At 37.3% G+C, this 555,951-nt stretch overlaps 1 protein-coding gene across 1 annotated transcript; it reads right to left on the bottom strand.

Annotated features, from left to right (window-relative positions):
• Positions 1-69,776: 69,776 nt before the first annotated feature.
• Positions 69,777-314,196, bottom strand: HGF (hepatocyte growth factor). The gene is made up of 18 exons (XM_053716517.1): positions 314,080-314,196; positions 258,416-258,581; positions 229,736-229,848; positions 227,440-227,554; positions 221,669-221,811; positions 215,685-215,805; positions 174,881-174,999; positions 157,964-158,129; positions 124,374-124,501; positions 113,829-113,931; positions 112,571-112,704; positions 111,440-111,475; positions 102,521-102,614; positions 92,803-92,877; positions 91,032-91,175; positions 89,412-89,518; positions 76,777-76,922; positions 69,777-76,233 (listed from the first exon to the last, which is right to left on the bottom strand). The coding sequence occupies exons 1-18, from the start codon at positions 314,126-314,128 to the stop codon at positions 76,063-76,065; spliced, it is 2,130 nt and encodes a 709-aa protein (XP_053572492.1). The 5' UTR covers positions 314,129-314,196; the 3' UTR covers positions 69,777-76,062.
• Positions 314,197-555,951: the final 241,755 nt, after the last annotated feature.

Below are 555,951 nucleotides of genomic sequence, written 5' to 3'. Positions count from 1 at the left end.
CCTCTCTCTCCTCTCTACCCCCTCTCTCCTCTCTCCCCCCCCTCTCTCTCTCTCTCTCTCTCTCTCACTTCCCTCTCTTCCCCCTCTCTCTCTCCCCCCTCTCTCCCCACCCTCTCTCTCTCCCCCCTCTCTCCCCACCCTCTCTCTCCCTCTCTCCCCTCTCTCCTCCCTCTCTCTCTCCCCCTCTCTCTCTCTCTCTCTCTCTCTCTCCTCTCCCCCTCTCTCCCCCATCTCTCCCCCCCTCTCTCTCCCCCTCCTTCTCTTTCTCCCCCCCGCTCTCTCTCTCTCTCTCCTCTCTCCCCCCCTCTCTCTCTCTCTCTCTCTCTCTCTCACTTCCCTCTCTCCCCCCACTCTCTCTCTCTCTTTCCCTCTCTCTCTCTCCCCCTCTCTCCCCCCTCTCCCCCCCTCTCTCTCCCCCTCCTTCTCTTTCTCCCCCCTCTCTCTCTCTCTCTCTCTCTCTCTCTCCTCTCTCCCCCCTCCCTCTCTTTCTCCCTCTCTCTCTCTCTCTCTCTCTCTCTCTCCTCTCCTCCCCCCTCTCTCTCTCACTTCCCTCTCTTCCCCCTCTCTCTCTCCCATCTCTCTCTCTCCCCTCTCTCCCCACCCTCTCTCTCCCCCTCTCTCTCCCCCTTTTCTTTTGCTCCCTCTCTCTTCCCTTCTCTTTTGCTCCCTCCCTCTCTCTTCCCTTCTCTTTTGCTTTCTCTCTCCCCCTCTATTTTGCTCTCTCTCCCCCCTCTTTTTCTCTTTCCCCTCTCTTATCCTATCTTTAGCTCTTTCCCATCTCTTTTGTTCTCTCCCCCTCTTTTTATCTCTCCCCCCTCTCTATCTCTCTCCCCTCTATCTCGCATGCGCGACCGCACCCGGCTACGCCCCCTTCACGCCCGTCCATGTCCCTTCACACCCGGCCACGCCCCACTCATGACAGACCACACCACTTCTGCCCACCGCAGATCAGGTAGGGACTCTAAGGCCAGGTGTGTTTGTCCTCGTGCTGTCTCTACTGTGCATGACAGCTTCAGACAAACACACTTGGCCTTTTAGATTTTTATATTATAGGATATTATGTTTTTTGGTACAATATCTATCTCTACCTATATATATATATATATATATATATATATATATATATATATATTTATAAATACTTAGAACATATTCCCCTATGTGAAGAACATTGGAATGTGAAATATTTACAGTAAATATACAGTTTAACACTTTATGAAATATGAATATTGCATAAATATGGTTTTACATGTGTTTAGCTACTTTTCTGCAAAAGGCTCCAATGCACTTATACATATGTGTTTGTTTGTTTGTATGTGTATACATGTCTGTAAATACAAATATACACATATAAATACATAAATACATCTGTACACATATCTATACATATATAAATACATACATATACACATTTACACATGTATATGTATGTATCTCTATGTTAAAGCCCTTTGCGGCCCTTTTTTTTTCTAAAGCCTTTTGCGCAAAGAGCAGTGGTCATCCCCTTTTCACTTGTGCTTGACAGTTAGCGGGCTACTCGTAATCTAAGCCTTTAACGTGTTTGTTACTCAACATAAATTTGTATTTAGCTGTAATGCAAATGTGATGAATACCTATGTTTTTCTTTATTTAAAATTAATCAAACACATGTTTTCTGAGGTATTTTACAGCAAACCAGATAATATTAATAATTAATAACAGTTTTAAGTAGTTTTAATAATGCTGAAAAAAGAAAATAATGTATATTTTAGAAGTAGAGTATTTTATAATATGCCTCTGTTTCCGTTACATTAGGGTTTTCAAATCTTAAGTACTCTACCAATCCATTAGTCTCCCTAACGGTGGATGGGGAAACCAGACATGGACTCCTTGCCTAATGTGCTTAGAGGGATATGGCTGCGCATCACTGACAAGGCCACAGAAGGCCTCATTGGAAAAAGATTGCCTGGTATTTTAGGGCTCGACTGACCTTACTAGGAAGGGTCAGACTGATATACTTCAGAAAAGCTCTCCTCTGTGAAAAGCACAGTTGGGCTAAACGAGGCTGTTCCTAGGTGGTAACTCTCCAAGAACAAGCCACTGAATGGTTGTTTGTTCCTGATAGAGCACTTCTCTTTTAGTGTGCATTTGTATTATGACCCAGGGGAAGTCTCCCTAAGGGTGATGGGAGAAACCAGAAGTGGACTCCTTTCCCAATGTTCTTAGAGGGATATGGCTTGCACTTCACTGACGAGGCCCACAGAAAGCCAAAACAATCGTCTGGGGTTGCCTTGTTCCTTGTTAAGAGTTTTCCTCATGTTTCGGGGCTGGACATACCTTACTAGAAAGAATCAGACTAATATACCTCAGGATAATTTTCCTCTGTGAAAAGCACAAATGGGTTAAAAGAGGGTGCTCCTAGGTGGTAACTCACCATAGAACAAGCCACTAAGTTGTTGTTCATCCTGGTAGAGCGCTCCTCTTTCTGTATGCATATATGTGTGTGTATATATATATATATATATATATATATATATAATAGGCAGAACAACAAAGATATGCTTAGTCTTAATCTACAGGAGTATACAAAGTCAGCAGTGAAAGTGGTAAATGCACAAGTCGTGATGTGATATGCACAAATGGTGCTGTGTAGCTCAAGAACAGTATCAGTCACAGTTCAAAAATGAGATGAGATGGTTAACTCCCTTCGGTGTGATAGTTCAATATTGCAAAACAGGCACATACCTCTCTGCTTTTCCGTGTCGGTCGGCAGGTGCTGTAGGAGAAAAAGGCAGGCAAGAAGGAGTGTTCGATTTGCCTGCAATTAGTACTCACTGTGGATGAGGTAAGACAGTAACCGCTAGCCGTCAGCAATGCTCCTGGATTAATGTGAGCGGATGGTGCCGCGTCTAGCTCCTCCTAGTTATGACGTCAGAGAGAGGCGGCTGGGTAAATGGTGATACTCACAGCTGTGAAGGGGATACCTCTATGTAGAAACACTGCTGATAGCGAAGTCGTATGTTTAGTGGGTTCCAATCCTCAAGGCAAGCTCAGCCATAAATGCGTAAGACAAAAAGGAAATGAGGACGTACAGGAACCATGAACCAAGTGGTTTTATTCAAGCTTTACAAGGTAGGGCACTAAACAGTGTGCAAGGCTTGGTGATTACAGATCTGATGCGTTTTGCGCATGCTCAATGCGCTTCATCAGAGATCTACAGGTGTTCTCTAAAGGATCACTATTATGCTGTACATCATCCAATCAGAGAACAGACAAAAAAGTGGGCGTGAAAAGACAATAAATATGGTGACTTAACGTGATTGTAACAACAAAGTGATAATGGATAAATGTACATGAAAAATAACTTACATACATACGTACAATACACCTTATGTGGCTAAATGAACTATAAGATTAGATCAAAACTAAACATAAGAAATTGCATGCTGTGTCTGAATAATAAAAGTTTTATTTTGACTTACATACCGCTTTAAAGAACAATTGTGTTCTTAATAAAGTTTGCCTATGTTAACGAACCACCAAATATTGGTTCAGTAGTGTCTGCTTTGCTTGTAGTTTCTATAAAGTAACCCTCAGTTTCAATCCACTTTTAACTCTTCAAACACTTGGCTTGTGCATTTAGAGTAAGATAATTGTTTATGCAATGATCTCAAAAGCAAATGGTGGCACCAACAAAATTACAGGCAATTACCATATAATAGATTCAAGTATAAAGTTTCACCCTTTATAAATGAGAGTAGCTATGCAAAGGTTAAGTGATCTTCAGTTTTCCATAATGTGTGTCCATAATTGGGATATCCTCAATATACCTGACTGAAGTTTTTGTAATATGTACTTTTTATCTTAATCTGGTCTTCTACCCTGCATGCTTCATAATCTTCTAATTCCTCTTCAAGAAATGATTTGCAACAGTTTATATATCAACTGTTCATTTGTGGGACTCTTATATTTTTATTTCTGCTAGATGTTCACCCATTACTCATTACAATATATTTGAGGGGTTTAATTAAATCACACTATGACTATTCAGAGAATAGATTTGGACATAGAAGACATGGAACTGAGCCCATTCAGTCAGTCATCCATGTTTAGGTACACCTCATTGTGTTCTAAAAAGCCTGAAACATATAGAGCCAGATTACAAATGGAGTGCAAATATTTGCACCCGAGCGATAATGGGTTCATCGCAGAAATTTGCGTTTGTCAGGCTTACCGATGGTATTATAATTTGAAAGTAAACGTGATCGCGATTTATGCTAGAATCATTGCCGTGACTTCAGAGCCCCTGTTAACTTTTTTTCTAAACAAAACCCATTGAAAAAACATTACAAAGTATAGTTACACTCATAACACCATCTAATGAGAATTATTCAAAAAAGTTATAAAGGCTCAAAGATATGAGGTTGTGGATGTAAGAAAAAAAAGGCAGGTAAAGGGCTTTAACATAGAGATACATACATAAACATGTCTGATATGGATATGTATGTATGTGTGTGTATATATATATATATATATATATATATATATATATGTGTGTGTGTGTGTACATATGTATGTACATATATATATATATATATATATATATATATATATACACATATGTAAAAATGTATTTATAGGTGTATATATGTACTTACAGACATATATACACATATAAACACATAAATACATATGTATGCATATATATATAGTGTAATGGAACCCTTTGCGCAAGAGTGGGGTGTTAAGTTTTTTTCCACTTTCTTTTTCTGCATTGATTTCTATAATGGAATACGTGAATGCACACATGATATTCTCAGATGTTTACGCTCGTCGGGCTAGTTGTTTATGCAAATTAACCTGTACTCAATGCCAGATTAAGCTGTTTTACCCTGGTGAACTCCTTGGTGCTTAATGCAGCTCGCAAATAATTAATGTTAAAGTACAGAAAATGATTAGAAAATCAGCAAGAGGCACACAATGGTTAGGACAGGTGGCAAGAATCAGCATGGTTATATAGGCAAAACCGTCAAAACGAAATGCCAATGAGCATGCCAAGAACATTGGTTAGAATAGGTCTATGCAACTGTAGAAGTATAGGCTTTATATTTCTGTATCCATTGAAATACCCTTAACACCATGAGGAAAAACAGATAATTATAACCATGCACTTTTCACTCTACATAGTTTATTCCCACAAAGAATTTCAATAGCCATGTATAAGGTGCTCATGCACATGCTTTTTCTATTACTACAATTATTACATTAGAAAGATTTTTGGGGCTCATTGTAACTCTACATAAAGATCTGTGCATGCTGGTTATTGCCAGTTTTTCATAGTTTTCATTGTAAAGTCTGATGTTGTTGTTATGCCGGCCTATTTTATACTGACCTGCTAGTAAATTTCTGAATATCCCAAGCTAAGTATTCGCAATAAAACACAGATTGTATTGCATTCTTGTGGTGTCTGTCATCCTATTCCTCTTCACATATCTGACTCTAACTAAATTTGCACATTTGACTCCTAAGAATTCATTACATCAAGAATTCAGTCAATACTGAAATGCAGCCTTATAGTCTCGCCATCCCAGAGTGATGATGCATAAATGAAATATCCTGCTTACCAACGTGTTAGAAGAGAGGAAATGACATATGGCACCTCAGGATGAACTCATTTTAAGCTTCAATTGAGGTTTGAGCGTTCCTTGAAATTTTGCCAGCGATTTACATAGCAAACAGGGCCATACCCCAGCAAAACCTTACAATACCAACAACAGAGAAATGCAGCAGAATCAATCCTTTACTACAAGGGTTCTTTATAATGTGCTGTAAACAAATAAGTCGTAAAAGCAAAGCAAAAATAATGTAAAAATTATATATAAACAGAAGACATATGTAGTTAAAGGCAGACATATTTAGGGCCAGATTATGAGTGGCGCGTTTACAGTTACGCACGAGCGATAAGGGGTTTATCGTGGCTGTATGCATGCTTCGGGTTTTCCGCTTTACAAGTTGAAAGTAAACGCAATTGCTTGAGCACAATTGAAGTTAACGTGTGTTGGCTTAGCATGACCTCAGAGCTCTGGTTGTCTGTTTAGCGAAACAAAAAAGTGTCACAAAACACATAAAAAATACATTACAGTTACACTCATAATAACACCATCTAATAAAAATTATTTTTTTTTAAAAATGCACAAAAATGTTATAAAGGCTGAAATATGAGTTTTCAGGTGTTAGAAAGAAAAAAAAAAGGCAGACAAAGGGCTTTAACATTGAGATACATGCATATACATGTCTAAAGATGTATATATATGTATGTATATATACACATGTGTGTACATATGTATTTATATGTGTATATATCTATTTACAGATATAAACACATAAATACAGGCCCATTATGTCAGGGATAAATAAACTTACAAATAGTCTATCTCAATATATAGATCATTTTTTACAGCGAATGGTTCCAAATTTACAATCCTATACTATAAAAGGCCAAGTGTGTTTGTCCGAAGCTGTCATGCGCAGTAGAGACAGCACGAGGACAAACACACCTGGCCTTGGATTCCCTACCTGATCTGCCGAGTGCTGCGAGAAGAAGTGGGCGTGGCCGAGCGTGTGCTGGGGGTGTGGTCTAGCGGGAAGACCCATTGAGTGGGCGTGGCCTAGCGTGCAGGCCCGTGAAGGGGGCGGGCCGGGGGCAGGGCCGTGAAAGGCCGTGGAGAGAGCTCAAACAGCTCAAAAGAGGGGAGAGGGGGGGAGAGAGAGATCAAGAGGGGAGTAAGAGACAGGGGAGGGGGAGAGAGATAGAGGGGAGAGAGAAAGAGGGGAGATGTGGAGAGAGAGAGAGGGGAGAGAAAGAGGGAAGAGAAAGAGGGGAGAGAGAGGGGGGAGAGACAAAGAGAAAGGGGGGGAGATATAGAGGGGAGAGAGAGGGGAGAGAGAGGGGGGAGAGAGAGAGACAGAGGGGGGAGATAGAGAGAGGGGGGAGAGAGAGATGGGAGATGTGGGGAGAGAGAGAGAGGGGGGAGAGAAAGAGGGGAGAGAGAGAGAGGGGAGAGAGAGAGAGGGGGAAGAGAGGGAGGGGAGAGGGGAGAGAGAGAGAAATAGAGGGAGGGAGATAGAGAGAGAGAGAGGGGAGAGAGAGAGAGAGAGAGAGAGAGAGAGAGAGAGAGACAGAGGGGGAGATAGAGAGAGGAGAGAGAGAGAGAGAGGGTGGAGAGAGAGAGAGAGAGAGAGAGAAAGGGGAGAGAGAGAGAGACAGAGGGGGGGAGATAGAGAGGGGGAGGGGGAGAGAGAGAGGTTGAGAGAGGGGAGAGAGAGAGAGAGGGGAAAGAGAGAGAGGGGAGAGAGAAAGAGAGAGAGGGGAGAGAGAAAGAGAGAGGGAGAGAGTAAGAGAGAGGGAGAGAGAGGGGAGAGAGAAAGAGAGAGGGGAGAGAGAGAGGGGAATGAGAGAGAGGGGAGAAAGGGAGAGAGAGAGGGGAACGAGAGAGAGGGGAGCAAGAAAGAGGGGAGAGAGAGAGAGGGTTGAGAGAGAGAGAGAGAGGGAAGACAGAGAGAGAGGGGGGAGAGAGAGGGGAGATGAGAGAGAGAGAGAGAGAGAGAGAGAGGGGGGGGGGAGAGAGAGAGGGAGAGGGGAGAGAGAGAAAGAGAGATGGGAGATAGAGAGGGGAGATAGAGAGGGAGAGAGAGAGCGCAAAAGAGGGGGGGAGAGAGAGAGTGCAAAAGAGAGGGGGGAAGAGAGAGCGCAAAAGAGAGGGGGGAGAGAGAGAGCTCAAAAGAGAGGGGGAGAGAGAGCGCAAAAGAGAGGGGGGAGAGAGAGAAAGCAAAAGAGAGTGGGAGGGAGAGAACGCAAGGGGTGGGACCACTGTACTGCAAAAAATGGCCCGTGTGAACCGGCTTTAGGACTAGTCTTACATAAGAGACACACCACATCTACTATCAAAATTATAAGAAATAAAATGGGGAAATTATTTTTCTTTTGCAACACTGTATGTGTCTGCTTTCTATACATCAATTCCACATAAAAAGGGAATTGATGCTATAGAATATTTACTCAAAACCCATTTAAACAAAAACCAGGATAACTTAATCAGTGAAGCCATTGGCCTATATTTAACAAGGTCTGGCGGATCTGATCCGACAGTGCGGATCAGGTCCGCCAGACCTCGCTGAATACAGAGAGCAATACGCTCTCCGTATTCAGCATTGGCCGCCAGCAGGGGGTGTCAATCAACCTGATCGTACTCGATCGGGCTGATTTCCGGCGATGTCTGTCCGCCTGCTCAGAGCAGGCGGACAGGTTATGGAGCAGCGGTCTTTGTGACCGCTGCTTCATAACTGCTGTTTCTGGTGAGTCTGAAGACTCACCAGAAACACGGGCCGTCAAGCTCCTTTCGGAGCTTGATAGATAGGCCCCATTGAATTTATTTTATCTCAAAACTATTTTGCCTTTGAAGTAAAAATATTTCTACCAAAAATCGGAACTGCCTAATTTTGCTAATATGTACATGGGTATGTTCGAGGACTGTAAAATCTGGCAAGATAAGCCTTTTTCATCCCATATAATCCAATGGTACAGATTCATAGATGATATTTTAATCATCTGAAAAGTAGAACAGTCAATTTTTAATGATTTTTTGGAAATGATCAATTCAAATAATTTTAATCTAAAATTCACAAAGGAATGGAATAAACAACAAATTTATTTTATGGACATCACTTTATTTACTAAAAATGATGAAATCAATACAAAACTGTATATAAAAGAAACTGATACAAATGGTTACTTACACGCAAAAAGTGGACGTCACCCTAATTAGATAAAGAACATACCTTTTGGACATTTTCAAAGGATAAAGAGAAACTGCACAAAAAATGAGGATTTTGAGGAATCTTCTTCAGTTTTAAAAGAAAAATTCAAAGAAAAGGATTTTGATAATAAATATATAGAGAAAGCATACAATAAAGTAAAGGCTATGGATAGAAGATCCCTTCTTCAACCAAAGAAGAAATCAGAACAAACATCACGAGATCAAAACACTCCTTGTTTCATTACCACATATAACTGTGCAACCACGCAAATAGAACATTTTAAATAATCATTGGTATCTCCTCAAAAAGGATCCTTTTCTAGGGAAATATTTACCAACCAGACCTCTAGTAACATACAAAAAGAATCTAAACTTAAAGAAAAAAAAATAAAGGAAACAAACGAAAAAAATACACATCTGGTGAAAGGTTTTTTACAAATGTGGTAGAAATAACTGTGAATGCTGCAAACTCATTAGTAACACTAAAATAGAAAACAAATGGATTATAAATAAAGGTGACTAACAGATTCCAATCCAAACCTACTCAAATTGTAAATCAGAATACGTAGTATATCAGATTTAGTGTATTTGTAAGAAATATTATTTGAAAGAATGAAAAGAACCCTAAAAATAAAGCTTTTGGAACATAAAAACATAGAGGAAGACTCTGAATATCAAAAACATAGCTGAAGACTCTGAATATGGTCTTAGTACACATTTTCAGGAATTCCATTATAAAAATCACAAAGAATTCACAATAAAGGCAATTTAGCAGATACCCGCTACTTGGGGAAACGAAAGACTGTTACAGTTGAGGAAAAGAGAAACATACTGGATTTATCATCCAGTCATATGGTCTAAATAGGGATATAGACCAGGCAGCATTCTTATGAGAGACCCCCAAAAATGATTGATTTACTTTGAGTCTAATATATCAACTAATTTTATGAATACTATATTCTTAGCACTTTCCAATAAAAACTCAATTTTTAGAATATTATACCTATTACAGTTGCGCCTTCTAAAACCATGTTTTTTACATATATATATATATATATATATATATATATATATATATCAAATCCAAACAGGACAGCACAATCTTACCCCATCCGTAGAATATGCCAAGTTGCACTGCTATTAGTAAGTAGAATGTCCAGGAAAAAAGCAGGCACTCACTGGGCTTTATATTAAAAGCATCCTTTATTATATACACTTAAAAAGACATAACGTTTCGGCACAAATACAACTGAGGTTGAGGTGCTCAGTTGTATTTGTTAAGGTGACATTTGACAAAGGCACGAAATATGTGCCGAAACGTTATGTCTTTTTAAGTGTATATAATAAAGGATGCTTTAAGTGTATATAATAAAGGATGCTTTTAATATAAAGCCCAGTGAGTGCCTGCTTTTTTCCTGGACATTATATATATATATATATATATATATATATATATATATATATATATATATATATATATATATATATATATATAAAGTTCAAAGTAGACAAGCACTCCAGAAATCCAAATCACATGCCCAGGGTGCAGCAGATAGGTAAATAGAAAGTAATGAAGAGTGCACTCACCAGGACTTTTCAAAGTTTTATTCCAATTATGTGAACGTTTTCGGGGGATTAGCCCCTTCCTCAGACATACAAAATACAATATGAGCAAAAACCCACACCAGACACCCTTATAAAGGTGGGCCAGCCAATCACATGTTCTCCACAGTAAGGTGCCTCCCACAAGTGAGGACACCCCCATGGCAACAAATGAGTCAGACCCAAACAGCAAAAATAGTGAACATAAATACATAAAATGAACAGCAGGACAAGATTAGTCATAAGCAGGGCAATACAAAATGTATAAGTTAAATACATTGTGTAGAACAAATCTCTTATTTGGATAGGAACTTTGATTTGTTCTACACAATGTATTTAACTTATACATTTTGTATTGCCCTGCTTATGACCAATCTTGTCCTGCTGTTCATTTTATGTATTTATGTTCACTATTTTTGCTGTTTGGGTCTGACTCATTTGTTGCCATGGGGGTGTCCTCACTTGTGGGAAGCACCTTACTGTGGAGAGCATGTGATTGGCTGGCCCACCTTTATAAGGGTGTCTGGTGTGGGTTTTTGCTCATATTGTATTTTGTATGTCTGAGGAAGGGGCTAATCCCCCGAAAACGTTCACATAATTGGAATAAAACTTTGAAAAGTCCTGGTGAGTGCACTCTTCATTACTTTATATATATATATATATATATATATATATATATATATATATATATATATATATATATATATATATGTGATGGTAGGAGCACTCCTGGCAAATAAACAAGCCCAAGAAGCTTTTCCTGCCCTGGGTGCACTTCAGTAATATATAGACTTAGGTAGAGAGGAAGTCACACAGGGTCTGTGAGTGACTTCCTCTCTACCTAAGTCTATATATATATATATATATATATATATATATATATATTATTTTTTATATATATATATATATATATATATATATATATAATGTACTCAGCCATTCCATACGATAATGGACTTGAAGCCACCAAATATATGCTGGATAAAATTCAGTAATTACTCTGCCGATCTTAAACAATATATCCTGAGAGTGTTTTTTGCTAACACACCATTATTTTGAATTTACAGGGAGCTTCTACTTACAACAACGAGGTACATCCATGGAGGCTAAACTTGCCCCGGCTTATGCAAATCTTTTCATGGGCTGGTGGGAGCACATGTACCTTTGCGCTAATCAGAATCCTTTCCTTACATCTATTGCCAGCTACAAGCGATATATAGAGGATCTCCTTTTTGTGTGGTCCGGCACTCAGGAAGATAGTGAAGCTTTTGTCCATTACCTTAATGATAATGGGGTTGGATTAAGTTTCACTTCATCTTTTGACAAGACTCAGACTCCTTATCTCGATGTGACTCTGATAGGACTCCATGATGAGAATAGGGTTAGAACATCACTATATGTTAAACCTATAGCTTCTAACACCTTTCTGCACGTGAGAAGCTGTCATCCCAAGCACATGAGCTATGGGATAGCTAAAGGTCAGTTTTTAAGACAGAACTGTTCTGAAGATGACAGCTTCTCGCATGAATGTGAAACTCTTACTAACAAATGTTTAGAGTGTGGGTACAATAGAAATACCGTACTCAGAGCATTAAATGATATAGTGCAGAAAAAACAAACAACTTTGCTTGAAGATACGACCAGGCAAAAGACAGCAAGGGACAAGCCCACTTTTGGGACTACTTATAGCTCTCAATACTACTCTATGTGTAAAATCTTGTGTAACAATTTGCCAATTTTATTGGCAGATGATAATTTGAAGGAAGAGATCAGGGAAGACTGTTACTGTGTTCCCAAACCTAATGTAACAATTGTGAACCAGGTATCCCCGTCAATGCTAAAGAAACCAAAGCATAAGAGCAGTTGACTATCACAAAAAGGGCACTATAAGTGTGGGAATCGTACCTGCAAAACCTGCGGTCATGTCACCATGGGAAAGACCTTTCAATCAATGACCACTTAGAGAGTATACTCACACCTCCAATGTACCAACTTTAGGTCCACATTTGTCATTTATTTGATCACATGTATCAAATGTGACAAACAATATGTGGGGTGTACCTCTCGTGAAACTAGAGAGATAATACGAACCCACCTCAATAATATTGAGCATGGCCACATTGTCACAGGGGTCTCCAAGTATTTTATTGAGGAACATTGTAAGGATGTGAATGACTTTTCCTGGATAGTCATTGATAAAATTTACAAAAAAATGAGAGGAGGTGACATATCCAGGGATCTCCTTAAGAAGGAGGTCTTCTGGATTTTCACTCTAGGAACTAGACAACCCTCAGGTTTAAATATTGAAACAGACCTGATTAACCACTGGTAATACAAAGTAAATTAAGTGTTGTAGCTGGATATGAGTATGTTAGAACTATTAAGGCCATCCATTACGTTCAGCCATTTAGTTTACCCACTAGTGGCAGTATTAGAGTATATTTACATATGCCTACACATATCTACACATATTTTCCTGTGAGGTACTTAAAAATTAATCTCCATTTGAAATATAATTTTGAGGTCAAGCGGACCTCAATATATATATATATATATATATATATATATATATATATATATATATATATATATATATATATATATATATATATATATCCAATTTAATTTAATAGTAAGTTTAAGTTAATAGTGTAACTTTTGTTGCGGTCAAACTATTTTAGAGCTTCTAATATTCTGCATTATAGCACATGGGCATCAATATGCCTTTATCAAGTATTTGATTCTCTCTTCCTGTATCAAGGGGAACCTTTGACAGTGTTTTCAAATTAACTATCCCATATTTGAGAGTATGAGCATAGCCATGGTAAACAGGCATTAAGGGAAATATTAAGACTGTATATAAAGGTTCCCTTCCTTTACTGGGTAGGGGTGTGTTCCCCTAATAGCTTAGTCATCGGCTAGCAGGAGAGGGCCCAAGTATCCAATTACTAGATAGGACAGCCTATATAAATTAGCATTAAGTCAAGGGGCACTATACAATCTATGAGTAAGGCTCCACAGGAGCTGAAACGTGTCAGACGCAGCCCATTATAGCCTTCCTACAACATAGCCTTATCGGCCTTTTACTTGCTGTCATACATTTGACTTGTTTTGATTTGAATAAAATGGCACCTTGTTTTGAGGTCCAGACCATTGTTTCCCCTTCATATATATATATATTTATAAACTTTAATATTTATTATATAATATATATAATGTTTATTAGATACATATAATATGGTATATAAATACTTAGACAAGTTCCAAACAAAATACTTCTAAGTTCACATATGTCCATGAAATCTCAGGAAATATAACTGGGAAAAATTCACTAATGAGTAATAGTATCTAACTGCGCAATTTCTGGTTCTTGAAAATAAAAGATGGCATAAGATGGAAATGGATTCAACCTCTGATAAAGTGGACAAAGCATCCACGAAACATGTAAGGTATTCCAAGAACAGTGATGTAACTTCCGGTTCTCTCTGATCTACTTCGGGTCTCACGACTTAGACGCCTGTGGTTTTTTTAGACTTACCGATTTTGTTTTCCAAGATGAGTTCACATTCTTTTGTATTTATATATATTATTCATATTTTTTACAATTGCATTTGTTTATTTATTTATATTTTCATACTCTTTACTTTTCATTGTTAATGGTCACAAGTTTGATGCCTCATACTTTCTATGAGTTAGAGGCTAGGTGGCCCATTTATGAAGCTCTGTATGGAGCTTGAGGGCCCGTGTTTCTGGCGAGCCTGAAGGCTCGCTAGAAACACCAGTTATGAAGCAGCGGTCTAAAGACCGCTGCTCCATAACCTGTTCCACCTGCTCTGAGGAGGAAGACAGACATTGCCGCAATTCAACCTGATTGAATACGATCGGGTTGATTGACACCCCCTGCTAGTGGCCGATTGGCCGCAAATCTGCAGGGGGGCGGCGTTGCACCAGCAGTTCACAAGAGCTGCTGGTGCAATGCTGAAACGCTGATCAGATCATGTCGGACAGACACATAATAAATAGGCCCCTAGGACTCCCATTTTCTTGACCTATATTAAATGATATATATATATATATATATATATATATATACTGTATATATATTATATATATATATTTTTTTTACCTGTTTTTTACCACCACTCGGTTTTAATGAGATATTATTATTAAAGCTATTTTTTAACTGAACTCCAATCACTGATTTCCATTTTTCAATTGAATTTGGATACAGTGATTCAGAGTCCAACATTGCTACAATTTATTTGTAACTGTAACCAAGGGTAATTGCTTTCTTTTTGGATTTTTGAGCCTTATATATCTCTGTACCTGAGATACACCATATCATACTAAATCACACTTATATATATTATATATATACATATGTGTGTGTGTATATATATATATATATATATATATATATCAAGTACTACTGTCGTTATATCGATGACTTGTTCTTGGTATGGCAGGATGGTCCAGATACACTGAACACCTGGATCAACACACTTAATGATATGAACAGTACCATCAAATTCAGTTCCACCACTAGCCATGATGTGGTTGACTATCTCGATGTGAGAGTCTACAAGATCAGTACAAAATTAGGAACTACTCTCTATAGAAAGGCCACGGATCGAAACTCTATCCTACACGCCCACAGTTGCCACCAACCTAATCTAATCAAGAACATCCCGAAAGCGCAATATCAGCGCTTTATAAGGAATAACACAGATGATGAGAAATGTTCAATTCAGTTGGAAGAAATTACACGGCGGTATAAGGATAGAGGATATGATCGAAAGGTGCTAACAGAAATGCTAACACTTGCCAGTACCCATGAAACAATCAAGATGCCTGAGCATCTGCAGACACAACAAATGACCTTTGTGACCACCTACACACCCGACAAAAATTTGATTGTCAAGACCCTGAAAGAAGAGTGGAAACTCCTAGAGGCTGACCACACTTTGCCCTTCAAAAAATGGAGTGTACCACGGATTGGGTATAGAAGGGGTCGCAGCCTTCGAGATCTCCTGATGAGGACTGATCTAGCAGATAACACACAGAACACTTGGCTTGGACGAAAAGGGGGATGCTACAGATGTCTTGGATGTGTTACTTGTAATGCGATGGTCACTGGCACACATTTCCAGCACCCTGAACACAGAAAGAAATACAGAATTAAGCATGCTGTGACCTGTACTACCACACACATTATATATCTGTTGAATTGTCCTTGTGGCAAGTACTATACCGGGAAGACTACCGACGACGCCAGGACCAGGATGGCACAATTTTCCGGTATAGCATCAGATCTGCTATCAACAATTGAAAATCAGACCAACCTATCGCTCGCCACTTCCTTGAATCCGGACATTCGGTTACAGACATGAGATTCAGGATAATTGACCATGTCCCAAGATTGAGAAGGGGAGGCGACAGGGCAACAATCCTGCTGAAAAAGGAGGCAAGATGGATTTTTGAGCTTGGAACCACACAACCAAGAGGTCTTAATGTCCACACTGGGTGGAAATGCTATCTTTAATAAGAGAGAGTCCATTTATTCTGATCTGTGATGAGGGTCCATGATCTAGTTGTTTGGGGGTATTCCAATTTTTTGGTAAAACATTTTTTTGTTATAAAAAAATTCTTTGAAACTTTTTTTGAAACATTTTTGTGTACAACTTTTGAACTCTTTTTTTGAAACTATTTTTGAACAGCTTTTTTCATGTTCTTTTTGGATTTGTTAATTTTTATGGTTTATTTCTATTTTTGAACTCTTTTTTGAAACAATTTTTGAATATTTTTATATTTTTTTGATAATTTTTTTAATTGCTTTTTTCATACTCTTTTTGGATTTATAAATGTTTATGGTTTATTTTTATTGTATTTGTTTATTGTATATATTTACACAGTATAGATTTCATCAGCTACAGGGGACACTTCCATATTCCTCCAAATATAGGCGTATATATATAGCTATCTGCTAGGTGATTTTCCTCTCAGTAATATTCCTGTTCCTTTAGACAACACTAAAGTGATTTAGTTACATCTTGTTTTTAATTTAAATTTGTTTTTAATACACTCAACGTTCTTTGGGTCCACTGTCAACTTGGTTGAGAGCTAGTAATATGCAGTATCGGTTAGTGGCATTTGAGAGATTTCAGGACTTATGTGTTTCCTCAATTTAATAGGGAGACATCTCCTCACTTGTGGGGAATTATTTAAGCTTGGTCAGTAACGGTGATAATTTTCACTTTATCCTATGGCGAGGATCTGTGTTTTGTATTAATTGTTTCGTTTTATGTTTGGATAGTTTATTTTATTTTTATTTTATTTTTTTGGGTTAGCTGTTTATGTGTCCATCTGAGCACATAGATGGCTTAGATAGATACCCTTATCTGGTGATATACCTTTAAGAAAAGTTTAGCCATAATACACATTAGGCTTATTTTTAAGGCAATAGCGCTTTGCGTTGGTAGTTATTTATTTAATTTTATTTTTGTTTTTGATATGGCACTGATTTGTTGCATTGTTATATATTGGATGCTGCTGTACCGCTACACCTAGAGGTTAACAACGTTTATTCTGCTATAATATTCTCATGTTTGAAATAAAGGCTAGTTGTTTATGTGTCCATCTGAGTACCTGACATTAGATGGCGTAGATAGATAATTTTATCTAGCGACATACCTTTAAGATATGTTTGGCTAGAACATATTAGGTTTATTTACTATTTTTTAGGCAACAGTGTCTTGGATCGGTAGTAATTCATTTTAACTGATTAGGCACTTTTTTTTTGTTTGTTTTTTTATTTTTTTTTATTTTGCAAAGGGATATGGCACTGATTTACTGCATTGTTATATGTTTGATGCTGTTAAACCGCTACACCTAGAGGGTTCTACTATAACAGTTTCATGTTTGAAATGAAGTAGGCATAGATTCAATTTAGGGTTATGGTTGATCGCACTTGGTGTGGTCAAACTGGTATATCCAGAGCACAATGATTGTCGTCTTCTATTTAATGAACATGCTGGACATGATTAATTCTGTGTAGGATTGTTTCTATGTTCATGGGCAGTCTTGGTGATTTCACATTACACATCCGCAAGTTTGGGGATGTGTTTGCCCTGTATGATATCATTGCCGAGTTTTAGACTATTGCCGAGTTTTAGACTATCAGACAGATGGGAGGAGATTTCGCTCCAGTGCCACGATATTTTTAGATCTGATTGGCACGTTTGGGGTATGTGGCTTATTACCACTACCCCATTGGATGAGGAGCCTGCTTCTGAGCCACCATGCACATCCTAGGCTGTTACTCTCATTGAGTGCCGATATTGCGGCATCTCTATTGGTTGGCTGTTGCCGTTATTCTGCCTATTAGCCACATGGGCGGGCGAAACAAGCTTGTGCTATGATTGGTAGCCCAGTGGTGTGTGGCTCAATTGTGTTACCCCATTGGATGTGGCGTTGTTTTTCAACACATACGGTTCATTTCCTTACACATATGCTTCATTTGTTTACGTAATATTGATCTGTATTGCATAAACTGTACAGCTTTCAATTTGGTAGGATACAAGTCACTTTTGGTTAATTATAGTTGCCTTATGAGCTTGCTTATAAAATATTGCATAGTATCAAGCTTGATTGACAACTACTTCAATGACATAAGAGGCTGGACTAGAGACCAGTCTTTGTATGGCCGTTTCTGATTGGTGGCTATGAAAGGTGATTTGTTTGTACATATTTGATTGGTCAAATCAGGCTTACATATATATGTTTACTATCCGGACCTCCACTGCATTATGATTTATTTTCAATTAGACCACCAGTTGACAGTTGTCTATTTATGGACCCAAAATTTTGGTTTTATTTACACAATGTTAACACTATTTTGCTCACTTTTATTTGCACTTATTGTATATATTACCACACACGTTTTTTTAGCCTATCAGGCGTGACTTAACAGAATCACGATCCTATCAGGAGACTGGTTTCTTCTGTCCTCATACACCGATTACACTCATTGGTTCACATAACAGGGGAGGGTTTCACTTACCTTTATAAGGTTGCCATTTTTTGATTGTTGTTTGTCAGAGGAAGGGACTGTTTGGTGTCCCAAAACGTCACGAATAAAACTTTATTTCACAGATGGCTGAAGTCCAGTGAGTGCTTATTTTATCTTTGAGACTATATATATATATATATATATATATATATATATATATATTATTTGTTTGTGTAATTTTTTCTGTACTTTAGAGCGCAACTTTCATATTTATTTTCTTCTTTTTTACATAAATACATACTGTATGTATACATATATAAACACATATATAAGTGCATTGGAGACCTATGCAGTCAAGTAGCTGAAACATGTAAAATCATATTAATGCAAAATGAATACGTTTTTAACTATGTATTTACTGTAAACATTTCACATTCCAATGTTCTACATGTAGCAGAATATGTTCTAAGTATTTGTATATATATATATATATATATATATATATATATATATATATATATGTATATATCCCTACCTATATATATATATATATATATATATATATATATAAATATATATATATATATATATATATATATATATACAGTATATTATATATATATATATATATATATATATATATATATATAATTATATATAGGTAGAGATATATATACTGTATATTTTACCAAAATACAATCAGATATATTTAGAAATAAGTATTTATGAGTAAATAGAACATATTCTGATATATGAAGAACATTGAAATGTGAAGTATTGATATTTTCATGTCGGGTTAGCTCACTTGAGAATATGCGACTGGGTTTGCATGGTGCGAGCATGGAGCTTTTTTCACTTTTCCACTGACTTCAATGGGGGAATAGGTTATTACATTCAATATTTGTGATTGATATCTTCTTTTACTATTTAGTTTTAGTGATTGTATTACTATATATAAGAAGTGAAAAATAAGTCTACGTAATATAAAGTATACGCACTGTAAAATATACACAGGACAAATGTAGCTCAACGTAATAAATATATTTTTATGAGCTATCAGTTTGTTCGGCAGTTTTTATAAACTTTTTTTATCAACTATTTATTTTCAGAGAAGAAGATAAGAATTCTTTAAAACTAAAAATGGAAAAAATGACAGAAAATATATACATTTGTGCAATTGAGTTTTATTTTAGATTGATTTATTTTTTATTATTTGATTTTAGAGTTTTATATTACTTATTCATATTTGCTTAAACACAAACTATTCTCTGCAACATACATTTATCTTATTATTTTGTTTTACAGAGCAGTTAACTTAAGACAGGCTGATTCATACAGCAGTCATTGCGTTCAAAAATAAAAATGCATTTCCTTTTATTTTAACAGGTGGTTCAGTTTAACTGCTTTCCTGTTGTATTTTTTTAAAAAAAACCTATGTCTTAAAAGCTTTGTACTCAAAATAAATCTCATAAACAAACTATGCTTCTTTAAAACTATTAGAATTTAAAGATTATATTGTTCATCAGATAAGTATTTGCTTAGAAGATCCTGTCTTGTATTAACCACTTCGCTACCAGGAATTTTAGAGAAAAACTTGCCCAAAATAACGGAGACTTTTTAGCATTTTTGCTTTCCTCATAAATTAGAGATTTTCATTTTTTGATTTAGCTGTGAACATTTTTAACTTTTTTGCAAATTGTGGGGTTGTCACTGAAATTATTTGCACACAACTACTGCAGTCATAAGTCAAATTGTTATAAAAGCTTCTCTGGGATCCCCTTTGTTCAGAAAAAGCAGACATGAATGGCTTTGCCATTGATTTTTGGCTATTAGAATGCTGTTAATACACCTGTGCACCTTACCTGAAATTCCTGTCTGTGAAGGGGTTAATCAATTAGCTGGTAAGGTTAATTTTTGATGAGTAGAGATCCCCACCTGATCCTCCAAAACAGCTTTCTTTACTCCCTCACCCTCCACTGGTCACCACCATCTTAGGTACTGGCAGAAAGTCTGCCAGTGTGCAGTTTAGGGCTTTTTTTAAATTTTTTTTTTTTATAAATTTTTTCTCGAAGTGCAGTGATCCCTCTTCCCCCAAACAGCTCTTTAACCCTCCCTCTTTGGTACTGGCAGTGATTTCTAGTACCCAGTTTATGTTTTTTTACTATTATTTTGCCCCTTACCTTACCCCCTTTTCGAATTCCCCTTTGGCGTGTGTATTTCTCCATCCCTCCCTCTCCCTTAAAACATTTTTCTGTAACATAGGGCCCCTCCCACTCCCTCAATCTCCCTCCACCTCTTTGCCAACCACCTGTCTCCCACACCTCCCGCTGGCACAGGAAATTGATCGTTACAGACAGTAACACACACAGTGTCACTGTCTGTAACGATCTGGCATCTGCCTTCATATTGTAACAGAGCACCAATAAGCTGTGACGTATATATACATTATACGGTATGATGGGCAATGGACCGCATGACGTATACATACGTCATATTGGGTCAAGGGGTTAAAAAACATATATCACTTGTAATTTGTGTTTTCTGTAAGGAATTATAACATTTATTTAATGCTACAAAATAATTCTGTTAAAGATTTATGTTTCTTTCACACTTCTATAGATTTTCTAATTTGGAGTGATAACGTTCTTTAAATTGATAATGTATATGGGTGTTTATTGTATTTAAAGGGACAGTCTACAGTCTTCTGACAGCCCCCTGATCACATGACTTTTTATTTATTATCTATTGACTTGCATTTAGTACTGTGTTGTGCTGACACAAATAACTCCTTGGGCGTGAACACACTCAGCTAAATTACGAGTTTTGAGTGCTATAGGGAAATTAACGAACGCAACAAAAGTGGTGTTATTTAATCCCCTATAGCGCTGCCATTACAAGTTTAAAAAAAAACGGCTTGTGCGGGCGATATGGAGATTTTGAGCTCCATACTGCACTAAAAGCAAGCAGTGTTTTGACGTGCTCGTGCACGCTTTTCCCACAGACATCAATGGGGAGAGCCGACTAGAAAAAAAACTAACACCTGCGATCGCGGAAACAAAAGCTCTGTAACGCAGCCCAATTGATGTCTATGGGGAAAAAAAAAATAATGTTTAAACCTAACACCCTAAGTCTAAACACCCCTAATCTGCCGCCCCCGACATTGCCAGCACCTACATAATGTTATTAACCCCTAATCTTCTGCCCCCAATATTGCCGCCATCTAAATAAAATTATTAACCCCTAATCTGCCACTCCTGATATTGCCGTCACTATATTACATTTATTAACCCCTATTCCGCAGCACCCCTTCATCGCCGCAACTAAATAAGCCTATTAACCCCTAAACCGCCAGCCATCCACATCGCAACAACCTAAATTAAACTATATTAACCCTTAAACCTAACCCTAAGGTAACCCTAAACCTAACCCTAACACCCCCTAACTTTAAAATCATTTAAATAGAGCTAAATTAAAGTTACAATTATTAACTAAATAATTCCTATTTAAAACTAAATACATACTTACCTGTGAAATAAAACCTAAGCTAGCTACAATATAACTATTAGTTATATTGTAGCTATCTTAGGTTTTATTTTTATTTCACAGGTAAGTTTGTATTTATTTTAACTAGGTAGACAAGTTAGTAAATAGTTATTAACTATTTACTAACTACCAAACTTACCTGTGAAATAAAACCTAACCTGCCTTACACTAAAACCTAAAATTACAAAAAATAAAAAAACTACCATTACAAAAAATAAAAATACCTACCATTACAAAAAAATAAAAATACCTACCATTACAAAAAAAACGAAATTATCCAAAAAAATAATTAGAATTAGCCAATAGAATGAGAGCTGCTTAAATCCTATTGGCTGATTTGAATAGCCAATAGGATTTTAGCAGCCCTAATTCCTATTGGCGGATTCAAAATTTTCAGCCAATAGGAGTGCAAGGGACGCCATCTTGAATCGCATCCCTTGCATTGAAGATTCAGTGTACAACGGCGATCGTATGAAGAAGATTCTCCGTGCCGGATGTCTTCAGGATGGACCCGCTCCGCGCCTCCGGGATCAAGATAGAAGATGTCGCCTGGATGAACATTGAAGAGGCTGCCTGGATGAAGACTTCTTGCCGCTTGGATCAGGACTTCAACGCCGGGATAAAGATTGAAGAGGCCATCTGGATGAAGACTTCTCGCTGCCTGGATGAGGACTTCAACTCTGGAATGAAGATCGTTCTAGCGGGACTTCAAAAACTGTAAGTGGATCATCGGGGGTTAGTGTTAGGCTTTTTTTAAGGTTTTTTGGGTGTTTTTTTTTTAGTTTAGGGTTTGGGCAGTAAAAGAGCTAAATGCCCTTTTAAGGGCAATGTCCATAAAAATGCCCTTTTCAGGGCAATGGGTAGCTTAGGAGTTGATATATTTGGGGCAATGCCCCACAAAAGGCCCTTTTAAGGGCCATTGGTAGTTTTTGTAGGCTAGGGTTTTTTTTTATTTTGTTTGGGGTTTTTTATTTTTATATAGGGCTGTTAGATTAGGTCTTATTCTTTTTTATTTTGGATAATTTCATTTTTTATTTTTCGTAATTTAGTGTGTTATTTTTTGTAACTTAGTATTTTTTTGTAATTACTTTGTAATTTTTAGAGTAGTGTTAAGATTTTTCTAAGGTGTAGTTTAGTTTTATTTAATTGGTAGTTAAATTTTAGTTTAATAATTTTATTAGTTTAATTGTTAGTTTAAACTTAGTTTTTTTAATATGACAGATACATTTTAACTTAATTTAAGATAGGAAAATTTTAATTTTCATCTAAAGTTAGGGGGGCGTTAGGTTTAGGGGTTATTAGTTAAATTAGTTTATTGCAATGTGGGGGGCTAGGGGTTAATAGTTTTATTTAATATATTTTGTTGTGGGGGCTTGCGGTTTAGGGGTTAATCGGTTTATTATAGTGGCGATGGTGTAGGAGGGCTTAATAACTTTAGTATAGTGGGGGCGATGTGGGCGGATGGCAGATTAGGGGTTAATAATATTTAAATAGTGGTTGCGATGCGGGAGGGCGGTAGTTTAGGGGTTAATAAGTTTATTATAGTGATAACGATGTCGGGGAGTGGCGGAATAGGGGTTAATAAAACTTTTTTAGTGGCGGTTATGTTGGGAGCGGCAGTTTAGGGGTTAATAAATTTATTATAGTATTTGCGATGTGGGAGGGCCTCGGTTTAGGGGTTAATAGGTAGTTTATGGGTGTTAGTGTACTTTTTAACACTTTAGTTATGAGTTTTACGTTACAGATTTGTAGCGAAAAACTCATAACTACTGACTTTAGATGGCGTTACGGATCTTGTCATTTTAGGCTGTTACGCTCGCTTTTTAGCCGTACCATAAAACTTGTAATACCAGCGCTATGGGAATTCCATTGAAAAATGTAATTTGTAGGAGTGTGGTACTGACGTTGCGTTACAGGCTAAAAGGCTTGCGGTACAGCTATACCGACAAGACTTGTAATGGCTGCGGTGCTGTTATAAAGGTGAAAATACCATATTTTCAGCATTAAAAGACGAACGCACAAACTTGTAATCTAGCTGAATGTTATCTATATGGCCCACATGAACTAGCAGTCTCCTGTTGTGAAAAGCAAATAAAAAAGCATGTGTTAAGAGGCCGTCTGTAGTGGCTTTGAAACAGGCAGAAATTTAGAGCTTTAAATGTTATTATAAAGTATATAATATAACAATGTTGGTTGTGCAAAGCCGGGGAATGGGTAGCAAAGGCGTTATCTATCTTTTTAAACAAAAACATTTTTTGTGTAGACTGTCCCTTTAATAATAGCAAACTGAAATTTAAATGTGCTGTTTGTTTTTATTAAAGTTTTATTATTTTTTTTTATCTATTTTTAGCATATTTTTTAATTACTTTTATACTCTTATACAGTACATACAGTATATAAATTGAACTTGCGAAAAGGATATGGAAGACAATGGGATTGTTAACCTTGCAGTTTGACAATATTTATCACAATATAAAAATAACAAATTTGTTCTTAGAAGAACATTGGGTACTTCCCTATTACACAGGACTGCTTTGAGAACAGGTCACGTGAGCCAGAGAGGTTGCGCTGTAGGGTCCGCTCTCTCCCTAAGTCAACCAACTGTAAAACACTAAAGTGAGGTGGGAGGTAGAGAAACCTAATATGGGTTAGAGTAAAAGTGGCGCACTAACTTTTGCACGGGAGCGATATTGTGTTTTTTTTCAGCTTTTTGTGCTTTATGGAAATGTGAAGAACTTTGGGACGTAAAATATGCAAATTCCAAATCCGGTTTAGCGCTGTAGATGATGGGTTAGCGCACTTGAAGACAGCTATCATAAGGCACGTTATGTAAATATTAAATATAAAAATAATGTAAAATATATTAATAATAATTATTAATAAATATTATAGATATTCTAACATACTATTAATATTTTTATATTATTTTTATATTTAATATTTACATAACATGCCTTAAGATAACTGTCTTCAAGTGCGCTAACCTAACATTGCGTTAGACCTACAGCACTAAACCTGAATCGTGATTTGCAATATTTCTATTTCTGTATATATCTGAATACATTTTTAAATTGATATCTATATATCTATATCAATATATATATATATATATAGGTATATATACAGATGTATATAGAAATACAGATTTAAATATAAATCTTACATGTATTTCAATGTGAAGAACTTTGGAATGTGTAATAGTAATAGCTCAGTTCGGGTTAGTGAACGAGTATAGGTGTTAGTTGTTTTTTTTGCAGTTTGCATGCTCCATTGAAGTTTATGGAGAGAATAGTTAACACGGTCACAATATCTGAAGTCCAAATATTTACACGCATTCAATTTTAGCTCTCACGCAAGCTTTTTACTTTCAACTTGTAATAAAACCGCTGCATGCAAAAAGTTTAACTTCTAGTGAAGTTAACCCTCGAGTGGTAGTGCTAAATAGCGTGCCACTTGTAATCTAGCTCTATGTGTAAAGAGGTAGTTTATTTATAGCTAAAATACAATGATATATAGGGTAGTAACTGAATGCTGCCTAATGCAAAGGCTCCAGGTATGAGGCACCGTTAACCATAAAGTTGTGTGAGAATTAAAATTGTGCAGATCGGATGCAGCTACTGCACTTTATTCTGCTCAGACTGGGTCTTGTGCTGTGCCAGAGGCACATGCTTATCATGATCTCCTAAATAGGATGGCTGTCCTGTACTCTGTGACCCACATGATTTGTTCTCCCTGCTGGATGTACTGTCCTGTATAATGGGATGGTACCAGACATTGTAGTGCAGAAATGCACTGTAAATCACCTAGATGAAAAGAGTAGGCACCTTATGGGCAGAGCCCTGTAACAATTTATCTGGTCTATTTTTGGCAGATTTTTTTATTACTTTTTATATATATAAATTGAACATGTGAAAAGGATATGGGCCTGGCGAGAGTATAATATGGCTTTTCGCAGGATGATTGTGGGCAACCATCTGCTTCCCTTTGGCATGGAAGATATCCACTTGTGGTTGAAGTTGGGGCCGGAGCATTCCACATCACCCCCTGCAAGTTCACGTCCTAGTGTTTCCTGTTCCCTGCCCCGCCCGAAGTGTCAGGGCAGGGAATGCTGGAAATTCCAAGACATGCAGTGTGTCAGGTGAACGAACTGTTCCTTTAGTCGCATCTGCAGGTATTGCAGTGGCCCCCGCTAGTAAGAAGAGGGAGCCAGGGACTGAGAAGCCTATCTCCAGAGGGGGGGGGGGATGTACTGGAGTAATGAGCTCCAACACCGCATAAACCAGAAGCTATGGCGCCTTTACTCTGATCAAGAAGCTGCAGCGCTGCTTTGATTGGAATTGGCGGTTGGCTTCCAGATTCCAGTGAGGAATCCGGTAGTGGGATCCACCGTACATCATAATCTGTAGTCAGCTTACGAGTTCCCACAAGTTGTTAGGGACAAATTGGTCAAGGAGTTGGCTATGGGCAGGGTGGCTGAACCTTTTTGGGAAGAAAGGTTCTTAGACATGGTCACCTCGCCGTTGGACGTAGTACCAAAAAAGTTTAGGTTAATCCATCACTTGTCGTATCCAAAAGGGGCGTCTGTTAATGACACTATCGAATCAGACTTGAGCTCTGTTCATTACCAGTCCTTTGATGATTCATCGTATATTGAATCTGCTTTTAGACTACTATCCTTCCATCTGTCATCCTTTTGGTTGATGGGCATAAAGTTTGAAGGGTTGTATTATGTGGACAGATGTTTACCAATGGAGTGCTACATATCATGCACACTGTTCGAGTGCTTCAGCTCATTTCTACACTTGGTGGTACAGATGGCATCCGGAGATGGGGCTGTGGCCCACTATCTGGATGATTTCTTGTTGGTAGGAAGCGCTGGATCAGATAAGTGTGACAGGCTGATGAGGGTAATGCAGGCCATGATGTCTCAATTTGGCGTGCTGCTTGCAGGCGACAAAACTCAATGCCAATGCATATGTCTCATGTTCTTGGGCATAGAAATCCATACGATGGCAGCAGTATGCAGGATCCCAAAGGATAAGGTCGACAGTCTCTTGCAGGTGGTTCAAAATGTGTCCAGGGTGGAGTTTGATTCTATCATAGAGCTACAATCCCTGCTAGGCCTTCTTAATTTTGCTGGTAGATCCATCCCAATGGGTAGAGTCTTTAACCCGAGGTTGAAGGGGCCTAGGGGTGTGTGCAAGCGTTTCAGGGTAACATCAGAAATGAGAAAGGATTTGGGAGTCTGGGAACAGTTCCTGGTCCACCTTAATGGGATCTGCTTATGGAGGACTGATCCCATCTCAAACCAGATGCTGCATTTATTTACTGTGCCCGGGTGCATAATGTAATAGCACTCTCTAGGTTTAAGTGGGACCAGTTTAGAAAGGTAGCGCCCACAGCAGCGACAACCAACTTAATGTGCCCCTCCTTTCTTTGGCAGCTGTCGGGGGCTGGGAAGACATTCTCCCATTATTCCGGGCATCATTGGCCCCCAAGACATGGAGAACATACGAGAATCATTGGAAGGGATGGGAGCAGATTTTGTCATTAACAGGGGTTCTTGGTACATCAGGCTTTTTAGGTACTTGTGCTTGAGTGGTTAGCGTGCTTGAGAAAAGACAGGGTAACTAGGCTGTCAGTTCAGTGTAGGCTATTAGTAGTCGCATTCTTTAACAAGGCTCTAGGTCTGCCCGAATTTTCAAGTTCGTTTTTGGTGAGGCAGGTCTGAAAATGGTGGGAGAGGCTGGACCCACACCCTAGGGACCAACGCAAGTGTAAAGAAAGAAAAGTCGAAGCGCTGAAGGAAAAAGGAGATCCTGCTAAACTTGTGTGTTCCCCTCAAAGAAAACAAGAAAATATGAAATAGGTGTAAAAGAGAGAGTTAGCGCTAAAAGCACAGATCTAAATGCGTGAAAAAAATGTGAAAAAATATAATACTGGTGATATGTATATATAAAAGCCTATGGAGGAAAATATAAAATATATAAAAATATATTAAATCAATATTATATTGGTTCTATATATAAAGGACAACTAACAAGGATGAAAACAGAAAATTAAAATTTAATAAAATACCATGAAGCGATTAAACATAAAGGGACGTCTCCCTTAGTACATGAATCAGCTCCATAAGGAAATAGCATAGCTTGTTGGAGCTAAAAGTTACTTGCGCATATGAAAAATAAAATACAATGTTGTCAAGGCCTGTGGCTGTAAAAGTTAAGTGAAGGTGGTACCTTAAAACGTCTGTTGTAGATTCCAATGAAATCCTGTGTGATGAGAGGAGAAAAATATTTTGTTATCTTTGTGGGTCGATCTTACGGCTTGTGTCCACTTTGCCTACAATTATCTAAACTAAAATACAATTAAAAAAAACTAAACTATAGTACAAAAAAAAAAAAATATTACAAGAATTTTAATCTAATTACACCTAATCTAAGCCCCCTAATAAAATTAAAAAGCCCCCCCAAAATAATAAAATTCCCTACCCTATACTAAATTACAAAAGTAATCAGCTCTTTTACCAGCTCTTAAAAGGGCTTTTTGCGGGGCATTGCCCCAAAGTAATCAGCTCTTTTACCTGTAAAAAAAATACAAGACCCCCCCAACATTACAACCCACCACCCACATACCCCTACTCTAAAACCCACCTGATCCCCCTTAAAAAAAAAAATAACACTACCCCATTGAAGATCACCCTACCTTGAGCCGTGTTCACCCAGCCGGGCACCACTGGTCATCCGATCCATCCAGAAGTCTTCATCCGATGGGGCAGAAGAGGATATCCGGACCGGGAGAAGGCTTCATCCAAGCGGCATCTTCTATCTTCATCCAGCGGAGCAGGTCCATCTTCAAGACATCCGACGCGGAGCATCTTCTTCTTTACACGGCCGACGACTGAATGAAGGTTCCTTTAAATGACGTCATCCAAGATGGCGTCCCTCGAATTCTGATTGGCTGATAGAATCAGCCAATTGGAATTAAGGTAGGAAAAATCCAATTGGTTGATGCTATCAGCCAATCAGATTTTTCCTACCTTAATTCTGATTGGCTGATAGAATCCTATCAGTCAATAGGAATTTGAGGGACGCCATCTTGGATGACATCATTTAAAGGAACATTCATTCAGTCGTCAGCCGTGGAAAGAAGAGGATGCTCCGCGTCGGATGTCTTGAAGATGGACCAGCTCCGCGCTGGATGGATGAAGATAGAAGATGCCGCTTGGATGAAGTCTTCTCCCAGTCTGGATGTCCTCTTCTGCCCCATCGAAAGAAGACTTCTGGACGGATCGGATGACCAGTGGTGCCCAGCTGGGTGAACACGGCTCAAGGTAGGGTGATCTTCAATGGGGTAGTGTTAGGTTTTTTTAAGGGGGGGATCGGGTGGGTTTTAGAGTAGGGGTGTGTGGGTGGTGGGTTGTAATGTTGGGGGGTCTTGTATTTTTTTTACAGGTAAAAGAGCCCCACAAAAAGTCCTTTTAAGTGCAGGTAAAAGAGCTGATTACTTTTGTTATTTAGTATAGGGTAGGGAATTTTATTATTTTGGGGGGCTTTTTTATTTTATTAGGGGGCTTAGATTAGGCGTAATTAGATTAAAATTCTTGTAATATTTTTTAATTTTTGTAATTTAGTGTTTGTTTTTGTACTATAGTTTAGTTTTTTAATTGTATTTTAGTTTAGATAATTGTAGGTAATTTATTTAATTAATTTATTGATAGTGTAGTGTTAGGTGTAATTGTAACTTAGGTTAGGATTTATTTTACAGGTAATTTTGTAATTATTTTAACTAGGTAGCTATTAAATAGTTATTTACTATTTAATAGCTATTTTACCTAGTTAAAATAAATACAAAGTTGCCTGTAAAATAAATATAAATCCTAAAATAGCTTCAATGTAATTATTAGTTATATTGTAGCTATATTAGGGTTTATTTTATAGGTAAATATTTAGTTTTAAATAGGATTAATTTATTCAATTATAGTAATTTTATTTTGTTTTATTTAAATTATATTTAACTTAGGGGGGTGTTAGGGTTAGGGTTAGACTTAGATTTAGGGGTTAATAACTTTATTATAGTAGCGGCGATGTTGGGTGCGGCAGATTAGGGGTTAATAATTGTAGGTAGGTGGTGGCGATGTTAGGGAGGGCAGATTAGGGGTTAATAAAATTTATTAGAGTGTTTGTGAGGCGGGAGTGCTGCGGTTTAGGGGTTAATACATTTAATATAGTGGCTGCGATGTCCGGTCGGCAGATTAGGGGTTAATAAGTGTAGGTAGGTGGCGGCAACGTTGGGGGGGGCAGATTAGTGGTTAATAAATATAATGTAGGTGTCGGCGATGTTAGGGACAGCAGATTAGGGGTTCATAGCTATAATGTAGGTGGCGGCGGTGTCTGGTCGGCAGATTAGGGGTTAAATAATTTTATTATAGGGTTTGCTATGTGGGGGGCCTCGGTTTAAGGGTTCATAGGTAGTTTATGGGTGTTAGTGTACTTTGTAGCACTGTAGTTAAGAGCTTTATGTTCCGGCGTTAGCCCATAAAACTCTTAACTACTGACTTTTTTTATGCGGTAGGAGTCTTGGAGGTAGAGGCTGTTCTGCTCACTTCGTCCAAGACTCGTAATACCGGTGTTAGGCAAATCCCATTAAAATGATAGGATACGCAATTGACGTAAATGATCTGCGGTAGCCTTGAGTCGCGGAAGAAAAGTGAGCGGTACACCTGTACCTGCCAAACTCGTAATACCAGCGGGCGTTAAAAAGCAGCGTTAGGACCCCTTAACGCTGCTTTTTAAGGCTAACGCAAAACTCTAAATCTAGGTGATAGTAAGCAAAAGATTATTTTTCTGGATTTAGAGATAGAAGTAATTGAAAATCAATTAATTACATCGACTCATTTCAAACAAGTAAATACCAATAACTTCATTTACTATAAATAAAATCTGGAGAGGTGGAAAAATAATATTCCCAAGGGGCAATACTTAAGAATAAAGAGAAACTGCTCTAGAAACTAGACATGTGCGATTCGATTCGGTCCGAATCGAAATTCGGACAAATTTGTTGAATTCGGAGATTCGGATCGATTCGAATTTCTGAATTGTGGTAGTGCTGAATCTACAGAATAAATCCGAATCGATTCAAATTTATTCGGTAGATTTGGATGGATTCAGATGGCCGTGTATTGTACAGTATATTAGGTTTATCACTCTGCTATGGGTTAAACCTAATATACAGTACATAATACAAGTGTAATACACAGCACATCCCACCTAACACTTACCGAAAATCCGAAATTCCAAATTGAACCGAACAGAATCAAACCAAATTTTTCACGAATTCGAAAGAATCCGAATGAATCCGAAACAAATTCATTCGATTTCTTACAAATTTGAATCGATCTGAACCGAAATTCGAATCAATCCGAATCGATCCGAACCAAATTTTTCGAAGCTGCACAAGTCTACTAGAAACATAGACTATGAAAAACAAATACATATTTTAGAAAATAAATTTAAGGAAAGATGATATGATGAGAAAGTAATATACTTGGCAAAAGAAGAAGTAAAGTAGATAGAAAAAAATATTCTATCTTACAAAAGTAAACAAAGTGCCAACACCAATGAAAACCCCCCCGATACAATAGAAGTATCTTTTATTACAGACTATAATTGTAACAACAAATTAATTAATAATACTTTAAAAAAACATTGGCACCTAGTGCAAACAGACCCCATAATAGGAGATAAAGTACCCGAATATCCTAGGATAATATACAGGAGAGCAAAAAATTTGAAAAAACTTTAGCTCAGAGTGAATTGAGACCAATAAAAACACATAGTCAAGAGACAAATTCAGAAGTAAATAAGCTAATGGGCTTCTTTCCCTGCTTCGGTTGTTGTTCTTGCAAATACAGCTGGGAAATAAATGTAAATAACTTAAAATTCAAAATTAAGGACACTATATGGTGTCAGGATAAAGGAGTTATCTACATTATTGAATGTTCATGTAAAAAATATTACATAGGGGAAATGATCAGATCCCTCCGAGAAAGGATTAGGGAACACCTCTCATGTATCGATAGGGGAAACCTTGAGACACACTTATATTCACATTTTAGAGAAGTTCATAAAAACAACCTTAAACATTTTAGATTTTGGGGCTTATCAAAAGTGAAACAAAATTGGAGAGGGGGCAACTTAGAAAAACAACTTCTAAAATTAGAGGCACAAATTATCTATAATATGGATACGTTACATCCAATAGGACTTAATTCAGAGTTGGATATTTCCTCTTTCTTATAATCTGTTTTCGCCAAGTCCTTTATTATATTTTATTTTATTTTCTTATAGGTATATAATATATCCTTATAGGTTCTATTTGTATTAATTAAACATTCTTTTCCATCCCTTTTACCAATGCAAGCCGATCACACTGCTGCGTTTGTGGGAGCTGGTGGGGAAGTTGGGTAGTATTAGCTCATCAGAGTATGAGGTCTTGTGCTTTCAGACAGTGTTTTTACCAGCTTTTGCCGGTGCATTAAGCCTGGGAGAATTAGTGTCTTCTACCAGAACTGGGCGTTCGGGTGGCATAAAATGGGGCACTTGAGGCCCACCGAAGAGGGGCTATTTTTGCTTGTCCCTTGATCCAAGACGGATCAGGAGGGAAAAGAGGCGTGGTTGTCCCTACAAAGACATAAGTTTCCCGAATGCTGTCCATGGAGAAATGTCAAGGCTTTTTGCAAAGTGAGGTCGTGAGGTCGGCGGCTCACATCAGTTTCTCATCCATTCACCTTGCTGTCGCTGTTCCAATTTCATAAGTTTCTGATGAGAGTGGCAATGGATTGGGGGTTAAACAGGCACTAATTGCTCCTCATTCATTCCAGATAGTGGCTGTGACAAGCGCAGCTGTAAGCGGGTCATCCAGTACGGAAATCAAGCGCATTGGGCGCTGGATGTCGGGGCAATACAAGCTTTATATTAGACTTTTACCAGGGAATTAGGATAAAGGGGTGTCATTACAGCGGGATTGCTCCTACTTATCCCAGGTGTGTGGGAGGTCTGGAGGAAAAAGGGGGGTCATTACCATACATTTAGTGCCATTTACTCAATTTTTTCATCCTGTTGTTTTAGGCAGGAATTCCCCTCCAGCTTGTGTGTGGATAATAGTGCCCTCCTTAATTCACTGGGTGGCCATCAGGGCGCCTCATTCCCCAGATGGGCAGCAGCTTGGATTTTCACCTTCCAGGGCTAACATTCAGTTGCTAGGGCGAAGGGGTTTAACATGGAACGAGTTACTTGCCCTTCTACAGGACGCACACAGGAACATTATTGTGTTGCATTTAGGGTGAAATGACATGGGGTCTGTTTTGGCCTTAGATAAATCGATATAGAACAGTAAAATAGTGAAATGCAATAATCCACCAAACAACCTTGCTAAATCAATAAAACTTAAAAAATTGATAATATGAAACAGAAATTTTAAAAAATGTTAGTGTAGTTGCGCCTATAATGTTTGCCTAAAATAGGTTAACACAAAAGTCTAAAAATGGATAATGCAAACAATAAATTAAACTGATATAACTAGATTAAAGTTTAAAAATCTTTATTTAATACATTCTACATGAAAATTAATAATAATTAATAATAATTAATTGATTTAAACCCTCTGTAGTACTTATATAAACTATCTGTTAAAATCTGACAGCGCTCAACCTTGTGTCTGTAGCTCCTAGTATTGTGGGTACCAGCGCCCCCAAAAAGGTGATTGTAGTGCTAAAAATAAATACACAGAGCGCCTCCTAAAAGGCTAAGACACTAGTAGTGACAAGATTATTTAAATAAAAAATATATTGAAATTCTATAGGGGTATGTAAAATATTTTATAAGCTACTAATAGCTAAAATATACAAACAAGATACAAAAGTGGATCCACTTAAAATTAACAATAAAATATGCATATATCTATATAAAAAACAATACAATTGATGTTAAAAACCACAACAATATACAATCTTAATCACAAAATAAATTACAATAAAACAGCTGTTGATGGTTGGATAAAAAATCTAAATATATAAAAACATCAATTTACTGAGTAGGTGTCCATAAATATGTAGGTCCCAAACTTTAAATTCTTTCCAGAGAGTGAATGTCCAATATGAAGATTCTATTTTAAACAGTTATCCTTATATATCCCTCGATAAACGGTGAAATGATGAAGTATGTAAAAAAGAAAAACGTAGTGGTTTTCAAATCAAATTTCAAAAATTATTGTGAATATCCAAAAAATCCTGAAAAGATAATGTGATGAAGTGGGTGTGAATAATCAAAAATGTGTGTACACAAAAATGAAAAAAGAAAAAGGAAAAAATGTGAAAAAATAATCCAAATGAATATTTAGGATGTGTTAAAGTGAATAACACACTTATAAAGTGACCCTTATGTGAATACAAGATGTGAAGAGATGCTCCTAAAAAGTTATTCCTTTGTGTAAACGATGAAAAAATACAGAAATGGATCCTATGTCTCAGGGATCAATTCATTCAAAGATATACCTGTAACAAAACAAATATAACATAGTGCAAAACTGCTATTCAAACTTAGTCAGTAATTGAAAAGAAGCTTACCATATATGTCAACGCGTTTCGGCCCTAAGAACTGGGCCTTTATCAAGATCAAGATTATCTTTTCAATTACTGACTAAGTTTGAATAGCAGTTTTGCACTATGTTATATTTGTTTTATTACAGGTAAATCTTTCAATGAATTGATCCCTGAGACATAGGATCCATTTCTGTATTTTTTCATCGTTTACACACAGGAATAACTTTTTAGGAGCATCTCTTCACATCTTGTATTCACATAAGGGTCACTTTGTAAGTGTGTTATTCACTTTAACACATCCTAAATATTCATTTGGATTATTTTTTCACATTTTTTCCTTTTTCTTTTTTCATTTTTGTGTACACACATTTTGGATATTCACAATAATTTTTGAAATTTGATTTGAAAACCACTATGTTTTTCTTTTTTACACACTTCATCATTTCACCGTTTATCGAGGGATATATAAGGATAACTGTTTAAAATAGAATCTTCATATTGGACATTCACTCTCTGGAAAGAATTTAAAGTTTGGGACCTACATATTTATGGACACCTACTCAGTAAATTGATGTTTTTATATATTTAGATTTTTTATCCAACCATCAACAGCTGTTTTATTGTAATTTATTTTGTGATTAAGATTGTATATTGTTGTGGTTTTTAACATCAATTGTATTGTTTTTTATATAGATATATGCATATTTTATTGTTAATTTTAAGTGGATCCACTTTTGTATCTTGTTTGTATATTTTAGCTATTAGTAGCTTATAAAATATTTTATATACCCCTATAGAATTTCAATATATTTTTTATTTAAATAATCTTGTCACTACTAGTGTCTTAACCTTTTAGGAGGCGCTCTGTGTATTTATTTTTAGCACTACTTATATAAACTAATCAATTTAAAATGACCAGTCAGTTAAAAACAACGATTATCTCTTTTATAAAACTAGACAATAGATTTAAAATAAAAGTACTAAACTATAGAACAAAAAAAGCAAAAAAATGTAATAAGGATCCCAATATTTATGTATGTTCAATTTATAAGATGCACAAAGTGTACTTCTTTATAAAGTGCAAAAAAATGCAAAAATTGTACTTCTTTTTAAAGTGCAAAAAAATGTTTTGTGTGCTTTTTAAAGTGAGGCAAGGTTATCCATACCCTTAGGACAAATAGTGCACATAGGAAACATCTTCTTAAATCCTTGATAACAAAATCATTCACAAATACCGGTAAATGCTAGTTTAATAATTCTTTCCTTAAATGATTGGGTTAAGGAAACATCCAAATATAATAACAGCAGAGTCTTACTTTATGATAGGAACTCCTCCGTCCCGGTCTCCTTGCAGCACCTCTGTTTATGTATTTAATTGTTCAGCGTCCCTTGGAACACTAGCGGAAAAGTGCTCTGACTTCGGGAGGGTCCTTTCAGTAATTGATCCATCTGGTGTTCAGGAAACAGCTTCCCCAGTGAAGCAGCACACTTTGATTGTATGGAAAAAACTAATTCTACGCGTTTCAGCTGTCAAAGCAGCCTTTCTCAAGCGATCTATATTGCCTCCTCGGAAAGCACCATATATACCCTATCCTCTATTCTTATTGGGTGTTAAGTTCAAACAACTTCATAAACAAAAACAAATACCTTCATGTTATACCCACTTAATTAAATAGTATAATAAAAATATCTAATATAAAATGTAAAATGTTTAGCTTAAATGCCTATATTAAACATAGGAATTTATGTGAAGAAGGTTACATAAAGAATTCATAAAAAATCCATATAAAGTTAAATGATAAATACAATTAAATTATAAATAAGAACTATAAAATATCTGCAAAGTTTATATCAAAATCAGTTATTAGATACTAATAAGAAATATTTCCAAGTATTCAATAAATATACATACATATTGTAAAAATAATCCTATATTTCATAAAATTCATAAAATTCATAAAACTGCATACAACTATGTTTAAATACCAATACAATTAATTTATAATATAATACCAATATATACTAAATAAAAATATATCTATATTTAATAATCTTTATTATACTTTTTTTAAAAAAAACCTTACAGCTTATTTTAGGAAGGGGGTCAAATGAAAATCTATATTAAGACCTTTAGGGTGTTTCGTCTCTAGTTCATATATCCATTTATACTCTAACTTTAATAATTCATTTTGTATGCCCCCACCTCTCCAGTCTGCATTTAATTTATCTATTGCTATATATTTAAAATTCTTTAAATTACAATTATTGCAGAGTAAAAAATGTTTTGGCATTGGTAAATATAAATTTCTCTCATCTTTAGCATTTTCAATTGACAAGATATATTCCCTAACTCTTTCTCGTACAGGTCTAGTCGATTCTCCTACGTATTGTTTCCCACATTTACAGTTAATTAAATTAATTATATTTTTATCAGTACATCTTATTAAAGTTTTGATTTCATATTCTTTCCCAGTTATATTTGAATAAAATTTCTTCTTTTTTTCTGAGTATCTGCATGCTTTACATGCCAGACACGGGAAGAAGCCTTTCAAATCTTCCCCAAATAAATCTTTATCTTTCTTTTTATTTTTATTTTTTTGTTTAAATTATTAGCCTTCCTATAAACAATATCAGGTGTATCTCCTATTATCCCTTTTAATTGGTCATCTAATTTTAAAATGTTCCAATGTTTTTTTATAATTTTCTCCACTTTCTTATAATTTTTATTATACTGAGTTATCAGGGGTACAATAGGTCTTTTATCTTTCGTTGTATTTTTGCCTGACCCATGTACAATTTAATTCCTATTTTTCTGTTTTACCCAGTCTATTTCTTTATCTATCATTTCACTTTGATACCCCCTTTCTATAAATGTATTCTTAAGAATAGCTGATTGTTCTATGAAATCCTTCTCTTTAGTGCAATTCTTTCTTATACGTAATAGTTGACCTTTTGGTATATTTATTTTCCACTGATATAAGTGACAAATCTCAGCATGTATATAATTGTTACTATCAACAGGTTTAAAGTGTGTTTTTGTATTGATCTGATTATCCTCAATAAAAATTTCTAAATCTAAAAATGTTATCTTCTCTTTATTAATATCATATGTAAAATTTAAATTTACATCATTTTCATTCATTCTATTAAAAAAAGATTTAAATAAACTTTTATCTCCTCTCCATATAATTACAATATCATCTATATATCTCTTATAAGAGACCAGGTTCGCCCCAACTGGCGCATTGTTAAGGAAATCACTTTCCCAAAAGACCATAAAAAGATTTGTGTAACTTGGGGTGAACCTGGTCCCCATAGCTGTACCGCAGATTTGATCATAAAAAGGTCTTCATAATTAAAATAATTGTGTGTGAGAATAAATGTAATACTCTCCAAAATAAAAATTTTGTGTAACGTATTTAAATCATTATCTGACTCTAAATAATGGTCTACTGCTCTTATTCCATCAATGTGTCTAATACAAGTGTACAGCAATGTGACGTCACAGGTCACAAGCCACATCTCATCATCCCATACTGTTTGTTCTAAAAGTTTTATAACATGTGTTGAATCTTTAAGGTAGCTATCTAAATTTTTTACATGTTTCTGAAGATATATGTCTACATATTCAGATAAATTTGAAGTGAGAGAGCCTATGCTCAAAACTATCGGACGTCCTGGTGGATTTATTAAAGACTTTTTAGGTAAAATGTAAAATAATGGGATCTTTGGGTATTCGGGTAAAAGATAGTTGAATTCTTGATCTGTTATAGTTCCATTATTTTTCGAGTTACTTGACCTTCTACAGGACACACACAGGAACATTATTGTGTTGCATTTAGGGTGAAATGGCATGGGGTCTGTTTTGGCCTTAGACCTCATCAGGAGGATGGTTTCAGATTTGAGGATGTTGTATGCTTAGCTCCAGTGTGTGAAAGTGGGCTGGTCCAACGTGGTTAAATGACTGCGTTGGAGATTCATAGTATCACAGAGGGCAACTTACAATGGTCGCAAGAAAGTTAATAGGAATATAGGGAGAGCGGTTACGGCTTTAGGCGGCTTTCTCATTAGGCATAAGTCAATTATGGCTGACAACAAGGCCCTTTATCGCCCTGATGGAGTTCACCTAATAGATGTTGGGTTAGATATATTACGGATTTCAGGCCAAAGAGCTATACATATCCAACACTCTCTCTCTCTGTCATTGAGCATGAGCAACCAATTGCCACGCTGCAAGCACCGGAGGCACCTTGACCATCTGTCAGCAGGGGTTAAGATAGTGATTAGATGCCGCCACCAGTTTGGATGAACTTGTTAAAAGTTAGTTACTTATTTGATTAAAGAGTTTCCTAATATTGATAATATTAGCCGTAGTTAAATGAAGTTTATATTAATAAATGTGACCGTAGCCGGTCTTTCTCCCAAGCATGGTGTTTGTGTTTTTATTTGTTAAGTTTAGTACTTTGAGAAAAGGCATTGACGTAATAGGAGGTTTATCTCTTATGACAGTGGAACATCCTCTAGTGGGCCTGTAGCAAAAATAAGGGATAACTGACTTGAAGTCTGGAGTGTTCTAGGTGTGTGGTTATATTGTTGCAAGTTTGGGGGCGGGAGTCTCTTTCTTACCTTTATAGGGTTCTGTTGCAGTGGATCCAGCCTCTTTTCCTGTGTCCAGACTTCAAGGGAATTTTCCCTGCCCGTCTGGCCCTGGTTGCAGAAGGTGGCGGCAACAAGGTGGCTATGTTTAGTGATATTAGTTTCTCCCGGCTTGGTTAGGTTTATGTGAGCTATCTCTGTAAACCCGGGCCTTAATAAAGTCTTCCACTTTGTACAGGCGTGTTGCATGACTCGTCTGTTTGGGTCGCCTTACGGGGCTGGTTGTGAAATACCCTAGCTGGCGGTCGGTCATGGCCCTGGGAGGGGGCAGTGAGAGAACAGAGTGATGGCCTAGATAACAGGGAGGGGTGACGCCCACTAGGCACCGGCCTAGGGGTTCCTCTTCCTTACGAATTGCAAGCCAAAAAGCTCGACACATCCAACTCTCTCTGCCATCTAGCGTGAGCAACCGGGTGCCATGGTGCAAGCACCAGAGGGGCCTTGACCGTCTGTCAGTAGGGGTTAAGATAGTGATTAGATGCCGTCACCAGTTTGAATGAACTTGCTACAAGTTCATGTTATTCATTTGATTAAAGAGTTGACTAATAATGATAATATTAGCCATAGTTAAATTAAGTTTATATTAATAAACTTGAAAGTGACCTGTCTTCTCCCAAGCATGGTGTTTGTGTCTACTATTTGTTAAGTTTAGTACATTTAGAAAACGCTAATACGTAATAGGAGGTTTATCTCATATGTAATTAATATTATTAAATAAATACTTTTATATATATATATATATATATATATATATATATATATCTGATGATGTAAATGTAAAATAGATATACCTATATATTTATAAGAATAGATATACAGGCATACTGTAGGTGTATACATATATGTAGAAATATAAAATATAAAATGAATGCATTGTAATTTTAGCAGCATAAGTAGCGTAATTGTATCCATATTGGATAGAGGTACATACTTCCTTTACCCCATCGCCTCTGTTGCTCAGATTTAGAGCCACACCCACAGAAACATAGAACCCAGTGATCGGTAGGCGTAGCAGATGGGCGTGCGGCTTCAGGGTTTAAGAAGATGCAACATGGAGAAAGCATTTACTATTGAAAAAGTTCTGACGATTTGGAATGAAACGTACGCTAGAGAATGTTTGTTGCATACTTACCACAATTCCAGGGAAGCTCGTTTTCCTAGTGACAATATAGCAAGAATGGAGCTGAGGTATTGGTGTATAGTTTTTTAACAGCTATATTATCAACATCCGGCTGCTAACGATACCTGACTCCAAAGCCTGGATTACCTGCTCTTATCTGCTGTATTGAGACTGATTTACCAGACACAGGAAAAACACGAGAGTTCACTGGTAACACCGGCTGGCTTGCAGACACTTTACATCTGCATTTAGTAGCGTTTGTTGCAATTTTCTATCTCTTTGTTCTATAAGTACTAAAGATGCTTGCCATGAAGGGATTGAATCATTTTAAGACTGCAAAATGAATTCAATTTGCATTTTAGCTGAATTTGGCGAAACCACTTGAAACATTTGTTGTGTTGAACTATTTTAATTGCTTTTGTTTTATTTGTACATTGCAAACAGCTAAAAGTCAGTAAATGTTGACAATGATCCTGATTTTCAATGGTGGTTGAATTTTAATTACAACTGTGTATATATATATATATATATATATATATAAATATATATATGTGTGTGTGTGTCACTGCATATGCATTAGATATTTTCTAACGCTGCATATGCATGTAGGCTTAATTCAACGCACCTATGCAAGTGTTTTGCAAGCCCTGGTGAACATTTACATATTTATAATAATATTTTTTTTATTAAAACACTTTTATTCCTTTGTGATATATTTGCCAATTTAAACTCCCTACTGCAAAAAGGAAGATTGTACTTCTTTTTAAATGCAACTTTGTTTTTTTCTGATGAGATTGCAATCTAACTGCTAAGTTGTGGATATCAACTGAATTTTTTTTTAACATATATTGGGCATCTTCTCACTGTCTAGCTGTAATATTGCAATGGAGAACTCTGTTCTACAGTCTTTATTTTAGCCATTTGGGCCAATGTTTAGGAGTTTCACTTAATTATTTAAAGATACAAGGTGTCCATGAGATGTCATTTGAACCATACATGCATTCTTGTGACTCTATTTATACATGGCATAAATGTAACAGGTGCCTTGGCCTAGAAGGTCTAAGACCTAGATATACTGTATGTGTATATTTAGACTGCTCTCCAGGGGAATATTCCTACAAAAAGATCATGCTTCTGAGTGTGCTTGGTAAGGCTGTCAAAGGGGATATTTTGAAGACCTGGTAACTCTTCCAAGGCCATAACCACTGTCTTTAATGTATTAAAATCTAAATCTATATTTACTTAAAAAAATACAATTTTAAAAAATTGTTATAGGTACATTACAGCTATTTTGGATTACTTTTCTTTTTATATAAGTGTTAACCCATGCAAAGACATCCCCACTATCATTTAGTTTATTAAATTCTAAACATATTTAGTTTAAAAGGATAAAATTTAAAAAAAAAATAAAAAAAAAAAATATATATATATATATATATATATATATATATAGAGAGAGAGAGAGAGAGAGAGAGAGAGAGAGTTAAATTGAAGTGAAATAAGCACTCACTGGTCTTCTGTCATCTGTGTTAAATTTTCTTTATTTCAAACTTGTGACGTTTCGGGACAAACATCCCTTCCTCTGATGATTTTTCTAGGGAAATGAGAGTTGCTAATATCCAGGTACAACCCCCTTGAAAATTATATTTATATTATTTCCTTTTAATGTGCTTAATTATAGGCAAATATACATGAACTTTTGCCGTGATCAAAAAATCACTATGTAACAGGTTCCTTGATCTGAAGTCAACAGAATGTAGTCTTTCTATTAAATAATATGGCAAAAAGCAGGCAAAAAAATAATATTATTAATTATATTACATATATTCGGCTAGATTATGAGTTGTGCGTTAGGCTGAAAAAGCAGCGTTAACAGGTCCTAATGCTGCTTTTTCACTAAGGTCCTGGGAGGCCAAAAAGTGAGCGGTACACCCTCTACCTCCAAGATCCCTAACGCATTTCAAAGTCAGTAGTTAAGAGTTTTATAATACAACGCCGAAACATAAAACTCATAACTAAAGTGCTAAAAAGTACACTAACACCCATAAACTACCTTTTAACCCCTAAATTGAGGCCCCCCTGCATCACAAACACTAAAATAAAATTTTTAACCCCTAATCTGCCGCTCCGGACATCGCTGCCACTAGAATAAACATATTAAACCCTAAACCGCCGCACTCCTGCCTCGCAAACACTAGTTAAATATTATTAACCCCTAATCTGCCGTCCCTAACATCGCCACCACCTACATTATACTTATCAACCCCTAATCTGCCAGCCCCAACGTCGCCACCACTATTCTAAATTTATTAACCCCTAAACCTAAGTCTAACCCTAACACCCTCTAACTTAAATATAATTTAAATAAAATCTAAATAAAATTACTATCATTAACTAAATTATTCCTATTTAAAACTAAATACCTATAAAATAAACCCTAAGCTAGCTACAATATAACTAATAGTAGTTACATTGTATCTAGCTTAGGGCTTATTTTTATTTTAAAGGCAAGTTTGTATTTATTTTAACTAGGCAGAATAGTTACTAAATAGATATTAAATATTTAATAACTACCTAGCTAAAATAAATACAATTTTACCTGTAAAATAAAACCTAACCTAAGTTACAATAACACCTAACACTACACTACAATTAAATAAATTAACTAAATTAAAAACAATTAAATAAATTAAATTAAATTAGTTAAATCACACAAAAAAACAAAACACTAAATTATAGAAAATATTAAACAAATTACAAGATATTTAAACTAATTACTTCTAATCTAATAGTCCTATCTAATTGGGTGTGTTTTATTTTTTGGTTAGGGCTTTGGGCCGCAAAAGAGCTAACTGCCCTTTTAAGGGCAATGCCCATCCAAATGCCCTTTTCAGGGCAATGGAGAGCTTAGATTGTTTTAGTTAGTATTTTATTTGGGGGGTTGGTTGTGTGGGTGGGTGGTGGGTTTTACTGTAGGGGGGGGGTTGTTTGTATTTTTTTTTTTACAGATAAAAGAGCTGATTTATTTGGGGCAATGCCCCGCAAAAGGCCCTTTTAAGGGCTATTGGTAGTTTAGTTTAGGCTAGGGGTTTTTTTTTTATTTTGGGAGGACTTTTTTTATTTTGATAGGGCTATTAGATTAGGTGTAATTAGTTTAAATATCTTGTAATATGTTTATTATTTTCTGTAATTTAGTGTTTTTTTGTGATTTAGCTAATTTAATTTATTGTTTTTTATTTAGTTAATTTATTTAATTGTAGTGTAGTGTTAGGTGTAATTGTAACTTAGGTTAGGTTTTATTTTACAGGTAAATTTGTATTTATTTTAGCTTTATAGTAACTAGTAACTATTCTACCTAGTTTAAATAAATACAAACTTGCCTGTAAAATAAAAATAAACCCTAAGCTAACTGCAATGTAACTATTAGTTATATTGTAGCTAGCTTAGGGTTTATTTTATAGGTAAGTATTTAGTTTGAAATAGGAATGATTAAACCCTAAACCGCCGCACTCCTGCCTCGCAAACACTAGTTAAATATTATTAACCCCTAATCTGCTGTCCCTAACATCGCCACCACCTACATTATACTTATCAACCCCTAATCTGCCACCCCCAACGTCGCCGCCACTATTCTAAATTTATTAACCCCTAAACCTAAGTCTAACCCTAACACCCTCTAACTTAAATATAATTTAAATAAAATCTAAATAAAATTACTATCATTAACTAAATTATTCCTATTTAAAACTAAATACCTATAAAATAAACCCTAAGCTAGCTACAATATAACTAATAGTAGTTACATTGTATCTAGCTTAGGGCTTATTTTTATTTTATAGGCAAGTTTGTATTTATTTTAACTAGGCAGAATAGTTACTAAATAGATATTAAATATTTAATAACTACCTAGCTAAAATAAATACAATTTTACCTGTAAAATAAAACCTAACCTAAGTTACAATAACACCTAACACTACACTACAATTAAATAAATTAACTAAATTAAAAACAATTAAATAAATTAAATTAAATTAGTTAAATCACACAAAAAACAAAACACTAAATTACAGAAAATAATAAACAAATTACAAGATATTTAAACTAATTACTTCTAATCTAATAGTCCTATCTAATTGGGTGGGTTTTATTTTTTGGTTAGGGCTTTGGGCCGCAAAAGAGCTAACTGCCCTTTTAAGGGCAATGCCCATCCAAATGCCCTTTTCGGGGCAATGAAGAGCTTAGATTGTTTTAGTTAGTATTTTATTTGGGGGGTTGGTTGTGTGGGTGGGTGGTGGGTTTTACTGTAGGGGGGGTTGTTTGTATTTTTTTTTTACAGATAAAAGAGCTGATTTATTTGGGGCAATGCCCCGCAAAAGGCCCTTTTAAGGGCTATTGGTAGTTTAGTTTAGGCTAGGGTTTTTTTTTTTATTTTGGGAGGACTTTTTTTATTTTGATAGGGCTATTAGATTAGGTGTAATTAGTTTAAATATCTTGTAATATGTTTATTATTTTCTGTAATTTAGTGTTTTTTTGTGATTTAGCTAATTTAATTTAATTTATTGTTTTTTATTTAGTTAATTTATTTAATTGTAGTGTAGTGTTAGGTGTAATTGTAACTTAGGTTAGGTTTTATTTTACAGGTAAATTTGTATTTATTTTAGCTTTATAGTAACTAGTAACTATTCTACCTAGTTTAAATAAATACAAACTTGCCTGTAAAATAAAAATAAACCCTAAGCTAACTGCAATGTAACTATTAGTTATATTGTAGCTAGCTTAGGGTTTATTTTATAGGTAAGTATTTAGTTTGAAATAGGAATTATTTAGGTAATAGTATTCATTTTTATTTAGATTTATTGTAATTATATTTAAGTTAGGGGGTGTTAGGGTTAGGGTTAGACTTAGGTTTAGGGGTTAATACATTTAGTATAGTGGCGGCGACGTTGGGTGCGACAGATTAGGGGTTAATAAATGTAGGTAGGTACATTTAGGGGTTAGTAAGCGGTGTTAGGGATGGCAGATTAGGGGTTAATAATATTTAACTAATGTTTGCGAGGCGGGAGTGCGGCAGTTTAGGGGTTAATATGTTTATTATAGTGGTGGAGATGTCCGGAGCGGTATATTAGGGGTTAATAAGTATAATGTAGGTGGTGACGATGTTGGGCGGCAGATTAGAGGTTAATAAGTATAATGTAGGTGGCGGCAGTGTCCAGAGCAGCAGATTAAGGGTTAATAAGTAGGTGTCAGAAATGTCAGGGGCAGCAGATTAGGGGTTAATAAGTGTGATATTAGGGGTGTTTAGACCTTGGGTTCATGTTAGGGTGTTAGGTGTAAATATAAAATATGTTTCCCCATCAATCAATGGGGCTGCTTTACTGAGTTTTACGCTGCTTTTTTGCAGGTGTTAGACTTTTTCTCAGCTGGCTCTCCCCATTGATTCCTATGGGGAAATCGTCCATGAGCACATACGACCAACTCACCGCTGACTTAAGCAGCGCTGGTATTGAAGTGCGGTAAGGAGCACAATTTTGCTCAACGCTCACTTCTTGCCTTTTAACACCGGGTTTGTAAAAACTCGTAATACCAGTGCTGAAGGTAAGTTAGCGGTGAGAGAAAACTGCTCGTTAGCACCACATAGCCTCTAACGCAAAACTTGTAATCTGGCCAATTGTATATTGTATTGTTTAATGCATTTTTATATATTTTAGGCTAGATTGAAAGTCAAGCACAGTTATTATCAGTTGCATGACCTGCTGCAAAGAAAATCACACAAGTGGATAGTTAAATATTTAAACTAAAGCCTCTCGTCGCAGCCCACATTTTTCTAGTATATCCTATACTTTCAGTGGAGAGTACATGGAGCCAATTAGTGTGCTCATTGCACTCTTATTACAAGTGGTGCATTAAGTGTTGCACTCAAGTGCAAACCAAAATACTGCTGTAAAATGTAGTGCTTTTTAAGACTTAAAGTAAACCATTATTATTAATAGCATGAAACGGAACTACATGAGAACTCCACTAATGAACCACCATCGTCTTAGCACGCCCTCAACTCAGCGTTTCAGTGATATCCAATATGTATTTACCTGCGTCCCATAATATATCATGTGCAGGATTTATCATATTCATGCTATTTGATATGCAAATGTTTGTGTGCCCTAGACTGTCGCTCAATCGATAAATATTTTTTTTTTTTTAATTTGAGTGAAAAAATAGAAACTACTGTTAATTGCACTTGAGCAAGATTTACGCACAATAGTGCTAATATTTTTGCACTCCACTTGTAAGTCTTTATGGGCAACTACATTTTTAGGTAAATGTTCCTTTAAGGGGCATGTCCAAACAGCAACTTGGAATGGTTGCACATTTAGGAGCTTTGAAAAGTAATCAATAATCTGCCGATTACTGACCTCAATGCACAGCATCCACATTAAACAAACTATCTGCTTTAATCATTATACCTAGCAGATTTATTTGCTACCAATATTGCTGTGAGTATGACTCCAGAGCCTCAGATCAAACATCCAGGACCTACAGCGGCTGCTACTTTACAGGCTAAGAACCCCCACCGATAATACAAGTTTCTCAGCCACTCCTGGACTAAATATTATAGTATTGCAATATAATATTTGAAATTTATTTTACAACTTTATTTTGACACTTGAAAAACGTATTACATTGTCTAGATGCCCTCTACATGAAATTTTAGATCTGCATTCTATCAGTGATGGAAAGAATATTCATTGGACATTCACCAAGTGACTTTGCTTGTTGTTTTAGCTGCCATTTCTCTTACCTGTGTTCTCTACTTGTCTGAATCAGAGTGTGTAATGCTGCTCACTACACCCAGGCTCCCTGTTATGGCCAAACTGGAGAAAATCATCAGTCCCAGAATTATGATGTCATCACTTTCTATTTAAAATGCCTCAGTTCAGTCTGCCTTTGCCCTTGTGTTGTCTCTGACTTATCTGTGAGTTCCTGTGTTCCTGATTCTGTGTATAACCTGGCTTGTTTGACGTCTCTTCTGGTTCCAGATCCCTGGCTTGTTCCTGACTCTGCTGATCTTTGTGTTCTTGACTTGGCTCATCTGACTACCAGCTCTGGTTTTGACTCCTGGTTTGTCATTTGGCTTTTGGACTCTTTATTATTTTTTGTTATTTTTTATAAAGGTCAGTTTAATTTAGCAATTCACATTTCTGCCTGATTCCTTGTACTCTGACACCAACTAATCAAGAATCAGAACTGAAAGGGCAAATGCTGCCAAAGAGGTCCTCCCTGAAGTCTTTACTAATTCTCACCTTATCTATGATGAGAGCAGAGAATACATATAGAAGCAGACCCACACTGCTTCACCGGTCATACCCATATCAAACTTAGCGCCTATGACAGAACTTTCAATTCCTAAGGAAAAAAGGGTCCAACAGTGTAACAACAACATTGCATACCAAATGTTCCTACACCAAAGTATAGCCCCCTAAAAGTTGCAGTCTGTTAATAGAGGTTTGACACATAAGAAATTTAAAGAGCACTCTCCGCTCTTTAAACTACTTATAATATGATGCAGTCTGCTATAAAACCTTTTACCAAACGAGCGTTGAATATTACAGGTGCTCAGGATTCTATCTTATCTAGTAAGCAAGTTTTTATTCTTGAGACCCAAGACAAATGCAGCAACCTTACATTAAAGCAATGCTGACATTTTCTACCCTTTTAAAAGCCAGATGTTCATGGTCAGACTTTCTCCTTAACAGAAATGTACATGGATTTCACTATTATTATTCTTACAAGACTTTTAAACCCTCTTTGGCCCATACTTTCTTACAATTGAACAATGTAACTGGTTTTGGTTGATTGGTGTATGCCCAATTAACATCACTTCTAGCTACAGGTCTAAAGCTTCTTTAAAGGGACAGTCTACAATAGAATTTTTATTGTTTTAAAAGATACATAATCCCTTTATTACCCATTCCCCAAATTTGCATAACCAACACAGTTATATTAATACACTTGTTACCTATGTGATTACCTTGTATCTAAGAATCTTCTGAGAGCCCCCTGATCACATGACTGTGACTATTTATTATCTATTGACTTGCATTTAGCATTGTGTTGTGCTAAATCTTAAATAACTTTCTGTGCCTGAACACAGTGTTATCTTTATGGCCCACGTGAACTATCAAGTCTTTTGTTGTGAAAAGCAATTTAAAAAGCATGTGATTAGAGGCAGCCCTCAAGGGCTAAGAAATTAGCATATGAGGTTTAGTTTCAACTAAGAATACCAAGAGAAAAAAAAGCTAATTTGATTATAAAAGTAAATTGGAAAGTTGATTTAAATTACATGTCCTATCTAAATAATGAAAGTTTCATTTTGACTAGACTGTCCCTTTAAGCTTATTTGTTAATTAATAGTTTAAATGCACATTTCAGTTGTTTGGGTATAACTCATAGAATGTTGAACTCTGCTTGTTATTATTGTATATCTCCTATAGAAGAGACTCTCGTTAACCTTCTCAGTTTGCTGGTTTTTACTCTGCTCACTATCACTTTCCAGTGCACTAACATAGAGAGGATTAACGTGCTTTTGGTTGACTACTTATGGACCTATAACTCTTATTATATAGAGCTCATAAAAAAGTGTGGGCAAAGATTCCCCTCCCTCGCTCTCCACCTTACCCCCTTTTTTTGTCTTTTCCCACACTGCCAATAGTGGTAATAGCTTGCATTGTTTAGTCTGTTCTGTGCCCCACTGTCATCGGCAGGGACTGCCGGTCACGGTCGGGGGTAAGTGGTCTAATTTAAATACCACCTTGCATACATTTTCTAACAGAACATATGTTCTTAATTTAATTTGCCACTGTTTTGGAACCCACAGCACCCAGCTTATTCCTTACAGTCTGCAACTTCTATACAGCTTCTATGCATTAGTTTTGGGAGCATTAACTACATGTTATTTTTATGAGAGGTTTTTACCAACCAAAGTTTTAACTTGCTTTAAGTCTCCTGTAAGAGTATCCCTTTATTAACAGTTCTTATAAGGAATCTGTTATTGTTAAGATTAGGCTCCATTAGGCTCCACTTTTTTATAGCATAAGCATCAAATAAATGATCACCACTTTGTTAACCAGCTTATACCTTGTCTCCCCTTAACTTACATTAACCTTGCAAATGAGAGGCTCACCCTCATTATTGTTCACATTTGTTTCTAGATATGCCACTTTGGTAGGGTGACCATATTGCTGCTTTAAAAAGGTAAACTTATGAAAAATACATTTGTCAGGGCTTTTTTCCGGGCTGTTTAAAGTAATCTTTTGTATAAGAACCCTGACATATGTATTTTTCTTATGTTTTCATTTTTAAAGCGGCAATACGGTCACCCTACACTTTGGGGACAAATATTAGCTATGATTTCCATAATGTACACGTTATCACCTTTGCTTTTCTTGAGAAAAAAAATATAGGGGCCAAATTATGAAGCTCCAAATGGAGCTTGATGCCCCTGTTTCTGCGTGAGCCTTCAGGCTCACCGGAAACAAAAGTCTAAAGACCGCTGCTCCATAACTTGTCCGCCTGCTCTGAGGCTACGGACATCAATCTGCCCGGTCCTATATGATCGGGCTGATTGACATCCCCTGCTCGCGGCCGATTAGCTGCAAATCGGCAGAACTGCTTATGCAATGATGCTGTCGGCATTTATCGATGTGTGGTGGACATGATACACTACACTCGCACTTTAATAAATCGGCACCATCGAATTTTTATTTTGCACTTTGATGCTTTTGTAAACAACGTAGATAAACATTGGTCTAGAGGCAAAATTTATTTTTGTTTTCCTTTTTATCATTTTTTTTCAGTAATTTATCTTAATACTTATAAAAGCCCATAAATGGTCTTTCCTTTATAAACCCCCTTAAGCAATTCATTTTTTTCTTATTTTAAAGGCATTAGAGTAGCCTTTAGATGTTATTAGGGGAGAAAAATTGGGGACAGCTTATTAGAATTATGTATACCGTTTCAGAGCTATTTTGAATACTTTTGATGTATGACAATGCTTCTTATGTTTGTATATCCTTTACGTGTTCCCAATAATAAAAAAATACAAAAATAAAAAATGTTCCTTTAAAATGGTTAAAACATAGTTAATATTATTTCAGGTTCACAATTTAAGTAAGAAAAAATATGGAAAATCAGTAAGAATGCTTGAAACAATCATTAGATGCAAAAGCAGTAGTACAGTTTTTTTTTAAAAAAAGTTCAAATTGTTATTCCTGTTGAGTGATTCTTTGGTATTAGCAGATTAGTACGACATTCTCAAGCTATGTTTAGTGTAACATTATACTACTGAGAAGCCAAAAGGTTAAATTGTCGCAATAATGCACATGTTTGTAATTAGTGTGCACCTTTTATCCAGATGTAACCTAGTTATATAGTAGTTTAAGTCCAGACAGTTCACTCTTTTTAGCTCATCTATGATTCATGCATTTACACTGAAACATTTGTCAAACTTTCTCATACTAGGATTAAAAACTTCATTCCTAGACCAAAAGAAATGACAAAATACCTTTTTTGTAACATCAGCTGGTTTTCTATCTCTATTATGATAACTATTAGTTTCTAAGCTAAACACAAAGTAAAAATTCAATAACAAAATTATTTAATGCACAAGAGCATTTTATTATTGCAATATTGCTCAATCATGATTTATGAGTTTAACCACCACAAAAGGATTGAAAACTTAAAGTCAGCACCAGAGCAACAGAACACTGCAGTTCCTCAACTGAACATGGCTGATCATTGGAAGAAACAAACATATGCTATTCATGACAAACTTAGTGACCATGCTCATTTCTTAACCAGTATTGCATTACTGGGCCTGAGCTGATTGTAACTGTATGTTGACCCCTTTGTGAAGGTTCAACACCAGGGGCGGACCAATGACGGCAAAAATTAGGGAAGAGCCCTTCACCATCTCACACCCATCCACCCACCCAAATTTATACTTATGAGCATTGCCTCCTCCCTGCCCTGCCCTTAACAAGCCCCCCAACCTCCAGGAATGGGGCCCTGAGCCTCCATGGCGTTACCCCAGATTGCCTGGTCATTTAGCAACAGAACCCACACTCTAGGGCTTTCAGAGCAACAGGCCCCACAATCCAGGCACAAGTCCCCACTACACCCATACACGGGAAGGATATGATGATGAGAGGGGGCTACTTGCTTCTCTGCTACATTTTGCTTATTACAATTACCTCACACTTCTCATTACTGGCCATGATTATGCACATCTTCTCCCCCTTTTCTTTTTTTTCCTCTGCTTTTTTAATTTTTACTCAGAAGAGGCCTCACCTCCCACTATAGCTTTGAATATTCATAATGTTCTCCTGTCTTCTTAAGTACCCAAGTTCATGTCACAATGTAAGAAATGGTTATGCATTTTATTATTTAAACAGCCATTTATGTTTCATTATTATATTATTCCATAACTACTATGGTCTTCTCATTTTTACTAATGCGGTTGAAGATCACCTGGGATTGACCCCCAACAGCTTATGCAGTTCCACTATTATTAGCTAGCTCTTTATGATAGTCTTCTCAGAGTTAGTGGTCGGTTGTTATGCTATGTTAATCCTGACTAGCTGATCTTCTTCAGTAGGTTTTTTAGTATCCTTTGTCTCTGCAACCGAGATACTGTTAGTTAGTTTTACTGTTAAGGGGAACTTAGTTTTTTTTAAAGGTAAAAGCTGTTTAACCTAGGGCAATGCCCTACATAAGGCCCTTTTAAAGGCTATAGGTAGATTAGTATTAGATTAGGGGTGTTTTTATTTGGGGGGGGCTTTTTTATTTTCATAGGGATTAGGTTTAATGTTTTAATTTTTGATAATTTGGTTTATTATTTTATGTAATGTTAGACTTTTTATTTTTTGTTATTTTAAATTAATTTAAACTTAGTTTTTTTATTTTTAAAGGGACACTGAACCCACATTTTTTTCTTTCGTGATTCAGATAAAGCATGCAATTTTAAGCAACTTTCTAATTTACAACTATTATCATTTTTTTCTTCGTTCTCTTGCTATCTTTATATGAAAAAGAAGGCATCTAACCTTTTTTTTATTCAGGACTCTGGACAGCACTTTTTTATTGGTGGATGAATTTATCCACCAATCAGCAATGACAACCAGGTTGTTCACCAAAAATGGGCTGGCATCTAAACTTACAAATAAAGATACCAAGAGAATGAAGAAAATTTGATAATAGGAGTAAATTAGAATGTTGCTTAAAATTTCATGCTCTATCTGAAAAATTTGGGTTCAGTGTCCCTTTAAAGTAATGTTAGGTTTTTTGTTTTAATTATTGCTTAGGATTTATTATTTTATTGTTATTAATGATTTACTATTTTAATTGTAATTTAGGGTTATTTTAATGTATGTAATGGGGTTCATTTGGGGGGTGTTAGGTTAGGGGGCCTAGTGATTAGTTATTTGCATTGTGGGGGCATGGCAGATTAGGGGTTAAAAGTTTAAATAGCTAGATTGTGTTGTGGGTGGCATGGCGGATTAGGGGTTAATAGTTTAAATAGCTAGATTGCATTGTGGGGGCATGGCGGATTAGGGGTTAATAGTTTAAATAGATACTTTGCAATATGGGGGGATGGCGGATTAGGGGTTAATAGTTTAAATAGATACTTTGCGATATGGGGGTTGGCGGATTAGAGGTTAATACATTAGTTATTGTGGTGGTGGGTTGCGGTTGAGAGGTAGATATTGCGCATGCGTTGTGTTTTGATTTTATTTTAACACCGAGCGACAGGTAAAATATATACGAGCTGCACTTTGTATGCGGCGCCGTATATGCGATTGAGTGCAATGTAAGGTCGAATTACCATAGTAACCTATTAATGTTTTAGAAACCTGGCATTGTGTGGAAGTGTTAACACAACTTTAACTTACACCTATGCGAAAAGAGCAACCGCACGCAAAGCGGAAACTTTTTCAATGGAAACCTGGTACTAAAATGGAGCCGTAATTTACTTTTAGCTGTCGGCAGCTTCGGGAGCTTACGGCTCCATTTTTAATTGCTCAATGGAAATGAGCCCTTAGTTGTGATATGCAGAAGGCATAAGATAGTAACACTGTTGGTCACTTATAGGCCCTGATCATAAGGGTATTTATCAGCGGGTAAGCACCACTCTGAAAAGTGTAGTATAACTGAGATTGGCATCTGTTAATAATATGGTAATAATGATCTGGTTAGAGAGGACTATTTCATATATAAAAAGTTTGGCCTGTTAACTCACAATCAGCCAGATTCCAAGTTTTGAGCGCTATAAGGAAATTAACGATCGCCACAAAAGCAGCGTTATTTCACCTCTCTATAGCGCTGCTATTACAAGTTTACAAAAAGCAGGCTTGTGCGGGCAATATGGTTGCGTTGAGCTCCATACTGCACCCAAATACAAGCGCTGCTTTGACGTGCTCGTGCACGATTTTCCCATAGACATCAATGGGGCAAAAAAAACAACTGCGATCGCGGAAACAAAAGCTCCGTAACACAGCCCCATTGATCTCTATGTCTAACACCCTAACATAAAAACCACATCTAAACACCCCTAATCTGCCGCCCCCGACATCGCCGCCACCTACATAACGTTATTAAACCCTAATTTGCTGCCCTTAACATCGCCGCCACTTAAATAAAACTATTAACCCCTAATCTGCCGCTCCAGATATCGCCGCCACCTACATACAGTTATTAACCCCTAATCTGCTACCCCTAACATTGCTGCCACCTAAATACACTTATTAACCCCTATTCTGCCGCCCCTAAACCTCTGGCTTCCAACATCACTAACACTAAATAAATATATTAACCCCTAAACCTAACCCTAAGGTAACCCTAACCTTAAACATAAGCCTAATCCTAACATAACCCTAAATCTAAACCTAACCCTAACACCCCCTAATTTAAATATAATTAAAATAAATCTAAATAAACCTTACAATTATTACCTAAATAATTCCTATTTAAAACTAAATACATACTTACCTGTAAAATAAAACCTAAGCGGTTTGTATTCATTTTAGCTAGGTAGACAAGTTAGTAAATAGTTAGTAACTATTTAATAACTACCTAGTTAAAATAAAAACAAAGTTACATGTAAAATAAAGCCTAACCTGCCTTACACTAAAAACTAACATTACAATAAAATAAAATAATTTAAATGATTAAAATACAAAAATAAACACTAAATTACAAATAAAAATAAAAAATAAAATAAATAAAAAAACAAAATTATCAAAAATAAAAACGAATTACTCCTAATCTAATAGCCCTATCAAAATAAAAAGCCCCCCCAAAATAAAAAACCCTAGCCTACACTAAACTGCAGATGGCCCCCCCAAATAAAAATCTAAATAAACCTAAGATAACTATTGCCCTGAAAAGGGCATTTGTATGGGCATTGCCCTTAAAAGGGCATTTAGCTCTTTTTCATTGCCCAAACCCTAAGCTAAAAAAAAAAAACCACCCAAAAAAACCTTAAAAAAACCTAACACTAGCCCCCAACGATCCACTTACAGTTACAAGAAGTCTTCATCCAGACGGCATCTTCTATCTTCATCCATCCGGCACGGAGCGGGCCCATCTTCAAGACATCCATAGTGGAGCATCCTCTTCTTACGGTCATCGGCATCAACTGAAGGTTCCCTTTAAGTGACGTCATCCAAGATTGTGTCCCTTGAATTCCTATTTGCTGAAAGATTTCTATTAGCCAATAGGAATTAAAGGGGAATCAATCATATTGGCTGCTGCAATCAGCCAATAGGATTGAGCTTTCATCCTATTGACTGATCCAATAAGCCAATAGGATCGAGCTCTCATTAGATTAGCTGTTCCAATCAGCCAATAGAATGAGAGCTCAATCCTATATTTCGTTGCGGGGGGCTTGCAGTTTAGTTGTTAATAGGTTTATTATAGTGGCGGTGTGGGCGGAAGGAAAGGGAGAGAGCTCACCACAAGTCATGCAGTATTATCTGCGCTACACAGGCTGATCAGCTACACCTGAAATGGAGTAAAAAGAGCCGAACCTGGGAAACTCGAAGGCCCCTCTCTCCAACCGGTGCTGCATGAGAGAGGTAGGCACTATGTGAATCTGGATTGAAAGAGAAAGAACGTAACGGATTATAGAGCTTGGAGCAGTGAAGGCTACAGCGGAGCGGATCTTGCCCACGAGTGCTACGAGAGGATCCTGGTAGAAGCACACATATTTGGTTTCTTGCTGGGATTAAAAAGTAAAACTATGTCTTTTTTCTCTACTGTGTGTATACGCATACTTGGAATTTGCCCTGCAATAGGCTGAGGAAGCTGTACTTTTTGCTGTTTGCCCTGGTTTTCTTTTTCTTCTTCAAGATATAATCAGAATCACATCTCTTCATGAATGTTAATTGTTCTTATACTACAAGTGGTTTGTGATCTAGGATTTGAAGAATAGCATTGTAACTGGCAAGAGCTATAAAAAAAGAAAGTACAAAGATAAAAACCTGTGATTGTTGCATTATATGTTTGCTAAACGATACTAGCTTTCAACTTATATAAGTGGAACAATAAACTGCCTTGTGGATAATAGTACATGTATTTGGCCTCTTGTCTCTATTCTCCCTTTAGTGACTCATTGTGTAATTAGATCAAGGGAGTTAAGGAGAAAGAGAAATTTTATGGTTCATAACATAATATAAACAGGGGAACCACTGCTATTTTTTAGCATAATAATTGCAAATTCTAACAAACGCAAAGGTGTGAAATATAAGGTGGTACTGTATGAAAATTACTATTTGTACAATATTCTTCTGGGTAATGAATGTATGTATTGGTCATATTGAGATCTGGTCTTAGAAATAGTGGTGTTGAAATATTTTGAGGGCAAAAAGGATTGCTTATGGATACATTTTTAGGGCCTAACAAAATGCCTCCTAAATTAAAAAACAATGAAAAGAAGCAGAGGAGGCCCTCAGAAGGGCTAAATTAGTCTTCAACTATGGTAACAGAAAGTTTGATCGTAGATAAAGACTCTCATTATATTGTACAACCAATATCTTCAATTTTTAGTCCCAAAATAGATAATCTGCAAAAAGGTCTAGACAATATTACTGAAGAAATTAAACAAATAACCACAAGATTCACAGAGTTAGAAGAGAGAGTATCTGACTTAGAGGAAATTTCTTCACTATACTCCAATAAAATGGAGAGTTTACTTAAACAGAACCTAATGCTTTATCAGAGACTTGAGGATTTAGAAAACAGGTCAAGATGCAATAACATTCGAATATTAGGTATTCCAGAAACAATTAAAGCATATGAGCTTAAACACTTTTGTGAAACTATTCTCCCCAAACTATTAAATCTCCCATTGGAAAAACTAAAGAATAGTATGGAAAGGGTGCACAGAATAGGAACAGAAAAACAGAGTGAGGGAAATAATAAATATCCAAGACAGATTATATGCAGATTATTACACTTTCAGGTGAAAGTGGCTATATTACAAGCGTATAAAAAACTAGGTTCAGTCATATATGAAGGATCAAAATTGCTTATCTTTCAAGATTATTCATTGGATTTGACAAAAAAAAATGTAAGGAATTTTCTACATTATGCACAAATCTAAACAAAACAGGCACAAAAGCTTTTCTTTTGTACCCTGCAAAATTAAAAATTCAAACTGATAGGGGGCCAAACATTTTTGACTCTCCTCAAGAAGCACAGAAATTTTTAGATTTAAACTCTAGCTGAATATTATGAACATATAGCTTTAGGGTTTAGACAAACAAATATGTATTGGTTATTTAAGAGGATTTTGTTCTGTTTGATTTTAGATACTGTCTTTGTTTCTTGGAAATCTAAAGCTGGTAAAGCTCTACAATGCTATGTGGGGAGGGGAAAGGTGGATTCCTTTCTTTTTTTTTTCTCTCTTTCTTAAATATTTTTTGTTTTTGTTTGATGGGACCCCTATTTGTGGGGCATTTAGAAAATGTATTTGCACGTAGAACACACACAGGAATGCACTATGGCCTCTATTTACCAAAGTCTGGCGGACCTGATACGACAGTGCGGATCAGGTCCACCAGACTTCCCTGAATACGGAGAGCAATACTCTCTCCATATTCAGCATTGCACCAACAGCTCACAAGAGCTGCTGGTGCAACGCCGCCCCCTGCAGACTCGCAGCCAATGGGCCCCCAGGAGGTGTCAATCAACCCGATCGTACTCGATCTGGTTGATTTCCGGCGATGTCTGTCCGCCTGCTCAGAGCAGGCGGACAGGTTATGGAGCAGCGGTCTTTGTGACCGCTGCTTCATAACTGCTGTTTCTGTCAAGTCTGAAGGCTCACCAGAAACACGGGGCATCAAGCTCCATTCGGAGCTTGATAGATAGGCCCCTATGAATATAGGTGCTTGTATTTGCAATTTTTTTTTTTCCACTGACACTTTGAAAATAAATAATTTTTGTTTGATGGGACCCCTATTTGTGGGGCATTTCGAAAATGCATTTGCACGTAGAACACACCCAGGAATGCACCATGATTATAGGTGCTCGTATTTTTTTTTTTTTCCACTGGCACGTGTGGGGGATTTTTTTGTTTTTTTTTCTTTCTCCCCCTTTCTCCTTCTTTTCTCTCGTTCTTCGTCTCTCGCTTTTTTTTCAGATTAGCGTTAATCTCAAAATAAGGTGTAATACTTTAAAATGGTCTAAAAAAATAGCTTATGGTACTTAAAATCATGTCATGGAACGTAGGAGGTTTTCACTCTCCTATTAAAAGACATACGATTATCACGCACTTAAGAAGGTTAAAAAAACGGACATAGCCTTCCTACAAGAGACGCATTTATCTGATCAGGAGCATGTAAAATTACGTAGAGACTGGGTGGGGACAGTAGTTTTTTCTTCTTATTCTAGGGCAAAAGAGGAAGAAATTATTGCCACCATTCCAGAAGGAAGATATGTGATAGCTCAAATTAATATAGGAGGCAGGATGTGGATTTTCTGTAATATTTATGCTCCTAATGAAAAATCTAATAGGTTCTGGACTAAATTGATCTAGGAGTTACTTCCATTTCAAGGCAAGAATTTAATTATCGGAGCAGATTTTAATTAAGCCCCTGATCCTATAGGTGATAGGTTAAGATTAAACCTGGGTAAGCCCCACTCTCAGAATCGACCTCTAGGTAAATTTGAAAGGAAAATTTTCAAAAAACTAAAAGAACTTTAACAATTAAGGGACATTTGGAGATTACGTAACCCAGATGGTAGGGATTATACGTGTGCTTCAAAAGCTATGCCCACCCTATCAAGAATAGATCTATTTTTAATTTCAAATGCACTTATTCATAGGATTGCTGGAACTAAAATACACAAAATAATAGTCTCAGATCATGCTCCGGTAGAACTAACTGTTCAAGATAAAGAATCATGTAAAAATAGGAATACATTTAGAAAACTTTCAAAATTATGTGATGCAGTCATGGAATGATTATTTAACAGATAATTTAAAGCACTTAAACAAGCCAGAGTTATTTTGTGAAACTGCTAAAGTGGTGGTAGCAGGTAATATAATTTCTTTTGATTCAAATCTGCATAGAAACGCCCGATTGAAGTTGCAAAAAACTGCAGGAGAGATTATTGTAATAAACCGCCGGTAATGACACGTGAGATATATTGGCGGTGCAAAGAAGAACTAGATGCGCACTTACCAGAACAATCTGCACAGGTACAATTAAAAAATAACAGTAGATATTATAGATGGGGAAATAGATCTGGCAAGTTTTTGGCTACCATAACTAAGGTGAGATCAGCGCGTAAATATATAGCTGTGATTAAATATAAAGGCAATATATATAAGACATCGGACGATATTGTGAATGCTTTCGGTCAATATTTTTCGGAATTATATACCAAACAAGATACGGGTACATCTCTTTGGATGGAAAAATTCTTGGAAAATATTAAACTACCTAAGATCTCAGAGGAGCAGCTACAAAACTTAAATGCTCCAATTACAGTACAAGAAATTGATAAAACAATCTCCTCCTTAGCAAATGGGAAAGTGCCGTGTCCAGATGGATTACTTATAGAGCTATACAAAATATTGAGGGTTCAAATAACTCCATTGTTATATAGACTTTTTAATGAATACTTTCAAGAAAGTAAGATACCTTCGTAGTTCTTCTCAAGTGCTTATATCTCTTTAATTCTAAAGCCCGAAAGACAAGAAGAGCAGCCAGAATCCTATAGACCAATTTTGTTGCTCAATGCTGATTATAAAATATTAATGAAAATACTGGCAGAATGATTAAAAATAATCCTTCCAGATCTTATAAATACAGAACAGACAGGGTTCATGTTTGGAAGAACATCAGTGAAGAACTTAAGAAGAGTATTACATGCAATTTCTTATTTTTGGACACAGAGAAGGCCTTTGATAGGATAGAATGGGAGCATTTGTTTCTGACTTTAGAGCGTTTCGGCTTTAAGGGGCCATTTGTATCCTTAGTGCGGAGTATATATTTAACGCCAATAGCCTATATTTTGATAAATGGGATTTTTTCAGAAGGGGTCAATTTGCAAAGAGGAACTAGACAAGGGTGCCCCTTGTCACCACTCCTCTTTAATTTAAGTTTAGAGCCTTTAGCGATAAAATTAAGGATGTTGTATCCAGGGATAGGAATAAGGGGAGTAAGACTACAATTATCTCTTTATGCAGACGATATGTTATTGTTTGTAGAAGACCCAGTGAGATATGTACCAACAATTTTGCAAGTGTTAGAGACTTTTGGAAAAGTAGCAGGATATAAGGTGAATATGGCTAAATCCGAGATTCTTTGGTTAAACAAAAATAATAAGGATAAGTATGAATTTCCATTTAAAGTAGTGGATCAAGCTTTAACATATCTGGGTATTCACCTATCTAATAATCCACATGCAATATACAAGCTAAATATCTCTAAGCAATGTGCAGAAATAACAGCTTTATTAGAGAGCTTGCATCATATTCCCTTATCGTTAGCCGGGAAAGTTGATCTTATCAAGATGGTAATTTTACCCAAATTATTATACCCTCTGCTGATGCTCCCAGTCCTTCTTATTAAAAGAGAGCTGCAAAACTTAAATATTGCAGTTCGGAAATTCCTTTGGAAAGGGAAAAAAGCAAGAATCGCTCTTAAAAAGTTATATGCTCCATTTTTGAGTGGAGGTTTGGGCTTACCTGATTTTAGGCTTTACAATTGGGCTACTTTATTACAGAATGTTCTAGACTGGCAGTTAAAATCACAACACTTTTATGAGGAGGCATTAGAACAAGTAGTTCTAGGGGAGGTTGGCCTCTCCTTTCTACCATATAGTCACTAGGGAAGGAGTGGAGGCATTAGTAGATAAATGGAGCCTGGATGTTGCAGAGAGTCTAACACCTATACAAATTAGAGATAGCTTAAAGCTAGTTAAAAAGGCAACCCTTTCTATTCCTCTTAGGGAATCAAAATTTAGGCTAATACATCAAGATTATATAAAACCACGTAGAATGATAAAATGGAATCTAGATTGTGTTAACAGATGTAAAGATAAAAAAGATAGCTTATAAAAATTACAGACACACACTAGCGGATGATGATATGAAAATATGGAGACTCCAACAAAAAAAGACTAAGCAGTTAATTAGGAAGGTTAAAGCTCATGCAGAAGAGAAGATAGCACAGTCAGTAAAACATGGGGACAAAACATTATTTAGATATATCAGTGAAAGAAGAAAAAATAAGGTAGGAATAGTAAAATTGAAATCAGTTGATGGTAGAATAATAGAAGGAGATAAGCAGATTGCAGACTGTCTCAATGATTACTTCTGTTCTTTTTTCACAAAAGATTGTGAAGATACAATGTCTACATTAAGGGATGCTACGAAAAATAGAAGCAAGCTTAACAGTGATCTTTTTACAGAGCATGAGGTTTTGTTAGCATTATCAAAAATAAATGTTAAAAAGGCAGTGGGTCCTGATAATATTCATCCAAGGGTTTTAAAAGAACTTTGATCAGTGCTAACTGTTCCTTTAACTGATCTGTTTAATCAGTCACTATTAACAGGAGCTGTCCCAGATGATTGGAGAATAGCAAATGTAATACCTCTTCTTAAAAAGGGCAGTAGAGGAGAATCTGGCAACTACAGGCCAGTTAGTTTAACTTCAGTAGTAGGGAAATTAATGGAAAGCCTCTTAAAAGAAAGAATTATGACTTACGTAAAGACAAACAATTTAGAGGACCAAAATCAGCATGGTTTTACTTCAGGGAGATAATGTCAGACTAATCTAATTGACTTCTTTGATTATGTAACAAAAGTATTAGACAAGGGTGGAGCAGTTGATGTAGCATATCTAGATTTCAGCAAAGCATTTGACACCGTCCCACACAATAAACTAATTCACAAACTGTATCTCCTTGGTCTAGATTCAAAAATTGTGAACTGGGTGGAATGCTAGCTTAAGGACAGAAAACAAAGTGTCTTAGTAAATGGAGTTCATTCAGCAGAGGGGGCTGTTACTAGTGGTGTTCCTCAGGGGTCAGTTCTGGGGCCTGTTTTGTTTAACATATTTATCTGCGATATCAGCAAATGGCTACAGGGGAAAGTATGTCTCTTTGCAGATCTTGGGTATTGTGTGCAGTTCTGGAGGCCATATCTTCAGAAGGATATTAACAAACTTGAATCTGTGCAAAGGAGGGCTACCAAAATGGTACATGGTCTAAAAAATAAAACTTACCAGGAAAGGCTCAATGACCTAAATATGTATAGCTTAGAGGAGAGAAGTATTAGACAAGGGTGGAGCAGTTGATGTAGCATATCTAGATTTCAGCAAAGCATTTGACACCGTCCCACACAATAAACTAATTCACAAACTGTATCTCCTTGGTCTAGATTCAAAAATTGTGAACTGGGTGGAACGCTAGCTTAAGGACAGAAAACAAAGTGTCTTAGTAAATGGAGTTCATTCAGCAGAGGGGGCTGTTACTAGTGGTGTTCCTCAGGGGTCAGTTCTGGGGCCTGTTTTGTTTAACATATTTATCTGCGATATCAGCAAATGGCTACAGGGGAAAGTATGTCTCTTTGCAGATCTTGGGTATTGTGTGCAGTTCTGGAGGCCATATCTTCAGAAGGATATTAACAAACTTGAATCTGTGCAAAGGAGGGCTACCAAAATGGTACATGGTCTAAAAAATAAAACTTACCAGGAAAGGCTCAATGACCTAAATATGTATAGCTTAGAGGAGAGAAGGGAAAGAGGTGATATGATAGCAGCTTTCAAGTACATTAAAGGGTTTAGTAAAACTGAGGCTGTGGGTATTTTACATAAAATGGAAAATTCAAGAACAAGGGGTCATGAGCTCAAACTAAAGGGTAGTAGATTCAGGAGTAATTTGAGGAAGCACTTCTTTACAGAAAGAGTGATTGATTTATGGAATAAACTTCCTCAAGAGGTAGTAGCAACAAACACTGTGGGGGACTTTAAAAATGCATGGGACAAGCATAAGGCTATCCTACGAACTAGATAAGTTTATACTGTTAGGTAAGGTCGGGCAGACTTGCTGGACCTATGGCTCTTATCTGCCGTCAATATCTATGTTTCTATGTTTCTATGTAATAAATGTCAAAGGGAAAATGCAGATTTCATTCAGTATTTTTATACTTGCCCGAAGATCAAATACTTCTGGTGTAAAGTACAGTATTGGATTAAGCAAAAGCTTAAGATAGACACTTACCTGGGAACATGCCAAATATGTTTGTTCCAATGGCAGAGTAGATATTTCAAAGGGCAAAAGCTAGTTGTAGTTGGATTACTAAGAAGGCTCCAACAATCCCGCAGTTAAAAAATAACATTTTGAGACAACTTTGGATCAAGCAATGGGACACTAAAATAGATCAATTAAATAGGTTAAAGGGATTCCTTAATAAGTGGCAGATTTATATTAAGGCATTGGATCACAATGTACAGAAACAAATCCTAACTCCCTTTGTTCATTCAGAATTAATAATGGAGGATAGACTTTGAGGAGAATGGACATGTCTGGATGATAATGTGTGAGCATTTAAAGTTGGAGAGAGGAGGGGGAGCGAAGGGTAGAGATTTTTTTTTTTTTTCTCGCCTCCCCCTCCCCCCATTATTATCAATATTTTTATTATTAACATGATTAGTTCAAGAGCAATAAGAAACTGTAGAGAATATACGATCAAGATGCACCGAATAGTATGCTAGATTAGGAAAATGGAAAAGACAGAGAGAGACGGTAACAGAAACGTCTAAGGCTTTAGTTACACTAAATGAATAAAGTATATACTGGTTATTGAGTTATTATATATATATATATATATATATATATATATGTGAATACGAAAACGTCAGATGTATAGACACTAATTTTTGTTTTGTCTAAAGTGTCTTGTATCTCTCTCTGTGAAATAAATATAAATAAAAAAACCTCATAACTACTGACTTTAGATGGTGGTACGGATATTGTGGTTATAGGGTATACCGCTCATTTTTTGGCCTCCCAGGCAAACTCGTAATACCGGCGCTATGGGAGTCCCATTAAAAAAGGACTATTTTAAAAGTGCAGTACTGATGTTGCGTGACGGCCAAAAAGGTGTGCGGTACACCTATACTTACAAGACTTGTAATAGCGGCGTTAGGGAAAAAGCAGCGTTATAAAGCATTACAATGCTTTCTCACTCATAACGCAAAACTCGTAATCTAGCTGATAGTTTGTATGAATCATTTATTGCATTATAATCAGACCTATGCTGCTCTGATCTTTCTTCTAAAGTTATCTATCCTCTGTTTGTACTATACACAGGAGTTATTCAAATTTTGCTCCAGGATTTAAGGATTTTGTACACTCTACTGTGTCTGAAATGTTGGTGGCTATGCCTCCCCCAAGTAAGCATAAAGGTTAGTTTCTGATAATCCCTTCTCTAGCTTATGTAATTTAAATATATCTAAGTCTTTTAAGCTTCATGTTTCAGACCCACAGGAATAGGGCCTTCAATTCCTCCTATATGTGCTTGTCAAATTTAGTCTTGTCTCTTACAAGTTTTATATAAATGTTTTATTTAAATGAATTGTACCCATGGACAGCACTGGGGTATATGTTGGCACTTCATAAATAAAGTAATAATAATCTGATTTGTGTTTAGAGTGTGAGGCATTTTCAGATGATCAGGAGTCAGTCTCTGATCAAGATACAGAATCATCCTCTTTTCTGTTGAACATTTTCATTTTCTCTTAAGAGAAGTTTTATGTACTTTAGGGGTTTAGGATCCTAAGGTTCCTGAGGAAAAGTATGTTGGGTTTGATTTTTAAACCTACTGCTTAGTCACTGCCCCCCCCCCCCGCTCCGGTTCCTGATGCTATCTCTGAACTAATCTTTAAAGAGTGGTCTAGCTTACTATCCCCTTCTATCCAGCCTTAAAATATGTTTCCTTTACCTACTTCTAACATAGAGCTTTGGGAAATTATCCTTTAGGTCGATGGAGCTATTTTTACTATTCCTCTTGAGAATAGCACTTCTTTTTAAGACTCTTTGTATAGGAAGCTAGGGTCTTTTCATAGGAGGACTTTTCAGTGGTCTTCCTTCGTAGGCCAGCAATTAATATTGCTTTTATTGTTGCAGCTTTCATTTGTGATGCTATTGTTCACATTATTAAGTTTAATGCCAAGAATATGGCAGGAGAAGTTCTGACCAGTTGGGCCATGTGGTCGAAATGATGGTCAGCTGACATGATTTCTAAGTCTAGGATTTTGCCTCCTCTTTTTCAGGGGAAAATTTAGTTTGAGTCTGGTCTGGATGCAATTATTTCTTCTATGACTGGAGGTAAATTAGCGTTCCTCCTTCAGGACTAGAAGCCTAAGAGTAAGATCAAGGTTTCTATCCATTTTTCATTTATTTTGTCTATCTAGGAACTATAAGTCTCCCGCTTCAACTCAGAAACAGGGCTCTTCCAGATTTTCCTGGGAACCAAATTCAAACCTGCCTCCTTTACTAAACTGGCATGAAAGTGCAGCCCCTGATCCAGAACTTTTGGTAGAAGGGAGAGAATAGGTTTCAAATCAAGGCCTCCCAGGGAAGATTTTCTTCTGTCTCATGTTCCCAAGAACCCTGTAAAGGCAAGAGCCTTCTTTAAGTCAGTTTTAGATCTGGAATCTATGGGATTATAGTCCCAGTTCCAAAGCTGGAACAAGGCCAGGGGTTTTATTCCAACCTATTCCTTGTTCCCAAGAAGGAGGGAAATTACAGGCCAGTTCTCAATTTAAAGACTTTAAATTTAAATTTTAAAATTTCTCACAGTTCCTTCTTTCAAGATGGAGACAATGTAAACTATTCTGCCTCTGTTTTGTTAAGGGCAGTTTATGTCTTCAATAGATTTGAAGGATACTTATTTTCACATCACTATTTAGGGATCAACATCAGTTTCTAAGATTTGCATTCTTCAACATTTTATTCACTTTGTTGCTCTTTTGTTTATTCTGACTACTGCACCCAAGGGCATGGTTGGAGAATCAATTTTCCATAGAGTTCTCTTTCTTTTCATACCAGTATTACATTCCTAGGTGTCATTATAGACTCACCATAGGATAAATAAGTTACTGTCGGGTTGTTCTAATCTTCTATCCATTTCCCCTTCTTAGTTCTTTACATTGAGGTACTAGGTCTGATGATAGCAGCATTGAATGCTATTCCATTTGCTCACTTTAACATGAGGCCTTTTCAGCTTTGTTTACTTCGTCAGTGGTGCTGGGATCAAGCTTAGTTTTCTCAGTAGAAAATTCTGGATTTCTGAGCAAGACAATTTTCTAGAGACATTCCTTGTTTGTCCTAATTGGACTGTGATCTCAACAAACACAAATCTTTCAGGTTAGGGTGCAGTCTGAGGGTCTCGGAGAGTGCAAAGACTTTGGTTTCCTTGAGAGGTGAGGTTACCTATTAATGTTCTGGAATTTTTTTGCAATTGACTGGGCTCTTCAGAGCTGACCTCTGTTGAAAGAAATACTTTTATGCATTTTCTTTGAGACTATGTCACTGTGGTGGCCTACTTTTATCACCAAGGAGGAACTCACAGTTCCCTGGCAATGAGGGAGTTTTCCTGAATTTTGTGCTGTTCAATTTCTGCAGTTCATATTCCAGGAGTAAGCAATTGTAAAGCAGACTTCTCAGTTATTAGTCTTTTCGTCTGGGAGATTGGTCAATTTGTGGATCCATGAGATATTCCAGAAATAGAACTGGATTCTTTATTGAATAACAAGCTCCCAGATATTTTGTGAGGTCCATGGATTCTCAGGCGGAGCTTGTGGATTCTCTAGTAGCTCATTGGTTGTTTTGTCTGGCTTACACCTTTCCATCTCTTATCATGTTACCAAGAGTGATAGCCAGTATCATGCTAGAAGTAACCGTAAATCTCATTGATCTAGCATGGCCTTGCAGAAGGTGGTTTTCAGATCTAGGGCAGCTGTCCTGTTGTCCTCCGTGGACTTTTATGCTTACCTGATAAGTTAGTTTCCCATTTTTTCTAGATTTTAATTATATTTTTTTCTGGTGGCAGTTGTGTACACCTCTTTTTCCCTGCTCTTTTTTTCTCTTGCTCTTGTCCTTCCTAGCGTTCTTCTTCTTCTTGCTTGGCTACACACCAGAGTAGTTTACCAGTGTAGTTGGAGGGTTTTTAAGGTCTCTTGGAGTTTTGTGAATCTTTGCCTCCTCCTAGCGACCAGGAGTGGAATTCCCAAGAGTAATGGCATGTAGACTCTCACCACCATGAAAGAAATATAGGTAAGCATAAAATATAGTTTTGGTGCAAAAATCATGTAACAGTAGAACTTAAGTTTCGTAAATGGTAGCTCTCTTATCCAGCTGCAGGCAATGGCTGTACTGAGAATTTCTAAGTGTTCATTTACCATTGTAACTTAACATTATCTCAAATAGATGTACTCTAATTTATAAGAATATTTTCTTTTAATACCATAAAACCTTGACTATTTTAAAACATTGCCAATACTAAAAATGTAATAGTACGTCTAGTCTCCAATTTGTATGTGTTTTGTGCAGCACATTTAAAAAAATATTAAATTTTTAGTAAATTAGCTTTATAAAATAACTAGAGAGCCTGACCCAGGCTTGGCAATTTTTTATTGGCTGAAATATACTAAGGGTCTTAGTATATTATAATCTAAAGCTCTCCGCTTCCTCAAACAATGTTATAACGGTAATTTTTAACTTTAAAGCTGTCTATCTCATTATGTAAGGTTCTGGATGTGAAGGAGGGACTCTTATATTACAATATAATGCTAAAAACAAAACAACATAAAAAACATGATTTCTCAACAGCCGGTGAGCTTTTAATCATTGGGCCCTAAATGAACAATCAATACATTGAAAGATACTATACCATTATGGTAAAATATATTTGTTTTATTTTTTTTATTTTTTTTACAACTGTGCCCAACATTTCATATCATTTGGAATATTTTTATTAAATATTATTATATTTATCTTAAAATACTACTGGGTATTTGGAACAATAATAATAACAGTACATATTAGCATGCATTCATACTGTCAACTTGAAAGAAATTGTTTCAGAAAATAAATTCACTCAAGAATAATTGACTGTACATAATTCTGATCTTAAATGATTTACCATTTGGTTAGAGTACCACCTATAGTAGAATAATTACTTAAGCCCGCTATTATTATAGATTTTCAAAAGAAAATCCACAGGACAATTGTGACGTAGCTAGAACAGAATCACTTTAGCTACTCACACAATGGTAGATATTAATAACTTATTACAGAATTTCCCGTTATTAAAAACCCTGTCAAAAAAGGGTAATTTGCCAATGGAATTTATATTTCTAACAAAGGTAGCTGCAAAATATGTCCGTGAAGCTATTTCTAGTAGGCAATGAGTTAAATAGCTTATCCAAGTGACACAGAACAATTCCAATTTGGATAATATTGTATGAACCGTACATTAGTGTTTCATGTTTAGAAAAACATAGAAAGCAGATTTATATAACTTTACTTTACCATTGAATTCCCTATGTTATTGAGATAGTATCTTCTAGTATAATTTGATTTTTTCTTTGAATTGTTGTACTCCCTAAAGTAAACAGAGCATCATGCCTTCTGATCTTCACTTCTATTTGGAATTATGACCCAACCCTTCAAAGAGCTTTGGTAGTAAAACGTGACGTAACCCTGTCCTATGATGAAAGAGATAAGAAGACACACCAGGTACACTAACTGGTGCACCCCTCATCCAGTTTTCTAATGTAGTTGTTATGTTGGGGATCCAATTTGTGTTCATAGCTCTTTTCCTTCCTTTCTGTTTTTTATATCCCGCTATCTACTTTTATTATTTTTCTATATATCTCTTTCTATACATGTCTGTTACCGTATCATTATTTACTTAAATTAATGTGTTAAAACATTTTATTATAGTACTATTGCTTGTATATAATTATTTGTTAACCCCTGCAATCAGGTTAAACACACAGTTAAAGTCAGATATATAGCAGAAATGTACTTCTGTAACCTAGCTGAATATATCTGATGAAAAGATACATATGTGTGCAGTCACCATTCACCGACTACAGTAGCTACCAGTTGTGCACTGCTGCTCCTGTGCCTAGCTAGCTATGATTTTCAACAAAGGTTACCAAAAGAACAAAGTAAATTTGTTAATAGAAGTAAACTGAAAAGTCTTTTAAAACAGCATGCTCTATCGGAACCATTAAAGTTTAATTTTGACTTTAATATAAAAAATACATGTAATATGTAGTTAGTTAGATTCCACATCTGGCTGGTTAACATTCTAACCTCCATAAATCAAACTAACATCAACCATTCTAAATTCAACACAGTCCTGAGATTATTCTGCCAAATACAGCGGACGCTGTTCCTTATCCAGCAGGCCTAAAACAGTAAGGGTTAATTTTGTCATTTGGCCAGACATCCCTTCAAGAAACTAATAGACCATAGACATCTGTTACGAACTAGCTTGGGAATATTAGGTGCTCCTATACTCTAATTAAAGAGACATCATATACAGTAGCACTACATAACAAATGCATAATAAAAATACAATGCAATAACACCTACTCTAAATTTCAAATGAGTAGCAGATTTTTTTTTTCCTGACAAATTTCAAAGTTCCATCCATTTTTTAATTGCTGATATATAGTATACATTTAAAATATTTTTAAAACACTTTTATAGCATATTTATAGATATATTGATGGGATAAATACTCCTATGTAACTAATTACTATCTTTAAGCCATGAAATATTAGTCTGCCTTCTCATCTTGCTGTCTTTCTATGCATTGGTTTTGTAGAACATAAAGAAACGGTGAGAAGAAATAAAACCATACATACGTTATTAGTTAAAATATTTTATTAAAATGAGAGTAAGCAGGATTACAAAAATACAAATATTATTAAATGATGATGCAACAATTTATTACAGAATATACAAGATACAAATCTCACCAGACTATTCCACTTACACTGAGTAATTCAAAACCTCTACAATTCCGTCTCTCACAGTCTCCACATGTTAAAATGTAATCAAATAGTCATTACTTGGCACCATTGGAACCAACATGTAACATCCACAGGAATAACAATGACACATTTTTACAAACAAAAAAAATACTGTAAAATGTGTTAGGCAAGAAAAATTAAAAGATCAAGTCCTAGCCCTCTTAAAAAAACATATTTTAATGGATAGACAATATAAAAGCAAATTAATGTATTCTCTGGAAGGAAAAAAGGATTTCGGAATGTTTAAAATTTAAATTTTAGCATGTAAACCCACATTCTAAGGTAGTCCTTTTGAAATTCCATAAAATATGTGGTGATTTTGGCCAATCAGCTGAGGATGATACTGTGATATAGCATTGTAGCAGACATTATATTTACACTTATTTGGAATTAGCGTTTGAGTGGACAGCATCATTTTTTGTTTTGTTTGTTTGCAAGAATAAGAATATATAATTTTTGTTTTTACACCATCTACTCATTAGTATAGATGTTACAGAGGGTGGATCTTGCCCTTTATTTTGCATTCACATCAAAGAACATTTTAGCTCTTTATATAAAACATTCCACTGAGGCACAGCCCAAAACGAACAAGGAAAAATATTTACAGTTTTTGATACACAGAACAGTACCAAACAAACATTATTTTGAGTGCCTTCTGCACAGCAGTAGACATCATTAAATATTTAAGCATTTACATTTTACTTTATACATAATACTGTCAAATACTTTAATACTGGAATTAAGATATTTATCTGTGGTACGGGTTAATTGAAAAAGTCAGAATTGTTGTATATGATTTACTTATTTGATAAATAGAAAATAATGCAGTTTTCACATGATACATGATAAAAAGTAACATTAAATAAAATAGTTTCCATGAATTGAATTTACATTATCATCAGGCACATGTCTCATACAATTTCAATTATAAGTAAAATGTTTCAGATAGTGTCTGATATTATAATTTATTAACTGGTACTTTAAAGGGACACTGAACCCAAATTTTATTTATCTTTCATGATTAAGATAGAGCATGCAATTTTAAGCAACTTTCTAATTTCCTCATATTATCATTTTTTCTTAATTATTTTGCTATCTTTATTTGAAAATCAAGAATGTAAGTTTAGAAGCCGGCCCATTTTTGGTTCACAACCTGGGTTTTGCTTGTTGATTGGTGGCTAAATGCTGTCCAGGGTACTGAACCAAAAATTGTCTGACTCCTTAGCTTAGATGGCTACTTTTTCCAAATAAAATAGCAAGAGAACAACGGAAATTTAATAATAGAAGTAAATTAGAAGGTTGCTTAAAATTAAATGCTCTATCTGAATCATGAAAGAAAAAAATTGGGTTTAGTATCCCTTTAACGGTAGTATGAACAAATTACTTGATAATAATTAAAATTAAAAAAGCTAGAAAATGTACAACTAAGAAACAAACAATATATCTAAAAAATTAACCTCTGTTTCAACAATGGGGAGACATTGGGGATACATTGACTTTCTAGTAAAAAGTTAAAAAAAAATGTTTCATACTTAAATGTATAACTGTCCAAAATAAATTTAAAGGGACAAAAAACTCAAATATTTTCTTTCATAATTCAGATAGAACATGCAATTTTAAACAACTCTCCAATTTACTTCTATTATCACATTTGTTTAGTTCTCTTGGTATCCTTTATTTTAAAGCGTATCTAGGTAGGCTTAAGGGCTGAGGGCTGCTGATTGGTAGCCTCATGTTGTTGGCTTACTGGATACCAAGAGAATGAAGCAAATTAGATCGTAAATTGGAAATCTAAAATTGTATGCTTTATCTGAATCATGAAATTAAATATACTGTCACCCTTGAACTATTTTTAATTAATAAGAACTATATTTAGTTTTCCACTATTTTTTATTTTTGTGTGTTATGATTGACATTGCAAGGGATTTTATTTTTATTTTTTATTTTTTCTCATTCAAACAGACACAGATGCATGTGTGACACGCACACACGACCCAACAGTTAACGAGTGGCAATTTCTACTATGATAGATAGATAGATAGATAGATAGATAGAAGAGAGAGACAATTTAATTACTTAGATCCAAAATGTAGTTATGAAGAAAACAATGTTTAATTATGTGCTGTGTCAAATATCTACTCGCCTCCTAAACAATAATGTTATATTTTCTTGTTTATAATTTGGAAATTTCTCAGTGAATTTTAAACAGTTACGGTGTCAGTAGGAATGTTAAAATTCTAAAAAAGAAATGCTGATTTTTTTTTTACATTTTTTTTAGTTAGCTCTTAAATATTCATTATAAGCTTTGAAGCCTTTGAATTGTAATAATTGCATTTAAAGTGCTGAGGCCCCAGCTGATAAGTGACTATTATTACCCCACATAATAATACTTAATGTATTAACTTTAGAAGAATTAATGGTTCAGTCATTATTTATAAGTTTGTAATCATTTGGTAATATCAGCAAAATATAATGCATAAAACTACTTGTATTTAAACAACTTGCTAAAGGTACTTTTAAATTTGTGCATGAAAAATCAAATTCAATTTATAAAAATATGTAGAGCATCACTTAAAAATATGTATTGTAAAATAAGTTAAACAGAAATTGCATCTAAAGCTGCTTCTTGGAATTATATATGTTCTTCAATGATTTGTGGTTGTCTGATACATCTATAGAATGTTTATATTTATATATGTGTATGTATGCTTATCTTTGTTTTCAGTGGGTATGCATACAAATTTAAAATTAATATGACAGAATTTATATTCTTCATGAATAAAAAAAGCAAAACTAATAAAAGTGTAGTCTACTCTGCAAGTGTAAATTCCTAAAAATAAATAAATAATGAACTAAAGGAAAGAAATGAATCTCCTGATAAGATTGTTTTTAAAGGGAAGTGTGGTTGATGAGTCATTTGTAGTGGGAAATAAAATAATGCATAAAATGATATAATCATGATAGACATAGTACTATAAAATAAACTATTACCAAATGATAACAATATTCTCAAATATATATATATAAACACAGAAATGGACTGCACTCAATTTGGACCGAGTACACATCCTATGACCGTGCAAAATGTACAGCCCTGGGTGCTCAATAGCACTCACAGGCAGCTGTGCATTCCCCAGTAACCCAGGCAGATGTGTACCTGAGAATGCAGTCCATTTCCGTGTTTTATTTCTGTTCTATTTCTGTCTAGGGAGATTACATAAGGCCTGTGCACCCGTGACTGGTTTCCAGTTTGTTTGATTGAGAGCATGCATTGTTTGGCTGTATTAGGGACCTAGGATGAGAGAGACCTTGACGTGGTTCCTGGGCTTGACCTATTTGACCAGATGCAGTAACTAACTCTTCCATTTTTGCTTGTAATCTTAGCTGTGTACTTGCAAATGAGTGCCAGACATCCTATGTGTGTTGTGTGTGTATATATATATATATATATATATATATATATATATATATTTGCATATATAATATTAGAAAATTTAAATAATGATCAGTGTTTTACTTGCTGAATGGACAACCAATGAAGTTGATTCTAAACATAGGACGTACCATACTATTGTAACACAGATTACAATAGTATGGGGGAGCTCTCTCTTTAAATGTTTTAAAGAATCTAAAATTGAGATAAAAATAAATTGCACTGCTCATTACACTGAATTTGTTTTCACTAAAAATTTCCTTTAATTTCTGGAGTACATTACAATAAAAAAAAGGTAGTGAATTATATTTATTAAGGGTTCATTTTGCTTTCAATTTCTGTGTCATAGGATGTTTTTTTGATAAAAATGTGTCAGTAATTTTGCTGATGAAAATGTATTGAGAATACTGTTTGATTATAGAAACTCCCTTATTCCCCACTCTGATGTTTAATCAGTGTCACTTCTGAATTAATGTAACGTTTAAGATGAAAGTCACATAAACCTGCACTATTAATAGTAAATCTGATTATTATTTCTAATCATATAAAACTATTAAGTAATTTTAAATAATATCCAATGTTTCTCGCAATTTTTTAAATTATTATTAAAGGGACAGTAAACACCAGAATTTTTGTTGTTTAAAAATGTAGATAATCCCTTTATTACCCATTCCCCAGTTTTTCATAACCAACACAGATATATTAATATACTTTTTACCTCTTTGATTACCTTGTATCTAAGCCTCTGCAAACTGCCCCTTTTTTCAGTTCTTTTGACAGACTTGCATTTTTAGCCAATCAGTGCTGACTTCTAGGAGCTCCACGTGCCTGAGCTCAATGTTATCTATGTGAAACACATAAACTCACGCCCTCTAGTGGTGAAAAACTGTCAAAATGCATTCAGATTAGAGGCAGCCTTCAAGGTCTAAGAAATTAGCACATGAACCTCCTAGGTTTAGCTTTCAACTAAGAATACCAAGAGAACAAAGCAAATTTGGTAATAAAAGTAAATTGGAAAGTTGTTTAAAATTACATGCCCTATTTAAATCATGAAAGTTTTTTTTTTACTTGATTGTCCCTTTAATTTGATACTCCATTAAAGGGACGTAAAACCCATTTTTTTTTAATGATTTAGATAGAACATAACATTTTAAACAACTTTCTAATTTACTTCTATTATCATATTTTCTTTGTTTTCTTGTTATCCTTATTTGAAAAACAATAAAGTAAGCTTATGAGTGTGTTCTTGTCTGCAGCACTATATGGTGGGAGTTTTGCAACAATGTTATACATTAGCAGGAGCACTAGATGGCAACACTATTTCCTGCTTCAGGCATGTGCACGCTATCTACCTAGGTATCTCTTCAATAAAGAATAACATGAGAATGAAATACATTTGATAACAGAAGTAAATTGGAAAAAAATTGGTTTAATGTCCCTTTAACCGCAAATTATTTTTAGAGACTCTAAGTTTTTTCTTTAATTACATATGATTAAAGGGACATGCACCACTATTTTTTTCTTTCCTGATTCAGATAGAGCTTACCATTTTAAACAACTTTACTCACATGTGCGAACCTGCCCACAAGAGCTTTGGAGCAGATTACGCTACTTTGTATATGGAGCCCAAAATGCTTTAATTAACATATTAGCTCTGTATATAAAGGCAATCCCTTTTCTTCTGAACTTACATTCTATCTAATTCTAATGGGAATTCCTTAAGGCGAACATATTTATTTTAGCAGAAACTAAGGTATGCTTGAGCCAGTCTGTTTTACATTTTTACATTCACATATTCAGATACAAAGCAGAAATATTCAAATATATGAACAAACATATTCCTATACAGAAATCATCCAATAATCTTTTCTTTTCATTATTAAAATAATTCCATCTTCATATGTTTCAGTGCTTAAATAAACAAATATTAGAAAAGACATATTTGAAATCCAGTAGGCTAATAAACTGCACAGGCCATATAAACTCTATAGGTTTTTAAAATGTACTCAGAAGTCTAACTTGTACCAGTTACTGCTACATATAGAACTCTTGATATAATATAAATGGAATGTTTTGGTATCTTTTCTGTGCTTTTATACTTTGAGTGTTGAGAATGAAATAATGATATAATGATTTGTTATTTTTGTACACTACCAGTTAAGGCTGTCTAATTTTCCATTTGTTGATATATATATATCATACAAACACTTCCGATATTAAAGGTAGCATTTAAATTAATTTACAAAAGCATTAATATAGCACTGAATATTTTTTAAAATTATCCATTTCAATAACCCCTAAGTATCAAGGGTACTGAGTTACTAAGAGCATTGTAGGCCTATGACTTGTACATGTGTGTGTTGGTGTATACATTTGTCAAAATTAACCTGTATAACCTTTGTTTATCTTTAGAAAAGAAGAAATAATAAAACAGTGTTAAAAAAAACCCCAGGGTTCCCTTAATATGGTGAACCCTATAAGCAGCAATAAAGGACCCACATAATTTATCCTTACATTTTCAAGAAACATATTCAAGTATACTCAGGAACTGTGTCACCGAACATTTAGATTACAAAGTTCATTCCACATGAACTTAGCTGTAAGACAATGTGACCATAAATAGACGTCAAACAACTGGATATGACCATCAAATATTGTTTAGGCAGATATAATTATTATGGTTGAACTATGAGGTTTTGTACGTTAACAAAATCTTGTGTATCCATTTTGCATAATAAGCTACTCTCACAAAAATCACAGGGCGATTTCGAATGGCACAACCCCGTCCAGGTATAATTACTCCTTGTAATAAGTCTGTCTCATTTTCTCTGCAGACTAAAGGGCCTCCGTAATCTCTCTGAGGAAAACAAGAATACAAAAAATGTTAAAAAGGTGTCATTATAGGCTACTGGAATACATATACTGTATTTCATACAGATCCACTAATGTCATCTATATACCTTACAGGGGGGCTGTCACAATAAAACAAGTACAGTTTTTATGGAGCTTTCTAAACTTTATTTTCATTATACTAGTTATTATTTCTGAATGATTAACTCTTATTTGTAAAAGTAAATAAAGTGTGATGACGGAATAATATACACCTCTGTAACGTTTATATTTCTTTAGTGTTGTCTCTATAGACATCTACCCAAAGTTCACCAAATAAGCTCCACATTAAAAAGAAGATAGGTATTTAAATAATTATTTAGAATAGAAAGAAAATTACAAAAATAGTGCACTATATATGTAAATAAATACAATATCACATTTTAGTTCTCCAAACATAATTCTTCTATAACACAGAATTTTGTTTATAGTTTTGTTGATATATTACCTCTAAATTATGTTCATTTGAGGAAATTATAAAATATGGGAAAGCACTTCATATTAACTTTACCTCACAAGGTCCAGTATTGGCGGTTTCACTTCTGGCGCAAATTTCAGACTCATTGACATTAATCTTTCCTTTATAGTGCTCATTACATTTCTGAGTTCCAACAATAAGTAGTTTTGCTTGTTGAAGCTGGCCATCATATTGGTTGACTAAAAAGATAAAATAAATTAATTGGGCCCTTGTTACAATTAATGTTATTTTAAATCTCAGTGTTTTTATATTAATGCTATATATTTCATGTGGTGTAGTTTTAAAGTAACAAACAGCTTAAATAAATTAACAAAATATAATACTATTTAAAAAAAAAATTACAGTACTGATAATCTAGAGAAAATTTTAATAGATGTTTAAGGCAAGTTTTTGTTCTATATTTTTATTAACTAACGCCTAGATTACGAGTTTTGTCGGTAAAAACTTGCAGGGTTACCGAGCCTTTTTTTTTCCAGCGCTCCCTTAAGCCAACGCTGGTATTACAAGTTTTCTGAATGGCTGCGTTAGCCTCAGAAAAGTGAGCATTGAGCCAAATTTAGCTCCACTTCAACCCTCAATACCAGCGCTGCTTAAGTCAGCGGTGAGCTGGCTGAACGTGCTCATGCACGATTTCCCCATAGGAATCAATGGGGCTGACCCGATCCCCTCTTAAAAAGCCTAACACTACCCCATTGAAGATGACCCTACCTTGAGCCGTGTTCACCCAGCCGGGCACCGATGGGCCAGAAGATGACATCCGGAGTGGCAGAAGTCTTCATCCGATTGGGGCAGAAGAAGTCTTCCATCCAGCAGAAGTCTTCATCCAAGCGGCATCTTCTATCCTCATCCATCCGGCGCGGAGCGGGTCCATCTTCAAGACATCCGACATGGAGCATCCTCTTATTCCCGATGACTAACGACGAATGAAGGTTCCTTTAAATGACGTCATCCAATATGGCGTCCCTCGAATTCCGATTGGCTGATAGGATTCTATCAGCCAATCGGAATTAAGGCAGGAAAAATGGACCTCACATTCTATTGGCTGATCCATTACATCAGCCAATCGGATTTTTCCTACCTTAATTATGATTGGCTTATAGAATCCTCTCAGCCAATCGGAATTCGAGGGACGCCATCTTGGATGATGTAATTTAAAGGAACCTTCATTTGTCATTAGTCGTCGGGAAGAGGAGGATGCTCCGCGTCGGATGTCTTGAAGATGGACCCGCTCCGCGCTGGATGGATGAAGACTTCTGCTGGATGGAGGAGCTCTTCTGCCGCTCCGGATGTCCTCTTCTGGCCCATCGGTGACCGGCTGGGTGAACACGGCTCAAGGTAGGGTGATCTTCAATGGGGTAGTGTTAGGTTTTTTTAAGGGGGGGATCGGGTGGGGTTTAGAGTAGGGGTGTGTGGGTGGTGGGTTGTAATATTGGGGGGGTCTTGTATTTTATTTTACAGGTAAAAGAGCTGATTACTTTGGGGCAATGCCCCGCAAAAAGCCCTTTAAGGGCTGGTAAAAGAGCTGATTACTTTTGTAATTTAGTATAGGGTAGGGAATTTTATTATTTTGTGGGGCTTTTTTATTTTATTAGGGGGCTTAGATTAGGTGTAATTAGATTCAAATTCTTGTAATATTATTTTATTTTTTGTAATTTAGTGTTTGTTTTTTTGTAATATAGTTTAGTTTATTTAATTTATTTTATTTTAGAAAATTGTATTTAATTTATTTAAATAATTTATTGATAGTGTAGTGTTAGTTGTATTTGTAACTTAGGTTAGGATTTATTTTACAGGTAATTTTGTATTTATTTTAACTAGGTAGCTATTAAATAGTTATTAACTATTTAATAGCTATTGTACCTAGTTAAAATAAATACAAATGTGCCTGTAAAATAAATATAAATCCTAAAATAGCTACAATGTAACTATTAGTTATATTGTATCTATCTTATGGTTTATTTTATAGGTAAGTATTTAGTTTTAAATAGGAATAATTTATTTAATTATAGTAAATTTATTTTGTTTTATTTATATTATATTTAACTTAGGGGGTGTTAGGGTTAGGGTTAGACTTAGGTTTAGGGGTTAATAACTTTATTATAGTAGCGGCGATGTTGGGGCGGGAGATTAGGGGTTAATAAATGTAGGTAGGTTGCGGTGATGTTAGGGAGGGCAGATTAGGGGTTAATACAATTTATTATACTGTTTGCAAGGCGGGAGTGCGGCGTTTTAGGGGTTAATACATTTATTATAGTGGCGGCGATGTCCGTTTGGCAGATTAGGGGTTAATAAGTGTAGGTAGGTGGCGTCGACGTTGGGGGGGGCAGATTAGGGGTTTATAAATTTAATATAGGTGTCGGCGATGTTAGGGACAGCAGATTAGGGGTTCATAGCTATAATGTAGGTGGCGGCGGTGTCCAGTCGGCAGATTAGGGGTTAAATAATTTTATTATAGTGTTTGCAATGTGGGGGGGGGGGCTCGGTTTAGGGGTTAATAGGTAGTTTATGGGTGTTAGTGTACTTTGTAGCACTGTAGTTAAGAGCTTTATGTTCCAGAGTTAGCCCATAAAACTCTTAACTACTGACTTTTAAATGCGGTAGGAGTCTTGGAGGTAGAGGCTCTACCGCTCACTTTCTCCAAGACTCGTAAAACCAGCATTAGGCAAATCCCATTAAAAAGATAGGATACGCAATTGATGTAAGGGGATTTGCGGTAGCCTCAAGTCATGGAAGAAAAGTGAGCGGTGAGCCTCTACCTGTCAGACTCGTAATACCAGCGGGCGTTAAAAAGCAGTCTTGGGACCTCTCAACGCTGCTTTTTAAGGCTAACGCAAAACTCGTAATCTCGCCGTAAGATATTTTCACAGTAATATAGTTGGTGATACTGATGCCCCTATAGAAATGTCAGTAGTAGAAGCAATTTATTTTTTATTATTATGGCCCTTTATTTTTTTGCAAGAATTGCAAAATAATCTTTTAATTAGGTGTTTACTGTCGTTTTAAGTCAACACCAACATTGAGATATTGCACCTGTTTATACTTAAAAGGAAATTGTACTGTACATTTTTATCCCCTCTAATGTTTCCTATTTTTTTATTTTACCTGCTGCAGTATATTAAATTGTTTACAAATAGTTCCTTTACCTTTAATTTGAAATTAAAGTGTTTACAAAGAGCTCATATGACTTTATTTTATTATTTGAAATAGTTGAGTTTGTCTGTTGAAACCTCCACCTATACTAAAAATATGAATAATGCAGTATTATCTGTAGAAAAGCTATGTAGAAAAGCTATGTAAACGAGGGAACATAGGAAAACAACCAATACAATAAACTCTTATCAGCTACTTGAATGAGCATATTGTCCTTTTAATTTTTTCTAAATTACTTGTTATACCCGCCACAAAGCATTTATAATATTGTAAATTGTAACTTTAGGATTTAGGTAGCATCTGAAATTTTTTTTTAATAGATAGATGACAAATAGAGAGATAGATATATAGAGATCAGGAGGCCTTTGTGTGTATATATATATATAAATATATATATATATATATATATATATATATATATAAAGATAAGATGATAAAAACATAATTTATGCTTACCTGATAAATTCCTTTCTTCTGTTGTGTGATCAGTCCACGGGTCATCATTACTTCTGGGATATAACTCCTCCCCAACAGGAAATGCAAGAGGATTCACCCAGCAGAGCTGCATATAGCTCCTCCCCTCTACGTCACTCCCAGTCATTCGACCAAGAATCAACGAAAAAGGAGAAACCAAGGGTGAAGTGGTGACTGGAGTATAATTTAAAAAATATTTACCTGCCTTAAAAAAACAGGGCGGGCCGTGGACTGATCACACAACAGAAGAAAGGAATTTATCAGGTAAGCATAAATTATGTTTTCTTCTGTTATGTGTGATCAGTCCACGGGTCATCATTACTTCTGGGATACCAATACCAAAGCAAAAGTACACGGATGACGGGAGGGATAGGCAGGCTCACTATACAGAAGGAACCACTGCCTGAAGAACCTTTCTCCCAAAAATAGCCTCCGAAGAAGCAAAAGTGTCAAATTTGTAAAATTTGGAAAAAGTATGAAGCGAAGACCAAGTTGCAGCCTTGCAAATCTGTTCAACAGAGGCCTCATTCTTAAAGGCCCAAGTGGAAGCCACAGCTCTAGTAGAATGAGCTGTAATTCTTTCAGGAGGCTGCTGTCCAGCAGTCTCATAGGCTAAACGAATTATGCTACGAAGCCAGAAGGAGAGAGAGGTAGCCGAAGCCTTATGACCTCTCCTCTGACCAGAGTACACGACAAACAGGGAAGAAGTTTGTCGAAAATCCTTAGTTGCCTGCAAGTAGAACTTGAGGGCACGAACTACATCCAGATTGTGTAGAAGACGTTCCTTCTTTGAAGAAGGATTCGGGCACAGGGAAGGAACCACGATCTCTTGATTGATGTTCCTGTTAGTGACTACCTTAGGTAAGAACCCAGGTTTAGTACGCAGAACTACCTTATATGAATGAAAAATCAAATAAGGAGAATCACAATGTAAAGCTGATAACTCAGAGACTCTCCGAGCCGAAGAAATAGCCATTAAAAATAACACTTTCCAAGATAACAACTTTATATCAATGGAATGAAGGGGTTCAAACGGAACTCCTTGTAGAACGTTAAGAACAAGGTTTAAACTCCATGGCGGAGCAACAGTTTTAAACACAGGCTTGATTCTAGCTAAAGCCTGACAAAAGGCCTGGACGTCTGGATTTTCTGACAGACGCTTGTGCAACAAGATGGACAGAGCTGAGATCTGTCCCTTTAATGAACTAGCCGATAAACCCTTTTCTAAACCTTCTTGTAGAAAGGACAATATCCTAGGAATCCTAACCTTACTCCAGGAGTAACCCTTGGATTCGCACCAGTATAGGTATTTACGCCATATCTTATGGTAAATCCTTCTGGTAACAGGCTTCCTAGCCTGTATCAGGGTATCAATAACCGACTCAGAAAAACCACGTTTTGATAAAATCAAGCGTTCAATTTCCAAGCAGTCAGCTTCAGAGAAGTTAGATTTTGATGTTTGAATGGACCCTGTATCAGAAGGTCCTGTCTTAGAGGTAGAGACCAAGGCGGACAGGATGACATGTCCACTAGATCTGCATACCAAGTCCTGCGTGGCCATGCAGGCGCTATTAGAACCACTGATGCTCTCTCCTGTTTGATTTTGGCAATCAATCGAGGAAGCAGCGGGAAGGGTGGAAACACATAAGCCATCCCGAAGTTCCAAGGTGCTGTCAAAGCATCTATCAGAACCGCTCCCGGATCCCTGGATCTGGACCCGTAGCGAGGAAGTTTGGCGTTCTGGCGAGACGCCATGAGATCTATCTCTGGTTTGCCCCAACGTCGAAGTATTTGGGCAAAGACTTACGGATGAAGTTCCCACTCCCCCGGATGAAAAGTCTGGCGACTCAAGAAATCCGCCTCCCAGTTCTCCACTCCCGGGATGTGGATTGCTGACAGGTGGCAAGAGTGAGACTCTGCCCAGCGAATTATCTTTGATACTTCCATCATTGCTAGGGAGCTTCTTGTCCCTCCTTGATGGTTGATGTAAGCTACAGTCGTGATGTTGTCCGACTGAAACCTGATGAACCCCCGAGTTTTTAACTGGGGCCAAGCCAGAAGGGCATTGAGAACTGCTCTCAATTCCAGAATGTTTATTGGTAGGAGACTTTCCTCCTGATTCCATTGTCCCTGAGCCTTCAGGGAATTCCAGACAGCGCCCCAACCTAGTAGGCTGGCGTCTGTTGTTACCATTGTCCAGTCCGGCCTGCTGAATGGCATCCCCCTGGACAGATGTGGCCGAGAAAGCCACCATAGAAGAGAGTTTCTGGTCTCTTGATCCAGATTCAGAGTAGGGGACAAGTCTGAGTAATCCCCATTCCACTGACTCAGCATGCACAATTGCAGCGGTCTGAGATGTAGACGTGCAAAGGGTACTATGTCCATTGCTGCTACCATTAAGCCGATCACCTCCATGCATTGAGCTACTGACGGGAGTTGAATGGAATGAAGGACACGGCATGCATTTAGAAGTTTTGTTAATCTGTCTTCTGTCAGATAAATCTTCATTTCTACAGAATCTATAAGAGTCCCCAAGAATGGAACTCTTGTGAGAGGAAAGAGAGAACTCTTCTTTTCGTTCACTTTCCATCCATGCGACCTTAGAAATGCCAGGACTAACTCTGTATGATACTTGGCAGTTTGAAAGCTTGAAGCTTGTATCAGAATGTCGTCTAAGTACGGAGCTACCGAAATTCCTCGCGGTCTTAGTACCGCCAGAAGGGCACCCAGAACCTTTGTGAAGATTCTTGGAGCCGTAGCCAATCCGAATGGAAGAGCTACAAACTGGTAATGCTTGTCTAAGAAGGCAAACCTTAGATACCGGTAATGATCTTTGTGAATCGGTATGTGAAGGTAAGCATCCTTTAAATCCACTGTGGTCATGTACTGACCCTTTTCGATCATGGGTAAGATTGTCCGAATAGTTTCCATTTTGAACGATGGAACTCTTAGGAATTTGTTTAGGATCTTTAAATCCAAGATTGGCCTGAAAGTTCCCTCTTTTTTGGGAACCACAAACAGGTTTGAGTAAAACCCTTGTCCTTGTTCCGACCGCGGAACCGGATGGATCACTCCCATTAATAGCAGATCTTGTACACAGCGTAGAAACGCTTCTTTCTTTATCTGGTTTGTTGACAACCTTGACAGATGAAATCTCCCTTTTGGGGGAGAGAATTTGAAGTCTAGAAGGTATCCCTGAGATATGATCTCTAGCGCCCAGGGATCCTGAACATCTCTTGCCCAAGCCTGGGCGAAGAGAGAGAGTCTGCCCCCCACTAGATCCGGTCCCGGATCGGGGGCCCTCGATTCATGCTGTCTTAGGGGCAGCAGCAGGTTTCCTGGCCTGCTTGCCCTTGTTCCAGGACTGGTTAGGTTTCCAGCCTTGTCTGTAACGAGCAACGGCTCCTTCCTGTTTTGGTGCAGTGGAAGTTGGTGCTGCTCCTGCTTTGAAATTCCGAAAGGGACGAAAATTAGACTGTCTAGCCTTAGCTTTGGCTTTGTCTTGAGGCAGGGCGTGGCCCTTACCTCCTGTAATGTCAGCGATAATTTCTTTCAAACCGGGCCCAAATAAAGTTTGCCCTTTGAAAGGTATATTAAGTAATTTGGACTTAGAAGTTACATCAGCTGACCAGGATTTTAGCCACAGCGCCCTACGTGCCTGAATGGCGAATCCTGAATTCTTAGCCGTAAGTTTGGTTAAATGTACTACGGCCTCCGAAATGAATGAATTAGCTAGTTTAAGGACTCTAAGTCTGTCCGTAATGTCGTCCAGCGTAGCTGAACTAAGGTTCTCTTCCAGAGACTCCATCCAAAATGCTGCCGCAGCCGTAATCGGCGCGATGCATGCAAGGGGTTGCAATATAAAACCTTGTTGAACAAACATTTTCTTAAGGTAACCCTCTAATTTTTTATCCATTGGATCTGAAAAAGCACAGCTATCCTCCACCGGGATAGTGGTACGCTTAGCTAAAGTAGAAACTGCTCCCTCCACCTTAGGGACCGTTTGCCATAAGTCCCGTGTGGTGGCGTCTATTGGAAACATCTTTCTAAATATTGGAGGGGGTGAGAACGGCACACCGGGTCTATCCCACTCCTTAGTAACAATTTCAGTTAGTCTCTTAGGTATAGGAAAAACGTCAGTACTCGCCGGTACCGCAAAGTATTTATCCAACCTACACAATTTCTCTGGTATTGCAACAGTGTTACAATCATTAAGAGCCGCTAAAACCTCCCCTAGTAATACACGGAGGTTCTCCAACTTAAATTTAAAATGTGAAATATCTGAATCCAATCTGTTTGGATCAGAACCGTCACCCACAGAATGAAGCTCTCCGTCCTCATGCTCTGCAAGCTGTGACGCAGTATCAGACATGGCTCTAGTATTATCAGCGCACTCTGTTCTCACCCCAGAGTGATCACGCTTGCCCCTTAGTTCTGGTAATTTAGCCAAAACTTCAGTCATAACAGTAGCCATATCTTGTAATGTTATCTGTAATGGCCGCCCAGATGTACTAGGCGTCACAACATCACGCACCTCCCGGGCGGGAGATGCAGGTACTGACACGTGAGGCGAGTTAGTCGGCATAACTCTCCCCTCGCTGTTTGGTGAAATTTGTTCAATTTGTACAGATTGGCTTTTATTTAAAGTAGCATCAATACAGTTAGTACATAAATTTCTATTGGGCTCCACCTTGGCATTGGAACAAATGACACAGGTATCTTCCTCTGAATCAGACATGTTTAACACACTAGCAAATAAACTTGCAACTTGGTTACAATCTTATTTAACAAAAACGTACTGTGCCTCAAAGAAGCACTAAACGATTAAAAGACAGTTGAAATAATGAACTGAAAAACTGTTATAGCATCAATCCTTGACAACAACACAACTTTAGCAAAGGTTTGTTCCCATTAGTAAAGTAACAATAATTAAATTTGAAACGTAAAAATTACAGAGCAACGTTTTTAATCACAGTCAATATATAAGTCTCACAGCTCTGCTGAGAGAATCTACCTCCCTTCAAAGAAGTTTGAAGACCCCTGAGTTCTGTTAGAGATGACCGGATCATGCAGGAAATACAAGAGTAACTGACTGGAAATTTTTGATGCGTAGCAAAGAGCGCCAAAAAAACGGCCCCTCCCCCTCACACACAGCAGTGAGAGAGAAACGAAACTGTCACAATTAAAACAAGCAACTGCCAAGTGGAAAAATAATGCCCAAACATTTATTCACTCAGTACCTCAGAAAATGCAAACGATTCTACATTCCAGCAAAAACGTTTAACATAATAAATACCTATTAAAAGGTTTACTGTACTTTTTACAGAGTAATTCCAGTGAAGTACCATCCCCAGAATACTGAAGTGTAGAGTATACATACATGTCATTATAACGGTATGGCAGGATTTTCTCATCAATTCCATTCAGAAAATAAAAACTGCTACATACCTCAATGCAGATTCATCTGCCCGCTGTCCCCTGATCTGAAGCTTTTACCTCCCTCAGATGGCCGAGAAACAGCAATATGATCTTAACTACTCCGGTTAAAATCATAGTAAAAACTCTGGTAGATTCTTCTTCAAACTCTGCCAGAGAGGTAATAACACGCTCCGGTGCTATTATAAAATAACAAACTTTTGATTGAAGTTATAAAAACTAAGTATAATCACCATAGTCCTCTCACACATCCTATCTAGTCGTTGGGTGCAAGAGAATGACTGGGAGTGACGTAGAGGGGAGGAGCTATATGCAGCTCTGCTGGGTGAATCCTCTTGCATTTCCTGTTGGGGAGGAGTTATATCCCAGAAGTAATGATGACCCGTGGACTGATCACACATAACAGAAGAAATCTGCTGTTCCTAGAGCCCCCAGCTTATTTAAATATTAATGTTCTTAAAAACAATTGGTTTAGGTTTTAATGATAAAAACAGCTTTTTCAAATAACAAAAATAAACCTAAAGGAGCAATTCACAATAAATGTAATACTGTGCAGCATGTATTAGAAGTATAGTTTCCACCTTTGGTTGAAGTCAAATCTAAACACTCTTCCATCATGCACAGCACAGCTAAATATTTTTTACAAAGTATACACTGTGAAAAATAACACATAGGGGTCAATTTACCAAGCAGTCAATCGGCCTCAATGCATCTGTTTCCGCACGAGAAACAGGAGTTAAGAGGCAGTGGTCTTAAGACCGCTGCTCCTTAACTCGTCCGCCTGCTTTGAGGCTGCGGACATCAATCCACCCAATCGTGTTCGATCGGGTTGATTGACACCCCCTGCTAGTGGCCGATTGGCCGAGAATCTGCAGAGGCGGCATTGCATAAGCAGTTCACCAGAACTGCTTGTGCAGTGTTAAATGCCGACAGTCCAAGACTGAGCTCCTTCTTATCCCCCCTCAACCTCTACGCCAACTTCTAATATCTCTATCCCTGTTGACGGCATCACCATTTCCCCATCGCCCCAAGTACGCTGCCTCTGAGTTACACTTGACTCAAATCTATCCCCCACATCCAATCACTTTCTACATCCTGCCGTAACCATCTACAAAATATTTCAAAGATTCGCCCTTCTCTGAACGCTAACACCACAAAGCAAATAATCCACTCCCTTGTTATTTCCCGACTTGACTATTGCAATAGCCTACTTACTGGCCTTCCTCTTTGCCGCCTCTCCCCCCTTCAATCCATTCTAAATGCTTCTGCCAGGCTAATCCACCCTTCCTGTCACTCTGTATCTGCTGCACCTCTCTGCAAGTCCCTTCATTGGCTCCCCATTCACAGCAGAATTAAATTCAAAATTCTCACCCTTACATACAAAGCTCTTACCAGCGCCGCTCCCCTCTACCTATCCTCTCTAATAAACAAGTATACTCCAGCCCGCCACACTAAGATCCAACAATGACCTGCTCCTTGCATCCTCAACTATCACCTCTTCTCATGCTAGACTGCAGGACTTCTGTCGTGTAGCACCTACCCTCTGGAACACTCTCCCTCGTGCTGTCAGGCTTTGCCCTAATCTTTCTTCCTTTAAATGCTCCTTTTCTGTTCAAAGAAGACTGCCACCCAACTCAATAATGAATTAATTTCACTTGCCTAACAACATTTCCCTCATCTAACTTTTCATTAACATCTTTCTCAATCTTTCAGTCCTCACCTCCTGTTTCTAAACCTCTTACCCTTCTAGATTGTAAATTCCCACGGGAATAGGGCCCTCAGTTCCTCCTGTATGTGTTTGTAAATTTTGTCTTGTCTCTTACAAGATTTATATCATTGTTTAATTTAAATGAATTTCACCCATGGACAGCGCTGTGGAATATGTTGGTGCTTCATAAATAAATTATAATAATAATAATTCAGCAATGTCTGGCGGATTGATAAATCGGCCCCATAGACACAAACTCAACCATTCACACTCTTACACTCTCCCTCTCACACATGCACCTACTCTCTCCCAAATACACATACACACACTCCCAAACACACTGTCACACACTCTCTCTCACACACACACAAAGATACTCAGTGTTTTTTTCTTAGGACAACACATCTACCATAAAAATGTTATTTTATAACATCTCTAATACTGCAAATTGACTTTACTGTTGTCAATTCACACTGTTATAATTAATAAATGACTTGCAAAAAGGCAATGAAAGGGTTAACATCCATAGCAAACAAAACAGCTCATCAGCTGGACTCCGGACCCCACTGCTTGACCTCCTTAAATGACAATAAACCCACAGGTAGCGCTCCCCATATGGGGACTCAATACACCAGTAGTAACTGGTGCTGTTCAGTATTCTATCTTCCCCAGAATAGGTACTGGGAAAACCAAGCCGGTTGTCTAACTGTTAGTGAAGACATAGGGGGCAGGTTTTTAACAGTGGCTTGTCAGGGTCATTACAAAGAGCTATCTTCAAAAAATGCCTGCAGTGCAGAAGCAAACGTTTGTCATGGTAATGGCCCGCAAGTTGATTTATATTAGAAAGGCCTCTCTCATCCTGGACTCCACTGCTGCCTCCAAAGAAAAAAATAAATATACATACATATATATATATATATATATATATATATATATACAGTATATTTATTTATTTAAAGTACATTCCTCGTGGGCTATGCACACTTTTAAAAGACATGTGTGCTCTGTGAACGTGGGTGGACTCAGGAGAGAAGTGCATGGATCGGCGCTGTGTAAGTAGGAAAACCAGACACACAGTTTGAAACCCAAACTCTCTGGGTCAATTCCGGACAGGTGGCAACCCTAATTGCAAGTTATTGAAAACACAATTAGGGAGAGAAACATTGTACAGTGTCTGTTTAATGTCTTCATTTACTGATTGATTAAAATGACCAGCTTAACGTCAGTCTTAAAGCAAGTAAATAATCATACCTCATTAAAGTGATGGTAAACTTTCCCATTTGTATAAACAGATCCGGAATGTTAGTGATATTTTAGATGGAGTTTAATTCATCAGTTTTAATGAAGATATGCTTCAACTTACTTTTTAATGTAGCGCTGAAATGGGAACATCCCACGCTCTGGCCGCCAACTTCAAAAGCAATTTTTTTTGCGTGAGCTAACAGTTTGAACTGTTCTCTAATCAGTGCTTTAGCTACAAAAAAGAATTGTGGGAGTGCCATATGGCTAGAGTGCTGATTGGAGAACAGCTCAAATCGTTAGCTCCCAAAAATAAATACTTTTGAAGTGGGCGGCCAGAGTGTGGGGTATTAGACTTTCAGTGATACATTAAAAAGTAAGTTATAGCGCATCTTCATTCAAACTGATTAAATAAACTCCATCTAAAATATTTCTAATATTCCGAATCTGTTAATACAAATGGAAAAAGTTTGCCATCACTTTAAGACAGACAAAAGAAATTCTACTGCGCTGCCCAAACATGAAAAAAACACATATATATGCAATGTATGAATAAAGCATGTGGACATATAAGATGGCAGTGAAATAAAAAGAAGATATAAAATGTTTCAAGTGTAAAATATACTTTAATATAAAAATGGTTCAAAAGTAAATATCTTACTTCCAGTATGTCCCCACCCGTATACAAAGCAAGTCGTCTTTTCTGCAATGGTGCATCCATAATTTGGTAACTTGATTCTACCCACATAAGCATTCTCTACAGCAGGCCTGTAGGGAGGACATATATATCTCAATTACATCCTAAAAGTGGCAACCTCATTTTTTAGGTCTGTGAGATTTAAGTATATTAAAATATAGACATTCTTATTTGAATATATATGTATTGACATACATTAAAGGTGATATGGAACAGTGATTCTTTTTTTTTAAATATGCTAAGTCATAACAAAAACATAAAAAAATAATTTTGTGTTTAAAAACAACAATTTACTTGTTTTCTTGCAAAATTAAATTCTCTTTGTAACCACTGCCTATAGTGACATTAGGAAGCTGACATGCTGAGAACTTAAGCTGTATTCTACCTCTTCTGAGAATGAGCAGGGAAATGACTTCCTGTTTCTCTAGCACTCATCAAACAGTAAGCCAGCTCAAGTTGCTATAGAAGATTTATGACACCAAGCTATATATGCCTTCCTATAGAGAACTCATCTGCCTTGTGGTGCTGTGACAGGAAGTAACTGACCCTGCCCAAATAAAAAAAAGAAATAAAAGGTAAAATCCTTTTTTCAAATTTTAAACAATACATTACAATGTTTTCAGTTATATATGACCCACTGTTTTTTTTTATTCCAACAATGAAATGGACTGTTTTATCACATATACAGCCAATTTATTTTCCCTGCTATTACTCTAACAAGTACTATGTACTATAACAATCATGATCACCATGAGGCAGTACTGCCAAACTATAAACTATATTGGACTTACCATGAGTTAACTTATATTATATTTGCATTATACTATGTTATTCTATACAGCCCTAGTGTACAACGTTAATTTAAAAAGGGATCTTTGTATTTATTTATTTGTTTGTTTTATTACACACACCTTTGTGTTCTCAGAGTCTAGAGAGGTGCTAGCAACTGCCTGGTGAGTAGCACAAAAAACTTAAATGCCTGTCAGTCAGGTTCATGCATAAAAGCTAAATATGATCTGTGAATGACACTATGGGGTCCATTTATTAAACCCCGGGCGGACATAATTCGCTATAGCAAATCATGTCCGTCCTGCATTGCTAAATGCAGAAAGCTTATGCTGTCTGCATTTAACATTGCACAAGTATTTCACAAGAAATGTGTGTGCAATCCCCCCCCCTGTAAATTCGCAGCCGCAAGCAGGGGGTGTCAATCATCCCGATCGTCTCATATCGGGATGATTGAAGTTAAGGAACAGCAGTCTTATGACCGCTACTTCTTAACTTCAGTTTCCGGCAAGCAGGAAACTAGAGGGGTAGATTGCAGCATTCGCTACTTGTTAAATCTACCCCTATGTGATGTTATAAAAGTGCTGATCTCCTTGTTAAAGAAAAGCGTAAAGCAACATTTTTAAAACACACTTTTAATTGCAAATAGTGTTCACTATTATGAAAAAACACAAAAATAGTGGAGTTTATTATAAAATTGTCTGTCATGCCAGCTGGCTATTAATTATGTTATCAGGTGATAAAACGTTCTGGCACACACCCACATGTTGTTTTCATAGCAATAAAAAAAGAACTCACTCTGAAAGTTTTAGAAGAACTAGATTTGATCCTTCTGGTCCGAAGACTAATTGGGATATATTCCTAACTTGCTTGTGTTCTTCATTATGGCTGTAAATGTTATGTACACCCAACCATACTTCATAATCTTTTAAATTAATATTTCTGCAAAAAAAAAAAAAACACATTGATAATATTTAATAAAAAAATCACATATGTAAGGTACAAACTATCTTGATCTTAAAGGGGTACTGAACCCAAATGTATTATTTAAAGGAACAGTCAAGTAAAAAAAAACTTTCATGATTTAAATAGGGCATGTAACTTTAAACAACTTTCCAGTTTACTTTTATTACCAATTTTGCTTTGTTCTCTTGGTATTCTTAGTTCAAAGCTAAATCTAGGAGGTATATATGCTAATTTCTTAGACCTTGAAGGCCACCTCTAATCTGAATGCATTTGGACAGTTTTTCACCACAAGAGGGCGTTAGTTCATGTGTTTCATATAGATAACATTGAGCTCAGGCACGTGAAGCTCCTAAGAGCAAGCACTGATTGGCTAAAAATGCAAGTCTGTCAAAAGAATTGAAATAAGGGGGCAGTTTGCAGAGCCATAGATACAAGGTAATCACAGAGGTAAAAAGTATATTATTATAACTGTGTTGGTTATGCAAAATTGGGGAATGGGTAATAAAGGGATTATCTACCTTTTTAAACAACAACAATTCTGGTGTTTACGGTCCCTTTAATTATTCAGATAGAACATGCAATTTTAAGCAACTTTCTAATATACTCATATTATCATTATCAATCTTTGTTTGTTCTCTTTGTATCTTTATTTGAAAAAAGCAGAAATGAAAGCTTAGGAGCCAGACCATTTTTGGTTCAGCACCCTGGGTAGCGCTTGCTGATTGGTGGCTACATTTTAGTCACCAATTTTCAAATAAAGATACTAAGAGAATGAAGAAAAATTGATAATTGGAGTAAATTAGAAAGTTGCTTAAAATTGCATGCTCTATCTGAATCATGAAAGAAAACATTTTTGTTCAGTATCCCTTTAAGTTGAAATCCCAACTTCAAGCTGTCACAAATACATTTTTATTTTGGGTAACATATACTTCATACAAAGTCATAAATAAATATATTTTAAAACACATAGAATATGGTCTAAAACAAAATTGAACTAAATAATTTTTTAATTTTAAGAAAACACTTTCATAAATAAATAAACTATACAGCACTGTGGCAAACAGCATTCAATTATTGTTTTTGTTTTTTCAAAAGAACTCTGCATAACATTACAAACTCATTAAACAATGGTACTAGTATATTATCTAACCCCCCAAAATATTGAATTTGCTTTAATTTGACAGTTCTATAAAGATACACATTTTTCAAAATCTCATTATATGAACATTTAAGTTTAAGTTTCTGGTTACAAGTATTTTAAATACAATTACAAAATGGGAACAATTATTTAGTCTAGAGCAGTGAAGAAAAATACAGATGAAACCTTCAAACTAAGAAATGAAATAATGACATAGAACTGACATTGCATGATTTAATTTGTTCTTAATATATAAATTATTGCAATCCAGTGTACTATTTCCAGATAATAACAAGAAGTAATGATAAGAAAAAAATCTTAACATGGATATAAATAAAAGCATTTGTATAAGGTTAATGCATTATAAAGTTAAATATACATTAAATAATCTGTCTATCTTCTACCTGTCTATATTGCAGTTTTTATTATTATGAATTATATATAACAACAATTATGAAAATATACCCGTAATTGAAACATTGCCTTGCTGTTAATATCCATCTTTCATTTACAAGAGTTCCTCCACATTTATGGTTATTCCTATAAAGAAGGGAACAAAAGTTAAATATTTAGTTACTAAAACAAACACATATATTTTTTTAAGCTGTAAATTGGTTTCCATTACTATAAGAGGGGTGATCAGACCTATAATATGTTATTGAAGTTTTCCAAGATTTTTTTCTTTATTTTTAAAAAGCAAAGGCATTTTCTTTCATTTCATTTCTGGCTAACATAATATTTGTTTATTTTTCCCTAATAGCAGAGTCCAAAAGGGCAGCAATTAAAGCCAAGGGTTAGCTTTACACAGTTAATCCAAATCACCCAGATGTTCAAAATTTCTGAGAACAGTATTGGATAAAACCCAGACTAATTTATGGCTGATCTTTATTGCACGGGAAAGACAGCAGGATAATATAAATTCTTGTTTGTTTTTTCTTGTTTCTTTACTTTTTGTTTTGTTTCCTGTAGGTCTTTTTCAACTGAAGATCAAACATCTGGTTAAACTAAGCAAACCTGATTCACTTATGCCATGTTGTAATCTTTAAAGGGACACTGAACCCAATTTTTTTCTTTTGTGATTCAGATAGAGCATGCAATTTTAAGCAACTTTCTAATTTACTCCTATTATCAATTTTTCTTCATTCTCTTGGTATCTTTATTTGAAATGCAAGTTTAGATGCCGGCCCATTTTTGGTGAACACACTGTGTTGTTTTTGCTGATTGGTGGATAAATTCACTCACCAATAAACAAGTGCTTTCCATGGTACTGAACCAAAAAAATAGCTTAGATGCCTTCTTTTTCAAATAAAGAAAGCTAGAGAACGAAGAAATATTGATAATAGAAGTAAATTAGAAAGTTGCTTAAAATTGCAGTCTCTATCTGAATCACGAAAGTAAAAATTTTGGGTTCAGTGTCCCTTTAATATCTCAAAGAAAACTATGTATTAGTCAGTGGCTCTGTTTGCCAAGATACTGCACACTTAAGCACTGCATTAAATGGAAGCCAACATAATTCCTGCCATTGGAGTGTGTGTATTTGCAAAATATAATATATTCAGTGAGCCAGAATATGTAACATCTATTTAATATCCGCACCGTGAGAAAATGCAAAGAGATAACTCTGTAGAGAATGCTCAGCTGTTAGCTGAGGACATAATTATTAAAACTACAAAAGGCAATGACTATACCAAATGGCAATATACCTATATTGTTTGCATCATGCTGAACAGGACTAGTAACTTTTTTTTTTCACTGTGTGATGTAATTAGAATATGTACATGAGTACATTTATTTTAATACCTGCATTATACCATTTATATTGACCGGTTTCAAACAAGAGCTAGTAGATTTCCACACAAACCAAAGTGAAGATAAGTAGTGATCTATCTTTTTTTTATTATTATTGATTAACTGTTGTAGACAGGATGGTTCTGTGATCATACAAATGATAATGTTTTTATAGCACAGGCAGCAAGAATTACTGGCCTTTTTTATTTTTCATATTTAGTGTATTTATTAATCAGAAGGTTGTTTGGTGTAAGGAAGAACGTGTAGGTGAAGAGTGTCAAACTGAACACACGTGCCAGCAATAGAAACTGAGCTAATGTTTATTCTTGACATTTAAAGGGACATAAAAAGAGTCAAATTTGAGGGAAGTGATCTCAGAATTAGAGGAAAAGGCAAAAATGCTAATGTATCCCAACTGACCTTGTTGTCTATATTATAGAAAGAGGTAACTCGCTGGGAGTGTGCTTACAGGGACATGAAGCACAATTTTTTTCTTTCAGGATTTAGAAAGAGCATGCAATTTTAAACAACTTTTTAATTTACTTCTATTATCTAATTTGCTTCATTCTCTTAATATGCTTTGCTGAAAAGCATATCTAGATATGCTCAGTAGCTGCTGATTGGTAGATGCACATAGAGACCTCGTCTGATTGGCTCACCCATGTGCATTGCTATTTTTTCAGCAAAGGATATCTAAAGAATGACGCAAATTAGATAATAGAAGTAATTTGGAAAGTTATTTAAATTTGTATTCTCTACCTGAATCATGAAATAATTTTTGGGGTTTAGTGTCCCTTTAAAGCATATTACAACATTTAAATCAAAGAAAAAAACCCCTATTGAGAGAATAGGGAAAAATATGCCGGTTTATAAAGCTCTTAACTACTGTGCTCTAAAGTACACTAACACCCATAAACTACCTACGTACCACTAAACCGAGGTCCCCCCACATTGCCGCCACTATAATAATTTTTTTTAACCCCTAATCTGCCGAACGCACACCGCCACCACCTACATTATCCCTATGTACCCCTAATCTGCTGCCCCTAACATCGCCGACAACTACATAATATTTATTAACCCCTAATCTGCCCCCCCCAACGTCGCCGCCACCTACCTACACTTATTAACCCCTAGTCTTCATCCTATCCGGGCAGAAGAGGACAGGATGAAGACTAGGGGTTAATAAGTGTAGGTAGGTGAGCTTGCATTCTATTGGCTGATCAGAACAGCCAATAGAATGCGAGCTCAATCTGATTGGCTGATTGGGTCAGCCAATCGGATTGAACTTGAATCTGATTGGCTGATTCAATCAGCCAATCAGATTTTTCCTACCTTTATTCCGATTTGCTAATAGAATCCTATCAGCCCATCGGAATTCGAGGGACGCCATCTTGGATTACGTCACTTAAAGGAACCTTCATTCGTCGGTAGTCGTCGGTAGGAAGAGGATGTTCCGCGCAGGAGATCTTGAAGATGGAGCCGCTCCTCGTCGGATGAATGAAGATAGAAGATGCCGCTTGGATGAAGATATCTGCCGGTCCGAATGTCCTCTTCTGCCCGGATAGGATGAAGACTTCTGCCGCTCCGGATGTCTTCTTTTGGTCCATCGGTGCTCGGCTGAGTGAAGACGACTCAAGGTAGGGAGATCTTCAGGGGGGTAGTGTTAGGTTTATTTAAGGGGGGTTTGGGTTAGAGTAGGGGTATGTGGGTGGTGGGTTGTAATGTTGGGGGGTGGTATTGTGGTTTTTTTTTACAGGCAAAAGAGCTGATTTCTTTGGGGCATGCCCCGCAAAAAGCCTTTTTAAGGGCTGGTAATAGAGCTGTTAACTATTTTCATTTAGAATAGGGTAGGGAATTTTTTTTATTTTGGGGGGCATTGTTATTTTATTAGGGGGCTTAGAGTAGGTGTAATTAGCTTACAATTCTTGTAATATTTTTTATTTTTTGTAATTTAGTGGGGGGTTTTTGTAATTAAGTTTAGTTTATTTAATTGTAGGTATTTGTACTTAATTGATTTAATGTATTTATTGATAGTGTAGTGTTAGGTTTAATTGTAACTTAGGTTAGGATTTATTTTACAGATAATTTTGTAATTATTTTAACTAGGTAGCTATTAAATAGTAAATAACTATTTAATAGCTATTGTACCTAGTTAAAATAAATACAAAGTTGCCTGTAAAATAAATATAAATCCTAAAATAGCTACAATATAATTATCCGTTATATTGTAGCTATATTAGGGTTTATTTTACAGGTAAGTATTTAGTTTTAAATAGGAAGACTTTAGTTAATAATATTTAATTTATTTTGTTAGATTAAAATTATATTTAATTTAGGGGGGTGTTAGGGTTAGGGTTAGACTTAGCTTTAGGGGTTAATACATTTATTAGAGTAGCGGCGAGGTCCGGTCAGCAGATTAGGGGTTAATAAGTGTAGGTAAGGTGGCGGCGATTTTGGGGGGGGCAGATTAGGGGTTAATAAATATAATATAGGGGTCGGCAATGTTAGGGGTAGCAGATTAGGGGTACATAGGTATAATGTAGGTTGCGGCGGTGTACGGAGTGGCAGATTAGGGGTTAATAATATAATGCAGGCGTCAGCGATAGTGGGGGCGGCAGATTAGGGGTTAATAAGTGTAAGGTTAGGGGTATTTAGACTCGGGGTTCATGTAAGGGTGTTAGGTGCAGACTTAGTAACTGTTTCCCCATAGGAAACAATGGGGCTGCGTTAGGAGCTTAACGCTGCTTTTTTGCAGGTGTTAGGTTTTTTTTCAGCCCAAACTGCCCCATTGTTTCCTATGGGGGAATTGTGCACGAGCACGTTTTTCCAGCTTGCCGCTACCATAAGCAACGCTGGTATTGAGGGTTGAAGTGGCGGTAAATATGCCTTTACGCTCCCTTTTTGGAGCCTAACGCAGCCCTTCAGAGAACTCTAAATACCAGCGTTGTTTAGAAGCAGCGCTAGAAAAAAAAACATGTGTAGCTAACGCACCCCTTTGGCTGCAAAACTCTAACGACTAGATTTAGAGTTTTGCGGCCAAAGGGGTGTGTTAGCTACGCATGTTTTTTTTCTAGCGCTGCTTCTAAACAACGCTGGTATTTAGAGTTCTCTGAAGGGCTGCGTTAGGCTCCAAAAAGGGAGCGTAGAGCATAATTTACCGCCACTTCAACCCTATGGTACTTGTAGTTAATTGATTTAATTTATTTATTTATAGTGTAGTGTTAGGTTTAATTGTAACTTAGGTTAGGATTTATTGTACAGGTAATTTTGTAATTATTTTAACTAGGTAGCTATTAAATAGTAAATAACTATTTAATAGCTATTGTACCTAGTTAAAATAAATACAAAGTTGCCTGTAAAATAAATATAAATCCTAAAATAGCTACAATATAATTATTCGTTATGCAGCTTGGAAGTGAGCGTTAGACCCTTTCCTGGCTGACTCTAAATACCAGCGGGCGGTAAAAAGCAGCGTTAGGAGCCCTTAACGCTGCTTTTGACGGCTAATGCAGAACTCTAAATCTAGGCGTAAATCTAGGCGAATGATATTAGATAAATGTAAAAGCCTCTATTTAGGAACTGTGTCCTGTATTGCCCTATATTAGGGTAGATAAGCCACTTATTTTTACACTAAATATGCTATAAATCGCTTCCCCATCCTTCCCACAATATGTCCCAAATGTTACAACAAATGTTACAACAACAAATAAAAATATCAATTAGTAGATAGTCTGAAATTAACAGAGTGCAGTTAAAATAAACTAAAATAAAAAGCCCTAGGGGCTTCATGTTTATTTAACAGTTCTGACTGTTTCTATTTATACCTATAAATTACCTCACTGTAATATGACCTCTGTATGTACATTTAAGTGTTAAAGTAACATAAAACCCACATTTGTGTTTTCATGATTCAGATAGAACATACAGTTTTAAACAACTTTCCAATTTATTTCTATGATCAAAATGTCTTTGTTTTTTTGCTATCTGTTGTTGAAAATCATTAATAATAAAAATAATAATAATAATCACTGATGATATTTTACAATTTCACCTATATGCTCTTTTAATTAAACCATGTATAGTGGAGAAAGAATGTTATATCTCATGTATTCCTCAAGGATAAAATGTTTTCACTTGATACAAATATAATCTACATCTGAATGTCAATGTGTTTATGATGACTAAAATGCATAAAAGAGAAGCTCAACTGGGGATGGATGGTGCTTAGTAGCCCCCCTATGGTACCCACCCAGGGTGCAACCTCTTACTGCTTTTCACAGAAGAAAACTTTCCTGTATTATATCACTATGACCCCTTTCAAAAGGACAGTACCAGGCAATTATCAACTAAACAAAGGATTTTGTATAGCTAACCCAAGATGTACTTTAGGAAATATGGGCCTCAGTTAACTATGCCCTCTAGGCTCAGAGAGCAAGAGATTACCCGTAGGGAGACTAAAATACATAAGAGAGGAGCTCAACTGGGGGCAGAAGGTGCACCCTCTTTCTGCCTAATCTGTAAAGAGAACTTTTCTGTAGCATATCAGTCTGACCGCATCCAAAAGGACAGTCCACCCCCAAAATACCAGGCAATTCTCATCTGAAGAAAGGGATTTGTACAGCTAACCCCAGATGTACTTTTCAACATTTATGAGCCTTGTCAGTGGAGATGCAGCTATATCCCTCTTGGTGCAGTGAACAAGGCTTCATATCTTGTTGTCCCCATTACCCTTACATAAGAGAGAAGCTCAACTGGGGACAGATATTGCTTAATAGCCCAACCTATTGGATGGTATGTTTCAAGGATGCAGCCTCTTTCTATCCAATCTGTGCTTTTCACAGTAGAGAAATTTCCTGTAGTATATCAGTCTGACCCTATCCAAAAGGAACAGCCCTGCACTGAAACATAAGTAAAAGGAAATATGTTTATCAAACGGCTCCTCCCATATAACTACAATAGACATATACAGTGTCAATATATTATTATTATCGGTTATTTGTAGAGCGCCAACAGATTCTGCAGTGCTGTAAACCGAGGGTAGTACAACAAAACAATTAAGGGGATCAAATGGGTAGAGGGCCCTGCCAAGAGTTGCTCTGTTGTAATTAGCTCTTAAGAAGGTGATCTACAGACAGCTGGACTTAAGGGGGTTCAAGGGATAGCAATGGAGGAGTGGAACTGGTATAAAGTAAGGGTAGCATAGGTTGTATGCATCGCTGAACAGTAAAGTCTTTAGGGAGAGCTTGAAGCTTTCAAAACTAGGGGAGAATCTTGTGGGGCGAGGCAGAGAGTTCCACAAGATGGGAGCCAGTCTGGAGAAGTAACCAGAGAGGAGGAGAGTAGGAGGTCATGAGCAGAGTGAAGGGGACGGGAGGGAGAGTATCTGGAGACAAGGTCTGAGATGTAGGGGGGAGCAGTGCAGTTGAGGGATTTGTATGTCAGAGTGAGAATTTTGTGTTTGATCCTAGAGGCAAGAGGAAGCCAGTGAAGGGATTGGCAGAGAGGAGCAGCAGATGAAGAGCGATATGTAAGGAAGATGAGTCTGGCAGAGGCATTCATTATGGATTATAAAGGAGCTAGGTGGCAGGTGGGGAGACCAGAGAGGACAGAGTTGCAGTAATCAAGGCGGGAAAGAATGAGAAAGTGGATTCAAATCTTAGTTGTGTCTTGTGTAAGGAAGTGTCTAATTTTGGAGATGTTTTTAAGGTGAAAGCGGCAGGCTTTAGCCAAGGACTGAATGTGAGGAGTGAAGGAAAGATCTGAGTCAAATGTGACCCCGAGACATCGGGCATGCGGGGTAGGGGTAATGATGGAGTTGTCGACAGTTATAGAGATATTGGGGGTGGAGCTTTTGGAAGAAGGGGGGAAAATGAGGAGCTCAGTTTTGGAGAGATTTAGCTTGAGGTAGTGAGAGGACATCCAGGAAGAGATGTGAGAAAGACAGTTAGTGACACGGGTTAGCAAGGAAGGAGATAGGTCTGGTGCAGAGAAGTAGATTTGGGTGTCATCGGCATACAAATGATATTGGAAACCGTGGGACTTAATTAGGGAACCTAGTGATGACGTATAGATTGAGAAGAGAAGGGGACTGTGGACAGAACCTTGTGGTACTCTAACAGAAAGTGGTGATGGGGCAGAAAAGGCCCAAGAGAAGGCTACACTAAAGGTACAGTTTGACAAGTAGGAACAGAGCCACGACAGGGCTGTGTCACAGATGCCGAAGGATTGAAGGGTTTGGAGCAAAAGAGGGTGGTCGACAGTGTCAAAGGTTGCGGACAGATCAAGGAGGATAAGCAGAGAGAAGTGGCCTTTTGATTTTGCTGTAAGTAGGTCGTTGGTGACCTTAACAATAGCTGTCTCTGTGGAGTGATAGGGACGAAATCCAGATTGCAGCGGGTCAAGAAGGGAGTTTAACGTAAGGAAATGGGATAGGCATGCATATACTAGTTTTTTTAGAAGCTTTGAGGCAAGAGGGAGGAGGGAAATAGGGCGGTAGTTGGATGGGGAGGTAGGATCAAGGGAAGCTTTTTTGAGGATAGGTGTGACCAGTGCATGTTTCATCGATGAGGGAAATGTACCAGTGCTGAGGGAGAGGTTGAAAATGTGTGTTAATATATGGGTAAGGGTAGCAGAGAGGGAGGGGAGTATATATATATGTGCCTATATAAATATGTCTATATTGAAGTGTTATGGGGGGAGTCATCTGATAAACATAATTTGTAAACAATACATTGCACTGATTCCTGAAACCTATATCCCTAAATATCTGTAAAATACCTTGCACATTGTGGCAGAATCATAGCAACAAACCTTTCCTTGAAGCATGTCATGCTTTCCAAATAATTGGCAATATGTTTTTAAATGCCCAGATGGGAATGTTTGCCAGTAGCACACCAAAGCTTAAAAATAAATCAACATATTACATGATTTTCAAAACCTCTTCCTTTTAAATTAGTGAAAATGGCAGCAGGTAGGGTGCTATTTTACCTAAACAACAGCAAGTATCTAGATCAACAATACAGATAACCCTCCCTATAGATCGCTAGTAATTACATTCTGAAGTCCAAATGTAATCTTATATTATAAAGTCTCCACATTCATCAGCACTGACCGCCTCTAACTTAAAGTTTTCTTTCTGCCTGAGCCACAGCTTTCACACAAGCCCAGTCTCTGGCAAGTACAGGCTGGGGGAGGAGTAGTGCGCAGTCAACCTTTCATGCAAAGCATTTCACTGACCATTCTGTTGAGGAATTCTCTCACCAGAGAAGAGGCCACAACTTCCACAAAGCTGTTATCCGTAGCTGTGACCTGCCTGCTGCCAATCAAAGTATGACTCCCTGACTCAGCTGATTCCGGCTCACACAGCTACACTGAGGCCTGCCTCATCATTTAGGCCTGTTGCTGTGGCAGTGCTGTTACCATAGCAATAAGGCATGAGGCTCCATACTGAGACTGGATACCTTAGCTGCAGGGCTGGGACTGGTGTTCGGCTGAGGGTGGGAAAGACCCTCAGCTTATTCTTCAGCACTTCATCTTCTGAAAGTCCATAAACTGTTTCGACTATGGTCACCATGGGCTAGTTGCTACAGGGTTACAAGCACTGGATCGTGCTAGCAACACCTCCACATTGATCAGCACTGACCTCCTCCCCACTAGAGATGCCTTTCTGCCTGAGCCTTAGCTCTCACACAAGCCCAGTCTCCAGCAAGTACAGGCTGGGGTAGGAGGAGTGAGCAGTCAGACTTCCCACAAACATGTGTATCCATCCCCCAGCGATTGGGAGGTTAAAAGACTGTTAGAGCCTAGATGTCCCCTTTGTTACCAGATAGGGTGAGAAAACACTTAAAGGGACAGAAAGAGCATGCACACAGTTCCCTCAGAAAGGGCAGATTAAAAAATGCAAGAATTTTTTTTGTTTATGTTTTTTTGCCTTATTATTACCCACCCCATAGCAACTTAACTGTGCCAAATCCTCTATTGCCCCAATGGAGACAGAATAGATGTTTCCCTTCCATACCCATTCATGTTCTCTCTGTTTCTGGTTTTGGTCTATTTTCCCACACCACAGATAACATTAAGTCAAGCATTACTTATCTTTGCACTATTGCATAATGGCACAGTATGTATTTTGCTGTGTATTTGATTGTGCAGTGTTCTTATTTCTCCATTTTGTAAACTGTATTTGATGTTGTTGTTAGTAAAATAGGGAAGCAAGCTGGAAATCCAATGACTGGTGCTTATACCCAAAGACTCCACATCAGATCTGGCAAGTTCTTAGGTTTCTATGTATATATACTGTTTGCTACATCATAACAGTAAGCAGTTTGAATAACAAAGTAATGACATTTAGGACTGAATATTACTTTTATACTAAAGGCTAGCATTACAATACCTGTGTCTCAGACTGACCATCCAACTCTGTTTTGCTTGTGCAGGAATTCCATTCACAACTCTTAGCTGCTTTGTTGAGGAACAAGTGACTGGATCTAAAATAATATTGATCATAAAATTTAGTAAAAATTAGCAGAGTAAATATTTTGTAAACTATGTATTCCTATATATAAATAATATAGAAGGCAGGGTAGGCCAGAAGAATAGACAGGCAGCTATTTATGAGTCCTACATTCTATTGGAGCATAGTAAGGCTTGTAACTCTTATCTGGTGCTGGTTCTGAGACCATTTCCTGGTTTCTAAGGCCTAGATTTAGAGTTGGGCGGTAGCCGTCAAAACCAGCGTTAGAGGCTCCTAACGCTGGTTTTTACCGCCCTCTGGTATTTGGAGCCGCGACTTTTCCATACCGCAGATCCCCTTACGTCAATTGCGTATCCTATCTTTTCAATGGGATCTTTCTAACGCCGGTATTTAGAGTCGTGGCTGAAGTGAGCTTTAGAAATCTAACGACAAAACTCCAGCCGCAGAAAAAAACCAGGAGTTAAGAGCTTTCTGGGCAAACGCCGGTTTAAAAAGCTCTTAACTACTGTGCTCTAAAGTACACTAACACCCATAAACTACCTATGTACCCCTAAACCGAGGTCCCCCCACATCACCGCCACTCTATTAAATTTTTTAACTCCTAATCTGCCGCTCCGTACACCGCCACCAGCTAAATTATCCCTATGTACCCCTAATCTGCTGCCCCTAATACCACCGACCCCTATATTATATTTATTAACCCCTAATCTGCCCCCCTCAACGTCGCCTCCACCTGCCTACACTTATTAACCCCTAATCTGCCGACTGGACCGCGCCGTCATTATAATAAAGTTATTAACCCCTAATCCGCCTCACTCCCGCCTCAATAACCCTATAATAAATAGTATTAACCCCTAATCTGCCCTCCCTAACATCGCCGACACCTAACTTCAATTATTAACCCCTAATCTTCCGACCGAATCTCGCCGCTACTGTAATAAATGGATTAGCCCCTAAAGCTAAGTCTAACCCTAACACTAACACCCCCCTAAGTTAAATATAATTTTTATCTAACGAAATAAATTAACTCTTATTAAATAAATTATTCCTATTTAAAGCTAAATACTTACCTGTAAAATAAACCCTAATATAGCAACAATATAAATTATAATTATATTATAGCTATTTTAGGATTAATATTTATTTTACAGGCCACTTTGTATTTATTTTAACCAGGTACAATAGCTATTAAATAGTTAAGAACTATTTAATAGCTAAAATAGTTAAAATAATTACAAAATTACCTGTAAAATAAATCCTAACCTAAGTTACAATTAAACCTAACACTACACTATCAATAAATTAATTAAATACAATGCCTACAATTATCTACAATTAAACCTAACACTACACTATCAATAAATTAATTAAATACAATACCTACAATTATCTACAATTAAACCTAACACTACACTATCAATAAATTAATTAAATAAAATACCTACAATTATCTACAATTAAACCTAACACTACACTATCAATAAATTAATTAAATAAAATACCTACAAATGAATACAATTAAATAAACTAACTAAAGTACAAAAAATAAAAAAGAACTAAGTTACAAAAAATAAAAAAATATTTACAAACATTAGAAAAATATTACAACAATTTTAAACTACCCCCCCAACATTACAACCCACCACCCACATACCCCTAATCTAACCCAAACCCCCCTTAAATAAACCTAACACTAAGCCCCTGAAGATCTCCCTACCTTGTCTTCACCTCACCGGGTCCCGATCTGTCCAGAAGAGGGTCCGAAGTCTTGATCCAAGCCCAAGCGGGGGGCTGAAGAGTGATGTCCATCCTCGGGCTGAAGTCTGGATCCAAGCGGCGGCTGAAGAAATCCATCATCGGGCTGTAGTCGGAAGTCCATCATCGGGATGAAGTCTTCTATCAAGCCGCATCTTCAATCTTCTTTCTTCCGGAGCGGAGCCATCTTCTTCCCAGCCGACGTGGATCCAACCTCTTCAAGCGACGCCTACTAGCCGAATGACGGTTCCTTTAAATGATGTCATCCAAGATGGCGTCCCTCGAATTCCGATTGGCTGATAGGATTCTATCAGCCAATTGGAATTAAGGTAGGAAAATTCTGATTGGCTGATGGAATCAGCCAATCTGAATCAAGTTCAATCCGATTGGCTGATCCAATCAGCCAATCAGATTGAGCTCGCATTCTATTGGCTGTTCCGATCAAGGAACCGTCATTCGGCTAGTAGGCGACGCTTGAAGAGGTTGGATCCGCGTCGGCTGGGAAGAAGATGGCCCCACTCCGCTCCGAAAGAAAGAAGATTGAAGATGCGGCTTGATAGAAGACTTCATCCCGATGATGGACTTCCGACTTCAGCCCGATGATGGATTTCTTCAGCCGCCGCTTGGATCCAGACTTCAGCCCGAGGATGGACGTCACTCTTCAGCCCCCCGCTTGTGCTTGGATCAAGACTTCGGACCCTCTTCTGGACAGATCGGGACCCGGTGAGGTGAAGACAAGGTAGGGAGATCTTTAGGGGCTTAGTGTTAGGTTTATTTAAGGGGGGTTTGGGTTAGATTAGGGGTATGTGGGTGGTGGGTTGTAATGTTGGGGGGGGTATTGTATGTTTATTTTTACAGGCAAAAGAGCTGAATTCTTTGGGGCATGCCCCGCAAATGGCCCTCTTCAGGGCTGGTAAGGTAAAAGAGCTTTGAACTTTTTTAATTTAGAATAGGGTAGGGCATTTTTTTATTTTGGGGGGCTTTGTTATTTTATTAGGGGGCTTAGAGTAGGTGTAATTAGTTTAAAATTGTTGTAATATTTTTCTAATGTTTGTAAATATTTTTTTATTTTTTGTAACTTAGTTCTTTTTTATTTTTTGTACTTTAGTTAGTTTATTTAATTGTATTTATTTGTAGGTATTTTATTTAATTAATTTATTGATAGTGTAGTGTTAGGTTTAATTGTAGATAATTGTAGGTATTGTATTTAATTAATTTATTGATAGTGTAGTGTTAGGTTTAATTGTAGATAATTTTAGGTATTGTATTTAATTAATTTATTGATAGTGTAGTGTTAGGTTTAATTGTAGATAATTGTAGGTATTGTATTTAATTAATTTATTGATAGTGTAGTGTTAGATTTAATTGTTACTTAGGTTAGGATTTATTTTACAAGTAATTTTGTAATTATTTTAACTATTTTAGCTATTAAATAGTTATTAACTATTTAATAGCTATTGTACCTGGTTAAAATAAATACAAAGTTGCCTGTAAAATAAATATTAATCCTAAAATAGCTATAATATAATTATAATTTATATTGTAGCTATATTAGGGTTTATTTTACAGGTAAGTATTTAGCTTTAAATAAGAATAATTTATTTAATAAGAGTTAATTTATTTCGTTAGATAAAAATTATATTTAACTTAGGGGGGTGTTAGTGTTAGGGTTAGACTTAGCTTTAGGGGTTAATCCATTTATTACAGTAGCGGCGAGATTCAGTCGGCAGATTAGGGGTTAATAATTGAAGTTAGGTGTCGGCGATGTTAGGGAGGGCAGATTAGGGGTTAATACTATTTATTATAGGGTTATTGAGGCAGGAGTGAGGCGGATTAGGGGTTAATAACTTTATTATAGTAGCGGTGCGGTCCGCTCGGCAGATTAGGGGTTAATAAGTGTAGGCAGGAGGAGGCGACGTTGTGGGGGGCAGATTAGGGGTTAATAAATATAATATAGGGGTCGGCGGTGTTAAGGGCAGCAGATTAGGGGTACATAGGGATAATGTAGGTAGCGGCGGTTTACGGAGCGGCAGATTAGGGGTTAAAAAAATATGCAGGTGTCAGCGATAGTGGGGGCGGCAGAATAGGGGTTAATAAGTGTAAGGTTAGGGGTGTTTAGACTCGGGGTACATGTTAGAGTGTTAGGTGCAGACGTAGGAATTGTTTCCCCATAGAAAACAATGGGGCTGCGTTAGGAGCTGAACGCTGCTTTTTTGCAGGTGTTAGGTTTTTTTTCAGCTCAAACTGCCCCATTGTTTTCTATGGGGATATCATGCACGTGCACATTTTTGAAGCTGGCCGCGTCCGTAAGCACCGCTGGTATCTAGAGTTGCAGTGGCGGTAAATTATGCTCTACGCTCCCTTTTTGGAGCCTAACGCACTGAAAACCCAGCCATTCTGTGAACTCTAAATACCAGCGGTATTTAAAAGGTGCGGGAGAAAAAAAGCACGCGTAGCTAACGCACCCCTTTGGCCGCAGAACTCTAAATCTAGGCGTAAGAGTTTACAGTACACATATATAAGTCTGTGATTGGCTTATGGCTGTCACGTTATACTTAGGTAGGAAAATGGAAGAAAATTTTATTAGAAACAAATCTACTGTTCATAAACAATTTTAAACAACTTTTCAATGTATTACTATTATCTAATTTGCTTTGTCATCTTGGTATCCTTTGTTAGAGAAGCAGAAATGCACTACTGGATGTTAGCTGAACATATTGTGTGCGTTTTTTGCATCCACTTAAAAAAATAATAATTTTATTATATTAAAGCATTTATTTACAAACATTATAAAGAAAATTATAAAGAAAACTTACCACTGCACTAAAATTGGTTCTTGTCTTTATTTACGTATTAGTATTTTTTTTCAAATATTTATTAGTTTTAAATATTAGTGCTAGATTACAAGTGGAGTGCAAAAATATTAGCAATATTGTTCATTAACATTGCTCAAGCGCAATCAATACCACTTCTATTTGTGCAACCATATTACAAGTGCATATTTTTTTACACCCATCAATAGTCTAGTGCATGCTAACATATTGAATATCACTCAAGAAGCCGATGGAGCTCAAAAATTTAGTAGTGGAGTCCTTCATGTCCTTTTATGTTTAAGTTTCATTAACGACTATAGCATAGAACACCACACGTGCGCACAAACACACACATATATATGTCTTTATATCCACACACACACACACATATATATGTCTATATATCCACACACACACACACATATATATGTCTATATATCCACACACACACACACATATATATGTCTATATATCCACACACACACACACATATATATGTCTATATATCCACACACACATACACATATATATGTCTATATATCCACACACACACACACATATATATGTCTATATATCCACACACACATATATATATATGGATCTTTTTGTTTTGAGTCTCAGTCCAGACTTCTTTTTTCCTTATATATATATCTATATATACGTGTATATATATATATATATATATATATATATATATATATATATATATATATATATATATATATCTGTATATAAGTATGTTTGTATGTATGGTGTATATATATATATATATATATATATATATATACTAATTATAATTTATATATATATATACTAGTCCTAAAGCCCGTGTACACGGGCCATTTTTTGCAGTACAGCGATCCCACTCCTTGCTCTCTCTCTATCCCCCCTCTCTTTTGCTCTCTCTTTCTCCCCTCTCTTTTGCTCTCTCTTTCTCCCCTCTCTTTGCTCTCTCTCCCCTCTCTTTTACTCTCTCTCTCACCTCTCTTTTGTTCTCTCTCACCCCTCTCTTTAGCTCTCTCTCCCCCCCCCCTATTTTGCTCTCTCTCCCCCCCCCTATTTTGCTGTCTCTCTCCCTCTTTTTTGCTCTCTCTCCCCCTCTTTTGCTGTCTCTCTCTCTCTCTTTTGCTCTCTCTCTTCCCCCCCCTCATTTGCTCTCTCTCCTCTCATTTGCTGTCTCTCTCCCTCTCATTTGCTGTCTCTCTCCCTATCTTTTGCTGTCTCTCTCCCTTTCTTTTGCTGTCTCTCTCCCTCTCTTTTGCGCTCTCTCCCCCTCTCTTTTGCGCTCTCTCCCCCTCTCTTTTGTGCTCTCTCCCCCTCTCTTTTGTGCTCTCTCCCCCCTCTCTTTTGTGCTCTCTCCCCCCTCTCTTTTGTGCTCTATCCCCCCTCTCTTTTGTGCTCTCTCCCCCTCTCTTTTGTGCTCTCTCCCCCCTCTCTTTTGGGCTCTCTCCCTCCTCTCTTTTGCGCTCTCTCTCCCCCCTCTCTTTTGCGCTCTCTCCCCCCTCTCTTTTGCGCTCTCTCCCCCCTCTATTTTGCTCTCCCCCAACCTCTATTTTGCGCTTTTTCCCCCCTCTCTTTTGCACTCTCTCCCCCCTCTCTTTTGCGCTCTCTACCCCCTCTCTTTTGTGCTCTCTCCCCCTCTCTTTTGCGCTCTCTCCCCCTCTCTTTTGCGCTCTCTTCCCCCTCTCTTTTGCGCTCTCTACCCCTCTCTCTTTTGTGCTCTCTCCCCCTCTCTTTTGCGCTCTCTCCCCCTCTCTTTTGCGCTCTCTACCCCCTCTCTTTTGTGCTCTCTCCCCCTCTCTTTTGCGCTCTCTCCCCCTCTCTTTTGCGCTCTCTACCCCTTTTCTTTTGCACTCTCTACCCCTCTCTTTTGCGCTCTCTCCCCCCTCTATTTTGCACTCTCTCCCCCTCTCTTTTGCACTCTCTCCCCCTCTCTTTTGTGCTCTCTCCCCCCTCTCTTTTGTGCTCTCTCCCCCTCTCTTTTGTGCTCTATCCCCCCTCTCTTTTGTGCTCTCTCCCCCTCTCTTTGTGCTCTCTCCCCCCTCTCTTTTGCGCTCTCTCCCTCCTCTCTTTTGCGCTCTCTCCCCCCTCTCTTTTGCGCTCTCTCCCCCCTCTCTTTTGCTCTCTCCCCCCCTCTATTTTGCGCTTTTTCCCCCCTCTCTTTTGCACTCTCTCCCCCCTCTCTTTTGCGCTCTCTACTCCCTTTCTTTTGTGCTCTCTCCCCCTCTCTTTTGCGCTCTCTCCCCCTCTCTTTTGCGCTCTCTACCCCCTCTCTTTTGCGCTCTCTACCCCTCTCTTTTGCGCTCTCTCCCCCTCTCTTTTGCGCTCTCTACCCCCTCTCTTTTGCGCTCTCTACCCCCTCTCTTTTGTGCTCTCTCCCCCTCTCTTTTGCACTCTCTCCCCCTCTCTTTTGCGCTCTCTCCCCCCTCTCTTTTGCTCTCTCCCCCCCTCTATTTTGCGCTTTTTCCCCCTCTCTTTTGCACTCTCTCCCCCCTCTCTTTTGCGCTCTCTAACCCCTCTCTTTTGCGCTCTCTCCCCCTCTCTTTTGCGCTCTCTACCCCCTCTCTTTTGCGCTCTCTACCCCTCTCTTTTGCGCTCTCTCCCCCTCTCTTTTGCGCTCTCTACCCCCTCTCTTTTGCGCTCTCTACCCCCTCTCTTTTGTGCTCTCTCTCCCTCTCTTTTGCGCTCTCTCCCCCTCTCTTTTGCGCTCTGTACCCCCTCTCTTTTGTGCTCTCTCCCCCTCTCTTTTGCGCTCTCTCCCCCTCTCTTTTGCGCTCTCTCCCCCTCTCTTTTGCGCTCTCTACCCCTTTCTTTTGCGTTCTCTACCCCTCTCTTTTGCGCTCTCTCCCCCCTCTCTTTTGCACTCTCTCCCCCTCTCTTTTGCGCTCTCTCCCCTTCTCTTTTACGCTCTCTCCCCCCTCTCTTTTGCACTCTCTCCCCCTCTCTTTTGTGCTCTATCCGCCTCTCTTTTGCGCTCTCTCCCCCCTCTCTTTTGCTCTCTCTCCCCCCTCTCTTTTGCTCTCTCTCCCCCCTCTCTTTTGCTCTCTCTCCCCCCTCTCTTTTGCTCTCTCTCCCCCCCTCTCTTTTGCTCTCTCTCTCCCCCCTATCTTTTGCGCTCTCTCCCCCCCTCTCTTTTGCACTCTCTCCCCCCTCTCTTTTGCGCTCTCTCCCCCCTCTCTTTTGCGCTCTCTCCCCCCTCTCTTTTGCGCTTTCTCCCCCTCTCTTTTGCGCTCTCTCCCCCCTCTCTTTTGTGCACTCTCCCCCCTCTCTTTTGTGCTCTCTCCCCCCCTCTCTTTTGCTGGCTCTTTCCCCCCTCTCTATTGCTGGCTCTCTCCCTCCTCTCTTTTGCTGGCTCTCTCCCTCTCTTTATCCCCACTCTTTAGAGCTCTCTGTCGGCCCCGGCATCTGGCCCCACCCGGCCCCGCCCGCGTCACGTCCGGGCCCCGTCCACATCATGCCCGCCCAGCCACGCCCATGCCACCACACGCCAGGTCACAGGTCAGTTGGAAGGCCAGTTGTGTTTGTCCTTGTGCGCAGTCTCTACTGCGCATGACAGCTTCAGACAAACACACTTGGCCTTTTATTATATAAGATATATATATATATATATATATATATATATATATATATTACATACTCGTTATAGCCCTTTACAGTCAAACACATATACCAAATACCTTTTAATCCTTTTAAACTTTTTTACTAATATTTATATAAATAATTTTTATCAGAAACTGTATATATGAGTAAAACACTTTATTTTAATGTTGTGTTTGGTGCACTTTTTTTTATTGCTAGGTTTTCGTTCATGCTAACCAGATGAGCACAAATTATGTTTTTGCTCTCGCATATACTCATTTACTTTCAACTTGCAATAACATGAACAAGGTAGCACACAGTCTCGATATTACTTATAGCGACCCACGCCATTTGTAATCTAGCCCTCTTTGTGCACTCCACTTGTAATCTAGCCCTCTTTGTGCTCTCCACTTGTAATCTAGCCCTCTTTGTGCTTTCCACTTGTAATCTAGCCCTCTTTGTGCTCTCCACTTGTAATCTAGCCCTTAATTGATTATTTAAATTGCCTTCAATGGATTATAACAATGTAAAACTTAAACTTGGATTTTTTATTTTTTATTTTAATTACATTTATTTATACTTTGTAAAATTTAAAAAGATATAAAAAAATAAAAAAGGGAAAAATGTACTTTCTATGAGGACCTTCTGTTGCTTATACAAAAAATGTAACAGAAAACTGAAAAATACTTACGATCTATAGCAGCCATTACACTTGTGTCTCCATCACCTAATTAAAAAAAGAATTTAAGACTTGAGGAAGAATACTAATTTGCATTACTATGTGACAAATAATAACTTATGCCAGGGTACTCAATTAATTATTAGAAACTGTAGTATTATGTTCTTTTTTATGGTTGTATTTACACATAGGGCTTGATTTATCAAAAGCTTTGTCCATCTACGGCTGCAGGTTCTCCTCTTAGGTGGAGAATTTCAATCTCCCCAGTATCGTCTGACCAGAGAGATCAACAGCTCCTGCCCGCATCGACAGCTCCTGCGGTGGCATTGCACGTGAGCGCAAGATAGCGCTCGTGTGCAATGTTAAATTCCACATGGGGAATTTAGTCCACCAGAGGAGAGCTTCGGCGAACAGGGGCGTATATGTACGCCCCTGTCCATTGTAGCTTTATAAATCGACCCCATAATGCCTATAGTTGAAGCTATTGAGTTAAGGGGAAAAGCAGACACCAGCGTGATATATTTTGGGCTTACATTTCTGTTTTCTTCACATTATTAGCAATGTGTTTAATCCCTGCACTTTATATATTACTTTATAAATTACTTATAACTAATGTATCACTCACTGTGTATAAAACAGCCAAAATGGGAAACTAGTAAAAATGGGTTAAATCACTGTCCTACGAGCTTGAGGGCCCGTGTTTCTGGCGAGTCTGCAGGCTCGCCAGAAGCACCAGTTATGAAGCAGCGGTCTAAAGACTGCTGCTCCATAACCGGTCCGCCTGCTCTGAGCAGCCAGACAGACATCGCCACAGTTCAACCCGATCAAATACGATCAGGTTGATTGACACCCCCTGCTGGTGGCCGATTGGCTGCGAATCTGCAGGGGGCGGTGTTGCACCAGCAGCTCACAAGAGCTGCTGGTGCAATGCAGAATAACCGAGAGTGTATCGCTCTCCGCATTCAGCGAGGTCTGTAGGACCTGATCCGCAATATCGGACCAGGTCCGACAGACCTTTGTTAAATAGGCCCAATAATGTGTATTACTGGCAACAAAAACCTAAATGCCACTACTTCTTCTGTTGTTGTTTTTTTTTATTTATTTATTGAAGCAATTCTAGCTTGTACAAATAAAAATACTTACACCGTGATATATGACAATAGTCCCAAGGTATTAAAGGACTATCTGTATAACACCAAGGTCCATGCACATCATTGTCAGGATTTCGGCAGTAGTTTTTCTCTAGTATTGATACATCAGGTTCCTTGAATGTATGTCTGAAATATAAGGGCTTCATTTTGACTACATACAAAAAATTATCATAAAAGCAAAATCTGCCATCATAGGTCAAGAGGTATGAAATATGTCATTATCTGGTTACACGAAAATGCATACAGTAGATGCACATCATTTTAAGAAAATATGCAGATTTCAAAGAGATAAGAGCGATGTATCAATATACTTATATAATTATCTATCTTTCTATCTATCTACTGCATATTTATCTATCTATCTATTGCTTTCTATATATCCATCTATCTATCTATCTATCAGCAAGCAAAGAGACTGGAAAACACACACATGATAATAACATTTCCACTGGTCCACTGATCAAGGACTAGTAAGGATCTATTGCTATCTATCTATCTATCTATCAATCTTTCTATATATCTAGCTATCTATTGCTATATATCAATCTCTCTCTCTCTCTATCTATCTATCTATCTATCAATCTCTCTATCAGTCTCTCTATGTATCATCTATCTATCTATCTATCTATCTACTATCTATCTATCTATCTATCTATCTATCAGCAAGCAAAGAAGCTGGAAAACACACACATGATAATACGATTTCCACTGGTCCACTGATCAAGGACTAGTAAGGATTAATAAGAAATTACTGTTTTTCCTCAATTTAACATGCAGTACAATAGCATCCTTTGTCTCTGGACCACTATTTTTTACTACCTCCTAATTAGTATTTAAGTAGGTATAAAATTACTAAAATAATCTTAGTCATGATTAAATGTAAAAATACTATATTACTTTGTATTAACTGATGTGCACAGTAACATTTTTTCTTCTTTCGTGCTGCAAATTAATAGTGGTTGTGGGTTTGCACAGTATAGCATTTCTCAATACCTTATCAATATATATTGTTTCACGTTACTATTTGTCACATAGATTAAGCAATTTCTTCTTGCCACAGAGAAATACATTTATTTCAGGGAATATTTATGAGCCAGGTAGTGAATATGTTAAGGAGTGACCATGGATGATGAAAATAGGACAAATTTGCCTATATGACTTTTAAAAATAAAATAATAAACTTCATAGAAAGCAGGAGTTAATTCATTGTAAATTAATTGTTATTAAAGGAAAATATGACATTTACTTACCTTTTTACATCATCCATATTATCCTCCCACATGGTACATGGTAGCCTAAATCTCGTTCTAGATAGCGTGCCCCTATATGTGCTGCCGTTTCCATGGTAACACTCTGCAATTAATAAAAGCAAGTTAGAACTAAACAGCTGTCCCAAAAAACAAACAGGAGAGAAACTGTATACAGCTGTTCCACAGGTTTATACTTTCTACAAAGGAAGACCCAGGATTTGCAAGAAAGCCAAGTTGTTCTTTTAGTTGGTAATGATCAAAAAAGGTCTGAATAAATACACAAAAAGATGAAAGCTTAATGGAAAAAATAAACTTTGTTTTTATGCTTAAAATGTAGCTTCTTTTACATGCATCAATAGGATGACCTGGAATTATGCTCATGAAGTCATTTATGTTTTATGTCCTTTGTATTGAACGTTTTAAACTAGGGTTGGCAGATGTCCAGTGTTCAACCAGTCAGTTTCAGAAGGCTTTCAGTGCCTAGTAAATTCTATACAAAATAACTTGACTTTTAAAGGGACAGTAAAAACCTTCTGACAGTTGGGTTTTTATACAATAATATATCAGTCTAAACATTTTTAAAACCAATTAACATCTTGGTCGCGGCAATTGTTTTTCAATAGCCACCATATGCTCTATGTGGAAGATGCAATGCAGGCTTGAGTCTGCAGACAAGTGGGCGAGTTCCAGTCATGATGTTAGTATAAAGTGCATTGCTTAGCAGTTCTTATCAGTTAAAGCCAATTAAGGAAAGATCTGAGTAGGGATGCATTTTAAGTTCTGGGACTTTAAAGGTGTGTTAAACAGTAATACCATAGGCAGGACCAAGTCAGTGTTTTTCAAGTCACAAGTAAGTCTCAAGTCTTTGGATTCGATTTCTATATAAGGATAAAAATGGAAAAACAGTATGGAGTAATGGTGTGTCGACTCAACACCTTGAAAGAAATTAATTTATCAGGTAAGCATAGATCTTGTTTTAATTGGTAACTGAGCGTAACAAAGGCACAATCCTTTTATAGAAATAACACAACTGCTACACACTTTGCATGTGTGTCCCCGAGAGAATGTGTGTCAGTGAGTGTTATATCTAAGCCCTAGAACTATTATTTGGTACCTAAAGGAAATAGATACAGAAAAACATGTAAGAGGGGAAGTATATGTGCAGAAGAAATGACTGCTACCATACTTCACCACACTTTACATGTGAGAAAGGAAACATGCATACAGATGAACCTTTAAAATCATTTAAAAATGCTCTTTTACCATACTTTATAGTTTGAGAAAGAGTCAATGTGAGTGAAGGAATAATGATATATATCAAAAGGAGTGAGTTTTGTTTGTCGAGCTTCAGGGTTCAGCATTGAGTGATCACAACTCTGATCTTTGGTTTTAGAAGATATAAAGTATTTCCAAGTCAGAGGGCTTGAGTCAAAGTCAAGTCACTATTCATTGGTATCAAAGTCTAAGTTGAGTTGGAAATTCAAACAGAAAGAGAACCTATTAACAAGTCGAGTTGCAAGTCTTCTTTGATTAAAGTGATATCTACTTGAAAATGGTATTGTTTAAAAGATAGATAATCAGATTATTTTGCATAACCAACACTACATATGTATTGTATGTATTAATACACTTTTATTGCTGTGATTACCTTGTATCTAAGCCTCTGCAGACTGCCCCCTTTTTTCAGTTCTTTTGACAGACATGCATTTTAGACAATCAGTGCTGATTGACTAATAGATAACTCCATGGGAGTAAGCACAATGTTATCTTTATGGCACACATGAACTAGTAGTATCTAACTGTGAACGATTGTCAAAATGCACTGAGATAAGAGACAGCCTTCAACAGCTTAGAAATCAGTTTAAGCCTACCTAGGTTTAGCTTTAAACTAAAGAATACCACAAGAACAAAGCAGATTTCATAATAAAATTAAATTGGAACGTTGTTTAAAAATGTATGCCCTATCTGAATCATAAAAGTTTAGTTTTGACTTGACTATCCCTTTAAGTCAAAAGTCATTAAATTTAGGACTCCATTCCAAGTCAAGTTCACAACCCTGGTAAATACATCCTGATGTATTTAAAGTACAAGTAGCCTTATAATATTATGTAGATTTATGTTTTACATTAATTATATTATTTATTGAAATATTGAAAATGTAAGTGTGAAGGTTCAGTTTCTAAAGTACTTTAGTTCCTAGAACGTTTTCTATATATTTGTTTGTGCAAAAAAAAAATGTGTGGAAAACTTTATAGATAATCCTATGTTCTACACAGCCTTCTTTAGACAGATACGCTTATTGCCTGTTTTTTTATATGTCATCAGTAGGAAAGATATATATGGGGAAAACTTAAGTTAAAAAACTGGCAGCGCTCATTACTTTATAGAGACCCAGTGGAGTTAAGAAAACCAACAATTTTCATAGTTAAGTTTTAGGGAAAGGGGAGAAAATAAATAATAAAAGTATATTGCAAAGTTGCTATATTACAATCTCATACTGTTTAATATACCTGCAGCTTTATACTTACCTTTTGTGCGCTGGAGAGCTGTGCTAACCTGCACCTCTTTTTCACAGAATCAATGCCGCGTTAATATGACACTTAGCGCTGCTGGCTCCCAGGACCTGCACTAAAGGACCTTCTTCTTTAGTGCAGGCTAAAGGAGCTACTATGCTAAGCCTCCTGTTAGAGTGACCAGGGCTCTGTGAAAAAGAGGACTGGGTGATTGCAGCTGTTACCTTAATTCCGATTGGCTGATAGGATTCTATCAGCCAATCGGAATTAAGGTAGGAAAAATCCGATTGGCTGATTCAATCGGAATTCGTGGGATGCCATCTTAGATGATGTCATTTAAAGGAACCGTCATTCGTTGTCTAGTCATCGGTCAAGGAGGATGTTCCACTTCGGAGGTCTTCAAGATGGTGCTGCTCCACTCCGGAAGGATGAAGAAAGAAGATGCCGCTTGGTTGAAGACTTCTTCCGGTATGGATGTCCTCTTCTGCCTGGATAGGATGAAGACTTCGGACACTCTGGAGGACCTCTTCTTGCCGGATTGGATGAAGAGTTCGGCCCGGCTGGGTGAAGACGGCTCAAGGTAGGGTGATCTTCAGGGGGTTTGTGTTAGGTTTTTTTAAGGGGGGATTGGGTGGGTTTTAGAGTAGGGGTATGTGGGTGGTGGGTTTTAATGTTGGGGGGGTATTGTATTTTTTTTTACAGGTAAAAGAGCTGATTACTTTGGGGCAATGCCCCGCAAAAAGCCCTTTTAAGGGCTATTTGTAATTTAGTGTAGGGTAGGGAATTTTATTATTTTGGTTTTTTTTTTTATTTTATTAGGGGGATTAGAGTAGGTGTAATTAGTTTAAAATATTGTAATTTCTTTTTTTCTTTTTTTTTCGTAATTTAGTTTATTTAATTTAATTGTATTTAATTGTAGGTAGTTTAGGTAATTAATTTAATTATAGAGTAGTGTTAGGTGTAATTGTAACTTAGGTTAGGGTTTATTTTAAAGGTATATTTGTATTTATTTTATCTAGGTAGTTATTAAATAGTTAATAACTATTTAATAACTATTGTGCCTAGTTAAAATAAATACAAAGTTACCTGTAAAATAAAAATAAATCCTAAAATAGCTACAATGTAACTATTAGTTATATTGTAGCTATATTAGGGTTTATTTTATAGGTAAGTATTTAGTTATAAATAGGAGTAATTTATTTAATTATAGTAATTTTATTTAGATTTATTAAAAATCGATTTAAGTTAGGGGGTGTTAGGGTTAGACTTAGGTTTAGGGGTTAATACATTTAATATAGTAGTGGCAACATTGGGGGCGGCAGATTAGGGGTTAATAATTGTAGGTAGGTGGTGGCGATGTTAGGGACGGCAGATTAGGGGTTAATAAAAAAAATTATAGTGTTTGCAAGGTGGAAGTGCGGCGGTTTAGGGGTTAATACATTTATTATAGTGGCGGCGACGTTGGCGGCGGCAGATTAGGGGTTAATAAATTTAATATAGTTGCGGCGACGTTGGGGGGACAGATTAGGGGTTAATAACTATAATGTAGGTGTCGGCGATGTTAGGGGCAGCAGATTAGGGGTTCATAGGTATAATGTAGGTGGCGGCGATGTCCGGTCAGCAGATTAGGGGTTAAACAATTTTATTTTAGTGTTTGCAATGTGGGGGGGGGGGCCTCGGTTTAGGGGTTAATAGGTAGTTTATGGGTGTTAGTGTACTTTGTAGCACTTTAGTTAAGAGCCTTATGTTCCGGCGTTAGCCCATAAAACTCTTAACTACTGACTTTTAAATGCGGTAGGAGTCTTGGAGGTAGAGGCTGTACCGCTCACTTCTTCCAAGACTTGTAATACTGGCGTTAGGAAAATCCTATTAAAAAGATAGGATACGCAATTGTCGTAAGGGGATTTGCGGTATGGAAAAGTTGCGGAAGAAAAGTGAGCGGTACACCTGTACCTGCCAGACTTGTAATACCAGCGGGCGTTAAAAAGCAGCGTTAGAACCCCTTAACGCTGCTTTTTAAGGCTAACGCCAAACTCGTAATCTAGCCGATAATAATTATTTTAATATTTTATAATGTGTTTTACTATATATTTAATGTAAATATTTTATATTCCAGTGTTCTAGAAAATGTTCTTAGTATTTTGAAACATATACTTCTATATACAGTGCCTTCCACTAATATTGGCAGGCTTGGTAAATATGAGCAAAGAAGGCTATGAAAAATTATCATAATTGTTTAATCTTTTGATCTTTTGTTATAAAAATACACAAAAATACTCTGCTCTCATGGATATCAAACAATTGCAAACACATAACAGGTTTTTTTTAGGGTAATGTTAGAACATTGAGGCCTAGATTTGGAGTTCGGCGGTAAAAGGGCTGTTAACGCTCCGCGGGCTTTTTTCTGGCCGCACCATAAAATTAACTCTGGTATCGAGAGTTCAAACAAATGCTGCGTTAGGCTCCAAAAAAGGAGCGTAGAGCATTTTTACCGCAAATGCAACTCTCGATACCAGAGTTGCTTACGGATGCGGCCGGCCTCAAAAACGTGCTCGTGCACGATTCCCCCATAGGAAACAATGGGGCTGTTTGAGCTGAAAAAAAACCTAACACCTGCAAAAAAGCAGCGTTCAGCTCCTAACGCAGCCCCATTGTTTCCTATGGGGAAACACTTCCTACGTCTGCACCTAACACTCTAACATGTACCCCGAGTCTAAACACCCCTAACCTTACACTTATTAACCCCTAATCTGCCGCCCCCGCTATCGCTGACCCCTGCATATTTTTTTAAACCCCTAATCTGCCGCTCCGTAAACCGCCGCCACCTACGTTATCCCTATGTACCCCTAATCTGCTACCCCTAACACCGCCGACCCCTATATTATATTTATTAACCCCTAACCTGCCCCCCACAACGTCGCCGACACCTGCCTACACTTATTAACCCCTAATCCGCCTCACTAACCCTATCATAAATAGTATTAACCCCTAATCTGCCCTCCCTAACATCGCCGACACCTAACTTCAATTATTAACCCCTAATCTGCCGACCGGAGCTCACCGCTATTCTAATAAATGTATTAACCCCTAAAGCTAAGTCTAACCCTAACACTAACACCCCCCTAACTTAAATATAATTTTTATCTAACGAAATAAATTAACTCTTATTAAATAACTTATTCCTATTTAAAGCTAAATACTTACCTGTAAAATAAATCCTAATATAGCTACAATATAAATTATAATTATATTATAGCTATTTTAGGATTAATATTTATTTTCCAGGCAACTTTGTAATTATTTTAACCAGGTACAATAGCTATTAAATAGTTAAGAACTATTTAATAGTTACCTAGTTAAAATAATAACAAATTTACCTGTAAAATAAATCCTAACCTAAGTTATAATTAAACCTAACACTACCCTATTAATAAAATAATTAAACACAATTCCTACAAATAAATACAATTAAATAAACTAGCTAAAGTACAAAAAATAAAAAAGAACTAAGTTACAGAAAATAAAAAAATATTTACAAACATAAGAAAAATATTACAACAATTTTAAACTAATTACACCTACTCTAAGCCCCCTAATAAAATAACAAAGCCCCCCAAAATAAAAAATTCCCTACCCTATTCTAAATTAAAAAAGTTACAAGCTCTTTTACCTTACCAGCCCTGAACAGGGCCCTTTGCGGGGCATGCCCCAAGAATTTCAGCTCTTTTGCCTATAAAAAAAAACATACAATACCCCCCCCCCCAACATTACAACCCACCACCCACATACCCCTAATCTAACCCAAACCCCCCTTAAATAAACCTAACACTAATCCCCTGAAGATCTTCCTACCTTGTCTTCACCATCCAGGTATCACCGATCCGTCCTGGCTCCAAGATCTTCATCCAACCCAAGCGGGGGTTGGCGATCCATAATCCGGTGCTGAAGAGGTCCAGAAGAGGCTCCAAAGTCTTCCTCCTATCCGGCAAGAAGAGGACATCCGGACCGGCAAACATCTTCTCCAAGCGGCATCTTCGATCTTCTTCCATCCGGAGCGAAGTGGCAGGATCCTGAAGACCTCCAGCGCGGAACATCCATCCGGACCGACGACTGAACGACGAATGACTGTTCCTTTAAGGGACGTCATCCAAGATGGCGTCCCTCGAATTCCGATTGGCTGATAGGATTCTATCAGCCAATCGGAATTAAGGTAGGAATTTTCTGATTGGCTGATGGAATCAGCCAATCAGAATCAAGTTCAATCCGATTGGCTGATCCAATCAGCCAATCAGATTGAGCTCGCATTCTATTGGCTGTTCCGATCAGCCAATAGAATGCGAGCTCAATCTGATTGGCTGATTGGATCGGCCAATCGGATTGAACTAGATTCTGATTGGCTGATTCCATCAGCCAATCAGAAAATTCCTACCTTAATTCCGATTGGCTGATAGAATCCTATCAGCCAATCGGAATTCGAGGGACGCCATCTTGGATGACGTCCCTTAAAGGAACAGTCATTCGTCGTTCAGTCGTCGGTCCGGATGGATGTTCCGCGCTGGAGGTCTTCAGGATCCTGCCACTTCGCTCCGGATGGAAGAAGATCGAAGATGCCGCTTGGAGAAGATGTTTGCCGGTCCGGATGTCCTCTTCTTGCCGGATAGGAGGAAGACTTTGGAGCCTCTTCTGGACCTCTTCAGCACCGGATTATGGATCGCCAACCCCCGCTTGGGTTGGATGAAGATCTTGGAGCCAGGACGGATCGGTGATACCTGGATGGTGAAGACAAGGTAGGAAGATCTTCAGGGGATTAGTGTTAGGTTTATTTAAGGGGGGTTTGGGTTAGATTAGGGGTATGTGGGTGGTGGGTTGTAATGTTGGGGGGGGGGTATTGTATGTTTTTTTTTACAGGCAAAAGAGCTGAAATTCTTGGGGCATGCCCCGCAAAGGGCCCTGTTCAGGGCTGGTAAGGTAAAAGAGCTTGTAACTTTTTTAATTTAGAATAGGGTAGGGAATTTTTTATTTTGGGGGGCTTTGTTATTTTATTAGGGGGCTTAGAGTAGGTGTAATTAGTTTAAAATTGTTGTAATATTTTTCTTATGTTTGTAAATATTTTTTTATTTTCTGTAACTTAGTTCTTTTTTATTTTTTGTACTTTAGCTAGTTTATTTAATTGTAGGAATTGTGTTTAATTAATTTATTGATAGTGTAGTGTTAGGTTAATTGTAGGTAATTGTAGATAGTTTATTTAATTATTTTATTGATAGGGTAGTGTTAGGTTTAATTATAACTTAGGTTAGGATTTATTTTACAGGTAAATTTGTTATTATTTTAACTAGGTAACTATTAAATAGTTCTTAACTATTTAATAGCTATTTTACCTGGTTAAAATAATTACAAAGTTGCCTGTAAAATAAATATTAATCCTAAAATAGCTATAATATAATTATAATTTATATTGTAGCTATATTAGGATTTATTTTACAGGTAAGTATTTAGCTTTAAATAGGAATAAGTTATTTAATAAGAGTTAATTTATTTCGTTAGATAAAAATTATATTTAAGTTAGGGGGGTGTTAGTGTTAGGGTTAGACTTAGCTTTAGGGGTTAATACATTTATTAGAATAGCGGTGAGCTCCGGTCGGCAGATTAGGGGTTAATAATTGAAGTTAGGTGTCGGCGATGTTAGGGAGGGCAGATTAGGGGTTAATACTATTTATGATAGGGTTAGTGAGGCGGATTAGTGGTTAATACATTTATTATAGTAGCGCTCAGGTCCGCTCGGCAGATTAGGGGTTAATAAGTGTAGGCAGGTGTCGGCGACGTTGAGGGGGGCAGATTAGGGGTTAATAAATATAATATAGGGGTCGGCGGTGTTAGGGGCAGCAGATTAGGGGTACATAGGGATAACGTAGGTGGCGGCGATTTGCGGTCGGAAGATTAGGGGTTAATTATTTTAAGTAGCTGGCGGCGACGTTGTGGGGGGCAAGTTAGGGGTTAATAAATGTAATACAGGGGTCGGCGGGGTTAGGGGCAGCAGATTAGGGGTACATAAGTATAACGTAGGTGACGGTCGGCAGATTAGGGGTTAAAAATTTGAATCGAGTGGCGGCGATGTGGGGGGAGCTCGGTTTAGGGGTACATAGGTAGTTTATGGGTGTTAGTGTACTTTAGGGTACAGTAGTTAAGAGCTTTATAAACCGGCGTTAGCCAGAAAGCTCTTAACTCCTGCTATTTTCAGGCGGCTGGAATTTTGTCGTTAGAGCTCTAACGCTCACTTCAGAAACGACTCTAAATACCAGCGTTAGAAAGATCCCATTGAAAAGATAGGCTACGCAAATGGCGTAGGGGGATCTGCAGTATGGAAAAGTCGTGGCTGAAAAGTAAGCGTTAGACCCTTTAATCACTGACTCCAAATACCAGCGGGCGGCCAAAACCAGCGTTAGGAGCCTCTAACGCTGGTTTTGACGGCTACCGCCGAACTCCAAATCTAGGCCTGAATAAGGTGCAGTATCAGAGGGTAATGTTAGTGTATGATGACAAGGTGCAGTATTTGAGGGTAATGTTAGAGCATAATGATAAGGTGAAGTATTTGAGGGTTATGTTCAAGCATGATGGCAAGGTGTAGTATTTGAGGGTAATGTTCGAGCATGATGGCAAGGTGTAGTATTTGAGGGTAATGTTCGAGCATGATGCCAAGGTATGGTATTAGAGGGTAATGTTAGAGCATAATGATATGGTGCAGTATTAGAGGGTAATGTTAGAAAATTTGATAAGGTGCAGTATCAGAGGGTAATGTTACTGCATAATAAGTTGCATAATTAAACAGTAATATTACAATATGATGACTAAGTGCAGTATGAGAGGATAGTGTTACAATATGATGACTAAGTACAGTATCAGAGAATAATGTTACAATATGACGACTAAGTACAGTATCAGAGGATAATGTTACAATATGATGACTAAGTGCAGTATCAGAGGATCATGTTACAATATGATGACTAAGTGAAGTATCAGAGGATAATGTTACAATATGATAATTAAGTGCAGTGTCAGAGGATAAATGTTACAATATGATGACTAAGTGCAGTATCATAGGATAATGTTACAATATGATGACTAAGTACAGTATCAGAGGATAATGTTACAATATGATGACTAAGTGCAGTATCAGAGGATAATGTTACAATATGATGACTAAGTACAGTATCAGAGGATAATGTTACAATATGATGACTAAGTGCAGTATCAGAGGATAATGTTACAATATGATGACTAAGTACAGTATCAGAGGATAATGTTACAATATGATGACTAAGTGCAGTATCAGAGGATAATGTTACAATATGATGACTAAGTGCAGTATCAGAGGATAATGTTACAATATGATGACTAAGTGAAGTATCAGAGGATAATAATACAATATGATACTAAGTACAGTATCAGAGGATACTGTTACAATATGATGATTAAGTGCAGTATCAAAGGATAATTTTACAATGATGACTAAGTACAGTATCAGAGGATAATGTTACAATATGATGACTAAGTGCAGTATCAGAGGATAATGTTACAATATGATGACTTAGTGCAATATCAGAGGATACTGTTACAATATGATGACTAAGTACAGTATCAGAGGATAATGTTACAATATGAGGATTAAGTGCAGTATCAAAGGATAATTTTACAATATGATGACTAAGTGCAGTATCAGAGGATAATGTTACAATATGATGATTAAGTACAGTATCAAAGGATAATGTTACAATATGATGACTAATAACAGTATCAGAGGATAATGTTACAATACGATGACTAAGTGCAGTATCAGAAGAAAATGTTACAATATGATGACTAAGTGCAATATCAGAGGATACTGTTACAATATGATGACTAAGTGCCGTATCAGAGGATAATGTTACAATATGATGACTAAGTGCAGTGTCAGAGGATAATGTTACAATATGATGACTAAGTGCACTATCAGAGGATAATGTTACAATATGACATTTTATTAATTAGCTTTTACCTTTATGAGTAGAGGTTCCACATTTTGGTATTTGCGAACAATGCCCAATTCGAACTATAGGATCCACAGTAAAACACCATGGAAATTCTGACCCATCAGGATTTCGACAATAGTTTTCACTAAGGTCTCTGCAAAATTATAGAAATTATATAATTTAAGCAACATAATCGTTTTGCATTTGAAGCAGGATTTTTTTTTTTAATATAACTAATAAATATAAAAGCATATGTCTTGTTATTGTGAAACTTCTTCTATGTGTGTGGGAGACTAACTGAATATAAATGATAGTTTATAAGCAGCCCTATCGGTGTTAGCTTCTGAAATATGCTACACATAGTTCACACAAATTTACTCCAATTAGCATGGCAACCTTAGCTACTGCTAAATTGGACTTTTGTTATACCAAACTTAACCCTTAATAAAACATTACATTTTAGAAAACCTATAAACAAGTTAATACCAAATGACTTTCAGGATAACAATACAGAAAAAAGCACCAGTAGGTTAAGTTAAAATCTGTGAGAACTTGAAGTTTTAATAATTTCAGATGATAATAATAAAATGCTGTTGCAGTTCTTTCAGCACATGACAGCATGCTGTTATTTAACCGTTTTCAGACAGTCCCTGCTGGTCACATGACACAAGGGAAGGTTTGACTATGAACAGTTTATAAGGTCTTGAGTCACACCTGTCAGACTTTAGTGAGATAACATTGTAAACTAAAGGAGCTGTGGGAGTTGCCCTAACCAGCCAGTAGGAAATGTGTCCCTAGGGATGAACTGTACACCAATATGCACTTTCTGAACTTTCTGTTATTGCCAAAATTGGTTTAAACATTTTAAATTCACCTACATATAATTTGAGACAAATATTTTACATTTTTAAATAGTGTTCTTTCATTCGAAAGAGGGAAATCTCAGAGTTTAAAGAAACATTAAAGTCAAAATTAAATGTTCATAGTTCAGATAGAGCATGCATATTTGAAATACTATTTCATTTACTTTTGCTATCAAATTGACTTCATTTTCTTGGTATTATTCCTTGAAAACATATCTCAATATGCTCTGGAGCATCTATGTACTACTGGGAGCTAGCTGGTGATTGTTGGCTACACACATATGCCGCTTGTCATTGAATCACCAGATGTTTTCAGCTTGCCCCAGTAGTGTCTTGTTTATGCGTTTAATCACTTTGCTGGGATTAAATAGATCGCTATATTTAAGAAAAAAAAAAAAATATGATAAAATGTTACAGAACTTTTTACACGTTTAAGTATTTTTAATGTATACTATATTGCCAAAAGTATGTTGACCCCCCTACTAATTATTGAGTTTAGGGATTTCATCCACACTGATTGCTAAGAGGTGCATAAAATACAGCACATAGCTATGAAATTTCAATGGAAAAACACTGAAAGTACAATGGGTTGTTCTGAATAGCTCAGTGACTTTAAAGGGATAGTCAAGTCCAAAATAAACTTTCATGATTAAAATAGGGCATGCAAATTTAAACAACTTTCCAGTTTACTTTTATCACCAATTTTGCTTTATTCTCTTGGTATTCTTAGTTGAAAGCTAAACCTAGATAGGAGGCTCATATGTTAATTTCTTAGACTTTGAAGGCTGCCTCTTATGTGAATGCATTTTGACAGTTTTTCACCACTAGAGGATGTTAGTTCATATGTGTCATATAGATAATATTGAACTCACACATGTGAAGTTACCTAGGAGTAAGCACTTATTGGCTAAAATGCAAGTCTGTCAAAAGAACTGAAATAAAGGGGCAGTTTGTAGAGGCTTAGATACAAGGTATGTATACAGAGAGAGAAGCGCTCTACCAGGAATGAACAACACCTCAGTGGCTTGTTCTATGGTGAGTTACCACCTAGGAGCAGCCTCTTTTAGCCCAGTTGTGCTTTTCACAGAGGAAAACTTTCCTGAAATATATCAGTCTGATCCCACCAAGTAAGGTCAGTCCAGGCAATTCTCCTCTGAACAAGATACAAGGTAATCACAGAGGTAAAAAGTGTATTATTATAACTGTATTGGTTATGCAATAAAGGGATTATATATCTTTTGAAACAACAAAAATGTTGGTGTTGACTGTCCCTTTAAATGTGTCACTGTAATAGGATGTAACAAGTCAGTTTGTGAAATTTCGGCCCTACTAGATATGCCCCAGCCTACTGTATGTGCAGTTATTGGAAAGTGGAAGCATCTAGGAGCAACATTAGTCCACACCAGCATCAGCATCACTATCTGGCAGTCTGATAGAAGAATCCGGGTGTGGTGGATGCCAGGAGAATTCTTCCTACCAAATTGCATAGTGCCTACTGTAAAGTTTAGTGGAGGAGGTATAATGGTCTAGGGCTGTTTTTCAAGGTTTGCGCTAGGCCCCTTAAATATAGTGAACAGTCATCTTAATGTCACAGGATCCAAATACAGTTAAAAACTACTAGGTGCTTCCTACTTTGTAACAACAGTTTGGGGAAGGTACTTTCCAGTTCCAGCATGACTGTGCCCCTGTGCACAAACCAAGGTCCATGAAGATATGTGGTTTTCCAAGTTTGTTATGGAGGAATTTGAATGGCTTGCAACTCCTATTGAGAGCCAGACCTTCTCATCCCACATCAGTGCCTGACCTCACAAATGCTCTTTTGGCAGAATAGGCACAAAACAAATATCCCACAGACACACTCCAAAATCTTGTGCTTAGCCTTCCTAGTAGAGTGTCAGCTGTTATAGATACAAAGGGGAGCCAATGTCCAGGGTTTTTGAATGTCCAAAAAGCTCATAAAGGTGTGATGGTCAGGTGTCCATATACTTATGGCCACATAGTTTATTTAAGAAGACAATGGAGATCATGGGAAAAAAAGGCAAAATAATTGAGAAAGATGCAGGGCTTAATTCATATCTTTGAGTCCCCTGTCAATGTACTTCCAAAGAACAGATAGGGAGAACTTCTTTGTATGCAGAACTTTGTAAAGATGTACTGCTTTACAGAGACTGAAAATTCTGTTTTTTTATTTAGCTATCTTGTTTAGACGTCAGTGTCTAATTTTTCCATACAACTTTTTTTCTCACTCCAGCTAAACATTTATAAACCTGTATCCATATCCATTATTCTGGCAAAGAATGATAATCTTTTGCAGAAAAGTTAATTCCAAACTCTAGGATGTCTGCAAACTGGTGATATAATAGCATAATGTATCATTCCATAAAATTGTCTGCATGTCTAAGACTTTTCATAGATTTAATGCTTTCAAACAAGAAAATATGTTTATTGCCAACAACTGTTTTCTATCTGAAACATAAAGATGAAAGTACAAGACTTCAGGCAACTCACACAACTGGGCTTTCATCCAGGTAATAGACTGTGATCCAGGATTTAAACAATTGATTAATATATCAATGAAAAGAGTTGGCACAAATTAAGAGAGTCACAAATCTACTGTTTAGTTATTTGAAAATGTTATAATATCTAGACACACATAACTTTGACCTCCATTCCAATCCATTATAGTTTTATGAAGAAAAAAATAATTGTATGAAATGTGTTTGAATTTCGGCTTCCTTTTCTAAGTCTTTCCAATTTATACAATTTGCCAAATTTTGGGGTATTTAAAAGGATATGAAAATGAAACTTTCAGTAGACATATGCAGGGAAGGAAATTTAATTTTGAACAAATTTTGGTTCTGAATATTCAGAGAAATTCATTTCCCCGAATATTCGTTTTCATTAAAATGAATTTAAATGTTTCAAAGCTACAGGTGGAAAGTTCACCTGTAGCTACAATACTTACCTTAATTTGCTCTCCTGAGCATCAAGAGCACGTTAAAGTAAGTATTAATCGCTTAAAAAAAATATAAAGGAAACTAATGAATACTGACAATTTTCATTAGTATTTTTTTGTTTTCTTTATTTTTTTTGTGTATTCATTCGGATTTTCGTTTTGTTAAAATAAAATGAAAATTTGATTTTTGCGACGAATGTTTATTTGTCCAAAAACAAATGCACATCTCTAACTTTTCAAGTTGCTTTTTATTATACATTTTACATCTTTTTATCCTTTGTTGTAAAAGAGTACCTAGATAGGCTCAGCAGCAGCAAGGTACTTGTTGGATCTAACTGTTGATTGGTGGCTACAAACACAAGCACCTTGTCATTGGTTCGCCAGAAGTGTCCAGCTAGTAGTACATTGCTGCTCTTTAGATGGATTTAACTATATGATTCATTTCTTTGCAAGGTTTTAACACATAATTATACACAAGTAATAATGCAGTAATACAATTCTCTATCTCATTATAGCATTACCTTTGTGCAATTTGGATCTCCCTTTAAGCCACCCAAATTACATATACAACATATCACATAGATTGCAGGCTGAACCCTGTAATCTTTCTCTCCCAGTCTGCCTACCTGTCTTGTCTTTATTTACTAAACCCCCCTTCACCGAGCTGTGGGACCTGTTCACTCATTACAAATAAAGATAATAACAAACAAATCTTAACAACATGAAAAAAAATATATATATTTTTGTTTTGTCCAATTTTCATTAAGGGAGTCATTTCAAATGTATTTGTTAAGGACAATCAATAAGCCCATTATTTCCTTTGGGAAATATGTTCAGATTAGCAAAGGGGCAGCTGGACATCAGCTTAAACTTAAAATGACATGGTACCAATATGATTCAGATAGAACATACAATTTTTATTTACTTCTATTATCTAATTTGCTTCATTTTCTTGGTGTCCTTTGTTGAAGAAATAGCAGCGCACATGGCAAATAACATAAGGCAACAACCAGTAGTTCCTACCTAGGTATGCTTTTCAACAAAGGATACCAAGACAACAAAACAAATTCGATTAAAGCAAGTTGCTGGAAAGTTGTTTAAAAGTGCATGCTCTTGCTATTTTAGTCATGAAATAATGTGGGTTTTAAGTCCTTTTTAAAAAAAAGTCAAAGTAGGGTAAATGTGATATTTTGAAGCCTTTCTTGACTTTTGAGTGACAATTTTAACAGCATGGGGCCGATTTATTAAGGCCCGAATGCACGTGTTTCAGCAAGCCTTCAGGCTCACTGGAAAAAGACTGCTGCTCCTTAACTCGTCTGCCACCTCTGAGGCGGCGGACAGCAATCCGCCCAATCAGAGACGATCAGGTTGATTGATAACCCCTGCAGGGGGCGGCTTTGTACAAGCATTTCACTACAAATGCTTGTGCAATGATAAATGCCGACAGCGTAAGCATTTATCGATGTGTGGCGGACATTGTTAAATCGGCCCCTATAAATCAACTATATTTTTTTGTTGCATGGATCTTTCATTTGTTTTTTTTTGATAAAGGGGATGTAGTTTATAGTTTTTTATTTATTTATTAATATTATTATTACTATTATCATTTATTTGATAAAATAACTTCTACATTATTTAGCTGTGTGCATGAGTAAGGGCACACACTGACATTGATTCATATTTTTTTTAAAAAGATATTTAAAAAAAATAAACAAAACAAATTAATATGTAAAGAGCAGAGCTTTGCTCCCAAGAACTGATAAACGTTATGGCACAAAAGGAAACTAAGGGGTTGTTCCGAAAAGTGTAGTGCAGCATGATGCATATCCAGCACCAAAAAAACTATTATGTGAATGCATATACAGATTTGTATATATATATATATGTGATATAACTATAATCAAATACAAGAAGTGGCATGTATTTATAATACAAATTCCTAAAAAAAAAAATCCCTAGTTGCCATCCATGCATAACCTTTTGTATGATACTTTTCACTTTACAGCATAAGAAACATCAAGCACTATAGCAACTGATTTAAATATAGAAAAAAATGCTCTAAGGGATTACTGATTGGACTAATCTTTTCTGTTTTCTTTTGATTGCCACTGCCTGGATTTGTGAGCAGCTTTAATCAAGGGGAAAAAAAGCTCAAGATTCAATTATATCATCACAGTGACCTTTTAAGTGCTTTCTAAATCTGAACTTATTCAGGGCAATTTACAAACGGTCATTATTGTTTCTATGAATTACAGTAACCAGCTCTTCAGTATATAAATTCCTCAAAACATTTAGTCATTGTCCATTCATGCCAAAAATGTAATAATTGAAATCACAGAACAGTGTTTATTGACTTTCTTTATGAGTATATTATTATTCTCAGTATATTCTATTATTTATCAACTTCTGGAGTAATCGCTCTCTGGCATTAGTTAATAGGCTAACACAAGAATAGGAGAGGTATCACCATTTACATTTTAACATACTCCCCCAGCATCTCCCACAGACTATCTGGGATGGGAAGGCTGGTCACTAAATCAGGGAGTTGAGGCAAACTGGGAGAGTGGAACCACATCAAGTAGGTAAAGAGTTGGCTGGTAAGTGGAAAAACAGTGTAGCTGAGCATTTAGATGAGTGGAGCTGGACAGACAGTGGAGCTGGGCAGTTAGTTGGGTAGTGCTGGGCAGTTAGTTGGGTAGTGCTGGGCAGTTAGTTGGGTGGAGCTGGGCAGTTAGTTGGGTGGAGCTGGGTGGTTAGTTGGGTCGAGCTGGGCAGTTAGTTGAGTGAAGCTGGACAGACAGTGTAGCTGGGTAGTTGGTTGATTGGAGCTGGACAGACAGTGGACCTGGGCAGTTAGTTGGGTAGTGCTGGGCAGTTAGTTGGGTGGAGCTGGGCAGTTAGTTGGGTGGAGCTGGGCGGTTAGTTGGGTGGAGCTGGGTGGTTAGTTGGGTGGAGCTGGGCAGTTAGTTGAGTGGAGCTGGACAGACAGTGTAGCTGGGTAGTTGGTTGATTGGAGCTGGACAGACAGTGGACCTGGGCAGTTAGTTGAGTGGAGTTGAACAGACAGTGGACCTGGGCAGTTAGTTGAGTGGAGTTGAACAGAGAGTGGAGCTGGGCAGTTAGTTGAGTGGAGCTGGACAGACAGTGTAGCTGGGCAGCTAGTTGGTGAAGCTGGACAGACAGTGGGTGGACTGTGTGTGGCTAGCTAGACTGTAGCAAATCAAGGGCAGTTTTCTTCTTTAGTAAAATAGCTCAAATTACACTTTTAAACTATGAAATTGTTTAAGTGAATTTAAATATTTGATCAATTAAAATAAATCTGCATTCATACACATTAGGCAGCACTAAGCTATATGGAATTAGCCAACCTATTTTACTTTCCCTTTGACCTCATATCTTTTGCTTTAATGAAGGCCTGAGGCGGAAAAAAAACAACTAAAAACACCAGCTTCCAGTTTTAGTTATTTTTCTTGTTATGTTACATAATTTAAATAATTTAATTATTATTTGGAATGGCTTTGAAAGAAATTAGCCAAGTTTGCAAACCTCTTCACAAAGAAGTTCTGTTGGATTGGAATAGGGTTTTAATTTAAATTTGATTTGTAACTTCTCTTAATTAGTATTTTTTTTACGTCACTGCAGCCTGGTACATACAATGTTCTTTAAATATAATTTTACAGTTGTTTACAGTAAGAACGCATTTCTTTAAAATTACATTTAATATCGTTCTTTCATAGATAAGTCATGACAAAGCTTAGAATAATGCAGATACTCACAGGGGAGAGTTAATATACACCCAAGGAACGTCCCTTTTATGCCTACTCACAAATGATGTGAGACTCACATTTTGATATCTTGTTTTATCTTTCAACTTTGTTTTAAAAATGTACTATTTACCTTAAATATGAGTTTAACTGTCTACACCACTGGTTTTCAAACCTGTCCTAAAACCTCCCCAACAGGCCAGGTTTTTAGGATTACCTTGGATGAGAGCAGTTAAAATAACCATGTTTACTAATCAGCTGATTATTTTACCTGTGTACCAGTTCAGATACCCTCAAAATCTGGCCTGCTAGGGAGGCCTGAGGACAGGTTCAAAAAACAGTGGTCTACACTAAATAAAACAATTTCTGCATCATCTAAGGAGAGTTTGTACGGCATAATATACATCAGCATTTTGGAACAGGTTTTTAACAGCTATTTGGATGCGTATTGTTTATATGAGTTTTCATGCATGTGAGGATTCCAATTTGTACTTGTACATTCAATGTGCTTTTGAAATTCTTTGTTTATGAAGCACTATCTAGTACGTATGTATCTCACCATCACATACAGGAATGAAGGTTACACCCCCTAGCGAGAAACAAAGCTCAATGGTGTCTTTAGATCATCCCGTGATGGAGCTTGTAGAACTGATGGAATGTTTTATATAATTTCGCCTGAGCAGAGCGATTTAAATAATCGTGCCCTAGATATTAGACTTAACAGTATAAAATGGAGGAGAAGGATCCTGTTCTGAAGAGCTTCCAATCTAGATTTTTGTCTTATATGTATCCAAGTTCTTCTTCAATTCTCTTGTACTTGTCCATACAACTTATGCGTGAAGACTAAGTCCATGAATTTACACTTGTCACATATGACTTCTGATTCCATTACACACTTCATTCAAGAGAGCTATATATAATGTACGTAGCGACACTAGCTCTACAACGCCACAAAATAAAGCTCATAAACAAGCGGTTATGGGGTTAAATAGGCCCTAAATTACTTTCTTAAAGGTAAAAGTGCAAAAAGAAAATGCTTTTTATTACTACACTATTGTTCCCATATACTGTAACTATGTGTTTAATCCCTGAACATTGTTTAAACACATAGTTAAAGTCAACTCTAGAGCTGTGAGATAGCTGGATGCATCTACTGAACCAATGAAAAGAGAAAAATGTGAGTAGCCACCAATCATTTGTGAGCTCCCAGTCATGAATTAATGATTGTGAGGATACCAAAGGATACAGAGAGAACACAAAAAAATGTGTTAATAGAAGGGGATTTAAAAATATCTTAAAATGACATGATCTAGCTGAATCATGAATGTTTCATTTTGACTTTCCAACCCTTTTGAGGAGTTGCCAGACAGAATATTTAAAAGCCAGCAGCACAGTTTTAGAAACCCGGAAAAAATCCAAAGAGATGTAGGGAGAAGAAAAAATGTTTGGAGCCTTTGCCATCTTGCTTGTGGGATTAGTCAAGCCCTGATATAGACCATTGACATTTTATAGTATTTTGCTATAAACACACACAAAAAGAAAGCCCAAAATACCATATTTTATAGAACACTCTTAGCAAACAATTTCCTGAGATTTGTCAGTGCAAATATCATATTTAAATACATAGGAGCTGGTCAATCTGATAATAAACAATATAAAGAAAAGAATAAGTTGCCCAATAAGGTGACTAAAAAGTTAGTGGCAATGGAGAGAAAAAAATGTTACAGAAGGAAAGTAAAAAAATGATTACAAAGGATTAAATCAAGAGAAATGTGGGTTACAGGGGTCAAGTAAGCTGAGAATGTTCAGAAGAGGTTGGCTATTTGATAAATTATATTTTGTTTAGAGCAGGTCATTTCTGTTTAAGTGGCATTTTAGTGAAATTTGAGGACATGCCTGAAGCAAATATGTAAGGTATCTAGTAAAGGGTTGGAGAACTGAAAGTAAATTGACACTAAGTACTTAGGGCTCCATTCATCGAGTCAGCAGACAGGTTTTCAATTAGAAAATCTGTTTGCCCATATTTGTGGGAAGTGGGCAACATCACGCTGCCCTCTGTTATCAGCACTGCCCCGGGTTTTGCCCAAGCAACTGCAAGAGAGCAGGGTCTATCAATTCCCCCCTTGGATTAGTTTAGGGTTATATTAAACCACCAGCAAAAAGCAAAAAGGCATTATGAAGACCACAGATTCTTCAAAGAATTTATCGTATCTCTGTCTGTATACCAAAGCCAAGTACTTAGTGCCCGATTATCTAAAGGTATCTGGGCTGGTGAGATTATTTAACAATGCTCGCCAGTACTTCTATTTTCCTGGTGGAATTATCTAAAGCCACTTTTTACCCTGTATACATTACAAAAAGGTGCAATGAAAATTGAATTTTAGAAATAATTGAATAATTGAACCATTTACACATAAATATGCAGGAAAACATTGTATTGTTAAGGTGCATCATAAAATTTAACAAAATTGTTCACCAAAAATCATATTTAAAAAAAAACAACATGTTGAGCATATTTAACGCTCCTGCTCGAGTGCTAATTTTGCTAGAAGTAAGGTTTTTGCACGCGTTAGGTAGCAGTCGTATTACAAGTTGAAAGTAAAAAACTGTTTTCGCTTCTGCTCTAACCCAATGTGCGTAAAAAGCCGAAATTAGAACATTGTCTGCGTGATAACTTATTCCCCCATAGAAGTCAATGGAGTAAAAAAAAGTGGAAAAAACTATAACCCGATCGTATATACTCATGCAGTAAAGCCAGCATGGGCAAACAACCGCTATAAACCCCTTTTCGCTTGTGCGTAATTGTTATTACATGCCACTCATAATCTGGCCCAAAATTTTAATGTAAATTACAGAGAATTAAATTGTATTAAATATGCAAAACTTGAATCGTAATTTAAGTAAGCTGAATGTGCAAAAAACACATCTAAATTTCTATTTATAAGAACAAAATACAAAGCATAAATGTTGTTTTATTAATGGGCTGAACATGGGCGTTCAGTAGGCCTATATGAAACTATGGGGCCGATTTATCAATGTATGTCCGGCATGATACGCTATAGCGTATCATATCCTACAGTCATCGCTGAATGCCGACAGCATACACCAAATGGCCGCTAGCAGGGGGTGTCAATCAACCCGATCGTATGGCAGAGGACCAGTTAAGGAGCAGCGGTCTGCTGCTTCATAACTGCTGTTTCTGGCGAGCCTGAAGGCTCGTGCGGAAACAGGGGCATTAGGGGCCATTCGGCCCTTGATAAATCGGTCCCTATATCTCAAATACCATGGTAATTATATAAACATTTCGCCTTACAGTTCTCACTGCTTTATCTCACAATCTATGTGGCGGTGAGGTTATGTCAAAAAATGCAAAATATTTAATGCCCTAAAAGAAAAACACATGCATACAAAAATAGAGGTGATTATAAGACGCTATCCGCAGAAGTGTAATGGAATTTGTAATTGTGCCTCTGCTCACTGCTAGCTTCGCTCTTTAAAGCAAAGTTTCCCATTCCATCAAGCTCCATTACTTTCTATAGGAGACATCTCGCCACTCACGCACTGCCCCTTTTTAAAGATATTTCCACAAGAACAGCCACTGCGAGGGTTAGCGTGAAAAAATACGTAAGAACCGACAAAGTTTAGATAATCAGACCCTTAGAGAGAACAATCAAAAATTAACATTGCATTACTTGTATATCCTAGTCCCAAGTGGGAGTGTAATTTCTTCTGCCAGCTATGTTTACATAGCTTTTCTATAGCCAATACTTTATATTAGTAACTCAGCAGTGACTGAATTAAAGGGACATTCCAGACAAAATTTAAATGCACATAGATGAATAACACCTTTGAATATAAGCATATCTGCAATATACATGTATTGGCAAAAAAAAATTCTAGTATCAGTTATCACTGTGTTAACTATTTTCTAGTATCAGTTATCATTGTGTTTACTGTTTTCTCTGCACATGCATGTGAAGCATTGCTAGATATTCTCGGGTTTTGTTTAACTACTGCAGTTGCTCAGAGAGCCAGTGGGGCTTGTATAATGTCAGCAATTGAGTAATTACAAGATGGTACAAGCAGCTTAGGCTCTCTGAGAAAAGTGATGTGTTTAAAATGCTGGTGCACGGTGCATACTTAAATACACTTTTTAAACAACTATAGCTTTTATTAGAAGCATTTTTACTAGTACATGTATATTACAAAAATGCTTCTATTCAAAAGTGAAATGTATCCATGTGGATTCCAATTTTGGCTGTAATTTCCCTTTAAGAATGGTTTCATCTAATGTAGCTAATCATATACTGAAATTCAGTTATTGTTAAAAAGGCCAGAAGCAATGGATATTTGGAATTAAGATGGGTATGCAGGCATTGTGTAGATATTATGGGGCTGAATTATCAAAGGTCTTGCGGACCTGATCCGACAGAGCAGACCTGATCCGACAGAGCAAGACCTTGCTGAATGCAGAGAGCAATACGCTCTCCATATTCAGCATTGCACCAGCAGCTCACAAGAGCTGCTGGTGCAACGCCGCCCCCTCCTGACTCGCGGCCAATTGGCCGCCAGCAGGGAGGTGCCAATCAACCCAATCGTATTCGATCGGGTTGAATTGCGGCGAATCCTGTCCGCCTCATCAGAGAAGGCGGACAGGGTTATGGAGCAACGGTTTTTAGACCGCTGCTTCATAACTGCTGTATCTGGTGAGTCTGAAGACTCGCCAGAAACACGGCCCTTCAAGCTCCACTCGGAGCTTGATAAATGGGCCTCTAAATGTCAATTTACTTAACTCATCCCTTGTGATGAAAGGACGTTAAAATGTTGAATCTGTTTTTTTCATCAAGTCTTAAATAAATTAGGTGCTGGTTAAATATCTTATTCTTTACACTTGCTAAGTCTGCACAAGGGAATCAGCAAGAAGGCTTGGTACAAATGATATAAAGTGAGGTTAAAATTTCCTGAACTTCAACCAGACTTTACTTGGTTCTGTATTACAAAGCAATGTGTTCATGTGGAATCACTTCACAAGTAAAACCTCATTATGTTGTACTAGTTGATAAATCTGCCCAGAGGGCAGTCTGTGTGTTAGCAATGCAACCCCCAAGCTACAAAAAATAGAAAAGTAAAAAAACAGAAAAAAATAAACAAAGCTATCCAAAATAATAAAATTAAACCTAAACTAATATCCCTATAAAAATAAAAAATCCCCCGCAAAATAAAAACACCCCCTAATCTAATACTAAACTACCAATAGTCCTTAAAAGGGCTTTTTGTAGGGCATTGCCCTAAAGAAATCAGCTCTTTTACCCCTAAGTTACCCCTAACAGTAAAACCCCCCACCTACCAAACCCCCCAAAATAAAAAACAATTAACCCTAATAAACCTAAACTACCTATTGCCCCTAAAGGGGCATTTTTATGGGCATTGTCCTTAAAAGGGCAATCAACTCTTTTTCACTGCCCTTAAAATGGCCCAAAAAAACCCTAATCTAAAAAAACTAACTAACACTAAAGCCCCAAATAGGTACTCACGGTTTCAGAAGTCCGGCGGAGAAGGTCTTCTTCCAGACGGGTCCATCATCTTCATCCACAGTGAAGGCAGCACGGAGCGGAGGTCTGGAATGGTCTTCCCAGATGTGGCGATCCTTGGCGGTGGTCATCTGTGGCGGTGACGGTCCTCGCAAGCGGCGGTGGTCCTCGGCAACATGGAGGTACGTTGAATTCAATCTTCAGTGTGCGGAGGACGATAGCATGAAGAGGAACCTCCATGCCTTCGCTGAGGACCGCTGCCGCCGATGACTGCCGCCGAGGATCATGACATCTGGGAAGACCGCTCCGGACCTCCTCTCCATGCCACCTTCGCTCCGAGCACATCTGGGAAGACCGCCGCATCTGGGAAGACCGCTCCGAGCCTCCGCTCCATGCCGCTTTCGCTGTGGATGAAGATGATGTGCCCGTCTGGAAGAAGACCTTCTCCGCCAGACTTCTGAAACTGTGAGTACCTATTTGGGGCTTTAGTCTTAGGTTTTTTTAGTTTTTTTAGATTAGGGTTTACTGGGCAATTTACAAAAGAACTGAATGTCCTTTTAAGGGCAGTGAAAAGAGCTGAATGCCCTTTTAAGGGCAATGCCCATACAAAAGCCCCTTTAGGGGCAATGGGTAGTGTAGGTTTATTAGTTATTCATTTTTTTTATTTTGGGAGGTTTGGTGGGTGGGTGGTTTTACTATTAGGGGGGACTTTGTTTATTTTTAATGTAAAAGAGCTGATCTCTTTAGGGCAATGCCCTACAAAAAGCCCTTTTAGCGACTATTGGTAGTTTATTCTTAGATTAGGGGGTGTTTTTATGTTGGGGGGCTTTTTTATTTTTATAGGGATTAGATTTATTTTTTTTATTTTGGATAGTGTTGTTTATTTTTTTTTTAATTTTAGCCTTTTTATTTTCTGTAATGTTAGATTAATGTAATGTAATTTTTTATTTTAATTGTAATGAAGTTTTTTTTATGTAATTAAGGGGTTAATTTAAGGGGTGTTAGGTTAGGGGGCTCAGTCATTAAATTATTTTTTTGCGTTGTGGGGGTTGGCGGTTTAGGAGTTAATAGGTAACTTAGGTTTAATGAGTTGTGGGGGGTTGGCTGATTAGGGGTTAATAGATGTATTAGGTAGTTTGCGATGTTGTGGTTAGTGGATTTAGGGGATAAATATTTTATTGTATTTTTGTTTTTTTTCTTAATACTTTGTGCGGGCGGTTATTTTTTTTATTATTACTTATTGCGGGTGGTTATTTATTTTTTTTTTTTAATACTTATTACGGTGGTTATTTTATTTTTTTGTAATGCTCCATTTGCCTTCGCTACATCCCGATGGATTCCAAAAATGGCAGGGTGGTGAAAGAATCCACCTGCGGTGGATTCTTTCACCACCCAGACATTTTCGGAGTCAATCTGGATGAAGCTTCGCTGCATCCAGGTGAATTCTTTTGGCTGCATGCGCAGCCAACATTCTCTTGGGAGCCTTGCGCTGCCAACATTCCTTTGAGGATGCGTGTGCAACTGCTGACGGCGACGGACGCATTACAAACGCGATTAGTATAGAAAAAGCAAACTTGGATATTTTCTTAACTTTAGTAACTTTAGATAACTTTCTACTTTGTCATGTATTGTAATCTAAATGTGGGCAGTGTCTAAAAAGTACTACCAAACAAACAAAGGAGCCTGGCTAACAGAAAGGATACTTTCACAAATCTTCACCAACCTCTCGGTTCAGGGACATCCATGAAGGGAAAACACACACCGGTCAGTATACTAAAAACAGGATCTTTATTGGAGTGGATAAAAACAAAGTAGGAGACAAGGCTCCATTAAACAGGAGAAAAGGCTACAGCTTGACTGACTGCAGACATGTTTCGCGTGTGTCTACACGCTTGTTCACTGCTGTCTGTCAGCTGTACAATTTGCCTCTATTTAAAGAGGCCTGTCTCAATTAAAATCAAATTTGCATTTAACCCTTTCCCTTCTAGTTTGATTGATGGTACACAGAGTCAGATGAGAAACAAAGTCAGATACTAAGATCATATACATATAAATAGTTAACACTGGAAAGACTAAGAAAAACTCTATATGGGTAAATATTGGATGTTTTAAGGCTGTATAAGGTTAAAGAGCTCTTAATATTTTCTACAAATATACCTGATTGATGAATTCTTACTTGGATTTATTAAATAAATAAATTAACATCGCTCTCCTTATTAATACCATTAGGGTGACTGGTTTTTAACTCAAAAATCCACTTTGCTTCCTTGAAATTGAGTCTATATTCCCTGTTACCCCCTCTTTTATGTTTCTTCACATAATCAATTGCCTGTATACAAAGCAATGAGGCATCCCCCTGATGCATATTTTTAAAATGTCTTGAGACCGGTGTATCCCTGTCTGGGTCCTCAATGTCTCGTATATGTTCTAGAGCCCTATCTTTGACACAACGTTTCGTTCTACCAACGTATTGGATCTGGCACCCCCTACAGGTCAGGAGATATATGACATGTGTTGATTTACAATTTAGACTAAATTTAATGTCATATTCACGGCCTGTTACTGTAGACTTAAATTTGGTTCCCTCTTTTATGTAGTCACATGTTTTACATCTCTGTGCTTTGCATTTGAAGAACCCTAATCTATTAGGTAACCATGTTTTTTTATGTACAAAGGGTAAATCAGATGGGGCTACCATATTCCCAATGGTGAGACCCTTTCTTGATACAAATTTGCAGCCTTCTCTTGTGATCTCTTCTAAACCTGAGTCTACAGCTAAGATGGGTAAACTCTCCTTTATAATGTTGCAAATTTTATTGAACTCCAGACTGTAGGGGGTGCTAAAGACAATTTTATTTTTTGTAATTTTTCCCTTTTTGTATTTGTCTCCGTGCTGGTTTTTGTATTTTAAGAGATTTTCCCTAGGTATTCGATCTACCTCCTCTTTTGTTCTTTTTAATAGTGGCTCTGGATACCCTCTTTCTATTAATCTATTTTCCAAGATTTTGCATTGAGTATCATAGTTTTGTTCATTTGAACATATTCGTCTGGTTCTCAGGAACTGACCTTTTGGAATTGCCTTCTTGACATGTCTAGGGTGACACGATTTATAATTTAAAATTGTGTTGCCACCTGTGGGTTTCCTATATACTGTAGTATTTATTATATTTGCTTCTGGATCCACCACCAACTCCAAATCCAAGAATTTAATGGTGGTCCTGTTATACTCTGCTGTGAATTTTAAATTCATATCATTGGAATTGATATTCCTGATGAAATTTTGTATGGATGTTTCATCTCCATTCCACACCACCAACAAGTCATCAATGTACCTTCCATAGTATACAAAATGTTCCTTTAGAGGATTGCCATCTCCATAGACGTGGCACGCCTCCCACCAACCCATGAACAGGTTGGCATAGGAGGGGGCAAATTTTGCCCCCATGGCAGTGCCACGCCTCTGGAGATAGCAGTCCCCCTCAAAGATGAAAAAATTATGTTGTAACAAAAATTCTATAGCTGTAAGTAAAAAATAAATAATATCTTTGCTATAGTTAGAAAAATTATTCAGAAAATAAGATACTGCCGTCAGACCTAGGTGGTGTGGAATGGAAGTGTACAAAGATGTAACATCATAGAGCTAAATTGGAAGATATTTTGCAACTAGGCAAACAAGCAGGTGCATTCAAGGAAACTTATTTTGACACTTTACTCCCGCCTACTCCACTCACGCCCATTTTCTATTTTGTTCCTAAACTACATAAGGACAACCTAAATCCCCCCGGTAGACCCATCATATCGGGGGTGGGCTCCCTTCTCGAACCATTATCTGAATTGGTTGATTGTTATCTACAACCATTAGTGGGGACACTAATGAGTTACATCAGAGACTCAACCCAGGTATTAAATAAAGTAAATCAAATTAAGTGGCAGGAATCCTATAGGTTTCTTACAATTGATGTTACATCTTTGTACACTTCCATTCCACACCACCTAGGTCTGACGGCAGTATCTTATTTTCTGAATAATTTTTCTAACTATAGCAAAGATATTATTTATTTTTTACTTACAGCTATAGAATTTTTGTTACAACATAATTTTTTCATCTTTGAGGGGGACTGCTATCTGCAGAGGCGTGGCACTGCCATGGGGGCAAAATTTGCCCCCTCCTATGCCAACCTGTTCATGGGTTGGTGGGAGGCGTGCCACGTCTATGGAGATGGCAATCCTCTAAAGGAACATTTTGTATACTATGGAAGGTACATTGATGACTTGTTGGTGGTGTGGAATGGAGATGAAACATCCATACAAAATTTCATCAGGAATATCAATTCCAATGATATGAATTTAAAATTCACAGCAGAGTATAACAGGACCACCATTAAATTCTTGGATTTGGAGTTGGTGGTGGATCCAGAAGCAAATATAATAAATACTACAGTATATAGGAAACCCACAGGTGGCAACACAATTTTAAATTATAAATCGTGTCACCCTAGACATGTCAAGAAGGCAATTCCAAAAGGTCAGTTCCTGAGAACCAGACGAATATGTTCAAATGAACAAAACTATGATACTCAATGCAAAATCTTGGAAAATAGATTAATAGAAAGAGGGTATCCAGAGCCACTATTAAAAAGAACAAAAGAGGAGGTAGATCGAATACCTAGGGAAAATCTCTTAAAATACAAAAACCAGCACGGAGACAAATACAAAAAGGGAAAAATTACAAAAAATAAAATTGTCTTTAGCACCCCCTACAGTCTGGAGTTCAATAAAATTTGCAACATTATAAAGGAGAGTTTACCCATCTTAGCTGTAGACTCAGGTTTAGAAGAGATCACAAGAGAAGGCTGCAAATTTGTATCAAGAAAGGGTCTCACCATTGGGAATATGGTAGCCCCATCTGATTTACCCTTTGTACATAAAAAAACATGGTTACCTAATAGATTAGGGTTCTTCAAATGCAAAGCACAGAGATGTAAAACATGTGACTACATAAAAGAGGGAACCAAATTTAAGTCTACAGTAACAGGCCGTGAATATGACATTAAATTTAGTCTAAATTGTAAATCAACACATGTCATATATCTCCTGACCTGTAGGGGGTGCCAGATCCAATACGTTGGTAGAACGAAACGTTGTGTCAAAGATAGGGCTCTAGAACATATACGAGACATTGAGGACCCAGACAGGGATACACCGGTCTCAAGACATTTTAAAAATATGCATCAGGGGGATGCCTCATTGCTTTGTATACAGGCAATTGATTATGTGAAGAAACATAAAAGAGGGGGTAACAGGGAATATAGACTCAATTTCAAGGAAGCAAAGTGGATTTTTGAGTTAAAAACCAGTCACCCTAATGGTATTAATAAGGAGAGCGATGTTAATTTATTTATTTAATAAATCCAAGTAAGAATTCATCAATCAGGTATATTTGTAGAAAATATTAAGAGCTCTTTAACCTTATACAGCCTTAAAACATCCAATATTTACCCATATAGAGTTTTTCTTAGTCTTTCCAGTGTTAACTATTTATATGTATATGATCTTAGTATCTGACTTTGTTTCTCATCTGACTCTGTGTACCATCAATCAAACTAGAAGGGAAAGGGTTAAATGCAAATTTGATTTTAATTGAGACAGGCCTCTTTAAATAGAGGCAAATTGTACAGCTGACAGACAGCAGTGAACAAGCGTGTAGACACACGCGAAACATGTCTGCAGTCAGTCAAGCTGTAGCCTTTTCTCCTGTTTAATGGAGCCTTGTCTCCTACTTTGTTTTTATCCACTCCAATAAAGATCCTGTTTTTAGTATACTGACCGGTGTGTGTTTTCCCTTCATGGATGTCCCTGAACCGAGAGGTTGGTGAAGATTTGTGAAAGTATCCTTTCTGTTAGCCAGGCTCCTTTGTTTGTTTGGTACATACGTCATAAGTGTACGCCGGAAGCGGAGGCGTTAGGACCAGAGCTCCAGGAAGCATCACCGGACGAAGGACATGTGCCTACGCTGAAGCGAACGCAACCTGAATGCACGGATCTCTGGAAGTGGTAAGCGCCAACCTTCTTTTCTCTTTTGTTTGCTCTAAAAAGTACTAACCTACTAAGATATAATTCTGTTGTCTTTAAAAAAAAAAAAAACCTTGAAAGAAAGAGTGTTGGTATTTAAATTAATGTTAAATGTTTTCTGAACATTTTTTGTTTGCAAAAACTGTCATATTTTTAGATATTTAATTCTACAATAAAAAATAAACAAGAGATATGCAAGTTAATATCTAAATGTTTAGTCTTGTTAAGTTTAGAATAATAATAATGAAATTTTAATGTAAATGGAGTTATTTTGAATGTTTATTGTTTTGAATAGGATTTACAAGAAAATAAACAGGAAGCAAAATATTTAAATTATGACAAAAATTATGTAATTGTCCACCCCCCCCCCTTTTGATAGTGTAGAAAAAAGGTGGAGCATTAGTAAACTTTATCTGGTTACAAACATTTCAAGAATCAACATGACTGAATATTTTGTCTTTAAGGACAGCATATGACTCAAAGGGGAATGTTTTGATCTGACAGATCACCCATCAATTAAACGTCAAGCTTTCTGAAATAACCATACCACCAAAGGCAAATCTAAAAAGTCACGGACAATTGATGTCTAACTACCCTTTATATGAATGGAAATTACATGTCATAATATAGGAAGCTAACTTTATTTAATTTGAAAACAGGCTTAAATATCTATTTGGGTACAATCTCTGATTGTAGCTGTAACGACATATTAAATATACACTGAAACTCAACTTCAAACAAGATTACAAAATGCATTTTCTTTTGTGTTTCAAGTCCACTTAAGCTCATTTGTCCATCTAAACTGCTGTATGATGACTGATAAAATCTTGACTGATTTGTTTTGTTTACTGTGATCAAAGCATAAAGCTAGAAATCCCAATAGGATTATATGAACAGAACTCCATCAACTACATTTTTTTTGCTCCTTAATATTCTTGGTTGAGAGAGAGAGAGAGAGAGAGAGAGAGAGAGAGAGAGAGAGAAAGATGCACTGAAAACTGATAAACACAAACATGGAGGTAGCTAGAACTATACAGTTGATGACATAATTTAATACAGTACCTGAATTACTGAGTGGAGGGGAAATATCGCACTCATGAAAGAGCCATTTTGCACTCCACTCATAATCTAGCCCTTTATGTTTAATATAAAACCTGTCCCTAATCAGTGAGACAAATGAAAGAAAGAAAGAAAGATGCACTGAAAACTAATAAATACAAAAATTGAGGTATCTAGAACTATATGGTTGATGATATCATTTTAATACTTTACTCATAGTTTACCCAATGTTTCAAACTGCATAATTCACTTATATAATATTACTTATATAATATTATAAAGCTGGGTGCACAATGCAGGGCAGCGGCTTCAAAGACTAATAAGATACTAGCATGTATTAAAAGAGGCATTGATTCAAGGGAGGAAAGCATAATTCTGTCACTATATAAAGCCCTGGTAAGACCTCACCTTGAGTATGGAGTGCAGTTCTGGGGACCAATCGCAAAAAAAGATATTGCAGAACTAGAGAAAGTTCAGAGAAGGGACACAAAGCTAAAAAGGGGATTTAAGGTTGGAGAAAAGGAGATTTAATCTCCTGCAACATCATTTTTGTTTCACTGTAAGAGCAATACAATTGTGGATCTCATTACCAAAGGAGGTAGTGAATGCCAATACCGATACATTTAAAAATTGTTTGGATACATTTCTGTCTAGAAACAAAATTAATGAATATGATTGCTAGTATTAAATGGGTCACCTTTTAGTGGGATTATTTAAGATTAACTGGAGCTTGTAAGTATTTTAGATTTGTATAGGTTGAACTTGATGGACTTCTGTCTTTTTTCAACCTCATCTACTATGTTACTATGTTATAAATGTAAATGCTGATAAGTTATTTGACAGAATTTAGTGGGTCCACACTCAAGAAGTCTGGTACAAATTGTGCATTCACAACATTATTGGATAAATTGTTTCCTTTCTAAACATTATACACTAGAACCACGGTTTCGATAACACAGATTTTGTTACTACAATTATATGTGATCATCTTCAGGTAGACAGGTAGACATTTTCTCTAGTATTTGATTTATTATGATAATTTTATTTCACTGTTTATATAAAAACCTATTTTCTAATTATCAGTTAATGTTACTGACTTCTCTTACATCAACAGCAATGTAATGCCAAAAGTCATTGTATGCTACTGTTAATTATAATATAAAGTTATATTGTATAAACACTATAATAAAATGTTTGTAGACATAACCTGACAGTTAAAACATTCCTGTTGTAATGTTTTCCAAAACTGATACTGGCTTGTATGCTTATTACAGACTCTTCCAATATTTAAATCTCAGACCATTAAACAAGCTGGAAAAGTATGTTTATGATATTGAAAGAATTAGAGGAACTAGGATTTTTATTTAAAAATGCATTCTCCTCCCCTCCCCGATATATTGCATTATACCTTAAAGGAGCACTCAATTCAGTAGAATTGCATAATTAACAAGTGCAGAATAAAAAGACAATGATTTCACATGTACTCTGAATTTCAAATAAGCAGTAGATTTTTTTTCTGACAGATTTATTTTTTCTCCCATTTTACGGGCTACTGTATCATGTGACAGACATCAGCCAATCACAGACTAGTATATGTATACCCTGTGAGCTTGTGCACATGCTCAGTAGGATATTGTTCCCCTGAAAGTGTGAATATAAAAAGACTGTGCAAGATTTGATAATGGAAGAGAATTGGAAAATGTCTTAAAACTACATTCTCTATCTGCATCATAAATGTTTATTTTGACTTGAGTGTCCCTTTAAACAAAAAAACAAAACTGCACTAAATAATGAAATCCATAATCTCTCAAACCTGGGTAGTAAAGGGGTTAAAAAAGCTTGATATTCACACAAAAGTAAGCAGCTTTAGGAATTTTGGCATTCCTAGGCTGAGCTATGAATACTTATTCTTTTTGAATGTGAACATTAAGCGCTTACATCTGGCTTCCAACATTTTTAATCAAGTCCACTCCTTTTGGTATACATAGAAATAAACACACTATGTAACAAAATGTTTTGTTGTTGTTTTTTAAATTCTGAGTTCCAAAAACTGGCATTGATCTATTTACAGGGTTTAGTAGGGAAAAAAAGGTACTGACTCTGTTATTAGTAAATTGTAACAATAATTTAATTGTACTCCTTGAGCAGCTATAAATACAAAAGGATCTAGTAACGTCACAAGAACTATAATTACATAAATACAATTTGCGGAGTTCCATTTCATGTTTAAAATAGATTTTATATGTTGTGATATTTTTGCCAATAGCATACTGTAGTAGGAAAATACATTTATACAGTAAGAATTGCTACATGAATTAGGAAATACAAAGAAATGGTTATTAGTGCATTTGTTATTGATTTGATTCAGTTGTATTGCATGCACTCAGGCAGATGTTCCTTGTTAATTTGTGGTTCCCTTTTCATCTGTTTAGGAGTTCATGTGCTTCATAAATAAAACGAAACACTGTGCTCAGAAATTACAAGACTTCTTCCAGGAAGAAATATTAAGTGTTGTGCTTTTAGGTGTGTGCTGCTAATTATTACTTTGAAAGTCACTGCTGCTGCGCTTTGCACAATAAAATGACAGCCATATTAGAAAGGAAAAATGGGACTAGTACATGGTCTTCTGGAGAGGAGGACAAAATGAGGCACCCCCCCCCCCCACACACACACACACATATGCACACACACACATACGCACACACACAACCACATACACACTTACGCACACACACATACGCACACACACACACACGCACACACACATACGCACACACACTTACATGCACACACGAGCACACTTACGCTCACACACTTACATGTGCACACGAGCACACTTACACACACCCTCATACGCACACACATACGCACACACACTTACATGCACACACATACGCACACACACTTACATGAACACACAAGCACACTTACACACACCCTCACACGCACACACACATACGCACACACACTTACATGCACACACATACGCACACACACATACGCACAAACACTTACATGCACACACGAGCACTATTACACACACCCTCACACACACACACATACGCACACACACTTACATGCACACACAAGCACACTTACACACAACCTCACACACACACACACACACACATACGCACACACACTTACATGCACACACACGAGCACACTTACACACACCCTCACACACACACAAATTCTGCTGCTCTTTATATGCAGACATATATATATATATATATATATATATATTTATACAGTATATATATATATACACAGAAAGAGAAATAGGCATTTGCCTATGTTAAAATCACTATTCTCAAGGCATAATATATATATATATATATATATATATAGATAGATAGATAGATAGATAGATAGATAGATAGATAGATAGAGAGAGAGTTCGCATAGAGATCAACGCTCGGTTACAGCGCTTGTCAGACCCCCAAAACAGGCACAAGAGACAGGGAATATGTTCAACTCCTTTATAGATGAAAAACATAGAAACAAGTGCCTTGCCCAAACGTTTTGGCTCACGTAAGAGCCTTTATCGATTTGTCTGCACGGCCTCCATTGATAAAGGCTCTTACGTGAGCCGAAACGTTTGGGCAAGGCCCTTGTTTCTCTGTTTTTCATCTATAAAAGAGTTGAACATATTCCCTGTCTCTTGTGCCTATTTTTGGGTCTGACAAGCGCTAGAAACAAGTGTTGATCGCTATGCAAACTCTTTACATGGTAACAAACAGTGCACCGGGTGTTGTTTTTGATGGTGTGTGCCGCTTCACTCGCATGTGTTATATACTGTGTGTATATATATATATTATTTTTTTGCCCCCCAGAAACACTTTTGCAGATGCCCATAAACAGGTATGCATTTGTATTTACTGAGAGCTTAATATTGAAAAGCTCTCCTCTGAGCTTAGATTATCAAAAACATCTTATAAGTATGGAGAGAGCCCTAAAAATGTTAGAAACACATTTTAATTTGAAAGATATTGATCTCACTATTTAGGATACTTGATGTGAAGGAAAGACACCTACATTACAATATGAGCTCTAAAAATAACCCCAATATTTTTGCTTGATTTCTCTCTTTGCTGGCGAGCTTTTGAATATCAGGGGGTCGATCCGATAAAAATCGTCGCCCGCAAAAGCCGGCAACGCCAATATTTGCACTGGTTTGGTATCCTATATACGGCGTTACTTAGAAGTTACGCACGTATATTTCTGCCGTCGCCCGTAGTTTTTTAGGCCATAGGCAGGTATACCAAACCAGCGCAGTTTGGTATCCAATATACAGCGTAAGGACTTACGTGGCGAAAATGGAGAAATCTTACTCCATTTTCACCTCGCCACAAAAAGCAGCCGTAAGAAGCCTTACGCTGACTATTGGAGCCCCGTAACTCCCTAAACTAGCTAGAAAATAAACCTAACACCTAATGCATGCGCAATGTCTTTCTAGCTGTCACCCACGATCTGCTAAATAAAACCTAACACCTAACGCATGCGCAATGTCTATCTACCTGTCAACCGCGATCCCCCGCCGCAATCCCTAATATAGTTATTAACCTCTAAACCGCCGCTCCCGTACCCCGCCGCCATCTACATAAACTAACACCCTACTGTGAGCCCCTAAAACCGCCGCCATCTACCTTATCTATCGCCTAATGTGAACCCCTAAAACCGCCGCCATCTACTTTATCTATCCTCTAATGTGAACCCCTTACACCGCTGCCATCTACCTTATCTATCCCCTAATCTGACCCCTTACACCACCGCCACCTATATAAAAATTATTAACCCCTAATCTAATCCCCCTATACCGCCGCCAGCTATATTAATATTATTAACCCCTAATCTAATCCCCCTAAAGTAATAAACTCTATTACCAGCCCTTAAAAGGGCCTTTTGCGGGGCTTTGCCCCAAAGTAAACAGCTCTTTTGCCCTATAACCTGCCCTCCCTACACCGCCGCCACCTATATTAATAGTATTAACCCCTAATGTAAGCCCCTTACACCGCCGCCATCTCTATTAAAATTATTAACCCCTAATTTAATCTACCTACCCCGCCGCCAGCTATATTATCTATATTAACCCTAAGTATATTATAGTTAATATAGTTATTACATTATATATATTAACTATATTAACCCTAATTATATTAGGGTTTATATAGTTAATATAGTTACTATAGTATTTATATTAACTATATTAACTCTATCTAACCCTAACTAAATTCTTATTAAATAAATCTAATTCATATTATAAACTAAAATATTCCTATTTAAATCTAAATACTTAACTATAAAATAAACCCTAAGATATCTACAATATAATTAATAATTACATTGTAGCTATGTTAGGGTTTATATTTATTTTACAGGTAAATTGTTAATTATTTTAACTAGGTATAATAGTTATTAAATAGTTATTAACTATTTAATTGCTACCTAGTTAAAATAATTACCCAATTACCTGTAAAATAAATCCTAACCTAAGTTACAAATACACCTACACTATCAATAAATTAAATAAACTACAAATATCTATCTAAAAATACAATTAAATAAACTAAACTAAATTACAAAAAAAACAAACACTAAATTACAAAAAATAAAAAAGATTACAGTAATTTTAAGCTAATTACACCTATTCTAAGCCCCCTAATAAAATAATAAAGCCCCCAAAATAAAAAAAATTCCCTGCCCTATTCTAAATTAAAAAAAGTTCAAAGCTCTTTACCTTACCAGCCCTTAAAAGGGCCTTTTGCGGGGCATGCCCCAAAGAATTAATCTCTTTTGCATTTAAATAAATATACAATACCCCCCCCCAACATTACAACCCACCACCCGCATACCCCTATTCTAAACCCATCCAAACCCCCTTAAAAAAAACTAACACTACCCCTCGAAGATCTCCCTGGTTCAGCCAATCGGATTGAACTTGAATCTGATTGGCTGATTCAATCAGCCATTCAGATTTTTCTACCTTAATTCCGATTGGCTGATAGAATCCTATCAGCCAATCGGAATTCGGCGGACGCCATCTTGGATGACGTCATTTAAAGGTACCTCATTCGTCGTTCAGTCGTCGGCCGGGATGGATGCTCCGCGGCGGTTGAGCGAAGAAAGAAGATTGAAGATGCCGCTTGATGGAAGATGCTGCCGGATGGAAGAAGACTTTGCTGACGCTTGGAGAAAGACATCGCCGGGATGAAGAATTCTTCTTTGCCGCTTGGAGAAAGATCGCCGGGATGAAGAATTCTTCTTTGCCGCTTGGATAGACATCGCCCGGATCGGATGAGGAGTTCGGCCCGGCGTGGTGAAGACAAGGTAGGGAGATCTTCAGGGGGGTAGTGTTAGGTTTTTTAAGGGGGGTTTGGGTGGGTTTAGAATAGGGGTATGTGGGTGGTGGGTTGTAATGTTGGGGGGGGGTATTGTATATTTATTTAAATGCAAAAGAGCTGAATTCTTTGGGGCATGCCCCGCAAAAGGCCCTTTTAAGGGCTGATAAGGTAAAGAGCTTTGAACTTTTTTTAATTTAGAATAGGGCAGGGAATTTTTTTTATTTTGGGGGGCTTTATTATTTTATTAAGGGGCTTAGAATAGGTGTAATTAGCTTAAATTGCTGTAATCTTTTTTATTTTTGTAATTTAGTGTTTGTTTTTTTTGTAATTTAGTTTAGTTTATTTAATTGTATTTTTAGATAGATATTTGTAGTTTATTTAATTTATTGATAGTGTAGGTATATTTGTAACTTAGGTTAGGATTTATTTTACAGGTAATTGGGTAATTATTTTAACTAGGTAGCTATTAAATAGTTAATAACTATTTAATAGCTATTATACCTAGTTAAAATAATTAACAATTTACCTGTAAAATAAATATATTAGCTACAATGTAATTATTAATTATATTGTAGATATCTTAGGGTTTATTTTATAGGTAAGTATTTAGATTTAAATAGGAATATTTTAATTAACAATATTAATATTAGATTTATTTGAATAAGAGTTTAGTTAGGGATGTTAGAGTTAGATAGGGTTATTATACTTAATATATATATATATATAATATAATAACGATATTAACTATATTAACCCTAATATAATTAGGGTTAATATAGTTAATATATATAATATAATAATTATATTAACTATATTAACCCTAATATAATTAGGGTTAATATAGTTAATATAGCTGGCGGCGGTGTAGGGGGATTAGATTAGGGGTTAATGTATTTAATATAGCTGGCGGCGGTGTAGGGGGATTAGATTAGGGGTTAATACATTTATTATAGCTGGCGGCGGTGTAGGGGGATTTAGATTAGATGCAAAAGAGCTGTTTACTTTGTGACAAAGCCCCACCAAAAGCCCTTTTAAGGGCTGGTAAAAGAGCAGTTTTCTTTGGGGCATGCCCCGCAAAAAGCCCTTTTAAGGGCTGGCAAAAGAGCAGTTTACTTTGGGGTAATGCCACGCAAAAAGCCCTTTTCAGGGCTATTTGTAGGGTTAGACTTAGGTTTAGTGGTAGGGATAGTTTAGTATTTTAGGGGTTAAATAATTTAATATAGATGGCGGCGGGGTAGTGGGATTAAATTAGGGGTTAATAATTTTAAAATAGATGGCGGTGGGGTAGGGGCTCACTTTAGGGGGTAGGTAAGGTAGATGGCGGCGGTGTTAGGGGCTCACTTTAGGGGGTTATAGATTTAATATAGCTGGCGGCGGGGTACGGGAGCGGCGGTTTAGGGGTTAATAACTTTATTAGGTTGCGGCGAGGTACGGGAGCGGCGGTTTAGGGGTTAATAACTTTTTTTATTGTTAGGCTAGTGAGAGGGGATAGCGGATAGAGGGTTAGACGTGTCGGGCTATGTTTAGGAGGCGTGTTAGACAGTGCGGGTGATTTCATACTTTAGTTAGGTTTTGTAGGCGCCGGCAGTTTCTAACGTGGCGCAAGTCACTGGTGACTCCAAAAATCTGTACTTACGCAGATTTCTGGACATCGCTACTTTGTCAGACTTACGCCACTTTAGCAACTGACGGCGCCGCATATTGGATAGCTCGAGTTGCGAGCTGAAACTGCGGGCGACGCGGGTTCCCTTGCTTGCGCCGCAAACTACGCCGTATATCGGATCGCGCCCCAGGTCCTTAGTATGATGGTTCTACGTAGTCTGACTGCTTTAGCTAATCAAGCAGCCTCTTCTCCAAAATACACAAGGGGCTATTGTTTGTATATATTTTATGTTTAATAGAAGATGTATCACTGTTTTCCCAGACACTCCTTTATCATTTGCCCTAACATACCGTTATTGTAAGGTAAGCAGTTTAAAGGAACTCACAAGCAAAGTTATCATTAGACTTTGCATTTATAAATAGCTGGCATGTGTTGGAATTGATATGTTGCAATGTATACAACATATAAGATGCAAGAGTTACTGTGTATTTTATGCTGGAGCAACTTTTTTCACATTTAAATTACTGTAGTTTAGAGTCATGGAATTGTGAAATGAGAAATACATTTTCAGTGTTGTGCCTAAATTAAAACAGGGTTCCAAATTCAATTAATCTCAATTATTCACTGAGTCATCAACACAAGTGATTCCCAATATACCAGACATCTTTGATCATGCAACCCACATCAAATTATGTAGAAATGAAAATAAGGGAAGCTTTAGCAAGTTTAATATTAAAGGGACGTTAATGTGATGCAGTAACATTAATGTATCACTTCAACGTTTACAGGAGGACGGCAGTACAGACAAGCATTTAAAATATGCAGGTCTTGTTCATGCATGTTTTAAATTAAACTTATCTTGTACTCGCATCCTCCAGACTGCCCATAGCCATGACATGTTATTTGTCAAAAATGTAATTTCAATTGGAATTTATAGTGTCCGAATCTTTATTTTCAGTATTAAAGGGACAGTCTACTCCCAAATTTTTACTGTTTAAAAAGATAGATAATGCCTTTACTACACATTCCCCAGCGTTGCACAACCAACATTGTTATATTAATATACTTTATAACATTTAAACCTATTAATCTCTGTCTGTTTCTAAGCCCCTGCAGGACACCTATATCTCAGGGCATTTTTATAGCTTTTCACAGCTAGATAGTGCTAGTTCATATGTGCCATATAGATAACATTGTGCTCACTCCCATGGAGTTATTTATGAGTCAGTACTAATTAGCTAAAATGTAAATCTGTAAATAACAATAGCAGGGGCTAAGATACAAGGTAATAATTATATTAGGGAATGGGTAATAAAGAGATTATCTATTTTTTTTAAATAATAACATTTTTGGCGTGGGCTGTGTCTTTAACACTCCCCGAGTGCTCATCCCCTGAGGCAAGAAGCATTCAGGGCGTTTAACACAGTTGAAATAATGGCTTAGGCATTATAGCCCCCAACTGGCTGTAGTGTTCACATCTTCTTTTTATTAAAGGGAAATTAAACTCCAAAGAAATAGTAGATAGAATGAAGCATTAAAAGAAAAAATGTCTGTGAATAATATGTAGATGTATTTTTTAAAGTTTCATAAGTTTTTTTAAATACTGACAAAATAAGTATAACGTTTTAATGCCTATAAAACAATGGGAGCTGACATATTGTAACTTAGGTTACCTTCTCTGCTGTGGCCAATTAGTGACAATTATAAATAGGTCACTAGAGTGTGCAGCCAAGGGCTGTGTGGAATATAACAGTGTTCTTCACTTTCATTTCTAACAGAAACTGAAATACTCACAATTTCTGAGTGGAATTACAGGAAAAGTGGACAAAATAAATAATTAAAGTATAATGTAGAGATTTTTTATATATAAAAAATATTTTATATTATCATCTCAAAGTATCCCTTTAATTTAATTCAATTTAAAAAAAGTGCAAATGAGGCAGAATGGAGGCTGCTTAAACAGGAGAGTTTACATATCTGTCCCAAACTGGCCTCATCATGTGGTTAGATTAGATATTGTAAAATGGTTAATAAAAACATCAGTATCATCATCATGCTTTGTCTACTCAAGTAGCAAGTCCATATTAGGTCATTTATGCCCTGCTTATACATGTTATAATCATACAGAGGAAATAGAAACAGATAAACAGATTGTTAGACACAAATATTAAAGTAAAAGATGGAAATATAGACAGAAAGAAAAACAGATGATCAGATAATCTGACAATGGAAACCAACCAAAGATGTAACATGATAAAAAGGTGAAAACAATGTTATGCTATAATAATATGGTGTTAAAGGAACATGAAACCCAATTTCTTTCTGTCATGATTCAGAAAGAGCATGCAATTATAAACAACTTTCCAATTTACTTCTATTATTTAATCTGCTTCCTTCTCTTGTTATCCTTTGATGAAAGGTTTAAGTAAGCTCAGGAGCAGCAAAAAAACTAGGTTCCAGCTGCTGATTGGTGGCTGCATATATATATATATATATATATAAGAAGTAAGTGAGTTGAATCCAGCACCATAGGTTTTAGTAAAGTTTCTTTCCCACCTGTGTGCACGTTACCAAGGAGTATCAGCCAAACTCCAGTGTATACAGTCCATGTAAAAAACAAGGTAAAAGAAGATTGTGTGCTGTGGTGCTGTTACCTTGTTTTTTACATGGACTATATATATATATATATATATATATATACCTATTGTCATTGGCTTATCCATGTGTTCAGTTAGAAACCAGTAGTGCATTCCTGCTCCTTCAACAAATGAAGAATGAAACAAATTTGATAATAGCAGTAAATTGGAAAGATGATTAAAATTGTATGTTCTACCTAAATCATGAAATAAATGTTTTGGGTTTCATGTCACTTTAATGTGTTTCTAACATGCAGTCATAATTTACTATATATCCACTGAATTCAAACAAAAATAGTTGCATAAACACTCTCAATCTCCTTAAAACAATATCTGCTGTCTATTGTGTTCACATATGCTATAACATATATATACAGGGAGTGCAGAATTATTAGGCAAATTAGTATTTTGACCACATCATCCTCTTTATGCATGTTGTCTTACTCCAAGCTGTATAGGCTCGAAAGCCTACTACCAATTAAGCATATTAGGTGATGTGCATCTCTGTAATGAGAAGGGGTGTGGTCTAATGACATCAACACCCTATATCAGGTGTGCATAATTATTAGGCAACTTCCTTTCCTTTGGCAAAATGGGTCAAAAGAAGGACTTGACAGGCTCAGAAAAGTTAAAAATAGTGAAATATCTTGCAGAGGGATGCAGCACTCTTAAAATTGCAAAGCTTCTGATGCGTGATCATCGAACAATCAAGCGTTTCATTCAAAATAGTCAACAGATTCGCAAGAAGCGTGTGGAAAAACAAAGGCGCAAAATAACTGCCCATGAACTGAGAAAAGTCAAGCGTGCAGCTGCCAAGATGCCACTTGCCACCAGTTTGGCCATATTTCAGAGCTGCAACATCACTGGAGTGCCCAAAAGCACAAGGTGTGCAATACTCAGAGACATGGCCAAGGTAAGAAAGGCTGAAAGACGACCACCACTGAACAAGACACACAAGCTGAAACGTCAAGACTGGGCCAATAAATATCTCAAGACTGATTTTTCTAAGGTTTTATGGACTGATGAAATGAGAGTGAGTTTTGATGGGCCAGATGGATGGGCCAGTGGCTGGATTGGTAAAGGGCAGAGAGCTCCAGTCCGACTCAGACGCCAGCAAGGTGGAGGTGGAGTACTGGTTTGGGCTGGTATCATCAAAGATGAGCTTGTGGGGCCTTTTCGGGTTGAGGATGGAGTCAAGCTCAACTCCCAGTCCTACTGCCAGTTTCTGGAAGACACCTTCTTCAAGCAGTGGTACAGGAAGAAGTCTGCATCCTTCAAGAAAAACATGATTTTCATGCAGGACAATGCTCCATCACACGCGTTCAAGTACTCCACAGCGTGGCTGGCAAGAAAGGGTATAAAAGAAGAAAATCTAATGACATGGCCTCCTTGTTCACCTGATCTGAACCCCATTGAGAACCTGTGGTCCATCATCAAATGTGAGATTTACAAGGAGGGAAAACAGTACACCTCTCTGAACAGTGTCTGGGAGGCTGTGGTTGCTGCTGCACGCAATGTTGATGGTGAACAGATCAAAACACTGACAGAATCCATGGATGGCAGGCTTTTGAGTGTCCTTACAAAGAAAGGTGGCTATATTGGTCACTGATTTGTTTTTGTTTTGTTTTTGAATGTCAGAAATGTATATTTGTGAATGTTGAGATGTTATATTGGTTTCACTGGTAAAAATAAATAATTGAAATGGGTATATATTTGTTTTTTGTTAAGTTGCCTAATAACTATGCACAGTAATAGTCACCTGCACACACAGATATCCCCCTAAAATAGCTATAACTAAAAACAAACTAAAAACTACTTCCAAAACTATTCAGCTTTGATATTAATTAGTTTTTTGGGTTCATTGAGAACATGGTTGTTGTTCAATAATAAAATGAATCCTCAAAAATACAACTTGCCTAATAATTCTGCACTCCCTGTATATATATTTTTTTCCTTGCACTCACACATTTCTAAATGTTCACAGACATATGGTAGCAAGTCACAATAGATAAATTAATATAAAAAAACATTTATTTATTTTTTTTAAAAAGTAACTTTGACATATAACAACCTACATCATGGTTTCCTGGAGACCAGATTCTCTATTTGTGAGTACATTTCCTCTGCCTTCCTTTGTATAAATAACAACATGACAGGCTGTTTCAGCCAATCCCATGGGCTATTCATCAAATGATACAGCCTGACATTGATTCAGCCAATCTGTAAAGCAGAAAGTGGAAGGGAAATGACTTTCAAATAGAGTATTGCTGTAATGTCCACACAAGTCAATTGAATTATATATGTAGATATTTAAAGGGTCATTCCAGCCCAAACTGAAATGAACATAAGTGCATTTCAGTTTTGAACAGAAGAATTGTTTGCATTAGCAAAAAAGCTTCCAGTAAAAGCTATCACTGTTTTTAGTGATAGCTTTTGCTGCACGTGTGCACAAGAGGCATATCTATATATGCTCAATGCATCAACTTTTTAAACAGTTTATCTGCTCAGGGAGCTGGTGGTGGCTTGTATTGTGAAGATGAAGACTCATTTTATATGAGACAAGCCACTGTCAGTTCTTTAAACAGAAAAACTATTACAGAATAAACAAATACTCATTATGAACTGTTTTAGTTATGTCTTTTACTAAATGCATTGTTGCTAATGCAAGTGTATTGCAAAAAATACTTCTATAAAAAATTAAAATGCCCTGTTAAACATTTACATTTTGTCTGACAGTCACTTTAATGTCACATCATATAAATAATATGACAAACACAATTTTACATACTTGCATTTGTAGTTCTCTGGCTTGAAATCATGGCGATGAGGATACTGGGAATCCCACCGCTGACACTCAATTCCATCGTACGTTGTTCTCACTGAACCACGATACCCCTCTCCTTGGCCTTTCACACAGTCCTTTGTGATATGAGTATTGTTAACCACACTGTGAGCTAGAGTAAAAAATGGTAATCATTTATTTAAAAACAACACGACTAATGCAGAATATAGGAATATATAATGCCATTATATACATTTTTTATTAATAATATGGCCATACATTACTTCTTTATTAAATGCTATTATTAGCATCATGTACAAATTAGTTGTTATAAATTAATCATTGAGGCCTATGTATCAAAGGTCTTGCAGATCTGATCCAACAGTGCGGATCAGGTCCGCAAGACCTCGCTGAATGCGGAGAGCAATACGCTCTCCGTATTCAGCATTGCACCAGCAGCTCAAAAGAGCTGCTGGCGCATCGCCGCCCCCTGCAGACTCGCGGCTAATGGGCCGCCAGCAGGGAGGTGTCAATCAACCCGATCGTACTCGATCGGGTTGAATTGTGGAGATTCCTGTCCGCCTGCTCAGAGCCTGGAGGCTCGCCGGAAACAAGGGGCATCAAGCTCCATACAGCTCCAGAGGGTGATGTGATGAACATATAGAATGTTGCCCTATCACTACACTGGATTGTTTTGGCTTAGTTTGAAATAATTCAGAGAGATATGTGCAGACCGATAAGGGATAATAAACACAACATTTAATTCCCCATAAAATAATTTTGTTAAAAATAATGCAATGTATTTTCATTGCTAATTTCCATCTTAATATTGGAAGAATCCACAATTGCATTCCTTACTTGTGGGAAATACTGAACCTGGCCACCAGGAGGAGGCAAAGACACTTCAGCCAAAGGCTTAAATACCTCTCCCACTTCCTCATAACCCCAGTCATTCTTTGCCTTTTGTCACAGGAGGTTGACAGAGAAGTTTTAGAAGATTTCGGAGTAGTCTCTTATGGAGTGTAGTACTCTTCGAGATGCGACTGGAGTTTTAAGTAGTCCTGTCAGCCTCTCAGTGAGAGCATAGTTAAAAGTAAGAGTCCGGAGATTCAGGGAAAGTCTTTCTGCAAATCCATCCTGACTCATATTAACAGCTCCATAGGCAATCAGCGTTGACGAGTTTCGCTGCCTGCTTTCTTCACTCAAGTCCATGTCAGAAGCGATGCTACTATCTGTCACACATTAAGGGCCGTGTTCCTGTTCCACGGCATAGATTCTGGAAAGATCGTTTCATATTTTATACATGTATGATAACGCAAGAAGACAGGGTCACAGTGTGACTCCTTTTATCTGTATAGAATCAAGGGTTAATATCTCCTTAGGGGGATTATTGAACAGGGGGGGAATAATCTTATATGTTTATTTGATTTTATGCTGCTTTTATGCGTGAGATGTTATGGGCTCATAGGCTGTTATAGAATATGCAGGTTTCACTTTCACTTTGAGAGCCATGCAGCTTACAAGCTTGGCGTGCTTTCTCATAGCAGGGGCGGTCCTGCATTGTGCACCATGTGATTTATTCCCTTTTTCTGAACTGTCTGGGTCATAGGAGGTGGTGAGTGCCCCAGCCATTGGGATATAAGGGTGCCATTTTTTTGAATAAAATAAGATGTTTTATTTCTCTAGTTCTCAGGTTATTGCATTAGCAATAGAGGATTTTGTTATTTTAGAGGGCACTCAATCTATTCCTAATGAGTAATTCCTGTTTATATGGTGAGGAGGCCTTAGTTCCGCTCTCTCAATTATGTTCCATATGCCTTGATAATGTGATAATATTGAACATGTTTGATACCACAGAGTTGTCATGCAGTGAGGTGCGTACCCTACATTCTTATATCTCTACACATGCAGTTTTCCCATAGCATTGCTGATCCTCCATCTGGAGTTTTTTTTTTTTCACCAGACGTTACTGCGCAGTTCAGACGGCGGTGTCTGCAGTCTTTAATACTTTACCTCGCCCTGCTAAGTGCAAGCAAAAGGTTACATATTGCTCTCCTTCCCAGAGTACATCAGAAAATTTATTGGGTTTAAATGAGGGGTATCCGAGGATGAAGTTCTTTCTGAGACTTCAGAGTATGAACATTCTGGATTGGAGTCTGCTGCGTCTAAACCTCCGGTTGTGTAGAAACCAGACTTTAGTTTAGGAATTTCTTCTTCTAAAGAAAGTTTTTGGCGAATTCAGAGGTTCCAGAGGTCAAATTGCCTGATGAACCTTTAATTCCTAAATTGGATAGAGTTTGAGAACATGGTGGTACCTTATCCTTCCCTGCTCCTGTTAGATGGCGAACTTTATTAAGAATGAATAGGACAGGATTGGATTTCTTTTCCCCCTCTTCTCCCTTTAATAAATTGTCCCCAGTCCTGGACTCTCAATGGAGTTGTGAGGTTCCAGCCCTAAATGGGATGGCGTTATCTTCACCCTTGCTAAATGTACTACTATCCCGCTTGAGGATAGTTCTTCGTTTGAAGAGCCCATGGATAAAAGATGGAAACTCTGTTAAGAAAGATGTTTCAACATATGGAATATTTGTTTCAACCGGCGGTGGCTGTTGCCGCGGTTACTGGAGAAACTACCTTCTGGTGTGACTACTTATAGGATTTGATCAGGGTGGAGGATCCCCTCGACATTACTCAGAAAAGATTTACGGCCTTGAGGGTTGTTAATTCTTTTATCTGTGCTGCTATTTGGCAGTTTATTTGCTTGAATGTTATGGCTTCAGCTTTTTCTGCTCAGGCCCGTCGGGCTCTGGCTGAAGTCATTGTCTGTGGATATAACTTCTAAGTCTAGACTTCTTCTCTCCCTTTAAGGGAATGATTTGCCTGGTCCAGGCCTGGACTCAATTATCTCCACAGTCACAGTGGGCACGGGTGCCCTCCTACCGCAAGAGTATATGAACTAATCAAAGGGACAATTTTCGTTCTTTTCGTTCTGATAAAGCCCATGTCAGCAGTCCTCCGCTAAGCCAGAGCAAACCAAGAGCTCTTGGAAGTCGCCTCAGTCCTGGAATATATCCAAGCAGAGCAAGAAGCCCACAGAGTGTACGTCGGCATGAATGGGTGGTCCCCGGTCCTCTTCTGGATCATGTAGGGGGCAGTATATCGCTCTTTTCAGTCGCTTGGTTCAGGGAATTGCAGGATCCATGGGTCCTGGAGGTCATAGCTCAGGGTTACAAGATAGGTTTTAAGTCTCAGCCACCCAAGGGCAGAGTCCTCCTAACCAGAAAGGAGGGAAGCCTTTCTGGGGTGTGTACGGAATCTGTCCTCTAGGAATTATTGTGCTGGTGCCTATCTCAGTGAGAGGTTTGGGATACTATTCAAACCTTTTTGTGGTCCCTAAGAAGGAGGGAACTTTCTGTCCGATTCTGGACCTAAAGTGCTTAAGCAGGTTTTTAAATGTCCCCTCGTTTAAGATGGAGACAATAAGGTCCATTCTTCCCCTCATTTGAGAGGGGTAGTTCATGACCACGATAGATTCCTGGACCAGCACTTCCAGTTTATTGCTCTTCCGTTTGGTCTAGCTAAAGAATTTATTCGAAGAGTGGACCATTCGGAATATCTCATCTGTCTTCTTCGATCCCATGGATGACAGATAATCTAGAGAGAGTTCTCTTGTATCAAGTACCAGGGTAGAATTCTCGGGCACTATAATAGTCTCCATAGACATGGGAATATTTCTAACAGACCAGAGACGTTGCAAGCTAGCTTCAACATGTCTTGCCCTCTAGATCTCCTTAAGGCCATCTGTAGCTCGCTGTTTGGAGGTGATTGGTCTCATGGTGTCCAGATTGAAAATCATTTCCTTTGCCAGGTTTCACCTCAGACTGTTGCAACTGCACATGCTGAACTAGTGGAATGGCGATCATTCGGATCTGTCTAAACAGATTTCTCTGGACAACCAATCGGGAGAATCGCTCTCTTGGTGGTTTTGTCAGGATCACTTGTCCTGAGGGACATCCTTCTCAAGACCATCCTGGGTGATTGTGACTACGGTTGAGAGTCTGTCAGGATGGGGATCTGTTTGGGGTGCTAGGAAGGCACAGGGCATCTGGTCTCAGGAGGTAAAGCTCCTGATCTCATTTTGGATCTTCGGGCAATATACAATGCTCTGAAGGCTTGGCCTCTGCTGGTTTCCTCCCAGTTTATTAGATTACAATCAAACAATATATCCTTGTGGCTTACATCAACCATCTGGGGGGAACGAGAAGCTCCCTAGCTATGAGGGAAGTATCTCAGGTACTGGTGTGGGGGAGACCCGCATTTGTTCGATGTCAGCGATCCACATTCCGGGCGTGGACAACTGGGAAGCGGATTTCCTCAGTAGACAATCCTTTCATCCGGGAGAATGGTCTCTCCACCCCGAGTGTTTGCAGAGATTTGCAAGAGGAAGATCTTATAACGTCTCAATACCAAGCTACCCACATAGGGGTCAAGGTACAGGGATCCTCATGCGGAGCTAACAGATGCATTAGCAGTGCCTTGGAGGTTCAATCCAATTCATCCTTTTCAACCGTTAGCACTACTTCCTAGTGTAGTGGCTCGAGTCAAGCAGGCATCAGTGATACTGACTGCTCCATCTTGGCCATGAAGGATATGATTAGCAGATCTAGTGGGGATGTCATCATCTCCTCCACGGAAGTTACCTTGTCACAGGGATCTGCTGACCAAGGTCTGTTTGTTCATCAATGTCTAGATTCTCTGAGGCTGACTACGTGGAGATTGAACGCTTAGTCCTAGCCAAAAGAGGGTTTTCTGAGAGACTTATTTTTACTTTCATTCAAGTTCGTAAGCTGGTTGCTCATCGCATCTATTATAAGGTGTGGAGGACCTACTTATTCTGTTCTCCAGGATGAACTGGAGAAGGGCTTTTCTGCAAGTTCCCTGAAGGGACAGTTTTCGGCCCTGTCTGTGTTACTGCACAAGAGGTTTGCCGAGCTTCCAGATGTGCAGCCATTTGTTAAGGCTCTGCTGGGATCAGACTTGTGTTTAGATCTAAGGCTCCTCCTTGGTGTTTAAATCTTGTCCTTAAGATTTTGCAACGGGCTCGGTTGGAGCCTATGCATAAAGTAGACTTTAAATTGTTGTCTTGGAAGGTTCTTTTTTCTATTAGCTAATGCTACTCCGCGCAGAGTCTCTGAGATTGCTGCCTTGCAATGCGACCCTCCTTATCTGGTGTTTCATGCCGATAGGGCTGTTCTACGAACTAAGTTAAGCTTTCTTCCTAAGGTTGTGTCAATTCGCAAAATCAATCAAGAGATTGTGGTTCCTTTCTTATGAACTAATCCTTCTTCGTTGAAGGAACATTTACAACTTATTTCTGGATGTGGTTTGTGCCTTGAAGTTCTATCTTCGGGCCATAAAGGAATTTAGACAAACCTCTTTCTCTGTTCGTTCTCTTTTCCGGGAAGCATAGGGGCCAGAGGGCCTCTTCAACTTCCTTATCTTTTTGTCTGAGGAGTGTCATCCATTTAGCATAGAAATGGTGGAACATAAGCCTCCTCTGAGGATTACGACTCATTCTACGAGAGCAGTGGTTCCTCTTATGCCTTCAAAAATGAGGCCTCTATGGATCAGATTTATAAGGCGGCTATCTGGTTCTCCTTACATACTTTTTCCAAAATGTTACAAGTTTGATGTTTTTGCTTCTGCAGCCTTCAGGAGAAAGGTTTTCCAGGCTGTGGCGCCTTCAGATTAGGGTCCGCCTCTCTTTTTTCCCTCCCGTTAGCATTCCGTGTACTCTAGAGGTTGGGTATATGTTTCTCACAAGTAAGGAATGCAGCTGTGGACTCTTCCCATATTAAGATGGAAAACATAATGTATGCTTACCTGATAATTTCATTTCCATCTGTATGGGAAGAGTCCACAGCTCCCACCCGTGTTCCGATGGACAGTCCTAAATTTGACATTTTTTCTTCTGGCACCTTTTTCACCCTGATATTTCTCCTACTGTTCCTTGTTCCCTTGGCAGAATGACTGAGGAAGTGGTGGAGGTATTTAAGCCTTTGGCTGGGGTGTCTTTCCCTCCACCTGGTGGAAAGGTTAAGTATTTCCCACAAGTAAGGTATGCAGCTGTGGACTCTTCCCATACAGATGGAAATGAAATTATCAGGTAAGCATAATTTATGTTTTTGCCTGGTTTTTCTATAACAACATCAGAAATATGTTGTTTTTCCATTGCCCCACACAGTGGGTGGAGTGTATACTGCACATATCCAGAACACTGAACCTATAACAATCAATACAGTGATTGCTTGTTCAGTGCAGGAATTCATTTATATCTGTACCTAAATGACCACAGCAAAGGAAATAAAGTAAAAATAATCAAGTGGATTTTAACAGGGTGTCTTACAATTTGGCTAAAAAAAATTGGGTTTCATTTCATAATTGATATTATGGTTCATATTTATCAATGTGCGAGCGGACATGATACAAAGTAGCGTATCATGTCCGCCGCACATCGATAAATGCCGACAGCATACAGCATTTATCATTGCACCAGCAGTTCTTGTGAACTGCTGGTGCAATGCTGCCCCCTGCAGATTCCTGGCCACTAGAAGGGGGTGTCAATCAACCAGATCGTATTCGATTGGGTTGATTTCTGTCCGCCGCCTCAGAGCAGGCGGACAAGTTATGGAGCAGCGTTCTTTACAGAACTTGATAAATATGCCCCAATAACTTAATTGATATAATGGGTTCTATTTATAAAGCTAAGGATGAAATTTGGGAGCACTTGCAGTAAAAGTGCATTTATGTGAGCCTGCAATTGCAAATGAGAAAGCAGCAACCATTAGACTGCTACTTCCTAAACTCTTTGTCACCTCAGATGTGGCAGACATAAAACATCCAGACTTGTTCGTCCCGGATGATTGCGCAGGTTGCTGCATGAGACCAAGGGGCAGGGCTGCACAAACGATTGCTTGCTCAGTCTTGAATTCTGGCAGTGGATTCTGCATCACATGACCTGCAAGTGGGCAGACATGTTCCTTGCCTGGGAACCTTGTTTGCCTACATGTTCGTAAATAGGGGCCTATGCAAATTGCTTGCAGATGTTTTTGAGCAATGCACAAATGATTCTAAAACACTTCAATTATGACTACAACTTTTATTGTACAGGTGTGCTTATCTAATATAAAGTAAACAAACAAAAAAGTAAATAACAATCAGTTTGGTCACTGCAGGTCATACAAACATAGCACTCTTGTACTTTTAACCCCTTCACTATCAGGAATTTCAGAGAAAAACTTGCCCAAGATACAAAACATTTTTTAGCATTTTTGCTATCACTCCATCTAAACAGAAATAGAGCTCTGTTTTCATATTTACCTATGAAAACTATATATACATTTTTTTAGTAGACAACCCAAGGTGTTGATCTAGGCCTATTTTGGTAAATGTTATGCCACTCTTTTGTAGCCAGATGCAATCATATTACAACATTTACTTTTCTCACAAACTTCGGGTTTCTCACTGAAATTATTTACACATAACTACTGGAGTCATAGGAGAAATGGTTGTAAAAGGTTCTCTGGGGTCCCTTTTATACAGAAATAGCAGACATGCATGGCTTTGCAATTAGTTTTTGGCAATTAGAAGGCTGCTAATTGCAACTGCTCACCACACTTCTGAAAATCCTGGCAGTGAAGGGGTTAGCTGCTAAGGGCAATAGCATTTTAATGCAGGGATTTCCCTCCCAACTGGCACTTCCCACCTCCCTGATCCCTCCCAAGCAGCTCCCATCCATACACACCCACACTCCTGAACACCATCTTAGCTACCAGCAAGCAGTCTCACAGTATAAAGTTGTTTTTTTGTTTTTTTTTTAATAAATACCTTTTATTGATTGATGGATTTTCTGCAGTGTAGGCCCCCCTTACCCTCCCACCTCCCTCCCAAACATCTCTCTAACCTTCCCCCCTCCCAATCGTGTCTGCCATTTTAGGTACTGGCAGACTAGTTTATAGTTTTCTTTTTATATATTTTAATTTATTATTATGTGTTTTTTTTTTGTAGTGTAATGGTCCCCCCACCCCTTTTCTGCAATTGCTACTGTAGGCCCCCACCCTGATTCCCCATTTTTTCTGTAGAGTAGTGTTCCTTCTCTCCCTCTCCCTACAAAATATTTTCTGCAGTGTAGGGCTCCTCCCACTCCCTTCCCCTCTGCCTCTGCGCCACCAATCTGTCTCCCTCCTTCCCTCCCGCACTCCCCTCCAGCACTGAAGAATATTGTTACAGACAGTGACACAGACCACTGTCTATAATGATCAGGCATCCGGCATTGAGCATGATCGGTGCTCTGCTACCATATGAGGGCAGATAAATGCAGACCAGGAAGATTGAGTGAAAGTGACAAGTCAAGTGACAACCGAGACTGCTATAGCTTTCTGAAGGTCGTACTTAGATCTACTTGTGCGGTACAAGGGGCTATGCACCGCACGTTGTAGATCTACATCCTTTTAGCGCAAGGAGTTAATGACCTCTCAAACTAATGTGAAGATTCAGTGGTAAAAAGAACATTGGCAAATAAATCTGAATAATAATAAAGCAAGAGTTAAATATAAAATGAGAGTTTTTGTCTCTAGTGCCTCTTAAATTCATTAATTTGATTGGAAATACAATATTTTAAAAATATACTGACTGTTTCCAAATTGTATTTTGCCATAATAGAACTTTTATCTCAATATATCAGTTGTGAGCTATTGTCCAGGGGACACAATGAGACCCTCCATGGCATTCCATCTACTCCAAACTCATTACTTAATATGAACCAGAACCAGACAGAAACTTTCCAATATTTTGATATTATAATCTCAATATTAATCTTTGAGCAACAGATAAGTACTGATTGTGAGGAAGTAGAAAGAAGCTTGGGTTGAATTGTGCTAAAGTCAAAATTAAAGCTTAATGATTTAGATAAAGCATGAACTTGAAAAAATCCCAATATGTGTCCATTATCAAAATGTTCATTCTTTTTATGTGCACAGTATATATGTATTTTGTGATTGGCTGACTATCACATGATACAAGGGGAGGCAAAATTGGATTAAATTTGAAATTTACCAGAAAATGTTCTACTGCTTATTTCAAATTTAAAGTAAGTGCTATAGCATTGTCTTTGTATTGCGTAATCAATAATACTGCATTTAGTGGCCCTAAATAGATATTTACCATTATGGATATGTACAATAACAAAGATGATTAATTCCATAATATTACCAGATGGATATTGTCAATTATGAAAAAAAAATTGTTAAATATATAATTGATTATTGACTGATAAGAAAAAGCTTTATTGGTGCCTAGTAAGTAACAGAGTAACACGTCCTAGGATCATAGAAACAAAAAAAGTAATTTTCTTAGCCCAGGAACATCAGTTTAAAAGAAAAGAAAATGTTATTCTATCTCTGTGTTCCATATAAAAGCAACTGTGCTAATCATTGACATGCAGCAAACAGGGGTAGTTCCGGTGCAATGTTGTTTTTCACTTATTAAAACATATTTTTTCAATGATTCGGTGTCACTCTATGAGCTGCATCTGTAACAGCTTTTTCCCTGTGCAAACAACCATGTGTTTAGAATGACCAACCCTATATCCCATAAAAATGATGTTTAAGATGTTAAATACCATGACTAAGTTACGGTGATCTTTCAATTACAAAACGGTTCCACTGAACATTCAAGTGACAATATTTGGACCACATGCTCCTACGCTAATCCGTTTTATGTTTTGCTGTATTGTAATATTTTATTTGGCAATCTCTTTCTCAGTTTGGAGTTGCCAAACTCTTCTGCATTACAAATAACTATAATAAAAACAAACATTTACTGGATATTATGCAGAGAGGCACTTTTTGGAAAGATGAAAACGTAATAGATTCTATTTATTATTTTGGAAAACACACAAGCATATCAAATGACTCAAACTCTTGAATGATTAGAGTAAAATTATTTTATGAATTGTTCTGTTAATAAATTAACTAGTAGATTAGAGCTGAATACCTTGTGAATTAAAGATACCTTATAGTTCATTTTTTTTATTCACCTTATGCATTCTATGTGCTAAAATATTAAAAAAAAATCATCAGTGTGTATGTTTAAGTAAAATTGCCTCTTATCTTGGTAATGACAAAAACTATAGCGTTAGCTGTGCTCCCTGAAAATATGACTTTAATTAGAAAAACAAGTGAACTGTTTTAGGTTTTGGGTATATGTGGCCTGTTCAGGACCGCAAACTTGCCAGTGGGAGAATAAAGTGAAATTAAACACTTAGACCCAGATTACAACACTCCGCTCGAGCGTTAACTGTGCTAGAAGTAGCTTGCCAGTTTGCGCTCGTATTATGAGTTGAAAGTAAACTGTATTCGTTCTTGCGTTGACCCAACGAACGCAAAAAGCTGAATACATTTCATGCACCACCCTCTAACCATGTGTGCTGACATTTTGGAACCCAGGTTACACTGCAGGTATCTGAAGGAGAGTTGCTGAACATGTGCAAACAGGTCAGCACTGGAATGTAGTAAAAGCTAGATTTCAACATGGCAGCCCCCATGACTAGAGGCAGGCTGGGGATAACCTCAGTACTATGCTTATAAAATGTATTTAGCTTCTCTAGCAGGAGGGGGAATACTACATTTTTCTGACTTAAATTACAGGGAAACAGAAAAATAAATAATGAAAGTTCAATGCAAAGCTTTTTTTCACTGAACATAATTAAATATTTTGGTCCAGACTACAAGTGTTGCGCTAATGCTAGCGCGGGATGTGATAGGCAGTATTGCTGGTGCAACTTGACATTACAAGTCCATGGTAAAACAGATTTAACAGAGAAGGTTTAGCGCACCAATTACTTTCAATGGATATTGCAATCTTCCTAAATATCGCTAAAAGTTATAAGTTGCGCATTAGTGAAAGCCCAGATAGCATAGAAGAATTAGAGTGACCTGAAGTAAAGATTAAGGGTTTAAAAAACAAATTCACAAAACACATGTTAAACATATTAATATATAGTGTTACACTCATAAATGCATATTTTAATTCTTAAAAAAATACATGTGTATTTAAAAAAAAAAACTTTTATAGTGTTAAAAAGGGATATGGTATATGACAAGTTATTTGTCTGGGAAGGGATCAAAAGTATATATATATATATATATATATATATATATATATATATATATATATATATATATATACATATATACACAGTATATATATATAATATATATATGCCTTAATAATTGTATGTGTGAATATATACATCTGTAAATATGTTTGTACATAAATATAAAGACATATATATAGCAATATCCTATCCAATCTTCAAAAAGAAAGCCCTGTAAAATATTTAAATAATTGTTTTTAGATGCTAGACATAAAATCTATAATGTCTATTTAAAAGTATTTAGCACTGTTAGATACAGTGACTTCCCATCAAATAAGTAAACTTTAGAAGCAACAACCATATTGTTTAGAAACTGCATGAAAAAAAAAAAAAACCTTTCTCCTTCCACTTGTATATGGATTTGCCCTTAGAGGATTAAAGAGGATGAGGAAGTGGCAAATTTAGTGTTAGTAATTAAGAGTCCCTGGGGAATGCATAAGGCTTTCCTTTTGAAGGTGGATGGAGAGTGAGCAGACTAGAGATTGACCTATTTTGTTATCAACAGCCAAATCTATGTTTTCGTGTTTTCCATCATCAGGGCTCATTATCACAAGCAAAGATCAGACAGATCATTTGTGTCATGTTTTGGCACAAAGATATATGATACATTAAAGGACTCTAATAATGATACAGTCTGCTCTTCATTTGTACCAGTTTAGCACATTTTACCATACAGTTATAAATTCCTGTGTTTTAAGGAAAATGAAACACAAGAAAATAGTGACAAATACAATGATCACAAAACTCAAAAACCATTAATATAACTTTATTACTAATAAAAAAAAAAGGCTACAAGCTTCACAAACCTGATCTGGGGTCTCACTTGGGCAGATTTCTGTCATAATGGGGGTATGGGCTTTGCATATCTCATCTAGGCTTTACCCATCTGATCTGGGGTCTATGGGAATATTGCTGGCGCAAAGGGCGCTATTGGCTTCTAGCATGGATCTGGGATCTGACATGGATATATAACCAGCATAATACAGGTTTGGGCTTTGAGCATCTGCTCTGGGTTCTCACTTGGGCATTTAGCTGGTACAATGAGGGATATAGTCTTCAAATGTCGTATATGTGGTCTCCCTAGAGCAGGTAGAGGGTCACATATCTGATTTCATGTCTCACTTGGACATTTAGCTAGCAAACGTTTGTTTCAATCTTTATATACTAAACCAAACAATCCTCTCTGTATTCTGAAATATACATCAATGTTTCAATTTATAATGTTACTAATAGCCACAACTGAGCATTACTAAATTAGATAGTCATTTCTCTAGATGAAGTCTCTGATATACTTCTGTCATAGTGTTTCCAGTCTTGCTATTATTTATTGTACCCCTGTATAGTGCTGTAAAATCTGTTGTAATATTAAAAATTACATATGGGGGTGGTGTTTCTTGGAACAGAAAACGTTATTTATTATTATTATTATTATTATCGGTTATTTGTAGAGCACCAACAGATTCCGCAGCGCTATTAACAAAGGCGGAGTACAAAAAACAGTTATAGGGATCAAATGGGTAGAGGGCCCTGCCAAGAGTTGCACTGTTGTAGTCAGCTCTTGAGAAGCTGATCAACAAACAGCTGGACTCTTAAGCTTACATGCTAGGGGGGTTCAGGGGGTAGCAATGGAGGAGAGGAACTGGTATAAAGAAAGGTTAGCATAGGTTGTATGCATCCCTGAACAGTAGAGTCTTTAGGGAGCACTTGAAGCTTTTAAAACTAGAAGAGAGTCTTGTGGAGCGAGGCAGAGAGTTCCACAAGATGGGAGCCAGTCTGGAGAAGTCCTGTAAACGGGAGTGTGATGAGGTGACAAGAGAGGAGAGGAGGAGGAGGTCGTGAGCAGAGCGAAGGGGACGGGAGGGAGAGTATCTGGAGACAAGGTCTGAGATATAGGGGGGAGCAGTGCAGTTGAGGGCTTTGTATGTCAGAGTGAGAATTTTGTGTTTGATCCTAGAGGCAAGAGGAAGCCAGTGAAGGGATTGGCAGAGAGGTGCAGCAGATGAAGAGCGACGTGTAAGGAAGATGAATCTGGCAGAGGCATTCATTAAGGATTGTAAAGGAGCTAGGCGGTAGGTGGGGAGACCAGAGAGGACAGAGTTGCAGTAATCGAGGCGGGAGAGGATGAGAGAGTGGATTAAAATCTTAGTTGTGTCTTGTGTAAGGAAGTGTCTAATTTTAGAGATGTTTTTAAGGTGGAAGCGGCAGGCTTTAGCCAAAGACTGAATGTGAGGAGTGAAAGAAAGATCTGAGTTAAATGTGACCCCGAGACATCGGGCATGCGGGGTAGGGGTAATGATGTAGTTGTCGACAGTTATAGAGAGATTGGGGGTGGAGAGTTTAGAAGAAGGGGGGAAAATAAGGAGCTCCGTTTTGGAGAGATTTAGCTTGAGGTAGTGAGAGGTCATCCAGTTGGAGATGTGAGAAAGACAGTTAGTGACACGGGTTAGCAAGGAAGGAGAAAGGTCTGGTGCAGAAAAGTAGATTTGGGTGTCGTCGGCATACAAATGATATTGTAAACCATGGGACTTTATTAGGGAACCTAGTGATGACGTGTAGATTGAGAAGAGAAGGGGACCGAGGACAGATTTTTTGTGCTGCCTTTGGTTAGAAACTTGTGTAACACAACAATTGTTTATTTATGCATTAGGAATTATGTCAGGTTGTAACAGACTTGCATACAGAATACATTTGTAAAAATAAAAACCTGTCATTTTTTTAGAAAAATGTGCATTGTTTTATAGTCCACATAAAAAAATTACTGTACAGGGAGTGCAGAATTATTAGGCAAGTTGTATTTTTGAGGATTAATTTTATTATTGAACAACAACCATGTTCTCAATGAACCCAAAAAACTCATTAATATCAAAGCTGAATATTTTTGGAAGTAGTTTTTAGTTTGTTTTTAGTTTTAGCTATTTTAGGGGGATATCTGTGTGTGCAGGTGACTATCACTGTGCATAATTATTAGGCAACTTAACAAAAAACAAATATATACCCATTTCAATTATTTATTTTTACCAGTGAAACCAATATAACATCTCAACATTCACAAATATACATTTCTGACATTCAAAAACAAAACAAAAACAAATCAGTGACCAATATAGCCACCTTTCTTTGCAAGGACACTCAAAAGCCTGCCATCCATGGATTCTGTCAGTGTTTTGATCTGTTCACCATCAACATTGCATGCAGCAGCAACCACAGCCTCCCAGACACTGTTCAGAGAGGTGTACTGTTTTCCCTCCTTGTAAATCTCACATTTGATGATGGACCACAGGTTCTCAATGGGGTTCAGATCAGGTGAACAAGGAGGCCATGTCATTAGATTTTCTTCTTTTATACCCTTTCTTGCCAGCCATGCTGTGGAGTACTTGGACGCATGTGATGGAGCATTGTCCTGCATGAAAATCATGTTTTTCTTGAAGGATGCAGACTTCTTCCTGTACCACTGCTTGAAGAAGGTGTCTTCCAGAAACTGGCAGTAGGACTGGGAGTTGAGCTTGACTCCATCCTCAACCCGAAAAGGCCCCACAAGCTCATCTTTGATGATACCAGCCCAAACCAGTACTCCACCTCCACCTTGCTGGCGTCTGAGTCGGACTGGAGCTCTCTGCCCTTTACCAATCCAGCCACGGGCCCATCCATCTGGCCCATCAAGACTCACTCTCATTTCATCAGTCCATAAAACCTTAGAAAAATCAGTCTTGAGATATTTCTTGGCTCAGTCTTGACGTTTCAGCTTGTGTGTCTTGTTCAGTGGTGGTCGTCTTTCAGCCTTTCTTACCTTGGCCATGTCTCTGAGTATAGCACACCTTGTGCTTTTGGGCACTCCAGTGATGTTGCAGCTCTGAAATATGGCCAAACTGGTGGCAAGTGACATCTTGGCAGCTGCACGCTTGACTTTTCTCAGTTCATGGGCAGTTATTTTGCGCCTTGGTTTTTCCACACGCTTCTTGCGACCCTGTTGACTATTTTGAATGAAACGCTTGATTGTTCGATGATCACGCTTCAGAAGCTTTGCAATTTTAAGAGTGTTGCATCCCTCTGCAAGATATCTCACTATTTTTGACTTTTCTGAGCCTGTCAAGTCCTTCTTTTGACCCATTTTGCCAAAGGAAAGGAAGTTGCCTAATAATTATGCACACCTGATATAGGGTGTTGATGTCATTAGACCACACCCCTTCTCATTACAGAGATGCACATCACCTAATATGCTTAATTGGTAGTAGGCTTTCGAGCCTATACAGCTTGGAGTAAGACAACATGCATAAAGAGGATGATGTGGTCAAAATACTAATTTGCCTAATAATTCTGCACTCCCTGTATGTTGTTTCTGTCATCATTTATTGTAACCAATTATAAACAAGCTCCGTTACATTGTCAGCCAATTACTGCCCTCAACAAATGCACTCTAGGCTCTCTAGGGAGAGTAGAATTTTCACACAAAACGCAGGAAAAATAAATAACATACATGAATGGTAAAGATATGTTATTATGTACAATTTAGCATTTTTTGGGGGGGCTAAAATTTTAGTTTATTATCCTAGGGTATGAACAATTAATGCCGTTTTAGTACCACTGCTTTCATGCAAGATTTTTAAATTCTGGAAGAGAAGAATGTTTATGGGTTTTATGTTTAACAGATTACATTGGTAGAATGTATTGCTACACAGGCTAGTGAAAAACCAAATCCCCCAAGGATATAAATAAGGAATAAGGTAATACTGCAGTTAATTTGACAGCTTTTAACATTTTAAATGCATGAAACATAGCTGAGGATAATAGGATACAGTACAATCAAAAGTTTTTATATCTATAAAAGACTGGCTTTTTTTTGTGATTGTCTAAACTATCAACACAAAATGTTTAAAATGAAATAAATATGCAATAAGAAAGTCCTCTAAAGTGTTAAAGCATTTTGTTAATGCACTATTGCTTGCAAATAATTATGAGTTTAACCCCTGCAAAACAGTTAAACCATATAGTCATCGACAGTGCAGCAATGCTCTATTGAAGAATAGCTGAAACAACAGAGGCATATGTACATAGCAACCAATCACCATCTAGCTCACAGTTGCAAATTGCTGCTCCTGAGTTAATTTTGACATGAATGTCCATGTATTATATATGTTAATTATCAAAAGTGAATTATTATTATATTTATGATAATTATTTGTTAATAAAATGCTCTCAGGAAAACAATCATTTATGACATTGTTTGTAAAAAATATACAATTAAAGAGGACAAGTTAAATCCTATTCAAAAGAGCTTACAATTTAGAGGACTGCAAATTACAAGTGAGCTATTACACAATTCAGTTCATTAAAACAAAAATGGCCTATAGGAGTCTCCAATTAAATCACAAAATAAATTAAGGGGATATTTTTCAAAAATATTCTAATATGGTTGATGTGCCCTAAAAAATAACACAGTATTAAAAGACCTTTTAGAGCTTGAGATTCAGTTACACCCTTTGATAAACTTATTCAAAGACATTAATAACATAATCTAAAATGCTCTATGCTAAACAAATTATGTGTAATTTGTGGATATTTTTAAAAATAAAATTTCACAAAAAGCTTAAAAGATTCTAACTGTGAAGATTGACAGAAACAGTTTTGTTTCCAATCTGTTTGCAGTTTGGGATCCTGCTAAAGATAAGGAAAGGTGGAAAAAGGAAGCAATACATTTTGTTTAAACTCACCACAGGGTTTAATTGCACAAAATTCCCAGGGGGTGGCAGGGTCAAGCGTGTAACACCAAGGCTTTGCTTTACCATCAGGGTTGCGGCAGTAATTATCATTCAAGCCCTTGTTAGGATGTCTGGAAGAAAACAGATTGCAAGTGTCATCCAAGAATGAGTGACAGACACAGATCATCTTTCATTTTTAAACGACCCAATTAAGTGTAGATTTCATCAACACAGTATGACATTCCACTCTCATTAGGGTAGCTGGTATTAACAGAAGGAACTGACATCCCTTCTGCAGATTCTGGCTTCTACAATATTCAGATGTTTAATTGACATTATTATTTTATTTTGGTCATATTTTTAGATAATTTTTTTATTTTTTATATTGATGGGGTTTTCATTATACAAAGAACATAAAAAGTACCATTTATGTGTAAATGTATACTTATTAACCTGATGTGTTCAATTTAGCTACTAGTAGTGCATTGCTGCACCTTCAATTAAAGGATAACAAGAGAATGAAGCAAATATAATATTAGAAGTAAATTGGAAAGGTGTTTAAAATTGCATTCTCTATCTCAATCATTAAAGAAGAATTTTAGGCTTCATGTCCCTTTTAAAAGTGATATTAATTTGGATAGACCATTACATTTTAAACAATTTTTCAATGTACTTCTGTGACCAATTTCAACAAAGAATACCAAGAGAATAAAACAAATTAGATAATAAAAGTAAGTTTTTTAAAATCACATTCTTTATCTGAATCAGGAACAGGAATGTTTAAATTTGACTTTACTGTCCCTTTAATATAAAACTCAGAGGGCTAGATTGTAAGTGGAGCACAATTGTCACGTGTTAAATTCACTAGAAGTCGACTTTTTGTGCGCATCGGGTAGCTTGCATATTACAAGTTAAAATGAAAAAAGTTTTCAAGCTTGCCCTAACTCAACAAGCACAAAAAGCTGATCTTCGAATATTGCAAATGCTTTCATATATTCCCCCATAGACAAAAAAGTTCAGTGCAAGATATGCAACATGCAGCATGCAGCTAAAAAATTGTAATGAGACACAGGGTAGGGGAAAAAAACATAAATTATGCTTACCTGATAATTTCATTTTCCTCTGTGGGAAAGAGTCCACAGCCGCATTCATTACTTTTGGGAAATAAGAACCTGGCCACCAGGAGGAGGCAAAGACACCCAGCCAAAGGCTTAAATACTCCTCCTACTTCCCTCATCCCCCAGTCATTCTGCCGAGGAACAAGGAACAGTAGAATAAATATCAGGGTGAAAAGGTGCCAGAAGAACACAACTAAGATGCCCCACATAAAAAACGGACGGGGGGCTGTGGACTTTTTCCCACGGAAGAAAATAAAATTATCAGGTAAGCATAATTTATGTTTTTCTTCCTAATGGGGAAGAGTCCACAGCCACATTCATTACTTTTGGGAAAACCATACAAAAGCTAAAGAGGACACCGAATGCCAAAACGGGAGGGTACAATAGGTGGCCCATTCTGAGAGCACCAGCCTGAAACCACTACCTGTGATATCCCTTTAAGACTTTCTGACTATCAGCACTTCCTCCTATTTAAGGAAGTGCTTTTCCATTACTCAGTGCCTGAAAATTAAAGTGGATTCTCTCATCCTGTGTTTCTGCTTATTCCAAGCAGTGTATTTTTCCCTTTCAGGTCTTAACTATTATATTATTGAAGGCTGTTTGTGTCTCAAAGTTGCTGCACATCTTTCCTGATTCTTTTGGACTGATACTCCTAATCGTATCCCTACGCTACCGGAACTCATTCCACTCGCGGCTGAAGCCGCGCTCACACAAGCTGCTACCGGGACGCCGCTCTCTACTATTCTCCGGTTTAGCACTTACTCTGCTGTTATTACCGCTCTCCACGCTACACCATCGCTTCAAGGGAAATCTGGATTTGTCACCACGCTGGTTTGGGTATCGTATTGTATACAAATCATAAGGTTTCCAAATATAACGCTAAGTGTCATTACTTACCTGAGGTGTATTACACTGAATTAACCTCCTCCTTGCTGGTCAATATTGCGTGTGTGTTGGAACATTGTACATATATTTTAGAGTGTTTGTGTGAGTGCGTGAAGATTAAGGAAAGATACTTGAACATTACTTTACCTGGAGTTAATCTCTGTCACTACATTTCTTATCCTGAATATAAAGGATTTTTTCTCATTTTTTCTTTATTGATAATATTAAGGAATTATTGCTTATATTATAGAGGCTAAACAAGTTTCTCTCATAACATTTATTATTACCACACATTGTGGAATATACCATACTTTTCACTTCAATTACTAAAAGTAAATGCTCACCTTGTACATGGTAGTAGAATAAGTTATATTTACTTGCTGTTTACAAGAATAGAGCTACATTCCATTTTTTTTTTTTTTTTATTATACTCTGAAGTTTGGTGAGACAAAATTATCACACTACCCAACAAAAACCCTGCTTCATCCGAAGCCGAGAAAACTTTAAAAAGTAAAGGCCCCAAGCACACTGACCAGCATATAGTCCAGAAGCCTAGCTAGAGACCACAAAATCAGACTCAACTGAGCCAACAGTCCTCCAGGAGACACCGTTGCCCAACAGTCGGTCCCCCACCGCTAACCCCTCACTAAAGAGGGGAGCACCAGCCTAAACTCTCGAAGGGATAGGGCAAGGAAGAACCAAGGGGAAACCAAAAGGTCACCACAAAATCCATAAAAAACAAACAAAAGTGAGCCCAGCTCACAAAGATCCAAATGGATCCTGACAGACAAGGGGAGGCTACGCCCAGACCAAGCAGAAACCAGAGGTTTAGGACCTGACATTTAAGCAGAGACCCCTTCTCTCAACATTGTGCAAAGCACCGTAAGACAACTGAAGACGGAGTCCTCACATCATCAGGACTAAGAATACTAAAGTATTCAGACAAAAAAGAACGTGTAACAGACCCGGACGAAAAACCCAGAGTCAAGAACACGCAGCCATCATCAGGATGGCACAGAAGAATACTTGCTGAGAATTAAAAAGCGTCCAGCAAGAGAAAAGATTGCAAAAGAAAACTCCCAGACAGAGGGCACACTCTAGGCAATCAAAGCCGCCAGTCCTACACAAAGGGCTCCAAAAGGGGAAGCACATAACCTCAATGAGGCCCACTGCACCCCTTAGAGAGAGAGGTTACACCCAGAACCCGAAGGTGTATGGTAATACTGGACCTTCTGCTTGCAAGCCCAGGGAGCTAGCTACTATGCCAACCTAGATCCTGAAGATGACACATCTCAGAACCCACTCCCAGCCAGACCAGCGCAATCATCGGCAGGTCTGAAACAGGGGAACAGGAGAACCCCAATATCAGCTCAAAAACAAGCAGAAAAATGGCCACAGCCATCCCAACAGAGCACAGGTGTCACCCCGACTCCTTAGAAATAGACAACAAGGCCGTAGACCCAAAGGAATCTAACAAAAGGCCCACCATAGTCTTGACACAGAGCCAGCAAGACTCCAGATGGAACGTAACAACCCAGAGAAAAATACCCCTCTCAGAAAGGTTAACTATCAGGTCCAACCTTCTGAATTCAAGAGAATCCCTAGAAAAAGGACCACACCTCCATAAGAAGAAGAATAAGCCCCCCACCCTAAGAAAAGGGAAGGGACCATAAAGGCAGACCACCTGCCCACAAGACACAAAGCCACAGGCTAAAGGAGAGATCAATCTCCAACGCAGATGAACTTGGAAGGAATCCCCCTAAGGTAATTAGCTTGCTAACACACATCCAATGTGCAATAGCTGCAGCAGAGACACTGCAAACCCATTTGTTTGCAGAGCAGTGAATCCATAAGGTTACCACAGCAAGCTGACCCAGGGAAACCGACCATAAAGGCGTTAGTCCAGCCCAATGAGCATCAGCACACAGACAATCTGGCCAACCGTGACCAGGCCAACCATGACCAGGTCATAGCCCAAGTTCCCAGGAACTGGGGAACCCTGAACCAGCCCTAGAGCCAAAAAGGCCGGCAACAACTCCACAGGAAAACACTGAGTGAAGCCTCAGCAACCGGAAGCACCAGGGAGAAAACAGATCCGAGCCCCCAATTGTTTAAACAAACAATATCCGAGAACTTAACACCCCGTTTGATATAAAAAAACAGACCACAGGGAGATATCAATGCAATATCGAGATAAACACAGATAACAAGTTAACTCGCAAGTCCTGAACCCAAGGAAGAGACCACCCCTTGCCAAAGTCCAATGCTCCAAAGGAGCTAAGGCATTAAAAGTCGTACAACGACACTAGAGCCCATAGACTCTCAAACATCTGCAGGACAACAAGCAAGGGGATACCCCAAGGCCAAAATCACTCGAGCAAAGGCTGGTCCCGCATCTCCTCCATACATCAGAGGATCATAGAGGGAAAAGGACACACAGCATCCCCAGCTCCGAGCAGAGTCCAAGGAGACCACACCCAGTGTCCCTAACAGGGAACAGCCATATCCCGGAGGGGAACCCAGGTCCCTAAAATGAGACCCAACTCACATGGAGACAACAGAGGAAGACCAAAAGGTCTCATAAAAAAACAGCTAGACAGTACACAGTCAATGTGCAATAGCTACAGCTGGTCACATTCTGCAACCCATCCGCTGCAAGGCAGCTGAACTACCCAATAAACTACTAGCTGCTGAGAACTAAGTCCAGAAGGACAATTCCCAGAGCCTCAAAAGAAAAAAGGCCAAAGCCCCCAACTTGGCGGCAAGAGGGCGCACGCCCACCAACCCTCCACTAAATGGGAAGGAGCTCTAGGCTCTGACAACCCCAAACACAAAAGAGAGAGACGCAGCTGAACTCCACTGACCCAGTCATCCAAATTGAAGGCTATTAGGACCCTTCCTGCCTCAAGGACCCACCGGTCCTCTAGAATGCTTACTTAGTTGAACACAGAGGATAACATGAGCACTCTGCACTTCTACCGGACCAGCCAAACAGAGCGGCGCCACGTGTCCAAACAGCTACCAGATAGAACTGAACCCAAACAAGACTAGCCTGCCATCTGGGTCCTAACCATCAAGCCACATAAATCCTCCCTCAGAGGGGAAGAAGGAAAACAGACAGGACATCCTATCAGATGAAAATAAAATACAAGGCAACTCATAGCTTAACCCAAAAGAAACAGGCCTACCGCAGGACCAGCCAAACTGAGCCCTGATCTTCCAAAAAAAAACTGGAAAAGATCTCAATACATGGACAATCAGGAGATTACATCATCCCCACATGTCTAATGAGGTGCGCCATTCGATGAGCAGACTGAGTATTCCCGTATCTGATAAGCATAGAGTCGTTCAATAACTGAAAAAACATGTCTGAGTAACACACGAAGGCGTGCAATTCTGTAACGAAAGGCGCAACACTGAGGGACAGTCGCACCTGCAGGAAACTGTACAGTCCAAGGTGAAATACCCGGGACAACAGGAGCAGGGAAGGGAAGGCACAACCCTGTCCTCAAACTCTATTCAATTTAGGAAATAAAAGGTTCATCAGGTAATATGACCTCTGGAACCGCTGAATTTGCCAAAAACTTCCTTTAGAAGAAGCACAAATTACTAAAACTCAAGTCTGGTTCCTCCGCAGCTGGAGGTTGAGAGGCAGCAAACTCTGGCCCAGAAAGTTCATACTCTGAAGTCTCAGAAAGAACTTCATCCTTGGATAACCCTATCAGTTAAAATCAAAATCTATTTGATGCACTCTGGGAAGGAGTGCAATATGTAACTTCTCAGAGGTGGATGGCTCCGTGGTATCAAACATATTTTATATTATTCACATTTTCAAGGCATATGGAACATAACTGAGAGGGGGAACTAGGGCCTCCTCACTATATAAACAGGAATTACTCTTTAGGAATAGAGGGAGTGTCCTCTAAAGTAACAGAATTCTCCATTGCTAGTGCAATAACCGGATAACTAGAGAAATAAAACATCTTATTTTATTAAAAAACTGCACCCTTATACCCCAATGGATGGGGCACTCACCACCTTCTATGACCCAGACAGTACAGAGATTTATGACTCCTCTCTGATAGTCCGGTGCACAATGCAGGACTGTCCCTGCTATGAGAGAAAGCGCGCCAAGCTTGTAAGCTGCATGGCTCTCAAAGTGAAAGTGAAACCTGTATATTTCATAACAGCCTATGAGCCTAACATCTCACACATAAAGCAGCATAAAATCAAATAAACATATAAGATTATTATTCCCCCCTGTTCAATAATCCCCCTAAGGAGATATTAACCCTTGATTCTATAAAGATAAAAGGCGCCACACTGTCATCCTGTCTTCTGTGTTAACATTATATAATAAAAAATGAAACGATCTTACCAGAATCTACGCCATGGAACAGGAACATGGCCCTTCAAGTGTGACAGGTTAGTAGCTTCGCTCCTGACATGGACTTGAGTGTAAAAAGCAGGCAGCGAAACTCGTCAACGCTGACTGCTTAAGGAGCTGTTAATATGAGTCGGGATGGTGTCGCAAAGGGAAGCTCCCTCTGCATCTCCAGACTCTAACGTTCACCCAGGCCCTCAAGTTGATAAGCTTAAAGGGCTACTTAAACTCCTGTCCCATTGCGAAGAGTAGTACCCTCCATAAGAGACAAAACAAATTCTGACACTTCTCTGCCAACCTCCTGGGACGAAAGGCAAAGAATAACTGGGGGGTGAGGGAATTAGGAGGAGTATTTACGCCTTTGGCTGTGGTGTCTTTGTCTCCTCCTGGTGGCCAGGTTCTTATTTCCCAAAAGTAATGAATGCGGCTGTGGACTCTTTCCCATTAGGAAGAAAAACTCCCCCCACAGAAAGGGTCCTAGGGTGGTGCAAAAAGTTGCTTCTCTAGTTATCCTAGGGTGGCGCAAAAAAGTTGTTTCTCTAGTTATTCCTAGGGTAGCGCAAAAAACTTTCTTCTCTAGTTCTAGGATCTAAAGGCATTGAGTTAGCCTGTGATTCATCTTTGACGATCAAACCGTTTGATAAAGGCAGAAATGTGGTAGTACTTAATACCAAGGATTATAAAAGTGAATGTCAAAGACAGGTCTCATGTATATCTAATTATGAAAAACTACCTTGTGATCCAACTATTGAATATAGGACTGATTTAGACAACATTTTAACTGAAGCTTGGTCTAAAGGGATAATAAATTCTAGTGAAATGGATTTTTTGAGAGTCAAGTTTCCAAGAATTCCAACCTTCTATACTATACCTAAGTTGCACAAGAATAACCCCCCCCACCACCACCAGGTCGGCCTATTGTATCTGGCCAGGGAGGGTTACTTGAAAATATTGCTAAATATGTAGATTGGAATTTAAGACCTTTCCTTTCCTCCATTCCTTAATTTGTGAAAGATACTACTGAGGTTTTGCGCAAGTTGGATGATATTGTTCTGTCAGATAAGACCCTATTAGTAACCATAGATGTTGAGGCGTTATATTCTTCAATTCCTCATCATTTGGGGATTGAAGCCTCTTTCTTCTATTTAAAACAAAGCGGTAGTAGATATGATACCCATACAACCTTTGTTATTGAATTATTGCGCTTTGTTTTGGAACGAAACTATTTCAAGTTTGATGGTAAATTTTACAAACAGATATTGGGAACGACTATGGGTGCATGTTGTGCACCCACCTATGCGTGTCTGTATTTAGGTAAATGGAAATTGGACTTTGTATTAGATGCACCAAGTAAATTTGATGGCATGGTGGTATCATGGATTTGCTATATTGAGGATGTCTTGATGTTTTGGGAAGGGTCAGCTGAATTATTGCAGGACTTTGTGGCATATCTGAATATCAACACTTTAAATTTAAAATTCACTTATCAATTTAGCAACAAAGAAATTGCTTTTCTAGACTTGTTGCTTACAAAGCATTCTGATTATTCTCTACTTAAACAAAGTTATTGTAAATCAACGGCTGCAAATACCCTCCTTGAGGAATCAAGCCATCATCCCCAATCACAGATAAAAGGCATCCCAATAGGACAGTATCTAAGACACAGACGTAATTGTTCTACTGAGTCTTTGTTTAAATCACATGCTGACGATTTGAGAAGTCGATTCCGTAATAGAAGTTACAATTGGAAATCCTTAAAATCTGGGTATATGAGAGCTATTAATACTACTAGACAGTCATTGCTGTACAATATGAAATATATACCATATAATGAAAAAGTTAGAATGATTACTACATATAATGAAAGCTGGCAAGATATTAAAGCCATACTTTTAAAGCATTGGCATCTACTTACTCTTGACAAGGACATATATCCATTTGTTGGAGACTTTCCTTTATTAACTGCTAGAAAGGCCCCATCTCTAAAAGACAAATTGGTACATAGCCACTATGTTACTAATGAACCAATGAATTAGTTACAGAGTTCAAAACCCAAAAATGGGTGCTATCCATGCAATAAATGTAAAATGTGTAAATATCTACTAAGGGGAGGATTTATTGAAGATACAAAAGGTATCACACACAGAATCAAAGGGTATATTACATGTAAAACTGTTGGGGTGGTCTATTTTCTATCATGTTCTTGTCCCAGACAATATGTTGGGAAGACCTATCGTGAACTCAAAGAGAGGATGAAAGAACATAGACGTGATATCTTGAAAAAACGTATAAAAAGAGTGGCATTGCACGTCACTTTTTTTAATCACACAACAGTGAAGTTAAAAGTCTACATTTTATGGGTGTAGAAAAAGTCAGCGTAAGTGAGAGAGGGGGTGATTGGGACAAAGCACTTCTAAGAGAGGAATGTAAATGGATATTTAATCTTGATACAGTACAACCAGGTGGCTTAAATGAGGAGTTAAACTACGCCCCCTTCTTGTAATTATGGTTCAATGCTAAGGTATAACCATGTTTTAAAAACAAGGTCCTATTGAGGTAAAATTACCCCCACTAAAAAATTTGCCCACTTACCAGGCTTCAACAATTAAGTGCTATGTTTTGAAGCAATTGACATAGCATAGCCATCTTTATTTAATTATTGTAATATTTGGTACGAAAAAATGTTTCCTCACTTTACATAATGTTTGGAGTTGTAAGAAAATTGAACTCTTATTCTTATTATTATGTTATTTACTTAATTTAGATTTCTTGTATTCCACTTAGTTATCTTGTGAATATATGTGATTTTGGGATATTATTTTGTGTAAAGCCAGCCATGGTAGCACTATTTTATATGTTGTATTCTGATTTTTGCGGGATTAAAAGATATTTATTTAAATTTTTTTCCTAACACTGAACTAGTTAAATATTTCACCCAGCATAATATAAATAGTCTCTATGTGACATGCTTAAACCACATGCCTGACGAAGCCCAATAGAATCATTGGAATGGGTGAAACACGTGTTGCAAGCTAAGATGTTCACACCCACAGGAGCTCTGTGAGCGTGGCATTTGTTTGTTTCGTTGGAGTTGGTTTGCCCCCCCCAAGCGTTCCCTAGTCCTGGATACTAGGAGGTATTAAGACAGTCAGTGGGTCAGCTCACCGCCGGGACCTGGTCCCCAGTCTATCGGCAACACTGCTAGTCTATCCGGAGAAGCAGAGAATTCTGTGACAACGACATCTGTAACGGAGGAAGCTGTAACTGGATTTAGACGGGATTTAATTTGGAATCGAGAGGTGAGCTGAAATCATATTTACCACTGTGAAGGTAAGGGGAAGTACCGCTCAACCACTATTGACTGTGTTCTCTGTTTAACAATTGTTGAAGGCGGACTGGCTATTAAGCTTTAATAACCATGCAGCATGCTACTACTTTTTTTCTTAACTAACAACTAACAGCTCTATCATCAAGCTCTTCTTACGCTTACCAATATTGGCTTAACATCAAGACTTTACTATCATATAACATTTGTATGTGAAGATTACAAGCCGGTTTGGCCATTGACATTGACTATATATGGGATATGTTATTTGTTACAGAGTTACAGTTGCTAATTATTCTTAATTGTTTGGTGTTTGTACCTTGTTAATATCACATACAGCAGTTCAATTGACCATGAACTTATTAGCAAGGTAGCAATGGTGGTGATACATTTATAATTGTATCTGATATAGTCCCATAAATGGGAATTGATACATTTGTGCCGACTACAATTTTCTGTGTCCATCCTTGACCTGCATACTTCACCAGGGGTACATTACATTTTTGGAGAATGAGTTAGTGCTGGAATAAGGGTATTTATTCCGTTTTCTTTTTTTATTAATAATAAATAAATAAATAAATATATATATATATACACAAACACACACACATAATTTTGTAATCATTATGTAAATACTCTATCTTTTACTAGTGGGAGATGAAAATATATCAAGCATTGTAAATAACTTTGTGCCTTTGCTTTAGTACAGGCTAATTATATACATAAAATTATTTATAGGTATAGATATATACAGATATAAATGGCAATATCTATTTAAAAATGCTTAAAACATATTCCTCATATGTGAAAAATATTGTATTGTAAAATATTTTCAGTAAATGCATAGTTAAACAATTTATTAAATATGAATATTGCCTAAATAGGATTTTACATGTTTTCAGCTACTTGACTGCAAAGGGCTCTAATGCTGTTAATCTGTGTTAATACATATATACACATATAAATATATAAATACATATGTACACACATATAAACACATATATATATATATATATATATATATATTTAGAAATGTATATGTATGTATCTTTATGTTAAAGTCCTTTGTCTGCCTTTTTTTTTTAACACTTGAGTGCAATTGAATTTAACTTGTATCTGGATATCGTGACTTCAGAGCTCTGATTCACTGCTACGTGACTCACGTGCAAACACATCAAAAATACATTTAAAAGTACAGTTACACTCATAATAACACAGCCTAATAACAATTATGTAAAACAAATTTGTATAAAAAAGTTATAAGGGCTCAAAGATATGAGGTCTCTACTCTCAGGTAACATACATATACATATATATTTCACAAAAGTGAGTACACCACTCACATTTTTGTAAATATTTTATTATATCTTTTCATGTGACAACACTGAAGAAATGACACTTTTCTACAATGTAAAGTAGTGAGTGTACAGCCTGTATAACAGTGTAAATTTGCTGTCCCTGCAAAATAACTCAACACACAGCCATTAATGTCTAAACCATTTACAACAAAAGTGAGTACACCTTTAAGTGGAAATGTCCAAATTGGGCCCAAAGTGTCAATATTTTGTGTGGCCACCATTATTTTCCAGCACTGCCTTAACCCTCTTGGGCATGGAGTTCACCAGGTTGCCACTGGAGTCCTCTTCCACTCCTCCATGATGTCATCACGGAGCTGGTGGATGTTAGAGACCTTGCGCTCCCCCACCTTCCATTTGAGGAATCCCCACAGATGCTCAAAAGGGTTTAGGTCTGGAGACATGCTGGCCAGTCCATCACCTTTACCCTCAGCTTTTTTTAGCAATGCAGTGGTCGTCTTGGATGTGTGTTTGGGATCGTTATCATGTTGGAATTCTGCCCTGTGGCCCAGTCTCCAAAGGGAGGGGATCATGCTCTGCTTCAGTATGTCACAGTACATGTTGGCATTCATGGTTCCCTCAATGCACTGTAGCTCCCCAGTGTCGGCAGCACTCATGCAGGCCCAGCCCATGACACTCCCACCACCATGCTTGACTGTAGGCAAGACACACTTGTCTTTGTACTCCTCACCTGGTTGCCGCCACACACGCTTGACACCATCTGAACCAAATACATTTATCTTGGTCTCATCTCATCTTGGTTCCAGTAATCCATGTCCTTAGTCTGCTTGTCTTCAGCAAACTGTTTGCGGGCTTTCTTGTGCATCATCTTTAGAGGAGGCTTCCTTCTAGGACAACAGCCATGCAGACCAATTTGATGCAGTATGTGGCATATGGTCTTAAAATTGACAGGCTGACCCCCCACCCCTTCAATCTCTGCAGCAATGCTGGCAGCACTCATATGTCTATTTCCCAAAGACAACCTCTGGATATGACGCTGAGCATTTGCACTCAACTTCTTTGGTCGACCATGGTGAGACCTGTTCTGAGTGGAACCTGTCCTGTGAAACCACTGTATGGTCTTGCCCACCATGCTGCAGCTCAGTTTCAGGGTCTTGGCAATTTTCTTATAGCCTAGGCCATCTTTATGTAGAGCAACAATTCTTTTTTTCAGATCCTCAGAGAGCTCTTTGCTATTAGGTGCCATGTTGAACTTCCAGTGACCAGTATGAGAGAGTATGAGAGCGATAACACCAAATTTAACACACCTGTTCCCCATTCACAACTGAGACCTTGTAACACTAACGAGTCACATGACACTGGCGAGGGAAAATGGCTAATTGGGTACAATTTGGATATTTCCACTTAGGGGGGTACTCACTTTTGTGAGATACTGTATATATATATATATATATATATATATATATATATATATATATATGTCTATATGTGCGTACATATGTAATTACAGACATATATACACATATAGACACATAAATACATATATACAGATATATAGTGCATTGGAGCCCTTTGCAGTTTAGTAGCTCAATACATGTAAAAGCATATTTATGCAATATTCATATTAAATAAAGTGCTATACTGTGTATTTACTTCAAATATTTCACATTCCAATGTTCTGCACATAGCAGAATACTTAATAAGTATTTCTAAATATATATATATATATATATATAGATATATATAGATATATATATAGATATATATATATATATATATATATATATATTCTACCAAATACCATTTTATATATATATATATATATATATATATATATATGATTTTTTTAATAAATAAATCATATTTTGATATGTGAAGAACATTGGAATGTGAAATATTTATATTTTCATGCTGTGTTAGTGCACATGAGAATATGCAATCTGGTTTGAGTATGAGTTGTGTGTTTTTTCCCCCACTTCTTTGCTCCATTGATTTCTATGGGGGAATACATATGTTGAACTGTGAAAGTGTCGACATTTTCTTTAATCTGACCTTTTTTTCACCATCACACGGCACGTCATGCAAACGATTTTGTGGTCATATTTCATTTTTTCCTACCACAACTTGCATACAACAGTGTACTTGGTCAGTTAAATTGAAGTTCTTTTTTTATTTTCACACAAAACAACTTGAAATATTTTACAAACCCGTCAGTTGCACAAATGTTAGATTCCAAATATTGACTGAATGTAAGCCAATATAAATGAGGATTGTGCCAGATTTTATCAATAAACTTTAATAAAAGTCAACATGTGTGATTAATTTCACTCAAACAGATAATTGCTGTTCAACATCATCTTATTGTATTAGGGAGCTTGTATAGCCAACCACAAACTATAAAAATACAGATCATACAACTTATTTGACAAGTGTCCAGGAAAATGAACTATAGCCTTTGTTCGAGACACATTAATTTATCTTCGAGGTCCAGTTTCAATTTTTTTTTTTCAATTTGATTTTAGCTTGTTAAAATGTGTGATACATGTGAGATCCTTAATCATAACCCGTACTGTAAAAGTTTGCAGCAAATTTAGTAGTGAACCCGGTAACTTGCTTTCATTTAAAATAAAACAGATACAGTTTGACACATGAAAAATAATTACCATATGCTGTTTGGAAGTTTCACAAAAATTCCTGTCACCAGTATTGATATATTATTCATACAGAACATTTTAAAATGTTAGACGAAGAAAAACCTCATAATCTATATGTAGTATTAAACAATTCAAGAAGCAAAACATATTTTAAAACAGGGTCCCAATTTGTGTAAATTTCATTTTAATTGATATCAGCTGGGATTATAAGCTTTAAGTGTTGCAAGATAAGTTCAAATGCTATCATTTTTCCATAGTCAAAAAATGCTCAAGTAATTTAGTCATCAATGCAATTAAAGTGTTTATGTGTTTAACAGTTCTTTAAAAACTCAGCAAAGACGGACTTCTGGTGGGCGGCTCCCCAAGATGGCTGCAAGATTTTATGGCTCTGCTGAAAGCCCTCTTGAATAACCATTCTTGCAGCTTATATCTCCATCCATCCTCATCTCCCTTGGCATTTAGGTTGTCTGATTTAGTGAGCATTCTCATGCTGTCCTTCGACTCTATGCTACAACAACTTCACTCTTTCCAGTGTGAAGTGAAGCAACTGAACTAGCACTCTACGGCAGAACCTTCTGCGACCTGCATGCCTACAGCTCTAAATGGAACGCCGCCATATGCTATTCCGCATACGACTGAGAACGACCCTATAGCCGTGAACCATGTGTATAACCCATCTCTGCAGTCCTCATTTCACTTGAAGCGTATCCTTGAACTCTTATGCAAGCCCTGTCCTCTGGGCACTCTAGACCACAATAGTACTGCCCTGACTTCTATGGTCTCCCAATCTTGTGCACTGAAGTCCACTTTAGACAACGTTAAGGTACCGGCTATTCAAGACCCGAGGCTGCTTTGGCGTAATTCATTATATATATGCTTACCTCGGCAAAGACTAACCTCACAAACCCTGTACTTGCCTCCGGTATGGTGTGAAATTGGATAGAGGGGCTGTCTGCAAGCTATTAAATATGGCAGTGTATAACAATAAATACAAGACTGCCCTCCATGACACTTTCATCTCGGACTGACGGTGGAATAGGAATAACTAATCCTGCAATGTTTGAATAAACAAGAGAACGTTTCAAAATTAATTATACTATTTTTATCTGATTTAAATTTCAGTACACTGCTTATTGAAGATGGAAGCCTGCAAATGTATTGCTACAGCGTTAGATAACTATGGTAATAGTTTTTTGTTCTTCTAGGTTTAAAATGAGTTGTTCTTTTTTTTTTCTTTTTTCCTCTGTATAACATATTTAGTAAGCCCATTTCTTTACTACTTATCAGCATCTCTTGACAATAGTCTGGGTTTACACACTTCCCTTGCTAGGCTATGATTTAGTTGACCTGTGTACACTAGAATTTATCTCTATTTATACACTATGGCTGAAAGTTTACTAAAGCACACATGAATGAGAATTCTTGACTCTCCATAACAACATAATACAACCACACTCAGGATAAGTGCGAGGGTAGTTTATGGATGGTCGCTCACTCATTAACTTTAGCCTTTAAAGTCTTACTGTTAAGTGTTTTATGTTATACTGGTAATTGTCTGTTTTGATCTTTTTTTTTTGTTTGTTTGTTTGTTGGAGGAAAATAATTCCATCAGTAGGGGAGTCCATAAAATCTAACATTACAGTTGATCCTACTGAGAAACAACCTTACTCACTCACTCATTTTTCGTTTGCACTGCTTATTGGAAAGGCTTATAGCTCCCCCTTTCTTCTCTTTTACTCAGAATTGGAACTGTTCAATAACATATTTCTTACTATGAATAGCTTACAATGTATAATTGAAGTGCTATCTTCAGATGATGTCTTGTATTGTGCCAGACGCGCACTTTCTATACTTCTTACATTGTACGCATTTTGTGCATTTTCCTCAACAAAAAAGAATAAAAAAAAAATAAAAACTCAGCAAAGACTATTATAAAACTACTAAAATATTTTTGTAATTTCCTTGTATTACTTTTGTTTTAAAGTATTCATTGCGGAAAATGAGCTTTCTAAACCAAAATAAATAAATAACTTTATAGAATGAACCTATGCATCACAATAACAAATTTGTAATGTATTGTGCTACTCTCTGCATCAAGCCGACCCTGCAAATGACCCACAATGCAACATATATAGATAAATCCTAAGAAATTCAATACATCTGTTTCTCACCTCCATTATTTGATTTTTGGACCTAAGTACTTGCTTCTTATGAAACCATTGGTTACTATTTTTTCTGTTTTCGTGTCAAGTACCTTTTAATTTTGTCATTAATAAATGATTGTATTTAAAATTTTACCTTTATTTATTTTGGCCTACATAAAAATTTAAATCCTTGCTATGTTTTTGAATTTCCAAAGTTATTTAAGACATTTTAAGTCTCTTGCACTTTAGTTTCTGCCACTAGAGAATAATGACTAACTCTATACATAAGATGATGACGCAATTTCAAAGTTATTCCAATCAATCAATCAATCAATCAATAAATCAATCAATCAGTGCCAAACTGCCAAATCTATTACAAAAGCTACCATGTTAAGTTACAGATTAAGGGTTCTGGTATTTTTGTTTGCTTCAGAGTAACAAAACACACAGAAAATAAATGAAAACTATAAGAATCACTGCTGGGAGCTAGCTGCTGATTGGTGGCTGCATATGTACGTCATTAGCTCTCCAAATTTGTTCAGCTAGCTCCCTGCAATACATGGCTGCTACTGAACCTACCTAGGTTTACCTTTCAACAAAGGATACCGGGAGATTTAAGATACTTTGATAATATAAATAAATTGGCTTGTTATTAAAAATTGCATGCTCTATTGAATCATGAAATTAAAAACTTTCCTTTTAATTATAGGACCACTCAATGCAGGAGAATTATATAATTAACAGTACACAACTATAAGACAATGCAATGGAACTTACTCTGAATTTCAAATAAGCAGTACATTTTTGTCTTACAATTTTTGTTTCTCCTATTTTCTAGCCCCCTGTATAATGTGACATACATCAGCCAATCACAGACTAGTATACATTTACCCTGTGAGCTTGTGCACATGCTCACTAGGATCTTGTTCCCCAGAAAGTATGTACAGGTAGCCCTCAGTTTACGCCGGGGATAGGTTCCAGAAGGAATGGTTGTAAATCGAAATTGTTTTAAATTGAAACCCAGTTTATAATGTAAGTCAATGAGAAATGAGGGAGTTAGGTTCCAGGCCCCTCTCAAAATTGTCATAAGTAACACCTAAACATTATTTTTAAAGCTTTGAAATAATGACTTTAAATGCTAAACAGCATTTTAAACCTTATAAAATAATCACACAACACAGAATATATAATTAAACTAAGTTAAATGAACAAAAACATTTGCTAAACTGCATTATAAACCTAATAAAATAATCACACAACACAGACTTTACTTGCATTTTTTCTGCAAACAGTTCTTTCTATGCATTTCAATCTGGACTGATTTATAGACAGGAAGATCTTGTTCCTTTGAAAACTGCTCGATAGCTCAGGTCTAGTTACACAAATTAATTTCAGCTTGCTTGGCTTGCACATCTTTGCTGCAACACAAGCGGCCACCTACTGGCTATTTTAATCAATGCCCTGCTTCTCAATGCTTTTCAATAGCAGTCACATGACTGAAAAAAAAGGTTGTTATTCTGAAACGGCTTAAATTGAACCGTTGTAAACCGAGGGCCGCCTGTATATAAAAAGACTGTGCAATATTTGATAATGGAAGTAAATTAGAAAGTGTCTTAAAACTGCATGCTCTATCTGAATCATAAAGGTTTATTTTGACATGTGTCCCTTTTAAAGTGTCCTTTTAGTCATTACAAATAATTTGGATTAATATTATAATAAACATATCTAAATGTCTAAACACATTATTGCAATCATAAAAAAGATTTAAATGATTGTATTGGAGTTCTGTACAAGTTTCTTAAATGAAGTGTGATTACATGTATATTTTAGCTTTTTATGACACAACTATCTATTTTACAAACTTGCAAAATGAGCATGCACAACATTTTAACAATCACTGTGTATTTACTGTAAATATGTCACATTTCAATGATCTACACATAGCAGAATATTTCTATGTATTTTTAAATAGATATTCCGATAAAAATCTGTATATAACTATACCTATATATAAATGTGTATACATATATATTTGTGCAAAAACCCATCAGATATATGTATGTGGTATGTGAAGAACATTGGAGTGTAAAATATTGATATTTTCATGTCGAGTTAGCGCACTTGAGAATTTGTGATCAGGTTTGCCAGTAGTACCTTTTTTCCTCCATTGACTTCTATGGGGCAATTCAACTTATAATAAGAGCGCTACCTGATGCACGCAAAAAGCTTGCTTCTAGCAGAGTTAACGCTCAAGCAGGAGCATAACCTGGCCCAATGCGTTTTCTGATGGATCAATGCACTGGGGTTGAATTGTCCCATACAAGGTAAAGAGGGTGATTATGTGAGCTGAATGCACTAGAAAAGCCATTGATAAATGTTGCATTCAGGGGTGATCAATGGATTAGAATGAGTTAGAAATTCAAATCCTTCTGATGAACCATCTAATAAGTTTAAGAAGGCCATTTAGATTAGGTTATCCTCCTTAAGCAGCAGAGCAAATGGTTTCTAATGCCCAGAAAAGTTAATATATCTATACTATAATTGCGTTTGTAATGTCCGTCGCCATTGGCAGTTGCACACACATCCTCAAAGGAATGTTGGTAGCACGAGGCAGCCAAAAGAATTCACCTTGAGGCAGTGAAGCTGCATCCAAGTGGATTCCGAAAATGGCAGGGTTGTGCCACCTTGTCATTCTCAGAATCCACCGGGATGCAGCGAAGGCAAACGGAGCATTACAAAAAAAATACCGCCCGCACAAAGTTAAACAAACAAAAAAAACTAACCACCCACACAAAGTATTAACACCTAAACCGCAAACCCACACATCGCAAAATAATAAAGTAATTAACCCCTAATCCATAAATAACATAACATATTAATCACTTAACCGTCAACCACCCACATCGCAATAAACCTAATTACCCTATTAACCCCTAAACCGCAAAACCTCCACATCGCAATAAACCTAATTACCCTATTAACCCCTAAACCGCAAAACCCCCACATCGCAATAAACCTAATTACCCTATTAACCCCTAAACCGCAAAACCCCCACATCGCAATAAACCTAATTACCCTATTAACCCCTAAACCGCAAAACCCCCACATCGCAATAAACCTAATTACCCTATTAACCCCTAAACCGCAAAACACCCACATCGCAATAAACCTAATTACCCTATTAACACCTAAACCACAAACCCACACATCGCAAAATAATAAAGTAATTAACCCCTAATCCATAAATAACATAACATATTAATCACTTAACCGTCAACCACCCACATCGCAATAAACCTAATTACCCTATTAACCCCTAAACCGCAAAACCCCCACATCGCAATAAACCTAATTACCCTATTAACCCCTAAACCGAAAAACCCCCACATCGCAATAAACCTAATTACCCTATTAACCCCTAAACCGCAAAACCCCCACATCGCAATAAACCTAATTACCCTATTAACCCCTAAACCGCAAAACCCCCACATCGCAATAAACCTAATTACCCTATTAACCCCTAAACCGCAAAACCTCCACATCGCAATAAACCTAATTACCCTATTAACCCCTAAACCGCAAAACACCCACATTACAATAAACCTAATTACCCTATTAACCCCTTAAACCGCCAAAACCCACAATGCAAATAACTAATTAAATTACTAAGCCCCCTAACCTAACACCCCCTAAATTAAACCCAATTACCTAATTTAAAAATACAAAATAACAATTAAAATAAAAAACCTAACATTGCTTTAAAAATAAAAAAAACTAAGTTTAACCCTTTGAGTGCTAACGACGGCTCTGAGCCATCACAGAGTTTCTCACTCTGGTGCTAATGACGGCTCAGAGCCGTCGCTAGCACTCTCCCACCTTGAGGAAGATCTGGGGGCTCCCACTCGCTCCTACCCCATCGATCGTGCCTGTATAGTGATAGGAATCGCCAGGGCTTCCCGTTTTGCGTGGTGATGTCACGCGCAATGACGTGATGACGTCACTGTGCAACTTTATTAGCAAAATGACAATGTTAAGTATAGGAAAAGGGGGCATGCTGCTTAGAAGCCATTATCTCAGGCATCTAAACAGCTACAGACCCCCAAGACCCACCGTTGGAAAGGTAATCGCCTAACCTTTACAGCAGTGTAAGTCTTGGGGATCTGGAAAATAAATAAATAAAAAAAACTTAAAACAGCTTAGCACCCAGGTGGGAAAGTGCTTAGCACTCAAAGGGTTAAATTAAACTAAAATTACAAAAGATAAAAAGTCTAACATTATAGAAAATAATAAACAAATTATCAAAAATAAAAAAATTCAACCTAATTCCTATGACAATAAAAAAGCCCCCAAAATAAAAACACCCCCTTATCTAATGCTAAATTACCAATAGTCCTTAAAAGGGCTTTTTGCAGGGCATTGCCCTAAGTTAAACAGCTCTTTTACAGTTACAAAAAATTCTATGTCCCCCCTAACAGTAAAACCCACCACCCACCAAACTCCCCAAAATAAATAAACCTAACACTTAAAAGCTAAACTAGCCATTGCCCTGAAACGGGCATTTGTATGGGCATTGCCCTTAAAAGGGCATTTAGCTCTTTTGCTGCCCTTAAAAGAGCATTTAGCTCTTTTAATACTTGCCTATCCCTAATCTAAATAAAACAACCCCCCCAAAATTTTAAAAAAACTTAAGTCTAACCCCCAGGTTGGTGGTCACGGTTCCTGAAGTCCGGCGGAGAACGTCCTGTTCCAGGTGGTGAAGTCTTCCAAGCGGTGACCTCTTCGTTCTTCTTGCAGGAACAAGCCAGTGTGGAGCATAGGGCGGAGCTGAAGACAGATGACCGTGGAGCTGAAGACCGGCAACCCTGAAACTGAAGACCGGCGACCACGGAGCCATGGAGGATCCTCTTTGTACGATCTCCGCCATACACTGAATAGTGAGTTCAAGGTACACGATTAAACATGGCGTCCCTTGAATTCCTATTGGCTGATTTGATTCTTCAAATTCAAATCAGCCAATAGGATGAGAGCTACTGAAATCCTATTGGCTAATTTGAACAGCCAATAGGATTTCAGTAGCTCTCATCCTATTGGCTGATTTGAATTCGAAGAATCAAATCAACCAATAGGAATTAAAGGGACGCCATCTTTAATTGTGTACCTTGAATTCACTATTCAGTGTACGGCGGTGTTCGGAAGAAGAGGATCCTCCATGCTCCATGGCTCCGTGGTCGCCAGTCTTCAGTTCTGCCATCACGGGTCTTCAGTTCCGCTGTCGCCGGTCTTCAGTTCCGCTGTCTTGGATGAGGAAAGAAGAGGTCCTCACTTGGAAGAAGATGTCGGCCGCCTGAAAGAAGACTTCAACGCCTTGAAGAGGACCTTATCTGCCGGACTTCAGCAACCGTGAGTATCAACCTGGGGGGTTAGACTTAGGTTTTTTTTTAAAAAAAAAAATTTTTTTAGATTAGGGATGGGCAACAAAAGAGCTGAAAGCCCTTTTAAGGGCAATGCCCATACAAATGCCCTTTTTAGGGCAATGGATAGTTTAGTTTTTTTAGTGTTAGGTTTTTTATTTTTGGGGGTTTAGTGGGTGGTGGGTTTTACTGTTAGGAGGGACTTTATTTTTAATGTAAAAGAGCTGATTTATTTAGCGCAATGCCCTACAAAAAGCCCTTTTAAGGGCTATAGGTAGTTTATTCTTAGATTAGGGGGTGTTTTTATTTAGGAGGGGCTTTTTTATTTTCATAGGGATAAGGTTTAATTTTTTAAAGTTTAATAATTTTGTTTTTTATTTTCTGTAATATTAGATTTTTTTATTTTCTGTAATGTTAGCTTAATTTAAACATAGGTTTATTTTTTTTAATTTTGGGGGGTTAGACAGGTTTTTTTTAAAAAATTTGGGGGTTTGGTTTTTTTTAGATTAGGGTTATGGGCACTTCTTAAAAGAGCTTAATGCTATTTTAGGGGCAGCAAAAGAGCTCATTGCCCTTTTAAGGGCAATGCCCATACAAATGCCCTTTTCAGGGCAATGGGTAGTTTATTTTTTTTAGTGTTAGGTTTATTTATTTTGGGGGGGTTGGTGGGAGGTGGGTTTTACTGTTAGGGGGGACTTAGAAAGTTTTTTGTAGCTGTAAAATTGCTGTTTAACTTAGGGCAATGCCTACAAAAAGCCCTTTTAAAGGCTATTGGTAGTTTAGCATTAGATTAGGGGGTGTTTTTATTTTGGGGGCTTTTTATTTTCAAAGGGATTAGGTTGAATTTTTTTTTATTTTGGATAATATGTTTATTTTTTTCTGTTGTTCTATTTTTTATTTTTTTATATTTACAACACATAGACTGCCCTCTGGGCAGACTTACCAACTAGTACCTACATAATTGTGTGTGTATCTAGATGGTTTTTCCACTAATATAGACCATTCTAAGACAACCTTCAAAGCCAATTAAAACCATTCATGAATCTTCAAAATGACTATTACTTCTAAAACTCCAGATAAATCGAGTGAATAATTATTTATTCACATTAATAACAAACGTTAAATTATTTGCCTTCACAGAAAAATGTCTTAACAGAACATTCAAAACTTGTGATATATTTGTAGTTTGTTTCAGGTTTTTTCCATTCCTTATTCTTAGTTACAGATGCATTCCTTACTCATCCTTTTGCAGATACAGAGATGCATTATACATCATGATATTTCCCTTTAATCTATTTCTATTTCCCTTCAATATTTCTGAAAGCAGCACAAATTATTGATCACATTTTAAGAAAACAGCGTAACAAAATTTAACTCTTAATGAATATATTAGTGATTTGAGATTCCCTTTTAAGTGTCTGAAAGTCAGATTATGTTATTTTCTTCTAATGACATTAACAAAAATTAAATGAAACTAACCTGAATGAACAATGAAATGACCAAACGTTACCTAAATATTGTATTTTGAGTACACTATTATTGTATTTAATTGAATACATAATATTTTATAGGTTTCCCCTATTCCTATCTGCAAGGAACAATATATAAGTCTGTCTATCTATCTATAACATTATGGGCTAGATGACAAGTGTAAAAATAATTGAACACGCACCCGTAAACGGGCAAATTTTCCTGTTTACGGGCACACAATAAATAACCAGCCTTTACAAAGGGCTGGTTATTGCTACTGCAAGCTTGTGGTATCAATTAGCGCTCAAAAAATTAACTAGAGGTTAATTTTTTCAATGTCCCCCAATTGTCCTAAATTATTACGTGAGGTCCTAATAAAAATAAAAGTATATTTTTTCAAAAAAAAACTGCACTAAGCAGTTTTTAGGGGTTGAAGTTGGCGGGTGTGGGATTTAAAAAAAAAAAAAAACGGCACTGAAAAGTTCCTTTACATTGCGGTCTATAGGAACTATGTGTTCCCTGTAAATATATATGTATATGCTTATATACATATATATTTACATGTTAATATGTCTATACACATATAAATGCATAATTAAATATGTATATATTTATATACATATATATTTACAATCTGCTTCCCATCGCAGCACGATTTACCCCCTTCGCTGCACTAGTTCTCATTTCTTGAGATTATGGAAGCGATCTCTCGTGAGGGCAAAGCTTCTGTGCAATACGAATGCGAGGTCGTGTTCACATTGCACCTAACTTGTAATACCAGCGTACATTTGCGTGCACTGGTATTACTCAGTGGAGCACAAATATCGCTTTTGCAAAAGCGATATTTTGCAATCCACTTGTAATATAGCCCTTTATGGTCCAGGTATAGCCACCTTTATGGTAGAAATAACAAATTTCATGCAAAAATTAAATAAATACATTAATTTAAAAAAAACAAAAAAAAAAAAACATGTTAAATAATGTTATTTGGATGGTAGAAACTTTTTTTGAGAAGAATTCCCCTTTTAACTAAAATTCTGTTGGCGCTCTACTAATTTATGGTTATAATATAATGACAAAGTGGCGTTATAGTATATGGTGTGATGATTTTTTATTGAGATACCAGTCATTTTTTATAAGCAAAGCTTTTTGGGGGAATGACCTCCTGTTGTCAAAACTTGATTAAAAATCAAGTTTATATTCAAAATAGCACGGTAAAAACAGGCTCTCCTCCTAACCGCAAAGCAATTTCATAGCAAAATAGTAATTTCTGCCTGTAACTTTTATTACAAAGCATGACATCCACACAGTCTCATGAGCCTGCAGCTGTAGTGATTCGGGAAAGAAAAACTAATATTTTGTATAATGATTTTTTTTATATATATAAAGAAATTAAGGCTGTAATTATGAGATACAGGAGGTGGTTAGACAACTTATTTTGTCAGGAATATTTTAGAATTGATTTATTAAAACATAAGAACACATAAAAATAAAGGAAATAACAACCGTGCAGCTGTTCTCTAACAGAAAAGTGTAAGCAGCACACCCCTAAAATTTTGTGAAAAAAAAAAAGTTGAAATGTGATACTGCAATTACAATACTACATTAAATAGACGTGAAACACAATTTTTTACTTGCATGAATTAGATAGAGCATACAACTTTCAAATTACTTTTATTATCAAAATTGCTTTATTTGCTTGGTATCCTTTGTTAAGAGAGCAGCAATTCACTACTGGGAGCTAGCTGAACAAATCGGTTGAGGCAATGAGAAGAGACAAACATGTGCAGCAACCAATCAGCAGCCAATGACAAGAGGCAAATGTGTGCAGCCACCAATCAGCAGCTAGCTCCCAGTAGTGCATTGCTGCTCCTGACCCTACCTAGGTATGCTTTTCAACAAAGGATACACATTAATTAAATACATTTGAAAACAGAAGTAAGTTGGATAGTTGTTTAAAATTGTATGCCCTATCTGAATCACGCAAGTTAAAGTTTTACTTTAATGACCATTTAAGAGTTTATGGATTGCATTTATTTCAATCAATGTCTATGTGATTACTTTAAAAAAAAAATAGAAAAATCTTCATCTGTGATACTGACCAACTATCTATCTATTTATCTATCTATCTATCTATCTATCTATCTATCTATCTATCTTTGGTATTCAAATAGATGTTATTGGTAGGTGCTTTTCTTGTTTGGTGAAAACAATGATCAATGGTTGCTAAAATATAAAGTTTGAATGATGAAATACATATGAAATGCATCAAGAAATGCTCAATAGTGATTTGGTAGAAGAGGTTTTGGGGAGTCTGTACAGTGCTGTACCCTGGAGGGTAGTGAGTTCATGCAGCATCTTGTAGCATATATATTTATATATAAATTACATAAACACACTCACTACATACACACTACTTTCTTGGACACACATATACATTTTTTACAATACAAAACCAAGGACAGAAATGGCAGATTCAGAAATTAAACCGTTCCATATAAACAAGGTAGGAAAAATCTACTAGTTATCTGCTAGTCCACTAGTCCTGGACTAGTAAGAAGTTACAATGGAGTATTAAGAAAGTCATTTTTTTCTATATTTAATCTTAAGTGGGTAACAATCTCTTTCTCTCCTATTAACTTTTTCCCCCATTACCCATTATTGTGTAAACTATAGTCATATTTTCATGTGTGTCTATATATATATATATATATTATATCAAACTTAAATCTTTCTTCTTTTGTGGTTTTGAGTTTGGTTAATGTAGACAGCTATTTATTCTGTGAATCAGTACTCTACAATGTATGTTCGCAGTTAAGCCATGTCAAGGTTCAATCAGTGTCTCATGACTCATGAACTTGTTTGATGAGTGGACGCTGCTCAAACTTACATGACAACTCTTTACAGACAAAACCAATTTGAGAACTGTGTTTTTAATTCTTTATACTTTATTTTAGAAGGTGCAATCATATTAAACAATCTTTATTGACAGCAAGACAGCAGCATTACGAAGTATTGTAGATTGACCACAAGCTAAAGGTAAAATAGAATATTGGGGGGGGGGGGAAGTCTTCCTTAATGTATAAACTATATATGTGTGTATGTAATTGAAATAAAATGCTAGTTTTGTAATACATTACTACAAAAATAACATTATTATGATACATATTAGTTATATATATATATATATATATATATATATATATATATATATATATATATATATATATATATATATATAATTAACTGGTAACCTTAAATGAGCATTAAACTCAAAAGGAGATTAAAAGGACACACAAGTGCAGAAAATTAAATGTTCTAATTGGTATGGTCAATGAGCCAATCAGGAAAGGCATATTCATGTATGTGCCATCACCATCTGTATTCTATTCAGGAATAAAATGAGAGTGAGCCAGGTGTGCAACTTCACTATCAAACTCAAGTGTAATGGAAAATATGGATGAAAAGCGTGTGGAATATTGGCATTCATTATTCAAAAAAGCAAGTATCACTGCAGAAATAACATATATAATGTTTCACATACACATCACTTTGGAGACAAAAACCAGCCCGTAGTCATGCTACAAAAGTTCACTGTCTGCTTGCTGGAGAACTCCATTGTAAGCAATAGGGCCAAGTCAGTGGCACAAAGAGAAAAAAATATTTACACAATTATCTGAGTACTCTACTCCATCAATTTCATATAACTGTAACATAAAAGGGAGCAATATGTATTCCCTAAAAATATCAGAATAAGTTACACATTCTAAACATTTGTGTTTTAAAGCAAAGATGCAAGCCTTCCAATTGTTTTATGTAAATATGTAGTTTTCACACTTTGGGGCCTATCTATCAAGCTCACTGCCTTTTTTTCCCCATTAACCTCAGCCAATGCTCTGGATCGTATTGATATACGACCATGAATGCGCATTGTGAACTAGCGTCATTAGCGAGCATCGACTGTGCATGCGCAGTGCATTGATGACATCATTACAAAACCGCACAACTTTGTTCCTCTTCGTAGTTTGCCAGCTCGCTGCTTCATGTTGGGAACTGCGAGACACTAGGGCCTAGATTTAGAGTTTGGCTGTAGCCGTGAAAACCAGCGTTAGAGGCTCCTAACGCTGGTTTTAGGCTACCGCCGGTATTTGGAGTCACTGAAAATAGGGTCTAACGCTCACTTTTCAGCCGCGACTTTTCCATACCGCAGATCCCCTTACGTAAATTACGTATCCTATCTTTTCAATGGGATCTTCCTAACTCCGGTATTTAGAGTCCTTTCTGAAGTGAGCGTTAGAGCTCTAACGACAAAACTCCAGCCGCAGAAAAAAAGCAGGAGTTAAGAGCTTTCTGGGCTAACGCCGGTTCATAAAGCTCTTAACTACTGTACCCTAAAGTACACTAACACCCATAAACTACCTATGTAACCCTAAACTGAGGTCCCCCCACATCGCCGCCACTCGTTTTTTTTTTTAACCCCTAATCTTCCGACCGCAAAGCGCCGCCAGCTAAGTTATCCCCTATGTACCCCTAATCTGCTGCCCCTAACCCCGCCGACCCCTGTATTATATTTATTAACCCCTAACCTGCCCCCCACAACGTCGCCGCCAGCTACTTACAATAATTAACCCCTAATCTGCCGACCGCAAAGCGCCACCACCTACATTATAGCTATGTACCCCTAATCTGCTGCCCCTAACACCGCCGACCCCTATATTATATTTATTAACCCCTAATCTGCCCCCCTCAACGTCGCCGACACCTGCCTACACTTATTAACCCCTAATCTGCCGAGCGGACCTGAGCGCTACTATAATAAAGATATTAACCCCTAATCCGCCTCACTAACCCTATCATAAATAGTATTAACCCCTAATCTGCCCTCCCTAACATCGCCGAAACCTAACTTCAAACATTAACCCCTAATCTGCCGACCGGAGCTCACCGCTACTATAATAAATGGATTAACCCCTAAAGCTAAGTCTAACCCTAACACTAACACCCCCCTAATTTAAATATAATTTACATCTAACGAAATTAATTATCTCTTATTAAATAAATTATTCCTATTTAAAGCTAAATACTTACCTGTAAAATAAATCCTAATATAGCTACAATATAAATTATAATTATATTGTAGCTATTTTAGGATTAATATTTATTTTACAGGCAACTTTGTATTTATTTTAACCAGGTACAATAGCTATTAAATAGTTAAGAACTATTTAATAGTTACCTAGTTAAAATAATAACAAAATTACCTGTAAAATAAATCCTAACCTAAGTTATAATTAAACCTAACACTACCCTATCAATAAATAAATTAAATAAAATACCTACAATTACCTACAATAAAACCTAACACTACACTATCAATAAATAAATTAAATACAATTCCTACAAATAACTACAATGAAATAAACTAACTTAAGTACAAAAAATAAAAAAGAACTAAGTTACAAAAAATAAAAAAATATTTACAAACATCAGAAAAATATTACAACAATTTTAAACTAATTACACCTACTCTAAGCCCCCTAATAAAATAACAAAGACCCCCAAAATAAAAAAAACATAATTTATGCTTACCTGATAAATTCCTTTCTTCTGTAGTGTGATCAGTCCACGGGTCATCATTACTTCTGGGATATTACTCCTCCCCAACAGGAAGTGCAAGAGGATTCACCCAGCAGAGCTGCATATAGCTCCTCCCCTCTACGTCACTCCCAGTCATTCGACCAAGGACCAACGAGAAAGGAAAAGCCAAGGGTGAAGTGGTGACTGGAGTATAAATTAAAAAATATTTACCTGCCTTAAAAACAGGGCGGGCCGTGGACTGATCACACTACAGAAGAAAGGAATTTATCAGGTAAGCATAAATTATGTTTTCTTCTGTTAAGTGTGATCAGTCCACGGGTCATCATTACTTCTGGGATACCAATACCAAAGCAAAAGTACACGGATGACGGGAGGGATAGGCAGGCTCTTTATAAAGAAGGAACCACTGCCTGAAGAACCTTTCTCCCAAAAATAGCCTCCGATGAAGCAAAAGTGTCAAATTTGTAAAATTTGGAAAAAGTATGAAGCGAAGACCAAGTTGCAGCCTTGCAAATCTGTTCAACAGAGGCCTCATTCTTGAAGGCCCAAGTGGAAGCCACAGCTCTAGTAGAATGAGCTGTAATTCTTTCAGGAGGCTGCTGTCCAGCAGTCTCATAAGCTAAACGAATTATGCTACGAAGCCAAAAAGAAAGAGAGGTAGCGGAAGCTTTTTGACCTCTCCTCTGCCCAGAGTAAATGACAAACAGAGAAGACGTTTGTCGAAATTCCTTAGTTGCCTGTAAGTAAAATTTTAGAGCACGGACTACATCCAGGTTGTGCAGTAGACGTTCCTTCTTTGAAGAAGGATTTGGGCATAAAGAAGGAACAACAATCTCTTGATTGATATTCCTGTTAGTAACTACCTTAGGTAAGAACCCAGGTTTAGCACGCAGGACTACCTTATCCGAATGAAAAATCAAATAAGGAGAATCACAATGTAAGGCTGATAATTCAGAGACTCTTCGAGCCGAGGAAATAGCCATTAAAAATAGAACTTTCCAAGATAACAACTTTATATCAATGGAATGAAGGGGTTCAAACGGAACGCCCTGTAAAACATTAAGAACAAGGTTTAAACTCCATGGTGGAGCAACAGTTTTAAACACAGGCTTAATCCTGGCCAAAGCCTGACAAAAAGCCTGGACGTCAGGAACTTCTGACAGACGTTTGTGTAACAGAATGGACAGAGCTGAGATCTGCCCCTTTAATGAACTAGCAGATAAACCCTTTTCTAAACCTTCTTGTAGAAAAGACAATATCCTAGGAATCCTAACCTTACTCCAAGAGTAACCTTTGGATTCACACCAATATAGGTATTTACGCCATATCTTATGGTAAATCCTTCTGGTAACAGGTTTCATCCTCTGAATCAGACATGTTTAACACACTAGCAAATAAACTTGTAACTTGGAAATACAATTCAATTAGAATAATATTAAAACGTACTGTGCCTTTAAGAAGCACAGAAGATCTATGACAGTTGAAAATTAATAAATTGAAACAGTTATAGCCTCAATCCTTGTAAATAACACAACTTTAGCAAAGGTTTAATCCCATTAGCAAAGATAACAAATTCTGAAAACAGGAAACAAATTACAGAATAAACGTTTTTTATCTCAGTCAAACTATAATTCTCACAGCTCTGCTGAGAGAAATTACCTCCCTCAAAATAAGTTTTGAAGACCCCTAAGCTCTGTAGAGATGAACCGGATCATGCAGGGAATACAATGAGTTGCTGACTGAAATATTTGATGCTTAGTAAAAGCGCCAAAAAAAAACGGCCCCTCCCCCTCACACATAGCAGTGAGGGAGAACAGAAACTGTCAGAAAACAGATTAAGCAACTGCCAAGTGGAAAAATAGTGCCCAAACATTTATTCACTCAGTACCTCAGTAAATGAAAACGATTTTACATTCCAGCAAAAACGTTAAACATAATCTCTAGTTATTAAACAGCTTTATGTATTTCTTACAGTGTAATTCTAGTGAAGTACCATTCCCCAGAATACTGAAGTGTAAAGTATACATACATGACATTATATCGGTATGGCAGGATTTTCTCATCAATTCCATTGTCAGAAAATAAAAACTGCTACATACCTCTACGCAGATTCATCTGCCCGCTGTCCCCTGATCTGAAGTTTACCTCTCCTCAGATGGCCGAGAAACAGCAATATGATCTTAACTACTCCGGCTAAAATCATAACAAAAACTCTGGTAGATTCTTCTTCAAACTCTGCCAGAGAGATAATAACACACTCCGGTGCTATTTTAAAATAACAAACTTTTGATTGAAGATATAAAACTAAGTATAATCACCATAGTCCTCTCACACATCCTATCTAGTCGTTGGGTGCAAGAGAATGACTGGGAGTGACGTAGAGGGGAGGAGCTATATGCAGCTCTGCTGGGTGAATCCTCTTGCACTTCCTGTTGGGGAGGAGTAATATCCCAGAAGTAATGATGACCCGTGGACTGATCACACTTAACAGAAGAAATGCCCTACCCTATTCTAAAATTAATAAAGTTAAAAGCTCTTTTACCTTACCAGCCCTGAACAGGGCCCTTTGCGGGGCATGCCCCAAGAAAATCAGCTCTTTTGCCTGTAAAAAAAAACATATAATACCCCCCCCAACATTACAACCCACCACCCACATACCCCTAATCTAACCCAAAACCCTCTTAAATAAACCTAACACTAAGCCCCTGAAGATCGTCCTACCTTGTCTTCACCTCAACAGGTATCACCGATCCGTCCTGGCATCCGGTGCTGAAGAGGTCCAGAAGAGGCTCCAAAGTCTTCCTCCTATCCGGCAAGAAGAGGACATCCGGACCGGCAAACATCTTCATCCAAGCGGCATCTTCTATCTTCTTCCATCCGGTGCGGAGCGGGTTCATCTTGAAGCAGCCGACGCGGATCCATCCTCTTCTTTCGGCGTCTCCCGACGAATGACGGTTCCTTTAAGGGACGTCATCCAAGATGGCGTCCCTCGAATTCCGATTGGCTGATAGGATTCTATCAGCCAATCGGAATTAAGGTAAGAATATTCTGATTGGCTGATGGAATCAGCCAATCAGAATCAAGTTCAATCCGATTGGCTGATCCAATCAGCCAATCAGATTGAGCTCGCATTCTATTGGCTGATCGGAACAGCCAATAGAATGCGAGCTCAATCTGATTGGCTGATTGGATCAGCCAATCGGATTGAACTTGATTCTGATTGGCTGATTCCATCAGCCAATCAGAATATTCTTACCTTAATTCCGATTGGCTGATAGAATCCTATCAGCCAATCGGAATTCGAGGGACGCCATCTTGGATGACGTCCCTTAAAGGAACCGTCATTCGTCGGGAGACGCCGAAAGAAGAGGATGGATCCGCGTCGGCTGCTTCAAGATGGACCCGCTCCGCACCGGATGGAAGAAGATAGAAGATGCCGCTTGGATGAAGATGTTTGCCGGTCCGGATGTCCTCTTCTTGCCGGATAGGAGGAAGACTTTGGAGCCTCTTCTGGACCTCTTCAGCACCGGATGCCAGGACGGATCGGTGATACCTGTTGAGGTGAAGACAAGGTAGGAAGATCTTCAGGGGCTTAGTGTTAGGTTTATTTAAGGGGGGTTTGGGTTAGATTAGGGGTATGTGGGTGGTGGGTTGTAATGTTGGGGGGGGGGGTATTATATGGTTTTTTTTACAGGCAAAAGAGCTGATTTTCTTGGGGCATGCCCCGCAAAGGGCCCTGTTCAGGGCTGGTAAGGTAAAAGAGCTTTTAACTTTATTAATTTAGAATAGGGTAGGGCATTTTTTTATTTTGGGGGTCTTTGTTATTTTATTAGGGGGCTTAGAGTAGGTGTAATTAGTTTAAAATTGTTGTAATATTTTTCTGATGTTTGTAAATATTTTTTTATTTTTTGTAACTTAGTTCTTTTTTATTTTTTGTACTTTAGTTAGTTTATTTCATTGTAGTTATTTGTAGGAATTGTATTTAATTTATTTATTGATAGTGTAGTGTTAGGTTTTATTGTAGGTAATTGTAGGTATTTTATTTAATTAATTTATTGATAGGGTAGTGTTAGGTTTAATTATAACTTAGGTTAGGATTTATTTTACAGGTAATTTTGTTATTATTTTAACTAGGTAACTATTAAATAGTTCTTAACTATTTAATAGCTATTGTATCTGGTTAAAATAAATACAAAGTTGCCTGTAAAATAAATATTAATCCTAAAATAGCTACAATATAATTATAATTTATATTGTAGCTATATTAGGATTTATTTTACAGGTAAGTATTTAGCTTTAAATAGGAATAATTTATTTAATAAGAAATAATTAATTTCGTTAGATGTAAATTATATTTAACTTAGGGGGGTGTTAGTGTTAGGGTTAGACTTAGCTTTAGGGGTTAATCCATTTATTATAGTAGCGGTGAGCTCCGCTCGGCAGATTAGGGGTTAATAATTGAAGTTAGGTGTCGGCGATGTTAGGGAGGGCAGATTAGGGGTTAATACTATTTATGATAGGGTTAGTGATGCGGATTAGGGGTTAATACATTTATTATAGTAGCGGTGCGGTCCGCTCGGCAGATTAGGGGTTAATCAGTGTAGGCAGGTGTCGGCGACGTTGAGGGGGGCAGATTAGGGGTTAATAAATATAATATTGGGGTCGGCGGTGTTATGGGCAGCAGATTAGGGGTACATAGGGATAATGTAAGTTGCGGCGGTTTACGGAGCGGCAGATTAGGGGTTAATAATATAATGCAGGGGTCAGCGATAGCGGGGGCGGCAGATTAGGGGTTAATAAGTGTAAGGTTAGGGGTGTTTAGACTTGGGGTACATGTTAGGGTGTTAGGTGCAGACGTAGGAAGTGTTTCCCCATAGGAAACAATGGGGCTGCGTTAGGAGCTGAACGCGGCTTTTTTGCAGGTGTTAGGTTTTTTTTCAGCTCAAACAGCCCCATTGTTTCCTATGGGGGAATCGTGCACGAGCACGTTTTTGAGGCTGGCCGCGTCCGTAAGCAACTCTGGTATCGAGAGTTGCATTTGCGGTAAAAATGCTCTACGCTCCTTTTTTGGAGCCTAACGCAGCATTTTTTTGGACTCTCGATACCAGAGTTATTTTTATGGTGCGGCCAGAAAAAAGCCCGCGTAGCTAACGCACCCCCTTGGCCGCCAAACTCCAAATCTAGCTGTTAATTTCTATATAGCGTTTTGGAAGTTCTCAAACACGGATATCTGGAAATTAATTTTATATTTAGTTATGAATATTTTTATTTATTAAAAATGTATTAATGCAAACAATCACATGTCTAAATACACACGCAGCACACACAAAAAAATACACGGCTGATGAAAATTCTGAAGAGCTGAACCTCAACAAACACTCTCCAGAGCTCTATAGTAATTGAGTGGTAACCGCACACCAAGTCACCAGTGAAAGGATAATTGAAATATGAAAAATAAAATATAGGTATATAACTGTGAAATTACTCTTTTACTAGCGGCTTGGTGTCCCGTTACCAGTCGATTACTATAGAGCTCTGGAGAGTGTTTGTTGATCAGGTTCAGATCTTCAGCATTTTCATCAGCCGTGTATTATTTTTTTTGTGCTTCATGTGTATTTAGATGTGACTGTTTGCATTAATACCATTTTAATAAATAAAAATATTCAATAAAAAAAGCCTTTTGATGAAGATCAGACACCTCCCTACCACTTACTGGTAGAAAATAGCAAATGAGGATGAGCTTGCATGCACTCTGTCTATCAGTGACTAATTTAGATTCTAAAAATGATTGGACAACGTCAGCAGCCTACACAAGACTGAAAACAAGTTTTTTCATGACAAGCGTTTTTTAAACTTGTTGTGAGGACTTCCAAAATCCATTTTGTGTAAGTGGAAACAATATATTAAGTATCACTAAGTTGTTTGATATATATCTCTTTAAAAACAAATGTGTGAGTTCTTTGTAATAAATAAATAAAAAATTTGAGCTGGAATATCTCTTTAACCCCTGAACTGCTGGATTGCTATACTGTTTATGAACTCTGCCTGTCTGACCACTCTGTCTGCTTAACTCCTGAACTGTTGGATTGCTATACTGTTACTGAACTCTGCCTGTCTGGCCCTTCTATTGGTTTACCCCTGAACTGTTATACTGCTGGATTTCTTTTTGTTGCTGACTCCAGCTTGTTCCTGTTCCTTCTATTGGTTTACCCCTGAACTGCTATACTGCTGGATTGTCTTCCTGTTGCCGCTAAGGACTACCCTGCTTACTGTGAGTACTGCTTACCTCATTTTACAAACTCTCTCTGCTCTGGGATATTTCCTATCATTCCACTTGATGCTGGGATAAGAAGACTACTGGCCAAGTTTGGTCTGATAGAGGAATATCTCACAAGCATTATACTCTGGGGCAAAAAGAGGTATAATCCAGTATAAAAATGTGTACTTAATAAAATGGACGCTAAGGGCTAGATTACAAGTGGCACTCTATTGTTTGCGATATCAGGTTTTTACTGCCTTTTCCACACAATTTAAATTCTGTTCGTATTACAAGTTGAAAGAAAATGCAACCACATGAGTGCAATCATGATTTACACTACAATGATTACTGCGACTTCAGACTTATTTTTTTGAAAATTGCAATAAAAAGTTATGAACTTTATGAGATGTCAGGTGTTAGAAAAAAATAACGGGCAAAAAGTGCTTTTACATAGGGATCCATAGGAACACAAGTATAAGTATATTTTTGTATATAAATATATATTAATGTATTTCTATACATATGTATATATGTATTTATTGGTTTATATTAAGGACTGGGCCTTTGAGACTAAAACTTCCCCAAAAGACCAGAGCATTTTTAGCATTTTTGTCATCACTCCATTTAAGCAGAAATAGAGCCTTAACTTTATTTTATTTTTTTTAGTAGACAACCCAAAGTATTGATCTAGGCACATTTTGGTATATTTGATGCCACCATTTCACCGCCAAATGCAATCAAATAAAAAAACAATTTGTTAACTTTTTCACAAACTTTAGGTTTCTCCCTGAAATTATTTACAAACAGCTTGTGAAATTATGGCACAAATTGTTGTAAAAGCTTCCTTGGGATTCCCTTTGTTCAGAAATAGCAAACATATATGGCTTTGCTATTGCTTTTTGGTAATTTAAAGACCACTAGTTGTAGCTGTACACCAAACTTGTATTATTCCCAGTAGTTAAGGAGTTAATTGGGTAGCTTGTAAAGTTAATTTTAGCTTTAGTGTAGAGATTAGCCTCCCATCTGACACGTCCTACCCCCTGATTCCTCCCTAAGCCCTCTCAAGCAGTACTCTTCTCTCCCCCACCCCACTGGTCACCCCCATCTTAAGTACTCACAGACAGTCTGCCAGTATGCAGTATTAGACCTTTTTTTATTTTTTTATTTTGTATTATCATTATTTTCTTCTGTGTAAGATTATCCTTGTACCTTCCCCCCCTACCTGATGCCTCCCAAAAAGCTCTCTAACTCTCCCCCCTCTAACTCATTTCCACTATCTTAGGTACTGGCTGCTGTCTGTCAGTACCTAATTTTCCATGATTTTTAATGTTAAGTTAATTAAAAAAACTCACATTTTTTTTCTGTAATGTAGCTGTCCCTCACCTCATTTACCACCCCACCCATCCCCTCCCAGATCGATTTCCTACCTCTTAACTATACCTACCTATACCTACCTATACCTCCTCCCCCATCCCTCCTTCCCTCTCCCTGCCACTCTCAGAAGTTCTTTAATTTTTGTAGAATAGCGGTCCCACCAGCTCCCGCCCCCCTGCAGCAATGGGCCGCCCACCCGCCTCCCTCCTTACCCTCCCACGCACAATGATCAGCACTACTGCTGCCCAATGCAGAGAGGGCCACAGAGTGGCCCTCTCTGCATTGGTACCTCTGCCCATCTATTTTTGCACTAACCCACTCGTGGGGCATGCAGAAATAGCACAATCTTGCTACTTTTAGAGACATTGCGGCAGAGAGAGGCCCAGGACAGCCTCTCTCTTAAGGGCTTAACAACCAGCGTCGTACAGGGTACGGCGCTGGTCATTTAGAGGTTAAAGACATATATACACATATAAATACAGATATTCATATGTATAGAAATACATACATATATATCATTGCAATCCTGTGCTTGTGTTTGTGCGAACTGTCGGCTGTTATTTTTTTTGTTAAAACTGAGGATCCATTAAAGTCTTTGGGGGAATACGATCTAGCGTTCACTACTTTGCAGTCTTTTTTTTTCTGCTCAAGTATGCGACCGCGAGAGTGCAAAAGTTTTACTTGCAACCTGTAATACATGCACAACTGGAAAAATAAGTTGAGTGCAGATAAAGCACTCGCAGGAGCACAAATTTGTACCCCACTCGTAATCTAGCCCTAAGTGTATACTGCAGTCTAGATGTGTAGTTTTGTATAAAGGGCAGTCTAGATGTGTTATTCTATATGTAGGGCAAAGCAAAACAGTGATTCAAATTCGCTGTTTATACTAGTGAACAAATTAATTCACATGTGGTCTCTTTTTAGCCACAGAAATTAAGACCAAGTTTAAAGGGATATAGCCTTATACATATCTGCATTTGCAAAACCCAGCAAAATGAGATTAAAATACTTTTAAATTATTTATTTTTATGGACATCTTTTGCAATCCAATCTTTAAATATTGATCCACACAATGCATACATAAAATTAACATTAATTTCTGTTTAATTGATCATTTTCAAATTATAATTGAGACAGAATTTTATAGCAGTCATACGAATATGTCCTATTTTTTACACTTTAACATCTTTATATTTTCACAGCATGAAGAAATGCAAACCTTTTTTGTATCAGGTTTACATCACTTGATCCTACCTGCCTTTGGCTTATTTTTATATAACCTTCTATACTTTAAAAACATGTTGTTCTTCTAAACAGAACATAATACAACGTCATGCTCCACTAACATATATGAAATTTAAATTCAGTACAAGGACATGCAACAGCTGCCCAATTATTATATGTCAATAATTCTCAGTGGGTACATGTGATGGGGTATTGTTCTTCATTGAATGTTATTGTAACATAAATCTCTACTTTCCAAATACTGTCAACACAGTGGTTTATTTGTGCAACATTATCTCTACACTGCATAGAATTTAAGCAAATGACTGATATTTAATACTCTTCAACGGGGCAGAATAAATGACAACTCATAATAGTCACTAATTTTAAACAATCTATTTTTAAAACAATTTTAACTAACGGATATTTTACATTGATTTGCTAAAATGTTTCTGAAGATGCAAATGAGGATCTGTTAGTTCAAAAAGCAATGCCTTATATATTTTATAATAGAAACTATAAAATTAATTAAATATTGGAAATTAATTTATTAAATATGTGAATAAAAGGCATATATATATATATATATATATATATATATATATATATATATATATATATATATACAAGCCAGATGCATGTTTTATATAAAGGATTCTTAAACCTTTATCTTCAAACTTCAACATTTATGGTTTAATAATGTGAATCTTAGTTCATGATGTCACATTCCTCCGTATAAACCTTTGTTAGTGTTTTTCAGCAACAGCTGAAGTTAATAAGTACATTTTTGTCTTGTTACTTTACAGAAAATTAGTAGAACAATCCAACCTACTATTTCCTGTAAATAAATAAGTTTATGAAAAAGTAATATTAAAAAATATTAGACATCCAATAATTAATGTAATACAAAATGTGTTTGCCATTATCTATAAATTTACAGATACAATTTGATATAATTTTGTATACATTTATTTCAATAATAAACCTATATTTTACATTCGGTTACTTTCTTTAATTTTATTGCTTCTTACTACCTTACATATGTTTATCCATGAGCTGTAACCCCCCCCATATGTTTGCTCATTATATCTAAGCATAAGCTTCTCACTCTGCCTAAAAGCTGTGACTCAAGGAGAAGAATCTTCTATCCTTTTGTTTACATTTTAGTGAAACTTCCATCACAACTGTCCAATGTATGTAAACCATTATAACACTGGGTAGCAATGATGATGATAATTATGTTTTATTTTTATTATGGTCTACATGAAGATCTTTTGATGACAGATAATTATAAGGCCCACCAAGTCTGCCCATATTCATTTGTGATATGTGCAACTAAAAGGGACACTAAACAGTTTGAGTGAAATATAAAATGTTTAATAATATTTATTTAAAAAAAAAAAAAACATTGGATAATACTTTCATTATTTATGTTGTCCCTTTTCCTGTAATTTAATAATTGCACTGATTTTTTATAAACTAATTGGTGCAGCCATGTTGGAATCTACGTTTTGCCCTTATCTCTTCTGTTAAAAACAATAAAGCACTGATAAAAAAGAGGCAATGAAAGAGAGTGTACAAACAAGACTGTATGGAAATCCTGTTAAATAGTTACTTTTAAAAATCCTTTATTCCACTCTTCCTCATTTGCACACTCATTCCTTGGTTTATATATGTTCCTAACTGCTGAAGAGATAGATAAGGAGAAATCCTTTGTTCCAACATGGCAGCGCCCATAACTTTATAGAAACTAAAGTACTTTATAAAAACTAAGCCAGTTTACAATTATATCTTCAATATTAACCCATTATTTTCTTTATTTATTCATATACAGCACTCAGTATTAGCTTCCCAATATATATAAATATGAGACACAGAAATTGACAGCATTCTCAAACTGTATACACCGGAAGCTGGGTACACCTCCTATGACCCTACAAAACTCACAGCCCAGGGTGCTCACCAGCACTCACAGACAGCTAAAAAGCTCTCAGAGTCTCAGGCAGTAACCCCATCCAAGCCAGTAACAACTTTCCATTTAATTCTATTATAAAATTTTCTTCCTTCTCTTGTTATCCATTGCTGAAGGGACAGCATTGCACTACTGACAGGAAGCTAAAAATATCTATTTAGCCAATCACAAGAGACAAATGTGTGCAGGCACCAATTAACAGCAGCTCCCACTAGTGTAGGATATGTGCGTATTCATTTTTTAACAAGGGATACTAAGAGAATGAAGCACATTTGAAAATAGAAGTGAATTTAAAAGTGTCTTAATGACATGCTCTATCTGAATCATGCAAGTTTAATTTTCACTTTCCTATCCCTTTAAGCACCAGGGCTGTGAGTTTTGCGGGGTCATGGGATGTGTAACCAGTCCAGTTTGAGAGTGTAGTCCATTTCGGTGTTTTGTATGTTTCTAAGAAAATGATCCTTGTTTGCATCTCAGTGTGATTGGTTAAAGGCATCTCTTTGTGGCTGTAGGCTATGGACCCAGGGAGGAAGAGACCTTGATGTGGTCCTGGGCCTATTACCATTTGGCCAAATGCTGTAATTATCTCTTCCATTTTGCTTTTACTCTAGCTGTGTGTTTGCAAGAGAGTGCCAGACTTTCTATGTGTTAAATATAGATAGATAGATAGATAGATAGATAGATAGATAGATAGATAGATAGATATAGACATATATTATAGATAGATAGATAGATAGATAGATAGATATAGACATATATTATAGATAGATAGATAGATAGATAGATAGATAGATAGATAGATAGATAGACACATTTACACACCCACATATTATTCTCAGGCTAGTAATTACTTTAAATAAATCATTATGTCTAGCATTTATTTACTGTTTATTATCTCTAATTCAGTCTCCCCAGAATCCTTCAATTCATGTACAGTATACTCTGTGCCACCTTTATTGAAAGTCTATTCCATGGACCAGATGCGTTTTCTGGATATTAACTCACCAACATTTAGAATATATTGTAGGTGTTTATTCTATTCTATGAAATCCAGTAAACACAGACTAAGCAAACAAGCATATCCAAAGCTCCATAGCTGTTTGGGCATTTGCTTTTTCAAAAGAATTATTGTTTATGTTAAAAATAAATATCCCGGTTACATTACATGACAAACTGAACCTGTAAAGTAAATTAACTTTCACAGTCTTAAGAAATGTAATTGTTTATCTTTCTTTAAATTAACTTTTTTTTTTTTTTAATTTAAAATAGCCCATTTTAATGACATACATTTTCAGATTTGTGATTACCTAGAACTAGGCTGACCATATTGCCGCTTTAAATAGGGACACATATGAAAAATACATATGTCAGGGTTCTTATACAAAACATTTCTTAAAATAGCCCTGTATTTTTCATATGTGTCCCTTTTTAAAGCGGCAATATGGTCACCCTACCTAGAACCCTTTGCCAACGTGCAAAATAAATATGAATTGTAAATTGACCCTGCATTCCTTTTTTCTTTCAAATCTTTAAAGGAAAATATATTGCACAAGCTTTGTGTGTTGTAAATTGATAAACTCACTTAATCTACATCAACGTTACAATCAACAACTTTTAAAATGAAGAAAAGCTTTAATTTAAAAACAGGCATTTTTATAAGGAAAGAAAAAAATGATTGTTACCTCTCGGGAGTAAACGAATGTTTATGTGGTCGTTGTAAATCCCAGCGTTGACATTCTTTTCCGGACTCTGTATGATCCATTGGTCCTCTGTAATGTTCTCCGTTGCAGACCATGCATTCCACTGTAAAAAGAATCACATTTTAAAAGAATATATTTGTTTTGTAGAAGAAGACAATAATACAAATATACATCTACCAGTAACTTAAAGGGACTTCATGACTCAAAAAGACCATTGTTTCTCATCCGTGTTCCCCAAGTAACCCAACAGGCCAGGTTTTCATTATAGCTGAACCAGTGCACAGGTGAAATAATCAGCTGATGGGTGAGCGCAGGTTAGTAACCATGGTTACTGATCAGCTGATTATTTCACCTGTGCTCTAGTTCAGCTATAATGAAAACATGGCCTTTTGAGAGAACTTGAGGACTGCTGTTGAGAAAGGAAGTAAATAAATAGTGTATATTATACCGTATTTACTTCCTTTGTTAAAATTCATGCCTAGTTAGGAACTGGGAGCTAGATGCTGTTTGGTGGCTGTAGATATATGCCTCTTGTCATTGGCTCACTGATGTGCTCAGCTAGCTACCAGTAGATCATTGCTGCTCCTTCAACAAAGGATACAAATAAAATGAAGCACAATTGATAAGAGAAGCAAATCGGAAAGTTGTTTAAAATTGTGTCTGAATCATCTAAATATGAAAAAATATATTTATGCATTATAGTTGTAGAACTTATATTTTTATGTGCACTATTTATTTCATTGATTTGTTTAAAACCTAAATGAAACCATCTGTTTTTATTTATAATTGAGCTGAGATGGTGTAGTTTCTGGGTTTAGTCTGAAATAGATCAGACTATTTTTCTCTATATTTGGGGTGTACAAACTCGTCCTCCAAGTCTGCATCTTCTATGGCTCTTTATAGCATTAAGGTGTGTTCAAACATAGTGAACCTTAAAGGGACATAAAACCCAAAAATGTTTGTTTATGATTTAGACAGAGCATACAATTTTAAACAACTTTCCAATATACTTCTATTATTTAATTTGCTTCATTCTCTTGTTATCCTTTGCCAAAAGGTTTATCTAGGAAAGCTCAGGAGAAGCAAAGAACTAAGGTTATAACTGCTGATTGGTGGCTGTATATATATTCCAATTGCCATTGGCTCTCTCATTTGTTCAGTTAGAAGCCAGTAGTGCATTGCTGATCCTTCAACAAATGATACCAAGAGAAAGAAGCAAATTTGATAATAGAAGTTAATTAGAAAGTTGTTTAAAATTGTATGTTTTACCTAAATCATGAAAGAAAATTTGGGGTTTCATGTCCCTTTAAATTTTGCTCTGTCTGGGGTGCTTAACCCCTTAATGACAACTGACGTACCAGGTACGTCATGCATTAACAAGCAGTTAATGACAATGGACGTACCTGGTACGTCAGTTGTCTAACAGAGTGCTGGAAGCGATCGCAATCGCTTCCAGCAGCTCTCAGGGTATTGCAGTGATGCCTCCATATGGAGGCATCCTGCAATACCTTTTTAGAAGACTCCGATGCAGAGAGAGCCACTCTGTGGCCCTCTCTGCACCGGTAGCGATGGTGCCGGCTCGTTGGTGGGTGGGAGCGTAACAGGGAGGCGGGTGGGCGGCCCATCGCTACCCGGCATCCGGTTCCTAGAAGTGCAATGTGCACGCCGGGTGCCGGGAGCGTGTGGGGGGCGCGCGTGTGCGTGCATGCGCATTAGCTGCTCACTGACACCAATGAGGAGGGAAGGGGGGGGGGGAGATTTAAAAAAAAAATAATATAAAAGGATCTGGGAGGGGGAGGGGGATAGGGGTATTGTGGGGGGCTGCTACACTACAGAAAATATAAAAAATTCCAAAAGAGGAAAAAATACTTTTGTTTTTGGGGCAAATTGGGTACTGGCAGACAGCTGCCAGTACCCAAGATGGCCGCAATAAGATAGGGGAGAGGGTTACAGAGCTGGGGGGGGGGGGATCATGGAGGTTGGGGCTAAGGCAGGAGTCCATCACAGCTAAAATATTTTATTTTTTTTATAAAAAAAAAAAAAACCTCCTTTTATTTAGTACTGGCAGACTTTCTGCCAGTACGTAAGATGGCGGGGACATTTGTGGGGTGGGGGAGGGAAGAGAGCTGTTTGGGAGGGATCAGGGGGTGGGATGTGTCAGGTGGGAGGCTGAACTCTACCCTAAAGCTAAAATTAACCCTGCAAGCTCCCTACAACCTACCTAATTAACCCCTTCACTGCTGGGCATAATTTACGTGTGGTGCGCAGCAGCATTTAGCGGCCTTCTAATTACCAAAAAGCAATGCCAAAGCCATATATGTCTGCTATTTCTGAACAAAGGGGATCCCAAAGAAGCTTTTACAACAATTTGTGCCATAATAGCACAAGCTGTTTGTAAATAATTTCAGTGAGAAACCTAAAATTGTGAAAAATTTAAAGTTTTTTTTTATTTGCTCGCATTTGGCGGTGAAATGGTGGCATAAAATATACCAAAATGTGCCTAGATCAATACTTTGGGTTGTCTTCTAACAAAAAATATATACATGTCAAGGGATATTCAGGTATTCCTGACAGATATCAGGGTTCCAATGTAACTAGCACTAATTTTGAAAAAAAGTGGTTTGGAAATAGCGAAGTCCTACTTGTATTTATGGCCCTATAACTTGCAAAAAAAGCTAAGAACATGTAAACATTGGGTATTTCTAAACTCAGGACAAAATTTAGAAACTATTTAGCATGGGTGTTTTTTGGTGATTGTAGATGTGTAACAGATTTTGGGGTCAAAGTTAGAAAAAGTGTGTTTTTTTCCATTTTTTCCTCATATTTTATTATTTTTTTTGTAGTAAATTATAAGACATGATGAAAATAATGGTATCTTTAGAAAGTCCATTTAATGGCGAGAAAAACGGTATATAATATGTGTGGGTACAGTAAATGAGTAAGAGGAAAATTACAGCTAAACACAAACACCGCAGAAATGTAAAAATAGCCATTGTCATTAAGGGTAAGAAAATTGAAAAATGGTCCGGTCATTAAGGGGTTAAAGGGATACTAAACCCAATTTTTTTTCTTTCATGATTCAGACAGAGCATGAGATTTTAAGCAACTTTCTAATTTACTCCTTTAATACATTTTTCTTTGTTCTCATGCTATCTTGATTTGAAAAAGCAGGAATGCTTACTGATTTGTGGCTAAATGTAGCAAACCATTCAGCAAGCGCTACCCAGGTGCTGAACTAAAAAAGGCCGGCTCCTAACTTTTCATTACTGCTTTTTCAAATCAAGATAACATGAGAACAAAGAAAAATTGATAATAGGAGCGAATTAGAAAGTTGCTTAAAATTGCATGCTGAATCATGAAAGAAAACATTTGGGGTAAGTATCCCTTTAAAGAGTAGATTAAAGGGACAGGGATACAGCAAACAAAAACAGCTATTTCAAATGACAAAAGCTAAAAAAAAAATGTTATTTGTAATCAATTTAATACACTCCAGCAGGTAAAATTGATCATTGGGAGCAAATTTAAGGGGTGAAAAGTTTACAGTAAACTGTCCCTTTAAGAAATATATAACCTGTATGATTTCACCATTAAAACAACTTCTGTGTAGAGATATTGTTTGGGATAAAGTAAATGAATATTTCAGGGACATAGAATTGCAACAGAAAATACTCTAAAATGTTAGAGCCTTTTCTTATTGTACTATTGCTTGTATTTCCCTGAGGGTAAATTAGAAAGTTGCTTCAAATTGCATGCTCTCTCTGAATCATGAAATAAAAAACATGGGGTTTGTGTCCCTTTAATATGCTTACTTTTAAATTGGTTTACTCTATGTTTTATAACAATGACAATTCTATTTATGTAGCCTATTTCATAATGAGCTTAAAGGGACAGTCTACTCCAGAATTTTTAATGTTGAAAAAGATAGATAATCCCTTTATTACCCATTCCCCAGTTTTGCATAACCAACACTGTTATATTAATATACTTTTTACCTCTGTGATTACTTTGTATCTAAGCCTCTGCCCCCTTATTTCAGTTCTTTTGACAGACTTGCATTTTAGCCAAATTAGTGCCCTCTCATAAGTAACTCCACAGGCGTGAGCACAATGTTAAATAAATGACACACATGAACTAACTCCCTCTAGCTGTGAAAAACTCTCAAATGCTTTCAGATAAAATGCGACCTTCAAGGGCTTTTGAAATTAGCATGAGCCAACTTATGATTAGTTTTCAACAAAGAATACTAAAAGAACAAAGCAAATTTGATGATAAAAGTAAATTGAAAAGCTTTTTAAATTTGCAGGCCCTATCTTAATCAGGGAAGGGTAATTTTGACTAGTCTGTCTTTTTAAAACTTGATTCTTTTGTTAAAAAGCCTCTTGAAAATATCACATATCATTTGATATCAAGTTATCTATTTATTAATAAGCTTTGCTGTTGATTGGCTATGATCAATGTTTCCTTTAAAAAAACAAAACAAAAAAAAAACGAATATGTTACACTCAGATACCATTTTATTCAATTTTTTTCATTGTTTGAAATCTCAAACTAGTGGGAAAATTATACTGATGTGATGAACAATACATTTTATTGAATCTAATTACTTCAAATCAATGTTTTGTGTGTATGTGGTGTGTGTGTGTGTTAGTGTACGTGCGCATGAGCATGGATGTGCATTTAGTGTTTGTGGATTAAATAATTCTCCATATTATATACAGGTATGTTCTGAAATTAACATTTAAAGGGACATAATACTCATATGCTAAATCACTTGAAACTGATGCAGTACAAATGTAAAAAGCTGACAGGAAAATATCACCTGAGCATCTCTATGTAAAAAAGGAAGATATTTTACCTCACAATTTCCTCAGCTCAGCAGAGTAAGTTCTGTGTAAAATCTTATAGTCAGCTGCAGGTAAAAAAAAAAAACTGAAGAAATGAACAGCAGCCAATCAGCATCAACAGTGCTGAGGTCATGAACTCTTTTACTGTAATCTCATGAGATTTCACTTAACTCTCATGAGATTTCATAGTAAACTTCCTTAAACTTAATAGGTAAATAAGATGAGATTGCACAAAAGCTCGCTCCTTCCACTGTCCCGGGACAGACATACTGATTTGTTACTTAGAAGTCCTTTACAATGGGATGTGGCTACTGAGGAATTTTTGAGGTAAAATATCTTCCTTTTTTACATAGAAATGTTCAGGTGATATTTTCCTGTCAGTTTTTTTACAGCTATGCTGCATCACTTTCAAGTGTTTCAACAATTGGGTAGTATGGCCCTTGAACATAATATCACATTTTAATTCAATAAGGAGATATTTTGAAATTATTTCATTTTAATGTAAATACAAAATAAGCTAACATTAGTGAAACAATCTGTGCTTTCATTGTGTGGGTGTAATTAGACAATATAACATTTTTATTAGTTTAAAAGTCACAAAGACAAAAAAAAAATAATATAATAAGTATTACATTATAGCAACATAAATCATCATGTTTACAAAACAAATATTTTCTAATCCTATTCCCGCAGTAAACTCTACAGCTGGTAGTAAGAGATAAAATCTATAGAGACTGTAATGAATATTTGTCAAATAATTTCCAGTTTTAAAGGGACATGAAACCCCAAATTTTTCTTCACTCAGATAGAGAATACAAATTTAAAAAAAACATTACAATTTTATCTAATTTGCTTTATTCTTTAGATATCCTTTGTTGAATAAAAAGCAATGTACATGTGTAAGCCAATAGCATGAGACATCTATTTGCAGCCACCAGCTTCTGAGGATATTTATATATGCTTTTCAACAAAGGATATCAAGAGAATGAAGTGTTTAAAATCGCACGTTCTTTGTAAATTGTGAAAGAAAAAATTTGGGATCCCTTTAAGGAGCACAATTTGAATAGAAGCAACGCATTACTGTCATATTTTGATAGAATATTTTAAAATCATTCAATTTACCTTCAGAGCAGAAGGGAATGTCACACACTTCATGTCGAACTTCTGGATTTTTTGTGAAACACCAAGGCCCTCCTTCCTCTTCCTTGGGATTCCGGCAATAGTTTTCCTTGAGGTCTTTACCTCGATAGCTCGAAGGCAAAAAGCTAGTTTTAAAATGACATTACATCATAAGAGTGTGTGTAATAGTTTGTAGTGAGAGTTTAATGCTGTTTTCAGTGTTGTAACTTACTGCTTTTTTTTAGGAAAAAAATTATACTGGGATAAATCATATTCCAGTTGCAAATGTAACAATAGCAACAATATAAATCTTCATTAAGAGCTATATTACAAGTGGAGTGCTAAATTATCGCGCAGCCGCAAACGAGCAATGGTATTGAAAATGGAGATCTAATATTGATTGCATGCAAACAATATTTAGTGCTCCACTTGTAATCTAGACCTAAATAAATGAAGATTTATGTTCTCACTACCAGTTTTATTTATAATGGAATGTGATGAAGGACAATATATTTGTTATAAATATCAGATGTTTGCTCTCATCTGACACTTTCAATTCTGTTTTCTTTATGCAAAATATATTTAAAATAAAATCATTTTTGTTTTGTTAACAAATGTGTTTTGTTTTCCAAGTCTGGGAAACAATATATTTTTTTACTTTGCAGTATCCAATTAGGAACCTTATATAAACAAGCAGTAATCGAACAATCACTGAATACAATGTTGTAGGAAGAGGATTTATCTCTAAAGGCATGGAAAAAAACACATTTTCAGAATTAAATGACAGGAAAACTAGGCAACATAAATGATTAAACTGCATTATATATTTTTTCAATCACAATTAAGCATATTCAGGGGAATTTAATTTTGAGTTTTATGTCTCTTTATATCTAAAATGTTTAATCAAAGTTTCAGAACACACTAAGGGCTAGATTTATTAAGCCCCTACGGCAGCAAGTTCTCTCAAGAACTTGCTCGCCGGGATTTGTCACCAGACCGCTGCTTCCCTAACATCTACGCCACCTCTATTGTGGCGAAATTCAATCTCCTCGGTCGGACTCGACTCCTGCCCGCACGTGATTGGCTGTGCGCAGGCAGGGGGCGGGATTGCACGCGAGCGCAAAATTGCTCGTGTGCAATGTTAATTACCTGCGGGTAATTTCGCCCCGCCATAGGCGAGCTGAGGCATACAGGGGCGCATATACGCGTCCCTGTACGCCTCAGCGTTGATAAATCTAGCCCTAAGGCATAGATTATATTCCAGCAGTAAAATTAACTGCTAGTAGTAACTGGAAAAATCTCTATTAAATTCTATGAGGATTTTTGTACTTACTAACGTCACCTATTTTAATCCTATATTGTCATACGCCCTAGCAACAGATGTCACAGATTTTGATCTTACGAGGATAAATGACAAGTAAAAATGCTTATGAAAGGATTGCAACAGCATCATATTTGGAAACAAAATTGCTGACAAAAATTTACATAGGACGACAGTTCTCTCTGGTTTTCAAAGGGTTAAATCACATCCTTTTAAATCCATGACATAAAATGTGAGCTTTGCTTTAACATATGTGATAGTTTTTGCACTAGACAAAGAAAAAAGGTAACATTAGGAAGGGTTTCATGTTCCGTTCTTTTTGGCTAACAGATGTGCTGTAGGAGGGATTCATACTTCATTTCACAATCAGCAAATTTTTAGCAGATCAGATATGAGTTAGGGGAAAAAATCTAAACATTATCCATACTGCACATCTGTACTCTAAAATAAAAAAAAATGTCCAAAATAACAGTTTATGCGCAGAAAATTCTTTTACGTAAACATGGAAACCACCTTCCATAAAACAGATGTTATGACGAAGTTGCTCTAGTTGTTCCACACACTAACAAGAAGCAAATGTTCGTATGGTTAATTCTTTCTCATAATTGCTTTGCACATAAGCCTCTGGTGAGGATATCAGAGCTTTTTTTCTAGAAGCTACTAAACAAAATAGCGTGCAGCTACTTCATTTGTTAAATGACCTTTCGAAATTTTAGCTGTGCAACATGAAATAAAACTGATATTAATCAAACGTTCAATTGGTTTTTAAAACTGTGTGTGCCCCATTAACCAACTAACCAATTAGGGATTTTGTACTTTAAATTGAATTAATTCAATTATAGTCTATTTAAAAGAATATTCAACACATCTTGCTTTTGTGTAAAATTTGTGCTTGTACTGTGCTCCCTTGAGAGAGGTCAAAAAGTAAATATTGTAAACTGAAAATGCAGCAAATCAAATATCTCGTTTAGGCAATTTGCATTTATTTGAAAACCTAGGTTAAAGATTTTACTTTATGGCCTCTCTATGGAGCATAGGATGAAGCACAAGGGTTTTTTTTGTGTTTTTTTAAATGGAGATGTTTAAAGGGACAGTCTACTTGATTTTTATTTTAAAAAAAACATTTAAAAGATAAATAATGCATTTACTACCCATTCCCCAGCTTTGCATAACCAATATTGCACTGTTGATGAGGTTAGGTTGGGACACCCAGTAAAATGGGTTGAAAAAGCAGGAAGAGCAGACATTCCCCCTCCCTGCATATGAAAAGACTCATTAAACAAACAGAAGCAAGTAGGATTCTGTAGACTTGAGACTATGAGGCTTATTTAAGAAATGTCTTGCGGAACTGATCCGACAGTGCGGATCAGGTCCACAAGACATCGCTTAATGCGGAGAGCAATACGCTCTCCGCATTTAACATTGCACCAGCAGCTGACAAGAGCTGCTGGTGCAACGCCGCCCCCTGCAGACTCGCGGCCAGTGGGCCACCAGCAGGGGGTATCAATCAACCCGATCGTACTCGATCAGGTTGATTTCCGGCGATGTCTGTCCGCCGGCTCAGAGCAGACGGACAGGGTTATGGAGCAGCGGTCTTTGTGACCGCTGCTTCATAACTGCTGTTTCTGGTGAGTCTGAAGACTCGCCAGAAACACGGGCCATCAAGCTCCTTTCGGAGCTTGATAGATATACCCCTATATCTGATTCTTTTGGGCTTGGTTAGGAGTCTGAAAATCAGCACAATGCTATTATACAAAAACACTCCCAGATGGCCTATAAAATGGATTATCTACAAAATATTTATACAAAGAAAAATCTAGTATTCAGTGTCCCTTTAAGAGCTAAATAAAGAGCTTTCTGTTATGTAAGGGCTTCTAAGGGGTTAATACAGTGGTAACCAAATGTTTTAAATCTGAAGCAGCAAGATGTCTGTGATATCACTGATCAAAGTGGATACTTTGGTCCCTGTGATCTCCACATGTGACATTGTCCCAACATTTTTACTGCCTAGATCTTAGCATGAGAAAACTTGATGTGTGACTCCAGCCTCTTAACAATCACTAAATAGTCATACCCCCTTCTGGAAGCCAGAATATGAATTATAGTCACAGCTCTTCTCAGAAGACATTTTCAGTTGTAGACATTATTGTAGGTGCTGTCAAAAGCAGGGATTCAATAAGCCCAAAAGTCTGGGTAAGAATAGGTGCCAAGAGACTACCTGGGATATTCCAGTCACTTAAACTGGGGTGTGGAATGTTTGGTGTCTATTGGTTTGTAATTATTATATACAATAATTTTGCTTGCAGTGGGCACACAGAATGGTCCAAGCAGATTTACCTATTTCCCTAGGGCCAATATCTGCCATCCAGCCAGTAAACATGATTTGTGTAACTTGAGCATTATGTAATTACCCCCAGGGGGAGGTCATGTGATCTGGAATGGTTATAAAATAGTGCTTGAGTGTCACACAAGCAGACTTCATTACACTTTTATATCATGGATGATACAATCTGAAAGGATTATTGTGAGTCTCCACAGATTTCCTTTTAAGTTGCAAGTTTAAGGTTTTCTGTGTATTTGATCCTTTTTATTTTTTGTAACTGTTTTGCAGTTGTGTCTATTGTTTATTTACCTTTTTATATACCATCTAATTTCATGTATTTCTTTTTCATTTTTATGCAGTGGGAACCTTTATTTAAATTAAAATATAAATGTAATCAGGTCTGTTTTTGTGCTCTCGCAACTGAATTCACGACTCCCTTAGATGGGGAATTATGGTACCAAAGTACTAATAAAAATATGTATTTTTTCTGTAGCTGTTAAAGGGACAGTAAACCCAAAAATTTTCTTTCATTATTTAGATAGAGAATAAATTTTTTAAAAAGTTTCCAATTTACTTCTATTATCAAATTTGTTTTGTTCTCATGATATTCTTTGTTGAAGGGATACCTTGGTAGGTAGCGTGTACATGCCTGAAGCACTACATGACAGGAAATAGTGCTGCTATCTAGTGCTCCTGCTAATGTATAACATTGTTGCAAAACTGCTGCCATATAGTGTTGTGGACACGTGCACACTCATGAGCTTACATCCCAGCTTTTCAACAAAGGATAACAAGAAAACAAAGAAAATTTGATAACAGAGGTAAATTGGAAAGTTGTTTAAAATGGTATGCTCTATCTGAATCATGAAAGAAAAAAATTGGGTTTTATGTCCCTTTAACATATCTATTTAAAACATGTGAGCCTGCTTCCCACTAGTTAAGAAGAGGTGGTCATCACTTCTTATCCTCTCTTCTATCTCCATTTCTTATCCTCTCTGCCACCGCAAAATTAGCAAAGTTCAACCCCAACCTTGCTCATTCCTGGTGATTGACAGTCCCTGCTCACGCACAACGCTGCTCAAGAAAATACTTGTGCAATGTTATAAATACAAGAATTTAAAGGGAATTTTTGTTTCCAATCTGGATATATTTCTAAGCTGATTGATGGAGCATAAAATTGTATCTACCTATGTATAAAACTCTTTGATGGACGTCTTAGGTTGTTGTTTTTTTACCACAATATTTACATTTTTTTTTTTTTCAAATACTGATCACATTTTTATAACTTTTTTTTCTTATGTTGAAATTTATGCTGCAGTAGTGAATATTATTTGTTACTTTAATTCGCTATATGTACAGCGTGCATGATAATTTAATATACAGTAATTGTTTTATTGCAAAAAATACCATTTATTTATATATACACACACTATGAGGCATATTTATCAAAGGTCTTGCGGACCTAATCCGACAGTGCGGATCAGGTCCGCAAGACCTCGCTGAATGTGGAGAGCAATACGCTCTCCGTATTCAGCATTGCACCAGCAGCTCACAAGAGCTGCTGATGCAACGCCACCCCCTGCAGACTCGCGGCCAATCGGCCGGCAGCAGTGGGGTGTCAATCAACCCGATCGTACTCGATCGGGTTGAATTATGGCGATTCCTGTCCGCCTGCTCAGAGCATGCGGACAGGGTTATGAAGCAGCGGTCTTTAGACCGCTGCTTCATAACTGCTGTTTCTGGTGAGTCTGAAGACTCGCCAGAAACACAGGGCCACAAACTCCATACGGAGCTTGATAAATGGGCCTCTAAATATGAATATATTCTACAAACTTTGATCTACCTATTTACTAACTGTAGCTCGTATTCTTCTGAGTGCACTCTCAGATTATTTTATATATAGATAGACATGCAGATAGACAGACAGACAGAGAGAGATATAGATAGATGATAGATAGATAGATAGATAGATTTTACAGAGTAAGTACAAAACTAACACACTTCAAAGAAGAAACCATCTAGATTTAGTAAACAGAAATTGTAAAGCCTTTCAAAACCAGTTGACAAAGAAAAGCCTTTTCGCAAAGAACTTTTATAATATGTCATTTGTGTTTTGCATTCTTTTCTTACTTATGATCATGGGGTGTCATTGAATTCCAGGACTGGCACGCAAGACCTCTTTTCGTTACGTTCCTAGTCCCCTTGTAATTACTCCCTTTTCCATGAATACAGTCTCTTACATAATCTATAATGGAGAAAATATATATATACATATAGCTGAATAAAAAAATATTTTCAATAAAAGTGAAGGCTTTATTAAACTATATCTAACTATGTAGATAATACATATAAAAAATATGTGCATGGTAATTAATTATGTTATTTATATTAAAGGGACACTGAACCCAAGTTTTTTCTTTCGTGATTCAGATAGAGCATGCAATTTTAAGCAACTTTCTAATTTACTCCTATTATCATTTTTTCTTCGTTCTCTTGCTATCTTTATTTAAAAAAGAAGGCATATAAGCTTTTATTTTGTTCAGAACTCTGGACAGCTTTTTTTATTGGTGGATGAATTTATCCACCAATCAGCACGGACAACCCAGGTTGTTGACTAAAAATGGGCCGGCATCTAAACTTACATTCTTGCATTTCAAATAAAGATACCAAGAGAATGAAGAAAATTTGATAATAGGAGTAAATTAGAAAGTTGCTTAAAATGTCATGCTCTATCTGAATAATGAAAGAAACAATTTGGGTTCATTGTCCCTTTAACTCATATTTACACATCAATTATTTATTTTCCTGAGCTTTAAACAATCAAGACTAATTTATGACCATACAGGATACAATAAGATTTCAGAAAGTATCTCTATTAATAATGATTCAATTTCACTTATTTATATGATACTTTATGTACAGTATAACTGATGCATAAGAAAAAATTAAACTACAATTTTTCCACAAAAACATTAAAATAAATAAATATCAAAGAATCCAACCATACAAATCATTTCTCTAAGCCAACATAGGGACATGAAACACAATGTTTCCTTTCAGGATTCAAATAGAACATACCGTTTTAAACAACTTTCCAATTTACTTATATTGTTAAATGTGCTTCATTCCCTTGATATCCTTTGCTAAAGGAGCAGCAAGTCACTACTGAGCGCTAACTGAACACATCTAATTAGCCAATCACAAGAGACAAATGTGTGCAGGCACCAATCACCAGCTAGCTTCCACTAGAGTGGTATATGTTCATATTTTTTTTCAACAAGTGATACCAAGAGAACAAAGCACATTTAAAAATAAAAGTGAAATTAAAAGTGTCTTAAAATTGCATGCTCTATCTGAATCATGAAAGATTACTTTTGACTTTCATATCTCTTTAAAGAAATTGTCTGATGTAAAGTATACAAATTCTAATTAGTTACAGCATGTCATTTTTTTATTACTGAATTGAGCTAAACTATAACTATAACTATAATATTACAATTTGGATCTGTGTTAATCTATTTATTCTTCATGGTTCTTTCTATTTTAATCTTTTTACATGGTACTTTTTGGGGATTATCTTAATGGAACGTCACATTAACAGTTTATTTTGAGTTAATGTATTTGAATGTTTGTAATGGAACATAATTGGCTGTTTGTGCCTTTAAATAATGTGTGATTCCAATTATAACAATATAGATTTACAAAATACCTTTAAGTGTAGAAAGATCTAATTGAAGTGTTTATGGGTGCATTTCAAAATTATATCAAATAATTTTTGCAATATACCTTCATTAGCAAAAACACTACTAGTAAAATTCATTACTGTTTTCTAACAGTATATGCACATATTCTGTAAAACCACCGTACATCAGCATTTAAACACCACACTTTTTCAGAAAGGCAGAAGTGACACAAATTAAGTTTTCACTGATGCAATACACACCATCAAAAGTTCTCTGATCCCGCTTAGCATATGTGCATATGCCGTTACAAACAGTAGTAATATTTATTAGAAGCATATTTGCTAATGAAAGTATATTGCTCAACATTTAATAAATCTACCCCAATATATCCTCCATGATTAAAACATTACAAGTTTAAAATATTGCAACTGTTACTCAAATCAACTTGTAATGCATTTCATTATTTTAACAAATTGTTCATTGTTGTTAATTTGAATATCTGACATTTCTGACAACTAAAAGGTTAATCATCAGTATCCTGCCTACAAGTCACAGAAGAATATGACTTTCAACTTTATGATTGACAGCATCACATTAAATATGCGCTTTATATATCGCCAAACAGCGCATTCACTATAGCTACAAATATAAATAAGTACTTCACATCAGGAAATTTTCAATATACATTGTAAAACCACATCTTTTTCTTTTGTTGGGAGTTATTTGTAGAAAAAAATTGTTACCTTTCTTTTCATACAGATTAAATGCACTGTCATCGCTGTTCCTGACTTCTGCTGACAAGCTGTTGAAAGACAGCCAATGACATCTCTTTGTGCTTTTATGAAAAGCAAAGGCCCTGGAGAGAGAATCAAACATTTATTTCACAAATCAGTGATTTATATTTAATCCCGTATTGCAGGTTTAAGTTCTTTTATTTTATGTCAGCTATGTAGAAACAGCGTTTAAACTAAAAAAGGCCACCCAACCTATTAAATTCAAAGATCAAAGCATATATTTGTCAGATGTGCTGCATAGTTCTACATTAGTAATCAATTAACACGAAGATATGATTTTCTTTAAAATTGTATTCAAATATAAGTAGGCCTTTGAAATAGTATCTGATATCCTGGTATTCTTACTTAAAGGGACAGTCTACGATAGAATTGATATTGTTTTAAAAGATAGATAATCCCTTTATTACCCATTCCCCAGTTTTGCATAACCAACACAGTTATATTAATATACTTTTTACCTCTGTGATTACCTTGTATCTAGGAACCTTCTTCCAGCCCCCTGATCACATGACTGAGACTGTTTATTATCTATTGTCTTAAATTTAGCATTGTTTTGTGCTAAATCTTAAATAACCCTCTGTGCCTGAACACAGTGTTATCTATATGGCCCACGTGTACTTTCTGTCTCTTTGTGTTGAAAAGGAATTTAAAAAGCATGCGATAAGAGGCAGCCCTCAATGGCTTAGAAATTAGCATATGAGTCTACCTATGTTTAGTTTAAACTAAGAATACCAAGAGAAAAAAAGCAAATTTGATGATAAATTGGAAAGTTGATTAAAATTAAAGTCCTATCTGAATAATGAAATTTTAATTTATACTAGACTGTCCCTTTAATCTGTATCTACTGTATCTATCTATCTATCTATCTATCTATCTCTCTGTGTGTATATATATATATATATATATATATATATATATATATATATATATATATATATATATATAATAAACAAAGGCTTGCACTCCATGGTCATTTCAATCTTTTTACTGTTAAGTATGTGACGTTTCAGGGACAAGACCCCCCTTCCCCTTCCTCTTGTCCCCGAAACGTCACATACTTAACAGTAAAAAGATTGAAATGACCATAGAGTGCAAGCCTGTTTTTATTTCTGGATTTATGTTTTGCTAGCACCCTGGCAACTGTTTTATGGGTGAGGGTGCACACCTTCTAAACCTATATATATATATATATATATATATATATATATATATATATATATATATATATATATATACGTATATATATATATATCTATATATATAAATCCACAAAATATGCACTGGCATGCTCCGATTAATTCCAGTAACTTTTATTTTACCGTGCTGAACGCCGGCGGAGATCCGCGATGGGCAGCTGCACTTGATAGGGCTCCACCCCGAAACGTCACAGTGAAATAAAAGTTACTGGAATTAATCAGAGTGCCTGTGCATATATTAAGGGTTTGTATACTGTTTACCCAGAGCACCCCGGAAGCTGAATTAGATACTATATAAGAGTGCAGAGCCTTGGCATAAGTGAAATCCACACACATATAAATATACAACTTTGAGGCATTATATATTTATATATATTTATTTATTTATATTCCATCTCTGTTCATACAGCTCATTTGTTACTTATTTTAATCAATTATATCTCTAGCTCTTTCTACATTTCTTCAATACATATAAAGCCACAAGAGTACGTAACCAGATATATAACAAAAACTAAAGTATTACGCAAAGTCAAAATAGTCTGACTCAAGATAGGGGGCGCTAGAACAGTCTAATGCAGTGCGTGCATATATCAATATACCTATGTATAAATAAATGTTAACAATATACCTATATCAACACACCTATGTATGTATACCAGATTGTAGTTTGTTGCTACCTATAATAACTCTAAACAAAAATGAGATTTAAAAAAAAAAAGTACATATACAAAAGTATGAAGTGATCAAAAGTCTCTTGAAAAAATTAGCACATATATCGGAAGGTCCACCTGATGAGACTCCGATATTTGATAGAAGGCTGCTCTCTCCTCACAAATGGATGTCAGGAAATCTACAAGGATATAAGGAACAAGAGAGGCGCATTTGTGTTCTAATAACACTTACGACAAGACCTAGGTATAACCCTAATCAGGGTACTCACATTTGTGAGGAGCACTCAGACAGTGCTTTTGGATACAGGCTGGATATTTTGCAGCAACCCAGCTCACTGTTCAGTCTTGGATAGCCGGAACATAGGATCCCCGAAATCTGGATAAGCAAATAAAACAGAAGGGGCGCCTATGTGTGCCAGTAATAAAATATATTAATTTGTAGATAAGACCCCTAATCAGGGTACTCATGTTTAGGAGGAGCACTCAGACAGTGCTATTAGGAATCGGATCAGGCTGAGTATTTGGGAGCAACCCAGCTTACTGGTCACCTCAATAAGCCAAAGCTCTAGAACACAGGAACAACAGGACCCTGGTAGTGTACTGCAGCATCACAAAAATAGCAGTCTCTAAAAGCTAAAAGCTCCCAATGGGAGTGATTAGTATGTGAGATCCTTTCTGGGATCCTATGTTCCGGCTATCCAAGACTGAACAGTGAGCTGGGTTGCTGCAAAATATCCAGCCTGTATCCAATAGCACTGTCTGAGTGCTCCTCACAAATGTGAGTACCCTGATTAGGGTTATACCTGGGTCTTGTCATTAGTGTTATTGGTACACACATGCACGTCTCTTGTTCCTTATATCCTTCTATATAACAAAAACTGATCTACAATTTATCAATACACATAGTGATTAAATGGACAGTAAATACAATATAATATTTTTCTGCTGTCTTGCACTAAATTAATATACTGGTTGCATGTAAAAAAAAATGTTGAATGCATTAACAAGTTGTGTTCTGCAACTGTTTTTCAATAGACAAATTCTACCCACTTCTTTCCTTTTTTTTGAGGAACCAATCAGGGCTTATTACTAGAGTAGACACAGCTAGCCATTACCATTTGTGTTTTGCTTTTTTTTAACAATAATCTCTGCTGAGACAAATTAGTAACAGATATGTAGCAGGTAAGATGTGTAAAGTTTGCCACTTTCAATCCTTTGCATTTCAGAGTTAAAATACATGAAAGGGGAGCACAATAAATAGTGAAAGTGTACTGAAAAGTTATTTTATTATGCATAATGTCACCCTTTATATTACAATTTTTAATGTGTCTTTAGGAAAACTGAATCAATTTAAATACATTACAATGTTCTTTCTCGAATAGATATAGAACACGTTTTCTACTATACATATTAAAGTCCAGCAAACAAATATATTGATTTTTGTATTCTTATTTGCATAAAAACTCATAAAAAAATTGTTTAATGTTAAAACTAACAGATCACATAGGACCGCAAACAACCTGGACGATGTCAACAGTTTTATTGATGAACAGGAACACTTCCAGCATGAAAACAGAAAATAATTTTAATGGCCAGGAAAAAAAAGCAAATACAGAGCGTAAGCTCACCTGCCCGTGTAAAGGCAAACAGCTTAGGTGAGTTTTACTTTATGCATTAAACATGTGATGCATTTGCACACATAACTTGGTGTGTGAGACATCTATACTAATATCATGGCAAGCTCATTCATATCTCACTCGTAAGCATTTGCAAGTCCTACAAATGAGTGAGAGGCTGCTAGTAATACTGGCTAAATACTACAAAACTAAAGAAGAAACACACATAAGAATTATTTCTTATTTAAAACAGATTTCAGCCCGCTGGGGTTTTTTAAGTCATTTTTTTATATTACTTATATTTGGCATAGTGTGAGTTTGTAACTCAAACTACTGCTGTTCTTCCTTCCAAATAAAGGTTTATTTTGTTTCTATCGGGCAGATTCTAAAAAATGTGCCAGTCTAGATGAGGTTTGTTTTCTACACCAACACTCACAGGGGCATGGAATTCTATAAAAAAAGGGGGGGGGGCTGTCCCTTGTGAGTAGCAAGATGTCTCCCATAGAAATAATAGGAGCTCTCTGCTATGTTAAAGTTTGCAATGGAGAATGAAGCACACAAGGAAAACCCGGCATATGTTTAAACTTTAATATTACGCATAATACAAATCTAATTACAGTGTTTTCAGTGCACTGTGCTGTTATTTTCATATGCATAGGATTTCCTTGTAATGTAATTAGTGTTTTAGGAATTTTGATAAAAGCTTGACACCGTTTAGTTAGTAAAAACGGTCAGATCTGTAGGGCGAAAATGTTTACCGAATTACTCTGGGTTTTGAGAGGCAATTTCATATATCAAGATAGGAAGGAAAATTCACTACCGCTCATTCCGTAAAAATTCAACTTTATTATACATCATTTAAAAATATAGGACAGCAAGCACCCATACAATGAGTAGCATAGAGGAGCGTAGCAAAAAGGGCTTACGCGTTTTGACAACGTGCCGTAATCATAGCCTAATTAGATGCAATCACCCCTTTGTTTAAAAAGACCTAAGAGGTAAAAATGATTGGATAATCATAAGCTCCTCCCCTCACTATCGTTCATGCCCTTAGAGATATAATGCCAATACAAGGACTGTCTATACAATATTAGAACTGACTGATAACATAGATACATATTATTTGTAATTGAGAACAACAATCCCCAATGTCAGTGTGAGTCACTTCAGTTGAAATACATGCAAATGCCTGACTGGACACACCTATGGTTATACAAATTAACCTATATCAAGGGGAAACATAGTATATACAAATATGTATATACATTTTACATTTCCCACTTTTGAGGTGGATGTAAATGACACTGAGTTTATTGAGGCCTGGAACGATCTCCTTTCTGAATGATCCTCAAGGCTAATGTTGATGCGTGTTGAGTACATATTTATCACTTTTAAAGTGAATGCCGTGAAGGCTGCAGTTTGGGAAGGACTCCCAGAATAGAGGCGTAAGTTAAAAAGCAACATTGTCTCCAACAGTATACCTTCTTGGATAACAAGCAAGTCTTTCTCCTATGCAAGGGCTCCCTTCCTGGACTTATATGTGTTATTAACTAATCCTAACAAACTGTGATACATGTTAAAGTAAATACAACCATAGTATATAACCTTACTTTCTCTGAGTTGCTGAAATTTGCATTTTCATATATGCCCATGGAACGCGCATGTTCAGCCCCTTTTACGAAAAAGCATCAATTACACTTTGTATTTGTACTTATAAGGACAAGTTTCGATCCAGTGCACTTAAATTACAATTTATAATGTGCATATTGCATACAATTTATTCCGGGGGAATTTACATACAAATTTCTAAATGTTTTATAAAATATTATTTTTGGTGAACAATTTTGTTACGAGTTTGATGCACCTTAACAATACAATTACTTTTATGTGAAGGGTTAAAGGGACAGTAAAGTCAAAATTAAACTTTCCTGATTCAGATACAGCATGCAAAACTTTCAAATTTATACCTGTTATGTTGCTTTATCTCTTGGTATCTTTTTATTAAAGAGTAAAACTAAGTAGGATCATAAGAGCTCAGGGGTGTGCACGTTTCTTTAAAGGGACAGTCTACACCAGAATTTTTATTGTTTTAAAAGATAGATAATCCCTTTATTACCCATTTCCCAGTTTTGCATAACCAACACAGTTATAATAATATACTTTTAACCTCTGTGATTATCTTGTATCTAAGCCTCTGCAAACTGCCCCTTTTTTCAGTTCTTTTGACAGACTTGCAGTCTAGCCAATCAGTGCATGCTCCCAGATAACTTCTCGTGCACGAGCACAGTGTTATCTATATGAAATACGTGAACTAACACCCTCTAGTGGTGAAAAACTGTTAAAATGCAATCTGAAAGAGGTGGGCTTCAAGGACTAAGAAATTAGCATATGAACCTCCTAGGTTAAGCTTTCAACTAAAAATACCAAGAGAACAAAGCAAAATTGGTGATAAAAGTAAATTGGAAAATTGTTTAAAATTACATGCTCTATCTGAATCATGAAAGTTTATTTTGGCCTAGACTGTCCCTTTAATACTCTATGGCAGCAGTGTTTTGCAACATTATTTGTAGCTTTGTTATACAATGTTGCAAAACACTGCTGCCATAGAGTACTAATGACACGTGCACACTCCTGAGTTCTTATAAACCTATCTTGTTATACTCTTCAATAAAAGATACCAAGAAAAAGAAGCAAATTTAATAACAGAAGTAAGTTGGAAAGTTGTTAAAAATTGTATTCTCTATCCGAAAAAATGTCAACAATATTTTTCTAAGAAAACTATATTCACCCCTGATTAAGGCTGTGGTCGAAAACAAATTCATCTGAATTTTGCTGATTTGTCAAGTTGTCCGATACATTAACAAACAAATACATTATTGGAGAAAACTTACAAAGAACAAAGGATTGCTTGATGAAATCGATTTGTTAATTTGTTCTTGTCATTTAGTACCAAAAAAAAAGTGCAGGAAGGGGGAGAAGGAATTATTTTGTTTGGGGTTAATTAGCTACTTTGTTTGTAATGATGTGCAGGGGTCTGACCCTTCATATCCAATCCTGCCATACTAATGACTGATGCTAGGGACAACCAGTCCTGCATTTAACTATTGCAAGGAAGATGTCTATATTGTTTCAGCCCGAAAAGACTAATGGGCCGATTTATCAAAGCTTCAACTGATAATGCGCTGGAAGTCTGCATCAAATTTGATGCAAAGTTGATCCGCTGTAGTCAAAAAAGCATCAAGATTGTCAAATGTTGAAATGTGTGATGTAATATACGCTCCCGCAATATTAATCCGACGCAAATCGATGCTTGTGTTATTCGAGCGGAATACTGATCATCCGCTGTCACATTCAACTCAATTTGACCCTCTTGCCAATTTATCAAACATTCAACAGGTGCGCTCGTGTCAATTCTGACGCAGCGTACCTATCGTTCAAACTGCCACCCTTGAGGCCGCAAATGCCATAGAAATCAATGGGAGTCTGAAAACCCAGAAAGGTTATGTTCGATGCTGCAAGAGAAAGAAGCATTTTAGATAATAAAAGTAAATTAGAAACTTTATTAAAATCGTATACTTTTTCTAAATCAAACAATATTATTGCTCCAAATTTGGTACACAGTATTGCTTCAATTTTGGTGCACTAGTAGATATAGAGATAAAAAAAGGAAATAAATACATAACATAATATAGCTAACTTCCTTTTTTTTGGATAAATCTATTTCTACCATGTTTAACACATGTAATACAAGTCCCACTCTTCCCTGCACACCAAATTTGATGCAACAGTTTTTCCACAAAATTTTGCGCAATACTCAAACTCCTAAACAAACCACAAATTAGTAAAGTTTTCCACAACTTCTTATTGGTAAATGTATAATCACGTGATTAATGAAATCTGATTAATTATTTGTTATTAAAGATAAACATTAATGATGAAATTAGGCCACACAGTAATATTTCTGACAGTGATTTTAATAATCAAATTATGTTTGATTTAATATAATCTTAAATTGACAGCACAAAGGGATAGTCTACCTAACATTAAACTGTCATGAATCAGATACAGCAGACATTAAAATCACATCTTTACTGTCATGCTATTTTCAGTTTTTTCTTCCTTCTCTTGAATTTCATTTTCATTAAGAAATATAATCTTATATGCCAGCCCATTTTTTAACACCTGTGTAGGGGTGGTGTTTCAAACTAGACTGCAATCAGGAAGGGTTACACAGGTGCAGAGAGAAAACTGTCCCACCTCTTAAAATATCCATTGTTGCAAATAAATACATATGCCACCCTGATTACATGTTATATTCGCAATTATTCTTGTTCAGAATAATAATAAATTTACACTATATACATATAGTGGTATAAATTAACACAGAGATAAGACAACATTGTTTTGAACAAAAAAGGAATTAAGGGACATGTAAATATGTTTGCAAAAGATTTCTGACATAACACACATACTTATACTTATATAAAATATATATATAAAAGAACAAATTCTAGCATTAATTATCATTTAAAAAAAAAGAAAAAACATGAGATAGGCATATCATACAAATACACATTCATTTATGTGAAAATATCATATATCAGATTTTTTGTATAACAAATAAATAGAAAAATTACTTTCTATGAGATATTATTGTTTGTTCAGGTATAAATCTAGCCATTTCTAGATGGGGAAAAAAACTTTAGAGAAATGTGCTTGTTAATGGACAGTAATGAAATGGTATAAATAAAGTTGGAAGAAACAGAATATTCATGAGTCACGACATCAATGACTCTTATTTATCAACAGTCCAATGCTCATCACGCCGTACTTGACGTGCATGTTTTTGACAGACTTTTTTAATAAATAAGGCCATTGTATGTAGATTCACGGCAGCGATGTCTGGTGATGTCTGGCGAGCATATTGACTCCAGCGAATGCGTCAAGATTGATGCAATGATAAATAGGCCCCTCTAAATAGACCACACAGGAACTTGGTTTAAAGGGAAAGTCTATTAAAAATTAAACTGCCATGATTCAGATAGGGCATGTATATTTAAACAACTTTCCAAGTTACTTTAATCATTGGTATTCTTTGTTGAAAGCTAAACCTAGGTATGCTCATATGATAATTTCTAAGCCCTTGAAGGCCACCTCTTATCTCAGTGCAGTGTGACAATTTTTCACAGCTAGACAGCGTTAGTTCATGTGTGCTATATAGATAATATTGTGCTCATTCATATGGAGTTATTCATGAGTCAGCACTGATTGGCCAAAATGCAAGTCTGTCAAAATAACTGAAATAAGGGGGCAGTCTGCAGAGGCTTACATACAAGGTAATCACAGTGGTAAAAAGTGTATTAATATAACAGTGTTTGTTATGCAAAACTGGGGAATAGGTAATAAAGGGATTATCTTTTTAAACAGTAACAATTTTGGAGTAGACTGTCCCTTTAATGAAAATAAATAACTTTAGTGATTGCATTAGAGTGGCTGTGTAGGGTGTCCCTTGTGTATTGTAATTGGGATTGGGACATCTGGGGTTAGGACTGAGATCTTGTCATCAGTTTCTTCTAAAAGTTAATCATTTCCTTCTTTCTGCCGGTTCCTCTACTTTCCCTGATCTGAACATATTTTTTGGTCTATTCTGGTGGTCACTTAGCCTCTAATACTTCCTTTTTTATACTATTGTTGCACATTTCCGAAAGGCTGTAAATGGATTTTAATTGGATAATTATTAACAATCTTTGTAATTTACCAATTTGAAACACAAGCCCACATGGACATAATATGTTTACTTCTTGTGTACTTTATTTTACACCATCCACTTAATTATAATCCAGTGAAATGTGGGTAAGCAGCTTTAGTGGCCTATTATCAGCTTCAGTTACGCTAAGGTAAGATCTGCATGGAATGCTTTTGAGTAAGTTACTGTAGGATTACACATTAGTGTATCATTTGATAATTCTATGCATATTAGCAGCTGCTGATGAGCTGTTTTCGATGGCAATTTAAATATGCCTTGTTTATCGGCAGAACTTTGTTATCATTTCAGGGAAGAGACAAAAAAATCTAAATTTTCTTTCATAATTTAGATTTTGTTTTATTGTTTTGCTATCCTTTATTGAAGGAGCAGCAATGCACTACTGGGAGATAGCTCAACCCATCTCTAAGTCAATCTCAAGAGGCATATATGTGCAGCCACCAATAAACATCTAGCTCCCAGCTCCTGAGCCTTCCTAAGTATGATTTTCAAGAATGGATACCCAGAGAACAAAGCAAATTAGATGAAAGAGGCATATTGAAAGCTGTTTAAAATCTTAATCGATATCTGTATAAAAAAAACAACACATTTTTGGTTTTGTGTCCCTTTAATGACACATTTATGGGGATATTTTTTCACTTGTCAAATAAAATACTTCAGTTAAAAGAACTTGATAAACCCAGGTAACAATTTTAGACTTTATTACCCTGCACCTCCTTTTCAAACGTAGCACTGGTTTTGTACATAAGCAAAACACACTGAAAATCCCTATTTTTTACTGGATAAATTTAGGAAGCGTCAGAATACAAATGCTGCCTGCTTAAAGGGACACTAAACCCATTTTTTGTGTGTGTGATTCAGATAGAGCATGCAATTTTAAGCAACTTTCTAATTTACTCCTTTTATCAATTTTTCTTCATTCTCTTGCTATCTTTTTGGTTCAGACCTCTGCTCAGCACTTTTTTATTGGTGGATGAATTTATCCACCAATCAGCAAGGACAACCCAGGTTGTTCACCAAAAATGGGCCGGCATCTAAACTTACTTTCTTGGATTTTAAATAAAGATACCAAGAGAATAAAGAAAATATGATAAAAGGAGTAAAATAGAAAGTTGCTTAAAATTTCATGCTCTATCTGAATCACAAAAGAAAAAAAAAATGGGTTCAGTGTCCCTTTAAAGGGATAGTAAAGTCAAAATTAAACTTGCATGATTCAGATATGGCATATCATTTTAAGTTTTAAATTCACTTCCATTTTCAAATGTACTTGTCTTGGTATCCATTGTTGAAAATGAATATGTATCCTCACTAGTAGGAGCTAGCTGGTGATTGGTGTCTGCACTGCACACATTTGTCTCTTGTGATTGACTGACTAGATATGTCCAGCTAACTCTCGGTAGGGCATTGCTGCTCCTTCAGCAAAGGATCTCAAGGGAATAAAGAAGATTTGATAATAGAATAAATTGGAACATTGTTTAAAATTGTATATGCTATCTTAATTGACTAGTGAATACAGTAGTTTTCCATAATCAACAAATACATGATAAAAAGACAATGCAATAGCACATAGTCTGAATTTCAAATGAGTGGTAGATTTATTTTCTGACAAATCCCTCTCTCCCTATACACATTTTCTGTAACCTAGGGAATAGAGATGGACGAAAATGCTGAAGAGAACGAATAGTCCTGTGGAAATTTGTTTTGGACAATCGAATATTGATAAGAATGAAAATCCATTACAATTTAGTAATTGAATGTTACTTTTGGTTTTGAATGTTTATAAAGAAATCGAATATTTACATTCCAAATTTCGAATGTAATATTCGATTTAACAAATACTATTCAGAAAATCAATAGTTCATGTGGTAAGAATTTAGTAAATTGATACATAATAGATATAAATATATCAATTAGAATGTTTCTATTTTGAATATTGAATAATTCAAATATTGCATTTAAATATAGCATTAGAAATACTATTACAAATATATAGATTCTAATTTTTCGAATTCAAATATTGCGTAATTTGAATAGTATATTAAAGAAAGCATTAGAAATACTATTACATAAAACAAATGTTAAAATGTGCAAACATTCGAAATTTGAAATAAACAAATTTGTATCAATTTAGAATGTTGCAAAACATTTGACCAAACCTTACTAGGGAACCCTGCCCCTCCCCCTCCTCACTGGGCTGATGCACCATGGTGCTTTTTCTCTCCCACCACTCCAACGCCGCACCAGCGATGATCATTATAGAAAGTGACATAGATAGTTTCACTCTCTGTAACCATTGGCGAACTGCCTTGGTGTAATAAGGGAGCATGATCAGCACTCCATTACTATATGAAGGCAGAAGGCTTCTGCACCAGCTGCCATCTCCCCTGTCTAGCTGACAATGGGGACCACAGTATGTGTTAAAGTGGTGGATGTAGGTACTACATCAACACAGTACGATGGGCAAAGTACACAGTGTGATGTAGTACCTGTGTACATTTGGCGCTAGAGGTTAAAATCATATGCTCTGTCTATATAATCTTGCCTTTACTTTGTGGTTAAGCAAGCTGTAGCATTATGCAGTGCTCAGAGACCATTTATACTTCTGGAATTTTCAACATCATTTTCTGAACTTGTTTTTCCAGATTAAATATATTTATATTTTTATTACGTTTTGCATGTACTTTAAAAAAAAGCTATTATTACAATTACTTGAGAATCCTGGTGGAAAAATAATTGTCCTGAAAAGAATTTAACCAATAACCAGCTTGAAAAAATTAGGGTTGTTTGGTCGCAATATGAAATTAGAAAAGTGATTCTCACGGATTGTTCAAATTACAGTGTCCTGTTTTTTTCCAACCTAATATATATATGTATTCTGCTACAAATGATTTGCTAAAAAACTACCAATTAACCATCGGTTATTAGACAATGATTACGGCATAAAGTATCATGGGCTGTTTTGGTTGACATGATTGTTTATGGCTGGGTAGTGTAAGAGTCTAACCTAGAATCATACATGATTAATATAAATGGTGCTCATGAATAAGACTTAATGTCTTGTAAGGGGTGAGAAACTTTAAAATAAGTTCATGGCACAAAGTAAGTTAAAATACATCTAAACACTAAAAACCCATCATTTTATTTTTTGTCTTGTCTTATTATAAAAACATATCCTGTAGTAAAGTTGTAATATAGTCAAGCATGTGTAAAGTTTAAAATAATATAGATTTCCGGTCCAGTCTTAGCAACACAGGTGTGCCACAACAGAAATTTGCATTGCCAAGTGTGCCATCATCTGAAAAACTTTGAGAACAACTGAATTAGAATACCAACATACAGAACACATATATCCCAACATTTTCAAGATTATTTACAGGATGTCGAAGGTTAAAAGCTTGTGGGCAGTGGCCCACCTTTATTTTGTGAGTGGGGCTTTGTGTGGGAAGGGTGTGGCTATAGGCTTTCCATGGGTGTCTCTGGTGGGCATGGCATGGGTATGTTTAGTGGGTTATTATGGTCAAGGTTTGGCATCACTTAAAACTGGGACACCAAGGTGCTGTGGGCAGGAAGAGGACCATACTTACCAACCAGTGACAATCCCACAGGAAATAGGACAGTTGGGAGATATGAGAATGTTTTTGGTTCATGACATTTTACCTAAATATAATTTAAAAATATGACAGCTGATTTGGTGGCATTAGAGTGGTTTCTGACCTACATAAAATGTTATTGATCCCACTCCATGTTGTTTTTAGTTTTTTAAAATCAAATAAATACTTTTCATAGTTCCTTGACAAATGTTCTTTAGCAAGATGAAAAAGCTGTAGTGATAAACACTGAATGTCTTTTCTGGGTAAAGTTCAACATATGTTCTGCAGATAAACCAACAGATGATAAAAATATCATTATATATTAGTAGTCTGAAATATGTATTTAACATATAAACATGAAAAGAAAGCAGTTGGGAAGGTGAGACAGCATTAAATAATGCAAAATGGGTTGCACTAAAATATTAAGTTCTTCAAGCAAAATGTAGGCTTAGACAGGGATATTAATATTTCATTTATTTGTGCAGAAAACATTCGTTACCAGGGTGTTATTTGGGTTGCTACGGCAACATCACAAGAAAGCAAATTTCTGACATGCACGTTCACATTGTTACATAATCTTAAGAAAGAATGACTTGATAAATAATAAAAAAAAAATATGAGTTTTGAGTTTTCAGGTACCCTGGTTGGTGTCAAATTAACATGTTCAAAGGGACATTAAATACGTAATTTTTCTTTCATGATTCAAATTGAGGGTACAGTTTTAAAAATGTTTCCATTTTACTTCTATTATCAAATATATTTCATTCTCATAGTATTTTTTGTTGAAGAGCAAACCTAGTTAGGCAGCATGCAATTGTTTAGAGAACTATATGGTAGTAGTTTTGCAAGAACACTTTTGAGCACTAAAAAGACAGAAATATTTGCACAATGTGCAACACTGTTAAAAGCATTCCTGCAAAACTGTTTCCATATAGTGTTCCAGATATGTGCACACACTTGAGTCTTGAGCCTACCTACCTGCTTTTTAACAAAATATACCAAACAAACTAATATTTTTTTTTAAAACTGTTCACTCTACTTTAAACATGAAAGAAACATTTTGGATCTCATGTCCCTTTAAGTAGAACAATTCATATAATTATTTTTCACAACAATGAGCCCGATGCCAGGAACATGGAGTTGTCAGCATGGGAGTCTTGGTGGAATTATAACATAGTGTGGTTGTTCTTGCTTGGTTTGAGCATTAAGGAATGAAACAGGATGGACAGGGCTCCCAAATTGTGGCAATCCAGCCAACTTTAGGACCACTGGGAGCCCTACAGTTGCCACATTCCTCTGTTTCAAAATGGAGGTTTATTCATACAACTCACATTGTTGAATAATTTTATTTATTTGATGCAAAATTTGCTTCCACATAAGAAAAATATTTATGTGAAACAATGTTTTTATATTCAATTCTTCAGATATTCTAAATGTCTCTTAATTTAATGGACACTAAAAGATGGGCCTGTTCTACACTCCCTACATATTTTGTCTTTTGTGAATATAAATGGAAAAGAAGCACCTATAGCAGCACTCGCTTATAGAGAGTATGGGGAGGTAGGCACCCCTAACATTAAAATATAGCTTTTAAAAATGACCAAAAAAATATACAAATCTGTGGGAGACGGATAACACAAACAACATATAGTGTTAAAGACGGCACAGATGGATACCTACAAACAACAACCCAAAGAGTGATGATATCACTGGTAGTTAAATACTGGGATGAATATAGGGTCCGCTAATATTATATATGCGCATACATTAGTCTATTAAGACACTGTCCAAACATGTAAAAGGGGTAAATACCCCAATAGGGGGTGCCTATATATAGACCCTGAGTTACTGACCTAATCCTGAATGTGGAACAATTTTCACACAGATGGATAGGTAAAAATGTATGAAAAATGTAACCACTAAAATAGAGGGGACATAGCCCTAATTACATATAAAGCAAACAGGCCAGAGAGCTATACACAGAGACAAACCCAGTATAGTTAGCCTAATCCGAGTGTGGCACAAATTTCACACACACGGGCAATACTAATATAACACTAAATAATATTTAAGGGAAAAAAACAAAATAAGTAGTACCAAGTGATTAGTATTAAAGTTAGGCTAACTAAGTCTTTGGGTTGTTGTTTGTAGGTATCCACTATATGTTGCTTGTGTTATCCGTCACCTACGGATTTTTATATTTTTTTGATCGTTATTAAAAGTTATATTTTAATGTTAGGGGTGCCTACCTCCCCATACTCTCTATAAGCGAGTGCTGCTATAGGTGCTTCTTTCCCATTTATATTCACACATTACTTTTGACACTCAGCACCCTTCATAAACTTCCTTTGTGGACTAATATAGGATACTTGTGTTACACACACTCTCCTTTTTCCCATATTTTGTCTTTTGCAGCATCCTGGGAGCAGTAATATGATTTCACAGCTGATGTGACTTTTGGTCTGTGACTATCCGCACCTTGTCACCCCCCCCCCCCCCCACACACACACACACACACACACAACTGTGGCTCCAATTTTCAATAAAGAAATGTTGGATGGTATTATACTTTGTTTTGTTTGGAAGAACCACAACAGCTGTTCAACAGGTAACATCCTGTAAACTTTGCATGGACTAAATGTAGTTCAATTTTGTTGGTTCAAATTATTTCTAAAGAATCTTCATAGAAACACAAGAATAAGAAAATGACATTTAAAGAGATGGATAATACTACATTTTGTACTCAGCAGATGAAAAGTGATTGTATAGAGGGTAAAATGGTATAATAGGGAAACTAAGAATGTATATTTTTTTGTTTTTCGTCATTTATTAGTGAAACATTTCAGCAACTGATTTATTAACATGCAAATGCAACACATAAATATCTGTATTTGCACATATATTTGTGTGTTACACTTTTATTCTAATAAATCCGGAACCAAAATGAGCCAAATGCCGCACACCACGATTATTTTTGGCATGCGATTCACTAACAAATGGCGAATAACAAAAAAAAAAATGTACATCCCTACTTTATGCTACAAACATAAATATCAGTAATTCCACTCTCAAATATACATAAAAAGAAACACAGATACTGAAACCGAGAAAAAATATTAAACAATTTTGAGGCTAAAAAAAAACCCAAAATAGTTTACCACATTTTTGAAGAATAATTAGAATAAAAAGTAACATACATATTTGAGAATGATCTAGTTCTAATTGTTATGTAGCTTGAGTAGATTCTACTTTATTGGTAAAACAGGGGGGATATTGAAAATGTACTATTTAAACGGACAGTCCACTCAAAATTATTATTTTATGATGCAGATAGGGCATGCAATTTTAAACAACTTTCCAATTTACTTTTATCATCAAATTTGCTTTGTTCCCTTGTATTTTTTGTTTAACGCTAAATCTAGGTAGGCTCATATTCTAACTTCTAAGACCTAGAAGGCCACCTCTTATCTCAGTGCATTTTGACAGTTTAACAGCTAGACAGTGTCAGTTTATGTGTGCCATATAGATAACATTGTACTCATTCCTGTGTAGTTATTTTTGGGTCAGCACTGATTGGCTAAAATGCAAGTCTGTAAAAAGCACTGAGATAAGGGTGCAGTTTGCAGAGGATTGGATACAGAGGTAAAAAGTATATTAATATAACAGTGTTGGTTATGCAAAACTGGGGAAAGGATAATAAAGAGATTATATAGCTTCATAAACAATACAGATTCTGGAGTAGACTGTCCCTTTAATGAAAATAAATAACTTTAGTGATTGAACTGAAGAGACTGTGTAGGGTTTCCCTTGTGTTTTGTAATGGGGACATCTGGGTTACGACTGAGATCTTGTCATCAGTTTCTTCTAAAAGTGTATCCTTTCTTCTTTCTGCCGGTTCCTCTACTTTCCCTGATCTGAACATATTAGTTTGTGTATTCTGGTGGTCACTTTTTAAAGAAGCCTGAGGAAACAGCTGGATAAGCTGAGAAATGTGTAGCAATTTGTTTTAACAGCTAAGGCAACTGTTGAGCCTATAGGTTTTTAAACATTTTATAATTAAAATTTTATTTCCATCAAACTTGGAAGCCCGAGCATCAATCCACATCCTGAGTTGGAGGGTGCAGGGGGCCACCACCCCACACCTTCAGTCAGTGACCTGGGACACTGAGAGATCCTAGCCTGCTATATTTAGTACATATTTAGTGCTGCCACTTTTGTGAGTATGGTTGAATACTATGTTGTCTGTTGATAGCTTGGGAAGAATAATGGAGTTTCACTAGGAGGTGCCTTGTTTTTGTATTCAGCAGAGTGAGAAGTGAATTGGAAATGGTTAAGAAGAGCTGCCTTTGATACCTTAGTAGAGAAGTAGGGGTACGAGGGATAATGTTTTTATAATCAAAATTCAAGGGTTAATTTATAAGTGCTTAAAATAGCTCACCCTCAAATTTTAGAGTTGTGGGTAATAGATATACTTAGTTATGTACTTGAAATGCAAGAAGAATTGCAATAAAGAAGCAGATTGCCAAACTCTATTAATATATATGTAAAAAAGAAAAAATTCATTCAATTTGCCACATTCATACTAAATAACTTTATTTGAAAAATGTGCCAATAAATCAGGGTCCATCCGGACTCCTGCACACACACAAACAAACACTGTTAAAAGTAGCTTTAACTCAGTACTATAGATCTCAACATTCTTAGTAGTAATATGAGAGAAAATAATGTCTGATACAATGTACTCAGATGGTATTAATAAATGCCCCTCTTATTAGGTTTTGCCTTTGAATACCCTATCAAGTGAATGCATGATTTAAGTAGGTAGGCAGATTCTAAGATTTGCACTTAGTAAAGATAAATGAGCTATCACTTGTTATCACAGACACTAATATATTTTAACAAATATCAGAAATAAGACAATCACTCAACAATAATAATGTGAGTGAAAACACAATGTAAAATACTTAATTTCAGATGCTGTTATATATGTGTCAGTTCAAAACTAAATTTTTATTTAAGCCAAAAAATCTACTGCAGCCCTCATTAACATAGTTACAATAGCGATAGCGAAGCTAAATAAGATACATATCTTGTGTTTGTAAATAGTGGCTAGGATATAACATGGATTAACCCCTTAGTGACCAGAGCACTTTTCCATTTTCTGTCCGTTTGGGACCAAGGCTATTTTTACATTTTTGCGGTGTTTGTGTTTAGCTGTAATTTTCTTCTTACTCATTTACTGTACCCACACATATTATATACCGTTTTTCTCGCCATTAAATGGACTTTCTAAAGATACCATTATTTTCATCATATCTTATAATTTACTATAAAAAAAATGATAAAATATGAGGAAAAATGGAAAAAAACACACTTTTTCTAACTTTGACCCCCAAAATCTGTTACATATCTAAAACCACCAAAAAACACCCATGCTAAATAGTTTCTAAATTTTGTCCTGAGTTTAGAAATACCCAATGTTTACATGTTCTTTGCTTTTTTTGCAAGTTATAGGGCCATAAATATAAGTAGCACTTTGCTATTTCCAAACCATTTTTTTCCAAAATTAGCGCTAGTTACATTAGAACACTGATATCTTTCAGGAATCCCTGAATATCCCTTGACATGTATATATTTTTTTTTTGTAGACATCCCAAAGTATTGATCTAGGCCAATTTTGGTATATTTCATACCACCATTTCACCGCCAAATGCGATCAAATACAAAAAATTGTTCACTTTTTCACAAATTTTTTCACAAACTTTAGGTTTCTCACTGAAATCATTTACAAACAGCTTGTGCAATTATGGCATAAATGGTTGTAAATTCTTCTCTGGGATCCCCTTTGTTCAGAAATAGCACACATATATGGCTTTGGCGTTGCTTTTTGGTAATTAGAAGGCCGCTAAATGCCACTGCGCACCACAAGTGTATCATGCCCAGCAGTTAAGGGGTTAATTAGGGAGCTTTTAGGGAGCTTGTAGGGTTAATTTTAGCTTTAGTGTAGTGTAGTAGACAACCCCAAGTATTGATCTAGGCACATTTTGGTATATTTCATGCCACCATTTCACCGCCAAATGCGATCAAATTAAAAAAAAACGTAAAATTTTTCACAATTTTAGGTTTCTCACTGAAATCATTTACAAACAGCTTGTGCAATTATGGCACAAATGGTTGTAAATGCTTGTCTGGGATCCCCTTTGTTCAGAAATAGCAGACATATATGACTTTGGCGTTGCTTTCTGGTAATTAGAAGGCCACTAAATCCTGTTGCGCCTCACACGTGTATTATGGCTAGCAGTGAAAGGGTTAATTAGGGAGTTTGTAGTGAGCTTGCAGGGTTAATTTTAGCTTTAGTGTAGAGATCAGCCTCCCATCTGACACATCCCACCCCCTGATCCCTCCCAAACAGCTCCCTTCCCTCCCCCACCCCACAATTGTCCCCGCCATCTTAAGTACTGGCAGAAAGTCTGCCAGTACTAAAATAAAAGGGTTTTTAAAAAAAAATGATTTTTTTTTTAGCATATTTACATATGCTACTGTGTAGGATCCCCCCCTTAGCCCCCAACCTCCCTGATCCCCCCCAAAACCGCTCTCTAACCCTCCCCTCTGCCTTATTGGGGGCCATCTTGGGTACTGGCAGCTGTCTGCCAGTACCCAGTTTACAATAAAAAAATGCTTTTTTTTTGTTTTTTTTGTTTTTTTTCTGTAGTGTAGCTTCCCCCCCCCCCCCCCACAGACTAACCCCCACCACCTTGCTTATTGTTTAACATTTTATTTTTGATATATTTTTTATTTCCCATTTTCTGTAGTGTAGCGGTTCCCACCCGCTCCCTCCCCGTGCACGCGCCCGCCCCCACCCTCCCGTGCACGCGCGCGAGCCCGTGCGCGCCCCCAGCCACCCCCGCCCACGATCCCGCCCCCCTTCACATCCACATGGCCATCGATGGCCGCCACCCGCCTCCCGGTCCGGCTCCCACCCACCAACGCAGGTAGCCACCGATCTCCGGTGCAGAGAGGGCCACAGAGTGGCTCTCTCTGCACCGGATTACTTAAAAACGTTATTGCAGGATGCCTCCATATCGAGGCATCACTGCAATAACCGGAAAGCAGCTGGAAGCGAGCAGGATCGCTTCCAGCTGCTTTCCACACTGAGGACGTGCAGGGTACGTTCTCAGGCATTAACTGCCTTTTTTCTGAGGACGTACCCTGCACGTCCTCAGTCGTTAAGGGGTTAAACCAAGGCTAAAAGTAGCCTTCCCACACCTGTTATATGTTTAACCAAAAATGATATCTGTTATAGCTAAGCGGGTGAAAGCGTCTTAAATATAGCGTATATTTCTAACGCTGTAAATACAGCCAATATTGGATAATAACTATTATTGTAGACAAAAGGTTCCCACTGCTAAGGCATATCACAGCACACACACACACACACTGAGCTGAAAAAAAAGTCCCTTCTATAGCGGGGACTTGTATTACTTTTATGTGAAACGCGCGTCAGGGGCACTCTCACGAGATCATATTACCTCCTCTCTTTTAAAATCGCTTGCTCAGTACTTTAATCTGATATTTAACGTAAATGCATCTGCAGTCAGCATAAAAGTGAATATGAATGTGCCAAATTGAATGAAATTTTTCTTTTTTACATATATATTGATAGAGTTTGGCAATCTGCTTCTTTCTTGCAATTCTTCTTGCATTTCAAGTACATAACTATATATGTATCTATTGCCCACAACTCTAAAATTTGAGCGTGAGCTATTTTAAGCACTAATAAATTATGTACCCTCCAACTCAGGATGTGGATTGATGCTCGGGCTTCCAAGTTTGATGGAAATAAATTTTTTATTATAAAATGTTTAAAAACCAATAGGCTCAACAGTTGCCTTAGGTGTTTAAACAAATTGCTACACATTTCTCATCTTATCCAGCCATTTCCTCAGGCTTCTTTAAAAAGTGACCACCAGAATACACAAACTAATATGTTCAGATCAGGGAAAGTAGAGGAACCGGCAGAAAGAAGAAAGGATACACTTTTAGAAGAAACTGATGACAAGATCTCAGTCCTAATCCCAGATGTCCCCATTACAATACACAGGGGACACCCTACACAGTCTCGCCAATGCAATCACTAAAGTTATTTATTTTCATTAAAGGGACAGTCTACTCTGTATTGTTTATGAAGCTATATAATCCCTTTATTACCCATTCCCCAGTTTTGCATAACCAACACTGTTATATTAATATACTTTTTACCTCTGTGATTACCTTGTATCCAAGCCTCTGCAAACTGCACCCTTATCTCAGTGCTTTTTACAGACTTGCATTTTAGCCAATCAGTGCTGACTCATAAATAACTACACAGGAATGAGTACAATGTTTATCTATATGGCACACATAAACTGACACTGACAATGGCAAAACCTTATAAAAGGGGCATTTATTAATACCATCTGAGTATATTTTTAACTAGACATTATTTTCTCTAATATTACTACTAAGAATGTTGAGATCTATAGCACTAAGTTTAAGCTACTTTTAACAGTGTTTGTTTGTGTGTGTGCAGGAGTCCGGCTGGACCCTGATTTATTGGCAAATTTTTCAAATAAAGTTATTTAGTATGAATGTGCCAAATTGAATGAAAATTTTCTTTTTTACATATATATTTATAGAGTTGGGCAATCTGCTTCTTTCTTTCAATTATTCTTGCATTTCAAGTACATAACTACCTTTGATACCATCTGATAAGAGTGCTCATTGGGACTATCGCTAACCCACGCACTCAATATTAAAGGGACATATCTGCAATTGGACTGTGTGGACTGGTGTCTATGAGATATGTATTACTATTACATGCTTAATTCTACCATAGGTCACTGTGGACTTTATATGCTTGATTGTATTTTGTATTCAGCTATATCAGGCCCCTTTTGGCTTTAGGGATTGACTCTATTAGTCTTAGGCTCAAATTCTGGAGTAGACTGTTCCTTTAAGGACCAGTAAATACAGTCAATTTGCATAATCAACAAATGCATGGTAAACAGACAATGCAATAACACTAAAGGCCCATGTATTAAATGGCATGCAGGCAAGTTTCTCAACTTGAGAAGCTGTCCGCACACCTTCGCTGCATACGGCATTGGATCTATGAGTCCGCTGGCCCGTATGCATCATTACACACTCTGATGAATATGTAATGCCCACCCCTTAAATCGAGTTATTGGTAAGGGACTGTCAATCTCCGAGAGCGAGCAAGCTCTTTGTGATTTCTCTTCGCCACCTCTGAGGTGGTGATGAGTATAAGAAGCAGTAGTCTAATGAACGTTGTTTTTTAAATTGTGGGAAGCAGGCTCACATGTTCAAGTACATCGAGCCCTTAGTATGAACTTCAAATGAGTAATAGATTTTTTTCTGACAAATTTCAAAGTTATGTATATTTCCACTCCTTCTGTATCATGTGATAGCCATCAGCCAATCACAAATGCATAAACGTATATTCTGTGAATTCTTGCACATGCTAAGTAGGAGCTGGTTACTCAAAAAGTGTACATATAAAAAGACTGTGCACGTTTTGTTAATGGAAGTAAATTTGAAAGTTGTTTAAAATTGCATGCTCTATCTGAATCATTAATGTTTAAGTTTGACTTGAGTGTCCCCTTTAAACAGTATTTGGGAGCTAATGGTGATAACTGAGAAGGCCTCTTTAGCAGATAAGGCATTAAACTTCACTAGTGAACTGCACAATCTTAGCTTTGGTACTCATATTTAGATGAAAGGATGCTAGAAAAAAAAACCAGATGGATAGATCAGTGATCACTAATTAATTCAGTTAGAAGGACAAGATTAAACGGAGAAATGTTCTCTGAACTTTCGGAAAAGTGTCATTCAAAATGTATTTCAGTGCTTTGTTGTTTTGAAAATGTTATATTATTGTGCTAATAAACCAGCTTTTTCACTTGGAGCAAATATTTTAAAGCTTCATTTTACCAATATTGCCATATCACCTCTCCACCATTTCCCTTTCTCTAATTGTAAATGTCCCTGTTTCTATTAAAGGGATACTAAACCCAATTTTCTTTTCTTTCAGACAGAGCAATTTTAAGTAACTTTCTATCTTACTCCTATTATCATTTTTTTTTCAGTTCTCTTGCTATCTTTATTTGACAAAGCAGGAATGTAAGCGTAAGAGCCAGCCCATTTTTAGTTTAGCACCTGGGTAAATGAAGCCACCAATCAGCAAGGGATACACCCAGGGTTCTGTTTTACATGTAGGACAATTATTGATTTTAATTTGTTTTTCATGATTAACTGCTCTTTATGTGATCTGTTCAGTAAACCAAAACATGAGATGACATAAAAAACTTACCTCTACTAAATTAGTAATTGATTGTTATTGCTTACAATTTACAGTTTGCTATAAAGATGATGCTATAAACAATACTAAACAGAACAAACAGTAGCAAGATCATTACATTTCCTAGCATACATTTTGGGCAGTGCCTTAAAAGGATATGAAACCCATTTTTTTACCCATGATTTGTAAACAACTTTCTAATTTACTTCTCTTATCTAAGTTGCTTTGTACGCATGGTATCCTTTGTTGAAAAGCATACCTAGGTAGGCTGAGGAGCTGTTGATTGGTGGCTGAATACATATACCTAATACTATTGGCTAACCTGTGAGAATAGACATTTTTTTAACAAAGGATATCAAGAGACTGAAGCATATTAGATAATAGAAGTAAATTGAAAAAGTTGTTTAACATTGTATTCTCTATCTAAATCATGAAAGAACAATATTGGGTTTCATGTCCCTTTAAACTGTTTAATTAAAGGGACAGTAAAGGCTAAATTAAACTTAAATGGACTGGATAGAGCATGAGATTTTAAAAAAACTTGTTATTAATTTTGTTTTGTACTCTTGGAATCCTTTGTTAAAGAATATTCTGAGGTGGGCCCAGGAGTGTGTACAAGTCTCTAATCATCTGGCAGCTGTGTTTGCAACATTGTTTATAGCAATATTATACATCAATACAAACACTGCAGCCTAGACTGCTAAAGACACAAGCACGCTCTCAATCTTCTATCCGCCTACATAGCTTTACTCTTCAAAAAAGGATTTCAAGAGTGCAAAGCAAATTTGATAATGAAAGTAAACTGGAAATTTGTTTTAAATCACATGCTCTATTTGAATCATGAAAGTTTTCTCTTGACTACTGTCCCTTTAAGCGTTAAAAAAGACTTTGTAATGCAGTTATATTTATTTTAATTTCTCCTCCTTTAATTTAAATCTGAATATTGTAGGGACTGGAGTGTATGTTGACCCACTTTGGGCTAGAATACGAGTGGTGCGCCAATTGTAGCGCACAAGCAATAAAGGGTATTTTGTTGATCTTTGCGCTCAATGGAAATAGCACGTGTATTATGAGTTGATATTTAGCAATCATTTTAAGTATGTACTCACTGTAAATATTTCACATTACAATGTTCTTCACATAGGGGAATATGTTTAAATAAATATTCCTATATACATATCTGTAGATATCTATATATATATACTGTGTATATATATATATATATATATATATATATACACATATATATATATATATATATATATATATATATATATATATTAACAAAAAGTCATCAGATATATATAGAAATATATATTTAGGAATAAATAGAACATACAGGGAGTGCAGAATTATTAGGCAAATGAGTATTTTGACCACATCATCTTCTTTATGCATGTTGTCTTACTCCAAGCTGTATAGGCTTGAAAGCCTACTACCAATTAAGCATATTAGGTGATGTGCATCTCTGTAATGAGAAGGGGTGTGGCCTAATGACATCAACACCCTATATCAGGTGTGCATAATTATTAGGCAACTTCCTTTCCTTTGGCAAAATGGGTCAAAAGAAGGACTTGACAGGCTCAGAAAAGTCAAAAATAGTGAGATATCTTGTAGAGGGATGCAGCACTCTTAAAATGGCAAAGCTTCTGAAGCGTGATCATCGAACAATCAAGTGTTTCATTCAAAATAGTCAACAGGGTCGCAAGAAGCGTGTGGAAAAACCAAGGCGCAAAATAACTGCCCATGAACTGAGAAAAGTCAAGCGTGCAGCTGCCAAGATGCCACTTGCCACCAGTTTGGCCATATTTCAGAGCTGCAACATCAATGGAGTGGCCAAAAGCACAAGGTGTGCAATACTCAGAGACATGGCCAAGGTAAGAAAGGCTGAAAGACGACCACCACTGAACAAGACACACAAGCTGAAACGTCAAGACTGGGCCAAGAAATATCTCAAGACTGATTTTTCTAAGGTTTTATGGACTGATGAAATGAGAGTGAGTCTTGATGGGCCAGATGGATGGGCCCGTGGCTGGATTGGTAAAGGGCAGAGAGCTCCAGTCCGACTCAGACGCCAGCAAGGTGGAGGTGGACTACTGGTTTGGGCTGGTATCATCAAAGATGAGCTTGTGGGGCCTTTTTGGGTTGAGGATGGAGTCAAGCTCAACTCCCAGTCCTACTGCCAGTTACTGGAAGACACCTTCTTCAAGCAGTGGTACAGGAAGAAGTCTGCATCCTTCAAGAAAAACATGATTTTCATGCAGGACAATGCTCCATCACACACGTCCAAGTACTCCACAGCGTGGCTGGCAAGAAAGGGTATAAAAGAAGAAAATCTAATGACATGGCCTCCTTATTCACCTGATCTGAACCCCATTGAGAACCTGTGGTCCATCATCAAATGTGAGATTTACAAGGAGGGAAAACAGTACACCTCTCTGAACAGTGTCTGGGAGGCTGTGGTTGCTGCTGCACGCAATGTTGATGGTGAACAGATCAAAACACTGACAGAATCCATGGATGGCATGCTTTTGAGTGTCCTTGCAAAGAAAGGTGGCTATATTGGTCACTGATTTGTTTTTGTTTTGTTTTTGAATGTCAGAAATGTATATTTCTGAATGTTGAGATGTTATATTGGTTTCACTGGTAAAAAGAAATAATTGAAATGGGTATATATTTGTTTTTTGTTAAGTTGCCTAATAATTATGCACAGTAATATTCACCTGCACACACAGATATCCCCCTAAAATAGCTAAAACTAAAAACAAACTAAAAACTACTTCCAAAAATATTCAGCTTTGATATTAATGAGTTTTTTGGGTTCATTGAGAACATGGTTGTTGTTCAATAATAAAATTAATCCTCAAAAATACAACTTGCCTAATAATTCTGCACTCCCTGTATATTCTTCTATGTAAAGAACATTGGAATGGGAAATATTAAAATTTCATGTTGGTTTACCGCTCTTGAATATACGTGGTTGGGTTAGCAGGTGAGTATGAGTGTTACTTTTTTTTTCCAGTTTCCATGCTCCATTGAAGTCTGTGTGGCAATACATTAATGCAGTTGCAATATTATAATTACAAATTTTTGTGTGACCAAGCATGCGCAAAAAGCATCTCTCTAGCATAGTTTACGCTCCAGTGTGAGAGGTAAATTGCGCTACTCTCATAATCTAGTTCTTTGTCAGGTGTCCAGTAATTACCAGGGCAGTCGGGTATTTCAACTAATTGGCTATTTAAATATATGGGGGAGAAACTTTTTTTTTAATGTACTTTTTTTTTTTAAATGCCTTAATACTTCACATATATGGCTTATAAAGAAGTGACACTCTGGTAAAGGCAACCAATTGAGCTGAAAAAAAAGCCTTGTGTGTTACTGTAAGTCGAAGCGGTAAAATTACAACTGTGTGTTACGGGGGTAAAATCCTATTACTGGGGTTCTTTATAGCAGCAAATGGTGTGGGGGTATTGCTCTTTATTACTTAAAGTCAATGGGGAGTAAAATAACTACACCCAGAGGGTGAAATCACTAAATCATTTGTTACTGGCAAGCCAAGAGAATTCCCCCATTGTTGTGGAACCCAAAGTAAAGCTTTAGTTATAACCTACCAACCTTCCCCAGTAGCCTACTGGTTGTCCAATAATTTGGTATAGGAGAACTTACAATCATACATGCTGCACAGTGATTGTTAATGGTTCAAGGGATTTGTCCCTGGACAGCAAAACAATAAAACAATTGCTACCAAATTTAAAACAATAGATGCTTTAAAACACTTATTTTGAATGCAGATATTTTGATATGCTGTGATTCATTTCTGGTACACACGCACACATACACACACACACGTGCACACATACACACACACATGTACACATACACACATACACACACACACGCTCACACACATACACACACAAGCACACATACACACACACACATATACACGCACACACACACACACACGTGCACACACACACACAAGCACACACACACGTGCACACATACACACGCACACATACACAAACGTGCACACATACACACGTGCACACATACACACACCTACACACACACACACGTGCACACATACACACGCTCACACACGCTCACACACATACACACACAAACACACACACGTGCACACATACACACACATATACACGCACACATACGCACACACACACATACACACACGTGCACACATACACACACGTGCACACATACACACACGTGCACACATACACACACACGTGCACACATACACACACGTGCTCACTTACACACATACACACGTGCACACATACACACGTGCACACGTGCACACATACACACGCACACATACACACACATGCACACATACACACACGTGCTCACTTACACACATACACACGTGCACACATACACACACATACACACACATACACACACACACACAAGCACACATACACACGCACACACACACACACACGTGCACACATACACACGCACACATACACACACGTGCACACATACACACACGTGCACACATACACACACACGTGCACACATACACACACGTGCTCACTTACACACATACACACGTGCACACATACACACGTGCACACGTGCACACATACACACGCACACATACACACACATGCACACATTCACACACGTGCTCACTTACACACAAATCTTTAATTTCTTTTTTTAAGACTATACTTTTAGCAACATGTTTGCATTATTTGTGATTTGTATACAAACTTCCAGCCTCATCCGCTAAGTCTACGTGACTACATATGTCACTGATGAGCAGGAAGCAATAAAACATTTACCCAGGCCGTGTCTATTCATTTTTCAGTAAATTACAGGACCCACAGTATTGTGAGTAGAGATCACGCTATTTACCATAATTCCACTTACTAAAGGATTTTACCAAAGCAGACCCAGAACTTATACTGAGAGAGCACAAATATTCATGCAATATGCCTCGAATGTAAAACTCTCTGCAAGCAAAGAAACTCAGTAGATGCTAACATAAAAACTGTCTTCTTTGTCTTACAAAAATGCATTTAATGTTATATTGGTGTCTGACGTATGATTCAATAATGAAAAAAAAATACTTTTATTGCAAAAGCATCATTGTAAATGTTCAGCCAAGCTTCATTATTTTAAAGAATGTGTTATAAACATTTGCAGAACTGAACCAAATAACTAAACAAAAACTTAGAGAACACAGTGAAACACCAAAATCTAGCTGAAAATGAACCCGCGTGCTGTCTGCAGCTACCTGCAAGATGCCTGGCAACCTTGGTTTTATGGAAGCTAGGTGTTTCTGTTTACCTAATTCATGAAAATATTGTTTCAATATTATAAGGCCTTCTGTGTTTATTGTTCCACATTTCATTTACAATAAACCAAGAAATATCACATTTTGATAAAAAAAAGCTACTTACTTGCAAGTAAAGGAAAGACCTTTATTCCTACTACATCTCTTAGCACAGTCTTCTGTGTTGTTGCATTTTTTTGTTTTCACTTCTAGGGCTTTATTTATTCTTATTAAAGTAGTATCTGGCGTCTTTTTGTAGTCATGTAAAGCGTTACGTCTTCTTTTATTGCTCTCTGAGAAAAAAAGGCACAAGATGAAGAAAATGATGAAGGGAAAAAATGAATGAGAAATTCCTGTTTCTAAAAAAGTTAATATATAGTAATTATTATATTTATGTATATGACATCTGTACAAACCCGTAACTTAAAAACAGTTCTTAGAAACAAAATATCACAGTGACAAAAATGTTGCAGCTACATTATTGTGCATTCAACATTGTAACCCATCACCGTGAAAGTTTTGTTAGCGCTTTGTGTGCCAGAGAAGTATCTAGCGTCTTGTTTCATTACACATTACAGTCACTGATTCACCTCTGGAGCTGTCACCTCAAATTTAACCTTACCCTAAATCAGTTATAATTCTAATAACCCTAAATCAATTTATAGATTTTTTTATATATAGATAGATAAATGTAGAATACTGAAGAAAAAAAATAAAAAATAGAAGTCAGAAAAAGAATGCTGACTCTCTGGCACCCTCTTAGGGTCATATTATGAAATTGAGTTTATCGGGGGGGGGTTGCGCTCATCAGGTAAATGCGATCGCTTGAGTGCAATCATGATTTATGCTAGAATGATTACTGTGTTCTAAGAGCTCTGGTTAACTGTTTCACAAAACAAAAAAGTGTCACAAACACATCAAAAATACATTACAATGTACAGTTACACACAATAACACCATCTAATAAAAAATATTTACCAAAAAATATTGCATAAAAAAGTTATAAGGGCTCAAAGATATGAGGTCTCAGGTGTTAGAAAAAAAAGCATGCAAAGGGCTTTAACATAGATATACACACATATACATGTATAACATACATATAACATCTGGATACACTGTTTCCAATGCAGCAAAGGGTTCTGGGTTAGATATGCAAATGAGGTTCACAATGATGGGATGGTCTGAATCACTGTACTATCCTTAGCTAAGCTTAAAAGCTGTGTATACAGCAATGTTATGGCGTAAAGGGAGTCTGCGTAAAAGTAGACTGAGGTGAGTCATTTTGAACCTCATTTTGAATATCTTACCCAGAACCCTTTACTGCATTGGAAAGTGTATCCAGATGTGTTCTGGGAAAAGCAAGCGTCCTGACTTGTTTAGATTTGTTAAATGAACTATGCAATGAGTTATTTTCTTTACATTTTGTGCCTAGTGGAGGCTTTTAAACTCACTTTTCACCTCCCCATAATTTAAAAAGTTGTATATATATATTTATATGTATATATATATATATATATATATATATATATATATATACATTGTACCAAAATACCACCAGAAATATGTATTTATGAATAAATAGAATGCATTCTGCTATGTGAAGAACATTGGAATGTGAAATATTCATATTTTCATGCCGGTTTAGCGCACATGAGAGTATGTGATCAGGTTTTGCTCGAGTTGGGGATTTTTCCCCACTTTTTTTGCTCTATTGACTACTATGGACATTTATATTATACATTTTTGCATGCATCCAGTTAGTGCTCGTGTGAAAACCGTTTACTTTCAACCTGTAATACAAGCACTACCCGACATGTGCAAAAAGCTTACTTCTATCGGAGCTAGCGCGTAAGATGGAGAGTTAAATCGTGCTCCACTTGTAATCGAGCCCTTAATTTGTTAAGCTCAGCATTAAAAAAATACTTTTTAACTTTGTTTGCACCTTCTTGTTCACATTCAAACGTCTCAAAAATGTCAGGGGTTTATTTTGAAAGGGGAGGCAAAAGGAGGCCGTGTGTCTGAACTAGTAGGGTCCAAAGTATATGAGTCAGGGAACAGACTGACTCAAATGAAAGGCAGTACTAGAGTATGTGTAATTCTACTTCAAACCTGCAGCAGCCCAAGTACCATGTACTATTGAAAAGGGGCAAACTGATTGGGTGGGAGGGTAGATAAAGAGGGTTTAGCAGTACCTCAAACACCCTGTAAGAATGAAAAGGCGCTAACTGATTGGGTGAGAGGGCAGATAAAGAGGGTTTAGCAGATAAAGAGTGTTTAGCAGTACCTCAAACACCCTGTAAGAATGAAAAGGCGCTAACTGATTGGGTGGGAGGGTAGATAAAGAGGGTTTAGCAGTACCTCAAACACCCTGTAAGAATGAAAAGGCGCTAACTGATTGGGTGAGAGGGCAGATAAAGAGGGTTTAGCAGATAAAGAGTGTTTAGCAGTACCTCAAACACCCTGTAAGAATGAAAAGGGGCAAACTGATTGGGTGAGAGGGTAGATAAAGAGGGTTTAGCAGTACCTCAAACACCCTGTAAGAATGAAAAGGGGCTAACTGATTGGGTGGGAGGGTAGATAAAGAGTGTTTAGCAGTACCTCAAACACCCTGTAAGAATGAAAAGGGGCAAACTGATTGGGTGGGAGGGTAGATAAAGAGGGTTTAGCAGTACCTCAAACACCATGTAAGAATGAAAAGGGGCAAACTGATTGGGTGAGAGGGCAGATAAAGAGTGTTTAGCAGTACCTCAAACACCATGTAAGAATGAAAAGGGGCTAACTGATTGGGTGGGAGGACAGATAAATAATATGTAGTGTTACCCCACTAGATATTTGCTTTGGAAAAAAATAGATTTGGACAAATTATTCATTCAGAATTTTAAAAGAAATGTATCCATATTTCATTAGGCATGTCATTTGTTTCAGATGAAATTTGCTAACAAAAAATTTGTTGGTTAACAGACTTTTTTTCAAAATAAATGAAATGCCCTGCAGCTCCCAAACCCTAAACTTACTATAACTGACTCCTTAAAACACCACAAACAGTAACTCTATTATACCACTGGAACCCCTTGCACTTAACTCCTTAATAACTGGACCCTCCACCGCACTCAACACCTAACAGCTGGGACCCAACTGCAACTAACCCCCTAACCACTGGACCTCCACTGCAACTAAATCCTTAACCGCCAGACCCGGATCCCACTGCAATTAACCCTTTAAACTTTGGGCTAGAATAGTTGGGGTGGTAGTCCTGCAGTTAAGGTTTAATTGCATACAAATGAAAATTATGAAATTACACTTTATTTAACATATATGCAAAAAAGACATTACCATAGATGTAATGCTGCAGCCAGTTAGAAGGAATTGGTATAGTTACTTCCAACCTCCTTAAACAAAAACTGGCTGTCCAGCATCCATCTATAATTAAAAAAGATGCTATAATAGGCTTATTAGAAAAATGGGAAAATCACTTCCAAAATTCTATAAATCATCAGCCATGTAATATAACATCTGAAGGTGAGAATAAAATAAAAATAAAGGGCTTGAGGGTTTGGTTAAGCGTGGGTCAGCTAGTTAGATGGTAGGTTAGGGAAAAGGCTAATAGCAGGATTTGGAGAAATCAAAAACTAAATAACTCGCACCAGTATTCACACTGACTGCAAAATAAGCTATGCACTCAAAGGCGTCCTCCTACCTGCGTACTGCTTTGATTAAACAAAGTCAGATGATTTCTAGCTATTATCCCTAAATTAAAAGTATATTCCAAAACATTCATACAAAGCATTCAAAGTTCAAAACCAGACAGTGGATTGTAGCTCAATGATCTCTTAATATCAGAGTAAAATTGTATATCCCTGTCTGTGTAAGATACTGTGCTGACGCTCAGTGTAATAGGTAATTTTGTATTACTATGTTGCTGTGCAACGTGTGACTATGTTGCAAACCGTGAGTGAACAATGTACAAGACAAAGTCAGCTCTGTCAACTAGCCCCTTAATAGGGACTTACCAAAATACCAAGTCATCTGGCACATATAATATCTTAGGCGGATTTAGTATAGTAGGACCGCTCGTATAGACTGTATGAATGTTTGACAAACACGCTGTTGCCAGGCTCCGCCCACCGACGCATTTCCGTCACTAAGCGTGACTTCGTCAGGGCATAGGGCCAGCCCAGCGTTAGACTACGCTCTTTATGCCTAATGGTCATCATGGTAACGTTTTAGTTACTCCATGAGTGATTTGCGGAAGTGTAGCTCCGCTTTGGCCTCAGTAGATGTTCGCTTTGGATATCATCAGTTTCAACTAAAATTATTCACAGTGTATTGCCAAAGATAATAAAGTGTTATATTCAGAATGGCTCCGGAGTATTAAATTGCACATTATGCTATTAATGATGTTAATATTGGCTATGTATAGGGATGATCTTTAGATAACTCATCATATCATATAGGGTACTAATCACCAAAATATCAGGTAGTATTATCTATACATAGAAAATAACAATCACCACAGCGAGGCATCTTGTTTCTTAAGACAGTAACTGATGGCACAAATACTGTACCATATACATTAATGCCAAGATATCTATAGGCAAAGGTATTGCATACTTGCATATAATATACATGTCTATTTATTCATAATCAAGGTATGGTGTATAAACATTAACTCCTTTATTGCTTGGAATTTGTAAGCCGGTAAACCACCCAGGTATAACGGTGGATAATAATATAGCTCTCCCTATATTAATAGCGTTTATTTAAGAACATTGTGTGTAGATTCTAGGATGGTCACGTATTCATCATGTGAAACATATCCCAAAAGTGTTCTTCTATATCTATCAAGTCTGTTATATAGTTCAGACATAGGGGGGGGGGGGGGCTCTTTTTCCTTAGTGACCGGCCTGCTATTTTGCTTATGCCTAGCGATAACTATTGGATTAGTGGGTGTGGATTACCCTGTTAGTTCAGGTCAGATTATGAATAAGTGTTAGGTGTTCGTGTATGTCTTAAAAGGACATATTGTATGCTGTTAACTCATATGGCGTAATACTGAGCCATAAACTTCAATGCAGGGTTGTCAAAATATCTAAAAGTAAGAACTCTATATACACGTATATTGTGTTTGTACTTTAGGGATAGTAATCATCATTTGTGAAAATACATCCACCGGTATATCAAGGTGTTATAGCTCTCCTTCAGTTGTTATTAATCTATATATCTATAGATATAAGATTATCCTGGAGATTGTGTGTCTTCACTATAGGACAGTTATGTTTTCATTATATACACATAGCGTCCCCACACAATTCTTATAAATCTATAGAATCTATTATATAGTACTAATTAGGGGGGCTATGTCTTCGAACACCCACATACAGGGAAACAATATGAAATCAAAGATTTTCTGAACTGCAGACCAAAAAGAGTTTTATCTACATTGCAATGTGCAAATGTCCCTGAATTTATGTGGGTGAAACATCTAGAGAACTACGGACTAGAGTCCTGGAACACATAGGCGATATAAAATGGAACAGGAATGTAACTGTGGCACAACACATGAATAGTGCACATCAGGGACACAAATATGACATATTCTTTTTTGCAATGGAGCAACTAAAAGTTAAAGGCAGAAGAGGTGACATCACAAAGATGTTATTACAAAAGGAATGTAGATGGATTCACGAACTACAATCCAGCGTACCTAGAGGATTGAATGAGGCAATATCATACAAATGCTTTATATAAAATACAGATATCTAACACCAATCAGTATCTGACGAGGTAGAACTGTATATTTACACTACTGCATCCTAATACTAGGGTAACCTTGTGACAAAGCACCAACCATGAGACATAGCCCCCTAATTAGTACTATATAATAAATTCTATAGATTTATAAGAATTGTGTGGGGACGCTATGTGTATATAATGAAAACATAACTGTCCTATAGTGAAGACACACAATCTCCAGGATAATCTTATATATCTATAGATATATAGATTAATAACAACTGAAGGAGAGCTATAACACCTTGATATACCGGTGGATGTATTTTCACAAATGATGATTACTATCCCTAAAGTACAAACACAATATACGTGTATATAGAGTTCTTACTTTTAGATATTTTGACAACCCTGCATTGAAGTTTATGGCTCAGTATTACGCCATATGAGTTAACAGCATACAATATGTCCTTTTAAGACATACACGAACACCTAACACTTATTCATAATCTGACCTGAACTAACAGGGTAATCCACACCCACTAATCCAATAGTTATCGCTAGGCATAAGTAAAATAGCAGGCCGGTCACTAAGGAAAAAGAGTCCCCCCACCTATGTCTGAACTATATAACAGACTTGATAGATATAGAAGAACACTTTTGGGATATTTTTCACATGATGAATACGTGACCATCCTAGAATCTACACACAATGTTCTTAAATAAACGCTATTAATATAGGGAGAGCAAATTCCAAGCAATAAAGGAGTTAATGTTTATACACCATACCTTGATTATGAATAAATAGACATGTATATCATATGCTAGTATGCAATACCTTTGCCTATAGATATCCGGGCATTAATGTATATGGTACAGTATTTGTGCCATCAGTTACTGTCTTAAGAAACAAGATGCCTCGCTGTGGTGATTGTTATTTTCTATGTATAGATAATATTACCTGATATTTTGGTGATTAGTACCTTATATGATATGATGAGTTATCTAAAGATCATCCCTATACATAGCCAATATTAACATCATTCATAGCATATTGTGCAATTTAATACTCCAAAGCCATTCTGAATATAACACTTTATTATCTTTGGCAATACACTGTGAGCATCTACTGAGGCCAAAGCAGAGCTACACTTCCGCAAATCATTCATGGAGTAACTAAAACGTTACCATAACGACCATTAGGCATAAAGAGCATAGTCTAACGCTGGGCTGGCCCTATGCCCTGATGAAGTCATGCTTAGTGATGGAAACGCGTTGGTGGGCAGAGCCTGGCAACAGCGTGTTTGTCAAACATTCATACAGTCTATACGAGCGGTCCTACTATACTAAATCCGCCTAAGATATTATATGTGCCAGGCCACTTGGTATTTTTATTAAGTCCCTATTAAATACACATTTGTATTTTTACACTTGGTGGTCGATTTATCAACCCGTTAATGCATCTGTTTCCTCGCGAGCCTTCAGGCTCGCCAGAAACAGTAGTTAAAACCGCTGCTCTTTAACTCATCTGTCACCTCTGAGGCGGCAGACAGCAATCAGCCTGATCGGATACGATTGGGTTGATTGACACCCCATTGAAGAAATGCTTGTGCAATGATTAATGCTGAGAGTGTATGCTGTCGGCATCTATCGATGTGTGGCACTATGATAAATCGGCCCCTAAGTGCATTTGTTGATTATGCAAATCTACTGTATTTACTGGTCCTTAAATGTTAAATTGCAGGAAAGGGGGCAAAATAAATGAGGAAAGTATTTTGTAAAGTTTTTTTTTAACTACACTTATTTAAGGGACACTGAACCCAATTTTTATATTTTATGATTCAGATAGAGCATGTAATTTTAAGCAACTTTCTAATTTACTTCTATTATCAATTGTTCTTCATTTTTTTTGCTATCTTTATTTGAAAAAGAAGGCATCTATGCTAAGGAGCCAGCAAATTGTTGGTTCAGTACCATGGACAGCACTTGTTTATTGGTGCTGTCCAATCAGCAAGGACAACCCTGGTTGTTCACCAAAAATGGGCCGGCATCTAAACTTACATTCTTGCTTTCAAATAAACATACCAAGAGAATGAAGAAAATGTGATAATAGGAGTAAATTAGAAAGTTGCTTAAAATTGCATGCTCTTTCTGAATCACAAAAGAAAAAATTTGGGTTCAGTGTCCCTTTAAACATTTGATAATACAATCTCATACTGTTTAATATCCTTTTCATGAATAAGTGGAATTTAAGCAGTGTATGTTTATGTATCCACATTTCTAATAATTATAATTATAAAGTACAGACACATTTCATAGGTCTTTTTACGACATAGAGGAAATTAGATTAAACCTAAACAATGTAACATGAATAAGCTTATGCTATTGTACATTACAGCTGACAGATAATATGAAAACAGATTCCTGTAATCTGTATTCTTTAACATGACTTTCCTATGAGACCAACACTCAAAATGGAAAAAAAATATATCTCACTTAGCACAGCTGGTAGCAGACGCCCAGTGATGGTGTGAGGTCTGATGGGTGATATACCACAGATAAACATAGCAGGAAGCTGTTCTGTTCATTAGAGCGCATAGGGCAGGACCTCCTTGTGATGAACGCTTCATTCTTCTTTTGTACATGCAATTAGAAGCATCTGATTCTAATATATTGCACTGCTGGTGAGTGCCATTGCATTTAATAAGAAAAAGCTGAATATTCTATTATGTAACACACCCCTACAATGTGGGGAACCATTATTAAGCCATTTACTTTTATCATCTTTTTTTTTTTCCAAAGACATTTGAAATCTAACATGCAGCTCAAATTTATTACTATTAGTTTCAAAGTGATTCCAATGACTTAGAGGCACCATTTGAATTAGAGAAAAATGTTTGCGTTAGAAAATGATGTAACTGCAGAATCTCGTTGGAAATCTAATGGAATGCTATTACAAATGTAATTTTGTAGGATTTCAAGTACGTTTTCACAATGATTTACATGGAAACAAAATATAAGCAACTGAAACAAAATTAAAACATGACAAATAATGAATATTGTAAATTAGTGCCTAATATACGGCTAGATTTAGAGTTTTGTCGGTAACGACCCGCGTATCTAACGCTGGCTTTTTTCTGGCCGCACCTTTAAAATAACTCTGGTATTGAGAGTCCACAGAATGGCTGCGTTAGGCTCCAAAAAAGGAGCGTATAGCATATTTAACGCAACTTCAACTCTCGATACCAGAGTTGCTTACGGACGCGGCCAGCCTCAAAAACGTGCTCGTGCACGATATCCCCATAGAAAACAATGGGGCAGTTTGAGCTGAAAAAAAACCTAACACCTGCAAAAAAGCCGCGTTCAGCTCCTAACGCAGCACCATTGTTTCCTATGGGGAAACACTTCCTACGTCTGCACCTAACACTCTAACATGTACCCCGAGTCTAAATACCCCTAACCTTACACTTATTAACCCCTATTCTGCCGCCCCCGCTATCGCTGACCCCTGTATATTATTATTAACCCCTAATCTGCCGCTCAGTAAACCGCTGCTACTTACATTATCCCTATGTACCCCTAATCTGCTGCCCCTAACACCACCGACCCCTATATTATATTTATTAACCCCTAATCTGCCCCCCACAACGTCGCCTCTACCTGCCTACACTTATTAACCCCTAATCTGCCGAGCGGACAGCACCGCTATTATAATAAAGTTATTAACCCCTAATCCGCCTCACTAACCTATAATAAATAGTATTAACCCTTAATCTGCCCTCCCTAAAATCGCCGACACCTAACTTCAATTATTAACCCCTAATCTGCCGACTGGAGCTCACCGCTATTCTAATAAATGTATTAACCCCTAAAGCTAAGTCTAACCCTAACACTAACACCCCCCTAAATTAAATATAATTTTAATCTAACGAAATTAATTAACTCTTATTAAATAAATTATTCCTATTTAAAGCTAAATACTTACCTGTAAAATAAATCCTAATATAGCTACAATATAAATTATAATTATATTATAGCTATTTTAGGATTAATATTTATTTTACAGGTAACTTTGTATTTATTTTAACCAGGTACAATAGCTATTAAATAGTTAAGAACTATTTAATAGCTAAAATAGTTAAAATAATTACAAATTTACCTGTAAAATAAATCCTAACCTAAGTTACAATTAAACCTAACACTACACTATCAATAAATTAATTAAATAAAATACCCATAATTATCTACAATTAAACCTAACACTACACTATCAATAAATTAATTAAATACAATTCCTACAAATAAATACAATGAAATAAACTAACTAAAGTGCAAAAAATAAAAAAGAACTAAGTTACAAAAAATAAAAAAATATTTACAAACATTAGAAATATATTACAACAATTTTAAACTAATTACACCTACTCTAAGCCCCCTAATAAAATAAAGCCCCCAAAAATAAAAAAATGCCCTACCCTATTCTAAATTACTAAAGTTCAAAGCTCTTTTACCTTACCAGCCCTGAACAGGGCCCTTTGTGGGGCATGCCCCAAGAAGTTCAGCTCTTTTGCCTGAAAAAAAAAACATACAATACCCCCCCCAACATTACAACCCACCACCCACATACCCCTAATCTAACCCAAACCCCCCTTAAATAAACCTAACACTAAGCCCCTGAAGATCTCCCTACCTTGAGTCGTCTTCACCCAGCCGAGCCAAATTCTTCATCCAAGTGGAGCAAGAAGAGGTCCTCCATCCGGTAGAAGTCTTCATCCAAGCGGGGCAGAAGAGGTCTTCCATCCGATTGAAGTCTTCATCCAAGAGGCATCTTCTATCGTCATCCATCCGGAGCGGAGCGGCAGCATCCTGAAGACCTCCGACGCGGAACATCCATCCTGGCCGACGACTGAACGACGAATGACGGTTCCTTTAAATGACGTCATCCAAGATGGCGTCCCTCGAATTCCGATTGGCTGATAGGATTCTGCCGCTCCGCTACGGATGGATGACGATAGAAGATGCCTCTTGGATGAAGACCTCTTCTGCCCCGCTTGGATGAAGACTTCTACCGGGTGGAGGACCTCTTCTTGCTCCGCTTGGATGAAGAATTTGGCTCGGCTGGGTGAAGACGACTCAAGGTAGGGAGATCTTCAGGGGCTTAGTGTTAGGTTTATTTAAGGGGGGTTTGGGTTAGATTAGGGGTATGTGGGTGGTGGGTTGTAATGTTGGGGGGGGGTATTGAATGTTTTTTTTTACAGGCAAAAGAGCTGAACTTCTTGGGGCATGCCCCGCAAAGGGCCCTGTTCAGGGCTGGTAAGGTAAAAGAGCTTTGAACTTTAGTAATTTAGAATAGGGTAGGGCATTTTTTTATTTTGGGGGGCTTTGTTATTTTATTAGGGGGCTTAGAGTAGGTGTAATTAGTTTAAAATTGTTGTAATATATTTCTAATGTTTGTAAATATTTTTTTATTTTTTGTAACTTAGTTCTTTCTTATTTTTTGTACTTTAGTTAGTTTATTTCATTGTATTTATTTGTAGGAATTGTATTTAATTTATTTATTGATAGTGTAGTGTTAGGTTTAATTGTAGATAATTATGGGTATTTTATTTAATTAATTTATTGATAGTGTAGTGTTAGGTTTAATTGTAACTTAGGTTAGGATTTATTTTACAGGTAAATTTGTAATTATTTTAAATATTTTAGCTATTAAATCGTTCTTAACTATTTAAAGTGATGGTAAACTCTCCCCTTTTTAAAATCAGATCTGGAATGTAAGCGCTATTTTAGATGGAGTTTAATTCATTAGCTGTAATTAAGATGCGCTATAACTTAGTTATTAATATAGATATGAAATTCAAATACCCCACGTTACACCACCCACTTCAAAAGTCAATTTTCCTGTCAGCTAAATGATTGAATTACTCTCCAATCAATGCTCTAGCTACAACAAAAGTGCCATATGGGGAGAGTGCTGATTGGACAACAATTCAATCTGTTAGCTCACAGAAAAGTTTACTTTTGAAGTGGGCGGAGGAGCATGCAGTATTTGAATTTCATATCTATATTAATAACTAAGTTATACTGCATCTTCATTACAGCAAATGAATTAAACTCCATCTAAAATAGCGCTTACATTACAGATCTGATTTTATAAAGGGGAGAGTTTACCATCACTTTAATAGCTATTGTACCTGGTTAAAATAAATACAAAGTTACCTGTAAAATAAATATTAATCCTAAAATAGCTATAATATAATTATAATTTATATTGTAGCTATATTAGGATTTATTTTACAGGTAAGTATTTAGCTTTAAATAGGAATAATTTATTTAATAAGAGTTAATTAATTTTGTTAGATTAAAATTATATTTAACTTAGGGGGGTGTTAGTGTTAGGGTTAGACTTAGCTTTAGGGGTTAATACATTTATTAGAATAGCGGTGAGCTCCAGTCGGCAGATTAGGGGTTAATAATTGAAGTTAGATGTCGGCGATGTTAGGGAGGGCAGATTAGGGGTTAATACTATTTATTATAGGGTTAGTGAGGCGGATTAGGGGTTAATAATTTTTAATAATAGCGGTGCGGTCTGCTTGGCAGATTAGGGGTTAATAAGTGTAGGCAGGTGGAGGCGACGTTGTGGGGGGCAGATTAGGGGTTAATAAATATAATATAGGGGTCGGCGGTGTTAGGGGCAGCAGATTAGGGGTACATAGCTATAATGTAGGTGGCGGCTCTTTGCGGTCGGCAGATTAGGGGTTAATTATTGTAGGTAGCTGGCGGCGACGTTGTGGGGGGCAGGTTAGGGGTTAATAAATATAATATAGGGGTCGGCGGTGTTAGGGGCAGCAGATTAGGGGTACATAAGTATAACGTAGGTGGCGGTCGGTAGATTAGGGGTTAAAAAAATTTAATCGAGTGTCGGCGATGTGGGGGGGCCTCGGTTTAGGGGTACATAGGTAGTTTATGGGTGTTAGTGTACTTTAGAGCACAGTAGTTAAGAGCTTTATGAACCGGCGTTAGCCCAGAAAGCTCTTAACTACTGACTTTTTTTCTGAGGCTGGAGTTTTGTCGTTAGAGTTCTAACGCTCACTTCAGACACGACTCTAAATACCGGAGTTAGAAAGATCCAATTGAAAAGATAGGATACGCAATTGACGTAAGGGGATCTGTGGTATGGAAAAGTCGTGGCTGAAAAGTGAGCCTTAGACCCTTTTTTGACTGACTCCAAATACCGGCGGTAGCCTAAAACCAGCGTTAGGAGCCTCTAACGCTGGTTTTCACGGCTACCGCCAAACTCCAAATCTAGGCCATAATTTGCAGGGTTTTTTTTAAATCCTTAATTTTGTTTTCATTATTCAAATAGAGCATGTAATGTTAAACAACTTTGTAATTTACTTCTATTATCACATTTTCTTTGTTTTCTTGGTATGCTTTGTTGAAAAGCAGGGATAAGGGTTTAGGAGCGTGCACGAGTCTGGATCACTATATGATTGCAGTTTTGCAAGAATGTTATCCATTAGCAAGAGCACTAGATGGGTATCTCTTCAACAAAGAATACCTTGAGAACGAAGCAAATGTGATAATAGAAGTAAATTGGAAAGTCTTTTTAAAAATTGTAAGTTCTTTTTGTATCATGACAGAAACAAATGGGGGTTTCATGTCACTTTAACCAATAATATTAATTCATGTCTTGTGTGAAATTAATAGTATAGTATAATAGAGTTTTATAGCTAACACATTTAACATTCAACATTTACTCTGCGTAGTTTCTTCAAAAGGTTGATTTTATTTTTTTTTAAACATTTTATTTAAGAGGCATAAAAGTGCAGGAAGTAAATTCTAAAATATGCTAGAATATTGTATTAATATATTATTGTTTGCATTTAACTATGTGTTTAACCCCTGCAAACAAATAGTCACAAATAACCATTGTACCAAGTCACCAAGTTTTGCCTCTGGACCTCTCAGTCACTAATGGTAACTGAGGACCACTTTATTGTGGTACATTAGTCTGATCCCACCTAAAATTCACAGTCAAACCTCAAAATACCAGGCAATCCTCCTCTGAACAAGGAATACGGCAACCCCAGACAATCATAAGGCCTCTGTGGGCCTAGTCAGTGAGTTACAGACACCTGGAATTTATAGTCCCAGGTCAAGGCGAATAGGTATATTATGAGTCCAGGCAAGCATTATCTAGTCTATCACTGGTCTGCTAATGACACAGTGATGATCTCCTTGGTGGACGAGTGACAGCTGACTGAAGTTGAGCCGTGATAAAGCAGCGGTACTTGTGGTAGGAGGACATTGTCTGGTACATTTAACACATAGGCAACACATAGGCATCACATGACACAAATTAATTCAAATAAAGGTCTGAGAACACTTCCAAAATCTTTTTGTAATCTTTTCTTCAAATATCTGATTTTGGCATTAACATGATTACCATGCTAAGTTTAGGACTTTGCATATTGTTACTGCGCTAACTCCTTTTCTCCATAGACTTCTATGATGCACACTAAAAAAATATGTAGTTATTGCTTGTGCGCTAACTTGGTACTGCGCTAGATCAATTGCTCTACAGTCGAAGGTGCATTACAAATTCCAATGTTTTTCACTAAAAGAAAATGTTCTTTTTATTTCTAAAAATAAATATATATATATATATATATATATATATATATATATATATATATATATATATATATATATATATAATTAAAATACAATTCTAATTGAAGAACATAGGCATTTCAAGTATTTCTATTAAGAACACATTAAAACATATTCAAAATGCAATACGCATTATCACTGGACAGCGCAAACATTAAAGGGACAGTCAAGTATAAATTAAACTTTCATTATTCAGATAGGACTTTTAATTTTAATTGACTTTCCAATTTACTTTTATCATCAAATTTGCTTTTTTGTCTTGGTATTCTTAGTTTAAACTAAACATAGGTAGGCTCATATGCTAATTTCTAAGCCTTTGAGGGCTGCCTCTTATCACATGCTTTTTAAATCTCTTTTCAACACAAAGAGACAGAAAGTACAAGTGGGCCATATAGATAACACTGTGTTCAGGCACAGGGGGTTATTTAAGATTTAGCCCAACACAATGCTAACTGCAAGACAATAGATAATAAACAGTCACAGTCATGTGATCAGGGGGCTGGAAGAAGGTTCCTAGATACAAGGTAATCACAGAGGTAAAAAGTATATTAATATAACTGTGTTGGTTATGCAAAACTGGGGAATGAGTAATAAAGGGATTATCTATCTTTTAAAACAATAACAATTCTATGGTTGACTGTCCCTTTAATGCTCGACTAGATATTACAAGTCCATAGTAAAGCACGTTAACCATAGAAGGGTAAGTGCGGCCAACATTACTCTAGCACAAACTATACTTTCAATGGATATAGCTAACTTGCACGCATATTACCAGTTGAAAGTTATAGTTTCTGCATGAGCGAAAGCTGAAACTGCGCTACAATATTCAGTGCAACTTTAGACCTGAAGTAAAGTGTAAGGGTTAAAAAAGGTTTCACAAAACACATTCAAAACACATTAAAATAACGTATTACACACATATATGCACTTTTAATAAATTAATCATTTAAACATTAATAAAAACTTTTTAAAAGGGTTAATGCCTTCTCTGGAGCATCATCTGCCCCATTACCACTTTCTGTTGGGGTACATCAAGGTTCTGTCCTCGGCCCCCTTCTCTTTTCAATCTACACGTCATTATTAGGTTCCTTAATAAAGTCCCACGGGTTTCAATATCATTTGTATGCTGATGACACCCAAATCTACCTCTTGGCACCAGACCTACCTCCTTCCTTACTAACCTGTATCACTAACTGTCTTTCTCATATCTCATTTTGGATGTCCTCTCACTACCTTAAGCTAAATATCTCCAAAACTGAACTCCTTATTTTTCCCCCTTCTTCCAAAATCTCCACCCCCAATTTTCTATAACTGTTGATAATTCCATCATTAACCCTACCCTGCATGCCCGATGTCTTGGGGTCACACTAGACTCAGACCTTTCCTTCACTCCTCACATTCAGTCCTTGGCTAAAGCCTGCCTTTTCCACCTTAAAAACATCTCTAAAATTAGACATTTCCTTACACAAGACACAACTAAGATTTTAATCCACTCTCTCATCCTTTCCTGTCTCAACTACTGCAACTCCGCCCTTTCTGGTCTACCAAGCTGCTGCCTAGCTCCTTTACAATCCATAATGAATGCCTCTGCCAGGCTCATCTTCCTTACACGTCACTCTTCATCTGCTGCACCTCTCTGCCAATCCCTTCACTGGCTTCCTCTTGCCTCCAGGATTAAACATAAAATCCTCACTCTGACATACAAAGCCCTCAACTGCACAGCTCCCCCCTACATCTCAGACCTTGTCTCCAGATTCTATCCCTCCCGTCCCCTTCGCACTGCTCATGACCTCCTACTCTCCTCTTCTCTTGCTACCTCCTCACATTCCCATTTACAAGACTGCTCCAGGCTGGCTCAAGACTCTACTATTCAGGGATGCATGCAACCTACACTAACCATTTCCTAACTCCATTGCTGTCCCCTTGAACCCCTTAGCATGTAAGCCTATGAGCCCAGATGTTTTTAGATGACCTTAATAAGAGCCGACTACAACAGTGCAACTCTCGGCATGGCCCTTTATCCATTTGACCCCTATAAATGTTATCTTGTATACCGTCTATGTTTATAGCGATGCGGAATCTATTGCGCTCTACAAATACCTGATGATGATAACAATAATAATAATAATAATAATAAATCAGGAGCTTCTGGAAATGGGTTTCCATGACTGAACAGCTATACACAAGCCTCACATCAACACGCGCAATGCAAAGTATTGGCTGGAGTGGTTAAAATCATGCAGCCACTGGACTCTGAAACAATAGAAATATGTTCTCTAGTGTAATGAATTACAATTTACTATCTGGCAGTTTATGGACGAATCTGGGTGTGGAGGATGCCAGGATAATGCTACCTACTGGAATGCATAGTGCCTACTGTAAAGTTTGCTGGATAATGGTCTGGGGATGTTACTGAGAGTTTGGGATAGATGCCTTAGTTCCAGTGAAGTGTGATCTTAATCCTACAGGATACAAAGATATTTTAGATAACTGAGTGGAAATGTGCCAACTAACCTATCTGCCCAGCCGTGACTATGGGGAGAGAGTGGGCATGCAGGGGTTAAAAGCACTTAGAATCTGCTTCCCTTATACCTTTTTCCCTACAATGACTTAAAAGGACACCAAGTTAACCCCCAAATGCTGCTTATACCTCCCCAGATTAACGTTACTGTCACCACCAAGTTTTGAATAAGAATGTCTTGGTAACCCAATAACTCAAATGACTAACAATTATGTAACGTGACTTTAACATTATCTCTACAGAGTGTGAATTCAGATATTAGAGCCCAAAGACAGAATTAGATTATAAATATTTTTAAATAACAAAAGAAAAATGCATATTACACACTGCCAAATTACAAAACAGAAAGCATACAAGAAACTAAATAAATGCAGATATACAGTTATTAAAAAATAAACTGGGACATTAACAAACCTAATCTTTCACAAATATCTCTTATAAGTGTTTAGTAAGCTTGTGGGAACTACTTTGAAATGTTTCTCGCATGTGGTCCCCCAGAAGATCTGATATAATGTTGCTGTACATTCAGTTATATCCCCGAATCTACCTTTGTCTTGTCAAAATAAGAGCCCATCTTGTTAATTATGACCACTTTTTGGAATTCCTTATATAACAGTACCAAGAGGAAGGGGCGTTTAGAGCAATGCAAGCTTGGAGACAAACAGATCAAGTCAACCCTGACATTGCTGGGAAATACCACCACCTCTGCTGGGTGGCCAGTCCAGGTATTAACTACTCCTCATGAGTTTATCATGACAGCAACCTATGTAGCAACAGTTTGGTGAAAACACTTTCCCTCTGTGTTGCTACAAGGTTCATGAAGATATGGTTTAATTATATTAGTGCATAGGAGCTTGAGTGGCCTGCACCAAGCCCTCACCTCAACCACTTTGATACCTTTGGGATGAATATGATTGATGATTGCAAGCCTACTTTTCCAACATCAGTGTCAGACATCACAAATGCTTTTTTGGCTGAACAAGCACAAATTTCCCCCAGACACACTCCAAAAATCTTGTTTGAAGCCTTCCCAGAAGTGTGGCAGCTGTTATAGTCACAAATGGGGGCCAACTCCATATAAATGCACATGTTTTTAGAATGGCTTGTTCAACAAGCTCATATAGGTGTGATGGTCAGGTGTCCACTTTATATTCAATTTAATTTATTTTATTATATAATCGTAATTGCCAAGTTGGATAATGATGGAGAAGTAGATCTTTAAGCTCTGTGATAAGATACACTTACACTGTGTGTTTTGTATTTTATATTACTTTACACTTTAGATTGGGTCTTTTCAGTATTATAGCATTTAAGCTTTGGACTCTTCATTTATATTTCAATACATTTAAATTAAGCTCTAGCAGTGATTTTACAAATTCTGATTATGTTTTGAAAGTTTTTGTGTTACTTCAATAAACCACCAGTCATCTGCCACCCAGTTCTTTGGATTTATTCTTCCTTGCTTGACTGTAAACAGTTTCCTTAACTTTATCACTCTATGCAAATTGTTATATTTTAAATATAGTGGGGGGTTTTCACTAGGTTTTATATTTGTGGTGTAATTTTATATGTAGAAAAAAAAAAGATAAACGTGATGTTTGTGCGGGTATGTGATCCGCTTGCTCCATACATCGACTCCAAGAATAAAGGAGTGCACTGTGCATGGCTAACAGAGCAGCACACGCTGAAACCAGTGCATCTCTCGCGCCTGAATTAGCCAGCCTTCTGAGTGTCTGCAACTGTTATTCTTTCTTTTCAATCTAGGAATATGCTGTGCACTATGATACCTCCCATCCCTAGCACCAGTGGCATATTTAGGTTTTGTGCTGCCTTGGGCACTCACAGTTCTGCTGCTCCCCTATCCCCCCTAGGGTTCGAAGCCTTTTATGGATATAATATTTTTTTGTGAATTTTTATATGGCATTTCCAAAATAAATGTACACACACATACACAGTCAGAGACATACTGTACATGCACACATACACAAAGATAAACATACACACATCTATCTGCAATATACATAAACCGCCCCAAACACAGATTTCTTGAAACAATACTTCCCAAACACAATACTAAGTGCTGAAAGCCAACAGAACTAAATGCAATAGCTAGATGAATAAAAGAAAGTTTCAGAGCTATCCCTAAACTAAGCTGTTTGGGCAAAATATTATTACAAATATAGCCACAAAAAAGTGCTGCCCCCCCCCCTATCTGCTGCACTAGTCAAGTTGCATCCTGTCTCTGCCACACACTTGATAAGAGATGTGCCTAATGATCTCTCTCTTCCCAGTACAGCAGGTAATAGTTAAGTGTGTGCCCATGATCCCTCCCACAAGCACTGAAGGAGCTATGTGCTATTACAGTCATTCCTTTATCCATAAGCCAACAAAGAAATCTGTTAGCAGCAGGGCCAGTGCTAGGATTTTTGGATACCCAGGCAAAGATACATTTTGTCACCCCCCCCCCCCCCCGATTATATATCATCCGATTGCTGCTTTATGACAAAGTATTACAGAGATGTGATAAAAAACCTACAGATAACTATTTCATCTATAATTGCCACATGAAATTACTGACTGTTAATCTGAAAATCTGCATGAAAAATCAAACAGCAGTAGCTCTGCAGTGGTAGTTACGTATAACAGAATATATCTACCTATATCTAACCATCTATCGATGATAGATAGATAGATAGATAGATAGATAGATAATGCCAGAACACATAATAACTGTAGTGGAGTGCAGAGCTAGGTTTAAAAGTGCCTGCTTTTAATGTTCATCTCATTGGCTGTCAAAAAGACATAGGAATTTGTTGCAAACATCTGCCAGGCAAGAGGTTAAAGGGACGGTCAACACCAGAATTTTTTAAAAAGATAGATAATCCCTTTATTACCCATTCCCCAGTTTTGCATAACCACACTGTTTTATTAATATACTTTTTACCTCTGTGATTAACTTGTATCTAAGCATCTTCTGATCACATCACATTCTATTTATTATCTATTGACTTTCATTTTAGCCAATTAGTGCAGTGTCTGCCACAATCCACGGCTGTGATCACTATGTTATCTAATTGTTTTATATGAACTAGCTCTCCCCTGTTGTGAAAAGCAAATAAAAAAGCATGTGATAAGAGGTGGCCTTCAAGGGCTTAGAAATTATCATATGAGCCTTCGTAGGTTTAGCTTTCAACTAAGAATACAACAGTGCAACTCTTGGCAGGGCCCTCTACAAATTTGATCCCTATAAATGTTTTTTTTGTACTCCGCCTTTGTTAATAGCGCTGCGGAATCTGTTGGCGCTCTACAAATGACCGATAATAACCGATAATAATAAGAATACCAAGAGAAAAAAAACAAAATTGGTGATAAAAGTAAATTAGAAAGTTGTTTAAAATGACATGCTTTATTTGAAACATGAAAGGCTTTTCTGGACTTGACTGTCCCTTTAAAAGACAATTTTGGCTGCACAGCTGTAAATGATGTACAAAATTCTAGTAACAACATTAGCATGAGGTATCTATGGCACTCAAATTAACACTAAGCTTATGGACCAGTAGATACATTTGAAGGTTGGTGTTCATATGTAGGCATTGTGTGAACATGGAAGAAGTCTTTTTTTTTCTTCAAGTACATCTGCAGGTTCCAGGTGCCTATTTGCATTTCCCAAAGGAGTAAAGAAGAACCAAGCCCAGTCCTCCCCTAAATAGTATATCATAGGGAGTGATACATATGCATTATCTGTAGGGAGCCTACAAATACAACACTTCAGCCAATTGCCACTTTACTTGCCAGATTAGCTGAGTGCCACACTGCTGCCATTGGCCTCTGTGTCACTCACTGTCATGTCACATGTGCAGCCATGGGCGTACCGGTTTTTATGGCTTCTGTGTTATGCCTGCCCCAGACCCCCGTCCTCCTACCTCTTCACTTAATAAGTACCGGGCATCATGTGGCGCCAGGCATCCAACTCCCGATTTCCCTCTCAGACTTCACAGATAGACTTAGCGCAAGTCCCACACGTACATAGCTTGGAAGTCGAGGCACAACTTAATGCTATGGTCTCTAGTTATGACGCCATCTACTTACCTGCATTCGCCGGCCCAATACGCTCGCCTAAGCTCACCTCACATCGCTGCCGCGGACCTGAATACGCTCACCGAAGTTATCAATAAATCTGTCAAAAAGCCGCGCACCAAGTACGGGGCGATGAGCAGCGGACTGTGATAGTTATCACTCATCAATCTCGCTGCTCTTCGGCTTTTTTACAGCTTTATTGATACCCCTGTCACTAAGCACTCACACTATACTATACTGTTCTAACCCCTATACCGGCGCCCCCGGAGCCGCCCCGCAACTAAATAAAGTTATTAACCCCTAAACCGCTGCTCCTAGACCCTGCCGCAACTATAATAAATATATTAACCCCTAAACCGCCGCCCCCGGACCCCGCCGCCACCTACATTATACCTATTAACCCCTAATCTGACGCCCCCTATACCGCCGCCACCTACATAAACTTATTAACCTCTATCCTGCCGATCCCGGACCCCGTCGCAACTAAGTAAATTGTTTAACCCCTAAACTGCCGCTCCCGGACTCCGCCGCAACTATAATAAATATGTTAACCCCTAAACCGCCGCTCCCAGACCTCACCGCCACCTACATAATACCTATTAACACCTATCCTGCCCCCCATACCGCTGCCACCTATAATAAATTTATTAACCCCTATCCTGCCCCCCCTACACCATCACCACTATAATAAAATTATTAACCCCTAAACCTAAGTCTAACACTAACCCTAACACCCCCCTAACTTAAATATTAATTAAATAAATCTAAATAATATTACTCTTATTAACTAAATTAATCCTATGTAAAACTAAATACTCACCTATAAAATAAACCCTAATATAGCTACAATATAACTAATAGTTACATTGTAGCTATTTTAGGATTTATATTTATTTTACAGGCAACTTTGTATTTATTTTAACTAGGTACAATAGTTATTAAATAGTTATTAACTATTTAATAGCTACCTAGTTAAAATAAAGACAAATTTACATGTAAAATAAAAACTAACCTAAGTTACAATTACACCTAACACTACACTAAAATTAAATAAATTATTCCTATTTAAAACTAAATACTTACCTGTAAAATAAACCCTAAGATAGCTACAATGTAATTAATAATTACATTGTAGCTATTTTAGGATTTATTTTTATTTTACAGGTAACGTATTTATTTTAACTAGGTACAATAGTTATTAAATAGTTATTAACTATTTAATAACTACCTAGCTAAAAGAAATACAAATTTACCTGTAAAATAAATCCTAACCTAAGTTACAATTAAAACAAGTAAAAATATCCCAATAGAGGGATATAAAAGAGCGCTGATATTTAAAAAGAAAACAATATACAATTTAAAACCAAATATTATACTAATAATATAGTAGATCAAGTCTACCGTATAAGTCCTGTTTACTGTCCATATGCTGGTGGTAAATGGGGAATGGAAATGTCCTCTTGAATGGAATAATAAATCAGGCAGCTCCTCTTGATCCCAGAGAGTGTGGAACAACTGTTGAAGAAGAATAGAGAGAGGGCGCCACAATAGCGTAATATCGTCTGGAATGCAGGTACAGATAAAAGAAGATTTTATGCTTACCAGATGGTGTGGCACTGTATTGTAACCAGTGCAAAAGAGCAGGCTAGCACTTAACAGTGGCTAGTACACTGTAGGAGCCAGGCTCCAAAAGCACTTGTCCTAGTTGCAACTTGGTGTTGGTAAGTTACAATTAAACCTAACACTACACTATCATTAAATTAATTAAATAAATTAGCTACAAATACCTACAATTAAATACAATTAAATAAACTAAACTAAATTACAAAAACAAACATTTAATTACAGAAAATAAAAAAGAATTACAAGAATTTTTAACTAATTACACCTAATCTAAGCCCCCTAATAAAATAAAAAACCTCCAAAATAATAAAAGTCCCTACCCTATTCTACATTACAAAGTAATCAGCTCTTTTACAAGCCCTTAAAAGGGCTTTTTGTGGGGCATTGTCCCAAAGTAATCAGCTCTTTTACCTGTGAAAAAAAATACAACCCCCCCAACATTAAAACCCACCACCCACATACCCCTACTCTAACCCACCCAAACCCCCCTTAAATAAACCTAACACTAACCCCCTGAAGATCTCCCTACCTTGAGTCGTCTTCACCCAGCCGGGCCGAAGTCTTCATCTGATGGGGTAGAAGAGGACATTCAGACCGGCAGAAGTCTTCATCCTATCCGGGCAGAAGAGGACATCCGGACCGGCAGACATCTTCATCCAACCGGCATCTTCTATCTTCATCCATCCGAAGAGGAGCGGCTTCATCTTCAAGACCTCCGGCGTGGAGCATCCTTCCTGGCCGATGGACTAACGACGAATTACGGTTCCTTTAAATGACGTTATCCAAGATGGCGTCCCTTGAATTCCGATTGGCTGATAGGATTTTATCAGCCAATCGGAATTAAGGTAGGAAAAATCTGATTGGCTGATTGAATCAGCCAATCAGATTGAAGTTCAATCTGATTGGCTGATCCAACCAGCCAGTCGGATTGAACTTCCATTTGATTGGCTGATTGAATCAGCCAATCAGATTTTAACTACCTTAATTCCGATTGGCTGTTAAAATCCTATCAGCCAATCAGAGTTCAAGGGACGCCATCTTGGATGACGTCATTTAAAGGAACCGTCATTCGTCGTTAGTCCGTCGGCCAGAAAGGATGCTCCACGCCGGAGGTCTTGAAGATGGAGCCGCTCCTCGTCGGATGGATGAAGATAGAAGATGCCGCTTGGATGAAGATGTCTGCCGGTCCGGATGTCCTCTTCTGCCCGGATAGGATGAAGACTTCTGCCGGTCTGGATGTCCTCTTCTGCCCCATCGGATGAAGACTTCGGCCCGGCTGGGTGAAGACGACTCAAGGTAGGGAGATCTTCAGGGGGTTAGTGTTAGGTTTATTTAAGGGGGGTTTGGGTGGGTTAGAGTAGGGGTATGTGGGTGGTGGGTTTTAATGTTGGGGGGGTTGTATTTTTTTTTACAGGTAAAAGAGCTGATTACTTTGGGGCAATGCCCCGCAAAAAAAGCCCTTTTAAGGGCTGGTAAAAGAGCTGATTACTTTATAATGTAGAATAGGGTAGGGACTTTTATTATTTTGGAGGTTTTTTATTTTATTAGGGGGCTTAGATTAGGTGTAATTAGTTAAAAATTCTTGTAATTCTTTTTTATTTTCTGTAATTAAATGTTTGTTTTTGTAATTTAGTTTAGTTTATTTAATTGTATTTAATTGTAGGTATTTGTAGCTAATTTATTTAATTAATTTAATGATAGTGTAGTGTTAGGTTTAATTGTTACTTAGGTTAGGATTTATTTTATAGGTAAATTTGTATTTCTTTTAGCTAGGTAGTTATTAAATAGCTATTTAATAACTATTGTACCTAGTTAAAATAAATACAAAGTTGCCTGTAAAATAAAAATAAATCATAAAATAGCTACAATGTAACTATTAGTTATATTGTAGCTATCTTAGGCCTAGATTTGGAGTTTTGTCGGTAACGACCCACGTAGCTAACGCCGGCTTTTTTCTGGCCGCACCATAAAAATAACTCTGGTATTGAGAGTCCACATAAAGGCTGCGTTAGGCTCCAAAAAAGGAGCGTAGAGCATATTTAACGCAGCTTCAACTCTCGATACCAGAGTTGCTTACGCAAGCGGCCAGCCTAAAAAACGTGCTCGTGCACGATTCCCCCATAGGAAACAATGGAGCTGTTTGAGCTGAAAAAAAACCTAACACCTGCAAAAAAGCCGCGTTCAGCTCCTAACGCAGCCCCATTGTTTGCTATGCGGAAACACTTCCTACGTCTGCACCTAACACTCTAACATGCACCCCGAGTCTAAACACCCCTAACCTTACACTTATTAACCCCTAATCTGCCACTCCCGCTATCGCTAACCCCTGCATATTATTATTAACCCCTAATCTGCCGCTCCGTAAACCGCCGCTACTTACATTATCCCTATGTACCCCTAATATGCTGCCCTAACATCGCCGACCCCTATATTATATTTATTAACCCCTAATCTGCCCCCCACAACGTCGCCTCCACCTGCCTACACTTATTAACCCCTAATCTGCTGACCGGACCGCACCGCTATTATTATAAAGTTATTAACCCCTAATCCGCCTCACTAACCCTATAATAAATAGTATTAACCCCTAATCTGCCCTCCCTAACATCGCCGACACCTAACTTCAATCATTAACCCCTAATCTGCCGACTGGAGCTCACCGCTATTCTAATAAATGTATTAACCCCTAAAGCTAAGTCTAACCCTAACACTAACACCCCCCTAAGTTAAATATAATTTAAATCTAACGAAATAAATTAACTCTTATTAAATAAATTATTCCTATTTAAAGCTAAATACTTACCTGTAAAATAAATCCTAATATAGCTACAATATAAATTATAATTATATTATAGCTATTTTAGGATTAATATTTATTTTACAGGTAACTTTGTATTTATTTTAACCAGGTACAATAGCTATTAAATAGTTAAGAACTATTTAATAGCTAAAATAGTTAAAATAATTACAAAATTACCTATAAAATAAATCCTAACCTAAGTTACAATTAAACCTAACACTACACTATCAATAAATTAATTAAATAAACTACCTACAATTAACCTAACACTACACTATCAATAAATTAATTAAATACAATTCCTACAAATAAATACAATTAAATAAACTAGCTAAAGTACAAAAATAAAAAAGAACTAAGTTACAAAAAATAAAAAAATATTTACAAACATAAGAAAAATATTACAACAATTTTAAACTAATTACACCTACTCTAAGACCCCTAATAAAATAACAAAGCCCCCCAAAATAAAAAAAATGTCCTACCCTATTCTAAATTACTAAAGTTCAAAGCTCTTTTACCTTACCAGCCCTGAACAGGGCCCTTTGCGGGGCATGCCCCAAGAAGTTCAGCTCTTTTGCCTGAAAAAAAAAACATACAATACCCAAGCCCCCCAACATTACAACCCACCACCCACATACCCCTAATCTAACCCAAACCCCCCTTAAATAAACCTAACACTAAGCCCCTGAAGATCTTCCTACCTTGTCTTCACCTCACCGGGTTCACCGATCTGTCCAGAAGAGCTCCTCCGATGTCCTGATCCAAGCCCAAGCGGGGGGCTGAAGAGGTCCATGATCTGGCTGAAGTCTTCATCCAAGCGGGGCAGAAGAGGTCTTCCATCTGATTGAAGTCTTCATCCAAGCGGGATCTTCTATGGTCATCCATCCGGAGCGGAGCGGCAGGATCCTGAAGACCTCAGACGCGGAACATCCATCCTGGCCGATGACTGAACGACGAATGACGGTTCCTTTAAATGACGTTATCCAAGATGGCGTCCCTCGAATTCTGATTGGCTGATAGGATTCTATCAGCCAATCGGAATTAAGGTAGGAATATTCTGATTGGCTGATGGAATCAGCCAATCAGAATCAAGTTCAATCCGATTGGCTGATCCAATCAGCCAATCAGATTGAGCTTGCATTCTATTGGCTGTTCCGATCAGCCAATAGAATGCGAGCTCAATCTGATTGGCTGATTGGATCAGCCAATCGGATTGAACTTGATTCTGATTGGCTGATTCCATCAGCCAATCAGAATATTCCTACCTTAATTCCGATTGGCTGATAGAATCCTATCAGCCAATCGGAATTCGAGGGACGCCATCTTGGATGACGTCCCTTAAAGGAACCGTCATTTGGCTAGTAGGCGTCGGGAGAAGAGGATGTTCCGCGTCGGAGGTCTGCAAGATGGATCCGGAAGAAAGAAGATTGAAGATGCCGTTGATAGAAGACTTCATCCGGATCATGGACTTCTTCAGCTCCCGCTTGGATGAAGACTTCATACGGATCATGGACCTCTTCAGCTCCCGCTTGGATGAAGACTTCAGCCGGATCATGGACCTCTTCAGCCCCCCGCTTGGGCTTGGATCAGGACATCGGAGGAGCTCTTCAGGACGGATCGGTGAACCTGGTATGGTGAAGATAAGGTAGGAAGATCTTCAGGGGCTTAGTGTTAGGTTTATTTAAGGGGGGTTTGGGTTAGATTAGGGGTATGTGGGTGGTGGGTTGTAATGTTGGGGGGGGTATTGTATGTTTATTTTTTTACAGGCAAAAGAGCTGAATTCTTTGGGGCATGCCCCGCAAAGGGCCCTGTTCAGGGCTGGTAAGGTAAAAGAGCTTTGAAGTTTTGTAATTTAGAATAGGGTAGGGCATTTTTTATTTTGGGGGTCTTTGTTATTTTATTAGGGGGCTTAGAGTAGGTGTAATTAGTTTAAAATTGTTGTAATATTTTTCTTATGTTTGTAAATATTTTTTTATTTTTTGTAACTTAGTTCTTTTTTATTTTTTGTACTTTAGTTAGTTTATTTCATTGTAGTTATTTGTAGGAATTGTATTTAATTAAATTATTGATAGTGTAGTGTTAGGTTAATTGTAGGTAATTGTAGGTAGTTTATTTAATTAATTTATTGATAGTGTAGTGTTAGGTTTAATTGTAACTTAGGTTAGGATTTATTTTACAGGTAATTTTGTAATTATTTTAACAATTTTAGCTATTAAATAGTTCTTAACTATTTAATAGCTATTGTACCTGGTTAAAATAAATACAAAGTTACCTGTAAAATAAATATTAATCCTAAAATAGCTATAATATAATTATAATTTATATTGTAGCTATATTAGGATTTATTTTACAGGTAAGTATTTAGCTTTAAATAGGAATAATTTATTTAATAAGAGTTAATTAATTTTGTTAGATTTAAATTATATTTAACTTAGGGGGGTGTTAGTGTTAGGGTTAGACTTAGCTTTAGGGGTTAATACATTTATTAGAATAGCGGTGAGCTCCAGTCAGCAGATTAGGGGTTAATGTTTGAAGTTAGGTGTCAGCGATGTAAGGGAGGGCAGATTAGGGGTTAATACTATTTATTATAGGGTTAGTGAGGCGGATTAGGGGTTAATAACTTTATAATAATAGCGGTGCGGTCCGGTCAGCAGATTAGGGGTTAATAAGTGTAGGCAGGTGAAGGCGACATTGAGGGGGGCAGATTAGGGGTTAATAAATATAATATAGGGGTCGGCGGTGTTAGGGGCAGCAGATTAGGGGTACATAAGTATAACGTAGGTGGCGGCGCTTTGCGGTCGGCAGATTAGGGGTTAATTATTGTAGGTAGCTGGCTGCGACGTTGTGGGGGGCAGGTTAGGGGTTAATAAATATAATATAGGGGTCGGCGGTGTTAGGGGCAGCAGATTAGGGGTACATAAGTATAACGTAGGAGGCGGTCGGCAGATTAGGGGTTAAAAAAATGTAATCGAGTGGCGGCGATGTGGGGGGACCTCGGTTTAGGGGTACATAGGTAGTTTATGGGTGTTAGTGTACTTTAGAGCACAGTAGTTAAGAGCTTTATAAACCGGCGTTAGCCCATAAAGCTCTTAACTACTGACTTTTTTCCTGCGGCTGGAGTTTTGTCGTTAGATGTCTAAAGCTCACTTCAGACACGACTCTAAATAACGGAGTTAGAAAGATCCCATTGAAAAGATAGGATACGCAATTGACGTAAGGGGATCTGCGGTATGGAAAAGTCGCGGCTGAAAAGTGAGCGTTAGACCCTATTTTGAGGGACTCCAAATACCGGAGGTAGCCTAAAACCAGCGTTAGGAGCCTCTAACGCTGGTTTTCACGGCTAACGCCAAACTCCAAATCTAGGCCTAAGGGCTTTAAAGGGGCTGGATTTCAAGATTGTCAAATGACACACATGTTGATTGGATGTTCACTGGATTTGTCATTAATAAAAAAAAAGAGATCATCCGTGTGGGCCGGCATAACATTGTAATAGAAGCCTTATTATATGAACTAATTTAAAGGGACAGTCAAGTAAAAATATATAAATCATGATTTATATAGGGAATGTAATTTTAAACAACTATCCAATTTACTTTTATCACCAATTTTGCTTTGTTCTCTTGGTATTCTTAGTTGGAAGATAATTCTAGGAGGTTCATATGCTAATTTCTTAGACCTTGAAGACTGCCTCTAATCTGAATGCATTTTGACCACTAGAGTGCATTAGTTCATTTGTTTCATATAGAAAACATTGAGCTCATGCACGTGAAGTTACCCTGGAGTGAGCACTGATTGGTTAAAATGCAAGTCTGTCAAAAGAACTGAAATAAGGGGGCAGTTTGCAGAGGCTTGGATACAAGATAATCACAGAGGTAAAAAGTGTATTTCTATAACAGTGTTGGTTATGCAAAACTGGCAAATGGGTAATAAAGGGATTATCTTTCTTTTTAAACAACAACAATTCTGGTGTTGACTGTCCCTTTAACCCTTTCACAGATGGATTCTAAAAAAAAAATACACATATACTACATTTGTGGCATTTGATTATTTAAAGTTTACCATCACATTAAGATTATGTAAATTTCTTGAAGGTGACATTATTTGAGGTCTAATCAAATTGGATTAGTAAAACCACACTATAAAATGCAAATTCCAATTTTCATAACATCTTCTCATGTGATAGCCCAAGCTTAGAAATTTGCAACCATGTTACATTTAACAAATCTTATACCAAGTGTAGTTTTTATACATTATAATCACTAAAACATCTCAGAAATAGTTGAAACATGAGGAAGAAACATACTTCATGAAATGTATAAAGTTTTTTATGTTCAAAAAAAGATATTTAAAAGGACATGAAACCCACATTTTTTCTTTCATGATTTAGAAAGAGAATGCCATTTTAAACATCTTTCTAATTTATTTCTATTGTCTAATTTGTTTTATTCTCTTGATATTCGTTGCTGGAAAGCATATCTAGATATGCTCAGTAGCTGCTGATTGGTTGCTGCACATAGAAGCCTCGTGTGATTGGCTCACCCATGTGCATTGCTTTTTCTTCAAATAAGGATATCTAAAAAATGAAGCAAAATAAATAATAGAAGTAAATTGTAATGTTGTTTAAATTTGTACGTTCTATCTTAATCATGAAAGAAAGATTTTGGGTTTAGTGGCCCTTTAAACGTAAAAATAAATGATATTTTCACAACTTTTGTTAATTCTATTTTAGATAGATAATAATTTATTTATTAGTAAAACTATTTACATTAGAAATGTATATCAGAAAACAATCCACACGTAAATATAAATGAGAAGGAGGAGAATACAATTAGTATATTTCTTTCTGTGTTAACTGGCAACATCACTAGATACACAAAATAAGGCCTAGTTTCCATTGAGGTAGTAAAGTTTGGAAACTGGTGATAACATAAAAATTATCCATAGACTTTAACGGAGATAAATGTTTTTACCAACAGTTTCCAAACTTTACCACCTCAATGTAAACTAGGCCTAAGTTGTTACGACTGGTACTTATATACAGTATACAGAATGATAGATATGATAGCTATATAAGATGTATACTTTCTTATATTTCTCTCATTCTGTACATTGTATGTAAATTTGTATAATCATCATTTGTAAATCAAACTACCTGACAAAGGGACCAAGTTAGTGCTTTGAAGGTTTTTAGTTTTTTTGTTACAAATGAAATGTATAATATCCACATCTCTTTTATGCAGGGCCGGACTGGGAAATCAGGCCAGCCCTAAAAATATTTAAAGACCGGCCAAAGCCCTGCCTAGGGCCTTTTTTCTGCACTACAGGCCCCACCCTCATCAGGAGGAAAGCAGCTTTAAGGAAATGAGCTATGCATGCACACAAGGCCACAGCGGCCCACCAGGAAACGTTCCGGTATCCCTTTTGTGAATTTTTGTTTTAGTTAAAATATAATTTCTTTATTCATACTCCCTTAAATAAAATTTTAATGATCTGCATTATCCACTATAAAAAATGTAACCAGTCTGGTGTAAAGGAACAAATGCTAGATAGAATGATTTACTCTAAGAAATTATTAATCCATAAAACAAGTGGCACCATCAATATGTTCCTAGGGTATGCAACCAATGACTGTTTGGAAAATAGAAGTCTTTAGTCTGGAATCTGTACCTCCACTTCTATCAGGCACTAGAAATCCCACAATTTTTATAATTATATTAACAAAAGGAGACAAAATAAATAACGAGAGCACAAAGTTGGAGTCACTGAAAATAGCTACATTAAGTATGCCCAGAACTTTTCCAGAAATCATAATAGTTATCCATAAACAACTATTTTAGGTGCTGGAAAAAGCAGTTATCCAATTAATCCAAATATCCCTATGTAGTAGTAAGAGGCAAGGTACAACTTGGGAAATGCCAGACACTTAAATTGGGGGGGGGGGGTGATGTTCGCTGTCTATGGAATGGTAATCTAGTGATGAGAAATAGTATGACATAATTTTTCCTGTAGTGGCCACACAGTGGGATACATTTATCAAGCGGCATTTGCAGCTTTTTCAGCTATGTGGAGAAGGTTCACATACGCAAATGATAAATTTGTCCCTGAGATGAAACATCACAAGTGGTGACTGAAGGCAGACAGGTTCACTACTTGTGAACCTCTCCACCTGCGGTATGGTCAATTTACATGTATATTTGTTTTTAAAATTGCATAAAATGGGGTGCAAAGTGGGTGGAGTTTCAGCAAATATAATGCGTAATATCTCCAAAACCAAACCAGCACAAACGTTCATTTTTGCAGCACAAATCAGCATAAACAAATGGTATATTTGTTTTTAAAATTGCATAACATGGGGTGCAAAGTGGGAGGGTTTCGCAAAAAATAATGCGCAATATCTCCTAAACCAAACCGGCACAAACATTCATTTTGCAGCACAAATCAGCACAAATGCAGCACAAACAAATGGTATATTTATTTTTAAAATTGAATAACATGGGGTGCAAAGTGGGCAGGGTTTCAACAAATATAATGCACAATATCTCCGAAACCAAACCGGCACAAACGTTCGTTTTTGCGGAACAAATCAGTACAAACGCAGCACAAACAAATGGTATATTTCTTTTTAAAATTGAATAACATGGGGTGCAAAGTGGGCGGAGTTTCAGCAAATATAATGCACAATATTTCCAAAACGAAACTAGCACAAACGTTCATTGTTGCAGCACAAACAAGCACAAACGCAGCACAAACAAGTGGTATATTTGTTTTTAAAATTGAATAACGTGGGGTGCAAAGTGGGCGGGGTTTCAACAAATATAATGCACAATATCTCTGAAACCAAACCGACACAAACATTCGTTTTTGGCGGCACAAATCAGCACAAACACAGCACAAACAAATACTATATTTGTTTTTAAAAATTGAATAACACGGGGTGCAAAGTGGGCGGAGTTTCATAACAAAATAATGCGCAATATCTCCTAAACCAAAACGGCACAAACGTTCATTTTTGCAGCACAAACGCAGCACAAACGAATGGTATATTTTAATTCAGTTTTTACAAACATGGGGTGCCAACTTCACAAAGGTCGTGGTAAGGATTTTTGGGTAGATTTAACAAGCAGTGCATGCTGCAATCTACCACCATAGCTTCAAAATCACTGGAAACAGGAGTTAAGAAGCAGCGGTGGTAAGACCGCTGCTCCTTAACTCGTCCGTCAGCGGACATCAGGCAGCGGACATCAATCGGACATCAATCATCCCGATCAAATACGATCGGGATGATTGACACCCCCTGCTAGTGGGCAATTGGCTGCGAATCTGCAGGGGTGACATTGCACAAGCATTTTACTAGAAATGCTTGTGCAATGATAAATGTGTATGAAAGTTTATGCTGTTGGCATTTATCAATGTGCGGCAGACAAAATCCGCTGCAGCGGATCATGTCCTCCCGCACAATGATATTTCGGCCCCTTGGGGATAAGGCAGGTGGAGACATTGTGCTGTTAACCCCTTCATGCCCACACTCTCTCTGTTGCCACAGCTTGGCGAGCAGCTCTGTCTATGAGAAGCTGTTAGCAGAGGTAGATAGTTAACCCTACCTGTTGTAAATTAGCCCTCATGGGCAGGTTTAATTAATCCTTTGTGTTGCAAACTGGTGACAGTGGTTGGGATTAATTAACCATGTCACTGAAAGTACTAGTTTAAATTTCAATTAAAGCATGCATAAATACTGCTCTTTTATACGGATGATAGAATTATTATTTTTTTTACTTTTAAAATTATTTTATGTTTTCTTCTTTTGTTTTTGCAGAGTCTTGTGGATTTTGTGATTTAAGCCTTTAAAAGGACACTTTGTTTTGTTCTCTAATTTCATATTTTGATATATTATGTCTCTTTTATTACTTGAGGCTATATCCATTCATAATTTTAATACTTAACAATAAACGTGGGAGGGGGTTGGCTAGAGTTTTGTCCAGCAAAGTTACATTTTTCTTTTTCTTCTGGCATAAAGATTTTAAGTACAACGTCCCATAAAGGGTCATCAACATAAATGTGCTTTTGATGTTTGTAACTCAGCTGGTATAGTCAGGAAGTAGTAAACAACCAAGAAAATAACAAGGTAGAAGGTTTTACACTGTTTTGATACAACTTAAAAAAAGTATATAAATAATAAATGGGATACAAATGCAATAATTAGCTTATAAATAAATAATTCAGATATAAAAATCAGATGTCCTTTAATATAATCAGTGTTAACATGGGAATAAAGCTTCACATAAAATACCACAAACATCCAATGCTATGGGCAAATGTTAAGTGGAACCCTTTGGAGAGTACTGTGGTGGTTTTGTTATTGATGTGTTTTTTGTACAAAGATTGCATAACAAATTGTAAAGCTTTTTATTTTCTTATCCCATGTAAAACATTTTTTTTTACTTATTTTTTTCAAAGTAATCACTTGTGATATGTTGGAAATGGATAATTTTTCTACAGCTGCAACTTATAATATCACAGCCGAGATATAACTAGTGATGTGGATTTGTGGAGGTATTATTTGGCAAATGTGTAGGTTTACTGTCTCATAAAACGTATGTCAAATAAATGAGCTATGAATTAAGTCTAAAATCACATTCAAAACATTCTCCAGCAGACAATACAATCTTTTTTATTTTCTTTATGGTAAAACATGAGTCTCCCCAACAGTTCACAGAGGTAATGCAACACATTTAATTTGTATGCACTAAAGTCAAAAGAATGTACACACAGAATTGCTAAGCTTCTTAAGCAGTCATATGCCATTGTTGTGGTATAGAACAGGAAACCTTGTGGTTTTGTGTGTTTATCTAAATAGATAAATGTACTAAAAATGAAAATTGTTTCCATGCCTTGTAGCTTTAATTCTCTAACATGTCATCAAGTTGCACCATGTGGTTTAAAATGTGGCTACTAAAGAGGTCTGCAACGCATTTCACCATATCTTTCCAGATCTGTTAGTCAGCAAAAATGATTCTCTTTCATGTGAATGACATACAGAAGATCCTTTTTTAGATTTAATTTGCGAAACTGAACACCTTAAAATGACATTTATTATTATATTATCATTAAATTTGCTTCATTCTTACGGTATTGTTTATTGAAGGAACAGCAATGAACTATTAGGAGCTAGCTGAACACATCAGTGGAGTTACTGATAAGAGGCATATTTGTGCAGCCACCAATCAGCAGTAGTGAATTACTGTTTCTGAGCCCACCTAGATATGCTTTTCAATAAAGGATACCAATAGAATGAAGAAAATTTCATAAATGAGGTTGAAAGAAAAGTTGTTTAAAATTGCATGCCCTAACATTTTAACTTTACTTTTCCTTTAACATTAATGTAAAGCACATAGTAAAGTCAAAATGTTGGCTAGAGCATACACATTATATTATAGAACATTGCTGGGGTTAGCATTACAGTATTGTAACATCATCTGTTCACATCCCTTATGTGAACATCTATAAGTGAGGCACTAAGAATTGGGCAAAATAATTATACAAGAATTATACTCAATACTCACCACACTGCTGCTTATTAACTAACGAACTGCTAAGGAATGCTAACTATAGCCAATTAACCTACTCTCTCTCTCTTCTGCTTTTATATGAAATGAGTCCTGCATTAAACCCCTGCAAAAATCACTGTTTTCTGTGTGAATTGTACTCTTAAGTCTCTCTTTTGGTATCTGTCTGTAGTATGTGAAATGTTATGTATTTACTCTGCTGATATGTTGTCTTTATCTATGTGATGTTCAAACCTTGTCAATACTTGTGATACTTCCTAAATGTATATTTTCACTAATGGTATAACCCCAGCCTCCTCCAAATTATATTGTATGTTTTCTCAACTTATCTCACCCTGAATCAAATTTTCCCAATTGGCCTTTGACTGTCTTTGATCATGTCATTATCTAATTTATTGCAATCAGCTGAATGCTCTGGCCAATAAATTTAACACTGCTATGGGGAAAGCATTGCTGGGGTGAGCATTGCAGTATTGTAACATCATCTGTTCACATCCCTTAAGTGAACATTTATAAGTGAGGCACTATGAATTGGGCAAAATAATTATACAAGAATTAAGTGAACATCTATAAGTGAGGCACTATGAATTTGGCAAAATAATTATACAAGAATTACGTGAACATCTATAAGTGAGGCACTAAGAATTGGGCAAAATAGTTATACAAATATTGAACAAGGATTGGACAAGGGACAAGACAAGTTCTATTGTAATTCTGTGTTTTATCCACTGACTATTTTGAAAAATGCTCAATATCTTTATATTCCTTTTTTCCACCTTTTGTCTCTATAACAAACTTTACTCAATTACTCCTTCCCCCTCACAACCTGCACTGCTCATTAGCCCTTCTCTCTTAAACTCACCTTACTTTTGTATTCATGAACTTCACACATTTCTAAAGACTCTCTCTCCCCCTTGCACCTCATCCCAAAAACAGTCTCATTACTGCAAATCTGCATCTCATCTCATGTCACCCTCCCACAGCAAAATCCAAAGGCCACTTCTCTCTGCTTATCCTCCTTGATCTGTCTGCAGCCTTTGATACTGTTGACCACCCTCTTTTGCTCCAAACCCTCGAATCCTTCTGCATTTGCAACACAGCTCTCGTGGTTCACTTCATATCTGTCTAACCATACCTTTAGTGTAGCCTTCTCTGGGGCATCCTCTACCTCATTACCACTTTCTGTTGGGTACCGCAAGGCTCTGTCCTGGGTCCCCTTCTCTTCTAAATCTACACATAATCTTTAGGTTCCTTAATAAAGTCCCTTGGGTTTTAATACCATTTGTATGCCGATGACACCTAAATCTACCTCTCTGCACCAGACCTATCTTCTTCCTTGCAAACCTGTGTCACTAACTGTCTTTCTCATATCTTATCTTGGATGTCTTCTCACTACCTTAAGCTAAATCTCTCTAAAACTGAGCTCCTTATTTTCCCCCTTCTTCAAAAATCATTACCCCTACCCCACATGCTCGATGTCTTGGGGTCACACTTGACTCAGATCTTTCTTTCACTCCTCACATTCAGTCCTTGGCTAAAGCCTGCCGGTTCCAGCTTAAAAACATCTCTAAAATTAGACATTTCCTTTCACAAGACACAGCTAAGATTCTAATCCATGATCTCATCCTTTCCCGCCTCAATTACTGCAACTCCATCCTCTCTGGTCTCCCTAGCTCCTTTACAATCCATAATAAATGCTTCTGCCAGGCTCATATTTCTTACCCTGCACTGTTCCCCCCTACATCTCAGACCTTGTCTCCAGATACTCTCCCTCCCGGCTCCTGCACTCTGACCAGGACCTCCTACTCTCCTCCTCTCTTGTCACCTCCTCACATTCCCATTTACACGACTCCTCCAGACTGGCTCTCATCTTGTGGAACACTCTGCTTTGCTCCACAAGACTCTCCCCTAGTTTTGAAAGCTTCAAGTGCTCCCTAAAGACTGTACTATTCAGGGAGGCATACAACTTACACTAACCTTTCCTAACTCCATTGCTATCCCCTTGAACCCCTTAGCATGTACTGTAAGCATATGAGCCCAGCTGTTTGTAGATCACCTGCATACAGCCAATTAAAACAGTGCAACTTTTGGCAGGGACCTCTACCCATTTGGCCCCCTATAAATGTTACCTTGTATACCACCTATGTTTATAGTGCTGTGGAATCTGTTCGGGCTCTACAAATACCTGATAATAATAATAATAATAATAATAATAATAATAATAATAACATTTAAACCCTGTCAGTATTTGAAATTTTAGAGAATTTTTTTCCCAAAGTACCGGAGAATATATAAAACAATTTTAGCTGTAGTGTAGAGATTTCCAAGAGAATGAAGCAGATTAGATAAAAGAAGTATATTGGAAGGCTGTTTAAATTTGCATGCTCTGTCTGAATCATGAAATAAAACATTGGGTTTCATGTCCCTTTATATGGGTAAATCAAAAAATTAAATTAACCCTCTACAAAGGCAACTGGTGTAATGCTGAATACGGAGAGCGTATTGCTCTCCGCATTCAGCGAGGTCTGTCGGACCTGATCCACACTCTCGGATCAGGTTCGACAGACCTTTAATAAATAGGCCTCTATGAGATACTTTTGTTGCAATCTCATTCTGGGCAATCAGCCAAAGATTCCTCCTTTAGTAAAAAAAAAAAAAACTGGGTTTCATGTCCCTTTATAGGGGCAAATCAAAAAATTAAATTAACCCTCTACAAAGGCAATCCAAATTTTTCTTTTTTTACTTTTGTTGCAACCTCAATTGCTGCAGTCAGCTAAAGATCCTATTAGTATTGTAGCATGCTGCAGAGACTCAGAGGCCCATTTATCAAGCTCCGAATGGAGCTTGAGGGCCCGTGTCAAAAGACTGCTGATCCATAACCCTGTCTGCCTGCTCTGAGCAGGCGGAAAGAGATCCCCACAATTCAACCTGATCGGCTTGATTGACATCCCCCCTGCTGGCGGCCAACTGGCCGCAAATCTGCAGAGGGTGGCATTGCACCAGCAGCTCACAAGAGCTGCTGGTGCAATGCTGAATACGGAGAGCGTATTGCTCTCCGCATTCAGCGAGGTCTGTCGGACCTGATCCGCACTGCCGGATCAGGTCCGACAGACCATTAATAAATAGGCCTCTATGAGATAGTTACTTTTGTTGCAATCTCATTCTGGGTAATCAGCCAAAGATTCCTCCTTTAGTCAAAATACTCTTAGCTTAGGGTTTATTTTTATTTTACAGGCAAGTTTGTATTTATTTTAACTAGGTACAATAGTTATTAAATAGTTATTAACTATTTAATAACTACCTAGTTAAAATAAATACAAAAGTACCTGTAAAATAAAACCTAACCTAAATTACAATTACACCTAACACTACACTTCAATTAAATTATTTCCCTAAATTAAATACAATTAAATACAATTAAATTAAATTATCTAAAGTACAAAAATAACACTAAATTACAGAAAATAATAAACAAATTACAAGATTTATAAACTAATTACACCTAATCTAATCCCCCTAACAAAATAAAATAGCCCCCCCCAAAATAAAAAAGCCCTACCCTACACTAAACTTACAAATAGCCCTTAATCAGCTCTTTTACCTGTAAAAAAAGTACAAATCCCCCCCAACATTAAAACTCACCACCCACACAACCAACCCTACTCTAAAACTCATCCAATACCCCCTTAAAAAAACCTTACCGGGAGAAGTCTTCATCCAACTGGGCCGAAGTCCTCAATGAAGCTGGGAGAAGTCTTCATCCAAGCCGGGCGAAGTGGTCCTCCAGACAGGTAGAAGTCTTCATCCATCCGGCGCTGAGCGGGTCCATCTTCAAGACATCCGACGTGGAGCATCCTCTTCTGACGACGGCTAAGACTGAATGAAGGTTCCTTTAAATGACGTCATCCAAGAAGGGGTCCCTTCAATTCCAATTGGCTGAGAGAATTCTATCAGCCAATCGGAATTAAGGTAGAAAAAATCCTATTGGCTGGTGCAATCAGCCAATAGGATTGAGCTTGCATTCTATTGGCTGATTGGAACAGCCAATAGAATGCGAGCTCAATACTATTGGCTGATTGGATCAGCCAATAGGATTGAAGTTCAATCCTATTAGCTGATTGCATCAGCCAATAGGATTTTTTCTACCTTAATTCCGATTGGCTGATATAATTCTATCAGCCAATCGGAATTGAAGGGACGCCATCTTGGATGACGTCATTTAAAGGAACCTTCATTCAGTCTTAGCCATCGTCAGAAGAGGATGCTCCGCGTTGGATGTCTTGAAAATTATTTTCTGTAATTTAGTGTTTGTTTTTGTACTTTAGATAATTTAATTTAATTGTATTTAATTGTATTTAATTTAGGGAAATAATTTAATTGTAGTGTAGTGTTAGGTGTAATTGTAACTTAGGTTTGGTTTTATTTTACAGGTACTTTTGTATTTATTTTAGCTAGATGGTTATTAAATAATTAATAACTATTTAATAACTATTGTACCTTATTAAAATAAATACAAACTTGCCTGTAAAATAAAAATAAACCCTAAGCTAGCTACAATGTAACTATTAGTTATATTGTAGCTAGCTTAGGGTTTATTTTACAGGTAAGTATTTAGTTTGAAATAGGAATAATTTAGTTAATTATAGTAATTTTATTTAGATTTCTTTTAATTATATTTAAGTTAGGGGGTCTTAGGTTTAGGGTTAGACTTAGGTTTAGGGGTTAATAACTTTAATATAGTGGCGGTGACATTGGGGGCGGCAGATTAGGGGTTAATAAATGTAGATAGGTGGCGTCGATGTTAGGGCCAGCTGATTAGGGGTTAATAATATTTAACTAATGTTTGCAAAGCGGGAGTGCAGCGGTTTAGGGGTTAATATGTTTATTATAGTGGTGGCAACGTTGGGGGCAGCAGATTAGGGGTTAATAAATGTAGGTAGGAATTGAAGGGACGCCATCTTGGATGACGTCATTTAAAGGAACCTTCATTCAGTCTTAGCCATCGTCAGAAGAGGATGCTCCGCGTTGGATGTCTTGAAAATTATTTAGTTATATTGTAGCTAGCTTAGGGTTTATTTTACAGGTAAGTATTTAGTTTGAAATAGGAATAATTTAGTTAATTATAGTAATTTTATTTAGATTTCTTTTAATTATATTTAAGTTAGGGGGTGTTAGGTTTAGGGTTAGACTTAGGTTTAGGGGTTAATAACTTTAATATAGTGGCGGTGACATTGGGGGCGGCAGATTAGGGGTTAATAAATGTAGATAGGTGGCGTCGATGTTAGGGCCAGCTGATTAGGGGTTAATAATATTTAACTAATGTTTGCAAAGCTGGAGTGCAGCGGTTTAGGGGTTAATATGTTTATTATAGTGGCGGCAACGTTGGGGGCAGCAGATTAGGGGTTAATAAATGTAGGTAGGTGGCGGCGACATTGGGGGCGGCAGATTAGGGGTTAATAAATATAATGTAGGTGTCTGCGATGTTGGGGGCAGCAGATTAGGGGTTCATAAGTATAATGTAGGTGGCGGCGGTGTCCAGAGCGGCAAATTAGGGTTAATAAGTGTAAGATTAGGGGTGTTTAGACTCGGGGTTCATGTTAGGATGTTAGGTGTAGACATAACTTTTATTTCCCCATAGGAATCAATGGGGCTGCGTTAAGGAGTTTTACGCTGCTTTTTTGCAGGTGTTAGACTTTTTTTCAGCCGGCTCTCCCCGTTGATTCCTATGGGGAAATCGTGCACAAGCACGTTACACCAGCTCACCGCTAACGTAAGCAGCGCTGGTATTGGAGTGCGGTAAGGATCAAAATTTTGCTCAATGCTCACTTCATGTCTGAGTTGTAAAAACCCGTAATACCAGCGCTGTCTGTAAGTGAGCGGTGAGCATAAACTGCTCGTTAGCACCACATAGCCCCTAATGCAAAACTTGTAATCTAGGTGTAAGTTTGCTGTTGTACCAGCAATAGCCTATGTAATTAATGAATCTAAATATTTTAAAAATGATTGTCATATTGGGTAAACTGTCCCTTTAAAAGCAATACACACCACAACCAACTCTATGAACATGCATGGTGCTTAAATACTGGTGCAAGGGCACAGTTATAACTTTTACTAGAAGCATTTTTGCTAATGGAAGTATGATGCAAAAATGCTTCTATTTCAAATTGAAATGCATCTAAGGTAAGTAAATTCACTCTTCATCACGAGGCAATATGGAACAATATTTAGTTTCTTTTGCCTACTGATTATTTTGTTTGAAGAAACCTGTTCATATTTCCATATATAACAACCAGTGGTAGGAAAGCTGAAGGTGACAAATCTGATTTAATGTTTGAAGGATCCGTTTTATTTCATACATTATAAAGAAGCTTCATACCAAGTGCAGGTGTATATATATATACAGTTATTTAGTAACCAAAAAAAAATCAGTCATGAAAACATTCCATAAATCAAACAATGCCTAGACTTTCCTTAGGGTGATTTACATTTTCTGACATCTATTACGCTTGATTTGAACTGGTTTTGATTTATGAAAATAAATAGTCAATCTGTTGTTTATATTTTCACATGAGCACATTAAAGCTCTTGGCGTATCAGCACAAACATGCGGAATACAACTTGTTTTAATTTTACTGTGACCTTGCCTACGATACTGACGTGTTTTTATCATGAAAAACATTACTTCTTAGGCTGCCCACCTAGAAAGCTTGTGAGAGATCTAAATTGTAAATACAGCTTGATTACTTGTGTAGAGTAGGTAACATCTGATACAAACAATGCCTGCACTGCTTCGTAAAGAAACCGGAGTATCTTATATAAGGTTAGAACTTTAGGCTAAATATCTTGTAGCCCCTTAAAGCACTTGTCCCAAAATAAATAAGGCAGCATTTGTCGAAGTAGTATTATCCTTTGATGAGGGAATGGTGGTTTATGAAAAACATCTTCTTAGATCTTAGCTCCCTGAGGATATTTAGCATTATCCATACATTTATTTAATATTGTTTTCATAAATCTTGAGGGTTATGCAGTTCTTAGTATTTCCTATATATGTTCTTTTTCTAACAACATTATTTGAAAATAGAGATTTACTTGTAGAATTTCTATGAGACATTAGTTTCTTGGCTTTTTTACTCACAGAAAAAAAAATATATAAGTTCAATTCCCATTATATTGTTATCTTACGATAATAACCTTGTCCATACTTTATTAAGATATATCATTTTTAACATATGTACGATTTACATTTAGTCTTTTAGTTTTTCTGCTTTGTTATGTACAATAGTGTATTAATGTTTTTTATGATACAGTCACCCTATGGCCTAAGACACAGATGGCCAACTTACGGCCCTCTGCACTAGTTTTGTGGCCCATAGCAAAAAAATAAATAAAAATAAATAACTGAGAATGTAAACCATAGTTTTTTGGACCCATAAAAATGTGGAATTAATAATATGTGCTTTGGGGACTTCTGAAAGGTGGACAGACAAGGTAACCACGACTCATATGAGCCCTCTAGAGATGAGAACAGCTGATACAGGGTACCTGCTGACCTTACCCAAATCAGACTCTGTCACTGGACATTTATAAGAAAATTATTATTATTTTGTGTTTGATAGCCATAAAAGTAAATAATATTATCAATGAGATAACTATATTCATTAATGTATGATTTCAATAATAAAAAATAATAATTAAAAAAATCAACTGAGTGAACAGAGGAGAACCTGCATTAATTCTGTTTCCAGCCACTAGTGAATTTGTAAGTTTATTCCAGGTCATAAACAAGGGATGGTCTACAGAATGTAGAATCTGCTCAGATTATTGCTGATAACTTCAAAATAAAATCAACACAATTAGAAAAGTAATGTCTCCCTCAAACCCTTAAACCCACCCCTCCTACCCACCCCCTCTATTAATAGAACTCTCTGCTACTTTCCTCCTTTAAAAGAGGAAGCATCTTCATATACCTATCTTCTGCTAATCTCACAACCTGCCCACTCTATTCTTTCACAACTTCTTCCCACTCTCTCGCAGCTTCTCTATCCCCTGCCCTAAATAACCTTTTAAACCAGACTTGTACCACTAGCACATTTCCTGTTACATTCAAGCATGCGTCAATTACACCAATCCTAAAAAAAACCTCATTTGACCTGTGCATACCTTCTAACTATCAGCCTGTCTCTTTACTTTCCTATGCCTCCAAATTATTGCAATGACCGGTCTATAATTGATCAATTTATATCAACTATATTCTTACTGGTTTCTGCCCTAAACACTCAACAGAAACCACTCTCACTAAAGTAACAAATGCTATCAGCTAAAGCAAAGGGAAACTACTCTTTATTAATTATTTTGGAAGTATCTGCTGCTTTTGGCACAGTTGACCATCCTCTCCTTTTAAAAATCCTACACAGCCCTCTCCTGGTTTGCTTCATATTTCTCTAACCGCTTGTTTACAGTTTCCTTTAACAGTATATCCTCTGATCCTTTGCATCTCTCACAAAGCTCTATCTTGTATCCCGATTTTTTTTCCGTCTATACATCCTGCCTTTGAAAAATATAATATTTTGGGTTCCAGTACCACTTATACACTGATGATACCCAAATCTATCTTTCCCCTCCTAATATTGCTCCTAATTTACTCAACAAGATTACCAACTGTCTCTATGCAATTTTCTCTTGGATATTCTCGCACTACCTCCAGCTCAATCTGTAAAACTGAGCTGCCTCTTATTCCCCGATCTTCGAGACATCCAACACCTAACATTTCTCTTACAATTGGAGACACTGTTCTTAACATCTCACCCGAAGTCTGCTGTTTTTGGGTCATACTTAGGCTGACCATATTTCCTTGGGACAAAAACGGGACATTGAGATGACAAAAACGGGACGGGGTTAATATTCATTATTCATAGGAAAAAAAGTATGATTTTAACAAAAGTTAACTTTGACATGAATATAAACTATTGAGCCAACAATTATTCTTCTGTTATTGGTCTCACTATCTCCACTATCATAAAGTATTCAAATTTATCATACAATTTTACATTTGCCAAACACAAACATGCTTTAAAAAAGTGAGTTTTCACCATAACGTCTAAATACCAATCCCCAGTGTTTTCACAATGTCCCATGATCTAAATTTGAAATGTGTATATTTTTTACTCACATGGCCTTTAGCTAACTCAATGTTTCCAAATTATCCTCTATGTTGTCAAGGCAAATTCCCCCAAAATATTAACTGATTTTTGGTAAAGGCAGGGTAAAAGTGTAGCCTCTGAACAGGTGTTTGGAAGATCTGGATTAATTCGTATAATAGTAGTTGTAGATTTTATAATTAGCATCCTGTTGCACTGCAGCAGCATCATTTTATAATGTTAAATTGATTGACAGGCACACAGGTCAGACTCTTACCGCGCACATCTCTTGCAGAAGTTGATCTATTGAATTATCTCTCTGATGGTCAGAATTGATGATGGCAGAGCCAGATGATCTTTAGATCGATGACAGATCTAGTCTGACTCCTTACTCCTAGAAGACCTTGCTTGGCGGTTAGTTAGTAGTTCTAACTATTTTCCCTCTTGTGACCTCGTCTCGAAGTCTCTCTCCTCAGCTCAGTCTGACAGCTCTCGACTGACCTGTCACTTTCTATCACGCCCCTAATTTGAAGTGCGGGCAGCATAAACGCGGTGTGGATCATATGGACACAGCCACCCAATCCCAACCCTGCAGTGAAAAACAAACTGCCCTCCCTGCCGGTGGGGACTAACATTTTTTTAGTAGTGGTGTGTGCTAAAAAATGAAACTGGTGTTGGCTGCAATCGCATAGACTCAAAAACGGGACAAAATGTAAATTATTAAAAAAACAATGGGACAGGGGCAGCAGCATAAAATAAAGGTACTTTCCCTTTCAAAATGGGACGTATGGTCAGCCTAGTCATATTTAACTCTGAACTCACATTCATTCTACGTATACAAGCACTCACCAAATTTTGTTGTACACAACTATGCAACATTTTAAAAATTCAACCTTTCCTTTCTCAAGAAACTACAAAAATAATAATTAATTTTCTATTTTTTTTATGCATTGATTACTACAATCTACTTCTAAATGTCCTTCCCAAATACTACCTCTCTCCCTCCAATCTATTATGAATGCTTCAGCTAGACTCACCCACCTTGATCGCCTATCCATATCAGCTGTTGCCCTCTTCTAGTCTCTGGCTTACCATACACATATTAATGCTAACCTATAAAGCACTCAACAACCTCACTCCCAACTATATTTCCTATCTCATCTCCAAATACTCCCAGACTCATCCTCTTTGATAAACTTCTTACCTACATATCTTCACTCATATTACCTCTACATCACTCTCCCACCTCCAAGATTTCTAACTTGCTGCTCCTGTCCTCTAGAACTCTTCCCAGCGTCATTAGACTGCCTCCAACCTTGTACAGCTTCAGACGCTCTTTGAAAACCCACCTATTCAGAGAAGCTTACCATCTCTCCTCTATTTTTGATGCTACCCAAAATAAATCATGAACTGCTTTGACTCACTGCTGCAACTACAATCCATGTGACAAGCTACCCCAAACCTTATATCTCTGCACCCTCAATCTGTAAATTGTAAGCTCTTTCTAGATGGGCCCTCTTCTGTACTAGATTTTTAAGTCTGCTATGATTTTGTATCTTATAACAAACCCTTGTCATTGTATACCTCTATCTCTGTACCCAGCGCTACGGAATGTTGTCGCACTATACAAATAAATGATAATAATAATGTTCTTTTATCTCTAATGGGTGAGTCTCACAATATTTATCTCATTCTTTGGATGAAATTGTCCTGTTTGTTTTGTTTTTCTATGTTACTTTACAAAGCTGTCTGATGCCAATTCATAAGACATGCAAAATGACTCAGTTTGATTTATATTTTATCTCTAAAAAGCATGTTTTTATTTAATTTCTCATACATACTAATGACATGATTCGTCACAGGTTAAAATGTCTGCCCTGGTTTCCAGGAACTGTCTAGCCCCCCTCACAACACACAAAACTCACCCCACTTAGGGCACAGTGTCCCACTCACACCTATGCTTGCCCAGTGTGACTCCATACAGAAAACACCAATGGACCACTGCCCACATGTTTATATTTACTGGTTAATATTTGTATACATTGTGCATTCACTACAATATAGATCACTGCACAAATCTGCATTCCATTGGTTGTCCATGCACAGCCTTCTGAGTTTGTATTTTAGTAGCTTTATTTGTAACCCTTTGAGTGCTTAGCACTTTACCACCTGGGTGCTAAGCTTTTTTTTTTTTTTTTTTTAAATTTTCAACTTTTTTTTTTCCAGATCCCTAAGAGTTACACTGTTGGAAAAGTAAGGGGACCTTTCCAACGGTGGATTTTGGGGGTCTGTAGCTGCTTAGATGCCTGAGATACAGGCTTCTAAGCAGCATGCCCCCTACTCCTATACTTAACATTGTTAAGTATTATTATTATTATCATTTATTTGTATAGCGCCGCCAAATTCCGTAGCGCTGGGTATATAAATAAAGTTGCATGGTGACGTCACCGCACATAACGTGAAGCCCCGGTGATGCCTGTCACTATGCAGGCCCGATCGCCTGGGTAGGAGCCCCCAGATCTCCCTCAAGGTAGGAGAGTGCTAGCGACGGCTCTGAGCCGTCATTAGCACCAGGGTGGGAGACTCTGCGATGGCTCAGAGCCGTTGTTAGCACTCAAGGGGTTAAGATTACTAAAATTCTGTGTATGACTATACTGATTCCTCTATGTTACTTTTCAGTACCTAAACTAATATAACATATAAAAAAAACTACACAACTAACCACACAGCTATGTATTCATGCCAAAAAAAAAATATCTTGACGCATCAACATGATTCATTCATCTTCATCTCATTTCCAATGAGCTAAAACCTTACCACAATGACTAAAGAAAATGTCAACTAATTATTTTTAAACAATTATCTTAGCAATATTTGCATCCCTATTTCATCACCACATAAGTCTATTATTTATTTATTTAATTATTTATTTATTTATTTATTATTATTAATTTATTTCATAGCATATACACTTGGGGTGGGAAGCAATAATTGTAACATATTTTTAACTATTTTATTAAATAGTATGTGTGCTAATGAAATGATCAGATCATTATTACTTATCTAATTATATTACGTTTTTAGTTTTATATCACTGAAGTAATTTCTATATAATTTAAATGAACACAGAAATATTTAAACAAAAAGAAAAGTGATATTTCAAGAGACATGAAATGATTTTCAGAATTTCAGACAAATATTAAAGGGTCACAAAACCACAAAAAATATTTCATGATTCAGATAGAGAATACAATATTAAACACAATTTCAAATGTGCTTCATTCTCTTCGTATCCTTTTTTGATGGAGCAGCAATGCACTACTGGGCTCTAGCTGAACATATCTGGTAAACCCATGACAAGAGGCATATCTGTGCAGCCACCAATCAGCAGCTGAGGCATCTGAGGCTACCTAGGTATGATTTTTAACAAAGGATACCAAAAGAACAAAGCAAATTAGATCATAAAAGTAAAATAGAATATTATTTAAAATATCATGCTCTATCTGAATTATAATTTTTTTTTTTTTTGTTTTGTGACCCTTTAATATTTGTCAGAAATTCTGCAAATTATTAAAGGGACATTATACACAAGATTAGTCCATCTGGGTGTGATTTCGTAACAATGTATAGTTTTGCTTATTTTTAAATAATTTTGCGCTGGTTTTCAGACTCCTAACCAAGCCCAAAGTTTTAGGAGAATACTGATGTATACCTACTAAAGTTTGCTCCTGTTTGTGTAAAGAATCTTTTGATATGTAGAGGAAGGGGGAGGCGGAGAGGGTCTGCTTCTTTTGCTATAGAACCACTTGCAGTGGGTGTTCCAGCTAACCTTTTCAACAGTGCTAAACTGGGAGCTTCTAAGTACATTTTTAAATGGTTTTACACTGGGTTTTAATATCAGTATCTGTGCATATTAATCTTTATAGTAATTTGCAATTTATATTACATGCAGTTATATGAAAATTGGTGAACACTGTCCCTTTAAATAAATATGGAGGTCAAAATTTCATGATTTAGACATATCCTTCAATGTAAAAAGTTTCTAGTTTCTCCTATTACCTCCTGATCAGTGTACTGTAAACATTATTCCCTTCAATGTTTTCCCAATTATCCATTTTACTTGCTAGAGTGTATTAAGTTGTTTACAAATAGTTCAGCTCACTTTTTTGTCACAAACTAGCTGCTTTTCCTTTTAAAACTTCCACCTATACTAAATATTTTAGTACAATTTAGTAATGAATTTAGAAAAGCTATGTAAACAAGAGCCATCTGAAGACCTAAGCCTCCCGTTGGGGGATGGAAGAGAGGGCACTTTATCTAAAGGTTTCTGGGCTAGCAAGATTCTGAAATAAATCTCACCAGTAATATAAAACCCCTGGTGAAATTTTCTACAGTTTTCCTTGTACAGTACTGTATCTCATAAACACATATCTTGTAAAGGGGTGTTCTCTGCACTTAAGCATGTGAAGGACATTCATTCATTACAACAGGGCTCACAAAAAATCATAATTTAAAAATTGTATGAAACAAATGAATGAGTTATTGAAATAAAAACACATAGTAATTAATTTTCTGGAAAAGGTTAATTTCATATTGTAATAAAACTACATGCACATGTTGGTGCATTTTCTATATATCTGCCCCTGCAGAGCTCCCTGCTAACAGATCTGCTCAGCAAAGTTTTGTTTTCCAGCAAACCCAATTACTTTCTATTGGAGGCATCTTGCAACTCCCCCTTTTCTTAGAGAATTCCTTGAAAGCAGCCCCTGTGAGTGTTGGCGTGGTTCTTCACGCTTGAACTTGCAAATGTTAGATAATTGGACCCTTAGATAGACACTAGCCCTTTTTAAAGGCTGTTCATGAATTTGCTTGTATTTGCTGTTTGTCTGATTGCACTCCACTTTTAGCTAATTTCCATGAGAGCATACTGAGGTAGCCTCAGTAGCGTGCATGTGTCTTGAACACTATTGGCAAGTGTGGCGAAATTGAACTGCCCCCTTTCCTGCACAACCAATTGCACAAGAGCAAGGCATGTCAATAACCCCAAATGCAGCGTCATAAATTTTCCCATATATGTATACAATTGTTACAAAGATTGTTGCAAACATTACTGTCATATAACGCTCGTGTCTGATGCATGCTCCTGATCCTAGCTAAGTATGATCACATGGAAAGGAGACACATTTTAACATAGGATACCAAGGAAAGAACTAAATTTTATAATATAGTAAAAATAAGATTTTTTTTTTTTTTTTTTTAATTGTATGGTTTTTTTTTTTCTTTTCATGTCCCTTTAATGAGTAGGGAGTTATCTTTTCTTCAGCAAAGAAAAAAAAACTATCACATAATGGGCCAGATTACAAGTGGAGTGCTAATTTAACGTGCACCTTTAAACGGGCAAATTTGTTTATGGGTACACGTTAAATAACCAGCCATTACAAGTGGCTAGTTAATGCTGCCGCAAGGTTCCGGTAGCACTTTGCACTCAAATTCATTAACCAGAGATCAGATCTGTGGTTAATAAAAAAAAGTCTCATAATTGCCCCCAAAATAAAGTGTAAGGTTCCTTTATTAAAATGAAAAATTGTAGCAGCTTTATTTTTATTTTTTAAAATAACTGCACAATTCACAAAGTAGTTATAATAGGTTAAAGTGAGGGAGTGTGGGGTGGAAAATGCCTTTACATTGTGGTCTATGGGGACTGTTTTATCACTGTAAATATATATCTATTTGCATATATACATATATATGTATGTGTTAATATGTGCATATACTCAATATGTGTATATATTCATATACATATATATTTATGTGTTAATATATGCATATACTCAATATGTGTATATATTCATATACATATATATTTATTTGCTTATATACATATATATTTATGTGTTAATATGTGCATATACTCAATATGTGTATATATACATTTAAACGTTACTGCCCATAGTTGTGCGACTTGTCCCCTTTGCTTCTCTAGGTTATGTGCCATTTCTGTCAGCATCAGATCGAGGCTCCCATTAAAGCCTATGGAGGCGTGCTCTCGTGAGCACAAAGCTTCCATGCAATGCGAACACGAGGTCACATTCAAATTGCTCTCAACTTGAAATTCCAGCTCACATTTGCATGTGCAATTTTACGCTCCACTCGTAATCTAGCCCAATATCAAGAGAACGGCATTGGGAGTGGTCTCCAGAGGCTGCAGAAGTGTATTACAACACAGGATGTTCCTTGGCTAAAACAAAAGAACAAAACCGTGCCTTTGCACACCAATGTCAGCCATCAGGATTTACAGATAAAGTTCCGGGAGATTCTCGCAGGAGTTCACTATGATCTTGGTAGAAAATACATTCCGTGACCTGTGGAAGAAAATAAAGTAATTGAGCCAGCGCATGTAAGTTGCACGATGCTCTGCTCGCTCCAGGACAAGCTGGCACGATACTTAAATCCTTCTAAAATTCTATCTACTTAAGAAGAAATCTTGAGGTAAAATATCTTCATTTTTCAGGAAGAGATGATCCTACTCTATTTTCTATTCAGCTTTTAACAAATAGGCACCCTATGCACCATCAATTTTAAGTTATGCAGTTTAAGGGTAATATGATTCTTTATCATTTAAAGGGACAGTCTTCTTAAAAATTGTTACTGTTTAAAAATATAGATAATCCCTTTATTACTCATTCCCCAGTTTTTCATACCCATCACTATTATATTAATATATTTTTTACCTCTGTGATTACCTTGTATCTATGCTTTTGCAGACTGCCCCCTTATCTCAAATCTTTTAACAGACTTGCATTTTAGCCAATCAGTGCTGACTCATAGGTAACTCCATGGACATGAAGCACAATGTTATCTATATGGTACAAATTAACTAGCGCTGTCTGGCTGTGAAAAGCTAACAAATAGCACTGAAATAAGAGGCTGGCTGCAAGGGCTTAGAAACTAGCAGAGATTTTGAGGTTATTAAAGGGACACTGAACCCAAATGTTTTCATTTGTGAATCAGATAGAGCAAGCAATTTTAAGCAACTTTCTAATTTACTCCTATTATCAATTTTTCTTCGTTCTTTTGCTATCTTTATTTGAAAAAGAAGGCATCTAAGCCATTTTTTTGGTTCAGGAGAATGGACAGTACTTGTTTATTGGTGGGTGAATTTATCCATTAATCAGCAAGAACAACCCAGGTTGTTCACCAAAAATGGGCCGGCATCTAAACTTACATTCTTACTTTTCCATTAAAAATACCAAGAGAATGAAGAAAATCTGATAATAGGAGTAAATTAGAAAGTTGCTTAAAATGGCATGCTCTATCTGAATCACGAAAGAACCAAACTTGGGTTCAGTGTCCCTTTAAGTTTATTAATATAACAATGGTGGTTGTGCATTGTGGTATTGTTAATAAAGGCGTTATCTATCTTTTTAAACAATAAAAAAAATCAAGTAGACTGTCCCTCTGAATACACACCAAGACCTCTATTAAATGCACTAATTGGTCTTTGGGTGGTTTGGTTTATATGATCATTTTATTGTCACTATTTTACTATTACAAAATGTTTGAATAATGCTCAATTGACACAAGAAAACAAAACCTTTTCCCCCAAATTTAAGACACAAGCAATTAGCGTTTATACTCTGCAACTAGTAACTAGCTGTTTGCCCATCAAATATTCACACATTCAAGGATAAAGGACATCCACCAAGACTCTAATCAACGTTATTTTTTTTATTTTTTATTTTTTGGGGGGGGAGAAACACTTGCTAAAATTTCCTTTAATCTTCTATCCATTAAAGGGCCAGTAAACCTAGGAAATAATGTTATATAATTCTGCACATAGTGCAGAATTATATAACATTAGCTTAGCTCCATATTTAAAAAGTGAATAGTGAAAAAGATATCACGCAAAGAAAACAGAACACCGCTCTTGGCTCTACTGAGTGGGTCTGTTTTCTTCTGCTAAGCGCATCACGGGCACGCTATCTATTCACAGCCGGCCCGATCACGCTATTAAAATCAATGTAGCTCGCTCCCGCTACCAGACCAGAGCGATAACGCGCTACATTGATTTTAATGGCACGATCGGGCTCGCTGTGAATAGATAGCGTGCCCGTGATGTGCTTAGCAGAAGAAAACAGACCCGCTCAGTAGAGCCAAGAGCGGTGTTCTGTTTTCTTTGCGCGATATCTTTTTAACTATTTATTTTTTAAATCTGGAGCTAAGCTAATGTTATATAATTCTGCTTTATGTGCATAATTATATAACATTATTTCCTAGGTTTACTGGCCCTTTAAAGAGAGATTGTAGTATTTTTTGTTTGTTTTATATACAAATTGGGATTTTGAAATGTATTACATTTTATATTTTTGCTTTCATTTTTTTGAAAGCATGATCACGTGCTGAATAATTTAATCTTTTCATTTCAGAATGCAGAGGAATGCCTGCCTCCCCCAATTATATGGTAGGAGGTGTCCTTATTAAGGCAACCCAAAAACATCAATAGCACGTGCACAACTAGTACTGCCATGTCAGTTCCAATTTAAATTTAAACAATTTTTTGGAGATAAACACTTTAAGATTTTAATATAAAATGTTAGAAAATGTATAGTAAAAGAGCTTTGTGATATAATATAACTATTTATTTTGCCTGCCCATTTTTCCTGTAACTTAACTCTAAAAATTAAGAGTGTTCAAAATCTGAGAACAGGAAGTGCACAAAGCAGGCATCTTAAGTCTAACCCTGCTACATATCAGTCCTTATTTCGCCTCAGTAGGAAGGAAGCAGATAAGGAACTGCAAAACAATCTTAGTTTTGCTAACATAATGACAGTGGTATGTTGTGTATACTCAGTAAAATGTCCCTTTAACTTCTGAATATTTGTGCAATACAACTTAGTATACAATTTTTTTTTTTTAATTCTTATTAAACATGCAGACTGTTAGACATAATGAGTAAATCTTAATAAATAATTTGTATTAGTTTCCTATAACTTTAATGGAAACTGAATGCAAATGATTAAAGGAAGTGGCTGACAAGTGTTTAATACCTCTTTCAGGAAATTTAAAGATATTAAACATTTCTTGGCTTTTATATTATTAATAAAAATTACAATAAAGCTATAACTATACATATACAGTATATATATATATATATATATATATATATATATATATATATATATATATATATATATATACTCTATATATTGTATACCTGCATACAAACACACATTATGTGTGTTTGTGTGTAGCTATATCATAAAACTTATATTTCCTTCTTTCATTTTCTAGATAAATCCTGATGCTTTAAGTGCAAATCTCTTTTGGCACTCTGCCTTTCCATGCAACACTTTACAATAATATTTAAATTTTATTGCAAACTGATCTTATTCCAATGTGGAATGCTCTTATAGCCCTCAGCTATATTATAGTCACTCCAAAAAGTTATTAATAGCAAATCTGCAGATCATATGTAGAACAGATAACAACATATGACAGTCCAGACTTTAGCCACTGGCATGATGCCTATTCTTGGTTTTCCCAATTAACAACAAACTGCCAGCTTAAATACTGTGTTCTTGGACTTATACACTGATTACATACAGCTTTGGTTTGCTAACATTTCCCCTGCTGGTCAATCCAAAGTCATGACTGACTTGAAACAATAAAAAAAAAACACATGAAGACAATATTTTTGTGAAATGCCACAAACTGCCTTAAAAAAAATAAAAAAATAAATAAATCACAAACAGCTTTTACTTAAGGGGATGTCAAGCAATACTAATTACCAGCAAGAGGGTAAAATATTCAATTTGTTAGAATTTTACATAACTTTAACATTTTCATGAATAAATATTACTTTATCAAAATGATGACAGACAGTAATTACAAAGTTCCTGTTCTTGCTACTAATTATACAACTTAATGTGTTCAGATCCTAATTCTAATTTTTGAATAATTTAGTGTTTGACATTAACATAATAAATAAGGATTTAGCATAAGCAACCTTTACATAGTAACATTGCAAGACCATATAAAGAATTTGAATCTGTATTATGATTCTAAATAATATATAATAAAGATCTGTCACACTTTTACACACAGGATAGCAGGGGGGGGGGCATAGAAAGATTTGAAAAATCTATTCAATTACATCTAATTCAAACAAAAAATGCACAGAAAATGTAATCATTTCTGAAGGTAAGAGGTTATACACAAATTATCATGCAATTGCTTTACCTTTTATATTACCTATCCAATAAAATCAACTAAACAGTACTCTCTTGCCTTTGTGCCTTCATATTTATTGTATAATAGTAATAGTTTGTAATATATTCTAAAACTTTACAAATTGAATTACTTTGATATCATATAACAAAAAAATTATATCTGCTGTAAAATAATCTGTATTATTTTAAATACTACCACTAATAATAATAATACTTATTATCAAAATCTTAACTGAAAAGAAAAATCAATGTTTATAAAACATTTTCAGTGAAGTTAATGTATTTGTACCAAATAGATATTTTGAAAGTGAATTTAAAATTGCAAATCTTCCCCTTTCACAATGCAAATCTATAGGTAAATTAAAACCAAAAGCCTCCGTTTTTCATTAACATTAAATTCTCCTTCAGTGATATGCAAACCATAAAAATAAAATGAGAGGTTTTGCATTTTCCTTTTATATATTTGCATTCCACTCCTCTATAGGCTTTTAAATAGAAATGTAAGCAAATACACAATTTGATAACTATAGCACAAAATGTTTCCAAATTAACATACTAAGTAACATTAATTCTGAACATTATCTTTTTGATGTTTGTTAACAATTCTCACAGAACTGTGGAAGCAATACAGATAGATGTTTATAATTAAAAAATATAGATACTATTAAACATCCTGACATTTTAATAAAATCTGTCTAAATTAGTAGAAATGAATGACTCAATATTTGTAACAAATAGATTGCAGCATATTTAGTGGTAATAAAATAATTGTGTATTTAGTATAGATAAAAGGTTGATGAGATGTACTAAGTTTATAATTTAGTACAAATTATAATTTACAGGTCCACACACACAGGTCAGTAACTATTAAATATTGTAAGGCATTATAAGAAATAATGATCCACATAACTAACACAGGCACACACACTGCACACTTGAGTGTGTTCTTTCATATGACACACAGTTTATTATAATTTCTGCAGAAAATGATGATTAATCTCAAAAAGGCATCACAAATAAAGTAATTTCTTGAGCAAGAATTTGTGCTTCAGCAAAAAAATATCATAACATACATTACTAATTAATGTTATACAATTAGTATGACAATTAAATATGAATATTAATAAATATCATTTTGTTTAAAAATAATTTTATTCTATCAAAAGTTTTAAAATCTAGTCTATTAAACTATTATTTTTTTCCAATGAGCAAAATGATTGAGGCAGTCTATAAATACTGAAAACACCTGTGGGTTAATGAGTTCATATGATAAATTGCAAAAGAAAAACTATTAATAAAAAAAAGCCAGATCATTCAATTATTATTTATTACAAAATCTGAAACCTCAGTAAAATTCTTAAGTGCTTAATAATTTCCTTGTGTTTAGAGTTACTAAATCTTAAGCTATTTTGTGAAGGATATAAAACAAACTGACCTGCACCGTTGATCAGAAGAACCATCAGTAGAAGTTTTACTGCCCACATGTTGAAGCTGGCTGAGATGAAATAGACCTTAACAGGCTGCTCTGTACCAATGAATAAAGAGATGTGCTTTTCAGCTCCTGCTTTTAGTTCCTGACATCAGTGGGTAAGCTCCTCCTCCCTTCCCAATACAAGCATTTTTGAGCAGTGGTTAAAAGTTCTTAGTCTTTTGTAAGTTGCAATGTTAGTTGTTGGAGGGATTTGCATGCAACAGATAGAGGGAATATTTGCTCAGTAGCAGCAGCAGCACCTAAAGGCAGTAAGACTGGTACTGCATCTTTATGCAAAGCCAAGACAAAAACAGTTCTGAATTCCTGTATGAATATTTGGTAAGAAAAACAACAAACTGTTTTACAGCCACAGTGGAAATTTGTAAAAGATAAAGTTATAATTGTAGTTTGATGTACAGCAAACTGCAAGTGAATCTGAACATTATAAATAAAAAATAGAAATCTATTATGTTATATGTAATAAGTTTACACTCCTAATTTCTTTAAAGGGACAGGAAACCCTACAATTTTTCTTTAATGGTTTAGATAGAACATACCATTTTCCAAATTACTTTTGTTATCAAATTTGATTCATTATCTTGTTATCCTTTGCTGGGGGAACAGCATTGCACTACTAGTAGCTACCTAAACACATCTAATTAGCCAATCACAAGAGACAAATGTGTGCAGACACCAATCAGCATTTAGCTCCCACTAGTGTAGAATATGTGTGTAATCATTTTCAACAAGGGATACCAAGAGAACGAAGCACATTTGAAAATAGAAGTGAATTTAAAAGTGTCTTAAAATGACATGCTCTATCTGAATCATTCAAGTTTAATTTTGAATGTCCTCTCTCTTTAATGCATGTTCTTCTAAATGGCGCTTATTTGTTCTTATTATTATTATATTTAAAAAAAACTCATGCATTACTATACATGGATGTTTGTATACAGAGTGTTAACATACATGTCTAATAAATTGTTTTCTGTGAAATATGAGTCACCTCTGTCTTATCGTGTTGTGCTATAATTTATTTTAGTGTGGCATGCTTATGAGCAGATTCAAGGACCTAATATATAAATGTATACATAGCTCAAGTCTAATTAAACAATGCCCCATATCAGATTTCACCACTGTTGGCTGTAACCCAATATTGTTTACTAATGAAAGGGTATCTTGTTTGGATGTCTATAGTTACACATACTCGGAGAATCAGACATCAAAAACTGGCACATTCATAATCACACAATTCCAATTTTGAATGCTAAGCTGTCAGGTCTATGAGGCTCAGTTAGAGGCCTGGGTGGGTGGATGGGATCAGTGTGGAGTTTTGCTGGTCTAGGATATATTTAGGCTGATACCTAAGTGGAGTCAGGTTTACCTGGGGCTTGGTTGCCAAGCCTTGGTATGGTTGGGTGGGCAAAAGTGTTAATGAGCTATAACAAACAACAAACCTTTTTTTTTTCTGGTCAGGCCTGTGTCTTCACCAGCATCTGGTTTTGTTGTTCCAGAATTAAACCAGATGGAATCAATGGCTGAGAGGCATGGTTCACTACATATGTGAAAAACCATGCAAACTAAGAGGGCTGGATTGGGACCAAAACTAGGGTTTTGCATTTTAAGGCTGAGCAGCCCAATCCCCGCTACTGTTATTTAACCATACCCCAAACATGACAAATATAATGACAATTAAAGTTTGTATCACCCTTCTGGCACTGTATTTTATAATTTGTCTGCCATTAAATAGTAAAACAAAATAAATTAAATAAAAATGAAAAAACTGTCCCTATTGAAGTTCACTTTTAAATAAAGAATAACCATTTATTGCTCATCAGCCTCTGTAGTCACACTGACCTGGCTTAGACACAGCACCATAGTAAGAAGCAGGGCAGGACAGGACTGACCCTGCATCATGCACAAATAATAATGCTGGAGACTGGACGGAGCAAAGGCAACAGGCCCTAGCAACTAGCCTTGGACCAACAAGTTAATGCCCTGTATGCCCCATGCTCAGTCTGGGCCAGCAAACTGATGGCAGTTGTATTCCTCTTAAATCATAACTAGTAGGGACTGCCAGCAGGGCAGCCACTAGAAATTTTGGGGCCCCTGACTTAACCATTGATCAGGGCCCCCCCACCCATTTGACATGTGCAATTTTTGACCAAGAGACTAAAACGCATATGCACTTTATTCTTAAGTGTCTATTTAAACTTGGAAATGCTGTAAAGGTAGTAACATACAGACACACAGACACACTCATACACTGAAACACACACTCACACATAAGGATTCACATATAGACACTCTAGCAGACATGCAAAGAAACACACTCAACACTTGTTTACATTGACCTGACAAGTAATGAGGTAGACTACAGTTTTGTAAAAAAAAAAAAAGGAGATTTAGAAAACAAAATATGGAGTTCTGGTTATCTTTTTGTAAAGGAAGATGCCAACTAAATGACAACAGCATGCAGTGGCTGAAAAGAAGGGCCCTGAACTGTCTAAACAATAATTTAAAGGTTAAATGGTGGATTAGGTGACTTCCGGAAAGGTCTCATTAGTCTCAAAGTCTGTAGAAAGATGTGAATAATCAGTAGTAAGGTAAAATGTCCTAAAAAGGAACAGACAATGGACACACACATACACACACAAACTCAAACTTGCACATACACCCAAGGAAACACCGACAGAGACAGCCTCAGAAAACACACAAAGACATACACACACACACACAGAGACACCCACAGAAAACACACAAAGACATACACACACAGAGAGACAACCACATAAAACACAGAAATACATATTGTACATACACACATCCTCACTGAGACATCCACAGAATACACACACCCTCACAGAGACATCCACAGAAAACACAGACATACATACATACACACACACACTCACAGAGACATCCACAGAAAACACAGACATACACACCCACCCTCACAGAGGCATCCAGAGAAAATACACAAAGACAAACATATTAACACCCTAACAGAGACACCCATAGAAAAATTTCAAAGACATATGCACACACCCTCACAGACATCCACAGAAAATGCACAAAGACATACACACCCATCCTCACAGAGAGACCCACAGATAAAAAAATGCATAAAAACCAAAGCACAAAGACATAAACACAGAAAACCACAGAAACACTCACAGGAGGGAACATTTATACACCTTGCATCCCCTAAATCAACAGTGTGTGTAACAGGCATGAAAAAAAAATGCAGAAATTAAGAGATCACTTTTTAAAGAATCATAATTGTAATTGTGCGAACAAAAATAATTCTGTGAATTCAAAATTGAACATTAATGATCTGGGTAGATTGCTAGATGAAGAAAAGTACTTTTGAAAGCTTGACATATGTTTGTTTGTTTTTTCCCCATTTCCGCAACCAAACCACCACTTCAAATATAGTGTACAAATGTTCCCATCTGTCAGCTGTACTTATGGATTTTGAAAATGCTGTACTCTATATGGTCTTGGTGGAACCATAAGCTGTGGTACTCATATCCTATCTAAGCTAATTTAATTTATAACTCTTTATTCCATATTCTATATTTTATAAATACACATCATAAACTTAAAGAAATAATGATTTGGAGATAGATTTATTATTTTATTTTATATCTAAATGTATTATCTATGAAGAACATATTTAATATGTAATTCTTCTTTGAAATAGTATATTTTAGTCTAATCATGATTTTATAACTCCACACTCATACCATTAGATCTGGTTAAATGCAGGATTTAGGCTTGTTGGTATGTATTTCAAAATTAAGTCAGCTGTAGTGTAAACTGAACAGTTTTAAGTTAACCTGTCTCATTTTAAACACTGAGCAATCTTAGTCTGAGAGTATAACATTTTATGCAGATGTAAAAATCTTAGATAAAATGCCTCCTTGCATCTGGAAAGTCCTTGCATAAAGGAGCAGTACACTGGAATGTAATATATATATATATATATATATATATATATATATATATATGTATATATATATATATATATATATATATATATATATATACATACATATCTGCCAAAAGGGCACCTACCATTTGTGTATTGAGGAGGAAGCATTTCTGCATGGTTTTATATATAGAATTTGTACAGCCTTGTCAAATAATCATAAATACACTGCTGCTAAAAAAAATGTGTTTTTATGGACCCCTGGCCCCAGCATACAACTACTACCACACTGAAGTTACAATCCAAAATTGCACAAAGAAATAAAAAACATTTGCTAAGTAAGTCCTACCTCCTCTGCTAATGAAAGTGATCTGCCGTCTTACCCAGGCACACACTGTACAAACAAAGTGCCAAGTCTGTCTCACACTGTGCATAGTGGCTTCGTGCACACTCAGAAATCCTCTCAAATGCTAATACTTTACTCCTTGTAATAACATTTCCCATGCTCAATTAGCACTCTACTGTAGTACCCACTGGTGGATACCAAAATGTATTTAGTTCTTGCCTCATGGGGCCCCCCTGGCCCATTGGGCCCCTGTCAGGAGTCACCCCTGTCACCCCCTGATGGCGGCCCTGACTGCCAGTCTAAGATTAAGCACATTTCTTCAAATTTGTTCAGCAACTGAAGAATTATAACTATGCTTTAGACAAGATTGCCTCCACTACTCATTAATTACCATTAAATGCATATTGCTTGTTTATTTATTTATTTAGTTTTTGTTTTTTTATTATTATTATTCTTTTTTACTCTAAGTAAATATATGTATCAGTAAAATGCAACTTCACTTAAAGCCCACTAGCAATATGAATGTTAATAATATAACACAAAATAGGTATCAATGATAATCCCTGGGGTACTTCACTAGTAATTTGCCCCCAAATTTTAAACAAATGTATTTAATACTGTTAAAGAAATAAACCCAAAGGGCAAGATTACAAGTTGCGCGGCAAATCAGTTATGAAAACACAGTGAGCGTTATGGCTTTTTAGCATTTTGGGTTGCGCAGCTATTACAAGTTGCAAAATAACTTATTTTGCGTGCGCGTTAAGCCGCGTAATCTAAATAGCCACATCATCTGTGCATTCACATATTCCCCATAGAAGTCAATGGAGAAGACAAATAGAAAAAAAAACACGCAAAAACACTAATATGTTGCGCAAAGCCCTTGACATGTTCACCTTGAAAAGTGTAAATATTGTGAAAATGTTTTCGTAACGGAATATGTTCTATTTATTTATGAATAAATATTTTTCTATATATGTGATGATTTTTGGACTGATCTATCTATTTATACATATATATATGTCTAGATATCTCGAGATCTATATGCGAATATCGCTTTGAAAATCCCTCTGAGATATTGTTTAATATGCATAAGATTGTTATTAAAATATTTTAATTATCGTCATTGTTAAACATATACATATAAATCCATGTTTCTCAATGTGTGTGTGTATGTCAATGTAAAATCCCTTTGTTGGCTTTTTGTTCCTAACACCCGAGATCTCATATCTTATAGCCCTTATAACTTTTGTGTGCAATATTTTTTTTAAATAATTTTTATTAGACAGTGTTAATATGAGTGTAACTGTACTTTGTAATGTATTTTTTAAGTTTTTCGTGAAATATTTATGTTGCACAAAACTGTTAACCACGGCTCTTAGAGCGCGGAAAGGATTGTTGCTTAAAAGGCGAATGCGCGTATGCAATCATGATTTTTCAAAACTTGTGATAGCTGCGCAATGGAAATGTATTGAGAAAAGACCACATCACATGTGGAAAACTCATAACCTACCCAAAGTGTTTGACAATAGGCAATACATTGACAGCTGTACAATAGCAGAGATACAAACTGTACTGCAATTTGCAGGACTTTGCCTGATTAGAATATTAGTGCACTCGTCCCTCCCTCTAGTACTAATGTTAGAGTTGCTAAACAACCTAACATGAAAAACTTGTTTTCCACTAAAAATTAACAAGATGCAAGACATTAAAGGGACACTCAGGTTAAATTAAATTTTCATGATTCAAATACAGCTTGTAATTTTAAACAACTTTCCAATTTACTTCCATAAAAAAAAATGTGCACAGTCTTTTATATCTACAATTTTTGAGTCACCAGATCCTACTGAGCATGTGCAAGAATTCACAGGCTATACGTAAATGCATTTGTGATTGGCTGGTTGCTATCACATGGTACAAGGGGAGTGGAAATATACATAACTTTGAAATTTGTTTTAAAAAATCTACTACTCATTTGAAGTTCAGACTAAGTGCTATTGCATTGTCTTGTTATCTTGCATTTGTTGATTATGCAAATCTAATGTGTTGATTGGTCCTTTAAATCAAATTGTGGAGGGACACTATACTGTAATATGTGTTTCCCCCTAATATGTTTTAGATGACTTGTTAGACCTGCTGCAGAATATTAAATGCCTGGCACATTTATTCTTTATGTATAATTTAGTATTTCAAATAGTTGGTTTTAATTATTTAATTAAAAGCATCACCTATTGTTCTCAAGGATTTGTCCTTTTAAATGGGCTGTGCCTGCAGGAAAATAGGGCCTGCTCATGTTATTTCTTCATATGCACAAAGTCTTATACATATTGAAATGTAAATTATGACTGAGGCATTCAATAATCAAAACCAGCTATTTCGGAAACAAAAGTAACTTCTTCTATTCCACCCACTGATGATGCCTCCTGTTTACATATATTTTCTACAATAGAATACAGTTGCATTCCTATTTTCAGTATAAGGTGGTGGTTTCATCATGTAAAAACATTTATTTCAAAAGGCAAAATAAATCTAAAGCTATATAACAATTCAATATATTCCAGCAAGGGAATGGGTAATTGGGAACAAATTAAAGGGAAAACTATTACAGTACAATGTCCCTTTAATACTAGAAAAGAAAACTCAAAAGTATGTGAACCAGGTGAAAAGCAGAGGCTGAAATCATTTTACAGCAGCCAAAAATGTTAATGCTTGACAGCTCAAAATTAACAGCATGTGAAAAAAGGAGGACATTCTAAATAGGCCAATATTACTTTTCAAAATGCTATAGCTTAAATACATCCAATAATTACACATTGTTTTCAATTAAATTTAGATACTGACAACGTTTGTGTTATGAAAACCAGGATTTCTAATTAATCAAATGGCACTGAATTTGGAAGCACTGCAACTACCCATGGAATTTCTTCACATTTTTAGGGGAAAAAACTTTGTGATCACAATGTATGTATAGTGACTTATTGGTCATAAAGAATATTGTCAATTGGCAATGTCATAGAGAGGTATAATTAAATAGGAACAGAGTTTAAATGAGAAAGAGATATTTGAGTATGTAGGATGGAGAAAGATGAAAAGACAACACAAATTCCAGTTTTAAAATGTAAAGAGATCAGCCTGGGAACAATACTCAGATGTTTTGTTTAAATGATATAAGTTGTTTAAATGTTGAAGACTTGTAACATAATGGGCCCCACCATGTTGTAATTAAGGGACAGATGATATAGCGCTGCGGAATCTGTTGGCGCTCTACAAATACCTTATAATAATAATAATAATAATAATAATAATAATAATAATAATAAAGATGATCTAAAGTTCTCTGCTCTTGCAAGATTATCTAAGTAGTCTCATCAGTACTGTGAAGTCCCTCAAAACAATTTAAAAGGCAAATTTTAGCTTGAGTACTGTTTACAGTATCTTTCTAAGCAGAGTTCTGGGAAACACATACATTTCAAGATAATGTTAAAAGATTTTGTATGATATCTTTCCATATCACCAAGTTTTTGTTCATGGGACATTTAGGTATCCTGGGCTAAAAGTCTGTTCTTCTTATCTACACCTATTTCGATAAAGTGATGAACTATATAAATGCCTTTGTGTAGATGGAATTTTATATATAAATATATATATATATATATATATATATATATATATATATATATATATAAAAAGACAACGCATTGACTCCACCCACTTCTTACTATAACATTGTTTCTCCCCTTCAGAATTTTAAGGGCTTCTATAAATATTTTTAATTATTGAGCTGTAATGCATGCTGTTAAATTGTTTGCTAAGTTCTCATTTTAGAAGAACATGGATTCCATATATTTCCCTAAGCCAAATTTGATAATAATCTGTATATCTCCATTTGTTGCTAATATGAAGTTTTACACTGATACCTTTTTTAGAATGTCAGAAACGGGCATTAAAAAATGTTTGAGGATAAAATATTGTGGGGTGATAAAGCAAAATTGCATATATGAATTAAAAGATTACGCTGAATAGTATAAAGATTTTTTTTTTTATTCTTATTTTTATTTATATATTCTTTTTATTAGAAATAAATTCAGGTATTACAGAATATTAAAGCATGTATCAAAACTAGGTATGGCCAAAGAATTCAATGATAATGATAACAATAACAAAAATGCAGCAGCGTGTCAGTTTTAGTATTGTTTAAAGGGACAGTATACTGTAAAAAAGTTTTTCCCTTAATGTGTTTACAATTGCTTTTTTTACCAACTGCAGAGTAAAAAATTTATGAAAATTAGCTTTTTAAGGTTTATTTCTGTATATTAAAGCTCTGATTTTGTGTTTTGAAGCCACAGCCTAATAAAATAGGTTGAGCTTGTAGGTATAATCAGATCTCATTACTGTATCACATTGTGCACATATACCTGCTTCTTTATCTTATATCTGTCCTTAAAACAATCACCAGTACTTTGAGAGAACAATGGAAAATCAACATTTTATTACCTTCACTCTGCTTTATCACACTGGGAGTGTAATTTCTTCTGCTGGCTGTGTTTACAAAGCATATCTATAGCTGGTACGCGCGGCCACAAACTTTCAAAATAGGTGGGGATACCACATGCTAAATTAACAATTTCAAATGCCAATATAAGGGTAAAGGAGCTACTTGTAAACAATTTAATACACTCCAGCAGGTAAAGTGGATCATTGGGAACAAATTAAAGGGGAGAAATTTTTTGAGTAAACTGTCCCTTTAAGCTAAATGTTATCAGATTTAGACCTAACAAGACACACTTCTGCGGAATTCTTCTTTCATACGGGCTAATGTCCGGTTAATCATTGTACACTCTATCAAAAGACAACAAACCAGTGGAATTGATTACCGTTATATCATTGATCGAAGGTTGTCTACTATTATAGCTTCATATATGGTTAAATGTCCCTTAAAGGGACCCTAAACACTTGTCAATAGGGTTTTTTTGTTTTTTTTAGTCATAATGCTGTTTTAGTTTTTAAAATGAAAATCACTTTTTTTTTATTATAGTTGTACCTATTTGTTTGTTTTTTTAAATTTACTTGCGCTTTGTAACCTATCCGTGCAGACATGGTGAAAGTGATGTTCTCAAATGTGGAAGTCTGCTTATTGCTGTGAGCGTGCACGCATGTAGACATCGCGCTCACAGCATAAGTAAAAAAATACTGCTGCTATAAAGTTTGCAGCAATTATTGTTAGCTTTTTTCCCCCTCTAGAATAGATTTTGAAGCGGCATCAGCTATTGTTTGTATTTGTTATTTCAAGTTGTCCTGTGCCATTTCTAGGTGACATCATTGAGGTGCGTGGGCCATTTGTTCCTGCAGTGCTTTATTGAGGAAAGGTGTGGGAGCTCAGCGTGGAGTGGACATACACAGCCTTGGCAGCTAGTTGCTAAGCCCTCTGTGCAAGATAATTTTGAACCCACATTTTCACACGTGTAATGATTCACAGGCACCGCTAGTTATTTAAACTTTTCCACCAAGTACTGTCATATGTCACACCTCTCTACGTTGCTAACTGCATGGAACAGCCTCTTGCCACTTTCTCCAGATGGCTTGGTACCCACTTACCTCTTCCTTATCTCACATTTTCTGCTAACCATCCACTACCAGGTAGTATAGAAAGAAAAAAAAAACGAACCGCCGGCATAAATCGGCCCGCGGGCCACATGTTGGACACCAAATGTTGAAAAATACAAAACTTCCCAAAAAACGTGTATAACCTGTAATTAATAAAAAAAAAAATAGCTCAGCACAAAGAGGGAAATAACTGGTCACAGAAGCTGGGTATGAGGGCAGTATAACTAAAAAGGATTATATTAACCAGTAAAAGTACAGTAAAAATGCATATATATTTATATCAGTGAAGAAGACAGAAAATGAGTAACAATGATTTTATCTATCACTTTGTCAGTGAAGGGGTTAATATAATTATTTGCAGTTATACTGCCCTCATACCCAGCTTCTGATGTGACCAGTTATTTCCCTTATTGTACTGATCAATTTTTTTTTTAGTAATTACAGGTTATACACGTTTTTTGGGAAGTTTTGTATTTTTCAACATTTAGTGTCCATCATGTGGCCCGCGGGCCGATTTATGCCGGCGGTTCGTTTTTTTTTTCATTCTATACTACCTGGTTGTGGATGGTTAGCAGAAAATGTGAGATAAGGAAGAGGTAAGTGGGTGCCAAGGCATCTGGAGGAAGTGGCAAGAGGCTGTTCCATGCAGTTAGCAACGTAGAGAGGTGTGACATATGATAGTACTTGGTGGAAAAGTTTAAATAACTACCGGTGCCTGTGAATCATTACAAGTGTGAAAATGTGGGTTCAAAATTACCTTGCACAGAGGGCTTAGCAACTGGCTGCCAAGGCTGTGTATGTCCACTCCACGCTGAGCTCCCACACCTTCCCTCAATAAAGCACTGCAGGAACAAATGGTCCACCACAGTGCACACGCACCTCAATGATGTCACCTAGAAAGGGCACAGGACAACTAATTTTGAGCTTTGCGGCATGAGAAACTGAATAACAATAATCACTGAGCACTGTGAAAACGGCTGCAATTGAAACTAAATCTATGAAGCTCGTTCACAAAGTTAATGAGAACGAGCTTCATAGAAGCGGCAAAGACTTTAATTTGAATGCGCATGCGCGGAAGTGAAGTAGGGAGTGCACATGGAGTCTCTATGTTATCACATACAACGTGCGTTACAACATGGCGGCTACCACCGCATTCAGTAGGCGGTGGTTTAGGAGTAACATTGAGAATACAAAATAATTGAACAGAGGCTAGATAGAAACATGAAGAAACAAATAATGTTTAAAACAAACAAAAAAAAGATTAAACAAATGATAATTACATGAAAACAGAAGGTGTTTAGGGTCCCTTTAAGTTCAGAATTGTCTCTTGATCTGCTGCCAATATATTACACCATTTAAACATTGAACAGTGAATATATCACATGCCTGTGAAAAGTATAACATAAAAGAGAAAGGGAAGAAAAAGGCATATATAGATTTTTTTTTATTCTTTTCAACTGTGAACCACAACTTATTTTTTATTTTCTCATTAGGTGACCATGTGTAATGTTCTGGTCTTACTCTCAAGCTGGTCTTACTCTCTTAAATGAAGCCGCAATTGCGTTTTTCGCATGGTCATAAAATGAAAAAACGGCTGTAGAAAGTTCTTTAGTCACATACATGGACAATGTGTGACACAGCGCCATCTATTGGTTGAACTATGCTAAAAACATAAGACAGCGCCCTCTATTGGTTGCAAGTTCACCACCAAAATGTGTAGAAGAGAAGGAATGACTAATTTGCACATATTTGCATAGGGCGAAAATACAAACAGATGGTTATTATTGTTACTGTTTAGAACTACCTAAATCCTCCATCCTGTTCGCAAAGTTATATTCCCTTATTATATTGTTTCCTATATGTTTTCTATGTTTATGTTTTAAGGAGTGTGTTTCACCATAAGCTTATTAGTGTGTTTGTAAAAGCTAGTCCTGGGTGAAATAAAGCATTAGTAGTTCCTTTGGGAATAGTTGGTTCTCTCTGATTCTTTTAGGTATACCAGTAGCAGAGGTTCTGACCCTGCATTCTGACTGCACCTTTCCCTGCAAGAGAGGCCTGCTACAGAGTCTGTGGGCCTGTAGGCAAAGAGATGGCCTTGTGAGCCCCAATTATCTTTTTAAAGACAGTGCAGGGAAAAGAATCAATACTTCCTGAAGAAAGCAGAGGGGATGATACCTGCCTGATAGGAGCAGCGAAGCAGGAGGATCTAATCCTGCATAGAAGAAGCCAGGCAGAGGGGACGATACCTGCCTAAAGGAAGCAGTAAGACAGAGGGATCTATTCCTGCCTAGAAGCAGCCAGGCAGAGGGGACGATACCTGCTGGTAGAGGGCTGCAGGACAGAGGGGATACTACCTGCCTGCGCGCCCACTGAGACCAGCCCAACTGGAGGATATACAGCCAGTGGCTTGACCCTGGTCTCAGCAACTATAGCTCTGGTCCCACTATCCGGTTGCCATCCCTGTGTTTGGACGGAGGAAGGGAGACCCCCTAGTGGAGTACCGCTACAGAAGCCACGTTACGTTTATCAAAAGTTTATGACATCACATTTATCATCATTATCGGCAGAATTACACAGCCCATAGACAATTATAAAGTCGAAAAGCGCAAATTTACACCAGGTTTCCTTTGAAAGCACAAAAACACTCAAGGTCTCAAGGTATGCTCAACTAGATGTAAAAGAGAAATAATAAGGTTTTTAAGGCCCTTTTTCATAAAGATGTTAAATTTTCAATGCAAGTGTTTCACTTTATAAATTTATACACCAAGATAACAAGTTGTGCGCTAAACCCGGTGCGTACATAACGCTAACATTTTTTGTAGTACCACACTTTCCATAGCGCTGCCATTACAAGTTACAGAAAAACCTTCTTGTGCTGTGGATTATGGTGAGTTAAGCTCCATACCGCACAAAAGCCAAGGCCTGACTTGATGTGCTCGTGCACATATTCCTCCATAGACATCAATGAAGAGAAAATGTTAGAAAAAACACCTGGGATCGCAGAATGGCGATCGCTATACCGCAATCCCCATTGATGTCTAAGGAGACAAGAAGATAATGTAAAAACCTAACACCTTAACATAAACCCCTAGTCTAAATATCTCTAATCCGCCGCCCCCTTAAATCTCAGACACTAAAGTGATTAACCTCTAAACTGCTACCCCCCGCATCGCTAACACCTAAAAAAACATATTAACCCCTAAACCGCCAGCCCCCCACATCACAACTACTAAACTAAACCTATTAACTCTTAAACCGCCGCCCCCCCCCCCACACTGGGACACACTAAATTAAACTATTAACCCCTAAACCTAACACCCCCCTAACTTTACATTAAAGTTACAATATAACTATCTTAAAATAAATACAAACTTACCTGTGAAGTTAAAAAAAAACTAATCTTAAACTATAAATAATCCTAACATAATTATTTAAAAAAATAAACAAAAAATAAAATAAAAAAATTACAAATTAAAAAAATCCTAACACTACGAAAAAATAAAAAAACTAACATTACAAAAAAACAAACGCTAAAATTATGAAAAATAAAATAATCTAAGATTACAAAATTTAATAAAGAAATTATCGAAAAAAATTAAAATGAAACCTAATCTAATACCCCTATAAAAACAAAAAAGCCACCCCAAAATAAAAACACCCCCTAATCTAAAAATAAACTTCCAATAGCCCTTAAAATGGCCTTTTGTAGGACATTGCCCTGAAGAAATCAGCTCTTTCACATAAAAAAAATTACAAAGTACTTCCTAGCAGTAAACCCCCCCCCACCCAACCAACCCCCCAAAATAAAAAAAAACTAACTGTAGAAAAAAACTAATCTACCCATTTTCCCTATGGGCATTGCCCTTAAAAGAACAATCACCTCTTAAGTATCCATTAAAAAATACAAAAAGACCCCAAAAATGTATTTACAGTTCCTGAAGTCCGGACATCCATCTTCATCCAGGTGGCTACAAGTCTTCATCCAAGCAGCTGGCGTCATCTTCATCCATCACAGCTGCATCTTCTATCTTCATCCCAGTGGCATGTAGCTGTGACGGCACGGGGCTGAGAAGAACCGGCGGCGGCAACAACGACATCAAGTGCAGAGCCTCCTCTTCATGTGAACTCCGCCGCACACTGAAGATTGAATGAAAGGTACCCCTTTTATATTTGGTGGTATCTTGCATTCCTATTGGCTGCCATTTTCAAATCAGTCAATAGGTTGAGAGCTGCTTAAATCCTATTGGCTAATTTAAACAACCAATAGGATTTAAGCAGCTCTCATTCTATTGGCTGATTTGAACAACCAATAAGTTTTAAGCAGCTCTCATCCTATTGGCTGTTTTGAATATTTCATAACACCTGTGTCTAAAAATAAACTTTGATCACATGTACATTGTTGCTGTTTGACCAACAGTGAGCATGCTCATGGTCTGGAATTAATGGAAATGTGTGGAGGGAGCAGAAATCTATGAAAGTATGTTGGTGGTGTCAAATTGGTAAGTTAGAATTTCATATTTAGAGGTGCAGCCTACTTGAATTATTATTGTTTAAAAAGTTAGATCATATCTTTATTGCCCATTCCCCAGTTTTGCATAACCAACATTGTTATATTAAAGGGATAGTAAACTCCAAAAATGTTATTGTTTAAAAAGATAGATAATATCTTTATTAACCATTCTCCAGTTTTGCATAACCGACACTGTTATAAAAATATACTTTTTACCTTTGTAATTTCCTTGTATCTAATCTTCTGCAGACTGCCTCCCTATCTCAGATCTTTTGAGAGACTTGCATTTAAGGCAATTACTGTCAACTCTTAAATAATTCCACGTGCATGACCACAATGCTATTTATATGAAACACGTGAAATAACGTCCTCTAGCTGTGAAAAATGGTGAAATGCATTCAGATAAGAAGCGACCTTCAAGGGCTTAGAAATTAACATGAGCCTTCGTAGGTTTAGCTTTCATCTACGAATACCAAGAGAACAAAGCAAATTTGATGATAAAATTCAATTAGAAAGTTGGTTTTAATTGAATGCCCTATCTGAAGCATAAATGTTTAATTTGGACTACTATCCCTTTAAAACCTTATTGATCTGGCTAGGTTCTAGCTGTTGATTGTTGGCTGCATATATACACTGATTGTTATTGGCTCACCCATTTGTTCAGTTAGAAACCATTAGTGCATTGTTGCTCCTTCAACAAATGATACAAAGAGAATAAAACAGATTAGATAATAGAAGTAAATTAGAAGGTTGTTTAAAATTGCATTCTCTATCTGAATCATGAAAGAACATTTTTGGGTTTCATGTCCCTTTAAGGACCAGCGGCGTACCCTGTAAGTAAGGAGGTAGAGGGGGATCCTATGTGGAGGGAACTATTAGAGGGTAGGGAAAGGTTCATGGGTGGGGTGGGGGGTAAATGAGGGAGGGGGAGGGAGTTGGGCAGCTACACTACAGAAACAAATGTTTTGTTTTTTTTTTTGTTTTTTTAAATTAAAATAAAATTAAAATAATAGAAAACTGGGTACTGGCAGACAGCTGCAGTACCTAAGATGGAAGGAATCATACACTAAGGACAATAATAATAATAAAAAAAGTGTAAAACTGCATACTGGCAGACTGTCTGCCAGTACTTAAGATGGGGGGTGACCATTGAAGGTGGGGGAGGGAAGAGAACTGTTTAAGAGGGATCAGGTAGGGATCAGAGGATGGGAAGTGTCAAGTGGGAGAATAATATCTACACTAAAGCTAAAATTAACCTTACAAGCTACCTGATTAGCCCCTTCACTGCAAGGAATAATAAAAGTATGGTGCGCAGCTACAATTAGTGGCCTTCAAATTTCCAAAAAGCAATATCAAAGCTAAATATGTCTGCTATTTCTGAACAAAGGGGATTCCAGAGAAGCATTTACAACCATTTGTGCCATGATTGCACAAGCTGTTTGTAAATAATTTCAGTGGGAAATATGTATAATACTATGCTTCATTAGACTGCATGTTAGGGTTAGAGCATAAGAGTATATAGAGAGTTTTTGTCATTTAATATCTAGTGGGGTAACAAACCGTATACACCACATTTGTCACTTAGGATAAAGTAAATAATTGTATTTAGCCCATTTTTGTGTTCATATCACTTGGAGCAATAGCTTATTTACTCAGAATTGGTAGATCTTGGAATTATGGTTATGGGATAAGGATTGTCATCTTTAAAAGAGCTAACAGAACACCATTGTTAGGAACATTGAATGTAGCTCCACTCTATATACAGGCTTTAGGTCACACAATTATAAATACATAAGGGATATCATTATTATTATTTTCAATATAAGCAAGTGAGCTTTATATATTGTGTATTCAGGATTTCCTTTAAATGAGAGGTTTATAAGTACATATGAGCAGGATTTTTCAAATTGTATAAATCTAAATGTTTTCAGACAAAATGTTGTTCTGTAACCAATTACCTCTGTGTTGCTTGTAATTAACCTGATACACAGCACATGAGGTAAGTGGGTGTGAGCATAGGCTACATGCAGATAGGTAGTCAGTATGTATAAATAGACAGTGCTTGTTAGTTAGAGACATATACCTGAGGAAACAGCTAGTTAAGCTGATAAACTAGTAGCAAGTGTCTCTAGGGGCAATTGTACCCCCTATTTTTAAGTATTGTTTTTATATTCTGGTTTAATAAATCATCATTTTTACACTACAAGCACAAGTCTGATGGAGAGGAGTGAGTCTGCCTGACCACATAACCGTTGGAGCAGTGAACTGGGTCACTGAGAGATCCCAGACTGTGTTACTCGGCTCACTGGTGCTGCCACAATTGTGAGTACAGTGATTCTCTTCTATTCATCTGTTTAGTACACCACAGTGTTACACTAGGAGGCGCCCTCTGTTGTTTGTGTCTCCACACAGACTGTTTGTTACAGAAATATCAAGGAGAGGAGCAGCCCTGCGAATTTAGTGAGCTGGAACACTGAGAGATCCCAGTCTGCGCCACTCAGCACACTGGTGCTGCCACAATTATTGTGTGTCATTTGAAAATCAAGGAGAGGAACAACCCTGAGAATTTACTACATCCCATTTTCCCAGAAGAGAAGATTTATCTATGGGTTTTCTTTGGTAGTTCATTATAGGCGCCCCCTAGGGACCTTAGCTATATTTTGGCACAGGTTGTTTAGATGATCTAGCAATCATGTTTACGCTCCTCGCACTAACGATAGAACTCCACTCGTAATATGGCTCTGTATGTTTTCATATATGAATATATATAAATTAAATTAGGATGTTAAAAGGTTAACAAAATGGACCAATAAGGAGTCTGATATGGATTAAAAAAAAGTTCAGATGGATATGGATTAATTCTTTTTTAAAAACATTTTATTGTTAAAATGTGTATACTAAAAAATAAAATAACGTTTAAAATTCCTGTTATCTGGTGGATTATTTTATGGAACTTGATCCTTAGAGCTATTGAAGCTCTTGAAAGCGTGAGTACCCTAGTACTAAAGTTTGTGAAATGTGATTGCATTTGGTGGTGAAATGGTGGCATGAAATATACCAAAATGGGCCTAGATCAATACTTTGGGTTGTCTACTAAAATATATATATATATAGTTTTGATAGGTAGGAAAAAAACAGGCTCTATTTCTGTTTAATTGTAATGTTAAAAGTGTTCTGGTCTTTTGGGAAAGTTTTAGTCTGAAAGGGGTTAATATACTTTTACCTCTGTGATTAGCTGTATCTAAGCCACTGCAGACTGCTCAATATATCAGTGCTTTTTACAATCTTGCATGTTAGCCAATCAGTGCTGGTTCTTGTAAAACCATTATCATTCTTCTCTGAAGAGAATGTTATCAATGTGGCGCACACATGAACTAGCACTGTCTAGTTGTTGTGTAAGATTTAAAGAAACTAATAAAAAGCACTGAGATAAGGGATGGCCTGCTAAGGCTTTGAAACAGGCAAACTTAGAGGTTATAAAGTATTCTAATATAACAGTTTATTATGCAAAGCTGTGGAATGGGTAGTAAAGGTGTTATCTATCTTTTTAAACAATAAAGAAAATCAAGTAGACTGTCCCATATATTGTTTGGGTTATTATGCAATGTTGACAAACTAGGCAAGATTTTTCTACTAATCCATTATCTTTAATAACTATGCCTGTATAATATGCTGTCAATGTGTAAATTCTAATATGAACAGTAACTGTTCTTAAGAGCATTGTGTGATATATCACTAGTGGAATGGTAATTACCGCTCCTGCTCACACAATAACTTCGATTGACCCGCTCTTTGCATGAGTCGGGTAGCGCACGTATTACAAGTAAATATTTATCACTTGCACGCAAAGAGCAGAAGTTAGAATATCGTGATTGTGTTAATATACTCTCCAATTAACTTCAATGGAGAGAGAAAAGTGGAAAAAACTTAGACCCATACTCTTGTGCTAATCCAAATCACCATAAACCCATCTACTCTAATAATCCCCAAGCCACCGCATAGCCCATTGTAAAGTCTTCACTACACTATAAACCCCAAAACCGCCACAACCACGATCGCAAAGTAACCTACTACACTATTAACCCTTAAACCGCCACAACCCCCATAGCAAAGTAACCCACTAACTTCTAAACCCCTAACCTAACATCCCCTAGGTTACCCAAGAACAGACTAACATTACTTTAAAAAAAAAAAAAACTACTTTTAAAAACAAAAAAATAAAAACTTACCTGAAAAAGTAAAAAAACAACAACATAACATTACTTAAAAAACTTTAAACAGCGTGCCACTTGTAATTTGTGCATAAAGAACACATGATCTAGCAATCAAGTTTACGCTCCTCGCACTAACGATAGCACTCCACTCGTAATATGGCTCTGTATGCTTTCATATATGAATATATATAAATGAAATTAGGATGTTAAAGGGTTAACAAAATGGACCAATAAGGAGTCTGGTATGGATTATAAAAAGTTCAGATGGATATAGATTAATTCTTCTTGAAAAACCCAGCAATTCTGTAGAGAAACATACATTTAGGGGTCTATTTATGAAGCAGCGGATGCTGCCTCAGACCCACTCCGCTTCAGTTCCGGAAGTTAAGAAGCAGCGGTCCTTAGACTGCTGCTCCTTAACTTGTCCGCCACCTCTGAGGTGGCGAACAGCAATCCGTCCGATCGGGCTGATTGACACCCCCTGCTAGCAGCGAATTGGCCGTGAATCTGCGGGGGGTGGTATTGCACCATCAGTTCACAAGAACTGCTGGTGCAATGATAAATGCCGACCGCGTATGCTGTCGGCATTTATCGATGTGCGGCAGACATGATCCACTATATCGGATCATGTCCGTCCGAACATTAATAAATGGACCCCTTTGTCACGTCATGAGGAGGGGCTCCCTGTGGTCTGAGTTCAACAAGGGGAATGAACTTTGTTACAGTTTGTAGCCATTCAATACGGCATGATGATTAAAACATTAGAAACAAGAATGTTCCTACAAAAGTGACTGCCTTTAAAAAAAAACTGTACTGAACACTGAGTGACTGCTTTATTATTTTAAACATTTTATTGTTAAAATGTGTATACTAAAAAAAAAAAAAAAAAAAGTTTAAAATTCCTGTTATCTGGTGGATTATTTTATGGAACTTGATCCTTAGAGCTATTGAAGCTCTTGAAAGCGTAAATACCTTGTTGCAAGTACCTATTGCTGATTGGTTTTCAAGCATTGTATGTGTGTTCTTGCTTTCTTTGAGGGAACCATCCAACTGTTGAATTTGGACACACCAGGACATTTAAAGACACAGAAGACTGTTATTTATTTTTGTATCATTATTATATTGTGTTTTTATATATCCCTTTTTAGTTTTTATTGTATTTCTTTGTGACATTATTAAGTGTAACTTTTAGTTATAGATTTATTTAAAATTGTATGTTCTGTCTGAATCACAAAATACAATTTTTGGGTTTAATATCCCTTTAAAGATAGTACAGATAACAACTGGATTTATGTAATATACACATTGCCATTTATTTAAAAAAAATGTGTGTTGTCTAAGATATCTTTGTTCTTATACATTCTCAATTTATCAAACTCTATATTACAATGTGATTGTTTATTGTGGTTCAGCCACTAGGTAGTAGAAAATTTTGAATTGCTTAGCTAAATATTCAAAACTCAATTTGTTTACATTATTTTTGTATATCTGTAGGACAGTAAAAGTTCAATATCTGAGGTTCTTGACTGAGCTTATTAGTTGTGTGTTAACATTGAAAATGAGAACATTTTTAAGAGGCTTTGGTGATTCTTATAAATATTTTGTAAGGGGATTCAAAATACATTTCTAATAAGAGGAAATACTTAAATTATGTTTCTATACATTGCAGAACTTTAGGTTGTGTAATGACATATGATGAGATGCCACCTAGCCTTGAATTTGAATACTTGGATCTGATCACCACCATCTTAGTTCACTTTTAAGGTTAAAAAGTTAATATTGATGTTGAACTGCATGGTCTTTATCCCATATTTCTTGTGTTGGAGTTATTTATTTTAGTTAATGTTACGTAGATGGGGTTTGAGTATTAAGGTTCTCGGTACTAAGTGATTGTCATGATACATTCAAGAGGAGTAATTAATACCTGGAATAGCTACACCACAGAGGTGGTATGGTGTCTCAGGATTGCCAGGGTTAATCTGAAATGTTCTTTATGTTTAACATCTGTTTTTGTTAAAGAATGCATTGATCTAAAGATCCTCCTGCTGCCTGAATCTCTTGGTACTGTGGGTTAAGGACTTGCAAGGAGTGGCTAGGTGGCTGTATTTTACAAGGAGGGTGGTTTGTGACAAGACAAATGAAGATTGAGGTATATAATTGAATGCACAACAACATATTGGCAGAACTTGCCTGGGACAGAATGAGAAAACATCTGAAGGAAGTTCCCACAAAACCTATTGGTAACTTGGTAATATCTGCAAAGTGTATCTGCAGGGGGTGGTATTGCACCATCAGTTCACAAGAACTGCTGGTGCAATGATAAATGCCGACCACGTATGCTGTCGGCATTTATCGATGTGCGGCAGACATGATCCACTATATCGGATCATGTCCGTCCGAACATTAATAAATGGACCCCTTTGTCACGTCATGAGGAGGGGCTCCCTGTGGTCTGAGTTCAACAAGGGGAATGAACTTTGTTACAGTTTGTAGCCATTCAATACGGCATGATGATTAAAACATTAGTAACAAGAATCATAAAAGGAAAACCAAATAAAGTTCTGAATAAAGGATATGTCTGTGTCCTCTGGATGAGTTTTTCAGCTTGTTAGCATTCCTCAGTGAGATCCCATAAAAAAGGAAACAGAAAATTGCAACATAGTGTGAATCTGTAATGGCACTTTGAGGAAGTAGTTGTTTTGTAACAAATGACTACTCCCATTTGTTGGAGCTTTCCACTAAGCTCAAGGATATGCGCACTCCCACTTTATACTGATGGGAAAACAGTACACTAGGCAAAACTTGGACAAAGCATACCTGCGAAACGTACGTCGGAACTGAACTGTTCTATATTGAGTTTTATCACGTCTCTACACTAGCCAGGACACCTGGGGGCTTAGCGCTACTGTCTTGCTACTAAAGAGGTTTTGGTTTCGGCGGTCACACTCCTGCTGATCCATTTACCTCTTTGCAAGTTTGGAGATTTGAAGCATTTATTACAGCATATCTGCTTTTGTACCCTTACATTGTGGTGTTATCAAGGCTTATGTGACGCTTTTATATATTTTAAAATAAATTTGTATCCAAGTTTTGCCTAGTGTACTGTTTTCCCCATCAGTATAAAGTGGGAGTGCGCATATCCTTGAGCTTAGTGGAAAGCTCCAACAAATGTGAGTAGTCATTTGTTACAAAACAACTACTTCCTCAAAGTGCCATTACAGATTCACACTATGTTGCAATTTTCTGTTTCCTTTTTTATGGGATCTCACTGAGGAATGCTAACAAGCTGAAAAACTCATCCAGAGGACACAGACATATCCTTTATTCAGAACTTTATTTGGTTTTCCTTTTATGATTTTTGTTATCACATTTATTTCACATTTTTTTTTCTTTGTGATATTTGGTATATTTATTGTAATTAGTAACAAGAATGTTTCTACAAAAGTGACTGCCTTTAAAAAAAAAAAACTGTACTGAACACTGAGTGACTGCTTTTATTATTTTAAACATTTTATTATATGTTCTTGCTTTCTTTGAGGGAACCATCCAACTGTTGAATTTGGACACACCAGGACATTTAAAGACACAGAAGACTGTTATTTATTTTTGTATCATTATTATATTGTGTTTTTATATATCCCTTTTTAGTTTTTATTGTATTTCTTTGTGACATTATTAAGTGTAACTTTTAGTTCTAGATTTATTTAAAATGGTATGCTCTGTCTGAATCACAAAATACAATATTTGGCTTTAATATCCCTTTAAAGATAGTACAGATAACAACTGGATTTATGTAATATACACATTGCCATTTATTTTATGTTCTTATACATTCTCAATTTATCAAACTCTATATTACAATGTGATTGTTTATTGTGGTTCAGCCACTAGGTAGTAGAAAATTTTGAATTGCTTAGCTAAATATTCAAAACTCAATTTGTTTACATTTTTTTGTATATTTGTAGGACAGTAAAAGTTCAATATCTGAGGTTCTTGACTGAGCTTATTAGTTGTGTGTTAACATTGAAAATGAGAAAATTGTTAAGAGGCTTTGGTGATTCTTATAAATATTTTGTAAGGGGATTCAAAATACATTTCTAAAAAGAGGAAATACTTAAATTATGTTTCTGTACATTGCAGAACTTTATGTTGTGTAATGACATATGATGAGATGGCACCTAGCCTTGAATTTGAATACTTGGATCTGATCACCACCATCTTAGTTCACTTTTAAGGTTAAAAAGTTAATATTGATGTTGAACTGCATTGTCTTTATCTCATATTTCTTGTGTTGGAGTTATTTATTTTAGTTAATGTTATGTAGATGGTGTTTGAGTATTAAGGTTCTCGGTACTAAGTGATTGTCATGATACATTCAAGAGGAGTAATTAATACCTGGAATAGCTACACCACAGAGGTGGTATGGTGTCTCAGGATTGCCAGGGTTAATCTGAAATGTTCTTTATGTTTAACATCTGTGTTTGTTAAAGAATGCATTGATCTAAAGATACTCCTGCTGCCTGAATCTCTTGGTACTGTGGGTTAAGGACTTGCAAGGAGTGGCTAGGTGGCTGTATTTTACAAGGAGGATGGTTTGTGACAAGACAAATGAAGATTGAGGTATATAATTGAATGCACAACAACATATTGGCAGAACTTGCCTGGGACAGAACGAGAAAACATCTGAAGGAAGTTCCCAAAAAACCTATTGGTAACTTGGTAATATCTGCAAAGTGTAGGTATTGTGTTTAATTTATGTCCCATTTTATTTTAAAGAACTGTATCTTTGCATTTATTTTTTGTTCTTTTGCATGTCTTCTGTTTTTGTAATTTGGCACTGTGTAACCTGTATTTGTATTTTATTATTAAATATATAATCTAATTCTTTCTTTGGGCTCTAATATCTGAATTCACACTCTGTAGAGACAAGGTTAAAGTTGCGTTACCTAATTGTTAGTCATGTGAGTTATTCGGTTTCCAAGACACCCTTATTCAAAACTCTCTGTGGTGGTAGTATTGTTAATCTGGGGTGGTGTATGAAATATTTGGGGGTTAATTTGGTGTCCCTTTAGGTCCTTGTAGAGTTAAAGGTGTTAGGGAACCAGAGGCTTAGTGTTATTAACCCTTTCATGCCCACACTCTCCCCATAGTCACGGCTGGGCAGATTGGCTTAATCGTTACAGTGATAATATGGCTTTTCATCCCTTATGTATTTATGTAATAATAGGGATTAAAAAATAATCTTTGAAATAGAGTAAATTGCAATATAATTAAATAAATTGTTTGGGATGCTTATGTGCTACTAATTATTTGCCTTACATCAATCTAAGTGGAGTTTGGCAAACAAAACGCTGCACTATCAAACATCTTAGCATTGTTATTTTTCTTCTAGGAGCAGGAAGCATGGCCAAGGGGTGAAGTTTTTTAATCAGGTGGAGGGGGAAGGTGGTTTTGGAAACAGTGTGTAAGTTATGTGTAGTAGAGGGCTATTAGGCGAAGGTGCATTAGCTCAGTGTAATTGTGACTAATCACGCCTCTCAGCGTCACAATAGAGGGGCGTGGGCATGAAGGGGCTAATGGCACACAGATCTGGTTCCCTTATCCTTGCAACTCTGCCAAAAGGACCTTAAGAGACACCACATTAGCCCCAATCGTGTCCACGCTTCTCCGACAATTTCTCTGCTGCCTCCACCAAAACTTTTAAATTAAAGGGGAGTTCTGGGAAACCCCTAAAAACTCACACTATTTAATACTTAGGTAACGTGCCTTTAACCTTGTCTCAACAGGACTGTGAATTCAGATATTAGAGCCCAAAGACAGAATTAGATTTTCTATGTGTTTAATAACAACAATATCAACACAGGTTACACAGTGCAAAATTATAAAGATATTCAAAAACAACATACAATTACAAATGCAAAGCTACAGTTCTTTAAAAACAAAATTGGACCTGAAAAGAATTACACAATACCTTACTTATTATCAAATTCCTTTAGGTATGTGGAGAGCTGCCATCTGATGTTAGTCTCTTGGTCCCAAGGCAGTTCTGCCTAAAAAGTCTGTCTCTTGCATACTTGAATCTGATTCTCTTTGTCTTGTCAAAGACAACGCCCGGGTTATAATTTACAACGGGTCTGGCCAATAAAAAACAAGTCTTAGCCCCACTATCAGTCTCCAAGGGGAGGAGCGTTCTACATTCATTTACACACCTCACTAGGCTAAGGAGGGGGAAGGGGCACAGCCCACAGCTTCTCTGAATACAAATTCCACACACACAGAACAGCAGTTCACTTCCAGGGCTGAGACAATACCACCTCTGCTGAGTAGCCAATCCAGGTATCAACTACTCCACATGATTGTATCATGACACCTCCCCTTTTAAAATGGTGGAATGAGGAATCAGCCACAGGCTGATCACTCTTCCATCTATACCACTGGCTCTCCTTGTCGAGAGAGACCATCAGCATTCCCATGTAAACTGCCTTTCTTGTGCTGCACAGTGAAATTATACTGTTGCAATATTAAACTCCATCTGAGCAGCTTGCTGTTGTTTCCTGCAACCCTATCTAGCCAATGTAGAGGGTTATGATCGGTTATAACAGTAAAGTCCCGGCCATATAAGTACGGCTTTAATTTTTGCAATGCCCATACCAATGGCTAAGCATTCCTTTTCTACCACTGCATATGCAGCTTCTCTGGGTAACAGCTTCCTGCTTAGGTACAGTATGGGATGTTCTTCCCCTTTTGCATTAACCTGGCTGAGCACAGCCCCCAACCCATAGCTAGAGGCATCGGTTTGTACTACAAACCTCCTATTAAAATCAGGAGCTTGAAGCACAGGAGAATTGGCTAAGGCCTCTTTCAGTTTGATAAAAGCCTCCTCGCATGGCTGGGTCCAGTCTATGGATTTGGGAAGCCTTTTCTTAGTTAAATCTGTGAGGGGTTTGGCATTGCACTATACTCTGGTACAAATTTACGGTAGTACCCTGCAGTCCCCAAAAATGACATAACTTGCTTTTTAGTCATAGGTGTGGGCCAGGCAGTGATGTCCTCTACCTTGTCTGGCTCAGGGCGTAGGGTTCCCCTCCTACCCTATGCCCCAAATACTGGAACTTCTGTCATGCCTATCTGACATTTCTCTGGTTTAATGGTGAGCCCTGCTCTGGCTATGCGGTCCAGAACCTGATCTAGATGTACCAAATGTTCCTCCAGGTCTTGCTGAACACTGCAATGTCATCTAAGTAGGCCACAGCAAACTCCCCTTGGCCTTCCAACAGTTGGTTAACTAGCCTTTGGAAAGTGGCAGGGGCATTTTTCATGCCAAATGGCATCACACAAAACTCATATAACCCAAATGGGGTAATAAAGGCGGACCTCTCCTGGGCCTCTGCAGTCATAGGGATCTGCCAATACCCTCGGCTCAAATCCATAATGGTTAGGTACTGGGGCACTCGATAGCTGATCTAGTAACTCATCTATCCTTGGCATGGGGTAGGCATCGAATGTGGTTACTGCATTTAGTCTCCTATAATCCACACAGAAAAGGGTGGATTTATCTTTCTTGGGTACTAACACCACAGGGAAGCCCAAGGGCTCTTGGACTTAGTAATCACGCTCAGCTTTAGCATGTCTTCTTATCTCCTCTGAATATGCGCCCGGACCTCAGGGGACACCCGGTATGCAACCTGTCTTAGTGGGACCTGGTTCCCTGTGTCCACATGGTGTATAGCTAAGGTTGTTCGCCCTGGCCTACCTGTGAAAATATGTTCATAAGGAGTAAGAGCCTGCGTCTAATTGTTTCCTCTGTTTAGCAGAGAGCTGGGGATCGACTGCTGCAGTTTGCAAAGAACCCTGCCCCTTTGCTTCACTGACCAAATCTACTAGGGGGTCGCTCACAAGCCCTTCCTCTGGTAAGCTACACACACTCAGTACCTGGGGTCTCTGGGTCATAGTAGGTTTTAACATATTAATGTGATACCATCTCTGTCGTTTCCCTGTCTCGTCTAGGGCCACCACATATAAGTAGAGGTCCAGTCTTTGTAGATAGGGAATGGATCCTCCCAGGCAGCCTGTAATTTATTTTGCCTAGTGGGGGTCAGACCATCACCTTCTGACCTACCCTCGTAGATACGGTCCCTAGCATTACGGTCATATCAGTATTTCTGCTTAGTTTGGGCAGCCTTTAGATTATCCTGCACCAGCCCAGTCAGGGTCTGCATTCTGTCCCTGAACTTTAAGACATACTCTACAACTGAAGTCTCTGGTATGCATAGTTTTCCTTCCCATTCCTCTCTGACTAAATCTAATGGCCCCCTCACTCTGCGTCCGTACAATAATTCAAATGGCGAGAAGCCTGTGGACTCCTGGGGTACCTCTCTATAAGCAAATAGCAGATGAGGTAGGTACTTTTCCCAATCCCTGCCCTGGGATTCTACAAAGGTCTTAAGCATTTGCTTAAGGGTCCCATTAAATCTCCTCACACAGCACCATTGGTTTGGGGATGGTAGGGGCTGGCAACCAGATGTTGCACATTGACCTTTTTTCAGAGGCTTTGCATCAAATTGGACATAAACTGGGTACCTTGATCGGTAAGCATCTCCTTAGGAAAAACCTACCCTGCAGAATATACTTAGCAGGGCATCAGCAACTTTGTCTGCCCGGATGGAGGATAACGCAACTGCCTCTGGGTGTCTAGTGGCATAATCCACAAGGGTAAGTATGAATTGTTTACCTGTATCGCTTGTACCACGCCAAGGGTCCCTACTATATCCACTGCCACTCGATCAAATTGGTTCTGATATAATGGGTAGGGCCTTAGGGGTACACGTGTAACATCCCCTGATTTACCAACCCTTTGACAGACTAGACAGGACCAAACAATGGTTTGCAACAGGCTGTACCCATACCAGGCCAGTAGAAATTGTAAGCTAACCTAGCTTTTGTTGTACCCACCCCAGGTGTCCCTGCCAGGGGGGTCTCATGGGCCAGTCGAAGCAGCTCCATTCTGATTGTTGAGGAACTACTAGCTGTCTTTCTGTCTCCCTGGGCCTCTGGGGGTCTCTAGCACAGGCTTCCCTATACAAAATCCCTCTATCCCAGTATACCCTTTGCCCATCCGTGTCAGCAGCTGGTTGCTCTGCAAGCTGTCCCATCCCTTCCAGGGAGGGGGTCAGAGTGCAGAGCAGTCAGGTACATTTTGCTTCCCCCCTCCTGCCCTGTCTCATGGGAAATCAAGGATTCCTAGGACAGAGCTGTGGGGGGAACAGGGGTTGAAGGGGAGCCATGCAGATTAGTGAACTCATGCTCTGCTGGGTAAGGGGCTAACTTATTTTCCCTTTCGGACACTCTAGCCGCCTGCAGACGTGTTACCATGGGCTATAGTGGCTCTTTCTTCCCTCTCCCCCACCCAGGGTACAGGAGACACCAGCAGCAATCGAAGGGTCCCCCTCCCCTTCCACCCCACTCCTGGGTTCAGAAGCAGCACAGGAGTAGGGTGCAGGAGACCTAGGTTCCTCCCCCCCAGTTGTGGCCCGGGCAAGGGGCACCCCCGATGCTCCTTTTCCCAGCCGGCTTCTACTTAACATTGGTATTGCACAAGCATCACAATCATGTTTAGCATTATTCATAGTGACATTTTGGGAATACAGTTCTGGTTTGTTCGCCATGAGGAACTTGTCCACTCTGGCATTCTTACCCAGTCCTCATGCCCCCCATGGTCCCCACAAACTTTAACAGTACCTCAGGGTGGGGTGAGCTCTCGATCCCTCCTGGTTCACCGGTGTTCTCCTCTGGGGCATAATGACACAGCATCCGACCCAAATCATTCCCCAGCAAAACATTAACAGGGATTTTCTCGGAGACCCCCACCTCCCGCAAACCTTTGCCCACACCCCAATCCAGGTAAACACGTGCCATTGGCACTGCAGGGCATACCCCACCAATTCCTTTGATTGCCATGGTTTTCCCAGGGATAATATCCTCTGCGCTGCACAAGCTCAGGGCGCACCAAGGTACAGGCAGCCCCAGTATCCTGAAGTCCCATGGTCACCCGTTCACCCACAGTGACACTTTGCAGGTTATCTTTACTCTCCTCTAGCCCACCCACAAACAAAACTGATGCTGGACCCCAGCCATATGCCCACCCTCAGGCTTCTTCTTCTCTGGGCAGGTGAAACTCAGATGCCCCATCTGGTTGCAAGTGAAACACCGGCGGGTATCCCCCTGTCCGGTGTGGCCCCTGCCCCTCTGGCTGTAGGGTGTAGATGAGATGGTCTCTCTGCTACCTTGTTTGCTCTTTTCCACTTAGGGGACATGGCTTGCATAGCTTCCCCGGCCTGGTTGCAGGTGCTCTGTTGTTGGCGTAATCATTAGGCCAGATCTGCAGGCCTCTGCCACGTTTTAGGTTTTCTGTCCAGAATCCATTCTCTGGCATCAGGACTTCACGTTTGCATGAACTGCTCCAAGATCATCAAATCCTCCAAAGCCTCATGAGTGAGGACTTTTAGGCCCCCAGTCCATGCTTAAAAGCAGACCTTAGCTGTGCAACATATTCTGTGCAGCTGTCATCTGCACTTTGGTGAAGACTCCGAAATTTTTTCCTGTAGAATTCCGGAGGAGGTTAAAACTTTTTAATAAGGCTGTTTTTATGGCCTCATAGTCCTGGTCATCCTCCCCTGGAAGGGAAGCAAATACATCCAGTGCTTTACCCTTCAGGCGAGGAGTAAATAGCGAACCCATTGCTCTGGGGGCAGCTGATACTGCTTGCATACCTTCTCAAAGCCCCTCAGAAAAACATCCAAGTCAGTGTCTCTTTCCAATTTTGAAAATACTCCAGACGGGGCCTCTCTGTTGCGGTTTCCCCCGCGTTTCACTGGTGTTGGGGAGACAGGCTGGTTCTATTCCTCTGCAAATCCAGCTCATGTCCTCCGGTTGAGCATCCTTTTCCTCCCTCTCTCTTTCTCTCTCTCTTTCTCTTTCTGCAGACTCTCTCTCTTCTTTCTTTCTCTCACTGCAGCCTCTCTCGCTGCAGCCTCCCTCTCTCTTTCTTCTTTTCTTTCTCTCTCGACTGCTTCTTGATAACTTGAGGATCGAATTCCATTCTCAGTTTAGGATCAGCATCCCCAAGTACCTGAGTGCTGTTTGTAGCTCAGACTCCTTTTCACTCACAGGGGTAACAGCAGCAGGTATCATCTCCTGGGTTACCAGTTCCACACAGTATCCCTTTCTGGTGCCTGTTTCCTGCTCTGCTGGAAGGCCATCTGAATGCTGCAGTTCCTGGACCAACTGATCCTTTGTTTTGCCAAAAGTTGCAATGGCTCTCCCCCTGACAAATTAGCTCCAGGGATTCTTTCGGCATATTTCTATATTCTTCCATAATGAGAGTAGCAACGAACAAACAAGAGGAAGGTGGAAAAAGAAACTGCTTCTTTGCACTGCAATGTGTATATATATATATATATATATATAATATATATATAAATTAGGCACTGAGTTTCTGTCTTTGGGAAATTACACAAAAACATGTAATTTCTTTTAGTACTATACTAATAGCACTAAAAAACTCTAAATATCCCCACCGCTGCCAGCCAGTTTGTGACGAATCACGCCCTCTCAGCGTCACAATAGAGGGGCATGGGCATGAAGGGGCTAATGGCACACAGATCTGGTTCCCTTATCCTTGCAACTCTGCCAAAAGGACCTTAAGAGACACCACATTAGCCCCAATCGTGTCCACGCTGCTCCGACAATTTCTCTGCTGCCACCACCAAAACTTTTAAATTAAAGGGGAGTTCTGGGAAACCCCTAAAAACTCACACTATTTAATACTTAGGTAACGTGCCTTTAACCTTGTCTCAACAGGACTGTGAATTCAGATATTAGAGCCCAAAGACAGAATTAGATTTTCTATGTGTTTAATAACAACAATATCAACACAGGTTACACAGTGCAAAATTATAAAGATATTCAAAAACAACATACAATTACAAATGCAAAGCTACAGTTCTTTAAAAACAAAAGTTGGAACCTGAAAAGAATTACACAATACCTTACTTATTATCAAATTCATTTAGGTATGTGGAGAGCTGCCATCTGATGTTAGTCTCTTGGTCCAAGGCAGTTCTGCCTAAAAAGTCTGTCTCTTGCATACTTGAGATCTGATTCTCTTTGTCTTGTCAAAGACAACGCCCGGGTTATAATTTACAACGGGTCTGGCCAATAAAAACAAGTCTCAGCCCCACTATCAGTCTCCAAGGGGAGGAGCGTTCTACATTCATTTACACACCTCACTAGGCTAAGGAGGGGGAAGGGGCTCAGCCCACAGCTTCTCTGAATACAAATTCCACACACACAGAACAGCAGTTCACTTCCAGGCTGAGACAATACCACCTCTGCTGAGTAGCCAATCCAGGTATCAACTACTCCACATGATTGTATCATGACAGTAATCTTTTACAATAAATAGAGTCATAAAATAAGACAAATAATGTTGAGTAAAAAAATTATCAGAGAAAAATGGTTCTTATCTCCAGAATCCTGTAACCATAGCATTACAGAATTAAAGTTATTCTGAAAAAAATGACTGAGTATAGCTTTAATGACTTTATTCAAATAAGTATATACAATGATCTCGGCAAAGATAGTACTGATAATAAGTCATATTTATTACTTCAACCTGACGGGATCAAAGCTAAGGTACTCCATGTGTTCAAAAATCAGGTCCATAGGCTTAGATATGAGAAAAAGTGTATGTAAAAATGCAGCTGAAGACGGAGGAAATTAAAAAAGAAAGGGGTGGGGGCAATAGTGGGCAATATGCTACCCCAAAAGATGGAGCAATGTACCACATTTTGCATTGTGACTAGCTAGACTAGTGAAAAAGTAAATTACAGTAAAAAACTCTCAACCATAGGTAAAGTTTTATTAAATATTGTACTTCATACACATACAGTAGCATAACATTATTATAATTGATTTTTTATTATAGCTTTAGTTGAGCGCAAGAGATAAGGGGTTTATCGCAGCTCTTTGCATGCGTCGGAAGTAACGCTCATTACAAGTTGAAAGTAAATGCGTTTGCTCGAACACAATTGAATTTAACGCGCGTCCGGTTAGCGTAACTTCAGAGCTCTGGTTAACTGTTATGCTCAAAAAGTTGTACAAAACACATAAAAAATGCATTAAAAATTACAGTTACACTCATAATAACACCATATAATAAAAATTATATTTTTAAATATTGCATTAAAATTTATAAAGGCTCAAACATATGAGGTCTTAGGTGTTAGAAAAAAAAAGCACAGCAAAGTATGTATGTGTGTGTATATATATATATATATATATATATACACACTGATGAAGGGGAGGTCTGATGAAGGGGAGCATTCCCCGAAACGTTACTGAATAAACTACTTGTTTTTTACTTAAGTCCAGAGAGTGCTGTTTCCTGTTTTGCTACATTTCAGCTACTCTAGCACCCTGGCCCTTGGAGAACTGTTTGTGAGAGTGCAACTGACTCTTTTGCTTATATTATATATATATATATATATATATATATATTATATATATATCTAGTATATATATATATTATATATTATTATACTGTATATATACATACAAGCTGAAGATAGGAAAAGAGAGCTCTGGATTCATGAGACAATCCGGATATATAGAGAGGGATTTCAGCACTCTTTAAGCCCCACTAAATAAAAAAAATGATAATTCAGGTGTAACGACCCCTCAAAGAAATGCCATTGCAAACACAGGTCAGCATATACAAAATATTTTAATAAAAAAACAGATAAATAACATACGGCTAGATTACGAGTTTAGCGTTATAAGAAAAAAGCAGCATTAAGGCTCATAATGCTGCTTTTTTCACTACCGCTTGCTATTCGAGTCTTGTAGGTACAGCTGTCCCCACACACTTTTTTTGGCCGTACCGCAAATTAACTTACGCAATTTGTGTAAAGTCTTTTTTCAATGGGTACTTCCATAGCGCCAATATTACAAGCCTTTTTTTTTGGAGGACAAAAAGTGAGCGGTACAGCCTATCCCGCAAGATTCGTAACGCAATCTAAAGTCAGTAGTTATGAGTTTTACGTTACAAAGCTGTAGCATAAGACTCATAACTAATCTGCTAAAAAGTACGCTAACACCCATAAACTACATATTAACCCCTAAACCGAGGCCCTCCCGCATCGCAAACCAATAAAATAAAATTATTAACCCCTAATCTTGCCTCTCCGGATATCGCGGCCACTATATAAACATATTAACCCCTAAACCGCAGCACTCCCGCCTCGCAAACACTAGTTAAATATTACTAACCCCCTAATCTGCTGTCCCTAACATCGCCGCAACCTACATTAGTTATTAACCCCTAATCTGCCGCCCCAATGTCGCCGCCACTATTCTTACCCCTAAACCTAACCCTTACACCCCCCTAACTTAAATATAATTAAAAAGAAATCTAAATAAAAATTCCTATCTTACCTAAATAATTCCTATTTAAAACTAAATACTTACCTATAAAATAAACCCTAAGCTAGCTACAATATAACAAATAGTTACATTGTAGCTAGGCTTAGGGGGTTTATTTTTATTTTACAGGCAAGTTTGTATTTATTTTTAACTAAGTAGAATAGTTACTAAATAATTATTAACTGTTTACTAACTACCTAGTTAAAATAAATACAAATTTACCTGTAAAATAAAACCTAACCTGTCTTACACTAACACCTAACCTTACACTACAATTAAATAAATTACCTACATTAAATACAATTACCTAAATTACAACAAAAAACCCACACTAAATTACACAAAATAAAAAACAAAATTATCAGATATTTAAACTAATTAACCTAATCTAATAGGCCCTATCAAAATAAAAAAGCCCCCCAAAATAAAAAAAAACCTTAGCCTAAACTACCAATTAGCCCTTAAAAGGGCTTTTTGCAGGGCCATTGCCCCAAATAAATCAGCTCTTTTACCTGTAAAAGAAAATACAAACAACCACCCAACAGTAAAACCCACCACCCCCACACAACCCACCCCCCAAATAAAAAGCTACTAAAAAAACCTAAGCCTCCCCATTGCCCTGAAAAGGGCATTTGGATGGGCATTGCCCTTAAAAGGGCATTTAGCTCTATTGCTGCCAAACCCTAACCTAAAAATAAAACCCACCCAATAAACCCTTAAAAAAACCTAACACTAACCCCTGAAGATCCACTACAGTTTTGAAGAGCCCGACATCCATCCTCACGAAGCCCGGGAGAAGTCCTCAACGAAGCGGCAAGAGTCCTCAACGAAGCCGGGAGATGTCTTCATCCAAGCCGACAGAAGTGGTCCTCCAGACGGGCAGAAGTCTTCATTCAGACGGCATCTTCTATCTTCATCCATCTGGCGAGGAGCGGAGTTCCATCTGTCAAGACATGCGGCGTGGAGCATCCTCTTCAAACAAAGTCTTCTCCTAAATGAATGTTTCGTTAAGTGACATCATCCCTTGAATTCCAATTGGCTGATAGAATTCTATCAGCCAATCAGAATTAAAGGTGAAAAAATCCTATTGGCTGATGTTTTTATATTGTAGCTAGCTGAGGGTTTATTTTATAGGTAAGATTTAGTTTTAAATAGGAATTTATTTAAGTAATGATAGGAATTTTTATTTTAGATTTTCTTTTATTTATATTTAAGTTAGGGGGTGTAAGGGTTAGGGTTTAGAATAGGTTTAGGGGGTTAATAACTTTAGTATAGTGGCTGCGACATTGGGGACGGCAGATTAGGGGTTAATAACTGTAATGTATGGTGCGGCAATGTAGGGACAGGCAGATACCTGTGCTGCACTGTCACAGATGAGGATCTTCCTTCTCACATACACGGAGGTGTATTCAGCTGAAAGATAGAGGACGCTCTTACCTCAACTTTTCTAACTTGATCAAGCCTGAAGCAAGCTACACTAGCAGGAGAGATACAAACCTTCCTACCCGGGGGTCACGGCACAACATACAAGAGATGAACATTATGTAGACAGGTCGTATGCGGGGTTACCTTATCTTTCCTTTTAAGTTGACCTCTCTACTTGTGGACTTATCTACATCTCCACCAGTTCTGCTGATTCACAAGCTTTAATGCAAGCTGCAAGTGTCGTTTAACCGCAGCAGTTTAGTTTTGAGGGTGTGCAGCACACCTAGAAGGGTAGTGTTTTATGTTTCTCTATGAATGTCTTTTCTATGTTATTAATCCGCTTTTTGATTAAAATTATTTTGTATATGCTGACCTGATCGATTGCAATGGCGTTTCTTTGAGGGGTGTTACACCTAAATTAAATTTTTTTTATTTAGTGGGGCTTAAAGAGTGGCTGAAATCCCCTCTCTATATATCCATATTGTCTTATGAATCTGGAGCTTTCTTTCTTATCTTTAGTGTTGAATTTAACACTAAGAGGGTCTGCACCAACAGTCATTTGCAGCCTAATTCCTGCTGAGTGTATGCTTTTCTGTAACTGAATCATATTAGGTTTTCTTCCACAAGTTGGTTTCTATGCAAATTGCCCTCCCTATTTTTGATGTTTCTAATATATATATACTATGTGTGTGTGTGTGTAACACCCTTTCCTGACTTCCCTGAGGTAGGTGATAGTGTAATGCTGTCTACCTGTTTCGTGTATGAGAACTAAGCCTCCGCAGAGTGGGAGTAAGAGGGGGGTTGAAATCAGGTATATTAAGGGATGCTTGTATGACGCAGTGCCTCCACCTATAGGGGACACCCAGAATAATAGGGTGTGGGGTCTATAAGATTTTTAGTACAAAAAGAAAACAAGTAAATAACCACACAAGAAATCTTCAAATAAAATGTTGCTTTGATTATTATAAAGTGTTTAACCAATAACATACAGTGTAAAAATACAAATAATATTAATCACAATATCTCTCTTATGACATCAAGTATAACTTTTTTTAACTCAGAAGTCCTTCATGAGCTTATGAAATAATAAACATAACTGTTGTTGTAAAATACTTTGAGGTGGTGCTGTACAATGCAATTTCATATACTTAATAGAATTAGGTTGAGGTAATTATCCCTTGCTGCTTGTGACGAAGCTAGAGAGCGCGTGCTTGTGATCGATGCAGTGCTAAAAAAAAACTTCTCCTCAGAAATACTGAATAACTTAAGTCTCTACCCCTACTATACAGAATTTCAGCAATCACTTGCCTTATGACTCGCAAAGTCAGTCACTCTATTACTACAAACAGCTGCAGAAAACTCACAGTTAATGACCTTATGTAATGTAGCTTTATAAATCAGTCAGTGTATTTGTGCAAACTGTTCAGGCAGAATAACAATCTAGAATATTCTCTGGGTTATCTCTTTAATATACATCACACTCAGTTACTTCTTATGTAATGCAGCTGTGCAATTCATTTAGTGTATTTATGCAAACTGTTCAGGCAGAATAACTTCTTAGAATATTCGCTGGGTTATCCTTTTAAAATACACCAACTCTGCAGCACATCACACCCAGTTACTTCTCCTTATGTAATGCAGCTGTGCAATCCATTTAGTGTATTATGCAAACTGTTCAGGCAGAATAACTTCTAAAATATTCTCTGGGTTATCTCATTCATATACAACCCAAACACTGGCAGGCACATCACGACTCAGTTACTTCCTGATGTAATGTAGCTATGCAATCCATTTAGTGTATTTATGCATACTGTTCATGCAGAATAACTTCTAAAATATTCTCTGGGTTATCTAGCTTAATATACCAATCAAACTCTGCAGCACATCAGATATGACTAGTATATCTGTTCTCTTGCATTTAGTTAACATGCAGATAAAGGCTGACACATTCACTGTACAAATGAAATAGGGTCCAACTGTCTATCTGCAGCAGCCACATGTACCATGTCTGTAACTGTCTCTGGTATGCCATGCATTAGTCTGAATAACTTCTCTTCAGCTTGGAAACAGCTAGCTTTCTTCCCCCATTCTCCAAGCTGTGCACAAAACTCCACACTTCATCTTAGACACCTCAGAAATCTCCTCCCCCTTCCCAGATGGCATTTCTCTTCCTCAATACAACTATTGCAACAGCCATCTTGGGTAAGGGCAAGGTCCTTACATACTCCCCCCCCCCAAAAAAAAAAAAAAAACTTGCTGTCCCCAGCAAGGGGTACAAGAGCAACACATCAACACATTTTCTTTAGCAAGTCTACTAACAAAATCACATATTCATCATGAGTCAAATGATGGTTAGGGTATACATCTTTCAAAACACATCGTACAGCAGATGTTAGAGCAGGCAACAAGGGTTCAACATTATAACCAGGGTTTCCTAGTGTATCATTGTCAATTTCTTTGGGGGATGTCTCTTTCTTGCTGGTCTTTTCTCTCTATAGGGACTTCTACTATCATAATGTATAGGGTTTGGAGATTCCCTATCTGGTATAGGACTGTTATGTAAGGATGGCATATCAGGTTCAGAGGTTGGGGCAACAGAGGAGGCATGCTCATCATTATAGGTCTCTCTTTGCAATGGAGATCTCATTTCAGGGTCCGATTGAATTGATGAGTCTTCATGTGGGATACTATATTCATTATTAATTGACATGCTTGGGCCTTGGTCCTCATGATATGTAACATCATGCTGGAATTGAGGTATAGGCAACAAATGATTCTGATGCCATGTCTTCACAACACCATTTTCATCTGCTATCTGAAAAACTGGAAGACCTGGCAATTGTCTGACTATTCTATAGATACTATTCCTCCATCTAGGAGCTAACTTGTGCTTGCCTGGTATCCCTAAATTCCGTAAAAGGACACGGTCTCCTGGTTGCAAATCCTGATGTTTTGTTCTCTTGTCATATCGTTGCTTATTAGCCTCATTTAATCGAGCAGTAGCTTCTTCAGCCAACTTATAAGCTGTTTGTAAACTCTCCTGCAATCGCCTGACATACTGATAGTGACTCTTATGAGAAACTCCATCTGATGACACCCCTAACTGGAGATCTATAGGTAGTCTCGCTTCTCTCCCAAACATAAGGAAGTATGGGTGAATAACCTGTGGACTCATGTCGGGTGCAGTTGTAGGGCATGAACTAGTGCTTCTACTTGATGACTCCAAGTTCTCTTTCAGACTCTGGCAGGGTCCCTAACATATTTTGCAAAGTTCTGTTAAACCTCTCAGGCAAAGAGCATCTCCTTTTGGATGATAAGGAAAAGTTCTTGTCTTCTTAATTCCCAAAACATTCATCATTTCTTAATGAGGAGCGACTCTTCAAAGTCCTCTCTACCTTGATCAAGAATGCAGTTTCTTTAGAAGACCATAATGAAATGAAAAACCTTTCCCAAAGAACTCTAGCCACAGTACTAGCCTTCTGGTCCTTTGTTGGAAGGCTTGAGCATAACGGGTATAGTGATCTGTTACAATAAGAACATTTCCAATGCCAAGATGAATCTGGCTCAATGCACAAAAAATCCATGCAAACAAGATCCATGGGGCCATTCACTTTTCAGAATGACCCATAGAGACAGCTCGAGTTGGAAGAGTTTTCCCTCTGTACACATCTAAAACATTTATGAATGTAGTCTTCTACATACTCTCTCATCTTTGGCCAATAACATCTATCCTGCAAGAGGCCAAATGTTTTTTCTATCCCAAGATGTCCGTGCTGATCATGCAAGGATGACAGAACAAGTTTTCTTAGTTTGGCAGGTAACACCAGTTGTCTTCGATCTGGATGATTGTGGTATTTAACTACTCGAAACAGAAGTCCATCTTGAATTTGAAACTTATCCACCTTCTATTTAGTGGACCAGACCATTCCCTAGATAGTGTGGGCTATCAGTTTGAACAGCTTTTCGAAGTAGTCCAATTAAAGGATCTTGTTCCTGTGCATTTATTAATTCTTCAGGAGGTATTCGAGACCATCTGGCTAATTCCACTACAGATGGTTTACAATAATATACAGGCAGAGCTTGTGGATGATATCCTAATGAATCTACTGCTCTCAAATCTGAAAAAACAGAGGTTTCGTCTTTGAAGACACTGGTTTGGCAGAATGCTCTCACACCAAGTGAAGGAATTTCTTCCCATTGAGAATCACCTGTTTGTTCTGGTAGTCCTGGTCGTCGGTACATTGTATCAGCCCCTATATTCTTAGGCCCTGGCTTGTAACGTAACTTAAAAGTGTAATTTGATAGTGCAGCCAACCACCGATGACCGGTTGCATCCAACTTTGCTGTAGTCAAGATGTAGGTAAGTGGATTATTATCTGTTCGAACTTCAAATTCTACTCCATAAAGGTAATCCTGGAGTTTATCCACTACTGCCCATTTCAGAGCCAAGAACTCAAGCTTGTGGACTGGATAATTCTGTTCACTCTTAGACAAACTCCTACTTAGATAAACAACAGGTCTCAACCCTCCAGGGTACTCTTGGTGTAAAACTGCCCCCAAACCCACATAGCTAGCATCTATATGTAGCACATAAGGTTTCTCGGGATCTGCATAGGCCAAGACAGGTGCCTCAGTTAAAACGCTTTGGAGCACTCTGGTGTCCACCGAGTTCCCAAAGGAGTTTTTGCATTTAGTGGCTTTTTAGGATCATCTTCACTATGTTTCAGCAAGTCGTTTAGGGGTCGAGCTAACTGGGAGTATCCTTTCACAAATCTTCGATAGTATCCACAAAATCCAAGAAAGTTCACCAATGTTATTAGGCTGTGTCCATGCGGTTACTGCTTCCACATTAGCAGGATGTGTAGACACCCCTTCTGCCAAGACCACATGACCTACATAGGTCACAGATGATTGCCCAAATCTACATTTCTCCGGACTTAACTTTAGGCCTTCTTCGTGAAGACGATCCAATACTTTCAGCAACCTTGTCTCATGTTCTTCCAAAGTACTACCGAATACAATAAGGTCATCTAGATAGACAAGACACTCACATCCATTCATATCTCCCACAGTACGTTACATTAGCCTTTGGAATGTGGCTGGAGCTCCACAGATCCCTTGTGGCATCCATGTAAACTGATAGAATCCTAGTGGACGAATAAAAGCTGTCTTATCTTGGTCTTCTTCAGTCATCCCTACATGAAAATAGCCGGATCTCAGATCCAGAACACTGAACCAGCGGCTGCCATTAAGACAATGTACAATCTCTTCAATTTGAGGTAGGTCAAATTGGTCAGGTATAGTTCTTCGATTAAGAGTCCGATAGTCAATGCACAAATGTATAGACCCATTCTTCTTTCTAACCACTACAATGGGTGAAGCCCATGGACTGCAAGAAGGAACAATTATTCCAGCTTTTTCCATCTCAGCCAAAACAGCACGAACATCCTCAACATCACGAGGAGGCAATCTCCTAAAACGTTCCCTAAAAGGGGCAGAATCTGTTAGGCGAATGGTATGAAGCAAATGTTTTGAATGTCCCACATCCATTTCTGCAGCAGAAAAAACTCCTGCACCGGCCTTCATAGCCTTCTGCAACCGCTCACATGCCTCCTTAGTAATTGTAGATCCTTCAAAGTTAAATTGTAGTTTTTCTGTTTTTGAGAGAGAGAAACATTTACGAATAGCCAATGATGAGTCTACTACTGGATAAAGATATCCCAAAGTCTGATTAAAATCAATACCAACAGGGTATGGGGCCAAATTTTGGACCTTAACACTTAGCCACTGTGGTGGAGGCCCCTCCTTTCTTCTGTGTAAGATTTCAGGTACCAAAATCCAACCCTGCTTGGTTGCTTCTTCATCTGGCGTTTCAAGAATAAAACAGTCCTCTTTGGGTCTGCCGTCAGGGTACACCACCAAACATTTTAACTCTTTCATCCCTCCTGGGGAAATGTAAGTCACTCCGGCAGAACGGTTGTAGCACTGACCAGCGTATTGTCTCAAAGATATCTTTTCAACCTCCTGACGTAAAGTTGGGTGTAATGACTTGTCTATGTCTTGCCCCCCAACCTCCATCATGAATTTCCGTAGCAAAGATTGTACATATTTTGTGTTGGTCCCTAGAATTATAGGGGCTTCGGAATCTTTGCAGGTTTCTGGGCAGATTAAAGCCTTCACTTTCATGGGGTATATCATACTAGTATGTAACTGGACTATACTAATGACTACAGTGACAACTCCATCAACAGCACACCTATTTCCACCCACACCTCTTAAATCAATTTGAGAGGGAGGCCTGATTTTAAGATGTTTAAGGTAAGTATCATAAAAACTATGATAGATTATGGTGCACTGAGATCCAGTGTCCAACAGCGCCTGTGTAGAAATGTTACAAACTTTTACTCCAATAAAAGCCCTTGGCCCAGCTACATCATCTTCAGATAAATCAAAGGAAATATCAGTCATTCCCTTCTTCTGAGGGACTGTAAGGCTTCCCAAAAAATCACCAGCATATGAGTGTATTTTGCTGGGGCAATCCTTTGAGAAATGGCCTATCTCTCCACAAGTGAAACAACTCCCTTTTGGTCGAGTAGTATTTTGGAGTTTTACAGGTAGTTTTGCTCTCTCCAACTCAGCCTTTACTTGGTCAGGCTGTCCATTCTCCATAAGCTCTTTCAACAAAGAATCTGCATTTCTGGAGTCTTCTAATTTTTTTTTAGTCTCACTTTTACATATGCAAGCTTCGCCAGACTTATGCACAGTGTGGAAACTCATTTCCTCTTCTTGAGTCCTCATCATAGGCATAAGGGCCTCCAATTCTTTTGGTGCTTGAGAGTGCAATTGGGCTCTAAGAAAGATGGCTATTGGGTGGTCTGGTATAATTCCACGAAGGAACTGATCTTGCCTCCGTTTATTCATATCTTGTCGGGTCACTACCCCTTTTCGAACCAATAATACAAGCTGCTCATGTAATCTTAATAGAAAGTCAGACATCTTCTCTGTCTCTCGCTGCTTAAGTAACCGAAACTTATACAAGAGATCTTCTGGATCTTCAAATAAACTATATAAGGTCTTTAAGAAAGAGATTAACTCTACAGCAGTAGCTTCAGGGTGTTCCTCTCTATGGTGTTGCAACAATACTTGTGCTGGTGGCCTAACACTTTCTAAGAGGCAGACACGCTTCACTGTCTCTGGGCAGCTCCATTCTTGCAGCACCATGTTAGCATGATCACACCATGCCGCAATACCCTCCTCTCCTAAGGGTACAGGAAGGTTTCCTGAAAATATCTTTAGTTTCTGGTAACTGTATGTATGTGAGCTGTCTGTGATGCTTGTAGCCAACATCTTCAGAACTTCAGATAGACTAGACTCCATATTAGATTCATTTTGAGATCTTCTAACACCCTGAACTTAATTTTCCTTGACTATATGCAGTTCTGATTTTATGGCATAAATTAGGGGTAGTCTGACTGAAGGTAGCCCTAGTAGCTGTAGCTCAGAGGGATTGGGTACTTCTAAGAAACATTGGTTGGTGTCTATTAATATGATACCCCAAGTGTCATCTGGTACTCTTTTGAATGCTACTATCTTAGGGTACTCTCTTAGTTGAAGAGCTCTCTAGAGTGACTCACATAGTTTATCTCTACTGGTTCCTACTGGTATCCAAGTCACAGCCACTGCCTGCTCAATTGGTACCTTTTTCTGCATTGCCCACTCTCTCACCTCTTCTAGTTTTAAAAGATGCATCTCTTCTGATTTTGCCCCGCCTCTCGATCTCAGCAGTGCCTCCATCTGTAACACCCTTTCCTGACCTTTCCTGAGGTAGGTGATAGTGTAATGCTGTCTACTTGTTTCGTGTATGAGAACTAAGCCTCCGCAGAGTGGGAGTAGGAGGGGGGGTTGAAATCAGGTATATAAGGGATGCCTGTATGACGCAGTGCCTCCACCTATAGGGGACACCCTAGAATAATAGGGTGTGGGGTCCTATAAGATTTTAGTACAAAAAGAAAACAAGTAATAACCACACAAGAAATCTTCAAATAAAATGTTGCTTTGATTATTATAAAGTGTTTAACCAATAACATACAGTGTAACAAATACAAATAATAATATTAATCACAATATCTTCTTATGACATCAGTATACCTTTTTTTTTAACTCAGAAGTCCTTCATAAGCTCATGAAATAATAAACATAACTGTTGTTGTAAAATACTTTGAGGTGGTGCTGTACAATGCAATTTCATATACTTAATAGAATTTAGTTGAGGTAATTATCCCTTGCTGCTTGTGAACGAAGCTAGAGAGCGCTGCTTGTGATCGATGCAGTGCTCAAAAAAACTTCTCCTCAGAAATACTGAATAACTTAAGTCTCTACCTTATTACTGAATTTCAGCAATCCACTTGCCTTATACTGCAAAGTTAGTCACTCTTTTACTACAAACAGCTGCAGAAAAACTCACAGTTATGCCCTTATGTAATGTAGCTTTATAAATCCAGTCAGTGTATTTGTGCAAACTGTTCAGGCAGAATAACTTCTAGAATATTCTCTGGGTTATCTCTTTAATATACATCACACTCAGTTACTTCCTTATGTAATGCAGATGTGCAATCCATTTAGTGTATTTATGCAAACTGTTCAAGCAGAATAACTTCTAGAATATTCTCTGGGCTATCTCTTTAATATACAACAACTCTGCAGCACATCACACTCAGTTACTTCCTTATGTAATGCAGCTGTGCAATCCATTTAGTGTATTTATGCAAACTGTTCAGGCAGAATAACTTCTAAAATATTCTCTGGGTTATCTCTTTAATATACAGCAAACTCTGCAGCATATCAGATATGACTAGTATATCTTTTCTCTTGCATTTAGTTAACATGAAGTTATGGAGATCTTAAAACAGCAGATAATGGCTGACACTCACAGTACAAATAAAAGGTTCCAACTTCTGTCTGCAGCAGCCACATGTAGCAATGTCTGAACTGTCTCTGGAATCCATGCATTAGTCTGAATAACTTCTTTCAGCTTGGAAACAGCAACTATCTTCCCCCATCTCCAAGTCTGTGCAAAACTCCACACTTCTCTTAACACCTCAGAAATCTCCTCAGAACTAACAACTCCTCCCCCTTCCCAGATGGCATTTCTCTTCCTCAATACAACTATTACAACAGCCATCTTGGGTAAGGGCAAGGTCGTTATATATATATATATATATATATATATATATTTCTTTATATGTTCATATGTGTGTACGTATGTGTGTGTATGTGTATATATATATATATATATATATATATATATGTGTGTGTATATTTGTATTTATTGACATATATACACATATAAACACATAAACACATATGTATACATGTATAGACATATATATATAATGTGTGTGTGCATTGGAGTCCTTTGCAGTCAAGTAGCTGAAAGCATTTAAAATAATATTTTTGCAATATTCCTATTTAATAAAGTGTTTAATTATATATTTACTGTAAATATTTCACATTCCAATGTTCTTCACATAGGGGAATATGCTCTAAGTATTTTTAATAGATATTCCTATATGTATGTGTATGTATGTGTGTGTGTGTGTGCGTGTATGTATATATATATATATATATATATATATATATACCTACTGATAATCATATAGATGTATATATATATATTTTAAATATTTCATGTTGGGTTAGTGCACTTGATAAAATATTATTGGGTTTGTGCGACTTCTTGGGTGTTAGTTTTTTTCCACTTTTCGCACTCTATTGAAGTCTAAGGGCTAATACATTAACGGGGTACCAATATTTTAACTTTGGCTTTCTGCACGTCGGATTAAGGCGCAAGTAAAAACTTTTTACTTTCAAATTGTAATACACACAATACCCGACATGGGCAAAAAAATTACTTCTAGCGGAGTTAACGCACAAGTGGGAGTGATAAATAGAGCTCCACTCGTAATCTAGCTCTATATGTGGTGATTCATAAAAAAGCTCATTAGGGTTTTATGCTAAGCTAAGATACTTAATATAAAGTCTGAATGATGTATATTCACTTACACAGGTAGTGAGTATGCATTAATAATAAACATCTTAAACTATATTCTAGAACAGCTTCATTATAGGCTCAAAGATTCCTCCACATATTTGTGACTATAACCTTTAGAAACTGAAGTGATTGGGCTCACTGGAAAATATTTTTTTAGGCTTAATGGGACATGCCAATACTAAGGTGTTCTCAATAATGCTCACATATTGATCACTATATAGCAGTAGTGTGTGTATCAATGTTATCAAAATAAATAAATAGAAGGAGCTTTAGCTGCAACAGGCAGTGCTGAATGATAGCAGGGAACACCGACAGTTTTACTTTCCTTTATTACTACTGCACACTCTGTTTGAATCTCTCCTATCCAATTCCAAGGATGTATGCATTGTTCTAACAGTATTTTTATCAAACAGGACTTCTAGCTGTACAGCCTAATTTAGCATAGGGTTTTACCATATAGTGGCTGCCCTCTAAAGCTCCCTCTACAGGTAGCTTGTATAGCATTGATACAAACACTGTTGCCAAAAAGAGTTCAAGACGTTCAGTCAAGACACATGCATGCCTCTGAGTACCTCAGCATGCTCTCATGGAAGGGAGCCAAGTTTAAAGAAATTATACTAGGAGAAACAGGTATATTTAGTAATATACACAAACAAATGTATATATATTAAATGGTATGTTCTAGATTAATTATGAAAGTTTAATGTTGACTTTCACATTGCTAGCTATAGTCTAAAATATTAAACAGATCAATAGCTAAGAAAATACATTGATCAAGATTACAAGTTGTGCAGTATAGCCGTTGCGTTAATACTGTGAAAAATGTGTCTGTACCGCAAATTCCATAGCGCCGCCACCATAAAACTTTCTTTTGTTAAGCGGTATGGTGCGGTAAGCCGCATACCGCACACAAACCAACTTGACGTGCTTGTGCACATATTCAATGGAGAAAAAATGTTAGAAACACAAATCGCTATCGCATTTTCGCATTCCCAATTGAAGTCTTTGTAGAAAAGAAAGTTTATAAAAAAACCTAACACCCTAACATAAGCCCCTATTCTAATAACCCCTAAACTGCCACCCCCCCCCCCACATCGTAGCAACTAAAATAAAGTATTAACCCCTAAACTGCTGCCCCCCCCACATCATACCTACTAAAATAAAGTATTAACCCCTAAACTGCCGTCCCCCCCACACTGTGACTATTAAAATAAAGCTATTAATCCCTAAACCGCCGTTCACCCACATCGTGACTACCTTAATAAACCTATTCACCTATAAACTGCCGGCCCCCACATCGCGACTACCTAAATAAAAATATTATCCCCTAAACTGCCGTCCCTCCACATTGCGACTATCTAAATAATCCTATTAACCCCTACACCTAACACCCCCTAACTTTAAATTAAAGTTGCAATATACTAACTACCTTAAAATAAATAGAAACTTAGCTGTTAAAAAAACTAAAACCTTACATTACCAAAAATAAAAAAACCTAACATTACCAAAAAAAAAACAACCTAACATTACAAAAATAAAAACCCTAACATTACAAAAAATCAAGAAACCTAGGATTACAAAAAAATAAAAAAGCTAACATTACAAAAAATAAAAAAAGAAATTATCCAAAATAAAAAGTTACTCCTATCCTAATACCCCCGTTAAAAAAAACACCTCAAAATAAAAAAAGCCTAATCTAACAATACTACCAATAGCCCTTAAAAGGGCATTTTGTAGGGCATTGCTTTAAAGTTAACAGCTCTTTTGCCCTGAAAAAAACAAACAAAGTACATCCCTAACATTTTAGCCAATAGGATGTAAGCAGCTCTCATCCTATTGGCTGATTTGAAATTTTAAGCCAATAGGAATGCAAAGGTACACTAATATAAAAAGGGTACCTTGCATTCAATCTTCAGTGTGCGGCGGACAATCGCATGAAGAGGACCTCCATGTCGGATTACTGTGCTGCCTCTGCTCCACCGGGATGAAGATAGAAGATGGCCCCGCGCTGGAGGAAGATGGAGCCGCCTGGATGAAGACCTTTTGCTGCCGGGAAGAAGTTGGATTGCCGGACTTCAGCAATGGTGAGTACCGATTTTGGGGTCAGTGTTAGTTTTTTTTTTTTTTTTTTTTTTAAGATTAGGTTTTTTTTTTGTTTTTTTTTATGGGCTTAAATAGAGTTGATTGAGCTTTTAACTGCAATGCCCATACAAATTCTCTTTTCAAGGCAATGGGTAGATTTGGGTTTTTGTTTAGTTATGTTTTTTTATTTTGGGGGTTGGGTGGGTGGTGGGTTGTAATGTTAGGGAGTACTTTGTTTTTTTCAGGGTAAAAGAGAAGTTAACTTTAGGACAATGCCCTACAAAAGACCCTTTCGTTTTTTATTTTTGTAAAGTTAGCTTTTTTTTATTTTTTTGTAATTTTAGGTTTCTTGATTTGTTTTGTAATGTTAGGGTTTTTATTTTTGTAATGTTAGGTTTTTTATTTTTGGTAATCTTATGTTTTTTATTTTTGTAATGTTAGGTTTTTTATTTTTGGTAATTATATTTTTTTTTATTTTTGGTAATCTTATGTTTTTTATTTTTGTAATTTTAGGTTTTTAAATTCTGTAATGTTAGTTTTTTTTTAGTTTAAGCTTAGTTTGTTTGTTTTTAAGGTAGTTAGAATATTGTTAATTTAGTTTAAATGTAGGGAGTGTTAGGTTTAGGGTTTAATAGGTTTATTTAGGTAGTTGCGATGTGGGGGGATGGCAGTTTAGGGGTTAATAGGTTTATTTTAGTAGTCGTGATGTGGGGGCGGAGGTTTAGGGGTTAATACTTTATTTTAGTGGTTATGATGTGGGGGGACAGCAAATTATGGGTTAATAGGTTTATTTAGGTAGTCGCAAGGTGGGGGGATGGCGGATTAGGGATTAATAGTTTATTTTAGTAGTTACAATGCGGGGGATGGTGGATTAGGGGTTAATATGTAGTTTATGGATGTTAGTATATTCTGTAACATATTTTTGATGTGTTATGTGAAACTTTTTTGTTTTGCAAAACACATAACTACAGGTCTTTAAGTGCGGAATGGATCGTTGCAGTATAGGCTATAACGATCGCAGTACAGCCATACCGCATGACTTCTAATATCAAGTAACTGACCATTCTGCACGCAAAGGCCATTTTTTAGGCGATAAAGCTATACCGCACAACTTGTTATCTTGGACATAGTGCAGTCTGCTAGGCTAAGAATAAATCCCCCCAAAAAGTTTAATAAAATAATTTTATGAATCAGGCTTATAAGCAAGCTCTTCATTAAAATATTTAACAGTTTGAGTCACTCAATGGCATTCAAACATTTTGTGGATATCTCACTTCCAGGGTAGCTATCCAATAGTGTTTTTCAGCTATTAAAGGGACAGTAAACCTTAAAAATAATGTTATATAATTCTGCACATAGTGCAGAATTATATAACATTATATTAGCCAAACTTTGTAAATCATAATATTCCCTTTTTATTTTGTAAAAATACAGCTGTTTTACAGACCCGCTCTCTGTACTCTGCTGAGCGGGTCTGTTGTTTTTACTGAGCGCATCGGGCCAGCTGTATAGTCACAGCCCGGCCCGACCGCGCCATTAGACACAGTGCTCTGTCTGACAGCAGGAGCGAGCTGCACTGTGTCTAATGGCGCGGTCGGGCCGGGCTGTGACTATACAGCTGGCCCGATGCACTCAGTAAAAACAAAAGACCCGCTCAGCAGAGTACAGAGAGCGGGTCTGTAAAACAGCGGTATTTTTACAAAATAAAAAAGGAAATATTATGATTTACAAAGTTTGGCTAATATAATGTTATATAATCCTGCACTATGTGCAGAATTATATAACATTATTTTTAAGGTTTACTGACCCTTTAAAACACATATTACAATAATATTACATATATTACAATATTAAATAGTTATAATCTAGAGCAACTACATTTAACTCTTGTTAAAGGTACGTTATTTATATATTAAGTCACACAGCATACTTGTAAAAAGATGACTAGAAAATATCACATCTCTATGTATAAAAGGATCTAGAACTGCTATTTTTACTGTCACCTGCATGGTGAAAAAATAAGACAACAGCCAATCAGCATCATCATTGCTGAGTTCTCACCCTGCTTTACTGTGGTGTTGTGGGATTTCACCATAATCTTACTGACATCAAGGAGGGAAATAAAGAGTGACTGTGCTTGCACATGCCAGATGCACTCCCTTGCATATCTTAGGATAAGATGTTCAAAGTCCCTCTACAATGGGATTTGGCTAATGAGAACATTTTGAGATAAATGATCTTGTATCTATTTTTCTTTTGCATAGAGGCATTCATGGGATATTTTCTAGACAGCTTTCTACAGAAATGCTGCATCACTTTTTATTCAGCATTTGGTCACATGTCCCTTTAAATCTGGATCAACGAGTATTTGCCATAACCTTTATCAAGAACTAACACAGCAACTGCAATTGCTTCATTTCTAAAAATCTAGTAAATGTAGTCTTAGACTTTTTAGAAACCAGAGTGAGAAAATGTAGAATGAGGCAAAAATAGCTCCCTCCTGAGTAAAATTGGAAGATTGTTTGATATTTAAGTGCCAGCTGGATTCACAATCTCTATGCCGTTCGTTTTTTTAAGATTCACTAAACTGACTATCAGACCATCTGCAATACGGTTTGGGTTATAACTCAATCCACAGACATTCAAAACGAATTCCCATTGGGAAATTATACTTTAAGTTGGAACTGAGTTTGAAACAATCTATGAAAACTGATTCATATTAAAAATATGTAGAACTGATTAGATTTTTAAGTAATTTTTGAAGCAAAAGTTACTTACAGTAAAATGATCTAAAACAAGGGATCATATTCAGCATTTTCGTTTTAACTTTTCAAAAGTGTCATGTATAAAATGCATTTTATTGACTATACTAATAGATAACATGTGTCTTATTTAAAAATAAAGGTCTTGTTGTTAAAACTAAATTCACAACAGTCAAGAAATGATTATAGTGGAATTTAATGGAAAATTGTCTAACATAAATGGAACTATTATTTGCCTACAATAGCCTATGTTGTGCACTGGAGACTGGTCCTCGAGTGCTAAAAGTGCTTGTGAAAGTTTAACCACAATTGGTTACAAAAATAAAATATAAACATGAGTCACATCATTTTTCAGGAAGTTATTGACGCCAAGGAGGCTTAGACTACATTGTAAACAGAGGTAAATGCAAACTCCTAGGGTGAAAGGGCACTGGTATCTGATCAGCTGATGTGATGATGAGCAGTGAGCACCAGAACCCATATTTTTTTAAAAGCTACTGTATAAACATATGCCATTTTTTTTAATAAAGGCATACTTAGGGAAAGCTGTATCAGTCAAGTCTAAACATTTCTTTAAAGAAAATAAACATCTTGTTTGCTGCAATTGTTTTTTCAATCACCAAACCCCAGCCATAACTTTCCTTATAAGGCTTGCTTCCAGAGATGACAAGGCTAGCCACGGTCATTATGTTTTTATTAAAGGGATAGTAAAGTCCAAATTAAACTTTCATGATTCAGATAGGGCACATAATTTTAATCATCAAATTTGCTTTGTTCTCTTGGTATTCTTAGTTGAAAGCTAAACCTAGGTAGGCTCATATGCTAATTTCCAAGCCCTTGAAGGCCGCCTCTTATCAGAATGCATTTTACAGTTTTTCACAGCTAGAGGGCATTAGTTCACGTGTTTTCTATAAATAACATTGTGCTCAAGCATGTGGAGTTATTTAAGAGTCAGCACTGATTGGCTAAAATGCAAGTCTGTCAAAAGATCTGAGATAAGGAGTCTGTCAGCAGAAGGTAATTACAGGCATAAACACAGTGGGTGACTTTTACTGCAACGGACACTTAAGAACACATAGAGACATGCTGAGCCTCCCTACACTAACTCCCAAACACCAATTTGACTTACTGAGACTCCGTACACTGTTGAAATCCTGGGGCTTCCTAGACGAACCATTGAGAGACCTGACTATTTGGGAGACACGATGGACAACCAATACCCAGCAACATAAACCCCTCACAGTACATTATCACTGTCTTATTGAAGAAGAGACCACTCCAAAAACAATTCATATGACTGCAAGAAGGTAATTACAGAGGTAAAAAGTATATTTCTGTATAAGTGTTGGTTATGCAAAACTGGGGAATGGTAAATAAAGGGGTCATCTATATTTTTAAACAATAACATTTCTGGTGTTTACTATCCCTTTAACTGCATTTTTTAAGTTTTTATCTACTGAAGCCAATTAGGGAAATATATGTACCCGGGTTAGTTTTAAGAAGTCAGCGGGTGCATTTCCATCTCTGAGAATTAGAAAATCCAACATTTTCAGAGCTAAATTATATAAAAAGGGTGCAAAGTAAATAATGAAAACATTTTGCAAAGTAGTTTTACTATGCACAATTAAATATTTTATATTGGTATCTAAAAGTGTTTACTACCATTTTAGGGCTAGATTACAAGTGGAGCGCTAATTTATCACACGCCTGTATACAGGCAATTTCGGTCGTTTACGAGCATGCAATAAATTAGCAGTGATTACAAGTGACTGGTTATTGCTACTGCGAGCTAGCAGTAGCAATTAGGGCTCGGAAAATAACCTGAGATCAGATCTCTGGTTAATTTTCTAAAAGTGCCCCAATTGGCCCCAAAACAAAGAATAATCTTTTTTGAATTAAAAAAAAATGCAAAAAACAGTTATAAAGGGTTAAAGTTGGCGGGTATTTGCCTGAGGAAACAACCAGTCTATTCGGTCGAGAAACGCGTTGCAGTGACACATAAGAATAAAAGCATCTTTAATTTGAACTTTTCGGAAGTTGTCTTTTATATTTGTTCTATCAAGGAGCACTGCTACATCAAGTTCATATCCACAAAGTGGTTATATTTTGGAACATAGCCGGGACAGAGCCAAAGAGTTTGGAGATCCAGCTGACTAACGAGTCAGACCAGTGTACTGACCACTGTTAAGTGTTAGTCTGCCCGCTGGCACCGGTCAAGAGTACGGTGCAACACCATCTGGTAAGCCTCTTCATTTCTTTCACCAAGTGGCATTTCCCAGACCTACTCACACTATTAGGCGCCCTCTTTTTTCTCTTTGAATACCTAGATTGTCCCACGCACTGGGAACCAGTAGAGCGGCCTCCCTTCCAGAAACCCCCAAGACGATTGTCTACATTTACTGGCTTCTCGTACTTTGGGTGAATTTCCCCCCCTCCTCTTTTTGCTACAATCGTGCACACTTGTTTTTAATTTGGATATTAAAGAACATTGTTTTACAAGAGCGCGTCCCTCCAGTTCCGCTTTTGGGAATTGCAAAACTTTATATTTTATATGGTTCATGTGTTATCCTGGAGATGATATACATTTGAATTATTGCATTAATAAACATTATTTAAGAAACAGACACCTAGATTACAAGTTTTGCGTTTTGGCTTGTAACGCTTAAAAAATATGGCATTTTCAGCGTTAAAACAGCACCGCAGCAATTACAAGTGTTGTCGCTATACTAGAGTTATTAACCCCTAAACCACCGCCCTCCCTCATAAAAAACACTAGTTAATTATTATTTACCCCTAATCTGCCGTCCGCCCACACCGCCGCTATAATAATCCTATTAACCCCTAAACTGCAAGCCCCCCAAAACAAAATATACTAAAATAAAGTATTAAACCCTAAACCGAAAGCCCCCCACAACGAAATAAACAAATTTAAACTAGTAACCCCTAAACCTAATGACCCCCTAACTTTATATTAAAATTACAATTTCCCTATCTTAAATTAAATCTTACCTGTGAAATTAAAAAAAATTATTTTAAACTAACAATTAAACTATTATAATTATTAAACTAACTACCAATTAAATAAAACTAAACTACCAATAAAAAAAATCCTAACACTACTCAAAAAATTACAAAAAGTATCTAATTACAAAAAATAAAAACTTACTAAATTACAAAAAAACACTAAATTACAAAAACAACAAACAAATTATCAAAAAAAAAAAGAATTACACCTAATCTAATAGCTCTATCAAAATAAAATAGCCCCCCCCCCCAAAATAAAAAACCCTAGTCTACAATAAACTACCAATGGCCCTTAAAAGGGCCTTTTGTGGGGCATTGTCCCAAAGATATCAGCTCTTTTACCTCTAAAAAAAAATACAAACACCCCCAAACAGTAAAACCCACCACCCAACCAACCCCCCCAAATAAAAAAAATATCTAAAATAGCCTAAGCTACCATTGCCCTGAAAAGGGCATTTGTATGGGCATTTCCCTTAAAAGGGCATATAGCTCTTTTACTGCCCAGACCCTAAACTAAAAATAAATTTATTTATTTAGTGTAATCCTGATTTCTTAAGAGGACATAAAATCCAAAACTTTTCTTTCATTATTCAGATAGGCAAACAATTTTAAAGTTTCCAATGTATCTCTATTATCAGATTTAGGTTGTTCTCATGTTATACTTTGTTCTCATGTTATTCTTTGTTGAAGAGATAGTGCTGTCATCTAGTGCTCTTGCTAATCTATAACATTGCTACTTATATCCCTTGTTTTCAACAAAGGATAACATGAGAACAAAGGAAATCTGATAATAGAGATATATCAGGCTTAAATTGGTTTAAAATTGTATGCTCTATTTAAATCTATTATTATTAAAGAACCAGTAAATACTGTAGATTTTCTAATCAACAAATGCTTGATAAAAAGACAATGCAGTAGCACTTAGGAGCCAATTTATCAATGTCTGGCAGACATGATACTCTGTAGCGTATCATGTCCGACAGACATCGCTGATTCATATTGCACAAGCAGTTCTGGTGAATTGCTTGTGCAATAACACCCCCTGCAGATTCGCGGCCAATCGGCCACTAGCAGGGGGTGTCAATCAACCCGATCGTATATTAAGACCGCTGCTTCTTAACTGCTTCTTAACAGGGTAATTAGGGGCCATTTGGCCCTTGTTAAATCGGCCCTTTAGTCTGAACGTAAAAAGAGTAGTAGATTTTTTTTCTGACAAATTTCAAAGTTATGTCTTTGAGGGACTCAGCTTGGGGGGTCTTAAGGCCTCTGAGAGGGGCGTGGGCTGAGATATGGACTTCAGCTCTGTAACACAAGCAAAAAGAAGGTGCTCCTACCCAATTCCTCATTGTATGTAAAGTTGTCATGCACTCAGTGATGACACATAGGGGCCGAATTATCATTGTGCGAGTGGACATGATCCGATATTGCAAGTCATGTCCGCTGCACATCGATAAATGCCAACAGCATATGCCCTCTGCATTTATCATTGCACCAACAGTTCTTGTGAACTGCTGGTGCAATACTGCCCCCTGCAGATTTGCGGCCGCTAACAGGGGGTGTCAATCAACCCGATCGTATTCGATCGGGTTGATTTCTGTCCGCCGCCTCAGAGCAGGCGGACAGGTTATGGAGCAGCAGTCTTTAGATCGCTGCATCATAACTTGTATTTCCGGCGAGCCTGAAGGCTGGCCAGAAACAGGGGGCATCAAGCTACGGAGCTTGATAAATATGCCCCTTATTATTTGTCTTTAGAGACTCCAGGAATAAATATTGACAAGTTCTCTTGCCCTTGGAACAAGGTATGAAATTCAGAAAATATTCTCCACATTTAGGGCTAGATTATGAGTGGAGTGCTATTTTGTGCTCCCTCTCTTCTCTAAACTTAAACTGCAAAAAAAACTAACACCCATACTCACGTGCTAACCCAATCACATTTATTCAAGTGCCCTATATCTGACATGAATTATGAATATTTAACATTCCAATGTTCTTCACATAGAAGAATACATTCTATTTATTCTTAAATACATATTTATATATATATATATATATATATATATATATATATATATATATGTGTATATGATGATTTTTGGTAAAATATATATATGTGTGTGTGTATATATGTATGTATGTATATATATATATATATATATATATATATATATATATATATATATATATATATAAGAGTTACAATGTACCAGCACTCCTAGTATAATAAATTTGAGAGTCTAATACATAGATTAATAATAGTGTTCCCCGCTCGGGATACACCTACTATGTAGTGCACGGTAAGGGTTAATTTAAAGGTATATTATACCAAAAGGAGTAGCAGAGCCCTTATCAATCCAGCAACAGACTATTCAACAATATATAAACTTTTACCCAGTTGTCAGGAATAAACACACTTGCAATTGTTGTTCAGAATAATTGTAATTATTATCCAAATACAGCAACAAAATAACATTTATTTCTCTCTCTGCATAGAAAACAAAAAATCAACCCGGGTTGGCATATAAGACTACTCAGAGTCCAGTGTATAGATGTTGTAATCCAATGAACTTGTCACAATCTGTGCTTATATGTTGGTTGTAATTCACTTATGCTTTAGATATAAACTTTAATGCAGGCCCACCACTATGCCTAAAAACTCACACAGGTGATTTCAAAGTTAGAAGATCCGCATATTCAAACCACAATAATTTCATTTTGCTCAATGACAGTTAGGATACATTTCAGTGTAGTAATCTGTACATCGAGTATACTTTAGACTCATGGGCATTGTGATCTTACCTGTTCAGTGAGCGGCTATAGTGTGGATAGATATTACCTGCTCGTTCAATCTTCCTCCATTGTAGTTATGCATACCCAGAACAAGGGAATCTTTGAGACTTTGTCCTCCTCTATTAGCAGCAACAGGCTCTTTAAGTGCTCAGCACGCCTGTAAATATCCTTCATGCAGAGAGAAAACTTACAGCGGTGTTCAGCTGAATACACCGCTGTTAGACTGTACGCGCGTTTCACCCGTGCTCATTACGGGCTTCTTCCGGCTGTGTGCCGGTTACTTTGGTAAAAGGTGTTTTGCTTAAACCTGAAATATTAGATAAAGTGCAATTTTTCGATATTGTATGTGTACATGGAGACACTCACTCATACCCTAAAGCAGAGGTAGAAGCTATTACAGATATTGGAATGGTTAAATGTCTTGTAGGTGCAGTACCTGTTTTGCCCTATGATATGGTAATATGCAGAGACTTCTCTTACTTTCATAAAATATGGGGAAATTACCTAGGAAGTCAGGAAATGTGCCCAGCAGAATAACCGGGGGTACCAGAAATAGATTAAAAAAAAATCCCTTTTTCTAATGTTGATTTGGAGACAGACAGGAAAAAAGTGTTACCTCTAGTATTCCTGGGCAATGAGGCAGAAACCCCAGACATGAATGATGGCCCTGTAAGAGATGTACAGTTTCAGGATCTAAAAATTAGTCCTGGTAATTTTCATACTGCTCAGTGGTAAGCCCCAAGTTTATCAGCTGCAAGGGAAAATGTACAGATGATTGAAGGGACTATTATTGATCCTAACAAACTTTTGTGTTTTCCCTATTTTAAAGTGAAGCATGGTTTACTTTATAGGGTAGAAAAAAGGGTGTTGATGAGGTGGAGCAGTTGTTGGTTCCCAATTCTCACAGAAATATTGTCCTAAAGCTTGCTCACAGTCATAAGTTAGGGGGGGCACATTGGGATTGAGAAAATCAGGGAGCGAGTACTTGCTAGGTGTTATTGGCCAGTTTTTTTTCCACAATTGAGAGATTTTGTAAATCCTGTGCAGAATGTCAGCAAAAAAGCTCCATTTAAAGATTTTCTTAACCCACTAATACCTCTACTTATTATAGAAAACCCTTTTTAGTGGATTGTGATGGATTTAGTAATTCTGTTACCTAAATCCGCTAGGGGGCACAGATATATCTTAGTTATACTAGATCATGCAACCCAGTATCCTGAAGCAGAACTTTAAGAAATACTTCTCCTAAAAAAAAAAATGCAAAAATAGTTGATGATGATATTTAGCAGTGTGGGCATACCAAAAGAGATTTTTACTGACCAGAGGATCCCCTTTTAAGTCAAATGTAATAAAAGAATTGTGTAAACTTCTTAAAATTAAGCAGCTTAGAACATCAGTACATCACTTCCAAACTCACGGGTTAGTGGAGAGGTTTAATAAAACATTGAAGATTATGTTGCATAAAATGATAGACGAAGATGGAAAGGGTTGAGATTGTTTGTTGCCATACATAATGTTTGTTAGAGAAGTGCCTCAATCTTCTACAGGGTTTTCACCTTTTTAATTACTATATGGTAGAAATCCCAGAGGGATATTAGATATCGCTAAAGAGAAATGGGAGCAGGAACACACTCCTCACCGCAGTGTTATAGAACACTTTGCACAAATGAAAAATCGAATGGAAGCCATAATGTCAGCAGTAAGGGAAAATTTGGAAAAGGCACAGAAGGCTCAGGAATTTAGTTACAATTGGAATGCAAGGCTAAGGGTCTTCCAACCTGGGGATAGAGTTCTTGTACAGATTCATACAGTTGAATATAAGTTTTTTTGCAAGCTGTTAAGGACCATATCAAATTATTGAACAGGTCCCAGTTTCAGGAAAAACACGTTATTAAACATTAAATCATTACAAAGCAAGGGAAAAAGATTAACCCTTTAAGGACACAGCTTTCAGTTTGCTCAATTGTTTTATGACGGAAAAATTCTGTCATATGTCCTTAAGAGGGTACCTTGACTTTCAGAATACCAAAGGCATCCATGACCCATTAACCACTTCCATCCCAATTTACATCATTCTGGCCTACCTGTTGAATAGAGACTACAGCAACTAGACCCCAGCAGCTCCACTCATAAGTCTCCTTCACCTACCAGTCTACCATTGTTCTAGTGCCCAAGCCAAACGGTAAAATTCAATTCTGTAATGATTTTTGTAAATTGAATTTTTCTAAGTTTGATGCTTATCCTATGCCTTGGGTTTATGAATTAATAGAGAGATTAGAGGGCTCCAGATATTTAAGTACTTTAGATTTGACAAATGGTTACTGGCAGGTTCCCCTAACTGAAAGGTCAAAAAAAAACAAAACATATTTTTCTACACCTGAGGGTTTATTCCAGTATAACGTGTTACCATTTGGGTTGTATGGTGCACCAGCTACTTTTCAGTATATGATAAATAGGATACTTAGGCCTTATAGAGAATATGCTGCTACCTACCTTGAAGATGTTGTAACTGGGAAACACATATGCTCCGAGTTCAGGCAGTAGTAGATTTTATCTGAGCTACTGGCCTAACTGCCAACCCTGCTAAGTGATTTCTAGGATTGGAAGAGGCTCAATATTTGGGTTACACTTTTGGAAGGGGACTACTTAAACACAAAAGGACAAAGTAGAAGCTATTTCTGGTTGGCTCCTTACTGTAACAAAAAAACAAGTAAGAGCATTTTTAGGTCTTGCAGGGCATTATCGTAGATTCATCCCAAGTTTTGCTACAATTGCTAACCCTTTAACAGAGTTAACCAAGTCATGGAAAAGTGGACCTGAGGCAGAAGAGGCATTTAATGTCTTGAAGATTGCACTGTGTGATGACCCAGTCTTATTAACTTAGGAGCTGTACTATCTCAAGTTCACAGGGGTGAAGTGCATCCAGTCATTTAATTTAGTAGGAAATTGAATTTGCATGAACAGAGATACTCTGTACTTGAAAAAAAGAGTTTAGCAATCAAATGGGCACCAGAAAATTTAAAATATAACCTTCTAAGAAGAAAATTTAAATTGATTACTGATCATGCACCTTTGACTTGAATGAGGCTAAATAAAGAAAAAAAATACCAGAGTGACCAAGTGGTTTCTTAGCTTTCATCTGATTAATTTTACTATGGAGCATAGGGCTGGTATAGCTGAGGGTAATGCAGATGGTCTTTGCCGTGTGCACTGCTTATCGATGAAGGCCACTAATTCCCTTAGCTCTGAGCTATGGGAGAGGATATGTCACAGTTTGTTTGGAAGGGTAGTGGAGAGAAGGTATTTAGGACTCCGAATTCTTCATAGTCTCTATCCACTCACCTCTCCCGAATTAATTAATTAGCAGCAGCTAAATTCTCATGCTGCTGATTCCTAGGCAGGGAATATTTGTTTTACTTCTTGAGGGCAGGACAGCAGTGAGCAGAAAAAACGTATCTGAGAAAACAGTTAATCAGAAATGTTGGTTATTGTTTGTTAGGTTATTCTACTGATTAGTTAGGATTGCTACATGTTTAGTTAGCCCTCTAAAAGAGCTAGGCTTTTGTTTATAGTTGTTTTTAAATCACCCAATGTGATTTAAAGCCAAGTGTGGCATGTGTTTTATTTCTGGAATAAAAACTGCTCTTTTCTGCAATTTCAAGACTGCAAATGTTTATATCCTACAGGACTGTGTTGTTTAGCCTAAAAACAAGTATCCAGTGTAATTGCTGTTTTACATTTGTTTAGATAGATTTTTACTAAATTGGGTTTTTGGATATTAATCTGTGTATTAGGGGACAAAGGATCCCTAATTTTAACTAGCCTTTGGGGTGGGCGCATTTGGAATTATAGATGCAGATAGGGGGTGGTGATAAAAGGGATTTTTGTACTTTATGGAGCTAGAATAGTTTAGAGAGTATTTTGTTAACCCTTTCATCCTCACATCTCAGTCACAGCCCTGACTGCACAGTTTGATTAGGGCAGGTGAATGTCACAATGACAAAACCTGCTTAAAAACATAATTATCTTAAGTCAATTAAAATATTACAAATGTTGATGAAAGAAAATGCTTTAGAACCCACAGTCCTTCCTGAAGTTTCCCTTCAGGGTAAATGTCCCAGTTTCCAGAGCAAAACCAGTAACTGCACTGGCACTACCCACTATCCTCTCTGACTTCACTCATGCCCCATTAACCACTTCCATCCCAGTTTACATCATTCTGGTCCTACCTGTTGAATAGAGACTCCAGCAACTACACCCCAGCAGCTCCACCCATAAGTCTCCTTCACCTACCAGTCTCAGAAGGGCACCAGGAAATGTTGGGAAGTATTCTTTTGCATTTTAAATACCCTATTAAGGACTAGATTAGTGGCATGTTAACAATTGCATGCAAGCTATAAGGGGTTTATCACGACACTTTGCATGCAAATTAAAAGTAAACTTGTTCGCTTGAGTGCAATTTCATTTAATGCGCGTCAGCATAGTGCAACTTCAGAGCTCTGGTTAACTGTTACGCTCAACAAAAAAAGTTGCACAAAACACACCAAAAATACATTTAACAGTACAGTTACAATAATAACTGATAAAAAATATTTTAAATAAAAATTGCAATTAAAAACTATAAGGGCTCAAAGATATGAGGTTTCAGGTGTTGGAAAAAAAGGCATGCAAAGGGCTTTAACATAGAGATACATACATAAACGTGTCTAAATATGTATATCTAGGTGTGTATGTATGTGTGTGTGTGTGTGTGTATATATATATATATATATATATATATATATATATATATATATATATATTTACTGTATATATACAGTACTGTTCCAAAGTCTTTGTTGTTTTAGCAAAGTTTTAATGACCACCTATATTTATTTCTCGGTCTCTTTATTAAGATACAAACAGAAAATACAGGAAATAAACACAAAATATAAAAAAACACAATTTTTAGAACAAAATGGCATCTTCAAGCAAAAGTCAATATTTAGAGTGACCTCGCATGGCACAAAGCACATCTTGAACTCTTTTGGGGAGACTGTCCTGAAGTTTTCTGAAGTAATCTTCTGATATATTCTACCAGGCTTCTTCTAGCACTTCCCATTGTTCTTCTTTAGATTTAGGTTGTCTTTTATTTCTTTCTCTGTCCTGGTGATCCCATACTGCCTCCAAAATATTCAGGTCTGGACTCCGTGGAGGCCAGTCCATGACTTTCAGTGTTTTATCAGCTGCTCTCCAAATATGATTTCACTGCATTAGTAGTGTGCTTGGGATAGTTATCATGCTGAAAAATAAAACCATTCCCAATCAGGCACTTTCCAGAAGGAATGGCATGATGAATTAAAATGTTTCTGTACTTTTCAGCATTCATGATCTAATCAATTCAGACAATGTCAACAACACCACTGGCAGAAATGCAGCCCCAAACCAGGACAGACCCTCCACCATGTTTCATTTAAGGCCACAAGCACTCATTATTCCTTCTCTCTTCAACTCTTCTTCTTACATATTGTCGATGATTGTACCCAAAAATTTCAAACTTCATAATACTCTTTTTCACTGATCTTCTTTAAAATATTTGTGAGCTTTAGCATATTTTAGCCTTTTCACCCTGTTCCCCTTCCGAAAAAAGTGGTTTCTTGGCTGCTACCCCATTCCTGATCAAGCTTTTTTGGACTGTCAACTTGGCATCCAGATGAAGCTGCCAGATGCTGAGCCAGGTCCTTGCGGGACTTCTTACGGTCTCTCAAAAAAGAAACTCTGAGAAGCTTCTCATCAGATTTTGAAAGTTTTCTTGGCCTTCCAGTCCTTTTTTTGTCCTTGACCTCTCCTGATTCTCCAAATTTCTTTATAACAGCTTGAATACCACATCTCCAGTATCCAGTTTGTTTGCTGATTTCCCTTTGAGAGTGGCCATGCTGATACAAAAGTATGATTTTATGTCTGTCAAATTCTGTGATCTTTGGCTTTTTGAATGGAATGATGTGATTGAAAGTTGGTCTTATTAGCAAGCTTCCAATGAATTAAACTCATACCACTTATGTATGTAATGCTCAAGAATGTCTTTCACAAACTGGTGTAATAGACCTTTTCCTAGCAGTCATTTTAACATGCAATAGTAGGACAAATACAGGTGTTAGCAATGACATTTATTATGGTTCCATTCCATTTAGGTCCATTTAGGTATTCTAATAAAGAGACTGAGAAATAATGATATATGTTCATTCTACCCTTGCAAAAACAACAATACTGTGTGTGTGTGTGTGTGTGTGTGTGTGTATATATGTGTGTGTATATATATATATATATATATATATATATATATATGCACAAACCACTGAGATTGAAAAGTAAAGTAAAAAATAAAAGCTTTCCATTGAAAGAGAAACTCCATATATTAAACTTACTTAGAATTTAAAAAGAGCAGTATATTTTTTCAAAAAGACTCACAATCTTCCAAGAATGTGCAGCTGTCATCTACAATTGTTTGTGCATAAGCTTATTTATATCTGTCCATAGCAAAATAAATAACACTCAAGAGAGTTTTCTAGGGGGGTGTCTCTGGCTGCTAAATAATGCAAACATCTATTTTGCATTCAGATCTTTTTGCAACACAGGGATACATTTTTGATGGATATAGAAAAAATACATATATTTTAATTTTCCCTATCAATTCCTGTGCATATCAGTTTTAGGGAAAATATTCCAACTTCTTTGCATCCAGACTGTTTTTACACAACTTGGATTCATTCTGAAGTCAATGGTCAATAGGTTTTTATAGTTCTAGTTTATACAATAGTAATTCCATTCTTCAATCTGTTTCTTTTACAAATTTTACTGGACTTCTGCCTTACTATATTGTTTGCAGGTCAAGCACAACTGATAATCCATTGCACCTTATTCTGTACTTGATATGGTTAACATGTTAACCCAAAGCATTTTAGTGCACCTGGTACCTTCATAGTACACCCAATACTTTCAATAGTCAGTGGAAGTAGTACACTCAGGTTGCAAGTTAAGTTTTGTATTTGCTAACAATCTATAGAAAATATTAGGCTTAAGTAATGTGAAACATAGGCTTAATAAAGAAAAAAAAAATTAATTGCTGGAGATTTAAGTGATATATAGCTGAAAGAGAAAGATATCCTAGGACAATCTGTATACTGCATGTATATTTATAGGTGTGTGTACAGATTTATTTATGTAATTATATATGTATATATATATTTATTTACAGACATAAATACACATATAAACAAATACATATGTATACATATGTAGACACATTATAAATATATATATATATATATATATATATATATATATATATATTATTTGGAAAAGCCAGTTTAATGTTTTTTTGTGTGTGAGTGTTTTAGGCTCAATTATAGAGCTTAAACGTACCTTTTGCAATTTATTCAGTTTATTTTTAGTGTCTATTAGTGTCATTTTAACAGTTTCTTTAAATGGATTAGAGGCTGGTAATTGAACATTTTTTTAATACTGGGGTTGATCACAAACCTGCAGGAAAGTTAATCTTATAATTTTCAAGAGATAATCACAATTAAAGTCTATGAACATTTTGGTAGAGAAATAATTTGATAAGTTTTTCCAAAGGATTGTGATCAGTAGAATGATCAGTATTACTAAATGGAATATGCAACGTCTACAGCTGAGATGAAATGCTTTATAATGTGACCAATGGTATGGTTGTTGTTTAAGCAGCAAGATTTTAGTAATCTGTTAAAGTCATTTCTACTAGAATGTACCAATTTAGCTGATGAATTAAAAAATGTTGGAATATACCCTTTATGTGAATTGTAAAAGAATGACCAAACAAGTTTTTGAATGTCACACTGGTTTTGTGCATAGGCTAAAACACACAGACATTATCACCTCCATACTGGATGACATTAGGAAGCTAAAGCAACAGATACCTTCTCTATCAGTTAAAGTGAAAAAATTATTAACAAACAATAACCCAACAAACATACATGCCCACTTTAGCCATAAATTCCTTAAAACAATATACATATCTCTATGGTTTTAAAGTACAACAGGTTTGATGTACACTGTGAAAGTGAGTCACGTATTAGCATCAGTACATACAATTTAAAGGATCAATAAACATAGAAATCCTTCAACCTATGATGTAATCTCTAAACCAACAAATTTGCGTTTAGTTTGTCCTTAATCCTGCACTTTTGTTTTTGGATTTGGAAATTGGGAGATTAACTTCACAGATAAATTACAATGTTGTGCTGTTTTTAGGAGGTAAGCTTTAGGTGTAAATGTCAGAGGCTTTTAGAGATTATGATCACTGGAGAACACCCTGACAACAGTCGAAGATCAGAAATCTACAGATAACAAGATTGTGTTCAACCCTATAATTTACTAAATGATAGTTTTAAGCGGAAAAAAACAAAATACAAATACCTATGTATGATAAGCTACAAAACATTCTTCTGGTCATATATTATGACAAAACTGAAAAAAGGTTAGTTTTTAAATACTTGTGAAAAGTGCTATCCTGTAGTTTACACTCACACGAAGTATCTCTTATTAGATTCAATTGTTGTTGAGCTATGAACAAGCTCGCTATGAACAAGCTCTAGCATATTACAGCAGCTTTATGTTTGACCCATAGCCAGCCATTCATCCGGTATGATAATACAAATATTCCCTTTTTTTGTTACATCGGTAGGTACAAGCGTTTAAACTCCCCCTACAGATGAAATAACAAAACCCAAACCTAAAATTACCATTGTAAGTTCACAATACCTCGGAAATAAATGTTATTCCGACACTCGTTTAGAGAAGAAACACATTTTTCTTGGTGAAATGCGCATTGGTATAGTATTTATTCCCTGGGTATTGTGAAGTGACAATTTCCTTCTTTTAAGTTTGGGGTTTGTTATATCATTTGTTGGGTGAGTTTTAACAACCGTACACTTACAATCATTTGCCTACTAATGTTTCACAAAAAAGGGAATTTTTAATGTTATTTAAATAAATGCATTTTATCATCATACCGGATATATGATTGGTTATGGGCCAATGCTAACATTGCTGCAATACAAAACAGCTTGGTTAAAGCTCTAAAACAAGTATGTTAATCCAATAAGAGGTGCCCCATGTGAGTGTAAACTACATGACTGCACTATTTCCATTTTCTCATTTTGAGCTGCGGTTTGGAATTTACAGATCAGATGTGGGGCTGATTATGGGACAATCATAACACTGTGGTTTAACGATAAAACTTGGTGAAAGCTCTGCACATGGGTGTCCGGAAAGGGGGCAAGATGGGGCATTTGCCCCTCACTGAATTTTCCTCCCCACCTGGTGTAAAACTGCAGAAAAAAAAAACAATAGAATGTCCATTTTTATGTCTTTTAATTCTTTCAATGGAGTTCAGTGTTAGAGGAAGAAGCACAGTATTCTTGGAGTTACAAAGCATTCTGGAATTTTTAGTTCACCCTATGCTTCTCTTTATTGTGTAACTGCAGTTCTGGACTCCAATTCACAGCATGCATTGTTTCCCTCCCTCTCTTGAACTGGTGATCCTATGAAGGAACATAAGTGTTCATGTGTGAAAAAAATAAGCCTCTCATAAGCAGCCAGCAATGGGGAATGTCAGATAAGTTCTGTTACAGCTACACTAGATTTTTAGTTTTTTATTTCTTTTTCTCTCCTTGCACCCTTGTGGTACTGTATATTTTTTACTAGTTACACAATCAGGAGCAGCAGCAGTCAGCAATGCCGATTGACAGCAATGAACAAGCAAAGTATTGCTAAATCCTGCTGCTACCTGTATAACTGCTTACAATTTGTGTGTACAAAGTAGTAGAAGAATGATAGGCAGCTTGCAATTGGAAAGGAAATAAAACAGGGCTTACAGGGAGCTTGGTCTGCCTAGTATGGATCCCCTTGAGTCCCCTATTCTGTGTGTGCATTATCATTTAAAGGGATATTAAACACTAAATAAATGCTAGAATGATGCATTCAAATAAAGATTAGTCTGAGAATAACATGTAGATGTATTTTTTTAAAGTTTCATTAGCTGTTTAAATAAGTGTAAAGTTTTAGTGTCTATAAAACAATGAGAGCTGCCATGTTGTAACTTAGGTTACCTTCTCTGCAATGGGAAAATAAGTCCACTAGAGTGTGCAGTCATTGACTGTGTGGAATATAACAGTGTTCTGCACTTCCATTTCTAACAAACTGAAAAGCTTACAATTTCAGAGTAGAATTAACAGGAAAGGGGGGCAAAATAAATAATAAAAGTATATTGCAATGTTTTTTGTCTATAAATATACAATTTATCATTTTATATTACCATCTCAGTGTTTAATGCCCCTTTAAAGGAATAGTCTAGTCAAAATTAAACTTTCATTATTCAGATAGAGCAGACAGTTTTAATCAACTTTCTAATTTACTCCTATTATCAATTTTTCTTTGTTCTCTTGGTATCTTTATTTGAAAAAGCAAGAATGTAAGCAAAGGAGCCGGCCCATTTTTGGTTCAGAACCTGGATAGCACTTTCTGATTGGTTTCTAAATGTAGCCACCAATCAGCAAGTGCTACCCAGGTGCAGAACCAAAATGGGCTTGCTCCTAAGCTTACATTCAAATAAAGATACCAAGAGAACAAAGAAAAATTGATAATAGTAGTAAATTAGAAAGTTGTTTAAAATTGCCTGCTCTATCTGAATCATGAAAGTTTAATTCTGACTAGACTATCCCTTTAACTACTCCTTAGACTAAACAATTCTGGGATTTATTGCTTCCTGAAGCAGCCTAAGAAAATGCTATTTAAAGGGACATGAAACCCAACATTTTTCTTTCATGATTTAGTTAGAGCATACAATTTTAAAGAACTTTCCAGTTTACTTCTATATTCAAATGTGCTTAATTCTCTCTCTCTCTCTCTCTCTCTCTCTCTCTCTCTCTCTCTCTCTCTCTCTCTCTCTCTCTCTCTCTATATATATATATATATATATATGTGTGTGTGTGTGTGTTGTGTGTGTGTAATATGCAGCCACCAATTAGCAGCTAAAACCTAGATTCTTTGCTGCTCCTGAGCTTACCTAGATAAACCTTTCAGCAAAGGATATCAAGAGAAGGAAGCAAATGAAATAATAGAAGTAAATTGGAAAGTTGTTCAAGATTGCATAATCTATCTAAATCAGTGTTTTTACACAGGCCAGAGTTCCATTATATCCTAACTAGAGCACAGGTGAAATAATCATCTGAAGGGTGAGCACAGGTTAGTAACCATGGTTACTCATCAGCTGAATATTTCACCTGTGCTCTAGTTATTATATAATGAATATCTAATTATGACTTTACTGTCCCTTTAAATGAAAACAGTCTGCAGGCAACAAGTGGCAGGCAGTATGGTACAAAGCTGTTCTGCAGGACAATTTTTTAAAATACCTCACTTGCACACTGATGCATATGCTGCTGAGTATAAAATGGTAGGAAAGCAGGTTAATGTGTCTATATGTGGCTTATTTTGGCAGATTACATGTTTTCAAGACCTATGAGCATGGACTAAACTTTACTTTTATTAATGTGTAATACATAAACAATTGTAAGTATGGATATGTGTTTGTGCTCACATGATTCTGTTATTATATATATATTTTATTATATTTATTATATATATATATATATATATATATAAATATATATATATATTATGACGGTAAATCATTCAAATATTGTCAAAACCTCCCAATATTTCCTGCTGCACCAATACAAATTCCCTGCCATTTTTATTTCAGCTTGTGTATTTCATTGTGTGCCAGACTCAGTATGTATGAGTGACAGTGTGTATGTCAGTATGTATGTTTCATTGTGTGTCAGTATGTGTGAGTGACAGTGTGTGTGTCAGTATGTATGTTTCATTGTGTACCAGATATGATTCAAAACTATACAAGTTTAAACTATTATAATATGCTATGCAAAGATCATAAAGTTACCTTATTCACAATAATCTCCCAAATCAGAGTTGCATTTAAATATTACAATGAAATACCAGAATCTTCTGTTATTAACCAATAACTCTAGTTCAATGTTCAATATGGATTACCCACTGACTATGCTTAATTAAATACTACCAGGGATATAATCACAATAACCAGTTTATGTACAATTCTGAGAGAGTTCACTATAATAACTGACTTATAAATCTGGGGTATAAAACCCTGTCTAGTAAATAAATTATTTAGCAATAATGACTATGAATGCAAGTTAAAATGCAAAATACCCTTTTTAAATCTACTGACTGCAATTCAGTTATAGTTACCAACTACCTTTGTTTAAAATTTTAAAGATAAACAACAGTCATACATTACCAACATGAGCCAATTTTAGTATTCCAATATTTTTCAAGTATTTTCAGATCAAATCATATGAAGAAACAGTTATTGCATAGATCAAAAAGTTTAGTCTCAGCTTTTTGCTTAGAGTGATTGTATCCCAAGTATATCAGCAGTTTGCCAATCAAACCAGTTTTAGCAGACCAAAGACTCAAGACTTCCTTCTCCTTGCATTCAGCTTTTCTTTGAAATGACTACCTGAACTTAACTAGACCAAATTTTTCAGAGTAGAAAAAGGGGTCAGTGACAATCTGATAGGGATTTTAGCTTCACACCTTAGCAGGACATCTTTGAAAGCAATCCTTTGTTCTCAGATGTGGAATACATAGAGTGTGCCCAGTGATAACATGAGCATGCTTTTTGAGAGATTTCATATTTATTTATTTATTTATATAAGGAAATTATTTGTATTTCCATTACTAATATGTGACCCAGTTTGGTAGTCGAATACATATGTGTTTGTGCTCATTTCTCCCTTTTTTCATCTTCAATTAAACTTATCTATCTATCTTGCATTTTTTAAACTTGCAACATATATTGTTTGGGAATTAGATTCCTTTGTATTCTGCTTGCTGTATTATGTATATTCTTGAATGAGCATAAATATGTTACATTTACATTTTTATTAACCTAGGATAATTTGTTATATTGTTTTATTTCATCCTCCTTGCACCTATGTATGTTATCTCAGCTGTTATTGATGATTACAATTTCTTGAGCAACCAATAGGGTTCAAGTACTGCTTTTAAATGTTGGCGGTTTTCTGAATAGAATCACTGTCTAAGATTAAGGCCATGGGCCGAAACATGTCAGACCATTCTATTGAATCCTGTTAACCCCTTAACGACCGACGACGTATGCCATACGTCCTCAAAAAAAAAGCACTTAACGACCGAGGACGTATGGCATACGTCGTCGGTTTAACAGAGCACTGGAAGCGATCGAAATCGCTTCCAGCTGCTCTAACAGTATTGCAGGCTTGCCTTGAGGTCTAGGCATCCTGCAATACTGTTCCCGAGTGCCGGGACCGGATTGATCACTCCCCCACGAGTGATCACTTCCGGTTTCGCTCCACGTGGAGCCCGGCAGTGTTTCAGAGCATCGGAAGCGATCGGACACGCTTCCGATGCTCTGCTTGTGTGCTAAGTGCCTCGGTGGGTCGAGGCACTTAGTTAGTTGTAAAATAAAAGTTAAAAATTAAAAAAAAAAAAACGAATAAAATAAAAAAAATCCCTAAATAGCCCCCCCCTCCCCCTTCACTAGGCATCCAAGATGGCGATGCCCAGTGCATCATGGGGCCTCTGGGGGTGTCCCTAGCCTGCATCATCATAGGGGCAAGCTAGGGTCACCCAATCTGAGCCTCCCACCCTAAAAAAAAAAATAATAATAAAATACCCCATTTGTCTGATCATGTCAATATTTGTAAATATTGACTATGATCAGTGTGGATCTCCCTCCCTCTCCTCACTTGCCATTTTGTTGGAGAGAGAGAGAGACCTGTATTTAGCAGAGAGAGAGATTTATTTCTTTTATTTGTTAAAAAATATTGAACCAAAGGCTCTTTTCAGAGCCATTAACCCCTAGCTTGCCAGTGATCACTATATATCACTGGCAGTAACATAGGTGCACTTTTTTTTTGCTGCATTTTGCTGTCTGTGCGTTTTTTTAGGGGTTAATTTTGTTGTTGTAATTTTTTAAAAACCCAAAGGCTCTTTTCAGAAACATTTAGTTAATTTAATTTAATTTTCAGAGCCATTAACCCCTAGCTTGCCAGTGATCGCTATATATCACTGGCAGTAGCAAAGGTGCACTTTTTTTTTTGCTGCATTTTGCTGTCTGTGCATTTTTTTAGGGGTTAATTTTGTTGTTGTAATTTTTTCAAAACCCAAAGGCTCTTTTCAGAAACATTTAGTTAATTTAATTTAATTTTCAGAGCCATTAACCCCTAGCTTGCCAGTGATCGCTATAAATCACTGGCAGTTGCATAGCTGTACTTTTTTGCTGTCTGTGCATTTTTTTAGGGGTTAATTTTGTTGTTGTAATTTTTTAAAAACCCAAAGGCTCTTTTCAGAAACATTTAGTTAATTTAATTTAATTTTCAGAGCCATTAACCCCTAGCTTGCCAGTGATCGCTATATATCACTGGCAGTAGCAAAGGTGCACTTTTTTTTTTGCTGCATTTTGCTGTCTGTGCATTTTTTTAGGGGTTAATTTTGTTGTTGTAATTTTTTAAAAACCCAAAGGCTCTTTTCAGAAACATTTAGTTAATTTAATTTAATTTTCAGAGCCATTAACCCCTAGCTTGCCAGTGATCGCTATAAATCACTGGCAGTAGCATAGCTGTACTTTTTTGCTAGTTAATTTAGTTAATTAATTTAGTTAATTTAATTTAATTTTCAGAGCCATTAACCCCTAGCTTGCCAGTGATCGCTATAAATCACTGGCAGTTGCATAGCTGTACTTTTTTGCTGTCTGTGCATTTTTTTTAGGGGTTAATTTTGTTGTTGTAATTTTTTAAAACCCAAAGGCTCTTTTCAGAAACATTTAGTTAATTTAATTTAATTTTCAGAGCCATTAACCTCTAGCTTGCCAGTGATCGCTATAAATCACTGGCAGTAGCATAGCTGTACTTTTTTGCTAGTTAATTTAGTTAATTAATTTAGTTAATTTAATTTTTTTTAGTAATTGTTTTCTGTGATACAAAAATGTCACAGAAAAGATATAGTGCTGAGGAGGCGTATGCCATCCTTGCGTCAGAGTCAGATGCCTCTATTTCTGACTCAGACCCCAATTTTGACCCTGCCATGTGCTCAGATACATCACTAGATGCAGTCTCAACTGATAGTGATGTATCTGTGGCTGCTAGCCCCCCTGCCAGCCCCCCTGCTAGCCCCCCTGCCAGAAGGAGGCGTGTTGCTGCCATTGCTGCTGAAGAGTGGGTAACGCCTCATCTCCAGAGGCCAGATATCCCACCCTTCACAGCAAATGCTGGCATAAATATAGATGTGGCAGGTTTTAGCCCCCAGCAGTTTCTGGAAGTGTTTCTGGGCGATGATATATTGGGGAACATTGTCGCCCAAGCTAATTTATATGCCCATCAGTTCCGTGCTGCAAAGCCTGGAACATATTTGGCAAAGCAGCAATGGGCCCCCATCAATGTGCCAGAATTCAAAAAATTCTGGGCATTGACTATGCTGATGGGCATCATAAAGAAACCCTCCATTCGCTCCTACTGGAGTACTAGCCCCATCTGCTCTACCCCCATTTTCTCCCAGACTATGTCGAGGAAGAGGTATGAAATGATTCTGCATTTCATGCACTTCAGCGACAACAGCCTGTGCCCCCCTAGGGAGCATCCCCAATTTGACAGGCTGTATAAAATCCGCCCCCTGATAACCCACTTTTCTGCCAGGTTTGCAGAGGCTTATACACCTGGAAGGAATATATGCGTTGATGAATCCCTAATGAAGTATAAGGGAAGGCTGGGATTCAAGCAGTATATTCCTTCCAAACGCTCCAGATATGGGGTAAAGGTGTATAAGCTCTGTGACAGCGAGACTGGGTATACTCAGGCCTTCCGGGTGTATGAGGGAAAGGATAGCCACCTTGACCCTCCAGGTTGCCCAGAACATATGGGAACCACTGGCAAGATTGTCTGGGACCTGATATTACCCCTAATGAACAAAGGGTATCACTTGTACTTAGACAATTTTTATACAAGTGTCCTTTTGTTCAAGCTACTGTATTGCTTTGATACAGTAGCTTGCGGTACAATTAAAAAGAACCGCGCAGGTTTCCCAGGACAGCTTGTACGCACCCGGCTACGAAGGGGGGAGACCTCAGCTCTGCGCCAAGAGGAGCTGTTGGCACTGAAGTACAGAGACAAGAAGGATGTATACCTTCTTACCACCATCCACACAGAGAGGACGGTGGCGGTTTCTGTACGTGGCAGAGCTGAGATCATAAGGAAGCCAGTGTGCATCAAGTCTTATAACCGGCATATGGGTGGGGTTGATCTGGCTGATCAGCTGCTGCAGCCCTACCTAATTATGCGGAAGACAAGGGCCTGGTACAAAAAGGTTGCAATTTACCTAATGCAGATTGCAACCCACAACGCTTTTTTGTTGTTCAAAAAAGCAAACCCCAGAGTTAAAAAGACTTTTTTATAGTTTCAGCTCCAGATTATTACGGGGATTTTGTACCATGATGCACCTGCTCCCCGGGCGGTGATGGGAGAGAGCAGAGTTGGGGCTACCCATTTTATTTTTAAAATCCCCCCTACTGCCACAAAGCAGAAACCACAAAAAAAATGCAGAGTCTGTACCAAGAGGGGGAAGAGAAGGGACACCATATATTACTGTCCTGATTGCCCTGGACAGCCTGCACTCTGCATTGGGGACTGCTTCAAGCGGTACCATACAATGGTCAATTTTTAAAAAAATAAATACATTTGCTGTTACATATATATATATATTTTTTTGGTTATGTTTACAGTTAGATGTTTTTTGTTTTTTTTACTTTTACTGTGCCAGATTTTTACATTTCACTACTCTATTTTTTTCTAAAATTGGGCCTGTTTTTTTTTTAACCAAAACCCCTGTCAAACCTATGCATGGGGGACATAGGTGTTCCCAGGGTGCCTTGCAGAAAACAACCTGAAGTATGTTTTTGTAATAACTTACAACAGTCTCTCCTAAATTATAGTCAAAAAGCAATGTGTCTGTAAAAATGAAAATTGAAAAATTACCACCATACACTTTCTCCAATTTTTTGGGCTAAAACGGTTGCTTCAAAGGCATCAAAGCACACCATATACAATACCTTGGGGTGTCAACATTTAAAAAATATACACTTTGAATGCAATAAATAAAAGTGGGGTATGCGATAGGCCCCAAACTAAAGATAGGCCTATCAGAAGAAATACTCTCATTTTTAATAACTAAAATCACAAGTCATAAAATTGTAACATAACCTTCCCAAAATCCTGGCAAACCTATGCATGGGGGGCATAGGTGTACTCAGGGTGCCTTGCAGAAAACAACCTGAAGTATTCTTTTGCAATAACTTACAACAATCTCTCCTAAATCATAGTCAAAAAGCAATGTGTCTGTAAAAATGAAAATTGAAAAATTACCACCATATACTTTCTCCAATTTTTTGGGCTAAAACGGTTGCTTCAAAGGCATCAAAGCACACCATATACAATACCTTGGGGTGTCAACATTTAAAAAATATACACTTTGAATGCAATAAATAAAAGTGGGGTATGTGATAGGCCCCAAACTAAAGATAGGCCTATCAGAAGAAATACTCTCATTTTTAATAACTAAAATCATGTAACATAACCTTCCCAAAATCCTGGCAAACCTATGCATGGGGGGCATAGGTGTACTCAGGGTGCCTTGCAGAAAACAACCTGAAGTATTCTTTTGCAATAACTTACAACAGTCTCTCCTAAATCATAGTAAAAAAGCAATGTGTCTGTAACAATGAAAATTGAAAAATTACCACCATATACTTTCTCCAATTTTTTGGGCTAAAACGGTTGCTTCAAAGGCATCAAAGCACACCATATACAATACCTTGGGGTGTCAACATTTAAAAAATATACACTTTGAATGTAATAAATAAAAGTGGGGTATGTGATAGGCCCCAAACTAAAGATAGGCCTATCAGAAGAAATACTCTCATTTTTAATAACTAAAATCACAAGTCATAAAATTGTAACATAACCTTCCCAAAATCCTGGCAAACCTATGCATGGGGGGCATAGGTGTACTCAGGGTGCCTTGCAGAAAACAACCTGAAGTATTCTTTTGCAATAACTTACAACAATCTCTCCTAAATCATAGTCAAAAAGCAATGTGTCTGTAAAAATGAAAATTGAAAAATTACCACCATATACTTTCTCCAATTTTTTGGGCTAAAACGGTTGCTTCAAAGGCATCAAAGCACACCATATACAATACCTTGGGGTGTCAACATTTAAAAAATATACACTTTGAATGCAATAAATAAAAGTGGGGTATGTGATAGGCCCCAAACTAAAGATAGGCCTATCAGAAGAAATACTCTCATTTTTAATAACTAAAATCATGTAACATAACCTTCCCAAAATCCTGGCAAACCTATGCATGGGGGGCATAGGTGTACTCAGGGTGCCTTGCAGAAAACAACCTAAAGTATTCTTTTGCAATAACTTACAACAGTCTCTCCTAAATCATAGTAAAAAAGCAATGTGTCTGTAACAATGAAAATTGAAAAATTACCACCATATACTTTCTCCAATTTTTTGGGCTAAAACGGTTGCATCAAAGTCATCAAACCACTCCATGTATAATACCTTGGGGGGTCAACTTTTTAAATATAATCACATTTATGGAAAACAAATAAATTGGGGTATGTTAAAAGACCCCCAAAAAAAGACGATAGGCAAAGAAAATATGTTAAATGTGAAAAAAAAATCACAAACACATGTCAGACATTTGGCATTGCACCGCCCAAACAAGCCACCAAACCTATGCATAGGTGGTATCACTGAACTCAGGAGATGTTGTTGACCACATATTGGTGTCTTTTTTGGTAGTAACACATAACAGGAGCTGTGAATCCATGTCTAAAGTACAATGTATGTGAAAAATAACACAAAGAAATGAATGCCCAATAGTTTGACAAAGACTAGTGGTTGAATTAGTGTATGGAAAGTGTTAAAACACCTGCATTTGAAATACCCTAGGATGTCTACTTTTCAAAAATATATGGTTTTATGGGGGTAAATTACATTGGCCGGCTTCAGAAATGTCTTAAATAGAACATGGGTGCATGGGATGTGAAAATGGGAAGTGTAAAAAATGGAATGCGCTTCCTAAAAATAAGGCCTTCTAGCCCCCAGAGAACCCAACACACCTATACATGGGTGGTATCACTGTACTCAGGAGATGTTGTTGAACACATATTGAGGTGTTTTTTGGCAGTAAACACATAACAGGAACTGAGAATCCATGCCTAAAGTACAATGTGTGTGAAAAATAACACAAAAAAATGACTACCCAAAAGTTTGACAAAGACTGGTGGTTAAATAAGTTCATGGAAAGTGTGAAAATACCAGCATTTCAAATACCCTAGGGTGTCTACTTCTCAAAAATATATGGTTTTATGGGGGTGAATTTCATTGACCGGCTTCAGAAATGTCCCAAATAGGACATGGGTGCATGATGACCGATGTGAAAATTCCAAGTTGAAAAACTGGAATGCGCTTCCTAAAAATAAGGCCTTCTAGCCCCCAGAGAACCCAACACACCTATACATGGGTGGTATCACTGTACTCAGGAGATGTTGGTGAACACATATTGAGGTGTTTTTTGGCAGTAAACACATAACAGGAACTGAGAATCCATGCCTAAAGTACAATGTGTGTGAAAAATAACACAAAAAAATGACTACCCAAAAGTTTGACAAAGACTGGTGGTTGAATTAGTGCATGGAAAGTGTTAAAATACAAGCATTTGAAATACCCTAGGGTGTCTACTTTTCAAAAATATATGGTTTGATGGGGGTAAATTCCATTGACCAGCTTCAGAAATGTCCCAAATAGGACATGGGTGCATGATGACCGATGTGAAAATTCCAAGTTGAAAAACTGGAATGCGCTTCCTAAAAATAAGGCCTTCTAGCCCCCAGAGAACCCAACACACCTATACATGGGTGGTATCACTGTACTCAGGAGATGTTGTTGAACACATATTGAGGTGTTTTTTTGGCAGTAACACATAAAAGGAACTGAGAATCCATGCCTAAAGTACAATGTGTGTGAAAAATAACACAAAAAAATGACTACCCAAAAGTTTGACAAAGACTGGTGGTTGAATTAGTGCATGGAAAGTGTTAAAATACAAGCATTTGAAATACCCTAGGGTGTCTACTTTTCAAAAATATATGGTTTGATGGGGGTAAATTCCATTGACCAGCTTCAGAAATGTCCCAAATAGGACATGGGTGCATGATGACCGATGTGAAAATTCCAAGTTGAAAAACTGGAATGCGCTTCCTAAAATTAAGGCCTTTTAGCCCCCAGAGAACCCGACACACCTATACATGGGTGGTATCACTGTACTCAGGAGATGTTGTTGAACACATATTGAGGTTTTTTTTTGGCAGTAACACATAACAGGAACTGAGAATCCATGCCTAAAGTACAATGTGTGTGAAAAATAACACAAAATAATGACTACCCAAAAGTTTGACAAAGACTGGTGGTTGAATTAGTGCATGGAAAGTGTTAAAATACAAGCATTTGAAATACCCTAGGGTGTCTACTTTTCAAAAATATATGGTTTGATGGGGGTAAATTCCATTGACCAGCTTCAGAAATGTCCCAAATAGGACATGGGTGCATGATGACCGATGTGAAAATTCCAAGTTGAAAAACTGGAATGCGCTTCCTAAAATTAAGGCCTTTTAGCCCCCAGAGAACCCGACACACCTATACATGGGTGGTATCACTGTACTCAGGAGATGTTGTTGAACACATATTGAGGGTTTTTTTGGCAGTAACACATAACAGGAACTGAGAATCCATGCCTAAAATACAATGTGTGTGAAAAATAACACAAAATAATGACTACCCAAAAGTTTGACAAAGACTGGTGGTTGAATTAGTGCATGGAAAGTGTTAAAATACAAGCATTTGAAATACCCTAGGGTGTCTACTTTTCAAAAATATATGGTTTGATGGGGGTAAATTCCATTGACCAGCTTCAGAAATGTCCCAAATAGGACATGGGTGCATGATGACCGATGTGAAAATTCCAAGTTGAAAAACTGGAATGCGCTTCCTAAAATTAAGGCCTTTTAGCCCCCAGAGAACCCGACACACCTATACATGGGTGGTATCACTGTACTCAGGAGATGTTGTTGAACACATATTGAGGTTTTTTTTTGGCAGTAACACATAACAGGAACTGAGAATCCATGCCTAAAGTACAATGTGTGTGAAAAATAACACAAAATAATGACTACCCAAAAGTTTGACAAAGACTGGTGGTTGAATTAGTGCATGGAAAGTGTTAAAATACAAGCATTTGAAATACCCTAGGGTGTCTACTTTTCAAAAATATATGGTTTGATGGGGGTAAATTCCATTGACCAGCTTCAGAAATGTCCCAAATAGGACATGGGTGCATGATGACCGATGTGAAAATTCCAAGTTGAAAAACTGGAATGCGCTTCCTAAAATTAAGGCCTTTTAGCCCCCAGAGAACCCGACACACCTATACATGGGTGGTATCACTGTACTCAGGAGATGTTGTTGAACACATATTGAGGTTTTTTTTGGCAGTAACACATAACAGGAACTGAGAATCCATGCCTAAAGTACAATGTGTGTGAAAAATAACACAAAATAATGACTACCCAAAAGTTTGACAAAGACTGGTGGTTGAATTAGTGCATGGAAAGTGTTAAAATACAAGCATTTGAAATACCCTAGGGTGTCTACTTTTCAAAAATATATGGTTTGATGGGGGTAAATTCCATTGACCAGCTTCAGAAATGTCCCAAATAGGACATGGGTGCATGATGACCGATGTGAAAATTCCAAGTTGAAAAACTGGAATGCGCTTCCTAAAATTAAGGCCTTTTAGCCCCCAGAGAACCCGACACACCTATACATGGGTGGTATCACTGTACTCAGGAGATGTTGTTGAACACATATTGAGGTTTTTTTTGGTAGTAACACATAACAGGAACTGAGAATCCATGCCTAAAGTACAATGTGTGTGAAAAATAACACAAAATAATGACTACCCAAAAGTTTGACAAAGACTGGTGGTTGAATTAGTGCATGGAAAGTGTTAAAATACAAGCATTTGAAATACCCTAGGGTGTCTACTTTTCAAAAATATATGGTTTGATGGGGGTAAATTCCATTGACCAGCTTCAGAAATGTCCCAAATAGGACATGGGTGCATGATGACCGATGTGAAAATTCCAAGTTGAAAAACTGGAATGCGCTTCCTAAAAATAAGGCCTTCTAGCCCCCAGAGAACCCAACACACCTATACATAGGTGGTATCGCTGTACTCAGGAGATGTTGTTGAACACATATTGAGGTGCTTTTTGGCAGTAACACATAGCAGGAACTGAGAATCTATGCCTAAAATACAATGTGTGTGAAAAATAACACAAAAAAATGACTACCCAAAAGTTTGACAAAGACTGGTGGTTGAATTAGTGCATGGAAAGTGTTAAAATACCAGCATTTGAAATACCCTAGGGTGTCTACTTTTCAAAAATATATGGTTTGATGGGGGTAAATTCCATTGGCCAGCTTCAGAAATGTCCCAAATAGGACATGGGTGCATGATGACCGATGTGAAAATTCCAAGTTGAAAAACTGGAATGCGCTTCCTAAAATTAAGGCCTTTTAGCCCCCAGAGAACCCGACACACCTATACATGGGTGGTATCACTGTACTCAGGAGATGTTGTTGAACACATATTGAGGTTTTTTTTGGCAGTAACACATAACAGGAACTGAGAATCCATGCCTAAAGTACAATGTGTGTGAAAAATAACACAAAATAATGAACTACCCAAAAGTTTGGACAAAGACTGGTGTTGAATTAGTGCATGGAAAGTGTTAAAATACAAGCATTTGAAATACCCTAGGGTGTCTACTTTTCAAAAATATATGGTTTGATGGGGTAAATTCCATTGACCAGCTTCAGAAATGTCCCAAATAGGACATGGTTGCATGATGACCGATGTGAAAATTCCAAGTTGAAAAACTGGAATGCGCTTCTAAAATTAAGGCCTTTTAGCCCCCAGAGAACCCGGACACACCTATACATGAGGTGTATCACTGTACTCAGGAGATGTTATTGAACACATATTGAGGTTTTTTTGGCAGTAACACATAACAGGAACTGAGAATCTATGCCTAAATATACTATGTGTGTGAAAATAACACAAAATAATGACTACCCAAAAGTTTGACAAAGACTGGTGGTTGAATTATGCATGGAAAAGGTGTTAAAATACAAGCATTTGAAATACCCTAGGGGTCTACTTTTCAAAAATATATGGTTTGATGGGGGGTAAATTCCATTGACCAGCTTCAGAAATGTCCCAAATAGGACATGGGTGCATGATGACCGATGTGAAAATTCCAAGTTGAAAAACTGGAATGCGCTTCCTAAAAATAAGGCCTTCTAGCCCCAGAGACCCAACACACCTATACATAGGTGGTATCGCTGACTCAGGAGATGTTGTTGAACACATATTGAGGTGCTTTTTGGCAGTAACACACTAACAGGAACTGAGAATCTATGCCTAAATACAATTGTGTGTGAAAAATAACACAAAAAAATGACTACCCAAAAGTTTGACAAAGACTGGTGGTTGAATTAGTGCATGGAAAGTGTTAAAATACCAGCATTTGAAATACCCTAGGGTGTCTACTTTTCAAAAATATATGGTTTGATGGGGGTAAATTTCCATTGACCAGCTTCAGAAATGTCCCAAATAGGACATGGGTGCATGATGACCGATGTGAAAATTCCAAGTTGAAAAACTGGAATGCGCTTCCTAAAATTAAGGCCTTTTAGCCCCCAGAGAACCCGACACACCTATACATGGGTGGTATCACTGTACTCAGGAGATGTTGTTGAACACATATTGAGGGTTTTTTTGGCAGTAACACATAACAGGAACTGAGAATCTATGCCTAAAATACAATGTGTGTGAAAAATAACACAAAAAAATGACTACCCAAAAGTTTGACAAAGACTGGTGGTTGAATTAGTGCATGGAAAGTGTTAAAATACAAGCATTTGAAATACCCTAGGGTGTCTACTTTTCAAAAATATATGGTTTGATGGGGGTAAATTCCATTGACCAGCTTCAGAAATGTCCCAAATAGGACATGGGTGCATGATGACCGATGTGAAAATTCCAAGTTGAAAAACTGGAATGCGCTTCCTAAAATTAAGGCCTTTTAGCCCCCAGAGAACCCGACACACCTATACATGGGTGGTATCACTGTACTCAGGAGATGTTGTTGAACACATATTGAGGTTTTTTTTGGCAGTAACACATAACAGAACTGAGAATCATGCCTAAATACAATGTGTGTGAAAAATAACACAAAAAATGACTACCCAAAAGTTTGAAAAAGACTGTGGTTGAATTAGTGCATGAAAGTGTTAAAATACAAGCATTTGAAATACCCTAGGTGTGTCTACTTTTCAAAAATATATGCTTTATGGGGGTAAATTCCATTGACCGAGCTTCAGAAATGTCCCAAATAGGACATGGGTGCATGATGACCGATGTGAAAATTCCAAGTTGAAAAACGGGAATGCGCTTCCTAAAATAAGGCCTTTTAGCCCCCAGAGAACCCGACACACCTATACATGGGTGGTATCACTGTACTCAGGAGATGTTGTTGAACACATATTGAGGTTTTTTTGTAGTAACACATAACAGGAACTGAGAATCCATGCCTAAAGTACAATGTGTGTGAAAAATAACACAAAATAATGACACCCAAAAGTTTGACAAAGGACTGGTGGTTGAATTAGTGCATGGAAAGTGTTAAAATACAAGCATTTGAAATACCCTAGGGTGTCTACTTTTCAAAAATATATGTTTGATGGGGGTAAATTCCATTGACCAGCTTCAGAAATGTCCCAAATAGGACATGGGTGCATGATGACCGATGTGAAAATTCCAAGTTGAAAAACTGGAATGCGCTTCCTAAAAATAAGGCCTTCTAGCCCCAGAGAACCCAACACACCTATACATAGGTTGTATCGCTGTACTCAGGAGATGTTTGTGAACACATATTGAGGGTTTTTTTGGCAGTTACACATACAGGGAACTGAGAAATCTATGCCTAAAATACAATGTGTGTGAAAAATAACACAAAAAAATGACTACCCAAAAGTTTGACAAAGACTGGTGGTTGAATTAGTGCATGAAAGGTGTTAAAAATACCAGCATTTGAAATACCCTAGGGTGGTCTACTTTTCAAAAATATATGGTTTGATGGGGTAAATTCCATTGGCCAGCTTCAGAAATGTCCCAAATAGGACATGGGTGCATGATGACCGATGTGAAAATTCCAAGTTGAAAAACTGGAATGCGGCTCCTAAAATTAAGGCCTTTTAGCCCCCAGAGAACCCCGACACAGCACCTATACATGGGTGGTATCACTGTACTCAGGAGATGTTGTTGAACACATATTGAGGTTTTTTTTTGGCAGTAACACATAAACAGATACTGAGAATCCATGCCTAAAGTACAATGTGTAGTGAGAAAATAACACAAAATAATGACTACCCAAAAGTTTGACAAAGACTGGGTGGTTGAATTAGTGCATGGAAGAGTGGTAAAATACAAGCATTTGAAATACCCTAGTGGTTCTACTTTTCAAAAATATATGGTTTGATGGGGGTAAATTCCATTGACCAGGCTTCAGAAATGTCCCAAATTAGGACATGGGTGCATGATGACCGATGTGAAAATTCCAAGTTGAAAAACTGGAATGCGCTCCCTAAAAATAAGAGCTTTTAGCCCCCCGAGAACCCGACACACCTATAGATGGGTGGTATCACTGTACCCAGGAGATGCTGCTGAAGACATATGAGGGTGTTATTTGGCAGTAACCCTTAATATTATCAGTAAATGTATTCTTAAATTGCTATTTTGTCAAAAAATCAAATTTTTTTTTTTTCCCCCCCCAAACTTTGGCATAGATTGGTGTAAAATGGTTGCATGAAAAAAGTCAAAATACCCCAAGTTTAATACCTTAGGTTGTCTTCTTTTAAAAAATATTACATTTGAAGGGTTATTCAGGGATTCATGACAGATATTGGTGTTACAATGTAACTATCGCCAATTTTGAAAAAACATGGTTTGAAATAGCAAAGTGCTACTTGTACTTATTGCCCTATAACTTGCAAAAAAAGCAAAGAACATGTAAACATTGGTACTTATAAACTCAGGACAAAATTTAGAAAACTTTTATGCATTGGTATTTATGGTGGTTGTAGATGGGTAAGAGATTTTGGGGGCTCAAAAGTTAGAAAAAGTGCATTTTTTTTCATTTTTTCCTCATATTTTATATTTTTTTTTATAGTAAATTATAAGATATGATGAAAAAATAGTATCTTTAGAAAGTCCATTTAAATGGCGAGAAAAACAGTATATAATATGTGTGGGTACAGTAAATGAGTAAGAGGAAAATTACAGTTAAATACAAACATCGCAGAAATGCAAAAATAGCCTTGGTCCCAGATGGTCAACAAATTGAAAAGTGGTCTGGTCACTAAGGGGTTAAAGCTTTTAATTTGACCATTAGAGTTTGGAACTTTTAATTTAAGACGCCTGGCTACTCGCTTACTTTATCTGTATATATATATATATATATATATATATATATATATATATATATATATATGTATTGTCCACTGACATCTACAGATACCTTGACATAATTCCCCCTTCCAATTTTAAATAGATGTAGGACACATGTATTTGAATTGGCTTGTAGTCAGTGGTATTTGGTGAGGATGTATGTTGACAGTATGCATCATAGACCGTCTTCTATGAAGAGAGTCCATTATTTTTGAGCCCTTATGCTCATTTGCTAGGCATCTTTAAACTACAATATCTCTTTAGTGCATTTGGGGATATGACATTTCATTCTCCCTCTATGACTTGTAGTTGGGATCTAGGATGGCATGCTCGCAACGGATTAATATGGACCCATTTATCCATAAAAGTATCATTCTTGGGTATCCTAATTTAATAAACGACTGGAGATATTTTGTCAGTAACGACAAAAGGACCCTTCCATGATGGAAGAAATTTCTTCTCCTTAACCTGATCTCTTCAAAAGAAATAAAGATAAACTTTATCATTTATTTCATATTCCTTTTTGGACGTTTTGAGATCATAATAGGTTTTAGTGGCAGTTGCGGCTTTCTCTAAGTTCCTTTGAGCAAATGCAAAGGCATATTGTTCTTAGGTTCTCCACATATCTATGCGTATTGGCAGCATTTATCAAGTTCTGGTCTGATATACGGTACAGTAGATGCTGAGGTAGAATCATTCTTCTACCAGTCATCAACTCAAAAGGTGACATCTTGGTAGCACTACTTGGAGCTGCTCTTAATGCCATTAGGACTAGAGGTAGTTTTACATCCCAGTCTTTATCCGTTTCACTCACAAACATTTTGAGGATTTTCACAATGGATTTTTTTGTAATGCTCTACACCACCACTTGAGGCAGCTCTATAAGCAATATGGAGCTTTCTTTTGACCCCTAGTATTTTCCACATTTTGGTCATCACTTTGCTAGTGAAGTGGGTCCCCTGATCAGATTCGATTCTCTGGGGCAAACCAAATCTGGAAAACACGTGGTTGATGAGCAATGCTACGCATGTTTCAGCACTATTTTTAGGTGCACTGATGCACTCTACCCATTTAGTGAACAGGCATGTCCCTGTTAACATGTATTTGTTAACTCTTGATGACCTAGTTACTGGACCAATAAAATCAATTTGTATATCTGACCATGGCATTACCATCCCCCTTTTCTGCAATAGTGCTATTTGCGTTGGTGCAGTGGGTTGGAACTATGGCAGATTAACAACCTTGACAGTAGGTTTGAACATCTTTCAACAGAGTGGCCAGAAGGCATAGTCACGCAATATTTTCATACGTTAATTTGGCGCCACAATGGCCAGATGTGGGAGCATCATGGGCATGTTGAAGCATGAGACCTCTGAACTTGGTGAGTACTACCCATTGCTGGATGCCAGTTTTGTAGGTTCTAATTAACAAACTATCCTGTAACTTGAAGTGTGATCTGGACTTCATTAATATCTTCCTTGTCAATACAATCATCTTTTGAGATGGGGTTGCTTTCAGGATCTTCTATGTTTATAGAAGATTGCCTACAATGTGGTCTTTTATTTGACTATTGATCAGGTCTCACTAGGAGAATCCTGACTCCATTGTACCAAGTTAGGCTCACTCTGTTGTTTAGCCTGGTTTCTGACTTCTTCCTGAATTGCACCCATTAAGCAGTCGATATTAAGGAGTTCTCCAGTTATGGCTCCTTGTTTGGCTAATGAATCCACAAAATCATTGTCTTCCATATCAGGACCTAGAACCCTGGAAATGACCCCTGGTCTACTTCCAGTGTATGGTTAAATCATTGGACACCACTAGGTTATCAATCTCGCAGAACAACTTGCCATGCTTGACTGTTTTTTAGTTACTTTTCTGCATGCCATTCCTTTTCCAAGTTGGCAGGTATTCAACAAAACTGTCATGAATGTAATTTGAGTCAGTAATGATCACAAATTCATGAATTACCCTGTTCAATAGCCATTTTAATGGTTTTTAGAACAGCAGTTAGATCTGCAACTTGACTGGATCTTGGTCCAATGTTGAAACCTACAGAAATATTTGGGAATCCATTGGCCCAAGTTATACCAATGCCAGCGACTAGTCTGCACTGATTATCAATAGTGGCATGGTAAGAACAACCTTCAACATTTTACCCAAGGTATTATTTTGACAATGGTCCTCATTGTACATTTTATACAGGGACAGCAATTGTTCCTCCAGGAAATCTCTTCTGATAACTCTTCCCCATGATCCTTATCAGTACAGTCATGGAGCTCAGTGAGCCCCCTGTGCGACTGGATTATTTTTATTCTGCTTGTAACGAATTTCTAAAGGCCAGCCTAGTAAGGAAAGAGTCCAAGCTGTTCTGCGGCTATAGAGAAATTCCCATCTCTTATTCTCTCACTTTGCAGATATAGCAAATGCTGGTGGGCCGTTTTCTACAATAATTTTCTCACCCTGCATATAGCTGCAAAAATTTTGTAGAGCACAATATAGTAGATAAGAGGGCTTTTTTCGTGATCGCTAAATTTTATTTCCACTGGGGATAGAGTTTTGCTTGCATAAGCAATGACTTTGCTTAAATTATCATGCTTTTGGTATAAGAGAAGCACTCATGCTTATAATCTGTGTAACCTGTTTCTAAGTAGAAAGGTTTACCGCCTTCAGGATTGGCTAAGCAAGGTGCTTCGAGTGAGTTTTATCTTCAGCTCTCTTATGGCTGTCTCTTGAGCCTTACCTCCAGTGCCATTTCACATCCTTCTTTAGAAGTTGTAGCAGTGGTTTAGCTAATTCTGCATAATTATCAATACATTTGTGAGATAATTTGTCATAGCCAGGAATGATCTTAATTCCTTTAAGTTAGTTGGGTTTTTAGAATTTGTTATAGCTTCCACCTTTTTCTTCTAAAGATTTAACCCTTCAAGAAAGTGACCTCCAAGAAGTTCACGGCACCATTGGGCTTTTTGTAGGCATAGCTTGCACCTGCCCTTTTAAGTTGGCTGAGGCAGTGTTTAAGCTCTGTGATGTGTTTTTCAAAATCTGTTGCTTTTAAATAAAACATGATCAACATAAGATAAGGTCCCACTTTCCAGTGCATCAGGCATAGCCTTTATGCATGAATACAGCAAATTCATGTCCTGAATTTATATATCCAAATAGGAGTCTCTGGAATGCATACTGGACTTTTGGAATGAGAATGCCAGCTTATACTGGTCCTCTCATGTACCTTTATGGTCCAATATCCCTGTGTACAATCAATGGCAGTGAATATTTTGGATCCCTGCATCTGTGCTAGGCACTGGTCAATATATGGCACAGGCCAAGCTAGACTATGTACACTCATTTGTTTAGCTGTCTTAAGTTAGCACACAAATGCCATTTTCTATTGGGCTTGAGAAACACCTAGAATAGGATTGTTATAAGAGCTGTGCGCCTGCCGGATAATACCTCTTTCTTCCAGTTTCCTTATGATTTCTGCGAGAGAACTCATATGATGCTCAAGGAAAGTCTGTCTTGTTTAACGAAGACAGGTGGTGCATTGGGATCTGTTTGGATTCTTGCAATGTACAAGTCTGTAGTCCCCACAGTCATAGAAATCCCTAGCAAAAATATCCTTGTACTCCATCAGGAGTTCTCATATATTTTGGCGTTCATCATCACTGGAACAGCCATTAGCTAAAGATATTTGCTCTTCGACTATTTGCTGAAATCCTGGAAAGATTTCAGGCTGTCCTATTTCATAGGCTTCTTCCAACCTAGAGGTGAGGTCCCCCTTGATTATAATTTATATTGCCCCCATGGACTCTGGGTATGTTGGGGTATTTTTGATCTTTAATTGGCTGATCAATTACTAGAGCGGCTTCTTCAATTTTACAGATGCCTTCCTCTGAGCTGAAGGATAATTAGACTGAATTGTAAATAGACCCCTCTCTCATAGATGCAAAGGATTGTTCTATTAATTGTTCTTCAGTTAAGTATCCTTCAGGTATTAGCCCGATTACATTATTCTGGAATCCAAAAGTGTAAGAACTTGATTCCAGCGCATATCCTATGGTAGTTCCCTTGGATAAGGTTATATCCTGCGGGATCATATTATGCACCATAACATGCATTGGAATAGTACCAATATTTACCATAGGAGTATGGGTCATTGTGATACCCAGATTTTTATTTTATGGGACAGGCAAATTAGTCTTTCAGAAGTTTTTAATTTCTGACCTCTTTTTACCTGTAAGGGTAAGAGGAATTTATCAGCCCCAGCAGGGATTATAACATTGTTAGACACCTGCATATTCACAGCATATGGCATTTGCTGGTTTGATTTCAGGGGTGTGTTTTCATCCTGAAATACTTCAGGGTCCCCCTTCAACCTGCTCCAGAGGCAAGAGTTAATCAAATCTATTTGTATGGCATATCTATGTAAGAGATCATTGCCAACGTATATTTGATTATGGGAAGTATTTAAAACTAAAAACAGGTGTTTCACTGATTTATTACCTATACATATAGATAATAAGCACTTAGCTGTGATGTTATAGCTTTCAAACCTGTCATCCAGGCTGTGGACACAGTGGTCTTGGGGAGAAAGATATTTAATCACCTTAAGTTCAGCGATCTGCGTTGATAAGCCTTCACTTATATAGCTAGCTTCCTGTTTTAAGTTCAATTTAGCATATTTGGTTTTACCAAGGTCATGCACTTGCATAGGGATAAATAGATCCTCTTTAACTCTCTCAATTCCAGCGAGGTATTGAACGTGGCCTCTCACCTTAGGGGATTTAGGTTCCCCCTTGTGGAGAGATATGGTTAATACATCGCCATCTAAGGAGATATTTGCTATCTTTCCAAGTGAAATTTTAAAAGTATTCCCATCAGAGCCGCTTAAAGGGACACTGAACACAATTTTTTTCTTTAATGATTCAGATAGGACATGCAATTTTAAGCAACTTTCTAATTTACTCCTATTATCATTTTTTCTTTGTTCTCTTGCTATATTTATTTGAAAAAGAAGGAATCTAAGCTAAGGAGCCTGCACATTTTTAATTCAGAACCATGGACAGCACTTGTTTATTGGTGCTGTCCAATCAGCAAGGACAACCCAGTTTGTTCACCAAATATGGTCCGACATCTAAACTTACATCTTGCTTTTCAAAATAAACATACCAAGAGAATGAAGAAAATGTGATAATAGGAGTAAATTAGAAAATTGCTTAAAATTGCATGCCCTATCTGAATCATGAAAGATAAAATCTGGGTTCAGTGTCCCTTTAAAAGGAGGTCTGACTCATCTATTTGTAGGATAGTGATTTCATAGAGTCATCTCGTGAAATGAATCTCCACAGCATATAGTTTCTCTTCCACCACATGACGTTATGCCGGGTGCGAGATATTCCGGATTTCTCATAATTAATAGGCCTTTTTACTTGTGACCAAATTACATTATTTATGTAATCAATTATGGTGCTTAATCGCTTCAGGAGATCACTACCAATAATTAAATGATCAGTTGGCAGATCCACTATAATGACAGGGTGGTCTTATCATCCTGTGCCACAGTTTAAATTTCAACCATGCAGTACCAAGACTTTTAGAGAGTCACCCCCAACACTTATTAGTGAACCATCAAATTATTTTATTTTAGGTTTGTGGGGGTGTTAGCTCATTTAGCTGTGTGTAATACTTGTGGGATAAAATAGTTGCCTGAGACCCAGTATCAATTAATCCCATGATTGGGTTGGAAACTGAATCCTGAGCTCAGCTAATACATAATATCGTACCTGCAGTTTTCTACACATAAAATTTGGCATGATCATACATCTGTGGGCTTCGCCACGTGTTCCCTGAATCCGCCGCATTACCTAACCTGATGTAGAAGAAACTTCATTCTTACCGGTCCCCTCTAGAATAGGGTCGACGGGTTCTTGTGTACTGCATCTGTGGAAATAGGGTTAAGAAAATGCTGCAAAGGAAGAAATTTGTTAAAGTTTCCCGGCTGAGGTTGCTCGTCATCACAGCTAAAATCGTCCATTTCCGGTCTGTAGGAGAGAATATGATTAGTACCATATTGACATTTATCATTTCATTTGGTATATCTCTCCCTCTCTTTCAGGCGATAACTGCAGTATTTATGACGGTGCTTGTGGCCCACTGCTGGCACTGGCTGTACCCCAAAAAAATGATTGTTAGGTTGCTGAGCCATAAAAGCTTGACTCATATTAGTAAATAGTGTACATAATTGACTAGCTTGTGTGCTGAGTTGGCCCACTTGAATGAACAAGCTATCTTTACCCATGGACCGATTGATGTCTCAGGGTATTGATTCCTGGATCCTTGGGATCCCTCAGAATCATAACTATTTCTCCTATTTTGACATGATTGTCTTTGGGGTTAAACTTGTTCAGCGTTAGTATCTTGGGGAGCACTATTTACTTACCCTGAGAGTATTTTCGCCACTTTTGGTGTTTATTTTTACAGGGATTCCAATTATTTTGTGGGCGTTCATCTCTTTGGGAATAATTTTTTACCTGGGTATGCCCCCCATTTGAGTATAATCTCTCTGCGCCTCAACCCGTGTTGGGGGAGGGGCAAAGTTAAAACTTTTTGGGGATGGCCTGTTTTCTCGGGCCACCTCCGCATAGGTTTTATTTTTAGACTCAAAATTGAGGGGGCTAGGTGACACCCTAGTTTCTGCCACAATTTTGGGACTTGGTTTTGGTTCCCTTTTAACCCCCTGTTCACCGGACTGCTGAATAGAGTATAACTTTGTACTCTTTTTGATCAGCCAGTCCAATGAGCAGTGCTCATCAAAATCTCTAGCTAAATTAAGTTTGATGGGCGCGGGCAATGCTTCGAAAAATAAATTCACAAATTCTGAGCATTCAAATATGGCATAATCTTCGGCCATACTGTACGCACTTTTCAGTACAGAAAGGAATTCTATAGGGCTTTGATTCACACTACATTTTAAACCATATACAGTTATTTTCGCTGCAGCTTTAGTGCAATATTGCCCGAATTCCTTTCTGCACTGTCGTTTTGTCTCATTCCAGGAATGAATATTCATATCCTTTAGTGAAGCAAATAATTTGTGATATTTACCTTCAAATACCCAGGGCAGAAAGTCAAATTTTGACTGCTCACTCGTGACATTCATTATGGATAAAGGATTTTCAAAGGCCTATAAGTGGTCAATTATAGAATTGGTTCCCTTGTTAGAGAACTTAGGTACTGCATCCTTTAAGAAAGTAATTATTTTAGGGATGTCATATACCTTATTAGATGTATCTCGGCCTTTCCTAGGAGCCTTATTTTTGGGGTTGGAGCATCTCTTATCCACCCTATATTCACTATGAGGAGACCCCCTACGTACATTAGTACTATGTGGGCTATTTGGGTAGCTAGCTTCGCTCTCTGACTCACTACTAGAGCTTCCCTCCCCCTCCTCAGCTGAATTAAAGTAGCTCCTTAAATTTATATCATGAGGTGACTGTCTATTTGAGAAATTTACTTCTGACCCAATAGGGGTTCTTTATTTGAATTCTTCCCTAAATTTCTGCATTTCATCCCTGATGCATTCTTTAAGAGAATTAGAATTCCTTCTCTATGAGGTATAACGACATTTCGTCAACAATGCATATTACAGGAGGGAAAGATTTTAGTATTAGTTCGTCCCACTTTTTGAGATTTTTGCATTGATTAATTTTTAACAATTCTTGGAATAATTCACTTTTTTCATTCCACCTTCCATCATCAATAGCAATATTTTTAGCCTTAATTTCAAGCATATCCATATAATCATTTAATTCACCCGCAATATTAAACCTCTTTTTAATGTGGCATATAATGTCCATCTTAAGGACATCGCCTGGAGTAAGGGGTAATTTTGGGGAACAAATTTCAACACTATGTACAGATTCAAATGATTCACTTCTGGTTATAGACATTATTATATTGGCTTAGTATTTAGTTGAAATATGAAAAATTAATATTTTTTTTTTTTTTTAAATATATATATATATATTTTTTTCCCCAATAATAATTTCTATTTACTACAAATATATCATATGAATGTGATAAATATTAATAATATCTCAGCAGTGCCTCCAAATAATATGTCAGTATATGGCCGGGTTATAATACAATATATTTAATAATTATCCTTTAAAATAAACCCCCAATAAAAATGCATATACCAAACAATACAATTAATGTAAATTCCGAAATTCTTTATATTATTTAAAATTTATAGACACATTTATTATATTTATAGAAAACCAGATATGAATCAAAACTATACAAGTTTAAACTATTATATGCTATGCAAAGATCATAAAGTTACCTTATTCACAATAATCTCCCAAATCAGAGTTGCATTTAAATATCACAATGAAATACCAGAATCTTCTGTTATTAACCAATAACTCTAGTTCAATGCTCAATATGGATTACCCACTTACTATGCTTAATTAAATACTACCAGAGATATAATCACAATAACCAGTTTATGTACAATTCTGAGAGAGTTCACTATAATAACTGACTTATAAATCTGGAGTATAAAACCCTGTCTAGTAAATAAATTATTTAGCAATAATGACTATGAATGCAAGTTAAAATGCTAAATACCATTTTTAAATCTACTGACTGCAATTCAGTTATAGTTACCAACTACCTTTGTTTAAAATATTAAAGATAAACAACAGTCATACATTACCATCATGAGCCAATTTTAGTATTACAATCTTTTTCAAGTATTTTCAGATCACCTCATATGAAGAAAAAGTTATTGCATAGATCAAGAAGTTTAGTCTCAGCTTTTTGCTTAGAGTGATTGTATCCCAAGTATATCAGCAGTTTTTCAATCAGACCAGTTTTAGCAGACCAAAGACTCAAGACTTCCTTCTCCTTGCATTCAGCTTTTCTTTGAAATGACTACCTGAACTTAACTAGACCAAATTTTTCAGAGTAGAAAAAGGGGTCAGTGACAATCTGATAGAGATTTTAGATTCACACCTTAGCAGGAAATATTTGAAACCAATCCTTTGTTCTCAGATGTGGAATACATAGTTTACCAGTGATAACATGAACATGCTTTTTGAGAGATTTCATATTTATTTTTCATACATTCAACCCTACTCTAGCACCCTGGCATTGGAATTGAACTGTTTGTGAGAGTGCACCTGCAACAACTTGCTGAATATTTATATATATATATATATATATATATATATATATATATATATATATATATATATATATATATATATATATATACAGTATATATATATATACATACAGTGTGTATATATATATATATACATATATATATATATATATATATATATATATATACATACAGTGTTTATATATATATATATATATATATACATATATATGTATTGTCTACTGACATCTACAGATACCTTGACAGTGCTAATGTATCTGTGTGTGTTAGCCTGAATGTGTCTGTGCCAATGTATCTGAGTGCATAAAAGAACTCTATGAAAGTGTATTAAAGTTTAACATGTAGTAACTTCAAAATGCATACTGTAAACTAGGACAAGTATTTTAGGGTAATTTTCAACCCCTGATTTATTTATATATATAACATTTAAAAATTCCCCCCCCCCCCATGGAAATTTATCTGCGGACGCCCCTGAAAGCTCATTAATACATGAGTAAATCTAATAAACACCATTTAAGATTGATTCCTTGATTCCACAATGGAACTGTTCTTCCACATCTTTTCATTGAGGTGTGATAAAATCCTAAAAGGGATAGAAGAACCTATTGCAAAAAGTGTATCTTTCATATAAGGTACACAATTATATATATATTTTTATATTTGGTTTATATCACAAATTCATGTTTTAACCCCTTAATGACCACAGCACTTTTCCATTTTCTGTCCGTTGGGGACCAAGGCTATTTTTACATTTTGTTGCGGTGTTTGTGTTTAAGCTGTAATTTTCTTCTTACTCATTTACTGTACCCACACATATTATATACCGTTTTTCTCGCCACTAAATGGACTTTCTAAAGATACCATTATTTTCATCATATCTTATAAATTTACTATAAAAAAATATTAAATATGAGGAAAAATTGAAAAAACACACTTTTTTCTAACTGTGACCCCCAAAATCTGTTACATATCTACAATTTTGTCCTGAGTTTAGAAATACCCAATGTTTACATGTTCTTTGCTTTTTTTGCAAGTTATAGGGCCATAAATACAAGTAGCACATTTGCTATTTCCAAACCACTTTTTTCCAAAATTAGCGCTAGTTACATTAGAACACTAATATCTTTCCAGGAATCCCTGAATATCCCTTGACATGTATATATTTTTTTTTAGTAGACATCCCAAAGTATTGATCTAGGGACATTTTGGTATATTTCATACCACCATTTCACCGACCAAATGTGATCAAATACAAAAAATCGTTCACTTTTTTCACAAATTTTTCACAAACTTTTGGTTTTCTCACTGAAATTATTTACAAACAACTTGTGCAATTATGGCATAAATGGTTGTAAATTCTTCTCTGGGATCCCCTTTGTTCAGAAATAGCAGACATATATGGCTTTGGCGTTGCTTTTTGGTAATTAGAAGGCCGCTAAATGCCACTGCGCACCACAAGTTTATTATGCCCAGCAGTTAAGGGGTTAATTAGGGAGCTTTTAGGGAGCTTGTAGGGTTAATTTTAGCTTTAGTCTAGTATAGTAGGACAACCCCAAGTATTGATCTAGGCACATTTTGGTATATTTCATGCCACCATTTCACCGCCAAATGACGATCAAATTGAAAAAAAAGTTAAATTTTTTCACAATTTTAGGTTTCTCACTGAAATAATTTACAAACAGCTTGTGCAATTATGGCACAAATGGTTGTAAATACTTGTCTGGGATCCCCTTTGTTCAGAAATAGCAGGACATATATGACTTTGGCGTTGCTTTCTCGGTAATTAGAAGGCCGCTAAATCCTGCTGCGCCTCACACGTGTATTATGGCTAGCAGTGAAGGGGTTAATTAGGGAGTTTGTAGGGAGCTTGCAGGGTTAATTTTAGCTTTAGTGTAGAGATCAGCCTCCCACCTGACACATCCCACCCCCTGATCCCTCCCAAAACAGCTCCCTTCCCTCCCCCACCCCACACAATTGTCCTCCGCCATCTTAAGTACTGGCAGAAAGTCTGCCAGTACTAAAATAAAAGGGTTTTTAAAAAAAAAAAAAATTTTTTTTTTTAGCATATTTACATATGCTAGGGTGTAGGATCCCCCCCTTAGCCCCCAACCTCCCTGATCCCCCCCAAAAACCGCTCTCTAACCCTCCCCTCTGCCTCATTGGGGGCCATCTTGGGTACTGGCAGCTGTCTGCCAGTACCCAGTTTGCAAAAAAAAGTGCTTTTTTTATTTTTGTTTGGCTTTTTTCTGTAGTGTAGCTTCCCCCCCCCACACAGACAAACCCCCACCACCTTGCTGATCTTTTTTTTTTAAAAAATATTTAGACATTTATACATTTTTTATTAATACATTTTCTGTAGTTTAGGCGGTTCCCACCCGCTCCCTCCCCGTGCACACGCCTGCCCCCGCCCTCCCGTACACGCGCGCGCGTCCGTGCGTGCCCCCGCTCATCCCCGCCCACGATCCCACCAACGCAGGGAGCCACCGATCTCCGGTGCAGAGAGGGCCACAGAGTGGCTCTCTCTGCACCGGATGGCTACCAAAGGTTATTGCAGGATGCCTCCATATCGAGGCATCACTGCAATAACCGGGAAAGCAGCTGGAAGCGAGCAGGATCGCTTCCAGCTGCTTTCCACACCGAGGACGTGCAGGGTACGTTCTCAGGCATTAACTGCCTTTTTTTTGAGGACGTACCCTGCAACGTCCTCGGTCGTTAAGGGGTTAAATTAATGTTTTAAATACCTTTTAAATTCACACCTTTCTGCAGAGGTTTACACTGCTTTATATTCATGTGCATTTGTCCAAACTTACCGATTCCGGTATTTCTCAGAATCCTGAATATACAAATGAAATGAGAATGTTTTCTGTAGTTTGTTTAATTTGTTTTATTTTAGTGTCATTAAATGTTCCAAAGTCCTCTGTCCAATCCTGCAGGGGTGTTACTAATAATTGATGCTAGGGACAGCAGTCAGGAATTAAATGCCATAAATGCTTGTCCAATCCAGTTTTAACTTAGCAAAGGGAGGGTGGATGACTAGCAGAAGCTTATCCATTTTAATTATTTTAACTTGAGCTTTGGGAATGTCAGTTTGTGTGCCTCTGTGATCTGTTTAGCCTTTTTTTTTCTTTTCATAACTTTTTTTTTTCTTCTGCATTCTTTGTGTGCAGAACCAAATTAGATTCAGTAGTAACAATTTTTGTTACAGAGCGCTGCCAGCACTCTAAATGCATTAACTGCAATGTTTCTATCTGAGTATTAGTTTTTAACATTTATTTTGTTATTTCATTGGGGGCATTACTGTTAGGGCTCTTGTCTGAGCCCTGCTTAGTGCAACTTGCATAGCATACCTAAATAATCCTTTTTAATTGGCTTATTGCACACACAGAGCATAGTGCACATATATCTCACTAATCTGTAATGTACTCAGAAAAAGCCCCAAACTCCCTTTAATGCCACCCACACTTAACTATCTCCGCTGCCACCATTTATTATATTGGAAATCCTAAAGTTAATCCAGTAATAGATTAAAAACCCCAAAAAAAACTATTAGTCAACAAATGAACTAAATACTGTTATTAATAATCTCTTTAGTAAATTGAGTCAAATATTAGGATAAAAGGATATTAATTATGAACAAAAATAGTTACAGTGCATTTATATAAACAATGGAATTAACAAACACGATTACACAAATCAAACAGTTAAAGATAAAAATAATAAAATAACAGAACCTATAATTTACCAGCATAATGTCTGTACAAGGAAGGAAAGTTGGTCCCCTTATGCTGTAGCAGCTTCCCCATGTAAATGACAACGAGGCACCAAGGTAGAAATGGCTTTGTAGTTAAACGTTGGTGAAGCTAATATGGTGAAGGCTCTTTGTGACGGTGACTTTGCAGTTGTGTGCTGTTTGGTTCACAATGTGCATCTGGTGGTAAAAACTTCTACCCCCGAAGGTAAATTTAAGGTAGCAATGTAGAAGAGTTGCAGGCCACTTAAACACAGTGTTACAGTCAGCTCCTTTGGTCAGAAAAAGGATAGGTAGGGCTTCCCCAGACATTCCCCAGATATTTCTAAAAGGTGTACTTGACTTTTTAGATGGTGGAATGTATTTATGAAAATCAGACAGCTATTAATGCTATGGCATTTGATTCAGTTAATTGGGAGCACATTAAGTAGCGATGAGAGGACGATGATTGTTCAGTTAGTGGCAGTCCTTAAGCTTTTAGGAATGTCACTGAGAAATTAATCACTGCTATTCTGGGTCAAGTCATTCCCTTGTTTTCTCACCTTTTGAGCAAGATGGATGTCTTCCTCGAAAAATGTAAAGTGGTTCCTAATGGGTGTAATATGTAGTGGTTGTAGCAGAACTTGTCAGTAGGCTCAATGAGCAACTGAAAGATTCACATATGGGAGCCTCTGAGTAAATTAAGTATATCTCTTGTACATTCAGGGACTCTTACAGCTTACTATACAGGCAACCATTAGGTTGCTTATAGTCCACAAAACAGTTTAGGACCAATCAAGTCTCTCTTGTCATATGGCTAACAGCTTTTTTGTTTTGCTTACATTTGCTTAATTAGATCCTCTTCCTTGATAATAACTCCTCACAGTTAAATACAAGTACGTTTTAACATAAAAGCTGTTAGCAGTATGACAAGAGAGACTTGATCAGTACAAACTATAGCTGGTCAGATAGCTCAGCATGCTAAGGCACTGTGGCTGAGCTTGTGTAGCAACCCAAGGGTTTGCAGGTTCATATCAACGGCGAGGTCCCACTCAACCTTTCATCCTTCCGAGGTCGATAAAATGAGCAGTTCCTTGAGACCCTTATGGGTGATTTGCCGCGCTTTACAAGTACCAATACTTACAAACTGTTTGTTTGTAACTTTATGATTGTCTATGTATTAAGCTGTAAGTGTCCCTGAGTGTACAAGATATACTCCATTTGTTTTTATATACTTTGAATGTAATTTTTATACATTGGGGCCGATTTATGGGCGCCATGTACTAAGGCGTCAATTTTTTCGCACAGACAGTATAGAAATAACTCGCCGGCATTCGCACCATGCGGGATGGCACTTCGTTTACATGAATGTACTAAAAACCAAGCGTAAAATTTCACGTCTATTGTGTGTCGAAGACAATCGGATTATTGATAACTTTGAAGCTTCGTTCGGCGCGAAAGAGCAATGTTAAGATGCAGTCTGCGACCTGATTGGTTTAGTTCTTTACCCACGTGACGATCTAGGTGTCATAATCGCCAAGGACAAGCGGCAACGTCTGGCTGCTGACATGTATAAGAATGTGCATTTCCAGATAATCTTAGAATATTGTTTATTTACCTTTTCGGTATTCACTTTGATGCCAATATCACTGATGCCAATTATAACGCTAGACACAGCTTGGGATGAAACGGTGGCAAAAAAGTGTAAGGCTGCCAACAGTTTTAATAGGTCGGGTATGGCTTGTGAACGCGCTGTCATTGGTTCAAGGTATTCTGCTATTTCATTGTAAAGTTGCATAATAGCTTCTCTGTCCAAACGGAATCTCTGGATAATCTCTCGATCAGAAATGCTTTCCAAACCCATACATGGAAGGAAAACTCTTCTACCTCTCCTTCTTTGCAAAGTTGTTAACCCGGTGCCTGTATAGCCCTTCTTCCTCATAATTTTGAATTAATCGGAAAGAAACATGTGTAAAAGTAGTCTCGATTTTCATTCACTGATCCAAAAACCAATAATGCTACAATAGTAGTCTAGTCCTTTCACTTAAGTACTTCTACCTGGCGTCAGGTTGATACCCCCTATAGTTTTCTATTGTATTCGCTACCTAAATGGTCGCGAAGCAAATCACGCGAAAGTTACAGTGAAAGTTGGAGCGGGCGGATTAGTTGTAACATTCATAATTTCCGATTACAGCGAATTTTACGTGCGATCGATACATGTAGTAAGTGGAAAAAGGCTTCGGAACGATGAGTTGAGTAAAATTACGATCGCTGATGAAAATAGTGGTTTTTCGAGCAGATCACAGATTGATACATACGAGAAGCAGATCGTGAGCGAATTTTGACGCGAAATACAGAAGGATGGTCACTTCGAAGCTTAGTACATGGCGCCCCTATGTAGCTGCGAATGCAGCTGTTTCCCGCCCGAGCCTTCAGGCTCGCCAGAAACATGTTAAGAAGCATCGGTCTTAAGATCGCTGCTCCTTAACTCGTCTGCCTACCTCTCTGAAGCGGTGGACAGCAATCATCCCGATACGCTTGGGATGATTGACACACCCGCCTGCTAGCGGCGAATCTGCAGGGGGAGGGATTGCACAAGCATTTCACATAGGAATGCTTGTGCATTGATAAATACCAACAGCGTATGCTGTCGGTTTTTTATCGATATGGGGCGGACATGATCCGCTATAGTGGATCATGTCCGCCCGCACCTTGATAAATCTGCCCCATTGTATGAAGATTTGTGCCCTCTAGAATCCAGAGCAGATTGCCAGTGGGAATATTTGTATTGCGCAAAATTTAGAGATAAAGTAGCTCTGAGCAAAAGTAAGCACTGCTTAAAAGTTTCAAAGGCTGGTGAAGTTGTGACATTGTTGTACTCGTGAAATTGTTCTCCTTTGTTTCTTTTTGAGGAACAGATGAATGGAACTTTTTCTCCAGTTAAAGACCTTTGGAATAGAAAACCAGTTATTTTTAATGACAATATTGTGTTTGGTGCACTGTGGAAAATTATACAAGCTTTTTAGTTTTATTGAAAAATTGTTATTGTTTAATAAGATAGACAATCCCTTTATTACCCAGTCCCCAGTTTTTGCATAACCAACACTGTGATATTAATACACTTTTTACCTCTGTGATTAACTTGATCTAAGACCTCTGCAGATTGCCCCCTTCCCTTATTTTCATTCAGGGCTGACTCTGCATAACTCCCCAGGAGTGAGTTCAATGTTATCTATATGGAACACATGGACTAGCACTGTAAAACCACTGTAAAATTCACTGAGATAAGAGGCGGCCTTCAAGGGCTCAGAAATTGGCCTATGACCCTACTAGGTTTACCCTTCAACAAAGAATACCAAAAGAACAAAGCAAATTTAATTATAAAAGTAAATTGGAAAGTTGTTTAAAATTCCATGCCCGTCTGAATCATCAAAGTTTAATTTTGTCTTTACTGTCCCTTTAATTTAGTAATCGGAATAATTATTGTCAAATACTTTCACTTTGGTAAATCTGGATTTCAAACAATACAAACTTCCTAGACTTTGCTGCTTCTAGATTCCTTTGCTGATCTTCTGCTCCTTCTAGACTCCGCTGCTGCTGCTGTATAAAAAGTCTCCTTCAGTACCGATTCTGCTGTTCCTGATCTGTAGGTAAGGTCTCTGACTTTTTGTCAATTCCTTTCATTTTCAGCTTTGCAACCATAGACTTTGGTTTTCCAGAAGCTGCTGCTTTGCAGATGATAAGAATAATGTAGATTGCTGGTCGGCATCAAACAACTACACAGTATAGGTAGCCCTCAGTTTACACCGGGGTTAGGTTCCAGAAGGAATGGTTGTAAATAGAAACCGTTGTAAATTGAAACCCAGTTTATAATGTAAGTCAATGGGAAGTGAGGGAGATAGGTTCCAGGCCCCTCTCAAAATTGTCATAAGTAACACCTAATACATTATTTTTAAAGCTTTGAAATGAAGACCTTTACATGCTAAACAGCTTTATAAACCTAATAAAATAATCACACAACACAGAATATATAATTAAACTAAGTTAAATGAACAAAAACTTTTGCTAAACAGCATTATGAATCTAATAAAATAATCACACAACACAGACTTCACTTGCATTTTTTTCTGCAAACAAGTTCTTTCTATGCATTCCAATCTGGACTGATTTATAGACAGGAGATCTTGTTCCTTTGAAATCTGCTCGATAGCTCAGGTCTGGTTAAACTGATTAATTTCAGCTTGCTATGGCTTTGCTGCAACACAAGCGGACAGCTCCACCTACTGGCTATTTTAATAAATGCACTGCTTCTCATGCTTTTCAATAGCAGTCACATGACTGGAAAAAAGGTTGTTATTCTGAAACTGCGGTAAATTGAACCGTTGTAAAACGAGGGCCACCTTTATCTGATTGTTATTGAACCCTCTGACATATTATATGTGATATTTATTGGGTGAACTAAGGCCCCATGTACTAGGTCAGTGCGGACAAGGTTTTTTGATTGAGAACTTGTCCATCTTGCTTACTGGCAGAGGACACTGCCTGTCCACTGCCCGTATGTCTCATTACACAAACAAGTGTGTGTATGTAATGCTGCCCCCTTCCTTCGAGCATCAGAAGGGCCTGTCAATCACTTTGAGTAAATGTGTTTGAGGTGATTTCTATCCACAAACCTCAGAGGTGGTGGAAAGTGTAAGATGCACCTCTTACATTGTGGAATGCAGGCTAGCAAGTGCGATCATGCCCCACAAGGGACTCAAGAGCAGAATATGCTGCTTAGCACAATGAGCCCACTATGTGCAGAGGAGGGACGTTATGGTTTAAATCAATTTTATTCTTTGAATTGTCTTCAATATAAAAATTCTTCATAAAATTAGTTCTTATGTTCTGTTACAGTTGAAATATAGGTTATTTTCATTGTTTGCATTACATAATGTAAGTTTTTGTTAAAATTAGTTTTCTATCTACTTTAGATAATAAGGGTGAATGCATTTTATTAATAAACAAATCTCTCTAACAAATATTCTAACAAACCAAACGGTCATATAAACAAAATTACACCTAAAAGAATTTTTAAAATGAAACAAAGGCACCACAATGATTACTATATTATCGATTCAAATTTTTCTGCATGGTACTAAAAGTACACAGTGAACTGTGTTCCTTTTTGGCAGCTAAGAGGTTAATAGAGGCTGTAAATAAATGACACACAAAAAGGAAGAGAAGCCAAAAATAATTTGCAGGAGACAGGCAACAGGAAAGGAATGATGAATCATTGTCTTTCTATAGAAAGCCTATTTACCCAATCTAACTTACAAAAACGTTTATTGTTGTGCTCATATCAAAAGTTGAAAGTATTTTTTTATTGCTCTAAAAGTCTAGTATATGCCAACATCTGGATGTTGAAAAGTGTGTGTGTGCTAAATCTCTCACATTATATTCCATACATATGTATACAGACGTACACATATCTATATATATATATCTATATCTATATATATATATATTATTTATATATTTATATATATATATATATATATATATATTTATATATACACACACATATATACATATATAGAAAGATATAAAACAATTGATTGTACAAAAACAATTGTTAAGGTAATGGAAAGACAAATACTCGCCTTCAGGAGCCGAACTGTTTACAAATGTGGTTTAGGTTAGAGGGGCGCTGGCTCCAAGAATATCTCCCAGTATGGAGTCCACCAACACTCGGTAACAATCCAGAAGGCTTGAATCAGAAATCCAGTATCAGTGCTACCACAATATGACAAAAGAAAACATTTTCTCATAAAAACATAGGTTTATTAAGCTCTACGCGTTTCAACGAACCAGTCATCTTTATCAAGAACAAGTTAAAAGGCAAGAAGTAAGCACTTCTTGCCTTTTTAACTTGCTCTTGATAAAGACAACTGGTTAATGTTTTTCACTCCATTAACAATGGGACATTTTGTGAGCTAGAATTTTAATACATTATAAATTCAGTTTTCTGCACCTGGAAGTTTGAAGTTTTTTTGGACAAGAAGAAGTTTCTACCTTACTCCAACAGGAGACACCTTTAACACAGATTGTGATCCACATCCCCTCCCCGAGCACACTACATACCTCATATGCTGAGATTATAACCTGGTGAGTGAGCTATTTGTGAATTTTTATATAATGCAATTTTTGCTGATCATACTACACAATATATACTGGTCCTTATTCTCTCTCTCTCTCTCTCTCTCTCTCTCTCTTCATCTTGTTTATCTTTGTGCTGCTTCCCCTCTCTCTCTCTCTCTCTCATTCTCTCTCTCTCTCTCTCTCTATATATATATATATAGATCAAGAGAGAGGAGAGGAGCACACAGAACCAAAAAGAGCTTCTAGTTTAGTATGTCACAAAGACATCAAACAGATACAATAAAGTAAATGCACACTCAGATGTTATACCCTCATTGGTATGAAGTATTTTTCAGTCGTGCCTGTATATATGTCTCCCACTTCTCCTGCAGAATCCATAACTGCCGTCCCTTGTCTGTGGTTCCCAAGAAACTCCTTTTCCGGTTTTCCAAATGAGGGAGATGGATTACAAGAATAGGGAAACAACTGGGACAAGGTGGTATGGCTTAAAAAACAGTATTTATTGTTTACCAGCAAACCGTAACCATCGGTATTGCCCTCATAAAAAAAAATCTGTTTCCCATAAATAACACTACGGGCTCTGTGAAGAAGAGGAGCAGGTTAGCGCTGCTCTCCAGTGTGCGTAGATAAATATTTTTAACTATTTAAAAAAAACAATTTAATACTGCCTAATTCTGCATTATTCCTTCATTTTCTTTACATTTTCTGCAGAATTCTTTCAGATATCGTCTTGTTAAAATTAGACGAATATCCGTGTTTTGCTAACGAATGTGCAATAATAAAAATAACTCCTTACTAGAAGCATTTTGTTGTAAAGGAAGTATATTGAAAAAAAATACTATTTCAAAATTAAAATGCACCCATGCAGATTTCAATTTGACCTTTTTATCCCTTTAACTATTTATAATATGCACCAATAGTGCTCACCTGTGCTATTGGACGTGCTAAAAAGTTTCGGTGGTGTTAACATTCTCTAGTAAACCATTTTTACCATCTACTTGAAATACCATATTGTTTGCTAGCACCGATTTGAGTGCAAGATAATGGTGTAATGTGCTCCACTTGTAATCTAGCTTTATCTATTTAGTTGCTTAGTAACGTTTGTGTAAGTGGGGTTTAATTGGTGGAAGACTGAGGGTAACTGAACCTAGAAAGGAACAAATACTCCAACTGCATGTTTAACGGAATGGCACAAACAGCTGTTAATAACATTGCTTTACTAGTCTCTTAAATTAAACAAATAATTAACCTCTTGTATGACAATTTATTTTTTCACACATGTTTATTTTTCTACATACCAAATACATTGAAACACAGTTGTTAGCAGGCCATAAAGAAATGCTTATATAATGATGTAATTTCTGTTGAATCACTAGTGTTACATTGTCAGTCACAAATATGTGGTTAAGTGTGAAGTCACTCAAACTGAATTTCCAGCAAATCTTCTGTCACCTCAATATGGTAAACATTTGAAAAGTGTTTATAAACTTTCAATCACAAAACTCCAGTGGGAAGACTGTAAGATAACAATAGCAAAAATCAGATACTTTTTCCTGGATGAGATTCAAACACTAGGGTTATGAGAGCTACCTTGGACTTAGCTAGTTAAAAAATACATGAAACCCAAGTTTTCTTATATTATTTAGGTAGAGCATGCTATTTTAAGCCACTTTCCAATTTCCTTTTTTTTTTCAATCAAATTTGCTTCATTCTTTTGGTATCCTTTGATTAATTTGCTTTAATGCATTACTTGGAACCAGTTGAGTGACGGAGACAATGACAAGAGGAAAGATGTGCAGACACCAATCAGGAGTTAGCTCCTAGTATTGTGTTACTGTTACTGAGCCTACCTGTGTATACTCTTCAACAAAGCATACAATAAAAAGAACTATGCAAATTAGATAGAAATTGGATAGTTGTATAATTCACATCTGAATCATTAAAGTATTAGTTTGACTGTTCTGTCCCTTTAAAAGGTCATCAAAACCAAAAACCAAAAGACAATTGCACACTCCAGGGACTACCTTCCTGCTTTTTAACAAAGGATGAAATGAAAACAAAGAACATGTTATAGAAATATAATAAAGAAAAACTAGTGCTGCTAAGCTGATAGTAGATTCAAAAAAATATTATCCTTCGTATAGGAGGAGGTGCAAACCCTTAAATCATATTTATATATCAAACATAAGAAAGACAGAGTGAATTACCACCCTAAGTTATAGGATTTCACTCTATAGAGACAGGGAATTCAGCACACTTAATTTCAATTTTGGATCCAATACTTGGTTTTAATTATTTCTTTGTGCACATTGAGTATTATTATTATTATCATTTATTTGTATAGTGCCGCTAAATTCCGTAGAGCTGGGTTATAAAACACACCACACCAGGGGCCCGATCCGATATGCAGCGTCACCCGCAAAAGCCGGCGACGCCGAATTTTGCGCGGGTTTGGTATCCTATATACGGCGTAACCTAGAAGTTACGCTTGTATATTTCTGCCTTTGCCCGTAGTTTTTTGGGGCCATAGACAGGTATACCAAACCCAGTGGCAGTTTGGTATCCAATATACAGCGTAAGGACTTACGTGGCGAAAATGGAGAAATCTTACTCCATTTTCACCTCGCCACAAAATGCAGCCGGAGTAAGCCTTACGCTGTCTATTGGAGCCCCATAACTCATAAACTACCTGCAAAATAAACACCTAACGCATGCCGCAATGTCTACCTGTCAACGTGAACTGCTAAATAAACCTAACACCTAACGCATGAGCAATGTCTATTCTAACCTGTCAACTGCGATCCCCCGCCGCAATCCCTATTAAGTATTTAACCCCTAAAAAGCCGCTCCCGGACCCCGCCGCCACCTACATTAAATGTATAAACCCCCTAATGTGATCCCCCTACACCGTCGCCACCTACATTACATACCCCCTAATGTGAGCCCCTTACACGGCCGCTATCTACATTACATACATCTAATGTGAGCTCCTACCCGCCGTCAGCTATATTAAAATTATTACCCCTAATCTAATCCCCCTACCCCGCCGCCAGCTATATTAAATTATTTACCCCTAATCTAATCCCCCTACCCCGCCGCCAGCTATATTAAATTCTTAACCCCTAATCTAATCCCCCTACACCGCCGCCAGCTATATTAAAATTATTAACTCCTAATCTAATCCCCCTACAAATCCGCCAGCTATATTAAATACATTAACCCCTAATCTAATCCCCCTAAAGTAATCACCTCTATTACCAACCCTTAAAAAGGGCCTTTTGCGTGACATTGCCCTAAATAACAGCTCTATTGCCAGCCCTTAAAAGGGCTTTTTGCGGGGCATTTCCCCAAAGAAATCAGCTCTTTTACCAGCCCTTAAAAGGGCTTTTTGCGGGCTTTGTCACAAAGTAATCAGCTCTTTTGCATCTAATCTATAATACCCCCTACACCGCTGCACCTATAATAAATGTATTACCCCCCTAATCTAATCCCCCTACACCGCCACCACCTATATTAAATAGATTAACCCCTAATCTAATCCCCCCTACACCGCCGCCCAGCTTTATTAACTATAATAACCCTATTTATATTAGAGTTAATATAGTTAATATAGTTATTATATTATATATATTTAACTATATCCAATCAGATTGAGCTCGCCTTCTATGGCTGATCTTCGGATGACGGCATTTAAAGGAAACTTAATTCGTCGGGACAGATGGATGTTCCGCGTCGGAGGGCTGAAGAAAGAAGATGGAAGATGCCGCTTGGAAGAAAACTTTGCCCCGATGGAGGACCTCTCTTCTTTGCCGCTTTGATGAAGACATCGCCGGATGGAAGACTTCTTACTTTGCCGCTTGGATGAAGACATCGCCGGATAGATGAAGAGTTCGGCCCGGCTGGGTGAAGACGACTCAAGGTAGGGAGATCTTCTGGGGCTTAATGTTAGGTTTTTTAATGGGGTTTGGGTGGGTTTAGAGTAGGGGTATGTGGGTGGTGGGTTGTAATGTTGGGGGGGGTATTGTGTTTTTTTTTTACAGGCAAAAGAGCTGATTTCTTTGGGGCATGCCCCGCAAAAAGCCCTTTTAAGGCTGGTATAGAGCTGTTAACTTTTGTAATTTAGTTTAGGGTAGGGAATTTTTTTTTATTTTGGGGGGCTTTGTTATTTTATTAGGGGGCTTAGAATAGGTGTAGCTTTAAAATACTTGTAATCTTTTTATTTTTTTGTAATTTAGTGGGGTTTTTTTGTAATTTAGTTTAGTTATTTAATTGTATTTTAGTTTAGATATTTGTAGTTTATTTAATTTTATTGATAGTGTAGGTGTATTTGTAGCTTAGGTTAGGATTTATTTTACAGGTAAATTGGTATTTATTTTAACAAGGTAGCTATTAAATAGTTATTAACTTTTTAATAGCTATTGTACCTAATTAAAATAAATAACTAGTTACCTGTAGAATATATGTAAACCCTAAAATAAGCTACAATGTAATTTATTAATTACATTGTAGCTATCTTAGGGTTTATTTTATAGGTAAGTATTTATTATTATAATTAGGGGTGTTAGAGTTAGAAAGGGTTATTATACTTAAATATATATAATATAATAACGATATTAACATATTTAACCCTAATATAATTTAAGGTTAATATAGTTAATATATTTATATATTATAATACTATATTAACTATATTAACCCTAATATAATTAGGGTTAATATAGGTGGCGGCGGTGTAGGGGGGGCAGATTAGGGGTTAATCTATTTAATATAGGTGGCGGCGGTGTAGGGGGGTCAGATTAAGGGTTAATCTATTTATTATAGGTGGCGGCGGTATAGGGGGATTTAGAGTATAGGCAAAAGAGCTGATTTCTTTGTGACAATGCCCCGCCAAAAGCCATTTTAAGGGCTGGTAAAAGAGCTGGTTACTTTGGGGCAAAGCCCAGCAAAAAAGCCCTTTTAAGGGCTGGCAATAGAGCTGTTTACTTTGGAGTAATGCCACGCAAAAAGCCCTTTTCAGGGCTATTTGTAGGGTTAGACTTAGGTTTATGTGGTAGGATAGTTTTGTATTTTAGGGGTTAATTAATTTAATATAGGTGGCGGCGGTGTAGGGGGATTAGATTAGGGTTAATTAATTTAATATAGGGGGCGGCGGTTATAGGGGATTAGATTAGGGGTTAATTAATTTAATATAGGTGGCGGCGGGTTAGGGGGATTAGATTAGGGGTTAATTAATTTAATATAGGTGGCGGCGGTATAGGGGGATTAGATTAGGGGTTAATTAATTTAATATAGCTGGTGGCGTGTAGGGGGATTACATTTAGGGGTTAATAATTTTAATATAGCTGGCGGCGAGGTAGGAGATCACATTAGGGGGTAGTAATGTAGGTGGCGGCGGGGTAGGAGCTCTCATTAGGGGGTAGTTAATGTAGGTGGGTGCGGGGTAGGAGCTCACATTAGTGGGTAGTTAATGTAGGTGGTGGGCGGGTTCCGGAGCGGTGGTTTAGGGTGTTATAACTTTATTAGGTGCGGCGGTGTCCCGGGAGCGGCGGTTTAGGGGTTAATACATTTTTATTGTTAGGATAGTGAGGGGGGGATAGCGGATAGAGGGTTAGACGTGTCGGGCTATGTTTGGGAGGCGTGTTAGACAGTACGGGTGATTTTATAACTTAGTCAAGTTTTGTAGACGCTTGGCAGTTTTCTAAAGTGGGCGTAAGTCACTGGCGACTCCAGAAATTTGTACTTACGCAGATTTCTGGACATCGCTGGTTTATCCAACTTACGTCACTTTTAGCATCTGACTGCGCCATATATTGGGAGTTGCGAGCTGAAACTACGGGCGGCGGGGGTTCCCTCGCTTGCGCCACAAACTACGATTCTATATCGGGATAGCGCCCTAGGTTTCTTGCAATCATAGCGTTATTAACTGCCAATTCAAGAGTCCTTGGTATGGCTTGCCGGACTTAGACAGTGATATAAAAGTCTACACTCCCCTGTTAAAATGTCAGGTTTTTTATTTTATCCCTTTTACCTAAAAGATTTCAGTTTGTTTTTCAATTGAGTTGTACAGTTTATAGGTCACATTAAAGGTGGAAAACATTCTGAAATGATTTATCTTTGTCTCAATTTTTTACATCACAGAAACTGACATTTTAACAGGGGTGTGTAGACTTTTTATACCCACTGTAGATGCAAAGTATGTATGTCAAACAGCTGTTAAAGGTTCATGCATGTTAGAATGCTTAGGGTATCACACTCGCAGAGTTAGTTGTTAATTCTAAAAGCCAGTTAATGACAAACAAACAGTCTGTGATATATTGCAGATATTGCAGGTGTAGATGAAATACCTCTCAAAACAAGGTTTTATGTATGAGCATACAGGAGAACATAAATGTCCTGAGAGATATCTGTTGTTTGTATATACCTCTCTTTCCAGCAGACATAAAAATTGAAATGGATTTACCTTGGTTCTTCAGCTATATTGTGTATGGGTTATCCTTACCCTCGCCCCTCAGGATAAACAATGGAAACACCGCGACTTCTGTTGCCTTCCTGATCTCTTATCCGGGGTTCACTTAGACGCCAGTACCGTATTGGTCACACCTGCTTCTCTGGTTAGGTATATATTTCACGGAAAACAGTTTCTCCCTTCGGCCTCAATTCCGCTGCTGTCTCCTTGATGGTCACACCTCCTATACAGCATGAGACACCGTGGCAAAGAGCCACACCTCCAGGCTTTTCTGTATGTTTTACAGGTGTTTGAACTTATGCACACCACTGCTTACGAGTTAAGGAACCTAGTATGAGGTAGAGAGTTTGTCAAAAGTTGCCTACGCGCGTTTCACCCATAGTACATTGCTTGAATCTTGGGCTTCATCAGGGCTACTGATTCGTCAGAGAATGTCTCTTTTATTTAACAAGATCCACCCCTAATTTTAAGAAGAATTCAATCCTCAGGGGGATACCTGTAAACAGTTATAATTAATAATTAATAATTATTTTGGCATACTTGATTCCATTATATTAAGACCCTATCTAGTATTATACATAGGTTTCTGAATGTGTATTCAAGAACAATAGACTTTACCTTTTAAATATGTTTACAAGTTTGTTCCCTGCCTTGTGCAAATCCTGCACTTCAGTATTACCAGCAGGAAGACTTTACCTTTAAACCTGTTACCTGTTTACAAGGTGTTTCTGCCTTGTGCAAATCCTGCATTTCAGTTATTACCAGGAGAAAGACTTTCCTTTTTGAATCTGCAGCTCTGCTTACTTTGTTTGTTTATTTCCACTCCTGCCGTTTGTGGACTTAACATACCTGAGTAGCACATTTGATTATACCCTGCAAGTATTTGCTTAATCAAAGTATTTTGTTATTTTAATAAATCTGATATATTTTCAATCTATATGGCTTCTACTAATCTTCCTTTAAAGCAACTGTTCCAGACAATGAGGCTCTCACAAGATTATCCTGAGACAGAACATGACACTAGGTTTCTAAAATTCTTGCAATATGTGTGCATAAGTTCAAAATATCTCTAAATTTACAGCAAAGCCTGGAGTGCGGCTCTTTGCCGTGTCATCTTACGCTGTATAGGAGGTGTGACTATCAAGGAGACAGCAGCGGAATTGAGGCCAAAGGGAGAAAACTGGCTTCCAGGAAATACTTACCTAACCAGACATAGGTGAACCCCGGACAAGAGATCAGGAAGGCAACAGAGGTCACAGTGTTTCATTGTTGATCCTGAGGGGTGAGGGTAAGGCTAACCTATATGTGGCTGAGCATACACAATATAGCCGAAGAACCAAGCTAAATATGTTTCAATTTCTATGTCTGCTAGAAAGAGAGGTATATACAAACAACAGACCTCTCTCAGGACGTTTATGTTATCCTGTATGCACATACCTAAGCTTTGTTTTGAGAGGGATTTCATCTATACCTGCCTTAAACACAAGTTATGAAGCAGCGGTCTAAAGATTTTTGTGCGCCCCAGCAGTGAAACAGTTAATTAGGTAACCACACCCTGCAATTAGCAAACACTGCACAATGCAGATGGTAAGGCATGGTTCTCTTGTTAACTGTTTCACTGCTGGGGCTTGCACACAAAACTGTCCTTAGAGGGAACACTGTCCATAACCCTGTCCCGCGCTGCTCTGATGAGGCGGACAGGAATTGCCAGAAATCAACCCGATTGAATACGATTGGGTTGATTGACACCCTCCCTGCTGGCGGCCGATTGCCCGCGAGTCAGCAGGGGGCGGCATTGCACCAGCAGCTCACAAGAGTGCTTATTGCTCTCCCGCATTTAGCGAGGTCTTGCGGACCTGATCCGCACTGTTGGATCAGGTCCGCAAGACCTATGATAAATAGGGGCCCTTGTCTTGAGAGGAAATTGCCGCTGATCCCTTAAGCAGTACTAGTCACATGACTAGGCTGTGTAACTAGTGTTGCTGATTGGATAAATGTGAGCTTCCCCTTTGCAGTGGTTATACCCTCATCAGTACAACTATTCTCTGAGAACAGAGAGAAAAATACTGTTTGCACTACCCGAAGTAGCTTAATCAGTGACTACTAGACAGAAATATATTAAGATATGTGTTAAAAAAGTAACATTTAATAAAACATGAATAAAAACAAACTCATACAGTGATCACATGTATCAAATACAATTTGTAACTGAAAATAGTAACACTATTCTACACTACACTAGATCTTTTGCAGAATGCGCAGGGGCTGTGCAGGGAGATTGTGCAATGTAAACATCTTGTTGTCTGGGCTTTTTCTCTTTTGTCATTTGGACCTCTTTGTATTCCAGCGATCCCTGACATCTGTAACCTGTGGAAGTCAGATAACAGAATTATCCCTTCTCTTCAACCACATCTCCCGGTTGTTTGTGGTTACGTTTACGCTCTGGGATACTACACTGTGCAGTGTTTTATGTTTGTTCACTCTGTGTGACAAGCTATGTGCTATATTTTTTTATCGATGTTGTGTTACTATTTTTAGTTACAAATTGTATTTGATATATTTAATCACTGTATGAAATTGTTTTTTTTCATGTGTTTTTAAATGTTACTTTTTTAACATATATCTTAATATATAATGATTAAGCTACTTCGGGTAGTGCAAAAATTATTTTTATTCTCTGTTCTCAAGAGTATCTGTACCGGTTTGCTTATTTGGGGAGTTTAGGGATTCTCCCTTTTTGTTTTACTTGTTTTGCCTTCTGGTGACTATTTACAGCGCAATTGTCAATTCCCTGTGATGTTCTAAGTGGCTATACCCACACACAGGGTTGGTAGTCTTCAAATTACATTCTCTGCTCTGCAGTTCAAAATATACATCTGTAGTTAACAGGTATTTAACAGGACCAACATTAGCTTGTTTTTATAACAGATTGATGACGCCATAAAAGTAGACGGGTCATTTCCAAGGTATGCTCAAAGTTTTTTGCTGTTAGACATTTTCTGACAGTTCTCCAAATTCCCGAGATATGTTTCCATCTGAAACACTGCCCAAATATCCCTGGTTTATAATGCCTCTTAGACAGTGGGGTCAAATTATTATTGGCCGAATTGGGCCAATTCACCCTGTTTCTGCGGGAGACTTTAGGCTCTCTTGAAACAGGGGTTAAGAAGCAGCGGTCTATAGACAACTGCTTCTTAATTCATACGCCACCTCTAAGGCTACATATAGCAATCCGCCTGATCCTATACTATCAGGCTGATTGACACCCCCCTGCTAGCGGCCGATTGGACGCAAATCTGCAGGGGGCGGTATTGCACAAGCAGTTCACTAGAACTGCTTGTGCAATGCTGAATACAGACAACATATGCTGTCCGCATTCAGTGATGTCTGGCGGACATGATACGCTGCCACACTTTATTAAATTGACCCCAGTGTCTTTTAGATCATGATGTATACATTGATTTTTAAATTATATAATGTATCCTTTTACTGCTCCTCTTTGTGTTGTGACATTTTTGTTGATATTTTTCCTTTTCTATTTTAGTGCCTTCAAATTCCTTTACATTTTTTGTTGTTAAGTAATGAGCTCATGAATCTGGTGAATATCTCTTTAGATTTGTTTTCGTAATCTTGGCTCCTTTGTTACAAAAAATGTGTTAGACAACAAAGCCAGTTTATTTAATAGTAGGGGATTTCATAGTACTAGGGAGATTTCCTAGAGAAATCTCACATGTTTTAAAGGACATAAACCAAGTTGGGATAGAGACAAAATATAATAATATGTACTTTAATAACTTTACCTGCAAATTTATACTGCAATGCCTCACTATTAACCCTTTCTTTTTAGTTTCTGAAATGTAAAGCTCTAACTTCCCCCCACCATTTCCTTCTATGGCTGTATCTATATCTATTGTTGTTTTGGTAGTAAGCAAAAGTGAAAAGGGATTATCTGCTGGAGCATGCCTAGAAGCTATGAACTCAGTTGAAATGCAATGCCTGTGTATAAACACTGATAAGGGGGGGGGGGAGTTGACTGCTCTAGGCAGCTTAGCTATGTAATTCATTTTGCTTATTTTTGAAAATTATTTTAAAATACTTGCCAGCAATTTTTAAACATTTTTTTTATGCAAACTATTTTTAATTAATTAGCCCTTTTAGGATATGCACAGATCTCAACCTGTTTTATGTCCCTTCAAAAGCAACGTCAAGTGTCAGGTGGGAGGCTTGACATGTTTCACAGGCCATTCTAAATCTCTAAACATTTCATTCATTTTTTATATCCCCCATGATACAATCTCCTATACATGTCTCTACAACTCAGTGAAAACCTGGGAGATGTGTGCCCAGACTAGTATTCATAATTTGCCCCCTCATATCATGTTAACCACTCAGAATCCTGGCTAAGCTAATCATAGAGAGGGCCAAACAATCTTCCTCTCTTGCAATAGAACTTCCCCGGAATGGATGTCATTTCATAGATATATTGTATATAGAAATATATTATGTTTATATATAGGGGTTTCTAAATAAATTGGCTACAGTATTGATATACTAATAGCATTTGCTAAGCTTAAAGAGAAATATACATCAGTGAGGTCAGCACTATTTTCTCATACTTCACTTTTTATTTATTATGATTTGATATTATTTCATAATTTACAAATATTTATTTTATAAATAGAGCAAGACATTGCATATTTAATTTCTACAAAAATATAAAAAAGAGACAGTAATTTTGTAGAGCAACAACAAAAATAAATTAAACTAACTTCATTACTTAATTTCCATTGAGACCAGGAAATCTCTGGCTATCTTTCATGTAAAATGTTTGATTGGAGATGAGATTTATAACCTTTGTCTCTGTTTCATTTTATTGCAAAATTATTTTATATGGTCAAAAATAGATATGTTCCTGGTCAAATCATGCTTATTCATTTACAGAATGACTAATACACACTAGATGTCATCTACTCCAGATGTTTTATCATTACTCACTGACTCCAGTGCAACATGAATTGATAAACTGAAAGAAATTAAGTTAAAACATAAATATTTTAGAATGTCTATAGTGCATGCTAATTGAGAAATAGATAGAAAAATTCATTTTGCTTTTAATGTATATATTCACTGTACATTTTCACATTATAGACCCCTCCTACTTAATAATCTGTAAATATGTTTCATGTTATTTCTAGCTATAGGTCAACAGCACCGCTTCAGCCATCATGCAGACAATCAAGCTTCAAGTTTCTCAAACTATCTACCAGCAATAACAATGATTCACAATGACTAATTTACAAAAGTGTTAAAGGTCCAACTGTACAGGTTTTAAGGGTCCAAATGTTGCATAAAACTTGCATATTCTGTTATGATCTCAACAAATTTTTATATTGTTTACATACACACACACAAGACATCTGTTTTGAATGTTTAAAAAAAGTATTTTCTTTATTATTGTTTAGTGTTACGTACTTTCCAAATTTCATACAGTGTTATGAGTTTTTGAGATGAGTCCTAAAACTTTCAAATCTCAAAGTTATAGATGTTAAATTCACCTAATATATGAGAGGTCTGCAGGGTGCATTTCCAAGTCTGAGATTTAGAGAAAAACACAGATTTCAGAGCTAAATTGCACGAAAAGGGGTAAAATAAATAATGAAAGTATTTTGCAAAGTTATTTAATTACGTATAACTAAATACTTTATATAAAAATCTCAAGGTGGTACTATCCATTTAATCAAAGAAAGCAAACACAAATCAAAGATACACAATATTAAAAAAAACAACTAAAAAAACAACTTTGAATGATAAAGTTATGATCAAAGGCAAAGAGAATAGTCTAGCGGAAACTGACTATATGTTCATGACCTAAAATCTCAAGATGCAGAATACCATGGAAAACAACCAGCATTACAGAATACAGTCAGACAGAGCAACACAATAAATCTCACCAAAAGTGAGATAAGCAGATCAGTTCATCTGACCCCAATAAAAAAACACAGAGAACATTTGTCACAGCTTAAAATAGATGGTTTTTCCAGTTTAAGTAAGAGAAACAAAACAAACAAATTTAGAAGGAATCTGAATATTACGTAGATTAAATTTTAAAATGGAATACAACAGTGTAACAGTGTAAACTAAAGGTTTCATTAGATAAACTGCCAGATTGAAAAAAGAGTGAAAAAGTGTGCTAATTCAGTATTATAAAAGAAACAACACAAAAGGTTTCATCAGACATAATAAAACAATGCTAATAGCAATAGTAATAATATACAGTCATTTATTTCTAAAACAAAGGTATATTATGCATCTATATGACACATGATTGGAAACATCTTTCAAACTCTCTCAAACCTCTGCTTTCTTCCATCTCCTCCTTTTCCTGCCCTGACCAATCTCCTCCTTTTCCTGCCCTGGCATACCCCTCTGACAAGCTACCTACGTATATGTTCCCGCACTGCTGAGAGACATCAGAGAAAATTCCGTTGTTCAGATGACTTCATTCATTACAAGTTCATCTTGAACTCATACTATTCTGCCTTTAACCTCTTCAAGCATGACTACTTCTCTACACTTATCTCTACTCTTTCTTCAAACCCAAAATGTCTGTTTTCCACTTTTAACACCCTTCACTGCCAACCCCCTCTAAGGTGACCTCGTGTCCCAGATTGCCCGGGATAGTCCCGCATATTGCAAGTTTGTCCCGCGTCCCGGGCACCTTCATTTCGGGACAATGCAGTGTCCCGGAATGGAAAGAAGCTGAGTCAGAGTCCACAATTGCGGTAATTGACCAGGCAGCACAGCCGCGGTTTCCGGCTTCCAGGCCAGCAGGCTGCTGCAGGTCAGGAACAGAGTGACATCCCAGCCCAGGCGCTCTCGAGGCAGCCACAGGGCACAATTTAGATTAGTAATTAACTATGGATTAGTATGAGGGCAGCTAGAGCGAGGGAAGTTGGAGTATATGATGACGTATGTGATGTGATATATCCCCCCCATGGTCTGCCGATGACGCTCTACTGTCAAGTCTAGAGGAGATTAGAAGAAGTGAGAGTCTGTGAGACAGACAGCACACACACAGTCACAGTGTCAGTGACGGAGAGACTAAGGGAATAAGCTTTAGTTTAGACTCTGGACACAGAGACAGGTAGGTTATGGTATTATTTTATTATTTAAAAATAATAGTTTATACTAACACAAACAGGCAGCAGCCTCAACCTATAATACGTGACTCACTCATAGGAATACTTTACTTAGTTCTTTATTATAAAAGTAATTTTATAAAATTATGCATCATTTCACACAAAAAGTGACAGTCCGCTTCCATGATGTTCCAACAGTTCCATCCATCATCAGGTAATGATTCCTTCCTTATATTCAATATATTTAGTCTGTTGCACAATTTTTTTATTTTCCTTTAAAAAATTAGCAGAAAAATAAAAAAGGTATTAAAATCAGCTTTTTTTCTTTTGAGGGGGGGTAGGGTGAAGTGGGGTGAGGGGGTGGGGGTAGGGTGAAGGGGGTGAGGGGGGTAGGGTGAAGGGGGGTGAGGCGGGGAGTGTCCCTGAATGGCAATTTGGAAATGTGAACAACCAAAAAGTGGGGTGGGAAACTAGCACCAAAACTGACCAAACTTATGCTTGAACGTGTGTTCAAAGTTCACTGGAACAATACCCAAAGCCAAATGGCCTAATACACAGTGTGAGCCTGTGTTGCCAGATGCAAAGGTAGTAGTTTCACTTCGCTATAATTAAGCGGTCAAGAAGAAATATAAGCATATGTGTAGATTAATGGTATCCATAAACAGTTCCCAAATTGGGTATGCGGCTATGAACGGGTGTCTCACCACCCAGAACAGAGTCCCATCACACTAACATAACACTGAATAATATGCACATTCCCGCTAACAGATGTAAAGCCCTTCTCATGTTACTCACTTGGCGATTCTCCATGGCGTCATTCTGCGTCCTTTTCCCCTTCGCTCAGTGCCGCTCAGGTCCCGCCTTCCTCCAAGATGCTTCCGTGGGTAGAGCCTATCAGGCACGAGCCGACAACCATGTCGTCATGGGTGAACTGCCAATCAGAGTGCTCCAAAATCGGCAAAATAGTGAGTAACACAGGCTGCGTGTGAAAGTTCCTCCTCCGTATCCAGCTGTACTCCGGTCACACTGGCTCAACGTAGAAAGGGTATATATGTAAGTAGAGGGTCAGGCAGGTGCTGGTGCTCAAACAGGCCAATGACAAAGTACCAATGAAAGAAAGTCGAGCAAACCAGCATATATAATAAAACGTAGCATTTATTCCAATACTTTAAAAAAGCAGATCACAGTGACATCCTATGAGAATGATTAGCACCTCTGGGCTGGCAGGCTTACGCGTTTTGGCATTGCGCCGTAGTCATAGCAATGCCGAAACACGTAAGCCTGCCAGCCCCGAGGTGCTAACCATTCTCATAGGATGTCACTGTGATCCTGCTTTTTTAAAGTATTGGAATAAATGCTACGTTTTATTATATATGCTGGTTTGCTCGACTTTCTTTCCTTGGTAATTTGGAAATGTGGTCACCCTAACCCCCACATCCTATTTCCACTTCTCTCTCAGCTCAAGATTTTGCCAACAACTTCACCAACAAAATAGTTTCCATCAGAAATGATATCATCTTCCAACACACTACCAATCTCCAACCCCCTCAACCAATAACCAATATCCAAAACCTGCAAAGTCACAGACTCAGCTTTTTTGCTCCCGCTACTGAGGGAGAAGTTTCTGCCCTTATATCCTCCTCTCACCTCACTACCTGTCCCATTGATCCCATCCCCTCACAATTACTGCCCCCCTATCTCCTTCTCTTACTCCAATCCTCACACATTTTTAATCTCTCCCTTGGCACTGGTATATTTCTCTCATCCCTTAAAGATGCACTAATTACACATATCCTCAAAAATCTTCTCTTGATCCATCATCCCAATCCAACTACTGCCCTATTTCCCTTCTCCCCCTTATTTCAAAACTTCTGGAAAGGCTTGTATATAGACACTTATCATATTTCCTCACATTAAACTCCCTCCTTGATCCATTGCTATCTAGATTTCACCCACAACACTCCACAGAAACTGCAATCATTAAGGTTACTAATTACCTAATTATAGCAAAATCTAAAGGCCACTTTTCTTTGTTACTCCTTCTTGATTTGTCTTCAGCCTTTGACACGGTTGACCGTACTCTCTTGCTCCAAACCCTCCAATCTTTCGGCATCTTTGACACAGCTCTCTCATGGCTCTCCTCTTACCCGTCTAGCCGGACCTTTAGTGTTACCTTCTCTGACAAATCCTCTGACCCTTTACCACTTTCTGTTGGGGTACCACAAGGCTCTGTCCTTGGTCTCATTCTCTTCTCAATTTATTTCTCAAGTTCCTTAATACAGTCCCATGGATTTAAATAACATTTGTATGCTGATAATACCCAAATCTACATCTCTGCACCAGACCTATCCCCTTCCTTACTAACTTGTGTCAATAACTGTCTTTCTAATATTTCATCCTGGATGTCCTCTCACAACCTTAAGCTAAATCTCTCAAAAACTGAGCTCCTTATTTCCCCCCCTTCTTCCAAAATCCCTAGCCCCCAACTTTCTCTAACTGTTGATAATAACATCATTACTCCAACCCCGCATGCCCAATGTCTTGGGGTCACACTTGACTCAGATCTCTCTTTCATTCCCCACATCCAGTCTTTGGCCATTTCTTGCTGCTTCCACCTTAAAAACTTCTCCAAAATTCACCACTTCCTCACACATGACACAACTAAGACTTTAATCCACTCTCTAATCATTTCCCGCCTTGACTATTGCAACTTCATCCTCTCCAGTCTCCCTAGCTGCCATCTATCTCCCTTACAATCAATAATAAATGCCTCTGCCAGGCTGATCTTCCTTGCACGTCGCTCCTCATCTACTGCACCTCTATGCCAGTCCCTTCCCTGGCTTTCTCTAACCTCCAGAATTAAACAAAAAAAATCCTGACTATAACTTTTAAAGCTCTCAATAACACTGCTCCGCCCTATATCTCTGACCTAGTCTCCAGATAATCGCCCTCCTGTTTCCTTTACTCTGCTCATGACCTCCTTCTCTCCCCCTCTCTTGTTACCTCCTCCCATTCCTGTCTACAAGACTTCTCCAGACTAGCCCCTATTTTGTGGAACTCGCTCTACACAACTCTCCCCTAGTTTTAACATTTTCTAGTGCTCCTTAAAAACGTCACTGTTTAGGGATGTATATAATATGCACTAACATTTTCCTTGGACCCCCTTAGCATGTAAGCCTATGAGCCTAGCTGCATTGTAGATCACTTTTATGAGAGATAATTTACAACAATTAAACTTTTGGCAGGTCCCTCTATCTCCTTGTCTCCCATAACTGTCAACTTGCATATTAGACCCATGTCTTTAGTGCTGTGGAACCTGTTGGCGCTCTACAAATAATTGATAATAATAATAGATTACCCCATAGTAAAACAGTTATATGAACCACAAAGAATATAGAGCTCTGACTGTGAGTTATGGTTTGATAAAACAACACATTTATATAAGGTGGGCTTGTGAGTTACCTTTATACAAGGTGAGCTTGTGCATTACCCTTACACAATGTGGGCTTGTGAGTTACGTTACTTAAGGGGCATGGAATTTAATATTAAACTTTAATTTTATATATATATATATATATATATATATTTATTTATTAATTTATACGTATATATATATATATATATATATATATATAAAATCGTATTTTTACAATAATATTTTTAACAATGTTATACATAAAAAGGCTGATCACAATCTTGTGTCTATTTTCAGCAGATTACAATTTCTAAACCTCTAAAACTTGGCTGGTATTGTCAGTGTGTCTTGCTAGGGATTACAATTCTAAAATGCTTCTTTTCCCCCTAAACCTGGACATTGTAACTTCCTAAAAACAACACAAAACTGTAATGTGCCTCATTTCCCAATTTGGAAATCCAAAAATCAATATAAAAAAAATCACAATTTCTTAAGTTCACTGATTACATCACAGGTTGAAAGGCCTTTGTGTTGGTTGATTCATAAGTGTAGTTAATGGTAGAAAAAACACTTGATTGCGCTATAGAGGAAAGCTTGCTACAATTGGACACTCTCCCAAAGTGTCTAGAAAGTGAGCAAGTACAAAAAGGTGGAAAAGGAAGTGCTAAAACTAAATTTTCAAAGGACATAAAAATATAAAAAATATATTGACCAAATGTTTGGGTGCTGGAACGAGTATTATTCAATAAAACTGTTACTTTTAATATCAAAAACAATGCTTTATTGCATTGTATAAATCAAGCTACTGTTTTATACAATTGTGTACTTATGCCATTTGGCTTCTGCAATAAAGCATTGTTTTTTATATTTAAAGCAACAGTTTTATTGAATAATACCCCATAAATCACCCAAACATTTGGTCAATATATTTTTATATTTTTATGTCCTTTAAACATTTTGTTTTTACTGCTTCCTTTTCCACCTCTTTGTACTTGATTCCTTTTAACAGTGTGTAGTGATGCTATTAGGTGACACGTGCAATTAACCTGCTGTGATCCAAAACCCATAGTGATATGTGTGTATATGATGTTAAGGAATTTTGAATAGGGGCATTATTGGTATAGTGGGCATGTATGTTTGTTGAATTATTTATTTAGATTTATTAGATGTTTACATTTAATTGAGCAGGTAGCAAATGTATCTATTTGGTACTGTAGCTCCCTAGCATTCTCCAATATGGTAGGGGGTAATGTCAGTGTTTCTTAACCATGTGTAAAACAATTCCATTAGCAAACATTTTATGGTACTCATTAATAGTTGGAAAAGTGTTGTTCTGGGTTTATCAAACTTTTTAGCTGTGGAATTCTGTAAATGTTTAATTAATTATAAACAATCTGGATTGTCATCACAAAGGATGCCAAGAGCTAAATAATAAAATGTGCGACTAAAATGACTGAAAAAAATGACTAAAAGCCCATAAAGTACTTTTTCTAGTTATCTGTTATATGTATTAATTAATAGCTTATATGTATATTATTAATTTATGAAAAATACTTTAATGTCTAATGTCTTTTTAATACAGTTATTATGCCATTTAATGATATATTTTTATAATTTTTTTCATCTTAGAGAAATGTAGTAGTTAGTCGTTTTGGTTTTGTTCTGCCCTTTTAAAGTCACTGCTTGAAAAACAAACACATTGGTGGTCTGAGGGAAATTCTTGTGCCATGACAGAAGTGATTTAAAGATTAGGGAGTATGATTATTGGGAATGTTATATATGAGATTTACTTATTCTAAACTTGAAGACTTTCAACACATACAGTGTTGATTCAAAAATCTATGTTATAGGCATCATATTTTACATATGTTCTTTAATGGAATCTTACTTATCTATTATGATAAATGATTAATAGTTTAGCATTGACTGTGGAGCTACATTATAACTTTAAAAGTGATCACTGAATCATTTGTATATATATTTAGAGTCACATTAAGAACAGATAAGAATGAAGAGTGGTCTCCTTCCATTATGAACGAGTGACTAACTGAAGGCAATTCACGCTAAAACAGCAAAATAATTCTGTAAATTATTCTACAAACTAAAAATTTACAAATGTTTACAGAATTAATAAATTTAGACAAGCTTGCTTAAAAAAGGAGAAGAGATAATTGCATTCACTTACAGCCATCTTACCTTTGACACTTAATTTGCTTGTAGTTGTAAATGTAATTTGGTGTAGTCAATACATTGTAAATCAATGTGGAATTGTCACAAGAGAAAAAAGTATTATTATTATTATTATTATAATAATAATAGTAATAATAGAATAATAATAATATTGATTCTAAACCAAGACACTATAGATATTGCTAGTTTCCAAAGACCTAGATTTGGAGTTTGGCGTTAGCCGTGAAAACCAGCGTTAGAGGCTCCTAACGCTGGTTTTAGTTTACCGCCGGTATTTGGAGTCACTCAAAATAGGGTCTAACGCTCACTTTTCAGCCGCGACTTTTCCATACCGCAGATCCCCTTACGTCAATTGCGTATCCTATCTTTTCAATGGGATTTTTCTAACTCCGGTATTTAGAGTCGTTTCTGAAGTGAGCGTTAGACATCTAACGACAAAACTCCAGCCGCAGGAAAAAAGTCAGTAGTTAAGAGCTTTCTGGGCTAACGCCGGTTTCTAAAGCTCTTAACTACTGTGCTCTAAAGTACACTAACACCCATAAACTACCTATGTACCCCTAAACCGAGGTCCCCCCACATCGCCGACACTCGAATAATTTTTTTAACCCCTAATCTGCCGACCGCCACCTACGTTATCCTTATGTACCCCTAATCTGCTCCCCCTAACACCGCTGACCCCTGTATTATATTTATTAACCCCTAATCTGCCCCCCTCAACGTCGCCTCCATCTGCCTACAGTTATTAACCCCTAATCTGCCGACCGCAAAGCGCCGCCACCTACGTTATCCTTATGTACCCCTAATCTGCTGCCCCTAACACCGCCAACCCCTATATTATATTTATTAACCCCTAATCTGCCCCCCTCAACGTCGCCTCCATCTGCCTACACTTATTAACCCCTAATCTGCCGAGCGGACCGCACCGCTACTATAATAAAGTTATTAACCCCTAATCCGCCTCACTAACCCTATAATAAATAGTATTAACCCCTAATCTGCCCTCCCTAACATCACCGACACCTAACTTCAATTATTAACCCCTAATCTGCCGACTGAAGCTCACCGCTACTCTAATAAATGTATTAACCCCTAAAGCTAAGTCTAACCCTAACACTAACACCCCCCTAAGTTAAAAATAATTTACATCTAACGAAATTAATTAACTCTTATTAAATAAATTATTCCTATTTAAAGATAAATACTTACCTGTAAAATAAATCCTAATATAGCTACAATATAAATTATAATTATATTATAGCTATTTTAGGATTTATATTTATTTTACAGGTAACTTTGTATTTATTTTAACCAGGTACAATAGCTATTAAATAGTTAAGAACTATTTAATAGCTAAAATAGTTAAAATAATTACAAAATTACCTGTAAAATAAATACTAACCTAAGTTACAATTAAACCTAACACTACACTATCAATAAATTAATTAAATAAACTACCTACAATTACCTACAATTAACCAAACACTACACTATCAATAAATTAATTAAATACAATTCCTACAAATAAATACAATTAAATAAACTAGCTAAAGTACAAAAAATAAAAAAGAACTAAGTTACAAAAAATAAAAAAATAATTACAAACATAAGAAAAATATTACAACAATTTTAAACTAATTACACCTACTCTAAGCCCCCTAATAAAACAACAAAGCCCCCCAAAATAAAAAATGCCCTACCCTATTCTAAATTAATAAAGTTAAAAGCTCTTTTACCTTACCAGCCCTGAACAGGGCCCTTTGCGGGGCATGCCCCAAGAAGTTCAGCTCTTTTGCCTGTAAAAAAAAAACATACAATACCCCCCCCCAAAATTACAACCCACCACCCACATACCCCTAATCTAAGCCAAACCCCCCTTAAATAAACCTAACACTAAGCCCCTGAAGATCATCCTACCTTGTCTTCACCTCACCAGGTATCACCGATCCGTCCTGGCTCCAAAATCTTCATCCAACCCAAGCGGGGTTTGGCGATCCATCATCCGGTGGCTGAAGAGGTCCAGAAGAGGCTCCAAAGTCTTCATCCTATCCGGGAAGAAGAGGCGATCCGGACCGGCAAACATCTTGATCCAAGCGGCATCTTCTATCTTCATCCGATGACAACCGGCTCCATCCTGAAGACCTCCACCGCGGACCCATCTTCTTCCGGCGACGTCCAACTGAAGAATGACGGTTCCTTTAAGGGACGTCATCCAAGATGGCGTCCCTCGAATTCCGATTGGCTGATAGGATTCTATCAGCCAATTGGAATTAAGGTAGGAATATTCTGATTGGCTGATGGAATCAGCCAATCAGAATCAAGTTCAATCCGATTGAGCTCGCATTCTATTGGCTGATCGGAACAGCCAATAGAATGCGAGCCCAATCTGTTTGGCTGATTGGATCAGCCAATCGGATTGAACTTGATTTTGATTGGCTGATTCCATCAGCCAATCAGAATATTCCTACCTTAATTCCGATTGGCTGATAGAATCCTATCAGCCAATCGGAATTCGAGGGACGCTATCTTGGATGACGTCCCTTAAAGGAACCGTCATTCTTCAGTTGGACGTCGCCGGAAGAAGATGGGTCCGCGGTGGAGGTCTTCAGGATGGAGCCGGTCGTCATCGGATGAAGATAGAAGATGCCGCTTGGATCAAGATGGTTGCCGGTCCGGATCGCCTCTTCTTCACGGATAGGATGAAGACTTTGGAGCCTCTTCTGGACCTCTTCAGCCACCGGATGATGGATCGCCAACCCCCGCTTGGGTTGGATGAAGATTTTGGAGCCAGGACGGATCGGTGATACCTGGTGAGGTGAAGACAAGGTAGGATGATCTTCAGGGGCTTAGTGTTAGGTTTATTTAAGGGGGGTTTGGCTTAGATTAGGGGTATGTGGGTGGTGGGTTGTAATGTTGGGGGGGGATATTGTATGTTTTTTTTTTTACAGGCAAAAGAGCTGAACTTCTTGGGGCATGCCCCGCAAAGGGCCCTGTTCAGGGCTGGTAAGGTAAAAGAGCTTTAAACTTTAGTAATTTAGAATAGGGTAGGGCATTTTTTATTTTGGGGGGCTTTGTTGTTTTATTAGGGGGCTTAGAGTAGGTGTAATTAGTTTAAAATTGTTGTAATATTTTTCTTATGTTTGTAGATATTTTTTTATTTTTTGTAACTTAGTTCTTTTTTATTTTTTGTACTTTAGTTAGTTTATTTCATTGTAGTTATTTGTACATATTGTATTTAATTAATGTATTGATAGTGTAGTGTTAGGTTTAATTGTAGGTAATTGTAGGTATTTTATTTAATTAATTTAATGATAGTATAGTGTTAGGTTTAATTGTAAATTAGGTTAGGATTTATTTTACAGGTAATTTTGTAATTATTTTAACTAGGTAACTATTAAATAGTTCTTAACTATTTAATAGCTATTGTACCTGGTTAAAATAATTACAAAGTTGCCTGTAAAATAAATATTAATACTAAAATAGCTACAATGTAATTATAATTTATATTGTAGCTATATTAGGGTTTATTTTACAGGTAAGTATTTAGCTTTAAATAGGAATAATTTATTTAATAAGAGTTAATTAATTTCGTTAGATTAAAATTATATTTAATTTAGGGGGGTGTTAGTGTTAGGGTTAGACTTAGCTTTAGGGGTTAATCCATTTATTAGAATAGCGGTGAGCTCCGGTCGGCAGATTAGGGGTTAATAATTGAAGTTAGGTGTCGGCGATGTTAGGGAGGGCAGATTAGGGGTTAATACTATTTATTATAGGGTTAGTGAGGCGGATTAGGGGTTAATAACTTTATTATAATAGAGGTGCTGTCCGCTCGGCAGATTAGGGGTTAATAAGTGTAGGCAGGTGGAGGCGACGTTGAGGGGGGCAGATTAGGGGTTAATAAATATAATATAGGGGTCGGCGGTGTTAGGGGCAGCAGATTAGGGGTACATAGGGATAATGTAAGTAGCGGCGGTTTATGGAGCGGCAGATTAGGGGTTAAAAATAAAATGCAGGTGTCAGCGATAGCGGGGGCGGCAGATTAGGGGTTAATAAGTGTAAGGTTAGGGGTGTTTAGACTCAGGGTACATGTTAGAGTGTTAGGTGCAGACGTAGGAAGTGTTTCCCCATAGCAAACAATGGGGCTGCGTTAAGAGCTGAACGCGGCTTTTTTGCAGGTGTTAGGTTTTTTTTCAGCTCAAACAGCCCCATTGTTTCCTATGGGGGAATCGTGCACGATGGCTGGCCGCTTGCGTAAGCAACTCTGGTATTGAGAGTTGAAGCTGCGTTAAAAATGCTCTACGCTCCTTTTTTGGAGCCTAACGCAGCCTTTATGTGGACTCTCAATACCAGAGTTATTTTTATGGTGCGGCCAGAAAAAAGCCGGCGTTAGTTTTTCGGGTCGTTACCGACAAAACTCCAAATCTAGCCGAAAGAGAGCCCAAGATGAAACTCAATGGTCTCAAACAGATTTCACTTCTGTTTAAATCATTTTATACTTTTAATTTACCCCCTAACCTTGACCCTTAGGTATATAGTCATGTAGTAGCAGTTATATACAGTTTAATTACACACTTAAAACCACCACTCACACTAAACATAAATAGAACCAGTGCTCTTTTATTTGGAAATAAAAGACAATTAAATAAGTTAATTACTAATAAACTAACTAAAGTGTCAATCACAATTCTCTAGAAAAACGGACCTATGAACGGAAAAACACCATTAAAGTGTGTGGGAAGTTTTGTAGATAAATAGTTTAATACATTTTCTAAAATAATTGTGACTATCCCCTAAATGAGTAAATAACTTAATTAATTAATTAACTTACATCTAATTACCTTTTCTTTTAGCAGCTCCCATGCTTGGGACACCTAGGGGCCGATTTATCATGGCCCGAATGGGCCAAATACGCCTGTTTCCGCGCGAGCCTTTAGGCTCGCCAGAAATAGGAGTTAAGAAGCAGCAGTCTTAAGACCGCTGCTCCTTAACTCGTCCGCTGGCTCTGAGGCTGTGGACATCAATTCGCCCGATCAAATCCGATCGGGTTGATTGACACCCCTGCTAGCGGCAAATCTGCAGGGAGCGGCATTGCACACGCAGTTCAGTTCAACGCATACGCTGTCGGCATTCAGTGATGTCTGGCGGACATGATACGCTACAGTGTATCATGTCCGCCAGACATTGATAAATCGTTCCTCTATTTATAATAACTTCAAATATTAAGCATAATAAGCAAACCATTAACTTTCTTGGGGTCTATAGAATACCTTCTATTCCCTCCCTGCTGGGGGTAGAAGTTAAAAAAAAAATAACGAGGCATCTAATGAGCATGCACTACTCTATGAAGTTCATTCTCAAACCTGCTACACTAATCTATGTATTTGATCCAGCGCAAACATAATCTGTTAAATACATTTTCTCTAGTTCTGATTATATATTTTAAATAAATATTTGTTTTGTTTTGGGTGTTTTTATTTAGTTTTTTACATTTCTATTTGAAAAGTTATTAAACCAATTCATGTCAGATTTAAAGAGTTTGAAGAAGCTAGCAATCAGCATTTTTTAGTATTTGTTCAGAATTAAACCTTCATGATTCAGACCAAGCTTGCAATTTAAAAAATAATAACTTTACAGTTTACTTCCATTAACAAATGAAGTATACAGTATTAGGTTCTTAAGTCTCATGGGTTTCAATATCATTTGTATGCTGATGACACCCAAATCTACCTCTCTGCACCATATCTACCCCTTCCTGGCTAACTCGTGTCATTAATAGTGATGTTGCAAACCTAAAATTTTTGCGTTCGCGAACGGCGAACTTCCGCAAATGTTCGCGAACCTGCGAACCGGGCAAACCGCCATAGACTTCAATAGGCAGGCGAATTTTAAAACCCACAGGGACTCTTTCTGGCCACAATAGTGATGGAAAAATTGTTTCAAGGGGACTAACACCTGGACTGTGGCATGCCGGAGGGGGATCCATGGCAAAACTCCCATGGAAAATTACATAGTTGATGCAGAGTCTGGTTTTAATCCATAAAGGGCATAAATCACCTAACATTCCTAAATTTTATGGAATAACATGCTTTAAAACATCAGGTATGATGTTGTATCGATCAGGTAGTGTAAGGGTTACGCCCGCTTCACAGTGACAGACCAAACCCTGTTTAACGCACCGCACTGCATTATTCTAGGGCCAAAGGGAATCACAGCACCACGACCACGACGGCCCCTGCGGGGTGGCCTGCCTCTGCCTGTCAATTTTTTTTTCGATTAGTGGTACTATGCGTGCAAGCTACTGTGACAACAGATATGAGTGGCACTGTGCACTGGCAGAAGTTGGCAGAGTAGATGCTGTAGGCCTGACACACACGCTTGCAGACAACTAACTGCTATTCAATCTATTACAGTCAAAATTGTATTTTTTTTAAAAATGTACACTACTGTTACACCAGATATGAGTTGCACTGGTGTGACACTGTGCCCTGGCAGGCCCTGAAACGCACACGTGTGAAGGAAACTGACTGCTATTATTTCACAGTCAAATTTATATTTTTCTTTAACCCCTTAATGACCGAGGACGTACGCCATACGTCCTCAGAAAAAATACAGTTAACACCTGAGGATGTATGGCGTACGTCCTCGGTTTGGAAAGCAGCTGGAAGCAATCCTGATAGCTTCCAGCTGCTTTCCGGTTATTTCAGGATGCCTCGATATCGAGGCATCCTGCAATAACAAATTTTACCCCTCCGGTGCAGAGAGAGACACTCTGTGGCCCTCTCTGCACCGGGCATTGATGGCCGCATTCGTTGGTGGGTGGGAGCTGAAGTGGGAGGCGGGTGGGCGGCCATTGATGCGGTCCTTGTCAGAGATGCGGGATAGGGGGCGGGATCGCCAGGGGTGCGCGCGTGTGCACGGGAGGAGGCGGGCGGGCGTGTGCACGGGGAGAGAGTGGGTGGGAACCGCTACACTACAGAAAAAAATGTTTTTATAAGTTGGAGAAAGGGGTGCAAAATATTTAGTACTTGGAAATCTAAGTGATCTGGGAGCGGGTGGGGGATTGGTCTTGGGGGGGGGGAAGCTACACTACAGAAAAATGAAATAAAAATAAAAAAAAAACATTTTATTTGCAAACTGGGTACTGTCTGCCAGTACCCAATATGGCCCCAATAAGGCAGAGGGGGAGGGTTAGGAAGCTCTTTTGGGGGGGATCAGGGAGGTTGGGGGCTAAGGGGGGGATCCTACACAACAGCATATGTAAATATGCTAAAAAATATATATATAAAAAAAAAAGATACCTTTTATTTTAGTACTGGCAGACTTTCTGCCAGTACTTAAGATGGTGGGGACAATTGTGGGGTGGGGGAGGGAAGAGAGCTCTTTGGGAGGGATCAGGGGGTCTGATGTGTCAGGTGGGAAGCTGATCTCTACACTAAAGCTAAAATTAACCCTGCAAGCTCCCTACAAGCTACCTAATTAACCCCTTCACTGCTGGGCATAATTCATGTGTTGTGCGCAGTTGCATTTAGTGGCCTTCTAACTACCAAAAAGCAACGCCAAAGCCATATATGTCTGCTATTTCTGAACAAAAGAGAGGATCCCAGAGAAGCATTTACAACCATTTGTGCCATAATTGCGAAAGCTGTTTGTAAATTATTTCAGTGAGAAACCTAAAGTTTGTGAAAAAGTTGACTATTTTTTTTTAATTTGATCGCATTTGGCGGTGAAATGGTGGCATTAAATATACCAAAATGGGCCTAGATCAATACTTGGGGTTGTCTACTACACTACACTAAAGCTAAAATTAACCCTACAAGATCCCTACAAGCTCCCTAATTAACCCCTGCACGTGTGGTGCGCAGCAGCATTTTGCGTCCTTCTAATTACCAAAAAGCAATGCCAAAGCCATATATGTCTGCTATTTCTGAAAAAAGGGGATCCCAGAGAAGCATTTACAACCATTTGTGCCATAATTGCACAAAATGTTTGTAAATGATTTTAGTGAGAAACCTAAAATTTGGAAAAATGTAACGTTTTTTTTTTTTTTTATTTGATCGCATTTGGCGGTGAAATGGTGGCATGAAATATACCAAGATGGGCCTAGATCAATACTTTGGGTTGTCTACTACACTACACTAAAGCTAAAATTACCCCAAAAAGCTCCCTACATGCTCCCTAATTAACCCCTTCACTGCTGGACATAATACACGTGTGGTGCGCAGTGGCATTTAGCGGCCTTCTAATTATCAAAAAGCAACGTCAAAGCCATATATGTCTGCTATTTCTGAACAAAGGGGATCCTAGAGAAAAATGTACAACCATTTATGCCATAATTGCACAAGCTATTTGTAAATAATTTCAGTGAGAAACCTAAAGTTTGTGAAAAAAATTGTGAAAAAGTGAACAATTTTTTTTAATTGATCGCATTTGGTGGTGAAATGGTGGCATGAAATATACCAAAATGGGCCTAGATCAATACTTTGGGATGTCTTCTAAAAAAAAATATATACATGTCAATGGCAAAAAAATGGTTTGGAAATAGCAAAGTGCTACTTGTATTTATGGCCCTATAACTTGCAAAAAAAGCAAAGAACATGTAAACATTGGGTATTTCTAAACTCAGGACAAAATTTAGAAACTATTTAGCATGAGTATTTTTTGGTGGTTGTAGATGAGTAACAGATTTTGGGGGTCAAAGTTTGAAAAAGTGTGTTTTTTTCCATTTTTTCCTCATATTTTATAATTTTTTTATAGTATATTATAGGATATGATGAAAATAATGGTATCTTTAGAAAGTCCATTTGACTGTGAGGTACAGGGTCAAAGTTTTACTCAATGATGATGAATAGGGGGCGGATCGAACATCGCATATGTTCGCCCGCCACGGTGAACGCGAACATGCTATGTTCGCCGGGAACTATTCGCCGGCGAACTATTTGCGACATCAATAGTCATTAACTGTCTTTCTAATATTTCATCTTGGATGTCCTCTCACTACCTTGACCTTAAACTCTCCAAAACTAAGCTCTGTATGAATTTCCCCCTTCTTCAAAAATCCCTACCCCCATCTTTCTATAACTGTTAATAATAACATTATGCCCCCAACCCCGCATGCCGTCTTGGGGGTCACACTGGATTCAGATCTTTCTTTAACTCTTCACATCCAGTCTTTTGTCAATTCTTCTGATTGAATTTATGGACTTTTGGATGTCTTGACTGACCACCTGACTTTACAGGCTTATGGATACACGTATAAATGCTTTTTTTTCATTAGAACAGGACCATCCCTTTTTAAAAATAAATAAATAAATAATAATATCCTCTTTAATGTAATTAAGAAAAAACTTTAATGTTTGTGCCTTTAAACTATAACACTATAAACTATAATTGTCATTTTTATTTTGTCGCTCCCAGCACTATACTTCAAACTTTTTTTCCTTTTGAAAACAAAAAAACTTATGAAAGTGTTGTAGACGAAAAAAAAAAAAAAAAAACATTACAGAGGAACAGTATGACTGTTTCTTATTAAAATAATACCTACAGGGAAATAATAAGACACTTAAAACATAATGGAACAAATGTTCCCTTATTTTTTTTACAAAATAAAAATAAAATCTAAGAAGAAAACCATGTTTGATTCCAGAGAAGTAATTTCTTAAGAAAGAAAATAATTCTTTTCAAACACAAAAAATGTCACCAAGTTACAGAACACAAATCTCAATTGGCCCATAACATAATATTTGCTTCAGACAATTGCTTTTCACTAATTAACACTAATTTAAAGTTGTCTTTTATCTACGCAATTGCTGTAATTTATAGAATTATATAGCTATAAAAAACACTTAACAACATTTACCAGATGCTGTATACTAATCCTTCACATTGGCTGGCAGTAGGTAATTAATTCTATGTTGTGTGTTTTGTAGGGTTAGATCTGTTATATGTTACTTTTAAAGGAAAATGAAAGTGTGTTATATTTTTTACATTTGCATCAGAAATCACTTAGCCTTAGCATTGCAAAGCAACATATACAATTGACAGTTTATGAACATTTAATATTGTCATTCTTAAAGGGATTTCAAGCACTAAGGGCCAGATTACAGGTGGAGAGGTATTTAACGCTCCCACTCATGCACTATTTCTGCTAGAAATAAACTTTTTTGCAAGCGTCCGGTAGCGCTTGTATTACAAGTTGAAAGTAAAAAGATTTCTCTTAAAGGGACACTCAGGTTAAATTAAATTTTCATGATTCAGATACAGCATGTCATTTTAAACAACTTTCAAATTTACTTCCATTAAAAAAAATGTGCACAGTGTTTTATATTTACAATTTTTTAGTCACCAGATCCTAATGAGCATGTGCAAGAATTCACAGACTATACGTATATGCATTTGTGATTGGCTGATTGCTATCACATGGTACAAGGGGAGTGGAAATATACATAACTTTGAAATTTGTTATAAAAAAATCTACTACTTATTTGAAGTTCAGACTAAGTGCTATTGCATTGTCTTGTTATCTTGCATTTGTTGATTATGCAAATAATAATGTGTTGACTGGTCCTTTAAGCGTTAACCTGATGCATGCAAAAAGCCGAAGTTAGGATATTGTGCGCGTGTTGTATTCCCCCATAGAATTCAATGGAGCAAAAAAAAGTGGGGAAAAAACACCCTACTCACTCGCAAACCTGATCGCATATTCTCAACTGCGCTAACCCAACATAAAAATATGAATATTTCACATTACTAAGTTCTTCACATAGCAGAATATGTTCTATTTATTCATAAATACATAATTCTACATATATCTGATGTTATTTTTTGTTACAATATATATCTATACCTATTTTTATATAGATGATTATATGAAGGTATATATATATATACAGTATATATATATACAGTATATATATATATATATATATATATATATATATATAAATATACTGTATATATATATATATATATATATATATAAATATCTATTTAAACATACATAGAACATATGCCACTATGTGCCGAATATTGGAATGTGAAATATTTACAGTAAATAGACAGTATAACACTTTATTAAATATGAATATTGTATAAATATGATTTTACATGTTTTTATCTATTTGACTGTAAAGAGCTCCAATGCACTTATATATATGTCTATATATGTATATATATAAATACATACATACAACTATAAATGCATAAAGACATGTATATGATGTATATGTATGTATCTCAATGTTAAGTTGCATGTAAATAATATTTACTTGCACACTAACCCGACGTGATGCAAAGAGCAGAAGTTACAATATCTCAACCACGTTAACATACTCTCCCATAGACTTTAATGAGAGAGAAAAATGGGAAACAAAACACCCAAACTTGGACGTTCTAACCCAAATTACCATAAGCCCAAATAAATAGAAGAAAGAGCGCCGCTCAGGATCAGCTTTGGAGAGTAGTATCTTTGGGGTGGTGTTATGCACAGCCAAATGCCCTTTTTTAGATAGCCTTTTTTTTGGGGGGGGTTACTTGTAGATTGGTGTTTGAGTTTTTTTATATTGAAAAAGAGCTTGGTCCCTTTAGGGCAATACCCTACAAAAGGTCATTTTAAGGGCTATTGCTGTAGTTGTTTAGTGTTAACATAGATTTTTTGTATTGATTTATTTATTTATTTTAAGTGGGGTTTTAGAATAGGCACAACTATGTTCGCAGTTAGGTCTCGTTGACATATGGAGGGTACAGAACCCAGACTCTTGTGCATACACATGTCTATCTCAAGTGCATCAAGCACTCTCAAGGATTGATTACTTCCTCATTTCAGATTCATTGCTTAAATGGGATTGGGTACCTAAAATCGAGGACATCTTAATTTCTGACCACGCTGCCATTTCACTGATCTGTAAACCTGTTTTTAGGCACTCAGACAATAATTATGTTAATTTTCCCAGATTCCTAAGTAACAACACTAGTTTTCAGAACTGGCTACAACAGAAATGGTCAGATTATCATAGAAATAATGGGGATTACTTAGATAAAATCGAAGTGTTTTGGGAAGCATCCAAGGCAGTCTTACGAGGGGAGATTAAATCTCACATGGTATACTTAAAGAAGAAAAACAGTCATGCGGATAGACAACATGCTAATCATGTAAAAAATACCTACAGAGCATATTTAGACAACTCAGGTGATGTCCGCTGGGAGGCATAAGTTAGGGCGAAGGCCCTTCGAGATATACATATTAAGCAAAGAAGTGCCCATGATGTTCTCAGAACAAAAGCTTTATATGGTGGTTTCACCGGGAGATCGGCCAAGTTTGTATCTAGGTTGGCTAAATCCTCCCCGAGGCAGGCAATTTCTGCGATAAAACAAGGCACCATTAGGTACACAGCTCATTCCGATATTGAAAGGGTGTTTTTTTAATTCTTTCAAGATTTATATAACTCAGAGTCTCCTAATTTAATTAAGAAACAAGAATTCTGGGAAAAGATTAAGGTCCCAAAATTATCGCCGGAAGCTAGGGAATATATCAATGCCCCTATTACCATGCTAGACTGCAGAACTTCTCTCGTGGGGCACCAACTGTCTGGAACAATATCACTCATGCTATCAGACTTTCCCCTAATCTGCCTTCTTTTAAACACTCCCTCAATCATTTTTTGTTCAGGGAAGCCTACCACCATACTCAGTAACAAATTAATCCCACTTACCTAAGAATTGCCCTCATCTAACTCTGTATTAACAACATTTTCACCCTTGCAGTCCTCAGCCTCTATCCTTCTAGATTGTAAGTCCCCATGGGAATATTGCCCTCAATTCGTCCTGTAGGTGTCTGTCAAAATTTGTGTCAACTCTTTTAAGTTTTATTTAAACAAATTGTACCCTTTGGAGGAGCGCTGTGGAATATGTTGGCACTATATAAATAAAGTATAATAATAATAATGACATCTCTTTAATCAAAATCTGTTTAAAGGCACATTTAAACAACAGTAGAGTCTAGACGTACTTTACTAGACCTGTATTGCATCATATCTTGGTCAAATAATAGCACAACATTTTGGGTAAATACCCTTAATCATCTATGTTTGCATACACTGAATCAAAGTTTAAATAGCTCTATTAGCTCCTCCTCTCAGGTGAGGAATTAAATCTAATGTTGCCACCCAGTGGTCATCAATATGTATACACAATTTTAAACTTATACAGGCCATATTTAAAACTATATATATATACAATCTAAAAAAATATTATACAAAACACATAGACAAATATTTGTATAGAAAAATGTGATCTAATAAAAACAAAGAAAAAAACTAAACCTACCGATGCGAAACCTGTTACATAAGATGTAATTCCTCACATTACAGGAGGAACTAATAGAGCTATTTAAACTGTGTTTCAATGTATACAAACATAGATTTACCTGACACAGGTAAATTTATCTATTTACCTGACACATTGTGTCACTATTTGACCCAGATATGATGCAATAAAGTTTTTTTTTAAATAATACTACAGTGATGCTGCATTCTACTGATGTTTGGATATGGTTTAGGGTTAGGCGTTAGAAGGTGCTGTGCTTCATTCGGACTTTCATTAAAGGCACATTGAAACATTTAAAGTCAAAATTAAAGTCGAATGATTCAGAAACAGACTTTTCAATTTATTTCTATTACTTAAGTTCATTTTGTTCTTTTGGTATCGTTTGTTGAAAAACACACCTAGGTAGACTCAGGAGCAGCAATACACTACAGGGAGCTAGCTGGTGATTAGAGGCTACACAAGTATTCTTCTAGTAATTGTCTCATCAGATGTGTTCAGAGAACTCCTAGTAGTGTATATCCAGGGTTTAAAGGAATAGTCTAGTCAAAATTAAATGCATGCAATTTTAAGCAACTTTCTAATTTACTCCTGTTATGAATTTTTCTTCATTGTCTTGGTATCTTTATTTGAATGTAAGCTTAGGAACCGGCCCATTTTTGGTACAGCACCTGGGAAGATTTAGACTACATTTAGACACCAATCAGAAAGTGTTTCCCAGGTGCTGAACCAAAAATGGGCCTGCTCCTATGCTTATTTTCTTGCTTTTCCAAATAAAGATACCAAGAGAACGAAGAGGAAATTATATCAGCAATTAAATATACCAAACCTAATAAAGCAGCCGGACCAGATGCACTTCCTATTGAATTCTACCGGGTATTACAGACCCAGGTGACCCCTATATTGACCAGGTTATACAATTTTTATTTCTCAGAAAACACCAGCTGTTCACCTTGTTTTGCAGCCACGAATATTTCATTAATCTTAAAAAAAGGTAAGGATCCGGAGCTACCAAGTTCCTTTAGACCCATCTCAGTTCTCAATACTGACTACAAACTTCTAGCAGCTATTTTAGCCACTCGATTGAAACCATATATAGGTGATCTAATCCATGGTAATCAATCTGGTTTTATGCCAGGACGGAATCCGGTCAGAAATACAAGAAAACTTTTAGTGCTCATCAAATCTCTTTGGCAAAGATATAATGCCTCTATTTCACAGGAGCTCCCCGAGAATGCCATCTTAATGGTTGACGCTGAAAAAGCCTTTGACCGGGAAAGCTGGGATCACCTGTTCTTTTCTTTAGACCAATTCGGGCTTACAGGGTTTTTTAATAACCATGTTCGTTTAATTTATAGCGCTCCTTCATCGGCTATCATCGTTAACAATGTAACCTCTCCAAGCTTTGTTTTAAATAGAGGGACTAGACAGGGCTGTCCACTCTCGCCCTTGTTATTTAACATCAGTCTGGAGCCTTTGGACATATTATTGCATCAGGAGTTGGATGGCATTTCTCTGGCGGGCGAGAAATTGGTCCTGCTTCTGTATGCGGACGATTTGCTACTATTCCTCTCTAATCTTAGGACTACGCTGCCAAAGCTACAGGGTATTATCCAAGACTTTAGTGAGATTTCTGGTTTTAAGGTTAATACCACGAAATCAGAATTAATGTGGCTATACAAAAGCCCCTCACTTGTTATTAAACATCCCTTTTTGGAAGTATCTCAAATTACATACTTAGGCTTGCGGTTAACCAGGAACCCGGAGGAATTTTTACAAGAATAATTATGGGTTCGAGTTGGCACACTGTAGTAAAAAACTAGAAGAATGGTGTATGTTACCTCTCTCTCTATCTGCCCGTGTAACATTGATTAAAACAGTCATTTTTCCTAGATTGTTGTACATTTTTCAAAATATCCCATTGTTTATATGCAAAAAGGACATTGCTATGTATAATAGGGCTTGTTCTAGATTTCTATGGAAAGGTGCCAAACCGCGGATTGCCTGTTATCGTTTGATGAACTCTAAATTGGCGGCAGGTCTAGCCCTCCCTAATATTCAAATCTGCAATTTAGTTATTCTCGCCAGATTTGCTCTAGACTGGGTAACTGAAAAAGATCAAATTTCCTCGTGTGCCTGGGAATCACAGATAGTGGCCCCCTTCCAGCTAACGGCTTTACTTCATTGTCCGTTAACGTCACTCCCTTCAAATGTATTTTTTTACTTACATTTAGAAATATTATAGTGGCATGGTAAAGACTTTGCACAGAATTAGATTGCTCTCCCTATGTTTCATATTATTTACCTATTATTTACCAATATGTGGCAATCCGAATTTTAGCCCGGGACTTTCCAATCAGATATTTAAAGACTGGGCATTAAAAGGTTTAAAAACTATGCATCAAATTCTGGGTACTGATGGCTATCCACTACCTTTTACCGATATAGCAAATTTTACCTCGGGCCACGTGAATTCTATGCTTACCTTCAAGTCATACATTTCTTTTATGAGTTACTCAAAAATCATGGAAAGAACTGGTCAATAGGTGAATTACAACCCAGGATATCAATTTATGCAGCCGGACTGTACGCAATCTCCCCATTATACTTACTTTTTACTCCAAAAGCCATCTAGTTTTCAGGTCAGCGATATGGTAGTAAAATGGTCCACCCAATTAATCCAACAGAGTTGGGTGCCTACAGTGTGGCGAGAATCTCAGATAAAAATTGGGCTCCAAAGGTATTCTACCCCGGGAGCTCTATCCAAATGGTATAATACAAAGGTTCTGTGTCCTAGATGCTTGTCAACGGATGCTGACCTAGTACATTGTCTTTGGGGTTGTCCAAAAATTCTCCAATTCTGGAAAAAGATTTCATATTGGATCAATACAGTTTTGAAGCTGGAACATGACCTGTTACCCATTGAGATTTTTTTCCTGGCACAATTCCAAGGAATTAGTAAAAATTTTAGTCTTTTAAACACAATTATATTAATAGGATGTAATCTGATCCTTAAATTATGGAAGGCCCGTGAAGCACCTAAATTTGTACACTTTAAAGCGGCCCTAACGAATCAATTTACGACGGAACAGTTTAATATTTCATACCCACAAGAAGAGTATTTAGGGGCCTTTTTTAGAAAATGGGAATTGTTTGTCCTCTCCTTGCCCTTGGCATTCCAAAAAAAAAATTATAAAACCATTCATTGAGTCAGAGTTTGTTTTAATTAATATTATTTTGTGTCGCTTTCCGCAAGAATGGGTTTTTGATGATGAATAATAGGGTTTGGGGGGGGGGTCCGACAGATTTTCGCCTTTTTTTTTTTTTTTGTTTTTTTTGTTTTTGTTTTGTCTTGTTTTATGGCTTTGTTTTGTTTTTTGTGTGATTCTGGTTAATAAGATTTTATTTAATTGAAAAAGGGAAAGAAGATATAGAAATTCCATTTCTTGGAATTATTCATCAATAGCTAATTCTCTGCTAATATTGCGTATCCTTTTTATAATATGCTGTGATTGTATTTTTCTGAATTTTCATTATTTTTCCCCAATTATACAAATAAATATTTAAAAGAATAGGCACAACTGTTTTTTCTGTAATGGCAGGTTTTTATTTTCAATAATGGAAGGTTTTTTTTCTGTAACGTTAGGTTATTTTATTATTAAGGTAAATTTAGTTTTGTTTTTGTTTCAAAGGTAAGGTTATTTTTTTTACGGTAAGGTTAGTTTTTAGTGGGGGTTAACTTAGGGGGTTTTAGGTTATAGGGGGTTAGCTGGTTAGGGAGTTTAGTTGTTAGTGGATATTTTGCAGTGGGTGTTGTAGCAGTTTAGGTTATTAGAGTAGAGGGTTTTTGCGATGTTGCGGTTGTGGTGGTTTAGAGTAGCGGCGTAGTTTGCGATCGGGATTGTGGTGGTGTAGGGGTTAATAGTGTAGAGGGCTAGTTTGTGTAAAAAGATAAATGAGATTGAGTTTGAGCGATCGCATTTACTTTTAATTTGTAATGCGAGCAAACATTGCCACTCAACCCCACCCATAGGAAATATTACCTCAAGTAATTTAAACAGCATGCCACATGGTGATCATGTTTACCCTCCTTGTGCTAATGATAGTGGTCCACTCATAATCTGGCCCAAAATGTTTAATGGTGTAATCTATTATTATTATTATTATTATTATACTTTATTTATTAAGCGCCAACATATTCCACAGCGCTGTCCATGGATACAATTCATTTAAGTAAAACAATACAAGACTTGTAAAATACAGGACAAAATTTACAAACACATACAGGAGGGATTGAGGGCCCTATTCCCGTGGGAAGTTACAATCTACAATCTAGATTTTCTGCTCTACTGATGGCAATTAGGGGCAGTTATAAATGAGTCAGTAGAGGGTGCAACCAATGACTTGGTGGAATACAGTATTACAGATTAAAGCTAAACAATAAAAGCAGATTGTGAATGTTTTTAGTACATATAATTAAAACTTTTCATTACAATGTCAAAGTGTTTAATGTTCCTTTAATAAAATGTCCAGGGTTACATCCCTTAAAAAGCCTCTTGAGTGTAGTTTATCCTTAATCTAAACTGCAAAAATCAAGCATGCATCAAGGAATGCAAAACTTTTACGTGGATTAAATATTGAGTTCAATGTCCCTTTAACTTTAGTTTCCTTAGTATAAGCTCTAGAAGTAAGAAACAGCACTAAGAGGTCAGATATTACTCTATGATTGTAGATATGGCTCAGTTAGTTATTAAGCTATCTGCAGAACCTTTAAAGGGAGATTAAAGGGCCATAATACCCAAATGTTTAAACACTTGAAAGTGATGCAGCATAGCTGTAAAAAGCTGACTAGAAAATATCACCTGAACATCTCTAAGCATATTAGTATGTCTGTCCTGGGACAGCTGAAGGGATGAGCCTCGTGCACTCTCATGTTATTTCACTATTCAGTTTAGGGAAGTTTACAATGAAATCTCATGAGAGTTACGTCAAATCTCATGAGATCACAGTAAAAGAGTTAATGACCTCAGCACTGCTGATGCTGAATGGCTGCTGTTCATTTCTTCATTATTATTTTTTTTTACCTGCAGCTGGGCTGTAGCTGAGTATAACTTTTTACACAGAACTTACTCTGCTGAGCTGAGGAGATTGTGAGGTAAAATATCTTCCTTTTTTACATAGAGATGCTCAGGTGATATTTTCCTGTCATCTTTTTACAGTTATACTGCATCAGTTTCAAGTGATTTAGCATATGAGTATTATGTCCCTTTAAACATTAAATAAATGCTAGATAAAATGATGCATTCAAAGAAAAGATTACTCTGAGAATAACATGTAGATGTATTTTTTAAGATTCCATTAGCTATTTAAATATTGACAAAATAAGTGTAAAACTTTAGGGGTCAATTTAACAAAGCGTCAATCTCAGTGCATTCGCCGGCGTCAATACGCTCGCCAGACATCGCTGATGCAGATCTGAATACGATACCCTTATTCATCAAAAAAGCTGTCAAAAACACACGTGTCAAGTACGGTGCGAAGAGCATCGGACTGTTGTTAACTAACAGTCATCGATGTCGTGGTTATTTGGGTTTTTCCCAACTTTATTTATACCATTTCATTACTGTCCATGAACAAGCACATTTCTCTAAAGCTATTTTTTTTTTCAACTATTAATGTCCAAGAAATAGCTACATCTATACCTCAACAAACAATATCTCATAAAAAATTATTTTTATATTTATTTGTTATACAAAAAAATCTTTTATATGATACTTTTACATAAATTAATGTGTATTTGTATTTCTAGAAGTCATGATATGCTTTTATCTCATTTTTTTTTTATAAATGATTATTAATGCTAGAATTTGTACAAATGTCTTTGCACATACTTGTGTGTATATATATATATATATATATATATGTATATATATATATATATATATATATATATATATATATTTATATATATATATATATATGTGTGTGTGTGTGTGTGTTATGTCAGAAATCGTTTGCAAACATTTTTACATTTCCCAAAATTCCTTTTGTTGTTCTAAACAATGTTGTCTTCCATATATCTGTGTTTATTTATACCACTATATGTATATAGTGTAAATGTATTATTATTCTGAGTAGGAATGATTGCAAATATAACATGTATTCAGGGTATCATGTGTATTTATTTGCAATCAATGGATATTTTAAGAGCTGGGCCAGTTTTCTCTCTGTACCTGTGTAACCCCTCCTGATTGCAATCTAGTTTTAAAAGCCACCCCTTCACAGGTGTTATAAAATGGGCTGGATTATAAGATGACATTTCTTACTGGAAAAGAAATTCAAAAGAAGGAATAAATACACTGAAAATAGCATGACAGTAAAGAGGTGATTTTAATTCCTGCTGTATCTGAATCATGACAGTTTAATGTTAGGTGGGATATTCCTTTGAGTTATCAGCTTAAGATTATATTGAATCAAACATCAATTCGAATTTTAAAATACTTGTCTAAAATATTACACTGTGTGTCCTAATGTCAGCATCAATGTTTATCTTTAATTTTAAATTCACATATACATACTTTCAAAGTATAATACACATGTAACAAATGGCACTTACAAGTTCTGATGAGTGATCAATGACACAAGTATTGAGTATTCTGATTTGATAGTGATAGTTTAAAATGTATATTTGAATCAGATTGGCTGATGTCATAAATCATGTGATTATGCATATTCCAATCAAAAGTGGTTGAAAAATTCACTAGTGTGTGGGTTGTTTAGGATTTTGGTGTGAAAAGTGTTGCATCAAAATTGGTGCGAAGTGGAGAGTGGGACTTGTATTACATGGCTTAAACATGGTGCACATAGATTTTTCACAAAAAATAAAAACAAACGCCTAGATTTAGAGTTCTGCGTTAGCCGTCCAAACCAGCGTTAGGGGGTCCTAATGCTGGTTTTAGGCCGCCTGCTGGTATTTAGAGTCAGTCAGGAAAGGGTCTAACGCTCACTTTCCAGCCGCGACTTTTCCATACCGCAGATCCCCTTATGTCAATTGCGTATCCTATCTTTTCAATGGGATCTTTCTAATGCTGGTATTTAGAGTCTTGGCTGAAGTGAGCGTTAGAGCTCTAAAGACAAAACTCCAGCCGCATGAAAAAGTCAGGAGTTAAGAGCTTTATGGGCTAACGCCGGTTCATAAAGCTCTTAACTACTGTGCTCTAAAGTACACTAACACCCATAAACTACCTATGTACCCCTAAACCGAGGTCCCTCCACATCGCTGCCACTCTAATAAAAATTTTTAACCCCTAATCTGCCGACCGCACACCGCCACAACCTACATTATCCCTATAAACCCCTAATCTGATTCCCCTAACACTGCCGACACCTACATAATATTTATTAACCCCTAATCTGCCCCCCCAATGTCGCCGCTACCTACCTACACTTATTAACCCCTAATCTGCTGACCGGACCTTACCGCTACTATAATAAATGTATTAACCCCTAAAGCTAAGTCTAACCCTAACCCTAACACCCCCTAAATTAAATATAATTTTAATCTAACAAAATAAAATAAATCTTATTAAATAAAATAATCCTATTTAAAGCTAAATACTTACCTGTAAAATAAACCCTAATATAGCTACAATATAATTAATAATTACATTGTAGCTATTTTAGGATTTATATTTATTTTACAGGCAACTTTGTATTTATTTTAACCAGGTACAATAGCTATTAAATAGTTAATAACTATTTAATTGCTACCTAGTTAAAATAATTACAAAATTACCTGTAAAATAAATCCTAACCTAAGTTACAATTAAACCTAACACTACACTATCAATAAATAAATTAAATAAACTACATACAATTATCTACAATTAAATAAACTATACTAAATTACAAAAAACAAACAAACACTAAATTACAAAAAATAAAAAAAGATTACAAGAATTTTAAACTAATTACACCTACTCTAAGCCCCCTAAAAAAATAACAAAGTCCCCCAAAATAAAAAAATGCCCTACCCTATTCTAAAATAAAAAGTTTACAGCTCTTTTACCTTACCAGCCCTTAAAAGGGCCTTTTGCGGGGCATGCCCCAAAGAATTCAGCTCTTTTGCCTGTAAAAAAACAATACAATACCCCCCCAACATTACAACCCACCACCCACATACCCCTAATCTAACCCAAACCCCCCTTAAAAAAACCTAACACTAAGCCCCTGAAGATCTTCCTACCTTATCTTCACCACGCCGGGTATCACCCATCCGTCTAGAAGAGGCTCCGAAGTCTTCATCCTATCCGGCAAGAAGAGGTCCAGAAGAGGCTCTGAAGTCTTCCTCCTATCCAGCAAGAAGAGGACATCCGGACTGGCAAACATCTTCATCCAAGAGGCATCTTCTATCTTCATCCATCCGACGAGGAGCGTCTCCATCTTCAAGACCTCCGGCGCGGAACATCCTCTTCTCCCAATGACTAGACGACGAATGAAGGTTCCTTTAAGGGACGTCATTCAAGATGGCGTCACGCGAATTCCGATTGACTGATAGGATTCTATCAGCCAATCGGAATTAAGGTAGGAAAAATCTGATTGGCTGATTGAATCAGCCAATCAGATTCAAGTTCAATCCGATTGGCTGATCCAATCAGCCAATCAGATTGAGCTTGCATTCTATTGGCTGATCTAAAAGAGGCTGCTTCCGGGTGGTAAATCGCCATAGAACAAGCCACTGAGCTGTTGTTCGTTCCTGGTAGAGCGCTTCTCTCTTTGTATGCAAATTATTATGACCCTGGGGAAGTCTCCCTATGGGTGATGGGGGAAACCAGACGTGGACTCCTTGCCCAGTGTGCTTAGAGGAATGTGGCTGCACCTCACTGACGAGGCCCATAGGAGGCCGAAACGATCGTCTGGGGTTGTCATGTTCCTTGTTCAGAGGAGAATTGCCTGGTATTTCGGGGCTGGACTGACCTTACTTGGCGGGATCAGACTGATATACTTCAGGAAAGTTTTCTTCTGTGAAAAGCACACTGGTCTAAAAGAGGCTGCTTCCGGGTGGTAAATCGCCATAGAACAAGCCACTGAGCTGTTGTTCGTTCCTGGTAGAGCGCTTCTCTCTTTGTATGCAAATTATTATGACCCTGGGGAAGTCTCCCTATGGGTGATGGGGGAAACCAGACGTGGACTCCTTGCCCAGTGTGCTTAGAGGAATGTGGCTGCACCTCACTGACGAGGCCCATAGGAGGCCGAAACGATCGTCTGGGGTTGTCATGTTCCTTGTTCAGAGGAGAATTGCCTGGTATTTCGGGGCTGGACTGACCTTACTTGGCGGGATCAGACTGATATACTTCAGGAAAGTTTTCTTCTGTGAAAAGCACACTGGTCTAAAAGAGGCTGCTTCCGGGTGGTAAATCGCCATAGAACAAGCCACTGAGCTGTTGTTCGTTCCTGGTAGAGCGCTTCTCTCTTTGTATGCAAATTATTATGACCCTGGGGAAGTCTCCCTATGGGTGATGGGGGAAACCAGACGTGGACTCCTTGCCCAGTGTGCTTAGAGGAATGTGGCTGCACCTCACTGACGAGGCCCATAGGAGGCCGAAACGATCGTCTGGGGTTGTCATGTTCCTTGTTCAGAGGAGAATTGCCTGGTATTTCGGGGCTGGACTGACCTTACTTGGCGGGATCAGACTGATATACTTCAGGAAAGTTTTCTTCTGTGAAAAGCACACTGGTCTAAAAGAGGCTGCTTCCGGGTGGTAAATCGCCATAGAACAAGCCACTGAGCTGTTGTTCGTTCCTGGTAGAGCGCTTCTCTCTTTGTATGCAAATTATTATGACCCTGGGGAAGTCTCCCTATGGGTGATGGGGGAAACCAGACGTGGACTCCTTGCCCAGTGTGCTTAGAGGAATGTGGCTGCACCTCACTGACGAGGCCCATAGGAGGCCGAAACGATCGTCTGGGGTTGTCATGTTCCTTGTTCAGAGGAGAATTGCCTGGTATTTCGGGGCTGGACTGACCTTACTTGGCGGGATCAGACTGATATACTTCAGGAAAGTTTTCTTCTGTGAAAAGCACACTGGTCTAAAAGAGGCTGCTTCCGGGTGGTAAATCGCCATAGAACAAGCCACTGAGCTGTTGTTCGTTCCTGGTAGAGCGCTTCTCTCTTTGTATGCCAATCAGCCAATCGGATTGAACTTGAATCTGATTGGCTGATTCAATCAGCCAATCAGATTTTTCCTACCTTAATTCCGATTGGCTGATAGAATCCTATAGGCCAATCGGAATTCGAGGGACACCATCTTGGATGACGTCCCTTAAAGGAACCTTCATTCATCGTCTAGTCGTTGGGAGAAGAGGATGTTCCGCGCCGGAGGTCTTGAAGATGGAGCCGCTCCTTGTCGGATGGATGAAGATAGAAGATGCCGCTTGGATGAAGATGTTTGCCTGTCCGGATGTCCTCTTCTTGCCGGATAGGAGGAAGACTTCGGAGCCTCTTCTGGACCTCTTCTTGCCGGATAGGATAAAGACTTCGGAGCCTCTTTTGGACGGATCAGTGATACCCGGCGTGGTGAAGATAAGGTAGGAAGATCTTCAGGGGTTTAGTGTTAGCTTTTTTAAGGGGGGTTTGGGTTAGATTAGGGGTATATGGGTGGTGGGTTGTAATGTTGGGGGGGTATTGTATTGTTTTTTTACAGGAAAAAGAGCTGAATTATTTGGGGCATTCCCCGCAAAAGGCCCTTTTAAGGGCTGGTAAGGTAAAAGAGCTGTAAACTTTTTATTTTAGAATAGGGTAGGGCATTTTTTTTTATTTTGGGGGGCTTTGTTATTTTTTTAGGGGGCTTAGAGTAGGTGTAATTAGTTTAAAATTCTTGTAATCTTTTTTTTTTTTTTTTTTTTATGATTTTTTTATTGAGGTAATAGACATAGAATAACAACACTGTGAGACATCAAAATACAGTATGCATGAATACAGATGAAAAAGAAGAAAAACACAATATGCACATTTTTAAACACATAAAGTCGTTTCTGTTTCATCACAGAGGAATCTAACCAAATGAAAAAGAAGCTTGACCTCACTTTTTCAATTTTAGGACACCATAAAATATAAATTTTTTAGACAACATAAAGTAGGACATAAAAGCGCTGATGTATCAGATGTACAAACCAAATTATTGAAAAATATGCAAGTATTAATATCCATCAACAAACCAAACATTCCATACATCAGTACACAAACTCTGAACATGCATAGAGAAAATATTAGACAATCGGATATAGGGGTATTTGCAGTATTTTACGAGATAAACTGCGCAAAACACTCTGGTCACGCTCACTTGTGCCAGAGTGTATCTTATGGGGAAAAGGAGAAAGGGAGGGAGGGGCAAAATATAATATATTGTGGGTAACTAAATGAATTAACACCAACTAATATATCCAATATGTGAATGCAATCTTTCTACTTATTTCCAATATTAGATCTAAATATTATAGTTAGTGGATTGGCTGTAAACTTGGGGACCTGAAATTAGTGCTATTTAATATTTAGTAATATAAGTATCATCAACTAGAATTTTACTGTGAAGGAAACCGCTAAGAAGTGTTCAAATGCAGTCCAATCAGCCCCGGGGGGGGGGGGGGGGGAAGGAGAAGGGAGGGGAGGAGGGGAAACGGAGGTCATAATGAAAACTTAACAAGAGCATTTCTTTCTACAAATGTTTTAGTAAGCAATAACATTGGTAGTCATATCTAACCCAATGATTGTAATAAGTGGGCTTCATCTTATAGTTGCAGTCTCCATAACACACCTCCACTATACCAAAAGTAGTGATAGAGGTACATTTATGATAGGCTGTTTCTGTTAACGGGAAAGCCCCCGTCAAAAATATACAGAGCTAGCAGTATGAGATAATAGCATTAATAATCATAAAGAACACCAAGCAGCTATACTAATAACAGTGCAACCTGTCAGTCAGGCACGGGCCCTATACCCGGCAACAGGTGCACTTTGTAGTCAGATAAGCATCTGCTGATATTGGTTTGGGCACTACGGATAGAACATACAACTGGAGGTATAGTTTATGAAGGTACTCTAAAGAAACAACTTAATGAGGAAAAGGTTAAGAGCACAAGAAAGCTCCCGCATGGTGCAATACACTGTTGAAGTAACTGAAGTCAGACCTGTATAATAGTGGGATCTAAACCCCTTGATCTGGAGTGGTAAATATTGTAGAGCAGCTACGGTATTTTCAATATAGGCACCTCTCTCATTATCTTGTAAGCCCAGAAAGCATATTTTAGAGTTAGAATAAATCCTAAGCACATACATTAAGAAATCATAATAGGCTTAAATATAATCATGCACTCTTATGAGGCACAGAAGTATACTAAACAATAAGTTAACCGTCCCATTCACCTAAACACTAAAAACACAGAAACAAGCGTTAACATCGTGAAACAAGAGTAGCACATTGCTGGTAAACAAATTTGAAGCAAAAGAGAGTGTTGCTAACATTTAACATGAGTATAACAAGCTAACCTTATGTCTTGGCACATAATCAGCTAATTAGAGATCGTTCATTATGGGTAGCTTAGCCAATACCTTGTTTGTCTCAAGCTTACCCTAAAATAAGTGTTCACAGAGATTTCAGCCAATGCCGAATTTTAAGTTTTTTCGTGCCGATGGCAAAAAGAGTCTGCAGTGCCTAGCGTCCCCAAGCAAGTCATCTTGTAGTGATAATAAAAAATGTAAGAGGGCAAAATAAAGTGAGGCCCATTCATGAAAGTTATCCATACCGACATACAGGCACATCTCTTGCAAGCTCAAAGTAGTGACCCCGTTTTCAGGCAAAGTGGAGCCGCGTGTTATAGCTGCTTTCCCCTGCATCCTTACAAATGCCGGCCTTTTCTCAAAGGCATCCAGACTCTGCACGGATTGAGTGACCTCCTTCTTCTTATAGGTCTTGACTGCTGTTCCCACAGCGATCGGCCGCCTCACAGCGGGACTCAGCACATCAATCTCCTCTTTCTCCCCCACCTGCCGCCGCTCCCCAGACTCAGCCGGGGCCGTCATCAGAAGTAGGTGACTTGCCGCTCCACTTGTCTGCTCTTCAGGTCTGGTAGCTATTATAGCGGTAGGGCCGGAGAAGTTCGCACTCTGCATACCTAGTTCTCCACCGGCGATCTCTCTCTTGCTGTAATGCGATAAGAAATGTCCAGGAGTTAGGGTTAAAGATGGCGCCCGCCTTGGGCCACATGTAGCTGCCGCGCTTGTATTTGTATAAGTAGTTAAAACAGCCGGGGCAGTAGTATGAACAATGAGAGGTCTGAAAGCCGCAGCCACTGCCTCCAATAGAGCTTCATTGTGCTGGTCCAGTAAGTCTTTTAGCTGGAGTGAAAGGAGCGCGGCCATGTTTTCATATACTCTGTGTCTCCTCAGAAGGTAGAGAGCAGGAGGTGAGAGAAAACAAGATGTTTAGCGTAGCAAAGTGCTACCAATAATAGCCACAAGATTGCTTGTAATATGGATCTCTAAGATAGAGTTATAAGTGACTAGTATAGATGATATAAACTTTATAATTATAGCATATGTCAGGAGCTCCTGAGACATGCGACTAGCTCCGTTGATAGCTGGCTCCGCCCCCCTTGTAATCTTTTTTTTATTTTTTGTAATTTAGTGTTTGTTTTTTTTGTAATTTAGTGTTTTTTTTTTTGTAATTTAGTATAGTTTATTTAATTGTAGATAATTGTATGTAGTTTATTTAATTTATTTATTGATAGTGTAGTGTTAGGTTTAATTGTAACTTAGGTTAGGATTTATTTTACAGGTAATTTTGTAATTATTTTAACTAGGTAGCTATTAAACAGTTATTAACTATTTAATAGCTATTGTACCTGGTTAAAATAAATACAAAGTTGCCTGTAAAATAAATATAAATCCTAAAATAGCTACAATGTAATTATTAATTATATTGTAGCTATATTAGGGTTTATTTTAAAGGTAAGTATTTAGCTTTAAATAGGAATAATTTATTTAATAAGATTTATTTTATTTCATTAGATTTAAATTATATTTAATTTAGGGGGGTGTTAGGGTTAGGGTTAGACTTAGCTTTAGGGGTTAATACATTTATTATAGTAGCGGTGAGGTCCGGTCGGCAGATTAGGGGTTAATAAGTGTAGGTAGGTAGCGGCGACATTGGGGGGGGCAGATTAGGGGGTAATAAATATAATAGAGGGGTCTGCGATGTTAGGGGCAGCAGATTAGGGGTACATAGGGATAATGTAGGTTGCGGCGGTGTCCGGGGCGGCAGATTAGGGGTTAAAAGTGTAATGCAGGGGTTAGCGATAGCGGGGGCGGCAGATTAGGGGTTAATAAGTGTAAGGTTAGGGGTGTTTAGACTCGGGGTACATGTTAGGGTGTTAGGTGCAGACTCAGAAACTGTTTCCCCATAGGAAACAATGGGGCTGCGTTAGGAGCTGAACGCTGCTTTTTTGCAGGTGTTAGGTTTTTTTTCAGCTCAAACTGCCCCATTGTTTCCTATGGGGGAATCATGCATGAGCACGTTTTTGAAGCTGGCCGCGTCCGTAAGCACCACTGGTATTTAGAGTTGAAGTGGTGGTAAATTATGCTCTATGCTCCCTTTTTGGAGCCTAACGCAGCCCTTCAGAGAACTCTAAATACCAGCGTTGTTTAAAAGGTGCGGGGGGAAAAAAACACGCGTAGCTAACGCACCCCTTTGGCCGCAAAACTCCAAATCTAGGCGAAAGTTAGCTATATTATGTTGTATGAAAACTAGGTATGCTTCATTGGAATAGAACTCACGAACGTACCTTTTAAATGTTTGATAAATTGGGAAAAGTGTCAAATAGAGTCCAATGTGAATTAGAAACATCTGTAATGATGCATGCATCGATCTGCATTGGGTTGAGATTGTGGGATCTTATTTTATGTCACAAATTTCAACATTTGCAGATCTTGACGCTTTGATAACTACGGCAGATCAATATTGCGACAAATACGACACGAAATTCAAGCTTATTTTATTTTTAGTTGACTCTTTGATAAATTGACCCCTTAGTGTCTATAAAACAATGGAAGCTACCATGTTGTAACTTAGATTACCTTTTCTGCTGCGACCAGTTATGGACAGTTAAAAATAGGTCACTAGATTGTGCAGCCAATGGCTATGTGGAATATAACAGTGTTCTGCATTTCCATTTCTTACAGGAACTGAAAAGCTCACCATTTCAGAATGTAATTTCATTAAAAAGGGACAAATTAAATATTGAAAGTATATTGCAAAGATGTATATATATATATATAACAGGTGGCCCTCGGTTTACAACGGTTCAATTTGCACCGTTTCAGAATAACAACCTTTTTTTCAGTCATGTGACTGCTATTGAAAAGCATTGAGAAGCAGTGCATTGATTAAAATAGCCAGTAGGTAGAGCTCTCCGCTTGTGTTGCAGCAAAGATATGCAACACAAGCAAGCTGAAATTAATCAGTGTAACCAGACCTGAGCTATTGAGCAGCTTTCAAAGGAACAAGATCTTCCTGCCTATAAATCTGTCCATACTGGAATGCATAGAATAGCTGCACACCCGATATTATCTAAGATCCTAACAATGGAGAGCACTTAAGTAAAGTCTGTGTTGTGTGATTATTTTATTAGGTTTATAATACTGTTAGCAAATGTTTTTGTTCAATAAACTTAGTTTAATTATATATTCTGTGTTGTGTGATTATTTTATTAGGTTTATAATGCTGTTTAGCATTTAAAGTCTTCATTTCAGAGCTTTAAAAGTAATGTATTAGGTGTTACTTATGCCAATTTTGAGAGGGGCCTGGAACCTAACTCCCTCACTTCCCATTGACTTACATTATAAACTAGGTTTCAATTGCAACGGTTTCTATTTACACCATTCCTTCTGGAACCTAACCCTGGCGTAAACTGAGGGCTACCTGTATATATATATATATATATATGAGTTATCATTTTATATTACCATTGTTTAATGTCCATTTAAAAAACTCAAGGCTTCAGGTTCTAGTCCATATAAGGCTAGTTTGTGTTACCAGTGGTTGATAAGTTGGACACCTTTGGTTCAGGTAATAATACTATTGCTACTACCGTTTACTGTCTCTTCATGCCTAGCCACACCCCAAACAACCCAATTCCCCCATCAAACACCTAAAACTCCACCTGCTCTATGTGTCCATAGAGAATTTTGTATTTGCCCATTGACCTATTTGTCTTAGCCTTAAGATTCTGTGGCTTCTTTTGTGACTTGAGTGATTGCTTATCGTAATTTAGTTTCCGGCATTGCCACTAGTTTCAAGTCATAGGCCATAGTGCCTAATTTTCAAGGGTTTTTCATATTTGAAGACATAACTATTAATTGGAAAACCTCATGATAATCACAACCTTTTTTACATTAATTTGTAGCCCAATAACACCCCTTAAACATAATACAACACTGATAATCCAGTTCAACTGACAATGTTGGACAGCTTTTTTTGGATTTTTGGCCATTTCTAATATAACAGTTTTTACCACAATGTCAGGGCTGTTCACAAGAATTTCTTGGCAACATTATTTGCTAATTAATAAAGATATTTCATGGTTTAACAAAAATTTAAAGAGACATAAAAATTAGAACATTTTATTTTTGCACTATTGCTTACACATAACTATGAGGTTGACAACAATCCTTTAGAAAAAAACTTACCTAATGTTTTTTCTGCAGAAAACTACCATCAAAGTCTATGGGGATTTGGGATGAAAATTCATTTGAAATGTGCTCTAAAAAATTTTGATCAACCCCTATGTGTTTAACTCCTGTAAAGGGGTTAAAGACATAGGATTAGATTATAAGTGGAGCGGTAGCATTAGCTCATATTATAAGTTAAAAGTAAATGTAATAGCTCAAACGCAATCGCATTTTACGCTCACACCTTTTACACAAGTTCAAAGCTTGCATACAAAATTTGGGCTGAGAAAAAGTTGCACAAAACACAAAAAATATAACTTTTTTCAACTTAAACTATACACCCCTACACTATTAACCCATAAACTGCCATTAACCCCATCACTATTAACCCCTAAACCACCATTACCCCATCACTATTTACCCCTACTCTAGTAACTCCTTATCCGCCACAACCCTTTCTGTTTTAACCCACTACTCTATTAACCCAAATCCACCACATCCCCATCACAAACTACCCCATTACACTATTAACCCCTTAAACACCACACCCCCATCTCAAACTCCTTACACTATTAACACCTAAACTACCATACACCCCATCACAAACTACCCTGCTATATTATTAACCCCTAAACCACCACTATCCATAGCAGTAATTCCTTACTCTATGAACCTATAAACTGCCACTTCTCCCACCACAATAACCCCTACTTTGTTAACCCCCTAACAGCTAACTCCCCAAGACCCCTAACATAAGACATAATGTGGTGAAGGTTAATGTGCGAGTATAGGTGTTAGGTTTTATTAACATCGCTACTCAATTGAATTCAATGGGGTGAATGTGATATGGCAATAGAAATATCCTCTGGTTAACTTATTATGCACGTTGGGTTTCGTGCGATCACAAAATGTTTACTTTAAACTTGTAATGTCAGCGCTACCCAACACACCAATTTTTTTATTCTAGCGATGTTAACGATCGAGTGGGAGCACTTCACTTGTAATCTAGCCTATAATGTAAAGAAAATTGTACCGGAGCAGGGCCTCTCAATCACCCCAAACAAGCGAGAAAGTGGTCACAAAAAATGTAATTATTTTTAAACATTTAGCTATTTCCTAAAAGTCTTTCTAGGTTTAAGGTTGCACAAAAGGTGATTTTTTTTTTTAAATAACTATACATCTTAGTGATTTAGGGCTCCATGTACTAAGCAGTTGATGCTGTTTTGGAGCCCTTGCTCGTCAGACTTGCTCATGCGAAACTGTTTAGCTTAAGTTACGAAGCAACAGTCAGAGGAACATGTTAATTTGGTATGATTGACAGATCCTGCTGTGTTTGAATAGAATACTGGTTTGGAGCATCGTCAAAAACACTGAAAAAAGTATATTGGATGAACTTATGAAACAATAGTTGAGATTCATTAAGACTTTCTTCATCTCTCTTTAAAAGACCTTCTGTAATGGGCATCTCTGTTATTTACATATTTAATTTGATTAATTTCTACAGAAAAGGAGAGCCATTAGAAATATCACAACGGCATTATCTTTAGGTGTTATTTTATGAGATCTTTATGAGTTATTTGTTTATATTATTTTTTATTTTTTTTTATTTTTTTATTTGAGGTTCATTTAAAGTGAAACAACATCATAAAAATAGATTCTTAAGTCACATGAGATAAGATATCAGTTTTACAGGGAGTACAAACAATAAAATGTAGTGATAGGAAACACAAAGCTAACAGTATATGTACCATGTGAGCATTATATAGATAGGATGACAATCACCTAGATATCTTCTAAAGAACACAATAGGTCACTCTTGGACCTCCAAAAGTAAAAGAAAATATCAAAGCAAAAGAAGGTAATTTCAAACAAAGGAGACCACTTTTGGATCTCAAATGATAAACCTCATTTTTATAATGCTTTATATCTTGCAAGACAAACTTACGCCTAGATTACAAGTTTTGTCAGTAAAGACCAGCGGTGCTAACGCTCCTTTTTTTTTCCAGCGCACCCTTAAGCCAACGCTGGTATTACGAGTTGTCTGAATGGCTGCGTTAGCCTCAGAAAAGGGAGCGTTGAGCAAAATTTAGCTTCCCTTCAACTCTCAATACCAGCGTTGCCTACGGTAGCGTGCTCGTGCACAATATCCTCATAGGAAACAATGGGGCTGAGCTGGCTGAAAAAAAATCTAACACCTGCAAAAAAGCAGCGTTCAGCTCCTAACGCAGCCCCATTGTTTCCTATGGGGAAACACTCTCTAAGTCTACACCTAACACCCTAGCATGAACCCCAAGTCTAAACACCCCTAATCTTACACGTACTAACCCCTAATCTGCTGCCCCCACTATCGCTGACACCTACATTATATTATTAACCCCTAATCTGCCGCTCTGGACACCGCCGCAGCCTACATTATGGCTATGAACTCCTAATCTGCTGTCCCTAACATCGCCGACACCTATATTATATTTATTAACCCCTAATCTGCCCCCCCCAATGTCGCCACCACCTTCCTACACTTATTAACCCCTAATCTGCTGACCTGACATCGCCGCCACTATAATAAATGTATTAACCCCTAAACCGCCGCACTCCGCCTCTCAAATACTATAATAAATTTTATTAACCCCCTAATCTGCCCTCCCTAACATCGCCGCCACCTACCTACAATTATTAACCCCTAAACTCCCGACCCCAACGTCGCCGCTACTATGATAAAGTTATTAACCCCTAAACCTAAGTCTAACCCTAACCCTAACACCCCCCTAAGTTAAATATAATTTAAATAAAACAAAATAAATTTACTATAATTAAATAAATTATTCCTATTTAAAACTAAATACTTACCTATAAAATAAACCCTAATATAGCTACAATATAACTAATAGTTACATTGTAGCTATTTTAGAATTTATATTTATTTTACAGGCAACTTTGTATTTATTTTAACTAGGTACAATAGCTATTAAATAGTTAATAACTATTTAATATCTACCTAGTTAAAATAATTACAAAATTACCTGTAAAATAGATCCTAACCTAAGTTACAAATACACCTAACACTACACTATCAATAAATTAATTAAATAAATTAACTACAATTATCTAAACTAAAATACAATTAAATAAACTAAACTATAATACAAAAACAAACAAACACTAAATTACAGAAAATAAAAAAAACATTACAAGAAGTTTAAACTAATTACACCTAATCTAAGCCCCCTAATAAAATAAAAAAGCCCCCCAAATTAATAAAATGCCCTACCCTATCCTAAATTACAAAGTAATCGGCTCTTTTACCAGCCCTTAAAAGGGCTTTTTGTGGGGCATTGCCCCAAAGTAATCAGCTCTTTTACCTGTAAATAAAAATACAATACCCCCCCAACATTACAACCCACCACCCACATACCCCTACTCTAAAACCAACCCAAACCCCCTTAAAAAAACCTAACACTAACCCCCTGAAGATCTCCCTAACTTGAGTCATCTTCACTCAGCCGAGCCGAATTCTTCATCCAAGCGGGCCAGAAGAGGTCCTCCATCCGGTTGAAGTCTTCATCCAAGCGGGGCAGAAGAGGCCTTCCATCCAATTGAAGTGTTCATCCAAGCGGCATCTTCTATCTTCATCCATCCGGAGCAGAGTGGCAGCATCCTGAAGACCTCAGACGCGGAACATCCATCCTGGCCGACGACTGAACGACGAATGACGGTTCCTTTAAATGACGTCATCCAAGATGGCGTCCCTCGAATTCCAATTGGCTGATAGGATTCTATCAGCCAATCGTAATTAAGGTAGGAAAATCTGATTGGCTGATTCAATCAGCCAATCAGATTGAAGTTCAATCCGATTGGCTGATCCAATCAGCCAATCGGATTGACCTCGCATTCTATTGGCTGTTCCGATCAGCCAATAGAATGTGAGGTCAATCTGATTGGCTGATTGTATCAGCCAATCAGATTTTTCCTACCTTAATTCCGATTGGCTGATAGAATCCTATCAGCCAATCGGAATTCGAGGGATGCCATCTTGGATGACGTCATTTAAAGGAACCATCATTGGTCGTTCAGTCGTCGGCCAGGATGGATGTTCCGCGTCAGAGATCTTCAGGATGCTGCCGCTCCGGATGGATGAAGATAGAAGATGCCACTTGGATAAACACTTCAATCGGATGGAAGACCTCTTCTGCCCCACTTGGATGAAGATTTCAACCGGATGGAGGACCTCTTCTGGCCTGCTTGGATGAAGACGACTCAAGGTAGGGAGATCTTCAGGGGGTTAGTGTTAGGTTTTTTTAATGGGGATTTGGGTGGGTTTTAGAGTAGGGGTATGTGGGTGGTGGGTTGTAATGTTGGGGGGGTATTGTATTTTTATTTACAAGTAAAAGAGCTGATTACTTTGGGGCAATGCCCCGCAAAAAGCCCTTTTAAGGGCTGGTAAAAGAGATGATTACTTTGTAATTTAAGATTTGGTAGGGCATTTTATTATTTTGGGGGGCTTTTTTATTTTATTAGGGGGCTTAGATTAGGTGTAATTAGTTTAAACTTCTTGTAATGTTTTTTTATTTTCTGTAATTTAGTGTTTGCTTTTTTTGTATTATAGTTTAGTTTATTTAATTGTATTTTAGTTTAGATAATTGTAGTTAATTTATTTAATTAATTTATTGATAGTGTAGTGTTAGGTGTATTTGTAACTTAGGTTAGGATTTATTTTACAGGTAATTTTGTAATTATTTTAACTAGGTAGATATTAAATAGTAATTAACTATTTAATAGCTATTGTACCTAGTTAAAAGGGGAAGCAAGGTAGGGAGGGGATCTTCCAGACGAACAAGGGTAGCAACAAACCAATGTGTCCCTATGCGCATTTCACTCCTTTCTCGTGGTCGCTCGAAGCTTCTTCCGGGTAATGACGTCACTCCGGCATGGTGGCTTTTTATTGGATGTAAGTATCACATGGTTCTCAGCACAGTGCCAAAATTCTTAAAGAGCCCTTACGTTATCGCATATATGCAATAGTTCATGCAGTAACATTACTGAGCCTATTAATTCTTAGATGACTGTTACAGGAGCTTGCAACCATATTTGACCGGACATTAAAATGGATAGGATATCAAAACATAGACAAACAACCAACAAGATAATAATAACAACATAGTGAAATAATATTTACAAATATAGAAACAAAGAATTATTCAAGATAAATTTGTGTAAATTCAAAAGTAAAGGTTTTCTTGCTGAAAATTGAGATCTCCAAGGGGAAAGCAAAAAACTGCTTATTTTTAGGAAGAACGTATTCATACAGGGTACAGGCAAACTCCAACTTTTCATTTAACCCATTGGGAGACAGTGTTTTAAGGTTATACATCCATCTGCTCTCATTTTGGAGAATGATTGTATCAATGTTACCTCCTCTCCTACTGGTTTTAACTGTTTCAATACCAATGAATGTTAAACTTTCAGTTTTGGACCTGTGATATTGTACAAAATGCCTTGCAATTGGGCCGTCAATATTAAAGTTTGTTATGTGGATGATATACTCATTCTTTGGGAAGGAACAGAACAAGAGGTTTTCGAATTTGTGTCTATTCTCAATTTGAATGACAAACATTTTTCTCACATGATGCAAATGCAATCAGTTTCTTGGATCTCCTTGTTAGCAAAAGACAAGATGCTATTATAACTTAGGTATACCGTAAACCTACGGTATCAAACAGCCTTTTGTTAGGATCTAGCCATCATCCAGAAAACCTTAAAAAAGGTATTCCATATGGACAATTTTTAAGATTGCGGAGGATTTGTACAGATGAATAAACCTTTAACAAACAGGCTGTTGAGATGGCTACTAGGTTTCATGCGAGAGGATACTCAAAAAGGTGTGTAAAAAGGGCCCTTTTTAAAGCTAAAAATCAGAATAAAAGGGATCTTCTATTTCAAAATAAAGAATCCAAAAACAAGGAAGACGCTACTAAGATTAGATTTATTACAAAATTTAACTCCCATTGGGACAAAATTAAAACTATCTTACAAAAAACTGGCATTTGATATCTCTAGATCCTGTATTACAGGAATATGTAGGAGATTATCCTTTGATGTCAGCACAAAGAGTTAATAATCTTAAAGACCTCCTAGTCAAAAGCCAATTTAATCAAGTTAAAAACACTAATTGGTTAGAAACACATTCCCAGAAAATTGTAGGGTGTTCCCTCTGCAATCATTCTGTCTGTTGTGAATTTGTCAAAAAAACTAAAACTTTTGAAACCAGCACCAATAAAGTTTACAAAATTAAGTCCTTTATCAACTGTTCCACTACAGGTGTCATATATCTTCTATCATGTTTATGTCCCCTTTTTTATATAGGGAAAACATATAGGGAGTTTCGTTCACGCATAACAGAACATTGAGATGACATTAAGGACTTTAATATTGACAGCCCAATTGCAAGGCATTTTACACAATATCACAGGTCCAAAACTGAAAGTTTAACATTCATTGGTATTGAATCAGTTAAAACCAGTAGGAGAGGAGGTAACATTGATACAATCCTTCTCCAAAAGGAGACCAGGTGGATGCATAACCTTAAAACACTGTCTCCCTATGGGTTAAATGAAAAGTTGGAGTTTGCCTCCTTCTTAACTTGATACCTTGAATGAATATGTTCTTCCTAAAAATAAGCAGTTTTTTGCTTTTCCCCTTCTGTGAGAAAACCTTTACTTTGAATTTGCACAAAATTTATCTTGAATAATTCTTTGTTTCAATATTTGTAAATATTATTTCACTATGTTATTATTATTATTATCTTGTTGGTTGTTTGTCTATGTTTTGATATCCTATCCATTTTAATGTCCGGTCAAATATGGTTGCAAGCTCCTGTAACAGTCATCTAAGAATTAAAAGGCTCAGTAATGTTACTGCATGAACTATTGCATATATGCGATAACGTAAGGGCTCTTTAAGAATTTTGGCACTGTGCTGAGAACCATGTGATACTTACATCCAATAAAAAGCCACCATGCCGGAGTGACGTCATTACCCAGAAGAAGCTCAGAGCGACCACGAGAACGGAGTAAAACGCGCATAGGGACACGTTGGTTCATCTGGGAGATCCCCTCCCTACCTTGCTTCCCCTTGTTGGCTTGAGAGACTACCGCTGGGCATGATATCTGCATGTGGATAAGTATTCAACTGACCATTTCTAGGAGTACACACTGGAGGCGTACTGTCTGGAAGTGCAGTGCCCTATGCTTTTGGCATGCTCTTTTCATGAATGAAGTTAATTTACCTGTGCCACACACAAAGGGCTAGTAACTGTCATTATGCATGGATATGTCAAGTGTCTGAAGATTTAACATCTGCTTGTGTCTGTTCCGCTTTAAGCTGACCAATCCTTGTTTTTGCAATACGCTTTACAGCATCATTAGGGATTTCTTATAGGATGTGACTGCTTTTCTGAGCCTTATTAACACTTATGCATCTACGCTTTCCTGCTTTGTATATCCTTTCCAAGCAATTCTTTGGGACAGTTATACTTACTTTTAGTGGTGCACCACTTGAATTAGATTCTAAGCCATTTCTCTGCATATTATTATTCATGGGGATCCCCGACTTATATGTGTTTTTAGAAGTCTTCATCCAGACGGCATCTTCTATCTTCATCCATCCGGCGTGGAGCGGGTCCATCTTCAAGACATCCGACGTGGAGCATCCTCTTCAAACGACGGCCGACGACTGAATGAAGGTTCCTTTAAATGATGTCATCCAAGATGGCGTCCCTTCAATTCCGATTGGCTGATTGGAATTAAGGTATAAAAAATCCTATTGGCTGATGCAATCAGCCAATAAGATTGAAGTTCAATCCTATTGGCTGATGCCGTCTGGATGAAGACTTCTGCCCACCTGGAGGTCCACTTCTGCCCGGTTGGGTGAAGACTTCTGCCGGTCTGGAGGTCCACTTCTGCCCGGTTGGGTGTAGACGTCTCACGGTAGGGTGATCTTCAAGGGGTTATTGTTAGGTTTTTTAAGGGGGGATTGGGTGGGTTTTAGAGTAGGGTTGGTTGTGTGGGTGGTGGATTTTAATGTTGGGGGGGGGTATTTGTACTTTTTTTTACAGGTAAAAGAGCTGATTACTTTGGGGCAATGCCCAACAAAAGGCCCTTTTATGGGCTATTTATAATTTAGTGTAGGGTAGGGCTTTTTTTGGGGGGGGGGCTCTTTTATTTTGTTAGGGGGATTAGAGTAGGTGTAATTAGTTTAAAAATCTTGTAATTATTTTATTATTTTCTTAATTTTGTGGGGGGAGTTTTGTACTTTAGATAATTTTATTTAATTGTAATTAATTGTAATTAATTGTATTTAATTTATTTAATTTATTTAATTATAGTGTAGTGTTAGGTGTAATTGTAACTTAGGTTAGGTTTTATTTTACAAGGAAATTTGTCTTTATTTTAACTTGGTAGTTATTAAATAGTTAATAACTATTTAATAACTATTGTACCTAGTTAAAATAAATACAAAGTTAAAATAAATACAAAGCTAGATACAATGTAACTATTAGTTCTATTGTAGCTATCTTAGGGTTTATTTTATAGGTAAGTATTTAGTTTTATATATGAATAATGTAGTTAATTCAATTGTAGTAATTTTTTTTTAGATTTATTGTAATTATATTTAAGTTGGGGGGGTTAGGGTTAGACTTGGGTTTAGGGGTTAATAACTTTATTATAGTGGTGGCAACGTTGTGGGCGGCATATTAGGGGTTAATAAATGTAGTTAGGTTTTGGCAACATTGGGGGTGGCAGATTAAGGGTTAATAAATATAATGTAGGGTTTGGCGATGTTGGGAGCAGCAGATTAGGGGTTCATAAGTATAATGTAGGTGGCGGTGGTGTCCGGAGCGGCAGATTAGGGGTTAATAATATAATGCAGGTGTCAGCGATATCGGGGGTGGCAGATTAGGGGTTAATAAGTGTAAGATTAGGGGTCTTTAGATGCGGGGTTCAAGTTAGGGTGTTAAGTGTAGACATAAAATGTGTTTCCCAATAGGAATCAATGGGGCTGCGTTAGGTACTTTACGCTGCTTTTTTGCAGGTGTTAGTTTTTTTTCAGCCGGCTCTCCCCCATTGATTTGTATGGGGAAATCGTGCACGAGCACGTTTTAGCAGCTCACCGCTAACGTAAGCAGCGCTGGTATTGAGGTGAGATGTGGAGCTAAATTTTGCTCTTTGCTCACTTTTTTGCGGTTAACGCCGGGTTTGTAAAAACCCGTAATACCAGCGTTGTCTGCAAGTGAGCGGTGAGCATAAACTGCTCATTAGCACCGCACAGCCTCTAATGCAAAACTCGTAATCTAGGTGTAAGTAAAAAGAGCAGTACAGTTTTATTCCTATTCTATAGAACGTTCTTTTAAATTACTTACCTTTTATTCCTAGCAAGCATGGAACACCGGAGCAGCGATTCCTCTGCCCCCAGGACATCTCTTTTTACTACAGAAATGACGAGTTTGTGTTCCTCCAATCACGGCGTGGCCTCAGACAATGTTTGCTCTGGGTGGGAAGCAGTTATTGGAGGAAGCCAGATTCGTAATTTCTGACGTAAGAAGAGACGACCTGGAGGCAGGGGAATCGCTGCTCCATTGTTCCACGCTTGCTAGGAAGAAAAGGTAAGTATTTTATATAAAACGGCTTCAATGTAAACTTTCATGATTGAAAGTGCCCCTTTTTTAATAGTATTTTTTTTTTAAATACATTTTTATTGAGATTTGATAGCATAAACAAAAACATAACAGTGTATATCCTTTTACAATAAGAACAAGAGCAGAGACATATTACAATCCAGATGATTTTTAAGAGTCAATTCTTCTTTTTTTTTTAAAATTATGCAACCGGATACATTAGCAAGAAATCTCTTTTTAAGTATATACTGTATTCCATGTATGATATACTGTTTGTCATAGGGAGTATCACTTTAGTGAAGGTACTTGTAATTAAGAAACACAATAGGAGTAGAGTAGGTGGTAAGTACCTACACGTATAAATGAGTGTCAACAGTATTTGGGTGTTAATATAACCTTCGGGTGGGGTAAGACAGCAGCCAAGAGCTGCTTTAGGCTGGGAGGGAGGAGATAAAATATAGTAATATGGCTTCTAATTAAACCATTAAATATAATATGGAATGGAGAGGACACTGAGTATATTTTTGGGGTAGTAGTATGGGCCAATTGGAATATTAATGTGTAGTTGCATTAGGGCCGGCTATAGGTAGGTGATGGGAGGTTAGTAGTAAGTACTTATGAGGGAGCATGGGGTGTCAGATATATTAAGTAGGGTAGGAGGAGGGTATGCTAAGAGAATAGAGACATGGGTACCGGAGAAGCAGGGACTATACGTTTCTATCAGTTATACCGGAGGCTGGTAAGAAGAAAGAAATGTGTATGCAGCTAAATGGGCTATAGACTTGAGGATGAAATGGGTCTATTTACAAGTGAGGGCTGTGCAACATGCGCATAGTGAGAGGGTATAGGGATAATCAGCCTAGTATGGTGAATAAAGATAAAGCTGGGGTATGTAAAGAAATAGATAGACTAGCACGTATGTATTAGACCATAGTTCTATGTCCTGAGTAAAATAGATATGTGAGAACCGGATGAGGAAGGATTATACAATTCTGTTAGTTATGCCAGAGGTTGTTGAAAGGGCAGAAAAGTGTACGGAGCTAAATGAGCTGTAAATTTGAGGGTGAGATGGGCCTATTTACGAGTGAGGGCTGTGTAACATGCAAATATTGAAAGGGCATTGGGGTACTCCACCTAGTATGATGAATAGAGTTAGAACTGGGGTATGTAAAGGATTAGATAGATTAGGACATATGTATTAGAATATAGCTTCCTGTCCTTAGTAAAATTAGCATTAATATATGTCCCAGAAAGAAGATATTTTACTGAGCTTAGGATAGTTTGTGAGGGGAACGGAGGGAAGTGAGTGCTATGTAGTATAGTTTCTGGAAAAGCCAGTGAATTTTAGATTGTATGGAAAGGACAACGGAGTAGTCCTTGGGTGGAAGTTTGGGTGGCTGCTGTGGGGCAAACTACAAGTGGAGTATAAGGGGCTGTCATTGTGAATTTGTTAAGAAATGTGAGATGTCAGTACATACACCAATTCATTTAGCTGAATAGGTATGCAGGAATTACGTATAGTAACCCTCAAGCATAGGTTATATATTTATATATATATATTTATGCAAGGACATTAACGGTCTAATTAAATACAGCCCTTTCCAGGAGAAGGGTTAAAGTAATAGTAGTGATGTGAGGCCCTATAGAAGTGTATATCTTATATGTTTTATTAGATACTAATGTTCCCTGTCATGAGTTAAATGGTGGGTATAGTTCAATCATAATGCTGAGCCTGGTAGTTAGTTATTTGTAAGAACAACCATTTGACTCCAAGGCTTAAATATCCAAAGTAAGAATAATCAGGGAAAATTATCTAATACTGGGATTATTGTTAGTATGCACTGACAGGCCTGAAGTTTATAACATATAGTATAACGAACCAAATCGGTAACACAACATATGAACAAAGTATGAGGCTAAACATTTAACAAAACTAAAACCTTCAAAGGACATCAAAACTCAAAAACCCCCTATGTCTATGGAGAAGTCATGACTATAATGTTAGCCTATGCCAGCCTTTGGGGATTAAGACCTGAATATTGTTTAAGATATAAGTAGTCCCCTCATTTCCAATCCTGAGATCTTCATCCGGGAGAGCAGTTATCTATGAAACAGTGTCACTGAAGATAATATATACTATGTAACTGTACATGTTAGAAACTTGGGTGCAGATATACCATGGTAAATTGTCATAAGCATATGCACCTAAAACAACATAGGCACCCCTTCAATAATAGTTATGAATTACCCCACACCAGATCTGACCATGGGTGCTGTGATCTGCTGAGCGAGCGTGTCTGATGACGGCTTCATAGTTGGGAGATCTCTCCTAGAGAGCAGACCTAATGGAGCCAACAGACCTGCTAGCTTAATGGTATAAGTCCCAGTCTTTTTTGTGTGTACCGAATTCCAAGGCAGGGAAGTCTTAGGTCTCCTAGGCTATTGTAGTCGACTACTTCTACCTCTAGCTCTCCCCAGCTAATTCCTTGAAGCTTTCTTGAGTAGTTGCTGCTTCTCACCTGGAGGGCGCCTTCTCCTGGTTTCCGCTGTCGAATTTGTTAGTTCAGTTATAGTCAGGAGCATTTGAGTAGCCTCTATGTCCATTAGTGCATTCATACCAGCTGATGAGGCTCTGCATCTATCCCCTTTTCCTCTTTGTAAGCTTCTTCTGATTCAGACTCTATCCTCTGAGTGTCCTGTGGAGCCTCAATGGGCGAAGTGTCAAATAAAGAGTTAATTTTAGGCTGCAGAGCGTCCATACAATTTTCATAGTGCCAATCCAGGCGTGCAGAGAGATCGTTCAGTAGAAGTATGATGCACTCTATTCTGAAAAGTATAGCACTTGCAGGGTATATGGTGGTTGAATTTGAGGTGTACCGGATACAGTATGACAATATATCAATAGTTATCTCTGGTACTTTTTAGATTCCAATTAAAGCCATCATTGTTGGCCAATTAAAGCCGTCATTGTTGTGAGGTGCCAGTACAAATGTATTTCTGAAGACCATGTTAAATTGCCATGGTCCTTGCACTAAAGTCTGGATCTGTGTCACAGTAGTGGGAAAAAAAATAAGCGTGATATTTTCTAGGCTACGTGGGAGATAGGGCATCAAAGGTTTCTCCTCGATCTGTACCATGCGTGCTCACATCATACTTTGGGGCAGACAGATGAAGCTGTGGGTCAGAAGACTACAAGGAGCTGTCTTTTTGCTCCACTATGCCCACAATTATCACGGGGCAAATAGAGACTGCAAATCTACCAGTACGACGCCATTCGCGGACCAGGTCATGTGAGAATCCTCCCAGACATCAGATGCAGGTATCCGTGTGCGTGTCAGAGGGACAGTAACGGTCTCCACAGTGATTGGCTGTGCCGGTTAGGGACAGATAGAGGGGAGATGAGGGCTCACCCATCTAAGATTTCTGGGTCCTCTGGGTAGTTAGAGATGCGTCAACTGGGGCGATTGGCCAACGGATACAGAGGTAAAATGTCCACTGTAGAAGGTCGATGGGGGTCTTAGAAGTTATCTCCCCAGTAAATAGAGATGTTGCAGCCAAGTTTCATGGATAGATGAGGAATATAAGCTCTACAGATTAGGTTTATTTGATAGTAACTACTGAGCTGCTAAGAAACACGTCCTCTCCATTTTGTGTCAGACTCCGCCCCTCTTTAATAGTATTTTTAAAAACAAGGCTTTAATTCGTGAAAGTTGACATTAACTTTAAAGCATAAGTGATAAATATATTGCTCAACATTGATATAAAGTGTCCAACTTATAAAGCAACATTTAGGTCTTTATAATATTTAAACAAGCTAGCGTTAATAAGAAATATGCATTATGATCTCAGGGGGTTATATACAGTAGTTGGTTATGAAGCTTTTATATCTATTAGAAAAGTAAAACTAGATAAATTGGTCTGCCACTTAGCTACATTAGAACACTCTAAAGAAAATCTGATAGTGGTTCCTATTTAGAGTGAGGAGACTAATAGAATGTATTATGAAAAGCCTATAATTGTACTCTCTCAGTACGCTTGCTAACTGAACAATAGGTAAATTATGAAAGCTGGGATAATCGGCACAATTTTGGTGCGTATTATGTTAGTTGTCACCAAATTATTTTATATACATCACAAGGGGATGTAGATCTGTGAAGATGTCTGAAGTTAAAAGTGCTTACAAAATCAACTTTAGCTTAAACTGAACATTTTTCTGAATCTCCTACAAGATGTAAAAAACTGGTTATGCAGCTGCGTATATATAGCGCACCGTCTCGGCCGCTGACAGTGCAATGCTGCGCAGTAAATTTATAATAACAGTAGGATAGGTATTTAAAACACATATATTGAGGGTTGCTTAGCCTATGGGAAATAGTGTGCAGTACAGCACCTGCCCTGACAAGTTTTAATGTATTGCTATTGGTTGCTAACTATCAAGGAGAGATAAAGCTAGCTACTTGGTCTATAGGAGAAAAAGTTATAATAAAAAAATAAAAAAAAACAATAAGGGGATCCCTTATCTGGCTATATGATATTCTGTGAAGAGCAAGTATATGAGTTGCTTAGGTCAGCTAGTTTGCAGCTAGGGTCTGGTGGGAAAGTCCCTATATCAAATCAAGCATGCTATGTGGAGCTTCATAAACATATAAGCAAAAGTACTGTTACAGAGGGAGGTAGAATCTTATATGATCCTGGAAATGAAACAACAGCAGGGTCAAAGGACCACTGAAATTATAACTATATCTCATATTAACAGAATATGAGGAAATAACAAAGAAATTCTCATATTGAGCTGCAAATGAAGGTGACATATTTAGCATAGTTCTGTTTACTCAGTGTATGCTTTATATTTAACCAACTCCTGAGCGGATCCCCCTGTTAAAGTCAATTTTACCAACCAGCTGTAGGATTGCCAGAAGTGTAAGCCGCAAGGGTGAGCTCGCAGAAGGGTAGTGTCTCTGTTCCCGGGTAGCCTCCCAATTAAACAGCAGCAGCTCTGCTCTGCAAGGGACTCTTGTAAGCAGAAAAGTCAACGAGGAGCATGTTTTTTGCAATCATGTGTCTCTTTGATCTTGGGGCAGATTCTTAACAAGGGCTCTCTTGTGTGCGTATTCCCAAGTCACTGGAGTAGTTCTAGAGACTGGTTGGGTCACAGCTATGTCAGTTATACTGATCCATGAAGAAACAGTGTTGCTTGGGATAGCTCTGTCAGTATTCACAGCCGTGATCGTCTCATCCCTGATTGTTGGCTCTGTTGTAACGTGTGCCCTCTTCTTTTCATAGCTGATCAAAGAAGTTATAAGCAGAGAAAAAGAGAACAAAAAAGAGGTGCTTTGTGTGTACCAATAAAACAGGTAAGTGAGATATAGACAAGCCCAAAACATTGTACTCACATTCTGCAGGAGCACTCAGACAGTGCTATTAGGCACGGACTGGGTACTCAACAGCAACCCAGCTTGCTGATACTTCCAGCGTGTCTCCAGGGACAATTCAGGAACACCCTTCTAGGACTGGAAAGGCAGACTGCCCAGGTCAGCTGCTTCAAATGGCAGGCAGGAAATACTGGTGGTATTTTTCGGGTGGTATCCAAAGCTCACACATTAAGCAAAGACAGTCTCAATAAATATAGTGGGGATAGAGGCAGTCTGGTTAGTAGAAATAATCAGTAGCAGTTCCAAACTCAGATGTAAAAAGATAAGATTAATTAAAAAGAATTTTTAAAAACTGGAACAACAGGATAGGGCAAACATATCCCTCCTATTAACATGCAACGCGTTTCTCAGTTGTAGTGCTGTTTCATCAGGCATATGGCAAACTGATCATAACTCTACTATATATACACACACACACACACACATACACACCAAACAAATCAATTAAGCAATTAAACAATATAACAAGCACCTGGAGTTCTCCACTATGAGGAGGACCCACAGGTTATTAACCCTTCATCTATGGCATATACTTCACATCTCTAAAGGCAACAAATATTAATTATAGTATGCCCACATCTAATAAAAATGTGGAACAAGTTGCAATATAGTTTGATAGTATAATTTGGATCTATATATTTTTAAAAATAATAAGGGTTTAGCGATTAATACATGATAAAGAATAAGATAAAAATAATATATGATCAATGACCATACTAATATGATGTATGTACATAATATAATTTGATAGTATAATATGAATGCATATATTTTGAAATAATAAGGGGTTAACGATTGAAACATAATAAAAAATAAAATAAAATTAATATATGATCAACGACCATACTAATATGGTTAATATACAATTAAAATTGATATCAATGTCATAGGAGAAAAACATAATGCATCTAAGTGAATGCTACAAGATGTGTCTCAATTTCTCAAATAGATGTCATATCTTTGAAAAAATGGAATTGCACAGTTGCACTTAGCAAACATCGCTCTACCTACCTATACATAGCAATAAAGTACCATCTGCATAAAGTTGTGCTTTACATTAGTGACTTGAATCCAGATCCTACTTCCTTATAAAAGGAATATGTATTGGAAAATGGAGTTGAACTGATCAACCTACCAATAAATCGCAATGAGGAGCCAACTACAAATAATAGTCTTTAGCTTCTGTCATACGGATCAAGATCCATAGGCGTAGGGAGTAAAATAACTAAATAATTATACATATATGAGTGATCGCCACTAAAGAATAATCACAAACAAATTCAAAATAAAGACAGCCAATCAGTGACTTCATGACAATCATAACCAATCACAAGAGAGGAGACATACATGGTGGCCCCAAGCAATAGGGAATGGCCAGACAAGGGGTGTGTCACACTCACAACGATCTCACACCATTGGTGGAAACCAGACAACCACCAAAACATCACGCTGCCCAACATAACTATATGTACACAATGCTAGACAATGCTAGACAACAGGACATAATAAAGGAGAGAGCATACACAAATATAAAAAACGATCCAATACTATAGTAGCTATCTAAGTCCCAAGTGATGTCGAAATTAATAAAACAAATAATAATGAATTACAAAAGATAAAACGTGCATAATAGCACCAAGCAATAGGAAGTAACTACGTGAAGGGTGTGAGACATTGATATTACTCCTTGTATTTACTTTTTTTGGTTTTATCTGTTAATAGTATATATTGTTTATCCTTTGTGTGTGTTCTAGAGCACCACCTATTTAGTTATCTCTAGTGAGATAGCCATTTCTAGTGTCAAAGAAGTTATGTAGCGCTGGGGACCCAAGGCACTGCTGCCTAGGTGCACCACTAAAACAAGCTTGATTTGCTTAGTTTGCTGGAATACTTTTAGGGCTTCAGGTTTAAACACCACATCTAGCGTTACTTCTAGGGCAGCATGGTGATCTGCAAGAAGGTTGCGCAAAGCTTATAAAATAATAGCGATCGATCCTCTGTAGAAATCTTTAAGTCAGCACAATAGGTAAGGTATTGTGATTGTGCTCACGATGCCAACTAACAACAGGAACCGAAAGGCATCCTGCCGGGGGGGATTCTCGCGTAGCTGATGTTAAAGGCCACAACTTCCAAGCTCTGAAAGAAGGTAGGACTGTACAAATAAATGTTTGTCCAAAAAAGGAAAGAGGTGCGCCTAATCTATGCTACTCCTAGGAAATATGTTTGAATTATAATACAATTTATAAAAATATATATGTAGTAAAACCAATGGCATTAAATATATGCAATATACAAATATATACTTATACAAAGTCCTTATTGGTATTTGAACAATTGTCCACCATAAACGAAAGTCCAGAGATTATAAGGGAGCAGGGAAGACTCCAAACAGATGGCAGCTCTCTCCACAATATACGGTGATAATAGACTTTGTGCTGGAAAGACAAAAGAAGAGGCGCTCTGGTGCAGATAAACCTAACAAAAAGTGAGATCTTCCACTTTAGTGATTACTATGTACTCACAAGGATGTTTGCACCTCTAGTGCATTAATGTGCAGGCCGAAGCTTCAGAGCCGCTCGGCTGACTCTTGCTCTCCCGGTCTGCTCCTGGTGATGATCATGCCCCTATATAAGGTAAAACACAGGACACCCTTGGTGCAGATTACCCCGACCAATGTCGGACAAACAACAGTGAGCTGGAAATATTATACTCACAAACGTGTGTGCACCATCAGTGCAATATCAAGCAGACCGAAACTTTAGAGCCATTCGGCTGACTCTCTTCGGGTGTAACAGCTGCTTTGCAGGTTGTAAGATCGATGTTCAGGGCTGGCTGCCAACCTGGGAACAACGCTGCTTCAGGACAAACTAAAATACTCTGGAGCCACTCTCACACCATCTATTGGTATTCTGTAGAGGAGACTTCGAGTAATAAAATAGTTTCCAAACAATGTAGAACAATAATAAATCTTTAATTAAAATCTTTAAAATGCTTCACTACGCGTTTCTTGGCTACAAGCCGTTTCATCAGGCTACCTGTTGTTTGTCCGACATTGGTCGGGGTAATCTGCACCAAGGGTGTCCTGTGTTTTACCTTACATAGGGGCGTGATCATCGCCAGGAGCAGACCGGGAGAGCAAGAGTCAGCCGAGCGGCTCTGAAGCTTCGGCCTGCACATTATTGCACTAGAGGTGCAAACATCCTTGTGAGTACATAGTAATCACTAAAGTAGAAGATCTCACTTTTTGTTAGGTTTATCTGCACCAGAGCGCCTCTTCTTTTGTCTTTCCGAGCTCTGAAGCCAGTAGCGATCCAAGTAAGATTGGCCTCATTAGGGCCTAGATTAGGAGTTTTGCGTTAGGGTTAAAAAGCAGCGTTGAGAGGTCCCAACGCTGGTATTACGAGTCTTGCAGGTACAGGTGTACTGCTCATTTTTTTCCTGCGACTCGAACATACCGCAAATCCACTTACGTAAATTGCGTATCCCATATTTTCAATTGGCCTTGCATAATGCCGGTATTACGAGTCTTGGAAAAAGTGAGCGGTAGACCCTCTCCTGTCAAGACTCGTACCGCATTTAGTCAAGTCAGTAGTTAAGAGTTTTATGGGCTAACGCCGTAACATAAAACTCTAAAGTGCTAAAAAGTACACTAACACCCATAAACTAAAAAAAATAAAATTTTAACCCCTAATCTGCCGACCGGACATCGCCGCAACTTTAATAAATATATTAACCCCAAAACCGCCACACTCCCGCCTCACAAACATTAGTTACATTTTATTAACCCCCTAATCTGCCACCCCCAACATCTGTGATGTTTTTTGTTCAGAAATAGCAAACATGCATGGCAAAGTTTTCTGGTAATTAGAAGGCTGCTAATGGCAGCTGCGTACCACAATTCTGAAATTCACATCAATGAAGGGGTTAATTAGCCAGTGAGAGTAAAAGTATTGTAATGTAGGGATTACCCTCCCATTTGACACCTCCCATCACCCTAATCCCTAACTGATCCCTCCCAAACAGTTCTGTCCTCCACCCCACCCATTTTTTATTTCTGTATGCAGTGTAGGGATCCTTCCTCAGCCCTCCCACCTCCCTAATCCCTCCCAGTCATTTCTCTAACCCTTCCAATAGGGGTAGCCATCTAGGTACTGGTAGCTGTCTACCAGTACCCAGTTTATAGTACATTTATTTATTTATGAATATTTTTTTATGTACTGGGCCTCCCACTCAACCTCCCCAGCTCTCCCCTCCCTATGTTCATCTTGTAGGGCCCCCTATGATTTTCTTTTTCTGTAGCGTAGCAACCAATACCTCCCTCTCCTTTGAAAAAACTATTTTTTGTAGTGTAGTCTCCTTCCCCTCCCTCCCCCCTCTGCCACTGGGTCGCCCAACTGCCTCCCTCCTTCCTTCCCACACCTCCCACTGTCACTAACGAATGATCATTACAGAGAGTGACGCAGGCTTATCGTGCTCCATTATCATATGAAGGCAGATGCTTAAAGCTCACAAGCAGCAAGTCACTTGACAACCGAGACAGCTTGGGCTTCATGAGATATATGTGTGATGGACTATGCACCGCATGACGTTGGTTGACATCCACTTGGGCACAGGGGTTAAAAAAGGGTGCTGTGTTATTTTTGTTAATTTTGTTTAATTTTTATTTTTTTATTTTGTTAGAGTGCTGTTATCCTGCATAGTAAAACCCCACTTGCTACAATGAGAATGTAAACTCTTGGTGAGATTGAAGTGGCTCCTTTTTTTAGATGAAGTAAATCTTGCAAGTTTGCACTTCCTCTATTGTCAAGCAAAGAATTTGTGGACACTTTCTTCTGCAAGATATTAATTTCATGCAGTAACTTCTTAATTCTAGACATAAGGGGGTATATTTATGATAGTGCGGACGGACATGATACGATGTAGCGTATCTTGTACGCCTCACATCGATAAATGACAACAGCATACGCTGTTGGCATTTATCATTGCACCAGCAGTTTTTGTGAACTGCTCGTGCAATGCCATCCCCTGCAGATTCACGGCGCTAGCAGGGGGTGGCAATCAACCCGATCGTATTCGATCGGATTGATTTCTGTCTGCCTCCTCAGAGCAGGTTATGGAGCAGCAGTCGGTTTTCGCCAGAAACACAGGCCTTCAAGCTCCATACGGAGCTTGATAAATACGCCCCTAGGCATCTAAATCATAGCGAATCTTCCTGATTAATCAATTAAGGTTTCAAATTTATAATAAGAGCCGTTGTACATGTTTATCAACATTGATAACCCATCAAAAATAGATGTAAATGCAAGGAGAGAAGCGCAGACAAGATTCAAGTGTAGGATACCGACTTTAATAATACTGCACACGTTAAAATTGCAACTCACAGGATGGACGATTTAAAACTGCACATCACAAAAGATACAAAGGCCCTAATTCCAAAAAATGTCCTGACTCGACCCCAAATTCACAGTCACAGGTGATCCCCTATGCGGTGTGCTGATATTGAGCTTCCCGTAGTAGGAATCCAAACCAATGGGCAAAAGAGTTCACTTAGCCGCCCTGGAATCAAATGAACCCGCTACAGAATGCCAGAAAAGGCACACCCTCGGCTACAACCAATCCAATCCTCAATCCCATGAGGATCTATGGAAGCCTCACAGGGTCACAAAATATCAACCAGTAACTTCTACGCGTTTTGTCCCGATCAACGGGACTTTTTCCTTGAAAATTGGATTAGTTGTAGCCGAGGGTGTGCCTTTTCTGGCATTCTGTTGTGGGCTCATTTGATTCCAGGGTGGCTAAGTGAACTCTTTTGCCCATTGGTTTGGATTCCTACTACGGGAAACTCAATATCAGAACACCGCATACGGGATAGCCTGTGACTGTGAATCCGGGGTCGAGTCGGGACATTCTTTGGAATCAGTGCCTTTATATCTTTTGTGATATGCACAAAATATATACACTATCTCTCTATTTGCATCAAAAATACATGCCCACTATACCGATAATACTACTATTCCAATATATTTAGTTGTCTTAAACACTTAAGCCTAGATTACAAGTGAAGCACTAAGATATTGCAATCATGGATGGTTAGTTGTCACACACACGTAAATGGGCGAATTTGCCTGTTTACGAGTGTGTGACAAATGGTTATTGCTATCATGAGCTTGTGGCAGCATTTAGCATTCAGAAAATTAACCAGAGGTTAGACCTCTAGTTCATTTTCAAAATTACACCCAATTGGCCCCAAACTAAAGAATATTCTTTTATCTTATAAAACAAAGTGCAAAAAGCAGTTATGATGGCCTTTATAAAGTGCCTTTACAACTGTGTGTTCCCTGTAAATAAATATGTATATACACATATTAACACATAAATATATATGTATGTATTCATATATATACATATTTACAATCATCTGGCAATCACTGCGTGACTTACCCCCTTTGCTGAGCTAGTTCTCATGCTGTGTCTCACGGTATGAGAACGAGGCTCCCATTGCCTATGGAAGAGTGCATCTTGTGAGCGCAAAGCTTCCTTGCAATACAAACACAAGGTCGTGTTCGCATTGCACCTAACCTGTAATACTAGTGCACATTTGTGCATACTGATATTACTAAGTGGAGCGCAGATATCACTTTTGCGGAAGCAATATTTTGCGCTCCACTTATAATCTAGCCCTTATTGTTTTGGTAAAGGTTAATTACACACATTTCACTTTTTAAAGGGATATAAAACAATATTTCTTTAGTAACAACAATTATTATCATGTTTCTTTAGATTAAAGTAAACATAAAAAGAAACAGATTGTGTTAAAAAATGAGCATTTAGAAATTTTCAGTCTAGCCCTTGCCCACAGCTAAACAAGGAAGCCAACATTGCAAAACTTTAATTTTAGGTCACATGATTTTTGTAGCAGAAGTCCTATATTGATCACGGGCAATAAACTGATTGGAGTTATATTGTGATGTCTCCTAGCAACGCTTAAAAAAAACACTATTGGGTTAATTTATCAAGCAATGTACGGAGCTTGATGCCCCGTGCTTCCGGCGAGCCTTCAGGCCGCTGTTCTATAACCTGTCCGCCTGCTCTGAGGCGGCGGACAGAAATCAACCTGATCCAATATGATCGGGTTGATTGACACCTCCTGCTAGCGGCTGACTGGCCGCGAATCTGCAGGGGGAGTATTGCACCAGCAGAACACAAGAACTGCTGGTGCAATGATAAATGCTGACAGCGTATGCTACATTTATCGATGGGCAGCAGATATCATACGCTACATAGTATCATGTCCACTCGCACATTAGTAAATTGACCCCTATGGGTCAGATTACAAGTAGAGCACTAAATATCACTTGCATGCAACTACAATTTAATTGCAATATGAACACGAGCTCGTGTTTACATTGCTAGGAAGCATTGCACTCAAGAGAGCGCGCTTCCATAGGCTCCTATGGGAGCCTCGTTCTGATGCTGTCACAGTAGTGCAGCGATGGGCAGCATTTTTAAATATATAAGTATAAGAATATATACATATGTATTTATGTGTTAATATATGTATATACATATATATTTATGTGCTAATATGTGTATATACATATATATTTATGTGTTAATATGTGTATATACATATATATTTATGTGTTAATATGTGTATATACATATATATTTATGTGTTACTATGTGTATATACATATATATTTATGTGTTACTATGTGTATATACATATATATTTATGTGTTACTATGTGTATATACATATATATTTATGTGATACTATGTGTATATACGTATATATTTATGTGTTACTATGTGTATATACATATGTATTTATGTGTTATTATATGCATATACATATATATTTATGTGTTACTATGTGTATATACATATGTATTTATGTGTTAATATATGTATATACACATATTAGCACATAAATATATATGTATATACGCATAGTAACACATAAATATATATGTATATACACATTGTAACACATAAATATATATGTATATACACATAGTAACACATAAATATATATATACCATAAAGTGTGACCGCACCACCCTTTCTAGTTAGTGCGCTCAGGCACGGGATAAAGTCCGGTCAAAGACTGAATAATAGTACAAAATTTCAAAAATCCCAGCCACTGAGTCTTAGAATCAAAAAGTTTTATTCTTCAACAAAAGATATGATCAAAATTGATCTTTCACAAAAAGCAATCATGAGTATCAAGGAAACATCAGGTGTAAGTTCACTCAAATCCACACATACCCCATCCACCAAACACATTCGTATCTAACCCTCAGCAAAATAAAGAAAAACATCAAAGCAAAAACAATCATCAGAAAAATAAATGCAATGTCACTCCCAGGGCGTCCCCAGAGAGTGAATATTACGACACCACCCACTCAGGACCTCAAAGGATCAAGAACCATTGCGAGTGTCCACTCAATCTTCAACTCTGTAGTATTATATTAACCAAGAGTGTCTCGTATTAATTGTGGCAACTCCCAAAACAAGAATGTCTCATTCGTTATAAAGCCTCCAGCTGTAACAATATGTATCTGTTTGAAACCATCAGCAATTTGTCTACTTGCCACTGTATAAAGGTGGTCACAGGAGACATGAAATATTATGGTATTTGTAATCCATCATAGTGAATGCTGGTAACGGCTATAGTGACAAATCTTGTAATTGTTGAAATCTTTTGGTTCAGATGTCCCTTTAACCTGACGTGCTACTGGCCATACATTATGTTGCGGGGAGCTGTGAACGTACTAACGGCCCAAACACACACCCTTTTCACACTTCACTCACGGTATTGTGCACTGTCCCTTTATAGCAGAGGATATATCACACTCCACATTTTCCTTTTCACCAAAACTGCGAGTATCTCATACCCTCGTGGCAGTTCGTGACCATTAATGTGTTGTGAATGTGTTGTAAACAAAGCAAATGCTTGAACAGTGGTGTTACCTCCTTCAGCGTATATGTGCATATGTCGATAGTGCCGTGAGACTCTCTGTCTTCAGTGTGGTTTCTATGGGCCCCCCGTATGGGTATCTAGTCTCACCTCGCAATTTCTGTGGCTTAGATAGCACGATATCCAGGTAGCTGTGGTGGCGTCTCCTCGTTCCGACGCGCGTTTCGGGACTCCGCCCCTTTCTCAAGGAATTTACAGGTAATGGGGTGGAGGTGTGACTTAAATAGAATCAATAGTAATCTCATTGGCTACTCGCATACACACCTCCACTCTAACGTCACATTCTACACTCGTGTTTGTGAAAGCATTGCTGAGATAGAAAACGAATGAATCTAAGACTCACGAATAGCTGGTGATCGCTGCCGAGCAGGTACTAAATAGGCTCCACATAACTCCCCAGTGAGAATATGTCAATATATGACACCTTCAAGATCCAACCGTTGTACTTTCTCTGTTCAGGGAATTATAAATGTATATATATAGGCATCCGCGGCAAATTTCAATTATAGCTCTGTATCTGCCATCAATCAACGTACCTTAAACGAAACATTCCCTCTCATCAGTATTCCGCGCACAGCGTGTTTAATCAGTATAAGTTAATATTTCATATTGAGTGCAATTTGTTCAATACCGGGGGTCCCGCTACGGGATATCCTATTTGTGTGAAAAATTAGGGAGACTATATGCAGTCGGTTAAGGCAACGCATGTCTCAAAGGCCCTCTTTCTGACCCTATTCTATGCTTATTCTCACAAATATGATATTTCTAACAAATGAATCATATAAAAGAAACTACTAGAGTTAGTGTATATCCGGACCATGTACATTATTGCATCTTTCTGTCCAAAGAATCAATTAATCGGCTCAGACAAAGCATATCCCAAGGGTCTCAAAGAGCCTTTTCCTACCCTATTCTATGTTGTTTCTCGCAGTTCTAATTTCTATAACAAATGAGTCCTACAGAAGGAACTGCCCTTATGTCATCGATTCTGCTTCAACGTATTTATAGGATAGATGGTTAATTCTATCCAAAGGAAACTAGATCCCATACATCCTACGTAGATATCGCAGGACTACCGTTATTGGATCTAAGTGTCCACAAGTTATAATTAATTTGAACCTTTATCATGGCTCTATACCATGTGTATTGTTGGATTTTCATGTCCAAAGCATCGCAATTCTTCATACCCTTTCCTACCTCTCTTCAGTTTTTCATCTTTTAGAGAGGACATATTCAGAGAAGGAAATTCGCCAATTAAGAACTATTGAAAAGCTCAGATAAAATTTCCCCAGGAAATGTCTCTATTAAGACCTCTAGGGACCATGGTATCCAATTTTTTAATCCATAATGCCTCCTTACGGAATAGTATTTTCTGTCTGTCACCTCCCCTCCATAAGGGGGAGACCCCATCAATCACTTGAAACCTTAATTGGCTCTTGTTGTGTGCCAATCGGGTGAAATGATGGGCCACAGGTGCATCCTCGTCATCCTTGCCTATGGCTGCTTTATGCTGGCGTATCCTATCACGGACAGTCTGTGTGGTCTCTCCTACATATGCTAGGCCACATGGGCACTTAATAACATATATAACATATTTAGAATTGCAGGAGAACCTGCCATTAATCGGAATCCTTTTACCTGATAAGGGGTGGGTAATATGATCCCCTTGTAACATAGAATGGCAGAGGGCACAGTTCATGCAAGAAAAGGAGCCTTTCTTATTAATTGTAGTTGGTTTTCTCATGGAACCCCAATCAGCCCGTATTAATTCATCTTTCAGGTTTTTATTTCTCCGAAAAGAGAATAGTGGAGTCTCTTTAAAGATCTTGCCCACCTGTGTATCCTCCCTTAACAGGTGCCAATGTTGTAAGATTATCCTTTTGAAGACCTTGCTATGTGAACCAAAATGACTCACAAAGGGCACTGAAAATTTTTTAACTTCACGAGTAGTCTTACTCAATAAACTAGCCCTGTCAATGTTCAGTACTTTATTCATGTTATCTTCCAGAATATGCACTGGATATCCTCTGTATAAAATTTTTTTAGACATTTCATCCAGTCTCTGTAGGCAAATTCCTGGATCATCCACAATCCTTTTAGTCCGCAGTAATTGGCCTAATGGGAGGTTCTTAATCAGAGAAGGGGGATGGAAACTTTCATACCGTAAGGTATTATTCTGATCCGTTTCTTTGGAGAATAAATCACTTCTGAGTTTCTGATCTATGATCGATATCATGGTGTCTAAAAAGCTCACCTTGGACTTACTTGCTTCCATAGTAAACTTAAGAGATTCATGTGCCGAATTAAGTTTTGATACAAATTGTATCAAGCCATCATCACTACCAGTCCAAACAAAGAAGACGTCATCTATGTAACGGTACCAGCCTAAGACAGATTTTTTATAGTCTTCATCTTTATAGACCACATCCTCCTCAAACTTCCCTACAAATAAGTTCGCATATGTAGGTGCTACGTTTGAGCCCATGGCTGTTCCTTGTTTTTGGACATAGAATGTATCTTCAAATAGAAAAAAATTTTCATATAAAATGATCTTTAAGAGATCTTTGATAAGTCTCCTTTCATTCGGTGAATACAAATTGTCCTTCTCTAAGAAATAGAATACTCCCTCTATTCCTAATTCATGAGGAATCGAGGTATAGAGACTGGCTATGTCCATTGTGACCAGTTGGCTATTCATAGGGACCACCAATGGAGATATCTTGCACAGAAAGTCAGTCGTGTCCTGTAAATACAAACTTAAATAACCTAATAAAGGTCTGATGAGTTGATCTACGAATACTGCTAATGGTTGGAACATTGAATCCGTACCCGCGACAATAGGTCGACCGGGAGGATCAATAAGTCTTTTATGTATTTTGGGTAATACATAAAATACCGGTATAATCGGATGTTCTTTGATCAGGAATTTTGCCTGTTTCTTAGTAATGATATCAGAGGCTAAAGCTTCCTCAATTATCTTGCTAATTTTGTTCTTTACCCTCGGTGAAGGGTCAGCCGTCAATTTAGCATAATTCTCTGTGTCCTGTAATTGGCGGAGGACCTCCTCCTTATATTTGTTCTTATGCATGATAACCAGGGCACCACCCTTGTCAGCTGGCTTCAGGATCAAGTCCTCATTCTTCTGAATGGATATCAGTGCTAATTTCTCTTGTTTGGAGATGTTAGACTTCATTTTTGTACGGAAATTTCTTTTAAATTTTTCAAAATCTTTTTTAATTAGGGTAATATATGCTTCAACTGAAGCATTCGTGTGGGGAGGATTAAAAGTACTCTTGGGTCTAATATTTTGTACATGGAATTGAAAGGGACTGGTAGGCTCAGTGATGTTAACGTCTCCTTTGTTCGCAAAGAAACTCTTTAATCTCAAGTTCCTAAAAAAACGATGAAGATCACATTCTAATTCAAAAAAGTCTGGGGTTGTAGTAGGGACAAAGGATAATCCCTTTTGTAATACCCCTTTGATTGCCTCACTTATCTCAATCCCTGATATGTTAACTACTAAACTCTCTGCTCCCTCCGATTCTGTCGGGTTGAGATCTGGTATGTTGTATCTCCGGTGTTTCCTCCCCCCCCTCCTCTTCCTCTTCTTCGATTTCTTGTTCCACGTCCTCTTAAGGGAAAAGGGATTGAGGAGTCACTGAAATCACTATCAGAGGAGGACTCTCCTGGGAAATTGTATACTTGTGTCCCTCTTCTAAATCTTCTAAAAGGTGTAAAGTCTGGATTGCGCCATCTATAAACTTTATTATTTTGATAATCAGTGAGATCTCTCTGAAATTTCTTATATTTTTTACTTTCTAAACCCTTTTTGAAGGCAGAAAGGTCACTGTCCAGTTTGGATTTAAAATTGCTGAAATCTGTTTCAGATTTTAACTCCTTAAGAGATAGTTCCACCTTATCTATCTCTTGCTGCATCTTGGGTAGTTCCTTCTGTATATACTCTATTGTCAAAATCAAAATATCATAGGAGCATTTATTTAAAATGCCCTCAAATTTATCACAGTATTCTGAATTTTCCCTAAATAATGTGGGGTGGAGATGACTCCTGAGACCCCTTGGGATGCGCTTCTGTCTAAAATACTCCGCTAAAGTAACTGAATGTAACTCATACACAATCTTCTGCTTAATCATCTGTTCTAAACTCGGCGGTTCCTTAACATCAGGCTCATTATTCAGAAAATCTCTATTACCCACACATAAAGTAGCTATTCGTGAGGCATCCAAATCTGAGTAAGCAAACATCTTAGTCCCTTCCATCGTACTCATCAAATATGAGTGTGCCCGTCACAGACCAAATTAATATATATACCATAAAGTGTGACCGCACCACCCTTTCTAGTTAGTGCGCTCAGGCACGGGATAAAGTCCGGTCAAAGACTGAATAATAGTACAAAATTTCAAAAATCCCAGCCACTGAGTCTTAGAATCAAAAAGTTTTATTCTTCAACAAAAGATATGATCAAAATTGATCTTTCACAAAAAGCAATCATGAGTATCAAGGAAACATCAGGTGTAAGTTCACTCAAATCCACACATACCCCATCCACCAAACACATTCGTATCTAACCCTCAGCAAAATAAAGAAAAACATCAAAGCAAAAACAATCATCAGAAAAATAAATGCAATGTCACTCCCAGGGCGTCCCCAGAGAGTGAATATTACGACACCACCCACTCAGGACCTCAAAGGATCAAGAACCATTGCGAGTGTCCACTCAATCTTCAACTCTGTAGTATTATATTAACCAAGAGTGTCTCGTATTAATTGTGGCAACTCCCAAAACAAGAATGTCTCATTCGTTATAAAGCCTCCAGCTGTAACAATATGTATCTGTTTGAAACCATCAGCAATTTGTCTACTTGCCACTGTATAAAGGTGGTCACAGGAGACATGAAATATTATGGTATTTGTAATCCATCATAGTGAATGCTGGTAACGGCTATAGTGACAAATCTTGTAATTGTTGAAATCTTTTGGTTCAGATGTCCCTTTAACCTGACGTGCTACTGGCCATACATTATGTTGCGGGGAGCTGTGAACGTACTAACGGCCCAAACACACACCCTTTTCACACTTCACTCACGGTATTGTGCACTGTCCCTTTATAGCAGAGGATATATCACACTCCACATTTTCCTTTTCACCAAAACTGCGAGTATCTCATACCCTCGTGGCAGTTCGTGACCATTAATGTGTTGTGAATGTGTTGTAAACAAAGCAAATGCTTGAACAGTGGTGTTACCTCCTTCAGCGTATATGTGCATATGTCGATAGTGCCGTGAGACTCTCTGTCTTCAGTGTGGTTTCTATGGGCCCCCCGTATGGGTATCTAGTCTCACCTCGCAATTTCTGTGGCTTAGATAGCACGATATCCAGGTAGCTGTGGTGGCGTCTCCTCGTTCCGACGCGCGTTTCGGGACTCCGCCCCTTTCTCAAGGAATTTACAGGTAATGGGGTGGAGGTGTGACTTAAATAGAATCAATAGTAATCTCATTGGCTACTCGCATACACACCCCCACTCTAACGTCACATTCTACACTCGTGTTTGTGAAAGCATTGCTGAGATAGAAAACGAATGAATCTAAGACTCACGAATAGCTGGTGATCGCTGCCGAGCAGGTACTAAATAGGCTCCACATAACTCCCCAGTGAGAATATGTCAATATATGACACCTTCAAGATCCAACCGTTGTACTTTCTCTGTTCAGGGAATTATAAATGTATATATATAGGCATCCGCGGCAAATTTCAATTATAGCTCTGTATCTGCCATCAATCAACGTACCTTAAACGAAACATTCCCTCTCATCAGTATTCCGCGCACAGCGTGTTTAATCAGTATAAGTTAATATTTCATATTGAGTGCAATTTGTTCAATACCGGGGGTCCCGCTACGGGATATCCTATTTGTGTGAAAAATTAGGGAGACTATATGCAGTCGGTTAAGGCAACGCATGTCTCAAAGGCCCTCTTTCTGACCCTATTCTATGCTTATTCTCACAAATATGATATTTCTAACAAATGAATCATATAATCATTACACTGAAGGAGGTAACACCACTGTTCAAGCATTTGCTTTGTTTACAACACATTCACAACACATTAATGGTCACGAACTGCCACGAGGGTATGAGATACTCGCAGTTTTGGTGAAAAGGAAAATGTGGAGTGTGATATATCCTCTGCTATAAAGGGACAGTGCACAATACCGTGAGTGAAGTGTGAAAAGGGTGTGTGTTTGGGCCGTTAGTACGTTCACAGCTCCCCGCAACATAATGTATGGCCAGTAGCACGTCAGGTTAAAGGGACATCTGAACCAAAAGATTTCAACAATTACAAGATTTGTCACTATAGCCGTTACCAGCATTCACTATGATGGATTACAAATACCATAATATTTCATGTCTCCTGTGACCACCTTTATACAGTGGCAAGTAGACAAATTGCTGATGGTTTCAAACAGATACATATTGTTACAGCTGGAGGCTTTATAACGAATGAGACATTCTTGTTTTGGGAGTTGCCACAATTAATACGAGACACTCTTGGTTAATATAATACTACAGAGTTGAAGATTGAGTGGACACTCGCAATGGTTCTTGATCCTTTGAGGTCCTGAGTGGGTGGTGTCGTAATATTCACTCTCTGGGGACGCCCTGGGAGTGACATTGCATTTATTTTTCTGATGATTGTTTTTGCTTTGATGTTTTTCTTTATTTTGCTGAGGGTTAGATACGAATGTGTTTGGTGGATGGGGTATGTGTGGATTTGAGTGAACTTACACCTGATGTTTCCTTGATACTCATGATTGCTTTTTGTGAAAGATCAATTTTGATCATATCTTTTGTTGAAGAATAAAACTTTTTGATTCTAAGACTCAGTGGCTGGGATTTTTGAAATTTTGTACATAAATATATATGTATATACACATATTAGCACATAAATATATATGTATATAAACATATACATATGTATATATTTACATTGAGGTCTATTAGAACACAGTTCCCATAGACTGCACTTTTCATTGCCGTTTTTTTTTTCTAACAACCCACTCCCACCAACTTTAAAGCCCCAAAACTGCCCTGTGCAGTTTTTTTTTTTTTTTTAAATAAAAAAAATACTTGATTTTTTTTTAAAATAAAAAAACTATAATGCCATCTATTTTGAGAGTATTTGGGGCACTTTTAGAAAATTAACCAGAGATCTAATCTCTGGTTAATTTTCGGAGTGCTTATTGCTACCACGATTTTGCGGTAGCAATATCTAGTCACTTGTAATGGCTGGTTAATTATTGAGCTCCCGCAAAGGTGCAAATTTGCGGGAGCTCAATAATTTAGTGCTCCACTTTTAATCAAGCCCTATACGTTTGCCTTCTTTTTGAGGCCTCTTGCTCCTTGAGGGGCTGGGACAGGAAGTAAAAGAAAACCTCAGAAATCATTAAAAAAAAAAAAAAAGATTTATAGAACTCAGGAATGGGATCACACATGGCGGGGTAGTTATCAACGTGTCAACTTTCCTGCCTTCGCCGGCCCAATACGCCCGCCTAAGCGCGCCTACCTTCGCCGCCGCGGACCTGAAAAATTAAAACTAAGTTATCAAATAAAGCTGTCAAAAAGCAGCGGGGCGATGAGCAGCGGACTGTGAGAGTTATCACTCATCCGATCTCGCTGCTCTTGTTCTACCCCCCTATACCGGCGCCCCCGGAGCCCCCCGCAACTAAAAAAAGATACTAACCCCTAAACCGCCGCTCCTAGACCCTGCCGCAACTCTGATAAATGTATTAACCCCTAAACCGCCACTCCTAGACCCTGCCACAACTCTGATAAATGTATTAACCCCTAAACCGCTGCTCCCGGACACCGCTGCCACCTACATGATACCTAGTAACCCATATCCTGCCCCCCCTATACCGCCGCCCTCTATAATAAAGTTATTAACCCCTATCCTGCTGATCCCGGACTTCGCCGCAAATAAATAAATAGTTTAACCCCTAAACCGCCGCTCTCTGAACCCGCCGCAACCTATATTAAATTTATTAACCCCTATCCTGCCCCCCCTACACTGTCGCCACCTATAATAAATGTATTAACCCCTATCCTGCCCCCCACTACACCGCCGCCACTGTAATAAAATTATTAACCCCTAAACCTAAGTCTAACACTAACCCTAACACCCCCCTAACTTAAATATTAATTAAATAAATCTAAATAATATTTCTCTTATTAACTAAGTTAATCCTATTTAAAACTAAATACTTACCTGTAAAATAAACCCTAATATAGCTACAATATAAATAATAATTATATTGTAGCTATCTTAGGATTTATTTTTATTTTACAGGTAACTTTCAATTTATTTTAACTAGGTACAATAGCTATTAAATAGTTATTAACTGTTTAATAGCTTACCTAGCTAAAATAAAGAGAAATTTACCTGTAAAATAAAAACTAACCTAAGTTACAATTACACCTATCACTACACTATACTTTAATAAATTATTCCTATTTAAAACTAAATACTTACCTGTAAAATAAACCCTAAGATAGCTACAATATAATTAATAATTACATTGTAGCTATCTTAGGATTTATATTTATTTTACAGGTAACTTTGTATTTATTTTAGCTAGTTAGAATAGTTATTAAATAGTTATTAACTATTTAATAACTACCTAGCTAAAAGAAATACAAAATTACCTGTAAAATAAATCCTAACCTAAGTTACAATTAAACCTAACACTATACTATCATTAAATAAATTAAATAAACTACCTACAAATAACTCCAATTAAATAAAATTACATAAACTAACTAAAGTACAAAAAATAAAAAAAGCTAAGTTACAAAAAATAAAAAAATAAGTTACAAACATTTTAAAAATATTACAACAATTTTAAGCTACTTACACCTAATCTAAGCCCCCTAATAAAATAACAAACCCCCCAAAATAAAAAAATGCCCTACCCTATTCTAAATTAAAAAAGTTCCTCCAAGCGTGGGGGACGTCCAGGGAGCTGGTTAAAACATGCACAACTCTCACACTATATAGCGTCATGCCCTCATAAAGCAGACCTATTGAGAACACCCACACCGTTTGAATTGCTATGCCTGCAGAACACAACAATCTGCCATCCCCTAGCGCTATCCCACAGACAATTACAAACTTATGGTTCTGCATTACTCCCTTCTTATACAGCTAAATGGCAACATGACTTACACCTAGACATGGACAAAACAGAGTGGAGAAACATTTTTAATAAAACACGTAAATCTTCTACCTCGCCACAAATCTTAGAACTAAATTTTAAAGTTCTTACAAGATAGTATTTAACTCCCACTCGCCTACACTCTATATATCCAGAAGCCTCTAGGTTGTGTTGGAGAGGCTGTGGAGGACATGGGTCTTTAATTCATATATGGTGGCAGTGTCCTAAGATAAAACCTTTGTGGCAACTAATAGAATCTTTCCTTAAGAAATCCCTCATACAGGACCTTTCACTGACTCCCAGAATAGCATTACTAAATGACCTTCCCAAGGTAAAATGTAGATTGAGATCATGCCTTATACAGAACTGCCTTAATGCCGCGAAATCATTAATAGCCAGACACTGGAAGAGCCCCCTAACCCCTTCGAAAATTATGTGGACTGACACAGTTGATGATCTCCTAGACCTAGAGGAATATGGCCATCTGAAAAATAATCAGGTATTCTAATTGCCTTAGAAATTTTTTGCTTGATTTTTATATCTCTCCACCCGAAAGTGGTTCTACATATATAACAATCTATATTGCAGAAGAGATCTAATATATGAATAAAGGAATATGGCATGGAAGTTTATACCTCAGGAAGAGGAAAGGACTCTTATCTCTGTTGGGACTTAGCCTCAATAAGTACTTTGTAGAGTGAACAAGTTGTTTGTTTGTATAAGTTTGAGTTGAAAAGAAATACACACAAAAGACTAGAAAGCAACATTAACCTGTATCCTAAGATGCCAAATGCTTTTTGTATAATATCGAACTAGATAACCTTCGGTGTCTGTTAACACTTATTGTATGTAATATTTCTTCAATAAATAAAAAAAAAAAAAGGATTTAACCCCTCAATGACCAAGGATGTGCCAGGCACGTACTACAAAAAAACAGTTGTTAACGACCAGGGATGTGTCTAGCACATCCTCTGGGGTTTCAAGCTCTGAAAGCGATCCTGATCACTTCCAGCAGCTTTCAGGGTATTGCAGCGATGCCTCAATATTGAGGCATCATGCAATACCCTTTTTTAAGCAAACCGATGCAGAGAGGGCCACTCTTTGGCCCTCTCTGCATCGGACAGAGATGGTGCTGATCATTGGTGGCATGGGAGGGATACGAGGGAGGCGGGTGGGTGGCCTATTGCTGGAGAGGCGTTCCAGATTTGGGAATGCACAGCAGAGGATGCGCGCGTGCCCACATGAGGGCTCCCACTACACATTAAGTGTATGTTGGTGGATGGAGAGGGAAGAAGGGAGAGTGAGAGGGAAATAAGTGTTGGGGAAACGGATCTGGGATGGGGGAGGGTATGGAGGGGGGCAGCTACACTACAGAAAAATTGCAATTTATTTTTGTAGAAAACTGGGTACTGGCAGACAGCTGCCAGTACCAAATATGGCGGCAAATAGTTAGAGGGGAGGGTTAAAGAGCTGTTTTGGAGAGATCAGGAAGATTGGGGGCTTATTGGGGATCCTACACTGCGGAATTTTTTTTTAATATATATATATATATATATATATATATATATACACAAAAAATTAAGCCTTTTATTTTAGTACTGGCAGACTTTCTGCCAGTACTTAAGATGGTGGTGACAATTGTGGGGTGGGGAGGAAAGGGAGCTGTTTGAGAGGGGTCAAGGAGGGATCAGGGGGTGGGGTGTGTCAGGTGGGAGGCTGATCTCTACACTAAGGCTAAAATTAGCCCTACAAGCTACCTAATTAACCCTTTCACAGCTGGGCATAATACAAGTGTGGTGCACAGTGGCATTTAGCGGCCTTCTAATTGACTAAAAGCAATGCCAAAGCCATATATGTCTGCTATTTCTGAACAAAAGAGAACCAAGAGAAGCTTTTACAACCATTTGTGCCATAAATGAACAAGATGCTTGTAAATAATTTCAGTGAGAAACCTAAAGTTTGTGAAAAGGTCATGAGCATAATACAAGTGTGGTGCGCAGCGGCATTTAGCAGCCTTCTAATTACCAAAAAGTAATGCCAAAGCTATAAAACCTAAAGTTTGTGAAAAAGTGAATGATTTTTTTATTTGATCGCATTTGGCGGTGAAATGGTGGCATGAAATATATCAAAATGGTCCTAGATCAATAATTTGGGTTGTCTAATAAATAAAAATATATACACGTCAAGGGTTATTCAGGGATTCCTGACAGATATCAGTGTTACAATGTAACTATCGCTAATTTTTTTTTTTTTTTTTTTTAAATGGTTTAGAAATAGCAAAGTGCTACTTGTACTTATAGCCCTATAACTTGCAAAAAAAGCAAATAACATGTAAACATTGGGTGTTTCTAAACTCAGGACAAAATTTATAAAATATTTAGCATGGGTGTTTTTTGGTGGCTGTAGATGTGTAACAGATTTTGGGGGTCAAATTTGAAAAGGTGTGTTTTTTCCATTTTTTAATCATATTTTATATTTTTTATAGTAAATTATATGATACTAGTACTAAAGCCCGTGTACACGGGCCATTTTTTTCAGAACAGCGGTCCCACCCCTTGCTCTCTCCCCCCTTTCTTTTGCTCTCTCTTCCCCCCTCTCTTTTGCTTTCTTTACCCCCTCTCTTTTGCTTTCTCTCCCCCCTCTCCTTTGTTCTCTCTCTCCCCTCTTTTGCTCTCTCTCTCCCCTCTTTTGCTCTCTCTCTCCCCTCTTTGGCTCTCTCCATCCTTTCTTTTGCTCTCTCTCCCCCCTCTTTGGCTCTCCCCCCCCTTTGGCTCTCCCCCCCCCTCTTTGGCTCCCCCCCCTCTTTGGCTCTCCCCCCCCCCTCTTTGGCTCTCTCCCCTCTTTTGCTCTCTCTCCTCTTTGGCTCTCTCTCTCCCCTCTTTGGCTCCCCCCCCCTTTTGGCTCTCTCTCCCCCCTCTTTGGCTCTCTCTCCCCCCTCTTTGGCTCTCTCTCCCCCCTCTTTGGCTCTCTCTCCTCTTTGGCTCTCTCTCTCCCCCCTCTTTGGCTCTCCCCTCCCCTTTGGCTCCCCCCTCCCCTTTGGCTCCCCCCCTCTTTGGCTCCCCCCCCCCCTCTTTTTCTCTCCCCTCCCCTCTTTGGCTCTCTCCCCCCTCTTTTGTTCTCTCCCCCCCTCTTTGGCGCTCTCCCCCCCTCTTTGGCTCTCTCCCCCCCTCTTTGGCTCTCCCCCCCCTCTTTGGCTCTGCCCCCCCCTCTTTGGCTCTCTCTCCCCCCTCTTTGTCTCTCTCTTTGGCTCTCTTTCCTCTTTGGCTCTCTCTCTCCCCCCTCTTTGGCTCTCCCCCCCTTTAGCTCTCTCCCCCTCCCTTTGGCTCCCCCCCCCTCTTTGGCTCTCTCTCCCCCCTCTTTGGCTCTCTCTCCCCCCTCTTTGGCTCTCTCTCCTTTTTGGCTCTTTTTCCTCTTTGGCTCTCTCTCTCCCCCCTCTTTGGCTCTCCCCCCCTTCTCTTTGGCTCTCTTCCCCCCCTTCTCTTTGGCTCTCTCTCCCCCCCCCTTCTCTTTGGCTCTCTCTCCCCCCCCCCCTTCTCTTTGGCTCTCTCTCCCCCCCCCCTTCTCTTTGGCTCTCTCTCCCCCCCCTTCTCTTTGGCTCTCTCTCCCCCCCCCCTTCTCTTTGGCTCTCCCCCCCCCCTTCTCTTTGGCTCTCTGCCCCCCCTTCTCTTTGGCTCTCTGCCCCCCCCCCTTCTCTTTGGCTCTCTGCCCCCCCTTCTCTTTGGCTCTCTGCCCCCCCCCTTCTCTTTGGCTCTCTGCCCCCCCCCCCTTCTCTTTGGCTCTCTGCCCCCCCTTCTCTTTGGCTCTCTGCCCCCCCCTTCTCTCTGGCTCTCTGCCCCCCCCCCTTCTCTTTGGCTCTCTGCCCCCCACCCTCCTGCTCCCTCTCTGGCTCTGTCTTCGCGGGACCCCGCCCCGCCACGCCCCATCGCGGCAACACCCGCCTGGCCACGCCCCGCGCGACGCCCGGCCACGCCCCTCGCGACGCCCGGCCACGCCCCTCGCGGCGCCCGGCCACGCCCCTCGCGACGCTCCCGTCGGCCACAAACAGCTGTGAGGTCTGGGGAGCGCGTTGCCGCTTCTCACGCAGCAGACCTCACAGCTGTTGAGTAGCTCGCGCTCCCTATCTCACAGCTGCTTGTATGCTGTGTACCTAAGGCCAAGTGTTTGTCTGTACTGCTCATGACGGCTTCAGACAAACACTTGTCTTTTATAATATAGGATAATTAAAATAATTATATCTTAAGAAAGTCTATTTAATGGCGAGAAAAATGGTATATAATATGTGTGGGTACAGTAAATGAGTAAGAGGAAAATTACAGCTAAACACAAACACCCCAGAAATGTAAAAATAGCCCTGGTCCTTAACGGTAAGAAAATTGAAAAGTGCTGTGGTCACTAAGAGGTTAAAGATAAAATTCTTTTAAAATTATAAATAACACATATTGCAATCATTTAAGTATAAGCTACTGCTATTAGTGCTTTTGTGTTACTACAATGAAACAGGCTGTTTAACAGACTTGCACATGCGTGAGCACAATGTTATCTATATGAAACACGTGAACTAACGCCCTTTAGCTGTGAAAAACTGTCAAATGCATTCAGATAAGAGGCGGCCTTCAAGGGCTTAGAAATTAGCATATGAGCCTACCTGGGTTTAACTTTCAACTAAGAATACCAAGAGAACAAAGCAAATTTGATGATAAAAGTAAATAAGAAAGTTGTTTAAAATTAAATGCCCTATTTGAAACATGTAAGTTTGACTTTACTATCCCTTTAAGGTGGTGATAGAAACAGTTTAGGGGTTAGGTAGAGTAGGCAGTTGTGGAGCGGGTTGTTGCAATTTAGGGGTTAAATCTAGTCCACTATTTGAAAAATGTGAAAGCCTAGTGATTGTTTGACACATACTTCTATAATGAAGCACTGGAGTCAACTGATTTGCTGCTACTGCATGTAATATATACTTTTTTTTCTTTTTAAACAGAAAACGTTACAAGGGTTCAGTGTTAAAGGAACATTAAGAAAAAGCTTATTTACTGTTTTTGACTTTTGTTTTTATTTCAGTCGGGAGTCCAGTTTATTGCCATTTGGCAGTAATGGTAGCAGCTGACCCCAACCTGCAGCCCACACACAGATTAACCTCAAAAGTCATTAATCCCAATTTCCAGGACCCATAAAATCCACCACTGCCCACATTCTCCACAGCAACAGCAGTAAGTGAGACATGTATCTCATTTTGTAAATGTCCTATTGTTCTATATTTATAAGGGGTGGAGGGGAGGGTGTTTGTGTAAACAACTAGGGGCCAAATTATCAAGCTCCGAATGGAGCTTGATGCCCCTGTTTCTGCGCAAGCCTTCAGGCTCGCCAGAAACAGCAGTTATGGAGCAGCGGTCTTTAGACCCCTGCTCCATAACTGGCCCGCCTGCTCTGAGGCTGCGGACATCAATCCGCCTGATCCTATACAATCGGCTGATTGACACCCCCTGCTAATCTGCAGGGGGCGGCATTACACAAGCAGGTCACCAGAACGCGTAACTGAAAAATAAAGACTAATTTTATTTTATGTTAAAATCACACTTTAAAATTGCGGGGGCCTCCCACAATATGCGTAAGTTGTCTGCTGTGCTGGGTATGTGATTGCACGATTCCCCACAAAATTGGAGACACTCTTTTTTGCGCACAACGCCAAGTATGTGATCGAGGCCTTCATTAGCAATTGAAACCAGATGCAAGAACCCTTTGCAGCCTAGTTATATGCCTTAATGAGACTTTAAAGGGACATGAAACCCAACATTTTTTCTTTCATGATTCAGATAGATTATACATGTTTAAACACCTTTTCAATTTTGCTTCATTCTCTTGGTATCTTTTATTGAGGAAGCAGCAATACACTCCTGAGAGCTTGCTGATCACATTTGTAAGCCAATGAAAATGGGCATTCAAGATTAGCCACCGATTTGTAGCTAGTGCCTGAGCACATCTAGATATGCTTTTCAACATAGAATACCAAGAGAATAAAGCCAATTAGATAAAAGAAGTACATTGGAAATTGTATGCTCTATCAGAATCATGAAAGAAAATTGTTGGGTTCCATGTCCCTTTAACCTTATATGTCTATCAGAGGTCCCAGATTAGATGCATGAAGCTAGCTTATGCCAGACACATTTACAAACTAAACCTCCTAGGCATGACTAGTGTAGTCTCTGTTAGGCTATCTAAATGTATAGTCTGTAAAGGTCAGACAAACACATTGTTCCAGCTACATATACAACCAGCATCCTAGATCAGATGCATGGTCCTTGAAGAATGTTAGTTATATGCCCTCGTAACAGAACACATCAGATGCAGGTTTATAAAAACAGTGCTGGTAATTTGGAAAACTTTGTATGATACCACTTAGTCCTCAGATACACATATATATCTCCCCTGCAGCCCCCCATTATGACAGTTAAATGTCCAAGTAAGACATTAGTTGCTTGCCCCACCCCCTCACCACCCATTATGCCAGATAAAAGCCCAATAAAATTTCAGACCTAACTAAAAGAAATCTGCAGACCCTTACCTTTGTTGCAGTGTATACAGGTACATCAGCCAGGCAATAAAAATGCAAAACAGTCACACCAGCATTTACAAGTGTATTATTTGTTTTTAGTAAAACAGATGTTCCTATATTATAAGATATTTTTTTTGTCACTGTCAACCAATAAAACAATATAAAAATTTTTATTAGCCAGTGAGCAATCAATCATTTAGAACAAAATATACACAAACATACACATTAATAGTGACGTCGCGAACAGTTCGCCGGAGAACAGTTCCCGGCGATCTTAGCTTGTTCGCGTTCGCAACGGTGGGCGAACATATGCGATGTTCGATCCGCCCCCTATTCGTCATCATTGAGTAAACTTTGACCCTGTATTTCACAGTCTGCAGACACATTTCAGCCAATCAGCAGCAGACACTCCCTCCCAGACCCTCCCAGCTCCTGGGCAGCAGCCATTTTAGATTCATTCTGATCCTGCATTCTTAGGCCTAGATTTAGAGTTCGGCGGTAGCCGTCAAAACCAGCGTTAGAGGCTCCTAACGCTGGTTTTGGCCGCCCGCTGGTATTTGGAGTCAGTGATTAAAGGGTCTAACGCTCACTTTTCAGCCGCGACTTTTCCATACCGCAGATCCCCCTACGCCATTTGCGTAGCCTATCTTTTCAATGGGATCTTCCTAACGCCGGTATTTAGAGTCGTTTCTGCAGTGAGCGTTAGAGCTCTAACGACAAGATTCCAGCCGCCTGAAAATAGCAGGAGTTAAGAGCTTTCTGGCTAACGCCGGTTTATAAAGCTCTTAACTACTGTACCCTAAAGTACACTAACACCCATAAACTACCTATGTACCCCTAAACCGAGGTCCCCCCACATCGCCGCCACTCGATTAAAATTTTTAACCCCTAATCTGCCGACCGCCACCTACGTTATACTTATGTACCCCTAATCTGCTGCCCCTAACACCGCCGACCCCTGTATTATATCTATTAACCCCTAACTTGCCCCCCACAACGTCGCCGCAAGCTACTTAAAATAATTAACCCCTAATCTTCCGACCGCAAATCGCCGCCACCTACGTTATCCCTATGTACCCCTAATCTGCTACCCCTAACATCGCCGACCCCTATGTTATATTTATTAACCCCTAATCTGCCCCCCTCAACGTCGCCGACACCTACCTACACTTATTAACCCCTAATCTGCCGAGCGGACCTGAGCGCTACTATAATAAAGTTATTAACCCCTAATCCGCCTCACTAACCCTATCATAAATAGTATTAACCCCTAATCTGCCCTCCCTAACATCGCCGACACCTACCTTCAATTATTAACCCCTAATCTGCCGACCGGAGCTCACCGCTATTCTAATAAATGTATTAACCCCTAAAGCTAAGTCTAACCCTAACACTAACACCCCCCTAAGTTAAATATAATTTTTATCTAACGAAATAAATTAACTCTTATTAAATAAATAATTCCTATTTAAAGCTAAATACTTACCTGTAAAATACATCCTAATATAGCTACAATATAAATTATAATTATATTATAGCTATTTTAGGATTAATATTTATTTTACAGGCAACTTTGTAATTATTTTAACCAGGTACAATAGCTATTAAATAGTTAAGAACTATTTAATAGTTACCTAGTTAAAATAATAACAAATTTACCTGTAAAATAAATCCTAACCTAAGATATAATTAAACCTAACACTACCCTATCAATAAAATAATTAAATAAACTACCTACAATTACCTACAATTAACCTAACACTACACTATCAATAAATTAATTAAACACAATTGCTACAAATAAATACAATTAAATAAACTATCTAAAGTACAAAAAATAAAAAAGAACTAAGTTACAGAAAATAATAAAATATTTACAAACATAAGAAAAATATTACAACAATTTTAAACTAATTACACCTACTCTAAGCCCCCTAATAAAATAACAAAGCCCCCCAAAATAAAAAATTCCCTACCCTATTCTAAAATAAAAATATTACAAGCTCTTTTACCTTACCAGCCCTGAACAGGGCCCTTTGCGGGGCATGCCCCAAGAATTTCAGCTCTTTTGCCTGTAAAAAAAAACATACAATACCCCCCCCCCAACATTACAACCCACCACCCACATACCCCTAATCTAACCCAAACCCCCCTTAAATAAACCTAACACTAATCCCCTGAAGATCTTCCTACCTTGTCTTCACCATACCAGGTTCACCGATCCGTCCTGGCTCTAAGATCTTCATCCAACCCAAGCGGGGGTTGGCGATCCATAATCCGGTGCTCCAAAGTCTTCCTCCTATCCGGCAAGAAGAGGACATCCGGACCGGCAAACATCTTCTCCAAGCGGCATCTTCTATCTTCTTCCATCCGATGACGACCGGCTCCATCTTGAAGACCTCCAGCGCGGATCCATCCTCTTCTTCCGACGACTAGACGACGAATGACGGTTCCTTTAAGGGACGTCATCCAAGATGGCGTCCCTCGAATTCCGATTGGCTGATAGGATTCTATCAGCCAATCGGAATTAAGGTAGGAATTTTCTGATTGGCTGATGGAATCAGCCAATCAGAATATAGTTCAATCCGATTGGCTGATCCAATCAGCCAATCAGATTGAGCTCGCATTCTATTGGCTGTTCCGATCAGCCAATAGAATGCGAGCTCAATCTGATTGGCTGATTGGATCAGCCAATCGGATTGAACTTGATTCTGATTGGCTGATTCCATCAGCCAATCAGAAAATTCCTACCTTAATTCCGATTGGCTGATAGAATCCTATCAGCCAATCGGAATTCGAGGGACGCCATCTTGGATGACGTCCCTTAAAGGAACCGTCATTCGTCGTCTAGTCGTCGGAAGAAGAGGATGGATCCGCGCTGGAGGTCTTCAAGATGGAGCCGGTCGTCATCGGATGGAAGAAGATAGAAGATGCCGCTTGGAGAAGATGTTTGCCGGTCCGGATGTCCTCTTCTTGCCGGATAGGAGGAAGACTTTGGAGCACCGGATTATGGATCGCCAACCCCCGCTTGGGTTGGATGAAGATCTTGGAGCCAGGACGGATCGGTGAACCTGGTATGGTGAAGACAAGGTAGGAAGATCTTCAGGGGATTAGTGTTAGGTTTATTTAAGGGGGGTTTGGGTTAGATTAGGGGTATGTGGGTGGTGGGTTGTAATGTTGGGGGGGGGGTATTGTATGTTTTTTTTTACAGGCAAAAGAGCTGAAATTCTTGGGGCATGCCCCGCAAAGGGCCCTGTTCAGGGCTGGTAAGGTAAAAGAGCTTGTAATATTTGTATTTTAGAATAGGGTAGGGAATTTTTTATTTTGGGGGGCTTTGTTATTTTATTAGGGGGCTTAGAGTAGGTGTAATTAGTTTAAAATTGTTGTAATATTTTTCTTATGTTTGTAAATATTTTATTATTTTCTGTAACTTAGTTCTTTTTTATTTTTTGTACTTTAGATAGTTTATTTAATTGTATTTATTTGTAGCAATTGTGTTTAATTAATTTATTGATAGTGTAGTGTTAGGTTAATTGTAGGTAATTGTAGGTAGTTTATTTAATTATTTTATTGATAGGGTAGTGTTAGGTTTAATTATATCTTAGGTTAGGATTTATTTTACAGGTAAATTTGTTATTATTTTAACTAGGTAACTATTAAATAGTTCTTAACTATTTAATAGCTATTGTACCTGGTTAAAATAATTACAAAGTTGCCTGTAAAATAAATATTAATCCTAAAATAGCTATAATATAATTATAATTTATATTGTAGCTATATTAGGATTTATTTTACAGGTAAGTATTTAGCTTTAAATAGGAATCATTTATTTAATAAGAGTTAATTTATTTCGTTAGATAAAAATTATATTTAACTTAGGGGGGTGTTAGTGTTAGGGTTAGACTTAGCTTTAGGGGTTAATACATTTATTAGAATAGCGGTGAGCTCCGGTCGGCAGATTAGGGGTTAATAATTGAAGGTAGGTGTCGGCGATGTTAGGGAGGGCAGATTAGGGGTTAATACTATTTATGATAGGGTTAGTGAGGCGGATTAGGGGTTAATAACTTTATTATAGTAGCGCTCAGGTCCGCTCGGCAGATTAGGGGTTAATAAGTGTAGGCAGGTGTCGGCGACGTTGTGGGGGGCAGATTAGGGGTTAATAAATATAACATAGGGGTCGGCGATGTTAGGGCAGCAGATTAGGGGTACATAGGGATAACGTAGGTGGCGGCGGTTTACGGAGCGGCAGATTAGGGGTTAAAAGTGTAATGCAGGGGTCAGCGATAGCGGGGGCGGCAGATTAGGGGTTAATAAGTGTAAGGCTAGGGGTGTTTAGACTCGGGGTACATGTTAGGGTGTTAGGTGCAGACGTAGGAAGTGTTTCCCCATAGGAAACAATGGGGCTGCGTTAAGAGCTGAACGCTGCTTTTTTGCAGGTGTTAGGTTTTTTTTCAGCTCAAACTGCCCCATTGTTTCCTATGGGAGAATCGTGCACGAGCACGTTTTTGATGCCGGCCGCGTCCGTAAGCAACTCTGGTATCGAGAGTTGCATTTGCGGTAAATATGCTCTACGCTCCTTTTTTGGAGCCTAACGCAGCATTTGTTTGAACTCTCGATACCAGAGTTAAATTTATGGTGCGGCCAGAAAAAAACCCGCGGAGCGTTAACAGCCCTTTTACCGCCGAACTCCAAATCTAGGCCTCAGTGAGAGGAGGGATAGTGCTGCTGCTGCTGATTTTATAGGGAAATTGATAGCTAGGCTAGTGTATTCAGTGTCCACTACAGTCCTGAAGGACTCATCTGATCTCTGCTGTAAGGACAGCACCCCAAAAAGCCCTTTTTAGGGATAGAACATCAGTCTGCTTTTTTTTTTTTTTTCCTGTGTAATCTAATTGCAGTTGCCTGCCTGCCAGCGTGTGTGTCAGGCTCACAGCGTATACTGTGCCCACTTGCCCAGTGCCACCACTCATATCTGGTGTAACAGTAGTGTACATTTAAAAAAAACAACACTTTTTTGACTGTGAAATAATAGTAGTCAGTTTCCTCCAGTGTCACACCAGTGCAACTCATATCTGGTGTAACAGTAGTGTACATTAACCCCTTAATGACCACAACACTTTTCCATTTTCTGTCCGTTTGGGACCAGGGCTATTTTCACATTTCTGCGGTGTTTGTGTTTAGCTGTAATTTTCCTCTTACTCGTTTACTGTACCCACACATATTATAAACCGTTAGCTAGGCTAGTGTATTCAGTGTCCACTACAGTCCTGAAGGACTCATCTGATCTCTGCTGTAAGGACAGCACCCGAAAAAGCCCTTTTTAGGGCTAGAACTTCAGTCGTTTTTTTTTTTTTTTTTTTGTAATCTAATTGCATTTGCCTGCCTGTCAGCCTGTGTGTCAGGCTCACAGCATATACTGTGCCTAATTGTTCAGTGCCACCACTCATATCTGGTGTAACATTAGTGTAAAAAATTTTTAAAAAAACTTTTACATCAGTCTGTTAGTGTAATCTAATTTCAGTTGCCAGGCCAGCCTGCCACTGCCAGCCTCAGTGCCACCACTCATATCTGTTGTAACATTAGTGTAATTTTTTTTAAAAAAACTTTTACATCAGTCTGCTAGTATTATTTAATTGCAGTTGCCTGCCAGTGTGTGTGCCAGACCTACTTGCCAACTAGTGCCACCAATCATATTTGTTATAACAGTAGTGTAAATATTTAAGAAAAAAACTTTTTTGACTGTGAAACATCAGTCTGCTAGTGTAATCTAATTGAAGTTGCCTGCCTGCCAGCGTGTGTGCCAGGCCCACTTGCCAAGTTAGTGGCACCACTCATATTTGTTGTAACAGTAGTGTAAATATTTAAAAAAAAACTTTTTTGACTGTGAAACATCAGTCTGCTAGTGCAATCTAATTGCAGTTGCCTGCCTGCCAGCGTGTGTGCCAGGCCCACTTGCCAACTAGTGCCACCAATCATATTTGTTATAACAGTAGTGTAAATATTTAAAAAAAAAACTTTTTTGACTGTGAAACATCAGTCTGCTAGTGTAATCTAATTGCAGTTGCATGCAATATTTAAAACAAAACTTTTTTGAAACAATTTATGAATGTTAGGTGATTTATGCCCTTTATGGATTAAAACCAGACTCTGCATCAACTATGTAATTTTCCATGGGAGTTTTTGCCATGGATCCCCCTCTGGCATACCACAGTCCAGGTGTTAGTCCCCTTGAAACAACTTTTCCATCACTATTGTGGCCAGAAAGAGTCCCTGTTGGTTTTAAAATTTGCCTGCCTATTGAAGTCAATGGCAGTTCGCCCAGTTTGCTGGTTTGCGAACAGTTGCGGAAGTTTGAGTCCGCCGTTCGCGAACCGAAATTTTTAGGTTTGAGACATCACTACACATTAACATTTGTTGTCCGTGTTTTAAATGGAAGATATTTGACTGAAATTTAACATTAGTTTTTTTCTATTTGGAGGAAGATATAAACTATAATAAAGTTAACTTTTGGGTGTATCACAAGTTATAAGACATATTCTGAATGTTTATCCTTCTCTAGAACACATTAAGTTAACTGCCAACAATAGGGTGACTAGATGTCCCGTTTTTGATGGAATTGTCACAGTTTTTTATACTCTGGGGCATATCTATCAAGCTCCGGATAGAGCTTGAGGCCTCGTGTTTCTGGTGAGCCTGCAGGCTCACCAGAAACACCAGTTATGAAGCAGCGGTCTAAAGACCGCTGCTCCATAACCTGTCCACCTGCTCTGAGCAGGCGGACAGACATCGCCGCAATTCAACCCAATCCAGTACGATCGGGTTGATTGACACCCTCCTGCTGGCGGCCGATCGGCCACGATTCTGCAGGGGGCGGCGTTGCACCAGCAGCTTTTGTGAGCTGATGGTGCAATGCTGAATACGGAGAGCATATTGCTCTCCGTATTCAGCGAGGTCTGGCGGACCTGATCCGCACTGTCGGATCAGGTCAGCCAGAATTTGATAAATAGAGGCCTCTGTCCCAATGTCCCCAGAAATTTTTTAAGGGACTGCAAAATGTTCCATTTTTTTTAACATAAGTAGTAATTGTCGAGTTGGTTACTTTTTTTTGCTATTGCACACATTATTTGTACACAACACTTGCGCTTTTACTTTTATGGCATTTCTGCAGCTGGGGACTAAACTTCCCTGCATGCATGCCATAGTGATTGACATATTTGTGAGGCATGGTCTACTCAGAGGACCTTTTTACCAGTCTCCGATTGGGAAATTGAATGGGAGCGAGAGCGGAGGCGGGCAGCTTATGAGGAGCAAATGGAGAAACATAACTGAGCAGTGAGTAAAAGAAGTGGAGAGACAGAGCTGAGCAGTGAGTAGAAGAAATGGAGAGACAGAGCTGAGCAGTGAGTAGAAGAAGTGGAGAGACAGAGCTGAGCAGTGTGTAGTAGAAATGGAGAGACAGAGCTGAGCAGTGAGTAGAAGAAATGAAGAGAAAGAGCTGAGCAGTGAGTAGAAGAAATGGAGAGACAGAGCTGAGCAGTGAATAGAAGAAGTGGAGAGACAGAGCTGAGTAGTGAGTAGTAGAAATGAAGAGAAAGAGCTTAGCAGTGAGTAGAAGAAATGGAGAGACAGAGCTGAGCAGTGAATAGAAGAAGTGGAGAGACAGAGCTGAGTAGTGAGTAGAAGAAATGGAGAGACAGAGCTGAGCAGTGAATAGAAGAAGTGAAGAGACAGAGATGAGCAGTGAGTAGAAGAAATGGAGAGACAGAGCTGAGCAGTGAATAGAAGAAGTGGAGAGACAGAGCTGAGTAGTGAGTAGAAGAAGTGGAGAGACAGAGCTGAGTAGTGAGTAAATGAAATGGAGAGACAGAGCTGAGTAGTGAGTAGTAGAAATGAAGAGAAAGAGCTTAGCAGTGAGTAGAAGAAGTGGAGAGACAGAGCTGAGCAGTGAGTAGAAGAAGTGGAGAGACAGAGCTGAGTAGTGAGTAAATGAAATGGAGAGACAGAGCTGAGTAGTGAGTAGTAGAAATGAAGAGAAAGAGCTTAGCAGTGAGTAGAAGAAGTGAAGAGACAGAGATGAGCAGTGAGTAGAAGAAATGGAGAGACAGAGCTGAGCAGTGAGTAGAAGAATTAGAGAAACCAAGCTGAACAGTGAGTAGAAGAAATGGAGAGACAGAGCTGAGCAGTGAGTAGAAGAAATGAAGAATAAGAGCTGAGCAGTGAGTAGAAGAAATGGAGAGACAGAGCTGAGCAGTGAGTAGTAGAAATTGAGAGACAGAGCTGAGCACTGAGTAGAAGAAGTGGAGAGACAGAGCTGAGCAGTGAGTAGATGAAATGGAGAGACAGAGCTGAGTAGTGAGTAGTAGAAATGAAGGGAAAGAGCTGAACAGTGAGTAGAAGAAGTGGAGAGACAGAGCTGAGTAGTGAGTAGAAGAAATGGAGAGACAGAGCTGAGTAGTGAGTAGAAGAATTAGAGAAACCAAGCTGAACAGTAAGTAGAAGAAATGGAGAGACAGAGCTGACCAGTGAGTAGAAGAAATGGAGAGACAGAGCTGAGCAGTGAGTAAAAGAAGTGGAGAGACAGAGCTGAGCAGTGAGTAGAAGGAATGGAGAGACAGAGCTGAGCAGTGAGTAGAAGAAATGGAGAGACAGAGCTGAGCAGTAAGTAGAAGGAATAGAGAGACAGAGCTGAGCAGTAAGTAGAAGGAATGGAGAGACAGAGCTGAGCAGTGAGTAGAAGGAATGGAGAGACAGAGCTGAGCAGTAAGTAGAAGGAATAGAGAGACAGAGCTGAGCAGTAAGTAGAAGGAATAGAGAGACAGAGCTGAGCAGTAAGTAGAAGGAATAGAGAGACAGAGCTGAGTAGTGAGTAGTAGAAATGAAGAGAAAGAGCTTAGCAGTGAGTAGAAGAAATGGAGAGACAGAGCTGAGCAGTGAATAGAAGAAGTGGAGAGACAGAGCTGAGTAGTGAGTAGAAGAAATGGAGAGACAGAGCTGAGCAGTGAATAGAAGAAGTGAAGAGACAGAGATGAGCAGTGAGTAGAAGAAATGGAGAGACAGAGCTGAGCAGTGAATAGAAGAAGTGGAGAGACAGAGCTGAGTAGTGAGTAGAAGAAGTGGAGAGACAGAGCTGAGTAGTGAGTAAATGAAATGGAGAGACAGAGCTGAGTAGTGAGTAGTAGAAATGAAGAGAAAGAGCTTAGCAGTGAGTAGAAGAAGTGGAGAGACAGAGCTGAGCAGTGAGTAGAAGAAGTGGAGAGACAGAGCTGAGTAGTGAGTAAATGAAATGGAGAGACAGAGCTGAGTAGTGAGTAGTAGAAATGAAGAGAAAGAGCTTAGCAGTGAGTAGAAGAAGTGAAGAGACAGAGATGAGCAGTGAGTAGAAGAAATGGAGAGACAGAGCTGAGCAGTGAGTAGAAGAATTAGAGAAACCAAGCTGAACAGTGAGTAGAAGAAATGGAGAGACAGAGCTGAGCAGTGAGTAGAAGAAATGAAGAATAAGAGCTGAGCAGTGAGTAGAAGAAATGGAGAGACAGAGCTGAGCAGTGAGTAGTAGAAATTGAGAGACAGAGCTGAGCACTGAGTAGAAGAAGTGGAGAGACAGAGCTGAGCAGTGAGTAGATGAAATGGAGAGACAGAGCTGAGTAGTGAGTAGTAGAAATGAAGGGAAAGAGCTGAACAGTGAGTAGAAGAAGTGGAGAGACAGAGCTGAGTAGTGAGTAGAAGAAATGGAGAGACAGAGCTGAGTAGTGAGTAGAAGAATTAGAGAAACCAAGCTGAACAGTAAGTAGAAGAAATGGAGAGACAGAGCTGACCAGTGAGTAGAAGAAATGGAGAGACAGAGCTGAGCAGTGAGTAAAAGAAGTGGAGAGACAGAGCTGAGCAGTGAGTAGAAGGAATGGAGAGACAGAGCTGAGCAGTGAGTAGAAGAAATGGAGAGACAGAGCTGATCAGTAAGTAGAAGGAATAGAGAGACAGAGCTGAGCAGTAAGTAGAAGGAATGGAGAGACAGAGCTGAGCAGTGAGTAGAAGGAATGGAGAGACAGAGCTGAGCAGTAAGTAGAAGGAATAGAGAGACAGAGCTGAGCAGTAAGTAGAAGGAATAGAGAGACAGAGCTGAGCAGTAAGTAGAAGGAATAGAGAGACAGAGCTGAGCAGTAAGTAGAAGAAATGGAGAGACAGAGCTGAGCAGTGAGTAGAAGAAATGGAGAGACAGAGCTGAGCAGTAAGTAGAAGGAATGGAGAGACAGAGCTGAGCAGTAAGTAGAAGAAATGGAGAGACAGAGCTGAGCAGTAAATAGAAGAAATGGAGAGACAGAGCTGAGCAGTGAGTAGAAGAATTAGAGAAACCAAGCTGAACAGTAAGTAGAAGAAATGGAGAGACAGAGCTGATCAGTAAGTAGAAGGAATAGAGAGACAGAGCTGAGCAGTAAGTAGAAGAAATGGAGAGACAGAGCTGAGCAGTAAGTAGAAGAAATGGAGAGACAGAGCTGAGCAGTAAGTAGAAGGAATGGAGAGACAGAGCTGAGCAGTGAGTAGAAGGAATGGAGAGACAGAGCTGAGCAGTAAGTAGAAGGAATAGAGAGACAGAGCTGAGCAGTAAGTAGAAGGAATAGAGAGACAGAGCTGAGCAGTAAGTAGAATAAATGGAGAGACAGAGCTGATCAGTAAGTAGAAGAAATGGAGAGACAGAGCTGAGCAGTAAGTAGAAGAAATGGAGAGACAGAGCTGAGCAGTAAGTAGAAGAAATGGAGAGACAGAGCTGAGCAGTAAGTAGAAGGAATAGAGAGACAGAGCTGAGCAGTAAGTAGAATAAATGGAGAGACAGAGCTGAGCAGTAAGTAGAAGAAATGGAGAGACAGAGCTGAGCAGTAAGTAGAAGAAATGGAGAGACAGAGCTGAGTAGTGAGTAGAAGAAATGGAGAGACAGAGCTGAGCAGTAAGTAGAAGAAATGGAGAGACAGAGCTGAGCAGTAAGTAGAAGAAATGGAGAGACAGAGCTGAGTAGTGAGTAGAAGAAATGAAGAGAAAGAGCTGAGCAGTGAGTAGAAGAAATGGAGAGACAGAGCTGAGCAGTGAATAGAAGAAGTGGAGAGACAGAGCTGAGTAGTGAGTAGTAGAAATGAAGAGAAAGAGCTTAGCAGTGAGTAGAAGAAATGGAGAGACAGAGCTGAGCAGTGAATAGAAGAAGTGGAGAGACAGAGCTGAGTAGTGAGTAGAAGAAATGGAGAGACAGAGCTGAGCAGTGAATAGAAGAAGTGAAGAGACAGAGATGAGCAGTGAGTAGAAGAAATGGAGAGACAGAGCTGAGCAGTGAATAGAAGAAGTGGAGAGACAGAGCTGAGTAGTGAGTAGAAGAAGTGGAGAGACAGAGCTGAGTAGTGAGTAAATGAAATGGAGAGACAGAGCTGAGTAGTGAGTAGTAGAAATGAAGAGAAAGAGCTTAGCAGTGAGTAGAAGAAGTGGAGAGACAGAGCTGAGCAGTGAGTAGAAGAAGTGGAGAGACAGAGCTGAGTAGTGAGTAAATGAAATGGAGAGACAGAGCTGAGCAGTAAGTAGAAGAAATGGAGAGACAGAGCTGAGCAGTAAGTAGAAGAAATGGAGAGACAGAGCTGAGTAGTGAGTAGAAGAAATGGAGAGACAGAGCTGAGCAGTAAATAGAAGAAATGGAGAGACAGAGCTGAGCAGTAAATAGAAGAAATGGAGAGACAGAGCTGAGCAGTAAGTAGAAGAATTAGAGAAACCAAGCTGAACAGTAAGTAGAAGAAATGGAGAGACAGAGCTGATCAGTAAGTAGAAGGAATAGAGAGACAGAGCTGAGCAGTAAGTAGAAGGAATAGAGAGACAGAGCTGAGCAGTAAGTAGAATAAATGGAGAGACAGAGCTGATCAGTAAGTAGAAGAAATGGAGAGACAGAGCTGAGCAGTAAGTAGAAGAAATGGAGAGACAGAGCTGAGCAGTAAGTAGAAGGAATAGAGAGACAGAGCTGAGCAGTAAGTAGAATAAATGGAGAGACAGAGCTGAGCAGTAAGTAGAAGAAATGGAGAGACAGAGCTGAGCAGTAAGTAGAAGAAATGGAGAGACAGAGCTGAGTAGTAAGTAGAAGAAATGGAGAGACAGAGCTGAGCAGTGAGTAGAAGAAATGGAGAGACAGAGCTGAGCAGTAAGTAGAAGAAATGGAGAGACAGAGCTGAGCAGTAAGTAGAAGAAATGGAGAGACAGAGCTGAGTAGTGAGTAGAAGAAATGGAGAGACAGAGCTGAGCAGTGAGTAGAAGAAATGGAGAGACAGAGCTGAGCAGTGAGTAGAAGAAATGGAGAGACAGAGCTGAGCAGTGAGTAGAAGAAATGGAGAGACAGAGCTGAGCAGTGAGTAGAAGAAATGGAGAGACAGAGCTGAGTAGTGAGTAGAAGAAATGGAGAGACAGAGCTGAGCAGTGAGTAGAAGAAATGGAGAGACAGAGCTGAGCAGTGAGTAGAAGAAATGGAGAGACAGAGCTGAGCAGTGAGTAGAAGAAATGGAGAGACAGAGCTGAGCAGTGAGTAGAAGAAATGGAGAGACAGAGCTGAGCAGTAAGTAGAAGAAATGGAGAGACAGAGCTGAGTAGTGAGTAGAAGAAATGGAGAGACAGAGCTGAGCAGTAAGTAGAAGAAATGGAGAGACAGAGCTGAGTAGTGAGTAGAAGAAATGGAGAGACAGAGCTGAGCAGTAAGTAGAAGAAATGGAGAGACAGAGCTGAGTAGTGAGTAGAAGAAATGGAGAGACAGAGCTGAGCAGTAAGTAGAAGAAATGGAGAGACAGAGCTGAGCAGTAAGTAGAAGAAATGGAGAGACAGAGCTGAGCAGTAAGTAGAAGAAATGGAGAGACAGAGCTGAGCAGTAAGTAGAATAAATGGAGAGACAGAGCTGAGCAGTAAGTAGAAGAAATGGAGAGACAGAGCTGAGTAGTGAGTAGAAGAAATGGAGAGACAGAGCTGAGCAGTAAGTAGAAGAAATGGAGAGACAGAGCTGAGCAGTAAGTAGAATAAATGGAGAGACAGAGCTGAGCAGTAAGTAGAAGAAATGGAGAGACAGAGCTGAGCAGTAAGTAGAAGAAATGGAGAGACAGAGCTGAGCAGTAAGTAGAAGGAATGGAGAGACAGAGCTGAGCAGTAAGTAGAAGAAATGGAGAGACAGAGCTGATCCTCTCTTATCGAACGGAGGCAAACTGAGCTGGAAATTCACAGGGCCTTACCACAAGCATCATCATTTATGGGCTAGATTACAAGTGGAGCGCTATTTATTGCTCCTGCTTGTGCTAACCGTGCTTGACTTTTGCACGCGTTGGATACTGCGCTTATTACAAGTTGAAATGAATAGATTTTTGCTTGCATGCTAACCTCACACATGCAAAATGTGGAAGTTACAATATCGCAATTGCATTAGCGTATTCTCCTAAAGACTTCAATGGAAAGCCAAAAGTGAACAAAAACAACTAACATCCAACAAGTCTCGCAAACCCAATCACATTTTCTCAAGTGCGCTAACCCGACATGAATATTTCACATTACAATGTTCTTCACATAGCAGAATATGTTCTATGTATTCATAAATACATATTTCTACATATATCTGGTGATCTTTTGGTACAATTAATATCTTTACCTATATATACATATGGATGTGTTTATATTTAGGTATAGATAAAAGTATATATAGGAATATCTATTTAAAAATAGTAGAACATATTCCCCAATGTGAAGAATATAGGAATGTGAAATATTTACAGTATATACACAGTATAACACCTTATTAAATATGAATATTGCATAAATATGTTTTTTTACATGTTTTTCACTACTTGACTGTAAGGGGCTCCAATGCACTAATATAGATATGTCTATATATGTATACGTATGCACTTATGTGTTTATATGTCTATACATGTCTGTAAAAACATATACACATATAAATAAATACATATGTACACTCATAAAGGCCTATATGTATTTTTTTTTTTTTCAGACAGTGTTATTATGAGTATAACTATAGTTTTTAACATATTTTTAATGTTTTTTTCTGCAACTTTTGCAACATCACTCATAATCTGGCCATATATAGATATATATATATATATATATATATATATATATATATATATATATATATATATATATATATATATACACCCTGTGTATATGTTATGGGTAAAGTCAGATATCCGGTAAAACTCGCATTACCCCAGAGGATGTTGGTAAAGCCTGATGTTAGATCAAACATCAGGCTTTACACGGGTAATCGTAGAATTAACCAAACGTTTCTGGATAAAGCTATCTACTTCCTTAAAGTCAGAGTTGTAACTACAGGGAGTGCAGAATTATTAGGCAAATGAGTATTTTGACCACATCATCCTCTTTATGCATGTTGTCTTACTCCAAGCTGTATAGGCTCGAAAGCCTACTACCAATTAGGCATATTAGGTGATGTGCATCTCTGTAATGAGAAGGGTTGTGGTCTAATGACATCAACACCCTATATCAGGTGTGCATAATTATTAGGCAACTTCCTTTCCTTTGGCAAAATGGGTCAAAAGAAGGACTTGACAGGCTCAGAAAAGTCAAAAATAGTGAGATATCTTGCAGAGGGATGCAGCACTCTTAAAATTGCAAAGCTTCTGAAGCGTGATCATCGAACAATCAAGCGTTTCATTCAAAATAGTCAACAGGGTCGCAAGAAGCGTGTGGAAAAACCAAGGCGCAAAATAACTGCCCATGAACTGAGAAAAGTCAAGCGTGCAGCTGCCAAGATGCCACTTGCCACCAGTTTGGCCATATTTCAGAGCTGCAACATCACTGGAGTGCCCAAAAGCACAAGGTGTGCAATACTCAGAGACATGGCCAAGGTAAGAAAGGCTGAAAGACGACCACCACTGAACAAGACACACAAGCTGAAACGTCAAGACTGGGCCAAGAAATATCTCAAGACTGATTTTTCTAAGGTTTTATGGATTGATGAAATGAGAGTGAGTCTTGATGGGCCAGATGGATAGGCCTGTGGCTGGATTGGTAAAGGGCAGAGAGCTCCAGTCCGACTCAGACGCCAGCAAGGTGGAGTACTGGTTTGGGCTGGTATCATCAAAGATGAGCTTTTGGGGCCTTTTCAGGTTGAGGATGGAGTCAAGCTCAACTCAGAGCTTGAAGAAGGTGTCTTCCAGCTCCTGCCAGTTTCTGGAAGACACCTTCTTCAAGCAGTGGTACAGGAAGAAGTCTGCATCCTTCAAGAAAAACATGATTTTCATGCAGGACAATGCTCCATCACACGCGTCCAAGTACTCCACAGCGTGGCTGGCAAGAAAGGGTATAAAAGAAGAAAATCTAATGACATGGCCTCCTTGTTCACCTGATCTGAACCCCATTGAGAACCTGTGGTCCATCATCAAATCTGAGATTTACAAGGAGGGAAAACAGTACACCTCTCTGAACAGTGTCTGGGAGGCTGTGGTTGCTGCTGCACGAAATGTTGATGGTGAACAGATCAAAACACTGACAGAATCCATGGATGGCAGGCTTTTGAGTGTCCTTGCAAAGAAAGGTGGCTATATTGGTCACTGATTTGTTTTTGTTTTGTTTTTGAATGTCAGAAATGTATATTTGTGAATGTTGAGATGTTATATTGGTTTCACTGGTAAAAATAAATAATTGAAATGGGTATATATTTGTTTTTTGTTAAGTTGCCTAATAATTATGCACAGTAATAGTCACCTGCACACACAGATATCCCCCTAAAATAGCTAAAACTAAAAACAAACTAAAAACTACTTCCAAAGATATTCAGCTTTGATATTAATGAGTTTTTTGGGTTCATTGAGAACATGGTTGTTGTTCAATAATAAAATTAATCCTCAAAAATACAACTTGCCTAATAATTCTGCACTCCCTGTAGAAACCACAGGGCCCACGTGCAAGAATCTAAGAAGGGTCCCCCATCCCCCCAAAAAAAATGTGAATTTGATACATATACATGTTTAAAAAAACTGTTATAGGTATTAATCAATATCCAATAAATCTTAAAGGGCACATTAAACCTATATTTTTATCTTTAATAAAAAAAAGAAAACTTTCCAATAATAATGCAAGATATAATTTAAATAGAGGGACATCCATCTACCCCTTCTCATATATTTGCAGCATTGTAAATAAATGGACATAACCCTTCTGCTGCAGATGGCAACACTTACATGTAACTCTGTGCAGATCTTCCTTGGAAACTTACAGGAGATGGGCTTGTGGGGGTCTGAGGGGCAGTTTTTGACAACTGATCCCAGTTGTGCTTGCTTTAAATCCCCAATTGGACACTGCTTGCCCTCGGAGGCAGTGGCACAAGCTCAGCTTCTCTGCTGCAAAATTGGAAATCCCAGACAAAATGAATGCTCCCTGTTTCCGCAAAGCACATGCGCATTAACCTGCAGCCTCTCCTCTGCCACACCCCTCCTCTCAATAACTGTCTTCTCTATACTGCACACTTTTGTCTGTAGTCCTCCTCCCACTGCTAATGTGCACCTTTTCTCTGTTTTCTGGATCTCCCCAATACAGACTATGCTAATCTAATGCCGCCCGGCTCAGTGAAGTTTCTCTCTCTCACTGACTGACTGACACTTGCAGTAAGTAATGACACGTGCATTAAGGAGTGGAAGAGGCGCCAATGTGCCCTCCACAGTCAGGGATCATTATTTAATTCATCATGGAACTAGTTATTAAAGAAAGAAAAAAGTTGAATTTTTTTTTTGCTGAAGCTGGCCCCCTGGGGGACCTCCCATTGTGCCCCTTCGCAGCTGCGAACACTGTAGTTCTGTCCTTGCTTAAAGTTAATCACAGCGCTCAGCTGATCAAAGCACTCATAACAGCTACAGAACCTAATCTCTAAACACACATATATACGGTGCACTGTAATTCCCCCATTTTCACTATTTTTGGGGGGGAATTACAGCAAGCATTAGCTTTATCTAGAAGCGTTTGGGTATGATCTTACATAAGGCTTTACCCACAGACGCTGGGTAATGTCAGTTTTACCATGGTAATCATAGGATTACCCAATATCTGACTATCTGGCTTTGTGGGTGTTTTGCACATCCCTTAGTAGTGTGTGTGTTGCCGATGGAGGACCCCTTTATTTTTAAAGATCTGGTCACCCTGCCTTACTGGCATGTGTTAAGTGACATAAGTAATACATTCAATCTGTTGCCCTTATTTCCTAAATCAGTATCCACTAGGATGTGAAGTTTTCTGTTTTTGAGAGGAGTCTGTCAAGGTATGTGCTAAAACATCTTTATATATTATGGTGTAGATTACAAGTGGATCTTTATGTAAAGTGCAGGAAGCACAAACGATCTCGAAGGATCACGCTAAGATTTGCACACAATCTGGCATTACAATTCTATGATAAAACAGAATAACCAGAGAATGTTTAGCACGGCTGACATCCCTATAGCATGCCCTATACTTTTAATGGATAGAGTGGTCAAGCTAAACATTACAAAATATGCTTAAATAATATATTAAACATAATGAGCATTTGTGTGTGTGTGAGTGTCTTTGTGTGTGAGAGAGAATGGCCTTTATTTATCAAGCTGTCTACTTACCTGCATTCGACCAATACGCTCGCCTAAGATTGCCTAACATCGCCGCCGCGGACCTGAATACGTTTGCCAAATTTATTAAGAAAGCTGTCAAAAAGCTGCGCGCCAAGTACGGAGCGATGAGCAGCGGACTGTTGTTAACTAACAGTCATCGATCTCGCTGCTCTTTGACTTTTTTACAGCTTTCTTGCTACCCTGTCACTAAGCACCCACACTATACTATACAGTTTTACCTCCTAAACCGCCGCTCCGAAGCCCCCCGCAACTAAATAAACTTATTAACCCCTAAACCGCCGCTCTCGGACCCTGCTGCAACTCTAATAAACTTATTAACCCCTAAACCGCCACTCCTGGAGCCCGCTGCAACTAAATAAAATGTTTAACCCCTAAACCACCACTCCCGGAGCCCGCCGCTACCTACATTATACATATTAACCCCTATCCTGCCCCCCCTACACCGCCACCACTATAATAAAGTTATTAACCCCTAAATCTAAGTCTAACCCTAACACCCCCTCACTTAAATATAATTTAAATACATCTAAATAAATATTACTATTATTAACTAAATTATTCCTATTATTTACCTGTAAAATAAACCCTAAGGTAGGTACAATATAATTAATAATTAAATTGTAGCTATTTTAGGATTTATTTTTATTTTACAAGCAAGTTTGTATTTATTTTAATTAGGTAGAATAGTTATTAAATAGTTATTAACTATTTAATAACTACCTAGCTAAAATAAAGACAAAATTACCTGTAAAATAAAACCTAACCTAAGTTACAATTACACCTAACACTACACTATCATTAAAATAATTACATAAATTAACTACAATTAAATAAAACTAATTACAATTAAATAAAATTAAGAAAAGTACAAAAAAACAAAAACATTAAATTACAGAAAAAAACAAGCGTTTTAAACTAATTATACCTAATCTAAGCCCCCTAATAAAATAAAAAAGCCCCCCAAAATAATAAAATTCCCTACCCTATACTAAATTACAAATAGCCCTTAAAATGGCCTTTTGCAAGGCATTGCCCCAAAGTAATCAGCTCTTTTACCTGTAAAAAAAAATGCAATACCCCCCCAACATTAAAACCCACCACCCACACAACCAACCCTACTCTAAAACCCACCCAAACCCCCCTTAATAAAAACACTAACCCCCTGAAGATCACCCTTTTTTCTTTTATTAGTGGGCTTAGATTAGGTGTAATTAGTTTAAAATTCTTGTAATTTTTTTTTATTTTCTGTAATTTAGTGTTTGTTTGTTTTTTGTACTTTAGTTAATTTTATTTAATTGTAATTAGTTTTATTTAATTGTATTTAGTTTAGGTAATTAATTTAATGATAGTGTAGTGTTAGGTGTAATTGTAACTTAGGTTAGGTTTTATTTTACAGGTAATTTTGTATTTATTTTAACTACATAGTTATTAAATAGTTAATAACTATTTAATAACTATTGTACCTAGTTAAAATAAATACAAACTTGGCTGTAAAATAAAAATAAACCCTAAAATAGCTACAATGTAATTATTAATTATATTGTAGCTATCTTAGGGTTTATTTTATAGGTAAGTATTTAGTTTTAAATAGGAATAATTTAGTTAATTAAATTATAGGGGGTGTTAGTGTTAGGGTTAGACTTATATTTAGGGGTTAATAACTTTATTATAGTGGCGGCGATGTAGGGGGGGCAGGATAGGGGTTAATATGTATAATGTAGGTGGCGGCGGACTCCGGGAGCGGCGGTTTAGGGGTTAAACATTTTATTTCGTTGTGGTGGGCTCCGGGAGGGGCAGGATAGGGGTTAACAACTTTATGTAGGTGACGGTGGTATAGGGGCGGCAGATTAGGGGTTAATAGGTATAATGTAGGTGGCGGCGAGGTCCGGGAGCGGCAGTTTAGGGGTTAATATATTTATTATAGTTGCTGCGGGGTGCGGGAGCGGCGGTTTAGGGGTTTATACATTTATTAGAGTGGTGGTGGGCTCCAGGAGTGGCAGTTAAGGGGTTAATAAGTATAATGTCGGTGGCGGCGGTGTAGGGGGGGCAGATTTGGGGTGTTTAGACTCGGAGTACATGTTAGGGTGTTAGGTGTAGACATTACCATAGGAATCAATGGGATATCAGGCAGCAGGGAACATGAGCTTTCACTGCTGTCAGACTCCCATTGATTCCTATGGCATCCGCCGCCTCCAGGGCGGCGGATTGAAAACCAGGTACGCTGGGCTGGAAAAGTGCCGAGCGTACCTGGTAGGATCTTGATAACTTCCAAAAATAGTCAGATTGTGCCGAACTTGCGTTCGGAACATCTGGAGTGACGTAACCATCAATCTGTGTCAGACTGAGTCCGGCGGATCGTATGTTACGTCACTGAATTCTACTTTTGCCGGTCTCTAGCCTTTGATAACTAAGGCGAATCAGGCTCGCCACAAATACACTGCGGAATTCCAGCGTATTTGCGGTTGACAGCTTGATAAATAGAGGCCAATGTGTGAGAGTATGTGTGTGTGTGAATGTGAGAATGTGAATGTGTATTAGTGTGTGAGAGAGGTATGAGCTTGTGTTAGTGTGTGTGTGAGATTGTGAATATCTATGTTCAATTTTGTGCTTATAAACTATCATACATAGTGCGCATTTTGCAAAAATAAATAAATTGCTGTGCAGAGCAGAGTTTGTGAAGAGGTGCACAACAGAAAACTCTGCAGTGACACTTTTTCAATACAACTGCTAAAGAAGATGAAATAATAATTGTAAATTAAAAATTAAAAATAAATCTAAATTCCCACCTTCTTACATAAATATCATGGCTCAAAAAAGGGAGCTTTAGTTTTAATGCACACATTTTGTTCCTAGTTAATAGTCTTGGCCTTTTTGTATTCAAGCTACCCAGAAACCACAGACATTCCCTAATACATAACAGTACTGTCTTCAACTCCAAATGAGTCATAATGAGGTTTTCTAGGATTTTGAATTAGTCATTAGGAGGAGATTAGCAATGTTGAAGACTGACCTTTTACACAATTAAAACCATGTATATTTGACTATAAGATGTTCTAATGCAGCATTGTGTATTATATCAAATTCATGTGCAAGAATCATATTCAGAGAAGACTAGGGGGTAGATATATTAGCTATTTGGTGGACATGATCCGCTGCAGCAGATCATGTCCGCCTGACATCGCTAAATGTAGACAGCATACGCTGTCAACATTTAACATTAATATATATATATATATATATATATATATATATATATATATATATATATATTAATATATTAATAGCAAATTTGTTACAGTGAGGTCTCTGTTAATACATTTTAAGAGAGCACAATTATTAATGAAGCATAGGTATCGATTACAAATAAGAACTAGCAGTCCGCATAGAAGGTACAATGCACTTTCTTTTAATTCAACATTTCTTTATTGTCTCCTTGTTTCTTCAGTGTCCAGACAATTTTCAATCTGTTAACAGACATGGTTCCCTGCATCTCAATGGCTCAAAGGTGTTTTGCATCACCCATTATTACTCTAGGAGAAGACAATGTTCCCAGCCAGCAAACCTGTTCTCCTGTATTTAGTGCCTTTGATACAGCATCCTCACTTCGTCTTCATCATTGAACAAGAAACAAATAGTTATGCCCTCCACCCTGGTTGCATGAGAAAATGTAAATTATCAAGGAAAAATCAGTCCTTGATCATTTAAAGTGACCTAAAACCCCAAAAAATTATTTCATGATTCAGACAGAGCAAACCATTTTTAAGAAATTTCCAATTCACTTCTATTATCAAATTTGCTTCATTTTTCTGTTATGCTTTGTTGAAGAGATATCCGGATAGGTAAAATGCACATGTCTGGAACACTAATTGACAGGAAATAGTGCTGCCCCCTTCCCTTTCTTGCATTTGAAAAGACAGATTACACAAACAGGAAGCCAGCAGGAGTCTGGAAACGCACATGTACATCTGATACTTTGGGGCTTGTTTAGGAGTCTGTAAATCAGCACAATGTTTTTAAACACATTAAATACGCAAAACTATAAATTGTTACAAAAACACACGCAGATGGGCTATATTAATGAATCATCTACAAAACATTTATACAAAGAAATCTAGTGTACAATGTTGTATTAAACACATAGGCCTAGATCCAAAAATAAAAGCTCTGGGAAAACAAAATTGTGAATTTTGCAAGCTGTGCTGAAGTGTAGGAGAAAAGGTTCTCAGACTGCCTGCATTTCATATTGCACAAGCAAGTTATTGTGCACCTGTGACCCCTGCTGTCAAAGAACCAATTACGTGAGAGCAAGCATTGTCAAACATACCGATTGGATCTGATCTGAATGATTTAACTAAACCTCCATTGAAGTGGCAGAGTGGCTAAATTGCTGTTGTCTTAAGACCACCTCTACTTAACTAGTGTTTCAGGCCCACTTAAGTAAGTCTGCAACAATTGGCCTCCACACCGGCAGCTTCAAAAATGTGGGCCCTGCCTATAGAATGTCCCAGATATTTGCAATTATTATCTTTCCATGATGCTAGAGGTTCTATTTTGATGTGCAAGAAAACATTTATTGGATACCTAAGAAAGCTGTAGATGCTAACGTTAGGAAATGCCCATTAACAAAATAGTAAGGCAAACATCTACAATTCTAATGAATTAGAAAATGTAATTTTTGCATTACATTGTCATTAACATATGTTTTCTGACATACGATATATGAAGAACAAATATTGATAAGATACTAGCATGTATTAAAAGAGGCATTGATGCAAGGGATGAAAGCATTACTTTGTCACTATATAAATCGCTGGTAAGACCTCACCTTGAGTATGGAGTACAGTTCTGGGAACCAATCTCAAAAAAGACATTGCAAACTTACGGCTAGATTTAGAGTTTTGTCGGTAAGGACCCGCATAGCTAACGCTGGCTTTTTTCTGGCCGCACCATAAAAATAACTCTGGTATTGAGAGTCCACAGAATGTCAGCGTTAGGCTCCAAAAAAGGAGCGTAGAGCATATTTAACGCAACTGCAACTCTCGATACCAGAGTTGCTTACGGACGCGGCCAGCCTCAAAAACGTGCTCGTGCACGATTCCCCCATAGGAAACAATGGGGCTGTTTGAGCTGAAAAAAAAACCTAACACCTGCAAAAAAGCCGCGTTCAGCTCCTAACGCAGCCCCATTGTTTGCTATGGGGAAACACTTCCTACGTCTGCACCTAACACTTTAACATGTACCCCGAGTCTACACACCCCTAGCCTTACACTTATTAACCCCTAATCTGCCGCCCCCGCTATCGCTGACCCCTGCATATTATTATTAACCCCTAATCTGCCGCTCCGTAAACCGCCGCTACTTACATTATCCCTATGTACCCATAATCTGCTGCCCTAACATCGCCGACCCCTATATTATATTTATTAACCCCTAATCTGCCCCCCACAACGTCGCCTCCACCTGCCTACACTTATTAACCCCTAATCTGCCGACCAGACTGCACCGCTATTATTATAAAGTTATTAACCCCTAATCCGCCTCACTAACCCTATAATAAATAGTATTAACCCCTAATCTGCCCTCCCTAACATCGCCGACACCTAACTTCAATTATTAACCCCTAATCTGCAGACTGGAGCTCACCGCTATTCTAATAAATGTATTAACCCCTAAAGCTAAGTCTAACCCTAATACTAACACCCCCCTAAATTAAATATAATTTTAATCTAACAAAATTAATTAACTCTTATTAAATAAATTATTCCTATTTAAAGATAAATACTTACCTGTAAAATAAATCCTAATATAGCTACAATATAAATTATAATTATATTATAGCTATTTTAGGATTAATATTTATTTTACAGGTAACTTTGTATTTATTTTAACCAGGTACAATAGCTATTAAATAGTTAAGAACTATTTAATAGCTAAAATAGTTAAAATAATTACAAAATTACCTGTAAAATAAATCCTAACCTAAGTTACAATTAAACCTAACACTACACTATCAATAAATTAATTAAATAAACTATCTACAATTATCTACAATTAAACCTAACACTACACTATCAATAAATAAATTAAATACAATACCTACAAATAACTACAATGAAATAAACTATCTAAAGTACAAAAAATAAAAAAGAACTAAGTTACAAAAAATAAAAAAATATTTACAAACATAAGAAAAATATTACAACAATTTTAAACTAATTACACCTACTCTAAGCCCCCTAATAAAATAACAAAGCCTCCCAAAATAAAAAAATGCCCTACCCTATTCTAAATTACTAAAGTTCAAAGCTCTTTTACCTTACCAGCCCTGAACAGGGCCCTTTGCGGGGCATGCCCCAAGAAGTTCAGCTCTTTTGCCTTTAAAAAAAAACATACAATACCCCCCCCAACATTACAACCCACCACCCACATACCCCTAATCTAACCCAAACCCCCCTTAAATAAACCTAACACTAAGCCCCTGAAGATCTTCCTACCTTATCTTCACCATACCAGGTTCACCGATCGATCCAGAAGAGCTCCTCCGATGTCCTGATCCAAGCCCAAGCGGGGGGCTGAAGAGGTCCATGATCCGGCTAAAGTCATCATCCAAGCGGGAGCTGAAGAGGTCCATGATCCGGCTGAAGTCTTCATCCAAGCGGGAGCTGAAGAGGTCCATGATCCGGATGAAGTCTTCTATCAACGGCATCTTCAATCTTCTTTCTTCGGGAGCCATCATCTTCCATCTTCCATCCCGACGCCTACTAGCCGAATGACGGTTCCTTTAAATGACGTCATCCAAGATGGCGTCCCTCGAATTCCGATTGGCTGATAGGATTCTATCAGCCAATCGGAATTAAGGTAGGAATATTCTGATTGGCTGATGGAATCAGCCAATCAGAATCAAGTTCAATCCGATTGGCTGATCCAATCAGCCAATCGGATTGAACTTGATTCTGATTGGCTGATTCCATCAGCCAATCAGAATATTCCTACCTTAATTCCGATTGGCTGATAGAATGCTATCAGCCAATCGGAATTCGAGGGACGCCATCTTGGATGACGTCACTTAAAGGAACCGTCATTCATCGTTCAGTCGTCGGCCAGGATGGATGTTCCGCGTCGGAGGTCTTCAGGATCCTGCCGCTCCGCTCCGGATGGATGACGATAGAAGATCCCGCTTGGATGAAGACTTCAATCGGATGGAAGACCTCTTCTGCCCCGCTTGGATGAAGACTTCTACTGGATGGAGGACCTCTTCTTGCTCCGCTTGGATGAAGAATTTGGCTCGGCTGGGTGAAGACGACTCAAGGTAGGGAGATCTTCAGGGGCTTAGTGTTAGGTTTATTTAAGGGGGGTTTGGGTTAGATTAGGGGTATGTGGGTGGTGGGTTGTAATGTTGGGGGGGGGTATTGTATGTTTTTTTTTACAGGCAAAAGAGCTGAACTTCTTGGGGCATGCCCCGCAAAGGGCCCTGTTCAGGGCTGGTAAGGTAAAAGAGCTTTGAACTTTAGTAAATCTAGAATAGGGTAGGGCATTTTTTTTATTTTGGGGGGCTTTGTTATTTTATTAGGGGGCTTAGAGTAGGTGTAATTAGTTTAAAATTGTTGTAATATTTTTCTGATGTTTGTAAATATTTTTTTATTTTTTTGTAACTTAGTTCTTTTTTATTTTTTGTACTTTAGTTAGTTTATTTCATTGTATTTATTTGTAGGTATTGTATTTAATTAATGTATTGATAGTGTAGTGTTAGGTTTAATTGTAGGTATTTTATTTAATTAATTTATTGATAGTGTAGAGTTAGGTTTAATTGTAACTTAGGTTAGGATTTATTTTACAGGCAAATTTGTAATTATTTTAACTATTTTAGCTATTAAATAGTTCTTAACTATTTAATAGCTATTGTACCTGGTTAAAATAAATACAAAGTTACCTGTAAAATAAATATTAGTCCTAAAATAGCTATAATATAATTATAATTTATATTGTAGCTATATTAGGATTTATTTTACAGGTAAGTATTTAGCTTTAAATAGGAATCATATATTTAATAAGAGTTAATTAATTTCGTTAGATTAAAATTATATTTAATTTAGGGGGGTGTTAGTGTTAGGGTTAGACTTAGCTTTAGGGGTTAATACATTTATTAGAATAGCGGTGAGCTCCAGTCGGCAGATTAGGGGTTAATAATTGAAGTTAGGTGTCGGCGATGTTAGGGAGGGCAGATTAGGGGTTAATACTATTTATTATAGGGTTAGTGAGGCGGATTAGGGGTTAATAACTTTTTAATAATAGCGGTGCGGTCCGCTCGGCAGATTAGGGGTTAATAAGTGTAGGCAGGTGGAGGCGACGTTGAGGGGGGCAGATTAGGGGTTAATAAATATAATATAGGGGTTTGGCGGTGTTAGGGGCAGCAGATTAGGGGTACATAAGTATAACGTAGGTGGCAGTCGGCAGATTAGGGGTTAAAAAAATCTAATCGAGTGGCGGCGATGTGGGGGGCCTCGGTTTAGGGGTACATAGGTAGTTTATGGGTGTTAGTGTACTTTAGAGTACAGTAGTTAAGAGCTTTATGAACCGGCATTAGCCCAGAAAGCTCTTAACTACTGACTTTTTTCTGCGGCTGGAGTTTTGTCGTTAGATTTCTAACGCTCACTTCAGACACGACTCTAAATACCGGAGTTAGAAAAATCCCATTGAAAAGATAGGATACGCAATTGACGTAAGGGGATCTGCGGTATGGAAAAGTCGCGGCTGAAAAGTGAGCGTTAGACCCTTTTTTTAATGACTCCAAATACCGGAGGCAGCCTAAAACCAGCGTTAGGAGCCTCTAACGCTGGTTTTCACGGCTACCGCCAAACTCCAAATCTAGGCCTTAGAATAGTTAAGAGAAGGGCCACAAAAGGAATAAGGGTAATGGAGAATTTAAGCTACGAGGAGAGGTTAGCCAAACTGAGTCTGTTTTTTTTCTAGAAAAAATGCTCTTGATCGGTGACAGGATAAGTATACTGGAGCTTTTATTGTGAATTATTGTTATTATTCTTTATTTATAAGGCGCCAGCAGATTCCTCAGCGCTATCCATGAGTACAAAGATAAAAGTACAGTACAATACAATATAAAAGACACCAGACAAAGTTTAACAAACAAATACAGGGGGAATTGAGGGCCCTGTTCCCGTGGGAACTTACAATCTAAGGCCTAGATTTGGAGTTCGGCGGTAGATGGGCTGTTAACGCTCCGCTGGCTTTTTTCTGGCCGCACCATAAATTTAACTCTGGTATCGAGAGTTCAAACAAATGCTGCGTTAGGCTCCAAAAAAGGAGCGTAGAACATTTTTACCGCAAATGCAACTCTCGATACCAGAGTTGCTTACGGACGCGGCCAGCCTCAAAAACGTGCTCGTGCACGATTCTCCCATAGGAAACAATGGGGCTGTTTGAGCTGAAAAAAAACCTAACACCTGCAAAAAAGCAGCGTTCAGCTCCTAACGCAGCCCCATTGTTTTCTATGGGGAAACACTTCCTACCTAGTTAAAATAATAACAAATTTACCTGTAAAATAAATCCTAACCTAAGATATAATTAAACCTAACACTACCCTATCAATAAATTAATTAAATAAACTACCTACAATTACCTACAATTAACCTAACACTACACTATCAATAAATTAATTAAACACAATTCCTACAAATAAATACAATTAAATAAACTAGCTAAAGTACAAAAAATAAAAAAGAACTAAGTTACAAAAAATAAAAAAATATTTACAAACATAAGAAAAATATTACAACAATTTTAAACTAATTACACCTACTCTAAGCCCCCTAATAAAATAACAAAGCCCCCCAAAATAAAAAAAATGCCCTACCCTATTCATGCCCCAAGAATTTCAGCTCTTTTGCCTGTAAAAAAAAACATACCATACCCCCCCCAACATTACAACCCACCACCCACATACCCCTAATCTAACCCAAACCCCCCTTAAAGAAACCTAACACTAAGCCCCTGAAGATCTTCCTACCTTGTCTTCACCATCCAGGTATCACCGATCCGTCCTGGCTCCAACATCTTCATCCAACCCAAGCGGGGGTTGGCGATCCATCATCCGGTGGCTGAAGAGGTCCAGAAGAGGCTCCAAAGTCTTCCTCCTATCCGGCAAGAAGAGGACATCCGGACCGGCAAACATCTTCTCCAAGCGGTATCTTCGATCTTCTTCCATCCGGTGCGGAGCGGGTCCATCTTGAAGCAGGCGACGCGGATCCATCCTCTTCTTCCGTTGTCTCCCGACGAATGACGGTTCCTTTAAGGGACGTCATCCAAGATGGCGTCCCTCGAATTCCGATTGGCTGATAGGATTCTATCAGCCAATCGGAATTAAGGTAGGAATTTTCTGATTGGCTGATGGAATCAGCCAATCAGAATCAAGTTCAATCCGATTGGCTGATCCAATCAGCCAATCAGATTGAGCTCGCATTCGATTGGCTGTTCCTACCTTAATTCCGATTGGCTGATAGAATCCTATCAGCCAATCGGAATTCGAGGGACGCCATCTTGGATGACGTCCCTTAAAGGAACCGTCATTCGTCGGGAGACAACGGAAGAAGAGGATGGATCCGCGTCGCCTGCTTCAAGATGGACCCGCTCTGCACCGGATGGAAGAAGATCGAAGATGCCGCTTGGAGAAGATGTTTGCCGGTCCGGATGTCCTCTTCTTGCCGGATAGGAGGAAGACTTTGGAGCCTCTTCTGGACCTCTTCAGCCACCGGATGATGGATCGCCAACCCCCGCTTGGGTTGGATGAAGATGTTGGAGCCAGGACGGATCGGTGATACCTGGATGGTGAAGACAAGGTAGGAAGATCTTCAGGGGCTTAGTGTTAGGTTTCTTTAAGGGGGTTTGGGTTAGATTAGGGGTATGTGGGTGGTGGGTTGTAATGTTGGGGGGCTTGGGTATTGTATGTTTTTTTTTACAGGCAAAAGAGCTGAAATTCTTGGGGCATGCCCCGCAAAGGGCCCTGTTCAGGGCTGGTAAGGTAAAAGAGCTTGTAACTTTTTTAATTTAGAATAGGGTAGGGAATTTTTTATTTTGGGGGGCTTTGTTATTTTATTAGGGGGCTTAGAGTAGGTGTAATTAGTTTAAAATTGTTGTAATATTTTTCTTATGTTTGTAAATATTTTTTTATTTTTTGTAACTTAGTTCTTTTTTATTTTTTGTACTTTAGCTAGTTTATTTAATTGTATTTATTTGTAGGAATTGTGTTTAATTAATTTATTGATAGTGTAGTGTTAGGTTTAATTATATCTTAGGTTAGGATTTATTTTACAGGTAAATTTGTTATTATTTTAACTAGGTAACTATTAAATGGTTCTTAACTATTTAATAGCTATTGTACCTGGTTAAAATAATTACAAAGTTGCCTGTAAAATAAATATTAATCCTAAAATAGCTATAATATAATTATAATTTATATTGTAGCTATATTAGCATTTATTTTACAGGTAAGTATTTAGCTTTAAATAGGAATCATTTATTTAATAAGAGTTAATTTATTTCGTTAGATGTAAATTATATTTAAGTTAGGGGGGTGTTAGTGTTAGGGTTAGACTTAGCTTTAGGGGTTAATCCATTTATTATAGTAGCGATGAGCTCCGGTCGGCAGATTAGGGGTTAATAATTGAAGGTAGGTGTCGGCGATGTTAGGGAGGGCAGATTAGGGGTTAATACTATTTATGATAGGGTTAGTGAGGCGGGTTAGGGGTTAATAACTTTATTATAGTAGCGGTGCGGTCCGCTCGGCAGATTAGGGGTTAATAAGTGTAGGCAGGTGTCGGCGACGTTGAGGGGGGCAGATTAGGGGTTAATAAATATAATATAGGGGTCGGCGGTGTTAGGGGCAGCAGATTAGGGGTACATAGGGATAACGTAGGTGGCGGCGCTTTGCGGTCGGAAGATTAGGGGTTAATTATTTTAAGTAGCTGGCGGCGACGTTGTGGGGGGCAGGTTAGGGGTTAATAAATGTAATACAGGGGTCGGCGGGGTTAGGGGCAGCAGATTAGGGGTACATAAGTATAACGTAGGTGGCGGTCGGCAGATTAGGGGTTAAAATTTTTTAATCGAGTGGCGGCGATGTGGGGGGAGCTCGGTTTAGGGGTACATAGGTAGTTTATGGGTGTTAGTGTACTTTAGGGTACAGTAGTTAAGAGCTTTATAAACCGGCGTTAGCCAGAAAGCTCTTAACTCCTGCTATTTTCAGGCGGCTGGAGTTTTGTCGTTAGAGCTCTACCGCTCACTTCAGAAACGACTCTAAATACCGGCGTTAGGAAGATCCCATTGAAAAGATAGGATACGCAAATGGCGTAGGGGGATCTGCGGTATGGAAAAGTCACGGCTGAAAAGTGAGCGTTAGACCCTTTAATCACTGACTCCAAATACCAGCGGGCGGCCAAAACCAGCGTTAGGAGCCTCTAACGCTGGTTTTGACGGCTACCGCCGAACTCCAAATCTAGGCCTAAATAAATAACAGTCAAGTCGAAAAAAACTTTCATGATTCAGATAGGTCATGTCATTTTAAACAACTTTCCATTTTACTTTTATCACCAATTTTACTTTGTTCTCTTGGTATTCATAGTTGAAAGCTAAACCTAGGAGGTCCATAGACTATTTTCTGAGACCTTGAAGGCTGCCTTTAATCTAAATGCATTTTGACAATTTTTCACCACTAGAGGGTGTAAGTTCATGTGTTTCATATAGATAACATTGAGCTCATGCATGTAAAGCTCCTAGGAGTGAGCACTGATTGGCTAAAATGCAAGTCTGTCAAAAGAACTGAAATAAGGGGGCAGTTTGCAGAGGCTTAGATACAAGGTAATCACAGAGGTAAAAAGTGTATTAATATAATTGTGTTGGTTATGCAAAACTGGGGAATGGGTAATAAAGGGATTATCTATTTTTTAAACAACAAAAATTCTGGTGTTGACTGTCCCTTTAAGACATGTATAGGTTGAACTTGATGGACTTTTTTCAACCTCATTCACTATTACCTGAATTTAGATTTTTGCATTAGAAGGGGTGCGTTAGCTACGCATGTTTTTTCCCCCCCCGCACCTTCTAAACAACGCTGGTATTGAGAGTTCTCTCAAGGGCTGCGTTAGGCTCCAAAAAGGGAGAGTACAGGCATATTTACCGCCACTTCAACTCTCAATACCAGCGTTGCTTACGGACGATTCCCCCATAGGAAACAATGGGGCAGTTTGAGCTGGAAAAAACCTAACGCAGCCTCATTGTTTCCTATGGGGAAACACTTCCTAAGTCTGCACCTAACACCCTAACATGTACCCCGAGTCTAAACACCCCTAACCTTACACATATTAACCCCTAATCTGCTGCCCCCGCTATCGCTGACCCCAGCATATTATTTTTAACCCCTAATCTGCCGCTCCGTACACCGCCGCAACCTACATTATAGCTATGTACCCCTAATCTGCTGCCCCTAACATCGCCGACCCCTATATTATATTTATTAACCCCTAATCTGCCCCCCCCAACATCGCCGCTATCTACCTACACTTATTAACCCCTAATCTGCCGACCGGACCTCGCCGCCACTATAATAAATGTATTAACCCCTAAACCGCCTCACTCCTGCCTCAAAAACCCTATAATAAATTTTATTAACCCCTAATCTGCCCTCCCTAACATCTGCGACACCTAACTTCAAGTATTAACCCCTAATCTGCCGACCGGACCTCACCGCTACTATAATAAATTTGTTAACCCCTAAAGTCTAACCCTAACCCTAACACCCCCCTAAGGTAAATATAATTTAAATCTAGCGAAATAAAAAAAATCTTATTAAATAAATTAATCCTATTTAAAGCTAAATACTTACCTGTAAAATAAACCCTAATATAGCTACAATATAACGAATAATTATATTGTAGCTATTTTAGGAGTTATATTTATTTTACAGGCAACTTTGTATTTATTTAACTAGGTACAATAGCTATTAAATAGTTAATAACTATTTAATAGCTACCAAGTGAAAATAATTACAAAATTAAATTACCTGTAAAATAAATCCTAACCTAAGTTACAATTAAACCTAACACTACACTATCAATAAATTAATTAACTAAACTATCTACAATTATCTACAATTAAATCAACTAAACTAAATTACAAAAAAAAAAAAACACTAAATTACAAAAAATAAAAAAAGATTACAAGAATTTTAAACTAATTACACCTACTCTAAGCCCCCTAAAAAAATAGCAAAGCCCCCCAAAATAAAAAAATGCCCTACCCTATTCTAAAATAAAAAGTTAACAGCTCTTTTACCTTACCAGCCCTTAAAAGGGCCTTTTGCAGGGCATGCCCCAAAGAAAACAGCTCTTTTGCATTTAAATAAACATACAATACCCCCCCCAACATTACAACCCACCACCCACATACTCCTAATCTAAACCAAACACCCCTTAAAAAAACCTAACACTAAGCCCCTGAAGATCTTCCTACCTTATCTTCACCACGCCGGGTATCACCGATCCTTCCAGAAGAGGGTCCGAAGTCTTCATCCTATCCGGCAAGAAGAGGTCCAGAAGAGGGTCCGAAGTTTTCATCCTATCCGGCAAGAAGAGGACATCCGGACCGGTAGACATCTTCATCCAGGCGGCCTCTTCTATCGTCTTCCATCCGGCGCGGAGCGGGACCATCTTGAAGCAGCCGACGCGGATCCATCCTCTTCTTCTGGCGACTCCCGACGAAAGAAGGTTCCTTTAAGTGATGTCATCCAAGATGGCGTCCCTCGAATTCCAATTGGCTGATAGGATTCTATCAGCCAATCGGAATTAAGGTAGGAAAAATCTTATTGGCTGATTGAATCAGCCAATCAGATTCAAGTTCAATTGTAGATAATTGTAGATAGTTTAGTTAATTAATTTATTGATAGTGTAGTGTTAGGTTTAATTGTAACTTAGGTTAGGATTTATTTTACAGGTAATTTAATTTTGTAATTATTTTAACTTGGTAGCTATTAAATAGTTATTAACTATTTAACAGCTATTGTACCTAGTTAAAATAAATACAAAGTTGCCTGTAAAATAAATATAAATCCTAAAATAGCTACAATATAATTATTCGTTATATTGTAGCTATATTAGGGTTTATTTTACAGGTAAGTATTTAGCTTTAAATAGGATTAATTTATTTAATAAGAGTTAATTTATTTAGTTAGATAAAAGTTATATTTAACTTAGGGGGGGTGTTAGGGTTAGGGTTAGACTTAGCTTTAGGGGTTAATACATTTATTATAGTAGCGGCGAGGTCCGGTCGGCAGATTAGGGGTTAATACTTGAAGTTAGGTGTCGGAGATGTTAGGGAGGGCAGATTAGGGGTTAGTACTATTTATTATAGGGTTTTTGAGGCGAGAGTGAGGCGGTTTAGGGGTTAATACATTTATTTTAGTGGTGATGAGGTCCGGTCGGCAGATTAGGGGTTAATAAGTGTAGCTAGGTAGCGGCAACATTGGGGGTTAATAAATATAATATAGGGGTCAGCGATGTTAGGGGCAGCAGATTAGGGGTACATAGGGATAATGTAGGTTGCGGCGGTGTGCGGTCGGCAGATTAGGGGTTAAAAAAATTTATTAGAGTGGCAGCGATGTGGGGGGACCTCGGTTTAGGGGTACATAGGTAGTTTATGGGTGTTAGTGTACTTTAGAGCACAGTAGTTAGGAGCTTTATAAACCGGCGTTAGCCCATAAAGCTCTTAACTCCTGACTTTTTTCTGCGGCTTGAGTCTTGTCGTTAGAGTTCTAACGCTCGCTTCAGCCAAGACTCTAAATACCGGCGTTAGAAAATCCCATTGAAAAGATAGGATACGCAATTGACGTAAGTGATCTGCGGTATGGAAAAGTCGCGGCTGGAAAGTGAGCGTTAGACCCTTTCCTGACTGACTCTAAATACCAGCGGGCGGCCAAAACCAGCGTTAGGACCCCATAACGCTGGTTTGGACGGCTAAACGCAGAACTCTAAATCTAGGCGTATGTTACTATATTACTATGAAACCAATTTCACATACACATATGAGCGGGCTCTGCTTACAAATGTGTATAAGCAGCAAATGTATGAAGTGATCAATGACAGAAAAATGAAATAAACTTTTAAAGAGAACTATATGCTCATTTGTCCAGAAATTATTTCATATGTTATTGAAGCAATGAAACTTGTCTTCATAATGTTTAGTTTTAAATTAAAAAAAAATATATAACATATCTTCAAAATGTAAATCAATGTTCTTATTATACATATGTTGTAGTATCTGTTTTATTTTAATGGAATAAAGTGTATTTGTTGGCCAACACAAACAATTTTATCATTGTATTCAAGAATTAAGTCTTTGCTTTTAATCTTCAGATTGCTAAAAAGCTGTTCTAGAGGAAATCCCACATGTATCAGTAACTGGGAACAGAGTGTTTAATGGAGATAATGGGAGTTAAATTATCTGTAGATTATTTAAAGATGATTTTGAAACTACACAACATGAGATGTGTTTCGAGGTCCTAAAACCAGTTTGCATTTTACTGAAACAAGGCTAAATGATATAAAAAGCAAACCTTGTCTATATACACCAGCCCAGGTGAGAAATCCTCTTTTTAAAGAAAAGGAGTGTTCACTCTCAGAAGTTTGTAGTTGAGAGATATATCTCATAGAAAGAACTCACAGGGTAACACTTTAAACAATGAATTAACATGCTTATTTGTTAAAAAAGAAACTAACAAACACAGATCATTTCTTTTATAGCACCTATATTTTGAAATGCAACTTTTTTGCTTTTACATTTTAGCTGAAAACATAGATTGGAGGCAATTTGTAAACTTTGAAATGGCGAAGGCAGAACTGCAAGATCAAAGGGCACACACTTTGCTGAGAGATTTATTTTTTTTAATTTAATTTTGCAATGACCCTGACAGAACATGAGTGGTAACTCTCATTAAAAAGAAAGTTTATAAAGCTAGGCCACACTCACTTGCCTAGATTTAATAAATGGTGAGGCAGCTTTGCAAGGTCAAATGACACAGAACTTGCTGCAAGGTTTTGGAATTGCTCTCAGCCTAGGCAAGAAACCCAAAACCTACCCAAAATATGAATTTATTCTACCCACCTATACGCATGCACACCTATACTTGGAGGTCGATTTATCAAGCTGCGGCGGGCAGGGGCGCACATATACCCCCCTGTCTGCCACAGCTTGCCACTGGCGGGCTGAATTCCCCTGGCGGAATTAAGCATTGCACATGAGCGCTATTTTACGATCGGGTGCAATCCCGCCCCCTCCCCGCGCACAGCCAATCAAGAGTGGGCAGGAGCTGTCAATCTCCCCGGTCAGACCGGTGAGATTGAAATTCGCCATCTTAGAGGTGGCGAAGAGGTTAGGAAAGCAGCGATCTGAATTGATACATAATAGATACAAATATATCAATTTGAATGTTTCTATTTTGAATATTGCATAATTTGAATATTACTTTTAAAGAGAGCTTTAGAAAAACTATTACAAATATATCTAATTGAATTTGAATATTGCATAATTTAAATCGAATTATTAAAAAAATTGGAATCGAATATTACATTTTAAGAAAACATTAGAAATACTATTACATTAAAACGAATGTTAGAATGTTTAACTAACATTCTAATTTCGAAACGAATGAACAATGTGTTAAAATTAGTTTCATTATTTGAATTTTGCTAAATATTTGCCCATCCCTACCCACAGCCTGTCCACAACCACACCCCTCCCAGCATGGTACCGCCCACAAGAACTTGTTAATGCATAACATTCTTGCAAAACTGCTGCAATATAGTACTACACACATGTGCAAACTCCTGAGCTTTTCTTCCTACTTTTGAACAATTAATATTATTATTATTATTATTATTTGTATTATTATTTGTGTCAGTTATTTGTAGAGCACCAACAGATTCAGCAGTTCTAGAAACATAGGTCTAATATGCAAGGTAGCATTTATGGGAGGCAGATGGGTAAACGGCCAAAATAAAATGAAGAAAATGTGATAATAGAAATAAATTAGAAAGTTGTTTAGAATTATACGTTCTGTCTGAATCACGAAAGTAAATATTAAACGTTCATGATTCAGTGCATGAATTCTAAAAATGAATAAGTTTAAAAAGATCTACAAACATCTTTCCAATATTCTTCTTTTATTAAAGCGACAGTCAACACCAGAATTGTTATTGTTTAAAAAGATAAATAATCCCTTTATTACCCATTCCCCAGTTTTGCAAAACCAACACAGTTATATTAATATACATTTTACCTCTGATTTCCTTGTATCTAAGCCTCTGCAAACTGCCCCCTTATTTCAGTTCTTTTGACAGACTTGCAATTTAGCCAATCAGTGCTGACTCCTAGGTAACTCCACGTGAGTGAGCTCAATGATATCTATATGACACACATGAACTTACGCCCTCCAGTGGTGAAAAACTGGCAAAAGGCATTTAGATAAGAGGCGGCCGTCAAGGTCTAAGGAATTAGCATTTGAGCCTACCTAGGTTTAGCTTTCAACTAAGAATACCAAGAGAACAAAGCAAAATTGATGATAAAAGTAAATTGAAAAGTTGTTTAAAAGCACATGCCCTATCTGAATCATGAAACTTTATTTTGGACTTGACTGTCCCTTTAAATTTGTTTTTTTAGTATGTATTGTTAATGAGTTAAAGAGTGTAGACATATCTTTTACACTCTATGACAACAGTATTTGTAACACTGATAAGTAAGGTTATAAGAACATGCATACTTTTTGTGTTTTTGCTATTTACAGTTTGATAGAATTGGCTATGTAACACTTATATACATTTTTTTTAATGTTGTTTCTATTGTGTTCTATTTTCTTAATATTTTTACTTAACTCCTGCCAGCCCCCCAGTGCGAGTCTTTTTTTCTAATTGTGATGTTTTACAGTGTCGCCCATTCAGAAGCTAAGTCACATGGCTTGCTTTTTTTCTGTACGACATCAATTTAGGAGCCGGGCAGATTTTTGCTGGGGTGTAGCGTCTCTTTGTTTATACTGGGACTGTTTATTGTTTGCGCTTTTACTTATTTTTACTAGTTTGTTATTTCAGGACATGAATAATCTGATCTTTCTGTGTCTATTTGTATTTAGTTTATGTATTATGTGTTTGTTTTAGTATTTGTGCTTGCACTTTAGTCGTGTTTTGTACCAATGGCAATGCAGCACATGCTTTTTTTCTGATTTATGTATAGGCAACTGGATTAAATAAACTAATTTTGGTACTAGTAAAGAGTGATGAATTCCCTTTCTTTAGGTGGTGTGAATTTCACTACCTTATACTTTCTGTTAATTGTGGTACTAATACATGATTATAGGGTCTGTGCCATGTATATTATATGCCCTGAAGTTTTTACAAGGTGATATTTGTGCTTTTCCAAATTTTCTTTTATTCTTGGATAGGAACCTAGGTACAAGGAACACACATCATCCTTCCTCACTCTCTGGGTTTTATACCATATATGTTAATTTACAATATGGGCTAGATTACAGTTGGAGCGCAATGCTCCGGTGCACTTGCGTTGGGGCAAAAATTTTCCTTTTTGTGTGCACCAGAAAACTACACATTTTACAACTGGGTAATAAATGTGGCTGCAAGGTCTCAATCGCATTTTGCACATTGGAAACATTGCAAACTCGGACCTCTGTTTAAGTGAAAAAATTTGCACAAAACTTCTCAAAAATACATTACAATGCACAGTAACACTCATATTAACACTGTCTGTTAAAAATTTTGTTATAAAAATGTTGCACGGATAAGGGCTCAAATTGAGGAAATGTAAGGCGTTAGAGAAAAAAAACGGTCTGAAAGCGCTTTTACATAGGGATTATGCATTTATTTGTGTATATATGTATATTCATACATATAGGGTATATATACACATATAAACACATGAATATCTGTTTCTTGCAATCACAGAAATAACAAAACTGAGCGCAGATTTTGGAAAAGTGCAAATATGTTCACAACTCGTAATCTTGCCCAATATGTACCAACTGTGTCCATAGATCTTTCATGTTATATTCAAAATCAAAATAAACAGCTTAAAACTAAACACTGTCATGGTAAATAAATAAATACATAAATAAATATGTTAGCTTTTTAAATAGTGAGTAAAGTTCTCCACTGGAGTGATTATCTACGAGTCTTGTCAGTACTTTGAGGTCCCTTGAAGAATTTTAGAAAGTCAAATTGTAGCTTGATAGTTATTAACTCTGAATGCATAGATTTGGATGTGAAAAAGAGAAACCTACAATATAATATAATGCTTAAAAAAGCTCCAAATATTTTGCATGGTTTCTCTCTATGTCAGTGAGTTTTTGATCATCGGTCGTTAGTAGGAAGGGGCGAAGTGAAATTATTTTGTGGAGCAAATAGTCCTGTGGACATTCGTTTTTGACAATCAAATGATGATAAGAATGAAAATCCATTAATAATTCGGTAATCAAATGTTACATTACTTTTTGAATGTTCATAATTAAATTGAATATCCACATTAAAATTTTTCAAAATGTAACATTCAATTTAACAAATACTATTTAGAAGTTCAATAGTTCATGTGATAGGGAATTTAGTAAATTGATACATAATAGATACAAACAGGGACAGAACTACAGGGGGTGCAGAGGTCGTAACTGCGACCGGGGGGTTGGGGCCCAACTTCAACAACAACAAAAAAACATTGACCTGCCACTGCCTGCACTGATATCATGTGAGTGTGATGTGATGCTTCACTAGTGTCTCTGTCTCTGACTTCAGGGGTTAGTGTTTCTGTTTTACCCACTGGTGTTTAGGTGTGTGTGTGTATGTGTGTATGTATGTATGTGACTGTGTGTGTATTTATGCATGTGTGTGTGTATGTTTCTGGAACCAGCAAATTACAGACCTTGTTACTTCAGCATGGGGGGGTAAACAGTGTCACTATACAGTACCACTATATAAAGTACCGGGGGGCTGGACCAGACTACTGTGGTCACTTTATAAAGTACTGGGACAGGAAGGGTCAGGCCAGTCATCTCACCGGCAGATTACAGACTGTGTCACTAACTCACTATATACAGTACAGGTGGGTTAAACAGTGTCACTATATACAGTAATAGGGGGTCAGACCATCCCACATACTGTGGGCACAGGGTACCTCCTTTTGCAGACATGTAATCTGATTCACATTTTTTTTTCTGTGTTAAATGTTAATGGAGGGGCCTTTCTCAGATTCTTGCACCTGGGCCCTGTGGTTTCTAGTTACGCCTCTGGATACAAATATATCAATTTGAATGATTATATTTCAAATATTGCTAAATTAAAATATTACATTTAAAGAGATCGTTAGAAATACTATTACAAATATATAGATTCACATTTTTTTAAATTTAAATATTGCATAATTTGAATTGAATTATTAGAAAAATTTGAATTGAATATTACATTTAAAGAAAGCATTACAAATACTATTACATTAAACAAATGTTAGAATACAAACATTTAAATTTTGAAACACACAAACAAATGTGTTAAAATTAGTTTAATTTTTCGAATGTTGCAAAACATTCACCCATCCATACCCATGAGATATTTGTTGATTTTAACGTCCCTTTAATTAATTTAAAAGACTGCTGTTTAGATGGTCTTGAATGGCTTTGAAAGACAAGCCAAAAGTATGCAATGTATGTTTTTACAAGATAAACGCTTCTGGATTATGATGTTGGCCTATTATTTTTAAATATGAATTTAAAAATGTCATAACATCAATTATTTTTCATTAATAAAGAAATAAATGTTATATGCTTAAAAATTAAGAAACACTGTCATAGTATACTGAATAATGTTGCTTTCTTGAAACACATTAAAATCGTCTGGTCTCTTAAAGCATATTCATGTTTTAACATTTTATTTAAAGGGACATTCAAAACCTGAATTTGTGTTGTTTAAAAAGATAGATAATCCCTTTATTACCCATTCCCCAATTTTGCAAAACCAACACTGTTATATTAATACACTTTTTACTTCTGTGACTAACTTGTATCTAAGCATCTTCTGACCGCCCCTAATCATATGACTTTTAGTTATTATCTATTGACTTGCATTTTAGCCAATTAGTGCAGTGTCTGCCACTAGCCACGAGCGTGATCACAATGCTATCTATATGGCCTACATGAGCTAGCTCTCCCCTGCTGTGAAAAGTAAATAAAATAGAGGCGGCCTTCTAGGGCTTAGAAATTATCATATGAGCCTTCCTAGGTTTGCTTTCAACTAGAATACCAAGAGAACAAAGCAAAATTGTTGATAAAAGTAAATTGGAAAGTTGTTTAAAATGACGTGCCCTATATTGTCCCTTTAATATCTGTGTAAGTCATTGCATTAGCATATACTGAATGTATTTCAATTTGCTTTAAAGGGATACTAAAGCCAAATTGTTTCTGTCATGATTCAGATAGAACGTGCAATTTTAAGCCACTTTCTAATTAACTCCTATTATCCATTTTTCTGCGTTCTCATGCAATCTTTATTTTAAAAAGCAGGAATGGAAGTGTAAAGGGACAGTATAAACTCATTTTCATATAACTGCATGTAATAGACACTACTATAAAGAATAAGATGCACAGATATTGATATAAAAATCCAGTATAAAACTGTTTAAAAACTTACTTAGAAGCTGTCAGTTTGGCTCTGTTGAAAAGACTGCTGGAAAGCCCACTGCAAGTGGCAAATAAGACACTCCCCCCTCCCCCTTCTTTTGCATATGAAAAGACCCTTTACACAAACAGGAGCAAGCTGGAGTAGGTATCTGACAGTATTCTCCTAAAACGTTGGGGCTTGGATAGGAGTCTGAAAATCAGAGCAATGTTATTTAAAAATAAGCAAAACTATACATTTTAAAAAAAAAAAATAACTTTATGGGCTATATAAATAGATCATCTACAAAACATTTATGCAAAGAAAAAATTAGTGTATAATGTCCCTTTAAGAGCCGGCCCATTTCTGGTTCAGCAGCTGGGTAGAGCTTGCTGAATGGTGGCGTAATGTAGCAAACCAATAAGCAATCTCTACCCAGGTGCTGAACCAAAAATAGGCCAGCTCTTAAGCTTCCATTCCTGCTTTTTCAAATTTGATAATAGAAGTAAATTAGAAAGTTGCTTAAAATTGCATGCTCTATCTGAATCTTTAAAGAAAAAAATTGGGTTTAGTATACCTTTAAATAATACATATTTGGTCTGATAAAACAAACAAAATAAAAAACCTGACGACTGAGTTTTATAAAACAGTATTGTTAAATGTGTTATTTACTATTATTATTATTATAATTATTTTAGCATATAAGAAATAAAGAAAAAATGTTATTGGCTTTTAAAAGTTAAAGATATCCAACATTAATTAAAATGACAATTAAAATATCTCTAAATATTTTGTGATGAATACATTATATTATATTATAGTATAGATATATTACATTGTCTATACTATTAATGAAATAGAACAATGTAACTGCTATTTCTTCAAAAATGAATAAATAAATGTATTAATTAAAAAAGATACTATCCAAGTTTTCTTTCTTTTTTTTTTAACTTGATTTTTCGTCAGAACTTTTTAGGTACTAAGAAAAGTGATATGCAGAATAGATATAAACAAAACACCTCAGTATGCCTTGGGGGCTTGTTAGACTTGAAGAATAGTAAATCGATGAATCACTGGAAGGGTGTGGCATTTGGTCTAGCATAATGGAGACAGTGTTAGAAAGGGTGGGATGTTGGACAGCCATTTACACTGCTGTCTGTAAAAGAGATTTGCACCAAGGATAAATACTTGTTTTGGCCACATTCATTTTTTTTCATCATTTAAATCTCATCTATTTTGCTGATATTTCACAGATAGCAAAATGTGCTCTGTTCCAGCTTTTCTATTTTTGTCTTGATTAGGGGTGTTATTATAAGTCTATGATATATTTAGTCTCATAAACAACCTTTAAGGAAACATTTCAATTTGTTATAACCATTTGCAAATTTAGAAGAGAACCACACAACTCAACAATATACAATTCATTTAATGAGGATTTGATTAGTGGCCACAAAAGTTTATTAAATTATATTGCAAATTACATTTTCAAAATTAGCAATTTCCAATTTACATTGATGTTTCCAAGATTTCAGGCTTTGTACCTACCTAGAGTTGGATCATTTCCAAGTTTGAGTTATTAGAGGCAAATCAGGAGACAATTAGGTTTTGAATGTTAGAAAAGCCTTGTTCAGTGGAATGTTGTCCTCTGTGTCACTGTGGGAAGGGTTTTCCCAAATATCCCCTCCTTCTTACAACTATTCTGAAATAATATAATTGCTGTACACAGTAATCCAATCAAAAGGTTCCACAAGATCAAGCAATTGACAGGTAAGCTCCTATAAACAAAAGCACTTACCTGTGAAAATGTTTTCTTTGGAGCTATTGAAAACACAGAAGGCACAGACACATCATTTTCTAGTGTCCATAAAAAGTGTATTTTTTTTAACTACAGCTGTATTGGCTTCATATTAGCTACAGTTATACTCCAACCCAATCCAAAGGTCATAATTCTGTGTGCAGAAGAAAAAATGCTTTGATAAGGATATTTGGGCATTGGTCTCTTTTAATTAAATGGAATTTCCATTATAAACATCAATTTTTATCTATGAAACACTGCGAAATATCAGTTCAGTCATTTATTTTTTGCATAGATAATGATTTTACCAAAGGGGATCAATTTGTTTAATTAGCTTTGGGGAGATTAATGTGGCAGTATTGCTGTGTGTGTGTATTATATACCAAGGGGTCGATCCGATAAAAATCATCGCCCGCAAAAGCCGGCGACGCCAATATTTGCGCGGGTTTGGTATCACATATACGGCGTAACCTAGAAGTTACGCCCGTATATTTCTGCCGTCGCCCGCAGTTTTTTGGGCCATAGGCAGGTATACCAAACCCGCGCAGTTTGGTATCCAATATGCAGCGTAAGTACTTACGTGGCGAAAATTGAGAAAACTTACTCCATTTTCACCTCGCCACAAAAAGCAGCCGTAGTAAGCCTTACGCTGACTATTGGAGCCCCGTAACTTCCTAAACTGGCTGCTAAAATAAACCTAACACCTAACGCATGCGCAATGTCTATCTCCCTGTCAACCCGCGATCTGCTAAAATAAACCTAACACCTAACGCATGCGCAATGTCTATCTCCCTGTCAACCGCAATCCCCCCCCCCGAAATCCCTAATAAAGTTATTACCCCCTAAACCGCCGCTCCCGGACCCCGCCGCCATCTACATAAACTAACCCCCTACTGTGAGCCTCTAAAACCGCCGCCATCTACCTTATCTATCCCCTAATCTGACCCCTTACACCGCCGCCACCTATATAAAAATTATTAACCCCTAATCTAATCCCCCTATACCGCCGCCAGCTATATTAATATTATTAACCCCTAATGTAAGCCCCTTACACCGCCGCCATCTTTATTAAAATGATTAACCCCTAATTTAATCTACCTACCCCGCCGCCAGCTATATTATCTATATTAACCCTAAGTATATTATAGTTAATATAGGTATTACATTATATATATTAACTATATTAACCCTAATTATATTAGGGTTAATATAGTTACTATAGTATTTATATTAACTATATTAACTCTATCTAACCCTAACTAAATTTATATTAAATTAATCTAATTCATTTATAAACTAAAATATTCCTATTTAAATCTAAATACTTACCTATAAAATAAACCCTAAGATAGCTACAATATAATTAATAATTACATTGTAGCTATGTTAGGGTTAATATTTATTTTACAGGTAAATTGTTAATTATTTTAACTAGGTATAATAGATATTAAATAGTTATTAACTATTTAATATCTACCTAGTTAAAATAATTACCCAATTACCTGTAAAATAAATCCTAACCTAAGTTACAAATACACCTACACTATCAATAAATTTAATAAACTACAAACATCTATCTAAAAATACAATTAAATTAACTAAACTAAATTACAAAAAAAAACAAACACTAAATTACAAAAAATAAAAAAAGATTACAAGATTTTTAAGCTAATTACACCTATTCTAAGCCCCCTAATAAAATAATAAACCCCCAAAATAAAAAAAATTCCCTGCCCTATTCTAAATTAAACAAATTTCAAAGCTCTTTACCTTACCAGCCCTTAAAAGGGCCTTTTGTGGGGCATGCCACAAAGAATTCAGCTCTTTTGCATACAACAAATACAATCCCCCCCCCCCATTACAACCCACCACCCACATACCCCTATTCTAAAACCACCCAAACCCCCCTTAAAAAAGCCTAACACTACCCCCCTGAAGATCTCCCTACCTTGTCTTCACCACACCGGGCCGAACTCCTGATCCGATCCGGGCGATGTCTTCCTCCAAGCGGCAAAGAAGAATTCTTCCTCCGGCGATGTCATCCTCCAAGCGGCAAAGAAGAATTCTTCCTCCGGCGACGTCTTCCTCCAAGCGGCAGCAAAGTCTTCATTCTTCCGGCGGCATCTTCAATCTTCTTTCTTCGCTCCGCCGCCGCGGAGCATCCATCCCGGCCGACTGCTGAACTTGGAATGAGGTACCTTTAAATGACGTCATCCAAGATGGCGTCCGCCGAATTCCGATTGGCTGATAGGATTCTATCAGCCAATCGGAATTAAGTTAAAAAAATCTGATTGGCTGATTGAATCAGCCAATCAGATTCAAGTTCAATCCGATTGGCTGATCCAATCAGCCAATCAGATTGAGCTTGCATTCTATTGGCTGTTCCGATCAGCCAATAGAATGCGAGCTCAATCTGATTGGCTGATTGGATCAGCCAATCGGATTGATCTTGAATCTGATTGGCTGATTCAATCAGCCAATCAGATTTTTTTAACTTAATTCCGATTGGCTGATAGAATCCTATCAGCCAATCGGAATTCGGCGGACGCCATCTTGGATGACGTCATTTAAAGGTACCTCATTCCAAGTTCAGCAGTCGGCCGGGATGGATGCTCCGCGGCGGCGGAGCGAAGAAAGAAGATTGAAGATGCCGCCGGAAGAATGAAGACTTTGCTGCCGCTTGGAGGAAGACGTCGCCGGAGGAAGAATTCTTCTTTGCCGCTTGGAGGATGACATCGCCGGAGGAAGAATTCTTCTTTGCCGCTTGGAGGAAGACATCGCCCGGATCGGATCAGGAGTTCGGCCCGGTGTGGTGAAGACAAGGTAGGGAGATCTTCAGGGGGGTAGTGTTAGGCTTTTTTAAGGGGGGTTTGGGTGGTTTTAGAATAGGGGTATGTGGGTGGTGGGTTGTAATGGGGGGGGGGGGATTGTATTTGTTGTATGCAAAAGAGCTGAATTCTTTGGGGCATGCCCCACAAAAGGCCCTTTTAAGGGCTGGTAAGGTAAAGAGCTTTGAAATTTGTTTAATTTAGAATAGGGCAGGGCATTTTTTTTATTTTGGGGGTTTATTATTTTATTAGGGGGCTTAGAATAGGTGTAATTAGCTTAAAAATCTTGTAATCTTTTTTTTATTTTTTGTAATTTAGTGTTTGTTTTTTTTTGTAATTTAGTTTAGTTAATTTAATTGTATTTTTAGATGGATGTTTGTAGTTTATTAAATGTATTGATAGTGTAGGTGTATTTGTAACTTAGGTTAGGATTTATTTTACAGGTAATTGGGTAATTATTTTAACTAGGTAGATATTAAATAGTTAATAACTATTTAATATCTATTATACCTAGTTAAAATAATTAACAATTTACCTGTAAAATAAATATTAACCCTAACATAGCTACAATGTAATTATTAATTATATTGTAGCTATCTTAGGGTTTATTTTATAGGTAAGTATTTAGATTTAAATAGGAATATTTTAGTTTATAAATGAATTAGATTAATTTAATATAAATTTAGTTAGGGTTAGATAGAGTTAATATAGTTAATATAAATACTATAGTAACTATATTAACCCTAATATAATTAGGGTTAATATAGTTAATATATATAATGTAATACCTATATTAACTATAATATACTTAGGGTTAATATAGATAATATAGCTGGCGGCGGGGTAGGTAGATTAAATTAGGGGTTAATCATTTTAATAGAGATGGCGGCGGTGTAAGGGGCTTACATTAGGGGTTAATAATTTTAATATAGATGGCGGCGGTGTTAGGGGCTCACTTTAGGGGGTTATAGATATAATATAGCTGGCGGCGGGGTACGGGAGCGGTGGTTTAGGGGTTAATAACTTTATTAGGTTGCGGCGGGGTACGGGAGCGGCGGTTTAGGGGTTAATAGCTTTTTTATTGTTAGGCTAGTGAGGGGGGATAGCGGATAGAGGGTTAGACAGTGCGGGCTATGTTAGGGAGGCGTGTTAGACAGTGCGGGCTATGTTAGGGAGGCGTGTTAGACAGTGCGGGCTATGTTAGGGAGGCGTGTTAGACAGTGCGGGTGTTTTAAACTTTAGTCAGGTTTTATAGGCGCCGGCAGATTCTAACGTGCCGCAATTCACTGGCGACGCCAGAAATTTGTACTTGCGCAGATTTCTGGACATCGCTGGTTTGTGAGACTTACGGCACGTTAGCATCTGACGGCGACTTATATGGGATGGCTCGAGTTGCGAGCTGAAACTGCGGGCGACGCCGGTTCCCTCGCTTGCGCCGCAAACTGCGATCTATATCGGATCGCGCCCCAAATAGTTACACAAAACAGAGGGTATTGGCACACAAGTGGAGTGCACTGTGAGAGATCTATTTAAAGGGACAGTCTAGTCCAAAGTAAACTTTCATGATTCAGATAAGGTATGTAATTTTAAACAACTTTCAAATTTACTTTTATCACCAATTTTGCTTTGTTCTCTGGGTTTTCTTAGTTGAAAGCTAAACCTAGGAGGTTTAAGTGCTAATTTCTTAGATCTTGAAGTCTGCCTCTAATCTGAATGCATTTTGACAGTTTTTGACCACTAGAGGGCGTTAGTATATGTGTGCCATATAGATAACATTGTGATCACGCACGTGGAGTTACCTAGTCAGCACTGATTGGCTAAAATGCAAGTCTGTCAAAAGTACTGAAATATGGGGAGAGTTTGCAGAGGCTTAGATACAAGGTAATTACAGAGGTAAAAAGTGTATTATTATAACTGTGTTGGTTATGCAAAACTGGGGAATAAAGGGATTATCTATCTTTTAAAACAATACAAATTCTGGTGTAGACTGTCCCTTTAAACTGCATTTTTGAAAAGTGTGCTTAACCAAACTTTGTGGATTTTTATTTAAAAATAAGGGACACTGACCATCTTCCATTGCTTAAAACACCCCACCCAAGCTCATGTGTATCCATGATAGTATATTTGAGTTGTACTGTATATAAAGAGAGAAGTAGGAAAGATTTAGCCCATAAAGGAAAAGTTTGGTAGTGCTAAGACCAGTCAATATTGGGACATCTTGTAAGTTGGTGACTGGCTAATCAGAATATGCCCATATTGAGTGACTAAAATCCTATTTTAATATAAAAAGCATAGGGGATTTTTGCAGATTTTTTTTTTTGCAGCATTTAAAACTGTTTTGTTTATTTGCAAGAGGCTGTGCACCAATACCCCTTAATAGGTGTAATTATTTAGTTTTGTTGGCAGCACTCCCAGATATGTATTTAAACTCTATTTTAATAAGGTGTGCTAAAAAACTTTGTGGATTTGTATTTAAAAAAAGAGGGAGACCGACCATCTTCCATTGGTTAAACATCTTACCCAAACTCAGGTGTATCCATGATAGTGTATGTGAGTTGTATTTAAAGCCAGTGAGTCTCATCTATACTATAATCGCATTTCTAACACGTCCATCGGTGTCGCCATTTGCGCACGCATCCTCAAAGGAATGTTGGCTTCATGAGGCAGCCAAAAGAATGTTGACTGTGCAAGCAGCCAAAAGAATCCATCTGGATGCAGCGTAGGCCAAACCGAAGCCTTAAAAAAAAAAAAAAAAACGCCCAAACAAAATAACGAAAAAGCACGTAACCGGCCACAATAAATAAATAAAAAACACGTAACCGCCCGCACGAAATAACAAAAAAACGTAACCACCAGCATGAAGTATAACAAAAAAAAACTAACCTCCTGCACGAAGTAGTAACAAACACCTAAACCACAAACACCCACATCGTAAAATAATAAAGTAATTAATCCCTAATCCGCAAATAACATAATTAAAATATTAACCCCTGAACCATAAAACCCCCACATCGCAATAAACCTAATTAACCTATTAAGCCCTAAACCGCCAAACCCCCACATTGCAATAAACTTAATTGACCTATTAACTCTTAAATTGTCAACCCCCCACATCACAATAAACATAATTAACCTAATAACCCCTAAAACGCCAAACCCCAACATCACAATAAACCTAATTAACATATTAACCCCTAAACTGCCAAACCCCACCACAACGCAAATAACTAATTTAATTAATAAGCCCCCTAATTTAACACCCCCTAAATTAACCCCAATATTAAGTTACCATTAAAATAATAAAACCTAACATTAAATTACAAAAAAAATAATCTAAAATTACAAAAAATTATAAAAAAATAAATAAAATTATCAAAAATAAATAAAAAATAATCTAATCTCTATGAAAATAAAAAAGCCCCCCCAAATAAAAACACCCCCTAAACTAAACTACCAATAGCCCTTAAAAACTCCACCCACCAAACCCCCCAAAATAGAAAAACATAACACTAAAAAAACCTAAACTACCCATTTCCCCTAAAGGGGCATTTGTATGGGCATTGCCCTTAAAGTGCATCCAGCTCTTTTACTGCCCATAAAAGGGCAATCAGTTCTTTTACAGCCTATTAAATCCCTAATCTTAAAAATAAAAAAAAAAATAAAAATAAAAAATAAATCTAAGACTAAGCCCCAAATAGGTACTTACCGTTCCTGAAGTCCGACGGAGAAGGTCTTCTTCCAGGCTGCTCCATCATCTTCTATCTGCATCTAGAGCTACTGAAATCCAATTGGCTGTTCAAATCAGCCAATAAAATTTAAGTAGCTCTCATCATATTGGCTGATTTTGAAATTTCAGTCAATAGGAATGCAAGGTACCCCAATAAATATGGGATCCCTTGCATTCAATCTTCAGTGTGCGACTGACGATCACATGAAGAGGAGCCCCACGCCGCCAAGGAACATCGCCTCTGAGGATTGCCTCTGAGGACGATTACTGTTGAGGACCACCACTGAGGATCCAGGCATTGGGGAAGACAGCTCCACACCTCTGCTCCATGCCGCCTTTGCTCCGGATTAAGATAGAAGATGATGGATCCGCCTGGAAGAAGACCTTCTCTGCCGGGCTTCAGGATCAGTGAGTATCTATTTGGGGCTTAGTTTTAGGCTTTTTTATTTTAATTTGTGGGTGTTTTTTTTAGATTAAGGTTTTTTTGGGCTTGAAAAAGAGCTGATTGCCCTTTTAAGGGCAGTAAAAGAGCTGAATATCCTTTTAGGGGCAATGCCCATACAAATGCCCTTTAAGGGACAATGGGTAGTTTCATTTTTTTTATTGTTTTTTTATATTGGGGGTTAGGTGGGTGTTGGTGATTTACTGTTAGGGGGGACTTAGGATTTTTTAGAGGTAAAAGAGCTGTTTAACTTGGTGCAATGTCCTACAAAAGGCCCTTTTAAGGGCTATTGGTATTTTCATTTAGATTAGGGTTTTATTTTGGGCTTTTTTTTTTTAAAGGAGTTATTAGATTAAAAATATTACTTTTTTGGATAATGTAGTTGTTTTTTTTTGTAATGTTAGCTTTTTTATTTTTTGTAAACTTAGATTTTTTTATTTTTCTGTAATTTTAGGTATTTGTTTAATTAATTTAGATTTTTAATTATTTTTAAATTTTAATTTAATTAGGGTAATATCTGGGGGTGTTAGGTTAGGGGCATAGTTGTTAGGAAAATTACTTTGCATTCTGGGTGGGGGTTGGCGGTTTAGAGGTTAATTGTTTAAATTAGTTTTTTGCATTGTGGGGGTTTGCTGGTTTAGTATTTAATATATTAATTAGTTATTTTGTTTAAATGGCGGATTAGGAGTTAATCAATTACAATCTTTATGTTTGGTGCTTTAGTGGTTTATAACTGCATTAGGTAGATTGCGATGTGGGGGGTTGTCAGATTAGGGGTTATTAATTTTATTATTATTTGCCATTTTGGGGGTATCGCAGAAATATGTGTGGCTTTGCAGTTTAGTGGTTAATAACTGTATTAGGTAGATTGGAATGTGGGGGTTTTCAGATTAGGGGTTATTAATTTTATTATTAGTGGCAATTTTTGGGGGGATGGAGGAAAAATTAGTTTTGAAGTGTCAGGTTTATTATTGGGAGGCGGCTCAGCCTACACACATTATTTATACAGTCACAATGCATAGTGACTGTATAAATAATGTAGACACTGACATTACAATAATAAGCAGTTGTTTTATATATATATATATATATATATATATATATATATATTGTACATAGTGACATTTTAAATAATTTAGCATTTAGCTGTATGTACCGAAAGGAAGTGTATGTATGATTTTACGATAAAAAGTGCAGGCACACAGTGTCAGTTTGTACATGATTTATATAACTGCTTATTATTTCAGTGTCAGTGTGTACAATTTTTATATAGTAACTATGCATTGTAACTGTATAAATAATGTGTGGGCGGAGTTACGGAAATTGCCGATCGCAACTTCTGAAAATCATACACGGCCATACTAAATAGAAATATACTGCACTTATACGTCAGTGTCAATCAAATACTGCAAGTTTGAGGAAAGCCACACCTCTTGCTCACGGCAAGTCGCATGAGTCGCTCATGACTAACCACGCCCCTTGCTCATGCTGTTTTGGACAACTTAAATATTTAAAGCCTTTTAAAAGCAGAACATTGTTGTCTACTGTTTTAGCAATATTAGCTATTTTATCCCAAAACATTTTTTTAAAAGCTATACAAAAGCCTGCTAATATTTATTTTTAAAAGCTTTTTTTAAAGCTTTATTTGTCATCCAAAATAAAAAGTTTAGACATTTTATATAAAAAGCTTTTTTGAATTAATTTTATAAAGCTTTTTTTAAAGCTATATTACTTAACAAAAAAAGAAGTTTGTCCAAATAGGGTGTTGCTACATAAGTATCTTAGTTATATAATATAAATATTTATACTATATATACTATTTAATTTTTTCAAAAAAATAATTAAAAAAAATAGAATATATTTAGGAAAGTAGTTTGTATAAATAGGTTGATATTTCAACTGTAGGGTCTATTATTATTACTTTAGATCAATTGTATATTTATTTGATATATTTAGGACATCAGTTCATCAAAATAAGGTGGATTTTAGGACAGCAGTTCATTCAAATAAGGTCACTACACCTGCAGGTGTTTTATATATATATATATATATATTATTTATTATTTTTTAAAAAAAAGTCTGGCCAAATAGGGTTTTGTTACACCTATAGCTTAATTTATATATAGATAAAAGCAGTTTGTCTAAATACAGTGTTGCTACATCTGCAGCTTAATTATATAAATAAAATATTGTTGCTACACCTGTAGCTATATTATATGTAACATATTTTGGATATATTTAGAACAGCAGTTCATCCAAATAAGGTTGTTGCTAAACCTGTAGGTTATATATATATTAAATAAGTCTGACCAAATAGGGTGTTGCTACACCAGTAGATTAATTATATATATATAGGACAGCAGACCTTCCAAATAGGGTGTCACTTCATCTGTAGCTTTAATATATATTTAGTTTAAGTCTGACCAAATAGGGTGTTGCTACACCTGTAGCTTAAATATATTTATTAAATAACTAATAATATTTTTTTAAAAAAAACATGCCCCCTAAAATAAAGTTATCTTTAGAAGAACAAACTGATGCAA

The sequence above is a fragment of the Bombina bombina genome, chromosome 6 (assembly GCF_027579735.1).
Source record: "Bombina bombina isolate aBomBom1 chromosome 6, aBomBom1.pri, whole genome shotgun sequence".
NCBI classification, from domain to species: domain Eukaryota; kingdom Metazoa; phylum Chordata; class Amphibia; order Anura; family Bombinatoridae; genus Bombina; species Bombina bombina.
The sequence above is the reverse complement of the archived record's forward strand: the minus strand, read 5'-3'. Positions and strand labels throughout refer to the sequence as shown.

Bases quoted from the DNA above. Each gene is read 5' to 3' on its own strand.
- HGF (XM_053716517.1), bottom strand. From the start codon at position 314,128: ATGTGGGCAGTAAAACTTCTACTGATGGTTCTTCTGATCAACGGTGCA. The intron at 221,812-227,439 runs GTAAGAAAAGAA...TTTTAAAACTAG, and splicing joins ATGACACCCCATGATCATAA to CTTTTTGCCTTCGAGCTATC. The intron at 175,000-215,684 runs GTAACAATCATT...GTTTTCTTCCAG, and splicing joins CATTCGTTTACTCCCGAGAG to ACATCCTAACAAGGGCTTGA.